The 497,767-nt window shown below is 54.2% G+C and overlaps 2 protein-coding genes across 6 annotated transcripts; both read right to left on the bottom strand.

Moving 5' to 3' along the window:
- Positions 1-26,503: 26,503 nt before the first annotated feature.
- ATG16L2 (autophagy related 16 like 2) lies at positions 26,504-89,619 on the bottom strand. 4 transcript variants are annotated; one of them, XM_073333807.1, is made up of 18 exons: positions 89,450-89,619; positions 68,003-68,087; positions 66,415-66,535; positions 64,441-64,514; positions 63,611-63,853; positions 60,563-60,628; positions 57,966-58,067; positions 55,261-55,323; positions 54,891-54,999; positions 52,335-52,440; positions 51,213-51,283; positions 49,748-49,819; positions 46,297-46,417; positions 44,096-44,201; positions 42,745-42,894; positions 42,027-42,074; positions 36,055-36,156; positions 26,504-34,545 (listed from the first exon to the last, which is right to left on the bottom strand). In XM_073333807.1, exons 1-18 carry the CDS (start codon positions 89,562-89,564, stop codon positions 34,458-34,460), a joined length of 1,842 nt encoding a protein of 613 aa, XP_073189908.1. In that variant the 5' UTR covers positions 89,565-89,619; the 3' UTR covers positions 26,504-34,457. The 4 variants fall into 4 exon arrangements, with proteins under 4 accessions (XP_073189908.1, XP_073189939.1, XP_073189927.1 ...); XM_073333838.1 differs by lacking the exon at positions 42,745-42,894; XM_073333826.1 differs by lacking the exons at positions 68,003-68,087; positions 89,450-89,619 and adding an exon at positions 67,606-67,815.
- Positions 89,620-99,094: 9,475 nt separating this feature from the next.
- PDE2A (phosphodiesterase 2A) lies at positions 99,095-460,979 on the bottom strand. Of its 2 annotated transcripts, XM_073333785.1 has the most exons (31): positions 460,680-460,979; positions 365,105-365,165; positions 228,100-228,189; positions 208,373-208,461; positions 175,300-175,409; positions 174,540-174,595; positions 168,006-168,065; positions 157,318-157,477; positions 156,345-156,397; positions 151,047-151,121; positions 148,197-148,238; positions 144,757-144,825; positions 138,633-138,763; positions 134,613-134,724; positions 128,121-128,160; positions 124,665-124,728; positions 122,779-122,857; positions 122,181-122,358; positions 119,556-119,668; positions 118,720-118,797; positions 118,003-118,125; positions 117,386-117,456; positions 113,847-113,969; positions 113,092-113,179; positions 110,931-110,978; positions 110,377-110,451; positions 109,449-109,548; positions 108,439-108,551; positions 107,600-107,638; positions 106,901-107,007; positions 99,095-105,516 (listed from the first exon to the last, which is right to left on the bottom strand). In XM_073333785.1, exons 1-31 carry the CDS (start codon positions 460,745-460,747, stop codon positions 105,288-105,290), a joined length of 2,844 nt encoding a protein of 947 aa, XP_073189886.1. In that variant the 5' UTR covers positions 460,748-460,979; the 3' UTR covers positions 99,095-105,287. The 2 variants fall into 2 exon arrangements, with proteins under 2 accessions (XP_073189886.1, XP_073189896.1); XM_073333795.1 differs by lacking the exons at positions 365,105-365,165; positions 460,680-460,979 and adding an exon at positions 359,119-359,338.
- Positions 460,980-497,767: the final 36,788 nt, after the last annotated feature.

Raw genomic sequence — 497,767 nt, 5'->3', positions numbered from 1 at the left:
TGGAGTGACAAGGAGATGCGTCACATTCTAAAAGGTGAAACAGCTGCCTTGCAAGTCAGGACTTCTGGGTCGCGGTTTCCAGTGTAGCCACCTCCTTGCTGCGGGAGCTCCCATCGCTCACCCGCATCAAGCCTCAGTTCATTTGTCCCGCAGCGAACTAGCATGGCTGTGTGTTGGCAGGTCCACATGGTGCCCTCTGCTTGGTGGAAGCAGATCGGTTTAACTGAGAGTCACAGGCCCCATAGTTGGCCAGGGTCTCCCAGAGAGTCTGCGGCAGAGCTAAGAATTAAACTGTATCTCCTGTGTCCCAACCCAGCACACACTCCCCTTTCAGAGACACTCTGGGGTGCATTTCAGAGGGTCTGCTAATAGGTTTCCTGTCTTGACTGAATGTGCTTCCCCAGCCTGCCTCAGCTGTATAGGACCAGGCCCTTAAAACATTTGCAGAGAAGCTGCTGGACAGCCCGAGCAGCATTATCCTCCATCGACCACTCGCCAAGGACCACTGGCGAGAGATGTACCCAGTGTCCTTCCCCAAAAGACAGAGGCTGATAAACGGGGTGCCTTGGAACAGCTCCCTTGGGAGATCATGAATTCCCTTCCTAGTTATTAGAAGATCCCCATTTTTAAAGCTTCTGGCTAAGGTTAGTAGGGGGCCATGGCCAGCTCAAGGGGCTGGAGGTGGCTGCAGAGTGTTTCACCTACAAACTAGACATTCAAATCCTGCCCTGGTGTGCTGGCTGGAAGTAATTAGTGTCCAATGGGGTTTGGTGGTTCTCAGTCCACATCACAGCAATCACCATCCTCTTTCAGATGAAGTGGAATCTGGTCTTTGCGTAGGAACTCTTACTTGTATAGGACCTTATTGTCATAATCAACAGCACTCAGGGGGAAGCGTTTTCCCTTTAGGATCATTGCTAGTCCCACCCTTTATTTCTCTTCCTTTCTCTGCTTCTCTCCCTCTTCCCTGTCTTTGCCTTTCTTCAGTTCTTCCTTCTGCATTTGCTTCCCTGCAGCAACTCCTGTCACTTTCCCCGTGGCAGTCCATATCCTTATGTTCACCACTTTCACAAAACTATGATAAATCTTGTACAACATAGGCCTTGTGAGGTGTCATTTGAAAACTCATAATTTTCTGATTATTATTGTCCTGCTAACATATGTGTGGCAACATTGTATGTAAAGTTTTAAGATTCTACTGTATGATGTTATTAAGGCAGGTTCCAAATCTGGCAACACAGCCCAAACCAGTTCCTCAGAGACAAAAGGCAAATGGACTCCTCAGCCAGGTGTCAACAAATCAAGGAAGAGGGGTGTGAGTGAGAAATTTACACAAGATGATTCTCAAACAAGAGAAATACTATAAGAAGGGAGAACAGAGGACCCAAATCACCTCTCTCTCCTCATCTTTACTCACAGCATCAACAACGTTTGAAAGACAAAGAAAGCATCATTGAACTGGGGGAGAAAACAGCCAGACTGCCGTGATCATGTGGTGAGAAAAATCTTTTTGCTTTAAGTTCACTTAGCTTGTTAAGTTAGGTATTCATTTGAGTTTTACCTTTTATTTCTTTGTAACCAAATCTGACTTTTATGCCTCCTTACTTGTAATCACTTAAAATCTATTTTTCTGTAGTTCAATAAACTTGTTTTATCCAAACCAATGTGTGTGTGGATTGAAGTGTTTGGGAATCTTCATTTGAGATAACAGTGTTTGTGCATATCATTTTGTATTAATGAAAAGATGGACTTTCTATGAACTTGTATTGTCCAGGAGGGTGCTGAGCAGTACAAGACACACGTTTCTGGGGACAAGTCTGGGACTGGGAATTTGCTGGTGTCACTCTGCAATGTAATGGAGGAGTGGCTGGCTAGGACACTCATATCATTTAGCTGGGAGTGATTTTGCATTCTGGAGGTTGTGTGTGGTTGTTCTCCCAGCAAAGTTCAGCGTGAAAGGTTCGAGTGCTGAGAAGCCACAGCTGTTCAACTGTCCAGATTGTACCCAGGGGAATGCCACACCCCTCTCCCATTTGCTAATATTTCGTTTTCACCATAAACTTCTGAGTCAGTTGGGCAGGGAACTCTGTACTACTCCGAGCCATTGTCTGAGCCTGTCTGCAGACTCAGGAAGGCAGCACGGCATCAGTTGTGCTTGGGAACTGTAGCACTGTAAGCAGGAGGGCTAGGACCGTAGGTGTTGATTTTTAAATGCAAGCTGAGATTCTGTAGCACAGGGCTCTGCCATTCAGGAAATTCACCCGGGGGTGGGGGGTGTTTGACACCCTTGGCTAAGTGGCTCTGCCAACCTACATCTCTGGGCTCCTTCCCTTCCAGCTCCCCTTTATAGCCATCACCACTCCCATTTTCATACCACCCCAGCTGCTTGGAGTTTTCTGCTCCTCCCATACCAACTTGTTAAGAGCAGCACACAAGAAGCCATTGGGTGTGCACACCAACTTTATTAAACCTAAAGCCGGATGAACAATGCAATACACCCTACACCTCTAGGCCAATAGATGCTGCTAATAGATCTTTCTCATCAAGCCTTTCCGCAGCGCTGTATCCCTCTATGCGCCCCAATCGGCGATTGGCCCTGCAGCTGCTGGGGTGTGTATCTGAATCCTGGGCTCTGTCTGATGTAACCATCAGCAAGAATGATCTAGGTCTGGCTTTGAGTTCATACGAAGCTGGAGCTGGGGGGCAGAATGCATGCACCAGTCTCGGCCAGGCCAGGATTGAGAGAAACCCTGCCTAGTGACACTACGCAGTGCAGACGGAGTTAGCCTGGGAGCCCAAGAGACCCGGGGTCTGGCTATCCTCAGCAGCCTCAGGAGAGAATCCCCACACGCAGACCCAGCGGCAGGGCCATGGCGCGGCGTCTGCTGACTGAGCAGTGGACTTTTCACAAGTTGCTTCCTGCCCAAGTCCAAGTCGTCTCCTCAGCCTCCAGCCCTGCGAGGGCCCCAGGAACGGCGAGAGCTGCCTCCGGGGCTCACTTCCCAAGGACAAAGCCATGTGTAAGAGGGAGCCAAACCCCCGTAACATAACCAAAGGGGTTCCACAGGCCCTACCTTCTCTCCCCTGCCTTCCCAGCGCTCTCTACATACCCCAGCTGGAATGGGCCCTGGCTGCACATGGCTCTGCACAACGGGCTAGTCACTGGGCAGTCATACAATGTAGCTGGGACTGGAGTGGGTGAGGGGAGATTTGATTATTAACCCCCAGTCCCGGGTCACCGACAGCTACTCTCCTTTCTTCTCCCCCAGCTGGGTCCCAGCTGAGTGACCAGCAGATCCGGTGCCCTGCTCCGTAAAGAGAGAAGGGCCAAGGACTGGGACGCCAGGGATGGGCAGCTGCTTCCATACCACATGTGGTATAAAGGCAGTGAGTCGCTCGCAGTGCATTCCCACTGCAGGGGAGCAAGCGCCCAGGAGGAAGAGGGTAACAGTCGTGTCCTAGAGTCAGCCGCCTGCCTGGAATTGATCTGCTGATCTGGAACAGCTGCCTTCTCTAGGTCCGGTGTCCCTAGCCTCTGTTTGCCAGAAGCTGGGAATGGGCGACAGGGGATGGATCACTTGATGATTAACCTGTTCTGTTCATTCCCTCTGGGACACCTGGCATTAGCCACTGTCGGAAGACAGGACACTGGGCTAGATGGACCTTTAAGTCTGACCCAGTCTGGTCATTCTTAAGTTCTTATGGTACAATCTTCTTAAAGATACAGTCCCTGCCTTGAGGTACACTGTGGGCGGGCAGCCTACCTCTGGCTGCAGACATATGCCACTAGGGGTGGGTGCAGCACTGTTAGCCTTACAACGGGCCAGCTAATGGACAGAAATGAAAGACTTTGGGGCAGGACAGCAACGCTTCTTTGGGAAGAGAGACAGAGCTGATAGGGCCCTACGTCAATGTCTTTACACTGGACCTAGATGAGGCCTGAAAGCCAGGGAGAAGGAAATCAGGGGCTAGCCCCAGCCTCCGGGGAGAGCCGCTTCTCCTGTAACACCCACGAGAACTAGCCAATGAGCAATGGCTGTGCTGAGCGGCGGATGGGGAAACCGATGTTGTTATAAGAGGAAAAACCATTCAGAGGATCTGGAGCCATCCAGTTGGACACATTTCTACCCCATGTACCTGCAGCATGGCACCGCTGCCCTCATGCTGCCTCCCCTCTCACCATGGGTTCCTGCCCTGGAGACTTTACAGTCCAGTTTGTACCCAGATGTAGTTGTTTCTCTGTCCCGCGCCAGCTTGGTTTCCTTTGTTCACCAGGGACCACATCCCATATGGAATGCTCGACAACACAGCGCCATCAAGTGGCTGACCGGAGCATTGCCAGTGGACACCACCACCTGGGCAGGGAAGATTTGTTGACCGAGATGTTGTCCACGGGGAAGGGCCTTCCCCCACCGCCCCACAAATCAAGGTGCTTCTGGAAAAAACGGCTGGCATTTAGCCTTTGTAAAAAATTGTATTTGAATAGCCACAACGATTCCAAAATATATGTTCAATTCATTGTTTTTAAATGGTTGAAAGAAATTATTTAACGAGAAATATAGGAGAAAAAGATGGGTCAGGTCTGAACACTTTGAAACAAAACCCTTTTGCCATTTCAGTGTTAACATGGAGCCAGAATGGGTGGAAAGCCATTAGCGTGTGCAACAGTGAGAGATGTTGCCAGAGCAGGAAGAAAATAGGTTTTGTCTTCACGTGTCAGTGGAGCACAGGGCTGTCCAGACCATCTCTGTTAAGGGATCTTCTGAAGGGGGGAACATGGAGCCTTTCAGCACCTGTTGGTTACAAAGATGTGGACACCTGACCATTGAGAACTAGACTGAACGAAAACTCATTTCATTTAGGGTCCCTATTAGTCCTCAGATAGTAACACCCTTCAGTCACTGCACACCTGGGATGTTATCCAGTCTTACCGCTGATCTCTTGAAAGGCTTCATCTCCATTACTGATGTGAACCAGTGTTTAGAGCAGGGGTGGGCAAACTACGGCCCGCGGGCTGGAGCCGGCCTGTCAGGTCTTTGGATCCAGCCTGTGGGATTTCCACCCCCGTGGTGCTGAGGGCCCCATGCCACTCCCGGAAGCGGCCGGCACCATGTCCCTGTGGCCCCTGGGGGAGGTAGAGGGCTCCGTGTGCTGCCCTCGCCTGCAGGCACCGCCCCCTGTTGCTCCCATTGGCCGGGAACGGGGAACCACGGCCAATGGGAGCAACGGGGGGCCGTGCCTGCAGGTGAGGGCAGCACGAGGAGCCCTCTGCCTCCCCCCCTGCCCCCCCGGAGCTGCAGGGACGAGGTGCCAGCCATGGCACGGGGCCAGGGCCAGGGCAGGCAGGGAGCCTGACTTAGCCCCACTGTGCACCGCTGCCACCCCGGAGCTGCTCCAGGTAAGCAGTGCCAGGCCGGAACCAGTACCCCGAACCCCTCCTGCACCCCACACCCCAACCCCCTGTCCTGAGCCCCTTCCCGCACTCTGCACCCCCTCCTGCACCCCAACCCCTTGCCCTGAGCCCATCTGGACTAGATGATTCTGAGAGTCGCAATGCCACAAGCAATCTACAGGCACAGCAGGAAGTGGGGCTGAAATCTCATCTCTTCCAGCTCCGAACTTTTTAAACTGTCTTCCATTTAAAGTGTCATTCCAATAATGACATTCTCAAGGTAATTGTCTGTTCCCAGCACCTGGGAATCAGTGACAGGAGTGAAGTTTGCCATCAGTGGCAGATCACATTTAAAAAGAAAATAACCCCCAAGCCCATTTTCATTGAAAGATCCAGGGAACGCTCCGTTTGCAGGCAGAGACAGACCTTGAAGAACGAGAACTCTGAGCGTCCGGGGCGCGTTGCTTTTCTTCGCTGCTGTGATTGTTAAACAAAAGCCAAGCGGCTGGAGATGATTCACTCTGAGCTGGGAGGGCGTGGGTGGGAAACACAATGCAACTGCAGTCCCTGGTGTGCTGTAGCCACAGCAAGCTGGGTAGCAACGAGGCCCTGGATGGGGGGCAGGGGGAGCGGTCTGCAGCCACTGAGCGGAAAGAAGGTGGGTGCGGGTGGATGTATGTGGGTTTGGGTTTGTGCACTGGGAGCCAGCTGCATCCCCGGCGATAAATCCCCATGCTCCCCACGCAGGCTCCGACCCGGGGGATCTACAAGTCACAGCAGCAAGTGGGTGCCAGGGAAGCTGAAGGGGTGAAACCAGGCTGGGCCAAGGGAGAGGGCTAACTTATACCTACACAGTCTTACCTGTTACGTGCCTCTCCCCCCAGCCCTGAGCAGCTAAGACAAGATCACCGGCAGTGCAGAAGGGGCCGCAAATTACACCTCAGTGCCTGGCAGCAGTGTAATGATCAGGCTGGACCAAGGGAAGGTTGCATCAACTTAGACCCTAATTCAGCCAGGGGGATCAGGCGTGGGAAGGATACAGAAGTCAGTTTTCTGAAGCTTGGAAATCCCCCTGCAAATGCTGTTTCTGCCAAAGTAGGGCTGTCGTCCTGTTTCCAGGAGGGCACTGCCCCAGTTCCTTTTGTTACCCAGCAGGGAGATTCTGTCCACGCCCGGCTCAATGATCCAGCTCAGGAGAGCACCAGAGATCTGTGGCTGCACACAGCCCCCTTCCCATGCTCATCTTGGGTAAAAAAACCACATGCAGGTGACAGGCACTGGATTGGCAGCTCTGGCCATCCACAGAGCAGGGGTCCAGCAAGTTGTCAGATCGCCCTGGGCTCAAAGGATCCCCCTGCAGTACAATCTTCAAGCCCCACTGAGTCCCAGGGCTCTGATGTATGCCCTAGTGTAATGATGCCCTATGTCTGGTTGCATCGGAGGGAACCGAACTCAGGACCTAGCATACTAAGAACAGGAGTCTTTACTGCTGGAGTGAGAGGACCGGGTCCGTTGGCTAGGAGGCAATAGCAGACAGCCCTGGGTGCACGGGCTAGCCACTGGGGGAAGAAAGAGGCAGCAAAGAGACAGCCTGTTCGCATGGGTTACCAACATTCAAACTCCCTGCCCACTAAGGACTTGACGGAGTCAAGACTCATTTCTACAGGCCAGACACTAACGAAGGCTGGATTTGGACAGGTGCCTGAAAGGAGAACGACTTTGTAGCCCAGTTCTGCGAAATACCTTCCTCCTCCCTGCCCTTGTGCACTGAGATCTACGGGGAAAATTATCAATCCAGGATGGGAAACCCAACCGAGTTAGCACCTAGGAACTGCCATGATACAGCAGCCAGCTAATCTGGCCTCCTGTGTCCAATGGTGCAAAGTTAGCAGGGCGAGATGAACTGGTGAGCGGCAGACAGACAGTTCTATCGATTTCTCTCTCACACACACGCACACCTGAGGGGGGTGAGGCTAGAACCATGGTTCCTAAGCTCGAGGTAAAGGAGAACTCCTTTGGCTGCCCGCAGGAGTAGGCCCCTTATCCTGTGTGGGTGAACCACTGGAGGGCAATGTCCCACCCACGTACAGAGCTTGAACACTGTTGGTGTATACAGAAAAGGTGTTTTCAGGAATAGCCAGCAAGAGCCACCCTTCAAGATTCACATTCGCAGAGCAGCTCACGTATATGTTTCAGCACCAGCAAGCTAGAGCCCAAGGTAACTTGCATCCCCGCACTATTCCCTAGGAGCTGGGCTAAGACATTTGACTCATTTCATACAACTCTGAAATGGTAACAGCTGGCCACTTCCCCACACCCGCAGAGCCAGCCAGCCCCCTACCAAAGCCACTTAAGCAGAGTCTTGTCCTGAGCTTAGAAAGCCAGCCAGTTATTCCTGCCAGGCGGTTATAAGGGGCAGCAAGATCCCCTTTGGTGGAGGATTTGGGTCTGAATTCAAAGTTAGAACTGACTCAGCCCTCGAACAAGGGTAAAAAGAGATCTTCAGCTCATTCGTTTGATCAGCCGTGCTGCCCCGAGCTGAGAACTGGAAACACTCCCAGGAGAGTCGAGGCTCATGGGAACGGAGACCAGCAAGGGAAGCAAATGCCATATTTTTCCCAATGGCTCGTTTTCAACTGCGCTCCGCACCCAGCCGCTGGACAGGTGTGACAGCTGGGGCAGCTGGCGAGAACCTGGCCCCCAGGGCTTTCAGTTCAGTGTGGGATTTGGGTGGAGGTCGGAACTGCTGCTCCAGGATGCAATGGGGAGACGCCCTATTTAGGCAGTTCTTTCTGCATTGCTTGGCCCATCCCTCATTTCACGGTGACTGCAAGAACTTCACCACCACACAGTTCTAGGGCGCTCAATTCTGCTGTGCCCAGACTGGATCCGAGCCGAGGCCCGTCTATCCCAATGTCCCGTCTCCAACAGTGGCCAGGACCCGCTGACTCAGAGGTAAGTACAAAAAGCTCCACAGTAGAAAAATCTGACCCCCGGGAGTCCCTTGGGAGACTCACCCTAACCTCTGCCCGCCCCCGTCAGAGACTGGTACCAGCACCCTGACGTCCCTCCCTGCGCCAGAGACCTGCCAAGTCGCTGATGTGACACGTGACACGACTGTGCTTCCCTGACCAGCACGCTGCCCTGCCAACGTGCCTCATGCCCGGGCCAGGAGACAGTCACAGGAGGAGTGGGGCGTTCCAGGGTACGCTGGCAGCCCTGCCGGGCCGCAAGGCCAGACCTGCCAGGGGTCTGGAGCAGTGGGCAAGGCTAGGGCACGCAGCCTCACGGGAGGGGGAGCACGAGCAGGCAGGATGAAGGCTGGCATAGCAGGGAGCACGGCGGGGCAGGTTTAGAGGGACACTGGCAGGGTTCACGAGGAGCCTGACCAAGCAATAGGAGTCTTTCCATTAGGCTCTGGATCAGACCCACCCTGCTCATCAGCTAGGCACTGTTGGCCCCTCACTTTGGGGCTGACTGCCCAGCAAACAAGGACTGATTTCTGTTTCCCCTCCACCATGCCCCCATCCTCTCCAGTCTGGTCAGGCATTTATGCGTCTACTTCCTTGTACATTTCTCCTGCCCCTGCCACTACGCCTTTTGCCTGGCTCCGCACAGACCCCACCCCCTGGTTCTGAGACTTTCCAAATCCCTTTTCCTCTTCCTGTCTGCATCCTAGGACTGGCCAAAGGGCCTCTTCCCAGTGGGAGACAGGCCAAGACACCCTGCATCTGCTGAGCTTCCTGCCCCTCAACATACATGATCTCTGCTGCTGTGCACATCAGCTGGGACCTTTCCGGAGAGCTTGGTTTGTAGCACCTCAAGGCCCTAACCTGGACCCGGGATCTTAGCTCTTATCTGCTGGGGGCGTAAGAGAGAGTCCCTGCCCTTTACAACCTAAACAGACAGAGGATGTATCATTCTGCTCAAGTTGGAGATTGGGGATCAGGCAACAGGGGGGTTAAGCGATTTGCCCGAGGCCACCTAGCAAACCTATGGCAGTGCCAGGAATTGAACTCAGGACTCAGACTGACACTAGAGAGTTAGGCCTTGTCTACACTAGTCAGTTGTAGGGCTGTAAGGGCACCAGTACATAGTTATATCAATACAACCCTCTCGTGTGGATGCAGTTATATGAGTACAAAGGTGCCCTATCCTGGTCTAGCTATTCTAGGGTTGCCAACTTTCTAACCGCACAAAAACAATCACCCTAGCCCCGCCCCTTCCCCGAGGGCCTGCCCCTTCCCCGAGGCCCCCCCCCCCCCTCACTATATTCCCCCTCCCTCCGTAGCTCCCTCTCCCCCACCCTCACTCACTTTCACTGGGCTGGGGCAGGGGGTTGGGATGCAGGAGTGGGTGAGGGTTCTAACTGCAGGTGTGGGCTCCGGAGTGGGGCCACAAACGAGGGGGTTTAGGGCTGGGACAGGGGGTTGGCATGCAGGGGGCTGAGGGCTCTGGGGTGGGGCTAGGGATGAGGGGTTTGGGGTGCAGGAGGGGGCTCTGGGTTGGGGGGAGTCTCAGGGCTGGGGCAGGGGGTTGGGGCTCTGGGTTGGGGTGCAGGCTTACCTTGGGCAGCTCCCGGTCAGCGGTGCAGTGGGGGGGCTAAGGCAGGCTCCCTGTCTGTCCTGGCACTGTGCTGTGCAGCACCCCAGAAGCAGCCAGCTGCAGGTCCGGGTCCTAGGTGCAGGGGCCAGGAAGCTCCGCGTGCTGGTTTCACCCACAGGCACTGCCCCCCAGCTCCCAATGGCTGGTTCTCGGCCAATGGGAGTGCAGAGCTGGTGCTCGGGCGGGGGGGGGCGGCGCACGGAGCCACGGAGCCCCGCCACCGAGGAGCCGGACCTGCTGGCCGCTTCCAGGGTGCAACGCGGCGCCAGAACAGGTAGGGACTAGCCTGCCTTATCCTGGCATCACCACTGACCAGACTTTTAACAGCCCAGTTGGGGGTGCTGACCAGAGCCGCCAGGTCCCTTATCGACCAGGTGTTCCAGTCGAAAACCAGACACCTGGTCACCCTAAGCTGTTCCCTATCCCGTGGACATAGCTAAACTACTGTAACTGTATCCACGCTCGAGGTTGTTCTGGTATAACTATATCAATAAAAGTGTCACACCCCTAACTGGCATAATTATAACCCGTACAACGCCTGTGTCTACACCAGGCCTTCGCCACAGAACCATCCTCTGTTCAGTTAACCCCTTGTTGCACCCTAAACTAGAAGGGTAACGGATTGTAGCGCTTAAAACAAACAAAACGAAGTATTTCTTCACACAACGCACAGACAACTTGCGGAACTCCTTGCCAGAGGATGCTGTGAAGGCCAAGACCATAACAGGGTTCAAAAAAGAACTAGATAAGTTCATGGAGGATAGGTCCATCAATGGCTGTTATCCTGGATGGGCAGGAATGGTGTCCCTAGCCTCTGTTTGCCAGCAGCTGGGCATGAGCGACAGGGGATGGATCATTTGATGATTTCTTGTTCTGTTCGTTACCTCTGGGGCACCTGGAAGTGGCCACTGTCGGAAGACAGGATACTGGGCTAGATGGACCTTTGGTCTGACCCAGTAGGGCTGTTCTTATGGTCTTTATGAGATGGTGATGGTGTTCACCCCCACACTAGCCAGCAAAGGGTTAATGTGGCTCAGAAAGGGTTAAGTAAGCGGATAGGTTTGATGAGCAGGCACTGATTGAGGATGGAGCCCAGCTGAGCAGGAGGGGCTGGTAGAAAGCCAGGAAGCCTGCAGCAGAAAAGAGCTGCAGTGTAGAAGCCTGGAGTCCTTCTGGGGACCTACCAAGGGAAAGGAGGAGACCCAGGGGAGAGCAGAAGCCCTGGGAGCCTGGCTCTGAGGGAAGGGCAGACCCAGAAGGGTGGTGGATAGGAAGCCTGATAGAGACAGAATAGGAAGCAGTCCAGGGAAACAGCAGCAAGATTTGGGATGGAGCAGACCCTGGCTGCTGGTTATAGGGTCCCAGGGCTGGAACCCAAAGTCGTGGGCAGGCCCGGGTTCTGCTCCCAGTCACGGGGGAAGCGGCAGAGCCTGGAAATGGAAGCCTGCCGGGGCTCAGCCAGTCCAGTGAGACTATAATCCCCGGACGGGGAAAATGACAGTGACCTGGCCGGAGGGCCGAGCCATGAAGACGGAGCACCCTGAGTCACAAAGAGGAAACACTGTAACTCCCGGAGCATGAGAGGGGACCCAGAGAGACGAAGGGGGGCATGAGAGCGGGTGGAGGGATTCCCCAGACATGGCCACAAGGAGGTGCCCCAACAGTGCAGAGAGAACCCTGTGAGGAGGATTCTCAGCTGACCTGCTTCAGCTACATTTATTTACCACCTAAGGTGAATGACTGGCTCCCCCACACAATGCACACGCAGGACAGAGCGATTCTGCATCACAGAAAAGCCATCCCAGCCCCGCTGGGCCACTACACGAGTCAATGACCCGGTGTCCTCAATGGGATAAGTAACCTGGCCCTTTGCCTCCTCTTCTAGCCACTCAGGAACCAGATGATTGCCTCATAAACCAGTCAGTCTTTCCCCTCCCGCTCCCCTCTTGGGCGGGACCCACCAGCTGGGTGACACAAGCATTAGCCTGTTGTCAGCAATTCAGAGCAGCAAACAGGAATGCGATGAACTGTTGGCACTTCAAAATTAGTGTCGGCGAAACAACAGGGCTCAGGAATGCGATCAGATGCCTGGGGCTCGGCGTACCTTGGAAAGGTATTAACTAGTGCGCAAATACTGACGCAGGTTCTGCTCCCCCCCCAAGGTGACTGAGTTTTCTGCCCAAGCGGCCGTGTATCAAGTGTAACCCTTCTGCCAGGCCGAGTTGATAGCAGCAAGGGCCGGGTTCAGTACACAGGGGTTCCCTCTCATCAAAGCAAATGCAAAAACTGGCTCGAGCCCCCATCCAGTGACCTGGGAAAATCTTACACACACCCCTGGGCGCCTCAAGGAGGCATTACTTCCCCTCTCGCAAGCACAGAGGCTCGGTGTAGCAGAGAATCTTTAATAACATGAGGTGAACAACATCAGCATTAAATTGGGGAAACACCACAACTAGGGTTCATCAACCAAACCATGAGCAAAGACCCACCCCAGCAAATTGGGCCACGTCCTTTCCCTCGGGTTCTTGAGTCCCACCACCCACGCATCTCTTGAGTCCAGCCATCCAAAAATCACCCAAAAAAGTCCAACAACCCCAAAAGTCCGGCCCCAGCGTTCAAAAGTTCATCTGCAGAGTGTTACTCCCCAGTCTGGGTAAAAAATGTGCATGTGTTGGGGGGAAGAGGTAAGGGGCACCTTACGTGACCTGAAGCTGACTGCCCCGCAGCTCCACAGGGCTTCACTCTGATCCGCTCCACCAGCCATCCCATGAACCGCTCCATGTTACACAAGCAGCTCCCGCCATCCCATGAACAGCTCCGCTGCGCTCTAGATCTTCAGGCTCCCGACTGCTTGACACAGTGCTCAGTGATTTCAGCTCGTAGTAGTGGGAGCCTTAGTGCTGGTGCACCATAAGGCCAAAGTGAATTCAGCACAGTACCTGTAGCTAGACTCTTAATAGACCCAAAATTAACTCTGACATTCCACAGTGGAGAGAGACAGAGGTGCAATTAATGTTTCAGACCCACACCCCTAGATACTAATACTTATCTCCAGCCTCTCTCAAGTCACAGTTTTGGAACCCGTGACCCTTGCCTAGCGAGTGCTACTTAGTTGATGGTGAGTCCCTCCATCACAACAAAAGGCCAAGTACAATTCCACTGTCCTTGATTCCCATAATCAGGGTAATAACAATTTATTCTTCCTGCCCCAATAACAGTGACACTGGGGATCCCACAGCAGCCAAAGTGACCATTTGGGCAGCTATGGCCTCATTCTAGGCGGGGTGGGTGTGTCTATGCAAATGAGATCGGCCCCTGAAGTTCTTTTCCACAACTTGCCACATCTCACCACCAGATGTCAGGGTGGAGCTCATCCTGACTCTGCTTACACAAGCACCTCAGGCCCCTTTTCAGCCCTTAGTGACAAACTGAATCATGGTTTGCCCTCTGCACAGCCCATCACAGGGCAGGAGAGCTGGTTGGTGCGAGCACCAGACTGCACAGTGCAGACCAGGCCTAAGAAAGTACGGGCTAGCCAACCCAGCACTGACGAACAACCCCAATTCCCTGCGCTCTGGCCCTGGGGCAGTGGACAATCTAATACCGTAGGCACCAGGGTCTGATCTCACGTACATCAGGAGCGGCTCCCTTGCCTCCAGAAGCGTTACACTGGTGTAAATGAGAGTCAGGTCCCAGGTTTTTCCCAGTGCCCATGTCTATGATGTTAGGCATGTCTACACGTATGGTGGCATGTGGCGTACAAACACTGCGTGCCCAGCTAGCCCGCATATGCGTAGCAGTGTAGACGGGGAGTCATAGCTTAGGCGAGGGAGTAGAGGGCCTATTGTAATAACTGGGCCTATGAATTGTCCCTAATCGTAAGCTCAATTGGTGAAAAGTGGGTAAAGGTTCGTGAATTGTCACAAGGATCCGTTATATCAAACCAGTAAAGAAAAGTGAGGAGCCAGGAAAATGGAATGAATGTAAAGAGAAAAGGGGCTCCTGGTACCACTCGAGGACAGTGGGAAGGTGAAGACTGGTAAACAAGAGGCGCAGAGGACTGGAAATCAAGGAATCAAAATTGGTGGGTCAGAAATTAACCCTAATTGTTGGACAAAATAAAGAGGCTGGATTATTCCACCCATCACCCTGTTTGGGGCCCTTAAATAGAGACTTTTACCACTGCCATGGCTGGGGTGGAAGGATTATGTTCATGATGCCAGGCCTTGCGGGCGGGAGGGACCACCATTGCTGCACCAGCGAGAACTCCAAACTGCGAGGTCCTGTTCTGTCTTCCCCTCCCTCTTGTGCTCCTTTCTGGCCCCATCTTCCCGCTGTCCTGTCTCTTTCAGCTTTTCACCTGGCCCTGAAATCAACTAGACCACATGGCACCAGCATGGTGAGATGAGGCAGCCCTCCCAGCTCTGCCTGGCCTGAGAAAGACCAGTGAACGAGAGAGGCCTGAGCAAACGTAAGAACGGCCATACAGGGTCAGTCCAGTATCATGTCTTCTGAGCGTGGCCAACGCCACGTGCCCCAGAGGGAATGAACAGAGCAGGGCAATTATCGAGTGATCCATCCCCTGTCATCCGGGCCCAGCGTCTGGCAGTCAGAGGTTTAGGGACACCCAGATCTTAGGGTTGCGTCCCTGCCCATCTTGGCTAATAGCCACTGACGGACCTGTCCTCCAGGAACTTTTCTCATTCTTTTTTGAAGCCAGTTATGCTTTTGGCCTTGGCCTTGTTTTAAACCTGCTGCCTATTCATGTCATTGGGTGACCCTGGTTCATGTGTTATGTGAAGGGGTAAACAGCACTTCCCTATTCACTGTCTCCACACCAGTCGTGATTTTATAGACCTCTGTCCTATCCCCCCTTAGTCGTCTCTTTTCTAAACTGACCAGTCCCAGTCTTATTAATCTCTCCTCATACAGAAGCCGTTCCATGCCCCTCATCATCTATCTGCCCTTCTCTGCACCTTTTCCAGTTCTACTATATCCTTTTTGAGATGGGGCGACCGGACCTGTGCGCAGTATTCCAGGTGTGGGCGTGCCGTGAGTCGATAAAGTGGCATTATATTTTCTTTCTTGAGTAGTAACAGCTAATTTTGTATGCGTCGTTGGGGTTATGTTTTCCAGCGGGCATTACTTTGCACTTAACTGAATTTCATCGGACATTTTGTTGCCCAGTCATCCAGTTTTGTGAGATCCCTTTGTAACTCTTTGCAGTCAGCTTTGGACTTAAACTATCTTGAGTCATTTTGTACTGGCTGCAGACTTTGCCAGCTCACTGTTTACCTCCTTTTGATTCTTTTCCGTTTGTGTGTGTTGCATTCAATACATTTCTAACCTTTGGTCTACATTTGGAGTGTGTTTGTCATGGTGCCAAGTAGGTACCAAGTCTCCGCCTACCAAACCCCAGACTTTTAATGTTGGACAGTGACTGGCTTATGTTAACCCCTTCAGCCCACATACTATATCTAAATTAATACAACATGCTCTACACACCTGAAGTGTTATTTACCCCTTCCCATAAGACATGTACTGGGGTCACCCAATGAACTTAACAGGCAGCAGGTTTAAAACAAGCATAAGGAAGCACTCCTTCATGCAACGCACAGACAACCTGCGGAACTCATTGCCAGGGGCTGTTGTAGTGTGGTGTAGGATATGTACCCTATGCTGTTTCTACACACCCAAGCAGTGCCTCCCGCATCTACAATTTTTAGCAACATACTGTCCGACTGCCTTCCCCCTGCCGGAGCCGTTCCCGCTGCCACGTGTAGCTACGCGGGTACTGCCTCAACTCTTTCCTCCGCCACATGTGCAGACTTAGCCGACCACAGCAGCTGAAGCCTGATGTTTATTGGTCTTTAAGAGAGTGTTAATACCTTGTTTCCAAAGCACCAGCCCTCTGACGATGCCATATCGTTATATTAAATGGTAACAAACAGGCCCATTTTACAGGTGGGGAACCAAGCAACGCAGGTATTCATAGAATATCAGGGTCAGAAGGGACTTCAGGAGGTCATCTAGTCCAACCCCCTGCTCAAAGCAGGACCAATCCCCAATTTTTGCCCCAATCCCTAAATGGCCCCCTCAAGAATTGAACTCACAACCCTGGGTTTAGCAGGCCAATGCTCAAACCACTGAGCTATCTCTCCCCCCTATTAAGTGACTTGTCCAAGCTTCCTCTTGCACAGCCAGGACCTGACCCCAAGACTTTAGAAGCCCCCTGCCTGCAATGCAAGCTGGCCCAGGCCCAGGCCCAGGCCCAGGGGGAATTCCTGAGGGCACTTCATGGTGTATAGATACAGGTGCCCTGTAGCATATTTTGTAAAACTAATCATGCCTCCCTAAGCCAAGACCCCATTACAGCACAGCCGTTATCCCTGGGATGAGAAGTATCATTATTCTAGGCTCCAATTATAGACTGTCCTGATTAGAGCAATCCTGTGAATAGTATGGAAAATTAACGTTGATTTAATTATACAGCTGAAACTGCGCAAGGGGTTTGTTCATCGTTAGCTGCTTTATTAGTCATTCCTTCTCGCCAGAGCTCTTAAAAATATCCGGTGTCCTAACACCATGTGCTCCTGAGTGCAGGTTGGAAGTAGAGTACGGAAAAAGGTTTAGATTTGCAGATTCCAAAGCCAGAAGGAACCGTTGTGAGCATCTAGTGTCCCACAGGCCAGAGCAGTGGTTCTCAACCAGGGGAACATGCCTAGTTACAGCATCTCCTGCCTGCCGCGGATCAGCCGTTCCACAGCAGGCAGGAGGTGCTGGGGGGAAGAGGAGTAGCGAGGGTGGGGCACATTCAGGAGAGGGGGTGGAACAAGGCCAGAAGAGGCAGGGTGGGGCCTCGGGGGAAGGGATGGAGTTGGGGGCGGGGCCCAGGGCAAAGGTGCGGGGGGATCCCCCCGGCACATTAGGAGGTCAGCGCCTATGTTCAAGGGACCCAATTCTCAGAGGCTAGGTGCTGACGTTGAGAGTCAGGCCGCTGGCACCCAAAGAGCACTCATGCCTTCTGAAGGTCTTGGCCCGTGAGTCTGATGCTCCCCCGTTCCGCCCATGGTCACGTACACCCCCTTCGCACAGGCACAAGGTAACTGGAAACCGCGCCAGGTTCCAGGAGCTGGGCTCCGACCCAGGGGGAATAGCCCAGCAAAGGAGGTGGTGAAAGCACCCCACGCCAGTCAATAGCCCAACACGCCAACACATTGAAGCCATGCGATGCATTTTTGGGACATCCTTGTAAGCATACTGACCGGCTTCAGGGCATGCAACCAGGGGGTGACATGGACAAGAGGCTGTATCAGGAGATGCCTGGATAGGACTTTTTTTTTTGGAAGAGTAAATTCTAAGATCTTCACCCCCACCACCATGACATTGGGTCCAAATGCTGCAAACTGGATTGTCCTGCAAACACAAAGTCACTTTGCAATGGAGGTGGGCCCATCTCAGAGCTGCAGCTGGGAGGGGAAGGAAACTCCTCCCCCCCCCCCACCCCAGGAGGCTACTGCTGTGATATTTGGCCCTTGTGCGTGAGGATCTCAAAGCTCTCTAAAGACATTAGTGAATGAGTCTCACAACTTTGAGGTGACATAGTTCAGTATCGTTATCCCCATTTTACAGACAAGGAAACTGAGGCACAAGGATGTGTCTCTTGCATGACTTTCCCATAATGTTTTAAAGAGGAGGGGGATTTCATTCCCACCCCACCCCCTCGATCTGGCATTCTTTTGGCGGAGGCTGCCCTGGGTCTCTGCGGGGGTTCTGAGCCTTCCCTTGGAGGACGGAGGACAGGGCCTGGTCTCCCAACCAGCAGCTCCTTTATCTCTACCCAAGAGATCTCCCATGAGACCTATCTGAGCTGCTGGTCCTTTACCAGGCGCTCCTCTGGACCGGGAAGCGGGTCATGGCAACCAGGTCCATGGTGGCCGCTGGAGGAATGGGGCTGGAAACCTCCTCAGGGAGTCACTGCTACACAACTCCCAGCTTGGTGTGGAGGTAGCAGAGTCCCCCCTCGGTGCGCCAGAGGTTGGTCTTCACAGGTGCCACCAGGATTGGAGACCTCCCGGACTACGACCAAGGGGACTGGGTGGATCTGCTTCCACGGGCATTTGGCAGGTGCATGGGACTCTCCACCCCTCTTACCCCCCCGTGTATCCTCCAGGAGGTGAAAGCCTTCCTGCCTGCCTCTTGGGCCTTCCTCGAGCGGGTCCTGTGGGAGGGTGTGTCCCTGCCCATCCTTCACTCCTGGCCCTCCAGACCTCACCATCAGGCCCCTGCCCCACGAGCCCCTCTCCCCCTCCCCGCTGCTGCTCCCTCCACACCATCTGAGCCGCCTGCGTGACCTGCAGCCTGTCCGTCTCCAAACCGTGCTAGGAAAACAGCTGTGTGCTCCATGCCCTTCGCTTCCTCATCCTCATCTCCTGCCCTGACCCCAAGCGGCAGGACCTCCTGCCACCTGTGGAGGTTGAGGCGCCCCGGTGGGCCAGTCTCTATTTCACCCTAGTCCTGCGGTCTGCCGGGGATATTGGTTGGTGGCTCCCTCATGGAGCTGTGAGCATGGATTTGTCCCTGGCCCGGTTCGCCCCCCTCCCCGACAGCTGCCCCTTCTGCGGCGTGAGGGGAACCCTGGTGAACGTCTACTTTGACTGTGCCAGGCTGCAGCCCCTTTTCCAGCTCCTCCAAAACCTTCTCCTCAGGTCCTGGCTGCACTTCTCCTGCCCCTCCTGATCCACGCACTCCCCATCCGTGGCCCCCCGGAGTCACGAGACTCCTCGTCCTCCTCCTCCGGGCGCTGGGCAGGGCAGCCGTCCACCATACCAGGAGGAGGCTGCTGGACGGGGAGGTGCTCTGCAACTGTGGGGCCTATTTCCATTCCTCCCTTCGATCCCGCATCCGGGCAGAGTTCCTCTGGGCCGCGTCCACTGGCTCCCTGGCTGCCTTTGAGGAGCAGTGGGCACCGTCCGGGGTTCTCCGCTCGGTGTCCCACCCCGGCGCCCTGATTTTGACCCTCACTCCAGTCGCTGTTTGCTCATTTGTTGTCCCACAAACTCATTTCAGGTCTCCAAAAATGTTTGCAAAGCTTCTTGTCCCAGATTGGGCAAAGAGCCAAAAACCTGAGTTTATTTTCATGGCACTAAACCACAGGGTTTTGTTTTGGAAACACTGGAATTTACCCGACAGTGGGAATGTTTTGGTGCTTCCCAGATAACATATGCTGAGTGGGAGCGCTGGCTCAGTGACAGCCTGCCAGGTGAGCTGCTGAGAAGCCAGAAAGCTCTGGAAACCCAGGCTATGGAGGAGTCGGGGAGATGGGAAGGCCAGCAGGGAACCAGACAGAGGTCCATCGGACACTGCCTTGCTTCCGTTGACGGTTTAGTCGAACCAGACACCTTCCCGCCTAACATTTTGATTTAGTCATGGCAGCATTTTCCGATAGAAAAATGTTCCATCAGAGAACTTGCGACCAGCTCTACTAAGTGACTTGCCCAAGGTCAAGCAGGCCGGCTGTGGCAGAGCAGGGTACCAAACGCGGGTTTTTTGCATCCCAGGCTAGTGCCCTAACCTCTGGGCATAACAGGCGGGTGCTCAGCTCTGTTCACAGCATACGGCCCTCCCCTGAGAGCCCCACTTCGCTTGGCACCGCAGTCCTTTCATTTCTCACACCTGCAGCAGTGGCAGGAAGCAGGAGAAATAGCTCCACCCTCGGTTCTTAGCGAGGACCAGCCCTTTGAAATGGTTTCGGAGCTGGACGGGGCCCCCACACACCTTGGTTTGCCCCCGCCCTGACTTTTCAGAGGTTTATAATGTGCCCCTCTCACGCTCTCTCTCTCCCCCTGCCCCAGCATTGCAGGCTAGAATGTAAACCCATAAGTGTTGTGTGTGACACCACTTTGCCCCCCTCCCTGCAGCTGTTTCGGCAGCAATGCCCCTGCTATGGTGGGAAGCTTGTTGCGGCCTGGTAGGAAGGAGACTCACCCTCTCGCCTCTTCCAGCTCCCACCAGCCTTTCCATAGCGCCTTTCCCTGGCTGGATCTTACTGCACTTCACAGAAGTAGGCATCACTTCCGGGTAGCAGAAGTTAAGGCACCCCAGGTGAAGTGGGCTGTCCACTGTGACCCTACGAGCACCCCAGTACCAGAGACACCCTGATGTGTTGGGGTGAGTCCCGGTTGGCCTGACCCGCTCAGCACACCCCATGCACTGTTGTCATGGTATTTATTTAACTGGCATCTTGTAACAGATCACTGGAAAACTAGTAACTCGCTGATCATTAGTGTTCTTGTGTGAGGGATGGACGGTTAACATACAAAGAACTGTACAGATATGCTGGAATTACAGGCCTCAAATGTGTTTGGCGGACGGCGCCCAGGCCCAGCCAGCCCGAGACAAAGGAATGCTGTTCTGGAGGCTGGACCGTGTCTCCAAGGTAAATTAAACCAGGGTGAGACCGTCTCGCTTGTCCACTGATGCCAAGGCCACAAGAAGCTGAGCCTCAAGAGCAGCAGAGCTGTGAGGCACCTGTTGACCGAGCCCCGCACTGGCCAAGGGGAGCCCCAATGAATCACACATCAACTTGGTAGAGGCAAGACTAGAACCCAGCTCTCTGGCCTCTCAGACTGGTAACTCGTTATCACACCAGGATGCTGCCCTCTAGCCCCTCACCACCTTCATCCACTCACCCCGCAGCTGCATTAGCACCTGATTCTGGTGTAGCTGAAGCACTTCCTTGCTAAGGCTGATGAAGGGGTAGCTTTCCTCAGCAGCCTGCAGGGCCCTCAATCACTGCACCGTACGCTCAGTGAGGAGGGGACAGGTTCACTCCCACAACTGGGGCTGTTGCTGTTTCTTGAAAGTACCCTCCATTCTAGGTGTCAGTCAGCCCAGGTGAGGGGGGGAGGGTTAGCTCAGTGGTTTGAGCATTGGCCTGCTAAACCCAGGGTTATGAGTTCAATCCATTTAGGAATCTGGGGCAAAAATTGGGGATTGGTCCTGCTTTGAGCAGGGGGTTGGACTAGATGACCTCCTGAGGTCCCTTCCAACCCTGATATTCTATGACCCTCCCTCCAATCATAGGCACGTTTATATCTAGGCCGCTATTTGCGAGTGTTTTTTTCTTTTTGCGGCAGAAGGCAGTGGGGAAAAGGACCTGGAGAGACCCAGGCCAGGTTGAAAGGTACAAAAAGAGAGACCTGGAAACCAGCATTAGGCTGTGTCTACACTAGCACTTAGGTCCCTCAAAGGTGTGAAAAACCATCCCCCTGAGCACCAGACGTTTCGGCCCACATAGTTATCACCGCGTGTTGGGCTGGTTTTATCCTGTCTCATTGGCATAACATGGCTACACGAGTGTTGATACAGCCGAGCTGGTGTAGGCTTGTAAGTGTAGACATGGCCTACACCCACTGTAGGGCATCTACTCCTATCTACAGTCCGGCTAAGACAAAAACTAAACCAGGCTTTGCCACAAAGAAAGCTTGACAGAGGCATTTCCCCCCCTCTGAACTCACCGGTGCAGAGTCCATCTACTGCCCCGGCCCTGCACACACCTCAGGAAGGGGCTGCTGTTGTTAGCAAAGGAGGAAGGGCGGGGGGGGGGCTTTCCATTTACACAGCCCCCAACCAGCCGGGGGTCACAGCTCTGCTCGTTAGGAGCAACTGGAACAGCCCTGGGTGCTTTTTTTCTCTCCCACTCTTCTAACCCCCATCACCTAGTTATAACAACAGAAAGGGAGCCGTGGGGTCACCTTGCAATGAGCTGCGATGGGTTTCTCAGGCGAGCCTGGGTACGTGTGGGTCTGGGAAACACACAGCTGTCTCCTCTGCCTGTTGGCAGCGGCATTGAAGGGGGCTGCAGCCCAGAGTCCAGGACTCTCTACAGAGACTGCGGGGGGTGGAAGGGTGCACAGAGCAGGGGGCTGGGGAAGAGTTGGGGCCTCCTCTTCCACCCCACAGTGCTGGGACTCCAGCAGGGGCTGCCTCATTGGGGAGGCAAGGGGGGGGCGGGTTATGTGGGCACCCCAGCTGGTTATCTCCTATGCAGGTGGCAGGTCCCCAACCATGAGGCCACCCACGCTGCTGTCTGGGGCATGGCCAGGAAGGAGGTGGCAGCTGCTAGGCCTGAGCTCCCCATCCGTTGCTCCCTCTCCCTGCCTCCCCTATGGTCAGTGCCTCAGGCAGGGGGAGCCATGGCACAAGTACAGTGACACCCACCCCCCTTTTTCTGCCCCGGAGCAAATCAGTCAGGGCTCCAGCAGAGGAGGGAGTTCGGGCACGTCCTTGTTTTAGGGCTCAAGCACGGAAAACAATGAAGCTAAAACCTAAACCAGGCTTTGCCACAAAGAAAGCATGGCAGAGGAGTTGCCCCCCTCTGAACTCACCGGTGCAGAGTCCATCTACTGCCCCGGCCCTGCACACACCTCAGGAAGGGGCTGCAGTTGTTAGCAAAGGAGGAAGGGGGGGGGCCTTTCCATTTGCAAAGCCCCCAATCAGCCGGGGGTCACAGCTCTGCTCGTTAGGAACAATTGGAACAGCCCTGGCTGCTTTCCACCCCTTTCCCCGAGTTCTAACCGCCCTCCCCCCCACTGAGTTATGACGGTAAAAAGGGGGCAAGCAGGGGTCCCACTGCAGTTCGTTCGGCGTGGTCTATCAGGCCAGGGGGCTACGTGCAGCTCTGAGGAAGCCCGGCCGTCTCTTTATGGAGGAAGGGCGGTTTGGACACATGGTTAGGGCACAAAAGGCATTTTCCTCGGTAGGAAAACACAGCGCTGGGCACCTCTTGAGGTTCTGGGTTATGCTCCCCCCACGTCTAACAGCCCCTCCCCCCAGCCTAAGGGGAGGAGCTATTGGACTCAAGACTCAAGAAATTTCGGGGGACAACCAACGAAAAAAACAGGGACAGGAGTGAGGGTCATAAGGTCAAAATCATAGAGCTGGGGGACACACTGAGCAGAGACCCCTGGGCAGCGCCCACTGCTCCTCAAAGGCGGCCAGGAAGCCAGTGGACGCACGATTGAAGGGAGGAATGGAAATAGGTCCCACAGTTGCAGAGCACCTCCCCGCCCAGCAGCCTCCCCCTGGCATGGTGGACAGCTGCCCTGTCTGGCGTCCGGAGGAGGATGACAAGGATTCTCACGACTCCGGGGGTGGGGGTGGGGGGCACGGATGAGGTGTGTATAAATCAGGAGCAGGGGGGAGAAGTTCAGCCAGAATCTGAAGAGAAGGCTCTGGAGGAGCCGGAAAAGGGGCTGCAGCCTGACACACGTGAAGTAGACATGCACCATTGTCTCCCACGCCCTGCAGAAGGGGCAGGAGTCAGGGAAGGGGGTGCCTTGTTCACCAGACACACCAGTGCTTGGTGGTGGTAAGCTGCCCCCCTTCAAAGCCATGTGTTTACTGAGTCTGGCATCACAGACTGTTCAATGCCCGACCTCCCCCATGGCTCGTTCCGGAGCCGACATGTGGAATTGGGCACCCGGACTCCAAGTCTCTGACATGTAAGCGAGACCTGGCTTTTCACACTACAGGGAGCAGGGTGGGAACAGCTAGTGGCTCCAGGCCCCGGTGCCCTTCAGGATTGACTGCAGTCAGCAAGAAAGAGCCACTGGAAATAAGGAGCTGGGCTCTCCTCCTTGAACAGAGCCGAGCTCCTTCTCCCGACGCAGGGCTGCTTTCCAGATAGGCATCTCAAAGAGCTTGGGAATGCCCTGCCAGCTGTCACCTCTTACCTCAAGTGAATCGACTGCAGCTCCAGCCAGTCTCCAGATCACAGCGGTGGCCATACCCTACCCAGAGAGAGGACGGCTGCTCAGACAAGCCGGGCCCAAGCCACTTAGGACTTGACAGGAAAGGGTGACTTACAGCTAGGATGGATTAAACTGGTTGGCGTGGAGGGATGCTGGGACTTGCCCAAAGTCACCCAGGAAGAACCAGGAATAAAACCCTGAGACCCCATTCTCTGACCTTATCTGCAAGGCCCGACAAACTCCTCCAACTTATGCATGCCCCTGTTCTGTATCAACAGACCCTCAATGTGATCATCTCTGGCTTGGTGCAGATGAGGAGACCAAGGTTCTAATGCCAGTGTTATGGTCTAATACCATCTATGGAGACTTCAATCATGGAAGAATCTAAGGGAGCTGGAGATGAAGGGGTGCCTCGTGGTTTTCCAATAATTTCCTTGTTCTCTTGTAGGGTTGTGCTCAACTCTTGCCTCCTGATCTTAATTCTTCAAGGCAGTTGATTACAGGTGTATCGTGATGAGTTGATTCACCTTGTTCCCTAAGAAATGCCTCGGATTAGCCAACCACTAAGATCTGCTCCAGGTGAATCCTTGGTAAACAACCCCGCAGGAGGACTGGTTGGCATAACGATTGCTAGGGCAGGGCTAAATGAACTTGGGGACTTGCCGTGAAGGAGAAGGAAGCACATGGGATGAACGCCGCCCAGAAAGCTACGAGACTTGTGACCACTGGAGAGACTCCTGCTGTTTTCCAGCTCAGTAGATATAAAATGCAGGGATACACTCTTCTCACCTCCAGCCCACTCATTCATCCGGAGCCCCAAGTTACATACACTCTGTGTTTACCATCAGTGACGAGAGTATTTCAACCAGGAAGGATTCACGGCCAGCTCTTACGTGTGGATAGCGTATTTCTGTTATGCTCCAATCTTCCTTCGTTTCCACTGCTGCAGCTGGCAAATGTATTTCAACTGCCTGATTTTAGCATTAAATTGGAGCAAATGGACCTAATGGATGTCGCAAAGACCTGATTTGGCCTTTCACAAATTCTTCCCATTTCAAATCTGTGTAAGGAGATTACCTATCTGGGAGTGAAGATAAAACTCAAACGCTGCTAATTTCTGCCTCCAGGAACTTCTAAGCAGTTCTGTAAAGCAGCTAAACAAGGGTCTAGATAGCAACTGCTTCCCATAACCCTGCTAAGCAGGATAGAGGGAGTCAAAATGAACATCTGCCCCAGGATCACTTGTTTAATCGGATTTACGGCCCCTGGGAATCTCTGCCTCGCTCCTTAAAACGTTGGAACATGTGGACTCCACGGAGCTGGGTACACGCGTTGGGAGATGAGCCAGCTCTCATGGTCACATGTGTTTCATGTTTTATTTGCATGTGCTGTAGCTGCTCCTGGATGGTGAAATTCACCTCTGTGCAGGGAAATGTGTTAGGTGGGGTGTAGGAACAAGGGACACATGTTTTTACCCTTGTTGCCCTCACAGAGCCACGTCCACTCCAGGCAATGAGCAGGATCCCATCCTCCTTCCACGTGAATCAAATTGTTAGCTGATGATCCAATTGCAATTTAAATGCTTTCATGCTTGCAGGAAATGGGGGAGAGTCAGACAATAATTAACGCGTGACCGTAGACATTGAGATTCAAAAAGTTCAAGCTTTATCCCTGGTAAAACACGTTGCATGTCACAACATACACACGAAATAGCCTTAAAAGCAAACTCTAAGAAGTTCTCAAACAGCATTTTTCGTACATTGCCTAGCTGTACATTTCTATCATCAATAGGCATACAGTGACATTGACGTTTACTGATAGAAACGTCATCCTTCCAAGTGTAATTATACAACACAGCTGAAGAAAGTGGGGATGGGGCAATGGAAGAGTGGGCAGGATCTACTGAAGTGGCGATGCATGAGCCAGAAAACCTCAGCTTGACTATCAGATCCCAGCTGGGGCTGCCGGGCTGGTGGCTCAAAAGAAAAAAAGACAGACTTTCAAAGGAGCTTAGGGGATTTAGATACATCTTGGAAAACATGTCTAACTCCCCTAGGCCATTTTGGAAATGCCAGCCCCTTCGTCTTGTAGGCCGAGCCTACATGGAGATGTCAAGATAGAATCTCATGATGGCATTTTGAGTTGCTTTCCAGGATACAACCCCACTCTGGTCCTCCAGAGAGATTGTTCCATGAACTTTGGAGACTTTCCTGGGTGCACATATTGAACCTGGAGGATTCATGCTCCATCGTTACTTGTCCCTCAGAACATACAGCGTGTGTCGTTCTGTCATTTGTAATTTCAGATCTATCATGGAAACTACAATTTTGGTGGCAATCTCCCCATGCTGCTGTCTCTCAGATGTTCGGTCTAAGCTAGTATTTTCCATACTACCTTAAACAAATGAACAATCAAGTCCTGATTTCATTTTGTGGAGGTGTAATGGATGTTGTAAATCTGACACTTTAGACCAAGATGTTGTTTAGCAAAAGAAAACCCCCCACCACTTCTCAACTGGCTCATCCAGTTACTCAAACTTGCCCTCCAAACATAGGCACCAACTTCCCCTTTTTCCCGTGGGTGCTCGACCCCACCCTCTGCCCACGGCCTCACCCCCATTCCAACCCCTTCCCCAAAGTCCCCACCCCAACTCCCTCCGTCCCCACCCCCTCCCTGCCCCTCTTCCAACTTCTTCCTCAAATCCCCGTCCCGGCCCCGCCTCTTTCCCGCCTCCTCCCCTGAGCATGCCACATTCCCGCTCCTCCCCCACCCCCGGAGCATGCTAAAGCTGCCAAACAGCTGTTTGGCGGCGGTCAGGCAGGAAGCACTGGGAGGTAGGCATAGGAGCAGGGATGCAACGCGGCAGAGGGGGGGTGGGGCTAGGGGAAAGGGGAGCTTGGCTGCCGGTGGGTGCAGAGCACCCACTAATTTTTCCCCGTGGGTGCTCCAGCCCCAGAGCACCCAGGGAGTGGGCACCTATGCCTCCAAATTCTTCTTTTCCCAAGGGAGCACTCGGGTGAAATTTGGAGCAGAAGACAGTTTGTTCAGCAAGTTAATGAAGCTTTGTGAGAACAGGATTTGGGATGGAAAAATGTCTCTCAGCCTTTGGGACTTGGAATAAAATCTCTGAAGACCTTTTCGGGTCCAATAGAATTCAAAACATGTTTTTTTCTGTCCTCTTGTAAGAACATGCAAAAGGTCATGCATTGAAATCATTCAACAGCTGCCATCTGGACATTTTGCCGGTAAACAGCATGAAGAAGGAACTGCAACTTGGTATGAGTCCATAGGTTAAGGGAAACCGTCAATCTACATGTGAGCTCTACTTGGGGTGATGCTGCGAGACAGCATCTGAAACTTTGAGCCAGACGGGAAGAACTTTGACAACGTCATGTTTTTACACACGTCCTTATGTAGAGTCAGAAGAACTTAGCTAGGGCACAGGCCTCATCTACGCCTAAAACTTAGGGCGACCTAGCTACGTTGCTCAGGGCTGGCGTAGAAAGGCTACGTCGAAGGAGGAATTCTTCTGTCAACTGCAGCTGCTGCTGCTCAAAGAGTTGGATTAATTCCATGGAGGGAGGCGGGGATGGGCTCTTGCCGGTGCTTCATCACACTGGGCTCTTCCAAGAAAAAGGTCAGTAACAAACTGAGCTTAGTTGCTTTTTATGAAGGCAAAAATCACTCGGGCTTCCACCCTGGCTTGGGAGCTGGCGTATGGCCTGCAGCGTTCGTCTAACGCCTTCATCACACAGAGGCACTGCCCACACGCACACGGCAGAAGAGAAACAGCACCCGATGCCCCGTCAGCTCTGCGGGCAGCGCTCCGTCTGCTGGGACAGTTCTCCGGGCTCAGCGGATGAGTGGCGTCGGCTTTAGCCTCTTCCTCTTTATGCTGGAGAAGAATGAGTCAAACTTCCGGCCCCCTGGTTATGTGACAATGATTAAAATAAGTCAGTCGCTTTCTTCAAACACTGAACAAGGAACTCTAGGGGAAAAGGACGGTCACTGAAGCTTTATCTGCCTTGCTCTGCTTCAAACCGTCCCCAGCTCCCAGCTGTAGACTTCAAGATACAGACCTAGGACCTCTCCTGCCCACCGGCCCATCGCAACCCACCTGCCTGTGAGGGGATGAAAGGACCTGCCAGGATCTCCCTCTAGCTTTAGAGTAAAGCGATGCACCCGGTGGGTTGCTTTGACTCCTGCAGAACAAAATGTAATAATAGGTGGGTTTATTTCCCCCTAACACACCTTTGAAACTCTCCTGGCTCCCTGGACTCAAGCGGGAGCTCATTTTTCTCGGTTCTAACCTTCCTCCTGGGGCTGGGACCGTTTTCTTGTCGTTACTGGTCCATTTCAGATGCCTGGAGGAAGCAGCATCGTGTAGAATTCTACAGTGTCCTTTAACAGCCTCCTTGCATTAGATTGACTCTGAACAGCAACGAGCAGCTGATGTGTGCAAAGTGCTAAACAAATATTAACTGGCTTTGTCTCCCCTGCTAAAGTCGGTCCTAGCCCCGCTTTGCACATGAACTGAAGCAGGCAGATCAGGGCCTTGCTGGGAGCTACTCAGAGCTGGGGGTAGGAACCCCTGGTGCATCTTAGCAAAGCCGCTGTTTTGCCCAGGTGCCGGCAAACCCTGGCAATCTGAAGGCGCGGCTAAGCGAGGATGTGTGGTAGGGTGGCCTAGCGGGTAAGGCACCAGGCTGGGACTCAGGAGAGCTAGGTTCACACTCCAGCTCTACCCCAGGTGTCTTGTGTAACTGCTGGGAAGCTGATCGGCGTTCCCAGAATCCCTGTCTCCCACAGGTATTGCAGCTTAAAATCACCAAGAGGGGGCGGCGCTCACCTGCCCTGGTGCATACAGGTCCTTAGGGAGCCAGAAGCCCAGATGGGCCTCTCTGCCCACATGCCAGCCTGAGTGCCCGCTGCTCACAAGCCCCTTTCGTGCTCCTCTGCTCTGCTTCCCCTCCCCTATGCAGCTTTCCTGTAGGTGACTCTGCTCCTCTGAGCCAGGAGCACTGACTGTCAGCTCCCCACTCCAGAGCCAGGGAGCCATGCACCCCGAAAGCTTGGCTGGAGTCAAAACAGCCCTCTCGCCCATGCTGCAGCCTGTATCTGAAGGACCACCCAGCAGCCTGCCCCATCCCATTCACCGCTAAACCGCAAGCAGCTGCACCCTTGGGCTGCTCTGATCTGTGCATCTGGCCATGGAGCCGGGCTGAGACTTTCCAAAAAAGGCAGCAGCACAGAGCAGGAGAAAGCAGAGGGTCGGGAACAGGAGCCAGACAGGACACGCCCCAATGGGACAAACATCTTGGAAACAAAAGCGGTAGCCAGGCTAAGGGCTGCTTTGCAGTAACTCCCCATCACTTTGCCAGTGGGGGCTGATTCGAAATGCAGACACGGAACCTTTTAAAATGCAACCACTGAAAATGAAGGGAGGCTGCGGAGGGAAGGAACTGGCTTCATCTCCCCTTATGTGCTACACTCCGGAATTAATCTGGGTTCGCGGATATTGAGACAGCGCCTTGCACTGTAAGAGAAGGCCCCATCTCCGGTAAGTGCTCAGCATTGTGATGAACGGCTTTATGTGTAGGGGCAGTGCGGCCTAGAGGGTGAAGCACTGTGTGACATTGGGCCAGGCAGTTAGCCTCTCTGTGCCTCAGTTTCCCCATCTGGACAGCCCTGCCCTACCTCAGAGGGGTATTGCAGGGCTAAATACACTGCAGAGTGAGAGACACTCAGATACTACGGTGATGCGGGCCAGCTTGGTAGGTGCCACGGTACCTAGATACCTGCAGGAGCAGGCCAGGGCTGGCTGAGCCAAGCCCCCAATAGGGGCCACTGATCCGATAGAGGAAACACCCGTCAGCAAAGATGAAGCGCTAGGGTCATCGTCCAGGTCGGAGTCCCAAACTCAGCTCCATGGCTAGCGGGCAGGCTTCTGGGCCAGCGGGCAGGGAAGAGGACACGTTGGTTGGTAGGCGGGATGGCCAGCGGGGAACGTTCGGAGTGGCTAGCGTGAACCCCTGTCCAGCGCAGGCCGGAGCCCTCACCCAGTGACTCCCGCTGCCTCACGCCCATAACAGCTGGGCGCCCCCGAGCATCTTTTCGACTCAAGCAATCCCTGACCCTCCGCTTTGTTCTCTTCTCAGCGGTCCCATTGCGGCAACGTGCGGACACCAGACCTGGACACGGGCTCCGGTAATGGTCGGGCCGGCGCCATACCCAGAGAGGCTATCACCGCCCTGCTCGTCCTTGCTGGGTTGCTTCAACCCTCTTAGCCAGCACAGCGCACCAGGCGGTCACTTTGATCCTCCACCAGCCGTGGGGTGGGTGGGGAAGGAGCTTTTGAACTGCATGTGAGACCTCGCTGGCCGAATAAGCTCTGCCCCAGGGCAGCGTGGCAGGGTGACAGTCAGGCTCTGGGAGAAGACCCCGTTAAGCACTGCCCCGTCTTATATGTGCCACTCATCAGTCTCAGGCAGAGAGGTAAGACATCCTCAGCTTGTGAGCTACAGAATGGGTAGAGCCTGGAACCCACCATCAGGACGCCTGGGTTCTATTTGCACCTCTGTTACTGGCTGGCAGGGGGACCTGGGGAAAGGCTTTTGACTTTTGTGCCTCAGTTTCCTCATTTCTGCAACTGGAGCCATCTCACAGGGGGTTGCGAGGTTCATTGAATGCAGGAAAGGCAGGGCGGCTCAGTGGAAAGCGTTTAGTATTTGGGGCAAGGGTCTGATCCCGGGATGATGGCAAACCCCAGAGCAATTCTCCACAGGGATGGGAGGTGCCGAATCAGCGGATCCCAGTTCCACTGGCTCATCAAAAAGCCAAGGCCCATCCACTTCTCTATGTAAGCAAGAGCACGGCAAGCCCCCTGCACCCAGCAGGGCAGAGCTCCTGCTAACCTGGGATGCCCAGAGACAAGCCGGCCAGCTGGCTAATCTCTCCCCTGCAGATGCCTCTCCCAGCTGGCGCTGTCCGGAGGAAGGGAACTAACGGCAGAGGGTGCCGGTCAGCCCAGCGGGGCCTGCACCCGGCCTGCCCTGACCTTGTGCTGTTGGCCCCATTCCAATAGCGACGATGTTCCTTCCCAAAAGCCTCCTGGGTGGGGAGCGCTGGGAAGAAGCAGGTCCAGGGGTTGCCACTGCAGGCCAGCCGAGCTGAGCCCGGAGCTGGCTGCCCGGCTTTTATGCTGATCACGTGGCCGCAAAGGCCCGATCGAGAGGTTAATGAATTAAGTCTCCCATCAACCTTGCCAGGTGGGAAGTACCCCCACTTTATAGCCAGGAAAACTGAGGCAAGAAGAATGGTGGTGACTTGTCCAGGGCACAGCTGGGATTGTAACATCAGCTTCCCCAGTCTGGGCACTGCCTCTTGCCATGCACCCACATTTGCTGCATGCTGGCCTTAGCACGGCACAGCTCACGAGCTGGCCATTGGATGGGAGAGTCCACTAAGGGATTAACCCTGCTCCAGCTTCTGGCTTCTCTTGGCAGATCCAGCCGGTGAGGAGCTCCGCCCCGGGATTGACTAGCCAATGAGCAGTCTTCCAGCTGGAGGGCAGGTGTGCTGCAGCATTGCATGCTGGGTATGGGCCCCACCAAGGCCAGGCTCACACCAATTTTTCCCAGACTTTTGCCACCCTAATAAAGACACTCGGTGCTTCTCATAAAGTGGTCTCCCCAGTGATCCTCACAACAGCCCTCTGAGCTAGGGCAGCATGGTTACTATCCCCATACACTGAGAGGGAAACTGAGGCACATACAGACCACACGACTTGCCCCCAGCCAGTGTCAGAGCTGGGGTTAGGGCTCAGGAATTGCTGGCTCCCACTCCCACATGCACAGCACTGGAGCAGACCTACAGAGAAGACAGGAAAGTGTTGCAAGAAACCCACAGGGCACGTAGCACTCGCTGGTTGTCACTATTCTGCACACGACCACACAGAACAATCACGGAGACAGCTGGCACATAACTCTTATCTTCCTGCTCTAATGACAAAGGCTCCCGCTTCATGAGCTAAAGGAGAACCTCCATCAGCAGTGTAAGGGCTATGACACACAGTGGAGGATGGCTGATTCCCTCCAGTAGAAGGCAGTTGTGCACAGGTCACTGCAGCAGCACTCCCGCAAAGCAAGACAGGTGGGCCAGCCCGCAGGATCAGCAGCATGCGTGACACTGGCAATCACATCACCAGCCCGTGTGGATTTCACCTGCCCTGCCCAGGGGATGGTCAGCGCTAAGCTCTTTTTCTCTGCCTGTGGGGGCCTTTTTAGTGTATCCTGGCATTTGAACTGGGGGGGCACAGGGTTCATGACCGAACCCCCTGAACCACTTTCACAAGGCTGGCTATTACCCTTCAGGGACTAAAACCCCCTCGAATTTTATGGCTCCTTCCATAGCAAAAGCTCCCAGAGCATTGGATGAGCAGCACCATCAAAATGCAGCTGTCTCTGGAGTGGAGCACGGCATCCCACCCACACACAGCAGCGCAGGGAGACCCGATCTCTCTAGGTCAGGGCTAAGGTGCATCGGTGGGGGAAGGCTGCGTTCCCACTCTGCCCGTTCTAAGGCCAGAGGACGTCAATTTCTGGGATCACTGAAACTGGTGCCTTTGAGGAGCACTCGAGCCCCGTAGAACAGCTGTGAGTAACTCCTCGGTGGGCGGCCTGGCTGTGGAGCTGCCGGGTCTCTCCTGCAAGAGGCTGGGCACCAAACGGCGAGCTAGAGCCCGGGGAAAAGAAACAGCCTAGAAATCCAGACCGTGTTTTAAAGCTGTATTCCTAGGACCCCGCTGCCATGACGTTACAGTCCCAGAGAAGAATATGGAGTGGTAGGGTTAGACACATGTCCGCTACTGGGCCTTCCCCTGCCATTGACCTAGGAACCTTACACGGCCAATGCCTGGCATAGTTGGGGGGGCATTAGCCAGATGTATCTAAGTGCCCTGGCAGGTCTCGCCGCCCCGTGGCATGGCAGGTGCACATTGAGCAGCAGGACTGGTGATGACCTGCCTGGTGCAGCCGGCTGCACGTGTGTCCCACCTGGCCATGCCCTGCCCATTCAGCTGTACTGCCATGGCACGATCTGTCACACGGCGGGGGCATCTCTACCCGGATGAGCCTAGTGCACACACCCACCACGGGCTGTGCCCTGCGCTCCCAGCAGGGGCCTCTCCCCCTGCCGGCAAACGCTCAAAAGGCACGAAGATTATTTGGGGTGACAAACGAACTCCATGGCTCGCGTGGCAGAGCAGGCCGAACTCAGGGGATCGGGTTTCCCCCCGAGCCCTGCTTTGCCATTGCCCGTGTGGAATCAGGGGGCGGGCAACTCCCTAGCCACCGAGCACTGGGCGGGCTGAACCTTGTATTTGATGCCTTCTTTGCTAGAGTACTGAATCCATCAGCAACCACAGCCCCCTTCCTCCCTGCATTTGAGCCAGGCACAGCCCCTCTGGGATCATTAAAGGCAAAGCCTCTGCAGAGGGCAGATCAGGGGATTGGACCCGCCCCAGGCACAGTTTAGAGCCAGCTAGCAGAGGCAGGAAGGGATGGAGAGGAGACAATAGGGGAAAAGTGCCCAGGGACCATGCCTGGAGCCCACAAGGCTGGTATCTATGGCTCTTGGCTTGGCATGACTGCCCAAGCCATGGAGATGGTGTCCCAAGGGGCGATCCCTTATTCCTAAAGCAGCCCCCTCTCCTAGTTCCACTGCAGTTAACAGGAGCTTGGCCACGGACTGCACTGGGTCCAGGATCTCACTCCTCTGCTCCTCGGGCAGTTAGCCTTAATCACCTGTGGGAGGCACCGATTGGTCAGGGTGGATTATTGGGGTTGGAGGAGAGCCTAGAGACCCGGCTCATTAACCCCTTGGGTATGTCTACACTGCACACTGAGCCCAGGCTCTGACTCGGGTTGGAGCTGAGCTCCACTTCTGTCCACACACGCGAGCCTGACTAGGGTCAGCAAGGACTCCGGACTGCGTCCTCGGACCCTGCTGGTGGATGGGTCAGAGTCCGAGTCCCGCTGTGACTCGGTTCCAGGCCCCATCGTTCTGCAGTGTGGACGCAGCTCAGGCCGCAGAACCAAGTCAGAAGCGCGGCGTCGGGCCGTGTGGATGCGTGAGCATGGCCAAGAGGCCCAGCTCTGGTTTACAATGCAGCGTGGCACTCCAGAGCAGGTTTGGAAACGCCGAGTCCTCACGCCCGGGTCCCACAGACAGCGGGTTTCAATGGAGGGTGGACAGCCCCATGGAGTCCGGGCCCCTAGATGCATGAGTGAGCAGGTCACCCCCAGCCTCAGGGTTAAATGCTGGGCACAAACTGCTCCTCCCCCTCTCGAATGTCCCATAGCCGGAGTCCGATGGATATTTCTGCCCTTCACAGGCCCGTTCCTGCGGACGCTGGCCCTGCAGCTTCCCGCTCCGGCGGTCGAAGATAGAAAACTTGCCCTTGGTTTTCTAATCTTCCTTTTACAAAATGTCAGCGCCCTGTTAAGTGCCCCGGCTGCAGTTCGGGGGCTGAGTTGCTGGAGAAGGCAGAGGTCTTCGGAGAGCAGCAGACGCGGCTTCTAACCCCACCCCGGCCCCTCCAGGGGGTTTTCCACTCTGCAGCCCTGGGCTGCATCGGTCTGGGGAAGCTGAACAGTAGGGCTGGTGTCCCCTCTGGACTCCTCCCCAGGCCGGCATCACGCTGAGCACTACTGCCAGAGCACGACCTTCTTCGCCTGGTCCACGCTCACAACACACCGGCCCGAGAAGCACCAGGCCACGGCATTCACGGAGGCCCTGGATGAGGGACAAGGACACAGGCAAGGAGAATGAACAGGACGCTAATAAGGATGCGCCCTTCCCATACAGGGCTCTCTAGTAGTGCCACGGGGGTAGGGATGCTGTTAACCCAGTGGGCAAACTGAAGCACGGGTAAGTTAAGTGGTTTGGCCAAAGCCCTGGAGGGCTTGGGCCGGAGTAGAACGCAGGAGTTCCTGGCTCCTAGTCCTGTGCTCACACCACTCTCCCGTCAGTGAAAGAGGAGCAGTTACCCCAGGAACGATGGAGATAGTATGACAGTCAACTGAAGAGGCAGATCTGTGAATGGCGTAAACCAGCACAGCTTCACTGACCCCTGATTTACCCCAACTGACCCCTGATTTACCCAAGGTACTATGGAGGCAGAGAGGCCTAGTGTCAAGAGCACCTGCACAGATGTTGGGAAACCTGGGTTCTAATCCTGGCTCTGCCACTGGCCTGCTGGATGACCTTGGGCAAGTCACCTCATCTCCCTATGCCTCAGTTTCCCCCATCTGGGATATTAATCTTCTTCATAAAGTTCTTGGAGAGCTCTGAATGAAAAGTGCTCTATAAGAGCTAGCTATTATTATTCTTAAGAGGTGCTTTCACTAATAGCACTGGTATATTGGCAAGGCTTCTGTCTTAAAATAACCTTGTAAGAAACAGTATTATACAAATGGGGAAACTGAGGCACAGAGCAGTTAAGCGATCACATATTGAGTTGGTGGAAGAGCAGGGCACGGAAGCCAGGCGTCCTGGCTCCCAGTCCCCTCCCTTAACCACTGGGTCACCCTCTCCTCCTTCCTAGCAGCATAAGCTCAATCACCCAGCACCCAGATCTGTAAAGCCTCCACTGTGGATTAAAGCACCGCCCCTTGCAAGTCTCGGGGCCAGGGGAGAAGGACGTGGGCATGGGGAGGATCCCACAGTACGGCCTGCAGCACAACTGGCTCTGGTCCTGCTTGCTCCCCCGCAAGGACCCTTGGAAAGGAGATGAAGACGGAGGCCTGCAGGGAGGGGGGGATCCGTGGGGGCTGTCAGGACCCCATGACACACTCATTATGGTGGAAATAGTTTCACCCCCACTCTCTAAAACTCCCCAGCGTCCAGTGCACTAACCCTGCACTCTGTTTTCTCAGGATCTGGCTGAGCAGGGGTTGCAACAGGATCCATCCACCCCTCCCCCAAAATGTGGACCCCTCCAGGAACGTCTGGGGTGCCCTAGACAGGCCTTTCTACCAAGCCTCTTCCCCAGGCTCCCTGCCCCGGCCAGCCCACTCCCCCAGATTCACCTTGATTGGTTGTATCCCAAGAGCCTGGTCAGCTCCCGCCTGGGCCGTTGCTCTGCATTCCTTCCCCATGGGAGCAGTCCCAGCAGGCTCCCCTCCCTCCTGATCTGACCCTCTGATGCCTCTGGGGCTGCCCCATACCCAGGATGCTGGTTTAATGCACGCAGCCTAGACCCTTTAGGACAGTAACCCGCCCTAGGGGCCAGTGGAGCGTCACCTGTGCTCCCCAGACAGGATCGTTTCCAGTTTCCCGCTCTCCATGTTCCAGAGGTAGAGGGAGCCGTCTGAGGAGCCCACCAGGGCGTAACTCTTATCAGGGCTAGAGGGGCAGCAAGGAACAGAGAAGAGTGTAAGCTCAGCATGCAGAGACTCCTCCGCTGGTTCTTTGATACTGGCACATGACATAGGGACTCCAGTCCAGAGGGGCACAGAATCCACTCCAGGGTTTGGGAGCTGCATCCAGAGAAGTACATTGAGATGAGAGAGTGCAGCAAATCTGTGGAACTCCCTGCTGCAGGAGGTTGCTGCTTAACCAAAAGGGCTGGAGAGTTTTAGAGTCTCTAATGGCCACAGCTCCTCAAGCCCAGGGCGGACTAAGGGTAGCTGCAGCCCAGGTTCCAGGCTGTTCATTCTTCACCCGCAGGCACCAGCAAAGAACCTCACGAACCTCCCTCTCCCCCTGAAGTACAGCCAGGGAATAAACTGAGCAGCAGGTGGGAGACAAGGACAGCAGAATAGCCCTGACAAGCAGAAGCCATCCACCTAGAGCGTGCGATGGAGCCACTGACGGGGCTGGACAGGGAGCTAGAGGCAGGAGCTGGGTGATTTAGCATCCCCGCTGTAGACAGCCTGGCCCCGGGCCCTTTGCCTGGGTGCAGCTCACAAGCCGTAGCATCTCTGAGAGACCCCGGCAACGGGTCCGTAAGGAACCTGCAACACTGGCCTGGAGGGGAAGGAAAGGGGGTGGGAGCGAACGGACCACGCAGGGGACAATCCTGCCCCAGAAGGGCAGATAATACGAGGGTCCAGCCCAGACTCGGGGGGCCTTTCACGAGGCTCAGTGTTCACAATACTCGCAGTCCCATTGAACCCCCATGGGAATCCACTGCCCCCAGCCATCAGCAGGGTCCCCACCTCCCTGGGCTTCATGGCACCTGGGTGGTCAGAGAATCCGGGCACTGGTGGAAGGGGCATGTACAGAGACTTGGAGAAGGCCCTGCCAGCGCGGTGCCCATCCAGCCCAGGGAGAGAGCCAACCCTTTCATCACCCAAACCCCCAGCCACTGGGGGGGTCGGAGGCTGAGACCGACACCTTGAACCCTCCCCTAGGCAGCCAGCACGGCTCACTGAGCAGCTGCCACGCGGGCCGCTAGTTTCCAAGCGGGGGGAGGCTGCTATCGACAGTGTTAGAATTGGGTAGCCTCTGGGTACGTCTACACTGCATGCTCGCTCACGCTAACAGCAGTGGTGGGCATGGTGGCCCAGGCTAGCAAACAGAGAACAAGCCACCAGGGAGCCTGGCTGCAGACTCCGACTGCTCACCCGAGCCACCCCGTCTACACTGCTGTCGTCTCCCACGCTAGCTAGATTAAAGCAAGCCCAGCTGCGCCTTCCCGTGCTACAACCCTGCCTTCGCTCGTAGTGGAAACGTACCCGCTGGCCCGGCTGCTACCTGGGCATCCAGCCCAAAGCCCCCTCGAGGCTAATATAGGCCCTACATTACTACTCCGCTGCACAGTGGCCACCCACCAGCAGCTACCGGAGCTGGTATCATCCGCTCACCACTTTTTCTCCTCTGGATCAAGTCCTGGCTCTGACCCTGCTCTTCCACAGACCCGGGTCCGGCCCCCCTGCCGCTGCCAGCTGCAGAGGTGTCGCACCGGGGACGCCTACCACTCCTGCGGTCTGCAGGTTGCAGTTCTGCTTGCACCGGCAGAGGGCGCCGCTGTGCCGGCTCAGACAGGAGCTCCTCCAGCTGGCACAGCCCATTTCCCCCAGCAACACCGGCCCGAAGTTCAGCACGGCTCCCGCTGGCCAATCCACTGGAACCAGGGACAGTCTCCCCAAGGATTTCAACGTGGACCGGCCCACGTGCCGGAGGACAGCCAGGAACAATCCCGGGCGGGCTGGGGCAGGGGTGCACTGCCTGATCCATCGCTCCCTGCCATGCAGGGTGCTGCTCCAGGAGCCCCGGCCCTGCCGGGGAGCAGCGATGCCGGAGTGACACTGCAAGCCCCAGTCCTCAGGGAAGACAAGGGGGCTAACGTAGGGTCCTTTGGCTTTTGCTAAACCATCAGAGAGGACAGACTGTGTCTGAACCAGCAACGCCTTGGGATGCCCTTGTCACACGCCGCGGGACGGGAATGGCCCCCGGGGAATCACGGCGATCGCATGCACTCTGCCCCCGCAGCCATTCACCCGGCCTCAGGGGCCACAGGTAAGACAGAAGGGCCCAATCCTGGGGAGGGAGAGGGCCTTTAACGTCCCAGAAACACAATGGGTAGCTGTGGGGAGCAGCCCCTTGCAAGAGGTGCTCAGCACTACGCAGGATGGGGACCACAATGGCACAGCTTGGTGGGATCAGTCCCAAGATGGACAGAGAGGATCCGGGGAGTATACACAGGATTGGGCCCAGGCGGACACAGAGGACCCAGGAATGTATGCAGGATTGGGCCCAGATGGTTGCAGCCTAGTGGGGGCAAAGGATCCTGGGAATTTATGTATTTTAAACAGATCTTCTGGCCTTTTGAACCAGGGATTCTTCCCATGTCAGGTATTTCAGGGCGCCCTGGTTGTTTGGCCCCTTTTTCCTCAAGTCTCAAACTTCCACCCCATGTCAAAGGCTAAAATAATGTTTCTGTTCAGACATTAACTCAGCACTCTGGGGGGCAAAGGGGGCAGGAACAACTGGGGGGAGGGGGACTCACAGCCCTCCCAATGCTCCTCCCTCCTGCCCTGTGTTAGGATATAGATATTCAGACCTGTCTGTAAAGGCCTATACTCTAAGAATTTAGGGGTATTCTTATCACTTGGCTAGTTATAGAGATATAAAAGAAAGAATCAAAATCACGGTCTGCTGGTGTAAGGGCCTTCTCTTACTGTGACAGTCTGAGGTCCTGTTCTAAGGCTGAGATCTCTGGCTAAGCAGCAGAGGCAGCCATAAGTTGGGAAGCGACCGGTCACCTCCTCACATCCCAAACTAGTCACATTGAAAGAAGGTGCTATTGGGCTGTTAGGAATACAATCTTGTCCTGATAGTGCCTGTCACCTCCAGAGAAAGGGAAGAGCCTAGAAAATGTAAAAGGAAACTTAGTTTGATAGCATCCTGTCTGGCAAGAACTCACTTATCAATAGCTGGGATGTGAAATCCTCACTTCTGTTTTGTTTTGTCATTATAGTTCCCACTTTGCTATTGTTTGTCTGTATAATCTCTGTCTGGTTCTGTGATTGTCCCTGGCTGTGGTATAATTAATTTTGCTGGGTGTAAACTAAGGTGGTGGGATATAATTGGTTACACAATCATGTTACAATATGTTAGGATTGGTTAGTTAAATTTTAGAAAAATGACTGGTTAAGGCATAGCTAAGCAGAACTCAAGTTTTACTATATAGTCTGCAGTCAATCAGGAAGTGGGTGGGTGGGTGTGTGTGTGGGGGGAAATGGGAACAGGGAATGGGGGTAAGGAAATTGGAATCATGTTTGGCTAAGGGCAGGAATGGGAACAGGGACACAGGTGTAAGGCTCTGTGGTGTCAGAGCTGGGAAGGGGGACACAAAGGAAGGAAACTGGAATCCTGCTTGCTGGAAGCTCACCCCAATAAACATTGAACTGTTTGCACTTTCGGACTTGGGGTATTGTTGCTCTCTGTTCATGCGAGAAGGACCAGGGAAGTGAGTGGATGAAGGAATAAGCCCCCTAACACCCTGCAGCACCCCCTGCTGCCCAGTCCTGGGCCCTCCTGACCAATCACTGCCAAGCCCGCAGGAAGGAGGCGGGGCTAGCTCTGTAGCGAGGGTAGCTATCCCTGGATGAACCAGCCAGCTCTGTTCCTGGGTCAGCGCCTGCCTGATCCTGGAGGGAACAAGATCCTTGCTCTTCGGCGGCAAGTCTCTGGCTCCAGCCAGCTCGGTCCTGTTAGCCGAGGGCCGCGTTGAGGAAGAGGCGCGCCCGGTTGCGGCCGTTTCTTTACCGCAGGCAGGATCGACGGGGAGCTGGGGGGTGCTGGGTGAGAAGTGGGCGCCGTGCTCCTGAAAACCACTGCCCGGGGCTGGGCTTTCAAAGGGGGCGCGAGGCCAGGTGCCCTTAACACGGAACAGGAGCTGGGGACCTGGCTCCTGGCCAGGTTCGGCTGCCCTGCCACCCCGTGTACGGGGCAGAGCAGAGTTCCCCTGCCAGTCCTGAGGCTGCCCATTGGGAGGCCAGCTACGGCCAGGAGCAGCGTGGGGCAGACCCCTGTAGGGATGACCCTGCCCTGGCCCCACGGAGCGGGACTGACCAGGCCAATGGGCCTTTTCCATGGGATGTCTGCACTTGGTGCTGCCGGCTCGGGACCTCCAGAGGCTTTAGGTGGACGGAGGCAGGGGGGCTCAGACATCACAGTGGTGGGCTCCTGAGGGACACCTGAGAGGTCAAATTCGCATGCCCACCAGGGCCCGCTTAGCACTGCGTTCCTTAAGCCCATGGGCTCACTCCTCCCCCCATGTAGCCCACAGCACATCCCCCAGGGGCGAAGAGCTGCCCTGCTAACGAGATGAGAACGTCGATAGCAGCCTCTGATCCAGCCCAAGAGATCAGCGGCCCGGGGCGAGAGGGCTCCGATTCCTCCAGCCCGCCTGCTCTCCAGCATGAAGCCAGCTGCCTGGCTTAGAGACGGGGAAGAGCCATTGCAAACCCACCTATGGGAGGCCTGGGGGGCCGGTGACTGCCACTGATACTGGCAAGGGAGCAGGGCTGGAGTGGCAGGGCAGACCCCCAGCTGAAGAGTCCACACGGTGGGAAGCAGCCCTGTGGCTTTCCAGGAGAACGCAGGGCCCTGCTCTTGGCAGGATGCGGGAGGAGCTGCCCACGGGGAAAGCTGCCAGCAAGCTCCTAGGGGCTCCCCCTGGTTCCTGGGATTCCTCCTCCAGGGTCAGGTGGGGGAGCTCACCTGGGGCCTGCTTGCACGCCGGTCAGGGTCAGGAGCAGGGTGAAGGCATTGGGAGAAGAAAGAATCACTGGGTAGGGTCCATACAGCCCAGAAAGGGGAACAAGGAGACCTGTTTCGGCCTCCAGATCCCACCCTGTCCAAAGCTTGGGCTTTGCGGTGATGGGGAGAACAGGGTCAGAGACACTTCCCACACTGAGATCCAGACGCAGCCACAGACTGGGGTGTGAGCAGAGTTCAGGTCAAGGGCGAGGGGCACTGGCGGGGCCAAGGGTGGGGAGGCCCAGGACTGGGACAGCAGGGTCTGTGGGGCGGGGGCGAGGGGCACTGGCTGGGCCGGGGAGGCCTAGGACTGGGACAGCAGGGTCTGTGGGGCGGGGGCGAGGGGCACTGGCTGGGCCGGGGGGCACTGGCTGGGCCGGGGGTGGGGAGGTCCAGGACTGGGACAGCAGGGTCTGTGGGGCGGGGGCGAGGGGCACTGGCGGGGCCGGGGAGGTCCAGGACTGGGACAGCAGGGCCTGTGGGGCAGGAGCGAGGGGCACTGGCTGGGCCAGGGGTGGGGAGGCCCAGGACTGGGACAGCAGGGTCTGTGGGGCAGGAGCGAGGGGCACTGGCTGGGCCGGGGGTGGGGAGGCCCAGGACTGGGACAGCAGGGTCTGTGGGGCGGGGGCGAGGGGCACTGGCTGGGCCGGGGGTGGGGAGGCCCAGGACTGGGACAGCAGGGTCTGTGGGGCGGGGGGCACTGGCTGGGCTGCTGGTAGGACGCTTGCCCATTATGTGCCTGCACTAGGCCCCGCTCGCTGGCACTGTGGGTCCTTCTCTTGCTTGACCCCGGAGCTCACAATAGCCCAGACTGCGTCAGGAGATGGGCAGGGCTTGGCACTGCAGATCTGCAGCTCCATTCATAACCATGTGCCCTCGTGCGAGGAATCCCCCTCCCAGTGACCCCTGTGGGAGGTGTCCCCTTTATCACCCTGCGGGCGGGCCAAGCCTGCGCGACGATGTGTACAGCTCCAGGCACAGCCAGCACCCCCACCCCCGCTCACCTGAAGATCGCCTTCGTCCAGTCCGAGCCGCACTTGAAGCCGTCGGCCCTGCAGACACAAACCGTCCCTGGTCAACGTGCATCGCTCCCTCGCGAAGGGCGACAGCTCCCCTAGGGACACGCCTGGGGCTGGGGCTCAGAGACCCACAACGGGGCGGGGACAGGCTCCGCTGCTCAGTACAAGCTGCCCTGGGGAGAGCTGCTGGCTTGTGGGGCAAAGGGCCAGGCTCTGGGTTTGGACACAAGATCCCTGCAACCTCAGGGACCCGACACCAACACTCCGGCTTCCAAGCCCCGGGCAGCCAGCTGCAGACACGGGATGGCGCAAGCTTCTTCTGACGGGGTAACACTAGCATCTCTGCCAGCCCCCGAGGACACTGGGGTGGCATCACCCATTTGGGCCAGCGTCGCCCCTCAGGCTCTTGGAGGAGCAGCGCAACTGGCTCTGGAGGGGCGACTTCACCCAAGTGAGGGTGCTTCGGGCTGTGGGCGGGCAGGACGTAGAGCTGGGTTCAATTCCCGACTCTGCCACCGGCCCTGCTGGGTGACCCTGGGGAAGTCACGCCCCCCCGTGCCTCAGTTTCCCCCGGAGAACGCCCTCCTATCAGCAGCCTGAGGACTGGTGCGATCCGCAGCTGCTAAGACAGATCAAGGCATGAAGGAGGGGTGCCTGAGCAGGACTGGGGGCTCTCTGGGTCAGGGTCCCGTCCGCCGCTCACCGGAACACCTGCCGGACATTGTTCATCTTCAGGTCGATGACCTTCAGCGTGTTGTCCCTGGAGCAGCTCAGCAGGTGCATCTGGTCCTGGCTGATGTGGAGGGAGGTGACCTTCCCCTCGACCGGGATCACCTCTGTGCATCGGGGCCCCCTAGAGCACAGCGGGCCAGGGGCTTGTTAACCCACCCAGGGGCTGCCCGCTCCCAAAGACCCACATGGTTCAGAACCACCCTCGTGCTCCATTCGGATCCCCGCTTCCAGGACTCCCACACGCCAGAGGCCGTCAATTACATTCTGTCCCTGCTGATCTAGGAACCGCCTGGCTCCATTATGGGAGTTAATTACCCGGACAGATCTGTTGCTAGGGAACGGACGAGCCCTCCCCATGGGGCGCGGGGAGCCACCAGGATGTCCAGTGGGCAGCCCGCTGGGTATGAATAGCCCAGGGGAGGGAGAGACATGGCAGCAAGACACGTGGCACCTTTAGCGCCGACTCGCTGAGCCGGGGGGACGATGCGCTCGGATGCCGGGTGAGCAGCCAAACCCCCAGCCACTCTGGATTGTGACCCGTCCGCTGCAGTGCACGCCGGCCGTCTTGCCCATCCCATCCCCTTGCGGCTGCCAGGGGGGACAAGGCACCGAGTGCGCCAGGCCCCACTTCGCGCCTCGCTGCCCTAGCTGGCATCATCCCACTGGAACCCACACACAGCTGGGCCAGGCCCAGACGAGCCGTCCCAGAGGCACCACTTCCCAGCCCCAAGTGGGACGGACACAGCGGCCTCTGAGCATTAACAGACTGCACCCATGGCCCCACAGGGAAAACGCATCTCCAAGATCTCAGAGGGGAAACTGAGGCACAGAGACATTGAGCAACTTGCGCAGGGAGCCAGGAATCTCCCCAGTTCCAGTCCACAGCCGTAACCACCAGGCCATCCCGGAAAGGCCGGTCTGACAATATCCAGGAGGGGGCTAACTGCTTAGCATCCCACTGAGGGGCAGCAAGGCCTACCGGATAGAGCACAGGCCCCCGAGCAACTCCTGAGTTCTAACCCCGGCTCCAACACCAACTCCCTCTGTAGCCCCTGGCTGAGACACTTAGCCAATCCGTGCCTCAGTTTCCCCATCTGTGAAACAGGGAGAATGAACAGCACCCTCACTGGGCAAGCTGACCCCAGGGTAGACAGGTCTGAAGTTGGGCACGGAGGTGTTTCTAGAACTGCAGGATGGCGCTTTATCTTGCTTCTTTCCCCAGTGCCAAGCAAAGGGGGCCAGAGACCACAGGGGCCCAGCTGGTGGCCTAACCAGCTGAGGCTCCTTGCCTGGCAGCTACCTCGCCAAGGGAGGGGAGTCACCTGCTGTCCCAGAAGCGGATCTTCTTGTCGTGGTGGCCACTCACGATGACATTGTCACAGCACACCACGTCGTTGCAGTAGGAGAAGACGTTGATGGTCCTGCAGCCTGCGGGGACAGCACGGCTGTGAGTGATTGGGGTGGGGGGGGCGGCGAGGCTGGCGGGCCAGTGCCAGGGCACCGGGGGCTCTGCTATGGGCCGTGCTACCTCACAGAGAATACCCTTTACCCACAGGGAGAACACTGACCGTTCATAAGGGAGTACTGTGCCAGACAGCACCACCCGTCTACTCCCTGGCATGGCCCACACTGCACAGGGGAGCAGGGCCCGCATTGCGTCCCAGGCACCAGACCCAAGTTCAAATCCCAGATGACGAGCTCACCTGGGACGGGCCCAGTGGGCTGCGACCTGGGGTAGGTAGCAGAAGGTTCTGGGTGGCTCGGTGCCTTGGGCAATCCCCGCTCAGGCCGGCCTGGCCAAACCACGGCTACCTTCAAACCGCCCCCTTGTTACGTCTTGGCTCGGCTCCCGCTGTGGGTTTGGCCAGTGCCCAGCATGACGGGGCCCTGATCTAATGGCTCTTTGAGGGCGATCGCAATGCGACTAGTAGCCCCAGGGCTGGAAAGGCCGGAGCTGAATTCCAAGAACGGGGTGGAAACCCGCAGCCAGGGATAGGGGAAGTCCAGGGCTGGCGTGACAGCCCCCACGCCGGCAGCTCCCCAGATTTCCCGGGGGGAGGGGGTCCCCACAGAGAGGAGGCCCAGCAGTTCTGTGCCCGCAGGCGAGGGGCGTAAAAGACAAGGGGCACGAAACTCCCAGCACTGGCCCGCCATGCCGGGGACGCACCCCCAACCGTCTACACGAGCTAGGTGGCTACTTGGCTCTCACCATGGCCACAGCTGGAGGGCCAGAGGACATCAGTAACCCCGGTGCTGCCTGCTCCTAGCACCCTCCTCTGAGGCCTGCCGTGCTCTGCAAATACAGCAGCCCAAAGGCAGCCAGCTTCGGTCCCCCTCCCCCAGGCTGTTGATCCACCCACTCCAGATTGTCCTAATCCCAGCGTGTGAACTCCCTGGGGCAGGGGCTCTCCTTGTTTCACTGCCCAGGACAATGCCCCCAACTGGGACCTCTAGAGGCCATTTCCCTCGGGGAAACTGAGGCACGGGGCAGTGGAGCATGTTGTCCAGTGGGTGGCAGGGCTGGGAATTGAACCTAGGCCTCCGACTTGAGTCCTGTGCCCTGGCCACGAGACCACACTCCCCCTCCTACGCCTGCACCATGCAGCCATGGACAGCCAGAACTTTTCTTCTCCCTGGGTGGCATTTTATCCATCCAATGGAGGAAAGCACAGCCAGCATGAGTCTCGGGCCGTCAGGTGATCAGCCGTGGCTGCTCCTTTCCCTCGTCTTTCCATGGCCGCTAGCCCCAGTTACAAAGCCACTGCATGTAAGTAACAGAGCCGAGGCAATTCATCGCCATGCAAGCCCGTGAGGATGGTACGTCCCCACACCCCGGCCAGGGTGTGACTTTTAGCCTGTAAGGCCATGGGGGCAGGGACTGTCTCTTCCCTGTGTGCGTGGTGGCCAGCACAACGGGCCCCAATGGGGATCAGAGCCTGGGGAATTACTGTTATCAAAACAGTCACTTAGCCGGCTTTCCCAAGACACACAGGGCAGGCTGCCTCTGCTGTGAGCCCAGAACAATTCGAGACTATTAACCCAGGACTCCACACAAAGACCATAGAGAGGGTCCATAAGAACCTGCTGTAAAAGATCCACAGCCAGACCTGAGAGGTCCTGGTGGAACCACATGGTGCATCGAGGCTAGAAACCAGAACCTTCTGCTCCAAAGCACAAGTCTTGACCTGAAGGGGCATCTCTGGTAACCGCCGTAACTGTGTAACAGCCGCTGGACTAAGGCATGGGACTGGGAGTCAAGGGACCTGGCTTCTCTGCCCAGTTCTGCTACAGACCTGCTGTGTGACCCTAGGCAAGTCACTTCCCCAGTCGGTGCCTCAGTTTCCCCATTCAGATTGTAAGCTCGTTAATGCAGGGACTGCCTCTCGCTCGGTGAACCTCCCTACTGCAATACAATAGTAATCCGGTGCCACTACAGAGCAAGGGGCAAACACGCTCGGCACGCCCCCAGCGGAGGTTGCTGGTGAGACACAGGACGCTACGCCCGACAGAGTCAGTTACTTACAGGCCCCTTTGCCCAGGTCCCACTCTTTGACGGTCCTGTCCCGGCTGCCCGTCACCGCTTGGTGACGGGTGGAGCGGAATTTGGCAGCCGTCACTTTGTCCGCATGGCCTGTGAGCGTCTCCTAGACAACAGAACAGCCGGGGATGTGAAGGGGTTTAGGGGTTTTTTATTTTATTTTCTTCCCAATAATCGAATTCTAAAAAATAAATCAAAACAAGGAAAACGAGACACAGTGGCACTGTTACAGAAAAGCCAGCGAGCCGCGGACTCGGAGAACAAGAGCCCAACGCTGCCCCCTGCTGGAATTGCTGCAGAACTGAAATGGATTGTGGGATTTTTTTAAATTACTTAAAACATTACAATCTCTCTGCAATTCCAAATAATGAACCCAATACATAGACTCCTAGACTTCAAGGTCAGAAGGGAGCATCGTGCCCCTTACTGCAATCACTGTCTGACCATCCAGTCTGACCTCCTGCACATCGCAGGCCACAGAACCTCGTCCACCCACTCCTGTAATAGACCCCCGAACCTCTGGCTGAGTTACTGACATCCTCAAATCATGGTTTAAAGCCTTCAAGTTACAGAGACTCTACCATTTACACTAGTTTAACCCTGCAAGTGACCCATGCCCCAGGCTGCAGAGGAAGGCGAAACCCCACCAGGCTCTCTGCCAATCTGACCCGGGGGAAAATTCCTTCCTGACCCCAAATGTGGTGATCAGTTAGACCCTGAGCATGTGGGCAAGACCCACCAGCCAGACACCTAGGCGAGAATTCTCAGTAATAACTCAGAGCTTCCCCATCTAGTGTCCCATCCCTGGTGTTTATCCCTCTGATGTATTTATAGAGAGTGATCATCTCTTCCCTCTGCCTTCTCTTGGTTAGGCCAAACAAGCCAAGTTCCTTGAGTCTCTTCTCATAAGGCAGGTTTTCCATTCCTTGGATCATCCTAGTAGCCCTTCTCTGTACCTGTTCCAGTTTGAATTCATCCTTCTCAAACACGGGAGACGAGAACTGCACACGGTATTCCAGACGAGGTCTCACCAGTGCCTTGTATAATGGTACTAACACTTCCCTGTCTCTGCAGGAAACACTTCGCCTGATGAATCCTAAGGCTGCACTAACCTTTTTCACGGCCGCATCACATTGGCGGCTCATAGTTATCTCATGATCAACGAAGACACCCAGGTCTTTCTTCTCCTCCTACATAGGCGGGCTAGGTTTGGAAGCAGTGGCAGAAGCCCTGGGACCTAGTTCTTAGTTACACTACAGCTCCTTTCTGTTCCCCAGACGACATGAAGGGGGCAGAAGTAGCCCCTGAAACCTTTTCCTGGCTGGTGGGAGGACTTGCTTTCAGCCCTTGGCTCAGGGGCACAGCTAGAGGGCACAGCTATTCTTGGCTTCATGGGAAGCAGAGAGCGAGATGGAACCGCCCTGAGGCTGCTCTAGCTTACGCCAGGGACCAGCCAGTCCTGTTGTAACAAATCCCTAGCCAGACTCGCATGGCTCCAGGACACAGGGTGCACCAACGTGGCTTGAAGCGCCTCCCCCGATCCGCCCCAGCAGGAACAGGGCTGCTGAGATTGACGCCCTCACTTTCTAGACTCAGCTCAGCTGCCCACCGAGCCCTGGGAGCCCTGCCGCCGGCTTGCTGCGAGAACCCAGCGCTGAGCCGCCCCTGCAGAAAGGGGCGCGGAGCCTTGATCCGAACGTCGCGGGCAGCTCCAGCCAGCTGCTCTCAGGGGACCGATCCGCCCGCGCAGCCTGGAGACAGTCGCTGAAATCCAAGCCCTGAAAGCTTAACTGGCGACGCACGGGCGGTGCGAGGGGCCGGCACCATGCCAGCAGGGAGCCGCGTGGGGAGGCTCAGCTGGGCTCTTGTTCAGGCTCCGCCCACAGATGCACGAATAGGGACAGTCGCTCCTAACCCCAGAGCCGCTGGCCCGGCGGGGCTTGGAAGACGGCCCCATGTGCTTCCCGGCCCAGATCTGGAGGACCTGGGCTGCAAGCGCCTGCGGCCCTGCCTGAAGCCAGCGGGATCTCCAGCGTGCAGCTCCTCCCAGGACCAGGCCCTGGGTTCACGGCGCGTCATGCCGGTCGCTGCCGGCTCAGACAGCGCAGTCCCCAGCGGGGTCTGAGTGCCAGCTGCAAGGCATGGGGCACCGGGCACAGGAGGGCCGGTATTAAAGCCACCGGGCAGCCCGGCACGTTAACGCGACTCCGTCCCTGCAGGAATCCTGCCTCTCCCCCATCTGTTGCTCCCCTCCCGTGACAGAAGGCCCCCACCCACCCACCCAGCTTGCCCTCCCGCACCAGCGTTCAAGCCTGCTCCTTGCTGACCCACCCCCCACTGGTGGGAGCACAGGCCGGGGGGGAGAGGGGAGGTGGACACAGGGTGGTGCATGCATCTCCCTGCTACCAGGAATTCCCTTCTGCCCCCAGCCGTGTTCCCTCGCTGCTCATCCCTCGGGGCTACCCAGTGCCAAGGCAGCACCCCCTGGCAGCGAGCTATTCCCACGCACTCCATCTGTGCGGGGCTGCCGGCGGCCCGGCCCAGCACAGACAGGTCCCACGGGTTACAAATGGTCGCTGCATTCAGCCCCAGGAGCCCTGTCTGCAGAGAGGGGGCGACCAGCGACAGGGAGCTTGGCCCCAGGGGATGGTCCCAAGAGCACGGCCAGGCTCTCACCGCCTCTGAAGACCCACTGATCACACTGGGGGAACGACGACGCCTACACCCACTGGGCACTGCTCTCATTCCCTGCCGGGTGCTGGGGGCAGAGCCAGGCCCTCTGCAGTCACACAGCACCTACCACCTGATGGTCTCAAGCCCTTGGCAGGTACCCAGGGCCAAATTCTCTGCTGGTGTAAAATGCAGCAAGGATAGCCTTGGGGATAAGGCACAGGCATGGGAGCCAGGACTCCTGGGTTCTGTCCCCAGATGGGCTTGGCAGCCTTGGGAAGGTCACGCCACCGCTCCATGCCTCAGTTTCCCCCTCTCACATGGGGATGCCAGCACTGACTGACCAGAGTGGGGCCAGTTTACTGCCTCCTGTAGGCCCCTCCCACACGTACTAAATTCAAGAGAGCTCACAGGATCCATCTTCAAAGTATTCCTGGGCGACCAGAAGTGTGTCTGCCTGCCGACAGCATGTGACCGGGTACGCAGCTGCGGCCACCTGCTGGGAGGATACCCTGCCTGGCAGATCTGGGGCCAGAAGAACATCCTCAGGGTATCGGCAAGGAGCTGTGAGAGACTGGGGGCACGACACCCACCCCCGGATAACCCAGCGGATGTGCGACTTCGGGGGGGCAATCCCTGGCGGCCCTCAGTCCTTGCCATCTCCCGTAGCTGTCTGGATCATTCCCCGGTTGGCAGGGGATATTCACCCCCCACACACACACCCTCCCTAAAAGCAGGGACCCAGACAAGACCCCGCGGCACTTACTTTGGATTTGCAGTCCCCGATACGCCACAGCTGCGCTGCATTGTTGTACGCCGCCGCCAAGATCTGGCAGCCCTGAAAGAGGAGGAAGAGGGAGTTGACAGGAATAGGCCCGGGAGTTGCAGCGCGAGCGGGGAGTCCTGCCCTCGGCGGCGTACAGAGCCACCGGTCCTCGGCACCTGGGATCACAGAGATCTGGCAATGCCACGTGTGTGCAGTTAGCGTGGTCCGTGCCTCGCCGTGGGGCGCTCGTTACGGTTGAGACCAGGACAAACGACTCCTGCACAGAAGCCGCCCGCTGCTTTTCCTTGTGGTGGGGATATTCGCCGTGCCCGGGGCAGGCTGGATTCAGCCGCTGCCTCTCTAGAGTGAGGAGGCCCCGGGAGGGCCTGCAGCCCGCTGATCACGTGGAGACCAGTGTGATCATCTAGGCAGCCTGGATCTTCCACCTGAGCTGCCTCCCCACATCCTGCCCCATCTACCTTACAGCCTTCTCCCCCTCGGTTCGTCCCCTGGTTCATCCCCTTTCCCATGCTGTGGGGTGCCCCCTTCCTGGCCAGCCCTGTCTCCTCGTTGCCCCTTCCCCCCTCCCTCTCTCCCACCATCCCCGCTTCCTGCCGGCTCAGTCCATGGGAGAACAGAGGCCAGCACAGGACCAGTGTCACTGCAGGGGGTGGGTAGGGGTGAGCGCACTGGGAGGGATCTAGCTCTAGTTCAAACAGGAGCCAGTTGTGGGGAGCTGCATGGTCTGTGCTAGGCAGGAGGTCGGATCACAGTGGTCCTGGAATCTACGACACTCCTGACACCATTCCTGTCACCACTGGGGCTGGGTGAAAACAACCAACCCTGCTTTCTTCCCGGCCATTCACACACCTCCCAGTGGACAGCCCCGGCCCAAAGGCACGGCCTGACCCTCCCAGACAGCGCCGGACGAGCTACCAGCGCTCACAAAGCTGGGGGAGCCGGCCCCTTCCCGCTCATGGAGTCAACGAGGCTCTCAAAAGATCCCCCACCCCTGCAGCTAACACCCGAGCACCGGCTGGGGGCTGGAAGAAAGCCTAGGTTTGAAGAACATTGGCTACCCTGGCCCACCAGGCGCTGGCCAGCCAAGAGATGGCTTCTCTCTGCCCCCATCTAGTGCCCACGCCGTACAAAGGCTCCTGCGGGCTGCATCGCACCCCCAGTGCATGCTGATCCCAACCAGAGACAGACCCCCGCGGGGCTCCTCTATTCAGAGCACTTCCTGGGCAGCCGATGGCATCACAGAAGAGCTGGTTGCCCGCAGCTGAGAGAGGTGGCCGGCAGGGAGAAGAGAAAGGAAGAGCTGGCAGATGTGCCATGCTCTGAGCCCGAGGGCTGCGGCTGCCCCCGGCTGCCTCTGTCCTGGGATCCTGGCTCAGGACGGTCCCAGCCAAGCTAGGCCCACCAGCAGCTCCAAACAGGGCTGGCCTAGCAACGCCTCACTCACCGACGGGTCAAACTCGATGCTGGTGATGCTGCCGCTAGCCCCTTCCAAGGTCTGCAGGCTCTCCAGCCTCCCTGAGAGCAGACAGACAAACAGCACGGTGATTAGCCCCGGGGCTGTGCGGAGAGGTGTAACGACTGCCGAGACAACGCCAATTCCTGAGCCTCTGAGGCCCTGCGAGCGCTCGGCAGCTGCGAGAATCCCATGGCGCAGAAGCTGGAGGCACCCCAAGTCAGAGGCCACTTTAAAAAAAAAGAGTCTTTGACCTCTCTGTGCCTCAGTTTCCCTCTCTGTGTAATGGGGGTTATTTACATAGCCATGTCTCTAAGCAGAGAACACCTGGGACCTGAGGGATGCTTGGGTCTGAATTTCACGGCTCTGCCAGAGAAAGCGGAGTAGGAAAGGAAGCCCTAGGAGAGCAGCAGGTGTCCAGCCGTCAGGACAGGGTCTGTTTCCAGGGCTGAAACGCCCCTGGAGATTTCGGGAAGGGGAAAGGAAAGGCTCTGGGTGTGCTGACGGGAAGGCGCTTAGAACAAGGGATGGAGTGACAGCTAAGTCCAGGCCAGACGCTGCAGTGTCCTGACCCAGAGACCCCCGCCATCTGGAATCAGCCCATGCGTGCACCTCCTACCGCGCCTGAGACCTGGGACACGACCCGCGCGTGCCGTAGCCTGCAGCATGACAAGGTGGGCCAAACCAGAGCCTCCCACCGCGCTCCTCTTTGCTGGCCTAAATTGTATTGCTGTGTTCTGTTTAGGAGCTGATGGGTTCCACCCCAGACATGGCTGCAGCAAAGTGCGGCTCCCCACATGTTAGAAGGGGCAGGGAAGGGCTGGGCGGTCACAGGAAGATGAATCAAGGACTCGACGCCCTTGCAGGAGTGGGGGCAGTCACTGACATGACAGGATTCACCACCCTGCACCAGGCTGTCTGCAGCTCAGCGGACCACAAGCCCGATCCACCCTGGGACAGGGTATTCCCACCTGGCTAGCTGGGCTTCCCTTGAGACAGGAAGTGAGATCTCAGCCGCCCTCCCGCTTGGCAATGCCACTCCCACTTTAACCTACAGCTTGGCGCGATATTCGACGCCCCTGGCCAGGAGCAGCCCACTGCCCGTTGCCGTACCTCCCGCCACGTTCCAGAGCCTGATGAGACTGTCGGCCCCGCCCGTGGCCAGCACGCCAGAGCTGGGACTGAACTTGACTGCATTCACCTCAGAGAAGTGCGCCTCCTGGAGGAGAGAAAGGAGAACTGGTGAAACCGTGAGGGCGGACGTCTCCTGGGATCAGTGACCGGGCAGCAGGTGCCACCCCTCATGCTTGGCATGGTCAGGCAGAGGGCCTGGGCTCAGCACATTAACTCATCCCTCTACGTGGCCCGGCTTAGCAGAGTCACAGCTCCCGTCCCATCTCTGGCACTGGCGGAGTGTGATGGATTGGCTGGTCCCAGAAAGGATCAGACCCCGCTACCACCGAGTGGGAAGGACTCAGGTGGTCAGAGCCCCTGCTTTTGGCGATGAAGCCCCTGGGTCAGTCCCAGCTGGTGACTGCAGGCTTAGATGCATGCGACCAAGGTTTGTTAGCCAGGTCGCCAGTGTCTTCTCAATCAGCTGGCCCAGCAGGTTCCATCTGCCTCCCACAACAAACCCTAGAGCCTGAGCCCCATGGGGCGGCTGTTGCCAGGAGTCTCCCAGTAGCAACTAATGGGCCCAACTGACATCCCGGCCCCATTGTTAGTTACCCATAAGATCCAGGGGTCACCCAATAAAGTGAATAGGCAGCAGGCTTAAAACAGACCTAGGGAAGTATTTCTTCACACAACACACAATCAACCTGCGGAACTCATTGCTTGGGGATGTCGTGAAGCCAAAAGTATAACCGGGTTCAAAAAAGAACTAGATAAGTTCACGGAGGACAGGTCCATCAATAGCTGTTGGTCAAGATGGGCAGGGACGCAAGCCCATGCTCACGTCCCTAAACCTCTGACTGCCAGAAGCTGGGACTGGATGACAGGGGACGGATCACTCCATAATTGCCCTGTTCTGTTCATTCCCTCTGAAGTATCGGGCACCAGCCGCTGTCAGAGACAAGATACTGGGCTAGATGGACCATTGGTCCAACCCAGGAGGCCGTTCCTATGCACTGCGGGCAGCACCCATGCGTCCGGTACGTTTACGCTGCAATCTGAGCTAGACGCAGCTCGGGTGGTCGGCAAGAGGAGCATATGAATTAAAACGCACTTGGGGAGTGGCTGGGGAGCTCGATCCGTGCAGCCCACATGGGTTTTAAGCTGCTAGGCCTGTGACGGAGAAGAAGGTTAGTTCCACCATGCGCAGGAGGAAGGCACCAGCCGCTCTCATCAGCCAACACACAGGGCTGTGAAGGAAGCCCTGGGTAGTGCACACGGTACCACGTCTCCTCAGCGACGCGGGATACCACGAGCGCACCCCACCTGCCGTCAGGCCTGGGTGGGCACGGACCCCGCACCGCCCTGCCCTGGCTTCCCACAGGGCAGCGCAGGGGCGAAAGTAACTTGAAGGACTTACCGGTACGCAGGGTGGCCGCGGTCCTGGGCAAGGTGTGGGGGGTGGCTCTGGGCCCCCAGAATGGGGGTGGCCTCGGGCGGAAGGGGCGGGGGCTGGGGCCAGACTCCCCAGCCAGCCAGCCCTTCAGTGCTGCCCAGCCTGTGCCGCCCGGGGCTCCGGCAGCAATTGAAGAGCACCAGGCCCTTTTAGTCCCTGGGGCAGCTGCCCCTTTTGCACCCCCCCATCAGCAGCCCTGCCAGGACGGGGCTCAAAGCCGTGTACCGGCTCGTACCACTTACTTTCACCCCCGGGACAGCGAATGAAGTTCAAGGTCGCAGAACCATAGGGTTCAAGGGCCAGCTAGTCTAACCCCCGGCCAAGATGCAGGATTTGTTTTGCATAAGCCCATCCACGACATATGGCTAGCCAGCCTCCTTTTGGTCGCAGTCCTTATCTTCCAAGCGCCCCATGGCCGGGCCCGGGATATTGACAAGCTCGCGCCGAGCTCTGGAAGAGGGTCGCTGTCGACCACTCTGCCCCACCGGCCCAGCGGCACGCTCAACAGTGAGAACCTTCCCGGGGGCTGGAACAAACTCCCCCAGGAACTACGGACCATCCCAAACCCTCCACTTTCCGCTCCAAGTCTCATGCTCCCCAGACAAAAAAACAGAGCAAGATGTGTATTACAAAAACTACCCCCTAAAGCCCTGCCAAACCCAACCCCTCGCTGCCCTGCACGCCCTTCTCCCCCTGGAGGATGAGAGAACACACGTGACAGACGTTGGTCTGGTTACCGAACGCACGAGTGGCAGATGCTCAGATACTATGGTGATAAGGGTGCTACAGGAAGTGACAGAGAACAGAATAAAACAGAGCAGCTGGGTGCTGTCTGGAAGTGGAGAGTCTCCCTCCGGAGCCAGGTGGACAGCCTCCTGGGCCAGGGCAGTGGCTGATCTCCTTCCAGAGCGCCCTTGGCCGCAGCTGGTGCAGAGAACAGGGCTGGAGTGGGTGGACCAGCTACCTGGAGATGAGACGTTTGCCAGGGGGAGCAAAGCAAGCGAGCAAGAGCCCGGGAGCGTGGCGGGCTCACGGGAGGAGGAGGGAGACGCTGATCGGTTTGCCCATCCACCACATCCCTGGTGTCTCCGAGCTTTTACCTGGACGTCGCTGACTCGGGACGGCAGGCAGGTGACAAGGCAGATGGGCATGGAGCGGTAGCACACCTCTGATCCGCTGCTGATGGAATTCCCTCGTTTCAGCCTGAAACTAGTGAGAGCGGGCCCAGGTCACAAAACAAGCAAACGGCCCCTGGAGAACATGGGGCCTGATGCCAGCCCAGCTGAGCCTTGTCCCGTCTGAATGACGAGAGATCAAGCCGGTACGCCAGCAGCCCGGTGAACAGAGGGCAGGGTGGGAGGGGAATGAGGGCCCCTTAGACCCACCATTCAATCGATGTTACCCAGACCTTTGGGAAGTGCATTAAATCCCGGGTCCCAGGCGATGCAGGACACATGGCAGCAAACTTACTCCAGCAGCCCCTTGAAGACATCCACGCACCGGGCCAGAGTCATGGACGTGGCGGAGGCGGATCTACAGGGAAAGCCAAACAGAAAAGGAGGCAACGGATGAGCAAAAGGCAGTTGGGAACGGGACGGGGCTGTTCTTCGGGTCACGGCTCACCCAGCCCTCTGGACAACGCCCCCTTCTCCCACCTGGCCATGGGCCACAGGCCGGGTCGGGGGAACAATTTGGCTCAAGCTGCGCTCGGGCCAGTGGCAGCAAGGGGATGGCAAACCTTCACCTACCCACCTGGGGCGACAGCTGGGACCCAATGAAATCGATGGGAGTTTTGTCATTGATCTCGATGTGGCCAGGAGTTCACCTCTAGTGTCTCGGTCTCTGCCCTTTGGCCACACAGGAGCCACACAGGAGCAACTTTCGGCTCTCCGGGAGTCGGGACCCAGTTATGCTCAACCCCCTCCCCACCACTGCCTGCTGGGGGCCTCACCTCAATCCTGTCCTGTATTCCGGTCAATATCCCTCCCGTGGGCCAGGAACCGGGGCAGGGGGGAGAAATGAAGTGCCTAGTGGCACCTGCGGCTGCGGCGTGGCATGGGCAACGCACCCACAGGGGTCTACAGCTGGGGAGCCCAATCCAGCGATCACTAAGCGAGGGCGGGAGCTGGGTGCCTGAGTTTTGCTCCTGCAGCGAACACCAGCCCGGATGGTGCCACGCATCCGCAGGGCTCGGGGGCTAAAGAATCATCACGGGCCATTGCTTGAGTCAGAGCCTAAGCCGACCACAGTTAGGGATCAGGGTAGGAGCCGTTTATCCCCCATCTGCTGCTGTGGGGGGGGGGTCTCACCTCACACCTTCCCCTGAACAAGCTGGCGCTGGCCACGGGCTGGACGGATCCTGGGGCTGAGCCAGTCGGGCCAGTCCTACGGTGCCTGTGTCTTGCGTTTCTCCCTTGGGATAACACAGAGTGAAGAATCCCAGCACGAGGGCTTCCATCTGCTCTGCTCTTTCGCCCCTTACTCGCCCTGTCTTGGCCAACCTGCCTACGGCTACTAACAGGGCCCGCAGGAACCCAAGGGCAACCCATAGGAACCAGAGATGGGACTGGCCCGCTTGGCCACTGTCCCTCCTCCCTTGGGAGGAACCAAGGCTGGACTTTCCCCTGCACTGGGGCAGAGCCTGGGTTTACATGTCTAGGTAGAAAATACACCACAGTGGATGATCCAATCTTAGCTGAAGCAGATGGATTAGGTGGGACCCAGGAGGCATTGTCCATCTGTAATCCCTATGGCTCGGTGACCTTGCTTCACAGCCCAGCACACGGCACTGCTGGGCTCCTTCCCAGACCGTGAGAATACTCCTGTATTTTCCACACAGCTCAGCGTGTCTCTTCCTCAAAACTAGCCAAACATGCCATGGGAGATGACCGGGGTGCCGGAGAGGGAGGGGTGTTCCTGATGGGGCAGCGAGCTGGAAGGGCCTGGTTTTTGCACTAGTGATGAGTGATCCTCTAGCAGTTGGGAGGCAGAATCCAGGCCATGTGGATGCTTTTCCACGCCCAACCGAAGCCGAACCTCTCAGGCTGGAAATCTCCAGAGAACAGACTCTCCCATGAGGTTACCCACACTCCTTGTTCCCTTACAAGGCTAGAACTTCCTATAAGCATCACTGTCCCCCGTTGTACAGAAGGGGAAACTGAGGCAGCGTGCAGCAAAGGGACTTGCCTAAGGTCACTGAGCAAGTCAGTGCCAGAGCCAGGACCAGAACTCCTGGGTCCAGCCCCATGGTCTAACCAACCGCCCTTGCAAAGGCTGTGAGCCTGCAAGGTGCTGGGGCAACGGATAGAACGGGCTTCTTGTGGTCAGCACTGACCAATGCGTTCTCAGAGGAGCTGCCTGAAAAGCAGCAGCCAAATTTCAGAAGAAAAAGAATCAATTAAACATTTGGGATCTTACAGCGTGGCTCAGGTTTGATGGGGGCTTGGGGAGGGCGGAGGCTCAGGCCGGCTCTTGTTTGAGCCGGGCGTTTCACCCATCTCTAGTGCTTAAAAGTAAACAATGGTGGAACCGGGGAGCAATCAAACAGGAACGGTGAGGGAGTCGAGTCACACAGCCGCGTCGCCACCTGGTCGGAGCCCGGTGGGCCGGCAGCCGTTGAATCTGCACATCAGAACCGCAGACGCGCAGGGCAAGACTATGCAAGCCACGGGATCGTTTTCTTTGTAAGCGATCACGGACTTTTCTCCGCCTTCCTCTCCACCGCTGCGCGGGGTGTCATCCTGCCCAGGTTAGTCCCTTCACTGAAGGCTGAGGAGGAGTGGGAAGGGTGGGTCTCCTCTCTCGCAAATACTGCACAGCGGGAGCTGCCCTTCCCCTTGTCCCCCACGTAACTTTGACCTTATCCCTTTGAGGCCTGGACGAGTCCCAGGGCTGCTTCAGCAGGATGATCAGACATTCTCTCACTGGCTGCTATACAGACACTTCTGGGCCTTACAAACCAGGCCAGGAACCTCCCTCAGATCCCACTGGATCTCTGAGCATTGTTAAATGCCCAGAGCCCGGGCACCAGTAAGGAAATCAATTATCCTTTTTTCCCCCCCTAGCCTAGAGCTTTTTTAGCTCCCCCTTCAGGCTCATCCACATGCCAGTCACTGCTAACTCCTTGTGTGTGTGTGTGTCTCTCCCTCTGCCACGACCCTGCAGCAGCCTCCTACCTGAAGGGCCTTTTCCACAGCTTCTCGCAGCCCTCCAGTTCCACCAGGTCTTGGACGGGCACTTTCACCTCTTCCGGCTTCGGCTTCACCTCGTCCAATTCCCTGTGGGGAGAACAAAGCAGCACGTTAGCCTGGGGGGCTGGGTAAGGCTCATCTGCAGGTGGGCTTTGTACCCCTCAACTAGCTCTGTTTCGAACCTGCTGCTGTTTAAGTGGCTCTACCCCGGTGCAAAGGCAGTTAGCCTGGGACAACGGGGCATAACCTTTATACCGACAGAACTGTGCCCACACCCGGGCCATGGGTGGTACCACCGGCATAGGAATGCCAGGGTGCCTTACCGGCAAAGTACCCCTAGCATACAGGCTACCAGTAAACACACAGCTGTACTGGTTAAAGTGCTGTTTACTACCGTGACACAAAGGCCCCTTGGCAAACTCCCGTCTCAGGCCTGGCAGACTCACTACACCAAATACATTGCTTGCAGGGTATTTACCCATAAAGGGTAACGTGTAAGGTCTCTATCAAAAGCTTTCAGAGTAGCAATCGGCTTAGTCTGTATCCGCAAAAAGAACAGGAGGACTTGTGGCACCGTAGAGACTAACCAATTTATTTGAGCATGAGCTTTCGTGAGCTACAGCTCACTTCCTCGGACGCAAAGCTCGTGACTTCCCCATATGCATGATCGTGGCAAGATGTGTGTACGGGTGTTATGTAAGCGATATTGGGACTATATTGAAGTTTAATGCCCTTATGGTCTCAAGCTAAAAAGGAGTCACCAGGCAGTAATATTACTTGGCAATGGCCACCCCTCCCGTAGCCAGCGGGTGACGTCACATGAGGCTCAGTTGGGTACCAGTGCCCCATCCCAGAACAGTCAACGGGAAAGCATCAGCGACAACCGCAAACAATCAAACCCACTTGGCGGTAAAAAGGAACGCTACAACAGATGGGGGCTCACCCTGCCATTGAATAAAGACAACAGACCGATTCTGTGCAACACAGAGGGGGGAGAGGCCCTCTGCACCCGTTCCCAGGGAGCTGTCTTGTAGAGCGGTGTGTTCGCTGAAAGCTTGGACCATGGTTCCTGTGAAACCAGCCAGCTCTGCAATAGACTGAACTTTGGAGGAAAATAACTTGATCTGATAAGAACGGGAACTATTAAGAAGCGCAGGGACCAGGTCGTGCTCTAGGATTTTGTTGTTTCCAGCTGAACCGCTGTCCTTTCTTAAACAACCCTTCTTGGGTTTTATTACAAGGGCTGGGTGTTATACAGGAGCGGTGATTTAAGGTAAAACTAGTAAATGGCAGGGTGGGGGGACGCTGCACCTTTGGGGTAGAGGATCTGGGATTTCGGGAAGTAGCCAGTGTCAGGGGCTGGCCATCGCAGGGGAATGCTTCAAGAGGACTCATCTATTCTTAACCTGCACGCAGGAGCAGGGCTGGCCTAGCCCAGAGGAGAGCGCTTGAGAGTCGCCTTGTTACCCCTTTTCTCCACTTCTCCGTCCTGGGTACCCCAAGGACCATCACAACCCTCTACAGGTAAAAATGCTGGCCAGGGCATAGGGACTAGAAGAGCTATAGTGTTTTTCCACTTCTGATTTCTATTATTTTGTCAGGAGACCTGGAATTCGACCACACAACCGTCCGGAGACCAATTATCACACATGCCATGGAGATGAGAGGTGCAGACAAACGAAGGAATGCCCAGTCATGGGCCAATCACAGCCTCGCTAGGCTGGGGGTCATGAGCTTCAGGCTTCATTGGTAGAGTTCCCCCCATGTGCCAAAATCAGATCACGTCCATGGCCAGAGAACAAGAGCTTTTTGGCTGGATGCACGATCATTTTTAAAGTGTTTCCGTTGAGCTGTGGATACTCACAAGCAAGAGCGGCTGGCCAGCTTGTTTCTAAGCTCCAGAAGGCCACTGATGTTGCCGAGGGCTGGTCTACGCCGGGAACCTACACCGGCACGGCAACACCGCTCAGGGTGTGAAAAATCCACCTCCTCACAGCGGAGCGAGGGAACTCCTCCCGCCGCTACAGGGAGCGTGTACGCTGCTGTCGTGCCGTGTCTTCAGGTGGAGACGCCCAGAGAGTCGAGCCAGGTCGATCGGCACCAGGACTGACCGCGGCGTCACGGAGCACACGCCGCCAGCAGGGCCCAGCCTGCTCCGTGCTAAGGAGCTTTTCTCCGCCTGCGAGGACGGAACCCAGAAGCCTCCTCGATTCCTCCACAGCGTCCTGGGAGGTGGGGTCAGGAGAGGCGCTCAGGAGGACCAGCCGCAAGCAGCTAAGGAGCGGATGCACTCCAGCTGGAGGCAGGGCCGGGCGCTGGCTGCGAACCGCGCCCAGGGAAAAGATGGCTGCTGGGGAGCCTTTCGGAGGTCGACGCCCGCAGGCTGAGACTTGTTGCTTTTCAGCACTAACCCAGCCATTTCCAGCATCTCTGGCCTCTTGCCAGGCTTGACCCAGGTGGTCACTCCTGGGATGGGCCTCAAATGACTTCTCTTGGGACATACCATGTTCCCTTTGCATGACCGCCCCCCCCCCAGGTCTGTCTCACCGCCTCATCAGCGCCCCGGGGTCCCAGCTACTTACACGTTGATACAGACGGTTCTCTTTGTCGCCTTCTTCAGCTCCCGGGACAGCTGGGCCTGCTTCATCCTACAAGGACAGACAGGACAAGCAGAGGGCGTTGGGATGTACCCATGCGGCTCCTTCCCAGCTGCATGTCCCCTTTGCCTGGGCCTCGCTCTCGGGCAACTGCATTAGGCCTAGCAAAGGTGGGAGCAGAGCCAGGCACTCTTAGCCCTTACCGGGAGCAGGGCGGGAGGACACAGGGGTAAGGACATCTGCATCCAATCTACAGCTGGCAGCTCCAAAACTAAGAACGGCCAGACTGGATCAGACCAATGGTCCATCTAGCCCAGCGTCCTGTCTTCTGACAGTGGCCGATGCCAGGTGCCCCAGAGGGAATAAACAGAACAGGTCATCAGTAAGTGATCCATCCCGTTACCCATTCCCAACTTCCAGCACTCAGAGGCGAGGGACACCCAGGCTGTGGGGTTGCATCCTGACCACCTTGGCTAATAGCTAGGACTGTTGTGCAATTAAACAAAATTAGTCTCACTGTTAAACAATAATAGAATACCAGTGATTTAAATGTTTGTGGATGTTTTCTATATTCTCAAATATATTGATTTCAATTACAACACAGAATACAAAGTGTACAGTGCTCACTTTATTTTTTATTACAAGTATTTGCACTGTAAAAAAACCAAAAGAAACAGTATTTTTCGATTCACCTCATACAAGTCCTGTAGTGCAATCTCTTTATCATGAAAGTTGAATTTACAAAAGTAGAATTATGTACAAAAACCCTGCATTCAAAAATAAAACAACGTAAAATTTTAGAGTCTGCAAGTCCACTCAGACCTACTTCTTGGTCAGCCAATTGCTCAGACAAACAAGTTTGTTTACATTTGCAGGAGATAACGCTGCCTGCTTCTTGTTTACAATGTCACCTGAAAGTGAGAACAGGTGTTCTCATGGCACTGTTGTAGCCAGCGTTGCAAGATATTTACGTGCCAGACGCATTAAAGATTCATATGTCCCTTGATGCTTCAAACACCATTCCAGGGGACATGCGTCCATGCTGATGCTGGGTTCTGCTCGACAACGATCCAAAGCAGTGCGGATCAACGCATGTTCATTTTCATCATCTGAGTCAGATGCCACCAGCAGAAGGCTGATTCTTTTTTGGTGGTTCGGGTTCCGTAGTTTCCGCATCAGAGTTATTTAAGACTTTTAAGACGTCTGAAAGCATGCGCCACACCTCATCCCTCTCAGATTTTGGAAGGCACTTCAGATTCTTAAACCTTGGGTCGCTATCTTTAGAAATCTCACATTGGTACCTTCTTTGCGTTTTGTCAAATCTGCAGTGAAAGTGTTCTTAAAACGAACAACATGTGGTGGGTCATCATCCGAGACTGCTACAACATGAAATATATACAGAATGCGGGTAAAACCGAGCAGGGGACATAAAATTCTCTCCCAAGGAGTTCAGTCACAAATTTAATTAACTCATTTTTTTAACAAGTGCCGTCAGCATGGAAGCATGTCCTCTGGAATGGTGGCCGAAGCATGAAGGGGCATAAGAACATTTAGTGTTATCTGGCATGCAAATACCTTGCAATGCCAGCTACAAAAGTGCCATGCAAATGCCTCTTCTCACTTTCTGGTGACATTGTAAGTAAGAAGTGGGCAGCATTATCTCCTGTAAATGTAAACAACGTGTTTGTCTTAACGATTGGCTGAACAAGAAGTAGGACTGAGTGGACTTGCAAGCTCTGAAGTTTTACATTGTTTTGTTTTCGAGTGCAGTTATGTAACCAAAAAAACTACATTTGTAAGTCGCACTTTCGAAACAAAGGGATTGCACGACAGTACTTGCAGGAGATTAATTGAAAAATACTATTTCTTTTGTTTATCATTTTACAATGAAAATATTTATAATAAAAAATAATATACAGTTTGATTTCAATTACAACACAGAATACAATATATATGAAAATGTAGAAAAACATCCAAAATATTTACTACATTTCAATTGGTATTCCATTATCTGGTGTGATTAAAACTGTGATTAATCACGATTAATTTTTTTGAGTTAATCGCATGAATTAACTGCAATTAATCGACAGCCCTACTAAGAGCCATTGGTGGGCCTACCCTCCGTGAACTCATCTTGCTCCTTTTCGAACCCAGTTCTAGTTTTGGCCTTCATCCCACCCCCTGGCACCGAGTTGCACAGGTTGACTGTGTCTCGCAGCGCTCTGCTGTGTGAGCTAGAGACCTCCCTTGGCTGGCGATATAATTAGGGCTTATTTCTTCCTCACAGGAAAGCAACATAGCTGGTGGCCGGCCAGAAGCAAGCTCAAGCAGAGGGCAACGGAACAGGTCCATTTCCATCAGCAGAAGGAGCCAGACTCAAGAAGCAGGATCGCCCAGTGGTTAGGGCACTGGCCTGGGACATGCGAACCTTCAGTTCAAGGCCTTCCTCTGCCACAGACTGCATATGTGACCTTGGGCCAGTCCCTTAACTGCTCTGTGCCTCAGTGCCCCCATCCGTACAGCAGGAAGCACGGCCCAGCCCTGCCTCACAAGGGGGCTGGACGGATAAGGCCATTAAAGACTGAGAGTCACTCAGATACTAAGGTGCTTGTTTGGCCCCATCACCCTCGCTAGACAGCCAGCACACGGCATGCCCATGGCCCACTGATAACCTCATCCCCTGGCCTTTGGATTGGCTGCAAAATCCCACCCAAGGGCTCCCACTGGCCTCAGCAAGCGAGTTCCCTGCTCCAGCACACTGACACAACCCCTCCCTCCAATGGGGGCAGGCAGAGCCGCAGGGAGTGTGAGCAGAGCCTTGCATATTGCCTTCCTTGCTCCCATCCTCTGCACTGCAGGGTCCAGCTTTCCCATGGAGGAGGGCTGGGCAAAACTCCCTCCTGCCCTAGGACCCTGCAGCAGCATCCCCCACCGGGTCTCCTCCGCAGTGCCCAGGGTCTGCATGCCCTGTGCCCCCCACCAGCCCAGGCGAGACTCTCTCATACGCTGGGCAGCAACAGACCCTTAACCAACCTCTCGTTCTTCTTGTTCTGGTGCTCGGCAGCTTCCACTTTCTTCCGCACCAGGCTCTCAATCAGCTCCTGCTCCTTCTCGGCCGCTCGCCGCAGCTCCCCCTCCCGGAGCTGGTAACGCTCACGAAGGGCGTCGTATTCCGCCTTCATGGCACAGTTCCCGCTGCCCAGATCTTTCGCCTGGCCCTTCAGCTGTTGCTGCTCTGCTTCCAGCTCAGAGATCCGTCCGCTCAGGGACGCCAGCCTGAGCCAAACCAAGAGACAGCCCTCTAGGGAATGGGCTCCCCCCGACTTGCACCCCAAACTTTATCAGCACTCCTGAAAGTGAGCTCCCAAACTGGAGCAACTGCCATCTTGATCACCACCAGGGATTGAACCCAGGGCCTCCAGAGTTGAGAGCACGTGCCTCTCCAGCTTGAGCTAAAGGCTTAAGTCCCTTAGCTGGGAGCTGTAGCAGACTCATATCCTCTGTGGATCAGGCAGAGGGGGAAAACACACAACGTAGGCTGGAAATGGGGTAACTGACTAGAGCGAGGGATGCACTGTACAGGTTTCTCTGCCACACGCCCAGCTTGCTGGGTGATCTCTGCAGGGCTAGTAGGAGTGAAGAGTAGTAAACGTTTACTGCCATTAAAGTTGGCTCCTCAGATTGTGATTCCAACACAGGAGGAGGTCTGTAGGGGAAGGAGGGGCCAGTTTTGCAGAGTAGACCTGCCCCCTCATGCTGGTTAAATAAACAGGTGTCTGTATAAAATAAGCCCCAAGGATAAGCGCCCTAGAAGGAAGCAGTGTTAAATCAGGTGCACCCAGGAGATTGGGGGGCATTCTTACCTGGTCTTCTGCTCCTGCAGTTTACACTCTTTGGCCTTGAGTAATTTGCTCAGTTCAATAATTCGATACGCCAACTGCAAACGAGAGAGAGATTTCAAAGGCCAGGTGATCTTCCAAAGAGAAACGCACATATGTGGACGTAGCTTTCTCAAGGGCTGTGGAGCACATGAGGCAGAACTGGTGAGAGTCATAAACCGGACTCCACCTGAGATTGTGGTGTGTGCAGTGGGATACAAGAATGATGACAGGTTGGGTTTTTTTGTTGCTCACTTGCATGCCAACACTCAGACTATCTTTTAGTGGACCAACTTCTTGCCTCTCTGACCAACAGGAGTTGATCCAACAGAAGATATTGCCTCCCCCACCATGTCTCTCTAACATCCTGTAACTGACCCAGCTACAACACCATTGCCTATAGTATTCAGCATGCTCTTCCTATTCACAAGCCATTTCCAAGCTACAGGAACAAACTAAAAGGTCTGGGAGCTGCTTGTAGATACAGAGAGTGATTTTCCAGATGCCAGAATTGCAGACAGGTTCCCCAGTTGCTCTCTAACCTACAGCCTCCATAATGGTACTGTCTATAGACCTACAGTACATAAAACCGGCCACACTGGGTCAGACCAAAGGTCCATCTAACCCAGTATCCTGTCTTCTGACAGAGGCCAATGCCAGGTGCCCCAGAGGGCATGAACAGAACAGGTAATCATCAATTGATCCATCCCCCGTCGTCCATTCCCAGCTTCTGGCAAACAGTGGCCAGGGACACCATCCCTGCCCATCCTGGCTAATAGCCATTGATGGACCTATCCTCTAAGAATTTATTGAGTTCTTTTTTGAACCTTGCTAGTGTCTTGGCCTTCACATAAATCCTCTAGCAAGGAGTTCCACAGGTTGACTGCGCGTTGTGTGAAAAAATTCTTCCTTTCGTTTGTTTGAAATCTGCTGCCTACAGCTAAATCCGGCAATGCTGAGTGCTCTGCAATACCACGCCCTGCCTTCTTTGCAAGTGCAAAGTCCACACTTACTAGTGGCAGTACCTAGCCATCGGGTTGGCAACAGTCCCGTATTACAAGGGTCGTCTCTTATTTAAACAGACACCTTTTCTCCCAGACTTCAACATTTTTGAAATGTTCTCATCAAGCAAAGCCAGCGCTGTGATGTCCTTACCTTCCAATGATCGGAAGTTTGTAAAATTTCACAGTGTAGTAATGCAGAATCAGGCCTATGATTTACCGAACCCCTGTACCTACGGCGCAGAGGCTCCCAAATGAGGGTGGGTGCAGTAAGGTTATCGGGGGGGGGCACGAAGAGATGATGGGGCCACACTGAAAGGCTGAAGTCAGGAGGGGAGTCAGGAGGGGACTCTGTCTGGCAGGGGACAAGGAAAGGGCTCTGTCCAGGCGGCCTCGGCTGCCAGAAACAGGCTCCCTGCCCACCTCCCTCTCCCACTGCTGCAGCAGCCACCAACCAGCAGTCACACACCTCGGCTGGGGATGTTGGCAGAGACTCTGCGAGCAGGTGGGCTACACCCTGGGAGTACTGACACCCCTCCCTTCTCCCCGCCAGAGAGGGCCCCCTCCGGACCCTGGCCCTTCAGGGCAGCTCCAGGGCACACAGCCCTGTCCACTTGCCCTGCCAGACCGGCCCTGCGCAGGGAAAGCAGACGGGGCCACGCTCAAGGGCTGAAATCAGCAGGGGGCCGTAATTCACGGCTGCCTCTTTCCACACCCCTCCCGACCCCACTGCCCTGGGTCCAGGCAGCCAAGGCAGCCTGACTGCTGCAGGGAGAGGAAGTTTCCTCAACTGCCAACATGGTCTGTACCCCCCAAACCTTATGGAACTGGGCACCCCTCCCCTGGCACCGGTGGGCACAGGCTACTCCCCCCACATGCAGGGGCTAAGAAAACAGGGCAAATGACAATCCAGGGCCACAAGAGCTGACCCTTGGGACCTTCCCTCCCCCCTACGTACCTCCCCACTGACGTCTTTCATCTCCGCAATTTGCCCCTGGTACTTTATCTTCAGGGTCTGCAGCGCTTCCGTGGGGCCCAAGCCTGGTTCCAGCACGCAGCCCTTGGTTTCCCGCCCTGACCTACAGACAGGGCAGGTTAAAAAAAACCCAAAGTCACTTCTGAGCATGCAGCTGCTGAGTTTGCAGCGGAGTTTAATGAAGATCTGCCTTCCCCAGGAGCAGAGGCCAAATTCCTGAGGCAGAGGGGCAATCCCACTGGGGCAGCGTGCAAGAAAGAGACGGCAAAGGTGCAATGAATTGTTTTGCTTCGTGCATTTAAAAAAAAAAACAACAGAGCCTGAACTTCAGTACATCCGCAGCTTTCATTTGAAAACAGCCCAGCTTCTGCTTTTTTGCAGCAGAAAATCATACTGTAAACACAGGTGTTTCTGCTCTGTTAAGCCAAACTGCCTCTAGCAAAGATGCTCTCTCCTGCCCCCGCTGCCCTCAGTGAGGCGTGAAGCCGGGGGCCTAATGAAACAAACACGACGATTGGCTTCTCCGTTACTTGAGCCAGGCTATTAAATGCAGACGTCGCTCTTAATGTAACATTAAAAATACCCGTTTTGCCGTCAAAGTCAGCAAGTGCAAAAGCCAAGAGCTCCTGCTGCAACGTCAATGCTGCTATGTCACTCATGCTGCAGATTTTGTGGTGCATTTAACTGAGGCAAGTCCAACAAGCTGCTCACTACCCAGGAAAGCTGCAATGCCCCCATGCAATGTGGTCAAGTTATTTTTATCTTTATCTTTGCATAACGTAACTGCTGTTAAAGGTTAGCTATGCAACGTTACCATTGCCGGATCAGACCAGATCCTGCGCCCCGACCCACTGTCGGCTGGAATAAGCGCGGCAGAATGTGGCTGGCAGTTTTTTGTGGGGCGAGAGAGCAAAAGATACACGCATGCAGAAGGATTGCTTTGTTCACCTCTTGCAGTGCAGCTAATTCTGGGGTGGAACATTGCAGCTGTTAAACTCACAGCAGTTTGGGGCAGGAGGTGAAGAAGCAAAACACTATCAAACTGAAGCTGCACAGGGGCTCTAGGAAGGCAGAACGTAATTACCCACAATGCAATCTGGCCTAGCCCCCAGGCTTAACCTCCCTTTACTCTTGCAAAAAAGTCACTTGGACTCTATGGTTCAGATCACTTACGTTACTGGCGTCTCCTCTGAAAGACAACAGCAGCGGCTCAGCACTGACAGAGAAGAAAGCCTGTCTCCATCCATCCTGAGCCACTTCCCACTCCTACTCAGCTGGGGAGCCAGGAACCGGTGCCTGGCTGACTCAGTGGATTTTTGTTGGAAAGGAAGAAAGGTCTGATTGTGAAAGCCTCCCCCTTCCCAGGGCACGGACTGCCACCACTAGTCAGAGGCATTCGGTGCTGTGAGGGACCAGGGAAAGGGCCGGCTACGCTTGCCTACCAACTTCCAAAGATAACAGTGCAGCCATTGTGGGGCCAGAGGGGATATAACCCAGTGCTGCTGGCTCTGGGAAGTGTCACGCCCTCCTCCATGCCTGAGGAGGAAGAAGTCAGATCCGTTCTACTTACCTAGGGGCCTGGAGATCAAAGGACTCAGCCTGTAGCTTCTCTGTGAAATGCACCAGCAAGCTGGACTTTTCCAACAGTTTGGTATCTGCAAGGAAGCAAAGAGATCCAGGGCATGGGGATCACGAACATCGTGTGCGGGAGAGGGGGGACCCATTCATCAGAACCCCTTCTCTGAAATCTGGGGGAGAGGTCAGACATGAAAGAACCCCCAGCTCTGCCAGTTCTAGAAGGAGCCTGCTGCCGGCGGCTTAACAAGCAATTTATCCACCTGCAAAACGGGGCGACCAGGCCTACGGGTCTTCTTCCATCTCTACATTCTATTATTGTGAACCTCAAGGGACCGGCGCACGGCTGTAATGAAATGTGACTAGGCCCGCGTATGGGTCATGCCTCCTGGAAAGCATCCACACCATGCGTAGACGAAGCAGGGGACCGGGAGTCAGGATTCCTGGGTTCTGTTCCCAGCTCTGTTCAGGAATCTCTGCAGGACACTAAATGTCGGGTGCCCGACTTATTGTTATTTGTTAATTGTATTAGTGTCGTGCCTACAAGACCAGGATCCATTGGGCTGCACAAACAAAGAGACAGTTCCTGCCCCATAGAGCTTGGGACACTCGGCTTTTCAGAGGCTCTGAGCACCCACAGCTCTAGGGGAAATCAGTGGGTGACAGGGCGACTCAGCACATTTGGAAGCCAGGGACCAGCTGTTCCATGGTGGGTGCCCCAAAAATGGAGGGACCCAAAATCAGAGGCCACTTCTGAGAATTTCAACCCGAGTCGGTCTGGACCTTGGCTCCCCCATTTGCAGACGGGGGTTAACAGCAACGCACCTCACAGGGTCGTGGTGAGGTTTAAATCTTTGTGGAGCACTTGGGGATCCTTGGCGAACAGCCCATCACCACTAAGGACCGCCACATTTTGTAACCAGTGGGTTAGTTGTGTTCACACAGCGGCTCCTTCCACAACGCAAGCATGACTCAACAGAGGTGTGTCCCAGCAGGCCATGCTGTTATCGATGTGTGCTGGGGAATCCCTGGTAGTTATCCCATAGCGTCTTAGCAGGGCACAGCATGCCTGAAGGACACACACAGGGCACTGTGCTGCACCCAGATGGGAGGAAGGTGCAATTCAGGTCTCAGACAAATACCTGGTCAAACTTGGATACACCGTGGGTGGGAGGAAAACAAACAAACAGAACCATATGCTCTAGCCCAGGCTGCCAGCAGGTGTTTTGCTCCCCTGGCGACTAACCAAGCATTAACCATGTTGGTGCGGTTTCAAAGTCCACCTTGCCACCAGCTGTGAAAACAGGGCAAAGCCTCAGGGCTTGTCTACACCATGGTAATTCAATCGGCTGCTGGGGTCCACACTCCCCTCCTCCTGCCGCTGGAGTGCGTCCTCACCTGGAGTGCTTGTACCTACTGAAGTGGGGCTTTGTGGGGCACTGACAGCCGAGTGTGGGGCACTGACAAGTCATACGGAGCTCACGGCTGGAGCCCCCATCCACACCTAAGTGACAGCCCCAGCTGTGACCCCTCCTCACCCCCCGCAAAAGCTCAGTTTCACAGCACAGAGCCTGCCAGCGGTGAAATTGACATTCTTGCCAACTTCACACTGCCAGGGTCTCTGCAGAGCAGCCCCACTCTCTGGGAGCTCTGTGGGGAGCTGGGAGCCCCGGCTTAGAGTGGGGAGCCCAGGCAGCAGCCCAGCTAGGAACTGGGAGCCAGGAAGTAGCATGGTTCCCAGCAGGTAGCCAGGCTCTAGCTGGAGCCCCCCCTCCATCCCCCTCAGGGGTGACAGCCAGAGCTGGGAGCCAGGTGCAGGGACCTACCAGCCTTTCTTGTCAATTTCACGGCTGTGAAATTGACAAGAATTTTAGCCAACAGCCCATGTACCTAAGTGTCTAGGGCACACTGCCTGGCCCTAACTACACCGACAGAAGCCCCACGCCTCTGGGGGAGGCGGAGTTATGACGTCGGCGTAGTAGGGCACTTACATTGGCGGGAGCAAGGCTGTAGCATCAACACTGACACGGTTAGTTCGACATAAGCTGCCTTACACCCACCCAGCTCCAGCATAGACCGAGCCTTCCAACGTACCCGCGGCTCCTGGATATGGAGCATTAGGAGGGCAGGATTATGGTGGGCTCCCCATCGTTCCATTCAAGTGTGATGACCGGCTTGCAGGCTCTCCAGGGGAGCAATTTCCAGCCGTCTCCGGCCCCCAGCACACACATTGGCTCTAGCTAGCTCCAGGGCAGGGGAGCTGCCCCAGGGCTGGAGGCACAATGGTGAGGAAGGTGTGAACATGTCCCAGGAGAGCTTTGAGGACCTCTTGGCAGGACAATCAAAGGGCTGGCTTCATAGAGCACACCACCAGTGGTGAAGCCCGGAGTCAGGCTGGTGAAATTGCCAGTGCCCTCAGGCAATTCTTTGTAAGCTTCTTGCTGGGGAATCTGATCAGAGGGAAAAAGAATGAAATCTACCAGGCTTTGAGAAAACAGTTTGTCCAACAAGCCCTCGGGGCGAAAGACGTGACAATCCGATCAAGGGAGTTTGCAGGAAACGGTGGGCAAGATTTTAAACGTCACCAAAACAGCAAAACATACCAAGGAGTCCAGTACTTTAAATGCTGCCTTAAAATTAAAGCCAGGTCAGTAAGACTTGGTGGGTCTGATGTTACAAGCTATTTGATCGCTCAGGCATTGTCCTGAAGCGACATTACACATGCACACACACAAATGAGAGGACTTAGCTCCATTCAGCCATAGGTCTCAAAGGGCACAAGTAGCATTACCCTTATTTTACAGATAGGGAAACCGAGGCAAGAGAGGGGCAGTGACTTGCCCATGGTCACTCAGCAGAAGAGCCATGAAAAGACCCAGGTCTCCTGAGTCCCGGTCCAGTGCTCTATCCACTAGGCCACATTGTCAGAAATGCCAGATTAGCCGTTCCCTGGACTGGAAAGGATGGCAAACCTGATCCCACTGGAGAAAGGATTCTAACAGGAATCTACCTCCTCCAGTGAGCGTCCCGACCAGTGGACTATGGGATGTACACAGTTGTTCCACTGTAATGATTAAACATTAATTTAGGCAGAAAGGAATGAGAATGACTCTACAGCCTAGTAGTGAGGGTAGTCACCTGAGGAATGGTAGATCCATAAGAACATAAGAATGACCCTACTCAGTCAGACCAAAGGTCCATCTAGCCCAGCATCCTGTCTTCTGACCATGGCCACTGCCAGGTGCCCCAGAGGGAATGAACAGAACAGGGAATCATCAAGTGATCCTTCCCCTCTCGCTCATTCCCAGCTTCTAGCAAACCATTCCTACCCATCCTGGTTAATACCCACTGATGGACCTATCCTCCATGAATTTATCTAGTTCTTTTTTGAACCCATTTATGGTCTTGGCCTTCACAACATCCTCTGGCAAGCAGTTCCACAGGTTGACTGTGTGTTGTGTGGAGAAATACTTCATTTGTTTTAAACCTGCTGCCTATTATTCCAGCTCACATCCCTTCTCACGATCAGCCAGAGGGAGAACTTGAACCAGCAGGTCTCCCACCTCTTGAGTGAGTTCGTAAACCACTGAGCTCTTAAGTCACAAGTCACTTTATGGAGCTGGGCCTTCAGCTCTCTGGCCCCCTTCTGTAAAAATAGAGACACAGTTTCCTGCCTCAAAGGGGGTGGAGGATTCATTCCTTAGCCTCTGCGAAGAGTTGGGTCCCGAAAGCTTAAGAGCCATGCCGATTCTGGCCTGCAGCCCAGCCCCCTCTGCTCTGGTCTAGTGGTGCAAAGAGGCTGGACAGCAGCTCTAGGGGAGACCAGAAGTGGCATCGCTGGATCCTACACGCCAGCCTCCACAGAAGCTGCAAGCAGAGAGGCCAAGCTGGGGCAGGCAGACAGGCCTGACAGCAGCATGCTGTACTCCAGTGATCCCCAGCTGGTAGATGGCCTTAGGGGGCAGTGTACTTTAGAGCAGCCCCTGGACACAGACCAGGCCCCAGGATCAGAGAGCTCCCATCTCAGCTGTCCTCAGTGGAGGCTGGGTGGAGCCGAGAACGTGGCCTTTGATAGCAAAGTGCCATAATGTATTAGACGACGCACAGCCTGGGGGGGTTTTGTGTGCCTTTTTTGTGACATTTGGGTCTAGGCTATTGAGAGCTTCAGCACAGAATGAGCCACCTCCCTTGTGATCAGTCGAAGGTGCGCGAGCCAGTTGTGGGTGCTGGGAGAGGAAGCCTGGCAGGGGGATCTCCTGGTGGGTGCAGAGATAGTCACACATCAGCCCCTGCATCCTCCAATGAAAGGAGGGACCACTCTGTTTGAAAATACCGCACCCTCGAAATGACACTTAGCTTTATCCACCTTCCAAGCCCTTTCACAAGCATTAGCTAATTAATCTTCAGCTCCCCTGTGAAATAAGCAAGCCCTGCATGCATTAGCATGGGAATCATTTCCCTCATTACTGGCAGGCAGCCACCTCTGGCGTGGAATGTGGCAGCGGTCTGATAAAAGCACAGCTAGAGTTTAGGATAGGAAGAGAAGAAAAATCCCAGTGCCAAATGCCGCTGCCAGGGGAATCCGAGGTAGCAGAAGGTAACTAGCCAGGCTCCCCTGCTCTTGTGGCATGAGCCCAGGGGGCGTCGATGAGCAGAGGTGGGTAGTACCCCCAGCAGCACAGCACCCGGCCCAGGACTGATTCCAAAGAAGCCCCCTTTCTGCTGACACCTGACACGTGTCTCTCAGTCTGTGCCCGGCGTGGGGCTGGAGCCTTAGGAAGAAAACCCTGGGTGCCCTGCCCCATAGCCTGCCCCAGCTCCTCGACTCCACCGGGAGGCGGAGCAGCCGGGAGCGAGCTGGCTGCTTTCAAATGTGGCTGGCTCTGCTCTGGGCAGCTCTGCAAAGCGCACAGGTGTTTCACCCACTCCAAGCAGATCACTGGTGCAAATGCATCAGCCCGGCATGCACTCACTCACACCCTCCGTTGCTGCAGCGGCAGTTTATAGGTCTGACCCTCGGGTTTCAACCGTAACGTCAAATCCAGCCGGGCCCGGCCAACGCTTCTTCCTGCTGAGGCAGGTTCTAATATGAATCCCCTGCCGCTTCCCGGGGCGGGAGGAGGGGGATATTGCAGAGATCTCAAAAGCCCATGTCCGGTCCGCCTGTTGTGGATGCCACAGACCCCAGGGCACATTTCACAGAAGGAAGGTTTACTCTGGACTTCTTAAGCAAGTTTCCCCCACCCATCATTGCTGTCCAGCATGCTGGCTACCACGCTCCACCCCAGAAGTGGCGGCATTTCAGTGGTGCAGTACACATTAAGCTCATGTGGTACTTTGGGCTCCACTAGGATGTGTTCGTGGGGGGGAGAGGGGGGTGTTCATAGAGCATAAAATATTACCTGACAATCCAGCCCTGCTCAGATCTCGGCTGTGCTTGCGAGCAAGACTCCCGGCATTACAGGGACGCTATTGTGTGCTGCGTGTGGCCCTCCCTGTGCTATGGCTTTTCACTGAGCTTGCGATCAGCTGATAACACGGTTGGCCCAAAGCGTGGCTTATGTCTACACCCAGTGTGGCCCAAGCTGTCTATGATCTTGCGCCAGGCCCATCCCCACAGTATCTGGGCTCTTTCCACCGAGTCCAGAACAGACCCCAGTGGAACCCCACTTGACACCTCCCTCCAATCCGACATCCTTCCATTAATAGTTACTCTTGGTTTGCGGTTGTTTAGCCAGTTATGCATCCACTTAATGGTCGTTCTCCTGAGCCCACATTTCTCTAGTTTACCTATCAGCATGTCATGTGGGACTGTGTCAAAAGCCTTGCTAAAGTCCAGGTATACTACGTCCATCGCATTCCCCCTACCCAGCAACCCAAAGAAGGAAATCAAGCTGGTTTGGCAGGATTTGTTCTGGGTAAATCCATGCTGGCTGCTAGTGATCACCCCGTCATCCGCCAGGGGTTCACACACTGAATGCTTTATACACTACTCTAGTAGTTTCCCAGGTATCAAAGCCAAGCTGACTAGTCTATAGTTTCCCGGTTCCTCCTTTATTCCCCTTTTTAAAGATGGGCCCTACCTTAGCCCTTCTCTGGTCTTCCGGGACCTCGCCTCTCAACCAGAAGTTTGCAAATATTATTGCCAGTGGCTCCGAGGTTTCTTCAGCTAATTCTGTCAGCACCCGAGGGTGAATAGCATCAGACCCTGCTGACCTGATCTCATCCAAATTAGTCAGAAGATCTCGGACGTGTTCTTTACAAATACTGTTCTGCATCCCTTCCCCTTTGCTCTCTGTGGTAACCTCACTGGTCAGCCGGTCACGTTATTTTTTTGTGGGAAGACTGAAGCAAAGCAGACGTTGAGCAGCTCTGCCTCCCTATAGTCTTCCATTACCAGCTGGAAGTCCTTTGTGTCTTCAACACTAAGCAGTGGCCCCATAACATCCCTGAGCTTTTGGTTTTGTCGGACACCTCTGCAGAACCCTGCCCTGTCCTCTCTAACACGTCCGCGGCATGAGCTACTTTACCCCAAGAAAAATCACAGGGCGCCGCTCCTCCAGCCTGGCGGACCTCCGCTCTGTTTAGAAACGGCTCCAAAGCACGGCGCCAGACGCAGCGTCCGTGCCAAGCGGCTGGGGAGCAAGAGGAAGGTAAGGCCAACGGCCTGATTTTCAGAGGTGCTGAGCACTGAGCGGGGAGCACAGCCCCTCTCAAAAATGACAGGCCATGAGACGATGAGCATCTCTGGCAGGTTGCCCTCCAGGAGCCCTAGGTTCCAGTTCTCCCGCAGGATACACCTGCCCTGAGATGCTATCACGTGGCACAAAGAGACTCTTCCATGGGAATGTCTAAGGCTCCGGCTCACTGAATTAAGCTAACTTGATATAAGCCGGGTGTAATGCACCTTCAGGTGTCCACGAGGAGGGTTTAACTAAATCCATTTAAAGGCTGATCTGAGTTAAACCTGGGCACACTGAGTGTAGACCAGGCCTAAGGATTCTAACAAGGATCAAGGAGTCGCTCAACAGAAAGACAGACATCCCACCGTACTCACACCGGTGCTCAAACTGGCAAGATCTTTAAGGAACAAGCTACCACCAAAGCCTGGACTCCTTTGGGCCTGTCGGGACACTGTCACCGTGATACAGGCTCACGTCCTCCGAATTCTGCTGCTATAACCCATCCCCCTTTCCATGTCACATCCAGCCCCGGGACCCCTTGCCAAAAGCCTTCACCGTTCTTAAGGCACTGGGGACACATCGGATCCCCGGACCTGCGGCCACTAGCCAGTCCCTGGCTGAATGCTGCTTCTAGAGACAAATTTCAATGCTCTGCAGAAAAGACCTGGGTGACAAGGCAGGGGCCTAACAGAATTGCGGGGGGCAACCAGGCCTGCGGGTGCATGGGAGGTGTGTTGAAAGCTTTCCCTGGAGGGGGTGGGGGCTTGGTGTCAGAACAGGAAATGAGCGGAGGGATTGAAAGGGCTGAATCATTGCAGTGCCGGATTGCACAAAAGCCATGGAATGTTGGGCTTTGTTTCTCGTTCGCAAAATATAACGAGGCAGCAAATTCTAAACAAAAGACACTGCGGCTAAGCCAGCCAGCTCCCAAGACATGGAATCTCCCAATGCAGCCACGCTCGGTTCACCCCATGAAGGCCCTCGTGCTCAGAGCTTTGGAATGATTTCTTTGGGGACTGACGTCTGGCGGCAGTGGCTCCACACGGCACGGACGTCACCATTCTCACCCGCTGACCCCCCCCCCTCAAAGCAACAGTGCAGCGTCACACCATGCAGCCACTTCTGGGGAAGGAATAAGCCCCCCTGTCCAGATCAGAAGTGTGGTGGGATCTCGTGCCCACACAGCAATGAAAAGACCTTGGCTGTTTAGATCTGCGCAGTAAATCATAGAATCATAGAATATCAGGGTTGGAAGGGACCCCAGAAGGTCATCTAGTCCAACCCCCTGCTCGAAGCAGGACCAATTCCCAGTTAAATCATCCCAGCCAGGGCTTTGTCAAGCCTGACCTTAAAAACCTCTAAGGAAGGAGATCCTACCACCTCCCTAGGTAACGCATTCCAGTGTTTCACCACCCTCTTAGTGAAAAAGTTTTTCCTAATATCCAATCTAAACCTCCCCCACTGCAACTTGAGACCATTACTCCTCGTTCTGTCATCTGCTACCATTGAGAACAGTCTAGAGCCATCCTCTTTGGAACCCCCTTTCAGGCAGTTGAAAGCAGCTATCAAATCCCCCCTCATTCTTCTCTTCTGCAGGCTAAACAATCCCAGCTCCCTCAGCCTCTCCTCATAAGTCATGTGTTCCAGACCCCTAATCATTTTTGTTGCCCTTCGCTGGACTCTCTCCAATTTATCCACATCCTTCTTGTAGTGTGGGGCCCAAAACTGGACACAGTACTCCAGATGAGGCCTCACCAATGTCAAATAGAGGGGAACGATCACGTCCCTCGATCTGCTCGCTATGCCCCTACTTATACATCCCAAAATGCCATTGGCCTTCTTGGCAACAAGGGCACACTGCTGACTCATATCCAGCTTCTCGTCCACTGTCACCCCTAGGTCCTTTTCCGCAGAACTGCTGCCTAGCCATTCGGTCCCTAGTCTGTAGCTGTGCATTGGGTTCTTCCGTCCTAAGTGCAGGACCCTGCACTTATCCTTATTGAACCTCATCAGATTTCTTTTGGCCCAATCCTCCAATTTGTCTAGGTCCTTCTGTATCCTATCCCTCCCCTCCAGCGTATCTACCACTCCTCCCAGTTTAGTATCATCCGCAAATTTGCTGAGAGTGCAATCCACACCATCCTCCAGATCATTTATGAAATGATCATTTATCATTTATCATTTATGTATTTATTGAACAAAACCGGCCCCAGGACCGGTCCTTGGGGCACTCCACTTGATACCGGCTGCCAACTAGACATGGAGCCATTGATCACTACCCGTTGAGCCCGACAATCTAGCCAGCTTTCTACCCACCTTATAGTGCATTCATCCAGCCCATACTTCCTTAACTTGCTTAACTTCCTTAACTTAACTAAATCCAAGAGAGCTGTCCCGGAAAAACCCTGACCCTTTGACCTGGCTTAGCACTGGCCCATCATGAGATCAGGGGCACCACGCGCTCACTAGTGCAGAGATAAGGGAGTGGCACCCTGGGGAACCGGGCCTAGCCCGACACTGGTCTGAGGAATGACATAACTTGTCACCAAGGCTGGAGAGAGGCACTGACCAGCACAGGTACCCTCAGGCCTGGGACAGATGATGGAGAGGACCACACAAGGAGAGAACCAAGGTGGTGACCTTGCACCTGCCAACAGTGACATTGAGATCCACCACCCTCACAAGGAAGGACTGCGGAGCAGACGTTGGCTTCTCCTCTGCCTCAAGTTACCGCCACGGAGCCAAGAGCCCTGCAGCAAGAGAGTCTAAATACACGAGGGGTGAGGTGCTTGGAGCTCATGGGCATCGCTGGGATGAAGGGAAATTGGCCCCAGAGTTTTCTACAAACATCGAGACCCAGAGTCACCAACTATCCCAAAATAGGTCGGATCTTCCTGACCATCACAGGTCTGTCAGATGGAGGCAGTGGTTAAGAGCCCTTGGTTTATTTTGGGCATCATCCTGTTAAGATGCAAATGTGACAGCATCGTCAGGTGGAATTCAATTATTTTGCACTACAGGGTAAACACAAACAGAAATTTCAGCTAAACTCCAAGGAAGCCAAAATGAGAACAGTACAACTTTCCCATTTCTTTGGTGCCTTTCATCCTAAAGGAGATTACATGGTGTCATTGGAAAAGTTATAATTTGCTGAATACGATTATCCTATTTGTAGACATGTATCATTTTTGTATCTGAAGTTCTGAATATTAACTATGTATCCGCATTTCAAATGTAGTTACACTCGCGTAACACCCACTAGACAAGATGCTTTCAGTCTAGAGAGTTGCTTGGGAAGGGCCTATTCAAGGCAATGAGCCATTAGGAAAAGACAATAGGCCTTAGGAGAAGCTTATCTCCCACCTGGGGAGCCTTCCTGAGAATGCTGCAGACAGCCTAATGGCTGCTATGATTCTACAAGGACATGTGATCAGCCCACGTCTCTAGACTCCATCTTGGGATGTCAGTGTTTTTCCACAGGCTGGTCTCGGAACCAAGCTTGGGGAACAAAGGGTTCCTGCCATATGCAAAAGCTATATAAGGCAGGAAGTGACATCATCTGCGGTTCTTTGCTCCTCACACAAGACGACTCCTGGAAACACCTGAGGAACAAAGACTGAACTGGGGGAAGTGCTGGACCCAGCCTAAGGGGATTTTATGGAACACCTGGGGATTCCAAGCTGCAAAGCAAGTGCAGCTTGCCCCTTAAGAATCTGCAGCCTGCTTGTATCATCTCTTCGGGTGAGAATCTGCTCTTCATACCCAATCTATTTAGTATATTAAGCTTAGTTTGCTTTTTTTGTTTATTTGCTAGGTAATCTGATTTGATCTGTTTGCTATCCATTCTAATCACTTAAAATCTATCTTTTGTAGTTAATAAACTTGTTTTTGCTTTATCTAAACCAGTGAGTTGGAGTGAAGTGTGTGGGAATCATAACTCGGGGGGGAAAGGCTGTTGCATATTCCTCTCCACATTGAGGGAGGGGGCAAATTTTGTGAGTTTAAGCTGTACAGTTCCCTGTGCAGCATAAGACGGTATAATCTGGGGTTTATACTCCAGAGAGGGTGTGTGCCTGCGGAGCTGGGAGTAGCCTCCCCATGCAGGGGCTGGTCAGAGAGCCTGCTTGTAACTGCAGCTGGGTGTGCCCCTTCCTGTATGTATGCTGGTGAAAGTGCAGGCTGGAGGGCTTTGTAGCTTGTCACAGCAGTACAGTGTGAGAGGGAGCCCAGGCTGGTGGGTCGGGGGGGCTCAGTGGTACCCCACTTCCAGGTAGCACCCCGGAGTGTGGGGCAGTAGGGGAGAAAGCACGAAGGTGCTCGTTTCGAAATGTAACAAGTGATGGAGGCCAGCTGGCATCGTGGGCTGATAGGAGGCAGAAGTCGATGACTCAGTAGCATCTGAGAGATGCTGCGTGGGGACAGGCCGGGAAGGGCCTTGAATCATAGAATCATAGAATATCAGGGTTGGAAGGGACCTCAGGAGGTCATCTAGTCCAACCCCCTGCTCAAAGCAGGACCAATCCCCAATTTTTGCCCCAGATCCCTAAATGGCCCCCTCAAGGATTGAACTCACAACCCTGGGTTTAGCAGGCCAATGCTCAAACCACTGAGCTATAGCTTGGTTCATGGGACTGAGACGGCAGAGCCAGTGGATGGGCATAGTGCACCTCACCCTGACCTGGTGGCATCACCTCTCTGGCTCAGAGGTTAGTACAAGTCCCATGGTCCATTCAGCCATTGGCACCTTTGCTGAGACTGCCGGCAGGTGGGCCAGGGGTGGCGTCTGACATGTGTCACTCAGCTGGAATTCACAACATGCCAATGGGAAAAGATGTGCACAGGGAAGGTTTGTATTTGATCCACCACCCCATAAAGAACTTGATACGTTTACCAAAGCATTGGAGCAGTGATGGACACGTCAAAGGAACCAGCTCTCTTTGGGAGGAGACACCACACTGCACACCCACCCCTTCCCCGCGCAAGACACAGCTGATAAATGAAACATGCCTCCAATTTAGTCTCTAGGAATTTGGTAATAGCAGCCAACATGAGTGTAGCCTGATAGCCACAGACCAGGATCTGCCGGGTGTGAACACCCAGGGGAGAGAGGAATTACCTTGGGGGACATAACGTACAACTGTTGTGTTCCACTGCAGAGTTCAGCATGATTTGAGTTCAGCATGATTGACGCAATCCCAGCACGGATGTGTGATGGATGCCCCCCCGACCCACCAGCCTGGGCTCCCTCTCACACTGTACTGCTGTGACAAGCTACAAAGCCCTCCAGCCTGCACTTTCACCAGCATACATACAGGTAGGGGCACACCCAGCTGCAGTTACAAGCAGGCTCTCTGACCAGCCACTCCAAAGCCGCCTTCCGATCCCTTCTCAAAACTCCCCTTTGCCACGCTGCTGGCCTGATCAAACCCCTGCCCGTCACGCTGACCAGCACCGACATGTTATCTGGCACTCTCTCATCGGTCTGCATCCATCGGTCGTCTCCTATCCGACACCACAACTGCAAACTCTTTGGGGCGGGGACGGTCTTTTTGTTCTGTGTTTGTACAGCGCCTGGTACAGCAGGGTCCTGATCCGCGACCGTGGCTCCGAACCTAGACCTACAGTAAATACAGACGATAATGGCAGTGACAGGGGAGTGGGAGTAGCTCAGGGGATTTGGGCTGAACTAAACAGATCTTCTAGGTGTCCAGGGTGTTTTGCAACAGCACTAAATACCACGCACTTCACCCAAACCCGTCAATTGCATAAAAGTGCTCTCCATTGATCGAAATCACACATTAGTGAAGTCAGGAGCTGCCATGAAGAATTGACTGTGTTTTTAGGTCTTCTCCAAGGGCGTGGGGCTGTAAAAATAAAAGGGGTTAGTCTAAGGCCCCCTCTCCAAGCCCTTAAACTGTGCTAGGAACAAGTGGTATAAAAACAAGCGATGTGCTGTGTTTAACATGGTTACAAAGGGGATACGGTTTTCCTGTCTACACTGATCAGGGAAACATGACTAGATATCTGTGGGTTAAACACGGTGTATGGCTTTAACGCAAACGCTTTGCTCTTCTGAGTCACACCAGGAGAAGGGCATGCATCACCACAGTCACTGCATCAGCTCCCCACTGAACACCATCAGAGATTATAAAGCCCGATGGGATTGCAGGGGTCATCTGCTCTGATCTCCTGCATAACACAGGCCTTAATCTGTGTTTGAACCAGAGCAGATCTCTTAGAAATACATCCAGTCTTGATTTTAAAATGGCCAGTGAATCCACCATGATCCCTGGTAAATTGTTCCCACGGTTGATTATCTCACTGTTAAAAACTTCAACCTTATTTCCAGTCTGAATTTTTCCTACCTTCCACTTCCAGCCACGGGATCTTGTTAGACCTTCATCTGCTAGACTGAAGAGCCCTCTACTCTCAAATTCCTGTCCCCCATGTAGATACTTACAGACTGTGATCTGTGATACTTACAGACCGCTTCACCTGCTTTTTGTTGCGATATATAGATTGAGCTTCTTGAGTCTATCACTATCAGGCAGGTTTTCCAATCAAGTGATCATTCTCGTGACTCTTCTCTGAACCTTCTCCAATTTATCAACATGCTCCTTGACGTGTGGGCACCAGAGCTGGACACACGATTCCCACAGTGGTAACCCTGGTGCCAAATACAGAGTAACCAAAGTCCTGAACCTAATGGTCAAGCTCTACATGAGGGACGCCTCTCCCTTCACAGCCATGATCCTCCATGGCATCTACCCTCCGGGGGAGTGAATGAATGATCAGCTATATGACTGAGGCTCAGAAGGGTTGGCAATGAAGGTCTCTTGGCAGCCAGTCCATGGTGTAGCACTCCCTTCCCTTCCCGAGATGATCATAAAGCTCAGAGCTTACAGACCTAAGTGCAATATCCATCTATGCCCCCCAGCATACCCTCTGCGATACATCTCCGCAACACCCATCCCACGTTCACCCTGCACTTCTTCAGGCCAGGCTTTGGCCATGAGACAATTCTCTCTGAAGCATGGGCAAAACTTAATTTTAGAAGCTTTTACTGAGGTTCCACCACTGGACACCTTCCGCCACCAACAGCCACAAACCAGCAGAAACCAGCTCTGGTCCCTAACCAGCCTCCCCACCCCTAAGGGGGAGGGAGAAGGTCGATGGCACAAATAAGTCTTATACAGTGGCGGCAGCCTCATCAATCTTGACCAGGATGGACATGGGCCCTCCAACGAGAACCAAGAGTTTCAACACCTCCCTGCTTTTCCCCCCAAAGAGCCAGTTTGAGTAAACCTAGTTAGAATCCTCCAGCTGGTCTCCATTGGTTTCCACGGGCTTCTGTGGATTTTTGCTGGAGGCCAGAAGCCACCAGCAGCTCAAGATCCTTGTTGCTCTGTTCCAAGTTCTATTTGCCAACCAGAACCAGCTGAAAAATTTCCACTGAAGAGTCAGCAGATTCTAACTCCCATGACCAATCAGAGAGGCTTCATATCTCAGGTAACTGGGTCCTAGACCTAATAGAGCAGCGGTCCCCAAACTTTTCAGGGTCATGCCCTCCCTTACCCCTGTCCATGGTGTGCCCCTACCCTTCCCCTCCCCTCCGCCTCCCGCCAGGAGCCGGAGTCGGGAGCAGGGAGGCCAAGGGCAGGGGGCCGAGGCTGTGGGCAGGTCTGGGCCCGGGAACGGAGCCATGGCCAGCGGCTGAGGCTGGAGGCGGGAACAGGGCTGGGAGCGGAGCTGCAGCTGGGCCGTGGTGAGGACCAGTAGCTGGGCCCTCGGCTGGGTGTGGAGCTGAGGCTGGGGACGGGACTAGGTGCAGGGCCATGGTCGGGGGCAGGGCTAGGTGGCGCTCTCTCCCTGCCTCCCGTGGGGGGCTGGTCCGGGTCCCGCCACACACCCTGGAATCATAGAACTGGAAGGGATCTTGAGAGGTCATCTCGTCCAGTCCCCTGCACTCAAGGCAGGACTAAGTATTATCTAGACCATCCCTGACAGGTGTTTGTCCAACCTGCTCTTAAAAATCCCCAGTGATGGAGATTCCACAACTGCCCTAGGTAATTTATTCCAGTGCTTAACCACTCTGACAGTTAGGAAGTTTTTCCTAATGTCCAACCTAAACCTCCCTTGCTGCAATTTAAGCCCATTGCTTCTTGTCCTAGCCTCAGCAGTTAACGAGAACAATTTTTCTCCTTCCTCCTTGTAACAACCTTTTATGTACTTGAAAACCGTTATCATGTCTCCTCTCAGGCTTCTCGTCTCCAGACTAAACAAACACAAGTTTTTCAATCTTCTCTCATAGGTCCTGTTTTCTAGACCTTTAATCATTTTTGTTGCTCTTCTCTGGACTTTCTCCAATTTGTCCACATCTTTTCTGAAATGTGGCGCCCAGAACTGGACACAATACTCCAGTTGAGGCCTAATCAGCGCAGAACAGAGAGAAAGAATTACTTTTCGTGTCTTGCTTACCATACTCCTGCTAATACATCCCAGAATGACGTTTGCTTTTTTTGCAACAGTGTTACACTGTTGACTCATATTTAGCTTGTGATCCACTATGACCTCTAGATCCCTTTCCACAGGACTCCTTCCTAGGCAGTCATTTCCCATTTTGTATGTGTGCAACTGATTGTTCCTTCCTAAGGGGAGTACTTTGCATTTGTCCTTATTGAATTTCATCCTATTTACTTCAGACCATTTCTTCAGTTTGTCCAGATCATTTTTAATTTTAATCCTATCCTCCAAAGCACTTGCAACCCCTCCCAGCTTGGTATCGTCCACAAACTTGACAAGTGCACTCTCTATGCCATTATCTAAATCATTGATGAAGAAATTGAACAGAACCAGACCCAGAACCGATCTCTGCGGGACCCCACTCGTTATACCCTTCCAGCATGACTGTGAACCACTAATAGCTACTCCCTGGGAACGATTTTCCAACCAGTTATGCACCCACCTTATAGTAGCTCCATCTAGGTAGCATTTTCCTAGTTTGTTTATGAGAAGGTCAGGCAAGACAGTATCAAAAGCCTTACTAAAGTCAAAACAGACCACGTCTACCGCTTCCCCCATATCCATAAGCCTTGTTACCCTGTCAAAGAAAGCTATCAGGTTGGTTAACATGATTTGTTCTTGACAAATCCACACTGACTGTTACTTATCACCTTATTATCTGCTAGGCGTTTGCAAATTGATTGCTTAATTATTTGCTCCAGTATCTTTCCAGGTACAGAAGCTAAGCTGACTGTTCTGTAATTTCCTGGGTTGTCCTTATTTCCCTTCTTATAGATGGGCACTATATTTGCCCTTTTCCAGTCTTCTAATGTTCCTCTGTGCCCCCCAGGGGAGCGCACCCCACAGTTTGAGGGCCTGTAATAGAGCATAGTCAACAGCTTGAGCTGGACCCAGGAGCAAAGAGGGAGCAAGGGCAGAGCATAGAGCACCAGCGTTCATTACGGCAACTTGGACCTTCCAAGAGGTGAGCCAGTGGGAACTAGCTGACGTTTGAGTCCTTTCCAAGACACTCCCTGGCACGGTGCACTCAGTAATGCACTGGTCCCAGGTTGCAGTGGGGGAGATCTAGGTTGGATATTAGGAAACACTATTTCACTAGGAGGGTGTTGAAGCGCTGGAATGGGTTCCCTAGGGAGGTGGTGGAATCTCCATCCTTAGAGGTTTTTAAGGCCTGGCTTGACAAAGCCCTGGCTGGGATGATTTAGTTGGGGATTGGTCCTGCTTTGAGGAGGGAGTTGGACTAGATGACCTCCTGAGGTCTCTTCCCATCCTAATCTTCTATGATTCTATAATGCAGACTGGAAGCTGTGGATCTACATCGGAGAGGAATGGTAAACACCACCGGTGGAAAGACAAGCTGCGCATTACAGCTGTCAGCCGGGCTCAGCTGTGACCATGAAAACCAGCCTGTAAAAAAGGGCACTTCCTGGTGGGTTCTGAGTCACTTTCCAGAGGCCATACAGCAAAGCAATATTGCATAATTTGATGGGGAGGGGTCAAAATTCACGCTCCCCAACTCTGACAGAGAAGCGCTACTGAAAATGAAAGAGAAAAAAATCACCCTCACAGAAGAGAGAATAACTATTGGTTGAAGCAGAATAAACCTCGGTGCACGGAAACGTATTTACATGACTTGGAGAGACCTTTTTTTCCCTTTGACACACAGGAGTTGCTGCACCAGATACAGAGTAATGGTTCGGGTCATCTCTGTTAGCAGCTAATGCCGGATGCCCCCAAGAAAAGCACAATCCCCCTATAACGCCCCCAACTGTGCGGCCCTATAAGAAGTGTCTCCTCAGCCAACTAGCCAGGGATCACTTTGTGACTGGAAGCAGGAGACTGGCCTGCAGGATCTGAGAAAGACCTGCAAGAGCAGGAGACAGGTGGCGGCCCTCTTCCTGAACGTGGGACAGCATTTGAGAGCAGTGAATTTTAAATCCCCCCTCCTTGCATTTTTAACTCCGCCGGACCGTAGCTTAAGGTGGGACAGACGGCAAGGGGATTATGTTACTTCACCCGTTGCAATTCTACAGAGCCTTTTATTGGGGGGATCTCAAAAGACCTGCCAGCAGCAGTGACCCGTCTAGATGAACGAAGAGAACTGGGCGTTCGAAACTCCCAAGTTCTAATCATAACCCGGCCTCGGGGAAGACACTTCAAGTCGGTGTCTCATTTTCCCCCGGCTGTCCAGACACGAACTAGTTCCGTTTTACAACACCCGTGTGACTGTCAGACTCAAAGCAGCACACGCTTGCACCCGTAAAAGTACGGTCATTTCACAGAGGTGGAAACTGACACTCAAAAAGCTTAAGAGACTGTCCAGAGTCACATCGCAAAGTCACTGGAAGAGCTGGAAAGAGAACCCAGGAGTCCTGGCCTATACTGTAACCCTATCTTACTGCAGTGGGATATATCCATCGTATCTGTACCCCATTACTGTTGTATCTGAGCCGCTCACAACCTGTGATGTATTTACCCTCGCTACCTCCCCGTGGGCTAAGTGGTTTTAGTCCTGCTTTACACATGGGAAAGTGAGGCGCAAAGGGACTAAGGCCCATTTCCCCAAAAGTACTTAAAATCAATGGTCATTAGGAGCCTGAACACCTTCATGGACCTGGGCCTAAGCGACCTGCCCGAGATTATATAGGACGTTTCTGGCAGAGCAGGGAACTTAACCCAAGGCTCCCGGGTCACAGGCTAGTGCCCTAACCATTGCACCATCCTTCCTCTCTGGAAATCGGCCTCCTGGAACTGCACCACCAGGCCTAGAGGCTTTGCCCTCCAATTCCCTGGCTGGCAGATCCGCAGCTGATCTTCTTCCTTCTCTCCTCCAGCTAGAGTCGGAAACGGAGACAGAGTGAACTAACATAGGGCATCCAAACTGGATGAGATGAGAAGAGTTTAAAGGGGAATAAACTAGGGCTTTCCCCCCATTATGATTCTGCCTGTGTTTGTTTTTAGGAGTGGGTTTTCCCTGCTCTTTTCTGTGTTTTAGCCCTTCACCATCCCCAAAGTGAAGGATACCTGACTTACTGTACCCCAGACAGGTTTCAGAGTAGCAGCCGTGTTAGTCTGTATCCGCAAAAAGAAAAGGAGGACTTGTGGCACCTTAGAGACTATCAAATTTATTTGAGCATAAGCTTTCATGAGCTAGAGCTCACTTCACCTTTTCTTTTTTTGTACCCCAGACGCCTCTCTCTTACCTAACCCCCAGGGCGCAGAGTCAGAGGGCAAAGCAAAAAACAGGAATAACAACGAAACCTTGTCTACACAACAAGAATGACCTGTTGTTGAAAACGGGCATACGGAAGCGAGCCGAAGCAGTGTTGAACCTGATTTAGATACAAGTGCAGACCGCAGCAGGTTTCAGCAGCGGTTCAGTGCTTCACCGGTGCCTACATCTGTTGTCAGCAACGAAGTGTTTGTATAGAGCAGACCAGTCTGCATCAGACTGACTCAGCCTCCCCTTCTGAGGAGCAGAAAGTGAAAGCACACCCAGACATTCCCTGCCAATCTCAAAACACACACGTCAAGGAAAGAGCTGTGCTCTCCCAAGAGCCTTCTTCCAAGACTCACAGTCTAGCCATCCTTGCAGAGGATACTAGGGCACGTGGTTTTCTTGACACATACTTCACATGCTCTTTTGCTTTGGTTCTGGGGCGCGACACAAAATTAGGGTGAAACCAGATCCAGGATCAGAAATGCAACTGAAGGGCCTGGAAAGCACTTGGAGAGGAAAGGTACAAATGTAAAGACTTATTAGCAATGCAAAAAGATTACAGTAACCTTTGACGCAAAGCAGCCACTTAGCAGGGGTGAGGATGTGAGAAATATTGGATGCCCATCTGAAAAGTGTAAAGCAGATATAGTCATGGACCTGAGCAAAGGAAAAGCCCTAATATACTCAACTCCTATACAGCACTTTTCATCAGCAGATCTCAACACTCTTTCCTAAGGAGGTCAGTACCATTGTACAGATGGGGAAACTGAGGCACTGAGCTCCTCCAATCTATCTCCCTGAGGCCATGGCAGGATTATTCCCTCCAGGACTTTTAAAACTAGACCATACAACCCACAAAAGGTCACAAGGGTGGGGCTTCCACCAAGTCCCCAAGGAGACTATCCCACAGCGATCAATGGGAGATGGTTTCTGGCAGTCACTGAATTTTGGGGTGGGCTTGACCAGGAGACATGGAGGGATCTGGGAAATGACTGTTATTTTGAATAGAAATAGATATATCGAAAATAATCTGAGGTTTAAACAATTGGAACTGGGCAAATGCAAGAATCCAATTCATACAGCTGTTCCCTAACTATGTGATCCTGGGATTTTATCAGTCACCTTGAGCCACCCCCGTACTGTTTATTAGACCCACTCCTTGCAACCTGACTTCAGTTAGACCCTGATCCTGAAAATGTATTCAGAGGCACATCTGAACAGAGCTTCTTACCAGATCAAAGCCTGGGATATCAGCTCTTCAGGGCAGGGATTGCGCTTGTGCATTTGTAGAGCACCTAGCACAATAGGACACCGATCCTGACCGGGGAGCATAAGGGCTGCTTGGTCAAATCCGTCCTGAGATCCCTCTGGTCCCATATCCTGTCACTGACTGCGGCCAGCGCTGGCTGCTTCAGAGGAAGGCGTAGCACCTGTCCCTCCATTAGGTCTCATTCCCGCCTCTAATAATTGGATATTGGATTGAGCCCTGAAACATGATTTAATCTCCCTTTCAAGATGTTTGTTGCTTGCACAAGATGAACAGTTGATAACAACCAGGAAGACTTCTCTGATACGCAACCTAGAGCTCTCCCCTCGGCTAATTTCATCCTTTTGCTTTTACTTTCACCTGCCTTTATCACGCTAAAGCATTCTGCTCCTTCTAGGCCCGGAACAAGCCTTCTTTCTGATGGCCAGGGTCGCAGTTCAGAGCGAGGTCAGCAGAACACGGATCTAACCAACCCCTCACTTTCCTTCTTCCACACCACAGAAACCTTTCTTTCGGCTAGGCGACATCTCGTTTATTTCGCCAGGGGGAGGGTGTGGGAGAGTCAGCAATTCCGGCTGCCTCCAGAATGGGCATTTGACCCGCACATTGCGGCACGGAGAGACACGCCAGGGCACAGAACGCACAAGCGACAGGGTGGGGGGAGGACAAGGACGGCGTCGGAGCTCACGTTTACAAGTCAAAACAGAAGGGCAGAGTTAGGCACAAAACTCTGAGCAAACCACACCTCCCGGCCAGAAAAGGGATATTTATATTTCAAAGGCAGCTACAAAACAAATGACTCATCCAGTGAGAGGCTGAGAGAAGGGGGAAGGGCCAGGACCCGGCTACACAACAGTTTGTTGGGTAACAAAAACTGAAGGTGGCCTTATCCCTTTCCCCTGGCGCTTCAGCCATCACCACACACGAGGGGCTGCTCCTCCTTCAAACGCACCCACTAACCCGAGCCGCAGCGAGTCCTGCCCCTCCCGCAAATCAAGTACACTCCCCCCCCAGGCCTGCACCTACCCCTTTCCCCTCCATCACTGCCTAAAATCCACCCACCCCAGGGTCACACCTACCCGTCTGACCCCTCCCAATCTCCCCCACCCAAAGTCTGCTCCTACCCCGAAGCAGGCAGCCCCCTGAGCTGCACCAACACCATCCCCCGCAGGACTCCAGCTACCCCTTGCCCCCTGCCTTCCCAAATCAACCCCCCCGCCCCAGCTGCAGCTACCCCTCCCAAATCAAACACCTGCTGCCCGAGGGCTCCAGCTACCCCTGTCCCCCTCCCTTCCCAAACCAAACACCCCCTCCCTCTGTCCCCCTAAACCAAACACCCCCTCCCCTCAGGGCACCAGCTACCCCTTGCCCCCTGCCTTCCCAAATCAACCCCCCCACCCCAGCTGCAGCTACCCCTCCCAAATCAAACACCTGCTGCCCGAGGGCTCCAGGTACCCCTGTCCCCCTCCCTTCCCAAACCAAACACCCCCTCCCCCCAGGGCTCCAGCTACCCCTTGCCCCCTGCCTTCCCAAATCAACCCCGCCCCCCCAACCCTGCCCCCCCCTCAAACACCTGCTGCCCTAGGGCTCCAGGTACCCCTGTCCCCCTCCCTTCCCAAACCAAACACCCCCTCCCTCTGTCCCCCTAAACCGAACACCCCCTCCCCAAATCAACCCCCCCCAGGGCGCCAGCTCCCCCTGCCCCCGCCCAGCACGGCGCAGGCGGCCGCCCCGGCCCCGCTCGCTCACAGGCCTGCACCACGTCCAGGAAGCGGCCGCCCTGCGCCCGGTCCCGCAGCTGCAGCTGCCGGACGATGTGACGCTTCCAGGACCTGCCGCCGCCGCTCCCCGCCGCCTCGGCCATGGCTGCGGCCCTGGGCGGCCGGGCTGCGTCCGCGCGGGGAGGGAACCCTCCTGACGTCACCAGCGGGGGAAGCCCCCGGCGGGCCCAGCCCCAGGGAGGGGGCCCTGCTCGGCCCCGCCCCATGCACGGAGCCCGGCCCGCCCCACACCAGAGGGACTGGGGGAGCCTGGCCTGCCCCATGCACGGAGCCCGGCCCACCCCACACCAGAGGGGCTAGAGGGGCCCGGCCTGCCCCGTGCACGGATCCTGGCCCGCCCCACACCAGAGAGGCTAGAGGGGCCCGGCCCGCCCCACACCAGAGGGGCCCGGCCTGCCCCGTGCACGGAGCCCGGCCCGCCCCACACCAGAGAGGCTAGAGGGGCCCGGCCCGCCCCACACCAGAGAGGCTAGAGGGGCCCGGTCTGCCCCACACCAGAGGGGCCCGGCCTGCCCCATGCACGGAGCCCGGCCTGCCCCACACCAGAGAGGCTAGAGGGGCCCGGCCCGCCCCACACCAGAGGGGCCCGGCCTGCCCCGTGCACGGAGCCCGGCCCGGCCCGCCCCACACCAGAGGGGCTAGAGGGGCCCGGTCTGCCCCACACCAGAGGGGCCCGGCCTGCCCCGTGCACGGAGCCCGGCCTGGCCCGCCCCACACCAGAGGGGCTAGAGGGGCCCGGTCTGCCCCGTGCACGGAGCCCGGCCCGGCCCGCCCCACACCAGAGAGGCTAGAGGGGCCCGGCCCGCCCCACACCAGAGGGGCTAGAGGGGCCCGTCCCGCCCTGTGCACGGAGCCTGGCCCGCCCCACACCAGAGGGGCTAGAGGGGCCCGTCCCGCCCTGTGCACGGAGCCTGGCCCGCCCCACACCAGAGGGGCTAGAGGGGCCCGGCCTGCCCTGTGCATGGAGCCCGGCCCGCCCCACACCAGAGGGGCTGGAGGAGCCCGGCTGCCCCATGCACAGAGCCCGGCCCACCCCGCAGCGGAGGGGCTGCAGTCTGGCCTGGCCCCAGCAGGAGAAGGGGAGCTGAGTGCAGGACGCTGGGCTGGGTAGACCCCCCACACACACACTGACCCTGCTTGACCCTAAAGGGCAGGAGACCATCGCAGGGGCCGTGTGGCTCTCTGAGCCCCAGGCCCATCTCTGGGGCAGGCACCGCCCGCACTGGCCCTGTTCCCTCGGGGAGCCCAGCCTGGCCGGAGCTTTGCACATCCCAGATCATGCCCCCGGGGCTGGCAAGGGCACATGCTGTGGCCAGGCTGCCTGGGCAGCAGGGACAGAAGCCCCGTTCTTCTCTGTGCTGCGCGCCCCCGGGCCGTGGCCCCACTCCAGCAACCACAGCCTAATGGCTTTCTGTAGGGCCCTTCACAGGTGGGTCCCAGACTGTGCCGTGAGCGCCAACCACCAGAGAATTATTTTCTCTCCGTTGATCTGGACCACGTTAGTTTGTAACCCCCATGTAGACATGTCGGAGAACTGTGGACAGGAACCAAAGCCACCGATCTGAACAGCCAGCCTGGAAGGGCTCAGTGCTAGACCCAGCCGCTCCCAGTTCTGCGATTGGAGCCCATCTTCAGTGAATGTCCTTCTAGGGATCCAGCTCTCCCCAGTGGCTCTCAAATGGAGCAAGTGTAGCGTGGGACCCAACCTCAGGGCAGGCAGTTAAGAACCAGGGCACAAACCCCAAACTGGCAGTGAGTTCTATACGTAGATTTCACCAACCAAGTATCAAGTGTAAACTCCTCAGGCACTAAAGTGGCCTAACTGTGGAGTCACAGACAGTCCCTGTGGGTACTCTGATCTGTCTCGCCATGCAGGCGAGCCTGCCTTTGCGATAGATGGTCCCTTACACCAACGATCACAGCAACATTCAGGTTACTCCCAGTCTCAAAGGGTCAGTCACCCCGGTCTGCTCAACCTAAGATCTTTACACCGAAGACAATGCTTTTAGCCAATCCTGTAAGAAACTATATACAGATTTATTAAATAGGAAAAGGAACGAGAGTTATTGGCAAGGTTAAAGCAGGTAAGCAGAGACACAAATGAGTTGCAATCTTAAGTTTCAAAAGGTAATAGAAGTGCCTATAATAAGCAAGCTCTGTTTAGGGCTAACCCAGGCTAAGCACTGAGGACCTCTTGCTTATGCCTGGTAAACCTGCCCCCAATTCCAAGCAGCACAGAGATACTCTTAGCATTGTGCTCTGAGCTGCAAGCTCAGCTGATGGGAGGAATCCCCTTGCTTGACCCATCTTCACGTGGTGTGGAGGGCAAAACAACAAATGTCTTCCGTCCTCCTTATCATCCTACAATAGTCTGTCTGGTGTCGCTGGACCCATGAGGCAGGACGTAACACTTTCGGTTGCAGATCAGCACTTTGCACCAGTCAATGTCTCTCTCCTGTTTGGCGATTTACACAGTCACAGAGGCTTACCATACAACTGCTCAACTATTACCTTCCAATAGGGGATAGAGCTGTTATAGGTGAGATTAATGAAGGCTGCGACTCACAAGCATTCAATAACTTCTAAGCACGAACCATTGTCGTTCAAATACCTATTTTAACAACACTGCCACAACAGGCGAGCCAGCCTGATTCCAGCTCGGCATTTGCCAGTGTTCATCTGAGGCATGGGGTCCTTGGCATGAGCTGGCACCTGGTCTGCCAGCGTCACATTCCCAGTGCAAAAATGGTGAAGGGACTCTTGAATATGCCTCAGGGTTCCCTATTCTTGATAAGGCACCTGCCACTACGTTTTCTTTTCCCTTGCTATGAGCTATTACCATGTCATACTCCTGCAGAGCTAGCCTGCAGTGTAATGCCTCAAATTGGTCCGTGTGGCTTGGTGCAACCATATTACAATATGTTAGAATAGGTTAGAGAATTGTTTAGTAAAATTTCAGTAAAATGATTGGTTAAAGTAGAGCTAAGCAGGACTTAAGTTTCACTATATGAACTGGGGTCCAAGAAGGAGACCAGCAGAAGGAAAGAAGAATAAGAAAAGGGAAAGACCTGGAAGAAGAAGAAGAACTCGCCTCTAAGACACAGCCTAAGATCAGAACTGCCAAGAATCCTCTGCACGACCACAATGTGAAGCGACCACAATCCAGATGAGACTGACCTTGCCTGGCCAAAAGGGAAAGTCCGTCTGCATGATCAGGATTGGTTAGCACAGCACTGTATGCTTAGCATGTGTATTCTGCTTGATAATTATTAATAAATAGAGGATAAGGATATTACTGTGTAGGGCTCTTTCATTGATAAAAGGTCCTGCAACTCCGCAAAGAGTACACCCTGAGCCCTAGGAACTGGGTAAGGGTGGGTACTTAAATTAACAGGGTTACGCCTCGAGACCTAGGAACTGGGTAAAGGTGGGTGCCCCTAGAGTGTGTGAGTAACAGAGAATTTTGTGCAGGTAACATTTCCATTATGCAGATAAGGTGTAAATTGTTTAATAGCCTAAACTATGGCATAACATTCTCTCTCGATGACAGCATAGTTCTGTTTGGTGGGGGTCAACTTTTTACTTAAGAAGTCAACGGGGGGGCTCTTGTCCTCCACCCCAGCCTGCATTAGCCCTGTGCCTAACCCAACATTAGAAGCATCAGTGCACACCACAAAGGGTTTGCTGAATTCGGGGCTTATGAAAACTGGCTCTGTAGACAAAGCCTTTTGCATGTCCTTGAAGCCTTCCTCCCAGGCCTCAGTCTGCATCACACAGTCTGGCTTCCCCTTTTTTGTAAGGTTTGTTATGGGGGCACAATTTCATTAACTCCCTTTACAAACCTCCAGTAATAGCTGACCAGACCAATAAAGGATTGGATCTGCTTCTTGGTTTGTGCAACAGACCAATTTTGAACGGCTTCTTAAAGACTCAGTGTGAACAAACCCACTGCACCACCTTGTGTCCTCAATCAGGTACCTCCCCGGCCCCCATCTTGCCTTTGGACACCGTGACAGTGAGGCTGGCTTCTCTAAGCCTCTGCAATACCATTCCCATGTGGCTCAGGTGGTCTTCCAGGGATCACTAAAAATAGCCAAGTCGTGTACATAGGCCCTGGCGAAGACCTGTAAGCCCTGCAGTACCTCACTGACAAGCCTCTGAAAGGTAGCCCTGCACTAATTAATCCAAAGGGCATAACCTTAAACTCAGATCGGCCAGATTCCACTACAGAAGCTGACTTCCTGGGCATCAGAATCTAAAGGAATTTGCCAATATCTGCGAGTCCAATCCAGAGTGCTAATGAATTTTGCTTCCCCGGTAGATCTAGCAGGTCCGCTGTCTGTGGTGTAGGGTAAGGGTCAGATTGGGTGATGATGTTGACTAGATATGACCAGGGGTATTTCTGCCTGTTTAGATTTCGGTTCCATAATCCCCACCATTTGCTCTGACCCCATAACCATGGGAGTGGAACATCCAAATCCAGCGTAAAGGCTCTTTTTCATTGTAAACCAACATGCTTTACCAGTGATATCAGCCAATGAGAATGCACCTTTCTTTAGAAAAGAACTGAAGTACAAATGGGAAAAGTTGATTACGATCAATGATTGAGGCTTTCCACTTGGTGATTTAAATAGCCTTGATTTAAACCAATCCACCCTGCCCCTAACAGCACCATGTGCTGGGACTCTGTGTGGGGGTCCACTGCCCCCCCCATTGGGCTCTGCCCCCCCATCCTAAGTGAACCCCTCTGGGTGTCAATCTGAATGGCACCTTAGGGAGCAGGGGGAGCAGCACCAGGCTGGGAGGTCCCTAGCCTGAGTCTGGGCCATGCAACAATGTGGGGATAATAGTGGGGGGCTGGAGTCCGGACACAGAGTGGGGACTGGGGCCAGGACCTGGGGGAGTTCAGGATACAGCTGAGGTGGGGAGCTAGGAAAAGAGGGGACAGGAAGCAGAGCCTAGGGCAGATGGGGTTGGGGGACAGGACACAGTGAGGAGCACCTGTGGGGTAGGAGGGCTGGGGAGGGGGACAGATAAGGTGGGAGATAGCTAGGAGGCAGGACTCTTAGTGGCAGATGGGCTATGACATGGGGGGGAGGGGGAGATGGTGGCAGGCCCTTGGGGGGCCTGGGCAGGGGCAGCTGGGGTGGGGGTAGGACATGGGGGCACAGAGGGGCAGATGGGGGGCAGGGGATGCTATTTACCTGGTCACTGCCTGTCCTGGGTGGCCCATGTCCGGGGAGAGGCTGCTGGCGGGTAGGCCATGCTCAGGGCTCCCCCAAGTAGCACCCGCTGGGCTGGGCCCTCCAGCGTCATGGTCTGAGCCCAAGCCTTGGTGTGTGTTAGGGCGCTCGTCGATCGGGCACCCTGCTGACCCGCCTCACCAGGGATCTTAGTGTGCTTCGCTCTCAGCCCGTTTCACAGAGGACGAGAGCAAGGCGCATTCAGGAACAGCTAAAGACCATTAGCCTGCACTGCGACCGGCTAGTGTGGGGGTATGTCACACTCTAGGAGTCCGGGCAGACTAGTGCGGGGTCCAGCATACCTCCGTTCGTGTGGGGGTACATCACACCTACGCTAGCGGGGGGGTATGTCACACCGCAGCAAGTGCTGGGCAGGCTAGTACGGGGGTACATCACACCCACCTAATGCAGGGGTACGTCACACCTTAGTTAATGGGGGGGTACGTCACACCCCAGGAGTGTGGGACAGGCTAGTGCAGGAGTACATCACACCCCAGCTAGTGCAGGGCAGGCTCGTGTTGGGGTACATCACACCCCAGCTAGTGCGGGGGTACGTTACACCCCGACTTGACGCATCTCTGCCGACTGCCCCACTTGCTGATGCCTAGAGCAGCCTCTGGCTAAACCGCTGCGTGTGGTGGTCAGGGAGCCAGGCCTGTGTAAACAAAGAGGAACCCCCCGACTCTAACCCCAGTGGCTCCCCTAATGGGCCCAGCCCAGCCCTGCAGACCGGTGAGCCATGCAGGCCAAGGGGCATCACCCAGGGGCCAGCAGGCAGCTGAGGATATTTCCGTCATCCCTGTGAACTGAACCCCCCCCCCCCCCGCCAATGGGCTGAGTCTCTTCAGGGATTCGGGGGGCAAGACTGAGTGTGTTTCTTCCTTCCTTGTCCATCCCCCCCCCCCCCCCAGCAAGGGTGCTGTGTTGCTGGGGTGTGACTCCTTCTCCTTGGGGCGTCTCTATATGGCTCCTTGCTGGCCCCAGCCTGCCCTGGGCGCTCCCTGGAGATGGGGGTTGCTCCCCATGTCAGAGGCCAGGTGTTCCCCGTCCTGTTCTGTCTGCTTCTGGGACTCCACAGAGAGACTTTCGAGGGCAAGCGTTGCTGAGCAAACAGGCCTTGTTCTGAGCACGTGCTGGGGCTCCGGCGCCCCACAACCCCCTCGCTGACCCCACCACTCACACCCCTCCTGGGGGGCAGTGGGGGGGCTTGGCCACAGCCTGCCCCCCTCAAGGGCTCACTGTTGGATGGGGTTTATTGACTTGGCTGCTGCTGGGCCCAGGGGCTGGACGAGCTGCTCCTGCTTTGGTGCGGGAGCCAGAGACATCAGGGGGGGCAGAAGGCCCAGGTCCCTGCCCCAGAGGCTGGGACCCACCCCTCCGGGGAGCGAAACGGGGCAGCTGCCCTGTGCTGCTGGGACAGAGACTCGCCCGCACTCGCGTGGCGTTCGTGGGGTTTCTCAGCCCCGTCTCCCCTCCGGGACGTCAGGAAACTGAGTTGCCCGAGAGGGGAGGTGGGGGAAGAGAGGGTAGGACGAGACTGGCCCCCTGACACCGCCGGGCAGCCTCAGAGAGCGGAGGCGGGCGCCGGCTTAGCTCATGATTAGTCATCTCTAGCTGCGGGTGTCAGTTCGAAAGAGCCCAGCGCTGCCAGCCAGGGTAAGGTGTGTGCATATGTCTGGGGGTGGGGAGGCCCTGGTCTCCTCTTCTGGGCAGGAAGCCATCACCAGAGAGCCCCAACTGACAGGGCCAGGGCAGTTGTTCCCCACCGCCCTTCCGGCCAGATTGGGCCTGCTTCCCCCGATCCTCCATGCACCCCGGTTTCTGGCTCACTCACCCCCGATGCAGCCTCCTCTGAGCAGCCCAGCTGGGAGCCTGAATGGACCGGCTATTGTGTGTCTGCTACCACTGCCCCCTAGGGGACCTCACTCCTAACCTGGGCCCAAGGGCATGCCTCCTTCTTTTGTTTTACCTTACATAATGTGTTAAAAGTAACTTTAGAAACACTCACTTGCCTCCAGCACGAAGCTGAGCAAACGAGACACTCCGGGAAGACGAAAGAGCAGAGGCTTAACAAGTGTTTAAGTATTGAGAAGACAAGACACCGTTACTGTTAGACCCAGGATATCACCTGGGGACGCCGTGAGCCAGGGACAGATTTGGCCCCTGCATCGTTCCACGAAAGAATCGGTAGGATCCCACTGTCTGTACAATGTGTGGGGGGATTCTGAACAGCTGGAAGCTCTGCTCATCGCTTGGCCATTCAGTGTCTCTCTGCTGCCGTATGAGTTTGCATCCACGCCATTCCTGCTAAGTTTCAGAGTAACAGCCGTGTTAGTCTGTATTCGCAAAAAGAAAAGGAGGACTTGTGGCACCTTAGAGACTAACCAATTTATTTGAGCATGAGCTTTCGTGAGCTACAGCTCACTTCATCGGATGCACACTGTGGAAACTGCAGAAGACATTATATACACAGAGACCATGAAACAATACCTCCTCCCACCCCACTCTCCTGCTGGTAATAGCTTATCTAAAGTGATCATCAAGTTGGGCCATTTCCAGCACAAATCCAGGTTTTCTCACCCTCCGCCCCCCCCCCCACAAACTCACTCTCCTGCTGGTAAAAGGGGGGTGGGGGGGTGAGAAAACCTGTATTTGTGCTGGAAATGGCCCGCCTTGATTTTCATACACATTTTAAAGAGAATGGTCACTTTGGATGGGCTATTACCAGCAGGAGAGTGAGTTTGTTGGGGGGGGGGGGCGGAGGGTGAGAAAACCTGGATTTGTGCTGGAAATGGCCCAACTTGATGATCACTTTAGATAAGCTATTACCAGCAGGAGAGGGGGGTGGGAGGAGGTATTGTTTCATGGTCTCTGTGTATATAATGTCTTCTGCAGTTTCCACAGTATGCATCCGATGAAGTGAGCTGTAGCTCACGAAAGCTCATGCTCAAATAAATTGGTTAGTCTCTAAGGTGCCACAAGTCCTCCTTTTCTTATTCCTGCTAAGGTTATTCTCAGAAGGGCCAGTACCTTCAGAGGTACGGATCTACCGCTCCAGCTGGCTATTTCGCCCTAGTGTGAGAGCAGGGATAGCATTCAGAGCTTCCTGCTCTGAAAGGACAGGAGCCTACCACATGACAGAAAGGAAAATCTCCTTTTGCTAAGGGTAGCATAGGGTCTATGACACCTAGTTGAGCAGCACTGATTTCATCTGTAGAGGACAGCGACACACATGTACACCAGCTGGCTCAGAACGGTTTGTAGTGTTGGCCTGATTTTCAGACATACTAAGCTTGTCCAGTCGCACTGGTTGCTAAACTTCTAATGGCCTGTAATACTAGGTGGGGAGGGCGCTGAGTTACTACAGAGAATTCTCTCCCAGGGTCTGGGTGGTGGGTCTCACCTACACGCTCAGGGTCTAATTGATCCCCATATCTGGGGTCAGGAGCGAATTTCCCCCCAGTCAGATGAGTAGAGACCCTGGTGGGGTTTTGCCTTCCTCTGCAGCACGGGGCACGGGTCACTTGCAGGTTTAAACTAGTGTAAATGGTGGATTCTCTGTAACTCAAAGTCTTTAAATCATGATTTGAGGTTGTCAGTGCCTGAGCCAGAGGTTCGGGGTCTGTTCCAGGAAAGGGTGGGTGAGCCTGCAAAGTGCAGGAGGTCAGATTAGATGATCATGATGGTCCCTTCTGGCCTTAAAGTTTACGAGTCTAGGAGACATAGACTCTGTCAGCATTTCCATTACCAAGTAACATGACAGACTCCCAATAGGTTTCAGAGTAGCAGCCGTGTTAGTCTGTATTTGCAAAAAGAAAAGGAGTACTTGTGGCACCTTAGAGACTAACCAATTTATTTGAGCATGAGCTTTCGTGCGAAAGCTCATGTTCAAATTTATTGGTTCAAAATAAATAGTCTCTAAGGTGCCACAAGTCCTCCTTTTCTTTTTGAGACTCCCAATACTATGCCTTAAACTGCCTTGGAGACATCGGTGAAGACTGGAGTGGACTTTTTGAAACCTCTGTAGCCTCTGGGCAGCTATCCCCTAACACCTAGAGTGACCAGATGTCCCGTTTTTAAAGGGACAGTCCTGTTTTTTGGGACTTTTTCTTATATAGGCGCCTATTACCCACTCCATCCCCCGTCCCTTGCTATCTGGTCACCCTACTAACACCATCATCAGTCAGGTCTGCTGACTGAGAGGGAAGAGCCCCACCTATTGTATAACCAACACCACTTGGGACCCTGCCCCCCAGAACTGAAACAGGCCAGCTCCTGTTTAGCTGAGACCCGACACATCAAACCAGCCAGCCATGTGCCTTGCGATCAGCCACTTGGTCCCCACGCAGAATAAAAAGCAGACACTGGAGATCGGCGTATGAAATTTATTAGGAAAAAAATTCCCCATTTTTTTCCCCTTCACAACTATTTAAGGGAGAAAAACAAAATGAAACCCCAGAACAACCAATGTAATAAGAAGACAGAAAAGCTGGAAAATATTTCACACACACACACACGCTAGGTAAGAGATCCCCTACAAACCGGCCGGGCTTTACAGTATCTACAGGTGGCTATGTACAAGGGAGAGAGAGAAAAAGAACCACACTTACATACAAAGCAACATTAAAACCAGCAAGGGTGCAAAACACAGCCACAGCTTGGAAGCAGCCACTTCACATTTTGGTTTGGTTTGTTGCCTCCGCTTTTATACAGCGCCAGGGGAATCCGAGTGGCAACTACGCAGCGAGGTGTGGATGTTGGTGCGTCTGTGACACCCCCCCCCCCTTCCCCTTCGCTCTTTTGTGCTCGCAAGTGAGCGGAAGGAAGGGAGCACCTGGCCCGGGTCCCAGCTCTTGCTTCATTTGCAGGAAAGTGTCCGAATAGAAAAGGACCAGGCTGCGGGGGAAAAGCGCTGATGTCCGCAGGTAAGCTAGCAGTGGTGGCATTCTCCAAGGGGGAAATCAGGCCAGCACAAGTTCTATGCACCCCCTAAGTCCTAGTGCTTCGTTATGCACAGGCCTTACACAGGGGTGAATTTCACCCTCTGTTTTTATTTACACATCTCCAGTGGAGAAAAAAGGGATAGATTTGACCACTGATTCCCCCGCCCCATGTTATGCGCCCTTTTTCAGCATGCCACCAATGGATAAGTCAGACCCTTAGAAACTATCATTAAAACCACGTTACCGCAAGTTTACGTACGCCGTCAACTTTGCTCTTCACGCAGCGGAAGATGGAGTGTCGATAAATAATTTCCCATTCCCAAACAATGGCTATAATACAATGTGGTGGTTACAAATTAATTACAAGCACTGCCCGATAAAATCGAATGGAGCGTAACAATCAGAGTAAGCTTTGTTTTCAGGGTTGGGAGGTTTTTTTGCCTTTAGGGGTTTGTTTGTTTTTTTTTCAATTTCTTTGCTATCTTCCCCTCTGCAAATACTTACAGTTGTTCTAAGAGGGATTGTGGTAGAAAGAAATAGACGTACTCCTATACAAAGCTATCAGCCAACATTCACATTTAGTAACTACGCAAGGTCCTACCAAGTATTTTATACAAAGCATCTTTCTAAAGGCAACTCTGAATAGGTAAGGCAAATGAATACATGTTTTCGGTTAGCATCCTTGTCTTCAGAGTCTCCCACTGTTCCCCACATACATCAGCACACACGACATATATTCAAAGAAACATACAATTAAAAAAAGACCCCGAGGAAAACCTGTATGTAGCCCAAATCCACAAGAAATTCATACCCACAGCATGAGCCAATGTCTGGTCGCTGGATGGTGCGCAGAGCAGGTAGGGATGACACCCATGTGTACTGCATGTCGCTGAAGACCAGATGTTCCTACATTTACACACTGCAGTGCTCATCCACCCACAGGATCCAGACAACCCTGCCCTTCCTCCCCAGGTAAATAGTCCAGCTGCTGATTACACTGATGCACTTTGGTAGCCCTTTCCATTCGAGGCTCTCAAAGCCTGAATAATGGTTCCAGCCTCAGAGCAGCTCCTGTGAGATAAGAGAGTCATTGATGGGGAAACTGAGGCACGGGGAGAGAGAAAGTGATTTGCCTGAAGTCGCGCAGTAAGTCAGTGGCAAAGCCAGGAATAGCATCCTCATTTAGGACACAATCTGCTGCCCTAAACACCAGCTCCCTCTTTTTCCCCATGCTGAGCGCTGCTCTGGGATAGAAACCTGCAGCATGGTCTCCAGGACTCTAAGCCTCAGCTGCTGTGTTTACCAGCATGGGTATTTACCGGCCCGATGTGCTTCTGACTGGGATTTCCCCCGCTTTACAGCACTGAAAATTCTCCTCAGCAGTTCGGGCTCCATTCCCGCAGACCGAAAGGGAAGACAGAGCGCGCAGTACAAAAAACGTTGAAAGATGGCGTGCAATGTGGACCGAAGCAAAGGGAATGGTGGGATGCGAACCGATGCATCACAGGGCGTTGGGACAGGACCCAGAATGCCCCGCCCCCTTCCCACAAGCCACAGCGCCAGAATGGGAAGAGGTGTTCGATGGGATAGCTGCCCATCGTGCACCGCTCCCAATGCCACGGCAAGTGCCACAAATGTGGCCGGGCCAGTGCGCTTGCAGCTGTCAGTGTGGACAGACTGCAGCGCTTTCCCTACTGCGCCCTACGAAGGCGGGTTTAACTCACAGCGCTCTACCGCTGCACGTGTAGCCGTGCCCGGAGATTAAACACACCCGGCAGCTCCTACCGCTCCTCAGCCGTAGGTTTTAAGGCCAGATCGGACCATTGTCACCACAGAGTCTGAGCCCCCACGTAACACAGGCCAGTCAACGCTCTTGAGACACTCAGCAGTGAGTATTGGGTAAGGCCATCATCCTCCTCCTCCACCAAACATTTATGTAACTCCACCCCCGTGCTGACACCCCACAGCCAGTATGCGAAGACTCCTGCCGCCAGGTCGGCGTCAGATGGCTTTGGTGGAGGTTCGCCAGGCTCGCTATTTCAGAAGGTGCTGCTTTAGCAAAGCAAAGGGACCAGTTGTTGTGAAATACGCCCCTGTGGCCTGCTTGTGCCTTCGAAATAGGGTTTAGCTGGGACTTGTGCCAGTGTAACCCACACACCTCCTGGGTGTGGTGTTCTGTCCCCCCCAGCGACACCCAGACCACTTAGAGATTAATGAGTCTGCTGCAGCCTTAGCTAAGAGCCAGGCGGCTTTTAGCTCACGTGGGACAGTCTCATGCACTAAGCTCCAGAGGCCCCAGGTTTGATCCCATCTGCCGACAACCGGGGTCTGTCGGTGTTACACCAGCACTCTGCACAGGGTGAATTTCACCCCCTAGGGACAGCCACACTTGGTTCATTGTGATCAATGCAGTTTGCAGTGTCGGGGACCCCAGGGCCACGCTAGCCTACCTCCATGTTTTGCAGTATCCGTTATTGGGGAAGAGCCTGGGTTCTCTGGACTTGCTACAAAAAACGACACAAGACCAGCTGACACCACCTGGCCACATTCTCTTTGGAGACTCTTCTGCCTCTAGATGGTGGCGCTCTCCTGTAGCTCCCATTCCTCTCTTTATCTGGAGGACTGCGTGGAGCAGGGGTTAGGGTTAGGGGTTAGGGGCCTAGGCCAAAAAAGGCAGAGCTGAGGGAGACCTTGGATCGGGGCTCTGGACTGTTTCAACTCGATGGGGCCAACCCATAAGCCCAGATCTGGCTCTAAACTTTCCGAAAGGTTGGGGCTCTTCAGTGTAGGGTGTTTAGCTTTGGGCCATCTCTCGTACAGGGGTTAGAGAGAGGAAGTCCCATCCATCCATCAAATCCAGCTCACGACAAAGGCGAGATGTAATCCTCAACCGTGGATGCCACAGTCCTTCTGCTCCTGCTTCTTGGTCTTCATCTGGGTTCCTCACCCTCTGCTGATGGCCCTCGAGCACCGCCAGTGGTGGGAATTATGTCATCACCGCACAGAGCTGTTTACGCCGTCAGCTGGGAGACCAAGGAGCCCCTGGCCGTGGAGATCCCAGACCCTGTTCCCATGCTAATGCCCCTTGTGAGAAAGAATCAAGTTGAGCATGCAGAAGACAAGTGAGAAAGCAGCAGACTGGCCTCTGCGCGGAGTGATATCCTGGGGGGAACAGCCGGGGCGAAATCCTGGCCCTACTGAAGTCAATGGCACAAACCCACTGATTTCAGTGGGGCCAGGAATCCAGCCCAGGCCGTTCAGTGTCTTCCCAAGAAGGAGGAACAGCACCCAGGCCTATGTACACTAGTGACTGCTGCGATTGGCAGGGGAAGATGACGTGGGAAAGGATTTAAAGGCCCACACGGACTCCACCAGCAGGCCTGTCCTCTGATCAATAGCAAACGAAACCGGCAAGTGCTTCAGCACCAGATGTCCTCTTGAGTGAGAACGTGGGACCAGTGGGACCAGGCCATGCAGGAGACAGGGCTCTGCCCCCTCTATCGTCTGTTTCCCTGAAGGCTGGGACACCTCGCCCCCGTGACGATCATTTGCTCAGCAGATGATTTGTTCCTCAGAGTCCACGGGCAGCTGGGACGGGCTGGCCACAACACTACAGTACCGGCCTTGGGAAGAAAGTCCGTATTTCCTGCTTTCCTGGCGACCACCTGAACGCTTTGCTGCAGCTCTGCCACTCACGGGCCCGAGACCTTACGCAGTCCGTGGAGTCAGTCGGAATTCAAGGCATATAGCGGGGAAAGCGCCAGGTTAGGGTCTGTGAGTGCGACACGCGGGTACGTAGCTAGCAAGCTGTACGCTCGGTGGCTGGCGCGTTTCTCTCCCTGCTGCAGTCCTGCCATCCCCCGAGTCACTTAGACCCGTCGGCCCCAGGCCACTAACACAGCGGGTGCAGCAGAAAAGAGACCGGTGAGCGGGTCAATAAAAGGCCTGAAGGAGGCTTAAAACCCCGCCAGCGTCCACAGGAAATGCTGCCCCCGGCACATTTCAGACGGCGTGTGTGACACATGCCCTCCGGATTCTGTGTCCAACCTAGGCCTCTAAATAACCTCCGTGCTGGCCCCGCTAGACAAGGTACAGGCGGCCCGTGCATCTGGTGAAGGGTGCAGAGTGCTATCTGGCTCCCTGCGCTCCGGCTCTGCGCCATTGCTCAGGGAACACCACTGCTCAGGGAGACACTGCTTGGCAGATGCCTTCTGGAACCGGCACGCCCCATCAAGGGCAGCCGGGGCACGTCTGCGTGGTCGGCTGCTGGCTCGGCTGGGTATCTGCAGGGCACACCTGGGTACCGGGACCTTCTCTGCTAAAGCCTCCAAAGGGCAGGTTTCAATTACAAAGGCAGTGATGGGCCAAGATGTGGGCGAAGGGGAAAGTGCTCTGTGCTGACGTCACTGGATGTGCGTCTGCTTACACCGGGCGTGGCTCTGGCCCCGCAGATGCCCCCTTCTGAGATCACAAGCTGGCAGTGATCATGCGCAGGCGTTTCTGCTCAGCAGTTAGAGGCATGTGCATGGATCAGGGGCGTTTTATGGCCTGCAGACTCCAGTCTCTCCTCTCCTGCAGTGTCCCCTCAGGACAGGTTTCCCTGTCGGACGGCTTTGTGCTCCTCTCTGGATCTAAACACCCTTCCTCTGCCCTCCACCACTGCGAGACAGCAGGAGGCGGCTGGCCCTGGATCCGAGAGCAGGGAGGCTGTCATTGGGAGGAGAGCAGCCGTGAGCCTGTGCTTGGAAGTACGGGACCTGTCATGCCTGACTGCCTGGAGGTCAGAAAAACACATCGTGCTCTCAGCCAGACATCCCCGGAGCAAAGACCCGGTTCTACGGCCCTACTGCTCCGCGCCCACAGGTACGTTCACGAGGACGCGCCACACGTGATTTCTCCCGGCCATTCGTCTCTGCAACCCTCGGGAACATTTCCGCTCTCCTTGGCGACTGGCCCCCTCTCCTTTCCGTCCCTGCCTGCCTGCACAGCTCTCCCCTGTCCCAGCCTCACGGGCCATGTAACTCCCCATTCAACAGCCAGGGTTTGCAGATCAGCCTGCAGGAAAACCTCTCCCCCCACCCTGAAGCAGCCAGCGGCGAAAGTCCTCCATGTCGGTCAGCCCGTGAAATTCAGCTCTCAGGAGGGCGTGAAGCATGAGACCCTGGTCTGGGAAGTGAGGGCAGCCGTGCTCAGAGGAGAAGGGCAGCCTCAGGCCTTCTCAAAGCACACACTCTCCCTGGTCCTGGCGAACCCCTTTCTGTTCCCAGCGCAGACACCGAGCCCTGGAGCCATTGAAAAGCGATGGTCCCCGTACAGAAGGGGATGAGGGAAGTGCGGTTCATTTCAATGTACAGCAAAAGGAGTCCAAGGAATAACGCCCGCCCCCCGGCATCCAAAAGAGCACGTGGGTGAGTGTCCTGAACAGGTGTGAATCAGAGCCGCCGTCTCACCCGCGGGGCTAGGCACGGCCTGGGGGGGACCGTGACTGCAGAGAACGCACTGGACAAATAAGGATTTATCAAAACCAGCTCCCTCTTTCCTTTGGATCCAGGAGAAAAGGGACAAAGTCGCTGGGTTTGTCAATCTGTCACCCCCTCCCCCCCCAGCAGTGAGGAGAACCTCATTGCGCCACCGTCTCCATGTGTCCCTCCGAGTCCAGGCAGCCGTTCATCTTGGCGCTCTCCCTGTCCATCCCCTGCAGGTCGTACTCCTCATCCAGGAAGTCCAGCGAGTTGTTGCTGGGGAGGCCCCTGATGGTGAATTTGTGAGACACTTTGGTCCACTGCTCCCTGTTGCTGGCCACCCTCTCATACAGCTCGGTGGCTCTCGGGAACAGGTCCTGGAGCAGCCTGGGGGACAAGGAGAATGCCCGTCAGCAGGAGGGGTAGCGAGCCATAGCCCCGGGGGCCGCGAACTGCCCCCGGGGCTGGCCGGGGCGGAGAAAACAAATGGGCACTAAACTAGGCAGTCCACACCAGACACATGAGCCCGTCATGAGGCAAACGCCGGCAGGGTTAGGCCCCTGGCCAGGGCAGATAACTTGGGCTGGGGCAGGGAGAGCCAGCCAGCCTTCCCACTCTTGGCTTCACCCAGATCTGGCCACTAGTAGCGCCAGCCAGCCCTTTTTATCTGGCCTGCTTGGCCCTGATTGGCCTCTGCCTGCTCCCGGCCCTTCTAGGCATGAGGAGACCAACTCTCGCTGGTTCTGCCTGCAGCTGATCATGGGAGGCCCCTCTAGGCCTGAACTCGCTGCTTTTCTCTTCCAGCTGGACATTATCTTAGGGTGGGGCGTGCTGATGAAGTCCCAGTTCCGGGGGTCGGGGGGAGATGGGGGAGACACACCACCCACCAGAGAGTGCCCAGTGAGGCTTGTGCCGGGCTCTGACTGTCCCGGAGCTAAGCAGCCCCTGCCACTGGAGGGTACCAGGGATTGCAGCGTGCCCTCCCTCGGGGTTAAACAGGAGCTGATGGCAGGGCATTCGTGTGTGTGTGGGGGGGGAGGATTGGTTAAACAGGATCTGCTGCACAGGGCGGTGTGTGTGTATGTGGGGTGGGAGCGAGTGTGTGTGTGTGTGGGTTAAAGAGGATCTGATGCCCAGGGCAGTGTATGAGTGTGAGTGTGGGGGGGTGTGCGTGGGGAGGGGGGTGTTAAAGAGGATCTGATGCCTAGGGCTGTGTGTGAGTGTGCGTGTATGGGGGGGGCGGGGTTGGTTAAACAGGATCCGATGGCAGCACTCAGTGTGTGTGTGTGTGTGAGGACTGGGGGGGGGCTCTGTGTGTGTGTGTCAGGGCTGGGGGGGGCTCTGTGTGTGTGGGGAGGTGTGTGTGTGTGTCAAGGCTGGGGGGGCTCTGTGTGTGTGTGTGTCAGGGCTGGGGGTGGCTCTGTGTGTGTTTGTGTCAGGGCTGGGGGGGCTCTGTGTGTGTTTGTGTCAGGGCTGGGGGGGCTCTGTGTGTGTCAGGGCTGGGGGGGGCTCTGTGTGTGTTTGTGTCAGGGCTGGGGGGGCTCTGTGTGTGTGGGGAGGTGTGTGTGTGTGTGTCAGGGCTGGGGGGGCTCTGTGAGGGGGTGCGTGTGTGTGTGTCTGTGTGTGTTTGTGAGGGCTGGGGGGGGCTCTGTGCGGGGGCGGGGGGGAGCGTGCACGGCGCTGCTAAGCTCCATGCAGCTGCTGCCATTGTCGGCGCTGTTCCTGCATGGAGCCCTCCCCTGCCCCCAGCAGCCGGCCCCCGGGGACTCACTTATAGATGGGCATGGCAATGTGCTCCATGAAGCTGATCTGCAGCTCGGGGATGTAGGCCTTCTCCCGGTCCATCATCTCCATGGGGCGGTTGCCCATGGCTTTTTCCTGCAGAGAACAGGCAAAGGGGGCTGTGATCCCCGCAGTCCCTGGCTTCATGCCTCCGAGCCAGCAATCCCCGGCCCGCATCACCCTGTCCCAGATGCCCAGCCAGCCTGGGGCTGGTTTAGTCTCCTCTGGGAGCACACAGCCCCATGGATGGAGGGTGCAGAGGGCCAGCTGTAGGCCTGGCTCTGCCTCCACCTGGCCCGTGTCTGGTGCCTCCTGGGGGCGTCAGAGGGAGAGGCTGGCAGGTGATTCAGTGTGGAGAGCCAGCGCCGGGTTTTTTAAGATGTCCTGAAGAACCACAGCTGAGCCGAACCCAATCTAAGGATGGGGGGGAATCTCTGGATGCTTCCCTGTCCCCAGCCAGGACAAACTGCCCCTTAGGATGGGCTCAGCCATGCCAACCAGCAGCCCGCCCCAGTCACGCCAACGTCCGGCTGAAACGCGGGCATCAGACACCCTGGAGTGAAAGCCAACCTCCACGCGCTCTTGCTGGAAATGCAGCCCCTGGCCTGCAGCACGGGGTGGCCTGGGAACAAACGGAAGGAAGCCAAGCCCGACACACCGGCTGCCCCAGAGGGATTTATTCACGTACCAGATCTCCCTGGGAGAAGAACTCCTTGTAGATCAGCTCCTGTGAAGGACAGTCCATGGATCAGAATCACTCCACGCTAGCTCCGGGATCCCCTGCTCCGCTTCGAGAGAGACTCCTCTGCCCAGACAGTGCCGGGCTCCTCCCGTGAGACACGGGGTCTCTCAACCTCACTGACATTTCTCAGCGTGCTCAGTGTTTTAACCGAGACGGCTTTAACGATTCGAAGGGACGTGAGGAGGGTCAGCAGGGCTCGGAAGGGACGAGTCTCTGCCGTGTAGCTCGCCTCACCGGGCCAGCGCACTCAGAGCAAGGTGCAGAGCAAGCTAGAGGAGACCTTTCCTTACGCAAGGCAGGTTTGACCTGTGGCACTCACTGCTGCAGGAAGGTCCCTGCGTCAGTCGAAGGCCTGCTAACGCTCTGCCCACCGATAAGGCAGGGCGGCGGTCTGGCTCAGCAGCCCCCATGCTCAGAGCCGAAGATAATTGCCGGCTGGGAGTGAGGAGGAGCGCTCTCCCATGAGGAGCACTGCGCAGCTGGCGAGGGTAACGGTAGGCCTTGCTTTGCCCGCCTCTCTAGCGCTAAGTGCTGGCCACTGGGGGGAGCTGGACTGGAGCAGCTGGACCTAATGTGTGATATTAGCACCGAGACTCGGATGCACCCCGGCTGTAGGTGGCAGCTCCTACCAATGAGCACAGCAGCCTCCCCCGTTACCCTTCCAGGGGGCGCTGGACCCCTGGACCCCACATTCGGATAGCACGGCCCCGGTGGAAGCGGCTGGAGCCCCCCTAGGCCGGGCCCAGGCACCCCCGCGGAGGAGGAGGGGCCCCGCAGGTACTCACAGCGATCTTCCTGGTGGTTTTCCAGCCCTTGGTCTGGTCGGAGAGGTCGCAGGAGGTCATGAGCAGACAGAGCAGCAGGCTGTGGTGCTGCTTGTTCTCCGGGTCGTAGCCGCCTGGGCAGGGGAGGAAGAGGGACGAGTGACGAGTTCCTGGGCGCCCGCGGGTCAGATCTCGTGTTGCGCTCCCGGCCGCGGGGCCGGCAACCCCTCTCCCCAGCCTGTCCCGGGGCTCCAGCCGAGCTCCAGCCCACTGCCAGCCGGCTGGAGCCCAGCGCGCTCAGAGACGGAAAAGCTCTGCCAAGCTCTTCACGCCCAGATCCTCCAAGGGGTTTAGGCGCCTAACTCTCCTTGGTGTCCAGGGGAGTTAGGAGCCTTTGAGGCTGATGGGCCCTACTCTGGATTCCCCTGGGTTGGGCCCGCTGTAGGGCTCCAGGACCCACTCCCAGATGCCTGCCGGACAGGGACAAGGTGCAGGAGGAGTCAGCATCCCCCCGCATTCAGGGGCATTGGGGGGGAGGGATAGCTCAGTGGTTTGAGCATTGGCCTGCTAAACCCAGGGTTGTGAGTTCAATCCTTGAGGGGGCCATTTAGGGATTGGTCCTGCTTTGAGCAGGGGGTTGGACTAGATGACCTCCTGAGGTCCCTTCCAGCCCTCATATTCTATGATTCTATGATTTGCGCCCGGGGGGGTCAGGGCACAGTGAAGGAGCTAAGGAGTGTGTGGTAGCTGCCCCCCAGTGGTCACACAGGAGCATTACAACCTGCGGATTTCAACTTCCGCCCTCAAAGGGAAGCTGAGGACAACTGGGGTCTGCTGCTGTTTCTAAACCCAGGCCCCGAGATGTTTTCCTGTTCTAGCTGTAAATCAGGCGGGAGCCCTTGGGTGGCTGCTGGCCGCCATCCCAGGGACCAACTCCAGACTCCCGGCAGCGGGATCTGGGAGCATTTGCTAGCGGCCGGTTTCACGTAGCGAATGCCTTCCGCTCCCACCAGCGCCCCGGGGGCCTTTACCTTCCGCCATCTTCTGCAGGTCCTTGAAGATTCGCAAGTGGTGAGCGAGATCCGTGGCCAGAATAATGTCCCTCATCAGATCCAGCATCCTTTGGTAATCCTGCAAGGCCAATCACACCGCGGCTGAGTGCCATGTGGCTCAGGGGACCTCACACCACGCGGCCTGATCGACACAGAAAGGTCAAGGGAGTCAGCCAAGGTCATCAAACGACTCAGTGGCAGGACGGAAAATGGGACCAAGGAGACTCAAGTCCCCATCACCTGTTCTAACCACTAGACCACGCTTCCTTCCACCTCGCAGCCCTGCGGCTTTTATGCAGTGGAGTCCACAGCTGGGTCAGGAGCTTTGTTTAATCAGTGAGAGTTTCCCCTGGAAGCAGACACCCTTTTTGGATCAAAGACGCCTCGGATCCAGGAGGAGGGAGGTGTGGCTTGTCCGAACCTGGCACAACGGGGCTCGCTGCATCTGGCCACGCGATTCGCCGAAGGAACCAAGGAGCGAAGCCCAGGCCGGCTCACACCTCTGGGAAAAGGACTCCGTCTGGATGTGGCTTCAGTGAGGCGCAGTGCCTGGCTGGCCCTTCTCACCTGGAGAGCAGGGCTCTAACCCTGAGGGGGGCCCCGCCCGAAAGGGAAACAGTCTCAGCACATGCCTAGAAGCCAATAGCACCACATAATCTGGTACAATATGGCCCGGCTGAAGGGCCAGGGGATCCGGTGGGTCAGGAGTCAGGGGCCTTGGACGCAGCCAAGGTGCATCGACAGAACGGGCGGTGGGGAGTGTAAGGCTGGACTAGCAGGGGGGCTGCACGTCAGGGGTGAGGGGCGCCGGCAGCACAGTGTGTGTGTGTGGGGGTGCAGGGCTGGACTAGCGGGGGGGCTGCACGTCGGGGTGAGGGGCACCGGCAGCGAGCTCCGCCCCACTCACCTTGCGGGAGAAGTGGTCGAAGATGTTGCAGCCGTGGGTGTTTAGGATGGCGATGGCCTGTGCGAAGTGGTGTCTCTGCGGGGGGAAACCGAGGCACGGCAGGGAGGGCTGCATTAGTGAGAGGGCTCCACCAGGGGGCAGCACCCCCCCATCGATGCATGCACTCCCCCTCCCCAGCCCGTAGGGACAAGCGGGGCAGGACTCCATGCTCCTTATGGCTGGGCTGTGGGGAACGTATGGAGGGGGCAGGCAGGGGCTTTCCCTGATATTCCACCCCCCAGGCCTTGGGCTTTCCCTAAGCTGCCCTCTCTCCTCGTCCCCACGTGAGGGAGGAGGTGATGGGGAACTCCATGCCCATCTATCCATGGCCCCCACACCTGTGACAGCCACCCTGCCCTGCTGCCAGTGTGGAGCTGCAGAGCACCCCCGAGGCTGAGAACTGCTGCAGTTGTTTCACTGGTGAGCTAGGCAAGCAGCTGCCAGAGCCAGGCCCCGTGCCCTGAGCGCGGCAGGGTGTGGGAACGAGGTGAGGCGCGGGGCAGAAAGCATTTTACCTCCATGACAGAGCCCTCGGAGCTGTAGAGCGCCGCCAGGACGGATTTCTGGAAGACAGAGGGGCACCATGTGGGGAGGCCAGCCAGTGATAGGGTGAGGGCGTCCGTCTCACTGGAGCTTTAGGGTTAGTGGGGGCTGCAGCTGGGCAGGTGCCCCCCTGTCACAGCCCTGCTGGCCTCCCAGCCTGGCCTCAGAAGGGACCCAACCCTGGCGCTGGGGCTGGTGGGGTTTGGGACCAGGAGCCCATCTACAGGTGCAGGGGGCCGAGGTCGTCCGCCAGTGTCACATAGGGGCCACGAGAGGGGTGGGCACGTTCTGTTGCTGTGGCCCACAGGCTGTATATTCCCCGCCCCATCCCTCTGCTCATGGGGGGCCCCAGTAGCAGGTCCCCTTCCCATTGTAGGGCACAGGGCTGAGATCTGGCGTCAGCCAGAGGCGCTGGCCCTTGCGTCTTGGGGGCTGGGAGGGATCCCACCCTCCGAACAGGAGGCCAGACCGTCCCCCTGTGACGTAGGAGAGGTCTCCTCGAACCCGAGCCAAACTGGACTTTCCAGCCCCTTGCCTCGTGGCGGGGCTGGGAGCCGGAATCACAGGGGAGGGAGAATGAAAAACAAGCAGACGAAAACACCCCTGAAGCTCATTCCCGAGCCGGGGCCAGGTCGGGTTTTGGACCAAGGTCTGGGGCAGCTGGCAGGAGCCAGCGAGGGACAAAGCCACACGATCCCCGCGAGGGCTGGACAGGTCCTGGGTGCTCGGCTCATGGCAGTTGCAGTGGTCCCCGCACCATGGCTCTCCCTGCCCCTGGAGGGTTTGTGGGGAAGTTAGGTCACCTCTCGTCGCTGTACATTTTCCTTTGCTTAGCAACAGCTGCCCAGTGTTCAGAGCGAGGTCCCCAGGGCTTTGGTTCCCCCACAATGAGGTGTCCGGGGAGCCCGACCCCCAGCAGCTTCATCTCCAGCCCCATCAGGGAGCCAAAGGCCTGGTGCCTGAGGATCTTCTGTAACCCCCCAGCCTCACCGACAGATCTCCTGTAATCCCCCGGCATTACCAGCAGATCTCCTGTAACCCACCGGCCTTCTCATCAGATCTCCTGTAACCCCCCAGCCTCACCAGCAGATCTCCTGTAATCCCCCAGCATCACTGGCAGATCTCCTGTAACCCCCCGACCTCACCGGTAGATCTCCTGTAACCCTGGGCCTCACCATCAGATCTCCTGTAATCCCCGGGCCTCACCGACAGATCTCCTGTAATCCCCCGGCATTACCAGCAGATCTCCTGTAACCCACCGGCCTTCTCATCAGATCTCCTGTAACCCCACAGCCTCACCAGCAGATCTCCTGTAATCCCCCAGCATCACCGGCAGATCTCCTGTAACCCCCCGACCTCACCGGTAGATCTCCTGTAACCCTGGGCCTCACCATCAGATCTCCTGTAATCCCCCAGCCTCACCGGCAGATCTCCTGTAATCCCCCAGCCTCACTGGCAGATCTCCTGTAATCCCCCGGCCTTCCCATCAGATCTCCTGTAACCCTGCAGCCTCACCGGCAGATCTCCTGTAACCCCCCAGCCTCACCATCAGATCTCCTGTAACCCCCCAGCTTTCCCATCAGATCTCCTGTAACCCCTTGGCCTCACCGGCAGATCTCCTGTAACCCCCTGGGCTTCCTATCAGGTCTCCTGTAATCCCCCAGCATCACCGGCAGATCTCCTGTAACCCCCCGACCTCACCGGTAGATCTCCTGTAACCCTGGGCCTCACCATCAGATCTCCTGTAATCCCCCAGCCTCACCGGCAGATCTCCTGTAATCCCCCAGCCTCACTGGCAGATCTCCTGTAATCCCCCGGCCTTCCCATCAGATCTCCTGTAACCCTGCAGCCTCACCGGCAGATCTCCTGTAACCCCCCAGCCTCACCATCAGATCTCCTGTAACCCCCCAGCTTTCCCATCAGATCTCCTGTAACCCCTTGGCCTCACCGGCAGATCTCCTGTAACCCCCTGGGCTTCCTATCAGGTCTCCTGTAATCCCCCAGCCTCAGCAGCAGATCTCCTGTAACCCCCTGGGTTTACTAATGGATCTCCTGTAACCCCCCAGGTTTACTAATGGATCTCCTGTAACCCCCCGGGTTTACTAACGGATCTCCTGTAACCCCCGGCCTTACCGAAGCCACCTGGAACGAGTTATTGGTGCCTCTGTGGTCCAGGTCGTGACACATGCAGGAGACGAACAAGGCGAAGATCTCAATGTCTCTGTGGAGAAAAGGACCGGCTGAATCACGGTGACGAGGGACGGGAGGGGCTCTTGGGGCAACGCCTCCCTCTCTTGGGGGCCAGCTCAGCCCATTCTCTGCAGTGACCTCTCCGGGCTGACGGGACTCTGGCGCCGGGGCCGTCTGAACTAGCCTCACTTCTGCAGCTCCAAGCAGGCAGCCACATTCTGCCGCCGCTGAAAGTGTGTTGGGGGGGGGATCCCCATTGAGCTCAGCGGATCCACCCACAGGTGCAGGGATCACTTTGTGCACCCACTTCTGGGCTGGAACGCTGCCGTTTCATGCAGGGGCCTTACGGTTTGGGACAGGAAGTGAACAGGAGCAGTGCATGTGGGAATTCAGTGTGGCAGTGTGGAACGGCCCAGGGCCAACCCCCTGACTTGTGCAATGTGCTGTGGGCAAGCGGCGAGGACCTGTGTCAGCTGGTGCACCCTGGAGAGCAGCACAGCGCCCCCTAGCACCAAGCCAGGGAACTGGGCTGATGGAGACTCGAGGGGAGGGCGCCACCTGCTGAATCAGCTGGGGAGAGGGGGCGGTGTAGGTTGCCCGCCCAGCCGAGCTGGGAGATACACAGGCCAAGGGGCCGGGGTACAGACCCGGGACGGGGGGAAGCTGGCTCTCTGCAGGAGCCGTAACCATCCACCTACTCCAGGTATTTGACCAGCTCCAGGTTCTTGTAGAGCAGGTAGCAGAAGTGGGAGACGGAGAAGGCATGCATCCAGTTGTGATAGGGAGGGTCCCGGTAGCCCTTCCTCACCATCAGGCAGAACCTGGCCGGAGCAAGGGAGAAGGGGATGAGAAGGCAGCCGCCCCCGGGGAGCCGGCGCTCGGGTCTGGCAGGCCACCAGCACTGCCCCCGTGCTCCAGGCAGAGAACACCGGGCAGGCTGCAGGGCAGGGAGCTTCCACCCATGAACTGCCATGTCATAGACTCACAGGACGGGAAGGGACCTCGAGAGGTCATCTAGTCCAGTCCCCTGCACCCGTGGCAGGACTAAGTGTTATCCAGACCATCCCTGACAGGTGTTTGTCCAACTTGCTCTTAAAAACCGCCAATGATGGAGATTCCACAACCTCCCTAGGCAACTTATTCCAGTGCTTAACCACCCTGACAATTAGGAAGTTTTGTTAATGTCCAACCGAAGCCGCCTTTGCTGCAATTTAAGCCCATTGCTTCTTGTCCTGTCCTCAGAGGTTAAGGAGAACAGTTTTTCTCCCTCCTTGTAACTTGAAAACTGTTATCATGTCTCCCCTCAGCCTTCTCTTCTCCAGACTAAACAAACCCAGTTTTTTTCAGTGTTCCCTCCTAGGTCATGTTTTCTAGACCTTGAATCATTTTTGGTGCTCTTCTCTGGACTTTCTGCAGTTTGTCCACATCTTTCCTGAAATGTGGCGCCCAGAACTGGACACAATACTCCAGTTGAGGCCTAATCAGTGCGGAGTAGAGCGGAAGAATTACTTCTTGTGTCTTGCTTACAGCACTCCTGCTGATACATCCCAGAATGAGCTTTGCTTTTTTTGCAACAGCGTTATACCGTTGACTCATATTTAGCTTGTGGTCCACTATGACCCCCCCAGATCCCTTTTCGCAGGACTCCTTCCTAGGCAGTCATTTCCCATTCTGTATGTGTGCAACTGATTGTTCCTTCCTAAGTGGAGTACTTTGCATTTGTCCTTATTGAATTTCATCCTATTTACTTCAGACCATTTCTTCAGTTTGTCCAGATCATTTTTAATTTAAATCCTATCCTCCAAAGCACTTGTAACCCCTCCCGGCTTGGTATCGTCCACAAACTTTACAAGTATACTCTCTATGCCATTATCTAAATCATTGATGAAGATATTGAGCAGAACCGGACCCAGAACTGATCCCTGTGGGACCCCACTGGTTATGCCCTTCCAGCATGACTGTGAACCACTGATAACTACTCTCTGAGAACGGGTTTTCCAACCAGTTATGCATCCACCTTATAGGAGCTCCAGCTAGGAAGCATTTCCCTAGTTTGTTTATGAGAAGGTCATGCGAGACATTCCCAAAAGCTTTACTAAAGTCAAGATATACCACGTCTACCGCCTCCCCACTCTCCACAAGCCTTGTTACCCTGTCAAAGAAAGCTATCAGGTTGGTTAACATGATTTGTTCTTGGCAAATCCACGCTGTTACTTATCACCTTATTATCTGCTAGGTGTTTGCAAATTGATTGCTTAATTATTTGCTCTATTATCTTTCCGGGTACAGAAGTTAAGCTGACTGGTCTGTAATTCCCTGGGTTGTCCTTATTTCCCTTTTTATAGATGGGCATTATTTTTGCCCTTTTCCAGTCCTCTGGAATCACTCCTGTTTTCCATGACTTTTCAGAGATAATCGCTAATGGCTCAGATATGTCCTCATTCAGCTCCTGGAGTATTCTAGGATGCATTTCATCAGGTAGCCTCTGATCCTACCTCATTTTGCCTGGCATTCACTAGGTTAGACGCCCAATGGCTACTCACCTTTCTGGTGAAAACTGAAACAAAAAGTCTTTTAGCACCTCTGCCATTTCCACATTTTCTGTTATTGTTCCCACAAACCCCGCCCCCTCATTGAGTAACAGGCCAAACCTGTCTTTGTCTTCCTCTTGCTTCTAGTGTATTTATCACGGGTCCTGCTGTGCTCACAAGCCCTGGGCACAACTGGCTCTGCAGCGCCTTGCCGTGTCACAGGCGTGTGCATGCACATGCCTGAACCTGTGAGTGTGCGTGGATCTGTGTGTCCGTGGATCTGTGAGTGTGTGTGGATCTGTGTGTCTGTGTACCTGTGAGCGTGCGCGGATCTGTGGGTCTGTGTACCCGTGAGTGTGCATGGATCTGTGTGTCCGTGGATCTGTGAGTGTGCGTGGATCTGTGAGTGTGCGCGGATCTGTGGGTCTGTATACCCGTGAGTGTGCGTGGATCTGTGTGTCCGTGGATCTGTGAGTGTGCGTGGATCTGTGTGTCCGTGTACCTGTGAGCGTGCGCGGATCTGTGTGTCCGTGGATCTGTGAGTGTGTGTGGATCTGTGGGTCTGTATACCCGTGAGTGTGCGTGGATCTGTGTGTCCGTGGATCTGTGAGTGTGCGTGGATCTGTGGGTCTGTGTACCCGTGAGTGTGCGTGGATCTGTGTGTCCATGGATCTGTGAGTGTGCATGGATCTGTGTGTCCATGGGTCTGTGAGTGTGCGCGGATCTGTGGGTCTGTATACCTGTGAGTGTGCATGGATCTGTGTGTCCATGGGTCTGTGAGTGTGCGTGAATCAGTGTATCCGTGTACCTGTGAGCATGCGCGGATCTGTGGGTCTGTGTACCCGTGAGTGTGCGTGGATCTGTGTGTCCGTGGATCTGTGAGTGTGCGCGGATCTGTGGGTCTGTGTACCCGTGAGTGTGCGTGGATCTGTGTATCTGTGGATCTGTGAGTGTGCGTGGATCTGTGGGTCTGTGTACCTGTGAGCGTGCGTGGATCTGTGGGTCTGTATACCCGTGAGTGTGCATGGATCTGTGTGTCCGTGGATCTGTGAGTGTGCGTGGATCTGTGGGTCTGTGTACCTGTGAGCATGCGTGGGCTCAGATGCCCGGGGTAGGAGCATGAGCTGGACGGGGAGGCTGTTTACGCAGGGCCACCCTCTGTTATTTCCTGGCCCTGACTCCTTTGGCCAGGGGCTTGCTAGTTTGTGGGCTGTCCACCTCCTCCTGTGCCTGTGCCCCTGCCCTGCTCCACCCCCTTCCCGGCCGAGGATCTCAAAGAGCTGCACACACACCACTCCATTAAGCCTCACAGGGAGACAGGTCAGGATCCTTGGCCTCGCTTTACAGATGGGCAGAGTGACGTGCCAGGGCCAGGAACAGAACTCAGGAATCCTGGCTCCCAGTCCCCGCCCCGCCATTATCCGTTACCTGTACTGAGCCAAGTGCGTGCTAGGTGCTTTGCTCTCCCCTGCCCTGAACGACCCCCCCACCCCCCAGTCTCTGTAACACCCTGACGCCCTGCGGCTGCCCAACGCGTGTCTCCATCCGGGTATTTCCTCTTCTCCGGCTTCAGTCCTAATCCGGGGCCTACCTGGTACCGAAGTGCTGGGCAAGAGCACCCCCTGCTGGTCACAACCTCTCCCCCGCCCCGGACGCTTGGCTCCCAGTGCAGCCAAGCCTCCATGCCGAGCCGCGAGTGAGCCCACCTGGCTAGCGTCTGGCGATCCATTTTGTAGTTGTTAATGAAGTTCATGTCCTGCAGCATGCTCAGGATGGCCTGCGGAGGGAAAGGGAGCGGAGAGCTGGCTGAGAGGCTGCTCCCGGACACACCTGGCAGGGGGCTGGCGCTGAGGGGGCCCGGCTGGGAATGGAGATGACCCGCTGCACCCCTCTCGGCGTTCCTTGAGGGCAGCAGCCACATACGGCACAAACTCTCCACCAAGGGGGGGCAGCCAGTGATGCCAGGAAATCGTATCAACGCCTTGGACCCAAGGTGGGATTGGAGCGCGGGGCACCCGTGTTAAACAAAGGCGAATGCAGCTCCTTGGCGGACAGACGCCCCAAGCCAGAGCTGGATCCTAGCCCAGGCTGTCTCAGGTACCTACTTAGAACCCATCACCGTAGCATCAGATACCTCCCGGATTTCTCCAAGCACCCCTCGGAGGCGGCCCAGGGTTACAGACACTGGAGGCACAGAGTGATCCGCCCATGCAGGCTGTGGCAGAGACCCACACTTTGGGCACCCTAGGCTAGCCCCTAACCCCTGGCTCATCCCCCTCTCAGGGACGGGCAGGCCCTAGACGCCGGCCCCGTGGGCACTGACCATGGGCGTGTCGTCCTCGGGCAGCGAGCGCGGCGTGTAGGTGAAATCGGCGAAGCGATAATCGATGCTTTCCACGGGGCAGATCCCGTCGCTGAGCAGCTTTTTGTATTCCTCGTCTGAGACCTGCAAGGGAAGCCCCAGGAAGGGCTGTGAACGCCGGGGGCCAAAGCCGGGGCCTGGCGGAGGAGCTGCAGACACAGGCCGCATTCAGCCGGGCACGGGCGCGCAGTGCTGCCCTGTCAGCCCTGTGCCAGGCTCCTCTGTCCACCAGGTACAGCCTGGGCAGCGGCGGGACTGGCGCCATGATCTGACCCGGAGGCAAGAGGGTTCCCGCACCACGGCCCATGCTGCCCCCGGCCTCTCTGTGGAGCCTGTCAACGTGGGGGCCAGTTAGTGCCATTGGGGTAATCAGTGCACTGCTGACCCATCGGGATAGTCAGAGGCTGTGACCCGGTTACACTGGGGCAAATCCAGAGTTTGCCCCTAAAATGCAGCCAGCTCTGGGGCGGAGCAAGGTAGTAACGTTGAGTGTGCAGCAGCCTGTAGGCCGGGGAGCGCAGACTGGCCCCTCCGGGGGGGAACGAGAAGGAAGATGAGCTAGACACCCATGGCGTCACCCATCCCCACTCACGGCTCAGTGCTGCGGAGACAGTGACAGCCAGCCCCACGCCCCCAGCCGCCTCGGCCCCATTCCCTGGGAGCCCCCCACCCCCTGACCTTCATGTGGTACATCATCATTTCGTTGGCCACATGGCTTCGGTACTGGGCTTCGTGGACCTTCTTGTAGAGCAGCGACTGGAGAGGAGGGAAGCAGAGGGTGGTCAGAGCCCCGGGCGGACATGCTTCTGCTGCCCTTGGCTCTCCCGGGGCCTGAGCCCCCGCCCCGTGCGCTCAGCATGAGTCTTTCCAGGAACTCAAGCCCTTCAGTCTCCTTAGGCCTAAGGCACGCAGCACTGGGGCGCGCCTGAGCTCCAGCCCCCCACTCCCCCGACCTGAACTCACGCGCACATGGCCGGGCATCGCCTTCCACTTCCCCAAGGGTGCCGAGAGGCGACAAGATTCACCAATGACCCAGCGTTATTTGGGGCTCTGCTCGCTACCTGGAACTACGCTCCCCTCTCCATGTGCAGCTGAAATGCGGCTGCCCCTGGGGTGGAACCCGACAGGCAGTGTGGAGCCACACAACCACTTGGGACAGGAAGGGAAGAAGAGTCTGGTGTCCAGTCGCAGGGAGAAGTTAGACCCGGGGGGCCCAGGGCTCACCCCACTCTGTGCTGACAGCTGCCTGGAACGCTCCGTAGAGGGCAGCCGGTCTGAAAACGTCAGGGTTGGGGCGGGGAGGCAGACGCTGCTGCGGTGTCGCTGGGTCCCCAGCCTTTCCCGACTCACTGCATCCACCTCTTCTCAGCGAAAGGGACTTGGGGAGCTCGGCAGCTTCCAAGGATGGGCCAGTGCCCGAGCCACTGAGAGCCCGGTATGGGAATCCACCCCTCCTCCTGAGGGCGCTGGACCCACCCACACGAGGCAGCCCCCCCTCCCTCCCCGCCGCTTACGTGGGCGATGCTGATCCCGCAGTAGATGGAGAAAGCCGTGGCCAGGTCCTCGTCGAACTTGCTGAACCAAGGCCCGTTAATCTTGTTGACCAGCTCCGCCACCCCGATGACCTCTGGAAGAGCAGCGAGAGCCCAGTGTACCGGCGCCCGGGGCCGGGGCCGACACACAGGGAAACCCGGCCGCCCTGGACTCCCAGCCATATTCCGGCATGGGTCTGTCCAGGATGCTGGTCCAGAGGGGGCAGGGCTGGGGGAGGGGGAGCCAGTCCCTCCTGCCTCCCACTCCAGCGACCCACAATTCCCAGCACTGGGCGAGCAAGTTGAGTTGGGAGGAAAGGTCAAAGCCCTGCGTGAAGCCAACAATGGGGTGCCTGGCCAGAGGGCAGGGGAGGGAGAGTGTGTCCCTGGTGGGGCACTGTGCATCTCACAGGGATTGGCGGGGAGGCCAGCGAAGGGTTAAGCAAACCGGCTTTTGGGGGAGCCGGGGAGGACTGAAATTGAGTGGGGGGCGCCACTACGTGACCTGAGGATTTGCTCCCCCTGGCTGTTTGCAGACACTCTACGGCCACTGGCAGGGAATCGAACCAGGGACCTGCAGGGCCCGCCTCTCCCACACCGCCCAGTCAGCGCCAGGCTGCCATAGTGGGGCTGGTACTAGAGGGCGACATGCCCACAGGCATGGGGATAGCAGGACCCAGGTCGGGAGAGGCGGCAGGGACCGACCGGCTGCTAGCGGCACCGGTGGGGGGCGTTTAACGGCAGCATCGCTGGGCCGCTCGCACTGGGTGGTTTGACTCACCAATATGACAGAGCCCCGAGGGCAGCCCGTGCCGCCCTCCAGTCCCACAGGGGAAGGGCAGAGGCCACCTGGCTGCCCACAGGAGGGCCAGGGCGTGATCCCACTGCAGGGGGGATGACCTGGCATAGAGGGTGTTAACGTGGGGGCTGCCACTTGCCCCCCCGTAGATGGTCACGGCCGGGCGGGGCCAGGCCAGTGTAAGGTGCTGGGCTGGAAGCCCCGTGGCCCCAGAAGGGCTATGGCACAGCACCATGCTGTTCAGAGCCAGCTCCCCCATCCTCGTTTTGATGGTGAGCTCTCTAAGCAGGGCCTGGCATTTGCAGTGTCTGTACAGCCCCTAGCACCCAGGCCTGGCTCGGGCCTCACTGCAATACGACTAACACCTGCGGGGGCTAGACAGCCTGGCGGCTTGGCACCGGAAACGTGCCCACTGGGGGTGGGCTGGCGATGGACTTGCCTAGTCAGCATGGCTTGGCGTGTGTGCGTGGCAGCCCCGGGACTAAATCAGCCTGCTGCTGACACCCAGCCACAGGAGGTGCTGCTGTGGCTCAGGTAGTAGGGGCTGGTGCTTTGGAGTAGGAAAGCCCAGGTTCTAGACCTGCGGCTTGATGACCCAGCGGTGTGGGGGGCCCAGAGGATTTGGCCTGTGTGTTTTAAATAAATCACACCCACTAACCGAGGTTATTTTGCCCGACACGGCAGAGCGGGGCTGGGGCTAACAAACCCAGCTGTTGTCCGGCGCACTGGAGTTAGCCGGCCTGTTGCGAAGCACAGGGATGCCATTCAATCCCTGGCCAGCTGCTGGTGCCGGCGGGCCAGGGGACTCCCAAGCTCCACCAAGCTCAGGTTCTGGGGCTCCTCCCACCTGGGGATCTCAAAGCACTTAGGAACACTTAGTTAAGCCTAACAATAAAGTCCCCGGTAAGGTGGCTACATAGACATGGGCCAGATCCTCAGCTGGTGTGTTGCTGACTTCAATGGAGATTTGGCAGTTAATGCCTGCTGGGGATCAGGCCCAGATGTTGTGACAGGTGGGGAAACTGAGGCACCAGTTCAGTGGCTTGCCAAGGGAATCGCAGTGGGTTGGTAACACACCCTCCTGAATCTTATCCCTGTACGTTAGCCATAAGCTCACCCTGCCACCTGGGTGCAATGGGCTGAGCATCAGACTCCATCCATCCTTCGGGGTGCGGGACTCTCTGCCCCGGGGAAGGGCTGGGGTCTCCAAAGTGCGCGGCACTTAAACAAGTCTCAGGGCAATTTAACTTCACTCCTCCCTTCTCACAGCCCGCTCCGTGACAAGGGTCAGTTCCATGCTCGTTATCTGAGAAGTGGGGAAACTGAGGCACAGAGCTGTCACGTGCCTTGTCCGAGATCACAGAGCCGCGAGCAGGCCATAGGGGTCCTGCTACCACCACTAGAGCGGGGCTCCCTCATCCTCAGCACCGGTGGCGAATTAATACAGAGGCTGCTTCTCGACCTTCTCCGCTTCCCTTCTTCTCCAGCTGCTCTGACCCGTCGCCAGGCTCCTCTTGGGAATGAGGAGCCAGGAGACTGGCGGAGGCAGCTGGAGACACGGAGGAGTTGGCTGCACGGGGGCCGCCGATGGATCCCAGCTCGAGGAAAGCTGCTCTGGGAGAACATGTGGTCAGAAACTACGCCCTGGCGATCAAGCCGGGATCTGATGGGTCTTTGCCCTTGTGTGGCCTCGACGACCGCAGCACCCCAAGGGCGCGGCATCGAGGGAGTGCTGTGTCCAATGCCCGCGTGCCCTGGCAGCACCCGGGGAGCTGCACCCCGATGCCCAGCACTGCCCGGGCTCTCACCATGGCTCTCGTTCTTGATGGGGAAGCAGAGGATGTTTCGGGTCCGGAAGCCGGTGCTGTCGTCCACCCCCCGGTAGAAGAGCGGGTGGGAATAGGCGTCCTTGATGTTGAGGATCTTCCCCGTCGTTGCCACGTGACCCGCAATGCCCTGATCCGCCGGGATGCGGATTTCGTAGCTCTGAGGGACAGGATTGACCGAGACGTTGGCCCCATGCTGTCCAGCCCTCCCCATGCCCATCTCTGTCCAATCCCTTGTCCTCCCAGGGCTCAGGGAACCACCTCCCATCCCCATCTCCTGGGATTCGGTCCCATCTCCCTACCTTGCACCCTGCCCCTCTCCAGCTCCATCTCCAACACCCGCCCGGCCTCCCTGTCCCAGCTGAGTCGCCATCTCCTGGCCCTCATGTAGCAGCGCCCTCGGCCTGGCATGGAGACCGCTCTCCTCCTCATGACCAGCCCCCCCTGGTCTGGAGCGGGTGGCTCCAGCTGACCCCCTCGGCCTGACCTCATCCTCAGGCCTGCTCCATCCTCCAGGCCCGACGCCACCGCCCGCAGCTCCCTCTGCTGGTGAGCCCCAGGCCCGCCAGGGAGGGCTTACCTCGTCATCCACCACGCCCCCGTCAAACACCTTGGCCACCAGCTCATGGCTGAACGTGTCCAGCAGGAAAACCGAGCATCTGCAAGAGACAACCAGCCGCTCAGCCAGATCTCCACAGCAAGCACCATCCAGTCACAGGGCAAAGCCCATGCAAGGCAGCGGAACGACTCCGATTGACTCCCCTCGGCTTCGGACCAGGCCCACGGCCTCTGGTTAGCACATCTCCCCTTTGGATTCACTGACCCAGCGCCCCACCATGAGACGAGAGATTCCCGTGATCCTGGCCTCTGTGGTCACCAGTGATCCCGGGGCATGGAGTGTTAGCCCCACAGTTCTGGCAACATTCCAGCTGGGTAATGACATTCGGCTTTCCTCAGTTTCCCCGGCTCTTCCTTCTGGACAAGGTATTCTTCACCTCCTGTCCTAAACTTGACAAAGCCCTGGCTGGGATGATTTAGTTGGGGATTGGTCGTGCTTTGAGCAGGGGGTTGGACTAGATGGCCTCCTGAGGTCCCTTCCAACCCTGATATTCTATGATTCTATGAAACCTCCAGGCATACATCCAAACAAAATTGGCAACCCTATGTCCTCTACCCTGGTCCCTTCCTGTGGTTTTTCTCATGGATAGGGGGTAATCTAGCCCTCTGCACTCAAAACAAACATGGACATTAAAACATTTATACTCCTCTTCCTGTTATATTTGCAAATGCAGACACCTGAGAAGGAGAAAATTAAGATTGGAAGTGTGTAACCGTAACTGTGCCCCCCTGGGCCATGTAACCTTAACTCTGCCCGCATGCCATGTAACCTTGACTCCAGCCCCCAGGACACATACCCCTAACTCTGCCCCCTGGGACATGAACCTTTAATGTTGCCCCTTGCCCTTGTGCATCTGCATCATTATGCTGCAGTTGTTAGTCACACAATCGTGTCTATTTCTCAGCTATTATATTGCACCGTAGGAGTCTCTCTCTGGGACACGAAGCTGCATGCTGCAGGAGCCAAAGAACACACTTCTCCTCGCGCCCTGGGTAGGCTGCTTGTGGGTGAGTTTTGCCCAGCCCGAGTCTCTGCAGCCGCTTGGGCTATTGGCCTGTGGGCCAAGCCCGTGTGAATCAGGCCCAGCCTCGGGAGCGCAGGGTCAGGCCCCGTATTTGTACCTTTGTGGGGCTGGGGGTCTCGGGTAGGGGTTTCCGTGCGGCTGTGCAGAAGGTGAGTGAGCCTGGCATGCTCCAGGGCTGGTGACAGCAACCCTCAAGCCCCTTGGGGGCAGCTTTGCTGCCTTTCCAGGGCACAGGATTACACGGGACTGCGGCGTGCTCGTCACCTTGTTCCTCGTGAAGCGCTGGAGGGAGCAGGCAGCCGGGCAGCTGCGTTCTAAGTGCAGACCTGAGCCCTGAGCCCCTGCCCTGGGCAGGATCCGGCCCAGGACAGTCCCAAGAGAGAGCCACGCTGATCAGAGAGAGCAGGGCCTGGCTTCTCCTGAGCCCGGGGCAGGGGATGCCTGGAGCAGCAGCTCTGCTGGCTTTGCCGGACCTGCTCCTATTCACGCCGGGGGGACGTGAGAGGAGAACCAGGCCCCGTCTCCACGCTCAGGAAGTCTGCAGGCTTGCTGCCCGACTGGGGCATGGCGCGGGGAGTGAGCGTGAGGAGGAGGAGGGGGGAGATTTACACCGGGGAGCCGGAGATCAGAGCTGTAAAAGTAACCAGGGAGGAGCAGCTTTCCCACAGGATCAGCTGTTCCCGGCGCATGTCCCAGCCGCAGAAGAGGTCCAGGAGCGTAATCCCAGCGTGCGTGCACACACGGCCTCCTTGGGAGCAGGGGGCACCCAGGCTGACTCCCCGCCCCCAGGGTAACGCCTCGCGCAGAGCAGCCGCTCACTCACATTTCGGCGTTGCTGAGACTCCGGGCTTCCGTGATGATCTCCTGGAGCAGCACCGACACGTCGTCTGCGGGGGGAGAAGCGGATCGTTTGGCAGCTCAGACCAGGCCCAGGCAGCCTGGGCAGGGGCAGGGCGGTTCCGGGCACCGGCAAGGGGCCACGGAGCCTCTCACCTGTAGGCCTGAGCCCCCTGATGCTGAGCAAGAGGCCTCTCCAAGGGACGGCTCTGTGACCAGAGCTGGTGGCCTCGGGTCGTGGCGCATGGGGGCCGACGACACCCCAAAGCAGGAGCTATGGGGTTAGGCCAAGGTCCTGGCTGTCAGCCCCATACCTGACCCATTACTAGGATGCCAGGCTGCAGCTCTGTAGTCTGAACACGCCAGGGTTCTAATCCCGACCCCAATGCCAGCTCCCTCCACAGTGAGTCACTTCCCTGCCCCGTGCCTCAGTTTCCCCATCTGTACAAGGGGACAGTGCCACTTACTTACTCTGCAGGCAGGCTGGGAGGCTTGGCGAGATGCCCGGGGATGAAGCAGCTGCTATATAAATGGTGCAAGGGCCAGATTCTGCTCGCCATGACACCGGGGTAAAGCCGGAAGGATGTGACTTGGAGCCCCCTGGGGTCACTGAGAGCAGGAGCTAGCAATTAACACCGCTGTACAGCCCTTTAACTCGGCCCGGATGCCCTGACTCCATCCCCAGGCCTCTGGACACACGGACGTGGCCTGCTTGAGGGCCCAGACCGGAGGAGCACTGTGTGCCGCCAGCCCTGGGCTGGGCTTCTTCCCCAGTCAAGCGCTCCGGCAGGCTTCACCCAGCCCCGGCTGCCGGGCAGTCATTTATCTCAGCCTCACACGGCCGGCGTCTCTGCTGGAGCTGGCTCTGGGGCCGGGCACGGGCCACCCTGATGAGCCCTGCTCTTTGTGGGAGCGTGTGCCCTCGACAATCCGTCTCGGCCTTATCTCCACCGCCTACGTGTACAGCTGTGTCGCGCTGTGCCTCGCGGGTCCCACCGGCCTCGGAGAGGAGCCGAGGATGTCTGGGAGCACACAGCCAACTGGGGACAGCCGTGCGAGAGCTGGGGAGGGGACGTCAGCCTGCTAACCAGCTAACTAGCCGGAGGAAGGCAGGCCTAATGGTTAGACATGAGCCTGTGACTTCACCCTCTCCTTTGTTATGATGGGAATTGGGCCTGACTCGTGAAGCACAGAGGCGGTGGCCAGGGTCTCCAGCCCATTACAGAGCTTGGGGCTGGCCGTGCAGTCAGGAGCAGGGCAGAGCCGACCCACACCTCCCCAGATGTTTAGAGCTGGGGGAGCTGGTTCAGCACATGACACAGAGATGGGGCTCACCTCCTCCCAGGGCAGCCTACAGAGAGCATAAAGCCTTAGGGCAGAGGCCCAGGAACAGGTTTCCACGGGTTGTGACCCCCCCATATGGCTGAATGGGGGGGTCAGGACCCAGCTAGAGAGGAGCGTCCCTGTAGAGAGAGGCCAGCGATGCTGGTCCGGCATTACCATGTGGCCCCTTAGTGGATACAACCCAAGCTGCGATTTCTAACCCCCCGCCAGCCAACGGGAAAACACCCCACGGAATGGCCGCCGGGTGTCCCCCGTGAGAAAGGAGCGGGCGGTTCTCAGCCCAGTCTGCACTGGGCATTGCCCAGGTCACTAACCCGCTGCGGATTGGCACTGATGGTGGCGGCCGTTACAGGAAGGCCGGGGAGACCGGGCTCCTTATTCGTTAGTTCTGGGGGTTTCCCTCGGGATCCCAGGGCAGGGCAGCGCCCACGCTCTGTGGGGCAGACAGAAGGAGAGCTGGCCGGGGATGTCTTCGGGGTGCAGGGCTGGGTCTCCGTGATGTGACATGGCTGTGACATATTGGGGGGAGGGGCGGTGTGTGTGTGTGTGTACAGAGGATCTGTGTGTGTGTATGCATGCATGTGCGGGGGGTGTGGGTGTACATGGGATCTGTGTGTGTGTGTGTACAGGGGATTTGTGTGTGTACGTGTACAGGGGATTTGTGTGTGTGTGTACAGGGGATCTGTCTGTGTGTGTGCATTGCATGTACAGGGGATCTGTGTGTGTGTGTACAGGGGATCTGTGTGTGTGTGTGCATTGCATGTACAGGGGATCTGTGTGTGTGTGTACAGGGGATTTGTGTGTGTGTGTACAGGGGATCTGTGTGTGTGTGTGTGTACAGGGGATCTGTCTGTGTGTGTACAGGGGATCTGTGTGTGTGTATGCATTGCATGTACAGGGGATCTGTGTGTGTGTGTACAGGGGATCTGTGTGTGTGTGTGCATTGCATGTACAGGGGATCTCTGTGTGTGTGTGTGTACAGGGGATCTGTGTGTGTGTGTACAGGGGATCTGTGTGTGTGTGTGTGTACAGGGGATCTGTCTGTGTGTGTACAGGGGATCTGTGTGTGTATGCATTGCATGTACAGGGGATCTCTGTGTGTGTGTGTGTACAGGGGATCTGTCTGTGTGTGTACAGGGGATCTGTGTGTGTGTATGCATTGCATGTACAGGGGATCTCTCTGTGTGTGTGTGTACAGGGGATCTGTCTGTGTGTGTACAGGGGATCTGTGTGTGTGTATGCATTGCATGTACAGGGGATCTGTCTGTGTGTGTACAGGGGATCTGTCTGTGTGTGTACAGGGGATCTGTCTGTGTGTGTACAGGGGATCTGTGTGTGTGTGTACAGGGGATCTGTGTGTGTGTGTGTACAGGGGATCTGTCTGTGTGTGTACAGGGGATCTGTGTGTGTGTATGCATTGCATGTACAGGGGATCTCTGTGTGTGTGTGTACAGGGGATCTGTGTGTGTGTATGCATTGCATGTACAGGGGATCTCTGTGTGTGTGTGTGTACAGGGGATCTGTGTGTGTGTGTACAGGGGATCTGTGTGTGTGTGTGTGTACAGGGGATCTGTCTGTGTGTGTACAGGGGATCTGTGTGTGTGTATGCATTGCATGTACAGGGGATCTGTGTGTGTGTGTGTGTACAGGGGATCTGTGTGTGTGTGTACAGGGGATCTGTGTGTGTGTGTGCATTGCATGTACAGGGGATCTGTGTGTGTGTGTGTGTGTACAGGGGATCTGTCTGTGTGTGTACAGGGGATCTGTGTGTGTGTGTACAGGGGATCTGTCTGTGTGTATGCATGCATGTACAGGGGATGTGAAGCTGCTCTGTTAGCTGTACCCCTGGGAGCTGTATTTTGGAGCTGAGAAGACAGGGCTGTGAGCCCTCCCTGTGTAACGCACGCAGAGAGGCTGCCGTGGATTTGCCATAGGGGCCCATGTCCACTAGGAATGTGGCTTCCCAGCGGGCCCCCACCCTGCCACCACCAACCCTGGGCCAGAGGAATGTGCAGACCTAGAGGCGAACGCCCAGCCGCCCACCAGTGAGTCGGGCCCCAGCAGTACATGGCCTGTAGGAACAGAAAAAGCCACCTACCCAAGTGCGTAAACAGGTTCTTAGCCACTTGCAGGAGCGCCTGTGGGGGGGGGGGGGCGGGGGGAAGGGAAATCTGGTTATCTGAGTTCATTATTAGAGTTAATTAAACAAGTCTGCTCCCCTCCCCCACCCCGGGCTCAAGACCAGTCACCAGCCAAAGCTCACTTCCCTCTTCCTGCCTGTGACCTCCGCAGTCTCCTATAAATCCCCACGTGGCGTCCTAATTAGCCCTCGTTATTGTCCACAAGCACCTGACACCCCCTGGCCGGGAGCAGGCCTGAACACTGGGTGTCCTGAGGGCCCTGATGAGCGGGATCTCCCCCAGGGTGCTGCCTTCAGCTCAGCGGTGTGAGGGTAGCAGTGGCGATCAGGGCCCTACTGTGCTAGGTGCTGCATGTACCCAAAGCACGAGCCAGTCCTGGCCCTGGAGAGCGTACAGTCTGCACAAAGGGTGGGAGGGGAAACTGAGGCATGGAGCGGGACCGGTGACAAAGCTAGAAGTGGAACCCAGGTCTTCTGACCCTGCCCACCCAAATCCAGTGATCGGGCCACTAGGCCACTCCGCCTCTCCCACAGGGCATTCTGGGGAGTACAAGAAAAATGCTCAGAGGGGCTAGGGGAGAGGAGGGCAGGACGACGCGGAGGTGATGGGACAGAGACGCCGTCCAAGGGGGATAAGCTTTGTGTCCTACTGGTGAGGGAAGTCACTGCTTTAACCACAGCCTTGCTCTATTGGTGGGTTCCCCCCCCCCCCCCAGCTCCTGTTAATACCATCAAATGGTTTCTAAACATCTGTGGCTTCCCATTAATTCCCCCCACCCATCGCCCTGGGAGCAGTGGCCATCCCTCGGGGCAGAAATCAATGCCTCTCTGGAAGAGACATTGCCTCTGTCCGGCCTTAGGCCCAACAGGTGAAGTTATTTCCTGGTCCCCAGTGTAATGCTGAGATGTGACGAAGAGGGACTGTTCTTAATGTTTCCTCTGAATAGTGTGGGGGTGCCTCAGTTTCCCCTATGCAGTTCTAAAGTATCTAGGTGGTGGGATAAGGGTGTATGATCATTGCAGAGCCCTAGAGGGCAGGTGTGTGCAGGGGTCTGGACAGAGACAATGGCCGACACCCTGTTCCCTGGCAACTGATGGCCTGGGCCCTTCCCCCATGCAAGGTGAAAGCTGAAGGGTTGGAGAACAAAGGAATCAGGTGACCTCCTGGCCCGGGAAAGGAACAAAGCCCAGGGGAGGAGGGACTGGAGGGAGTTTCAGTTTGGGGCTGGCTGGAGACATGGAGTGAAGTGCAGACCCGGTTGTCTGGCTCACTGCCCCCCAAAATGGACCCAGCTGAGGGGTCCTGTTCTCTGCACCTACAAGCTCTGTGTTAGACCATTTTTCAGAGTAACAGCCGTGTTAGTCTGTATTCACAAAAAGAAAAGGAGGACTTGTGGCACCTTAGAGACTAACCAATTTATTTGAGCATGAGCTTTCGTGAGCTACAGCTCACTTCATCGGATGCATACCGTGGAAACTGCAGCAGACTTTATTTATGCACAGAGAATATGAAAAAATACCTCCTCCCACCCCACTGTCCTGCTGGTAATAGCTTATCTAAAGTGATCATCAGGTGGGCCATTTCCAGCACAAATCCAGGTTTTCTCACCCTCCACCCCCCTACACAAATTCACTCTCCTGCTGGTGATAGCCCATCCAAAGTGACAACTCTTTACACAATGTGCATGATAATAAAGTTGGGCCATTTCCTGCACAAATCCAGGTTCTCTCACCCCCTGTCGTCTAATAAACCTCTATTTTACTGGCTGGCTGAGAGTCACGTCTGACTGCGGAATTGTGGGGCAGGACCCTCTGGCTTCCCCAGGAGCCCCGCCTGAGCGGACTCGCTGGGGGAAGTGCACGGAGGGGCAGAGGATGCTGAATGCGCCGAGGTCAGACTCAGGAAGGTGGAAGCTGTGTGAGCTGTGTGTCCTGCAGACAGGCTCCTCACAGGAAGGCGACTACCCCAGAGTCCTGCCTGGCTTCATGGGGAGCAGTTCCAGAGCATCGCCCGGGGACTCCATGACATGAGGCTATGCCCCACAGTGCCACCGGAGGGTGCCCCGAGCACGGGGCTGAAGGAGAGGGTCACTACCTTTCAGGTGTGAGTGTGTGGGCGGGTGGGGGGGTTTGGAGCAAGCCACATCTACGCTATCAAGGAGTCAGCATGGGTTGGCCTGGCTGAGCGTGAGAAGGAGAGCACGTCAGCGGGTGCAGGCAACTGCCCAGGTGCGTAACCAATGCCCGCCCGTGTGACTGTGTGAGATCCCGGGTGTGTCAGTGTGCAAACACATGAGGGTATCTGCATGTGCAAGGGATTGTGTCGCCACCGGGATGCCAGTGTATGCCTGGGGGTGCCTGCGGATCCGCATGCAGCCGTATGCCGTTGCATGCAATAGTGCGAGAGAATAGGACGCGTAAGTGCACGTGACCCAGCCCTCGTGTGTGCATGCACGAGGGTGCTTGGGTGTGTTCACTAACCCTGAGCAGCAGCAGATCCAAGCCCCCGGGAAGCAGGGCAGGTGTAGAACTGGGTGGGAAACAGTTTTCCCAGCCTGGAAATATTTTCGAGAGTTTGCAAGTGTTCACCTGACTGTGGACAAAAAGTCAAATTCGAACGTTTTTGCAAATTAAAAAAAAAAAAAATTTCAGCTTCGGTCAGTCCCAGCGGTTCCTTTCGCTCAGTTGGAAGAAACATTTCCTTCAGATTGCAATGGTTTCTTCTTTACCCTTTTCTCAGTCGAATGAGCTTCAATGTCAAAGCAAAACACCGGGAAACTGGACCGTTTGGCTTTGAAAATGTGGAAACAAAACGATTTGACAGTTTCAGAACTTTTTTTTTTTTTTCAAACTTGCTGCCAGCCGGGAGATTCGCCAACACGGACCAGGTTTCCTGAACGGTTTTGACAAATCAGCATCGTTCAATGAAAAAAACGTTTTGTCAAAAAGTTCCCAACCAGCTGACGGCCGGAGCGGGCGAGGACAAATCCTACCCACTAGGGGGCAGTGCTACCCACACAGCCCATTACCCTCCTAGAACCCCAGCTCTGGAAGTCTGTTACATGTGGGGATGAGCGGCCACTCCCCAGCACCAGCCAAACTGAGACCCTAACCCAGCCCCCGCCCATCCCATTCTGGGGAAGCTCCATCTCTCTGCCCCGGGATCACCGGGTGCCAGTGTTATTATTAAACACCTCTGAACAAAGAAGCCGTCTCTTGGGGAGGCGAGAGTATGAACAATAATTAAATCCTCCCTTTAGGTGTCTGCTGAGATGGGAGAGAGCAATTGCATCCTGGCAAGCGTGCCCATGCACCGGGCGCTTTGTATAATGGCTGGCGCCGGGCGCTCGCTGCACTGGACTAGGTCTCCAAAGATCTGGGTTTAATCCCTGGCTCTGCTACTGACCAGACAAGTCACTTTATTGCTGTGCCTCAGTTTCCCATCTGTAAACCGGGGCTAATGATTGTGTCTTGTCTACGCGGTCAGCTCCTGAGGGCAGGAACTGTCTCTTACAATGTGTCCAAGCAACGCCTGGCACAGTGGGGAGCCAGTTTGATCTCGGCCAGTTGGCACTGCTGTCCCATGGATCTGCTCCCAGCAGATACCTTCTTCTCCTCGCTTCACTCCTCCTAATGCCCAAAGCAGGTGGTGCCTGAAAGGACTTGGGCCTGTCTAAGCACTAGCTCCAAGCCCTTCCGATGGTCAGTGTGTGCAGCTCTGCCTCCCTGTGGAAACGGGGCGACGCTGGCAAAGAAACAGCTTGGCACTAACGTCACATGGCCAGATGCTTCGGCGCGACTAGGCAGCTTTAGTCTTGTGGGACACTGATACGGAATCTGCCCTGCTGACGTGTGTATGGACCCCTGCCCCCTGCTGGATGGTGCCAATGTGCGTAGGGACCCCTGCCCCCTGCTGGATGGTGCCGATGTGCGTAGGGACCGCTGCCCCCTGCTGGATGGTGCCAATGTGCGTATGGACCCCTGCCCCCTGCTGGATGGTGCCGATGTGCGTAGGGACCCCTGCCCCCTGCTGGATGGTGCCGATGTGCGTAGGGACCGCTGCCCCCTGCTGGATGGTGCCGATGTGCGTAGGGACCGCTGCCCCCTGCTGGATGGTGCCAATGTGCGTAGGGACCCCACCACGATGCTGATGTGCCCATGCCCCGTGCTGGGTGGTGCTGAAGTGTGTATTCACCACTGCCCCCTGTTGCTATGGCTAGGACGGGTCACGCTCTAATGGCTGGGGTCCTGAGCGGAGGACAAAGCCCCACCACCCCCAGTAAGAGAAGGCGATTCTCCTCTAGCTCATGTTGTCAGAGGTCTCTGTTTTACTGCATGTGGCCAGTGAGCCATTGTGAACATACCCCAGAGCCACGAGCCTCCAGGGGACAGTAGGCAGACAAGGGTGTTGGCAGGGCATCCCCCATGTTCTCTGCATCCCTGGGGGCAGAGCGAGGCTCCTGCCGGCCGGCCTTCCCCTGCCAGCTCTGGGTCACCTCCCAGGGCATTTGCAATTCAGATCCACATGTCCCAGTTAGCCAAGCATGGCAGTGTGGGCTCCTGAACTCGCCCCTCCCGGCCTGATTAGTGCCATCAGAGCAGCAGGCCATGGCGGGCTTGGGGGCTGAATGACAGGCGGTGAAATTAGCGGTGTGATGGGCACCACGACGGGGGAGGGCTGCAGAGAGTGGAACTGACTCATTTCTATCTGGCACCGAGCCGGGACGGAGCTGATGAGCCCGCCCTGGGCTAGGGCTGCCAGGTGTCCCATTTTCAACTGGAATGCCTGGTCGAAAAGGGACCCTGGCAGTGCCAGTCAGCACCGCTGACCGGGCCGTTAAAAGTCCAGTTGGTGCAGGGCTGGCAGGCTCCTGCCTGGCTCCGCGCAGTTCCTGGAAGTGGCCGGCATGTCTCTCTGGCTCCTAGGCATAGGGGCAGCCACGGGGGCTCCATGCGCTGCCCCCGCCCCGAGCGCTGGCTCCGCAGCGGTGTGTAAGGATGGGGGCAATGCACAGAGCCCCCTGGCTGCCCCTTCGCTTAGGAGCTGGAGGGACGGGATGCCACTTCAAGGAGCCACCTAAGGTAAGTGCCACCCAGAGCCCGCATCCCTCACCTCCTCCCATGTCCCAACCTCCTGCCCCAGCCCAGAGCCCCCTCCTACACCCAAACTCCCTCCCACAGCCTGCACCCCAACCCGCTGCCCCAGCCCGGTGAAAAACAGCGAATGAGTGAGGGTGGGGGAGAGTGAGTGATGGCAGGGGGGATGGAGTAAGCAGGAGCAGGGCCTTGGAGAAGGGCCAGGGCAGGGGGCGGGACAAGGGTGTTCGGTTTTCTGCTATTAGAAAGTTGGCAATCCTATCCTGGGCAGATCCAGATGGGAAGGGTGAGACCAGCAGAAGTAAGACCAAAATCGCCTGGCTGACAGGCTGAGTGCACAGCCCAGAGACCCGGCCAGGGGGCAGGACAGAGTGGGTGGGTCAGACAGGTGCTGAGAGGCTGATTCCCTTGTGGTTTAGGATCGGACTTGAGATCTGGGGACAGTTCCTGGCTCTACCCTGCATGCATTGTCAGTCCTGGGATAAGTCACTTCATCCTCCTTGCCTCAGTTTCCCCAACTGTAAACTGGGGGCAAGGCTTCTCTACTTCACAGGTAGAACTTTCATCTCTTCATGTCTGCCAGGTGCTTAGATATGGCCAAGGAAAGTGTACAGCTAATGGGGTACACATGTAGGTAACCCCACATGTCCAGCAAGGGGAAGCTCCCGATCATCAGGATGGGGATCCCCCCAAAATGTGTGGGACTGGTCCTGCCTTTCCTGGCCTATAGGACAATCAGCCCTGAGTTTACACGGAGACCTGTGAAACATCCTCCCAACAACACAGCGACCTGCTCTCCATCCTGGCCTCCGGGAGAGGGGGCGTTATGGGCCCCGCAGCATGACAATGCTGGAGACAGTCTGACAGCCTTGCAGGCTTTTCCAGAGGGGATCCTGGCTTCAGAGAACCCTCCTCCATAGAGCAGGCCTCTCTAGAAGTTGGCCAACACGGCGGATAAGGGCCAGCTACTGCTACCAGCCAGCGGAATTTCTCCCGTAGCTGAAGTTGTGAGGCCTGCACTGTGGAGCTCAAAGCCCAGGGGTCTAGCCCCACGCTGGCAGGGGGTTGAGGGTTGGGGAACAGCCTGCTGTGGGTGCCCGGTTCAACCCCCTCTCAAATGCCTGCCTTGCCCCATTCCCTCTGCATTCCCAGTGCAGCGATGCCCCAGCACCTCCACTCGATGCCCCATGGCGCTCCCACGGCGCATGGACACTCAGTCCAGCCACCCCACCACCACCGAGAGGTGGATGTAGCCAGCTGCCCCTCCCCATACGCACGGCTGCAGCCGCCGCATGGCACAGCCTGTTACGCCCCTGCGGCCGTGCGTAATAAGCGAGCGAGCTGCCCCCTTACCTGGCACTCGCACTTCAGCTTCTGCTCCTTCTGGAAGGCCAGTGTGCTGGTCAGGACGGTGGAGGTGTAGCAGAAGCAGTGCTGGATTCTGTGCTCGTCGGCCTCCGTGTAGCTGAGGCGAGAAGAGCGGCACGGTCAGAACAGGGACGGCGGGCGGCGGCTCCTGCGGCCAATGCTGCTCAGCCGGGGAGCCTGCCGGTGCTGCCTGTCCAGAGGAGATCCACCTCACTGACATGCAGCCACCTCTGAGGCAGGACATGGCAGCTGTTCCCCAGTGCACCACGCATTCCCCTCCTCTCTCCTGGACGATCGCAATGCGCTGCTCCGAGGCCCAGCTCCCCTGCCCTGCCTCGGTTTCCCCAGCTGTAGGACAGGAATGAGGCTACTAACCCACCTCGCAGCAGGGTTGGGGTGAAGATTACTACACAGTCTATCAGGCCTCAGCTCAGGTCAACCGGGATTTGCCCTCATCTGCTCCTGTCCCCTTCCCAAAACCCTGACCTGGACCGGGCCTCGCCCATGAAACGGTGGCAGGGGTACTGGCGGGATCAGAGAAGGAGGGCTCGGGGCAGCTGAATAAGAGAGGCCTGGTGAAGGCTGAGCTGAGTCAGGCACGCTGCCAGCCAGCCAAGCAGTGGGGACGGGGCTTTGCTCTGTTATTATTAAGCTCTGAATCCAAGTTTCAGGAAATGAATTACCCAGTGAGGGGGATTCTGTGCCTGTGGATTGGGGAACCCTTTACTGCGCCTTTAATTGGAGCTGGTGCTTGGCTCGGACAGCGCCCAAACCTGGCATGGACGCTGAAGGCTTTGATCATCAGCATACCTCTTCCCTCTGTCCTACACCTGTTTGGGTCCCAAGCACCAGGCAGTAAAGGCCCAGGGCACAATTCTGCAGTGTCCTTCCCCTTGTGTTGTCACTGGAACATGCAGCTGAACACGACACCATTCTGAGTGGGAGCTTTTTTGCATCCATGTGCCATGGGGGCATCTGGCAACACAGCCCCCTGCTGCAGTGAGTTCCACCAGTTAACAATGCAGTGCTCAATGGAGAGCTTCTTTGCCTGGTGCTAGGGTTACATGTATGTTCCGGCTCACTCCATCGAGTGAGCCCTTGGTCTCCTCTCACGGGGTGAAGGAGAGACTGCTGGGTTTTCATTCCATCCTTCCTGGTCTTAAAGACCCCAGTCCAATCCCCTCCACTCTTCCCCACTATTAATTTTCTGCCTCCAGTATCTGAAGCTACAGCCCAAGGCAATGAAGTCCCAAGTCCCTCCCTACACCAGCCAAATGCTCTAATTAATGTCCCTCGAAGCAGCTACACAATCTCAAGACAGCTCGATTCCCTCTGGACCAGTGGCACCAATCAGTGGGGTGGCAGAATGCTCCCCCGAGGTTTTCGCACCTGCTCAGCGTTCCACAGGCCACAAAGCCAGGCTGCTCTGAAGCAGCAGCTCCGTCCGACCTCAGGCCAGCGGTCCCGCTACGGCTGCACGCCGGCCGCTGACATCCCAGCCACACTGATGGACGAGCGGCCAGGCCAAATGGCGGCAAGCGGAGTTGCACCCCAGCACACTCCAGTTCCGCCTGCCGGCGCACGGGGAGTCTGTCTCCGTACGGCCTGGTGCAGGAGGTCTGCCAAGAGCTCGGCTCCTAGCGGCACCAGCTCATGCACTGGGCGGGTGAGACAGGGAGGCTCCCCGGGCAAGACAGACCCGGGGTCCTTGAGGGAGGAGGATGGGGGTGAGTGGGGACCGGGTCTGGGGGCCCCCCCTGCAATCCTCCCCCAAGAACTTCTGAATTGGTGGCGCAGCTTGTGACGAAGTGGGCCTGTTCTTAATGTTTCCTCCGAATATTGTGGGGGTGCCTCAGTTTCCCCTATGCAGTTCTTAAGTATCTAGGTGGTGGGGTAAGGGTGTATGATCATTGCAGAGCCCTAGAGGGCACGTGTGTGCAGGGGTCTGGACACAGACAATGGCCAACACCCTGTTCCCTGGCAACTGATGGCCTGGGCCCTTCCCCCATGCAAGGTGAAAGCTGAAGGGTTGGAGAACAAAGGAATCAGGTGACCACCTGGCCCAGGAAAGGAACAAAGCCCAGAGGAGGAGGGGCTGGAGGGAGTTTTCAGTTTGGGGCTGGCTGGGACATGGAGTGAAGTGCAGACATGGTTGTCTGGCTCACTGCCCCCCAAAATGGACCCAGCTGAGGGGTCCCGTTCTCTGCACCTGCAAGCTCTGTTTTAGACCATGTTCCTGTCGTCTAATAAACCTTCTGTGTTACTGGCTGGCTGAGAGTCACGTCTGACTGCGAAGTTGGGGTGCAGGAGCCCCGCCTGAGCGGACTCGCTGGGGGGAAGCGCACGGAGGGGCAGAGGATGCTGAATGCTCCGAGGTCAGACCCAGGAAGGTGGAAGCTGTGTGAGCTGTGTGTCCTGAAGACAGGCTGCTCACAGAAAGGCGACTGCCCCAGAGTCCTGACTGGCTTCATGGGGAGCAGTTCCAGAGCATCGCCCGGGGACTCCGTGAGGCAGCTTTAGACAGGCTCGCCTGTCTCCTACCCACCTGGCTCCCAAGCAAGCGTTCCCCCTGCAGGGAAGGGCTGTCTGTCCTGGGAGGCGTGATGGAGGGTGAACGAGGTGGCGAGGGTCTGCAAGTTGCACACGGCTAAGTGCATTGATGGTGGTTCCTGCACTGTAACTCATGGCCAAGAGCAAATCACCAAGATCGCCAGAGAGCTCTGGGCCAGCGTTGGTACTGAACAAGGCTAAGACAGAGGGGTTTGGCTGGGGGAAGTTCCTAGCCAGGGTTATTGCTGCAGGGCCAGTTGAAAGCTCAGCCCCTCTGCGCTAGGAGCTGTATACAGTGAGCAGCAGATGGTCCCTGTCCCGAAGAGCTGACAATCTTGATAGACCCGGGATGGGGGAAGGGTAGGACAAACCAGCTAAGGGATGGCAGCAAACAGCATGTCAGTGCCATGGGGTGTTTTTGAGGGGTTGTTAAGGAGGTATCAGCTAAATGGGAAGGGAAGGGGGCGAGGGGGATGGGGCAGGAGAGGAGACACAGGAGTGGGGAGATGCGGAGGGGAAGGATCTGCAGGGGAAGGGAGGGGCTGGTGCCAGCAAGTTCTCTGAATGGACCGAGGACCCTGCCTTGCACCCACAGCTTGGAGTTTCTGGCTGATCTTGGCAGCTTTCCCCAAGGCCTCATGGCGGGGCGGTGGGAGGGGAGGCATCACCTGGTCCTAGTGCCCCAGAATGCACTGGGATCTCCCCTGAACAGTTCGGGGTCCAGGGGAGTGCTAGGCGGAGAGGTAGCCAAGGCTGGGCCCCATTTTACCCCATCCCCCTCCGTACAGCACTCCCTGGAACGGATGACTTCCCCCCATAGCGATCCTGCATTAGACCGGGGGGCCAAGGGCAGCCCCCCAGCTACAGGAGCCCCCTAGCTCCCTTCCGGCAGCCCCAGGAGTTCACAACAGAGAAGAACACGGCCAACATGGTCTTACATGCAAAGGTGCAGCCATAAAAACTCCAAGGCCCAGCATGCAAAGCGCCAGCGTGCCCTTCTGTTTGGATTCAGGTGGAGCACAGTGCATGCTGGGACGTGTAGTTTGCAGGAGCCAGGCCACCGTGCTGGCGACCAGGGTGGCCTGCCAGAACCCCATGCCTGAGCGGCAGAGGCCGCCTGAAACCGCCAGCTGGTCCCCCCCAGCCAGGAGCCCTCCTCTGCAGGCAGCTGGGCTCACAGCCATCAAGCCCAGGGGCCACCAGCACAGGCCGGGAGAGATGGCGCGGCAGCGAGGTGACGGAGCGATGCTGACCGGTCGGTGCACGGGGACCAGAGCTGGAGCCTGCCAGGTGCTCGGGGCCAGGCTCTGCTCTGGGCTCCGGCCCAGCCCGTAATCTGTGTCCCGTCAGCACAGCTCCGCGCAAAGGCGCAGCGAAGGGGCCCCGGCCCAGCCGTGAGGAGCGGAGCCGCTGTCAGCGCCCAGGGAGCAGCCTCCCCAGGAGCCTCCGACTCACCTCTCTCCTCCCAGCTTGTTGAAAGTGCAGGCTAAGGCCACCACCTGGGAGGTGGCCCGGCTAATGACCGGCACGCACAGCATGGAGGTGACCTCGAATCCCAGCATGTTGTGAAGCTGCTTGTGTTCCTCCTAGGGAGAGAAGATCAGACCAGGGTGAGGGTCAGGACGTGCGGCAGGGGAGGGTCAGATAGGCGTGGGGGTCTGGATGTGGGGCAGGGGAGGGTCAGACCGGGGTGAGGGTCAGGACGTGGGGCACGGGAGGGGCAGATGGGGGTGAGGGTCAGGATGTGGGGCAGGAGAGGGTCAGATGGGGGTGAGCATCAGGGGGTCGCAGGGAAGGGTAAGGCGGGGGTGAAGATCAGGACGTGGGGCACGGGAGGGTCAGGCGGGGGTGAGGATCAGGACGTGGGGCAGGGGAAGGTCAGGCCGGGGAGAGGGTCAGGACATGGGGCACGGGAGGGTCAGGCCGGGGTGAGGCTCAGGACGTGGAGCAGGGGAGGGTCAGGCTGAGGTGAGGTTCAGGATGTGGGTGCGGGAGGGTCAGAAAGGGGTGAGGGTCAGGACGTGGGGCACGGGAGGGTCAGGCCGGGGTGAGGGTCAGGACGTGGGGCATGGGAGGGTCAGGCCGGGGTGAGGGTCAGGATGTAGGGCAGGAGAGGGTCAGATGGGGGTGAGGGTCAGGGGGTCGCAGAAAAGGGTCAGGCGGGGGTGAGGGTCAGGATGTGGGGCACGGAAGGGTCAGGCTGGGGTGAGGGTCAGGACATGGGGCACGGGAGGGTCAGGCCGGGGTGAGTGTCACGACGTGGGGCAGGGGAGGGCAGCGGGCATGGAGCAATTCATTCATTGATAGATCTCATGGCCAGAAGGGACCACTGTGATCACTCAGTTGGCCGGAGAACTGCCCCACAACAACTCCTAGGGCAGGTCTTTTCGACAACCATCCAATCTTGATTTAAATATGTCCAGTGGCGGAGAATCCACCCCGACCCTTGGGAAATTGTTCCAGTGCTTAATTACTCTGAACGTTCACAATTGACACCTTATTTCCAGCCTGAATTTGTCTAGGTTCAACTTCCAGCCATGGGATCGGGTGCGACCTTTCTCTGCCAGATGGAAGAGCCCATTGTTATATATTTGCTCCCCGTGTGAGTACTTATAGACGAATCAAGTCACCCTTTAACCTTCTCTTTGTTAAGCTAAGTCAATTGAGCTCTTTACGTCTAGCACTATTCATTTTCTGATCCTTTCATCACTCTCCTGGCTCTTCTCTGAACCTCTAATTTGCCAACCTCCTCCTTGAACTGGGGGCACCAGAACTGGACCCAGGATTCCAGCAGCGGTCACAACAGTGCCAAACACAGAGGTACAATAACCTCGCTGCTCCTGCTCGAGATTCCCCAGTTTATGCACCCCAGGGTCTCATTTATGTTCAGCCCATGAGCCACCACCATCCCCAAATCTTTGTCAGAGTCACTGCTTCCCAGGATAGAGTCCCCCGTCCCGTACGTGTGGCCTGCGTGCTTTGTTCCTAGATGTAGACACAGAGAAAGGGCGCAGGGTTTAGGTACTGTGAGACACACAAAGGTAACACCCTAGCTACATGTGTGACCGTGTCTCCCACATCCGGCTGCAACCACCCACCCAATTAGCAACAGGGAAAGGGCCAGGGGGCCACGAGTCCTTGACACCCATTTGCAAACCCAAACTGAGAACCGGGGGGAGGCAAAACTCATGGTTTGAGCATTGGCCTGCTAAACCCAGGGTTGTGAGTTCAATTCTTGAGGGGGCCATTTAGGGATCTGGGGCAAAAATTGGGGATTGGTCCTGCTTTGAGCAGGGGGTTGGACTAGATGACCTCCTGAGGTCCCTTCCAACCCTGATATTCTATGATTCTGTGAACTGATGCCCTAACTGGGAGGCAACATGGCCTAGTGGATACAGCACTGCAGTGGCAACACTGGCTGGCTGGGTCATCTTCAGCCAGGCACCACGCCGCTCTGAACCTCAGTTTCCCCATCTATAAAACAGTGATGATGCTACTAAAGCCCTTTGCATCCTGTGGAAGACAGTGCTCTATACCAGAGCTAGGTATTAACATTATTAATTCATTCCACATCGATGGCTGAGCAGCCACCCACTGGTAACAGCCAGGCGGCTGCTTTCTCTGATCCCCATCTCTAGCCTCGCTCGGAGCAGCGGGGGCACAGGGACGAGTGGAACTGTCTGTTCCCTACGCTGCTGCCACGGGGGTAAGCTGGCGATGTGGATCTGTCACAAACGGCTTCTCAAGGAGAACGAGAAGCAGAGAGAGAGTTAACTGGAGAGCAGACTCAACAGCCGGTTACTGACTGCAAGCTTGGCCTGGGATGTTCATACCACTGAGCTCCTGGGCCCAAAATAAGCCTCTAGGATTTTCTGCTCCGAGTCAGTCTGAACAGCTGTTTACCCCTTTGCTGCTGGGCTGCACAGCCCTTCTGTTTATCCTTTCGGGAGTAAATCCTTAGCTCCTTCGCCGGCCACTGAGGGCAGGAACAAAATGCTTATCTCTGTCTTGCCAGCCAGTGAGTGAGTGGCACTGCCCGAGAGGGGATTGGCATTTTCGCTTATATTCTTTAAAAAACCAAACACGCCAAGCCCTTATCTATTAAACAGAGAACACAACAGTAGGAACAGGAAGGGTAACACAATAATGCAATGAGTTGGTTGAGTCCGGAGAGGCCCTCTGCTGGCTGGCATCAGAACTGCTAGGCTGTGTGTCAGAGGCCCTGTACTGCCACCTAGAAGCTCCAAATAGAGCCCCGTTTTTTGCGATGGGGGCGCTCTTCCACTAGTGACTGGGCTGACAGCCACCAACGCCTCTCACGCAGCCGCAGGCAGCCTGTCAGCCAGGTTCCCAAGCAGCAACCTCAGTCCTTCCACCTTCCCAAACCGTATTTACACTTATTTCGCTCCCTTCAGACTTTCAAACTGCCTGTCTACCCAAGGAGAGGTGATGGATTGCTTGGGCGGCACAGATAAATAACTTCCCTGACCCTGCGTGCTGGCTCATGACTGCAGCACGTGCCAGGGCAGAGTCTGCAGCTGACCCTGGGGCAAATGCTCAACTGGCTCTGAGTGGGTGCCTGGCTTCTGGGGGAGTTGTTATTATTTCTCAGCAGTGGTGACAGCAAACAGCCTCTTGAGTGCAAGAGATCAATCATCCTTGTAGGATCCAGACAGAGCCTGCACTGGCATTTTCACACCCCCCTCACAGGAGTATCTGAGCACAAGGCAGAAAAGCATCGTCCCCATTTCACACAGGGGGAAACGAGACACAGAGAGACTAAGTGACTTGCCCAAGGTCTGGAAGACCAGCTGTGTCGCTCAGCTGTGGTTCCCAGTGCAGGAGAGATCGTGCACAAAGGGTCCACTAAAGATCCATTCACCGTCCGGACACCTGGGTGCTCAGATCCAGCACGCTCTGAGCTGAGCCACTCAGGGATTGTTCGTTCCAGGAGGAACTCAGGGATCTGTTTCCAGCCCAGCCCTGAATTTGGATCTGGCCCCAGGCTGACCCCTCACACATACTGAACTGCGACACCCATTCCCTGTGGGTCAGTTCCCCAGCTCTGATCACTCTCCATGGAGCTAGCTGGGCATTTCCTCCACTTCAGTGTCCAACGGTGGCTACTCCCAGCCACACGAGCCCAGGCCTTGCCTGGGAACAGAGCGTTCGCTAACGAACCTCTGTCCCCAGCACAGAGTCGCTGCAGGAGGAGCAGCTGCTCGCTCTGAACTCCTGGATTGTACCAGGGGCATCCTGACCACCCCTGACGATCCAGCGCTGGGCTACTCCTCCCCCGGCTTTCCCAGTGCACCTCAATCCCAGCCTGCAGCCCCCCGCCATTCCAGCCCTGGGATCCCCCCCAGCTCTGCCGATGCACTTTAGACCCAGCCTGCAGTACCCCACCGTTCCAGCCCTGGGCTCCCTGAGACGAGCCTTCTGGCCACACTGCACCCTACAGCCCAAGAATGGGATGAATAGGCTGAGACCTAACAAACTCGGTTTACTAGTCCCCACCAGAGCCAGGATGCCAAGCCAGGGTTCTTCAGCAGGGAGATCCCCCCAGCCCTGCAAGGCGGGGTTTGGAAGCAGCTCCTACTGCGGGGACTATAGGGTTTCGGGGAACTGACGAGACGGGATGGGTTGTGACCAGAGTGGGAGGCAGCTCTTCCCCACAACGACACAGACATTAGGTGCCATCAGAGGCCTGTCATGGGAGGCACTGGGGCTCTCTGCCAGCCAGCAGGCAGGCAGACTCATGGCTGCATTAGTGCTGCATGCGGCTGGCTGCTGGATCCGGCTGTGATCGGGCTCAGCCAGTCATCACTGCCCACTGCGTTACAGGATCACGGACGAGAGGTGGGGAAAATGACCTACGAGGAGCCCCCTAGACCCAGCTGCTGCAAGGCCTGGCCCCCAGTCCCCTAGGTCTACAGAACCTGGCTGGGCCTATGTCTGCATGAGTGATGGATCTCAGCGCTGTCCCACACGACTGACAGATCACACCCCAGCGCCGACCCGGCCCCTCCCTCTGGTGGAGCTGTCGGCTCAGCCTTCAGGTCATTCAACATTGGCGAGGCCTCATCTGGAGTACTGTGTCCAGTTTTGGGCCCCACACTGCAAGAAGGATGTGGATAAATTGGAGAGAGTCCAGCGAAGGGCAACAAAAATGATTAGGGGTCTGGAACACATGACTTATGAGGAGAGGCTGAGGGAGCTGGGATTGTTTAGCCTGCAGAAGAGAAGAATGAGGGGGGATTTGATAGCTGCTTTCAACTACCTGAAAGGGGGTTCCAAAGAGGATGGCTCTAGACTGTTCTCAATGGTAGCAGATGACAGAACGAGGAGTAATGGTCTCAAGTTGCAGTGGGGGAGGTTTAGATTGGATATTAGGAAAAACTTTTTCACTAAGAGGGTGGTGAAACACTGGAATACGTTACCTAGGGAGGTGGTAGAATCTCCTTCCTTAGAGGTTTTTAAGGTCAGGCTTGACAAAGCCCTGGCTGGGATGATTTAACTGGGAATTGGTCCTGCTTGGAGCAGGGGGTTGGACTAGATGACCTTCTGGGGTCCCTTCCAACCCTGATATTCTATGATTCTATGATTCATCTCTAGGACAGCCACCCCGGGCATTCGGAGATTATAAAGCCCTCCAGTGATCATCTAGTCTGACCTTCTGCAGGACACAGGCCAACTTCCCTGAATTAATTCCTGCTTCGAAGTCCAAGAGCTGTGACCGAACATCCCATCCGGAGTAAAAAATGGCCAGTGAGGCCACGTCTGGCATGACTTGTTCCAATGGTTAATTGCCCTCACTGGTAAAAAGGTACCTTATTTCCAGTCTGAATTTGTCTGGCTGCAACTTCCAGCTAGTGCATCGTGTCCGACCTTTCTCTGCTAGACTGAAGAGCCCATTGCCCTATTTCAGTTCCCCGTGTAGTTACTTATAAACTGTGATCAAGTCACCCCTTAACCTTCTCTTGGATAACCTATGTAGGTCGAGCATCTTGAGTCTCTCGCGACCAGGCAGGTTTTCCAATCTTTTCATTATTCCTGGGGCTCTGATCCAAACCTCTGCAATTCGTCAACATCCTTCTTGAACTATGGACACCAGAACTGGACACAGCATTCCCGCACCGGAGCCGAACACAGAGGTCAAATAGCCTCTCTGGCCACACCGCCACACTGGGAGCACCTGTTCAGCTGATTATCCACCACGACCCCCAGTGGGGTTTTTTGAGTCCCTGCTTCCCAGGAGAGAGTCCCGCACCCTGTATGCACGGCCTGCATGCTTTGTCCCGAGGTGTATAAGGTAGGCTATGGAGGCTGGCCTGCAGCTGCGAGAGGAGTTCCTACACACTCGGCCCGCTCCTGTCCACCCCCGGCGCTCAGACATCACAGCGTCAGCCTTTTGCATTTATACCGTGCCCACCGCGGTAGCGTCCGAGGGACATCCAAGAGTGGTGAGTACATTCTCTCCCTTGTCCGCCCAAGGCCTGCATGCCCATGCTCCCATTCTGGCCACGTGGCAGGCCTCTCCCCATGGGACCCCCGGCCTGGGGGCAGCCCAGCTACGTACCAGGCTGATGTCCTGTAGCGTGATGGATTTCTTCTCCTCCACCACCTGCCCCAGACGCCCAAACATCAGCTGCAGGCAAAGAGACGAGAGTCAGGAGCTGGTGGGCCGAGGAAGAGGAAGGTTGGCTCGCGGGTGAAGTCGCATCCCGCAGGAGCCCGGGCGCAGCCGCCAGCGGTTTTTTTGGGAGCAGCGGCACAGCCAGCTCCTCCGCCCAGCTCCCGGGACGTGGGTGCAAGAGGACAGGCAGGGCTTGGGGGGAGGCCATATCAAGAGGAAGCAGCTGGACACAGAGGGGCCCTCTGGCTCTCCCCAGCTCCCAGGCTAACACAGCCTTTGCGGCCTGTGATCTCCCTAAGTCCTGGCCTGGACTCATCAGTTGTGGAGGGGACGGCTGAGTCTCCATGCCCCACAATCTTGACCTGGAGCGGCCACTATTTATGGGAAGAGGACAGCTAAGTCTCCAAGCCCTTCCAGAGCTTGGCCCCTCCACTGAGCACCACAGCACACACAGACCACTACAGCAATATGGCAGCGTGGGCCCCGGCCCACTGGAGAGCGGGCTGAGACCCACCAAACTCCTGCCACATAGGCAGCCGCTTGATGGGATCAGCAAGTGGGACACAGACAAACCAGTGACTTGCGGCCTAGGGCCTGTCCACAGTCCCCCAGTCCATGCAGTACCCTTCAGCACCAGTCTGACGTGCCCATCAATTCCTACCCTTGCAATACGGCTGCAACGGCCTTTTTCATCCACCACCAACCAGCCTCCCCACGCACCGGGCCAGTCGCATCCCTGGCTTTAGCTCCACTGCAGCTAGCAAAGTTTCACCGGAGACGAATCTGGCCCCCTTCGCTTTGGATTAAGGATCTGGGGGGGAGCTGCCGATGGCCAATCCTGCTCCACTCGAAGGCGGCTGCGCTGGGGATTTGTCTCACCTTCAGTAATGGAGGCATCCGGCATCACGTTCTGGGGAGCAATCCGGGCCAGTGAGAGGCCGTTTCACTGCCTGTCCTGTAACCGGGCTGGGGCGCTCCCAGCCGGCAGAGCGGCACATGCCGGAGGTGACACAGCCTCGCCCTGCTCTGGACTGCGCCCCACAACGTGAGACACGGCGACATGGAAACACCTATCGAAGCCTCAACGTGCTTCTGAATCTTTTCGTCGGAGAAGACGGGGGATAAGGTACGAGCATCCCTAGCGGGGGCGGGAGAGGTATAGCATCGGGATGGCTCTGGCGCGGACTGGCGAGAAGGCGACCAAGGGGGAGATCAAAGACGCGGTACGTGGACCGGATCTCAGAGAGGCCAGTCGGCACGACAGCCCGGGGTACGACCGTGCGTTTTGGAAGGAGGCTAGAACAGTGGCCAACCCCGAACAGGGAAGTGGCAGACAAGAAGATGAGGCAGAAATCAAGAGAGCGGGTGCTGAGATCTACGCGTGTCACAAACGGCTCTTACCCTTCCACAGACACCGCTGCTCGGCTGGTCGCATTATTATCTAGCTAAGGGATCTGCGGGCTGGCACTGACTGGGCTCTCGCGAGAGTTCCTGGCAGGCAAGCGGCCTATTGATCATGTCCCAGGCGATGGGTGAGCTGCTTAAATACTCACCGAGGGCTTGCTCTGTGGGAAAGTCTCGCACTGAGCAGAGATCAGGTCCAGCAGACTCAGTGGGCTAGGGGCAGGGCTTCTCAACCACACCCTTCTCCCCCACACACTACAAAATGGACCTTTCCAATGTAATGGTGATGGAACTGGGGCTGTTTGTACATTGATTCCAGTGGAGATAAGTCAGCCCTTTGATCCTGCTCCCTAGCTGTGCCTAGGCTGGGAATCCTTTCCAGAGCACAGTCCTTAATAGCCCCAGCGTTTTCCGGGCAGGATTTCTCCGTTTCGGCATCGAAGATCGCTACACAGGGGTGGCTGGCCCCAATTCGAGTGGACCCTGCGGGCACTCACTCACATTTGACCTGGTTGCTGCTCCATCAGATGGAGGGAGGGCTGGGCCATACCTGAGCGGCGTTGTGACACCGAGCCCCAGGTCGCAATGCTACCCACTCCACTTTGGCCCAGCTGCCCCTCTGGGATGGCCTGGCCTAATTGGAGTGAGTGGCACTGCGACCCCAGGAGTGAGAGGGAAGGCTCAACGCACCTGTCTAGGAAGTTGGGTGTGCTCCCCACCAGATGAAAACCGCTGGTCTAGGTACTTCACTAGCTTCATGATCATTTAAAGCCAATAGGCTTTTGTGCTCCTAAATGTGCGTCACTTTTGAAAACGGCAATGCAGAGCCTAAGTTTCTTACGGTGCTTTTCGAAACGTTCGCCCAAGTCTGCCCTCTGCAGGCATCCGTGCACCCCCAAATTCCTGGCCCAGCATGCACAGGGCTCCACGGAAGACGTGGGATGGATTCTTTGGGGATGGTCTCCTTTCGAGCTTTCCCAAGGTAGACCACTCCATTCCTCTTGGAGACGGAGGAGGGGATATTCCCAGGACAGGCTCGTTCCGCCCGTTGGCTGGATGTCTAGGGTGGCGGCAAGGCCGGAAGGATCACCTTATGAGGAACGATTAACAGAGCTAAGGGCCGGAATCTCAGCTGGTGTAAATCGGGGCAGCTCCATTGACATAGGTGCTGAACATCTGGACTGTAACATCTGTCGATGGAAGCGTTCCCCAGCAGCTGGGCTGCAGCGTGCCCTGCCAGAGTTGCTGGCTGCTCTCCAGATGTTTTCTGGTTGGCTTTAAAATGGATTTACCTGGACAAAGCCTTGGGGAAAGAGGAGGGGACGTCCTGGAGCCAAGGGGTGAGAACGGAAGCAGCCCCTGCGCTAACAAAACGAAGCCTGTGTTTACCGGCTTCCTGACACGTGGCCTGGGAAGGGAGCTGGAGCCCAGACTCCTCCAGGCTGCAGCTGCTCTCCCGGGGGAGTTCAACATGGTTCCAGATCGGATGTTCCCACTTGCTGGCTGGTGTCACTGGACGCCGTCAATCAACAAGCAAGAACACAGGCAGTCAGTGGTCATGTCTCAGGTCTATAATAAGAGGCCATAGGAGCTGCCACAGCTGGAGAAGTCGATGGCTCCTCTAGGGTCGGACCGAACGTGGCCAGGGCTAAAAGTGCTCATAGACTCACAGCTCAGGATGGGGCTGAGGCAAACACCCAGATCTGAGCACTCCCAAACTTTAGCTCTGCATCCACACTTGGTGGTCCAGGTCCCCTCTCTCCTCATCACACACACTGTAAATGTGCCACCCTACTCCAGGAATTCCTTCCTGACCCCAGCTGGGGAGCTGTCTATGCCTGGAAGCATGAGGACTGTCACGGTTTGCACATCCCAATGGCTAGCTTCATCTCTGGAGCAGGGCTGATTTAAACCCCAGGAGGTCTGGAATTCAGGGCCAAGCTTTGCTGCTGAGCGACAGAGAACATGTAACGACTTACAGGGAAGCTGATCTCCTCTTCCAGCACTTTATCTCCCACGACCTGGAGGAAACAAGAAACACAGAGATGAGGGCCAGGGAGCTGAGGAATCGGTGCTCTGGAAAACCCCGGCCACGGAACAGGAGCTGAGAGAGGATTTAAACCCTTTATACAGTAGGGTCTAATTCGCCGAGACCTGATTGTATCTGTGAAAGCTGCTGAGGATGGGTGAGCTTGGAACTTTGTAGCAGCAGCGGGAACAGAATCCAGGTCGTCCTGCTCCCGAAGCTCAGGTCTCTGCCCCCGGAGCGAAAGGAGAAAAGTCCCTAGGCAGGATTCTAACACAGGGAATGCTCCTGTAGGATGGGTGGGGTGGGAGGGGAGAGAATCGACTCGAATCAGACCCACTGTAGGGGTGACATGACCCTTAAGGTCACCCCCTTTTGGAGTTGGTCTTCCAGGGCAAACCAACGTGCATCGTGGCCAAACGACATCCCACCGCTGAGTGACACTGAGACAAACCGGCCCTGGGCTGTGTTGCAACAGGATCATTTGTGCCCATCTCAGCATCTTTGCTGGGCTGGTTTTTATGTATGTTCCTAAAGCTCATGGTTCAGGGTTTCAGGGGTCAGGAAGGGATTTTTTTTGCCCCATGTGTATTCTGGGGGGGGTTATTTAATCTCCTTCCTCTGAAGCATGAGGGATGGCCACAGCCGGAGGTGGGACATAAGACGGGGAGGGCCAGGGCGCTGAGGTGGCACCGGGTACTCTCTCTCTCTCAGGTGCATGGCTGCCCTGCATGCTCGGGGTCTAATTGATCGCCATGTGTGGGATTGGGAAGGAATTGGCCCCCTGGTCAGACTGGCAGGGACCTTGGGGTTTTTCTACCTTCCTCCGCAGCATGTGGGTGCAGGTCTGGGATGGGTTGTGCACCCCCCACAAGGTTTGAAGGGGTTAAGGTGGCCAGGTGAGCCAATTAACTCCCTGGGCTGCACCTGGGGGAGGACGCAGGGAGCAGGAGTTGATTAAATGAAGCTAAGCTGGACAGGAACAGGAGGGGCCTGGCTAAAGCCCAGGAGCTGAGAGCAGAAGGGATGGCAGGGAAGGAGTCTGCAGCCGCCCCTGGGAGGAGGGAGTTTGGGCCGGCAAGCCCAGCGCAGGGGGAGAGCCAGAGAGGTAGGGAAGGCTCAGGGGAAAGGGAAGGCAGCAGAGTACAGGGCAAGGCAGAGCTTGGCTGCTGAGGAGAGGGCCCTGAGCTGGAACCTGGAGCAGAGGGTGGGCCCCGGCTCCCCTAACAGCCCCTGGGGAAGTGGCGCAGACCAGACAGCAGAGAGCAGACTGCTGGGGACAGTTTGCCCTGAAGGACTCCGATACCCTGGAAGAGGAGGATAATAGTGACCTGGCCAGGAAGGGGTGGGGGCACGTCACCAACAGGAAGCAGCAGCTCCTGGGGCGAGAGGGGCCGCAGGGCGAGGCAGGATGGGAGGCGAGACGGCCAGAGGAGGGCGCAGCACCTGGAAAGAGCTAATTCCCAGAGCCACCAGGAGGAGGCGCCCGAGGGGTGAGTGGACCCCATGATAGGGTCACTGCCTGTGGTACATCACGGTCTAGTCTCCTGTGGGTCTCATTCGCTTTGGGCTCATTTCGGCTTGGGTATCGCGCATGGGTGCTGGGTGAGGCTGGTGGCCTGTGACAGACAGGAGGACACACTGGATGATCTGGTCCTTGAACTCTCTGACTCTAAAACTGTCCTGATAAGATTCCCCCCACCTCCTACGAGAAATGAGCATGAACCGTGGGACCTTTCTTGTGGCTCAGTCCCCGCTGGGTGGAGGGGGGCTGGATCCCTGGCAATTCCAGGCAGTTTTCCTTCGGGAAAGGCCAGGTCATCAAAACCGAAAGGTTCCGTGGGAATTTGTTGATTTCAACGCATCTGTCAACAGGCTCCAGGCAAGCTCCAGGTGGAAACCTCCTTAATCTTCTGCCACCGGTCGCCCTTTTGGGCTCCCCAGCATCACCGCGGCTCACCTGGCAGGTGGCCACCAAGCCAGGGCTTCCAGGCTCTGCCGCTCCCCAGCAGGGTGGGCTGCCCACCTCCCTGGCTCCAGCTCTCCAGCGCCCCAGGCTGCCCGAGGAGCCAGCCACACAATGGTGTTTCCCCCCAAACAGATTTCTTTTCTTTCTTTCCTTCCTGTGAAATTGATACACTTTTGACCTTTGTGTCCCCATTTAGGATGAATTTTTTTGCTTTAATTTCAAAATTTGTGGCACGCGGGAAGGGCCGGTTTTCGGCTGGCTCTGCTCCACAGCACCAGCCGCGTTCCCGGTGCCCTACGAACAGGGCAGAGTTGCCAGCAGAGGGACCCGGGCCCAACTCCTCTGCTGCTCAAACAGCATGCCTCCACAGCGCCTCTGCTGGGGTCACCGACCTGGCCCCCGTACCACACGGGTATGAGGGGGAGTCAGGCCCCTGCCCCAGAGACCCTCCAGACCTGATCCTGCGAGGTGCTGAGCACTCTCGACACCTAGTGACATCCCGGGAGCACCCTGCTGGAACCGGCCCCGACGGGACAGGGGAGGATGGGGATGCAGGAGGAAGCATGGGGAAAGGAAAGCACCTCTCAGCAGAGCAGCATGGACAGCGATGGGCAGATGGGCACACGGATTTATTTCATGGGGATGGGTTTCTTCTGGAGTAGGCGAGGACGCCCCAAGCCCCAGGAACCCTGCCTCCCTCCCGCTGTGCAGAAGGCCCCGTCTGTGCTCCAAGCTGGGGAGCTGAGTTTACTTGTATCATGGCTGTTCCCGAGGGCAAGTTCTGGACTCCTCCCATGACAGACGCGGCCCATGTTGGGCTGCGGTACCACCCACCTGGCAGAAGAGCTGGTGGTTATCTTCCGAGACCAGCAGGAGGCAGCAGCAGGGGGACTGGGTCTCCTGCTTCAGCTGGGGAAGAGAGAGCGAGAGAGAGAGGGAGGCAGTGGTTAGAGATGCAGAGAGACCCTCTTTAGAGCAGGCAGGGAGCCCTGGGACACACTCGCCAGCCCGTTCCGCTGAGATCTGCAGCCCAAATGTTGGGTAGCTTAGCTGAGCCAGGCTGCTTGATGGGGGCCCATCAGTCTCACCCACCACCTGGCACTTGTGCTTACAAAGGTGAAGTGTCATCCTGCCCTGGCTACAGGTGGGGAAACTGAGGCACAGTGTTCTAAGTGACTTGCCCAACGTCACACAGGGAGTCAGTGGCAGAGGGAGGACGAGAACCCAGGAATCCTGTCTCCCAAAAAGTGACACCTGGCTGCTGAGCAGGCTCCAGGCAGAGAAAGACGCACAGTGGGAGATAAAGGGGCCTAGGAAAGCAGAGGAGGGTTTTAATGGAGAGCAGAGCTTCCATTCTCTTTTGCACAAGACTAGAGACTTAGAGCGCAGACTGAAGAGTCACTGGGCTCCCCCAGAGAGAGGGAAACCATCACTTCCAACGCTCAGACTCCAGTAGCACCTCTCCAGGGTGGCTGGGGAAGCAGATCCAGCATCACCGTGCTTCCCCGCACCCCAAAGCCCCCCGTCCCACTGACACAAACTCCTCCCCAGACGCCTGTGCCAACACAAGCCAGCTGCAAGATGCGCTCGGCAAAGCAGACTCCAGAGGGCACAGCCGGGAGGCCCAGTTCTCTGCTGTACTCGGTCAGGTTTGCCCTGGCTTGTCTCAGGTTAGCTTGATTTGGGGAATGCAGAGGCACAAGCTAAACCAACAGACCCAGCCCGACACTGAAATTAGTGTCTGCCCCAGCTGCACTCAACCAACTTAAGCCGGGGCAGCGTGTGCACGTCACCTCCGTCCCAGTGGTGTGAATCTGGAAGAACTCCACCGGAGCCGATGTGTGTAAACAGAGAACGGGACCCGCTGTCAGATCAGCTCGTGAGCTGGCTCTGTGAAGGCCCCGGCTAGGCGAGGAGGATGAGGTGTGTTCCGCAGACATGGGGTAACTAGCACATGGTTAAACCCCGCTTACCACCTCATAGGGCAGAGTCCTGCCTCATGGGGACAATTCCCAGCTCCCCCTCCTGAACCACTGGCCAAGACCCCTGGATGGATGCCAAGGGATGGTTTGCCAGAGCCAGGGCTGTGTACAGAGCTCAGAGTCTGACCGACTCACAAGAGGAGAGGTTTGGAGCCCAGCTTTGAGTCTTTGGGCTTTGTCCAGACCCAGGGACTGTGCTCACTAGAATGGGGGTTGACCTGTTGGCCGCTGGGACAGAGACATTTTTTTCAATGCTTGTATTCCAGTTGCTCCTCTCTAGGGTGGCACTGTCCGCACCCCAGTGCCCACCTTCCAACTGACACAAGCTTCTCCCCTGACGCCCATGCCAACCCAAACTCCCCTCCCCACAGGGCCAACCCAAGCCCAGGGTAAGCAGATCACCCACAGAAGCAGGATACGGCATGGGCACCGCTGACGCGTCCAAGCTCCAGGGCACAGAAGAGAGCCCTCCCTGTGCCTCCTGTGTTTGGGGTCTCTGCTGAGGCAGCCAGCCAAGGGGCTGCCTGTCGACACCACCCACCCTTTCCCATTAGCTGCAGAAGAGCCATCAGGTGCTGCTAACATCTGCTGACGCCAGGCTGGGGGGACAGAGGCGAGCGGTCCTGTATCCCCTTTCCTACGGCCGGAGCCTCCCAGTGCCCACTTCTCACTCCTCCCTTTCTGACGAGGGGCCAGCCCTGCTCCCAAGGGGGGCTTTGTCTGTGATGAGAACTGGCCCCCATCTCGATGCTGAGCCTGCCCCGAGGGCTGGGGCTCGCCAAACGGCCAGCCTGGGCTGGAATGGGGGGGGATCCAGTTACAGCACTGGGGTCATCAGCTCATGGAGGGCCCTGGGGGTGCAGCTCGCCTGTGTGGACAGCCATTATTATTACGGATTCTACAGTAGCACCAAGGGCTCCAACCCAGATCTGAGCCCCATTGCGGCAGGCGCTGGACAGACACGTAGTGGGAGACAGTGTCCTCACCCCAAAGACCTTGCAGTCTAAAGAGTCAGACAGACACAATGTGGGAGGGGAAACTGAGGCACAGGGGAGGGGACATGACTTTCCCTAGGTCACCCAGCATCTGAGTGGGGAGCAGAACCCAGGTTTCCTGACTCCCGGTCCAGTGCCTTGCCCACTAGACCTCACGACCACCACTCCAGCCCTGACCGGTGCAGGTTGCCACCTAGCACTCCGGAAGCCTAGCTGGGTCTGTCGCTGGGTCTGTCGACTGGCCCAGCCTTAACAGCTCTCGTTTTGATCTCCCTGCCAACCCAGCGGCAGACACGCACCAGCGGCCTCGGGGGAACAGATCACCTGCCTCTGCTTTTTCAGTGCTGACTGAATCGGACAGGGCTCCACCTTCCCAGCCTTGCACCCTGGTGCCTGCAGGCTTGTTGGCATGGGGATAATTATGCCTCTTTAACGCCCACATGGATGCTCGGAGCCTTTTTCCCATTTGGCTTATGGATCTATGCTTAATAACACACACTGACCTTGATCTCACAGCACTAGCTAATCCTCGTGCCCCCCCATGAGCTGCTGTTCTCCCCACTGTACACCTGGGGAAACTGAGGCACAGGGCAGTGACTTGGCCAGGTATGAGAACCCAGGAGTCCTAATGCCCCCAAACCCGGCTCTAACCCCTAGGCTGCTCTCCCTCCCAGAGCAAGGGATAGAACGCACAAATCCCCCTTCCTGACACCCTCTGCTCTAACCCTTAGCTACCACTCCCTCCCTCTCACCATTTCTCATTATCGTACTGAGTTTCTCTTTCCCTGGACGTGCCCGCCCCCGCTCCTTTTCCCTTCTGTCTAATCACAGCCTGGCTTAGCCGGCCAAAATTGTATTTTGCAACAAGGCTTGCAAGCCTATGACCAGAAAGAGGCAGCGAAAAGCAATGCCCCAGAGCGCGACGCTGGGCCAATTTTGCCAGGTCTCAGCGCACCTGATACAACTGAGTGCCAGGCCTGAGTTTTTCCAGCAGCGAAAGTCAACACCCGAGGCAGAAGCTGCATTTTCTCTCTCTGCTGTTCTTTTCTCTCCCTCTTTTGTGTGTGTTTGTCTCGTTGTGCCTCCTAGGAAATGGGATCAGACCTGCCCAAAAACAGGCACCATTCCTGAGACTGTCAAACGGGGTCCCTCCTAACAACTTGATCCAGCAAAAGGGGACAAGGGACGGTGTTAAAACTATAGCCTCGCTTCATACTTCACACTGTTAACGCGGGAACTGTTTTCCCGTCTTTCTGTACCTTTAATAAAAGGTTCAAAGGGTTTTTAACAGGGTACGTGCCATGGGACTAAGCAAACCCCGAAGCAGGTTTAATGATGGTTCACACTGGTGGGTGATTACAGGGTTACAGAAATGTCTTCAGCTCTTTGGGCCCAGGGTGCCCAGCCTGCCCCAGGGTGCGCGGAGATAGGAATCGGTTACGACTGAGAGGGAAGAGATTGGCACACATTGTCCTAGGGCAGCCCCTGCGGCAAATCACGGCCCGGCCTGGCCTCTCGCCACCAGCTCCGCTCCCTGCCTGGCTCCTGCAGAGCCATCTGGCCTGCTCCTTTTATTCAAGGTCAGAAGCCGTCTGTATGTTGAACTCTCATAGCAGTGATTAGCATCTGCAATATGGATACAACCCCTCCTATCCCGGGTAGGCTCCAGACACCGTAGGAATGCAGCTGCCTCTGGGGCGCAGCCTAGCCACTGTTAAACAGCTCACAGAACACCACGTAACGGCTGCTAGGCACGGTAAAGGGCCGCACATCCCCTGAGGGAATTTAGAGGAGCAGGGCATGATTATCTGAGCTGGCCAAGATCATGAATAACCAGGGGTAATTGGGACCTCAGGATTATCTTCGGCGTCGCCAGCACCCTGCTGGGTCTTAGCACCAGGCCGGCTCCCTGAACCCAACCTGGCTCCCCCATCACACCCCGGACACCAGGCCAGGTCCCTGCATCCAACCCAGCCAGCTCCCTGTACCCAACATGCCCCCCCCTCCATATACCACACTCCCCCCTGGAAACTATGTCTGGTCCCCGTACCCAACCCGGCTCCCCCTGCCCACTGCACCAGGTCCCCGTATCCAACCCGGTCCCCCTGCCCACCGCGCCAGGTCCCCGTACCCAACCTGGCTCCCCCTGCCCACCGCGCCAGGTCCCCGTACCCAACCTGGCTCCCCCTGCCCACCGCGCCAGGTCCCCGTACCCAACCCGGTCCCCCTGCCCACAGCGCCAGGTCCCCGTACCCACTCATTGTCTCCCAACATTGCGCCAGCTCCACATACCTAACCCAGCATCCCCCCAGTGCTGCTCCAGGTCCCCATAAACAACAAAGCACCTCCCTGCCGTGGCTGTGCAAGGCCCCTGTACCGCAACCAGCAGCCCCCAACATCATGTCTGATGCTCTGCTCCATGAACTGCCAGCGCTCCCGCCTCAAGCACCCAGCTGTACCTGGACTGACCCCACCTGATATCTTGTGAGATCTCACCAAGCCACCCCTGGAGGTAGGACAGCTGCAGGCTACCGGCAGCATTCTAGCACCACCTTCAATTGTATGGGCAAGAGGCATCAGCAGAAAATAAAAGCTTCTGAACATGCCCAAATGTGAACTAAATCCTTCCCAGAGAAGGGAGAGGTGTGAGCTGCTTCCTCGAAGGCAGCTCAGCAAGTTGTTCACTCTGAAGCCTAGTGATGACACCTTGGACATAGTTCAGGAGGTTGCTTTGCAATCGAAAGGGTGAGAACAGGGACCGGGGGGGGCATTAAATTAAACACAGCTGCTGGGTCTGGGCGGGGCACTCAATCCAACCCCTTTGCTCAGGCACCGAGCGCACTAGAAACGCTGACAAATAAAACAGACGCCACTGTCTCTTCCTCTTTATTCTGCTGTGCTGCGAACCTCCCCGCTCTGTCCGGCCCCTGCACAGGCCGGCTGTGTGCAAGACGCTCTGCAGGGAGCAGCTAACACCTGCCCAGCGCTAGAAACACTCCGGCAACACTAAGTCACGGGCAAAGCAAGGCCACGCTCCGCTGCCCCGCTGAGGTCAATAGCAAGGCTGCCCTGGGTTTCCCTGCGAGGCGGATGGGGCAGAACGTTCCCTCCCCGGGAGGTCCGTCGCAGTGAAAGCAAAGCACCCAGGTACTTACATAGTTAATGACCTTCAGCTGGAGCGAAGCCGCGTCGAGGTCGTACAGCTCCCCTGCAAAAGCAACGAGCAAGAGCGTTGGCTGGTGTGATGGGCTGGCGGGAGGGAGTTAAGCCAGAGACCCTGCAGCACCTGCCCGGGAAGCCAGGTAGCATAACTAGCTAACCCAGCCGGAACCAGCTCGCCAGGCTGGGCACTGGCCATTCCGGAAAGTCCGGCACCGTAACGGTCTTGCTGGTGACTCCCCTCCGCTGCCCCGTCCCCTCCACCATTCATCTCCCACCAGCCAGAGGATGGTCAGTTCTTGGCGCTCCTGCTCCCTGTGGCGTGGTGGGAGCTGCCAGGCTGAGTCAGGCCACAGGCTTCCCCACCTGCCTGACACTCACAGAGACCTGGGCACCAATTTGTTCATTCTCTCCTCTGCCCCGGGAGGCCGCTCAGTGTCAGAAGCCAGGGGAAACCAAGTCACCGAGCGAGGCAAGAACTAGCCCACTATCTCCTAGCCACAGGGGCAGAGCCAGGAATCAGGGCCCAGTACTTGCCTCCTTTCACATCAAGTCCAAATACAGCTAGATTGGGCCTTGGAATCTAGCAGTCTGGGCTCCAATCACCAGACAGCCCCAGGTGGGAAAGGGCCAGGGGGCAAATGTCTCTGTAGGGTGGGCAGATCCTTGATGGCCGAGACTGCATCTGTCCAACCCCCCACTCCCCACAGCTCCAGGGCGCTCAATATCACACAGGGACTGGGCTGCTGCTCCGGGGCAGCTGGGCCTGACTGGCCCCAGGTCCCGTCCACCAGAGCGACTCCTCCATGCCCCGGTCCCTGGATGCAGCCTGGGCCACGTGCCAATGGCAACGACCCCATACGTGGGCGCTGGCAGCTCTAGAGAAGGGGGCCCCTGCTCTGTGGTGCCTGCCAGTCCCCCTCAGTGCTCAGGCCCCTCTCGAGCTGGAAAGAGCTGTCCCCCGCTTACCGCACAGCTGCAAGATCTTGCGGTCCAGGTCGCTATAGCCGCTGTGCGTTGCCCTCTCGGTCTTGGCCAGGGAATTCTGGGACGAGCTAGTGGACAGGCTGACCTGGGGCCAGGGCTGCAGCTTCTGGAGGGTTTGGACACGCCGGTATGCCACCAGGACCTGCAAGGCACAAGCAGGTGGGGGAGGGGGGGAAGGGGTCAGCGGAGGGGAGCTGTTCCCATTCCTCCTGGAACCCGGCCCCCTTCCCATCCGTTAGGGGCTTATTCTGTGCACCATACACTGGGCAGGGCTGGTTACGCACAGAGCTCGGGTCAGGCTGTTCTCTTTCCTAGCCACGAGGATGGGGAGAGAAAACAGCGTCAAGCCTCAAACCCCATGTAAACCTTCCCCTGCCTGGACATGGTCCAGTTCCCACTCACACGCCCAAGTGGCCTGCATACAGCCATACCCTCATTCCAGACCACCAGCCTAGGACCAGCTCCTGGGGGAACTTCAGGGTCTCAGTCCGGGGGTGATGGAAAGAGGAGGGGGTAGAGCCTGGGGGACATTCTGGAGCAAGGAAGGGATGGACTCCACCATAGTGAGGAGAACCAGGCGGCTGGAACAGAAAGTGAACCAGCTTTTGGGGATCTGGGAGCTGACAGATGCTGTGTGTCTGGATACCGAGGTGAGAGGCACTTTAGAACTACGGTGGCTTAGATTAGATTAGATACTGAGAAGTGAATTCACCTTGCCAGGTAGATCTGCCCCACTAGGGCTGAGAATTAAACCCAGTATGAGAAAACAGTTTCCTTAAAGGTTTTTATTCTTGTCCCTTTTAAATAATAAGACAAGATAGTCGTCTCCTTCCTTAAATCGCTGTTGTAATAAATCCACTGTTATTATTTTTTATATTAAAGAAGCACCTAGAATCCCCAACAAAAGCCAGACCCTTATTGTGCTAGAAGCTGTACACACAACACACAACACACACACACACAGAGTGAGATATGGTCTTTTGTCCCCGAACCCCTTTGAGGAAGTCTCAGAAAGCTAGAGAACCACAAAAGACAAGGTTTATTCCCCTCTCTTTCACAGAGCTCACATTCTTCCTTCTCCTCTTTCTCCGCCCTCCCTTTCCTCTCCGCTGGTGCATCCTGGGAATTGTCGCTCCTGGACTCAAAGCTCCAGGAACCACCTAGAAACTGACTTACAAACCAGGGTAGAGATCTGCTCCTAGCTAGATACAACACACCCTTCCCCTTCAGAACAACCACTGTCAGACTTCAAACTGCCATTGAGTCCAGCAACAAAGTTTTCCAATCTTAGAATAATAGAATATCAGGGTTGGAAGGGACCTCAGGAGGTCATCTAGTCCAACCCCCTGCTCAAAGCAGGACCAATCCCCAATTTTTGCCCCGATCCATAAATGGCCCCCTCAAGGATTGAACTCTCAACCCTGGGGTCAGCAGGCCAATGCTCAAACCACTGAGCTATCCCTCCCCCATTTCAGGCAGTCTCCTTTGTCTCACACTTCTCCTAGTACATGGAGAAGCAGGACCAAGACTGGGCAATGGAGCAATTCCCAAATGCTATACATTGCCCATTAGCACGATCGGTGTCATCGGGGTTCTCTGGTCCAGGGTGGAAATTAGCATTCTCTTCTCCAGCTGCTGGCGGAGAAGCTGCCGACAACCTTGAAATGTTCCATTTCTTTCCATCCATTAATCCATCCGAATCTGCTCGGGGTTCTGTTATCTGCAAAGGACACACACATCTTGAACGCCCTTCTTCTGCCTCTGAATGGCAGTTTCACACGAACAAAATCTCCAGTTTGAAATTTGTGAGGTTTAGCACCGTTCTTCTGAGCTCCGCACTGCCTGTATTTCTCCTGTGTGCTCTTAACACTTTCGCGACTAGCTGCAAGGGAGGATTTGGTTGAAAAAAGAGAACACGCAGGCCCTTGACAGGTAGTAAGTCGTGAATTTATCTTGCATCCTCTTAATAGATGAAAGGGTGATACTCCTTTGTTGCATGCGGGGTGGCCCTGAAGCAAACAACATTGCATGCAAAGCTTCCTTTCACGGTCTCACTTGTAACTAAGCTGCAAACTTTCTTGCACCAATCTGTTCATTCCCTCGACTAGACCATTAGCTCTCGGATGATATAAAGCAGAGGTCCCCAAACTGTGGGGTGTTCCTCCCTAGTGGGGGGGTCCGGGCCAGCCCCATCTGGGGGTGAGAAGGGAGTGCCACCCAGCCCCGCTCCGCTCCCAGCTCTGCTCTGGTCCTTCCCCTAGATGCAGCCCTGGTGCCCAGCCCCGTGCCCAGCCTCGACCCCGACTCTGCACCTGGCTCCGCACCTGGCCCCAGCCCCGCTCCCAGCCCCCAGCCTTCATCCCTGGCTGCAGCTCCATTCCTGGCCCCACCCCCTGACCCACCCCCAGCTGCGGCCTCAGCCTCAGCCCCCTTACCCCTGTCTGCATTTCCCCCTCCCCCCTTGGGAGCCATGGCCCCGCTCCCAACTCAGAGTGTGTGCGTGTGGACAGGTGTAAGGGGGGTGTGACACTGAAAAGTCTGGGGACCACTGGTATAAAGAAACCAGTTTGTGCTCAATACCATTGCTACAGACCTAGTGTAGCATATCAGCAGAAGTCAACTGCATTCCACTGTCCATTACGAACTCCTTGGGAAACGCTTCTTGGGTGAAAACTGAGGACATGAGCTTATTCACTATTTCAGAGGTCACCTTTCCAGCGAACAGAACTTCCAGCCATGTTCATGTTGAATGATAGTTTTCCAGGACTAGGAGAAACCTTTGTGTACCAGGCTGATCTTCAAATGGTCCCATTATGTCGAGAGCCAGTTTCTCCCATGGACAGTTGGGATAGTTAACTGGTGTGAGAGGGATGTTGAAGATTCTCCGTGACTTCTCACTCATAGCACAAGCCAGGCAATCCTGGATTATTTCCTCAACCTGATTGTCCAACATTGGCCACCAGAAGTCTTGTCACCCTTGTCGGTTTGACTCCTCCCCAGATGTCCTTCAAGTGCCAAATGAAGCATTCCTTCTCTCAGAAGTATAGGCACAAGAAGATGGGTCAAGTCTCAACTTCCATTCATTTACAAAGGACAGCTCACATGATATGTGTCTATATGGTTGCAAGTGTTCTGATGTCATCATCTTACAAGTCCATCCATTGACTACGTAACTCTTTAGGTCCTAAACTACCTTGTCTTCTCTCATGGCTGTTGCCCACTCTGAGACTGATCACTCCTGGAGTTGTAGCAGAGACTAGTGCAATGGCAATCTCTTCATCTGCTTTCTCTATTGCACCCTCACGATAAGGGCAGGCGAGAGGAACAATCTGCAGTGGAGTCACTGGCTCCTGGAAAACACACTGTCTGGAAATCAGAGTCCGTTAGTTAGGTGGCTCATTTGGCAATTCTTAAGAGTTGTTCAACCAGAACCTTGCATGGTGAGTAAAGCTGAAAGAGGTTTGTGATCAGATATTCAGCTAAATCTCCGACCCCAAAGGTAGGTTCTGACATGTCTTACTGCCCAGAAACCTGCCAGAGCTTCTTGCTCAATGACAGAATAAGATTTTTCTGGATCAGTCAGGGCTCTGGAGGTGAATGCAGTAGTGACTTCTCATCCATTTTTTAGCCAAGTCAAGACAGTACCAAGAACTCACAAGCATCTGTTGTGACAATCGTTTGCTTCTAAGAGCCAGACTGCTGGAAATTGCATGATTTATCTTGCTAAAGTTGCTCTTGCACTCTTCATCCCATTCAAACTTCACATCCTTTTCCAGGAGATGGCGCAAAGGAACTACTTTCACAGCAAATTGTTGTATAGTACAAACTTTGAATAGTAGTCGCACAATCCCGAGAAGGACCAACGTTTGTCCTTGTTTTTAGGCTCTGGTGCATCACGAATGGCTTTCACCGAGTTTGGTTTTGTTTGTATGCTGTTCCGAGAGAGTGTATGTCCTATATACGTCACTGAGTCAGTACGGAATTGACATTTCTTCTTGCTGATGGTAAGTCCATGTCTTTGAAGTTTTTTTATAACCCCTTTTAGGATGACATGTTCAGATTCATCTTTCAATGTCATCTAGGAAGTAAGTACCATCCCTTCTCTCTCCAAAAATGCCATGCGTCATTCTCTGGAATACAATCGCGGCAGAGGCTAACCCAAATGGCATCGGCTGTAATTGGAACAAACTTCATGGAGTGACAAATCAAGGGTCATAAAGACTCATGCCTCCTTCAAGGTGAGCGGCGTTCCACTGATGTTGGGTAGAGCATGACAATCCACGACAATGCTGGCGTTTAGCTCTCTCAAGTCCACACACATGCAGACAGCACCACGAGGCTTCCTGGCGGGAATGACAGGAGAAAGAAACCCGTTCTGACGAATCAATGATACTTGCTCCGCATGGTTTCAGAATCTGCTCCTGGAATGGTTGTCTCAGTGCAATTGGTACGTTTAGCACTTTATGTTGCACAGGGAGCATACTGTTTTTTGGCTGGATCTCGTGCTTGGAACTATTTTGCAACACCTGTGGTATCGGTGAAAACTACTGGAAAGCCAGAGATGATTCCTGGTAGTGGCCTACCCTCAGTTTGCAGGACAGATCCTGTGCTACTGGGATCTCGTATCCTCTGAAGATCCTTTTGATGATTCCCTCCTAAAATAGAAACTCCCTTTTGGACTTCTTAGCTTTTCCCTTGGACATTACAGCCTTTGCACGCGAGAGCAGCTGTAAACTAGCCATTGATGGGGAGGGGAGATCCACCATATCCTCCGGGATAGATGTCAGGAGGCTGCAACTGAGGTTGGGAGCTGGCAAATACAGCAGAACTTCAAAGATATGAACACCAGAGTTATGGGACTGACTGGTCAACTGGAGACCAAGTGGAACTGGAAGTAATCAATCAGGCAGCAGCATGCTGCACCATGCTGTATTGCATCTTAAAGGTAGGCCCATCTGGGCTGCCTGTCCTCACCCCACCCCCACAGCAGCCACTTACAGCAAGACACTGGGCCTGTCAGCTCAAGGCAGCCGGAGTCAGCAGAGCAGGAGCAGGGCTGGGGTCTGCACCGCTTTCACACCTCCTCCATACCCCGGCCTGGAGTGGGACACGCTGTTTTTACCCCCACACACACACTCCTCCAGCCAGGAGCAAGGGACACTGTTCCTGAGGTGTCCATAAGTCTGAGGTTCGACTGTAGCACGGTGTAGAACTGGTTGGCAATTATAGTGCAAGGCGGGCGAACCAGGATCCGCTAACGTTCCTGCCTCCTGGCCCTCGACTCACCTTTGGCAGTGGTGGGGGTGATCGCCCGTCCCTGTGGGGATGCAGTTTGCCACCATCCTCATCTGTGAGAACTCCAGAAACAACATGGATGGCAGACTTGCAGACTTCAGCAAAGGGTCCTTTTGGGTTGTGCACTGATTTCTTGGCAGGGCACATTTAAACGTCGGCCTTGTCACCAGGGCCACCGCATCTGTAGCACGGGTAGCAATGTGGTGTGTGGGAGGGTAAAGGCACCGAGGAGATAGACTTAGGCATCGCCGCCGGCTTCCTCGTTTCCCCCGGGGGTGCTCAACCCCTGCTCCGCCCCAGGCCCCGCCCCCACTCCCCCACTTCCCCAAAGGCCCCAACCCTACCCCACCTCTTCCTGCCCCCTTCTGCCCCCTTCCTGGAGTGCGCCTCACCCTCACTCCTTCCCCTGCCCCCAGCATCTCCGGCATGCCACCGAACAGCTGATCTGCAGCAGGCGCTGGGTGGGAGGGGGAGAGCTGATCAGCCAGGCTGCCGGTGGGTGCTGAGCCCCCGCTGGTTCTTTTCCATGGGTGCTCCAGCCTCAGGGCACCCATAGAGTCGGCACCTATGGACTTAGGAGCTTTGCAGGTTGCAGTCTTGTGTCGGACTGCATTCGCCTCCACAGGCTGGGAGACAGCTGGTGCCTCATACGGTGACATAGCCCTGTGGGTGGCGCTTTCTACCCGTTGGGCGGTTTCTCTGGTTTTCTCCAAGGCGAGGCGTTTTATCATGAGGAGTCGTTCAGGATCCTTGGAACTGGTCTTCTCCCTGACGGTCTGACCCCTGGTCGTTTCCTCTGAGCAAGTGGCAAATTCACAGGTTGCTCTTGACTCAGGTGAGGCGGCTACACAGAGGTCGGTGGCCTTGTGAGGCATCCGTACACGGGAATAGGACCTGCGATGCTCAGCAACAACACTGAGTCGAGGATTAAAATGATCCTCCAGGGCTCAGCGAGCCGCACTGTATGGAGTCGCATCTTGCGGGAAGTCAGTACCAGGAGGGAGATGCTTGAAGATTGGCTGTGGCAATGCGGCAGTGTGGAGGGTAGGAAGAAGTTACAATAGGAAGCACATAGTTACAGGAGTTAGGCCTCCGTTGTGCCCAGGGGTGCAGGGGATCTCCTGGGTTAGGCATGAGGAACGGTGGAGGTGGAATTTGCATCATGGTAATAAGCGTGGAAACAAGCTGGAGATGGCTGGTGAATTGAGCAAGATTGGGGGAGAAGAATCAGCTGGTAAGAAACGCTGACTGGCCCTGAACAGCTACTCTCACGGTGCAGCTGGGTACTCAGAACTGCAGAGGAATTTGCCGGCTGGGAAAAAGGAGCCCAGTGAAGAAACAGGCACCGGCCCTTTGAGTTTCTCTTCTCAGCCAACCGATGGTGCAGAAAACAGCAGACAGACACACACTGGGGCGCTGTCAGCAGCTAGCTTGATACAGCACGGGCCCTGCCCGGGAGAGCTCACGAGCTAAACAGACAAAGGCAGGCTCATTATTCCCATTCTAGCAGAGGGGGAGCAGGGGCCCAGAGATTTGCCCAACAGAGGAGGAAATGTGGGTTCTATTCCTTGCTCTGATATGGACACGCTGTGGGACCTTGGGCAAGTCACTTAGCCTCCCTGTGCCTCAGTTCCCCCTCTGTACAAAGCGGCTCACTGCCCTGCCCCCGAGGAGAGTGCATTAAAGATTGAGGGGAGGGCTCAGATGACATGTAACGGAGCAGTTCCCTGTCGATGCAGCAGAGGGCAGCAGTGCACAGAGACACCAGATCTAGCCAAACTCCCCGTTCCGGCTAGCTCTGTTCAGTCCTGCGCTGCACACGGTGTGTACTGAATCTTGCCGGGTCTCTCCAGCACTCACTCAGCGGCTTTAATTGCCCGGACAAGACCGTATTGATTTTCCTATTATCCTGGTTCCCCGGGGATTGGCTGGGGCTTTGGCTCCTGAACGAATGGAGCTGCTTTTCTCCCACTAGCCCGAGAGCTGGCCGCGGCACGGCGGGCAAACAGCTGGTGATGTGCGGCGTTCAGAGTCCCACTCTGGGGAAGTCTTGCCGAGAGCTGGCTTTTCTCTGGTGCTCGGCCCCGGCTCCTCGATCGTGGGGAAACCTCCGTCAGAAAGAAGGCTGGAGAAACCTGGTGTCTCCCTACACGCCGTGTCGCCACCCACCGCGGCCACTAGGAACTGCGCAGGGGCCGAGCTCAGCCCATGCCACTCCCAGTGCCCATGCCCGTGCCACCCGGCTGGAGGGCAGTCACTGCCCGCAGCCAAGCCGGCTGCAAAGGGCTCCAGCTTTCTTCATAAAACTTCACCATCAGTTTAGCTCTGCAGGCTCCAAAAAGAGCCCTTTGTCCTTTATTCCAGAACGTGTGTGACCATGTTAATTTCACCGTTGTTTGTTCTCAGCCCATTTTCCGGTCCCCCCCCTCACTTCCTTCCCCTTTGTCCCTTTTGACACTGACAATAGAGGGGAAGGGGGCAGGAAAACAAAAATTGTTTTGGTTTTCAGGTTTCGTCAGAAATAATTGGGGAAAAGATCAAAAACCGGCCTGGTCAGCAGAAGGGAGGCTTTAAAAATCCCCGGCCCTTCATCTCTCTGTGCTTTCGGGGACACTAATGTCTCCTTCCTCTCACTCTTTGGTGCCCGTGTGTGTTTTAAGCTGCAAGCTGCATGGGGCAGGGCCCATCTCTCACTCTGTCTGTGCAAAACCTAGCACGAGCTGACCCGATCGCAGCTGGGGCCTCTACTAACTTACTGACCCGATGCCGCTGAAGTGCTAGGAGGGCGTAGAGAAGGGCAAGAGACTGTTATAAAGAATATATCTTCCATATACACGGGACCTTCTGTCCTGCGGGTTCTAAAGCCTTCGACAAATTTGCAGCTTATCCATCCCAGGGCAGGCGTTGCTCCTCGTTCTGCACTGAAGTGGTGAAACCACGTAGGAGCTTCTAGTGGCTCCCCTTTTCTATTCCCGAGGCAGCGTCCCCTCCCTTCCCAGCGGTGAGCCATGCTACAGGGAAGTTTCGGCAGAGGCCAGGTAGGGTTGGAGACTCACTCGGCAGAGCCCGTCTGGGCTAGTGCAGCAGGATAGTATTAGCCTAACAAAATCAGGGGCAAAGGTCCCACTGACGTCAGCGCGTTTTGGATCAGGCCCGTCTCGTCACTGTGACGTCAGCAGGTGGGCGCAATAACTGGCTCCTGGCCATTCCCCAGCTGCCGTCTGTCTGGTCCACTCAGTGACTCAGAAAACCCTGCGGCTCCAGGCTTCCCCTTTGCATGTCAATTCATATGTCCCGGGCAGCTGGGTCCCTTTCCTGGCGTGAGGCGAACCCCGACAGGTTGGGGTGGCTGGCAGTGCGGCTGGGGAACAGGGCTCTGTGAGACGCAGCCAGGCCTCGTCCGCCTGCCACGCTAGCGCCTGGGAGAGCCACAGGAGCAAACTCCGAGTCAAGCCTTCACCGCGGAGATGGGCGCTGAGCCAGGGAGCTGGACGCCCCCAGGGCTCCTAGATTCCAGAGCCAGAAGGGACCTGTGGGATCTTGCCTAAGACAGGCCAGAGAACCGCCCCCAATAATTCCCAGAGCAGACCTAGAGAATCATCCCGTCTTGATTTAAACATGGCCAGGGATGGAGAGTCCACCGCGCCCCTTGGTAAGTCGTCATGGGGGTTCTCCATCACTGACAAATGGTTCAGAATGGGGGGGGCCAATCATGCTCACTCTGGACCTGGCTTTGCTGCTGTGACCAGCAGGGGGCAGCACCACTATCAGGCAGAGGAAGGAGCGAAGAGCTCCCTGCCAAGCCGTCTAGCGTCTAGCGGGTGAAATTTCCAGGCCAACCCCAGCGGCACCCCGCCATGGCTTGGCTATTTCTCATTCCCACCGCGGATGACACTCATTCTGGTCACAGCAAAGGGAGGCCTTCTAACCCAGGGGTAGCAAATGGAAAGGGAGGCCCCCTCCTGCAGACAGACACCAGCTAATGTGTGTATGCACCGATCCTACCCCAGCAGGTCCCCACTCCCACCAATGCAGATCCCCTTCGCACACCTGCTCATAGAAATCCCTTGCACACCCAGAACACACCTCCCCTACACACATGTGGAGATCTCCTACACACACACAGATCCCCTGCGCCCACACACAGACACACACAGATCCCCTGCACACGCACACAGATCCCCGGCAGATGTGCACACACACAGAGATCCCCTGCACACACCCGCACGCTGTCACGGAGTCCCCGGGCGATGCTCTGGACCTGCTCCCTACGACGCCAGGCAGGACTCTGGGGAAGTCTCCTGTCTGTGAGCAGCCTGTCTGCAGGACACACAGGTCACACGGCTTCCACCTTCCTGGGTCTGACCTCGGAGCATTCAGCATCCTCTGCCCCTCCGTGCGCTTCCCACAGCCAGTCCACCCAGGTGGGGCTCCTGGGGAAGCCAGAGGGTCCTGCCCCCCAACTTTGCAGTCAGACAGGACTCTCAGCCAGCCAGTAAAATAGAGGTTTATTAGACGACAGGAACATGGTCTGAAACAGAGCTTGCAGGTGCAGAGAACAGGACCCTCAGCTGGGTCCATTTTGGGGGGCAGTGAGCCAGACAACCACATCTGCCCTTCACTCCATGTCCCAGCCAGCCCCAAACTGAAACTCCCTCCAGCCCCCCCTCCTCTGGGCTTTGTCCCTTTCCCAGGCCAGGAGGTCACCTGATTCCTTTGTTTTCCAACCCTTTAGCTCTCACCTTGCAGGGGGGAAGGGCCCAGGCCATCAGTTGCCAGGAAACAGGGTGTCGGCCATTCTCTGTGTCCAGACCCCTGCACACACCTGCCCTCTAGGACTCTGCAATGATCATACCCCCTTATCCCACCACCTAGATACTTAAGAACTGCACAGGGGAAACTGAGGCACCCCCACACGATTCAGAGGAACCGTTAAGAACAGTCTCGCTTCGTCACACACGCGCACACACACAGATCCCCTGTAGAAGCACACACACAATCCCCCGCACACACACACACACGGATCCCCTGCACACGCGTTCACACACACAGTTCCCCTGCACACTATGGGGGAAGGGTCACTGAGTCTCTTTATCCCCCAACCTGCCATCACCCCCTACAGCCTCCCCCAGGGCAAGCCGCCAGGCCATTCCCCCTCTGGCACCTAGGGTAAGGACTGAGCGCCAACATAGGAGTCCCCTTTGGCTGACGCTGAGGCAGGCTGCCCCAGGGAGCTGGGCAGCGGGGGCCCTGGGCAGGAGTGTGACTGAGCTCCTGGGCACCCTGGCTGACAGAGATGGCTTGTAGCCCCATCCAGCGGGGGCACCGCCAGGTGCTGGGGGAGGCGCAGGCCAGGGAGCCCCGGCGTTACTCACATGCTTCTCCAGCGCCCGCAGGTTCTGCTCGTCCGACTCGCTCAGCCGCCCACAGTGCACCTGGTGGGGCAAGGCAAGACAGTGAGGGCCCGGGCACCCCCGCCAACCCCGGTCTCCCCGCCCCCAGCGCTGGGGATGGTTCTCACGGCTGACCAGCAGCCCCCCGTCTTTCCAGTCCTCCTCCCGCCCCCCGATCTGCTGAGGCCTGTGGCAACCTAGCTCTGCCAGTCCCGTGCCACGCAGCCGTCAGGGAATACCTGCACGGGGCAAACAAACAGGCAACAAGAAAGCCACAGAAATGGACGGGCAGACCTGCGTCCCCTGCTGGCAGGCACAGTGCGCCCATCAGCTGCCTCCTGGCTGGGGGAGTGGGCTCTGGGAACTCAGGGTGGGCCGCGGGGCAAGCAGGGGCAGAGACAACGGGCCTCCCGTGAAGCCCTGGTGAAATCAACATGCCTTTTGCCAGGCACTTCCAAGGAGCCAGGGCTTTGCCCCAGGCCACGGCAATCCCAGGGCCAGAGTCTCAGCGGGCGTAAAGCGGAGCAGCCTGGCTGATGTCCCAGGAGCGCCCTGGCGCGCACCACCCGACCAGCTGGCCCTTTCCCAGAGCACCATCCCGCCCAGAGCGCAGCCGACTCTCCCGCCAGAGCCCTGCTCTGCGGGCTGCCCTCGGCCTCTCTCACACCCTTAGCATCCCCGTGCCGCAGGTCCAGCAGGGACACCAGATAACTCACCTGTGCCTCTAGCTCGGCCCTGTTGCCGGCGGGCCACGGGAGAGCAGGGAGCACCGGAGACATCACCCTGTTCTCCGGAGAGCCGTGAGCCCACTTCCAAACACCCCTGAACCATGGGGCCATCTCTAGCCTCCAGCTAGTAGCCTGCAGCCACCTGGATAAGCGCTGGCTGCTCAAACCAACTGTACTTACGGCATTTGCCCACAGCTAGCGGCCGTCAGACTGGGAACGGTCCAGCCAGCCAGGCTGCTGTCAGCCAGACTACACCGAGCAAATTAAAAAGCCACCTCCAGGCCGGTCCTTTAAGGTGGGACATTAATGAGCATTGATAACAGCACTGACAAGGCTAGCTTGCGCCTTCCCAGCTCCTTCTGCACACAGGTCTCAAAGGCCTTTATGGACACCAATGCGTTAAGCCTCCCAACCGGCCCAGGAGGTAGGTCAGTGTTTCTATCCTCACCCGACAGTTGGGGAAACTGAGGCAGGGAGCAGGGAAGCGGCTGCCCTCAGTCTCTCCGGGCGTCAGTGACAGAGCGGGGAATGGCGTCCAGGAGTCCTGAATTTAGCAAGCCTGACTCTCAGCCCAGTGCCACATTGCAGTCGCTCTGAAGAAGGGTTTTTCTCTGGGAACCAACGGCTATATTGACACCCAGGCTGTCTCAATCAACCCCAGGGCCTTGTTTGACTCTCACTCACACAGGTGGGAATCGGGAGGAACTCCAAGGAAATCCATGGAGTTTGCAGCTGCAAAGCCGGCACCACTGGCCGCAGGCCCCGGCCCATAGCGCTGTAATAGCTGGTCTCACTGCGCTGACTTCAGACGTCCAGCAACGCCAGCAGCAGTGCAGATGGGCTCAGGCTTCATCAGCCACGGCCGGAAGTGTCACTTTGCCCAGCCAGGCAGCTGGGCCGAGACTAGCTCTCCGTCCACGCTGGCTTGTCCAGACTGTGCTGGATTAGGACAGCGGATGGCGCAGCCAGGGGGTGAGCTTGAACCGCTCCGCCTGCCATTTCCAGCTCCTATTTCCAATCCCTAGGGGGCGACAGCCAGCAGAGCAGCTGCACAACAAGAGAGCAACACTTCCTTGGGCAAAAGCAGTCCTGGAGCTTGACCCAAAGGGGTCGCTTTCCTTTGATCCCAATGGGCTCTGGATCAGCAGCTGGAGCCTGCAGATGAAGTGGTAATTTCTGTAACATTTTTATGATGCCTATGCGTGCCTCAGTTTCCCTCCTGTAGTTTGCATTACTGCCCAGTGGAGGCAAAAGGGTTAAGTCTGCCCTTGGGGCAGAGCAGGGGACAGGAGGTACGTGCCTGGCCTCGCTGTAGCAGCGACTGGGTCGTGCAAGAGCTGGCTGGGACCTATTCAGAGCAGCCCCCTCGCCATGCAGGAGAGCTGAAGCCAGTCTCCATGTGGCCGCCCATTACGGAAGAGCGGGTCCCCTTGGGTGAGAGCTCTTGTGGTGAGGTTGATTCGCACCCGCTCAGGACCCACCCCTGCCCTGCGGGAAAGGCTGCGGGTGGTGGTGTGGTCGGACCCTGGTGTTATTCAATGGACTCCACCCTCGGGCGCAGGTGGGCTGCTGGAGGCACCTGCGTTACGCAAAGGCACCAGGATGGGCCTAGACGCTGGGTCTCATAACGCCTCCCTGCCGCTAACTCACCAGTGTTCGGAGAGCACTTGGGATCTGTGGGGAAATGGCGCTGGAGAAAGGCAGCACTTGGGGACTAACTGATCAGCAAAAACCTTTCCAAAGCAACTCAGATTCCCTTGCCCCCAAGGCCAGAAAAACAAACGGAGAGCCCCGCCGGGCGACAGTCAGCGAGGCGCTGCTTGGCTCCAGCACCTCAGGGCCAGGATCCTGCTCTGACCTAGAAAGGGGGTTTGCCTACCGGCTCAGAGCTCCCCGTGCCGGCCGCTGCAGCCGGGCCAAGACGTAAATTCACCCCAATACATGACGGGTGGCGGAGCATGGATGTGTGGGTGTGTTTGTGTGCGTGGCGAGATCACAAGAGTGCAGTGTGTGCGTCAACAGTTTTGCACCATGTGTCTCTTGTGATCACGTATTCCCTGGCTCCCGGGAAGAACTGCTCGGGTTCATGAGCTCTCTTCCTCCAATTCACAGCAGCGGCTCTCAGCCACCCACCAGCTGCCCCACTTCGCCGCACATCACTCACCCTAGGTACCCGGGAAATGACGATCACCGGCACACCTGAAAAGAGATGCCAGGTGCACTGCCAGAGAGACAGAGAGGAGATAGCTTCCACTCCTGCCTGCCCTGCAGCGTGCCCGGGGCAGCCAGCCGCAGTCCTCAGCTCTCAAGTCCCCAGACTCAGAGGGATTTGGGGGTCAGTGCTCCCTTTGCAGCTGGAACCCATCTGTGGGCCAAGCTGTGCGTATTGGAACAGGTACCCCAGTGTGTTGCTGCACGTGTGCGTTAGAACAGGTACCCCTGTGTATGTCTGTCTGTGTACCACCGTCTGTCTGCCACGCACGTGTGTGTGACAGAACGTAGGCATGTGCGTGGCAGACAGACGGGGTCACACACAGAGAGGCTGTGGGTATTTTCTTTGCTTCTCGATTCCAATCCCCTGTCCCGCTCTTTCAGATTGGTGTGTGTGTCACTCCTAGCTCGTTACGGTCTCTAATTAATTAGTGCTTTGCTCTTAGCAACTGCTTGGAGGCTGACAACATCGACAAGTTGGGCCAAAACGGCATCCAAGAACGGCACAGAGAGGCTCCTTACACTTCGTTGTTCCAAGGAGCTGAACGGGTGCCAGGCGCTTTCCATGGGAAGCAGCGAGGGCTTCGCTTCCCCGCTCGGCTCCGAGAAATCAGGCAACACCAGCGAGTGAATGGGCTCTTTGCTCTCCTAAATCAGTCATTAGCTAACGGAATCACCTGCTCTCAGGGGGGGCTTGCTGCCACTGGGAAGTGGCATGAGTGAATTAGAGCGAGAGCTGTTCGAGAGGAGACGCAGCGTGAGAGTCGTCGGATTGGCAGATCTTCCCACGGAGCTTCCCTCCCCTGGAGTCTCCGGAAGGGTGCTGGACACAGTGGGGGAAAGCCACTGACCAAATATCCCAGGCCGAGCTCTGACTCCGAGGTGGAAGAAGAGCTGAAGACTCATTGGCGTCTGTGTCCCTGTTGCAGGGCTGGGCACCAGCATGAAGCCCTTAGACAGCCTTTTAAGTGTGTCTCCATTAGGGTTTTACATCAGATCAGCTGAGTGAAACTGGCTCAGCTCTTTTAGCCCAGGGCAGGCCGCCGAGTGCAGTGACTGTATTTCCATAGTGCCTGTGGGGTGAATGGAGCTGGACAGACCAGGGACATGACCCAGGACCTGCCCCTGGGAGCCGAAATTGGATGGAGCCCCGTGGAGCTGCACCTGCAGCCTCTTTGGGGCTAGATCTGAACTCTGCCACTTGGGAGGTGGGGACAGGAAGGAGGGAGAAGGGGGCTGAAGATGGACAGAGGGGAAGGGATTTACATATGCGAAAGGGCGCAAGTGTGCCATGCAGAGATGGCTTTGTGCAATGGGCATAGGGCGGCCCAGGACCTCCCAGGTCCCCTGCTACTGCAGGCAGCCCTGTCGTATAATGCTGGTCTGAAATCTATAGAACTCTGTCTTAAAACTCGCCTGTGCCCGACCATCATCCCAGGAACGGACTCTGCGAACTGGGATCAGCCCCCAGGTAGGCCCTCTCCAGCCTGTCTCAGCCATTTGTCTCTTTTCGACACTCTGGCGACGCTTGTCTTGCGTGTCATGCCAGCAAAGTCCCCCTGAACTGAACAGCCTGGATCGTGTGTGGGAAAGGGCATATGCGTACGTCACATAGGTGGGCCCACGTGTTTGCCTCGGGCCTGTGAAAAACCCGCGGGAGCCTATCATCGCTGGGAGTGGGCCCGCCTCGCACATCTGCTACGTGCACGGAGGGAGAGAGAGTGAACACGTCACATCTGTGCGAGCCCCCGGCACGTACGTGAACACACGTGTACGTGAACAGCGGTGGGGCTCTCCTGCCAGGGCTGGGAGTGCTCCCCAGCGATGGGGCCAACGTGTGAGTTTGTGAAAGGTCAGTGCTCATTAATCATCTTAATTCCTTTTTAATAAGCACTGGAGACAATCTCTTGCTGCTCGTCTTCCTCCTTAATCCACTTAAACCATCCTCTCTCCCTGCTCCTTGGGCTGATTAGCAGAAGCCGTGCTCCCCAATGGCGTCAGAGCCTTTCCAGGGCCAGGCCCAGGAGGTATGTCCCGAGAGGCAGACAGGGCTCTTTGTTAACCTTGCATTTCATCTCGCTGCTCCCTTCCCCTGCGCCTCTGACTGGGAGGAATCCACTTCAACGCAAGCGTTCAGAAGAGCTCGCTCCTGCCAGGCTCCCGGCCCCCGCCGGGCCCATCGCAACAGCCTGCCTGGCACACGGCTAATTGCTATCACCCCAGGAGCCGCCGGTTGCCGTGCTCCCTCTACCAGCCAGCCAGCCCGCAGCTCCCTGCGCTACACTGTGCATGCTGACTGTACGGGAGCAGTTCACGGCGAACGGAGCGGCTTCCGATCCAGAACGGCCCTGCGGCCAGGCGGGACTCCACAGACATAAGCAGGAATCGAACCCCGGCCCTCTGTTCCAAATACACTCACCTCCCATTTCCAGCTGCAGTTTAGTGCCCGGTGCACCCCCCGAGGGGGCAGCGGAGACACGGGCATTAGCCAGTACCTGGCTCCGTGGCCCCGTGGGGAGTGGAGCAGGTAGGGGCCCATGCTGAGTGCTCCCTGCTGAGGACGGGGGTCCAGCGATAGCTGATGGGCTTAGCTTTACCTTGACTCATCTCAGCAAGGGGCAGTGCATTGACGCTGACTGCTCCTAACCCAGCAGGGGGCTGATCTCTCCGGTCACGGCCAGGCACCGGTGTGGCCCCGGGGTTCCATTTCACAGAAGAAAAATGCCTGGCCCCCTCCACAGTTCTACCCCTTCGCCCGCAGGGGGAGCCAGGGAGCAGCACATGCCGCTGGGGGCCTGGGAGCAAGGCGCCCTCAGTTCTCCGCCTTCACCTATAGAGGGAGCCAGTGAGCTTCCGTTCCCGAGTCCACTAGGCCTGGGTTTCCACCGGGCCACCCCGGGCTGGTCACTGCTAAAGTTAACGGGGAGCAGCGGCAGCCATGAAGGATGCTCCGGGCAGCCCAGAGATGGGTGGGAAGCCAGGAGCAGCCATCCACCCCATGTACCCCTCAGGAATCAACGCTTTGTATGGCCAGACTTGTGAGATCTGCCCCTCAGCCGGTGGCACCCATGTGAGGACACAGCTGTGGCAGGGGGGCAATCCTGGGCACCCATGTATGGAGGCTGCCCTTGCCCTGCCACCCCTAGGGCCCCGCGGTGGGCACATCCCATGCACCGATCAGATCCAAGCCCTTTCTGCAGCTGACAGCCACAAGGAGAAGTGCCTGTCAGTCCCCTGCAGGGACAGGCCCAGGGCCCGGGGCAGCAAAACACCCTCCCTTTCCGCCTGAGCTAAAGCCCAGGGAGCACGTGGCGTGGCCACGGTCGCCGGGCTGAGAGAAGCCAGCGTATTGGTGCTGTGTGGGGCTAAGCAGATGCTGCATTCCACTGCGTAGGTTCCTGCGTCGTATGGGGGGCCGGTCGGGGGCTGTGGGACCTGTCTCGAAGGGCTGTGCAATCCTTCAGCACAGACACCTCTGTATACAAAGGCTGGACCCAGGCTATGTCTTGGCTGCCCAGTTCCTCTGACCTGCCCCCTTCCAGCTTTCTCCCCTTCACACTAGCTCCCATTCACTTACCAGGATGACAGCGACCACCTCCCCCGAGTCCTTGTCCACCAGCGGGTTTATCAACACTGCAAAGCAAGACAGCAAAGTCAGCCCAGTGCGGAGGAGATTCAAAACTAGGGTGATAATAGGGGAAGCAGGATGGGGGCACATGCTGGCATTTGCAGACTTTGTGATGTCTGGTGAGATACCACAGATGGGTAGCTATCCATCCATCCACCTCATGTACGCTCCTTTCCATCCATCCATCCATGCCATGTAACTTCCACTCCATCCATTCATCCATCCATCCCATATACCCTGTTCACCATTCATCCAACCCATACACCCCATTATCTATCCATCCATCCCATGTACCCTGCTCTCCATTTCTCCATCCATTCATCCATCCCATGTACCCCCCTCCACCTATTCATCCAACCCATGTATCCCCCTCTCTATTCCTCCTTCCCTCCCTCCATCCATCCCATGTAGCCCCCCTCATCCATCCCACATCCATCCCTGCATCCACCCCATGTTCCCCTCTCTCCATCCATCCATCCCCGCATCCACCCCACGTTCCCTCCTCTCTATCCATTGACCTATCCCATGTGCTTCGTGGTCTGTCTCTCCCTCGTACCCCACGGCAGAGCTGTTGATCGATCTCTCTGTGCCCTGCACGTATCACTGCAGTAACTGAGCACTAGTCCATCAGAAACGCAGAGGATGAGTCACGAGGACTCCTGCTCCCCCACCTCCACCCCCACGTTGTCCCACCCCGGCCTCTTCCTACCTTGCTTATCAGGAGGCAAAGGTGCCGCCAGGCTGCCCATCGGTTTGCCCTGGAGCTCCGACTGGGGCAGCCCATTGCATCCCACCTGCTTCTGCTTGAGGACGGCATCTCTGGAAGCACAAGAGCAGAAGACACAGCTCTGAGCCAGCCCGGGCACAGATGGCGCTCCAAGGAGAGCTGCTGGAGAATCAGGCGCAGGCTCCCCTAGCCACCAGGGATGGGATGGAGACAGCCTGCCCCGGCCTGGGAGACAGGCACTCTGACTGCCACCCCTGGCAGTGCCAGAGTGCTCAGAGCCTGCACCTGACCCGCCGGGAACCAGGGCCGAGCGGGGTGAGTGGGTGGCACTCCACATAGGCCAATGGCACTTGTTTCTCTGGCTGGAATTGGGCTAACAAGTTTAGTCTCAGACACGAGCACTAGAGACAGGGCTAAATGCATCACCAAGGCTGAACCTTGCCCTGCTTGGGGCTGGAATTCATCCACAAACCCAGATTTGAATTTCGACAGTGGAAAAAGCAGGGGGCCCGAACCCCAACCAACGAGCACTTGAATCAACTGATTGTATCCAATATTCCTGTACTGTCACAGTGGATAGAGTTCAGAGTAACAGCTGTGTTAGTCTGTATTCGCAAAAAGAAAAGAAAAGGAGTACTTGTGGCACCTTAGAGACTAACCAATTTATTAGAGCATAAGCTTTCGTGAGCTACAGCTCACTTCCTCAGATGCATATCGTGGAAACTGCAGCAGGCTTTATATATACACAGAGAATATGAAACAATACCTCCTCCCACCCCACTGTCCTGCTGGTAATAGCTTATCTAAAGTGATCATCAGGTGGGCCATTTCCAGCACAAATCCAGGTTTTCTCACCCTCCACCCCCCCACACAAATTCACTCTCCTGCTGGTGATAGCCCATCCAAAGTGACAACTCTTTACACAATGTGCATGACAATCAAGTTGGGCTATTTCCTGCACAAATCCAGGTTTTCTCACATCCCCCCCACCCCCATACACACACAAACTCACTCTCCTGCTGGAATAGCTCATCCAAACTGACCACTCTTCAAGTTTAAATCCAAGTTAAACCAGAACATCTGGGGGGGGGGGGGGTAGGAAAAAACAAGAGGAAACAGGCTACCTTGCATAATGACTTAGCCACTCCCAGTCTCTATTTAAGCCTAAATTAATAGTATCCAATTTGCAAATGAATTCCAATTCAGCAGTTTCTCGCTGGAGTCTGGATTTGAAGTTTTTTTGTTGTAAGATAGCGACCTTCATGTCTGTGATTGCGTGACCAGAGAGATTGAAGTGTTCTCCGACTGGTTTATGAATGTTATCATTCTTGACATCTGATTTGTGTCCATTTATTCTTTTACGTAGAGACTGTCCAGTTTGACCAATGTACATGGCAGAGGGGCATTGCTGGCACATGATGGCATAGATCACATTGGTGGATGTGCAGGTGAACGAGCCTCTGATAGTGTGGCTGATGTGATATAGTGAGGGCTTTTCTGGAAGCTGGTGACACGCTGGTGATCCGTCTCACTGTGAAATGTCTGTATTAACCCTACATTGATATTATGCTTTAAAGTCTGTGACCAACCAAAGGGAGACAGGAGGACAGGCAGATCTGTCCCCAGGTCTCCAGCTTAAATTAAGCAGTGTGGAATCAAAACACTGGAAGCTCCATTTACATACGAATCGGCAGGGGGCCATAGGAAGTCTCCAGGAAGCAAACAACAGCAGGAAACCTTCCTGGCTCTTGATATAGAGACTTTGGGGTCACATAAGTGGGCAAAAAGACATTTGCATTATCCCTCTCCTGCGGGAACACAAATAAAGCAGCATTTTGAGGCAGAAAGGATGGATCCTGGCTGGAAAAGCCAGTCATGCTGGAGACGGCGCTGGAAGCTGGGAAACCGTCCTGACCAAGAACTCGAGCTGATTACATTGGGGTTTTAGTCTTAGAAGCCGGCTTTTCTTTGCTTGTAACCCTTCCTGTTGTCACTCCTTGTACTTGGCATCACCTAACCCAGAGACTTTCTGTTTAATAAACGTGTTTCACTTTTACTATAACCCCACTCCTGCTGAGAAAGAAGAGTGTTTGTCAAACAGCAGTTAAATTAATCAATGGCGGTGCCGTGACTCCTAAAGGAGCAACAAATGTAAGATCATCTGCGAACGCAGAATGACAGAGGCTGTGCATTGCAGAGAGACATCTCTGAGCAGCTCAGGCTGGAGTTCCCTGAATGTCTCTGCTCGGCGCGGTTAAGGCAGGTAACGTCTCTGTCACGCTGTCTGGAGCGGCTCGCGACCGGGAGTGCCAACCTCAGGGCAGACTGTCAGAACACAGGGCAGACACCCCTAACCGGCCCTGTGTTCTGTAATTAGATTTCACCAAGCCAGTAACAAATGTGAACTCCTGGGTCACTCTACCAGGCTTACCATGGAGTCACAGCCCGTCCCCTTACACTCTTCAGTCTATCTGGCCATCCAGACAAACTGGACTTTGTGACAGGTTTCAGAGTAACAGCCGTATTAGTCTGTATTCGCAAAAAGAAAAGGAGGACTTGTGGCACCTTAGAGACTAACCAATTTATTTGAGCATGAGCTTTCGTGAGCTACGGCTCACTTCATCGGATGCATAAGTAATGGCAAAGTTCTTGGTTCAGGCTTGTAGCAGTGACAGAATAAACTGCAGGTTCAAATCAAGTCTCTGGAGTCCATTCACAGCTGGGATGGGTCATCAGTCCTTTCTTCAATCCTGCTTCTTACCTCTAGAGGAACTTTGCTAAATACTGAAGCATTGAAGAAAGGACTGATGACCCATCCCAGCTGTGGATGGACTCCAGAGACTTGATTTGAACCTGCAGTTTATTCTGTCACTGCTACAAGCCTGAACCAAGAACTTTGCCATTACTTATGCATCCGATGAAGCTTATGCTCAAATAAATTGGTTAGTCGCTAAGGTGCCAGAAGTACTCCTTTTCTCTTTGGACTTTGTGATGCACAAAAATCACACCACCTCAAGTTTCTCCCAGCCTCAAGAGACCAGTCACTTACCCCAGATCAATCAGTACTCCAGATCTTACACCATAGACAACACTAGCAGGAAAATAAACCTATAGTAAATTAACTAAAGATTTATTAAATTAACTAAATTAAATTAACTGAAGATTTATTAGCTAAGAAAAAAGATTGAAAATTATTGAGAGGTTAAGGCAGGGAAACAAGTGAGCCACAGCTTGTAATTCCAAATGGTGGCAGTGATGTAATAAACTGCCAGTTCCCCAAAGTCTTTTCAGGGTACCTGGATGGTCTCTGGGGATCTCTGCTTTGCATCTGGTACCTTTCCTTGTAAGAGTCCAGACAGACCAGAGAGGAAGGCTCTTTCTTTGAATCCATTCTTATATCTTCTTCTGAGAGAAGGCAAGCTGACCGTCTCTCTACCCACTGGGCTTTTCCTTCGATTGACGGGGAGTGAGGAAGGCACTTAATTTTTTGACCTCCAACATCACACATAATGGCCACTTGCTTTGAAATCAGCATTTGCTGTTAAAGTCCTTAAGTCTGTCATTAGCATTTCCCAAGATGTCTTGGAAGGGTTGTTTAGTCACAGGGTACACGCAACGTGAATGTTCGGTATTGCATTCTAACAGGAACAGAGACGTGAAAACAGCACAAATAACGTCCCATTCGTTTTCATGAAGTTCACACACCCCATACACCATTATACAGCTCGCTGGTACTTTGACGTATACTAACACACAACTGAATCAACCCGAATACGCTCTAGCATGGCCTGGTCTGCCAGTGCCGCAGTCTGGACCAGTTTGCTGAGGAGGAAGACAGGCTGGCATGGCAGGGAGCTGACCCACAGTCATATCTCCAGCGAAGCTCCCTCGTGCTGAGGCAGAGAGGTAACACCGGGGCCTGCAGCGTGTTACAATCCCCAAACGCCAGGCTGTCGGAGAGCCAGATCCAAGTCCTGCAGCCTGGCCTCAGCTCTCGGCGGGTCACAGAACCGTAGACTCTGACCCACCCGCGCAGCAGGATCCTAGGACCAGGGTCCAGAGCGCTTGCTGACCCGAGTCAGACTGATTTGTGTGTGGACAGAAAAGGGGCTGGGGCTCAAACCGGAGTGACAGCCCAGGCTCAGAGTGCAGTGTACAGTACAATTCTACAGCGGCACTCCGGGCTCTTCCAGGATGAACCACTCCATCAATACAGGATCATGAGCTATTTTCAGTCTGTGCCCTGCCTGTCCCAGTCTTGTCCACTTTAAAGCCCGGCTCATCTAAACTGGTTTGGAGGAGCGTATGTGACCATGTTCATGTGGCCAAACCCTCATCCCTGGAGCAAGAGTGAATGTCTGTGCTAGGTCAAAATCCTGTTCCAGATTTACACCCTGGTCCCCAAGGGGTTTCCAGGAGCAATTTCCTCATTAATTACATAGAGAGAAATGTCAGGTTTCAGAGTAACAGCCGTGTTAGTCTGTATTCGCAAAAAGAAAAGGAGGACTTGTGGCACCTTAGAGACTAACCAATTTATTTGAGCATGAGCTTTCGTGATGCATCCGATGAAGTGAGTTGTAGCTCACGAAAGCTCATGCTCAAATAAATTGGTTAGTCTCTAAGGTGCCACAAGTCCTCCTTTTCTTTTTATAGAGAGAAATGTAGTCAGCAGTCCTCTAGCAATGGGCATCTCCTTTGTTCTGGAATCTGACAACCTCTCTCTCCTGGTTGTGAAGATAGAGTCTTTGGCATGAAATGAACTACAATGATTTATTTCTTTTACCATAGAAAAGAAAAACCCATATGCTCGTCTAAGGGGTGACCTGCCCACCTGAAATCCCCCTGGGCTGTAGGACATTTTTGCCTGCAGTTTGTCTGTACGAAGGAGACTGCATCTCTGATCCTTGCGTGCCCCAGGTCAAAGGCAACCACGGTATTGATACGATACGTACGAACCAGCAGGGCAAGGAAATTCTTTTAGCATGCAGTAATTCATCCTTCCCACTAGGGGCAGCACATGCTTGAGTCACCTTTGGGAGGAATGTGGTGAGGGAGGGTGCCCCCTGCAGGCCAGGAGGGCTAGAAAGTTAGCAGCTGAGCGTCCCAGGGGTGGCTCTTACAGCTGTGCTATTTAAAGGGCTACCGGCCGCCGGCAGTACCGTCCACCTGCAGGAGTGCTGATGACATGATCCATGTCTGAATGGGCCTGTCTGCATTAGCCGCCCCTGAGATCCATCACCCCCAGTGCTTACCGGCCCGGAGACAGAGATCGCGGCTTTCCCCGCTGACCGATGCCTGTCTGCGGCTACTGTCTATGCAGGCAGCTGCTGCACTGGTGAAGGACGCTGGATTGGCAGCCGGGAGGAGAAGGATGTGCTCTGGTTCCCTCCTGGGCAGGAGAAGCCCCAGGACAAGCGTGGCTGATACCCACCCTCCGCCAGCCTGTCCAGCGCCGACTGGGAGGGACCAGCTCAGTATTTCAGTCCCTGGAGCCCAGTCACTGGCCAGACCTCCGCTGGGAGTGGCCACCAGGAGCTCCAGTTAACTCCCATTTTGCTGCCGCTTTGGCTGGTGGGAACACCCGGGTCCCAAGGGGGGTAGCACCAACTTGTGTCACGTAGGCCCCCGGCCAGCCATCGGGCGGAAATGGGTAAAATACGCTGTGCTGCGATCCCAGCGAGGGGCCACAGAGCCCCGCTGCCTTTCACTGGTGGAAACTTTTTCATCAAAAATGTTTGCCCAGGGAAAATGGCTCCTCGGCCACCGGGGCCATCTCACGCCCCCCATGAAGAACCGGAAACGGAAAACTAAAAAAAAAAAAAAAAGTTAAATATTTGGTTTCCCAAAACTGAAAATGCGCTTTTAAAAGGCGGGTTTGTTTGTTTGTTGTTGGGGTTTGTTGGGTTTTTTTTTTTTTTGCGGGGGAGGGATTGGCTTTTTAAAGGAATTTTTTCAGGATTTTCCACAAAAAGAGAATTGGGGTTTTTCAGACTTTGCTCTTGAGTCTTTCTCAGGAAAGGCTGGGGGCGGGGGGGAATCCTGTGAGTCACACTGAGCAATAGTTTGAAGAGCCCATTGGGGAGATGTCACGGACTGTGGGGGAGTCCAGGCCCTGCACCCCTCTTCCAGGGATTCACTGAGACTCTCAGCCAGCCAGTAAAACAGAAGGTTTATTGGACAACAGGAACACAGTCCAAAACAGAGCTTGTGGGTACACCCAGGACCCCTCAGTCACGTCCTTCTGGGGGAGCAGGGAGCTTAGACCCCAGCCCTGGGGTTCCCTGTGTTCCTCCATCCAGCACCAAACTGAAACTAAACCCCCCCATCAGGCTCCCTCCTGCAGCCTGTCTTCACATTCCTGGGCAGAGGTGTCACCTCCCCCTCCTGGCTCAGGTGACAGGCTCTCAGGGCACATTCCCAGGTCAACATTTCCCCCTCCCTGCTGCGTCACATCCTCACAGGAGAATGTGGGGGCTGTGTTGGTATCTTTAGTGGCTTGTTTTAAAATCCTTCTGAAGGTGGCTCTGGGAATCCTTGCTGCCGAGAAGGAACTGGGAATTGGTTCTGCTGCGCTTGATGAGAGCCAGCGGGGAGGGGAAGTAGGGGTTGTCTCCCTTGTACGCATGTCTGCTGCTGGGCACACCCCACAGGTGACTGTGTATGGATGCAGACCTCTGGGTCGGACTCCTTGTGATTGTCTGTGTGTACGTGACTCTGTGTGCCTGTCTGTGGGGTCGTGTGAGGGTGCGGGTGTGTCTGGGTCTTTGTATAGGAGTGTGATTGTGTGTAAAATGCAGGGTCTACACACTGTGTAAGTCTGGCCCCTAGAAGGGGAACTGGTCAGACCTAGGGGACAGTCCAGGAAGTTCACATAGGGACTGGAACGTCCCTCCAAGTCCGGGCTTCCGATTTGCCTCTAGTGCCCTGGCCCCAGCTGGCAGACAGCCCCCTTCCTCATGCCCCATGTGGGCCAGGCTCCCACTCCCTGGGCTGGGGGAGCGGTGTACGGGCAGGCACCTCCTCAGCGCCCGGCAGCAGGACTCCATCCCAGCCCTGACATTTCCACTCCCGCTGTGCCATCTCCGGGTAGTCCGTCCACACCGCAGCAGACACAGGCATTTGCAAATGTCACCAGTGCCCTCAAATTAAGCTCCTCTGAGCTCCAGCGTCTGGTTGCTGTGTCGCTCCCTGGCAGCCGCGTGGGGCCCCCGGGAAGCAGCCTCAGCTCTGTTTGGACGGGCTTGCCCCCGCAGAACCTGGCCCTGAGCTCCACGCCCGGTGGAAAGCGCCTCTGGCAGGGCCCATGGCTGCGCAGCACCTGGTGGAGGAGAGGCGCAGCAGGGAAGGGGTTAATATGCTCCTGTCCACCCACCTGGCTTTGCACCATCTCTGGCTGGAGCAGTGACTGAAATCTCCAGCTGGGCCATGCTCAGTGCAGTCTGGATCTAGCAGGAACCTGGCTTTGAGCCCCTTCTCCTTCCCTGCAGTCCAGGCCCTAAACTCCAGCTCTTCCTCCATCTGTCCAGGAATAAGTGACTGGCACCAGACCATGGCTGCAGGATTAACTCCCCCCCGCCCCCCACCAGCCATCATGATACCCAAGTCTGGGCCTTGGACAGGCTTTTGCATCATGGCCTCTGCACGTCCCTGGGGCACGGAGCCACTGAGCCTCCTGCCCAAGCTGCTAAGAATAGGAGGAACGTATGCACCATGCGCACAGCTGGGTGGGGACAGGAGCATGGGACTGCCCGGAGGTGGCGCCATTGGGGTGTGGATGCGATTGCGTGTGTGATCTCCACGACACAGGGGTGACTCCGGAGTAACCCCAACTGAAATCAGCGGAGTTACTCCACCCACCTGAAGGGTATTAAGGTCACTTGCCACGTTCTGTTAAAGTCTCTGGTTTTGGTTGCTTCTGACGTTGCCACACGCACACCACTTGGGCTGAAATGTTCCACGCCAGGGGTCTGCCTCAGGCGGAACCTGGGTGGGAAATTTCAGCCAAAACAGCTCCACCAGCCCCGAGAAAAAGACATTGTTTTTGCCCTTGTTAAAAAAAAAAAACCCACACACCGGCTGCCTTTTTTTTGGCTCTGACCCACAGGCACTGGGGTCCAAGCCCTGGCATTTTGCAGTGTGGACGCAGCTCAAGCTGCAGACCCGAGTCAGAAGGTCTGTGCCGTGCAGCGTGGACTCGCTAGCATGGCCGTGAGACCCGGCTCCAGCCATTGTAAGCCCAGGTATACAAGCCAGTGTGGACGCTCAAGGATGGCTTGGAAACCCCTACAGACCTGGGTTCCCAACGCACCGACCCTCTAGCACAGCCAGCACCCTGCTCTCCGCTGCAGGGTCTAGGGGCTGCTGAAATACAAATGCAATTTATCACAATAATCCACCTCCCGTCAGCTTGACAAGCTGCCGTTTATCGCACCCTAATTGCCAGCTCCAGCTTTCGACGTGGCCAATCAAGCCCCCGGGCAGTTGCAGCACCGGGCAGCGCCTGGGTCCCGACTCCTCGTGTGTGACAAGCGTGCAGCCATCCAAAGCGTCAGACTGATCCCCCAGATCGGCCCCCAACTGTTGTGGTGCAAATGCATTTCAATAATCGGATAAGAGGGCGGAGTCTGGGGGGGCGGAGTCTGGGGGGCGGAGTCTGGGGGGGCGCAGATGGCTGAAAAATCAAAGGCGGGGCCTGGGTTTTGTAAGTTCCCATCTGAGTTTTCAAAATCAGAATAATAATTTACATGAGGTTGTTTTCTTAAATGACTGAGCCAAATTCTGCCGGCAGCTGAGCGAGCTCTGCACCAGACCCCTGGGCTGGAGACATGCGTACCTGTAACCCTACACAGAAAGCTGGGTGCAGAACCCACGGCCTTCTGCTCTGCAAGCCCAAGTGTCGCCCCACTGAGCTGAGAGCACTCCCAGCTGGTGCAGCCAAAGGGAGACTTTTATTCTGTCTGGGCCCAGCCACGCTTTGATTTCATTCCTTTGCCTTTTAAAACGACGAGCTGGGGCCATCTCTCTCGACACCCGTCCCGCAGCACGCGTGGCACGAGATTGTCTGGGTGCGTCCGGCCAGGGGAGTGCGTCTGTGCTCAGTGGGACTGTGAGGAGGTGTGGACCGGCGGGGTGGGCGTGGGCTGTGGATTGGCAGAGGTGCTGGGTGGGTGTTGGTAGGACGGCTCCCCGATCACCCCCCCGTCTTTCCGCCAGCCCTCCCCTTCCCACGGCCCAGATGCTGGCGCGTGGGCTGATGGCTGGCACCTGGCCAGAGGGCATCTCGGCATCGCTGCTCATGGGACGTCTCCCTGCAGCAAGCCGCTGTCGCCAGCCCCTTCTGGCCCCCCCAGCGGCTTCGTGCATGGCCGCCTTTCCAGCCCTGGGCTGTGAGCAGGGAGGGGAGGCCCGCGGGAGCGTTCCGGGGGCACCTCCCTGTTTGCATAGCAGGGGAGAGGCCGCCCCTCAAGGCCGTCTGCTAGTGCCAAGGGGTGGGACGGGCCCCCCTCCAGCGACTGGAGACATACGGACGTGGCTATCATCACACTTCGATCCCCCTGCAGACTTCCCTGGCTCATGCAGCTGATACCACCTGTGGCTACCGGGGTCCCTGGTTCAGATCCCCACGCAACCTCCACTCTCTGATCTCTGCCCTCTGATCCCCCATGTTTGGGGCAGAAACTGAACGAGACGGGAGGCGCAATTTGTGCCCAGCGAATGGCAGATGCCCGCAAACCCTGACTCCAACAGGCAGCCAGGGGTGCAGAGAACGGCCTCACCCGCAGGGGGCTCCCCTGGGCTTCGCAGAGCTGAGTGTTGTTCATGGCACACACAGCTGTCCTGAGATCGAGGGGAGCCATGTCTCTCCAGCTGCTTCACGATGGTTTTTAGTAGGAAAGGGCGTTTCCACCCTCTCTCTCCAGCCTGGCTCTGTCCCCACGCCACCCCTAAGGCCTGTTATCTTCCAGGTCAGCAGGAGATGGTCACACCATGGGGCGTAGGACACACAGCCAGGCGGATCAGATAGTAGTAGGGCAGGGCTACAACCCCATTGCCCAGAGGGGAACTGAGGCACAGAGGACATAAGAACACAATGTGACATTATGCCCCATATCCTTCCTAGAAATATGTTTATGATGTGAATATGGCATAACTAAGATGTATCTTATGCCAGATTGGTCATGTGAGATATCATTGGAAAGGTTATGATTTGCTGACTATGATTATCTTATTTGTATGCATGTATCATTTCTGTATCTGACATTAGGAATATGAACTATGTAACAATTACAACTGTCTTTGCACCCAGGGAACGCTCACCAGACAGAAGGCAATCAGCCTGGAATGGGCCATTAGGAAGGACAATAGGACTTTGAAGATACTAATCTCCAAGCTTCCTGGGATGTTGCCTTGACACTGAAGGATCATGTAATCATGTCACCTGGTAGTGGACACCATCTTGGACTGCTGGTATTTTTCCACAAGGAGGGAGTGGGGATCATACCGGGAAACAAAGGATTCCCGCCAGATGTAAATCCTATTTAAGGCTGCGGAGTGAGTTAATCTTCATTCGTTCTTCACTGAATCCCCACCCAGGATGACTGCTGGAGACATCGAAGAAACAAAGACAAAAGGGAAGGGGTGGGGTGGGGAGTATCGAACCAGGGCTGGGAATGGTGTCTGGACCGTGAAGGTTATACCGGGAGTTCTAAGCTGCAAGGAAGAGCTGTCTGTCCACAAAGAAATTCTGCAATCTGCTTAAAAGAACAGTTAGGGTGAGAAATTACTCCTTGTAGCCATTTCCTTTAGTGTATAAAGTTTAGTTTGTGTGTTTGTTTCATTTGCTTGGTAATCTGCTTTAATCTGTTTGCTTTCCCTTATAATTCCCCTCCAGCACCGCCTCCTCTCCTCTCCTCAGCCCCCCCAGCACCGCCTCCTCTCCTCCCCTCCGCCCCCCCAGCACCGCCTCCTCTCCTCCCTTCCGCCCCCCCAGCACCGCCTCCTCTCCTCCCCTCCGCCCCCCCAGCACCGCCTCCTCTCCTCTCCTCCGCCCCCCCAGCACCGCCTCCTCTCCTCTCCTCCGCCCCCCCAGCACCGCCTCCTCTCCTCTCCTCAGCCCCCCCAGCACCGCCTCCTCTGCTCCCCTCCGCCCCCCCAGGACCGCCTCCTCTCCTCTCCTCAGCCCCCCAGCACCGCCTCCTCTCCTCCCCTCCGCCCCCCCAACACCGCCTCCTCTGCTCTCCTCCCCCCCCAGCACCGCCTCCTCTGCTCTCCTCCGCCCCCCAGCACCGCCTCCTCTGCTCTCCTCCGCCCCCCCAGCACCGCCTCCTCTCCTCTCCTCCGCCCCCCAGCACCGCCTCCTCTCCTCCCCTCCGCCCCCCCAGCACCGCCTCCTCTGCTCTCCTCCACCCCCCCAGGACCGCCTCCTCTCCTCTCCTCCGCCCCCCCAGCACCGCCTCCTCTCCTCTCCTCCGCCCCCCCAGCACCGCCTCCTCTCCTCTCCTCCGCCCCCCCAGCACCGCCCCCTCTCCTCTCCTCCGCCCCCCCAGCACCGCCTCCTCTCCTCCCCTCCAGCACCGCCTCCTCTCCTCTCCTCCGCCCCCCCAGCACCGCCTCCTCTGCTCTCCTCCGCCCCCCCAGCACCGCCACCTCTCCTCCCCTCCAGCACCGCCTCCTCTCCTCTCCTCTGCCGCCCCAACACCGCCTCCTCTCCTCTCCTCCACCCCTCCAGCACCGCCTCCTCTCCTCTCCTCCGCCCCCCTCAGCACCGCCTCCTCTCCTCCCCTCCAGCACCGCCTCCTCTCCTCCCCTCCAGCACCGCCTCCTCTCCTCTCCTCTGCCCCCCCAACACCGCCTCCTCTCCTCTTCATCTGCCCCCCCCAGCACCGCCTCCTCTCCTCTTCATCCGCCCCCCCAGCACCGCCTCCTCTCCTCCCCTCCGCCCCCCCAGCACCGCTTCCTCTCCTCCCCTCCGCCCTCCCAGCATCGCCTCCTCTCCTCTCCTCCGCCCCCCCCGCACCGCCTCCTCTCCTCCCCTCCGCCCTCCCAGCACTGCCTCATCTCTGGACGGGCGGAGTGAGTGGGCTCAGTGGGATCTGCCCTGCTGGTGGCCCAACAGCCTTCTCTTCTGTCACTCATGCCCTCTGACAAATTCCCTTCTCCCTCTGACGCAGGCCGTCCAGGGAACTTTTAACTCACTCATTCAAGGCATGCCCGATGACCGATTCATTTTATGGTGTCTGTTGTATTTTAACCCCCCTTCCCCCCGAATAAAGAGACACGTTACTGGAGTGACAGGCGTCCCATCTCTCATCACAATAGGTGTTACAGAGGAGACCCTGGACAGCCCCTGAGGGGCATGGGTGGAGAAGTGTGAGGGAAGCCCAGGCAGCTGCGGGTCAGGACTGAGGGGTATTGGAAGAGCTGCATGTGGGAAGCCCAGGGCTGGGATAGCAGGAGCTGCGGGTGAGGAGGGAGGGCACAGAGTGTAGATGAGGGAGGCTTGCCCAGTCTCTGTCCACACTCGGTATGACTAAGGTCTGTAAAATAACCTAGAACTGCTAGAAGTTTGCAGGGAAACACGAGCCATGAACCCTGGGGATCATCATAGCCAGGCCCGCAGGGGATGGGGAAGGCTTCCCTGCCAGGAAGGATGGGAGCTGAGTGAATTCTCTTGGAAGCCGTGGTGCCATCCAGGACACAAGGGGACCCTGGAGCTGTGGAACGGAACAGGCCATGATCAGCCCCGTGTATGAGTTTTCACTCAGGGTCCCCGCTCCGGTCAGCACGCAGCAGGTTGCCTTCTTCTTCTTCTTCTTCTTCTTCTTCATGTGGCTGATCTAAATGTAGAGCAACAGCATCATTTTACACTCAGATGGTTAAGCCAGATAATTGCGTCTGGAGTAGTGGAGTGTGTCGCTGTGACGCTCCTGCATATTTGTGACTCGGGCACTGAGTCGTTCTGTGGTCCCTGGTCTGTTCCGGATGACCACAAGCACACACGAGAGAGTCTTTAACTTTCCATCTGTGCAGCAAGTATCCGCATCTGCCATGCTTTGGGTGGATGCGGTTTAGGGCTGCCCATGAGCTTTGTGGGAGAGCAAAGCCAGGAATCTTCTGTGTCAGGTCCTTCACAAGGGGTGTGATTTCTCATGAACTCTATCCAGCTTTCCAAGCTTCACCAGGGTCTAAGTCGCCTTGCTGAAGGTTAAATGCGTGGGTCCAAAAGGGCTTACATGACTTGGAGCAACGGTGAGGGACATTGTTAAGGCCCTGGTGGATGAGAAGACGTTTGTTTCCCACGAGCCTCTGGAATCCCCGCAGGTCCATTTATCGTGGAAAGTTGATCATCAAAGACCAGAGATTCAGGAGCTAGTGAGTGAGAATATTGGGTTCTATATAAAAGCCCAGCATAGGGCTTTCTAGAGCCCATGCGTAACTCACACAACATTCCCCCGTCTCCAGCAGGAGCGCTTCCCCCAAGTCCTTTCCCCCACATGCTGGCTGAAAGCCCCTTTCATAAGATCAAACCTGCCTTCCCAGATTGAAGAACACCCCAGGCGTCCCTCCGCACCCTGGATACCCATACCAGATCTTCGATCTGCACCTGAAACCAGCCTGTGCCTCTTCCAGTTAATTTCCTTCCGCTTGCTCTTCATTAGCATCTGACTCAGCTTGCTAACAGACAGCTATTGTGCAGCACACAATACCCAGTGATCCACCCAGGAGATAAGTGTCCCTCCCTTTCTTGCTGGAGAAGTTTGTCTCAGGGCATGCTCCCTTGGAGTGACCTGCTTTCAGTACCAAGTGGAGACATAGACATGACTCCTCAGCCACACATTATCCGGACGTATATCTCACCATGGAGGGATAGCTCAGTGGTTTGAGCATTGGCCTGCTAAACCCAGGGTTGTGAGTTCAATCCTTGAGAGGGCCATTTAGGGATCTGGGTCAGAAATTGGGGATTAGTCCTGCTTTGAGCAGGGGGTTGGACTAGATGACCTCCTGAGGTCCCTTCCAACCCTGATATTCTGTGATCATCAGTGACCTTACATGGCATTATGTTGGTGAACGCAGAGGATCAAGTTACCCCTAGGCACCCCCAGGCCTTCTCCTGGTTGGCACCAAGAGGTGCTTGGATTACACCAGGCCTGTGGCCCAGAAAGGAGCAAACCACCCTGTTACACTGCTGTGGTACAGATGGGGACCAGCGGCACAGGGAGATCAGGTCACACAGGGAGGCTGGGTCACAGCTGGGCATTGGGGCTAGGTCACAGGAGTCCCACACCAGTGCATTCACCACCTGGCCAGTCTGTGTCTTGACTTAGCCCCAAAAGCTTATCACGCATGGACAGAATAAGCAAGGGGTGGGGAGAGAGAAATATCTTTTCTAATGTCTTTGAATTAGAGTCATCTTAGCTCTTACTCCGAGTCACAGGAAGCTAAAAAGGTGACTTTTCAGCCCCTTTCATGTTTCGTTACCACAGCGTGTTGCATTTAACGTCATTCAGTGTCTGTGCTCGTTTGCAATTAGCTGGGGAAATTACAGCTCTTTGGACAAGAGGCGCTCCAGAAGTGGCCGATATGACCCGCCATTGGGAGGGAACGATTGGACGCTCCAATGAGAGCTCTCCTCTTTGGCTTCAATCCTCCCGCCTTCTTCCGCTAGCCGCCTGGGGATCCATTTCCTGGGCCCATGCCCCTCGGGCAGCCCGCTGTGACAGGGCAAAATGTCTGCACAAGTATTCTGCACTGGGGCGAGTGATTGTCCGAGGGGCACAGCTGTGGGCAAAACAGGACAATCTTGCGTACATCTCCCAGGCTGCGGCTCTTCTCCTGTTACCACTTCTCATCCTCGCCTGGCTGCTTCTCATTACCGTGCCCCGTTTTGCTGCTCTGAGAGGCCGATGAGATGTGCCGGGAGCATTTGAAGGAGGGAGGGTTCACGTCAGCTGTGCCGCGAGGGCTGCGATGCTATGCCGAAAGCTTCTCGAACGGGGCTGTCCCTCAGGAAGCCGGTGGCAAGGGGATTCCAAGCAATAATGTTGGCACCTGTCTGGCTCCTTGTCATCCACAGAGCACTCTGCAAAGGTGTTGCTGTTATCCCCATTTCACAGGCCAGGAAACTGAGGCACAGAGAGATGAAGTAACCTGCCCAAGGTCACTCGTAGGTCACTGTTGGAGACAGGAAGAGAATCTAGGGTTCCTGAGTCCCAGCCCTGCACTCACTCTGCTAGGATACAGCTCCCCAGTGGCGGGCCCAACAAACCCTGAAATAAACTTTACTTCTTACCCTGTGGATGTGGTCATACTCCCAACTCAAAGATACTGCCTATGGGGATGCACAACAATGCAATATTGGGAGAACAGGAATCACCATTCCAGAAGAGACAAATAGTTCATCTGATCTGTTATTGTGTTACTCATGTTGTTATGTCTTCCTAAGCTAGTGAATAAATATCCTGCAGCAGGGAGTTCCATCGGTTAACAAAAATAGCCGGTAAGCTCTTTGGGGCAGAGGCTGTATTTTTGTTCGGTGTTTGTACAGTGCTGAGCACAATGGCATCCTGATCTATGGCTGGAACTCCTGGTTGCTACAGTATCACAAATAAATAATAACAAATACAAAGAAATATTCCCTTGTATTCAGATCTGAGGCCTTCTTAGTTTCCAAGTGCCATTTTGTGGGCTGCAGAACCATTCACGTATGGACGGTTGCAATCACCATGTGAGATAGGTCATTATTAGCCCCCAGGCTACAAGTGGGGAAATGAGCTGCACCGGGATGAAGGGACTTGCCCAAGGCCAGGCAGGCAGGCAGTGGCAGAGCTGGGAACAGACCCTCTGTCTCCTAGCTAGTGCCACGAGACCAGATGAGTCAGGGATTTGCAAACCTGGAGCTACGTAGAAGCTGAGGCCCAATGTTGGGGTGCCTGTAGGCTTCAGGGGGCACACTGGGAAGTTAATCTTGGGGCTACCCGTGCCCAGCTGCCGTGGTGGTTAGCACTGTGGAAATTAACCATACAGGAGTGCCCCCCCACCAACCCACAACCCACGCCTGGATCCACCCTGCCTGCACTCGTTTATACTTGTCCACCCCCCCGCCCTACCCCCCGCTCATTAGCTGACCAGGCCTGGATCCTGACCTCATGCCCTCCTGGCGCTGCGGAGGGCTGCTAGCCCAGGTGCCCATGCTGGGCCGGGATGCACATGGCCCATGGAAAGGTAATGACTCAACAACCAGGGGAAACCATTGACGCTCTCACTATGAAAAACTACATCCAGCTTCTTCTTTTGCTCTTCGAAAATGGTCCTGGGTCTGGTGGCTCAGCTGACACAAGCTGTGGGAGGTCTCAGCTCTGTTCCTAACAGGCAGATACTCACCTCACCATTCCCTACCTGGCTTTGAACCCAGGACTTTTAGTATTAAAAGCATCTGGCGCCCTTAGTGAATGGAATTACATTAGCGCTCAGTCACTAAATTCATCTATCTTTAGCTTAGCTACTCAGCCGCCCTCCATTTACCAGTAGGGGAGCACGCCACAATCTTTAATGTATGTATCCTAACACCCCCCTTTGAGGCAGGACAGTGCTGTTATCCCCATTGTATAGATGGGAAACCGAGGCACGAAGTGTCTAAGCAACTTGCCCAGGGTCACACAGGGAGTCTGTGGCACAGCAAGGACTTGGGTTCAAGTCTCCAAAGTTTCAGTCTAGCTAGTGTCCTAACCTCCGGATCGTCCTTCGTCTCTGCATGGACCTGTCCATCAGCTGGTAGCAGTAGTAGGTGCTTACCCCCTGCGGACCAGGGAACATCACGCCCAGTGTGCCAGAGTGTCACATCCACATTGGAACTGGTCCCATTCATGGAAATCTCAGCGGAGTGGCCCCGCTCTGAACCAACCATCAAGAAGCACAGCGCTCCAGGGCCCTTGCAGCGGGCCAGCAGGGTTAGCCTGCACTGAGGCTGCACGTCCCATCCCTGGTCTGTCCTTTCGCATCCTGAGCTCTCAATCTGGCACTAAACCCACCGGTAAAGAGCCAGGGGCTGGATTAGGGTTCATCTGCAGCACTGCGGCCCACGGGTTGCGAGGTATATGGGACACCCTGCCTCAAGTTTGTAGCCGCAACCGACCCAATAAACTCCCCCTACCCTGCTCCGTCCAGCCAGCAGCGCCAGACAGCGGGATTTGCAAAGGGAGATTAAAGCCAGGCTGCCCCTCCAGACGCCACGTGCTGCAGCTTTGTTTTTCATTTGGAAGAGCCCCGAGGGCGCTTGGCGGGGGCAGGATGGGAGAGACACAAACCGCTAAGACATGCGGGTGGGATTCATTCCTTTTCATGTCAAGTTTCAATTTGTCTCTGGTTCCGTCTGATCTGGTTTGTTTATGCAATTAACGGCGGCTCATTGAGGATATAAAGGAGATGAAAGAGGCCCAGACGGAGCCAACTGGCAAATGAATCAAGCGGATCAATAGAAACGGTCTCTGATATTTACCCAAACCATCACTATTTCCTTTGTCTTTCCTTTTATATCCGTATAGCCGCACGCTCCAGTCTACGGACACATTCCCGCGGCCCACACGTGCGGCTCATGTGAATATTAACAAGGCACGGTCACTCCATGGGCCTTCCGACGTGGAGTCGCTTTGTCCCTGCTCCCCTCAAGTCGAGAGAACAAATTAAATCTGTTTTTTTTAGGTTGGACTTTGTCATTATCTGGGCTTTGGGTTTTTCTTTGTGGGAATCCACTTCTGATCCCTGCGTGAAGAAAAGGAAATGAAGAGAGGGGAAGAGAGGGGACAGGGGACACCAGTTTCCATGAGGATAGTAGGACTGTGGTAATATGAGAAATTATTTTGTTAAATGAGCCATGAGCCAGGAGTCGGGGCCCCATTGTGCTAGGTGTGGTGCAAACACAGGATCAGAGAAGTGTCGAGCTGGAAGAGACCTCGAGAGGTCGTCAAGTGCAGCCCCCTGCGCTGAGGCAGGGCCAAGTGAACCTAGACCGGCCCTGACAGGGGTTTGTCCAGCCTGGGCTTAAAACCTCCAGTGAGGGGGTTTCTACAACCTCCTTTGGAAGCCTGTTCTAGAGCTTCACTGCCCTGAGAGTTAGATAGATTTTCTTAATATCTGACCTAAATCTCCCTGGCTGCAGATTAAGCCCATTGCTTCTCGTCCTACCTTCAGTGGACATAGAGAACAATCAATCACTGCCCTCTTTATAACAGCCTTTAACGAATCTGAAGACTAATATCAGGTCCCCCCTCGGTCTTCTTTTCTCAAGACTAAACTTGCCCAGGTTTTTAACCTTCCCTCCCAGCTCAGGTTTTCTAAACCTTTGATCATTTTCGTTGCTCTTCTCTGGACTCTCTGCAATTTGTCCGCGTCTTTCCCAAACTGAAAAGGAGTACTTGTGGCCCCTTAGAGACTAACCAATTTATTTGAGCATAAGCTTTCGTGAGCTACAGCTCAAGTGAGCTGTAGCTCACGAAAGCTTATGCTCAAATAAATTGGTTAGTCTCTAAGGGGCCACAAGTACTCCTTTTCTTTTTGCGACTACAGACTAACACGGCTATTACTCTGAAATCTGTTTCCCAAACTGGAGACAGTTCTCCCGCTGAGGCCTCACAAGCGCCGAGTAAAGTGGGACAATGACCTCCCGTGCCTTGCATACGACACTCTTGTTAATACACCTGTGATGCTGGCAGGCTGGGTGCCAGCTCATGCCAAGATCCCCTTGTCTCAGCTGGACACAAACAGAGCGGGAATCCGTCTGGCTCATTTGTGGGGTGATAGTGATGAAATAGGTATGAGAATTGTAAGAAAGGGTCTGGTGTTTAGACTATTAAATGCTTGTGAGTTGCTGCCTGCATTGATCCTTCCGGTGATATCTGTGTTCCAGAGTCTATGTCTACACTATGCAGCTTTTAGCGACACGGCTGTAATGAAATACTTCCACCCCCAACAAGCCGTATTAGCGTTGTCCGCAGGAGAGCTCTCCTGCAGATAAAGCGCTGTTCACACCAGCGCTTGTCGTTGACAAAACTTGTCTTTCGGGGGCGTGTGTGTTTTTTTTAACACCTCTAAACAACAAAAGTTGGCATTCACAAGCCAGCTAAGCCCCGATGTGCCCCACAACTGATGCCTGCTCGAAACCTGGCATCCCCAGTGGGTGGGGACCCTCAAACGAGGCTGGCGGATGCCTGTTTCACCCGTGAGGCCCAGCCCCACAGCAGGCCCTGAGCCGGCTTAACAGCTGATACCTGCCACACCAGAGGAGCCGGGGACAGCACACAAAAGACAGTGGGGCAGGGGGGTGGGCAGGGAGACCCAGGGGGAGCGTGGCAGAGGGATGGAGCAGAAGCCAGGGCAAGAGAGAAAGGTTTGGCCGCTAAGGCATGACTGACCTGGATGGCTGCTCTGGCTTAGGTGCTTCACCCCAGGGTCTGGATTATCTGGGCACCTGGCGCGGGTTCCACCGGGCAGCCACCCACCCAGGGTTAGGCAGTGCAATGCTAAGCAGAGCAATGCCGAAGCACCTCTGAGGACCTGGGCCTTACCGTGTGGCCAGACATGAGTGGCAAAGGAAAGAGGCCCAGATGGGAAACTGAGGCACAGCTCGACCAAGGGACTGGCCCAAGATGGCACAGGGAGGCCATGGCAGACTGGATTCCAAAGGTCTTTAGGCCCCTGAAGCTACAGATAGGCAGAGCTGGGTGCCGAGCTCACCGATTTCAATGGCACTTAGCGGCCTACCTGCAGCTTCGGATTGTGAAAATCCTGCCTGGCCCCAACCTGCACCTTTGATGCCTAAAGCCCTTGGGAAGTCTGGCCCTGGGTACAGCTCTCCCAAGCCTAGCTCAGTGCCTCGCCCACAAGCCCCGCCTTCCTCTCCAATTCGTGCTCAGACGTTACCGTGACCTTAATAACCGACTTCCCGCTTTGAACGGCCTTTGCACACCCTCTCCCTTCCGAAGTCAGGCTCCGGCTCCCCTTTTAAATCCTCGCAGACTTGTAAACGCAACGCTGTCCCAAGCCGGGGCAAAGCTCTCCCCTCTGGTCTGCACTACAAGGTGGGCACCGGTCCCTGGATTTCTCAGGGCTGGTTCTCCCATAATCCCCTGGCAAAGCATCCCGAGAGCGGCTCCGCCCAGGCAGCACTAAGAGGCAGGCGATGGGCCCCTGGCACTCTCAGGGCCACAGACCAGCGAGCACAGTGTCAACGTGGATGCAGCCGCTTCAGGGCCCTCTGCTCTCACTCCAGCTGGGCGAAGTGGAGGGGAGTCCCTGGAGCGGAGATAACTCGATTAACTCAGCAGGGGAGACAGACCCGAATGACGCCGGGGCGATCTGGAGTCACTAACCCGGTTTTCTACGCTGTTCCGCTTCGCACAGTTAAACTGTCAGCAAGGCCCTTTTCCAAGCCAGCCCGGCCTCCTGCTAGCATGGCCGCCTGCGATGGGCTCCTGGCTGGGGGTTGGCACCGGCCTGCCCCAGAGGGACCTGGTTCAGAGGGGCAGCAGGTGGGAATAGACTGGGATGGTCTCAAGTCAGCCACATCATTCTGCCGGATCCCAGCGAGCTTGGCTCATCCTCTCTCCCTGAGGGCAAAGCACAGCGAGATCTGCCGTACCACGGGAGGACGCCGTGGGGCAGGCCGGTTTTCCCGCAGCCCTAGGAAGCTAAGGCAAGAAGATGGAAGAGATGACCCACCAGGCTGGGGGTGTGGATGCCTCTGGGTAAGAACGCCGGTGGGTCCCTTTCAATCCACCCCTGGGCCCCTGAGTAAACAGCCTGCCTGCCTCTCTTGGCCCATCGCCAGCTCACAGGCTCAGCCCTCGTCTACACTTACAGGTTTTGCTGGCATGGGAGAGTGAAACACGTATCCCCTAGCAGCATAGCTGTGCCCTAGCATAGACGCAGATACACCAGCAAATAAAAAGACAGAAGAGATTCCGAGTAGCTTTCCCCAGCGTAACTTCTGTCATTTGGGAAACCGGTATAACTAAACTGCAAAAGCACCCGTCTTCCAGTACGAGCCCCGTCTCTGCTAGGAGCACAGCTGTACTGGTAACCCTATGTAGCGGAGACAAGGCAGCGGTTTCACGCCCACCCAGCCTGTCTCTGCCCCCTGGCTCTCATCTGCTGTCATTAAGCCAGCAGGCGTGACTTTGTTGTTTGCTCACTCTGATTTTGTGCCGTCTGGGCCAGAGAGAAGATTCCTTTGCTGTTGCGTACAGGCTGCGAGGTCCCTGGCCTGACCCGCCTGCAGCTCACGGGCCGACCCAGAGGTCCTCACTGCAGCTTTCCTCAGTCCTTCTGTGGGACGTTCTCTGCTGGGTGTAGGGTAGGGGCCACTGCTTGGGGTGGGTGTGACGGGGGGTATTCCGTACGGTGGGTGAGGCGGGACATGGTCCTTGAGCCCATCTTCCCGATGGAGGCCTCTGCTTCTTGTCTCGTCCAGGGTCCAGCCAGAAGGGGTCAGCCGTGAGACAGGCACACGTGTTCCCGACAACGGGGCACAAGAGCGAGAGGTTTACTGGAGACCCGCCATCTGGTGCGTGGCCACTTATCCCCTTTATGGCTGTTTGTGCAGCAGGATCCTGCTTGTGCTGAAGAGTGTTTTATGGCTCGGTATACACAAGAGATACACCTGGGGTGCGTGTCTATGTACCGTTTACGGCACCTTCCCTTTTACAACTGTTTACCTACGGGCTTTTACCGCAGCTGTGGCAATGAATCCGGGGCACTGCCCGGCAATCTCCTGCAGCCCTGCCCAATTCAAACAAGGAGCAGTGCCAGGTCCCACGTCAGAGAGCAGGGACTGCGCACCTGATGGTTAGGGTGACCAGATGTCCCGATTTTATAGGGACAGTCCCGATTTTTGGGTCTTTTTCATATATAGGCTCCAATTACCCCCTGTCCCAATTTTTCACATTTGCTGTCTGGTCACCCTACTGATGGTCCCAGTAAGACCGCGCCTGGAATAGCGTGGCCAGCTCTGGACGCACCCTGTTACCAGTGGGATGTCAACAGATCGGAGGTAATTCAGAGCAGAACAAACATGGCAATTAGGGATGGATCTATGACTAAGGAAGAGGAAAGCGTGCTGAGTTTGGCTGCACGGCGGATCGCGTGGGGGTAGCACTGATGGGTGTGAATAACCAGCCGCTCGCTGGGACTCATCTCCCCCAGCTGCAGAACAGGGCTGAGAAGGCTTCTTCTGTCCGTCTCATCCAGCGAGGCTGTGAACTCTCTCACTGGGTGTACATGCAGTGCCTAGCACAATGGGGCTCCGATCTCGTTCAGGGCCGCCCGGTGTCCTGCCTTACAAAGCACACAGTACGCAGCCTCCTGGCCATTCCTGGACATCATGCCCTTGCACAGGTTAGGCCAAATCTGGGTCAGAGCCCTGCCCACATGCCCAGTGGAGCGGAGGTTTCAGGGCAGTGCAATGAGCCAGCCGCCCCTCCGCATGCCATCAGCTGCTTTCTAGCCTGAGCAGCATGCCTGGTTAATCCCCGCCCTAACTGAATGACCAACAGCAGGCTCGAGACAAGCCAAGCAGAGCGCAGCCCCGTTGAATGCCCTGATCTGATCAGCAGTGATGGTGCCTCCTTTGCCTCACAGCCCCCCGCTTTCCACAGGGCTTTAAAGGGACCCGGGGCCGACTGATCTGGCAACACATGGAATAAAACTGGTGCTCAGCTGATTTCCCCTTTCAGAGAGCCCTGGAGCCTCCCGAATAAGCACTGAGCAGCCAGACGGGAGCAACTCAGGGCCAGATGCACCCCAGGGCAAGAGGACGCAACAAGTCAGTGGAGCTGCACTAGTTTACACCAGGCCTGCAGTCATCTTCTCTCATGACAAAGACAGCCCAGGGGCTCGGGAGCGTGGTCCAGTGGTTACAGCAAAAGCTTAGGAAGCAGGAGGCCCTGTTTCCATTCCCTTGCTCTGCCACAGACTTCCTGCGTGACTGCAGGCAAGTCACTTAACTTCTCTGTGCCTCAGTTTCCCATCCCTGCAATGGGGCTAACAGCCCTGTCTCATGGGGGAGGGGTGTTGTGCGGGTACAGACTCTAAAAGACTGAGCTGCTCCGATGCTATGGCCAGACAGGTACCGGAGCTGGAGCTGGATTTACAGTGGCTGTGCCCGCATGTAACTGTTCACTTCCACGTAGTTACCTCCTGACTTACACCAGGGCAGCAGAGAGCAGGATCTGGCCCTGGGAGCATCCACTAGGAACGTGCACTGCCTGGCACTAGGAAAGGGTTAATCCAGCCTCCCTTCACCAGGGTTCAGCCTAGTGTTTGTCCAGAGGAGTTCAGTGGTTGTTACTCTCTGGCCCTGCAGCCACAAGCTGCTGCTAAAGGCAGTAAACCTCTCTAAGGCAGAGAGAGAGAGAGAGACCTATTTTGTGGGAAATCGCTGAGGTGCAAGCCCTTTGCAGAGCCACGCGGGCCCCTGATGGGACGCAGAGGGAGTGAAAATGCGGGAGCTCAGTCCGTCATCTGACGTGACAGCGAATGGTTACATCCGTTGAAAAGGGTGGGCCCTTTTCTTAGCGACGCTGGTGTAAATCCGGAGTAGCCCCACTGAAGTCTGTGGAGCTGCTGGGCCACAGAAATGCAGGATCTAGGCTAACGTGCAGTGGCATGGATACGCCTTTCTCGGCCACACTGGGCCAGATTCTGACCTCAGCGAGCCTGGTGTAAATCCGGAGGGGCTCTGCTGAAATCCGCGATTTCTGCAGCACCGTGCGAGCAGGAACAGCAAAGCAGGTTACAAATATTATTTTTGCCATCGCTCTTCTGAAGCACAGAGGTATGATCCTCATGTTACGAATGGGTAAACTGAGGAACAGAGTGGCAAAGTGACTTGCCTCAAGCCACAGAGTGATTCAGCAACAGAGCAGGGAATAAAATATCAGTCCTTTGCTTTAAGCACTAGCCCCCGATTCCTTCACTTCCTCCGCTACTGACCGCTATTCCTACCTACATGCCTCCAGCTTTCATCCAGCCCACACCACACAATCCATTGTCTACAGCCAAGCTCTATGATACAACTGCATTTGCTCCAACCCCTCAGACAGAGACAAACACCTACAGGATCTCTATCAAGCATTCTTACAACTACAATACCCACCTGCGGAAGTGAAGAAACAAATTGACAGAGCCAGAAGAGTACCCAGAAGTCACCTACTACAGGACAGGCCTAACAAAGAAAATAATAGAACGCCACTAGCCGTCACCTTCAGCCCCCAACTAAAACCTCTCCAACGCATCATCAAGGATCTACAACCTATCCTGAAGGACAACCCATCACTCTCACAGATCTTGGGAGACAGGCCAGTGCTTGCTTACAGACAGCCCCCCAGCCTGAAGCAAATACTCACCAGCAACCACACACCAGAACCACTAACCCAGGAACCTAGCCTTGCAACAAAGCCCATTGCCAACTGTGTCCACATATCTATTCAGGGGACACCATCCTAGGGCCTAATCACATCAGCCACACTATCAGAGGCTCATTCACCTGCACATCTACCAATGTGATCTATGCCACCACATGCCAGCAATGCCCCTCTGCCATGTACATTGGTCAAACTGGACAGTCTCTGCGTAAAAGGATAAATGGACACAAATCAGACATCAAGAATTATAACATTCAAAAACCAGTTGGAGAACACTTCAATCTCTTTGGTCACTCGATTACAGACCTAAAAGTGGCAATTCTTCAACAAAAAAACTTCGAAAACAGACTCCAACGAGAGACTGCTGAATTGGAATTAATTTGCAAACTGGATACAATTAACTTAGGCTTGAATAAAGACTGAGAGTGGATGGGTCATTACACAAAGTAAAACTATTTCCCCATGTTTATTGCCTCCCCCCCATCCCCCAGTGTTCCTCAGACCTTCTCGTCAACTGCTGGAAATGGCCCACCTTGATTATCACTACAAAAGTGATAATTTCTTTTCTTTTCTTTCTTTCTTTCTTTTCTCTCCTGCTGGTAATAGCTCACCTTAAGTGATCACTCTTGTTACAGTCTGTATGATAACACCCATTGTTTCAAGTTCTCTGTGTATATAAATCTCCCCACTGTATTTTCCACTGAATGCATCCGATGAAGTGAGCTGTAGCTCACGAAAGCTGATGCTCAAATAAATTTGTTAGTGTCTAAGGTGCCACAAGTCCTCCTTTTCGTGTTCTAGATATGTTATCAAGCCGGCGTTGATTTGTTTTGTGCTTTGCATGGGTGACAAACTTGGGATAGGAGGCACCCCGGGGTGAGGGCCAGCCCAATGTCAAACTGGAGCTGATATCGGTGCATAGGCTGGTTCACCCCTAACCTGGAAGAAAAGGATGGAGACTGTGGCAGGAGAGGCAGCCTCGTGTGGCAGAGAGCGGACTTGGCCTTTTGTTATGATGGAGGGACTCACCATCAACTAAGCAGCACTCGCTAGGCAAGGGTCACGGGTTCCAAAACCCAGCAAATGGAGAGACGCTGGGGATAGGTATTAATACCTAGTGGTATGGGCCCCATGGTGAGGGTCTTACATGCTGATTGTACGTCCTCCTCTCTCCACTGTGGAATATCAGAGCAAATTTTGGTTCCATTGGGAGTCTAGTTACAGGCTGATGAGCTGAATTCACTTTGGGCCAATGGTGCACCAGGACTGAGGCTCCCTTACTACAGGCTGAAATCCCAAAAGAGTTAAACTTACTAAGAGCTGAAATCACTGAGTGTTGTGTTAAGGAGTGGGGGAGCCTGCAGATATATTGCGGAGCAGTTTGCGGGACGGCCGGCAGAGCAGAGCGGCTCTTGGAGCAGAGCAGTTTGCAGGACGGCTGGCAGAGGAGAGCGGCTGGTGGAGCGGAGCAGTTTGTGGGATGCCTAGAGCAGCTCATGGGGGCGGCTGGCAGAGCGGTGTGATTCATGGGACGGCTGGTGGAGCAGAGCGGAGCCCCATGGAGAGGTGGGGCAATTGGCTTTGGACCACATAAGGTGCCCCTTAAGCCCCCCAATCTCCACCCAGGTTGGGAGGTAAAACTCCGCAGATAAACTTTCGAACTCGGGCTGCACTGACCAGGGACAGAGACTTTTGGGGTGTTGGACTTTGGGTGATTTTGGGTTGCTGGACTCAAAAACCAAAGGGAAAGGACATGTTCCAATTTGCTTGGGGTGGGTTTTTTGCTCATGGGTTGTGTTATGAATCCTGTTGGTGGTGTTTCCCCAACATAATGCCACATTGTTTCTCTCTGTTATTAAAAGGCTTTTTGCTACACTCAGACTATGTGCTTGCGAGAGGGGAAGTATCGCCTCTTGGAGGTGCCCAGCGGGGGTGGTACATATTTGTCCCAGGTCACTGGGTGGGGGCTCGAGCCGATTTTGCATGGTGTTATTGGAATGGATCCCCTAGATACTGAACCCGGCCCTTGTTGCTGCCAACTCTGACGGGCAGAAGGGTTACACTAGTAATCAGCCCTGATGTTATCTCCCCATTTCATCCCATATGCTGGCTGCCATGCTAAATCATTCCTTTCCCTGCTCGGGGTCAAATATCTGCAGACTCATCCCCTGAGATACACACACTGAGAGGTGATGGAGTCACCCAAGGCCAAACAGCAGGGCAGTGGCAGAACTGGGCTCAACTGACCCCTGTCTCATGCCTTATCTGCTCTTCTGCCCTGCCCAATGATACACACAACCCCTGATGGCAGCTAACAACCTACAGCAGTGGTTTACAACCACTGGGGATCTGCAGACTAGGGCAAAGATTTCCAAAGGCACATTTTTCAGGTGTCCGCAAATGAAAAAAAGTTGAAAAACGCTGACCTTGAGCGACCCCTTCCTATTCCACACCAGGACTTCAGAGCAAACGAGGCCAGGATCTCCCACCAGCCAAGGAATCCGCCCTACGTTTACGTGATAGTTCATAATATCCCATAAATCAGCCTGCCAAGCCGTTCGTGGCCCTTTTCTCAGTTCCTTCCTACCTGTCAATCTCATTCTAGTTCTGGGGGGATGGCACCAGCCCATGCTGCTGTCACACAGCCGTCAGTTGTGCCTCCCAGAGTCTCCATCCGCACCTGATCTGCAGAGGATACGAGTCTGCGACTGCTCCCCACTGGAGGTTTGTCCTCTAGCTGCCTGCAAAGGCTCAAACTCCAGAAATCCTGGGTTCAATTCCCGGTGATGAGAGCGGTGCGGGGGCTCCATAATGCTGATCACACAGCTTTGTGAATCCTACTTTGCTGCAGCCATTGATTGTGAGGAGCAAGGCATTGGGAGCGAACAGCTTCCGCCTGTGTGAATCTATCCTGGCCAGGAACAGATCTATTCCTCTGCTACCGCTGACTGAAGAAGACTCTGCATGTGTGGAGCTTCCCACCCCCACCCGGACCTGAATAATTTATCCTGAAACCCGTCAGAGTATTTCGCTTCCAAACAAACCCAGGATCCGTTTCTCCAGGCCACCGCAGTATTTTTACAAGGCTGTCTTTAAAAAGTTTAATTAAACCAGGGCTGGCTGCTTGTGGCGCTCCCAGAGTGGGAACATCCAGGTGACCGGCTCCCAATGACGCAGCAGACGGGCCATTAGCCACAAGGATCAGCAGCCAGGTCGCTGCTCCGGATCTCCAATTTAATCAGTTCAGCAATCCATTATGTTTTTAAATACAGAGGAAATTCAGCCTGCATAGGAGACTAACAATTACATCCAGCGCTTCCCATGCCTAGATCCTGCAGCACGTTACGAAGGCAGGTCGGTGTCACCACCCCCATTTTACAGGTAGGGAAACTGAGGCACGGATCAGCGGAGGAACTTGCCCAAGGTCATAGAATGAGGCAGTGATAGCGACGGAGTCTCTCGACTCCCTGCCTCATGCTTTTATTTGCTGTCCCACAATAGCTGGCGCCATCGAGACCTGGTGATGGAAGTGAAAACCCTGGAATGATCCCTTCCATATTCCAGACCAGGACTTTAGAACGACTAAGGCAGAGTTCCCTGCCTTGCCCAGGAACCTGGGACAAGCCAGGTCAGCTGGGAGAGTCTGTTAGTTTCCGGAAGGCCAAGACCCTGGCTCGATCAGTGCCTTGCTGTTTGAATGCTCCGTGTCTCAGTTTCCTCATGTGTGAAATGGAGGTCGTGCCACTCACCTCCTTTGTAAAGCGCCCTGAGAGCAGCAGATGAAAAGCGATAGGTAAGAGCTAGGGATTGTTAGGATGAGGCTGGGAGCCTGATTTGCAAAGCTGCGGTTGGCTGCAGCTGGAGTTGTCGCTGCTCAGCGCCTCGGGAACGCCAGGCTCTGAGTGCATGGAGATTCCTAATCATTATCTGCATTGGAGTAGCATCCAGGGGCCCAGATCCTGGATCAGGGGCCCATTGCAGTGGGTGCTATACAAACACCTGATGGATTGGTCCCTGCCCCAAACAGCTGAGCGGAAGCTGAGAGACAGCAGATGGACACACACAGACGGGGTGGGGGAGCCCCGGAAACAATGAGATGGGACTGGGCAGCGTGCTGGGCCATGGGCACAGCTCCCCCATAACCTGGCAGGGCGGAGCAGGGCTCAGAAGTACGGCCGCAGCACCGGCTGTGCGTGTGAAATGGTGGAACCCGCCCTAGCAACCCCAGCGGAGGCAAACTAGACAGAAGCTCCCCCCCTTTCATTATCCAGCGCTCACCGTGGACATTGGTCCCAGGCACACTCCTGTGCATGGAGCAATGAGCAAGATGGGCCGATGATCTATCTCCATCCGAGGTGTCCCATCTCCTGCACTGACTGGCACCCGTCCCCAGCAAGGAGCAAAATGCTGATCGCGCGTCAGTGCCCTAAAAGGGCCGATTGATCTGCCCACAGCTGGGGCTGAGTTTATGCTCCTAAGCAGAGAGGCCCAGGGTAGACTGGGGCCTGGGTTCGGTCTCCTCCCCTCATGCCAGGGCTGGGCTGTAGCTCTTCAACGGGGATCGCTTGGCCTGCTGCTGCTCCTGCGACACCTGTTCCATAGAAGTCTCCGGGGCTGTTGGTTCGGCACGAAAAGTCTCCCGGATTGGCATTTGGGAGAGCCAGCGCCATGCCAGCCCCTGCCAGTCTCCTCCCTCTGCGTGTTCGTCTCTTCCCGCAGCTCAGAAACATCCGTAGTGGCCCTGTTTGTCAAGCAGGGCCAGGCTGACACCCGCTGGCTGCCGGGCCAGTCCCTGGTTAGAACAGGATCAGAGTCTCTCCACGGTGAGGGATTCGTAGCGAGAGGGAGCTTGCAGTGTGCGGGGCTATGGAGGGGCCCTGCTGGGGAAGGGCGACCTGGATGAATGAGGCGGCTGTGGGGCAGGCAAGGATCCGAGCCGGAGGCAGGGAGCTGCACCCAGAGGAAGTCTCAGCAAACAGAACTCCCGACCATGTGTGCACAAAACACATCGCCTTCCCTTGCTCCCCATTATACGGGTGCGGGCAAAGGGATGAGAGCACAGGGTGTACCAGGTAACTGCATCCTGCAGTTTAAGGGTATCGGTAAAAAAACCACCTCCCTGGCTGCCATAGTTAGACCGGTACAAAATCTGCATGCAGCTCAGGCCTAAGAACTGAAAGCCTTTCCGACTCTTCTCTTATCCGCTGCTATTCTAATGATTTGCCTCAGTAATTTCCTACCACAGAGAGTTCCACAGCTACTTCTGCGTCGCATAGGAACAAGGCTTCCTACTTTGGAAACACCGACATTCTGCAGCAGCGGTTAGAGCTTGCAATAGTTTCTCTCTTTATCATTAAACTGCCATCCCTGAGGTACTTATCTCCAGTTACCATTCTCTTATGCTGAGTTTATGCAGCCCGCATTCCTTTAGCAGCGGAGCGCCTTACAATCTCAATGTATTTATCACTGCACCCCTAGAGCCATCCCGGAACGCACCAGAAAACCAAGCTTAAAACCCAGCGACTCTGAGAGCTATAAAACCCTCTGGCTTTATTAATATGGTGACAGCGTTTCATGGAGCTGGTGCCAGACTGAGATATACGGCAGCTAAGAAATTAAGTAGGGGTGGAGCGCTGAGTCACTGAATGGAACAATTTAATTTCTGCCTCCTTCTCTCTCAGCTTATTGCCTAACAGAGCCTCTCCTTTCCCAGAGCAGAAAAGAGCAAAACTAGTTAGCAGTGGAGTCAGGGAGCCGAGAAGCACGGGGAGGGGGAGAAAGTTGGGTTTACACAAGTATTGTAATGAATGGGCTAGTGTATCTAGCTCACCATTGCCCTCTGCTGGATAGAATGGGAACTGCCCAGCTGTGTGTCATAGATCTTCTACTGCAGGCAGCTGATGGAGATTCTCCTCAGGAGGATGTACATTTTAGAGCCAGCGAAAGGTGTGGTGTTGTCAGCCCTGGGGTCTGAAGGCCTCACAGAGCAGAGCAGTGGCAGGCTTCCCCGACACGCTGCCAGGAGAATTCTGGATGCACATGGGAAAAGCGGGCTGTGTTCAGAGATAGCCCTGCTGCTCTCAGAGCAGAATTAACTGCTTCTCTCCCTAGCCTGCTTTTCCACTGCAGGGGGAGTTGCACAAAACCAGGATTCCTTGGGCTTTTCAGTTCCCTCTCCCCCAGTGAGGTCATAATCCTCTGTTTTGACATCACAATTCGTTGCCATGGAGACAATGATGTCACAAAAGCAGAGGATTAAGATTCCTAAATAACAATAATCCTGTTTTCATGCTATTGTCCTTACACACAAATAAATAAAAAATGAAGGATGCCACCTCCTTTCATCCTGCGCAGAACGAAACTCCTATCCAGCCATCTGTCCACGGCGGTTTTAGGATGCCCATCACTGGTGCACCCAGGTACTAGAATGTTTTTCAAAAATGTCTGTGAGGCAGAGATCTTTAGCAGGGCTAATGAACGAATGGAAAAAAACAATTCTTCCCTACAAAGGACGGTCTTCCCCTTACAGGTGAGTCAGCTGCCACACTGCACCCCAGAGGCGGTTGCATTTCAGTGATGGGTGAAGTGATATTCGTATACATAAGGCCAACTCTTCTCCCCTTACTGGGTTCTATTCCCAGCTCTGCCACTGACTCCCCGTGTGACCTTTGGCAAGTCACTTCCCCTCTCCATGCCTCAATTTCCCCATCTGTTAAAATGGGGAGAACAGGGCCACTGACTGACTTCACAGAGTTTGAGTGCTGTTCAGATACCCAGGTGCTGGGAGCCACAGAATTACTAAGGGCTGCCAGCACTTGAAAACATTTAAAAGGACCCACAGAACAGGAATCCTGCGTGAGGCAGTGGATTAGCAAACAGCTGTTAATCGGGCCCAGGTGTTTGGCCAGGACTGGAATAGCAGAGGGTGGAACTGAAGATCAGGACTGAGATGCACTGGCAGAGCCGTGCGGGAAGTTTGTATAGTGCTCCCTCACTGTCCCTCTAGGGCTGCCTCAGCCTTCACTCCCATTAGCTGTAAATTCCCGTACAAATGTAAAACCATTCCCGGCGACAGGCAAACGGGAAAGCAAAGTGCTGTGTTTGTAAATCTGCCTCCCCTTCCCCGCCGCTGCTCCATTTGACCGGCTAGCAAATGATTTCATGCTGCAGAGAGAGGAACTCAAATGACTGAACGAAGCTTTGTACCAACTCCATTGATCTCTGGTTAATGGTCTACTCAGCAAGCCGGCTCCTTCCTAACGAACGCCAGCCCAGGCTGCAGTAGGTCTGCAGCGGATGAGAGTCAAGAAGAAATGCCAGTGATTTATTCTCATACCCCGGAGAACCGAATAACTAGAGGAAGTGAGAATATATTGTAACAAACCCAGGGCCACCAGGGATTCCATGCTTATTGCTCCACTTTGCGTCATTTCTTACTGGAGGTACAAAACAGCAGCAAGGCTAGAATCCAGATCCTCCTGCTCAGAAAGAAACCCAGCCCTCAGCCACAGGGGAACCTTCAGTAGCTGGCAACAGTATCGGGCCTATGACACACTGCTGAGCAGTGCTGATTCTACCCAATAGAGGGTGGTGATCAGGGCACACAGAACATTTTCAAAAGAGCTTTAGAAATTCCTGCCACACTCCCGCATCTCTCGCCTGGGGCCACACAGCAACAGACTGCCCAATGGGACAAGCCTCGTTACATAAAGACAGAGACAAATCCCTGTCCCATTGGATACATAGATACAGCCAGGACCATGACAGCTAGTTGTCTGATCTCTTGCATAGCACAGAGCAGAGAACCTCACCAGTAAACTTTGTATCAAGCCCATAACTTCTGTTTGAGCTAGAGCATCGCTTTCAGCAAGGTGCCCAGTCTTGACTTAAAGATGTCAAGTGACAACAAATCCATCATGTCCCTAGATAAGTTGCTCCATCAGTTAATTCCCCTCGCCATTAGAAAGCACTGAAAAGCACAAGGCTGTGTATAACCATGCTGCCTTCGCAGGGTCAGAACTTCCCCAGTCCTGAGTTCATTTTTTTTCACACTGGAGGTTTTTTCCTGCTGCAGCAAGGGCTACAAAAGCAGCCAAGTTTGGAGTTCCTCCCTTCAATCATCGTTAAAGTTACACCAGCCTCTTACTTTAATCAGAAAATCCCAACACCGCAAATTCATTTTTTTAAAGTCCTCCTAAAATAATCAGACCAGACTATACTGGCCTAATAAGAATCGCTGATGTTTTTAAGAGAGTGTCCGAATTCTGGTGCCTCAAAAGAAGCCCAGAACGTTCAACTGAAAAATACAGAACCAAGGGCTTTGACCCTCCCTTTTCCCCACAAAAAGCAGCTGAAATGACTTGGCTCAAACATGTCCCCCAAGTTCACCTGCGGGGCTTGGACCAAGCCTGGGACATTTTGGTCTTCAGGAAAATGCTGAGTCTCTATAGCCGGGTGGGTAGGTGGCCAGCCTGGCACACAGGAGACCCACATGCAAGTCCTGCAAAATGGGGTGAAAATCTGGTCTCGTCGATAGCTAGTTCCTGAGGGGCGCAGTGCAGCTGAGCCCGAGCAAGGGGATTCTTTTGTGCGGCTATGGGACATAGACAGGGCGGCTGCGCATAACCACCGCTGGGGCTTACCTGATCTTTCCCTCGGGAGGCAGCTCGTGGGGAGGGTCGTCGCAGGTCAGCCTGGCTTCTCCGTCCAGCAGGTAGATATACACATGCTCCTAGGGGGAAGAAAGCACTGCACTCAGTCACAGGGGCACACGTCTCAGGGCTCGAACAGGCCATCAGCCCTGCATACACATGGGCATCGCCTCTCTTCTCTCTGAGCGAGACTATCTTCTGACTCCGGGTAGGAAGGAGCCTAGCGGACACAGCACCGGACGGGGACCCGGAGATCGGGGTTCAACTCCTGGCCCAGACACTCGCCCTCTGTGTGACCTTTGGACACTTCAGTTCGTCCCCCTGTGCCTCGTCTGTACAATGGAGATCACCCGTCCCGGGGTGCGGCGAGGGCAGTTTCTACCAGTGGGGCGAGGCGCTCCCATGCTGTGACGAGGGAGCCGCAGGTGGGGTCTGATCTGGGGGAGGGAGGAGGGCGTGGAAGGTGGCACGGGGCACCCCCAGCCTCACACAAGCTGAGCGCAGCTCCCACGCGAGCCCGCGCTCAAAGCCTTTGGAATGGCCGCTGCCCAGGCTGCTCTCCGGGTGCAGCTGTGAAGCACAAACGCCACCCGCCCCCGCTCGCTCCTGTGTGGGGAGACACGGCACTGCGTGGCACAGGGCGGAGGGCCAGAGTGCCCACAGAAAGCCCCCACACCAGCCCCAAACCGCACGAATCCTCAGCTCACCATGCACTGGAGCAGGAACCTAGTACCCTAAGCTCCCAGCATTGCTGTGTGATTGGGCCTCTAATGATCTTCTCAGCCACTAACGAACTTTGCAATTAAGTCTCCCCTCCTGTTGTTTGGCTGGCTGTACGTGCAGCTTGCTGGGAGTTTGTCTCACTGGGGGAACTGGCTTCCTCCTGCGGCATTGGGATGCACCCGGAGACACATCATGGGGGGCAGCTGGATTCAGCCAGGATTCAACCTATGGAAATCTGCTGTGGGGCCCTGTACCTAGGGGGTACTCGGTGCATCCGGCAGCAGGGCAGGGGCACTGTACCCGGGGGTGCCCAGTCATTTGGCAGCAGGGCAGGGGCACTGTACACGGGGGGTGCCTGGTGCATCCGGCAGCAGGGCAGGGGCACTGTACCCGGGGGTGCCCTGTGCATCCGGAAGCAGGGCAGGGGCACTGTACACGGGGATGCCCGGTGCATCCGGCAGCAGGGCAGGGGCTCTGTACCCGGGGGTGCCCGGTGCATCCGGCAGCAGGGCAGGGGCACTTTACCTGCGGGTGCCCGGTGCATTTGGCAGCAGGGCAGGGGCACTGTACCCGGGGGTGCCCGGTGCATTTGGCAGCAGGGCAGGGGCTCTGTACCCGGGGATGCCCGGTGCATTTGGCAGCAGGGCAGGGGCTCTGTACCCGGGGGTGCCCGGTGCATCCGGCAGTAGGGCAGGGGCACTTTACCCACGGGTGCCCGGTGCATTTGGCAGCAGGGCAGGGGCTCTGTACCCGGGGATGCCCGGTGCATTTGGCAGCAGGGCAGCGGCACTGTACCCACCCAGAGCATTTCACAGCATCCGGACAGGCAGGGAAGTTTTAAACCCTATGGAATTAACAGTACACCTGTCACACTCTGCCACACCTCTGGGGGGCTGCTCCGGAACCTCCCTCTGATGGTTAGAAACCTTCTAATTTCCTGCCTCAGTTTACCCATGGCCAGTTGAGATTTTTTTTTTTTTTTTTTTTTTTTGCTGTGAACGAATCAAACAAACCAAACCCCATGACAGCATCCAATTTAGAAGCCGGGACTTTCAGAACAATTCCTGGTCATCTGACCTCAGGCTCGAGGGGCATGCCTCAGGGCAGCACACCAGGACCTGCATAGGTCTCGCTGACTGTCAGCGCTTTCCTGAGCTGGGGACCTCCCTGGAAGTTGGGATTCAGGGGGTGCAGGTTTGAAATACGGCTACCGATCCCCAGAGACCGGGTCTGGATTGAGACGGCAGCCAACCCGCCCACCTCCCGTCCCCCGGTCGGCTGAAACGCTGCAGCTCCGAAAGGAAATGGTAACGCAAAGCTACAGCCGGCATTTCAAGCAGCTCCCAGGTTCCCTAGACTGGATGGCTGCTCTCATTTCCACGGCTGTTAATTAGTCTGAAAGGTCTATTTCCATATTAATCCCCCTGAGAGCTACAGGCTGGGCTGAGCCAATGCGGGAGACATGGCAGTGACACTTCGTGCCTGGAAATGTCCAGTCCCTGGTTGCGTGGGCTGGGGCCCAGCCAGTAGGACAGTCGACTCAGGGTCTCGGAGCAGGGAGAGAAAGGGGTAGTCAGGCCCTGCAGCAGAAGTAATGGCTCCAAGCACAGGCCTGGCTTCTAATCCCTGCTCCGCTTCTGGCTTGAAACAGTCTATCACCTTGAGCAAGTCCTTTCACCCCATAATGCCTCATTAAACGGTAACAACACTCCCTTCCCCCCCAGAGGTTCTGTGGGACTTCATAGAATCATAGAATCATAGAATATCAGGGTTGGAAGGGACCCCTGAAGGTCATCTAGTCCAACCCCCTGCTCCAAGCAGGACCAATTCCCAGTTAAATCATCCCAGCCAGGGCTTTGTCAAGCCTGACCTTAAAAACCTCTAAGGAAGGAGATTCTACCACCTCCCTAGGTAACGCATTCCGGGTAAACCTCCCCCACTGCAACTTGAGACCATTACTCCTCGTTCTGTCATCTGCTACCATTGAGAACAGTCTAGAGCCATCCTCTTTGGAACCCCCTTTCAGGTAGTTGAAAGCAGCTATCAAATCCCCCCTCATTCTTCTCTTCTGCAGGCTAAACAATCCCAGCTCCCTCAGCCTCTCCTCATAAGTCATGTGTTCTAGACCCCTAATCATTTTTGTTGCCCTTCGCTGGACTCTCTCCAATTTATCCATATCCTTCTTGTAGTGTGGGGCCCAAAACTGGACACAGTACTCCAGATGAGGCCTCACCAATGTCGAATAGAGGGGAACGATCACGTCCCTCGATCTGCTCACTATGCCCCTACTTATACATCCCAAAATGCCATTGGCCTTCTTGGCAACAAGGGCAGACTGCTGACTCATATCCAGCTTCTCGTCCACTGTCACCCCTAGGTCCTTTTCCGCAGAACTGCTGCCGAGCCATTCGGTCCCTAGTCTGTAGCGGTGCATTGGGTTCTTCCGTCCTAAGTGCAGGACCCTGCACTTATCCTTATTGAACCTCATCAGATTTCTTTTGGCCCAATCCTCCAATTTGTCTACGTCCTTCTGTATCCTATCCCTCCCCTCCAGCGTATCTACCACTCCTCCCAGTTTAGTATCATCCGCAAACACTTCCTCAAATACAGCCCTGGATCCTACAAACACAGCCCCGATAGCTCTCTGTGATGCTGGCAGCCCAGGCCCAGGGCGCTGACATATACCGAGCTGGACTCAGGCCGGCTCAGCTGCGGGCTGGCATTGCTAACTGGGTACCAGAGTGATAAGAGTGTTATCGAACGCTCGCGAGTGGCCGTCGGCGTTAATCTCACGTATAACATCCGCATCCCATGCTGCAAATCTGCATTGTACGGCTCTGGGACTGGCTCAATCACCAGGCAGGAGAGAGACGCGAACGAGTGGGATGTGTGGTCTCAACAGAAGGGCTCATGTCCTGCCCGACAAGGAAGGCCCACAGATGCCAGACGGACTAAAGTGGGCCATTAAAGAGGACACAAGGCTGTTGTTGTTTACTCTTTCCCTACGCCAGGGAAGATAAGTCTTGCAAGTGAACGCCTCCCATCGGCAAACATTGCAGCTCCAACTGGGGGAAGGATATCAAAGCCGCGAACAGGGCAGAACTGGATCTTTATGCTGCTTGGACTCTGGGGGGCCAAGATTACTAGGCATAAGCAAAAGATTCCCAGTGCTTAGCCTGGGTTAGCCCTAAAGGACATATAGAGCTTGCTTATTATAGAAGCTTCTATTACCTTTTGAAATTTAAGACTGCATCTCCCGTATGTGTGTGTCTTTTCCTGTTTTAACCTTGTAAATAACTCTTCTTTCCTTTTCCTAGTTAATAAATCATTAGGATTTATGAGATAATAAATATCATAAGATTGGCTACAAGCACTTGCTTTGGTGTGAGATAGAATGTGCAATTGACCTGGAGTAAGTGACTGGTCTGCTGGGACAGGGAATAACCTGAATATTCCTGTGATCCTTGGTGTAAGGGACCATCTATCACAAGGGAGGCTCACCTGGGTGGCGAGACAGACTGGGGCACCCTAGGGGACTGCCTGTGACTCCATGTTAAGCGCCAGAGGAGTTTACACTTGGTAACTCGGCGGTGAAGGTTAAGTACAGAACTCAGCCAATCTGGGGATTGTGCCTGGTTCTTAACAGCCTGCCCTGAGCGTGGTGGTCATGCTGGTGAGTCACTTCCAGACGGCTTGACACTATCGATGGTGCTTATATGGCCCATTTAGCTTGGTCTGTAATGGATTTACCCTCACACAGCCCTGTGCGGCAGGGCTGCTGTACAGATGGGAAACTGAGGTGTTTTAAGTACTTTGGAAAAGCTCGCTGGGTGCCAACCTGCATTTCAGGTGCCTAAACACCGTTAAAAACCTGTCCCTGAGCGACCTGCCCCAAAACCACTGGCGTCTAGGGCAGGGCAGGGACTTGACCCCAGCTCTGAAAAGCCTCAGGGGCTCCAGGCCACAGAAGCAGCCCCACTGAGTTCAAGAAAACGAGTTGCGCAGACCATATGCTATCGGAGATCCACGCTGCCTACAAGACCTCTGCCTTCCGCTGTTGCCTCAGCTCCCCTTCTCCACCTGCAGACGTCGGTCTCTGGCTGCCGGCTGGATGCACTGGGGCTGCGATCTGCACAGCCGGCAGGGAGGAGAACCCAGCTAATTAATGCCTGTTGCCCAAGCACCTCCCCGCAATATCAAACACGCTCCTGGCAGTTTGAGGCTAACTCCGTTTTAAGCTGCAGGAGCAGCGGCTTTCTTGCTGTGACAAATCCCCCCCGGTGGGTTTCAGACCTTCACCTGGCCATTTCCCTGCCTGAGGAAGTAGGAGTCTTCACGGCACGCTGGCTGGCCGGGGAAGAAGAACTCCAGTGTAACTGGGAAATGGTGCAGGGAGGGAGCTTTTGACACGGTCTCCCACAGTATTCTTGTCAGCAAGTTAAGGAAGTATGGGCTGGATGAATGCACTATAAGGTGGGTAGAAAGCTGGCTAGATTGTCGGGCTCAACGGGTAGTGATCAATGGCTCCATGTCTAGTTGGCAGCTGGTATCAAGTGGAGTGCCCCAAGGGTCGGTCCTGGGGCTGGTTTTGTTCAATATCTTCATAAATGATCTGGAGGATGGTGTGGATTGCACTCTCAGCAAATTTGCGGATGATACTAAACTGGGAGGAGTGGTAGATACGCTGGAGGGGAGGGATAGGATACAGAAGGACCTAGACAAATTGGAGGATTGGGCCAAAAGAAATCTGATGAGGTTCAATAAGGATAAATGCAGGGTCCTGCACTTAGGATGGAAGAATCCAATGCACCGCTACAGACTAGGGACCGAATGGCTAGGCAGCAGTTCTGCGGAAAAGGACCTAGGGGTGACAGTGGACGAGAAGCTGGATATGAGTCAGCAATGTGCCCTTGTTGCCAAGAAGGCCAATGGCATTTTGGGATGTATAAGTAGGGGCATAGTGAGCAGATCGAGGGACGTGATCGTTCCCCTCTATTCGACATTGGTGAGGCCTCATCTGGAGTACTGTGTCCAGTTTTGGGCCCCACACTACAAGAAGGATGTGGATAAATTGGAGAGAGTCCAGCGAAGGGCAACAAAAATGATTAGGGGTCTGGAACACATGACTTATGAGGAGAGGCTGAGGGAGCTGGGATTGTTTAGCCTGCAGAAGAGAAGAATGAGGGGGGATTTGATAGCTGCTTTCAACTACCTGAAAGGGGGTTCCAAAGAGGATGGCTCTAGACTGTTCTCAATGGTAGCAGATGACAGAACGAGGAGTAATGGTCTCAAGTTGCAGTGGGGGAGGTTTAGATTGGATATTAGGAAAAACTTTTTCACTAAGAGGGTGGTGAAACACTGGAATGCGTTACCTAGGGAGGTGGTAGAATCTCCTTCCTTAGAGGTTTTTAAGGTCAGGCTTGACAAAGCCCTGGCTGGGATGATTTAACTGGGAATTGGTCCTGCTTCGAGCAGGGGGTTGGACTAGATGACCTTCAGGGGTCCCTTCCAACCCTGATATTCTATGATTCTATGATTCTATGAAATGAGGCCCATTCTAGCAGCCATTCTCCCCTGTCGCAGAGCGAGATCTCACCGCCAGGCCCGTCTGAGCCGAGAACACGAAGGAGTAATCGCTGCAAAGCGGCACTGATGGAAACACCGAAACTCACAGCCGCTGACAGTCATCTCCGCCAGACACGAACTGGTGACAGCTTAGCAAACGAGAGTTGCTCCGATTTACTGGGGAACAGCAAATCTGACAGATCAAATCTCCTCTTTTGCCCCCTCCGGTCTTCAAAGTAAAGAGGGAATCTTCATGCTGAGGCCAGAGAGTTCTACCCAGGGACGTGATTTCCTGGCAGAGCCTATGCTCAGGGCAATGGATCCTCCAGCCCGGGGAGAGATGACAAGCTGCATTTCAAGGAAATGAAGCACAAGCTTTTGACAGACCCAGGGCAGCGCTTATGGCTGAGAGATGCTGTCCAGCAACGTTTCATTCATGGTGCTGAAGCACGGAGGTATAGCGCGGGGGACGAGCCTCCAGCAGGCCCTTGCTTGATAAGGGTGGGGTGGGGGTGGTTGATTAAATGATTGTTAACGGCTCCTTCTTTGGAGAAGGCTGGTGGGACATTAGACATCAAAGAAGGCCAGCGTGGCTCTGATCCCACCCCCCATTTTACACCACTGGGCCTGAATCTGCTCTCACTCGGAGTGGCATAAATCAGGAGTCACGGCCCTGAAGTTCACCTGCATGAGCAGAGTTCCTCCCAATTCCCACGGGCATAACGGAGCAGGGTCAGACCCTCTACCCTTCAGAGCCAGCCCAGCTTGATGGTGACTACGAGTCACCTCTACTGTACAGACACAGGCAGCCAGCGTGAATGGGAAGCATGGCCCAGGGGTTAGGATGCTACCTGAGGACCTAGGCTCAACTCCCTGTGTGCCTCAATTTCCCAGCTGTCCAATCTGTTTCAGGCCCAGCCTCTCTGCTGTGTACTGGGGGTGGAGGAATGTTTCAGGTCCCCCTCCTCAGAGCAAACACGCCCTGTCTGCCTGCGCCCACCTGTATGAAAGCTCTTTATTAAGGCTAAGTGAATTAAGCCACTCGTGCGCCATGCTCAGAGCTACCCCGAGTGCTAATCTCTCAACTGCAGCAAGCAGTCTGGGCGGTTTTGCTCCTGGCCCAGCAGCCTGGTGCGGTGTACCCAAGGCCACTGAGGAGAGAGATGGGCAGAAATCTTCCAATTCCTCCAGTACAGAGTGACTGGGCAGTGCTGAATTAGGGACGGGGCTACCCAGCCGTTGGAGGTGCCCTGGTGGCGATGGCAGCAGGGCAGTGAGAGGACGCATCAATCCCCCTCCTGCACGCTGCAGTGACTGAGGATCCAGTCTGGCCTTGCCTCATCCGTCGCCCCCGCATGCTGAGCGGGCACCCTTTGGATGGGGGCTTCCCCGGCCGGCCCTGTGAGGGAAGAAGGCATTAGCACCGAGACCGTGGTGTCCGGAAGCGGGCAGGGCCAGTGCAGAGACACAGAGTGCCCCCCGCCCCCCCCCCAACACCACTCTACAGCTGGCACGGGACCAGCGGAGGGCCGTGGGCGACGGGCAGGGGTACGAGACTGGAATTGGGGCTCATTCTGAGGGCGGACCCTCAGCCTGCCAGGAAACGACCTGGAGCAACCTCCTGCCCCATTCAGCGAGTGCCACAATGCCTTGGGTGGCCAGGGCTTGTCTCTCCCTGGCTCGGAGGAGCGTCCCTGGCTCATTGCACATGTTCCATCATCCTTCCCGGCAGCACGGGGGCAGGGGTCACCCGTCACCCAAGTCCAGGGTCTCTACAGGAAACCAGCGACAAGGAGGAAAGGCTAATTCCGGGCAGCTGGGTGCAATGAAATCCCATTAGCTCCGGCTCATGTAAGAGATAATGCATAGCACTGCCACTGAGTAATTTAATGTTATGATGCCGCGGAAACATTAGAGGAACAATACCGTTTTGCCCTGCATCAGCCGCTGCTTATCTGATAGGCTGGATTCGTCTGCCTCATTCCTGCCAGGCAAGTGCTATGTTCAGCCGAGGGCCCAGGCAGACGACTCAGCAATTGCTCACTTGCAGCCCATGAGTAATGTCAATAACGGAGCCATAGTTAATTTGGCCGGCGGGAGGGGGAAGAGCAGATTTGCCTGTGAGCGCCAGCAAACCTCTGAGAAGAGAGGTTGGGTAGGAGGGGATGGCCAGGAGCAAGGAGATATAACTGAGCAGGGGTGGGGAGCTGACGCTGATCATCAGCAAACGGAAGTTCCCTGGGCCGGGATCTTGTCTAGGCCAGGCGACGTTAGCACGTGCGAGGAGCCACACGCAGACAACGGTACACTCACTGCCTTCGGCGGGGGCCAAGCCGGCTGCGCGAACGCCCTGGCCAGAAACGCCCCGCAAACCCACAGGCTCCAGGGAGGCCTTCGAAATTCCAGAACGCTGAGCCTGAGTTTAAGGAGAGATGGCACCTCCGCCTGCCCCAGCTACTCTCCCGGTCGGGATCACAGGGGGCAGCTCCCACCCCGAGAGCAATTCAGCACCACCCTAGTCTGGCCTGGGATACTCCCGGGCCACATCTGGTGCTGCAGTGGGGTGCAGAGGGGCTGTGGTGCAGTGGGGGGCTGGGACTCTTGCCGACGCTTGGGGGTACCTGGGAAATGCATATTTCAGCAAGGGCAGCCCAGGGCTCTCTGGTGCGGAAGAGGTGCTCTTTGCAGTGCGGCGGCTAGCCCAGGTGGGGCTGGTCTCTCTGAATTCCCCTGATCGCGGCAGACCGAGCTGACAGCAGAGCTGGCTGTTGCCTTGTCACGGTTTGTCTAACTATTAATTTATTTGGGGGCGGACACGGGCTGCCACCCGATTTCATGCTCAATCAAGCTCATTATGGGGAAGCGATCGCCTCCCTCCAGGGGAAGAGACAGTGGCAAAGCAAGTGCCTTGAACCACCCTGACCCAGAAGAAAGCGACAGGCCGCCAGCCATGGGGCGAAGGAGCAGCGGTGGCAGTGATGATGGGACGGAGGAAGGGTGGGGGGTAGGTCTTGTGGTTAAGGCACTAGGCTCTGGAGACAAGAGCTCAATTCCAACCCCTGCCAAAGACCTGCTGTGCGACATTTAGGGCCTAATCCAAAGCCCACTGAAATCAAAAGGAGTCTTTCCATTAACTTCAGTAGGCTTAATCATTCTCTCAGCTGCTCCGTGCCTTAGTTTCCCCACCTGTAGACTGGGGATAGCTGTAGAATTCCACTCACTTTGACCCCTTTAAGAACGTATTCCCACCTAGGACATCACTGTCCTGTGCCCCACGGCAATTCTGAACACCAGGTCCAGGGCTGGAACTCAGCCCTCTCCTGCTCCAAAAGGCCAGGCTCTTGCCCCTGGAGTGAAAAGAGAATCCCCACCACAGCAGTGTAGGGCCTATGACACACAGATGGGAAGCTCTGATTCCATCCAGCAGGGGGCAATTGTGTTTACACACATACACACACACACAAGATTTCATACTACATCTGTATCTGTGTTTTAACAAGAACACCCTTGTTAGAAGAGCATTCAGTGTCCATGGCCCATAAAGTCCTTCTTTGGCCTTTCTGCTGAGGATGGGCACAAGAGGGCCAGTTACTGCCTGTGTGGATATGGGCACCTGAAACCAGACTAAGATCACGCAGGGGCTACCAAATATCTGGTACATCTCAGTCACTGATGACGTGGCTGGGACTCCAGTTGGAAGGTGAAGAGCTGCAGGCTTGACTCCTCGAGTGACTGAGGCCCCTCTCTCGTTGCTTCCCCATCTCATTAGAAAAGAAGGGTTGAGGTGCCCGGCTCTGTCGAGGGATGACATAGCCACAGCAGGCCATTGCCAAGAGACCCTGAAAGGCTGTGGAGAAAGACCCAAAGGTGACGCACAGGTAGCCTGAGAGCTCCCAACTGCATTACAATTCATGGCTTGGGTTATCTTCTCAATGGGAAGGAGGAGAAGGAATGGTGGTGTGTCCAAGTGTCAGTGTCTGGATCCAGATCCAAACTTCTCAGTTCTGGGGGTTTGGCTGGGCCCTAGATCTATCTTGGGTACATTTCTACGTACGTATCTTGTACTGCATGGAATAAAAACTGGCGAACTGATAGGTTTCAAAATGTAACTGTAATTGGGGAATCATTATCGAACGGGTGAGTTTCCCAGGGGATCCCGCAGGGATCGGGTCTTGGCCCTACACTATTTCACATTTTTATCAATGGCCAGGAAGAAAACATAAAATCATCACTGATAAAATCTGCGGATGACACAAAAATGGGGGAGTGATTTGGAGCACTTGGTAAGCTGAGGGCGAGAAAACAATCTGTGTTTTGATGCAGCTAAATGTTGACATCTGGGAACAAAGCACGCAGGCCATACTTACTGGATGGGGGACTCTATCCTGGGAAGCAGTGACTCTGACAAAGACTGGGGGGTCGTGGTGGATAATCAGCTGAACAGGAGCGCCCAGTGTGACGCTGTGGCCAAAAGAGCGAATGCGACCCTGGGATGCATAAATAGGAGAATCTCAAGTAGTAGAGATTATTTGACCTCTGGGTTTGGCCCTGGTGTGACCACTGCTGGAATCCTGTGTCCACTTCTGGTGCCCCCAATTCAAGGAGGATGTTGATAAATTGGAGAGGTTTAAAGAAGATCCACGAGAATGATTAGATTAGAAAACGTGCCTTATAGCGATAGACTCAAGGAGCTGAGTCTATTTAGCGTCACAAAGAGAAGGTTACAGGGTGATGTGATTAGTCGATAAATACCGACCTGGGGAACAAATCATAGAATCATAGAATATCAGGGTTGGAAGGGACCCCTGAAGGTCATCTAGTCCAACCCCCTGCTCGAAGCAGGACCAATTCCCAGTTAAATCATCCCAGCCAGGGCTTTGTCAAGCCTGACCTTAAAAACCTCTAAGGAAGGAGGGGGGCTGTTCAATCTAGCAGAGAAAAGTCTGACACGACCCAATGGCTGGAAGCAGAAGCGAGACAAATTCTGACTGGAAATAAGGCGGACATTTTCAACGGTGAGAGTAATTAGCCACTGGAACAGTTTCCCAAGGCCCGTGGTGGATTCTCCATCATGGACAGTTTTGAAATCAAGACTGGCTGTTTCTCTAAAAGTTCTGCCCTGGGAACGCTTCTGGGGCAGCTCTCTAGCCTGTGTTACACAGGTGGTCAGATTGATCACAACAGTCCCTTCTGGCCTTGGAAGCTATGAAGTACTCAGGGGACTTTGCTACTGGCTCAGTATTACCTGGAGAAGGCACTCAGCCATTACAGTAAAGGATAAAGCCCTAAAATGGAAAACTAGCGCTCTTCTAACTCCCCGCTCATTACCCTCTATGCTAGACCACACTGCCTCTCTCCAGCTGAGAGACGGCCCTTCCACAGGGAGGTGCATTCTTCCAGAAGCACCAACTCCGGGAGGCAGGACCAAAGTGGTTAAAATGAAACAGTGTTGGTCTGAGCACTGTGTTGGTTTGGTTTCTTCTTTCCACAAAGCATGTGCCCCTTCCCTCCCACCACGCACAAAACAGACCTGTCTGAATAATTAAATTACACAGTGAGATCAAAATGGTATTCTCTTCAGTCCGTTTGCAGACACAAAGAATGGTTTCCTAGCAAGTCAGATCGGTTCTTCACTAGCTGTGGCTTCTTGTAAAGCCATCGGTAATTAACTAATATCAAGATTGCCTAATTGGCTTTTAATAAAAGAGGGATGGAGGGTGGGGGGAGTGGAGAGCTGCAAAGACTGAAAGATTCAGCGATGCTCCCCCAGACACGACTGGTATGATAAGCGAATCTGAGCTCCTTCATGCCACAGGTCACAGAACCTCACCCAATAAACTCTGCACCAAGCCCGTGACTTCTGGTGGAGTTGGAGAAGATCTCTGAGAAAGACGGCCAGTCTTGATGTAACAACTTCTCACGATGGAGACACCACTGCACCTCTAGTTACCCCAAGGGCTAATTCCCGTCACTGTTATACAAATTGCACCTTATTTCCAGGCCAAATTTTTCTAGCTGCCCCTTCCAGCCATTGGATCTTGCTGCGTCTTTGTCTGCGAGGTTAAAGAGCCAGCGACTATCAGAAATCTCATCAGAAAGGACTTAGATACTGTAACCAAGTCACCTCTTAGCTTCCTCTTGGATAAACTCACTAGTCTGCGCTTGGTTACAGGTCCTGTCTCTGCTAGCTCATCCCTTCCAATCTGGCTCGGAAGGGCAGTTCTACCAGAAATACATCCTTTCTCCCATCCGCTGTCTTGTCTAGTCAGACCGCAAGTTCTCTGGGCCAGGGACTGTCTCTGACTCCGCAGCACCTGGCGCAATAGGGCCCTGATCTCAGTCAGCACCTCCAGGTGCTTTTACAATACAAATAAGAGGGACTGGAAGTTGTTACCAGCTGCTGGCTCCATGGTGGCTTTCATGAGACAAGTTGTTGGGTCTCAGCTGAGCTACCCGCTCACCCCCAAAGGCGGGCCCATCTGTCCCAGGGATATGCAGAGGGCATCAGCCTCCCGGGCTGTCACCACAGCACCGCTCACTAGAGAGAAAGCAGTGGGCAGGGAGGGCACACGGAGCATTAACCCCAACAAAGCTTAGCAGAGACTGAACTTGGGGCCGGATCCGAAGAGGTGCCCAGCCCCTGGCTGCAGCTCCAACTGATTTCAGCTCTACAGGTGCTGGGTTGGTGAAGCCACCAGGACACAGTGGCCAGACTGCCCGCCAGGAAGTAAACTCCTTCATTGCCTCTCGTATCACATCCGAGCCATGCCAGATTTGTAACCCAGGAGTGTTCAGTGAGCCACGGCCACTGCACCGCACATGGGAGGGAGTTTTACTAGCCAGCCCCTGTGGGCAGACAGGAGTCAGCTGTAGAGTTAGGGGATGGATGGGCATCACCCTCCCCACCTTCATCATCTTCAGCTGGTCTCCTGCCAAATTCCAATGACCGGCCACACCCACAGCCAGTGGCCAATCAATGATGTGGGCAACTGAAACCAGCCTGGCTCCAGGATGGATCAGGGACTACGGCACAAGGACAAGCATGTCTTTCAGAGCCCCAGAGCATGGTAGGTGCCTCCCAATGCATGGCACACGGCCTCAAGGCAGGCATGGCGGGAAAAGGGGGTAAGATGGTGGGAGGGAGGGAGAAAGGTCAGAGGCTAAGCAATAAGATAACGTGGTTACTCAGTGAGGTCTAGCCCACTGCGTGGACCAGTGAAGAAATACAGTAATGTCTCCTCTGGCTAATTCCCTGTTGGCACTGAGAGGCAGCGTGGCCTCGTGGATAGGGTATGGGACTGGGAATCCGGATCACAAAGCCTTTACAAACAGTAATTCAGCCTCACAGCTGTGCAGGGAGGGAGAGCAGGGCTGGTTTAGACAGGGAAACTGAGGCAGCGAGATGGCCTGGGAAGTTTTCCTTTGTTGGAAGTGCTCAGCAGCCATCCCGGAGGCTGTTTAAGGCTAGCTCCTGGGAGGAAAGGGCTCTGTCCATCTGATAGGCTGTGTGCCAGGAACAGGTCACCAAGCTCTCATCTTACTTCTTCACAAGCAAAGTGCACTTGTGCCAATCTCAACCATAGGTTTTGAGGGCTTGAATTTGGGACCACCAGCACCAAAGCACAGACCTCTATCACTTGAGCTAAAGGAGCGCCTGTATATTCCAACAGTGGTAGTAGGTTATTATGCTCAACGTGTGCCAAGATGATACACTCACTTTACAAGCATATTAAAGCACCCGAGTTATGCAAACAAGCCACGGAGCCAGTGTTAAGAGGGTCTGGCATAAATACATCCCCCTTTATTTGATTAAAAAAAACACTGGCAATTATCCCTCATTTTCTATGCAGCAAGGCGCCTGAGAATGAGCTGCATTTATCGCAGCAATAAAGGGAGCTCTGGTTAACAAAGGAGTAATGTGAACTCAAATACCAGGCAACTGAAAAGAACTAATTAAAAAAAAAAAAAAACCCTACACAAGCCCCTTGCTAACAGTTCCCTGGAATAATTGTATTGTGTGAAAACAGATTCCATGGCTTACATCGCAGCAGAGCCATGAAAAGAACATCTTCCATCACACCAGCCTGATTCCACCGCCTTTGTGCTGCTGAATCCAGCCTTCCTGCTACCCTCAGCTCTGACAGATAAAGCAGAGATGGCCGGAGTGGCGCTTGCTTTACTCAGGCGAGGCGTGCAGGGCCCAATCTGATTCTTAGAGACACTGGTTTAAACCAGGTGTCCCACCGCTGCTGTCAGCGGTCACCCCGCATTCACACTGGTGCAAACACGAGCAGGATCTTAGGGAGTGTTCTGTTCCTCGCTATCACTGGAATGCCTGAGCATCTACACTGTGCAGGAGTAAATCTGGCAGCCCCATGCAAAGGACACAGGGGTTCCACCTCCAAAGACAGGACCTGACTCTGCCCTTGAAAGCTTTAGAACCAGCTCTGCGGCACCTTACCCGGAAGGCATGGGATTGCACGGCTTCCCATTCGGCGGGCGTCAAGCAGGGTAGCTCTGCACCGACTCTGGCAGAGCGATGCCGATCGACACCTGCTCAGGATCTGGCCCAGAATTCAGAAGCACCTGGACTCCACTAGGGCATGGGCCCTCTAATTCGACCAACAGCCTGGGGTGGGGCTGGCCTGCTAGCCGGGGAATCACTTCCCCATCCCCTTGCTGGGAGGTGCATTAACTGTGCTGGGAGGGTGGGTTTGCAACCTGGGCAGCTGCTGAGCTGGAAGAAAGAGGCGTGAGACCACAATGTCACTGGCTCAAATCCAGCCCCACCCGGTCATCATCAAAAGATGTTTGATGGTCTGTGTCAAAAGAGTGGACAGCTTAAATGCTTAGAGGGTGGCCAGTCTTGTGGCTGAAGCTGGCCTGAGGCTCAGAAGAGCCATACTCTATTCCAGGCCTGCACAACAGACAGCCCACGAGGGATGAGTAGGCAAGCGGCGGGGTGGGGCAAGGTGGGACAAGGGGAACCGCTCCCCGCCCCAGCTCACCTCTGCTCCGCCTCCTCCCCGAGCACCACCCCGCTCTGCTTCTCTCCCTCCCAGGCTTGCAGCGCCAAACAGCTGATTGGTGCCGCAAGCCTGGGAGGCGGGAGAAGTGGAGCACCTGCGGCATGCTCGGGGAGGAGGCAGAGCGGAGATGAGCTGGGGTGAGGAGCTGCCGCATGGCTCCCCAGGCCAAAGGGGAAGGGGCAGAGAGCTGCATGGGGGGAGCGCCTCAGGGTGCGGGGGGGGGGGGGCGCTGCTGCAGGGCTCTGGGGGAGGGGGTGCAAGGTGGAAGTTGCACTGGCCCTGGGTGGTGGGGAAGGAGGGTGTGTTTCCTTGGGGCTGGGCAGCGCTGGGGGGAAGTGTTTCTGTGGGGCCCGGCAGTGCTGGGGTAGGGTTGGGGGGTGTTTCCACGGGGCCGGGGGGGGGGGGGGGCTGGCACTCAGCTGTTTTCTTTGGAGTAATATGGCCCTCGCCGCTTTACGAGTTGTGCAGGCCTGCTCTGTTCCCTGCGGTGTGACTGTCAGAACCAGAAGGGTAGCCTAGAATTCCTCCTTACCTGTAAGGGGTTAAGAAGCTCAAATAACCTGGTTGGCACCTGACCAAAGGAACCAATGGGGACAAAAGATACTTTCAAATCTGAGGGGAGGGGAGAGGCTTTGTTTTGGGTTCTTTGTTTCTGTGTTCTTTAGCTCTTGGGACTAAGAGGGACCTGACATCAATCCATGTCCTCCAAACCACTACAAGAAGGATGTGGAAAAATTGGAAAGAGTCCAGCAGAGGGCAACAAAAATGATCAGGGGACTGGAACACATGACTTATGAGGAAAGGCTGAGGGAACTGGGATTATTTAGTCTGCAGAAGAGAAGAATGAGGGGGGATTTGATAGCTGCTTTCAACTACCTGAAAGGGGGTTTCAAAGAGGATGGATCTAGACTGTTCTCAGTGGTAGCTGATGACAGAACGAGGAGTAATGGTCTCAAGTTGCAGTGGGGGAGGTTTAGGTTGTATATTAGGGAAAACGTTCTTACTAGGAGGGCGGTGAAACACTGGATGGGTTACCTAGGGAGGTGATGGAATCTCCTTCCTTAGAGGTTTTTAAGGTCAGGCTTGACAAAGCTCTGGCTGGGATGATTTAGTTGGGGATTGGTCCTGCTTTGAGCAGGGGGTGGGCGAGATGACCTCCTGAGGTCCCTTCCAACCCTGATATTCTATGATTCTAACCATTCTGAACCAGTCTCTCGTATTACAGAAACTGTAAGTACAGCCAGGCAAGGTGTATTAGTTTATCTTTGTTTTCTCAACGTGTAAATTTTCTCTTTGCTGGAGCGAGGTTTATCCCTGTTTTGTTGGAACTTTGAAACTAAGGCTCGAGGGGGTTCCTCTGTGTTTTGTACATCTTTTGTTACCCTGTAAAGTTATCTTCCAACCTGATTTTACAGAGGGGATTTTTACCTTTTCTTTTTTTTTTTTTAATAAAATTCTTCTTTTAAGAACTGATTGATTTTTTTTCAGTGTCCAAAGATCCAGGGATTTGGGTCTGTGTTCATTTTGTAACCAATTGTCTAGGATATTATTCTCAAGCCTCCCCAGGAAAGGGGGTGTAAGGGCTTGGGGGGATATTTTGGGGGAACAGGAACTCCAAGTAGTCCTTTCCCTGATTCTTTGTCTAAATCACTTGGTGGTGGCAGCATACTGTTCAAGGACAAGGACAGGAATTTGTGCCTTGGGAAAGTTTTTAACCTAAGCTGGTAAAAATAAGCTTAGGGGGTCTTGCATGCAGGTCCCCACATCTGTACCCCAGAGTTCAGAGTGGGGAAGGAACCTTGACAGTGACCTTGAGCAAGACACACATACCCCGTGCCTCAGTTTCCCCTGATGGAGAATGGGATTATAATGCTCCCCCAGCCCTGTGAAGTGCTAGGTATAAACAGCCGCGTATGCAGGAAAACAGCCTGGCGATGCCACGTGGAGAGAGCCCCGCTGCATTCTGTGGAACTCATGGTGATGGCCGCAGCATTCTGGGTCAATCCCTCTCTGCGCAGAGATGGCTTTCTTTTGCTCCATTACCTGGGCCTTCAGCGTGACTCGCACTACAGCTGGGCACAGGATTCTCCAGTCTCTTCACGGGGATGGGGAGCCATCCAGGCTGAAGAATTGCAGCAGCCCCAGCTCGCTGCGCATTAACTGCTGCCCTCGGAGAGCAGCACTCTCCCCTACCAGGATATGCCACCCACTCCTGCTAGAGGAGAATCCGCAGCGACTACAAGCACGAATAGACAATCGGCGGAGAGGGAGAACACACAGATATTATCCCCCGCGCTAATGCTATGATGCCGGGAGATTAGGAACACAAGAGCCCCTGGGAGCGGAGGGGACTTTGCATTGTTGCCCGCTACGCTCTCGGGCGAGCGCACGGGAGACTGCAATTAGCCAACGGCAGCCCAAGAATGATTTCAGGTTCAAAACGACAAAGAGGACCGAAGCGGGCCCATGCGCTTTGTACCCACCAGCTGGCAAAGAGACAGGCCAGTAAAGGGGGTGGCAGGCTCAGCTAACACCAGAGCTGGGGGCAGAAACTGGCCAGCAGGCTCCAAACTGACCTTTCCCAAGGTCTAGAAGGCCTCTGAGCATTGGCCGCACTGCAGAAGGGGAAAGGGGTCTGATGGCGAGGGCATTACCCTGGGAGTCAGGAGAGCTGGGTTCTAGCCCCGTCTCTGCTGCATGACTGTGAGCAAATCATCTCCCGGCTGCTTCCCACCAGCCTTGTCTGTCTATATTGTAAGTTTTTCGAGCAGGGGCTGTCTCCCACTGTGTGTACGTACAGCACCGAGCACAATGAAGCCTGGATCATGTTGGGAGCCTCTAGGCGCTACTGCACTACCCCCCATGGGCCCAGGAGATCCAAGATCTTCTGCCCACGCCAGGCAGGCATGTGTGTGGAGCCGGTGCGGTGGGCTGGCCAGTTGCACACAATGAGGGAGATGTGCTTGCCAAGGTGGGCAGTCTGGAAAAGACATCTCAAATGTACGCAGAGTTGCGGGGCTGGGGAGCTTTTGGTCTCTGTGACCCCAGACAGCACAGTTTACAGGCTGGGACTGGGGCTTGGCGGGACAGCCACTGCGGGGTTGACCCCGGGCGCTGACATGTGCTGCGTCCACCTCAGGAGCTTGCTCGGGGAGGGGATCTCACTGTGGCGCTGTAACAGGGCGCTTACGTCGGCCAGAGACAGATCGGGGCGTTGACTTTGCAACGCAGAGCAGGCCTGAGGGGACTGTGAAGTCCCCTTGTAGGGTGGCACCCCCTTTTGGAGGAGGAGCAACGCAGTGGGGAACCAGGACCCCGGAAGCTAACAGCCGGCACCCGGAGATGCAGCGGGGCTCTCTCCAGTGCCCGTATTTCCCACGCCCCCCATGTTCGATTGTCCCTGGAGTTTTCTTATTCTGGAACAACCCCTGCTGCCCCAACACACAGCGACAGCCGGAGCATGGGGATTCGCTACCCACCGAGCACGCAGGGACCTCCCGAGCAGCGAAGGAGACAGTGACCGATGCAGCGAGCTCCTCCAGGCCCCAGCAGAAAGGCACCGGGATCGGATCCTGGCTCCATGGCTTGTCAGGAATAAAGACGTGGACTGATCCTTGCCTTGGGGGACAGGACACCAGGGCCAGCCCGAGCACGGCTTAGCTCCCACTGAAGTCCAGCGTAAGCAATGCCGAGGCTTGGGGCTGGCTCTCTGCATGTGGGCCCACCCCTCCCGCCCCCACTCCATGTGCAGAATGTGAAATCCTGGAGCCCCAGGCTGCCCCCCTCAGATCACTCGCAAAACCTCAGACATTGCCGGTGTCCTGCAATGGGGCGCGGGCAGAGAGCACACAACTCATGATTTCCTGTCCGGCCAGCCCCTGTCTCCCCTGTGATTCCCGATCCAAGGGCTCAGGTGTAGGTTAAACATCAGCGAGGCCTCACAGGTGATCTGACCTGGCCCTCCCCGGGCGCAGAGGATTGCTGCCTGTGGTATATTTGGTGGGGCTTCGTCTGGTCAGGTTTTGTTAATGCGGTTATACAGAGAGGAAAACTGAGGCGAAGGGCAATCAAGTGCCTTGCCCAAGGCCTCAGGTGGAGTCAGTAGCACAGTGGAGATGAAAACCTAGCCAAAGCCAGGGTCCCAGCCAGCATGTTCACACCATGGCACCAGGAGCCTTTGCCGCATTCAGCAAGCTCCAGATCCCAGTGTGAGGAGGAAACTCTGCCTGTATCGTCCTTAAACCGCACAGCTAAGGACGTTGCACCCAGGACAGTTTAACTCAATAAGTTGCTGCCCTTGTTTCAGAAGGAGGAGCGGGTGATCTTCGCTGCACTTTGAGAGCCCAAAGCAAACAGAGCCACAGACCCCCATCCCCCCAGCCGGAATCCTCCTCTACGTACCACTTTGGGGAGCACGGACGTAATGGCATCTTTGATGACATCCCGGAGGCAGGTGATGTCGATCACGGAGCCCAGACTCAGTAAGGCATCCTGGGAAAGAAGAGAAAACCCATGTGTCAATGGAAAGGTCAGGCTTCTAATGGGCAGCTGCCTGCAGCAGGCATGGCTCTGATACCATGGTAATGGGCACTGCAGAAACCCCCAAGACAGACAGCTCATGAGCAGGAATTGCTAGGTGAGGGTCTCTGGCCTGCGCTAGGCAGGATTATCACAATGGCCCCTTCTGACCTTAAAATCTATGAATCTAGACCCCAGGCAGCACATTGTGCCACGATTACATTCTTTCTAGTTATACTGGTGGGGATTATAAAGCACAATATGAGGGCTAACGCTGGTTGCTTCTCCCCATCTGATCTCAGACTTCCATTTAGATTGAACCTCTAGACCAACACGGGGGAGACAGAATTTTCAGCGGAGCCAGACCTAGGCTGTGGAACTCATTGCCACAAGAGACAAAATCAGTTAAAGGACTCTCTGTGCTCAGAGCTAAAGACAAAACTCACAAGGGAGGCAGTGTTGCCTAGTAGGTAATGCACTGGCTGGGGACTCAGGAGACCTGGGTTCTATTCCTGGCTTTACCACTGACCTGCTGGGTGACTTTTGGGCAAATCATTTTGCCTCTCCATGCCTCAGTTTCCCCAACTGTAAAATGACGATAATGGCATTGATGCCCTCTGTAAAGTGCTTTGAGATCTACAGATTAAAAGTGCTAGATAGGAGCTGGGTATTATTATTATTTCTTAGATCTTCAGTGAGTTCTTCTCTCTCTCTCACACACACATTTAAAACTCTGTCAGCTAATCCAGCCATTTCTTCTACAGGCTGAGAAAGCAGCGAGCTGATTATTTCCATGTTTAAAGAGGCTCAGCGCCTATCGCAACAGGAGCCATATTGTTGTCCTGTTAGAACTGAAGCCCAGAACTGGGTCCGGTTCCACTGTCGGGTCCATGGCCAGGGTCACCTTAACCATAAGGCTCCCAACCTGCCCTTCACTGGGAGCCAGCTAAACCAACGAAAAGATTCCCATCAACTTCGCTGAGCTCCGGCTCTTTCCCTGCCCCTGGGGTCTCCTCTTCCTCACTCCTGTCAAGGCCGGGCACGTGCAGTTCCAAGGCAGCTCCGCCACTGGGCATTTGCCAGTCACCATTTACTGCCTGATTCATCCCCTCCGCGTCCGTCCTCCACGCTTGCAGGGCAGCTGCAGCCAGTGTGAGAAGCTCCGCGCCTTCCCTCCTGACCTTCGAAAGGTCTCCCAGGACAGGACACGCGCGCTGCCTGCCTGCCTTTCTGGTTAGCATCTGGGGGCGATGAGGCACGCCTGTCAGCTGCCCCGAAGCCCTCCTGGGGTCGGACAGGGGTGTGACACAGCCTGGAATCTACCACGTGAACTGGGCCGCTTTCCGGAGAGGCTGGAGCAAGTGGATTCTAATTTAACTGGAAATCCGCCCCCACACGCACTGGGCTGAATCCCCCCCACCCAGGGTAGCTCCCGTGACAGCAGTAGAGTTCTCCCAGGCGACGAACGTGGCCTACTCAGAACCTGTTAGCAAACGTGGTGCCTGCCAAGCCCAGAATGCAAAGAGCCAGTGTGCTACTTGGTTATGAAACAGCTGAGCTAAAGGCTGATCCTAACCTCTACAGAGGAGCAAGCTGAGGCAATGTTATCCACACGGCACCTCTCACCCCAGGATCTCACAGCACTGCCTCAATGGGGAAACTGGGCACAGAGCGGGGCTGCGACGCACCTGAGGCTGCAAAGTGAATCGGTGTCGGAGCTGGGCATTGAACCCAGGTCTCCTGAGCTAATCCTGCTTCTCAGTAAGCACCTCCATTCTGAGGCACAGAAAGACCAGCCTTACAGGGTGGTCGAATTGCTTGGGTGCGCCCAGGAGCTGGGGAAAGTCACCTCCCTCAGCTGCACTGGGGACCAGGCTGTCAGACCGTCCAGCGTGGGGCTAGCTGGGTCTCGTCTGGCACAGCAGACGCTGCGTGTCCAGGGAGCCTTCGCATGACACATCCGTGTGGCTTGTCTCTGCAGCAGGCCTGAGCCACCAGCTTCAGACCTGGATCCAGACTCCCCCTCTAAGCTTGGATCCAGGCCCGTCTCTAATGGGAGAGCTATGCGAGGGCTAGGGGGTCTCTCGAGGTCCCTTCCAGCCCTACGTTTCTACAGCTCTAGGGGACTGTCTCCTGCCATTCCCCAGCACCTGCTGTGCTCCCCCCAGGGCCAGGACCTCCTCTCCCACCGGCGTGGCTGCACCCCACCAATGGGGCTACTCCTGATTTACTTCAGCATCAGAGAGCAGGTTCCGATCATCAGTCTAGGAACTCCGGGTGGGAACAAACCAGAGCTGAAAGCAAATGGTACCAAAGTCCCCCGGGACTCTGCCACATCCAGTTCAATTTTAAAGCGATGGATCCATCCCCTCCCGCTGTGAGCTGGCGAGCCTTCTTGTGACCCCCACCTGTACTGACTTGAGACCTGCGTTACCCAATGGAGTTACTCCTGATATACACTAGTGTAGTGAAGAGCTGGGGCAGGCCGTATACAGCACAGAGGCTAACAGACTCAGCCATCTGTGCAAGTCCCAGCCATGGGCCCTCCATGCGACCTTGGGCAGCTCGCTCAGGTGCCGTGCCTCAGTTTCCCCATTCGTAACGGGGGAGAATGAAGCTGGCCCGCCTCTGGAAAGTGCTTGGCGCGCTGTGGCTGGGAATTCTCCCGTCGGCGGCACACACATGCAGGGATTGTTACAAACACGCCATGCATGCCCCCAGCTCCCTCCCACCATGGGCCAGGGCATGTAAGACCGAGCGGGCACCAGGCACCCCCTACTTCCCACACCCTCCAGGAGGCCAGGCAGCAGGACCTTGGGTCCACACCTCCTCCCCCGATGCATTAGCCAGGGCAGCTTAGCCAGCCAGCTAAACCCCCTGCCCGCAGAGAAGGAGGGGGTCATAGTAGGGGCAGCTGCTTCTTGGGGCCATTGCTGGGGCATTGCATCGCAGACACCACCCTTTGCTCAGGGCTGGGCCCAAAGGCCCAGACAGAAACATGCAGCGATTGGTAATGCTCTGCATGGCGGGATCGGCGCAGCGGGGCGGTGGCAGGCCGGAGAACAACCCAGATCAGGGCTGGGGAGACCCTTCCGGAGGCCGCCCCCTCCTGGAGCGCTGCATCCGAGGGGAACGTGTTTGCTGTGGGCTGTGCAAGGCGCTGAGAGCCGGCTGTGCCATGGGGCCCCTCTTCGCGATGCGTGCTTAACAGTACTTAACGTAGTCATTGAGCCTGGCCAAGGGAAACGGAAACTCCTCCACAGGCCTCTTCAGCTGTGCTCCTAAAAGAACACCACGCGTCCTTGTCAGGTGGGCCAGAGCACAATGCACGTTGCAGGCTCCGTGGGCACCATTCCCAAGGATGCTAAGGCCTCTTGGCACTGCTGTGGAGGTCCAGTCCCCAGCGACACCATGACCGCACTGCACAGAGCCAAGGAGGGCTGGCTGGGGCCCCGAAACAGCCCAGGTGGAACTTAGAGCAGCCTAGCTGAGGAGCACCATGTGTCTTGACCAGCTCCCTTCCACCCCGCCACGCTTCCTCTCCTCACCCCCAACACCGAAGAGGGGGGGCACCGAGGGGGAGGGTGCAGAGCCTGGTTTTGTGTCAGCCGTGGCACACAGCAGGCAGAGCTGGGAGCCTGAGACCATAAAGGACCCTCAAAGGGGATGGGAACACCCCCCCAAGCACGCTGCCTCAACGGGATAGGGGGACTTTAAAGTTCTGGGAGCGTACGTCACTGTGACAATCAGACACCAACTTCCACTGATCCTGGCTAAGCCCTCCCTGAAATGGGGTGGAGCGGAGAGTCACCCGAGTCCCAGTTCGGTGCCTTATCCATTAGCCCGTCTGTCCTGCACCTGGAGAGAGGACACCAGGCCCGGTGGCTCAGAAGTCTGCTCCGCTCTGGCAGTTGCTGCATTAATCCTGAACCGAAACTGCAGGGGGCTTGGAAGGTGGAGCAGGATGTATTTACCCGGAGTCTGCCCTTTCCCTACCCAGCTGTCGTAGCCGGCTCCTGCTCCCCACCCCATGAACACAGCTGTGGAGGGAGGCAGAATCTGGTGGGGCTGGCTGCCATTCTCCGGGATCCGGGCCGGGAGCAGAGCTTGCTGCGGGTGTGAATGCCAGGGGCACATGGCATCCCAAGTGGCAGCCGACAGAGAACCGGCCCGCTGGGCCTTACCTGCCTGGCTCCGGGGCTCTCTGCTGGATCCCACTGCGTTAGAACCAAGGAGCCGGGCTATTTCCCTCTCTGGGTCAGAGCCTTGCTAATGACCTTCAGAAGCCATGGGGGAGAAGGGGCTGCCACCTCTGAAAGCAGACGCCAGCCTGTGCCATCGGGCAAGGGGAGGGAGCGGGCGGGGATGAGGGGAGATGGAGGAGGCCACGTTGCCCGTGCAAAGCCGAGGCTGCAGGGACAGCTGGAGAGGTGGATGCCGCGGCAGCTCGTCCCTCTGGCTCCATCCATCCTGCTCCCCGTGCGTCAAGCTGCTGCTGTTGTTTTTCTCTGGCTGTGACTGATGCGGAGCCTGCTGCCCTCGCCAAATGTCACCGGATGAGCTGGGCCAAATTGGCGGCGCCAGCAGGTTCAAATCACAGCCAGGGAGACAGGGAGAGACAGCTCACACCATGGTGTCACGGAGTCCCTGGGCGATGCTCTGGAACTGCTCCCCATGAAGCCAGGCAGGACTCTGGGGCAGTCGTCTTTCTGTGAACAGCCTGACTGCAGGACACACAGCTCACACAGCTTCCACCTTCCTGGGTCTGACCTCGGAGCATTCAGCATCCTCTGCCCCTCCATGCGCTTCCCACAGCGTCCACCCAGGCGGGACTCCTGGGGAAGCCAGAGGGTCCTGCACCCCAACTTCGCAGTCAGACGGGACTCTCAGCCAGCCAGTAAAACAGAGGTTCATTAGACGACAGGAACATGGTCTAACACAGAGCTTGCAGGTGCAGAGAACAGGACCCCTCAGCTGGGTCCATTTTGGGGGGCAGTGAGCCAGACAACCACGTCTGCCCTTCACTCCATGTCCCAGCCAGCCCCAAACTGAAACTCCCTCCAGCCCCTCCTCCCCTGGGCTTTGTTCCTTTCCCGGGCCAGGAGGTCACCTGATTCCTTTGTTCTCTAACCCTTTAGCTCTCACCTTGCAGGGGGGAAAGACCCAGGCCCTCAGGTGCCAGGAAACAGGGTGTTGGCCATTCTCTGTGTCCAGACCCCTGCACACACCTGCCCTCTAGGGCTCTGCAATGATCATACACCCTTATCCCACCACCTAGATACTTAAGAACTGCATAGGGGAAACTGAGGCACCCCCACACTATTCAGAGGAAACATTAAGAACGGTCCCACTTCGTCACACATGGTGAGACGGGCAGGGGGGAATGGAACAAGTGGGGACGCTGCTAGCAAGCATTCAACAGCTGAAAGTCGGATCTGGTGGGCAAGGCAGTGGATGAAGCCTCAAAAGACCTGGGTTCAACTCCCAGCTGCTCCACAGTCTTCTTGGACAATGGGAAAGTCACTGCATCCCACTATACAAAGCCTGGTAGGGTGAGCGTCCCTTGCTGTGCGTACGTCCAGCACCTGGCAGGGTGAGCATCCCTCGCTGTGCTTATGTCCAGCCTCTGGCACAGTAAGTGTCCCGTGCTGTGCGTACACCCAGCGCCTGGCAGGGTGATCGTCCTTTGCTGTGCGTACGTCCAGCGCCTGGCATGGTGAGCATCCCTTGCTGTGCGTCCGTCTAGCGCTTGGCACAATGGAGCACCCGGGGCAGAATATTACCCTGTAATTGAAATTCAGTGAACAGCTCTGCTGAGGCCCAAGGAGGAACAGAATCCAGCTCGCTCTCCCTCAGCTGTGCTGACTCACTGAACTCAGTGCTGTGACTCTGACAGGCAGGAAAAGCATCTCGGAGGAGTCAGAGGGGCCCTTTGCAGAGCAGAGCAGAGCTTTTCTTTAAACCACTAAATCGTTCCCAGTCCGAGGATCGTACAAACTAGCAGCAAGCCCAAGCCCTTTGCACTGCAGATTGGAGCTGGAGCTCACTCCCAGTGATTAAGCGTGCCAGCCACACTCTGGCTAGTAAAGGTCAGCACAGCCTGCCGAGCGCTCCCCGGGCCATCTGCTCACTAGACAGTGTTTATTCGAGGGATACTTTGACCCTGAGTGTTTTGGCAGCTAGTGTCCTCCCCTGGGGCCAATCGTTCCTCAGTTGATTTTTGCTAAAGTAGGATTTAGGGCTAGCGCTTTACATCTTTGAGGGGCAAGATACAGAGGGTCCATGCCTTTGCTTGTAGGGCGCGGTTCTCCCCTGCTACATACCAGTGGTCAGTGCTCGCACCCGCCTGTCCCGAATTTTTACAAGCTGAGCCCCCTACAGCCCCATTGTGCACTGGTGAGGGTCCACCCTTAGGCCCTGAAGTGCAATAGTTAACCGACATTTCAAATGCCCTCATTGCCGTCTGCGTTAGCGTCCACTGAAATGCGCAGGGCAACACTCACCAAGGAGCTTCTGTTTCAGGCTCTCTGCAAACTCAGGCAGGCAGTGCTAAGCCAGTTACATGTGGGTCACAACCAGAAGGATCTCTCTGAAACCATAACACTGAGAAATGTCCTAGCTTATTTTAATGAAAGCTGAGAGTCTGGAGAACAACTGAGGCCTGTCTCCCACCCCAAATTCCTTCAGGGGCGTGCCACACATTTTGAGAAGCAATACCTTGCACTGTTTATATTGGGCCACCTCCTGAAATCATTACTCAGTCAAAACTCTCCCAACTCTAACCACGGTGGTGGAAAACCAAAACGAGGCGAGGATCAACACACGCAAGTTTGGCCCCTCAGTAAGCGTTTACATGAGCGTGACTTCCTTGCTTCCCCTTCCTCACTCCTCAGACTCCCCCAACGGTAACAAAACTCAGGAGAGAGAGAGCACAGGTCTAGATCAGTAGCAACCAGACAGATCACCAAACCAGCTATTGGAACTGGCAATCACACGGTACCTTTGGCAGGGACACCAAGGATTGACGGAAACATAACTGCTGTCCCTCCACTCCACACCGTGCCCACCCAGAGCAGGGTGGTGGTGAGCAGGGAGAGAGATCGCATTGCCCTGCTCCAGAAGCACATGCTCTTGCCAGCTAAAAGGATGATCTTTACTAACTCATTTCTCCTGACAGTATAAGGCTCATGACACACAGTTCTGAGATCATCCTGCTGAGGGCGCACACAAGTCCAAAGGTAGGGAGGGTTGTGTGCGCGCCACTATCCCCCATTGGGTGGCTTCAGAGCTGCTCAACTGGGGCCTTTGATTGCGGGGGTGTGGGCATGTCTTTTGCTGTGATTGGTGCAAAGCCGGTATGTGTCCTGGGCTCTGGCTGATGGGATGGATGTCAATGCATTGGAGGGGAGAAGAGGTGCTTTGGAACATCCGGGTGGCCTGTGTTGTGATTGGATGGCTGTTGGGTTTTCCTGTGCTGTGATTGGAGGGATGACTTTCAGTGCTTGACAATGGGAGGAGGCGGGGAGTAAATAGTTAGAATGTGGGTGTGACCTGTTCCGCGATTGGTGAAATTCTTTAAGGTCCTCTGCTCTGATTGGTGGAGTGGTGGGCGTCCTCTGCTCTGATTGGTGGAGTGGTGGGCGTCCTCTGCTCTGATTGGTGGGAAGTTGGGTGTCCTCTGCTCTGATTGGCGGGATATCTGTGTCCTCTGCACTGATTGATGGTGTGTAGGTGCGTCCTTTGCTGTGAGTGGTTGGGATGGGTCCAAAGCTCTGGAACAAATGTCCCTTTGGGCTCTTGCGTCAGCTTGTTGCAGGCAGTTCATTTACTGCCCAACTCTGAAACTGCGTCTCTTTCTCACTCTCTTTGATAGCCTGGCCCTGGGCTACAACTGTCCCATTGGACTGTAACAGCCGAGCCTCTCAAAGCCTGCCCCAATCGACGCAGGCGCCTGCCCTTGCACCGCCTATAGTCATCCAAACCCTGCGTGCTGCACCGCCAACCTCGGGATGGCATCTCCTCTCCGCACCAATACAGCCTGATGGGAGACCGACTCACTCGGAAAACCACATGCACGGATGCACACAGACCCTGCTGTGCCCGAGCAGGTCAGACGGGTGGCTCACAACAACTTGTGCTACAAAGGAAGGAGAGGCGATTCTAAAAGGTGTTGCAGAAGGTCTACGATGCTGCATGTGAGGGACAGAAATTCCTTCCTGACCCCCGCACTAACTCACTCGTGCCCTGAAGCATGAGAGTGAGCGTAAGCAAATGTAACCACAGAACAATCATAACCTTTCTCTGGCCGAAAATCAATGGAGCTACCCCAGGGATCAATTAGCCCCATGAATTGTACCTTGAGAGCCCATTTAAAGTCAGTACAATCACATGGTCTGCTGTATTTCTAGTAACAAACCCATGGTTAGCTAGGATTTAACAGGTGCCATTATGCTGCATATGACATCCACTTAGAACTCAATGGCCGCTGCAGGGAAAGAACTATAGGAGAATTGCCATTAGCAATCAGCAGTAGAGGGCCTATGACACACAGTGGAGCCATTCTGATTTCATCCAGTAGACAGCAGCGGCCTGCTCAAATAATGCACAAACAATATTTTACCTCGTTACACCCACATCTCCCTGCACCTGACTAGCCTACAAGTACCTCTCCATCTGGGTGCCTACGTAGTGTATTCGGATCTTCTATGCACTGCTAATTTACCGCCAGTGCTGACGGCAGAGCATACAGGAAGCAGCGTCTCTGGCCGTTTTGCCATCAAACTTTCCAAGCTGGGTTTCATGCATCGGCCTGGGCTTGATTTATTTACTCCTTTGCCTCGCTGTCAATTCCTTTGCATTACTAACGATGCCTTTCACCGCTGCTGCTTTCTGGGACCTCGAGATCACAAGCAAATGCGGAATTTTAAACAGAACACGCAGCTTGCTGAGCTGGAACCAGCTCCCGCATAAATCGCGGCTTTTCAAAACTGACCTCCGGCCCAGCCAGAGTGTTTGCTTTTAGCGACTGTCATCCTGGCTTGACGGACTCCGGGGACAGAAATCCTGACCAGGTACAGCACAAGCTCCTCCCGTGGCCCCAGCCATATGCCATCAGGCTCGGCCTGGAGAGAGCTGCCATGAGCCGGAATTGGCTGATGCCCTCGGGCAGCTGGTGAGCTGCTCCGATGTCCCTAACGGATGGGGAAGTGGATGGGGAGCCTCGTCCAGGACTGCCACATCCAGTCCAGCATGTAATGGTGACACCGGCCAGCACGGCCGGCGCCAGCCAGGGAGCTAGAGAGAACCACTGGGAGTCATGACGGCGGAGTCCCAACTCCCCTCCCCGACGAGGGACGTTACAGAAGCCACCACTTTGGGCCTCCCCAGTGACAGGCGCTTCCTAACTTCCCTGGGAAGGCTGTGGTGCTGCCCGCGGGCCAGATTACCCTGCCCTGCCCCCACACACTGCCCCCGCTGCATCCCTGTCTTGGGGCTTTTCCCCTGGGGGCAGCAGCTGTAGACTGCAGCTCAGACTCCACTTCCCTGCCAGGAGCAGCTATGGAGGGGGGTTCACTAAAGCAGCCCATCCCCCTCATTCCGAGCTTTGCTTTCCCCCCACCTATTCCCTCTCTAAGCCTCCCATGTGGGTTGGCCACCAGCAGGGACACTGAAGCTCCCTTGCAAACTTTCCCCCTTGGCCAGGTGCGTGCCTAGTTTGAGTCTAACCTGAAAAATTCGTTCAGCTGCAGCCCACTTCCCCCTTCTCGCTGCATGGGAGGACCTTAATGGGAATAATCGGTGCCTGTTGGCTATAGACCGTCCTTTCCCCTGCTGGCAGGGAGTCTGGTCCCTTTGCACGATGGCACTATCTAGAGATAGCTGGGTCTATCAAAGCCAAAAGCAGCAGGCAGGTGAAAGGAGAGACACAGATGGGAATCTCAGACCAGGGAGGATCCACTGAGTCGCCAGCCAGGAGTTCCCCTGGCTACCAATGCCTGGGCTGGATTTGAATGAACTTCAAGAGCGCTGAGCCTGAGAAAATATCACGCCAAGACGAGCTAGAATGAAAGCAGCGCGCCCCCTGACCAGGCCCCGCTGACTCAGGCTGATCCAAGGAGGGAGAGAGATTTTATCGCTTCGATATTTGCAGCTGAAAGAGTCAATCGGGACCGTTTCCAAAGCCGCGGCCTCCCGGCCACCACGTTAAAGGTTAGTCAAACCGACCCATGCGCGGACGCATGCGCACGTAGGCTTCTGCATCTCGGAGGCACGGGGATGACTCGGGGGAAATTCACCCAGCACCGCATAAGCAACACAACCAGGAGCTCATGACAACCTGGATCCTGCCGGGACGGCCCTGGGGCCGCCCGTAAGCAGCGGCGGATTAAGGTTGGTCAGGAGAACTCGCCCAGTCGAGGCCCACTTTTTGAAACGGGTCCAGCAGGTCCCTAAATCATGCTCAGGTTTTAAACGGACAGTCGTTCTATCAGGCCGGATCCTCAGCGGCTCTAGGTTGGCGTTGGCCCCCTGACTTCACTGGAACGACTCTCACTGGGACCCGGGAGGACGTAGCCCAGTCTACGCAGACACCATGTATTGGAGGGCGGGGCTAGACCCATCAGGTTAGAGTGCCCTCTAGTGGTAGTTCTGGTTACAGTTCCGCTTGATACAGGAAACGTCGACAGGGCCCTACCCAAGCCGCTTCACGAGGAGTTGGGCGTGGCACGCCAGCGAGGGGTGGACCGCTAGCAGTGTATCAGTCTTCCTTTAGGAAATACCCTAAGTCCAAAATGTATACCATAAAGCGAGCAGGGGGCACAACTTGCTCTTCATTACACTGGTGTAAATCTGGCGGGTCCTCACGGACATGGATGGATTTACCCCGGTATCTCTGAGAGCTGAATTTGGCCCCAACCTTGGAAATAAATGAGTGGCTCTGGGGAGCCACGGGCCGGTGTCGCACGGACCCTTTGCAGGGGGTTGTGACAACGCGGAGCTCCCCGGGATGTGCGGCCACCGGGTCCTTTACTCAGAGACAGGGCTCCCCCAACCCTTGCACAAACGTCCAGTCATTCCTGAAGCACAAACACCCCCTCCTTCTGCGCCCCGCAGCGAGATCCACACTGAAAAGCCCTGGACAGCAGAGACCACAACTGAGTTGCTCATTGACTGGCTCCCTTCTTGGTGAGCTTAGCAGGCCAGGGCTAGGACACTGAACAACCCCTAGTGTAGAACTGATCAATGAAATTGTTTTTAATTGTTCACTTTATTACTATAAAGCAAAGTTTTATGAATGAAACAACATTCATTCATAAAACCGGTTACCCCAATAACTGGCTAATTGAGTTTCACCAGTTGCTATTTAAATCATTGAAACTTGCACTGTTTCAACATTGTAACTTCTGCTCACTGTTTGTCATTCATTATACTTGTCAATATTGTAACTTCTGTTCCCTGTTTGCCATTCCTTACACTTCTCCATGTTGTAACTCAAACTCCATTTTAACTTGTCCCAAACTCCATTTTAAAATGCTCACTCCATTTTGTAAAAGCTTGCTGCAACCTTCATTTTTGCAAAACCCTGCTGTAATCTGATTCGTGTAGTTTAGATGTGTGAATGTGGCATGGGTGGATGATGGACTCAACCTCCAGCCCCAGCCTGCCCTGATGAAATAAAATGTAAACACCAAGGGCTGAAGATGCAGACATCAGCCCTGACAAAGCAAGAAGAGTCCACCCTCAAAAGAAAAGAACAAAAGTACAACTGAAGAAACATCAAAGCCAGGTCCTAGGCTGAAAGTCATGTCTGCAACTGATGGGTGATCAATCACACCGGACCCAGAGGCAGCCCGACACAGCAAGACCTGTAGACTCTGGATTCAAACTAAAGCCTACAAAAAGGGTGGGTGAGATGGCAGACTTTGGAGGGTAACATTCTGCTGCCAACATGGAAGGGCATCGGTGCATGTCCAACAGAGACCCAGCTCTTCCTTGTGCCGGGCTTTCCTGGCCAGCTAGCTGCCACAAGCGACAAACCCAAGCCACGAACTCAAGCTACATTCAGGACTGGTAACTATACAGCAGCTGCAGAACCTGTGCGTGTGTATGAACGAACCTGTGAATGAATGTGAAACTGAATGAAATATTAGAGCTAGAACTGATTGCCTACTACGCTTCCTTTTGTATTCACAATAAATGTGACATTTTGTCTTACCCCCTTTAATAAGTTCCTGCTGGTTTTTATTTTATTGGTATGACACTAGCGGTGGGGTCCCTCCAGAGCAGGGCTGAGGCCCATCACCACAACCCCCCAGTAGACCTGCTGTGATGGTGCTGACATAATCTGGGACCGTATAGATCATTGTTGCAACCAAAGTCCTGTGGTGGCACCAAATCTTGTATAAAGGGGATCAAACGAGGTGTCTAAGACAAGGTTATGGTTTGCTGGTTATGATTATGCTGTCTGTATGTGTGTATCATTTTTGTAGTTGAAGTTACGAATATTGGCTCTATCCTGTCTGTAGTTCAAACTTATGCTATGCTTCTGGGTGACACCCCCGACAAGTTGGTGTCAGCTCTGCCTAGGCTGTTTGATGGCCCATTAAGGACCATCAGCGATACAACTGACCCACTGAAAGAAGGCAGACACGCCTTGGGACTCAGCAAGGTGTGCAGGGACCTGCCTATGGACAGAACTCTAAGGTTTTTCCAGGCCATGGGATGGGAAGCTTGTCCTTGGGACAAAGAAAGACAGACCACATGGCAAGAGACTATAAAAACCTGCTGCAGCTCCTCCATCTTGTCTTCAGTCCTGCTTCTTACCTCTGGAGGGACTTTGCTACACTGAAGCTTTAAATGAAGGACTGAAAGACCCACCCAGCTGTGGATGGACTCCAGAGACTTGATTTGAACCTGCAGTTTATTCCATCACTGCTACAAGCCTGAACCAAGAACTTGGCTATCACTGGATGTAATTGATTCCATTTAACCAATTCTAGTTCTCATCTATATCTTTTTCCTTTTATGAATAAACCTTTAGATTTTAGATTCTAAAGGATTGGCAACAGCGTGATTTGTGGGTAAGATCTGATTTGTATATTGACCTGGGTCTGGGGCTTGGTCCTCTGGGATTGGGAAAACTATTTTTCTTTTACTGGGGTGTTGGTTTTCATAACCATTCGTCCCCGTAACGAGTGGCCCTGGTGGTGATACTGGGAAACTGGAGTGTCTAAGGGAATTGCTTGTGTGACTTGTGGTTAGCCAGTGGGGTAAAACCAAAGTCCTCTCTGTCTGGCTGGTTTGGTTTGCCTTGGTGTGCATAGAAACCCCAGCCTTGGGCAGTAACTGCCCTGCTCTCAGCAATTTGTCCTGAATTGGCACTCTCAGTTGGGTCTCACCAGAACCAGCATCATTACACCTGCTCTCCAGGCCTGGTGACCCAGCATCTGATCCCAGCACTGAGTTTGCTCACACATTCCCTGGTTGTCTCATGGCACCAGCCCGTGGCCCTGACAGGGACAAGGGCTTCTTCATGCTAGGAGTATATTTAAAGAGCTTCAAACCGGTGAGCCTTCGGTCCTGGCCACCTACTCACCATTTCGAAGTGAATGACACAGGTGATGCGAGGATGTTCCAGGCGCCAATGCGGATGGGAGGGGGAGCAGGCAATTGGAACTTCAGCTCCTGAGTCTACTGGGCGACCTTGGGCAAGTCACATCCTCACTCTGTGCCTCAGTTTCCCCTTCCCTTTGTCTGTTTTGTCTATTTAGCTCTTTGAGGCAGGGACTGACTCTCTGTGTGTGCCTGCACAAAGCCTAACACAATGGGACCCTGGTCCTGGTTGAAGACTTTGGGTACTTCAGGGATACACATAATGTCTCCCCCCTCAGCCAAAATAAGGCAGGAGAAGCCATGGGGAGTATGTGGGAAACAAAGCAGTGTGGGCCTCTGGCTCCAGCAGTGAATGCGTTTGGCAGACGGTCCCTTTCCCACATCCCCACTGGCCTGAGATGTAGAGCGCCAGCCGGATCCCTTTCTCACGCTGGCACTGGGGACTGAGATTTTGCTTCCAACAAACTCCTGCTTCCTCTCGCTCATTGTTCACTCCCTACTGTTTGCTGTCAGGTAAAACAGAGGCTTATGGGGTGGAATAGAAGCCTGGAATCCCATCAACGCCCTCTTTTCACTAGTTCTGCCTGGCAGCTCTGCTCTGCTGCTGACAGCTTCTTGGCAAGGAGGTTGCATGCGTGTGTGCTGGCTGCAGAGAGGCGCAGCAGCCCTGAGAACCGCAGCCAGCAGACTCTGTCCTACATGCTTGACTGCTCCGGCTTCGCCACGCACCCCGTCCTGCAGCAAAGGGTTAGAATCCACGGCCCTGAGGCCGTCCTCCCGCCAGCACAATAGCCGTGACTCGCCGGAGTCCAGCAAGGGCTGAGTTCGGACGGTCAGGCTGCCTGCTGTGGCTTGTGACCGTGAATGCCAACGTCAGGGCAGACTGGCAAGAAGCAGAGCAAAACCCCCAAACTAGTCAGCTGGCGACTATCTAATTAGAAAATGTACAAGTAGCAAGTGTGAACCCCTCAAGCACTGTAACAGCCTCACCATGGCATCAAACATCCCCCGGGGCACGCCGGCCAGTCTCGCCACCAATCTGTGCCAGCTGGTCCCTCACGCCACAAATCACACCAGTATTCCGGTTACTCCCAGTCCCAAAGCACCAGTCACTCCCCCCAGGTCAGGGGTACCCCAGAGCTCTCCCCAAAGACAGTGCTTGGAGCTAATCCTGTAACAAACTGACCAAAGGTTCATTAACCAGGAAAAAGCAACAAGAGCTTTATTTACAAGGTTAAAGCCAGGGCAGATCCAGCTGAGAATGAGATACAGTCTCAGGTTCCAAAAGCCGAGAGTAGCTTCTCTAATATGTATGGTCTGTCCATTAGGGCTAACCCAAGTCCCAAGCTAAATAGCTGGGGACTCCTTGCTTATGCTTAGAAATCCTCACCCCCGCCCCAGAGTCCAAACGCCTTTTCACATGAGTGAGGAGGGCAAACAACAAGGTCCTTCTCCTCTGATGTTACACAATGGCTCATTTGATTTCAATGGACCCTTTGGATTTTTACAGTAATTCATGCTTTTTCCCCGTTAGTGAGTTACACAGTCACAGGGGTTTATGATGCTATGGCTCTGTAACTTGGGGTACAGATAGGTGAGATCTGCAGCGTCCTATTCGCAAGGTTTAAACACTCAGCACATTCTTATCAACAGAACAGCTGTTTTAACAATGCTAACACACAGGTGAGCCAGACGGGTTGCCAGCTTTGCATCTGTCAGCATTCAGTGAGGCCTAGGGGCCTTGGCATAAGCTGGCACCTGGCCTGGCAGTGTCACAAGGGCGAACGAGGAGCTCTTGAGGCGTTTCTCCTCCCATCCCCATTCCTTTTGCTAATGACAGAGATGGATTCGCTATCTCAGAGCTCCACTCACAGCCTGCTGGACTCAATGGGATTCTCTCTGCCCACTGGGCTTTGGATCAGGCCCTCAGTGTCCATAGTTCAGCACCACGGAGAGCACCGCTGTCTGGAAGGGCCTGATCCTTTGTGGTGCCAAGTGCCTCCTGGAAAGGGCAACCCTCTCCCAACTCCCGCTGCCCTCTCCAGAAACGATCATGTGACACCTTGTCGGACAGAGCCCTAAACCCCCTCTGCCACTCCTCTTCCCCCATGCCCCACCCCGTCTCAGACAACTGGGACCCCAGGCCATGGCAGCAGCAGGAACCTAAAACACAGCGGGCTGGCAAACCCTACCAGCCACCCAGGCTCCGACTCACAATGCTCCTATCTGATCCGGCTCCACGCAGCAAAACAAATCTCTGCATGCTGCCACCTTGCAAATATCACACGAAGCTGGGGCTTGCGGGAACTGGGGTTTGAAGGATTTGGCTCGCTAACGAGCCTGTCCCCCAATCCCACCAGCTGCTGGCTTTTAATAGCTTTGTCCATAGTTTGGCCACTGCACGGACCTTGGTGAGATGTCCCCAGGGGCAGCACAGTGCGAGTAGGTGATACATTCCCATCCCAGGGCTCTGTCCCTAAATTCACCACTGCAAAGCACAGCCCTAGGGCAGGCCAGGCCAGGACCCGTCCCCTTATATGGAAGCCACACCCCTCCCCTGCTTTTGGAGACACAAAAGGCCATGCTGCCAAGAGGAAAGGGATATTCATTGTAACAGCCAGTCCTGAAATTGACACTCAACAGCAGCCAAACCTGGCCCAGCTAGTATTATTCATTACTCAAGGCAGGCAAGCCCAAAGCAGACTGCAAAGAGTTACAAAGAGACCTCGCTAAACTGGGTGACTGGGCAACAAAACGGCAGATAGAAAAGGAGTACTTGTGGCACCTTAGAGACTAACCAATTTATTTGAGCATGAGCTTTCGTGAACTACAGCTCACTTCATTGGATGCATGCATCTGATGAAGTGAGCTGTAGCTCACGAAAGCTTATGCTCAAATAAATTGGTTAGTCTCTAAGGTGCCACAAGTCCTCCTGTTCTTTTTGCGAATACAGACTAACACGGCTGTTACTCTGAAACGGCAGATGAAATTCAGTGTTGATAAATGCAAAGTAATGCACATTAGAAAACATAATCCCAACTATACAGATAAAATGATGGGGTCTAAATTAGCTGTTTCCACTCAAGAAAGAGATCTTGGAGTCACTGTGGAGAGTTCTCTGAAAACATCCACTCAGTATGCAGCTGCAGTCAAAAAAGTGAACTGAATGATAGGAACGATAGGAAAGGAACAGATAATAAGACAGAAAATATCATATTGCTTCTATATAAATCCATGATACATCTTGAACACTGTGTGCAGATCAGGTTGTCCATTTCATAAAAGATATACTAGAATTGGAACAAGTACAGAGATGGGCAACAAAAATGATTAGGGGTGTGGAACAGCTTCCATCTGAGGAGAGATTCAAAAGACTGGGACCGTTCAGCTTAGAAAAGTGATAACTGAGGGAGAAGCCTATAAAACCATGAATGGTGAGGAGAAAACGAATAAGAAAATGTTATTTACCCCTTCACATGGCACAAAAACCAGGGGTCATGCAATGAAATTAATAGACAGCAGATTTTTAAAATAAACACAAGGAAGTTCTTCTTCATGCAATGCACAGGCAACCTGTGGAACTCATTGCCAGGGGATGTTGTGAAGTATAGTGGGGTTCAAAAATGAATTAGATAAGATAATGGAGATGAGGTCCATCAATGGCTATTAGCCCATATGGTCAGGGATGCAACCCTATGATCTGGTGTCCCTAAACCTCTGATTTCTGGAAGCTGGGAATGGGCGATAGGGGATGGATCACTCAATAAACTGCCCTGTTCTCTTCATTTTCTGAAGCATTTGGCAACAGCTACTGTCGGAAGACAGGGTACTGGGCTAGCTGGACCATTGGTCTGACCCAGTGTGGCCCTTTTCATGTTCCTACTATATGTGTTATGGTAGCACTTAGAAGCCCCAACTGTTACCAGGGCCCCATTGTGCACTGTACAGACACAAGGTGAGAGACAGTCCCCACCCTTTAGAGTGTGCAATCTGCATCTAGAGCCAGACAAGACGGAGACAGGGTGGGGGGAAAGGAAGTGTCACTGTCCCCATTTTACAGATGGAGCACTGAGGCGCGGAATGAAGTGATCCACACAGGAAGACTACCACAGAGCAGAGAATTGACGCCAGATCCCCTGAGTCCCACTCCAGTGCGTTAACGATGAGATCATCCTGCATCCTAGGAGGTTGCCCCTCTATCGAGCATGTGCAGATTCTCAGGAAGGTGTCTTTACATTGTGATTTAGTTACAATACCTCGCCCCGGTGAGGTTCGTCAGTCCCCTTAACCCAGAAAGTGACTCAGGTGGACATTTCAAAATCACTCAAGTACCATCGACTTTCTCTAGGCCAGGACCTGTGTCCCTGCCCCCGCGCCACCCCTTCACCTGAGTCCCCGCCCCCACACTGCCCTTCTTCCCGAGGCCCCACCCACATCACTGCCCCTTCCCCTGAGTCTCTGCCCCCACACTGCCCTTTTCCCCAGGGCCCCACCCCCATGCCACCCCTTCCTGAGTCCCCACCCCCACACTGCCCTTCTCCCCGAGGCCCCACCCACATCACTGCCCCTTCCCCTGAGTCTCCGCCCCCACACTGCCCTTTTCCCCGAGGCCCCTCTCCTCACACCGCCCCTTCCCCTGAGTCCCCGCCCCTGCACTGCCCTTCTTCGCGAGGCCCTGCCCTCACACCGCCAATTTGCCCCCAAAGTCCCACCCTCGCACCACCCCTTCCTCCGAGGCCCCACCCCATGCTGCTCTTCCCCTCCAAAACCCCACCCCCCCGCTCACTCTTCTCCGTTCCCTCCCTGCTCCCTTCGCTCGCTGTTACCACCGGTAAAAACGGGGAGGGCACAGCTGCTCTGGGTGCCCTGTTCTAGGCTCTGAAATCACGTAGGTACTTTGGAAACGTCGACCCTGAGGGACGTGCCCCAGGTCAGACTGAACCAACGAGGCAGCAGGAGAACCCAGGAGTCCTGGCACGTCCCATCTATCCACCCCAAGAAGCCTGTCCAAAGGTGAGTTGGCAAGGGGGTGTGCCTTTCCCTTGGCTAACCCAAAATCTCCCTGAAGGAAAGGAGCTTTCATGATACAATGGGGAAGGGAATTGTCTGCCTCCTGAGAACAATGCCTCTGTCTATTTTAAACTCGTTCTTTTTTCTTTTTTAGGACAGGAACCCTATCCTGGAGCAGCAAGCTTTTCCTGTGAAGGGCGCTCTGATTTTTTCCACTGAGAGAGGCACAGCCTACCTTCCCCATCAGCTAAACCAGTGGCCTAGATTTAGGAAACAGGCCTCTGATGTCGCCACTCTGGCATCGAGCTAAAATTTTAGCCATCGGGAGGCATAGGGAAAAGTTTGAGAAAAGTCATCTCCTCCTTCAGAGACACTCCCAGGCAAAGCTCGACAGGTCCAGCCACTTCAGCTGTGCCCGCTCCTTGCAGAGGTAAAACTAATAAAAACTGCAACTTGTCTTTTACCTTGTTCTCATCGATCATGCCCGCTTCCTTCCTGCCCCCTGACAATTTAATCAGGAATGGAAGGATGGCCTAGTGGCTAAGGCATTTGACTGGGCTTACGGCAACCTGCGTTTGGTTCCCAGATCTGCTACAGACTTTCTGTGCAAGTCACTCAGGCCGTCTGAGCCTCAGTTTCCCCATCCACAAAACAGAGTAATAATGCTCCCCTATCTCACTGACGGTAGTTTCATTAACCTGGCTGCAAACCAGTTTAACCAGCTCATGCAGTACAATAGGATCCTTCAGTGGCACAGGGCTTGTGTAAGGGCTCGTGACAATAACCCCTCACTGCTGCCATGGTACAGGCTAAAGGGGACATGACCAGGATATCTTGGTACAACATCAATCCTTGGCCTCCTGTGGCTGTTCCACCCAGAGGTAAATTAGAGCAGCCTCGAGGCTGCTCTAACATAGTGCATGAAAGTCGGTCTGCAAGCTCAAGCAGTGAAGAGGGGACTTATGCACTCATGTACCCCTCCTTATGCTCTGTGAGGTTGCTGACGCACCCCAAAACTGACCCATGGTGTAATGATTAAAGACACCGCCTTCTACCAGAGCTCTCAAAACCCAGGCAGTGAAACCTACCGGAGCTCTCAAAACCCAGGCAGTGAAACCTACCAGAGCTCTCAAAACCCAGGCATGCCTCCACCCAGTGCGGAATCTCCCCCGAGGGAAGGGAAAATGGGAATGTTGCAGAACTTCAACCCTTTACAAATCCAGTTCTGGCTTTGATCAAACTTCGCAGGGCCAGGGAGGAGATGGGAGGTTGGAAATGGATGTTGGCGGGGGTCTTTCAGGGGGATTCGTGGAAGCTGAAACAAGTTCTTATACTTATAATGGCCTGCTAACATCATCCTTACCCTGGGCGTGTCTGCCATTCCCCAGGCCCCAAGTGGGTCTACTCCTGGCTCTGCAGGCAAGTCACACCCCTGCCTTGTGCCTCAGTTTCCCCATCTATAAAATGGAAATATTGATCCTGACTGCCCCTCCACCTGCTTTGTTAAAGTGTTGCTTTAGAAAGAAGCACTAATGTACGAGCGAGGGATGATGCTGATTATTTAAAGGTTCTTCAGAAATGTGAATGAGACACAAAAATGAGGTGGCCCAGAGGACTTGGGATCGTTAAAGAATCCGTTATTCTGTTGCAACTCTCACAGCAAGCTAAATGCCACACCCTGCCCAAACACTAAGGAAGAGCCGTCCCCCCGCCCCACGGAGCGTACGCTGGCCCTGTGACCTGCATAAGGACATTTGCCCTGGTGGCCTCGCCGGGCTCCAACACTATTCCACCTCTCTGAGCCCCTGAAGTCTAAATGAGCTGTGGCATTCTCCTTCCCTTTCTGCCTCTTGAACTGCCAGGATGATCACTGCGCACTGTTAGCTGCTGCAGTCCACCCCAGAGATAGCCGCATTTTGCTGATGGGTAACATGATTCCTGTGCATGTTGTTTGGGATGAAAGCTGCTATGGAAAGGACAAGTGAGGCCCAAACAAGCCCTTCCCAATATGAGCTGGATCCAGGCTCGGACTTGTCTCCATGAGAAGCATCCGGTTATCAGGGTCTGAAACGGATCAGGGCAGGCTCAGCAGTGAGGTTCCCTAGTCTGGACATATGGAGAGAGAAACCTTCTCTGGGGATATTTTGGTCCAAGATCAGAGCCTATGAATTCTAATGAAAACATGGCCCCTCGAACTTGGACCTGACAGCAAATCCGGCAGCTCAAACCAGCCCTGTTCTCCTGCTCCGGGGCTTTGCCCTGCCACAGAGCATCATCGGTGCAAGGCCGCAGAGTGTACTGGAGCACTGAGGCTGCTTGCAAAGTGGAGCGAGAATAGCTCCTTGGCTCTCTGCTGCATTATTACTGTAGCAACTGAGTCACTGGGGCCTTGTGTACTTCAGAGTGAAGCCGAGACGATCTCGGGCTGGGTTATGAGCTCCACTCCGGAACTCGGTAGGAAAACAAATGGAACAGAAATGTGACAATGAAAATATTACGGGAGCAGCTGGAGGCCTCAACTGAGATAGGGGTTGCCCTGGTGCCAGGCAGTGCACAGACCCCCACCGAGATCAGCTTCTCTCCGCCCCCGCCCCCCCCCGGTGCCAGGCAATGCACAGACCCCCCACCGAGATCAGCCCCCCAACCGGTGCCAGGTGCTGCACAGATGCCCACCGAGATCAGTCCCTCCCCCACATTGGGTCCTGACAAGACCGCCACTGAGATCAGCCCCTTCCCACCCCCTGCGCTGCACAGACCCCCACTGAGACCTGCCCCTCCCCACTCCCCATGCCAGACACTGCATAGACCCCACCAAGATCAGGTACCTCCTTAGGCCAGGTGCCACACAGGCCCCCAACGAGATCAGGGCCCCCGCTGTGCCAGGGGCTGCCCAGACCCCGGCTGAGATCAGGGCCCTGTCACACTGACAGACCAGTGTCTGTTCATGCCAAGGCCCTTCCGTCTCAACTGAACCCTGACAAATACAGAGCTGGAATCAGGCTGGTTCCCCTGGGTGCTGGTATTGTTAAAACAGGCAGTCGAGTGATAAGACTGTGGTTAGCGTTTAGACTTTATAAAATGCTGGCGATTGCTACCAGCATTGATCTCACTTATAACCTCTACATCCCAGGCTAGAAGTGTTTGCATTGTAACCCTCTGTCCCCGTGTACATCACCAGCCCGGAGAAAGACCTTCGCGAGTGAGACATGCTGCCTTCCAGCAGAAGGGGTTGGGTCCTTGGGCAGGACCCACAGCCGGCCCATCAATGCCAGAGGAACTAGTGTGGAACCTTAACCGATTGCTGGGAGATGCGTCTTGCAAGTGAACTCCTCCCATCAGCTAAGAAGCAGAAGGGGGGAAAACCGCTAACAAGAAGAAACGGTATCTCTATGCTGCTTGGGCTCTAGGAGGGTTTCTGGGCGTAAGCAAGAGATCCCCAGCATTTAGGCTGGTTTAGCCCTAAGGGACACATCGTGTTTGCTTATTAGAGAAACGTCTATTCCCTTTGGGAAGATTGTAACTCATTTGTGTAGCTACGTGTACCTGCTTTAACCTCGTATATAATGCTCTCATTTCTCTTTCCTAGTTAATACATCTTAGGGTTTGTTATAGGATTGGCTACAAGTGCTGTCTTTGGCGTGAGATCCAAGGTGCAACTAATCAGGGTAAGCGACTGGTTCTTTGGGACTGGGAGCAGCCTGGCTACTGTGATTTTTGGTGTTAGGGACCAACCATCCCAAAGGCAGGCTCGCCTGGGCGGCACGATAGATTGGCGTACCCACGGGACCGTCTGTGACTCCATGGTGAGGCTGATATAGCGCCCGAGGGGCTCACCCTGGATTGGTGAATGGTAAGTACAGAGCTCACAGCCAATCTGGGGTTTGTGCCCAGCTTCCTAACACTCTGCTCTGAGGCTGGCACCTAGGCTCGAGCCGCTGCAGGGCAGCTTGACAGGCCCCATTATGTTGGGCACCGCCCAGCCCCTGACTGACCTTAGTGCCCCCTGTGTGGGGTGCTGGACTCTCACACAGGATTTATTCCATTTTTTTACCCAACTTCAGTGAAAATCGCCCTGAGCCCCTGGGCAGTCTCCCACACTGCACTAAATAAACAGACCCATCTATGTGAGCGGGGCCCCACTTCACCATAGCATCGCATGTTAACTTGCGGGCAGGGCTGTTAGCCCCACTGGCCAGCAGCGAGATGAAGTGACTTGCCCAAGGTCACATGAGAAGTCTGTGGCAGAGCAGGGATTGGAACGCAGCTCTCCTGAGGCCCAGGTCAGTGCCTCACCCACAAGCCCAGCCTCCCTCTCGTGTTACTAGCAGCACCCACATGCTCTAGGACGGCACAGCTCCTGCCCTAGCGAGCTCACAGGCTGGAGCCAGAAGCAAGGGGCTGCCCGCTGTGGCTAATGCACCGTGGGCAAAGAGCCAGAGACACGCCATGAATGCAGGAAATTGTTCTACACTGGTGGCCCCACCCCTGGGCCCGGCTCTAAACCCTGCCTGTGTGTGATTTCCATGACCAAAACGTCCACCTGGAGCTGTCTCAGGGCCGGCCGGCCAAGACGACCACTCGCAGCCCAGCAGATGGGGTGTCTGAAGCCAGCAGCTCGCCCAGCATCTGGGCTGAGGCGGGATCAGCTCCCATCACAGGGATGTCTGTCCGTGGGTGTGTACATGGGCGACAGACTGGGACTCGGGGCTTCTGGGGCCCATTCCTGCCACTGCTTCGCTGCGTGGCCTCGGGTAAGTCAATCAACCACTCCCGTGCCTCCGCTTAACCCCCTGCGATGTGGAGGCAGTATTCCTGGCCTGGCTCACTGGGGACTGGGAGGCTGATGGCTTGATTAGTGTCTGACAGTGGGGCACTGCCATAAACAGCACGACTGTTTAGCAATCAGTTCCTTTCCGCCCAGGCTGGCCAGAAGTCAGTGCCCCTGTGCTGGCTTGCTGAGCAATACCCGCCCTGTTACCAATCCCCCTGCTCACTCCAGCCCCTCTGCCCCCCCTTGGACTTGGGTTCAGGCAGTATTTATAGCCCAGCATGGGGGTGGGCACACACCTTAATTCCTAGGCCTGCTGTGTTACAGCGACCATCTCCCCCTGCTCGGAGAATAGCTTCCCTCCTGGAAGGCTTTGTCTCTGTAGCGTGTCTGCATCCCGGTGGGATCCTTGTGTCACGGAGTCCCTGGGCGATGCTCTGGAACTGCTCCCTATGAAGCCCGTCAGGACTCTGGTTAAGCCTCTTCTCTGTGAGCGGCCTGTCTTGCGGGGCAAGACGCTTACACGGCTTCCCCCTTCCTGGGCCTGACCTTGGAGCATTCAGCATCCTCTGCCCCTCCGTGCGCTTCCCACAGCGAGTCCGCTCAGGCGGGGTCCTGGGGAAGCCAGAGGGTCCTGCACCCCAACTCCGCAGTCAGACGTGACTCTCAGCCAGCCAGTAAAACAGAGGTTTATTAGACGATAGGAACATGGTCTAACACAGAGCTTGTAGGTGCAGAGAACAGGACTCCTCAGCTGGCTCCATTTTGGGGGGCAGTGAGCCAGACAACCACCCCAGGCCATCAGTTGCCAGGACACAGAGTGTCGGCCCTTTTGTACACTGGCCCTTTGCTCTGCAACAATTACACCCCCTTATCCCACCACCTAGAGACTTAAGAAATGCATAGGGGAAACTGAGGCACCCCTACAGTATTCAGAGGAAACATTAAGAACAGTCCCACTTCATCACACCTTGCCACCGGGGAAGAAGCCATCTGTCTCCGGGAGCTCAGTGTCACCCCTCTTGATTGAACTGACTGCAATGGCAAGGGACTGGAAGGGCTTGGAGTGGCAGAAACAGATCAGGGAGCCAGGGCGGTTAAAGGAGCTGGGTGTAGTAGCAAATTTATGGGCTTGGTGCTGGCCAACCTGCCTGCGGTGTCCCAGGAGACGACGAGTGACTCCAGCCACGACACTGGGACCACGATGGGAAATGCACCGTCCAGAGCATTGCTCGTGTGGGCATCCACTGGGCTCTGGCTAGCCTCCCAGCGCGCTCAGCGGGGCCCCGGCGGGTGGACCTGCTGAGGAAGGGGTGATCACGGCTGCTCTGAAGCCGTGGGCAGGAGGCTGGTGGGCGGTTCCCCACGGCACTACGAGGTGCATGCAGCTAGGGGCACAGAGCGTCTCGCAGCTCCGCATACGCGCTCCGGACCGAAAGCCTGTCCCGTCTCTGCAGGGCTGGGAGTGGGGGGATCCATCCCAGAGGGCATCTGCTGAAGATATTGGCTCTGGCTGTTATTCCGACAGGGCTGCATCTCCAGTTGCTTAGTAACACTGGAGACACATGCACTGTAGAATACAGCCAGGCCCCTCCGCGAAGAGCCGATCCCTTAGAGCGGGCGTGAGGCCAGCCTGCCCCTCCCTACACAGCCGTGATGCTCTCTGTGACTCCTGGTGAATTACAGCTGCAGGGCCCCCATCGGGCTAAGCACCGCTGGGGGCTCCCTCGCAGGGCCCTGTCCCTGCTTGGAACAAACTCCTGAGGGCCCTTGAAATGGGGGACCCTACGCAGCCCCGCCACACCTTGCAGGGCCAAGACCCGCAGGGAGGGAGGGAAAACGTGTGTGTTATGCAGCCCATTCAAAGTACCGCTAGACTAATGTGCAGCACCCAAAGAGAACGGAGACAAGCGGCTGGCGGCCATCCACCGCCTCTTCACACGTGGCCACCATAACCAGCTCGCCCATGAGGCCATCACACCACTCCTGACAGGCCAGGCCTTCTGCCCCTAGTCCCTTCCCCCTCAGGTAGCCACCGCCCCAGCCAGGACCCCTCCCTGTCCCAGAACTCGGAGCCCTCTCCAGGCCCTTTGCCTGCACACACAGCCTTGGACAGAGCCTAGATTCAGGGGGAAGAGTCACAGCTCCAGGGAGGCCAAGGGCTCGGGCTGAAAGCTGCCCCTCGCCTCGATTCTTTGCTCAGCTCACGCAGGGGTGTGACAGAGGACACACACGCCTGTCGCTAGGTTTGGGGGCAACTTGCCAAGAGTTGGAGATTTAGCGCCCACGGTTCCAGGGTGAAAAGGCTGCGGCTTTACAACTGCCTGTGGGCAGAAAGGAGAAAGTAACCAGTGGAAGCGTAGAGAGTGAACATAAGAAAGGCCACACTGGGTCAGATCAAAGGTCCATCTAGCCCAGTATCCTGTCTTCTGACAGTGACCAATGCCAAGTGCCCCAGAGGGAATGAACAGAACAGGGAATCGTCAAGTGATCCGTCCCCTGTTGCCCATTACCAACTTCTGGCAAACAGAGGCCAGGGACACTATCCCTGCCCATCCTGGCTAATAGCCACTGTTGGACCTACCCTCCATGAACTTATCTAGTTTTTTTTTTAACCCTCTTATAGTCTTGGCTTTCACAACATCCTCTGGCAAGGAGTTCCACAGGTTGACTGTTCATTGTGTGAGGAAATACTTCCTTCTGTTTGTTTTAAACCTGCTGCCTATTCATTTCATTTGGTGACCCCCTAGTTCTTGTGTTATGGGAAGGAATAACTAACCCTTCCTTATTTACTTTCGCCACACCCATCATGATTTTATAGACCTCTATCATATCCCTCCCTTAGTCATCTCTTTTCCACGCTGAAAAGTCCCAGTCTTATTAATCTCGCCTCATACGGAAGCCATTCCATACCCCTAATCATTTTTGTTGCCCTTTTCTGAACCTTTTCCCAATATATCTTTTTTGAGATGGGACGACCATATCTGCACACAGTATTCAAGATGTGGGCGTACCATGGTCAGGTTTCAGGAGGGACCCAATCTGGCATACTACCAGGTGCCAGGGAATGCAAGGCTGCGGCCAGACACAGGTCTCTGAGCATGCTGGAGAGAGATCTCTCTCTTACAGCTGCGCCCCCCTGCTCTCTCGCTAATGAACCAGGATGAATGACAGGGAACGAGGTGGAGTTCAGTAGGATTGCAGCCTCACTCCACTTGCTTGGCACTCTTTCCCAAGCCCATCACCGTTGTGTGCTGTTTCTGCTCTGTTCCTCCTGGCAGAGGGGGCAGTTCTGGGCACGGTGAGACTGTCTTTCTGGCCTCAGAGAAAAGCCAGCACTATGGTTCTCAGCTCTAGGAAATGCAGACTGGTGTGCTGGGCATTACTGACAACAGTTTGGGCTGGCAGCATTGCTCAGGAGAGGCGAGTGGGGAAGCCATGTGGCTGATAGATAGCACCTCCCCATAGGACCGGAAGGGCCTGGGTTTGATTCCCAGCTTCACGACCGATACCCTGGACAAGTCACTTAGCTTGCCTGTGCCTCAGTTTCCCCATTCACAAGAGAACACCCCTTTTCATGTCTCAGCCCTAAGTGGGATGGGGCGGGTCAAGGCTTTGATTGTTCAACCAGCCTGTGGAATCTGCTCCGCCCCAGGGCCAGAGGCACAAAGGCTCGAGTGGGATTCGAACAGGGGAAGGATGGCTGATGTCACGACCCATGCTGCTGGCGCCTTAGACGTGCTAAGACAGCAGTAATCAGCTCTCACGCTTTGGTGCAGGGATCCCAAAGGAATCCTCACCCCTCCGAACACACCTTGTGCAGCGGGGGCTGAGCTTGTCACCCTGTGTCTTCCGTGGAAGCCGCAGGCAGCAGCTTGTTGCCTGAGGCTGGGCCGGTGTTCTGACCCGGGATGGCAGCTGTGTAAAAGAACGGTCTTTAAAAGCCCTGGGAACTTGGGCCAAGTCTACAGGGCAGGGTGCGGGGAAAAGCCGCAGGGAGTTTAAAAAGCATTTTAAACCCCAAGGCCGATCCTTTCAAAGCAAGGAGAGAAAGGGAGTGGGAAGGGGGTGGGGATCTCAGTGCTGAGCCAGAGATACAATTCTCCAGGGACACAATTCCTCCCACTTCGGAGCTCAGACCTAGGGATTTTCCAGCCTTGATCGGCCATGGGGGGAGTTGTTTGCTTTGCTGAGTACCCAAGGCTGCACCTTTTCGAAAGGCCAATGCCCCGTGCCGCCTCCAACCCCCACCGCCCCAAATTGCTTTAATCACTCATCTCTCAGGGGCCGCTGATAAATACAAAGGATGTCAGATTCCTGGCTAGTGCTTTCCCCTTCATTGAGCCCATCATTGAGGGAAAAGGTCACGGCTATTGGTGCATAACAAACTGCTGCGCCGGGTGCCTCCGCGCTGACAGCTGCTTCTAGGAAGTCATCAGTCTGCAGCCCCATGCTTCAATATGAATAATCAACCTCGGCACCGGCAGGCTGCAAGCCACGGTAGACAGCACTTCCGCACTGGGCACCAGGAGGCCTCTGGGTTCAATTCCCAACTACACGGCTGACCCCCAGGACTAGTCACTTGGCTTGCCCTGTGCCTTGGTTTCCCCATCAGTGAGCGAGAGAGAGAGAACACACAGGGCTCAGTTCTGATCTGTGCCTGGAGATGGCCCCCTTGCCCTAGCACCTGAGAATTGCCCATGCAGTAACGTATTTCTCCTTGCGACGCTAGGAGGGCAGCTATTATCTCCATTGCACAGGTGGGGAAACTGAGTCACGGTGTGGCTAAGTGACTTGCCCAAGGGGCAAGGAATTGAAACCAGGTCTCCAGAGTCCCAGGCTAGCACCCTACCCATGCTGTCCTATGCGTCGTGAGCCTGCTTGGGCTGACGTGGCTCCACCCAGCTCAGCTGAGTCATATCAGCTTTAAGCTCCTTTCCCAAGGGGGGCAATGGGAAGGCCCCTGTTAACATCAACACGTGCTGGAGCATGCCCGTGGAGCCCCTCATCCCGGGTCACAGCTAGGAGCAGAACCCAGGAGCCCTGACTCCCAGGCAGATGGCCCAGCCGCTCGTGGAGACTTACAGCACTTGAATCCTTGCCCTGGCTTCCGCTCTCATCCTACGTCAGCCTTAAACCCCACATCCCCTGCTTTAAGGCCTTATCCTGTCCCCAGGAGCCCATTACAGTTCTGCTCACACCTGAGCGCCCTTACCAGCTCCATGCGCCTCCTCCCTTCTCTCCCTTCCCCCCAGACGTAGCTCTGCACCCACTAGACCCAACACCCCCAGGCTTGTCATTGACTCAGCCGTGCCGGGCCGTGTTCTCCTGGTGACACCAAGCACCCTCCTTCCCAGCCAGGCCCATGAGATGCCAACACCTCTGGACAAATGGGCCCGACGCGGTAACAGCAGGTACAGGTAGGCGAGACAACGGTGAGGATGAAGGCTTAGCCGAACTAACGATGGCCCGTGGCTTCAAGAGCTGACCTAAGTAACGAACCCATAAATGACGCGATGTCACAAGATGGAGTGATGCTGCCAGGAAGTGTTGCTAACCTGCTGACAGGTAACCACGAGATGCCAGCTTTCGGTATTTGATGTTAGGGAACATCAGCCGATGTCCAACCCCAAGAACGCCATGGTGACTAATTGACAGATGTGCTAATAAGCTTGAGGCAAAAGACCTAGTAGTCTATGGGGAAGGGCACCCCCACGTGAGAAGGGTGAGGAAATACAGATAAGGAAAAGGGGCTGAATCCCTACTGAACAGTATATGCATCCGGCACAGTGGGCATCAGCATATAAATGCTGTCCCCTGACCAGCGGGCCCTGGCAGGTGCCAGGATGACCACCTCTGGTGATGAGGATGGTGAAGGTGATGATTGATACTTCGGGTTTTTCTGCAAGGGGTGGTGTGTGTATATGGATGCTCAGCTGTTCATTTTGAGTCATTTCCACCTTCTTCGCTGGGTTGGAGCCTTTGTGGCTTTGCTGATTGTACTAATAAAGACTTACAAAGCCCTAAAGCCTCTCCCAAGCGTGGGGGTCTCTACTGGGCAACTTGAGATTCTCATGCTAATCACAACGCTAATAACTCTGGGGCTGATCCTGAGGCAGGACCTGCCTAGCCACAGACTGCTACCTTGGGGATTCTGATTAATATATAACCAATCGATAGGTCAGGCAACAGCCCAGTTAGGATTCTTTGGTCAGCTGATACACCTGAAGTCACCCAAGGCTAGAGCTTGGGAGCTTGGCCCCTGGAGCGCTTCCAATATTCAGAGATCATGGGGTGGCCCAGCTGTGACGTCCTGATCAGGGTAATCATGACCATCGTGTGAACAGCCAGCCATGTCACTTCCCCCTCTGCAAAGCAGGGGTAACCGAGCACAGATTCAGTGAGTTGCCCAGGGTCCCACAGGAAGTCGGTGGCAACGCCAGGATCCAGCACTCCTGACTGCCAGCCCAGCACCCTTGTCACTGGACCCAGATCCAAACTTTGCCCACAGTTGGGTCAGTCAGGATTTGGGGTTCTGCCTCAGGCCCATCTTTGCATGAGCTACACATTGCCTTTCCTAGCCAAGGCAGGGCACTGGCCTGGGGACTCACGAGTCCTGGGGAGTGGGGGCCATTCCCAGCTCTGTATTGACTCCCAGTGTGACCTTGGGTAAGTCTTGTTCTCCCAGCTGTACAGTGGGAATGAAGCTAGAAGTGGAGAGGTGGGGCTGGGTCCCTGCTTTCCCAAGGGGAAGCAATAAGCATCCTGGGGATTTCAATAGGAAGGTGCAAAGGTGGGGGTGTTATGGACAGGGAAAGGAATTCATCAGAAACCTAGCATCGCAGAAGGGCGGCAATCCAGACACGCAACCATCTCCCTGCACAGCTTGTATTCCAGTAACACCTGGAGGTGCCATGCACGACCATTGCCCCCATGAAGCTTACACCATAACTAGACAATGCAGATAAAGGAGTGGGGAGCAGGTTTCACTATCCCCATTTTACAGGTGGGGAACTGAGGCACTCTTACATGAAGTGACTTGCCCGCGGTTACACGGGAAGTCTGTGGCAGAGACAGGAATTAAACCCAGGTCTCCTGAGTCCTCAATCCAGCACCATACCCATAAGGCCCCACTTCTATTTGCAGTGGAGGGGAGGGAATTGGATTTGCTGGTCTCAGGACCCAGCTCCTGTCTAGGCTCCCTCCCTCTCCCTTAACCAGACAGTTTGGCCCTGTCTCTCTCTGCTGCAAAGCCCACCTCTGGAAGTGATCAGCTGGCAGCACAGGGCTGCTAATCAGACCAATTGTCATCAATCAAAGTTTTTTGTCCCAGGATTGGTCCCGCTGGAGCAAAACGCGCTAAAGTGCTTATCCTGCAGCACCTTGCAGCCTATTGCTATTCAGCTCCATTCCCTGTCCCACTCAGATCACGGAGGAGCCTGCTGGCAGTTAACTTTATCAGCCCTTGACATCAAACAATCTAATCATCAGCCATCAGTCCGGCTTCCCGGCTTCTCAATCTAGAGTAACAGCAACGCGGGGCCTGAAAGGACAAATGAATGAATCATGCCCAGGATTGCAGGGCAGCTAATCATGTAGCTGATTGAAGCAGAGAGGCTGCAAACCATAAAAAAAACCCTGGCTGTGACCTATGGACAGATTGCACCTGCTTTGGCAGCCAGATATGGCACCATCTACTTCGCTCTGCTGCCGACGACCCTCACTCCTGACCTGCTAATGCCCCCCCCCCACCCCTGCTATTCCTGGCTCCCTACCCAACTCTGCTGATGCCCCTGATCTGTTCCAGATGGAGTTGTAATGCACTCCAGTCCTGGCCAGCTTAAGACCCTCACACAGCCCTGCCAGGGCATCTCACCCCTGCTGCTCCAGTCCAGGGGCCCTGCAGGGTTCTGCTCATGACCCCTCTCAGCGCTGGTCTGCAGTCCCCTAGTCCTGGGCTCCTGTTATGGGTTGGGTTAAATAACTTTGAAATGTGGGGGTTGTGACGAAGTGGGACTGTTCTTAATGTTGAATATTGTGGGGGTGCCTCAGTTTCCCCTATGCAGTTCTTAAGTATCTAGGTGGTGGAATAAGGGAGTATGATCATTGCGGAGCCCTAGAGGGCAGGTGTGTGCAGGGGTCTGGACACAGACAATGGCCGACACTCTGTTTCCTGGCAACAGAGGTTTATTAGAGGACAGGAACGTGGTCTAACACAGAGCTTGTAGGTGCAGAGAACGGGACCCCTTAGCTGGGTCCATTTTGGGGGGCAGTGAGCCAGACAACCACGTCTGCCCTTCACTCCATGTCCCAGCCAGCCCCAAACTGAAACTTCCTCCAGCCCCCTCTCCTCTGGGCTTTGTCCCTTTCCCGGGCCAGGAGGTCACCTGATTCCTTTGTTCTCCAACCCTTTAGCTCTCACCTCGCAGGGGGGAAGGGCCAGGCCATCAGTTGCCAGGAAACAGGGTGTCGGCCATTCTCTGTGTCCAGACCCCTGCACACACCTGCCCTCTAGGGCTCTGCAATGATCATACACCCTTACCCCACCACCCAGACACTCAGGAACTATATAGGGGAAACTGAGTCACCCCCACACTATTCAGAGGAAACATTAAGAACAGTCCCACTTCGTCACACCTGTTCTCTCTACCTACAAGCTCTGTGTTAGACCATGTTCCTGTCGTCTAATAAACCTTCTGTTTTACTGGCTGGCTGAGAGTCACGTCTGACTGTGAAGTTGGGGTGCAGGACCCTCTGGCTTCCCCAGGACCCCGCCTGGGCGGACTCTCTGTGGGAAGCGCACGGAGGGGCAGAGGATTCTGAATGCTCCGAGGTCAGACCCAGGAAGGTGGAAGCTGTGTGAGCTGTGTGTCCTGCAGACAGTCCGCTCACAGAAAGGAGACTTCCCCAGAGTCCTGCCTGGCTTCATGGGGAACAGTTCCAGAGCATCACCCAGCGACTCCGTGACAGGGGGCATAACTGCCCCTTCATTTAAGATAGTTGTAAGACACCATTAAGGTCCTTTATGGAACCGGGTAGCTGAAATAATAGCGACCTCCTCCCCAAACACAGGCACATGTAATATTGCATGTTCAGGAGAGAAACAGGAGAAAGGCCAGGGAAGCGGAGAGAGACAGCAAACAGGAAGCACTAGACAAAGCCTGGACAAGCATGGGAGCTTTCCTTGAGAAAAGCCTGTACAGAGAGAGCGAGAGAGAGCTTTTTGGGCAGAGCGTTGGTTGGAAGGGGGCTTGGAGCAGTGAGCAAAGAGACTCTCTCCTGCTGTTCGATTCTCCCTGTGTTCAAGGGAACGGGACTTTGTCCCTCCTTTGTAAAGAAACAAGATTGCATCAAAGGTACCAGTCTCCAGCCTCAATTTCTCCCCCTAGCAGGAGCGACCTGCAGGGTCCCCAACCTTGGCTAACTGCTCAGTTCTGACCTACAGATAATGTGTCCTCATCCTCCATGCCCCCTATCGCTTAGCCCTGATGGCTCACGCAGCCTAATCTCTCATCGCGGCCCCCTGACCCACTCTGCTCTGACAGCAACGCCAACCTCCGTGCCCCCTTTTCTCCTAACTCCACCTTCCCCCCGTGCCTTCCCCTGTGCACGGGATGCCCTTCCTGGGCTGGTCTGCCAGGCCACTGCCCACCACTTGAGTCCTTCCTTCAGGCTCCTCGCTGCAATGCCCAGAAGAAGGAAGTCAGCAGCATTTATCTTAATCCAGGTCACCCCCAAGTTAGACACACGCCCGAGTAACCCACTACTCTACCATGAATCTGCTAAGCAGGAAGCTGCCCTTCACAGCAGCCCCCTCCCCGCTGATCTACGACCAGCCCCTTCCCCTGGCCAGGAGGAGAGGGGGCAGAAAGGCCCCAAGCCAGGAAACCCCTTGTGGAAGCAGCAGCCGCATGCTCAGCCGGGAGCAGCAGAGAAGCTGGATGCTGGGGGAAAGCACCCGGGCGCTGCGTGTACAGCCAGCGGGAGCAGGGGAACGGCGGGCGCGACTGCCAGACACTGCAGCTGGGTACAAGTCTGCGCCGCATGTGGGGGGAAGCAGCAGAGACTGAGCGGGGAGCCAGTGCAGAGGGACCCCCCTGAGACACACGCCATGGCCTGGAAACCTGCACCCTCCAATTTGCTTTTATCAGAGGACTGGCCTGGAGTGAGCAGCCCTGGCTGGAAGTCTGAAGAGCCCTGACCCCGGGGCCAGGCCTCCCCCAGGATCCAGACAGGAGCCATTATTGGTTTGTGGTAAAAGGCAATTGTTAAAGCCACTGTTTGCTAGGATACCTGCAACCTCCCCCTAGGAAAATATCCCACCCATAGCCCTGGCCAACTCCCCCTTGGGGAGGGGGTCAGACTGTCTTCGTCCGTCCCATGCTTTCAGCCCGCTGGCTCCAGGCAGGCTCCAGACGCCGTCTCTCGCTCCGACTCCCTGTCTGAAAACTGCCCCTGGGATTCTGCAGTCCAGCGGCCGAAGACCCCATGCCTAGGGCTGAGACTGCACAAGCCACCGCGGCCCCTAGACTGGCTCCCCCAACCCTCTGCCCTGGGCGCTTCGGTCTGTCACGCTCCCCCAGAGTCCATCCCCCCTGCCCCGGGTGCTCTGGTCTGTCACGCTTCCCCAGAGTCCATCCCCGCTGCCCTGGGCCCTCTGGTCTGTCACGCTGCCCCAGAGTCCATCCCTGCTGCCCCGGGTGCTCTGGTCTATCACGCTTCCCCAGAGTCCATCCCCCCTGCCCCGGGCGCTCTGGTCTGTCACGCTCCCCCAGAGTCCATCCCCGCTGCCCTGGGCGCTCTGGTCTGTCACGCTCCCCCAGAGTCCATCCCCGCTGCCCTGGGCACTCTGGTCTGTCACGCTGCCCCAGAGTCCATCCCCGCTGCCCTGGGCACTCTGGTCTGTCACGCTCCCCCAGAGTCCATCCCCCCTGCCCTGGGCGCTCCGGTCCGTCACGCTTCCCCAGAGTCCATCCCTGCTGCCCTGGGCGCTCCGGTCCGTCACGCTCCCCCAGAGTCCATCCCCCCTGCCCTGGGCACTCTGGTCTGTCACGCTCCCCCAGAGTCCATCCCCCATTCCCTGGGCGCTCTGGTCTGTCACGCTCCCCCAGAGTCCATCCCCGCTGCCCTGGGCACTCTGGTCTGTCACGCTCCCCCAGAGTCCATCCCCCCTTCCCTGGGCGCTATGGTCTGTCACGCTGCCCCAGAGTCCATCCCTGCTGCCCTGGGCACTCCGGTCTGTCACGCTCCCCCAGAGTCCATCCCCCCTGCCCTGGGCGCTCCGGTCCGTCACGCTTCCCCAGAGTCCATCCCCCCTGCCCTGGGCGCTCTGGTCTGTCACGCTCCCCCAGAGTCCATCCCCCCTGCCCCGGGCGCTCTGGTCTGTCACGCTCCCCCAGAGTCCATCCCCCCTGCCCCGGGCGCTCTGGTCTGTCACGCTGCCCCAGAGTCCAACCCCCCTGCCCCGGGCGCTCTGGTCTGTCACGCTGCCCCAGAGTCCATCCCCGCTGCCCCGGGCGCTCTGGTCTGTCACGCTCCCCCAGAGTCCATCCCCCCTGCCCTGGGCGCTCCGGTCCGTCACGCTTCCCCAGAGTCCATCCCCCCTGCCCTGGGCGCTCTGGTCTGTCACGCTCCCCCAGAGTCCATCCCCCCTGCCCCGGGCGCTCTGGTCTGTCACGCTCCCCCAGAGTCCATCCCCCCTGCCCCGGGCGCTCTGGTCTGTCACGCTCCCCCAGAGTCCATCCCCCCTGCCCCGGGCGCTCTGGTCTGTCACGCTGCCCCAGAGTCCAACCCCCCTGCCCCGGGCGCTCTGGTCTGTCACGCTGCCCCAGAGTCCATCCCCGCTGCCCCGGGCGCTCTGGTCTGTCACGCTCCCCCAGAGTCCATCCCCGCTGCCCCGGGCGCTCTGGTCTGTCACGCTCCCCCAGAGTCCATCCCCCCTGCCCTGGGCGCTCTGGTCTGTCACGCTCCCCCAGAGTCCAACCCCCCTGCCCTGGGCGCTATGGTCTGTCACGCTGCCCCAGAGTCCATCCCCGCTGCCCTGGGCGCTCTGGTCTGTCACGCTCCCCCAGAGTCCATCCCCCCTGCCCCGGGCGCTCTGGTGTGTCACGCTCCCCCAGAGTCCATCCCCCCTGCCCTGGGCGCTCTGGTCTGTCACGCTCCCCCAGAGTCCAACCCCCCTGCCCTGGGTGCTCTGGTCTGTCACGCTCCCCCAGAGTCCATCCCCGCTACCCTGGGTGCTCCGGTCCGTCACGCTCCCCCAGAGTCCATCCCCGCTGCCCTGGGTGCTCCGGTCTGTCACGCTCCCCCAGAGTCCATCCCCCCTGCCCTGGGCGCTCTGGTCTGTCACGCTCCCCCAGAGTCCATGCCCCCTGCCCTGGGCCCTCTGGTCTGTCACGCTCCCCCAGAGTCCATGCCCCCTGCCCTGGGCCCTCTGGTCTGTCATGCTGCCCCAGAGTCCATCCCCGCTGCCCCGGGCGCTCTGGGTTGTTGTTTATCTCTTTGGAGACATGGGGCAAGTAGCGTGAGGAACCCAGGCTGTGCCTGGGAACTTCTTCAACGCCCCTCCACCCCCCTTTCCTCTAACAGCACAGGGGAGCTACAAATTCCTGCCAAACAACTCCCCCCCTGCACACACACACAAATCTCCATCATGCCTCAGTGGCCTTGGGACTGGTCTGTGTCCTCGGGGAAGGCAGAGCCCTCCCTGCCCTGACTCCTCTCCGGGCGTTTTCTCGCCATGGACTTGCTCTCTCTTTGCCTTTGACAGGCCCCCTGTTCTGAAGGGTCTGTCCCTGTCGGGTCAGCTGGAGAAAGCTGCAGCTCCCCCAGCCACATGCTCAGGCCCCCGAGGATGCCAGCCCCCCCTCTTTTCCTCCCCAGACAGGTTTCTGACCTGCCCAAGGAAACAGCCCCGCCAGCAGAAACCCCATGGTTCAAACAGATGAGCGCCACTGAATGCTGATGGCTTTGATTACTTGGTCACACCTGCCCAGACACAGCTCCTCGCCACCTGCCCAGTCCCACTGCCACACGGCTGATCTAATTCACAGGGACTGCGAGCAGCACAGCTAGTCCTCACGCAGGCCAGTGAACTTCAGAGCTAGACACAGCCATGTTCCCCACACCTTCCTCTCGCCCTGTGTGAGTCGTTATCCGCTCCCCCTATGGCCAGTGCTCACAGGGCCTAGTATATTAGGGATTATTATTTGCATTTCCCCGTGCCCAGTCCTGGACAAGCCCCGTTGTGCTTGGCGCTGTACATGCACAGAACAAAAGGATGGTCCCCGCTTTCACGCTTGCCTCCGAGCCCGTGTCCTCCTGGGCACCTGAGAGAGCGCTAATCGCACAGCACTAATTACAGATCATATTGCTGTACCTGAGTCTCCAGCCCGCAGCTTCTGCGTATCACCGTCCCGGCGTCGCCCCCGTGAGATTGCGAGCAATCTGTATACTCAATCACGCCCTCCCTGGCCGCTCCAGCTCTGAGCCGTTCTTTAGCAAAGCTAGCCAGCCAAGGCAGGCTGGGCTAGGACGACAGACGCACTGACCCCGTCTGCCCTTGGAGCCTAACACCAGCCTAACACCTCCTCCTGGTGGCTGGTAGAACTGCTGTTGCTTTAAGGTTGCCACTAATTATGAAACACTTGTCGTTTCAGGGCTCTCCCCAAACCCTCTCCCCTACCCCAATATGTATGAGATGCCCCTGTATGGCTAAGCAGCGCTCCTGCTTTTGGAAGGTGCCTTTTCACAGTGGGTTTCAGGCGAGCTGCAGAACGGGTAGGCTTAGCATACCAAGGCTGAGCAGCCCCCGGGAAGCTGAAAACAAAACTGAGGAGCCCCGCAGGGGTCGGCCAGCCCCCCTTGAAAATCCTGAGCGGTGGCCCCAAAGGCCAGAGCAGCTGCTGCAGCATGGGAGAGCAGGAGGCCCGGACTCTCCCCTGCTGAGGCAGTGTGGTCCAGTGGTTAGAGTACTGGCCGGGCCAGAAGTCTGGCAAGGGTTCAGAAAAGGGGTACTAGAGTGAGGCGTGGTCTGGAAAACCTGCCATACAGCTTCCAGCCTCCATTTATTCTTGATCAATTTATCCCAGTTTGTTCTTGTGCCAACATTGTCCTTTAGCTTCAGCAGCTCTTCTCCCTCCCTGGAGTGTCCCCTGGTGATGTATTTATATGGATCAACCGTATCCCTTCTCAGCATGCATTTCACCCAGCTAAACAAGGCAAGCTCTTGCCATCTCTCATAAGACAGGCTTCTCCATTCCCCTTGACCATCCTAGCAGCCCTCCTCTGGTCCTCTTCCACTTTGAAGTCATCTTTCTTGAACATGGGTGACCAGAACTGTACATGGTATTCCGGATGAATAGAGAAAGTTAGGAGGTGATTTGATCATGGGCCATCAGTACTAATGTGGGGAGCCAATCTCTGAGAGAGCTCCTTAGTCTAGCAAAGGCAGAACAAAATCCAATGGCCAGAAGCTGAAGCTAGACAAATTCAAGCCACAAAGAAGGTGCAATTTCTGACAGTGAGGGTACTTAACCATCAGAGCAACTTACCTAGAGAGCTGGTGGATTCTCCATTACTTGAAGGCTTTGAATCAAGACTGGATGTCTTTCTTATGGAGATGCTGTAGCTCATGCAGAAGTTAGGGATTTGAAACAGGAATTACCGGGTGACATTCTATGGACTTTGTTCTGCAGGAGGTCAGACTAGATGATCATAATGGTCCCTTCTGACTTAAATCTATGACTCTATGGCAAATGAGCCTGGAGACATAAGAACATAAGACCTGCCATACTGGGTCACACCAAGCTCCATCTTGTCCAGTATCTTGTCTCCTGGCCCGTACCAGAGCATCAGGGAGAGTGAAGAGGGCAATTCTGGAATGATTCACCTCTGTCTTCCACCACCAGCTTCTGATAGTCAAAGGTTTAGAGTCACCCCAAGCATAGGTCTGCATCCCTGATCATCTTGCCTAATAGGCATTGATAGACTTAACCTCCATGAACAGATCCAGTTAAACTTTTGGCCACCACAACATCCCCTGGCAATGAGTTCCACAGGTTGGTTGTGTGTTATGTGAAAAAGTACTTTCTCTTGTTTGTATTAAACCTGCTGCCTATTCATTTCATTGGGTAACCCCTGGCTTTTGTACTGTGCAGAAGGGTAAATAACACTTCTCCATTCACTGTCTCCACAACAGTCATGATTCTAAGACCTCTTGCTGATCCCCCCCTCAGTCGTCTCTTCTCTAAGCTGAACAACCTTCATCTTTTTAGTCTCCTTGTATGGAAGCTGTTTCAAACCCCTGATCAGCCTTCTTGCCCTTCCCTGAACCTTTTCCAGTTCCGCTATGCCCTTTTGAGATGGGGGGCCCAGAACTGCACACAGATTCCAAGGTGTGGGCATACCATGGATTATTACAGTGGCATTATGATATTTACGGTCTCATTTTCTATCCCTTTCCTAATAGACCCCAACTTTTTGTTAGCCAGGTATGGAGCTGGGCTCTATTCCCAGAACTGCTGGGTGACCTTGGGAAAGTCACTTCCCCTCGCTCTGCCTCACACCCTTTGTCTGTCTTGTTTATCGATAAGCTCTCCAGGGCAGGGACTGGGTCTCTGCACACACAACGCCCAGCACAGCGGCTCCCCAGTCTCGGCTGGACCCTGTGGTATACATACTAGTAATAGCTGTGCCAAACGGGGATGAAATGCCATCCTGGCCTACACGAGTGGTTAATTCAGATGTGGCAGTGTACGAGGCTTGCCTGGCAGAGGCGTGAAAGACATCGCAAAGCGCAGGGGGATGGAGAATCATCGTGGCCCACAGTGCCCCGCTCTCCTGCAGGACTGCCGAGAAGTGTTAATGAACAATGGTGATCCCTCTCCAGTTGCACACTGACGAGGTGTTTATACAGCTCAAAGTGGACTGGCTCGGTGTGCATGTGGGTGTCTCTCACACACGCAGACCCGCATAAACACATCCGCCCACTCCCGTCTGACTCATACAATCACATCGACACGCCAATCTGCACCCATCAGACGTTCAGGCCATCCTGCATATGCTGTCTCACGGGGGGAGTCACAGATACGCCGCCCTCCCCTTTGTCGCTCTCCCCCAGCTCCTTTCAGGCTAACAGTCCCGAATGCTGTTCTGACACCAAATCAGCTGCCCTGCCCCTGACTTTAAGGCCAGAGGTATAGACACATCCTGGATCACCCCAGGATCATCTGCAGACCAGAGCAGCCACAAATGCAGCACTGTTCTTTACCTGACAGGTCCCTTGCTCTGGGTGCCTTTAGCATCTCTGAGATGGGCTCCTGGTAGATTAGCAGGGAAGGCTGCAGTATTAGCTGAAATAGCTCATGACTCTTAAAGGGTCCCTGGCACTTTAAGGCAAGTTTTTAAAGCTGGCGCGTCTTGGTCTTGCATTCCTTGTCCACCGTGCTGAGTGTCCAGGTGGTAGAGGAAAGAAAGAAGACTCTCCATCAGCAGTACAGGGTGAGGGGACACAACTCTGGTTCTACCCAGTAGAGGGCAATGGTGGTACATACCCACCATCAGTGCTGCACTCCTGCCCCAGCCATCTAGAGATGGAAGGACAATCCGGACCCCAGTTCATCGTTGTGGAAGGACAGGGGATGTCTCCCAAGTGATAGCCTGGAGCATGCCAGATTTGGCAGAGCAAGACTGGCAGGAGAACAAACACCTCTTTTCCTCCAGTTCCTCCCAGGGCAGCACTTTAATCACAGATTGCCATGCTTGCAGGGTGCAGGTTCCTAGCACCTAACCTACAGGAGAATCTCCACTTGCAGTATAGAGCCTAGGTCACACCTGTTACGATTGTACCCACAACATCAATGGGACTGCGCAGGTGAGTGAGGAGTGGTATCATCTTTCCTCTGTCCCACAGACCGGCAGAGCTCACTGTCCTGATCAGAGGCACTGGAGACGGGAAGTCCCATCCGATCTCTCAGCCCTTACCCCCGGGTGCAAGGCACTGCACAAAAAACATCCCCTGAAGAGCTCAAAAGCCGAACAGGCAAGGCAGACACAGGGTGGGAAGAGAAACAGAGGCACAGAGCAGGGAAGGGACTTGCCCAGCGTCATATAGCAGGGACAGATGCCCTGGCTCCTCACTTCAAAAATCCCATCCCCCCGCTCAAGCAGCCTCTCCCCTCTGGGAGAAACAGGTGTCTCGGCATTCAGCCGTGGTTCGCCCATGCCACATGCATGAGCTAAGCCCTTGGAAAGAGGGGACGATCCTAGCTGGGTCGATAGAGTTTCTGTTGCCACGGTGGGATTGTGGTTCCTTAGCAACACCGATTGAATGAGTTACTTCTCTGAAATGGGAACTATTTGTGGGACGAAAGCTATTTCCCCTCCTCTCTTTGGGGCGTGGGGGGTGAGCCAGGGGATGGGAGGAAGATGAGAGCCACCACTGGCAGCAGGGATTGGAAATGAACCATGATGCTTCCCCACCCCCGCCAACACACACACACCGTATTTGACACAGGGAAGGGTGCGCGAGCTGGGCTTCAGTTACGGGCTGAATACCGTTGCCCAAAATACCCACCCCCGTTGCCTGGCCGTGTGGGCGCCACATTCCTCCACATCACCATCTCAGTTCAAACAAACAACAACACACAAAGCCACCAATCGGCTGCCTCGCCACGAACAACGGTGTTGCCGGCACGCAGTGAGAGCGCAGCCCTTTGAAGGGACGGGTCTCTCGTTTCCATGGCTGTTCCACAGTGCGTGCTGGGGAGGCAGGTGCAGACCCAATCACCGCCAACCTGAACCCAACCTGGTCTCCCCCATCACTTTGCATCACTGTGGTCTCAGTGCTTCCCGTGGGAGCCGGTGGGACGTCAGCAGCAAACAGTGCATTGCTTTTTCCCCCAGGGTTAGCGCTGAGAGTGACAGGTCATATCTTCACTTATGGCTGGGATGATTTAGTTGGTGTTGATCCTGCTTTGAGCAGGGGACTGGACTAGATCATAGAATATCAGGGTTGGAAGAGACCTCAGGAGGTCACCAGGGATTGGTCCTGCTTTGAGCAGGGGGTTGGACTAGATGACCTCCTGAGGTCCCTTCCAATCCTGATCTTCTATGATTCTATGATCTAGTCCAAACCCCTGCTCAAAGCAGAATCAACACCAGCTAAATCATCCCAGCCAGGGCTTTGTCAAGCCGGGCCTTAAAAACCTCTAAGGAAGGAAATTCCACCACCTCCCTAAGCAACCCATTCCAGTGCTTCACTAGCCTCCTAGTGAAATAGTGTTTCCTAATATCCAACCTAGACCTCCCCCACTGCAACTTGAGACCATTACTCCTCGTTCTGTCATCTGCCACCACCGAGAACAGCCGAGCTCCATCCTCTCTGGAACCCCGCTTCAGGTAGCTGAAGGCTGCTATCAAATCCCCCCTCATTCTTCTCTTCTGCAGACTAAATAACCCCAGTTCCCTCAGCCTCTCCTTGTAAGTCATGTGCCCCAGCCCCCTAATCATTTTCATTGCCCTCCACTGGACTTTCTCCAATTTGTCCACATCCCTTCTGTAGTGGGAGGATCAAAACTGGACGCAATACTCCAGGTGTGGCCTCACCAAATAGAGTCCCAAATAGAGGGGAACAATCACTTCCCTCGATCTGCTGGTAATGCTCCTACTAATACAGCCCAATATGCCGTTGGCCTTCTTGGCAACAAGGGCACACTGCTGACTCATATCCAGCTTCTTGTCCACTGTAATCCCCAGGTCCTTTTCTGCAGAACTGCCGCTTAGCAAGTTGGTCCCCAGCCTGTAGCAGTGCATGGGATTCTTCCATCCTAAGTGGAGGACTCTGCACTTGTCCTTGTTGAACAAGTATCCAACCAGGGTTGTATTTTTCAGTACTATTTTAAGACATTTCCCCTCTTCCTCCCCTTTGGGTTCTATGACACTGATGAGTAGTCCCTGTCATTCCTCGGCTCAATGCTATTTTTCCAACCTATGGGACATTAAATTGAAATATCTCTATCTAAACGACAGGTGCTGATGTGATCTGGGCTAATGTTCCTCCCACAAGCTGCTATTAAATGAAGCCATCAGTTATGGCCTTTGGAAATGACAGGACAAAACTTTCCAAAGGATTCTATTAGATTCCCCCTTTGTCCAATTCCGGTTACGGACTTTTTAGGAAATATTTTTCGTTATACACAGTTCTGGGTAGCAGAATTAAATGCATTTAAATAACGATCCCGTTACAGAGCAACCGAGCCCCATTAAGATGTTACCGTAGAACTTATGCTGTCTTGTTTCTGAACAGCGCTCCAACATTCCCCAGCCATCTCTCTGGGACTTGTATTATCAAGTATGCATGAAGTCATGCATGCAGAGTCAAGGACATGTTGGCATCCCACCTATCCGAGCAAAGGCCATTACAGCTGTCATAAATATAAAGGGAAGGGGTTCCTAACCCTGACATGGTGGTAGGGGTGGGATTTTATAGCACTGTATACAGAAAGGTGGTTACCCTTCCCTTTATATTTATGACAACAGCGCAACCCATGCTGCCAATCACAGAAGAAGAGATGCCGGCAACCCGCCATTCACAGCAAAGGACCTGATGGCATCCTGCCAATCACAACAGAGGACATGGCTGCACCCTGCCAATCACAACCCAGCTAAGCCTGCCACTAACTCATGGGGAATTAGGAAGGCATTTCCACCACAAGGCAATTCCACAACTGCCTACTAAGGTTTCTTTTGCACATTCCTATGGAGCACCTTCCACTGGGAGAGACGGGACTCTGGGCTGGATGGATCACTGCTCTGATGCAGAATGGTAGATCTGTGCTTCCTGTTCACAAAACATAGCAAAGAGAAAAGGAGGACTTGTGGCACCTTAGAGATGAACAAATTTATTTGAGCATAAGCTTTCGTGAGCTACAGCTCGCTTCATTGGATGTATGCAGTGGAAAATGCAGTGGGGAGATTTTATATACACAGACAACATGAAACAATGGGTGTGACCATACACACTTATACCATATACACCTTACCTGATCCCTCTCGTTCCAGTGTGCATGGTAACACCCATTCCACTGCATGCATCCGATGAAGTGAGCTGTAACTCATGAAAGCTTATGATCACATAAATTGGTTAGTCTCTAAGGCGCCACAAGTCCTCCTGTTCTTTGTGTGGATACAGACTAACACGGCTGCTACTCTGAAACAAAACACAGCATATCCCGCTCTGTGGCTCAGTATTTAGCTATAAGGGCTTCCCTGCTCGCCAGGCCCTGGGATGGCAGAACTTGCATGGCTCACAGAGCTCGGCACAGGACTCCAGGAGAAGCAAGCAGGCAAGCTCTAATGGTTATTCTGAACAAGGCTGTGGCCACTTAGAACTCCACTGTGGTCACACCTCCTGGATGCCACAGTCACATGCAACTTCACAGCAACAGTGGCGAGAACACCCATGTCTGGCCCAGACCACCTGAGCTAAAGGAGAATCTCTGTTAAGCCAGCAGTAGAGGACCTATGACACATGCTTGAGATGTTCATTCCATCCATCAGAGGGAAGTGGGCAATATATATAATTTTTCACTAGCTCTGTGTGTGTGTACAATTGATTTTCCAGCCGGCTTAAGATTAACACATGTACAGGAGCGGGGCGTAGAATGGTCACTCTGTTTTGCAAAGGATTTCAGTATTTCAAAATTTGGTTTCATTCCCCCTGGTGGCCTGTCCCAGAGCCACGGATCCTGGAAGCCCTAATCTCCCTGCGGCGCTGGGTGCTCTAACTCTGGCCTCTCCCCTGTCACTGAGCAGGGGTTGCAATCCCTCATTCAGTTCCTCTAAAGCAAACTTCCTTCAGCCAGACCAGGAGCTAAGCGCGGGTCTCTCTTCGGGAAAGAAAAATCTTCACACGTCTCTGATGCTTCTCCCCAGCGCTCAAGCCCTGCTGGGGCTGACAGGAGCCGCTCCATTGCAACCGGTGAATAGGGTCAGCCGTTGACTGGACTGTTCCTAGTGTAATGTTTTCATGCTCCAACCTGCTTTTTCCACCTTCCACTGATCCCTCCTGGCCCAAGCCAAGCAGGAAGTTGGAGCAGCAAAGAACATGCCCTGGCCCCAGCATTCTGCCAGCTAAGCCGCCCAGATGATGCTCTCTGGCTTCCCAGGGAGGGGATTTCTTCACATTAATTCCCTTGCTCGCTAATGAATCGCCGACCGCTCTGCTTCTCTCCAGCGTCCCACCCCACTGTGCCAGCTGAAGGTGTTGGGGCCCTCTCGGATCTCCCTGCACGCGCTGACGGGCAGTGCCCTCCCCGCAGCAGCAGATTCAGACGCTCCCTGGGTGTGGGGAATAGCCGTCCATGCAGGCCAGGGCTTCGGGAGATCCCCTGTGGTAACACTAGGTCAGTCTGGGGGCCAGAGGGAACCACAGCATCGGTCTATGTCCAGCAGCCTCAATGTAGAACCCCCAGCATATCAATCACACCCGAGTCCCGTCTCATCTTTGCTACCATGCTTAGCAGCGGCGTGCAAATCCACTCGCGCCCCGGCCTGCCTCTCCGCATCAGGGCTGCCAGTCTGAGAAATAATCCCGTTAACCTGGCCCCCTAGCGCCCCCCTGCCTGGGATCCCTTTGCTAGCCCACGAAGGCCAGGATCGTGTCATCTGATCCATACTGGGAGGCGGCCCTCAAATAACTAATGCCAGCCCTCGCCTGCCTAATGCCCTTCCCCGGCACCACGCTCCACGCAGCATATGGCTCTGGCTGCCTTTCAGAGCCCACCCACGTTCGCCTTGGCACGGGCTGCCGTGCACACCCCCGCCCCCTGGCACTCCAACTGGCAGAGGGAACGTGGCTGTCGAACTGAGCCCAGGCAGCGCCGGGGTTCTCTCCTCTCCCTGTGGCTGCCATGGCAAACTGGCTCATGAACCGAACGATGGGGAAGCTGCTGCCGAACAGTGCACGCTATGTGCCACCCCCACCCCTGGCCAACCCACAGATTCCAGCTCTGCGCCGGGTGATTAGCTGCTCACAGGATAGGTCCCCAGGGCTGTGTAGTCGCTGGGGGGTGGGGGGAGTGTTGCCTAGTGATGAGAGCACTGGACTGCCACTCGGGTGAGCTGGGCTCTAATCCTGGCTCTACAACTGGCCTGCTGGGTGAGCTCGGGCGACTTGCTGCACCGTTCCGTGCCTCAGTTTCCCCATCCCCAAATGAGGAGGATGATTCTGACTTTCTTTGCAAAGCACGTGGAGATCCACGGGTGGAGAGTGCTGTTCAAGAGCGAGGTCCATTCACAATGCTCTATAAAGCCGTTAAAATACAGATAGGAATATCCAAAGAATGCAGGCCCTAGTGGCTCAACCTCGAGATTGGGAGCCACGTTCCTGTTCCCAGGCTGGCTCCAATTCATTGCCTGGCCTTGAATACACCACCTAGATCAAAGCTCTCCCATTTCACTGAAGTCAGTGGAAGCCGTGAATGGCCAGCATCTCTCAGCATCAGGCACTTATTTAGGAGTCTAAATATGGACTAGGAAGAAGAGGAACTGTTATGTGAAATCAGTCCAGTAGTCCATCCAATCCGGTAACCCATCTCTGATAGGGCCCTGCACCAGATGTTTCAGCACAAGGTGCAGGAAACCCTGCCGTAGGCAGAGAGGGAATAATCTACCCCTGGTGCAGTTCCTTCCTGACCCCATTTGTTAGAGGTTGGCTTATGCCCTGAAGCATGAGGAAATCTTAGACACCCATGTATGAAGACAGTGGGGCTTAAACTCTCTGTGGCTCAGTTTCCCCCTGGGGATGCCAATAATCCTGAACTACTTCACAGGGGAGGATACAGGGGGTTAATTAATTAATTAACCGTGCTAACTCAGCATAAAACTACAGTTTCGGCTATCAAAATAAACACTGACCCCCCCCCCCACTTCCCGAGGTTTGAGGGCAGCGGTTAGGGAAACGCCTGGTGTCAGCAGGATTCCACAAGGGAGCAGGAGAGCATGTGAAATGAGGTGTCATTGCAGTTTTTTAAATGAAAAAATAACCAAAGACTAGGAGCTTTATAGAGGCCAGCCCTCTGGCCATTGTGCCGCGTTTATCTGCCGAGCCCGGGTACGAAGGGAAAAGGATGCTGCCTGACCTGATTTCACAAGGGCCGGACCTCTATTAAGCAGCTATTGACATTCCTCCACAACCACACAAATGGAACCTTCGCTTCCTCCACTTCCCCGGCTTGCAAAATAATCTCCCACTTCCCAGCTGCAGAGCCCCCGAAGGCAAAAAGTAACAAGGGGAGAACTGAATAGCTCTGGAATAAATCCGTGCCTACGGCATCTCTGTAGTGCTGCTTCACACCAGCCCGCTCCAGTCCTGCCAGTGGACAGAAGCCAAAGCACCACATCACCAAAGGGAAGCTGCAGGCTGGGAACTCGGCCGCACGGTTTTGCCTATTTCTAGCCAAACGAATAGGATGGAGGAGTTGCTGCATCGGGGCTCGTTCGGATCAGGGCCAAGCATCGGCAGAGAGCACTCGGGAGATTTTCGACAAAACATTTTTCCATGGGCAAACGCGGATGCTTTTTGTGGCAATGAGAACTTTTGGCGCCAAGGTTTTGTGGCTCCGGGGTGGAATTTCTCATGAAAGCGAAGAAGCAGGCTCTATAGTCTGGTGGTGAGGGCCCACCCCTTGTGTTCTTAAGACCCAAGTCTGAGTCCTTCCTGTACTTAGGGTCTCCCCCGTCCTGGTGAGGACCTTGGACAGCAGGCCATCGCTACGTGAGTCCAGCTGCCACGTTCTCTCACAAGACGTTTCTAAAGATCTGGGGTTTGTTCTGCTGCGGAATGAAAACCAACGTTGAACCCTTGACATTTTTCTCAAAGGAGAATTCTTGTTTCCCTGCCAGCCCTACACCCAGGTTGGCTGCACTCCCAGCCCACTAACATGCCCACGTAAGACACTCCTGACACAGATAAGCATTAGGAATAGGCAGCTGGAATTGGGTCCATCTAGCTCAGTACCCTGTCTCACAGTGGTCCAGCACCAACTGATTCAGAAGAAGGTGCGAAAACCCTTCCAAGAGAAATCCTTCCACATCTGGAAAGCTAAGTGAATTCTTTGCATCCATTGCAGAGGATGTGAGGGGGATTCCCACACCTGAGCCATTCTTTTTAGATATCAGTTCTGAGGCACTGTCCCGGACTGAGGTGTCAATAGAGGAAGTGAGTCACCAGGACCAGATGGGATTCACCCTAGAGTTATGAAGGAACTCAAACATGAAATTGCAGAACTAGTTGTGATATGTAACCTATCGCTTAAATCAGCCTCTGTACCAGATGACTGGGAGGGTAGCCAATGTAATGCTAATTTTTAAAAAAGGCTCCATAGGCAATCCTGGTAATTACCGGCTGCCAGTGCCCCCCCACCTGAACTTTGGGATACAGATGTGGGGACCCACATGAAAGACCCCCTAAGCTTACATCATACCAGCTTAGGTTACAAACTTCCCCAAGGCACAAATCCCTTCCCTTGTCCTCGGACGGCATTGCTGCCACCACCAAGTGATTTACATAAAATATTTAGGGGAGGGTCACTTGGAATCCCTGTCCCCCCAAAACATCTCCCCAAGCCCCTTCACCCCCTTTCCTGGGGAGGCTTGAGAATAAACTACCAACCAGTTGCCTTAGCAATGTGAGCACAGACCAGACCCTTTGTCTTCCGGACACTGAAATCAATCAGGTTCTTAAAAGAAGAACTTTATTTATAAAGAAAAAAAACAAAAGAATCACACCTGCAAAATCAGGATGGAAAGTAACTTTACAGGGTAATAAAAAGATTTTAAACACAGAGGATTCCCCTCTGGGCTCAGCTTCACAGTTATAAAAACAGGACTAAATTACCCCTGTAGCGTAGGAAAATTCACAAGCCAAAACAAAAGATAACCTAACGCATTTCCTTGCCCTACTCACAGTTTCTGTTGTTTCAAATGGATTATTCCAGATATATTTTCAGGAGATATTGTACCTGCTTGGCTTCTCTCTCCGTCTGGAGAGGGAACAACATACAGAACAAAACAAAAAAAACCTTCCCCTCCAGATTTGAAAGTCTCTTCTTTCCTCATTGGTCCTTCTGGTCAGGTGCCAACTAGGTTATTTGAACTGTTTAACCCCTTACAGGTAATGCAATCCAGTACAGCTACCAAGGAGGGATTTTATGCTACTGCATACATAAAGGTTGCTACCCTCCCCCCTAAATTTCATGACACCAGCCGGTAAGCCTAACTCCAGTACCGGGCAAATTGGGTGGAACTATAGGAAAGAACAGAATTATCAGACACATAGATGAACACAATACGTTGGGGAAGAGTCAACACAGCATTTGTAAAGAGAAGTCATTCCTCACCTATCTATTAGAATTCTTTGAGGGTAACAAGCGCGTGAACAAGGGTGATCTGGCCATTACAGCGTACTTTGACCTTCAGAGCCTCACCAAAGGCTCTTAAGCAAACTCAGCAGTCATGAGATAAGAGGGAAGGTCCTCTCATGGATCAGTAATTTGTTAAGAGAGCAAACAAAGGGTAGGAATAGATGGTCATTCTTCACACTGGAGAGAGGGAAATAGCAGGGTTCCCCAAGGATCTGTACTGGGACCAGTGCTGTTCAACCTATTCATAAATGATCTGGAAAAGCGGGTGAACAGTGAGGTGGCAAAGTTTACAGATAATTATTCAAGATATTTAAGTCCAAAGCTGCCTGCAAAGAGTTACAAAGGGATCTCAATAAACTGGTTGACTGGGCAACAAACTGGCAGATGAAATTCAATGTCGATAAGTTCAAAGTGATGCACATAGGAAAAAATAATCACAGTTACACATACAAAATGATGGGGTCTAAATGAACTGTTCCCACTCAAGGAAGAGATCTTGGAGTCACTGTGGATAGTTCTCTGAAAACATCCACTCAGAGTACAACACAGGCAAAGAAGTGAACAGAATGTTAGGGACCATTAGGAAAGGGCCACATAATAAGAAAGTAAATATCATGATGCCACTATATAAAGCCATGGTACGCCCACACCTTGAATACTGCGTGCAGTTCTAGTCACCCCATCTCAAAAAACACTGGAACTTGTTGCCAGGGGATGTTGTGAAGGTTGAAAGTATAACTGGGTTCAAACCAGAATGCGATAAGTTCATGGAGGATAGGTCCACCAGTGGCTATTAGCCAAGATGGGCAGGGACTCAATCCCATGCTCTGGGTGTCCCTAAGCCTCTGACTGCCAGAAGGTGGGACTGGATGACAGGGGATGGATCATTCGATAAATTGCCCTGTTTTATTCATTCCCTCTGAAGCACCTGGCACCAGCCACTGTTGGAAGACAGGACACTGGGCTAGATGGACCATTGGTCTGACCCAATATGGCCGTTCTTATGGTATCACCCAGTCAGATCCTCTGGGGATCTGCCCGGGGGGGGCGAGGGCTAGCAGCACACTCCCCAGTGGACTCTGTCAGAATGGCAGCTTCAGCGATGTGCCTGCAAACCATTGCCGGGGAGAACCACCACAAGGCCGGAATCCCTCCTGCCCACTCTCGCCTGGGTCACTCTGCTAAGCTGGCTGCAAGGGGGCGACGAGCGCCAGTGAGAAGGGGGCTCGTTGTGACAGAGAAGCTACTGATCTCCCACGGGCCCTCAAACAGCCCTCAGGTGACGACAGGTCACTGCCCAGGCAAGGGGGAGTCTGATGGGCAACTGAGAACCCAGCAGCCCGTTATCGACTCCCCGGGCCGCCTGCAGCCTGATTTGGAGTCAGTGGGCTCTCGGGCACACCCAGCAGTTATGCCCCTAGTGCCTGTCCCATGTAAGCCATGATATTGCAGGGTAGCTCTGTTCCCCCTCTAGCAGCGAGACCCTGTAGAGAGCTGGCAGACCCGGCTGTTTAAACACACGCGTTTCCACTGCTTGAGCTAGATACAGAGGTACCAGGCTCACATCCCGTGGAGGATGCCCCCAGCTTATTGCCACACCTGCATGAGGTACGTGTGCAGACCCCACCCCTAGCCATGAAAACACAGTGAGGGGCCAATCAGGTTCTACGTGCCAAAGCCATAACAACGCCAAAGCCAGGCTGACTAATTCCCACGCCGTGCGACCCAGCATGGGGCTCACGGAACTTCCTGCTGGAGAAGAGCCGAACGAGAGGCAAGGAGTTTGACGGGGCTAAAGGAGAGACATGGTGTCCCTTCGAGCGGGCCATGGCTGGGCTCGAATAATCCCGCCTGTCGCTGACCAGCTGGGACGGTGGCGCAGAGAGACGGTTGAGAACCTGAGAGAGCCAAGAGGCGGAGGGCACAAGGGACCCACCAGACCCCGTGTGTCACCCAATGCCCGGGATTAGACCAAAGCATCACAGCATGTCAGCACAGTCAGCATGGATTCACCAAGGGAAGGTCATGCCTGACTAATCTAATCGCCTTCTATGATGAGATTACTGGTTCTGTGGATGAAGGGAAAGCAGTGGAAGTATTGTTTCTTGACTTTAGCAAAGCTTTTGACACGGTCTCCCACAGTATTCTTGTCAGCAAGTTACAGAAGTATGGGCTGGATGAATGCACTATAAAGTGGGTAGAAAGTTGGCTAGATTGTCGGGCTCAATGGGTAGTGATCAATGGCTCCATGTCTAGTTGGCAGCCAGCATCAAGTGGAGTGCCCCAGGGGTCGGTCCTGGGGCCGGTTTTGTTCAATATCTTCATAAATGATCTGGAGGATGGTGTGGATTGCACTCTCAGCAAATTTGCGGATGATACTAAACTAGGAGGAGTGGTAGATACGGTGGCAGGTATGGATAGGATACAGAGGGACCTAGACAAACTGGAGGATTGGGCCAAAAGAAATCTGATGAGGTTCAACAAGGATAAGTGCAGGGTCCTGCACTTAGGATGGAAGAATCCAATGCACCGCTACAGATTAGGGACCGAATGGCTAGGCAGCAGTTCTGCGGAAAAGGACCTAGGGGTGACAGTGGACGAGAAGCTGGATATGAGTCAGCAGTGTGCCCTTGTTGCCAAGAAGGCCAATGGCATTTTGGGATGTATAAGTAGGGGCATAGCGAGCAGATCGAGGGATGTGATCGTTCCCCTCTATTCGACATTGGTGAGGCCTCATCTGGAGTACTGTGTCCAGTTTTGGGCCCCACACTACAAGAAGGATGTGGAAAAATTGGAGAGAGTCCAGCGAAGGGCAACAAAAATGATTAGGGGTCTGGAACACATGACTTATGAGGAGAGGCTGAGGGAACTGGGATTGTTTAGTCTGCAGAAGAGAAGAATGAGGGGGGATTTGGTGGCTGCTTTCAACTACCTGAGAGGTGGTTCCAGAGAGGATGGTTCTAGACTATTCTCAGTGGTAGAAGAGGACAGGACAAGGAGTAATGGTCTCAAGTTGCAGTGGGGGAGGTTTAGGTTGGATATTAGGAAAAACTTTTTCACTAGGAGGGTGGTGAAACACTGGAATGCGTTACCTAGAGAGGTGGTGGAATCTCCTTCCTTAGAAGTTTTTAAGGTCAGGCTTGACAAAGCCCTGGCTGGGATGATTTAGTTGGGGATTGGTCGTGCTTTGAGCAGGGGGTTGGACTAAATGACCTCCTGAGGTCCCTTCCAACCCTGATATTCTATGATTCTATGAGCCCTCAGGAGACTAAACTCTCATGCACCGTTCGAGGGGATGCGACCATCTGGGCACATGCTGAAGAGTGAGCTCTCCCAGAGCTGGAGGACAGGGGGGCCGTGGGGAGGCCTGGCTGGCCGGGCTCTTGCCTTTTTGCCACCCCTGGCCCTTGCTGCTGGCCAAGGAGACTCCCTCGAGGGTGGCGGAGGTGGGAGTCGTGGCGGGGGTGTAGTCCCTACCTGTGCCCGCTGCCCCACTGTGGTCATGGTGGCAGCTGTGGGATCGGACGGGGAAGAAGGCCGAGGGTCCCCCTCCAGTGCCCGAGAGGTGGGGCATCTCCTTTAACCCTCCCAACAACCCACCTTTGCCAGGGTGTCTGCAAGCCACCCTCAGCTGGCATGGGCTAGGCCAGCGGTGAGCTGAGACTTTTGCTCCACTATCTGTTGGTCCCTCGTCCCGCCTACCGGCTGTGCCCGCCTGACGTGCAGAGAGCAAGCTCCCCGGAGCAGGGTCACAGCGACAGCGCCTTGCACAAAGGCGCTCTGGGCCCCGACTGGGGCTCCTAGGCAAAGCAGCCAGAGTTGGTGCTGGAAACTCTATCAAACGGCACCAGGAGCCAGGGCGGGGGGGTGCCAGCCTGAGGTGCATGATTCTTCCGCTGCCAGCTGGGGGGTTCAAATCCAGGCTAGACACCCCTGACTGCAAAGCTGCTACTCTCCCCTGGCTCCCCAGATGGCGCGTGAGCGGAGCGCTGGCCTCTGACTGGTAAGAGATGGGTAGATAGGTCAGAACCGGGCTCCTGGCTTCTGCCGAGATGCCAAGCTCTAAATGAACTAGGACACTGAGCTTCCCCATTTGCCCCTAGAGGGGGTCACTCAGGGCTGGGGCAGGTCGTATGAGGAAGCCTCTGCGTTGCTTTGCCCGTTCCCTGGAGAAAGGGAACCCCAGAGCAGGAATGATTGTCCAGTAGGTGTGCCTCAGTTTCCCCCTGCTGAACGGTGGCATTAGCACCGCCCCACCTCCCGGAGCGGGGTCGGGGTAGTGAGGCTCAATAGAACATTGCTTGTGAACTGCTCAGGCACGATGGTCTCTAGGCGGAGAACACAGCTGCTCCCACCAGCCGTGGATTTATTTTCAAGCGGCATCAGGATGCATCAAGCAGGAACTGAAAAGCCTGAAGCCTCGATCACCTGCTCTCTGAGTGCCCTGCACTGCCGCCCCCCCCCGCCCCCGCCAAGCCCCAGCATCCCCCAGCTCCCTCACGCACTGTCCTGCTGCCGTTTCAATTCATTGGCGTTATTGGCTTCGGTGCCCTGTTCCTCAGCAGCCGACACCATCTGGCTCCATACGCTCCGAGGGAGACGGCCCTGCTGCGAGTCCCCCGTGCCCCGAGCCAGGGCCGGCCTGGCGCCGCGCCAAGTGAGGGACGCCTCTGAATGTTTGGGCTGGGAAGGGACGAGGCTCGGGCCCGTCTGCCGTTTGAGCACCTCCTGCTGGCCAGCTGCAGCAGCGGCTCAGAAGGCAACGGCCGGCTGGAGCTCTCACACCTGGGAGAGGGATGCATAGACATGGATCTTGCCTGGTGGCCCCTTTTCACCGAATTTTGCTGAAAGAGACTGACAGAGGGAGAGGAGCCCAGCAATGGAAGGCGTGGGCCGGAGAACTTCCACCTCCAGCTCGCCTGTTCTGGCTGGCAGAGATGACAAGTTATTGCACTCTGACAGCTGTTGGCTGGCTCCTCCCCGAAACGAGTCGCTGGCCTTAGCCCAGGTCCTGGCTCAAGTCACAGCACTGCCAGGGCAACAGACTCCACGGTCTTCCTGCCTTAGACAGAGGCAGCACGACCCAGTGGGTACAACATTAATCAGGGACTCAGGCGAGCCCAGGTCTCCCGGTGACCTTGGGCAAATCACTTCACCTCGCTGGGCCTTGTTCTGGGATAGGAGGAGGACTTTCATTTCCAGGAAAGTTAAACTGGCAGCTTTCATAGGATTCACTCCCACACTGCACTTTCCAGGAAATATGCAAAAAAAAAAAAAAAAAAACAGATTATGGGGCCCCATGCAAATCGCTGCCACCAGGCCATGTTTTGCATGATGCTGTTTGCTCTGGTGACGGCACGGCAACACCACCAGGCTGCACAAAGCCCTTCTGTGCCACGGAGGAGCAATGCAAGCTCAAGACGTCACGTCGCTAACGACCCCAGGTGCTTATTCCAGGGGAGCGACTTTCAAGCTGACCTTCCGACCATGCCTCTCCCCCACTCCCACCACCGGCAATGTCCCCTCTGCCCCACAGACGGGCTGCCCCTTAGACAGACGCTCTCAAGTGAGCTGTAGCTCACGAAAGCTCATGCTCAAATAAATTGGTTAGTCTCTAAGGTGCCACAAGTCCTCCTTTTCTTTTTGCGAATACAGACTAACACGGCTGCTACTCTGAATCCTCTCCCCTAGTGATGCTGCAGCCCCCTTTACACTGCCCCTCTCTTCCCACACGAAGCTCGAGGCCCAGCTGCCCTGGACTGTGCCCGTTCCACCCCTCCTCCCCTGAGGACGTTTCCATGCTCGTTCACTTATTTGCTAATTACTGTTTACACTGACAATAATTACAAATGGCTGCACAGGAGAAATACGCCCTGGTGCAGCTGCCACCTGGTTTCTATGGTTATGAGAAGCCATCATGTCCCCTAGCCCAGCTGGCCTGCCCCCAGGAACTATCTATAGCAAAGTCTCCACCCACCCGACTCTGATCTCACCCAGGTATGTCTACACCGCAAGCAACCCGAAGTCACTGCTCAGCGGCCCCTGTGCAATAAGATGCCGGGGCTCAGCCCAGGTCTGTGCAGGACACGGGGTTGCATTCCAAGAGCCCTGCTTGCCAGCCATTTCAGAGGTGGAACGGGCCAGAAGGATCGCCCCCTGTATCCCAAATCCAATCCCTTCCAGATGCATCCCCAGCGCAGCACGGAGCAGCTTGTCCTGCCCTGATGCCCCCAATCTGCTGAGTCAGAGACAACTGAAGTCTCAATCCACCCCTCCTGGGGCATACAGGAACCCGTATTGCAATTGTAAGCGCTCAATGCTTAAATGCTCTGAAGGATTCCTGGCTCTGCGTGCAGGCCAGGGGGCACTGTAGCGAAGCACGGGACGTGGGCAGTCCGCACAGAGCCAGCCTAGAGTAAGGTGGGGTGGGTTGTGTCTGTCTGCATCAGGGAGCAGCCTGTTTTTCTTGCCCTCTGGTTTTGGTTCCTGTGTGTTATCGTTCTGGAGTTGAAGAAATAAAGTGGCGCTAGGCTACAACCTCCCTGCACGTTTTTATGGTTTTTTATTTAACTTCTCCGTGTGTATGCTGTGAACATAACCCCTCTCAGCAGCTCCTGCCTCACTTATTAACAGGGGAGCTATGGAGACTCCTAATTGCATTAGGGTTAGGGGTAGGGTTGATGAGAGATGACTGTTAGATCACGGATTCCGTTCGTCCCATAGAATCTACGCTGCATTAGGAAGGTGACATTAACGGTAACACATACGATGACGTGGTGAGGTGCGGGGGCTATGCGCCCCAGCCAGCAAGCAGAAGGGACGCATGGACAATATGCCGACTTCTTACCGGCACGGCGAAATGCCAGAGCTGGTTTTTCCTCAGTATTCCAAGAGGGAGCGATAACCTGATTTACAAACTCATGCGTCTCATTAATGCTTGTGATCTGTCTTTGCTGCTGTACGATTTCAAGGGTAACTACTATATTGTTGAGAAGCTGTAATTCTCCGCTCACCGAACTAAACAACAAATAAATCCTGTCACTCCAAGCCAAGGCAAGGCAAGCACTAAGATGCAGCCACAACAGCTGTTTATACAGGGATCTCCCCTCCACCCAGGGCTGAGATGCAGCTGCTTCTGGGGAAGGGCATGACAGCTGATGGATTATATAGACACACCTTGCCTGGCACTGAGATACAGCTGCCTCTGGGGTGGGGTGCAAGGACTGCCTAAGAAGAACAGAGCATCACTACATGCAACTTCACCCACAGCTGTAGCCTTTTAAACAGTCTCATGGGGACACAACTCTCACAAGATGATCAGTTTCTCATGCTTTATGTTCAATTAAATCCGTAGTCACCTGGGAGTGCATGGCTCTCACTATGCTGCACTCTGTGGTTACTAAGATCTTCACAGCCACAGCAGAGATAGACCCCAGAACCTCCAGACCCCTATCACTTGAACTCAAGGAGAATCTCCCTTCACTCGTAGCAGTATAAGGGTTATGACACACCCACCCACATTCTAGAGGCATTCTTACTCTGTCCATTACATGGCAATGGCAACACAGAGAGCAGCTCATTATAGTATGAACCCCTTCACTGCTGTTGGGATATTATTACATCCCTGGCTGATCACAAAGGTGACAAGTGCTTTTAAAGCAATGGAAGAGGTAGCCCGTGCCCCAGGAGTCTCTCAACAGTGAATAAGTAGGAGGAACTGACTACAGTGGCTGCCACTCCCTTTGCCCACAGTCACCATCCCAAGGCATCCAAGATATTTCCCACTCTTCCCCTCTGGCATACAGCGCCGCCTGCAGCCAAACCCAGCCTACGGGAGCAGTGCAGCTTAATGGCCAGGGCAGAACGCAGCACAGGACTTTACCGTGACAGCAGGGGATGTGAGAAAATTGCATGGAAGGCCACCCAGACTCACGGGCACTGCAGAGGGACGAGCAACAAGCAGCCACCTGAAGCAAAATGGCCCCTGTAGGGCTGCAGCCGGCTGGCTCTCCTAGATTTAAAGGGCCAGCTACCAGGCAAGCATGCTGGGCAAGGCTGCTGTTAAAGCGACAGCCCCAGACCAGGTGAGCTCAGCGGTGAGTTGGCAGGCAGAAAATGGAGAGCTCTTCTGCAAGGCCCAGACCCTCAGAGGTGTTTCGACTCCCTTGGTTTCAATGCAAGTTGGGGGCCTAAATACCTCTGCGGGTCTGAGCTAGAAATCCTTGCTTGGAGGCAGAGGGGATCTCCAGGTGCCTGGATTAATGGCCTAAGTTTTTGTTCTGGTGGCGTCTTCATATTGCAGCAATAAATTTCTCCAGCCCTCCTGCAGACGGGCTCGCCCTTTGCTGGAGGTTTATCGCCGGGGATCAGGGCCCCTGGGGCCGGGGGGGATCCTTGCTGACTTGCGCCATGTGGGGAAGGCGTCACGCTGGGGCCTTAGATCCCCACCTAACTCTGCTGCCGTGCAGCGAAAGCCAGAGGCTGCTGCGCTCACAGGAGGACTGAGCCCTGGGCGCTGTGACGCAACCTTGCTGGAAAGGGGTCAGCTATGGGGGGTAGAAGGTGGGGGAGGAACAGAACTAGGGGGCTAGAAATGGGTCTGTTAAAAATAGCTGGGGGGAGGGCTAAGTGCATTTCCCTCCCTGCCGGGGTTCTAACCGGCTTGCTCGAAGGACTCGCGTTTTAAAAGCCTCGAGCCCCCCGTGGTTTGAATACTTGTCTCTGCTAAGTGGTGTGAGAGCAGAGAACCGAGACCTCGGAGGTCGCCCAGCCCATCTCCCTGCCAGGGCGGGGCGGTTCCAGATTCCATCTTCCCAGACGGCAGTGGCTACAAAGGGAGGCTGATTTATTATCAGCCGGAGGCTCGTGGCCGGCGCGCTGCACGCAGGCCAAAACGCCGGGTTGAGCGTTGGCGGCCGGCGCGTCCTTGTCCGGTTGCTGCTTGCCTCTGCCCGCGGCACCCGACGACACGCCGCCCGTGTCAAACGAGCCCCTCAGAGGAGTGAGCTTGGGAGCTCCCCATCTGCATCACCCAACCCAACACAGTCAGCACGAAGGACCAGGACGTCAAAGGTGTCTAGGCACCTCACGAGGAATTAATGGGATTTAGGGGCTCCCTATCTTTGCTCCCCCTTGAGGACAGCTTCAGCAAAGCCACCAGGCATCAAATGGGCCTGACCTACTTTCTCGTTCCTAGGGGAGCAGGAAGATGGCATGTGGCATGCGTGGGGGAGGGAAGCTAGTCCTGTTAGTCTGGGCTGAACCTGTGACTGAGAACATCTCAATCTCTATCATTGTTACTTTGGTAGCACCTAGCTGCCCTGTGGCACTGTATAAACCCCTAGCAAGAGAGAGAGCATGTATTTTAAATAGATACAGGGAAACTGAGGCACAGAGCGGGACAGTAACTTGGCCAAGTGGCAGAGCCAAGATTTACACTCAAGTCTCCTGATTCCCAGCCTAATGCCTTATCCACTGGCCCACACTGCTGCCCTTTAAGGAGCCTCTTTAGGTCCTTAGATGTCCCTGCCTTGTCACAGCAGTAACCAGGCGCCAGGCTGCCAGCCCAGCCCCTTTCATTGGCACGTTTCCGTTTATCGATTTGGAGCGGTGTGGCCGCCAAGCATTTCCCAACGTTTATAGAAATTCGTGATGATTCCAAAGTCAAGCCCCGGCTCCTCCGTGGGCTGCACAATGGACGCTCAGAGCTCCTGCGTGCTCGGCAGCCACGGTAAACACAACTAAAACACATGCTTCATTGTTTGCCCGGCTCGCCTTCCTCACCCACTTCAGCTTATTTTCATGGACAAAAAAAAACAAACAAACCCCAAGCCACCCCATGTCCCTGTGCCGGGTCTCTTGGTCAGAGCCACGAAGCCTGCAGCTGAGTATGGACAGACGGCGCAGTCAATCCTCACTGTCTGCTCTGCCTTCTCCTGGCTTATTTGAATGTTTATGGCACATGTAAATGTCCCCCTGGCCCGTTTCCTCTTGGAAGCTCTCCTCGGCACTGTGGTGATGGATGCTGACAAGGTGCACGGGGGGGGGGGGGATCAAAGGGTGGAAAGAAACAGCAGGGAGCAAATGGCTTGACTGTCTTCCCCGGGGGTGGCTTATTTTAAATAGGGATCAGTCGATGTGAACCCTGGCTGCAAATGCGGGGGCTGTTCAGATGCTCTCTAGGTACAAATATGCCCCATTGCTATAGTATATGAGTACCTACATGTAAATTAAACAAGGCACTTTCTCTCCCCCTCTCCACCACACTCTTTGGATACCCACCATATCTTGCTTCACTAATTCTTTCTCTGATGGAAACCGACATGCAGGCCCCCCACATCTGCCACTACTGTGCAGAGGGCGGCCATCCATAGAGAGAGAGATCTCCTGCCTGAGGCACTCCCAATGAACCCAGCAACGGAAGGATCAGATCCCAATTCCACAGCTGGGGAGCCAGGGCCGAGAGACAAAGAACATAAGAATGGCCAGACTGGATCAGACCAAAGGTCCATCTAGCCCAGTGTCCTGTCTTCTGACAGTGGCCAAAGCCAGGTACCTCAGAGGGAATGAACAGAACAGGGAATAGTCAAGTGATCCATTCCCTGTCACCAATTCCCAGCTTCTGGCAAACAGAGGCTCGGGACACCATCCCTGCCCATCCTGGCTAATAGCCACTGTTGGACCTACCCTCCATGAACTTATCTAGTTCTTTTTTGAACCCTCTTATAGTCTTGGCTTTCACAACATCCTCTGGCAAGGAGTTCCACAGGTTGACTGTGTGTTGTGTGAGGAAATACTTCCTCTTGTTTGTTTTAAACCTGCTGCCTATTCATTTCATTTGGTGACCCCCTAGTTCTTGTGTTATGGGAAGGAATAACTAACACTTCCTTATTTACTTTCTCCACACCAGTCATGATTTTATAGACCTGTATCATATCCCCGCCCCCTTAGTCATCTCTTTTCCAAGCTGAAAAGTCCCAGTCTTATTAATCTCTCCTCCTGTGGCAGCCGTTCAGTACCCCTCATCATTTTTGTTGCCCTTTTCTGAACCTTTTCCAATGCCAATATATTTTTTTGAGATGGGGCAACCACATCTGCACGCAGTATTCAAGGTGTGGGCGTACCACGGATTTATATAGAGACAATAGGATATTTTCTGTCTTATCATCGATCTCTTTCTTAATGATTCCCAGCATTCTGTTCGCTTTTTTGGCTGCCGCTGCACATTGAGTGGATGTTTTCAGAGAACTCTCCACAGTGATTCCAAGATCTCTTTCTTGAATGCCAACAGCTCATTTAGACCCCATCATTTTACACGTATAGTTGGGATTATGTTTTCCAATGTGCATTACTTTGCATTTATTAACACTGAATTTCATCTGCCTGGCTTACACTGAAAAATGAAGGTTGACGTAACTGTGTCACTCAGTTACCCTGATAAATGTCATCCCCTTCACGCTGTCGTGATGTCAGCCTGACCCCTCAGGTAGTGAATGACTTTCAGAGAGACAGGTTAGCTACATTGACAGAAAAAACCCCTTCCATCAGCGACGTAGGAAAGGTCTACGTTATGGCAGCAGTGGAGACTTGGTCTGAGTGACCAATCCAAGATGCGTGTAGCAGAGCAGGGCTCTGAATTCAGGTGTCTAGTCTAGCACGCTGACCTCTGCTCTCCTTGCTCGCTGGGGCGAGCTTCCTTCCTGCAGAATCACCAGCGTAAGCTTCCACAAAGCACCCCAGAGGGGAGCTGTCAGCCCCCCACCCCCACCCTGCTGCTTAGTCAGGGGTTTCCCAACGTTTTATCCTGCGGAAGACAGAGATCCTGTCCTGGATCCCAAATCCCAAGTGCCCACCGGCAATTCCCAGAGACCATCTCTGCAAAGCCATGGGTTTGAGGGGCAGAGGATCAAATCCTCAGCTGGTGTAAATCAGGGCTACTCCTTCGAGCTATGCTGATCGGGGCCAACTAAGGATCTGGACCACAGAGTGTGTGATAGCTACAGCAAAGGATGGCTCCATCCAGCGAGGCTCAGTGGAGAACAGAGGGACAAAGGACAGGAAGATCTTGGGTCTTTATCCATTTTCCATGGCAGGGGCTCAACGTCACTTTGGCAAGCACACAGGAAGCAGCAGACAACTGAGATGCCATTCCACGGTGGGTGATATTCTCAGCAAGGCACGCGTACCGGAGCTCCCATTCCCAGTCATTATTCTAAGAGGAGGGCTCCTATGTAGCTAAGTAGGGGATAATGTGCCAGGCTGGATGGATTTACCAGCTTAAAGAAGGAGTGACTTAAAGAGGTGCTGAGATCGACCGCCGCCATGTATGCTCACGTCAGAGCCGGGGACGGGCTCATTGTAGCCAGCAGTTAATCCGGCCATGTATTCGGCTGGGAGCAAGCCGTTATTAAGACACTGTGTCACTTTGCTGGAGAGATAAGAAACACACACGGCTTAATCCAGTGACACAATAAAGTGGCAGGCCCCAAATTGGGTTACAAACTAGATAAACGTTGGAGGAGAGCTGGCATGGTTTGGGGAGGGGGGAGAGCTGAAAAGGAAGGTGACGATTGTAAGAAGAGTGATCACTTTAGATAAGCTATTACCAACAGGAGAGTGGGTTTGTGGGGGGGTGGGAAGAAAACCTGGATTTGTGCTGGAAATGGCCCAACTTGATTATCATACACATTGTAAGGAGAGTGATCACTTTACATAAGCTATTACCAGCAGGAGAGTGGGGTGGGGGGAGAGAAAACCTTTTGTAGTGGTAAACACCCATTTTTTCATGGTTTGTATGTATAAGAACATCTTCTGTATTTTCCACAGTATGCATCTGATGAAGTGAGCTGTAGCTCACGAAAGCTTATGCTCAAATAAATTGGTTAGTCTCTAAGGTGCCACAAGTCCTCCTTTTCTTTTTGTGAATACAGACTAACACGGCTGCTACTCTGAAACCTGTCTCTTTAAATGAGGCCAGAGGGGCAGAGAGGATGTGTAGTGAGCCGTGAGCTCCCAGGAAAGGACGCAGCTACTGGGTACATCACACACGCATGGGGAGCAAACACTAGAGGCCTGGTGCCCGTATTCGAAAAATCACAGGCCTCTCGCACTTGAGCTCAAGGAGGCCTGCCTGCGCGGACAGTAATAACAGTACCTCTTGCTTTCCATCCATGGATCTCAAAGCACTTTACACAGGAAGGTCAGGACCATTTCCCCCATTTTTACAAATGGGGAAACTAAGGCACAGAGAGGGGCTGTGACTTGCCCAAAGCCACCCAGTAGGCCAGCAGCAGAACCGGGAATACAATGCATGTCCCCTGAGTCCCACCCCAGTGCTCTGTCTACTTGGTCCTGCCTCCTCCCCAATTCCAAGCTTTAGAGGGCAATGGGATCTCAGGCACTATGTGTTATGGGGTGCACAGGATATGATCCCCCTCCGCCCCCCCCCAGCAATTCCTGCATCAGGCCCATATCTTATGGTTCAGCTAGAGCATATAGTTTAGAAACAGACACCAGTCTTGATTTGAAGACTTCAGGTGATCAAGAATCCACCACAACCCTAGGTGAGTTGTTCCAATGGTGAATTCCCCTTAGCATTTAAAAATGTGTACCTTCTTTCTAGTCTGAATTCCATCCAGCTTCTGATGCCAGAAGGTTTTTGTTCTGCCTTTATCTACTAGACTAAAGAACCCTCTGCTATCAGAAATGTCTTCCCCATGTAGGTAGTTGTACACTGATCGAGACATCCTTTAATCCTTTTCACAAACAAACAGATTGAACTTCTTTAGTCTCTCACTGGAAGGCAGGTTTGTCAGAACTGGAATTATTTGTGTAGCTCTCCTCCGCACCCTTTCTGATTTGTCAACATCCTTTCAAAAGCGTGGATTCCAGACCCAGACTCTGTGTGCAATCGCGGTCCCACCAGTGCTCACTAGGCAGCATCTCTCTAATATCCCAACGCTGGCAGTCAGCTGATCTTCCCAGGGAGAAACAAACCACCCCACAAACAAGTGAAGAGGAAAGAGGAAACAAGGGGTCAGAACATCACAAAGTAACGGAGCTTCCGGAGGCTTGGGGGGCGGGGGGAGGGATCATATATCGACAGTAAAATAAATAAGACCCTACCAAATTCATGGTCCATTTTGGTCAATTTCACAGTCATACGATTTTAAAAATCGTTAATTTCATAATTTCAGCTATTTAAATCTGAACTTTCATGGTGTTGTAACTGTGGGGGTCCTGACCCAAAAAGGGGTTGGGGGGGTCACAAGGTTATTGTAAGGGGGTCGTGGTATTGCCACCCTTCCTTCCACGCTGCTGCTGCTGCTGGCGGGGAGCTGCCTTCAGAGCTGGGCGCTCGGGTAGCAGACACTGTCTCCGGCCACCCAGCTCTGAAGGCAGCGCAGAAGTAAGGGTGGCACGATAAGGGTAAGAAGTAAGGGTGACCCCCCCATGATAACCTTGTGACCCCGCTGTCACCCTCTTTTGGGTCAGGACCTCCAGTTTGAGAAACGCTGGTCTCCCCCGTGAAATCTGTATAGCACAGGGTAAAAGTACACAAAAGACCAGATTTCACGGGGGACACCCGATTTCACGGTCCGTGACGCATTTTTCATGGCCATGAATTTGGTAGGGCCCTAAAAATGAGTCCAGCTCCCTTCTCCAACATGCTAAGCGAGAGAATGAGCCCCCTTCTCCGTCCCCTTTGGGCTGATGTGGCCACACATCGAGGATGGGAGCTGATGTAGGGTGTATAAAGCCAACGTAGCTAGCTCTCAGCCTCCCACTCCTAGATGGACCAGGAGCATCTGGGGGGGAAATATTTGCAAATCAGGCAGCATTTTTCTGCTATTCTTCCAGCTCTGATTCACAATATTGAGTGCAAATCTGGGAGCCAACTCGCAGCACAAGGGATTTTGCAGAAGTCTGCCCTGCTCGCTCAAGACGCCTTCTCTGGACAAGGTCCCAGAGCTCCTAACTTTGACCTTGTTTTCCTCTTGGAGCCTGGGGTCTGCGTGTGTCGGCACGGGTGCTTCCAGCAAATGCCACAACGATTCTCATCACTCAAATGCCAGTAGGACTTAGCTCTAGAGAACCAGCAAACATACAGCAAATGCCTGGGTCACCCACCAGGGCAAGATAAATCTATCACAGCTCCACAACATCGGCAAATCCATCCCCCCACACATGCTACTCCGGAGCCAAGAGAAGGCAATGGCCCAGAGGTCACTGGTACCCAACAAGGGGAAGTAGCTTCTCAGGTACAAGAGAAGCATGATCATGCCAAAGAACATGAGTAGCCAGAGCTGTAGGGCAACGTGGCCTTGAGATTTCTCCTGTCCTAATAACAGCCATATAAACAGAGTGGTGAGTGAGTGAACCACTGCCCCCTGCTGGCTGGAATCAGAACTGCTCAACTGTGCGTCATAGGCCCTATACTCCTCCCAGCTTCTTTGGCTCAAGCAGCAGGGGCCTGGGCTGGGGACAGTAGAGACAACGGGGTGTGCTCATAGGGGGTGTGGATTTGGTACAATCCTCAGCACTTTACATGCACTGGGGGTTCATGGTGAAATGAGTGCACGCATGATTCACAGCCCCTCACCCGCCCCATCTCCCTGGGGGTGTCAGTGGTGAACTGAACACACCTTGGCCATGGGCACATCCAGCCACTGCGGGTTGGGATGCAGCAGGCCTGAGCCCTTTGGCACCAAGTCGCACAAGCCCCTACCCTCAGGGAGTGCTCCTTTGGCTGAAGGAGAGGCCTGTGCTTTTGGTGCAGAAATGGTTAGGTCCCCTCTTGTAGCCACAGTACGGGAATTCTCTGCCCTCCAGAGACCGGCTTTGTGTCCCAGCTTGTCCGAGGCATCGGGAACGGCCGTCTTCCTCCAACTCAGAGCAACAAGGCTTAACAAAGCTGTTCCACCTCATCTGTCTCCTTATGATCAGCTAGAAGGGGCGCCTGCGGCCATCCAAAAGTAGGACTGCAGAGGGCTGTGGAGTTCAGCCGGGGTGGGCAGCTGCCTGGTCTCTTAAAGGCACAGTCCATTGCACTGCCTCTCAACAAGAAGCTCAGTCTGGTATTTCTCCTGCCCTTGTAGCCTTCATTTCCTGGATCGCCCCCTACCCCATATAGAAACTAGAACTCCAGAGAGGTCTCAGAATAAACGCAATCATCAGCTCGCTGCGTGACACGGTGCACACCCCGAGAGGTGCATGCGTCCATGCCCCTTTTCAGTCTAGCCCATGCTCTGATCAATGCCTGATCATGGCTGTAGTCCGGCCAGGCAAAATGACATCTGTGGCTTGGCTCCACATCCCTGTTCCTCCTCCAGATGCTCTGCGGCCTGATGTACAAGATGTACAGAACAGCAGGGACATGCCAGAGGCAGGAGGTTCCTTTACCTGTCAGTGCCACGTAGTCACAGAAAATGCTATACACAGTGTTGAAATCAAAACAGTGCCCAGACTCACCTGCTTCCCCAACATCCTTCTGGTACAGCCCGTGGGCCCAGTACTCCTCTCAGACCAGTAGGAAAGCAGGGTAAGGAGATCAGAGCCAGGCCTTTGTGAGCCAAACCTCTCTGAGCCCTGAGCAAGCTCGCTGATTTTGACGGGGGCGCCCAAGGGGAAGCGAGAATAGAACTGGCCTCACCTGAAGTCAATGGAGCGGTGCTGATTTACAGCAGCTGAGGTTCTGGCTCAGCGTCACTACATCTCAATCCACAGCATGGCAAGTCACTCCTCTGCCCCAGAAATGAGCGTGGGATATAAAGATAAATAAGGCAGATCCTGCCAGTCTCTCCAGCCCAGTCCGCAAAGGTATTTAACGCCCTCTGCTCTCAGTGCAAATTCGGAGCCTCAGTACCTCTGTGGATCTAGGCCTCAGACACTGTGGTGATGGGAGCTGCCTCAGTGCCGAGATACATAGACAGTCAGGCCTGGTCTATATTAGAACAGCAGGTTGGTGTAGGTAGCGTCTACACTGAAATGCTCCAGCCTCACAGCCGTAGCATTGTAGGTGTAGACAAGCCCTTGGTCAGACAGACGTACTAGGCCAGTTCCTGGGCCAGGGATTCTGATCTGACTTACAACACAGGCCAGGGGATTCCTCTGAGTTCATTACTGCTCCAAGTCCAACAGCTACGGTTGAGCTAGGGCAGATCTTTTACATCCATCGTAACCTAAACCTCGCCAGTGCTGGGGAATCCACCACAACCCTGGGTGAGCGAATTACCCCTCGCTGTTAAACATCGACACTTATCTCCAATCTGCAGTTACCCAGCTTCAACTTCCAGGCATTGGATCACGTCAGACCTTTCTCTGCAAGACTGAATTTCCCCCTGGAAATACTTCCAGACTGTGATCAAGTCACCCCTCAACCGTCTCTTTGTTAAGCTAAATAGATGGCGCGCTTTGAGTCTGTCGCTATCAGGCAGGTTTTCCAGCCCTTTCATCATTCTCGTGGCTCTTCTCTGACCTCGCTCCAACTTTCCCTGGAATTGTGGACCCGAGGACTGGACGCAGGATTCCATCAGTGGTCGCACCAGTGCTAGATACAAAGGTGAAATCACCTCTCTGCTCCTACCAAAACTGCCCTGCTTACGCATCCCAGGATCACATTAGCATTTTTGGACATAGCATCGCAGCGGGAGCTCACATTCAGCTGATTATCCAGTGTGACCCCCGCGTCCTTTTCAAATTCACTGCTTCCCAGGGGAGAGCCCCCCAGCCTGGAAGCACAGCCTCCATTCTTTGTTCCTACACGTCCGACCTTACATTTGGCCACCTTCGCCCAAAGCTCACTGGACATCAGTTTGCTTCCCACACACTGCTCCCCTCCTTGAGTTTCCCTGCACCCCCATCTCCAAGGCTGAGACGGCAGAGTCAGACCCAGAACAGCTGGTGTGTGCGTGGGCCCATATTCTAATAAAGGACAATGACCCGAAGTCAATGGGCCTGGGCCCCGTCTCACATGGGCCTATCTCCATTGGAGTCAGTGGAATCACTCCTGCTTTCCAGGTGTGGGAAGAACTGGGCCCACTTCCCTCTTTCTCGCAGCGGCAGTGTGATGAAGCAGGACTGTTCTTAATGTTTCCTCTGAATAGTGTGGGGGTGCCTCAGTTTCCCCTATGCATTTCTTAAGTATCTAGGTGGTGGGATAAGGGTGTTTGATTGTTGCAGAGCCTTAGAGGGCAGGTATGTGCAGGGATCTGGACACAGAGAATGGCCGACATCCTGTTTCCTGGCAACTGATGGCCTGGGCCCTTCCCCCCTGCAAGGTGAGAACTGAAGGGTTGGAGAACAAAGGAATCAGGTGGCCTCCTGGCCTGGGAAAGGGACAAAGCCCACAGGAGGGGAGTGGGGGGCTGGAGGGGGAGTCAGTTTGAGGCTGGCTGGGGACATGGAGTGAAGTGCAGACGTGGTTGTCTGGCTCACTGCCCCCCAAAATGGACCCAGCTGAGGGGTCCTGTTCTCTGCACCTACAAGCTCTGTTTCAGACCATGTTCCTGTCCTCTAATAAACCTCTGTTTTACTGGCTGGCTGAGAGTCACGTCTGACTGTGGAGTTGGGGTGCAGGACCCTCTGGCTTCCCCAGGACCCCGCCTGGGCGGACTGGCTGTGGGAAGCGCACGGAGGGGCAGAGGATGCTGAATGCTCCGAGGTCAGACCCAGGAAGGTGGAAGCCAGGTGAGCTGTGTGTCCTGCAGACAGGCTGCTCCCAGAGAGGAGACTGCCCCAGAGTCCTGCCTGGTTTCCTGGGGAGCAGTTCCAGAGCATGGCCCGGGGACTCCGTGACAGGCAGCCCCTCTGGGTCAGTACGGAGGCATGCTAGCAGAGAAGCAGGCACCGATGTGACCTAAGCCAGCACTCGAGTCACGTTTAAAGGCGGCAGAGTAAAGAGGGTGAGTTAGAGAGGAGCTGAGCTGAAGCATCCACTCCCCACTCCTTTAGCCTCACAAGCCGCTTCCTGGAAAACGACAGGAGGAAAGTGATGAGGTTGGAACTGAAATTACCGGGGCCCCTTGCGAGCTGGGCTCGTGTTTACGCTTCCATTTAGGAGCTTCCGCTTTACGCTCCCCTGAACTGAATCTGTTTGCTTTCATTTGTCAAGTGGGATTTCTTGTTTCCAGTTGAAGGAACAAGCGGTGTCCGAGGATTCCCTCTTGCCTTGCGTGAAACGAAGCTGCTGCCCAGTGTAACGGTTTATCTAGGTCGTTGTCTTCTTCTTTCACATGTTTCTTTCATGTGTATCTAGGTGTGCATGTGTAATGACCCTCTGGTCGCACTCGGACTGTATCCTGGAAAGCAGCGACTCTTCCCAGTATTTCGGGGTCCCAGCAGGTAACCAGCTGACCACGGGCTCCCAGTGCCAAGCTGTAGCTGAGAGGGGGAACGTGATCCTTGGAGATGTTCATGGGGGAGCAATAAGTAGAATGAGGGAGGTGGTATTGCCCCTGTCCCCAGCCCTGGGGAGCCCAGTACAGGATACTGTGTCCGGGTCCGGATGTTGACAAACTGGAAAGGGCTCCGGAAAGGGCTAGGAGGACTAATCACGGTTCGGGAAAGCTGCTGTGCGCGGAGACACTAAAGAAGCTCAGTCTGGTTGGTGTACCCAAGAGAAGGTGAAGAAGTGCCTGGATCGGTCTGGGAGGCCCAGAGCTACATGTCAAAGGCAAAGGATTGGTCCCACAAAGTTCTTCGTGGCCCTGCAACCTGCAGCCCTCCTACGTTCTGTCCCTGCAGACCTGGTTACACGCCTTCTTGCCCTTAGGGGGTATGTCTACCCGGCAACAAAACACCCGCCATACTGAGTCTCAGAGCTCGGGGCAACTGACTCAGGCTTATGGGGCTACGGCTGCAGGGGGCCTGGTTTACACGAGAAGCCCCTGCTCTGAGACCCAGCCCCCTTGTTGGATTTCAGCTCCCAGGCTCCAGCCCAGCCCGAATGTCTCCGCTGCCGTTTTTAGCCCTGCAGCCTGAGCCCTGCTGCAAGCCCATGCCGGTGAGCCAGGCCAGCTGTGGTCATGCCATGGGTCTTTTACTGTAGTGTACATGTCGCACCCACTGTGAGACAGAAGGGCTTGATATTATGCCTCTCGGGGGAGTGGGTCCCTTTAAGAAACCATCCTGGTGTGGAAAAGCTCTTGCAGCCTTCCCTCCGGGGGAAAGCTCACAACCTGCAGAAGAGCTTCTCATGCCAGCCGCCACCCTGCAGACAAGGCCACGCTATGGTGGGACCAGTTCTCCTCTTGCTTGCCACCCTTGGACTTGGCTAATGTTGGTGGAGCTGAGGTAGGATCCCAGGGAGCGAGGTGTGTCTGGCCTGGGGCCCGCATGGCAGGGAAGAGTTACTTCAAGAGCACTAGGAGAGACAGGGCCGAGCAGGGGGCATCCTGGAGCGCACAAAGTGAAATCAAGAGTCACGTCCCCTCAGACGAGCCACTTGGAACCTGTTACCGCTGGGGAACCCCTGGTCAGCAGCTCCAGCCCGTCCCGGCTGCGGATCCTAGCTTGGGGGAAACAAAGGCAGAGTGGCCAGGGTGGGTGTGGCTATTTTACAGGGTGAGGAATGGGCTTGTCTGGGGCAGGTCAGCGGAAAGCTCCCGGCAGGATATGATTGTGGCACGCCTGGGCCAATGGCTCTGTCCAGCATTAAGTGAGGTGGTGTGGTCATATGGGAGCGGGCTTTGGGGGACCTGGCTTGTGCTGGATGACCTCAGGTGAGTCCTGGCCTCACTCCATGCCTCAGTTTCCCCTCCCACTCTGCGTCTGTCTTGTCTATCAGGACGGTAAGTGCTTTAGCGCAAGGATCGACTCTTAGTGTGTGTTTGTATAGATGGGTGCCAATCTCTGGGTGGGAATCTGGCACCTGTCATGCTAAGAAGCATGGCCCTACCCCCTCCCCACCCCGGGAGGCAGTGGCTGGGAGCGAGAGCCTCCACCTCGCTCTGGAAGTGAAGGAGAAGTTTAACACCCCTCAGCAGAGCTACCCACACAGGATCTGCCTCCGGATCTCTCAGTCCCAGGGGCGGTCTGAAGTAGGCCAGTCTCCAGCGACAGGCTGCCAAGCAAAAACATCGACTCTCTCCTTTTATACCATTTGGGGAACAATCTGGAGCGGTGCTAAAAGTATACCTGGGTTGTGACTCATTCTCAGCCCTCCCCGATGCCAAGGCACTGCTGGGCCCAACTTCGCTGCCCGCCTTGCCCCGCAGAGCGCAAAAAGCCACTCGGGATACGCAGCTCTGTGTCAGGGAAGGTCGGGTGCCATGGCATGCTCAGACAGTAACGAGAGCCATTATTTCATTCTGTCTGTCTGCTCCCCTCACCCCCCTGCCACATAGCCGGTCATGAGAGCCCAGGGCTCTGGTTTCAGGTGTTTGGAAATGTAGCAAAAGGATCTGTGCTAGCAATCCAGTTCTTACAAGTAACCCTACCATAACAAACCAGTGTGGGCAGTCCAGAACCTTTGACAACCCTACAATAACAAAGCTCTGTGAGCCACCTACTGCTCACGAGCATCCCTATAATAACAAACCAGCACATGCAGGCTTGATCTCACACCTGACCCTATCATAACAAACCTGGGTAAACAGCCCAGCACTTGCAAGCAACCCTACAATAACAAACAAGCGCCCACAGCCCAGTGCTGAGGAGTAACGCTGCAATAACAAACCCAGGGACACAGCCAGGCACATAGATACCACCCGTACAAGGTATAGGTGATACAGTATACGTGAAAAGAAAAGGAGGACTTGTGGCACCTTAGAGACTTTATTTATTTATTTGAGCATGAGCTTTCGTGAGCTACAGCTCACTTCATCGGATGCATTCAAATAGGGGTAAGGAAGCAGCCTTTAGTTCCAGGCTCCGAAGGGTTTATTTATAACCACTAGGAAGGGGGAGATTATTTGCACAATGCCCAGAGGATGCCCTGCACTGGGCACAGACCCTGCCAGGGAAAGGCAGATGGAGAGCGAGCAGGAGTGTGTCCCCCACCCAGGCCTAGCCGGACAGGGCTGCGTTTCTGACCTATTTGTCGGCTGGCTCGGCAGCACGGGAGTGTCAGGAACTCAGAAGCTGATACCAGAGGGGTCAAAGCTGGGCAGAGGGCACCCAGGACCCTCTGTGAAGCCTCCTGCTTTAGGGAGGGCCCCGGTGGTTCCCGTAGACCCCCCGGCTGGGGTTCCCTCCTCACACAGCTGCAGGTGTGGAGGCTAATCTCAGCCCTCCAGACCAGACTCCATTTCCGTGTGGGCTCTGAAATCTGCCCCAGGCATTTATCTGTCGCCCGGTCCTAGAGAGGCCTGGCCAGCAAAGCTGGTGGTGCCACGGCTCAGCTGCCACCAGACCTGGGTGCTGCCACCCCCAGCACAGGGGAGTCACTGGGAGGAGACGAGTGATGGTGGCTGGGGAGAAAGTTTACTCGGTCCCTAGTCCTGGCCCTGGCGCCTGGACAGTGCCATACACTTATACTATATGGCACCCGCCTTCGGAGGGTCTCCAAGCACGACAGGAGATATTAGTGAAATGAGCCCCCCCAGCGCCCCACGTGAGCTATTTAATCCACGTATTACAGCTGGGGAAACCGAGGCACAGAGCCGGGTCCTGACTTGCCCAAGGTCACACGGAGAGTCAGCAGCCCAGGTGCATATCCTTCCCATCAGCCCAGAGGCCAGCCCTTGTGGGGGTCCGACTGTACCGCTTCAGTCTGTCTTGTCCTGCCCAGTCTCGCCAAAGGGCTCTCCCCGTCCGACGTATCCGACGTGGGCTCTAGGGCAATGAGTTCTTTAACCCCTGGGGGCAGAGTCGTCCAGCCCTGGCTCAGAGATGGAGAGAAGTCGCTTGCACCTCCTCTATCCAGGGGCTGGTGCATCCCCCAGGTATCGGCTAGGGAAACCAGAACTGAACTGCAGCCTTGCTTCAATGGCGCGTTACAAGGGGACAGATCCACTGTGGCCACCTTTCCCTCTGCCCACTCCCTCTTCTGGCTGGTGTTGGGGAGGAGCTGATGGGCTGTGCAGGGCAGTCAGCCTGGTGCTTCTTTCGAGCCACATATTCGCGTGCTGCTCTCCTTCTTCCCAAAGATCTCCATGTGCAGCTCCGAGGTGCTGGCAGACAGAAATTGGGCGCTTGCTTTTCCCACCGGCAGAAATCACGAAAGCCCCTCTCTCCTCGGCCTAAAGGCTTGGGTGCAAGAGCTCAGGGGTCGGTCGGACTGGCTAATGCCAGCCCCAGCACGCCCCGTCTACACCACAACCTCGAGCCATGCTTTTGCAGCCAGTCAGAAGCACAGTCACCACCCTCGGCAACAAACACAAGGGTCCTCTCTGCATCTCCCCTGCAGCTTTTCTACCCCCCACAGCTGAGCCTGGGTGTTTGCACACAGCATGACTGCACTGGTGCATGCTGGGAAAATGCAGAGAGCGATCCCAGAGCGCCCCAGGGGCGTCAGCACCAGCAGCATCCGGAGCAATGCTCTCTGGGAGGGATGCGCGCAAGGACGGAGGGGAGGAAGGAGGACCAGCCAAACTGGTTAGAGTCTCTTATCCGCATGGCAAAGAGCCAGCAGCACGATCCAGTTACAGGGAGGCACCAGGGTGCTGGTCTCTGCTACTAGCTGACCCTGGTTACTAACCCTGTTGTGTGCAGATGTGAGCGTGGTGGGAGCCGAGCTGGTTACAGACTCACTAGAAGCTGCAGGACAGGACTACGCCCTCCAGCTCTCGCTCCTGATGACCCAGCTGCCTGGGGGAAGCGAGGCCCAGGACGGAGCCAGGTGGCTGACTTCAGAGATGCTGAACGTGGCTCGGGAAGGTTGAAACAGGCACTGGAGACCGGAGCGCTGGGTCTGACGGCCGCCATCCAGGCCCTGGAGCTGGACGTCCCGGTTTTTATGGCCTGACCCCGCAGGCTGAGTGTTGGCTGATTTCCCTGGGAATTTTCCCTGGGTAAAATCTGCAGAACTGGGCTCCCTTCTCCTTCTGGGAGCTGGCCCGACTGGGCCAAGCTCAGCCCTGGCGTAAGCAGGTGCCACTCCATTGGAGTCATATCTCCAGAGCCCACGCTGATTGGACGTCCTGCCCACCCCAACCTCAAAAGGATTCACGGGGCCTAGGAAAGATTCCCAAGTCTCTCTCTTTCCCATCCCCCAGGCTCCCTTCGCTGGCTCTCTTCTCCAGCCCGTCCCTCACCCCAGTCACCTCTTCCTCTTGACTGTCCCCCAAGCCCACCCTGCCCTCCTTTCCCCAGAGCAAGTCGCCCCTCCCCTTGCTCACTGTCACCTGCTGTGGCTTCCCCATCTCCTGCCCTGTGCTCGCCAGTTTGCAGAAAGCTTCTGTTAAATAACCCTCCTGCTCCTCTTAACATGAATTCCCACCCTCTCGCACCCCTTCTGGCTTTCAGCTGGGGCAGGGACAGCTCTGGGGAGTCCAGGCCATTCCCGCCCCACACACCTGGCAAGTTCACATTCCCAGCTCAGGTTTCAAGGGCTAATCATTCTTACAGGGGAGGCTGGTAGCTCCGCTCATGTTTGAGGTTGCCTGACACTTCCCATCATAAGACCCTGTTTTCAATTGCCTGTGACTTTGCCTCACTTTCACCTTTTGGGCTGAACTTTTCCATGCCAGGCATCTGCCTCAGGCTCACAGGTTGGGGGGAATTTCCCACAAAATGGAGAATGAGGCTAATGGAAAATGAGCTGTTTTGCCCAGACCTTTCCTTTGAACAGCTCTGGAGTCCCCACGCGTTGGGGCAGGGGGAGGAGATTTGGCAAGAGGGTGGCCTTTGTATCTGGGCTGTCTCTGGGGAAATCCACCCAAATCTGGCCACGTTATAAGGCTTCGAAAAACTGCAGTTTGCACACGCTCAGTGGCGACTTCTCTGATTTCAGCAGCTAAATTCCCTCCCTCCCCCCCCCCCCACCCCCGAGCATGCTTGAGCATCTCACAGCTCCTAGCACGGACCAGACTGCACATGCACCATCCCCAAGTATGCTACAGACTAGGCGACACTGGCAAAGCTGGACTTCCCCAGTAATGGCTGATGCCAGCTGCTACCAGCCAGGGTGGGGCTGGGCACTGGAACTGTCTCTCCAGTGGCATGAGGCAGCATGAAGGAGGAAGCCGTCTGATTCAAATGCAGAGGGGACAAAAGCCAGACCGGGGAGGAGGGACAGGGACAGATTGGGACAATGAGGCTAGCACAGGAAAGGGCTGGAGCTGAGAGAAACTGGGAGACTGGGATGGGAAGCCTGAGCTGCCGAGACTGGGACTGGGTAGGCGAGGATAATAGGACTGGATCAAAAGCCGGGGTGGGGGAGAGACAGGCCTCGGATAGGTTAGAGGGAAGGGGTTGAGCCTGGGGGTGGGGAACAGGCAGAAGAGTCTGTGCCCACTAGACCACACTCCCCTCCAGAGCCCTGAATGGAACCGAGGAACCCTGAGTCTGCCAGCAAATACCCGCTTAACGCACTGGCAAAGCGTGCACCTCATCCCCTGTTGGTGCTGGTCCACGTGGAAACTGACGACCAGCTCCTGCTATCAGTTACCCCCCCACACGCCCTTGGGCACCCCCCGCCCCAGCCACAAAGAGCCTTCGTTCTGCGGACCGCCGGGCGTGCTGATAAAAAGGAGCCGAAGTCAAGGCCCCTTCCTGTTGATGTACTATTGCCGGGGAGGACAAGCGGTGTCATGGAAGCTGGCCATCTCCTTCAAGGATTTCCCGTCGCCCGGAACATCACGCGCCTCTTGGAACGGAGCTGAGAAAAGCGTTTGTGCCTAATGAGCTGCTGATAAGGAAGAAGCTGAAAGGGACTGGGGTGTTTGGGAGGTTTTTTGAAGCGGTCTCACAAGGGGAGGGAGAGGAAGTTGTTATTTAAGCGGTAAACAAATTGCAGGAGCAGACAAATGGGTTTGATTGCCCGCTCTCCCCTCCACGATCCCACTCGCCTCACTGCTAGAACTGACATCAGACCCGCCTTGAGCGGCTGAGTTGGTTCTGCCTGGAATCAGCCGTGCCCCATACACCCCAGGAAACTTTGTCCCTGTTGTATTTCCACTTGTGCCCTGGGAAACAGCGTGACTTATTTGTTATTATTTGTATAACAGCAGCATTGTGCTGGGAGCTGTACACATGCATAGTGAGACATCCCCGTCCTGAGGAATCTGCAATCCAAACAGGCAAAGGAGTGCGGACGGGATTATAGCCATTCTACAGAAGGGAAACCGAGGCACAGAAAGATGGAGTAACCTGAAAACTGTAGCAGCAGCAGGAGGAATCAAACCCAGCCCCCCAGTTCACTGCCCTGAACGACAAGACCAGCTTCCTCCCAAGAGCACCTCCTCTTTCTGTGACAGAACCAGGAACTGAACCCAAACGTCCTGACTACCCGGCCAGTGCCTTACCCAGAAGGCCGGCCCCATGGCTGGGGAATTAAGCCTGACACAAGCCGATGGAGTAGGCTAGAGCTCCCTATAGTCCTTGTCTGTCACTGGTTTTCATGGATGGAGATGGGCAGCTGTTTTTGCCATTCCTGGCTGAGTCACCAGATGGTTCTCTCCAGCTAGTTACTACAGGATTTAGCCTCATAACTTTCCAGAGCACTCAACACCCGGGTTGTGGTCTGTTTCAAATGCCACTGATGACTTGTTGACAGCCGGTTTCCGGAAAGCATGTTTCACAGCCTCCAGGCCTGAAAAATCTGGCAACCCCAGAGCAACGGGTCCCCACATCTCCAGTAGCGTTTGCCTCTCCGCACATCTGTCAGCAGCTGATTACTCAGGAATTAGAAATAATTGACTGGGAGGGGAAAATGCCTGCACGGCTCCATTGTGAAGGAGACAAAGCGTTTCTTACTGAGGAACAAAAGTGATGATTTAGAAGTGCCCACTCCCATTGGGTTAGGCCCCGTGTTTGAGCTCTAGCTTTTTCCTTACTCATCGGTTTGCAAAACGGCTGCATAAATGGCAACAAAGCAACACCCAAGTTGCTCTACAATAAGAAACCGATGGGCCCAGCCCTGCACTCTGCAGAGAATCCATGTGTCTAGCTCAGCACTCAGAAAGAACCCGACAAGAGCAAAGCAGTCGTCACAGCTCATTAGCGACCCTACCGTATAAACCCAACACACACAGCCCAGTCCTCGTTAGCAACCCTACAATAACAAACCGGTGTGTTCTACCCAGTACCGACGAACAACCCTACAATAACAAACCGGTGTGTTCTACCCAGTACCGACGAACAACCCTACAATAACAAACCGGTGTGTTCTACATAGTACCGACGAACAACCCTACAATAACAAACCGGTGTGTTCTACATAGTACCGACGAACAATCCTACAATAACAAACCAGAGTTTCCTACCCAAAACTGAGGAGCAGCCCTACAATATAAAAACTTGTGTGCTGCCTGACACTCACGAGCAACCCTACAATAACAAAGAGGGTCTTGGTGCAATAGGAATGAAAAACATTTAGACAAATAGTTCACATGCTTTCATCACCCTGTAGTAAACGGGAGAGAGCAGTAGGTCTCCACTGTGTCTCATCAATACTGATCCCTACCGTTGTCTCCACCGCATCCCATCTCACTGACACGGTCTAAGGGGCTGGGAATGCTGCCCCATAGAAGCCAGGTGCTGGCATACGCCAGACTCCACCCGCAGCGGGTGTCAGTTTCATCTGGCGTTGTTCCCACAAGGCCAGAAGCTCCTAAAGAATCCTCCACCACAGCATCAGCCCCTCTTCCGGTTGTCCTGAAATTATAAAGCACAAACAGGCCCTGACTGGAAATCAGCCCCCTCGACCTGCAGCACGGTAGACTCTTGTGATTTTGGCTGCTTTTCTCAAAGCACCAGCTGCTGGAGTGAAGTGACTATGTGGCAATCTCAGCTTCTGTTTATTATAATAGCACTGGGCTTTGCCCCCTGTGCTGTGGAAGGACTAAGTATTATCTAAACCACCCCTGACAGGTGTTTGTCTAACTTGTTCTTAAAAACCTCCGATTCCACAACCTCCCCAAGGCAATTTGTTCCAGTGCTTAACCACCCTGACAGTTAGGAACGTCTAACCTAATTTCCCAATGTCTAACCTAAATCTCTTTTGCTGCAATTTAAGCCCATTACTTCTTGCCCTGTCCTCAGTGGATAAGGAGAACAATTTATCACCCTCTTCTTTATAACAAACTTTTACGTACTTGAAAACTGTTATCATGTCCCCCCCTCAGTCTTCTCTTCCCCCAGTTTAAACAAACCCAATTTTTTCAACCTTTCCATATAAATCATATTTTTGAGACCTTTCATCATTGTTGTTGTTCTCTGCTGGACTTTCTCCAACTTGTCCACCTCTTTCCTGAAGCGTGGGGCCCAGAACTGGACATAATACTCCAATTGAAGCCTTATCAGTGCGGAGTAGAGCGGAAGAATTACTGCTCATCTCTTGCTTTCAACACTCCTGCTAATACATCCCAGAATGATGTTTCCTTTTTTTTGCAACAGTGTTACACTGTTGACTAATATTTACTTTGTGAATCACTATAATCCCCAGATCCTTTTCCACAGTGCTCCTTCCCAGGCAGTCATTTCCCATTTTGTATGTGTGCAATTGATTATTCCTCCCTAAGTATAGTACTTGGCATTTGTCCTTATTAAATGTCATCCTATTTATTTCAGACCGTTTCTCCAGTTTGTCAATATCATCTTGAATTCTAATCCTGTCCTCTACAGCCCTTGCAACCCCTCCCAACTTAGTCTCGTCTGCAAATTTTATAAACATACTCTCTATGCCAGGTTTCAGAGTAACAGCCGTGTTAGTCTGTATTCGCAAAATGAAAAGGAGTACTTGTGGCACCTTAGAGACTAACCAATTTATTTGAGCATAAGCTTTCGTGAGCTACAGCTCACTTCATCACTCTCTATGCCGTTATCCAAATGATTTACAGAGATACTGAACAGAACTGGAGCCAGGACAGATTACTGTGGGACCGAGGTCGACATGCCCTTCCCGCTTGGCTGCGAACCATTGCTAACCATTCTCTGAGTTCGCTTTTCCAACCAGTTGTGTACCCACCTTATAGTAGCTCCATCTAAGTAGCATTTCCCTAGTTTGTTTATGAGAAGGTCGTGCAAGACAGTATCAAAAGCCTTACTAAAGTCAAGATATACCACGTCTACCGCTTCCCCCCATCCACAAGGCTTGTTACCCTGTCAAAGGATAGCGGGTTGGCTTGACATCATCTGTTCTTGACAAATCCATATTGACTGTTAATTATCACATTATTATCATCTAGGTGCTTACGAATTGATTGTTTGATTATTTGCTCCAGTATCTTTCTGAGTACCAAAATTAAGCTGACTGGTCTGTAATTCCCTGGGTTGTCCTTATTCCCCTTTGTACAGAGAGGTGCTATATTTGCCCTTTTCCCTTCCTCTGGGATGTCTCCCATCTTCCATGAGTTTTCAAAGATCATCGCTGATGCCTCAGAGATCTCTTCAGCCAGTTGCTTACATAGGATGTATTTCGTTAGGCCCTGTGGATTTGAAGACATCTAAGATGTCTAAGTAATTCTTAACTTGTTCTTTCCCTATTTCAGACTCAGAACCTGCCCCGTTTACACAGATGGTCACTATGTTCGCTGTCCAATCACTGCTAACCTTTTCAGTGAAACAAAAAAGGCATTTAACCCTGCGTCCATTGCTGCGTTTTCTGTTATTGTCTTTCCATCTTCACTGATCAGGCGGGGCTCTTCCCAACGGGGAGGGGCATCGCGGGAGACAGCACAAAGGGGCTTGTTTGAAAGTGTAACCAGTGGGTGATGGAGGCTGATCAGAGGCCGGAGCCGACATCTCAACAGCCAATGAGAGATGGTACGTATGGCGGAGAGTACATTGCGGACAGTGTGTTTCTAACCCACCTGGCTGGGGAGAAAAACCCCCTAAGGGCTCCAAACCCCACAGGTAAATAGAAAACAGCCCAGATTTCATTATTATCATTGTTTGGATCTCACGGTTTTGGCACTACGGCACCCAGCCTCCTTTCAGAAAATAAATCCCACTCATTACACTGAGGCCGATTAAATGTTTTCCCAAAGGCTTTTGCCAAAGCCAGCAACCGAGGTACATTTCCGCCATAGGAATCCCACGCTACCCCCTGTCCATTGTGTGAGGAAGAGGGGAAAATGCTTTGTTTTGAGATAGGATTCGTGTGCCACAAGAGAGCCGGGCTTCTTGGCAGTAAGGGAGGGAGCGTGCAGTGCTAGAGAGCAGGGTCTGAGCAGGAAGGCAGAGAAGACTCCGCAGAGGGTAGGGAGCAGGGCACGGAAAGCATCTGGGGGCATCACCCCCTGGCCCCTTGCATCCTGCTGGGCACAGCGGGTCAGATCCTTGCTGTAGCTTCACTGACATCACTGCACTGATTTCCATCCCCTCGGATCGGGCCTGCTGTGCCCTCCGGACCGGGCCCTGCTGTCTGTCAGCCAGCGGAAGAGAATGGCTGCTTTCCTTTCGGAGAGGAGTGGCTGAGAAGAGGGCACCGTTGCAAGCTGCCATGGCCAAATCAGGAACTGAAGTTCTCCTGAGTTCCAGGGTGTTGAGGTCCAGGGGTCTGGGTCAGGCCCCAAACCTGCAAGGCTCGCTTGCCAAGTGGCCCACCGTGCAGGTAGATGGCACGATGGGCAGCCCAACAGGCCCAGTCTCCCTGGATGTGCATCCTCCTTGGACCTTCCTGCTACGGCCACAGCACAGCGGAGCCCAGCCTATGGTCGGTGGTGCAGGAGGTGGCATAGCAAGCAGAAGTGGAAGAGCCCCCTACAGCTCCATCGGGTGGCGTGTACCACTTGTGCATGCCGGGGAGTCTCCTGCCTAGATAGGCCTGGCAGCGCAATGGGCGCCTTCTCCCCGGGTGCACCCGGGGCAGGTTTGATTTACCCCGAGGTGCTGCGTGCATTCAGCAGTACAGCATCTGCAATCGCCGGCCTGAGCCGGAGTTTGCCAGCCAGCGAATAATGCCACCTAACTCTTACCTAGCACTTTTCATCAGGACCTCTCAAGGCTCTTCACAGTCTTTAACATATTTATCCTCGCACCCCGCTCAGGGATAGGGCCGCTGCAGGGGAACTGAGCCACAGAGAGGTTAAGTGACTTTCCCAAGGTCACACGGGAAGTCTGTGGCAGAGCAGGGTTCTAGGCTCATGCCCTCACCACTGGACTCACTGCTCTTGCCCAGGAGAAAGGGGGAGGGGAGCGAACCGGGTGGCGTCAGGAGCACGCTTGGCAGTACAAGAGCGAGAGCGGGATCTGTAATTGGAAATGAAACCGCCTGAGCTGGGGAAGAATTAAAAGAGACGCGAGCACAAAGCAGCAGCTGTAATTATGGCATTGGCGTTCCTGGGCAGAGATTTGAACCTGCTGCCCTTCTGTTCCCAAGCTAAATGAGGAACTGTCAGTCAAGCCAGGGTGCGCTGAAAGGCACCTCGCTCAACACGCTTTTATTCAAATAAAAAGAGCCGCGTGACGCTGGGGGTAAAAGCCTTGATCGGTAGGGGAAATATTCTCAGTAAGGCCCTGTTGACAAGCCAGGGGACGGCCTAGTGCTGCAGCTAGGATGGCGGGTGGGGCATTGAGTAAAGCCCATGCCATAGCAGCTCCCCTGCCCATGGATCCGATCTCCCCGGCAGTTCCTCCCACTCTGGCCATTCGCCTCCACTCAGACCAGAGGCAGCTCGGAGGACACCAGCCACAATGGCACGAGTTAAGAGAACCAGGGAGGAGGAGACTGAGAACAAACAGGATCATTGCCTGCAAACAGAGAGGCTTCAGCAAGGACGGGGTATGGGGTCTCAGCCAGAAGTGGAGGCCCGGCAGAGAAAGACACAGGGAAGAGACCAATCCGAGCTGGGAAGCGTGGCGTCAGGACAGCTTTTCCCTGAACTCGGGCAGCGCCCACCTCGAAAGTTTGGTCCAGACCTGCTCGAGCATGTGGGTGAGGGTTGGGGTGTGAGAAAGGGCGAGCACTGCCCCCTGCTGGAGGGATTCAGACCTGCTCGAGCACGTGGGTGAGGGATGGGGTGTGAGAAAGGACGAGCACTGCCCCCTGCTGGAGGGATTCAGACCTGCTGGAGCACGTGGGTGAGGGTTGGGGTGTGAGAAAGGGCGAGCACTGCCCCCTGCTGGAGGGAATCAGACCTGTTCAAGCGTTATTGTCTCGCCCCTAGACGCTGGAGACCCATACAACGTTAACGCCCAGGGGAAGAGGGGCAAGCTGAGTTGCCCCGTGGCATTGCCAACACCTCACCGGGATGGCGGGGGCCAGCCAGGTGCCAACCGAGCTAACGCCCACCCAGGGTGGGAGGAAGCTGGGGAAGAGAGGCCCATAAGGGCTCTCCCCTTGGGGGATGATTGATCGCGGCAGGCCAGAGAGGGATAGAGTAGCTGCCTCCTAAATAAACTGATTGCTAAGGCAGTGCCGCGCCACGCTCAGCAGTAACTGCAGCCGTCGCCGGATGCTTATTTCGGGCAGGGCAGATTAACGTGGTGCAGAGAAAATCCCCCCTAGATGGCGGGTGAAATGCATGGCATTCAGCTCAGCTGTTGAACTCGGAGCCGGGGGGTGTGTAGCATTCCGCACTCTGGATGGGGGGGGGGTGTACTGCAGCCAGGGCCTGCCCCCCATCCATTTCACCCAGAGAGGGGCGAATGAGGAAGGAAGCCTGCCTAGCAGATGACGTGGGGGTGGGGGGCCGAGAGCAAATAGCTCATAATCGGCAGCAGCCTGAGCTGCTCTCTGATACAGAAAATAAGTCCTCTGGGACAGATTCTTCCCTGGTGTAAGCATGCTGGCTTTGGTGGAATCTCCCCAGGGATTAATTTGCCCCGGGGTTACAAACTATGAACCACACCATTGTTAAACCGCCCCCTAGACGGAGTTAGTGCGTGCGTATTAAGTCTGGCCACACGTGCCCCCTAGCCATGCCAGCGCTGGGAAACGGTCTGTGCGGGGTGGGGCAGGTGGATGAGCTATGCCATTTTTTATTACATTTGTTATCTCTATTGCCACTGGAGGTCAAAATGGCTCTCCACAGTTTTGTCCCAGACCCCGTTTTTCTACAGCCTCTAAGAAAACGGGGTACCTGCTGGGCGCTGACAATGTATCAATGAGCCGAGCGGTCGACCTGCTTGCATGGTCAGCCGCTAAAATAAGGGAAAGGCAAGCGTCACGGTGACCATATGCGGATTAGTGGTGTGAGTCTCCTTTTGGAATTTAATATGTTATCATTTGAGGTTTAGTTTTTATCGTCATACTTTGTGTTTCCTGTGCAATCGCCCCAAACATAAGAACATAAGAAGGGCCAGACTGGGTCAGATCAAAGGTCCATCTAGCCCAGTGTCCTATCTACCAACAGTGGCCAATGCCAGGTGCCCCAGTGAGAATGAACAGAACAGGGAATCATCAAGTGATCCATCCCCTGTCGCTCATTCCCAGCTTCTTGCAAACAGAGGCTCGGGAAACCATCCTTGCCCATCCTGGCTAATAGCCATTGATGGACCTATCCTCCATGAATTTATCTAGTTCTTTTTTAAACCCTGTTATAGTCTTGGCCTTCACAACATCATCTGGCAAGGAGTTCCACAGGTTGTGATTAAGTCATGATTAAACTACTACTTGCCATGCCAGTGTGAGTGTGCAAGTGGCTCCATATGAGGAACAGGCAAGACTGACCCCAACTCTGTATAAAATCTCACTTATTTACAGCACTGGAATGGCCCGCACTTAGCAGGCTGTCCGCAGCCATAGCGTTCAGCTCCAGTGAGGGAGATCTCTCCTCTACAATGTGCAGAGGGCAGCAGGTAACATCAGCAAACACATGGGAGGGCAGGTGAGTGAACAATGGGGAATGTGGCCCTGAATACAGCAGAGGGTACAGCCTACAGCAACTTACAGCAACTGATCATGGTGGATCCAAGAGTGACCATTTTTAAATCAAGATTGGCTGTTTTTCTGGGAATTCTTGGGGGGCAGGTCTCTGGCCTGGGTTACACAGGAGGTCAGACTAGATGATCACAATGGTCCCTGCTGGCTTTGGAATCTATGAAGAACAGAAACGAACCAAAAGGAGCCGCATATGTGCATAAACCTGTGATTTGGAGATATACACATGGCAGGTTTTCGGCTCTAATATTGCTTCCCAGATCCGTTCCGTCATCTATGCCTGCCCACTTGGGAAAGGCGTTCTCGCTGAGATGTAGTGCCCCGTTAGATGGCACCAGCAAAATGTCAGGGGGAACCGAGATCGTAACAGACATCTGACTCAGGCAGGACTAGGTTGCCTCATGGACTCAGCATCCCGCCGCTCTGCTACACAGCTCTGACTTTCAGGCAGCCAGGGTGCGTCCAAGAGATGTTATCAGCCTGACAGCCCTCAGACGAGCATAGCGCCCCAGGGCGCCGCATGGTCGGCTTGTCACCCATCCATCCAGCGGGTTCTTTATTGTTATTTATGTTACAGTCGAGCCGAGAGGCCGGGTGTAATAACAGGGCCTACACATTTACACTAATGCTGAGTTTAATTGAAAGAAGTGAGTAAAAATTGATAAGCTGTCACACTAACCCATAATAACACACGGTGATAAAAATAGGGGCAAAACCACGAGGCAGAGACACTGGATTAATCTCCCCCGAAAAGGCCGTGGTGATAGAGTGCAAAGACTGTTCCCACTCTGCTGGCTAAGAACAGGTGTTGGGGAGCCAGAAGTTAATAAACTCAAAGTGGCGTGTCGGCAACTGGGCCTAAATAGTAAATGAAATAATGAGGGGAGGGGTCTAGTCCACCCATGGCCCCCTTTCTGGGTCCTGACAAGAAAGAGATTTTGTGAGGGAAGAACAGCAAAAAAGGAAAAACACTCATGGAAAACAAACAGAGGCTGCTGGAGCGAGCTTCGCCATCTTGACTGCCACCCCCAGCGTTCCCTGAGCCCCCGTTCCTTCTTCGACCTAATCCCGAGCCACGTCCTGACCCGACCGGATCAGAGAGCAGGACCCGGGTGACATCACCACCCCCAGCGTCCCCTGAGCCCCCGGACCTTCTTCGACCTAATCCCGAGCCACGTCCTGACCCGACCGGATCAGAGAGCAGGACACGGGTGACATCACCACCCCCAGCGTCCCCTGAGCCCCCGGACCTTCTTCGTCCTAATCCCGAGCCACGTCCTGACGCAACCGGATCAGAGAGCAGGACCCGGGTGACATCACCACCCCCAGTGTCCCCTGAGCCCCCGGACCTTCTTCGACCTAATCCCGAGCCACGTCCTGACCCGACCGGATCAGAGAGCAGGACCCGGGTGACATCACCACCCCCAGCGTCCCCTGAGCCCCCGGACCTTCTTCGTCCTAATCCCGAGCCACGTCCTGACCCGACCAGATCAGAGAGCAGGACCCGGGTGACATCACCACCCCCAGCGTCCCCTGAGCCCCCGGACCTTCTTCGTCCTAATCCCGAGCCACGTCCTGACCCGACCGGATCAGAGAGCAGGACCCGGGTGACATCACCACCCCCAGCGTCCCCTGAGCCCCCGGACCTTCTTCGACCTAATCCCGAGCCACGTCCTGACCCGACCAGATCAGAGAGCAGGACCCGGGTGACATCACCACCCCCAGCGTCCCCTGAGCCCCCGGACCTTCTTCGTCCTAATCCCGAGCCACATCCTGACGCGACCGGATCAGAGAGCGGGACCCGGGTGACATCACCACCCGCACCAGCTGCAGGTGAATCCCAAACACCAGCTGAGATGAAGGGACTAACAACAGCTGCAAGAGCAACAGCCCCAGCTCATCTCAACTGACTTCTCCCCTCCAAAAAGGACAGTTGTTACCATCTTTAATACCATCGAAGAGATGTCAAATAAGGAGGAGTTTCCCTCCTACCACTCCCTTCCGCTAAAGGGAATGGAAACAAGATATCTTGTCCAAATGAAAGCCTTCCTTAACACTTCGCATTTCCAGTTCTTTAACTGTTTTCCCTCCTTTTCTGTATCTTTAATCAAAGGTTTAAAAGATTATGAGTAGTGGACTTACCATGGTACTAAGCAGGCCGAAGTCTCTGCATACCAAACCCCACACCTTGCTTGACACTGTTTGAATGTTAAACAGTGACTGGGTTATGCTAACACCGTTAGCCAATATATTCCCTGTAAATTCATACAACAGGCCCCAACTGAGATTAGGCCCCATACATTGAGATCAGGCCCCATATACTGAAATCAGTGCTAGGCACTGTACATGCACAAGGATTACCATCCCCATTTCACAGATATGGACAGAAGCCAAGAGGGATTAAGGCGCAGACTGAAATCAATGGTGCCTAAATCCCTTTGATGATTTGGGCCTACATGACTTGCGCAAGGTCCCACAGGGTGTCCGTAGCAGAGCTGGGAACACGAATGCCACTTTTCAGAGGCTCATGCCTGCTCTAAGCATAAGACCATCCTTCCTCTCTAATTCCCACTATCTAACCTTCTCCGGAGCAATCCTCCTTGCATGTGCATCAGTACTAGTTACACAGGAACATTTACCGCAGTGCTGGGCTTCCAATTCCAGTGAAACCGACTCAAAGCACAGGCTTGTGGAGGGGGAAAAGAAATGGAAGCAGGCTTTCTGCACCTCCCGAGGGTTTGGGGCTCAGGGGTCAGATGGCTCCTTTGCATCTTGTCTCATAGCCACATTCGGTTCCTAATCAGCAGTGATTCCTTGCTGCCCATTTTACTGTCCCAGAGCCATCTGTTCCCTGGGGGTTTGGCCCAGCTCTCTCTTCTAACCTGAATTATGCAAGGCCTGTCCTCCTAACCCAAACCACAAAGGCTCCGAGCCCCATTCACAAGCTGGACAGTGTCCGGAACAAGCAGGGTTTTTAATCAGTGCTAATTTCTAGCAACATTAGCATGAGAAGAAAGGGCTGCCGTGCTGAATCACTTCAATTAAATCTCAAGGCAGCCGGAGTGATTGTTACGCTGCACAGCCTTGTGACCCCAGTCAGCGGGAGAGCTTGCAGCAAAACCCAGTGGCAATGGTAGTTCAGTAGGGGGGCGCTCTTCCCCACGGAGACGACATGGAACCAGTGAAAATCCTGCCTCTGTGTCTGAAGCCAGCCGCTCAGACATCACGGCACCCAAGAACAGAGGATGCTCCGTTTGCCTTTGTAATTCACCCAAGGCCATGCAACACATTCAGTGGCACAGACAGGAATAGAACCTAGGAGTCCTGCACCCCAGGTCCTCTGCTCCAACCACTAGACCACACTACTGCTCCAAAGGGATCCAAAGGGATCTATCCTCTAGATCCTGGAAAGCCACCCCATGCAGGGCCAGCACTAGCTCAGAAGGACATTGAGTCAATGGGGAAGGACTGTCCACGATAACACCACCTCACAAATGTTACAAAATGATGGTGCTGGGGACCAAGTAAACCTAAACCAGCTCTGACAGGGGGTTGACCAGCCTAGTCTTAGAAACCTCCAGTGACAGGGATTCCACAACCTCCCTTGGAAGCCTGCTCCAGAGCTTAATTACCCTGAGATTAGAAATATTTTCCTAATATCTAAATTAAATCTCCCTGGCTGCAGATTAAGCCCATTACTTCTTGTCCTACCTTCAGTGGACATGGAGAACAACTGATCCCTGTCCTCTTTACAACAGCCCTTAACATATTGGAAGACTGTCCTCAGGTCCCCCCTCAGTCTTCTTTGACCAAGACTAAACACACCTATGTTTTTTAACCTTTCCCCACAGGTCAGGTTTTCTCAGTCTTTGATCATTTTTGTTGCTCTCCTCTGGACTCTTTCCAATTTGTCCCCATCTTTCCTAAAGTGTGGTGCCCAGAACTGGACACAGTTCTCCAGCTGAGGCCTCACCAGTGCTGAGTGGAGTGGGACAGTTACCTCCCATGTCTTACACACAACACTCCCGTTAATACCACCCAGAGTGATACTAGTCTAGCTCATGACTGCATCACATGGTTGGCTCATATTCATTTTGTGATCAACTATTCTCCCCGGATCCTAACTGGACACATGCTCTATAATCAGTACAAGACGGGCTCTGCCCCAAGGAGCTGATGGAATAAATAGACAAGACAGAGAGAAAGGATTATGATCCCCATGGTACCGGTGGGCAGCTGAGGCCAAATGAGTGGCCCAAGGTCATCCCGGGAGTCTGTACAGAGCTAGGACAAGAATCTAGGTCTCCTGGGTCCCATCAGAGGCCAGGGAGCCTTAGCAGAAGTCAAGCACTGAATGGCCCGTTCACCTGCACATCTACCAATGTGATATATGCCCTCATGTGCCAGCAATGCCCCTCTGCCATGTACATTCGCCAAACTGGACAGTCTCTACGTAAAAGAATAAATGGACACAAATCAGATGTCAAGAATTATAACATTCAAAAACCAGTCGGAGAACACTTCAATCTCTCTGGTCACTCGATTACAGACCTAAAAGTGGCAATTCTTCATAAAAAAAAATTCAAAAACAGACTCCAAGGAGAAGACTGCTGAATTGGAATAAATTTGCAAACTGGATACAATTAACTTAGGCTTGAATAGAGACTGGGAGTGGATGGGACATTACACAAAGTAAAACTATTTCCCCATATTTATCCTCCCCCCCCACCCCTCTGTTCCTCAGACATTCTTGTCAACTGCTGGAAATGGCCCACCTCGATTATCACTACAAAAGATCCTCCCCCCCCCCCCCGCACCCCGCTCTCCTGCTGGTAATAGCTCACCTTAAGTGATCACGCTCGTTACAGTGTGTATGGTAACACCCATTGTTTCGTGTTCTGTGTGTATATAAATCTCCCCACTGTATTTTCCACTGAATGCATCCGATGAAGTGAGCTGTAGCTCACGAAAGCTGATGCTCAGATAAATTGGTTAGTCTCTAAGGTGCCACAAGTCCTCCTTTTCTTTTTGCAAATACAGACTAACACGGCTGCTACTCTGAAACCTGAATGGCCTTGCATGCTAACCCACCCCCCAACCACAGGAGGTGGTACCCCTAGGATGGGGGTGAGGCATGGGGGGTGGGGCCACGCTTGCCCTGTGCTGCCCATCCCATAACTGTGATTATATGATTTCACTCTGATAACCTGGCCCCTTTCCCCATCAAATGAATGCGGGTCTCCTGTGTACCAGAGCCTTTTCTCTGCCCGCCGGGTCCCACCAGCCCCTTCCTAGTTGCTTCACCAGCAGGTAGTAAGCCCTAGTGAGAGAGTACGGACCGTGGGCCTGGCTAGAGGAAGGGGCTGGTTGCTATGGATCAGGGACACTGAAATCCCAGCACGCAGCGAAGGGCCCAGCCGAGATGTGGCGAGGTACTGCGTATCGCTGTTAAACGGGAGCTCCCACAGCCGGAGGGACAGCTTCCCAACTGGAGCCCTGGGACGAGGGGTGCTTGCCATTCGTCTGGCTAAAGCCCCAGTGAAACAGGGCTCGAGGCTGGAGGAGCTACCGGGGCTTCCCGCTCCTCTAAAGACAGCCATTTCCTAAATAGTCTATTATTAATAGCAGCCCTGGAGGCTCAGATCCTCTCACCAGGGAAGGGCTCCATGTATGGCGCTGACTTCGCTTATAATTAGCAAACCCAACTGCCGAGGCACCCTGCATCTGTCAAAGCAGGATTTGTGCCAGTGGCTCCTTCTCCCCCCGCCCCAGCTCCCATGCGTCACTTCTCGGCTTAAATGAGCTCTGCAGCCAGATCTCGTCTCCACGCAGCCGCGCCTGGCCCAACGGGGCTCTGCCCAGCGCCTGGCCGGAGTCACTTTTGGTGATCTCAGTCAACCTGCCTTTGCTCTGGCCAGGGGAGCCTCTCTGGAGCAGGATCCACCCATGGGCCCCGAGGCAGGAACTGAACAGGGGTGTTCAGCCCCCTTATGCACAAGGGCACTCCTCAGTGGTAGACTAGCCAGTGGGCCCAGGGACCCCGGCCAATTGTGGGGGGGAGAGGGCTGGAAAAATGCCAGCGGGGGCGGGAGGACTGCAGGTGGAAGGGGTGGGGCGGGGCCCCCACTTGCTCTGCCTCCCAGGATTCACCTGCCTCCTTAGACCCGCTCATCTCGAGACTGAAGTCCGGTGAGCCCCGCGTTTGCTGCTGCGCAAGATCTCGCAGATTTTGAAGCCAGGTGGATCGCAAATGTCCAGCCCCGTCCCCAGCTGGAAATGCCCCTGGGGCTGCACTGGAATGACAGCACCTTGCCCTTCCCTTTCTCATGCCCATCAAGAAGCAGAATGATTCCCTCCCTCGCCAGCAGGCAGGGAAATCCCCTGCTCTCTATTGAACAGGCCACAAGTGCTCTGTTCAAGTGCTATTCATTGGAAGCTGGAGTGCCGTTACCGAGGGTGACATGACCCCTATGGAGGCCAAATGCGACGATTGCCCCGGGAGAAGATTTTCCCCCCCAGGGAAGCTGTTTAGCAGCACATAGATCATTCTCTCAGCAATGGTATGCAGTCACCTCTGGAGTGGGATGCAGCAGTTGGCTGAGTCTCATTTTGGGATGGGGGCCCTAAATCATGCTTATAGTGGGAAGGCAGCTTCCGCTTTAATAACCCTGGAGGGAGGAGGTGTCTCTCCCCATCCATTAGTAACGAGACTGAAATCCGTGGTGCTGCTTTTGTCCAGGACCTTTTGTCCAGGGCAGCGTGTTCCTGGAATGCTTCCCCTGGAACAGAGCTCTCCTTCCTGTCGTCCTTTGCCGGAGACGAAGCTGAAGCTCCTCGGTGTGTCTAAGAGCTTTTCCTAGACATTTGCTCTTGGCTTAGTGAGGCTTGCCAAAGGTCGGCCGACTCCTAGGCTCTGCAGGCTAAGTGGGCACAAGGCGGCCAGCGGTGTAATTCCAATCCACTTAGCATAGGTTCTGGAAACCCTCGATGGACTAAATAGACAGGACTGTCGTGGCATGCCACTGAAATGCAGCCACCTCTGGGGCTGGGTGCAGCAGCTGTTTAACAGCGCGCAGCCAGTTTAGGAAAAGGAGGTGAAGAATATAGTAACTGATTAAGGACCACACCCCAGCTGTTACAGTGAGGCCCTTCCACGTAATCCTCCTCGACAATCGCATATGGGGGGAGTAATTCCTCCGGGGCCCCTGCAGTGATCACCTAACACCTAGAAAGCTGAGAGCTGACTAGCCTGCTCTTAGCACTGCCGATAGAAATGCTATTCTAGGAGAGGAAATTATCCAGAGACCCTTGTAAATCCAGCTGCAAAAGTGAGGGTCTGGCTGGATTCAGAGAGACAGTGCAACATGGCCAGAGGCCCAGAATTATCCCTATCACAGAGAGGGTCCTGGGATCTTCAACAGCCAGGAGAGATCCTCAGCTTTCCACTTCACCCAGGAGACGCCACAGCTCCCTGCACCACACCCCACTTCACTTCGGACTCGCAAGGGGGAGCAGAACACGAAGCCGCTCCAGGTCTAGTGACGCCCCAGGAGCCATGCGTGAATGTCCAACAGCCGTCACCACCCGAGTCCAGCCACGGTGCGCTCGGGAGTGCCACCCTGACAGTCACCATAGACAGGGGTGAGGCAAGGCGAAACCCAGAGTATTTTCCTCTCCAGAATCGGCCTGGCCCTTTTCTTCCAGACCACGGTTAGGACCAGAGTTAGAGCAACCCGAATAAATTGTCTTGAACGACCAATCAGTTTGCAAAACATATTGATCACCTTTTCTCTTCCAGGACCTGGGCCTAGAGGATTGGGGAACACAGTCCCTCCTGGCAGGGAGAGCCCAAAAGCAAAGGAAAAGCATGTGCAAGTGGGAGCCAATTTTCCGCTGAGTGGCTGGGCTGGGAACCAAGTTTTCCCTTCTTCTGAGGTAGTGACATCATTGGTGTGGGGTTGGATTTTAATTTAATCTCCCCTGCTGATTGGCCTGTTGCCTTGCCTTTTTCTTTTTCGGTTTTTCATTGGCTGAGGCTAGAGACTTGCCCACCTCCTCTTCCATTCAGCCCTGTACCTCCTGTCGCTATTCCTGCCTCCGCCCCAGGGTCAGCTTTAGGGAGCCTGCAGATCCAGCTGCCACCTACACAAGCAGCCACCCACTTCTGCCAGCTAATGGCCCTTCCGACTGTCCCCTAGCAATGATCTCGCCCTTCGCCAACTGCCAGCCTGCCAGATACCCCCCGACAAGTGATCCAGTCTTTTGCCAGCTGTCAAACCCTCCAGCTAAACTCCGCCACACACCACATCCAACGCACGCTCCTGCCTGACTCACCGCCCCGCCCCTCTCTGTGCGTCATCGCCCTCTGCGGGTTGGCATCAGAACTGCCCAACTGTGCGTCATGGGCTTTATACTGCCAAGAGCGATTGGTGAATCTCCTTGAGCTCACGTGGGAGGGGCCTGGTCTTTTAGACCGGAAGGAGCTAGGTTCTAGTTCCCCATCACTGGGGCGGCTGGAGATGCAGCACATGGCCGAGGGAGTTACACCTCCATTACATTATATTGCTGGCTTTGAGGTCAGATTACAAGAAGTGCCCCAGCAAGGACGGAGATGGGCCATGGCTATGGCTGTGTGACACGTTCTGGTGTTACTCTTAGCGGCCTTTGCACTAATGACGCATAATAGCTCTTCCAGGGTGCTTTCCATCCACGGATCTCCGAGGTAAGAGCCTCCAAAAGGTGAATCGATGCCATCATACACGTGGGGAAACTGAGGCACAGCAAAGGGAAAGGACTTGGCCGAGGTCTCCCACTAAATCTTGGGACAAGAACCTCCCATGCCGATGCCTTACACACCAGCTTGTGCTCCTTCCCTGGACAGGATGGAGAGAACGCTGGGGAGAAGGGAAGGCTCGAAAGGAGGGAAATGGTCGAAGGAAACAAAAATCAAGATTCATTTGCCTTTATCAAAAATAACAATTAGCAGCCTGTTGCCACAGTGGCTGCCCATGCTGGTTGCTAGCGTCTCCATCTGCTCTGAGACAGGCGCGGAGAAGATTTCCAGGGCTATCTTTTAATAGATCACCACCTGGCACAGGCTAAAGCCAACCAGATCTCTTGGCAGCGGGGAGCAACTCCCCTGCCTTGCTCCTCCCTGCCCCCCTTGGCTGTTTGGGAGTGATAAAGGCTGGTGCATTTGGCTTCTTGGGCTCTTTAAAGGCCTGGGACGGTGTTACGTTCCAGCACAGCACAATTCCCTTTCCCTTCTCCCTCCCCGCATCGCAGGGTGCTTATATCAGCCTGATCGCTCTTCCAAGCCTTTGTTCTTTTTAAGGTCCTGTTCCCCCCACCAGTTTCGATCTCATCTTGTGTCTGGCACCTTTATCTCTCTCAGGCAGAAAGGCACTCGCTGCTTTCAGAGAAAACTCCACAGGGACTGCAAATCGCTGCTCATGTTTCTTTCACTGGCTTGCGCCAGGGCTGGGGTGGATGGGCCTACTAGCCAAGCTGGATCACTGGGCTGGCAAGAGCAAAAGGAAAGATGGTCTCATGGCTGTGACGCTAGCATGGGTTCAATTCCTGTCTCTAGCACCGGCTTGCTCTGCGATTGTGGGCATGTCTCTGAGGGTCTGGCTATACTGCAGCTGGAGGTGTGATGTACCTGAGCGAGCTTTGATCAAGCTAGTTCAGGCACCGGAGCGGTGAAGCTGCAGCAAAATGTTTGTGACCGAGTTAGCTGGATCAAAGCTAGCTCGGGTGTGACAGTTTGCACTGCGGTCACACCGGGCGATTGCTGTGGAGATGTACCCTGGGTTATTCTGTGTCGCAGCTGCCACGGGGACAAAAATCCTTCCCTTGTCCAGTTAGACTGGAAGTGCTTCAGGGCAGAGTCTATATGCAGCACCTAGCACAATGGGGCCGTGAGCTAGAAGGTCCCATAATGTCCAGCATTCTACCAAGAACAGCCTGGGGAAATCTAACCCACAACTTTCAGAGTTACAGCCGTGTTAGTCTGTATTCGCAAAAAGAAAAGGAGGACTTGTGGCACCTTAGAGACTAACCAATTTATTTGAGCATAAGCTTTCGTGAGCTACAGCTCACTTCATCGGATGCATCTCTAAGGTGCCACAAGTACTCCTTTTCTTTTAACCCACAACTGTGCTTATTCCGAGCTAATCCCAGTCCTCCGTGGCGAGAAAAGGAAAGAAGGAGCGAGAGAAAGAAGAAATACAGTGAAAGAGGGAAGCAAGAGAGAAAGCTGGTGGCGGGAAGAGAGAGAAGAAGTGAAGGAGCAAGAGATAGAAAGAAAGAAAAGCAAGCGGAGGGTAGAAAGAGAGGACACCTCGTACCAGTGAAGTCCTCTGGGCCTCCTCCCATTCCAGTTTCCAGTCCTGCAAGCCCCTGAACTTCAGCAGGAGCTGGGATGGAAGCTGAGCTGCGTGCCACTCTCTGAGGATCCTGGACAATATACACCTTGTTTAAAGGGAGATGCTAAATCGAATCAGATGCTATCTGGCCCCGGTGGGCTGGAATCTCAGCAGACAGCTGACAAATACAGGCCGCTCGTGTGATGGCAGCCAGAGAACTAATAGACCTCCCTCCTGGGAAAAGCGATTTTCAGCCAGAAATAGCAAAACCTGCCTTGTACAGGGAGGGGGAGTGTTAGCCCCCTGAATCCTGTTAGCTGTAAAACCCCATCTGCTGCCTCTCCAAAGGGGCTGGGGTTTATTAGTGTTTGGTGGGCAGGCTGCATAGGAACACTGGCGAAAACAGGGGGTTGCTTTTCCTTCCAGGGGCACGTGGTGGCAATGGGAATACCTGGCGTTGAGGGTTTTATTTTCCAAAAACCAGCGAGGCCTTGGAGGGATTGGGGAGGAGTCTGGCGCCGGGGCCTGCGACTGGGTCACTCACTGATCACAGGGGTTGGGAGCGAGTGAAAGTTGTTACTGTCCAGCAGCCATTTGGGAAAGCGAGTTTGGGGAAGGGGGGGGTCTCAGCCTGCATCCTGGTGGGGTGGGGCTTCTGGAGTGCAGAAGCCACCACCCACCACAAGCCATAGGAGGGGCTCTGAGGCTAGGGGGCCAAAGAAGAGGGTAGGCGGCCAGATGCTGAGCATGAATTGTCCCATTGGGAGCAGTCTCAGCCCAGAGGTTGTGGGCTGAACAGACCAGCATGAACTCCCATCACGTGGCTACAGCGGGCACTTCCGCAGCCGGGCTGAGCATGCTGGCAGGGGATGCCCTGCACCGGCTTTGTGGCTACGGCTGACTTAACCCTCATGTCTCCTTTCCAGCTAGCCGAGCTCAGCTATGCTGGGATATAACACCCAAGCTGTATGGGGGGAGGGGAGGAGAGTGAGCTGCTGAGCTGAGCCCCCTCTAGCTGGTGCCTCTACCCCCACAACGGGCCACATGAATTCAAGGCTTGTGTGTGTGGACGGGACTTGAGTTATATCTCGCATTATCTCTGCAATGATGACGAGCCCTCAGGGGGTTGTGAAGCCACGCTGGCCATTAACAGGCTGCAGGAAGCAACCTGAACTGCCCCCATGGGGCGCTGCATCCTTGTTCCTGGCACTGGCATTAACCCTCACCATGCCAAGGTAATGAACAAGCCTCCTGACCAAACTCTCCTGTCCCATCCTACAAGTCCTCTGCCCAGGATCAGGCCCCCACTCATGGATGGAGTCCCATGAGGTGCTTCAATAGGGCAAGGAGGCCCCAGAAATTGGACAAGAGACCTCCTGCGGCAGGAAAACAATGCTGATGAGTCAGGTGGCCAACTCCCAAGCCCTGCTAGCCACAGTTGCCTCACCAGTCCAAAGGCCTCAAAAACACGGAATGGGGCAATGATACAAAGGCACATCCACCTAAGCTGAAAGGCAGCGTGTTTAAAATTGATCAAAGGAAATGCCTTTTCTTTTTGCATAGTCCATAGTTCACTTGTGGAACTCGCTGCCATAGGATATGATAGACACCAAGAGCTCCGTGAGAGTTTAGACACTTATATGGATGATGAGAAAGTTTCTATCAAGCATTCTTACAACTACAACACCCGCCTGCGGAAGTGAAGAAACAGATTGATAGAGCCAGAAGAGTTCCCAGAAGTTACCTACTACAGGACAGGCCTAACAAAGAAAATAACAGAACGCCACTAGCCGTCAACTTCAGCCCCTAACTAAAACCCCTCCAACACATCATCAAGGATCTATAACCTATCCTGAAGGATAACCCATCACTCTCACAGATCTTGGGAGACAGGCCAGTCCTTGCCCCCGAACCTGAAGCTAATACTCACCAGCAACCACACACCACACAACAGAACCACTAACCCAGGAGCCTATCCTTGCAACCAAGTCCGTTGCCAACTGTGTCCACATATCTATTCAGGGGACATCATAGGGCCTAATCACATCAGCCACACTATCAGAGGCCCGTTCACCAGCACATCCACCAATGTGATCTATGCCATCATGTGCCAGCAATGCCCCTCTGTCATGTACATTGGTCAAACTGGACAGTCTCTACGTAAAAGAATAAATGGACACAAATCAGATGTCAAGAATTATAACATTCATAAACCAGTCGGAGAACACTTCAATCTCTCTGGTCACGCGATTACAGACATGAAAGTTGCGATATTACAACAGAAAAACTTCAAAACCAGACACCAGCGAGAGACTGCTGAATTGGAATTCATTTGCAAATTGGATACTATTAACTTAGGCTTGAATAGAGACTGGGAGTGGCTAAGTCATTATGCAAGGTAACCTATTTCCCCTTGTTTTTTCCTACCCCCCCCCCTTTCCTCAGACGTTCTTGTTAAACCCTGGATTTGTGCTGGAAATGGCCCACCTTGATTATTATACACATTGTAAGGAGAGTGATCACTTTAGATAAGCTATTACCAGCAGGAGAGTGGAGTGGGGGGAGAGAAAACCTTTTGTAGTGGTAAACACCCATTTTTTCATGGTTTGTATGTATAAGAACATCTTCTGTATTTTCCACAGTATGCATCCGATGAAGTGAGCTGTAGCTCACGAAAGCTTATGCTCAAATAAATTGGTTAGTCTCTAAGGTGCCACAAGTCCTCCTTTTCTTTTTGTGAATACAGACTAACACGGCTGTTACTCTGAAACCGTACAGTGTCATTAGATCAGATAAAGACAGAAAAATAAACCCTCCCAAGGTGCAAGCCAAACACTGGCTGCCTGGGGTTGCGGCAAGTTATTCCATTACAGGGGTTCTTGCACCTTCTGACGAGAGACACAGCCTTGGTCTGATCCCACATGGCAATTCCTGTTCCAAGAAGCAGTAAGGGCTAGTGGCTGAAGCATAAGACCAGGCACCAGGAACTCACAAATTCTAATCTGACACCGAGGCCCAGAAGTAATGATTTGCTTAGCTTCCCCATCTGTAACCTCTTGTGGATACTAGGACTTCCCCACTGGCCAGGGGTCTGTATTACAGTATTAAAATCATTTCCAAGGTGCTGTCATCTGTAGCATCCTGCGCACCATCTACCTTCCCAGCAAACCCCCTCAGCTCAGCCAAACCGGCTTTCTTAAAGCCGCAGGTGACTTGCTGGTGTGCTAAGACCACTGCTTGTCATGCTGACCAATACCGTCTCATGGTTTCAATGCACTATCCCATCAGTCTGTTGCCATCTCTTTTCTCTTGTCTTAGATTGTAAGCTCCTTAGGGCAGGGACTGTCTGTTTTGTACAGCACCTTGCACAGCGGGGTCCCAATCCATGACTGGAGTTCCGAGGTGCTGTGGTGATACAAATAACTAATAATAGCAGGTGACCCGCTGGCCAGAACCCCCATTGCCAAGGGCAGTCCAACCCCTCTCTTTAGGAGTGAACCTGAACCCAGCCATGCATCTTACACTGTGCCCTAAATATGCCAAGGTTAATGTCTGAAGATGAACAGAGCTCACTGTGCTGTATAAACAGGCTTAGAAGGACTAGATTTTTATCAGTAAACATCAGTTCCACCGTACACATGCACAGAAACTGACAACACAATATTTCCACAGATAATAATCGAAATATACCGAGAGGCAAAGTAAGAAAAATGCAGCCCAAGAACTTACCAGAGTTGATTTAAGGTTATTTACTTTGTGTATTTTTTTGACATTTGATCTTGAAAATTTGTGGTTATAGAACTTTCCCTTTTTTAATCCCAACAGCTACTGTCATTAAATAATTATTCTCTGACCCTCCCCCCCACACACACACACGTTGTCTGACCCTCCCCTAATTTCCCGCAACGGTGAAAATTTAAAGAAATAAAAATAGAAAAAATGCTTAAAAATAAACCTTGATATTATACATCAACATTATAAAATAATAAAAATCAAATTCTGCCAAGCTTCAAATAAATGTGAACAAACCCCTCCTGATGGTAGGGGGCACTGTGTTGCTGGAAGGTATTTTCTTTCAAATGAGACATAAACCAAGGTCCTGGCTGCTTGTGTGACCATCCCAGTTGAGTTCCATATATTTTGCCGACCTAAAATTCCTCCCCTTTGCAGTTTCAACTGGATTGGTAAAATTCGTGGCAGCCACTGGGCAGTACCCTTACAGATAGCATTTTAAATTCTGTTAATCGGAATGGAGAAGAGAGATCTTGGAGAAATGCTCAAAGAGAGCTGTGGTGCAGTTTTTTGAAGTTGATGCGCATATCCCCAGCCAAGTCTGTTCTGCCTCTGACTAAGGATCACTCTCCTTGGATTCGGTTGCTATTTACAAGTTATACCCACATAAACAAATGGCTGGAGTTTTCAAAGGCTCCTACCTGAGCCACATGTTCAACTCCCACTGAATTGCAGTGCCATTTGGGTACCTTACTTCTTTGCAAATCCCCGTTTACATGGCTCCCAGCCATTACAGGCTACAGATTTCTTTCCTTCCTAAAAACCGTGGTGCTGCTGGTACTGATACCCAGGCGCATTCCAGCCCAGAAGTGGCTGCATCTCAGTGGGGGGTGAAAGGATCTTTGTACACCTGCAAAGCCCTTTGGGACCACATGGTGATACAGAAATATAAAGAGGGCTTAATATTATTACTCTGTTCCCGACACAGCAACAAAAGGCCCAGGAAATTTAACAATGTTCCGCAGTTACCTTTTTCTTGGTAAACTCCTGGTAGGGGATTTAATCACAGTGATTATAAGAATTGCATGGTGGAAATTACAGGAATATGAGCAATTGTCCACCCGCGGCAGTCGTGTTTGCAGTGGCATTGTGAGAGGAGGAATGAATTCACTTCTTCCTCCCCGTGGCTGCATTTGAGAGGCACAAGCAATGCCAGTCAAGCTCTGGAGCAGGTCAGATGGGCAGAGACCCTGAGGGTTTTTCGCCTTCCTCTGCAGCATGGGGTCACTTGCAGGTTTAAACTAGTGTAAATGGTGGAGTCTCTGTAACTTGAAATCTTTAAACCAGGATTTGAGGACGTCAGTAACTCAGCCAGACATTCAGGGTCTATTACAGGAGCGGGCGGATGAGGTTCGGTGGCCTGCGATGTGCAGGAGGTCAGACTAGCTGATCATGATGGTCCCTTCTGGCCTTAAAGTCTATGAGTCTATGAATGCCTGCTCGGGGTCCCACCTCCCAGATTTCTCTCAGGAGTAGATAGCTCTCTGCCTTATCTACACCTCCCCCCCGCCCCTCCAGTGTCAATGGGACACAAGGACAAGGCAGTTCATAGAGAGATCTCCCCACGCTGGCTGCAAGGAGGAGGAAAAGTCCCTAACGGAGCAGCTTCAGGTTCCTCTTTTTCAGGAGGGCCATGCAACCCGCACTGAAGTGATCAAAAATGAATTTGAGGAGCAACTAGTAAAGGACACAAAAACTAACAGTAAAATTTCGTTTAAGTGCATCAGAAGCAGGAAGCCTGCCAAACAATCAGTGGGGCCACTGGACAATCAAGGTGTTAAGGGAGCACACAAGGAAGACAAGGGCATTGCGGACAAGCTAAATGATTTCTTTGCATTGGCCTTCACTGCAGAGGATGTGAGGGGGATTCCCATCCCTGAGACATTCTTTTTAGGTGACAATTCTGAGGAACTGTCCCCGATTGAGGTGTCAATAGAGGAGTTGTTGGAACAAATTGATAAATTAAACAGTAATAAGTCACCGGGACCTGACGGTATTCACCCAAGAGTTCTGAAAGAACTCAGATGTGAAACTGTAGAACTTCTAACTGTGGTATGTAAACTATCACTTAAATCAGCCTCTGTACCTGATGACTGGAGGATAGCTAATGTAACATCGATTTTTTAAAAAGGCTCCAGAGGTGATCCTGGCAATTACAGGCCAGTGAGCCTAACTTCAATACCAGAAGCTATAGTAAAAAACAGAATTATCAGACACATAGACGAACATGATTTGTTGAGGAAGAGTCAATATGACTTTTGTAAAGAGAAATCATGCCTCATCCATCTATTAGATTTCTTTCAGGGTGTCAACAAGCATGTGGACAAGGGTGATCTTTGAGGGTGTCAACAAGCATGTGGACAAGGGTGATCCAGAGGATACCGTATACTTGGACTTTCAGAAAGCTTTTGACATGGTCCCACATCAAAGGCTCTTAAACCAAGTTAGCAGGCATGGGATAAGACGGAAGCTCCTCTCACGGATCAGTAACTGGTTAAAAGATAGGAAACAAAGGATAGGAATAAATGGTCAGTTTTCACATTGGAGAGAGATAAAAAGCAGTCTCCCAAGGATCTGTACTGGGGACCTGTGCTGTTCAACCTACTCATAAATGATTTGGAAAAAGGGGTAAACAGTGAGGTGGCAAAATTTGCAGACAATTCTAAATTTCTCAAGATCGTGAAGTCCAAAGCTGACTGAGAAGAGCTACAAAAGGATCTCACGAAACTGGGTGACTGGGCAACAAAATGAGAGATGCAATTCAATGTTGCTACGTGCAAAACGATGCACATAGGAAAACATCATCCCAACTCTACATCCAAAATGATGGGTTCTTAATGAGCTGCTCCCACTCAAGCAAGAAATCTTGGAGTCACTGTGGAGAGTTCTCTGAAAACACCTGCTCAATGTGCAGCAGCAGACAAAAAAGCGAACAGAATGAAAGGAACTATTAGGAAAAGGCTAAATAATAAGAGAGAAAATATCGTAACTCCACTTTGAACATTGCGTGCCGTTCTGGTCACCCCATCTCAAAAACGATATAGTGGAATTGGAACAAGTACAGAGAAGGGCAACAAAAACGATCAGAGGTAGGGACCAGCTTCCATCTGAAGAGAGAGTAAAAAGACTGGGACTGCTCAGTTTAGAAACGAGGTAACTTGGGGGAGCGGGGGCGGGGGGGATATGATTGAGGTCTATAAAATCACGATGGGTGTGGAGAAAGAGAATCAGGAAGTGTTATTTACCCCTTCTCGTAGCACAAGACCCAGGGGTCACCCAATCAAATTAACAGGCAGCAAGTTTAAAACAAAAAGAAGTACTACTTCATGCAACGCACAGTCAACCTGTGGAACTCATTGCCAGGGGATGTTGCGAAGGCCAAAGGCATAAGCGGGTTCAAAAAAGAATTAGATAAGTCCATGGAGGATAGGTCCGTTGGTGGCTATTAGTCAAGGTGGTCAGGGATGCAACCCCATGCTCTGGGTGTCCCTAAGGGTACGGCTACACTGACTCTGGCTGCGGGGCTGTTTAATTGCAGTGTAGATGTCTGGGCTCAGGCTGGAGCCCGGGCTCTAGGACCCTGCGAGGTGGGAGGGTCCCAGAGCTTGGGATGAGTTTACACCACAGTTAAACAGCCCCTTAGTCCAAGTCCCATGGGCCCAAGTCAGCTGGCACAGGCCGGCCACGGCTGTCTAATTATAGTGCAGACATACCCTGAGCCTCTGACCACCAGAAGCTGGGATTGGCCGACAGGGGATGGCTCACTCGATCAACTGCCCTGTTCTGTTCCTTCCCTCTGAAGCACCTGGCACCGGGCACTGTCGGAAGACAGGACACTGAGCTAGCTGGACCAGTCTGGCCGTTCTCATGTTCCTAAATGCAAGTGGAAGGCGCACCGGTGCCAACAGAACACTCCATATGCAGAAGAGAGAGCAGGAAACCCGCCGGATCTGCAGCTGGGGCCAGGACCAAAAGCCAGTGAAATCAATGGGAAGACTCCCGTTGACTTCAGTGAGCTGTGGCTCAGTCCCTCACGGTCCAGCGGACCCTGGCCTGTCCCCAGTGAAATCAGTGGGAGTTTTGTTATTGAATTCCACAGGAGCAGGATCGGGCCCGGCTTTATGGCCCTGTTGAGCTACTGTAAAATCCACAAGGGGCCACAACAGTGGTTCCCTTAACCCACCCAGCAATATTGTTAATCTATCCAACTATACTCTTAGCCCAGCAGAAGAATCTGTCCTATCTCGGGGCCTCTCCTTCTGCCCCTCCACCCCCACGAACATGATACAGTTCTGTGGTGACCTAGAATCCTATTTTCGACGTCTCCGACTCAAGGAATATTTCCAACACACCTCTGAACAACATACTAACCCACAGAGACCTTCCTACCAAGACTACAAAAAGAAGGATTCTGGGTGGACCCCTCCTGAAGGTCGAAACAACAGACTGGACTTCTACATAGAGTGCTTCCACCGACTTGCACAGGCTGAAATTGTGGAAAAGCAGCATCACTTGCCCCATAACCTCAGCCATGCAGAACACAATCCATCCACAGCCTCAGAAACAACTCTGACATCATAATCAAAAAGGCTGACAAAGGAGGTGCTGTCGTCATCATGAATAGGTCGGAATATGAACAAGAGGCTGCTCGGCAGCTCTCCAACACGAGTTTCTACAAGCCATGACCCACTGAGGGTTACCAAAAGAAATTGCACCATCTGCTCAAGAAACTCCCTGAAAAAGCACAAGAACAAATCCACACAGACACACCCCTGGAACCCCGACCTGGGGTATTCTATCTGCTACCCAAGATCCATAAACCTGGAAATACTGGATGCCCCATCAACTCAGGCATTGGCACCCTGACAGCAGGATTGTCTGGCTATGTAGACTCCCTCCTCAGGCCCTACGCTACCAGCACTCCCAGCTACCTTCGAGACACCACTGACTTCCTAAGGAAACTTCAATCCATCAGTGATCTTCCTGATAACACCATCCTGGCCACGATGGATGTAGAAGCCCTCTACACCAACATTCCACACAAAGATGGACTACAAGCCGTCAGGAACACTATCCCCGATAATGTCATGGCAAACCTGGTGGCTGAACTTTGTGACTTTGTCCTCACCCATAACTATTTTACATTTGGGGACAATGTATACCTTCAAATCAGCGGCACTGCTATGGGTACCCGCATGGCCCCACAGTATGCCAACATTTTTACGGCTGACTTAGAACAACGCTTCCTCAGCTCTCGTCCCCTTATGCCCCTACTCTACTTGCGCTACATTGATGACATCTTCATCATCTGGACCCATGGAAAAGAAGCCCTTGAGGAATTCCACCTGGATTTCAACAATTTCCATTCCACCATCAACCTCAGCCTGGACCAGTCCACACAAGAGATCCACTTCCTGGACACTACAGTGCTAATAAGCGATGGTCACATAAACACCACCCTATACCGGAAACCTACTGACCGCTATTCCTACCTACATGCCTCCAGCTTTCATCCAGACCACATCACACGATCCATTGTCTACAGCCAAGCTCTACGATACAACCGCATTTGCTCCAACCCCTCAGACAGAGACAAACACCTACAAGATCTCTATCAAGCATTCTTACAACTACAGTACCCACCTGCTGAAGTGAAGAAACAAATTGACAGAGCCAGAAGAGTACCCAAAAGTCACCTACTACAGGACAGGCCTAACAAAGAAAATAACAGAACGCCACTAGCCATCGCCTTCAGCCCCCAACTAAAACAACTCCAGTGCATCATCAAGGATCAACCTATCCTGAAGGACGACCCATCACTCTCACAGATCTTAGGAGACAGGCCAGTCCTTGCTTACAGACAGCCCCCCAGTCTGAAGCAAATACTCACCAGCAACCACACACCACACAACAGAACCACTAACCCAGGAACCTATCCTTGCAACAAAACCCGTTGCCAACTGTGTCCACATATCTATTCAGGGGACACCATCCTAGGGCCTAATCACATCTGCCACACTATCAGAGGCTCATTCACCTGCACATCTACCAATGTGATATATGCCATCATGTGCCAGCAATGCCCCTCTGCCATGTACATTGGTCAGGCTGGACAGTCTTTACGTAAAAGAATAAATGGACACAAATCAGTCGTCAAGAATTATAACATTCAAAAACCAGTCGGAGAACACTTCAATCTCTCTGGTCACTCGATTACAGACCTAAACGTGGCAATTCTTCAATAAAAATATTCAAAAAAAGATTCCAATGAGAGACTGCTGAATTGGAATTAATTTGCAAACTGGATACAATTAACTTAGGCTCGAATAGAGACTGGGAGTGAATGGGTCATTACACAAAGTAAAACTATTTCCCCATGTTTATCCACCCCCACCCCACCCCCACCGTTCCTCAGACGTTCTTGTCAACTGCTAGAAATGGCCCACCTTGATGATCACTACAAAAGGTTCCTCCCCCCTCCCCCAGCTCTCCTGCTGGTAATAGCTCATCTTAAGTGAGTGTGTATGGTAACACCCATTGTTTCATGTTCTCTGTGTATATAAATCTCCCCACTGTATTTTCCACTGAATGCATCCGATGAAGTGAGCTGTAGCTCACGAAAGCTTATGCTCTAATAAATTGGTTAGTCTCTAAGGTGCCACAAGTCCTCCTTTTCTTTTTGTAAAATCCTACATACAGGAGCAATGGGAACTGGTTTGTGCCAGAGGGTAAAATCCCTCTGGGTTTCTTCCAGGATGTTACAAACCACCCTCAGGTTCCAAACTGAGCAGGATCCTGGCCAGATCTTCCCAGCTCACTGGCTGTCACTGCACCCGGCCCTGGGACCAGCTCTCCTTAGCCAAAGCAGCGTGGTGAGGCCAGACTGGGGCAAGAGGGGGAGGCAGACACTGTGTGCATGAGATACCTCCGCGCTTTGGCAGCATGACTAGGGGCTAGCAAGCTGTGAGCCCTATGGACATCAGCAGCTGCTTCTTCTGTAGCGCAGGATTCAGGCTACTGCAGAGATTCGCAAGGCAAGCTCAGTGATCGGCAGGGGCAGTGCTGGCAATTGGATATCACAGGGAATAGCTACACTGCATTGGAAAGCCCAGCATGCGGCAGCGGGCTCGTGGACTCAGTGTTTCCAAGCCTCACTTCAGCGTCCAGACTGCAGTGTACACCTGGGCCTGCAATTGCTGGACCCGGGGTCTCACAGTTGTGCAAACACATCCATACTGTGCTGCGCAGCCCTTCTGATTTGGGTTTGCAGATGAGCTGTGTCCACACTGCAGAATGACAGGGCTCTGACCCATCCTGCCAGAACCTGAGCACTTGCTGACCTGAATCAGGCTGATTTGTGTGTGGACAGAAGGGGGGCGTGGGCTCAAGCCTGAGTCAGAGCCCAGGTTTAGAGTGCAGTGTAGACATACCCATGAGGTTCTTCTCCTTTTTGAGTCAGTGCTGAATCATCCACCGGGGAATGGAGCTAGAGAGCACTGTACAGTTGAAGGTATCGCCACTCAGCTGTGATGCAGACCCCAGCTCCTGGCCATATGGGCTCACTGAAGATCCCTGGTGCTGGGGTGGGTAGGTACTTACTGCCTGCCTAAGAATCCCCTGGAGTTTTACTCGGAGAAGCAATCCCTCGTATCCCTTCCCACAGTTGTGCAGTGTTACTGGGATGGAGTTGATGCTGTGCTCCACACCAGAGGCAGCTGCATTTCAGTGGCGGGGCAGGGATCCCTATAGACACTTAGCAAAGCACTATGGGGTCAGAGGTGCTATTTCAGTGCAAGAGGTTGTTAGTATTAGATGGGGACAGAAAACCTCCAGGGGTTTGGGGTCTCTTTTGATGACATGACCTCCCATGAGAGTGTGGTCTAGTGGCTACAGCCTGGGACTCCAGTGACCTGCCTTCTGTCCCCCGCTTTGCCAGAGACTGACCCTGTGGCCCTTGGGGCAGTCATGCAGCCTTTGTGTGCCTCAATTCCCCGGCTTTGCAAAGCCCTCTGAGATCTTCAGGGAAAAGTGTCCATAAAAGGAAAACATGTTCATTAATCATACACCGCAGTGCACTTAATATCCGCCAAATGCAAACTGGTTAATCCTTGAAGCAGCCCTATCTGGGCCACAATAATATATCTCTATTTTGTAAATGGGGAAACTGAGGCATCCCCCCCCCAAAGTCATTGCGTGAGTCACTAGCAGAACCAGACACTCCTCTACAGTCGCCTGCATTCAGTTCACTAGGCCACACTACCCCAGCTATTACAGATGTTCCCCTCTCTGACTACGTGTGTGAAAATCTGCTTATGCACGACAGGCGAAGAAGGGCGCCGGGAAAAACTGGTGCGAATCCTGGCTTGGGTGGGGTCAGAGTCAGTGTGGGACTGGCTGACACCCCTTCTCATCAGGAAATGAGCTCCTCTGTCAGCATGGAGCGGGTCGGAGGTCATGCCGCAGAGCTGGCTGGGAGGGGCCGGTGTGCACGGCACTTCCTTTTGTCAGGCAGAGGAGACAGGAGGGAGAGAGAGAGTGATGTGGAAGCAGCTCTTATTTGACCCCGAGGCCTGGTGATGTAAGGGTGCACATTAATCCCTTGCTGTAACTGTGCTGGAGAGGGTGTGTCCGGGTTACAATCGGTCCCCAGCGCTATTCATTCCAAGGCCATGTGCAAACGACAGCCACAATCATTTCACCCACTACTGAAATGCAGCCACCTCTGGCAGCCGTTGAGCAGCACCCAGCAATGCTGCCCAATGGCTTGGGACAGGAAGTGAGGATGGCACACCAGCATGCCATGTACGTATGCAGGGGGCATGTGATACCTACAGGGCACCCACGGTACATGTGGCATGCAAACACATTATGTTCATATACACACACGACAGAACACACATGAGAAACGTGGGATGCACACAGACACACACACAGAGGTGTGGCAGATGCCCCGTTCCCTGGCGTACCGGCTGAAATTAACATGGCACACACAGAACCCGCACGTCAGGGTTGGCAGTTACACAGATCACGCACGCAAACGCACACACAGAGATAGGCCAATTGTACATGCAGACATATGACACCTGCACATGGTACATGAAACATGAACAAACGCATCCCTGGCCAGACAATACATGTAACAGACATAGACACACGCTTCAGTGAATGGCCTATTGTCCAATCTTTCTCTGTCTGCTCTGAGCCCATAGTTCTTCCCTGCACGTTCCCCAGGTTCGCTGCTTTGAGTTTCAGATCAAAATCTTCCCTTCAAACACAATCTCCACTGGAAAACCCTGCGGGAAACGCCACTGGGCCCTCCCCACTCCGACCTTTGTGTAAGGGGTCCTCCCCCCAACTCCCAGGGACTCTCACACACAGAGAGAGCAATGAGCGTTCTCTCTCACACACAGCTGAGTCAAAAGCTTGATGCTCAGTCTGACCCAGGGGCCGAGGCACTGCCAGCATGCCGGGGGGAAAGCAGCGATCAATACCTATTGATGGGCACTTTCATCTGGAAGCATTAGGGCGGCCCTCACGCTGCAGGTTCCATCATTTTGCTGGGCAGAGTCCGTGCCGGAGACAGGCCTGCGCGTCTCCCGGAGGTGTGCGGCTGAAAGGGATGAAAGGAACGTGTCCGACCTCAGTGCATTTCCTGCCAGCCAGGCTGTCCCAGGTCCGTCCGTTGGGACGAGCTGGTCTAAAAGCACCGAGATCAAACACTCCAGCTTCCGCAGGGCTCCCCGCCCCCGACTTCTGGCCACAGGACTTGGGGGGAAGGAGGCAATTCATGAGCCAGCTGACCCCCTCCCCAATGCTTTGGGGTACCCTGGAATTGGCAATGCTAGCCCTGCAGGACACAACAGGCCAGTGCTGGGCTGTGTGGGGAGCTAAGTCATCCAAAGCCAGGACTGTACTCAGAGGCTGCTCTAATCTGTGCTGGCTGGCTCCGGTCTCAGGGCTTGGTCTGCCAGCTGGGGATCACTGGTGCGCAGCGGCCATCTTGCCTTTCTTCTCCAAGCTATGCCCCCTGGCTGGAGGGCAGGAATGGGGCAGGTAACAGCTGGCTCCTCATGTCCGCCGGCTGGTGAAGCTGGGTTTCAAAGCCGCCGGAGCAGGGGCCAAGCATCTGGCCCATCTGCACAGTGGACCAGACTCCCCTCTGGTGTACCCAGTTGATGTCAGTGGGCCCTCCCTGCTCTGACCATTGAAGTCAAGGGAGGGTCCCCTCTCAGCTACTGCCCAGTCCCGGGGCAGGCTGGGGGACAGGCGGGGGGGAGCCTGTCGACTCTCTGCCCGCTCGGCTTCTGCATCAGGCTGTATATCCGAGCTGGATAGTGCAGAGCAAGAGCTACGCCCAGCCCATAGCACCTTCCATTCAAGGATCTCTGTGCTTTCACTCCTCCATTGTAAGGCAGGTATTACCCCCATGCTACAGATGTGGAAACAGGCACGGGGCCATCCTGATCCAGCAAAGACATACACATGTGGTTAAGTCCCTTGTTGGCTCAGTGACTCTCACGAGGTCCTTTAGTGAGTCCGTGGCAGAATGGGGAACAGAACTCAGGTCTCCTGCCAACCCGTCCTTCCACTCTAACCACTAGACCCTGCTGCCTCCCTTAGAGGACTGTATAAGGGGGAGGACTGCAGGCTGCACGGGAGCATCAGTAGGCTGAATAATCCACCCCGGAGATAACGGATGTCCCTCCACTCTCCGCCGTGCTGGCAGGGGTGGGAGAGAGCTGTGCGCGAGGCGGGAAGTCTCCGCTCTCTGCAGAGGGTGAACTCCCCTGGGAGTTCGCCTCCCCGGACCTCGGTTTCCTTTCAGAGCACAGGCAACAGCTCCCAGGGGGTTCCAAAGCGCACGCTGGCAGAGGGCAGCACCAGACCCAGCCTCACCGCTCCAGCCTGGGAGGGGCACACGGCTCTTGGAGTGAGTCTGGAAGCAAGATCCTGGGACAAGAAGCCATCTGTTCTGGCAACAGCACGGCTGTGGCTGCCAGCTCAAAGGAACCACTGCAGGGGTCCCCTGTCTATCCCGGATGGAGGCAAATGGGCTGTGAATCCCCCCCAGAACCAATCCAGACCCTCAGCCCAGCCCAAGATTCAAAATGAGCCTCACGCAGCAGCAATCCAGCAAAGCTTGGCCTTTTGTAAGGTTTGCGCCTGAACCCACACCCAGATCCACCCGCCCTGGGAATTTGGAGGAATTCAGGTTCCAGATCTAAAGAGTAACCTGAGCCTCCCGGCCCCAGCTCCAGCAACCTCCTGAGGGTGCGGCCTTTCTGGGGTCTTGGCCAGAAAGGTCGCGTGCTGGGACGGGGCTTTGGGGAGCTGGCCTGTGGCTCTGCTTACCCATGCCACGCAGAGGTGACCGACAGAGCTCAGAGTTTAGGAAATGGCAAGTCTCATTGTCCTTACACGAGGAGCTCTTAGCCGCTGAGGGAGGGCACAGCCGCCGGCCTCCTGGCTGGCTCTGACGCAGATGAGACAGCAGAACTGGAGTAGTTAGCAGCAGAAGCAGGAGGAAAGCAGTGCCAAGAGGCGGGGTTGGGGACTGGGACACCACCGTACTAGGCATGGTACAGACACGAGCAGCCAGCCCTTCCCCAGAACGCTCACAATCCTGGGTGTCCCCAAACGCCAGAAGCCGTAACTCGGATACTCCCCAGGCCCCAGTGAGGCAGCTCTGGAAAAGCTCACCAGAAATTCTTAATGTGACCAGGTTTCCAGAGCAGAAGATCAGGGTTTGGTGAACTGGGGAAACTATCTGGACATTCAGGTGCTGATTCTTCTACACCGGCCTCAGGTTCTCCTGCTGTGAGTCTTTTGGTGCTCACACACGGGGGTAATGGGCCGCGGTACTAGAATCCCACTGCAGAACCTTGGAAATGAGGGCAGAGAGTTTAAGGCTAACACGGCGGGAAGCTGGGATGGGGGGATACAGAAAGGGAGGTGGGTGGGGGACACAGAAAAGGAGGTGGCATGCTCAGAAGATGGTTTAGCAGTGGGGTTTCAGATGGACAGGAGGGGGTGTGATGATGTGACGCAGCAGGGAGGGGGGAGTGTTGACCTGGGAATGTGCCCTGGGGATGGGAGACCTGAGAGCCTGTCACCTGAGCCAGGAGGGGGAGGGGGAGGTGACACCTCTGCCCCCAGGAATGTGAAGACAGACTACAGGAGGGACCCTGATGGGGGGGTTTAGTTTCAGTTTGGGGCTGGGTGGAGGAACGCAGGGACGGGCTGGGGTCTAAGCTCCCTGCTCCCCCAGAAGGACGTGATTGAGGGGTCCTGGGTGTACCCACAAGCTCTGTTTTGGACTGTGTTCCTGTTGTCCAATAAACCTTCTGTTTTACTGGCTGGCTAAGAGTCTCAGTGAATCCCAGGAAGAGGGGTGCAGGGCCTGGACTCCCCTACACTCCTTGACAACTGGTGGGAGCGGTGGGATTTACTGGCAAAGAGGTGGTGACCTCAAGAAGGACTGGCACACTAAGGGCTTTTCCTGGAAACCGTGGAAAGCTGCCCGGCCTGCGAGTGGCCAGCAGGGAGATGTACACTAAACGCCTTAAGAGTGACCTGGTGGAGCTGTGCAGGCAGAGGGGGCTGCGCATTGGGAGGTCCACCACGGAACAGCTGATTGCCCAGCTGGAGGAGAGGGATCGCTTGGATGACCCGATCCCTGCCCCTGAGGGAAGCCGCCCAGCAGACGCAGCGTGGGCCCTTGGGCCTGACCGGGCTGGGAGGGGTCAGACTGCTGCCGAGGACATCCCAAGACCCTTCCTACCTATACCTGGGGGAGGGGTTGGGGGAAGCCCAGCGAATACTGAGGGCACCCTGACCCCGGCAGCCAGCAGGGGATCCTCCCGGCGGAGCTCCCCATCCCTGGAGCGGAGGCGGCTGGAATGGGAGAGGGAGATGAAAATGAGGGAGCTGGAGGATCATGAAAAACAACGTCAACATGAGGAGAAACAACGTCAACATGAGCAGGAGGAGAAGGAGAAACAACGTCAACATGAGCAGGAGGAGAAGGAGAGGGAACGTCAGGAGAAGGAGAAACAAAGACAGCATGAACTGGAGCTGGCCAGGCTGAGGAGCAGTGGGGCCCCGGCTGCGGTGAGTGAGGGGGGACCCAAGACTGCAAGGAGCTTTGATAAGTGCTTCCTGGCCCAGCGGAAGAAGGGGGAGGACATAGATAGCTTCCTGACGGCCTTTGAGAATGCCTGCGAGATGCACAGGGTTGACCCTGCAGACAGGCTCCAGTTCCTCACCCCCTTACTGGACCCCAAAGCCGTGGAGGTGTACAGCCGAATGACAGGGGCGGAGGCAGGGGACTATGAACTGTTCAAAGAGGCCCTGCTCCGTGAGTTTGAGCTGACCCCCGAGATGTACCGGAGAAGGTTCCGGAGTCAGCGTAAAATGCCTGAGGTCACCTACCTACAACTGGTCAACCGGATGCAGGGATATGCCCGCAAGTGGGCAGCTGGGGCCCAAGCTAAAGAGGACCTGCTTGACCTAATCGTACTGGAGCAACTGTATGATCAGTGCCCATCCGACCTGAGGCTGTGGTTGGTGGACAAAAAGCTCGAGAACCCCCAGCACGCAGGGCAGCTGGCCGACGAGTTTGTGAAGAGTCGGTCAGGGGGTAGCCGGGAGGAGTCCCAAAAGGACAGGCCCCCCCCGATGCAGAGAGAGAGTCACCATGGGGCCTCCCAGCGGGTAAATAGGGAGAACCCCCTCCAAAGGGGAACGCCTGGCGTCGGGCCCCTCCGACCCGCTCGAGGGGACCAACGTCACCTGAGCTGCTATCACTGTGGCCAGAGAGGCCACGTACGGACCCAGTGCCCCCGGCTCAGGGACAAACTGAGCAGACCCAACCTACCCAGGGTTAACTGGGTAGGGACCCAGCTGGACGAGGGAAAGACGGCCCAGGCAAGGGGGGGCTACCAGTTTACCACCTGCTCAGGAGGGAAGAGTACCCCCGGCCAGCTCCGCCAGAGGGCTGGAGGCTCTGGACTCAGGGTGCTCGGTTTACAGGGTGGGCGTGGGGCTGTCCCTCCGGAGAGAGTGCCTTGTTCCCCTGGAGGTGGACGGGAGGAAGGTCAATGGATACTGGGATACGGGCGCGGAGGTGACGCTGGCCCGGCCCGAGGTGGAGGCCCCAGATCGGGTGGTGCCCAACACCTACCTGACCCTGATGGGGGTGGGCGGGACCCCATTTAAGGTGCCCGTGGCAAGGGTACACCTGAAATGAGGGGCCAAGGAGGGCCCCAAGGATGTGGGGGTACACCACCATTTGCCCACTGAAGTTTTGATGGGGGGAGACCTAGAGGACTGGCCAAGCAAGCCCCAGACCACCCTGGTTGTGACGCGTAGCCAGAGCCGGCGAGGGGCACTGCGCCCTGACCTCGGGGAGGGTATCACACCGGAGGCGCAGGACCCTACCCGGGTGGGGAGGGAGGGCCGAGGGGCACGGCTTAGAGAGGCGGAGGCCTCAGACCTGGCCAGCGAGAGGGAACCGGGCCCCGTCCCTGCCCCAGCTGCTGAGTTCCAGGCCGAGTTGAGGAAAGACCCCTCCTTGCGGAAGCTCAGGGACCTGGCCGACCTCAGGGTGGTACGGACCATGAGGAGAGGCTGCCAGGAGAGGTTCCTGTGGGAGAAGGGGTTCCTGTACCGAGAATGGGCTCCCACAAGGGAAGTAGAGTCCTATGGGATCAGGAGGCAGCTGGTGGTCCCCCAGAAGTATCGCCGCAAGCTACTGTACCTGGCCCATGACATCCCCCTCGCAGGGCACCAGGGAATCCGGCGCACCCGGCAGAGGTTGCTACAGAACTTTTACTGGCCCGGGGTCTTTACCATGGTCCGGCAGTATTGCCGATCCTGTGAACTCTGTCAGAGGGTGGGGAAGGCCCGGGACAAGGGGAAAGCGGCTTTGAGACCTTTGCCCATCATAGAGGAGCCTTTCCAGAAGGTGGCCATGGACATCGTGGGGCCTCTCAGCAAGACGACCCAGTCGGGGAAGAAATACATTCTGGTGGTGGTAGATTTTGCCACCCGCTACCCCGAGGCAGTGCCCTTAGCTTCCATTGAAGCCGACACCGTGGCCGATGCGCTCCTGACCATTTTCAGCCAAGTGGGGTTCCCCAAGGAAGCCTTGACAGAGCAAGGCTCCAACTTCATGTCGACCCTGCTCCGGTGCTTGTGGGAGAAATGTGGGGTCCGGCACGACTGGGCCTCAACTTATCACCCCCAGTCCAATGGGCTGGTGGAGAGGTTTAACGGGACGCTAAAGATGATGCTGAAAACCTTTATGAACCAGCACCCGCAGGATTGGGACAAGTACTTACCTCACCTGCTGTTTGCGTACAGGGAGGTGCCCCAGGAGTCTACCGGATTTTCGCCTTTCGAACTGTTATATGGAAGGAGGGTGAGGGGCCCCCTGGACCTGATGAGAGATGAGTGGGAAGGGAAGGCCACTCCCGATGGAGAGTCAGTGGTGGAGTATGTCCTGATCTTCCGAGAGAGACTGGCTGAACTCATGGGCCTGGCCAGGGAGAATCTGGCCAGAGCCCAGGAGAAGCAGAAGGTCTGGTATGACCGCACGGCGCGGGCCCGTACCTACGCCACCGGGGATCAGGTGATGGTTCTCATCCCTGTGAGAAAGAACAAACTACAGGCCGCCTGGGAGGGCCCTTTCAAGGTTGTCCAGCAGCTCAAGGAGGTAAACTATGTGGTGGAGCTGTCGAACCGGGCGCACCACCGCTGGGTGTACCATGTGAATATGATGAAGCAATATTATGCCAGGGGGAATGTGGTGTTGGCCGTGTGTGGACAGTGGGAGCAGCAGGGAGATGACCCTTTAGTAGATCTATTCCCTGGGACCAGAGCTGGTTCCCCCCGGAAACAATTCCCCTCTCGGATCGGCTAACCCCTGCCCAGCAAGCTGAGGTCAGGGGGGTGCTGCATCCGTACCGACAGCTGTTTTCCAACCAGCCTGGACGCACTAATCTGACTGTCCACCGGGTGCAGACAGGGTCGCACCCACCAATAAGATGCTCCCCGTTCCCAGTCACAGGGAAAACTGCTCAGGACCTGGAAAGAGAGGTCTAGGACATGCTGGCTTTGGGGGTGATCCAGCCATTGGCCAGCCCTTGGGCCTCGCCGGTGGTGCTGGTCCCCAAAAAGGACGGGTCGGTCCGGTTCTGTGTGGACTATCAGAAGCTCAATGCCATCACTGTATCTGATGCCTACCCCATGCCCAGGCCGGACGAGCTCCTAGACAAGCTGGGAGGAGCTCGGTACCTTACCACCATGGACCTTACAAAGGGCTACTGGCAAGTGCCGCTGGATGCAGATGCCCGGCTGAAATCGGCCTTTATCACCCCTCTGGGGCTCTATGAGTTCCTGACCCTGCCTTTCGGCCTCAAGGGAGCGCCGGCCACCTTCCAGTGCCTAGTGGACCAGCTCCTGAGGGGGATGGAGAGTTTTGCGGTGGCGTATATTGATGACATCTGTGTCTTTAGCCAGACCTGGGAGGACCACGTATCCCAGGTTAGACAAGTGCTGGACCGACTCCAGGGGGCTGGGCTGACTGTAAAAGCGGAGAAGTGCAAGGTGGGGATGGCTGAAGTATCTTACCTGGGCCATCGGTTGGGGAGTGGCTGCCTAAAGCCGGAACCAGCCAAGGTGGAGGTGATCAGAGACTGGCCCGCTCCCCACACCAAAAAGCAGGTCCAAGCCTTTATTGGGCTGGCAGGATACTACCGAAGATTTGTGCCCCACTTTAGTGCCATAGCCACCCCCATCACTGAGCTATGCAAGAAGGGGAAGCCAGACAAGGTGGTCTGGACCGAGCAGTGCCAGGAGGCTTTCCAGGCGCTGAAGGAGGCTCTGGTCAGTGGCCCAGTTCTGGCAAACCCAGACTTCGACAAGCCCTTTGTGGTGTTCACCGACGCCTCAGACACGGGACTGGGGGCGGTGTTAATGTAGGAGGATGAAAAGGGAGAGAGACACCCCATCGTGTACCTGAGCAAGAAGTTGCTACCCTGGGAGCAACACTACGCGGCCATCGAGAAGGAGTGCCTGCGATGGTGTGGGCCCTCAAGAAACTAGAGCCCTATCTCTTCGGGCGACACTTCACCGTCTACACTGACCACTCTCCCCTGACCTGGCTGCACCAGATGAAAGGAGCCAACGCCAAGCTCCTGAGATGGAGCCTGCTCCTGCAGGATTACGACATGGACGTGGTCCACGTGAAGGGAAGTGCCAACCTGATAGCGGATGCGCTGTCCCGGAGAGGGGGCCCCGAACTTCCCCAGGTCACTGGTCACAGTGACCCCGCTCAGTTCAGTCTCGAAGGGGGGAGAGATGTGAGGATGTGACGCAGCAGGGAGGGGGGAGTGTTGACCTGGGAATGTGCCCTGGGGATGGGAGACCTGAGAGCCTGTCACCTGAGCCAGGAGGGGGAGGGGGAGGTGACACGTCTGCCAGGAATGTGGACGGAGGCTGCAGCAGGGAACCTTCTGGGTGGGTTTAGTTTCAGTTTGGGGCTGGGTGGAGGAACGCAGGGAACCCCAGGGCTGGGGTCTAAGCTCCCTGCACCCCAAGAAAGTCTTGACTGAGGGGTCCTGGGTGTACCCACAAGCTCTGTTTTGGACTGTGTTCCTGTTGTCCAATAAACCTTCTGTTTTACTGGCTGGCTGAGAGTCTCAGTGAATCCCAGGAAGAGGGGTGCAGGGCCTGGACTCCCCCACACTCCTTGACAGGGGGCGCTATGGGGGTCGTGGGCGAAGCAGCAGGAACCGGCACCGGAGAATTCTTGGCCCGGAGGACGGGAGTTGTGGTGTCAGATTTTCCGTAGGTCCCAAAGATGGAACAGCTGGGAGTCGGGAGGAGGAGGAGCCGGGGACATGGAGCCGGGGAAGCAGAGAGGGCTCTGGAAGGCTCAGTTTACGCACATGATCCAGAATCTAACTTGGCCAACCTCCATGGGCTTCACGGGGATGACGCTGCTTTACACCAGCCAAGGATCAGGTCTGGAGCACGAGCCCAGATTCACATGACCACCCAAGGGCACAAACTGCCTAGACAGAGCACTAGGCTAGACACAGAGGGAACCAGCGGGGAGTAGCCCTTGGTAAATGTTTACCATTCAGGCCTTGACCCAAGGTCAGCAGAGCCTGCCCAGGACACAATGAGCTACAGGATGACAGCAGCGCATTATGAATGGGCCATTTCCTCCACTGAGGAACGCCGGGGACAGAACCCCCGCCTGTGTGTGTTAGTCCAGGCGGCCGGCGGAGCTGAGCCGTGCCAGTCGCAGTGTCCGGTTGCTGGGGAGAGCCGCGGCAGCACGGCACGGCAACACGACTGCCTGACAGCAAAGGCGCTATGCTGATCGACACCGGCCGCTGGTCTGAGCCCTGGCCTTCCGTGCAATACAGCCCACTGCCAGGAAGCGACTCCCGGCTGACGCCAGCCGCTGGTCTGAGCCCTGGCCTTCCGTGCAATACAGCCCACTGCCAGGGAGCGACTCCCGGCTGACGCCAGCCGCTGGTCTGAGCCCTGGCCTTCCGTGCAATACAGCCCACTGCCAGGGAGCGACTCCCGGCTGACGCCAGCCGCTGGTCTGAGCCCTGGCCTTCCGTGCAATACAGCCCACTGCCAGGGAGCGACTCCCGGCTGACGCCAGCCGCTGGTCTGAGCCCTGGCCTTCCGTGCAATACAGCCCACTGCCAGGGAGCGACTCCCGGCTGACGCCAGCCGCTGGTCTGAGCCCTGGCCTTCCGTGCAATACAGCCCACTGCCAGGGAGCGACTCCCGGCTGACGCCAGCCGCTGGTCTGAGCCCTGGCCTTCCGAGCAATACAGCCCACTGCCAGGGAGTGACTCCCGGCTGACGCCAGACGCTGGTCTGAGCCCTGGCCTTCCGTGCAATAAAGCCCACTGCCAGGGAGCGACTCCCGGCTGACGCCAGCCGCTGGTCTGAGCCCTGGCCTTCCGTGCAATACAGCCCACTGCCAGGGAGCGACTCCCGGCTGACGCCAGACGCTGGTCTGAGCCCTGGCCTTCCGTGCAATACAGCCCACTGCCAGGGAGCGACTCCCGGCTGACGCCAGCCGCTGGTCTGAGCCCTGGCCTTCCGTGCAATACAGCCCACTGCCAGGAAGCGACTCCCGGCTGACGCCAGACGCTGGTCTGAGCCCTGGCCTTCCGTGCAATACAGCCCACTGCCAGGGAGCGACTCCCGGCTGACGCCAGCCGCTGGTCTGAGCCCTGGCCTTCCGAGCAATACAGCCCACTGCCAGGGAGCGACTCCCGGCTGACGCCAGACGCTGGTCTGAGCCCTGGCCTTCCGTGCAATACAGCCCACTGCCAGGGAGCGAGTCCCGGCTGACGCCAGTCGCTGGTCTGAGCCCTGGCCTTCCGTGCAATACAGCCCACTGCCAGGGAGCGACTCCCGGCTGACGCCGGCCGCTGGTCTGAGCCCTGGCCTTCCGTGCAATACAGCCCACTGCCAGGGAGCGACTCCCGGCTGACGCCAGCCGCTGGTCTGAGCCCTGGCCTTCCGTGCAATACAGCCCACTGCCAGGGAGCGACTCCCGGCTGACGCCGGATGCTGGTCTGAGCCCTGGCCTTCCGTGCAATACAGCCCACTGCCAGGGAGCGACTCCCGGCTGACGCCGGATGCTGGTCTGAGCCCTGGCCTTCCGTGCAATACAGCCCACTGCCAGGAAGCGACTCCCGGCTGACGCCGGATGCTGGTCTGAGCCCTGGCCTTCCGTGCAATACAGCCCACTGCCAGGGAGTGACTCCCAGCTGACGCCAGCCGCTGGTCTGAGCCCAGGCCTTCCGTGCAATACAGCCCACTGCCAGGGAGTGACTCCCAGCTCACGCCGGTAGCTGGTCTGAGCCCTGGCCTTCAGTGCAATACAGCCGACTGCCAGGGAGTGACTCCCAGCCGACGCCAGCCGCTGCCGTGGGTCCTGCTTTCTGCCAGTAGACGTGAAAGGAGAATTGGGCCTCCTATGCTTCAAGACACAGCAGTAAACGATCTGACAGCTCCAAGGTGTGAGTCCGACCTCACTGAGCCGGGTGTAAATCAGGAGAAATCCCACTGATGTCAGGGAAGTTGCACCAATGTAGATCTGGGGAGAGATGAGGATCCGCCGCAGTCCTGTGCCCCTGTGGCCCCTCCATGTTTCACTTTGTGCCAGAAGCACGCTAGCCTGATTTCGGAGCAGAGCTCACATCTTTGATCAGGACGCAAGCACTGGACACAAAAGGGGCATGAATGCAGCAGAAGGGACTTTACCCAAACGACAAAGCCACACTGGACACGGGCCCATAGGATCAGTGCTACCCCTCCCGTACCCAGCTTTGGAACAGTCTCTGGGAGGAACCTTTCCATGTGCCAGGCCCCCCAGGGGTCTCGCTCTTCCTCCAGGGTAAGTCACTTGGCTTCACCGCCTCCTTAGACTGGACCTCTGGGCCTGCAGACCCCCTGCTTCCCGCCGTGAGCTCCGGTCAGCGAGTCCAAGCAAAACGGACCCCCGACGGAGACCTGTGCACTCTCCAGGGGTTACTGCCCCTCACCGAGCCTTCACAAGGACCACGCGCAGTGTGTCCGAACAGCCGGGTCTATCCGCCAGCTGGAACGCAGCCTCGGGCCCTTATGTTAGCACAGAGAACTGAAGGGGAAAGCCCAGTGCAGCCTGGCCAGCCCAGAGCCCAGCCAAGCTGCAGTGACCTCCTGGTCTGTCTGTCTGTCTGCGTCTGATCCCCTTGGTCAGTTCCCAGTGACAGCCCCGACTCCTTCCAGCAGCCAGCTCTTATCCCCCCACCTCAGACCGAGAGGTGGGGGAATCCATTTCCCTCTGGGGCGCTGGTTGCTAGGAGTCAATGAATGCCCTGGTGACTGGATTTGCCACGGTCTTCTCAGATGCTCCACAAATACGGGGACAAAGGCCCAGACAGCTAGCCAACATCCATCCCCTTGTCTTCTAGCCTGCCCTGAGAGCAAACAGTCCCTTCCCCCTTTCCTTTTCAGGGGAAACTGAGGCACCAATAGGTGTCATAAAAATACTACAGAAAATTCCCACTTCATCACACGATTTTCTCTGTGTTTCTTTTACACTGTTTAGTCAGCTCGACCCAGAACAGGGCAGTGTAATCTCACCCAGCAGTCAGGTGAGACAGGAGCAGCATCCTCTGAAGAGCCCTTCGACTGGAAAATACCATGCATCTCTCTACCTGCTTATTACACCCCCACCCATCACTGCAGTGTCTGGGCACCTCATCATCCCTCTTTCTACAGATGGGGAAACCGAGGCACAGAAAGGGGATGTGACCTTGCCAAGGCCACTCACGGCAGGCACTCGATCCAGATCCCCTCAGTCCCAGCCCAGCGCCTCAGCCGTGAGACCATCCTTCCAGCTCCGAGCGCTCCAGACAGACCGAGCCTTGCAGCTGGCACGTCGGGGGTGCTATGCGGCCCCAAAGCTGGCGCTGGCTGCATGTCTCTCTGGTCACTCCATTCCTTCAAATATGGAGACAGCGCTTAGGAGAGGCCCTTGGTGCTGGCCCTCCTTGACGTCCCTTTCCCTGGCATCTCTCTCCTGGCCTTGGCACCAAGCCCCGGCAGTCAAAGGAAAGACCCCCCCACTGCCCTGGCTCAGGCTCCCCTGGAGCACAGAGAGAGTCTGGCTGAGCGTTGCCCCCACAGACACCATGGTGCCGAGTCTCCCATCAGCAATCGCTTCAATGGAGTCCCTCTGGATTGACACCCGGATAAGGGACAGGAGACCCCAGCCCTGGTACTCCCTCCCTGGGGATGACGGATGCTGCCAGGGCAGCACCCTGCCTGCCATGGCCTCCCTGCTGGCCGCAGCTGGAGGATCTGGCAGCCGACCCGCTCCCCTGTGTCGGTGACGGATTGATTTGGCTCGGCGGGTCCCCCGGGGCGGTGCTCAGGCAGCCCAGGGCTGACTGGGCCCATTGTGCAGGGCCCATGTGGGTTTGGCAGATGTGTACCAGCAGCGGTGTGGAAAATGTCTCGGTTCAACAAAAAAATCCGACCTGGAGGAATTTCCCAGGCTCCCCAGGTCCCCGGAGCGGAGGCTGCCCCCTGCGGCGTGACCCCGCTGGCTGCGACAGGGTCCCTGTGGAGGGACACAGAGGCGGGCGCTGGCCCGGTTCTCGCAGGGGCTGCGCTCTGGCGCGGCTGGAGGAACGCTGCTGCGGAGCGTTGCCATGTGAAAAGGCAGAGCTGCAGATCCCAGAGGCGCGTAAATTCCTCCCCTCCAGTGAACACACAGAGGCCAGAGCTCCCCATCGGCAGCTGCATTCAGGCCGTAGTCACAGGTGTAAATCCACAGCAACCCCTCAGGCTCCCTCCACATTTACACCAGTGGAACGGAGATCAGAATCCAGCCCGCCGGTGTATCGCTTCCTCTGGATTTAACCAGCACACACAAATCCTATCCGTTTGCCCTGCTGAGCCCAGCTGGCTCCTAGCCTGGCTCAGCCGTCATCAGCAAGGCTGCCAGCCAAGGAGCACTGCAGGATCTTCCTTGGGGAGCCAGCTGGTTTAAAAGCCCAGCTTGGTTTTCAGATCCTGGGGGAGTTTGGAAGACTGGCAAGACAGAGAACTCGCCCAGGAGAGGAAACGGACAGAAGTCCAGGACGCCCATTCCCCAAGATGGGTCGACCACCCCTTGGGAAGCGCCTGTTCCCATGAGATATCCAGTCCCGTTCTCCAGGCAGCCCACCAGGGTCCACCACCACGAGCTCTGCTGCAAGTTGCTTGGCCAAAGGAGGAGGAAGCAAGTCTCTGGCAGGCGAAGGCTGGATCGGTGCACTGCTTAGGCACAGACGGCCACGTTCCTCTCTTGGTGGAACACTGCTGGTTCCCACCAGGGATGAAGGTGGCCCAGAGATCCCAGGGCTCAGCTTCCTTCCTTCCATGGCGTGTCCTGCAGGTCACCCCAAAGCCACAACCACAGCCCCAAGACTCCAGTATCTCCAGCCTGAACGAACAGTCTCCAAAACTGGACCATGGCTCAGTCCAATGGCCCCTTCCCCCTGCTGCACCTTCTCTGCAGCCGGCGGACACACGGCAGCAACCGACGCAGCCTGCAGTGCCTCTGGTCCTGCTCTGAGCCCATCCCAAATCCCTTCACTGGCTCCCTTTTGCCTTCAAGCTTCCCATCCCCACCTCCTCTGCCCCAGGTCCTCCTCAGCCCCCTGCTGGTGTCCTCCACCTCGTCCCATCTGGATACCTCTTTCTATCCCTGGGCCTGGGACTCCATCCTTCCCCTTGGGCACTCAACACCTGTCCTCTCCCCATTCACGTCCCTCCCGAGAGTTCTCTTCTGCCTCCCTTCAGCGATGGGCCAAGGGAGGATCAAACCGACTGGACCAACCCAAGATGGCGTCATGTCCAAGGTGTCCAAGCTGTGTGGTCTTGGTCTGATTCAGAGTGGCCGTTCTTTGGGGCAGATTCTGATCCCCCTGAGCTGGTGTAAACCCAGAGTCACAGCAGGGGGTGAACGTGGCCTGTCTAATTCATTGGCGCCCGTAGTGTGTCACAGTCCACGAGAACCCCATTGTGGGCTGGGTGTTCTCTCCCTGGCCTCTTGGAACTGGCAATTCCTGACACAGGGTGACAACAGGTCCCTCATGTCCCTAGGAGAGGCTGAGCTCAGAGATCACGGAGGGCAGTGCTGTGCTGGGTGGGCAGGGAGCTCCCGGACTCTTGGGTTTTCTGCCTCAAACTGCTGTGTGATCTTGGCCAAGCTCATCAGCCCTCTCTGTGCCTCTAGGAGACAGGGACGTTATCTGCCCCCCTCACAGGAGGATGCGAGGATAACTCATTGGCTCCAAGATCCGCCGCTGAACAGCTCCCCAGCAATGCGAAGGACGATTCTCTGATTGCCGCTGGATTAGTCTCGGGTGAGCCTCCCGAGTCTAACTGAACGGAAAACACAGGTAGTAGAGATGAGATACTTCCGCAAAATCCTGGGCCTCTGCTACTTCGACCACGTCACTAATGAAGAGGTCCGCAACATCATCACCCAACGCGCTGGGTCATATGAAGACCTCCCAGCGGCCGCGAAGATGCGCCAGCTGAAGCGGTACGGCCGTGTAACAAGATCATCTGGCCGACCCAGGATCTTCCTCCAAGGGTCAGTACAGGGGAAGAGCAGAAGACTGAAGAAGAGCTGGATTGACAGCAAACACGCGTGGACAGGAATGGACTTGGCGGAGACTCAAGCCCTGGAACTGATGCACAATCGTGAGGGGTGCAGAGAATTGGCTGATTGCTCATCAGTGATGGTGCCCCAGTGACCGATGTTGTTATGGGAGCGACGATGATGATGATGAGCCCCCGCTCAGCTGGTGCTCTCCTGAGAACGGCTTCCTTGGGAGTCTTCCAGTCCCGGCAAGACCAGAAGCACGCAACCCTTCCCGGGGGGGGGCCTGGCTCCGCCCTGTTCGCTTTGGCAGACTGGAGTTTCTGGCTTCATGTTCAATACAGACAGGTCCAGCTGCCCCCATGCGCGCCCCCCACGCCCTGCCTGACACCTCCTTACACCTCTCTGTGAACGGCGGGGTTGAGGACAGCGTTCCAGGGATTAGAGTAGCACCTAGATCCGGGCCCCGTTCTGCTTTTCGGACACACGGTATGAGACAGGCTCTGCCACAGGGAGTATTACACATGGGGACCCAAAGCCCGGAGAGATGAAGTAACACGGCCAAGGTCGCACAGGGGCACTGTGGCAGAACTGAAATTGACGGCAGATCTCCTGAATCCCATGCCAGTGCCTTAACCTCTAGACCAGCCTTCCATGCCTTAGGAAAAAACCTCGTCCCAGCCCTAACCACGGGGATCAATTTAACCCCCTGCATTGAAACGAGGATCCTGGATGGCCAGGCAACTAACCCCACCCCACTCCACCCTGGGAGATCACCCTGAGGTGACCAGCGGCCCATTTCCCTTCAGTCCGGGTGGGGCGGGGGAGGAAGCCGCAATGGGAAGAAGCGACCCTGTCCAGCTGCTGAACGTTGCATTGTGTGAAGCGGCACTCCCAGACCTTTTCCTCTCCTTTATTGCCCTGCTAATGGGTTTGTGTCGCAAGGAGGAAATGATGCAGAGGCAGAGACAAATGCTTCTCTGGGAACCCTACAGCCACCTGGCCTCTCCAAATGCTCAGTAACATTCAGCCCCTCTGGGACACTACGATTCAGAGAAGACAGGAGACAGCCCTCACAACACCCCTAGGGAGGGAAGAACCAGGCTAGCTCCACAGGGAAACTGAGGCACGGAGGAACGGGGGTATGCTCAAAGTCACAGGGGGCTCAGTTCTACCTGCAAAGCACAGGCCTGTGCTTCCTCTCTGGGCTTCCCCAGGGGCAGCATGCCACCTTGTGCCCCCACCAGCTGCTGAGTCGTGGGGAGTGGCTATGGCCCCAGTGGGCTTCCAGGGGGTACAGGAGGCAGCATTCCGCGTTCGGGGGCAGCGGGCACATTCATGATCTGCTGCTGTTCAGATGCAGGGGATAGCGAGGTTCTGCCTCCCCCCCACCACACACACACCATGGTCCAGCGTGTGCTTTTCAGAGCTCGATCCAATCCATCCCACCCGACTCAGATCCTGTGCTTAAGAGTTTTGCTGGATCAGGGCCATTCGGCGCCGCAGGGCAGAATTGAGCCATGAGCAGGAGGTTTTGTTGTGAATGGGCCTCATGCAGGCCTGGGTCAGGGTCAGCCGTCCCAGACGTGTGACCCCAGCCTCCCGAGCTCTGCTCACCGCATCCCTGAGGCCAGTCCTCCTGTCTGGGCTGGTTTGATTCCCTTCCCCCAAGATCCCGCCTCAGGGGCCTTGCATTGCCAGGCAGGAATGCTTCCTCCCGCCTGTCAGCTGTCAGGGGGCCAGGTGACCCTCCCTCTGTGGAAATGTTCCACTGACACATGGATTAGGGCCCCCACCCCGGGATGGCAGGAGATAATTAACAGTGCTACGACCAGACCCTCCCAGGAAGATGACCAGCCTCAGTGAGGAGATTGGCCTAGCTCTAGACAGGGCTGGGATGCCTTCCTTCCTGGCTTTCCCCTCCGAGACGGCGTGGGGAGGGTACAAATGTGCAGAGGAATAGAGCCAGAGAGAAACCACCACCCTCAAAGCGGGCAGCGTGGACACACAGCGGTGACTCAGGAGACCTGGGTTCTGGGCCCACCTCTACCAGCGACCTCCTGTGTGCCCTGGGGTGGATCGCTGTGTCGCGCCTCAGTTTCCCCCCCTCTGGCTTCCTAAGTTGTACGCAGGGCCTCTCTCGCTCGCTCGCTACCTGTGCGTGCAGCGCCTAGCGCAACCAGGCCCTCCTCTTGGCGGCTGCTACCCGGATGCTCCCAGAGGGATGTGCAAGAACTCTCCAGAGAGCGTCAAGGGGCCAAGCTCTCCTCACATAGCTTGGAAGTCACTGGGATTAGAGGGGTGGAACAGAGAGGAGAATTTGACCCACACCGAGGGAAAGAAGCGAGAAAGCAGCCTCCACCCCCATCCCCCAAAGAATTTGCAGCTCCCTTTTCTGCAACCCCCCCTCCTCCCCACACCCTCTGCTCCTCAGGTGAGCAGAAGGTGCCGGGCTGCAGCAATGCCAGGCTGAGCACAGTATCTAGCTCACTCTCGGTGTCCTGGAAACGACGCTGGCCAGCGGGCGAGTGACTCACCGTGGCCTGGCAGCTCTGCAGCTCATACCTGTGGGGAGATAAGGCCTGATGGCTAATCCGTTATGCAACCACAGCGAAGGGCAGCTGCCACGTGTGCCAGTGATAAAGCAGAAGTCTCGCCTGCCGCAAGGCCATGGCCCAAAAGGGCGAGTGCTTCTGAACCCGGGCATCCTGCTCCTGCTACAGGAACAGCACCATTCCCAGAGCTGGGAGGAGAACCCAGGAGCTCCCCTCCCAATGCCAGGGCTGGAGCCCAGGAGCCCGAACTCCCAGTCCCTGGTAGGTGCTATGGGCAGGGCACTGCACTGGATATCAGGAAGGCTGGCTTCTATTCCCAGCTCCACCGCTGACCTCATGTGTGACCTTGGGCAAGTCATTTCCCCGTTCTGGGCCTCAGTTTCCCTTTCCCGCCCTTTGTTTGTCTTTTCTAAGCGCAACACTCCCTCCCAGAGCTGGGACTAGAACCCAGGAGTCCCGTCTCCCGGTCTCTTTTCCCCAACCACTCGATCCTCCTTCCCTTTACAAAATTCTACCCCACGGTGCATCCCAGGGCAGACCTGCTAATCACCAAGGCAGCCTGTGAGTCCCAAAGAGAATTACCTCCCTTAAGGAAACACGGTTGTAAAACGCACGGCGGGAGATGTTAATATTTCATTGTATTAGTCACTGTGGAGTAACATTTGGGCGACCTTTGAAATCGCTTCCACCGAGCTCCAAACCTCCGAGCGCTTATGGCTGGCTGGGTGCATGCTGAAGGGCACTGTACCAAAGGGTCAGTCAGTGCATGTAGGCCTTACTGCTCAGATCTGGCAGAGGACACCTGGGTTCCATATCCTAGCTCTGGGAGGCAGCGAGGACTGGTGGAGAGTCCTGAACTCAGGAGAGGAAAGAGAAGGCACGGCCCAGATTCTGTAACGAGTTCCCCTACACATGGCAGGGTTTTGCTTTTCGTCTGCACTTCATGTTTGCATCGCAAGAGGGCCTAGGAACCCCAGACCCCCATTGTGTTAGGTGCTGGACAGATGCAGAATTATTTAGTCCCTGCCCCAAAGACCTTCCAGTCTAATGACATCGTCTAGATGTAAGGGAAACAGCCACGTGGGAAACTACCTCAGCCAGGCGGTCGTAGAACTGAAAAGGAGCGGGGTCGGGGGTGGGTTTAAAGGGGGGCAGAAATCGAATGTGAGCCACCAATGTGACGCAGTTACAAAACAGGCTGGTATCATGCTGGGGTGGATTAACAGGAATGTTTTACGTAAAAACACGAGAAGTCGTTGTCCCGCTCTACTCGGCACTGGTGAGGCCCCAGCTGGAGAACTACGTCCAGGTCCGGGTGCCAGGCTTCAGGAAAGATGGGGACAAATTGGAGAAAGTCCAGAGAAGAGCAACAAACATGATCAAAGGTCGAGAAACCCTGAGCTGTGAGGAGATTAAAAAACACAGGCAGGTCTCGTCTTGAGAAAAGAAGACTGAAGGGGGAACATAATAACAGCCTTCAAATTCATTAAAGGTTTGTTGTAAAGAGAACAATGATCGATTGTTCTCCATGTCCACTGAAGGTAGGACAAGAAGCAATGGGCTTAATCTGCAGTCAGGGAGATTTAGTTTTGAATGTAGGAAAAACTTTCTAACTCTCAGGGGAGTTAAACTCTGCTAAAGGTGTCCGAGGGAGGTTGTGGAATCTGGAGGTTTAAAGACCAGGCTGGACAAACCCCTGTCAAGGCTGGTTTAGGTGGACATGGCCCTGCCCCAGCACACTGGGCTGGGTTAAACGGCCACTCGGGGGCCCTTCCAGCCCCACACTTCCATGATTCTATGAAAAGCAAAGTCGCCATGACAGAGAAAGAGCGGGAGAGCACAGAGTGCCCCTCTTCGGCACGCTGCCCCAGCCACTGGAGGCAGGCCAGAGCCTTCCAAACGTGAAGACCCAGGCCAGGGAAAGCAAAGCCATAAGAGTACCAGAGCTGGATACACCCACGACACGCTGCCTCCCTAAGAGTTGTACTGGAGCCGGGGGGGTGTCTCTAGCTGGGACTAACACAAAGAGCAAACGGTGCATCGACTCCAGACAGATGCACACCTCGCCCTCCGCTAGGACCGAGCCTCTCTTGCAGGAGCAGTAGCGTTATCCCCTATTAGAGTAATTCCTGGCTAACACATATCAATTAGGCTTTGATTGATATCAGTGTCCGCAGGTAATTGCCCAGGGGCTGCTAGCAGGGGACACAGGATAATGGCAGAGCGGGACTGGGCCGAGCTGTTATATGGGGGACAGAGGAAGAATGGATGTGATGGGGCCCAGCTGCAGAGTAAGTAAGTAAGCGTGCTCAGATTAATAGCTTGGGGACAGATGGGTAGTTCTGCCTGGAAGACTGAGCGATGGCTTCCTTAGGGTCGCAGCGATTGCTTTACACTTGGCCATAAGGGGCTCTGAATGAGGGCGGGCAGATTAGGAGGTGGATCAGTGGGTAAATTCGTTAGCTCCCTTTCTGGTGGGGAATCAATCATCAAAGGCATCTGCATCGGAACAGCCCATCCCCCGGCAGACGCTGGGATCCTCCAACAAGATGCACCAGAGTAAAGGAGTTATAATAACCTGGCAGCACAAGCCAACCCTGCCCTGCTCTGCACCATCAAAGTCAAGGAGTCAAGGACCTTAATATATTTCGAGATGGGCTTAGGCATTCCTATGGACAAAAGCAGCTTCTGCTAGAGTGGAATTTACCAGGGCGTTCTGTCTGCGTGCTTCAAAGCCTGAGATGAAGCCCAGGAAGAATTTGCCCTGCCCCCCACCCAGGACGTATCCCATGTCAATCTGCAGCCTAGAACCAATGCAGCTGGAGTATTAATATCGGGCTAGCGTGCCTTTCATGCCAAAGATGGTTACGCTACCGTTTCAGAGGCAGCAGGTGCTATGGGCAGGGCGCTGCATGGGGTGTCAGGAAGGCTGGTTTCTATTCCCAGCTCCGCCACTGAACTCATGTGAGACCTTGGGCAAGTCATTTCCCCTCTCCATGCCTCGGTTTCCCCTCCCGCCCTTTGTTGGTCTTGTCTACATGGATTTGGCCGTGCAGGGCTAACAAAAGCATAAAGCAGGAAATGCTTAGCTTAGCCAGGGATGGCGACAGCTCTGGCTCCCACTCACCCCCATGGAGCAGGCCACTCGCAGCTCCTTGTCAGGTCCCAGCCCGATGGTGCCCAACGAACCGGGCAATACCCCAGGCTGCCCCTGAGCCCCCACCTCGCCCCGCCAGCTGGCCCTGCTTCCTGGTGGTCTGGTCACTTGGCTCACCGGAGTGAGTGGAAGCGCCGGAGTGTGCTGTCACACCCCTCCACGCTTGATGCACCGTGTCATTGCCCGAGCTCAGAGGCATCCAAAACACAGCCATGGGGCTAAAGCAGCCTCTGGCATCCTAGCTGTCCTCCTGCTGTCCCGCCTCGCCTATAACATCGGGGCCAGCCACAGGCCCCCTCCACTCCACCAGCAAGGCAGATGCAAATGGCGTCATGGGCATTTATCACTGAGAATCAATTGCCGGGGCTGGGGCTGGAACTCCGTCCTCCCCAGGGTTCGTTCCGTCCCGATGTAACTCACACTGGCTAAGTTGTGATGTGTCCCACGCAGGGCTGGACACATACGTGGCTAAGAGCCCACTACTGGCACTGGCCAACGGAGTTTCTCCTTCAGCCCAAGTGGCAAACGCCCAGGCTCTTAGGACTGGGAATCCCAGGTTCCAATCTTGCTGCTGACCTACTGGGGTGTGTGTTACGCTTACTCACCTTGAAGTCAAAGGGGGTGCCATGGAGTAACTCGATCAGGATTTAGCCCACTGTAAAGGTTGAGGCACAGTCTGCAGGGGCTTGGCAAGCTGCTAAGATGACTTTGAGCTCGCAGGGAACCCCTTGTTCACGTTCCAGCACATCAAAGGCAAGGGTGGGGTGATTTCCCAGCCCATGTTTTGGGGGGCATCCCTAGACACCGCCATGTCCCTTCCCCTCACCAAGAGATCACTTCTCCGCAGGGCTCATCGGGATATCGCTAAGGAGCACCAGCGTTTGGGGGAAGGGTGGTGCTCAAGGGGTTTTCGCTGTCCCCACCCATCTCTAGCCGCACACGCCCGACCCGGCCCCAAGCCGAACCGTGGCGTGTTCTTCAAGACCAAAGCAGAATTTTCACCAGCAAAGGGCATTTACTAGGAGTCTCCACGCTGCACTGCCTTCCCCCTCTCGTCCTACGAGGGAGCGTCAAGAGAGAAATCAAAGGACTGGATTTCCCACCCCTCTTATCGGCAACACGTGCTACGCCGGGACGTAGCCTTTAGCCACCTGTTACAGCTCTGGCGCCATGTCACCGGCCTTCAGGGCCACAACATTAGTTCGCTCCATCCTGCGCATCCCTCTGCTGCTCTCTCTCGGGAGCGAGCCACCTGCTGACTAGCTGGAAACGGAGTCATACACTGGGCAGCAGCTGAGACAGGTTAGTCCATTTCAACATCCTTGCTGAGATAAAGGCCGGTCAGTTTCACAATGGAAGGTTCAAAACCCACAGGGTGGGTGATTAGGGATAACGTCACCATCAGTCAACGAAACGGACCCTCTCTTTCTCTCACACACACACACACCTGCACACCCCTTCGCCTCCTCCCCCGGTCACCCCGCTCCAAAGGAGAGCGCTGTGTGTTCCCAGATCATTAAGAAACCAGAAGCGCTGCTGTCTTGATGCACGGCCCTTAACTCCTTGGGACACCTTATCTCCTCTTTCCTGGGAAAGTGCCTGGCACGCTGCAGCCTGCAGACACATGATGCCTATAAACAAATTAACATCTCCACTAAGCAGAGCACTGGCCAGGTTTTGTTATCTGAAGGATATCAGCGCGGCTGGCATTGTTTGCTTCTGTACAGTAGCCGCCTTCGGGCTCATTTCCTCTTTCCCCTTCAGCGGCTCTCAGTTATTTCTCGTGTGCTATCTTCCTTCCCCTCTCTTTGCAACACACGCACAAAGAAAAAAATCAAATCAATAGATACTGTGTATGCACCAGTAATGCTGCAAAGGAGAGTGCTATAAAAAAGCTCTTTCACTCCCTCCCTCTTTCCCTGTTTTCCACATACCCGTTCCTTTCTGATCTACCTACAAACTTTGGCTGTTGCACATCACTATATTATTATGAATTCTTTTGCAATAAGGCCCAAGAGTCATGGCCCAGGACCCACTGTGCTAGCCGCTGTTCAAACACAGAACAAGCCAGTGCTTCTGTTCTGTCTCAAACACAAGAACAATGAAACAGAAAGGTGGCAAATTCAAAATGGATACAAATGCAATGCTGCCTTGTAATTGGCCTGTGGAACTCACTGCCACAGGATGCCGCGGAGGCCAAGATTTTAGCAGGCTTCAAAGAGGGATCTCTAGCTGTTAGGGATTAGGATGAGTTTTCCAGGGGCGGCAAATGATCCCACATCGGCCTGCTCTGGAGTTTCTTGCCACTTCCTCTGAAGCATCTGGCACTGGCCAGTCAGAGACAGGAGACTGGGCTGGACGGACCTTGGGACTGATCCAGTCTGGCAACTCCTATGCTCCTAATATCCAGGCGTCATCCACGTACAATCAACTGGTGACAGCCAGGTCCCGAGTGGATTTCATGGAGGTGCTGGCTCTCCTCCTGTCCAAGGGTCGACCCCAACTAAGGCTAAGATAGTGTGTGAAGCAAGAATGCCGGAGCCTTTGTAGAGGTGAGGGGGCCACCGGCACCCAAACCAGGGGAGCCAGGGTGGGCACACCCCCCCACACACACTTTTTAACTTTGGTGTAGTTTGCGGGCAGGGGGCAGCATTTCCCACACACACCCAAACCGCAAGTCTCGGGCAGATGCTGCGCTTCACGGTGGGGGAGCTGATCTCCCTGCAAACGTGGGGGCTGGGAATAGGCCCTCTGTCTCTTTAGACTTTCCGTATTTACTGACAAAGGCTCCATGCAAACTTAGCTGCCCGGGTGAAATTTCTGTCCCGCCTTCCATGGGAGGGGGTCCAGTTTGCTGCCTGGTGGGATGGGAGCAGGGGCCCAACACAATGGCTTCGTTCCCTGCAGGGAGGGCAGGTAGAAAGGGTTCAGCAAGCCAACAACAGGCAGGCCAGAAAGGGCCTTCAGCAAGTCTTAGGGATCAGAGACGCTAGAAGTTTACGGTCCTGCTCACTCTGGGGTTTGGCCATTGACTCGGATGGAAGCAGGATAGGGCCCTAGCCTCTCGCTGGTTTCACTGTTGCCTTCTGCATATAGACAATGCTCCCTGCTCTGCAGGGGAGTGCTCCCATCCTGGGCTGTTAGAGGCTCCGGGACAACGTACAGCAGAGAGCGCAGCAGGTCAGACCGGCCCCCAGCAGTGGCTAACCCCAGCGCTGCCGAGGAATGTGGTCTTCCCACCCCAAACACCCCTCGCCAAGAGCCCAACGGTGTAGCGGACAATCTCTTCCTGACCCTGACACGATCAGCTCACACCCTGAAGCCTGAGATCTGATTACCTCCCATAACCCCCGGGGTCACTGGCTGTAGATTCACGTAGCTTCTGACCAGCAGTGCCCTTTCTCCCTCCCCCCACCGCTGCCAGCTCTGTCCTGGCACCAGGGAGATGGCAGCTCAGAACCTGTGGCTGCTTCTCCTGGGGTTGCAGCATGCATCTCAATGGGGGATCTCGGGTATGTTCAAATAGTTTTGGCACATGAGATGAAAGAGCCTAAAGGCAGCGTCATAAGGCCCCTGCGGGGGGAAAAGACCAGATTCTCAGCTGGTGTAAATCAGCAGGGCTCCCTTGCTTTCAATGCTGATTGACACCAGCTGAGGATCTGCCTCCTAAGTCTCCTGCAGAAGATTCTCTGACAGATACTCACACAAACACCTGATGACTACGCAACTTGGAAGGGGTGCATGCGACACACACAAGCTCACACACAAACACACACGCAGAGCAGGGGGGGAGAGAACACGGAAAAAGCAGCTGCATGGACACAACTGAGAGACATCCGCACCGGGACGAGAGAAAAACCAGAGGAAGGAGAGGAGGAGGAAACAGACGAGGAAGAGAGAGAAGGGAAAGCGTGAGAAAGGAGGGGAAAGAAAGAAAGAGGGAGTGGAACAGAAGAGAGGCAGAAAAGTGCAGAAGAAAGCCGGGAACTGACAATCCAGGGTGAGACCAGAGGGAGAGACAAATGAGCTGGGTCTGGGCAGGGACTAGGAATTTCAGGAACTGCCCTTGGCATTAAGAATAAAAAGTGAAGGGTTTTTGGCCTTACACTGTCCTGGATGTTCTCCATCTTCCAAGCCCATCACCAGCCCCCGAGATGGTCGCAGGAATCTCTGGACAGGGCAGCTCGCCGAGGCTGTGAGTGGATGTGCTCTGTCTGCAGGAGACGAGGCCGTCCTACCCGTTTCCTCCAGTCCCCCGCAGGAATCTCATTTCTCTGCAGCCGCGAGCGACCTCAGAGGTAGAAGCTGTTCCAGGCGGCTGTGCGGATCAGAGCCTGGAGCGCATGGGGTCCACCCGGCGAAGGGGCGGGGGAGGGACACACCAGAGGGACACCTCGCGCTGTCTAGCAAGCAAACCACACGCGAGGGAACTCGGAAGCTCACTGTTTTGAGCCATGTCTCCGCCCCCCCCCCATACCCCCAATCATATCTCCCTTTCCAGCTGCTGTGAGAGCAGCTGCTTAGCCTGGACTCGCTGGGTTGATTGTACTCCTGTTACCCTCCCCTCGGTGGCGACCACAGCCGTGCCCCCATGTTATTGTCTGGCCTAACTTGGGATGCTCCATCTACCCCAGCTGCCTTGCCCGATACTGCCAGCACATCCCTATGCCTCCTCCAAAAGTCACAGGCTGCAGGAGCATTTGCAGTGCCAGAGGCTTCTCCCAGAAGCGGACGGAGGCCACTTAAACCCGGAGGAAAGGTCCCATTGCTCGTTGGAATGATCCTTCTGTGCTGGTACTGACCTTTCCCAGCGGATGGGGGGCCTGAACCATGCCATCCCGCTCGCACCTACACCGGCGGAGTTACGAGGTGGGCAGGTAACCATGCAAAATCAGGGCCTGATCCTCCAGTGCTTCCTCATGACAGCTGCTATTGAAATGTTTGCGTGTGTGAGGGCTTGCAGGGCGGGGCCTCCCCTTCCTCAGGCCAGGGGGTAAGGACAGGGCCAAGCAGTGATCTGCAATTACTGTACACGCCAATTAGTGCTTGCAACGATCAGACCGGCAACGCCAACCTCCAGCACGACAGACACTCCACCTCCAACAAACAGAACGGCATCCACCCCGTTCGCCAGGGGCCGGGCTCGCAACTGCACATTCCACCTCAGGGCCCGGGCATGCGCGCCTTGCTCCCACACGTCCTCTGTGCTTGCAGGAGCTGTCAGGGCATAGCAGGGTCGGCCGTGACCCATTGAGGGCCTGAGCCAAAAGCCACTGAAATCAGTGGAAGCTTTTCCATTGACTTTAATGAGCTTTGGATCAGGCCGGCAGAGTCCGATCCTGCCTTCAGCGGAAGCCGGGTCCCAGTGAACCGCACAGGGTTTGAGCCTTGAGCAGTAACTGATTGCTTTAAAGTTCAGACTGTCCCCAGCTTCACAGGCTTCCATGTCAGGAGATGTTGTGCCTGTCAGCATTTGCTAATCTCTACTGGCCTGAGCCCACAATGGAAGACCCCTCATCAGGTGCCCTCTGGGGCCCAGGCAGGATTAATATTTTGCTCTTTCACCCCCGGCTCTCAAAGCACTTTCCAAGTCCCACGGACTGACAAGACCCAGGGAGAGTAAGTGACTAGCCCAAGGCCACTCAGCAGAGGTGGGAACAGACCTGCCTGCTGGTCCTGGACCCTGTCCGCAGCTCCACACTGCCTCCCAGTGCCCATAGACCCAGCCCAGCTGTTGATTTCCTACTACTGGTGATTTTGCTACAATTTGCAGAGGGCTAGAACCCGCCAGCCGGGCTCACACCGACCCTGTGGGCCAGCCAGAGGAAAGACTGGCTCCTCAGCATGGGTCAGCCTGGCAGGGTCTGGCTTGGGGTCATGTTCTTAACGTCAAGGGATTCTTAGCCCTCCCAGGAGTCACTGTGTGACCATCCAAGTCATGATGTGTTACTAGGCATAGGATAGCAGGAGTCAAGCCCATGCACAAGGAAGAGTTTTTGCAGACCTGGGCAGCCAGGACCAACTCCCATGCCCACTGAGCTCTGAAGGAGCTTTGCCATTGCCTCGAGCGGGACCAGAGTGTCTATGAGGAGAATGATCTGGGATCTCCTGTTTTTCCTCTTTATTACTATCTATGGTACTTATATGATGCCCCCTTTACAGCAGTATCTGAGCACCTCCCACTCTTTAACGGAATAGCCTCCCGAAACCCCTGCCAGGCAGGGCAGTGCTATCATCCCCACAGCACAGATAGGAAACTGAGGCACAGAGAGACTAAATTACTTGCCCACGGTCACACAGGAAGCCTGCAGCAGAGCAGGGCTTAAACCCGGGTCTCCTACGTGGCAAGCTCACACCCAAACCACTGGATCATCCTTCCTCTCACCTATCCTGCCTTTATTCCCCCTCAGAGGTTCCGCCTCCCATCCAGCACTGAGGACTGGCTACCACTCCCCCTGCTGCTCGCAAAGGCTGTTCCTTCAACTGGCCAGCCGGGAGCGACACACGGCCCTTCCTGAGCTCTAGCGAGAGCAGAACACCTTGGATGGCACCTGGACTGCGACCCACCCCCATGCCGCCGGGCGTGCATTAGACAAGCCCCAAGTGCTCTTTGCACAGTGGTTTGTGTTAAACGCCCCATCACCAGACATTTTTCGTTAAGAGGGAAATAAATGTTCTTTCCCTGTTTTCCAATCACAAATCAATCTGCCATTGCCCCCAGCTATTTTCAGGCCATTTTTTGTCTCCGGTTATTGCCTCTCAACCTTGTTCAGCTCATTCCCCTCCCTGCATTCGTGGGCTCTTGAGTAACACTGCCAGGTCCCATCCCACGTGCGGGAAAGTCTCCAAGGGCACAGGGGCTCTGAACAAATCTCTGGCTAACAAACCCCGTCACTGCCCAGCATCGCTGCTAAGGAAGCAGGGCATCAAAGGGACATTTTCCAGATCAAATCTGGAGGATGGAGTTCCCTTGTAGAGAGGTCCTACATGAGACCTGTGCACCACCTGAGTCACCTTCTGAGAGTATAAGAAACACCTTGTATCGCCTCCCACATAGGAGGGTACGGAAAGAATTCCTGGTCTGTATGATATTAATGACATCTAAGCTTTTAAAAACTGGCTGGATTTGTTTTCAATCCAAGGTGCTCTTCGCCGGCAGTTTGCACCACCCTCAGCAAGGACAGTGGAACTAGAATGGTCAGTTTTAGTTTGCATATAGTCAGTTTCACTTCCAGGTTGTCAGATAGTAGCACAAGTCTGTGGTGTTTGGCTTCCCCAGTACCTTGCTAGGTTCAGGTGCTAGACTGGACCCCAGGAGATTTGGGTTAAAATGTCCAGCCTTGCCACAGACTCCCTTTGGCCCAAATCCTCAAAGGTATCCTAGGGGAGTTAGGTGCCTAAATACCTTTGAGGATCTGGGCCTCTCTGGGCCTCAGTTCCTCATCTGCAAAATGGAGATAATGAACTTTCCTTTGCCCATCTTGTCTATTTAGATTGCAACCACTCTGGGGCAGGGACTGTCAATTATTGGGTATTTGCTCAGGGCTACTGTAATACAAATATGGATTTCATTATTTGTCCAGAGCAATCTGAGGCCTTACACTCCACCAGCCCCCTCCACAAACTGCAACACGGAAAACATTGCTACGTCAGGTATTTGGGGGACATACTGCTACAGTTGTAATAATAACCCTTTACACTTCACTGTCAGCTTCCACTGGAGAATTAACAAACCAAGCCTCCCAGCCAGGCTGGTAAGCATTCTTATCCCCATTTTACAGATAGTGCAACTGAGCGAGACAGGGGTGATTAAGTGACTGTCCCAAGGTCCTGTGGGGAGTCTGTGTCAGAGATGGGACTAGAGCACAACTCCCACCTGTATAACTTCAGCACAAGACTGCCCTTCCTTGCCCTCTGCCAAGAGGTCTCAAATTTAGTGTTAACCAGAAACTACCAGAGAGCAAAAGGCATCAGCCCTGGGAGGATAGAGAGGCCAGGGGTTAGAGCACTAGGAGATCATCTAGGAGATCTTGGTTCCCGTTTATGGTCTGCCACAGACTTCCTCTGTGATATAGAATAAAAGAATATCAGGGTTGGAAGGGACCTCAGGAGGTCATCTAGTCCAAACCCCAGCTCAAAGAAGGACCAATCCCCAATTTTTGCCCCAGATCCCAAATGGCCCCCTCAACGGATTGAACTCACAACCCTGGGTTTAGCAGGCCAATGCTCAAACCATTGAGCTATCCCTCCCCCCATGGGCCAAGCCACATGGGGTACGTCGACCCCTGGAGCTGGGCGTGTGATTTCCAGGTGGAGGAGAGGTACCTGGGCTAGCTCTGATCAGCGAGCATGTTACATAGAGAGGGGTAGCCCCTGGGTTGGCAGCCTCAATATGCCCCTGGCCCCCAAGGGGGATGTACTGGGACCTGGCTGCTACTCTGTTTATGGGGAGCTGGCTGGAGCATGTCTCCTGAAGCTAGGAATGACACCCCCGCCCTCCCCGCCCCCAGCTCCAGGTCTGGGCATAGCTGGCTGCTCTGTGCCCAAACTCCCCAGCTATAAAGCAGGAATATAATAATCCCCCACCCCAGCCCCGGGGTTGCGGCCAGGAGGATGTGGAGGCGCTGGGGGGGCTGTTCTCGCCAGCCCCAGCCCCAGCCGGTGGCTCCTGCGGGTTCCCAGGAAGTCCCTGGCACGTTCCCGTATCAGGCAGGGCAATAAACCGGCTGGGTAAAAATAAACAGGCGCAACCTGCCATGGTTTGGATCCGGAGCCGGCGGGCGGGTCAGTTACCCGGCGGCGTGACAGGAGCAGGGGCGGGCTGCGGGAACAGACAGGCCCCCCAGCTGGCACCAAGGGGGGGATGAGCTGGGCGGCTGGCAGCCCCGTCCGCCCCGCGGGCCGCAGCGGGTTTGATCCCACCCCGAGGCACGGGCAGAGGGGCCCGCTCTGCCTTGCCCACCCTGCCGGGGCCCGGAGGGGCCAGGCCGGGGCGGGGGGGAACCCGCCCGGGATGCGAGCCGCGCCGGGCCCGCCGCGGTGACCGGGGGGAAGTTTGCGCCGGCTTTCCGCGGGCCGGGGCTCGGAGCAAACACGAGCCCCCGTGCAAAGCAGCCGCAGACCCGTCCCGTCCCCCCGCCCCGGAACCTCCCTCCCCCAGCCCCACCCGGCTTCCCCAGGAGTGCGGCGGGGCCCCCTACCCCCGGGGGGCTCCGCCCCGCGCCCCGCCGGCCCCCGATCGCTGCAGCCGGGACCCCCCAGCCCCAGGCGCTAGGCTGACAACAGGAAAGTTCACCCCGGCTAGCGAGAGACACCCACGGCCCGCTTCCCCCCGGCCCCTCCCGCAGCCCCGATCGCCGCCAGCCAAGGGCGGGCGGGCGGGGGGGGGGGCTGAAAGTGCGGGGCGGGGGGGGGGAATGAATGAGGGACAAGAGCGAAAGGTGGAAAGAGCTTGTGAGCGAGATGGGGGTGGATAAGGGAGGGGAGAGAGAAGGGGAAGAGTGAGAAAGAAGATGTTGAAAGAGGGGAAAGAAAGAAAGTGGCGAGAGAATATGAAAGAAGGGGAGAGAGAAAGAAAAGAGATTGAGAGGCGAGAGAGAGAAGGGAAGAGAGGGGAGGAGAGAGAAAGAACAAGAAATGTAGAGAGAGAGAGAGAGAGAAGGGGAAGAGGTTGAAAAAAGGGGGGAGAAAAGAGAGAAGGAAAAGGAGACTGAAGGAGAAGAGAGAAGGAAAGAGAAATGGAGAGAAAGTGTAGGGAAAAGAGAGGGGAGGAGAGAGAAAGAACAAGAAATGGGGAGAAAGAGAAGGGGAAGAGCGGTTGAAATAAAGAGGAGGGAGGAAAGAGAGAGAAAGAAAAAGAAAGCGAGAGAAGGGAAGAGAGAGAGGGGAGAGAGAAAGAACAAGAAATGGGGAGAGAAGGGAAAGCCGGAGAAAAGAGAGAGAAGGGAAAAGCCCGAAGGGGGAGAGAGAAAGCAGCAGCAACGGGAGGAGGCAGAGCCCGGTGCCCCCTGGATGCGGCCCCCCCCCAACCTCCCGGAGCCCCCCAGCGCCGCCGGCCGCAGAGCCCCAGCGGGAGCGGGGCGCGGCTCCTACCTGTAGCGCCTCGGAGCTGGGCAGCGTCTCCTCCGCCTTCAGGAAAACCTGCTGGCCCCGTCTAAAAAATTGAACAACCGCAATGAGTATGTGGGGCAGGATCAGGACCATGCTGCTCCCGGGCCGGCTCCGCCACGCGCGGAGGGTTGTCTCCCTCCTCTGCCAAGGCCCGTCCTAGCTCCGCCGCCGCCCCGCCCCGCCCCTCCCCTCGCCTCCCTCCCCGCCGCTGCCAGGGGCTTGGCTTCGCATCCACACCTGCTCCCCAAAGCGCCGGGGCCGGGCGCAGCAGCCGCCGCGGGCTGTCGCGGGGCAGGCAGAGCCAGGCGCTGGAGCGGCGGCAGGCAGCAGGCACTGGCAAGGGGAAAGCAAGGAGAGGGGTCCTCTGGGTCCTAAGCACCTGCAGGAGGGAGCCCGGCCAGCGCCCAGGCCGGGGGACTAGAGTCAGGGCATGTCCCTTGGTAGACATGAGGCTGGTGGAGGGAGGAATGCAGGATCCAGCAGGATCCAGCCCTGCTGCAGTCCCAGGCCACACAGAGATGGGGGAGCCAGGCGTAGCTCCCTGGTCCCCCCCTTCTGAGCCACCCCCAGATCTCCAGCTAAAGAAGGATCCCTCAGCTGTTAGCAGTAGTAGGTCCTTTATCCTTAGCTGCTAGAGGGCACCCTGCATACACACACACTCACAGCCACTGCCTCGCCATGTGCTGTGACAGCATTAGTTTAATCGTCCGAGTGCCCGGAGGTCCCAGCTGAGGCATGTGGAGTACACAGCTGGGGAACCGAGGCCCAGAGACATTAAATGACTTGCCCCGGTTCATGGATGGAGTCTGTAGCAGAGCTAGGAATGGAACCCAAGTCTCAGACCGGTGCCTTCCCCCACCGCCAGCCTTCCTCTGGTCCCACTAGGTGTAGGAGGCAGAAAGCAGTAGGGCCTGCAAGGGATCTGGGTGGCACTGGGGCAGGCTGCCCTCGCTTAGGCTCCCAGTGCCGCCTGGAACCAGCTTAAAATGAGAGAGGTCCCAAGCCACTAAGCGTGACTTTCCCCTGCCTGGCGGATCTGGGGCTCTGCTCTGGTTAGTGGGTGAAGCCGTAGAGAGGAGCCTGCTGGGCCATGGTGTGCAGGGCCCAAGGAGGTGCCCATGAGGAAACCCTGCGAAGGGCTCGCCTTACTCGGGTGAGCAGCCCCACGGATTCCAGCAGCACTACTCACCCCTTGGGATCTGGTGTAGACAATCAGCCTGTGGAACTCCCTGCCACAAGTAACACAGGAGAACTGGAGGGAAGGTGAATTCTCTCGCTTTCCTGCTCGCCAGTGAAGAAGCCAAACAAGGGCAGAGCTGGGCCAAGACACCAGCCATGCAGCAGCTCAGGCACCAGCCATCACTAATATCTATCTGTTTGTTCACACCCAGCGGGGGGCTGACAAATCCTGGGGTTTGGAGAAGCCCAGAGCAGCCTCCCCTCTCCCAGCACTGCGGACAATCAGTGGGGAGAGGGCTGGGCCTGGCCTACAAGCTTCCACGCTGCCCAGGGATCGGGTCATCCACACATCACATTGCCTGGGGAGACGGTGTGGGATGGGGGGTTCTAAGACAGGATCAGCAACATGGCCCCCCACTGGTCAACTCACCACACCCCGCTCCTGAGCACACCGCAGACAAAGCCACCTGCCCCCCACCTGCCCACCAGAGCAGCCCACACAGCTCAGATCCCAACTCTGCACAGACACCCTGTGTGGCCCTGGGCAAGACATGTCATCACTCTGCATCAGCTGCCTCCTGCCTTTACATAAGGATAGCGATCCTTCCCTTCTCCAGCCCTCTGTCTGCTTCTGCCGTAAGCTCCTAGGGGCAGGGGCTCACACAACCGTGCCGAGCACAATCGAGCCCTGATCTCAGTCGGAGCCTGGCGGTGGTGGTGAAACACACATCAGAGTTCATTGACTGAAGCAGTTAAACTAGACAGTCTGCCCTTTGAACTCCCCTGATCAGAAATATCCCGCCCCCTATACACACTCACTCAGCAGTGTGAAAAAATCACCAGCTCTCCAAGCCAATAACTTTGCCTTCCAAATCATGGCGCATTAGCCGAAAAACTCCACGCCAAAAGAGAATCCTTAATTCTGCTTTCCTGCTGCCGGGGCCCTTTGTGCATGTTTGAAAAGTTGAATAGCATCTGTCCTTCCTTTCCTTCGACAAGATCGCTCCCAATGTGGGGACCACTGGGACACAGCCACAGAGAAACGTTTGAAGAGCCGCCACGCATATGTTTTAATAAAGTGATCCGTGTCCCTGGGAAAAGCCCGGGCAGGCCGAGTGAAGGAGCCGATCAGTAAATAAATCAGCGGAAGGAGGGTTGGATTTCAGGTGAGCCGCTCTTCGCCTTCTGCGGCTGTTTGGCTTTGGAGCCTTCTCTTTGCTTTGAAATATGGACCAGTTACCAGGCTCTCGTATGTGTGCTGTCTCCTGATTACCACGTACAAGCCATTGCTTTAATGTATGTCTCCCCATCCTGCTCACTATATGGCTGCACTATATCATTTTGGTCCCCAGTACTCAGAGCAACAACCCTAGGGCTATTTGTATACAGGGCCAGCGAACCTCTAACCTCCAGCGCTCAAGTCAAAGCATTTACCACTTGAATTAAAGGAATAATTCCTCTAGCTGTCAGCCACTAGTAGGCTATTGTAACTGCTGTAGACAGCCACTAGGGGGAGACATGACCAAACACAATGAGCACCCACCCAACACCCCCATGAGGTCTGGGAGCATTATTACTATAGATAAATAATGGGGTAAAATTACTCCCCAACATCAGCTGACTGGCCTTTTAAGGTAGCTATACTTCTACCCCCTGTGGCCTCACTTTAGGCCTGTGATGGCTCGTTGCTATGGATTTTGGCACAAAGCAAAATTTGGGCCCAGATTTGTTTGATTTCAAAATGTGTTTGGGACAAAAGTTTAGAAAAAGTGAGCAGGGCTTGGGAAACAATACCACGTGCCCTACAGCCAGTAGCGAATCCTGAATGATCACAGAGACAGCTCTTTGGAAGGGTGGTCTTTTGGATACAGCTGGGAGCCAAGCGTTTTGGATTCAGTTCCCAGCTCTGCCCCAGCCTCCCACCGTGATTGTGGCCCCCCAACACCCCACACCCAGGGGATTTCAGGAAGCAACCTTCGCCATTGTGCCGCACTTCTGCATTAGGTTATCAGGGAATTCACAGATGTGGGTTGGCCAGTTTCCGGGGTGCCACCACCTGCTTCCTGATAGGCCACGTAGTCACGTGGCCCTGATCAGTGGCTCTTATATATATAAACTTCCTGCTTCCATTCTGGCCTTGGCTTGCCATTGCCTGCTAGCTGCTGCTTGGATCCTCCTGACCCTGCCAGCCGCCACACCGTACCTTCTCCTTGGACTGGATCTCCTGGGGATCAGTCCTTTTGCGTGAACTCTGACCCCTGATGGTGACTGCCCCTTAAGCCGCCTGACTCCAGGATAGGGTGACCAGATAGCAAGGGTGTAAAATCGGGACAGGGAGTGGGGGGTAATAGGAGCCTATATAAGAAATAGCCCCAAATATCGGGACTGTCTCTATAAAATCAGGACATCTGGTCACCCTGCTCCCAGGCGTTACGATGACCTTGGCCAAGACACTTGTCTCCCTGTGCCTCAGTTCCACCTCCAGGCAGCAGGGATAAGTGGCCGAGCAGAGCGAGGTTTCACACTGAACTCTGTGGCTGCTCTCTCTGTAATACAATAATGCTGCAGCCAATCAATTCCAAACTTTCCTGGGCTGTTTAGGCACCACTGGGCAGAACCTGATCAACTGGTTCAACTGGGGTGAAAAGCAGAAAAAGGGAAAAAACCTGATTAGTGAGAGCAAAATGAGGCCTGTGGAGGGAACTCTCTGGCGCCACCTGCTGCTGGCTGCACATATCATGGGCAGCAGCTTAATACGCGGCTGTCTCTTATTGGGGTACCGCTTGGCTTGAAGAAGCAACGAAATGTGTGATGCTCAAGTGAGACTTCCTTTGTCTTATCTATTCAGGCTGTAAGAGCTTCAGGGAAGAGAGAGTCTCCTGTTATGTGTATGAGCAGCGCCTCGCACAATGGGACGCTGACCTTAGGAGGGGGTCTCTGGGCAAGATGGGGAAACTGAAGCCCGGACAAGGGAGAAGACTTGCCCACGTTCATGAAGTGAGAGGAAGGGGTTCCTACATGTGCTCGCTGCACTGGACCATGCTGCTTCCTGCTATCACCATCCCATAGTCCTCCCTGCTCCCCCAGGGCCCAGGCCCTGATACACGCCGCTCCCCGAGCAGTCCCATCACATTCAGGGGCACTATTTGTGCTGCCATGTACGATTCCACAGGAGGAAGGAGAACAGAAGGTGGCCCCAAGCCCTGCAAAAAACAGCTTTCTGAACTCTTCACCTGCAGTCCATCTCCATAATGACGACGCTCGGCATGTGCAGCAACCAGCTGTTCCAGAACTGGAAACGGATGCCGAATGCTCCAGCCGAGCCATCTCCATTTGCATGGTTATCTAACAATGCGGTGACGGGAGCTGCGGCTTCTAGGATTCAATGGGTTTGTTGTATCGATTGTTTAGACCCCCATCTGCTTTGGGGTTTTGCTCATTTGACTCCGAAGAGCTACGTCACGGCTAGCTGCTAACTAGCTGAAGGGACGAATTCTGTTGAAAGAGATCTTAGCAGTACTCATACAGGGGCCAATGTGGGGCGGGGAGGGGCGGGGTTTCCATTCTATGCTCTTTGCACTGACAGGAGGTCATTTGGATGTTATCTAGCCTGCTTAGGTATTGACTTGCACAAAGACAGGGCCCAAGACACTGAAACTCAGGAAATTTAACACCACTCAAAGGAAACTCTTTGCCACACAATGAGCAATTGGTCCACGGGATTTGCTGCCACAGCAAAGGCGCTGCAGGAGCCTTGCTGTCAAATTCAAGGTCTCGGTCCTTCCCTTCCAGGTGCGCAATGGCCAGGGTCCTGAAAGAGCGGGAAGCTCAGGGAGGAGAACTGTGGCTGACAACTTGGCTCGTCAGACTCAGTGGAACTTTCTGCCTTCAGGATAAAGTTCATTTGTGCCAGACACGGGGGCTGCTCCCAAACGAACTCCCCCAGGAACTAAGGACCACCCCAAACCTCACCACCCTCCAAGAACAAGGCACTTTTCTTCCTGCCTCCCCCTCCCCCTGCCCCAAACACAGACCCAGGTGTATACAGCGAGTAAACCGTACACTGCGCACGCAGGTCTCCCCCAGGGAGCAGATGGGAGAGAGAATGAACTACACACGACAGAGTTTAGCCATGTCATATGCTTGGATGCTTCAGTCAGTCAGACTTCCCTCCCCTTTAGCCTTCCCTCCCCTCCCACAGGCCGAGGGACTATGTGTAGGTTAGTAGCCCAGAAAGCGGAGTTTTGCCTTCATCGAGTTTCCCCTTCTGAGCATCCCTCAGCTCCAAGCAGCCCAGTGCCAAGGGGCTGACACAAGTTAAGTGCCCCTGGAAGAGCAGTGCTCCATTCCCGCTGAGCACCGAGGGGCTTCACTACCTCTGAAATTAACCAGATCCTCTTGCTGTGAGGATCCAGGTGGAAACACTGCAAGACCGGAGGGCCTCTCTGGAGGGCCTCAGCCAAGTCAGGAATACATGGGATCGTCCCAGGGGAGAGGGTGGGCAGCTATCCTGCCCTCAAGGAAAGAGATTTCCACTTCAGCTCCAGTTCTTACTGTCATCGGCACCACTTACATGTCCTCCTCAAACTGGCCTTCCCCGCTGCCGGTCGGACAGCAGCAGCCGCTGCCTCGGGCTCCCCTGCATTGCTGGGCGTCCCCCACAACTGTCTGCCGAGCTCACTGTCCCGTGTCCTGTTAGCGACTCAGGGACCCAGATGCCAGCACAGGTAACACACGGCTCCCTCCTCTACCCTAACCCTCTGCGCTCCCAGCTGATGAGCACCTGCCCCCCCTTGATCCACCACCCCTGCCTGCGGTGGCTTTAATGCTGTACCCTGGCTAGCCAGTCATTTAACCCTCGGCACAAATTCCAGGCAGGGATTCACCTGTGCCAGCAGCATCACCACAGGGCACTGGAGCTGAGCCGGCTGTGGGGCTGGGTGGACTCTGGGGTCATCAGCTCCCGGCATTCATGCACCATCAAGGACAAGATATTGCTCATGTTCATTTGGTCCTAATGTCCCACTCCTCAGAGGGGTGCCGTTAACCCCCTCCCCCCCCCCCGGCAACATGAGGTCGCTCACACGTGTTGGTTACACTCCACCCTGAGCCAAGCCTGAGATTTCACACACACACACAGAGTCTGTACGCTCTGGGACTTGGGAAAGGGGCATGAAAATCCTGCCTGTGAAAACTAACTGGCGGAGGGCTGGCTGCAAGTGTAACGTGGTGGAGCCATACACAGAGCCTGGCTGGGCTGCAGCAGTACCAGCTACTGGTTAGAGTCAGGGGGCCGAGCTCTTGTCCCTGCTCAGCCGTGTGGGCCAGCCTGGAGCACCAGACGGGCAGTTCGAGGGTCGGGTCTGATGTCTGCCTGGATCAGTGTTTGATGCCTTGGCTTGGGACCCTGAGTGTGCTGGGAGCGTATTTGCCCTCCATTCGCCCGCTGCTCCCAATTAAAGGGTGATCTCGTTATTAAAATACCAGGGCAACCAGCCGTGGTGCCTCAGCTTGGCAGCGGCATCCTGGGGGCTGCAGGAACAGCAGAGAAAGTGGGGACTGGAGTCAAACCGGAGCCAAACCGAAGGCAAGCGCCTCCTCAGAGTTTACAGGAACCTGCTGCTCCTAAAGGCAGAGGGAGATGGGAATTCTACTCACCTTCCTCTCAAGGAGACTTTGATGCTTAATTGATGAACATCCTGGTGCCTAGCCTGGCTAAAAAGGCACCGGAGGAAGTCAAAGGGTTGTAACAAATCTGTAGCCTCCTGGAGGGGGATTTTTTTTTTTAACGGCCTGTGTCATACAGGAGGTCAGACTGGGTGATCACAGTAATCCCTTCTGGCCTTGGAATCACTGAGTCTAAGAGCTCATGGCACCAGAAGAGATGCAACCCAGCTCTTCCTGCTCAGAACCACAGGCCCCTGCCACTGGAGTTAAAGGAGAATCGCTGTTAGCAGTATAGGGCCTATGACACACAGCTGAGTGATTCCAGTTCCAGACATAGAGGGCAGTGGCATGCATACACACTAACGAGCTGCTTACAGTATTATTTTTTGAACCAGATCAGATTATTGGTCCAGCTGGTCCCGTACCCTGCCTCCAGTGGTGACCAATACCCCGTACTTAAGGAAAAGACATGCTTAAGACAATGCGACTTCAATCCTGGTGAAGCTTGGAAAGCCGAATGGAATTCACAAGAAGTCACAAACAAACCCCTCGTGAAAGACCTGATGCGGAAGATCTCTGGCTTTAGTCTTCCACAAACCTCATGGGCAACCCTAAATCGCATCTGCACAAACCAGGGCAGATGTGGATACTTGCTGCAAAAATGGAAACTTAAAAACTCTCCCATGTGTTACTGTGGTCACCCAGAACAGACCAGGGAACAGATAAGCACTCAATGCCTGACTCACAAATACAAAGGAGCCAGAAGCTGGGAATGGGCGACAGGGGATGGATCACTTGATGATTCCCTGTTCTGTTCATTCCCTCTGGGGCACCTGGCATTGGCCTCTGTTGGAAGACAGGACACTGGGCTGGGTGGACCTTTGGTCTGACCCAGTCTCGCTGTTCTTATGTTATATTCATCACAGCGATACACTCTGCTACTCCAGACTCAATTATCTGGCTTAATCACCTACGTGTAAAATTATAGTTGTCCCTCGCTATCTCTGCCATCTGAAGAAGAAGAAGAAGAGGAAGGTGAAAATCTCCTACAAGACATACGGACATTGCTGCAGTGCTAGACTTTGTAGGGAGATTGCTTCCTGATACCTCAGTGGATCCGCCCAATGGCCTGACATCCAATGACCACAACTAGGTGTTGATCACAGAACTGTGCACTGGGGACCAAGGGGCAGGGCGGTACAGGTAAGGACAGTGTCCTCCTGCCCCCTGGCACTTAAAAGGAGGGGGCAATACTGCCTGCTGCCCAGTGACAGGCCTGGTCTGGCTAGCAGGGCCCCTATCACCCAGAGAGCAGCCTTGCTGTACGCAAACGCAGCTGGCTCGACTTGAACCAGAGTTGTAGGTGGCTAAAAGTTGTCTCGGTGAAGAAGAGGGAGCTCGTAGTTCCCGTCCCCAGAAAATCTCTGCAGGTGGGTCAGAATGAAAGCAGGGGCTCCTTGCTGCTGACGGTCTCCAGAGCAGTTCTTGGACTTCAAAGCCAAGAGCTTTTCCCCTGCCCATCAGCACAGAGAGCGGAGAACTCCCTGATCCGCCGGCATGCTCAAATGGACAACATCAACTACAGACCTCTGAGGAGCAGGGAGGGTCCCAGGCTCTGGATCCAGATTTCCAGCACCCCAGAGATCAGCAGCAAGAAGCCTCAAGCCAGTGGAACTGCTGTAGCGTAAGTGTAAGTAAGAGGACAGCCTGACCTCTACGGTGACACGGGAGTTTGGATCCATCTCTATGAGCTAATAATATCAGAGCAGGTAACAGCCCCAAGCTTTTCACTTCCTTGTGAGGCACAGAGTGGGAAATGGTAGCCCAGGGGGCCAGCTTACCTCTATTATATTCCCTGCTTTGCATTATATTCCACTTGATTATATTCAGCAGTAACGCAAAGAACCTGCAGGCTCGTATCCTGTAAGACTTCGGCTCCAGCACTGAGCACGAGGCTTGAGGCCTAGAACTTTGGCCTAGATAAACTTAGGTCCCTCAGAAGTTTGGGGGGACTGGAAGTAGAGCGTAGGGGGGGAATTTGTCCATAACAACATCAGCCAACCACAGAACATGAACTGACCCCAGCTTCTGGAAGGTTTAGGACGGAACATCTGACCGCCAGAGTGCCATGGCAACGAATTGATGTCGATGATAACGGGGTGAAATCATAAATACACCAACCTATAGAAGGACACCTTAGCACTGGTAAGGGGAGCAAATACAAATAAGGAAGAGGGGAGAACCCCCTATTGAATATGCATTAGACAGGATAACATCAGAGTAACATATTTTAAAAGTGGCATCCCAGGGCAGAAGGGGAGAGAGATGGAGCCCTTGGGAGAGGCCAGAGCGATGGCCACTGGAGGTGATGAGGAAGTGACGGTGATGAGGAAGACAATGGCTAACACTGCAGGTGGGAGTATGGATGATCCGATGTACTTTCTGTATGATCTCTCTCTACCTTACTGAGTCAGAGTGGGTGTGGCTTTGCTAAATGTATTCATAAATTATGTATTTGTAAATATAGAAGGGTTCCTACAGTGTGAGTGTGGCACCCGTGCACATCGGGGGTCCCAACTATAAAATAATTTTAATACCACTGGGCCTGATCTTGGGACGAGAACCTGTCAACCCTCAAAGTGATGACTGGAAATTTTTATTCATAATCTATAGATCAGGCTACAGATTGGCACCCGAACCGGGACCCCAAGGGGTGCATGGGGGTAACCTCCCTACCCAGGATAGGTAAACTCATCTTGGGTTGGAAATCTAAATTAAAATCCAGGTAACTTCTCAGTCAGAAGTGCCTGTCAGAAACACTCACCAGAGACTTCCTCTTTCCCCCTCAGCTGTTGTTCCCCTTTTCTGGTTCTTTGCCTCTGGTCTACTGTGTCTGCTTTTCTTAGCAAGGAAGGGAGGTGTACGCCCTCCTGGGGGGGAGTGGTAACACAGACACGCAACGAAGAGAGGCGTGCTCGAGTTCTTGACCATCAGATTCACTTGGCATGCCAGTGGCAGGGTGGGTAACCCCCCCGTCTCCCACCATTAGCTCTCCATGGAAATTGTAACGGTGTAAGGATGCAAGTGGGGTGATGCGGGACATCGGCCTCCTTGCACTCCTCATTGGATATTACTGACTAGTCCCTGGGGTTTAGGACGTCGCAAGAAGGGGATTCCTTTATACCCGTGCGAAGGGGGCTTTGCAAACTGGTTGTAATTTTGAGGTACCTATAAGAGTTAAAATGGCAGTCACATCGGGCCTAGTGACCCACACTTTGAGGTGGCAGGGGAGCTGATTGATTTATGTTTTAATTGCTGCTAAGAGGCCGCAGTAGTTCAGAACTGGTATGATTCAGGCTACCTAATTTCAGTTCCCTCTACCACCAGCCTCCCCCTTGCAGCTCCATAGGTCCTGACTGGGTAATAACCTCTCAATCAGCTATCAGCACATTAGCCATCAAGGGAAGAGAGAGGGAGTAGAACCCCCACCCCTTCCCCTCTGCTTTTCTTGGGACTTGTGCAAGTAATTGTTGAAACCGGGTAAGGGGTTAATTATTTAAGGAGGACGCCTCTGCAGACGTACAGTGTTAAATGCTTATTGTGTAGATTTAGAATGAAGCTGGTGAGTAAGATTTAACTGAGCTCATTTGGAGCAGGAGTTGGAGATAAGCTGAGAATTCTGGTTGTGGTCGACCAAAACACAACATACAAATATATGAAAGATCATGGAGGTGGTTTCGTAGGAACGTAGCCAGGCTATTTTCAATCACCCTCACTGGTGGGCTTTAATCATATGATCAAACGTCTAATATCATGTAACAGCTAATGCTTGTCAGTGGGCAATGACGCAAATGAAAAAAGATGACAAGCACCAAGACTGTATACGCACAGCTGTAAGTATAAACCCAACTGCCACCAAAGCAGGGTGTTAAAGTCCCAGGAGACTAAATTAAATAATAATATAAAGAAATGGCTAAATAAGAGGTATCAAAGGAACAAGGGAAAAATCCTTACTTAGCAGAAAGTACCAAAAGCTTTGCCCCCACCCCAACCCCGCTGTCTTAAAGACCTTGTAACTATGCATTTAGCCCATATCACGTAATCCACCTCACCAATAGTCTCTGTGCCTTTAACTTGCAATTTCAAAGTAATCCAGCAGCAGAAATCACTGAGGCTTTGATCAGCAGCTAACACCTTGCTGGAAAGGGGAAGTGCTTGGGAGGGAAAAGGGAAGTAGGCAAAGAAAATTGCTTCTAACTTGAATTTGGCAGAGTAATATTCAAATTAGGAACCCATAAACCATTGAATCACATATGTATAGTTTAAATATATATATCCCATAATTTAAGAGATAAGGTTCAGCATCCTTTTAGACAAGGCCCTGTCTAATGTGCCTTTACCACACCTTTACCACTCCTCTACTCTGTAAGTGGTGCGGGAAGCAGTAGGGAAAGGAGCAAGGTCACACCCTTAGGGAAAATTCAAACATTAGGGGTTTATATTGTTTTGTAACATGCATGTTTGTATTAGATAGCTTCCTAATTTAACTATCGGTTGAGCATTATTATTCCAAAAATAGGTATCAACTGCGTTGCAACTCCAGACGTACCCAGCACGGTAAAGGAAGCCAGCAACATAAAATCTTTCTGCTTTACACAGGTATTATGCTTTTAAGGAAGTATCGAAGCCTCTCTCAAGTGACATGTAGCAGACTTTGCTACCCACAATATAAGTCACGCTTATTATTATAGGTCCTAATTCATCAACCTAAATGTTACATTTATAGAATTGCAATTTTGCCTTTTTTATTTCCTAAATAAATAAAGCACATGTTCGTATTTTTCTTTTTCACCCATTTCTGTTTTAATTTAGGATCTAAAGACTCAAGAGAAGCAGGCTCCTGACTAAATAACTACACTTATTTTATAGGCAAACCAAGGTTATAAACCCAGGACAATTAATAATTTCAACACTTAGGCTTCGTGGACCTGCTCTGAACAACAATGTTTGATCCATGGGTGGTCTGGTTTGTGGTATGTTGGGATTACTTGTTCGGATTGATTTTTACGGTTTGTGTCACGTGGCTAGGTTGTAATTTTTCCTATCTTGGGAAGTTTTTGTTGCAACAACAATCTTTTTGCGTGCAGAAGTATAAATAATAAAATTATTAATAAGGAAAACATTTTTCTCTGTGGTACCACACTATTGCGGTATTAGAGCTACCTTATAAGACACCTGGGGTGGTTCAATCTTTGCAGAAATCAGTCAGAAAGATAGGTATGTTTCTCTCAATGACCAATTTAATTGGAACTAATTTATATATATACATACATACATACATGTAATTTTGATTTGGAGTTTGTCAGGCCTTGTGGCCAGTTGTTTGGCAGAACCCAGATTAAAATTCAGAAGTTCATAGAGCAAACCACCCTCACATTCAGGGTTAATAAGATTAATAGCTATATTACAGTGCTAATGTTTTAGAATGCAATGTATTTTGTTTGGTTCTCATAATCAATCTCCACATCAATATAAAATCAAGTTCCAGTTAAAGTAACAGGGTATTGAAATAATCATCCACATTATCACCCCAACAAGGGGATGCCTATGTCTGTCGCAGATGACAGTCTTGTTAACTATTTGTGAATTTGCCCTTGCCGAATTTGGGACATTGGTTAGGAGCAGTGAAAGGAATTAAGTTGCCAAATTCAAAGCTGGTAAATACCATAACACCGAGTCCCAGGGTGCCGTACCAGGAAAGCGACACGTCTTTGCAGGTGTATGGCAATAAGACAAGACGCTCAGAGGAAACCCAAGCCAAGCCCAGCTCACAGCAAGCTGGAGCTGACAGCACTGTTCCTCCTCAGCAGCCGTCTCGATGTCCTGACAGTTTGTTCAGGGAGGCAGACTCCCAAGCACCAGCGTTTGTACCATGTGAAGGGAGCAAAGAAAACAGATTTCGTTGTAAACCTTCAATGATGAACTCGAACCCCGGAGTAACTGTGGTCTGGAGTCCAGGGCAGCAGCCCACTCTAAGGACGCTCGTTGGTGCACTGGTGCCCCCTTCGAAGCCGTATGATCTCGCCCCAAGTGGCAGTACACCGAACTCGGGGAAGGCTAACGATCAGAACGTCAGATTATAAAAGTGGCATCCCAGGGCAGAAGGGGAGAGAGATGGAGCCCTTGGGAGAGGCCAGAGTGATGGCCACTGGAGGTGATGAGGAAGGTGATGGTGATGAGGAAGACAATGGCTAACCTTGCAGGTTGTACTGCAAGGGATGGTGGGAGTATGGATGATCCGATGTACTTTCTGTATGATCTCTCTCTACCTTACCAAGTCAGAGTGGGTGTGGCTTTGCTAAATGTATTCATAAATTATGTATCTGTAAATATAGAAGGGTTCCTACAGTGTGAGTGTGGCACCCGTGCATATGGGGGTCCCAACTATATAATAATTTTAATAACACGGGGCCTGATCTTGGGACAAGAACCTGTCAACCCTCAAAGTGATGACTGGGAATTTTTATTCATAATCTATAGATCAGGCCGCAAAATGGGCATCATTGTAATACACTGTCTGGATGTGGACCACTGGATGGAATCACAGTTGCTCAAGTTGTGTGTCAAAAGCCCTATACAGCTAATGGAGATTCTCCTTTAGCTCATGTTAAGGGCTGTGCTTTTCGAGCAGGAGGATCCGAGTTTTTTTCACCACCATTACCCTCTCCCTGGCCTTGCACTGTAGTTCCTATTAGCCATTCCAATGCATCCAGGTTTTATTAGTGCACGGAACCGGAGAGCGAAACTGACTAGGAAGCGAAAGTGTAACTATGCCCAGCCCGGCTTTGCCCACGCTAATGCTGCAGCCGGTGAGATCGCTCCCTGCTTTCAGCCCAAATTCCCCAGGGGATCTGCAGCAGGATCTCAACCTTGTCACCTGGCAGCGAGGATGCAGCAAGTTGTCGGAGTACACCTCTGCAGAGTGGGGAGGGAAGGAACTGGTGTGAAATCAGCGGGGGTGATTTGTTGGTGGCGAGGATGGGGGAGGAAGGGATCAGACATTGGGAGGGGGTTGAGGAGGAATGGGGGAAGAGGAGGTGGAACCGTGTACCGCCTCCTGTTCTCCCATCACTCCCAGCCAGCTCTCCTCTTCGAGAACGGCGCTGGACAGCCTGCAGAGGAGCAGTGCTGGCCACTGAACCAGTCTCCTCCTGCTGCCGTTGCTGCTCCAGCTCTCAGCGTGCCCCGTCCAGCTCTACCCTCTGCAGATGGGAGCGAGCCCCCACCTGAGACAGGCCCTACCATCCAGGTTTTGGGGACTGAATCCCTCCCGGGCTTTCCTCCATCGTGACGGGAACTCCTGCATTTGCACCCCGAGTTTGTGACGGGCATGCTGGGGCGGATGGCAACGGTTGGCACATCATGGCTGCGTGGAAGCTTCCCATCTCAGACCTCCCCCGAGATGCTGCTGTCACAGGATGTTCCTCATTCACGCCTCAGGCCCTGTAGTGTCAGCACCCAGCCCCTCCGTGCAGAGCCCAGGCCTGGATTTAGGCAGAGCCTGTTTAGCGTCACCGGGCAGCACATGCTGGGTTTAGTTCATAGGGGAGCTAGAGGGAAAAAAACCCACAGGGGCTGCCTGTGCCCTGCAGCCTCGCTAAAGCACCCCCCATATAGTCATTAGAACTGAGCCCTGCCTCCTCTCACCCACAAGAGACGCCACAAGCCCAAGAGCCTGCAGCTTGCAGAATATTTGGAGCTGTGATGAGCTGAGACATCAAATCAGGCAGGTCTGGAGGCTGTTTGGGGCCCTCGGAGAAGAGACACTGCTCAGAATAAGGGTTCTGGGGGTGCAAGAACTTGCAGGCTGGAGCTTAAAGCCCAGTGCCCAGATGATCCGGGGATGGGCAAACAAAGTGAGTGTGTGTGAGAAACAGACAAACTGTGGGGGGCTGTCTCTTTGTATGCCAAAAAGCAGAGCCTGGCTTAGAGCCTAAGAGAAACCCAGTCCCTAACACCCACCAACCAGGGCATGGTCCAACTTCTAAGTCCTTGCATCGAAATCTGGAGAGAGCCGCATCAAAAGCCGGTCTGGGTGCCCTGCCTTCTGCACTGAGCAGTCAGAGGGCTCCCCCTGTAGGTAGAACTGGATAACGGGTAACCCAGCCAGTCCTGAGCCACGGGCCAACACAGCCGGGGTAAAAAAACAACAGCAGCAAAAGGATCAATAATTTCAGCCAGAGGCCAGCCAAGTGACCGCCTGAGTGGGAGGAGACAGAGCGGTCAAGCCTGGGCGCCCTCCAATTGCCAAGACTTCCAAGGGAAAGGGCTGGTTAAGCTACCCGGACGCAGCAATTAAAACCATTGCTGAGCGGGTGGCTGGAGAGAAATGCAGTTTCTGAAGCTTCAGTTTCAAGCTAGGAGTAGTAATTCACAGAGTTGGACGGGACCTCAGGAGATCATCTAGTTCAACCCCCTGCTCAAAGCAGGACCAATCCCCAATTTTTGCCCCAGATCCCTAAATGGCCCCCTCAAGGATTGAACTCACAACCTTGGCTTTAGCAGGCCAATGCTCAAACCACTGAGCTATCCCTCATTAGGAAGGCAACTGCTGTGCATAGGGGTGACATGCCAGCAGCCGTCAGAGCTGCCAACTTTCAGAGGGGCTCACCACAGGTCCCAGGGCTCTTTCCGGAAGAGGAGAGGGTGTTGTCCCACAGCCTGGGCCATTCTGCTGACCTCCATCCCATCCTGCTGTTCGATACTGCCTGTCTCACCTTTTTGGGCTTAACCCATGTTGCTCTGCACTGTTCAACAGCTGTCACGTTCCACCCAAGAGGTGGCTGCATTGGCTGAAGTGATCCAAAATTCACTTATATCCCCAGACCCGCTGCTATCTGACCATAGGACGTAATGACCCAGGAGATCCCTTCCAGTCCTGAGGCCAGGCCCCTGATATCCCAGCTAGCCCTGTCATTTCATCCCATTGATAAATTTATCCAGATCCATCTTAAAGCTAGTTAGGTTATTCCCCTCCCCTCCCCACACTCCTTGAGCTCCTGCCAGGGGAGGGGTCTGGCCACTGGCAGGGTCAGCAGGGCATCACATGCAAAGGAAAATGGAGGAGATCTTGCTTCCAGCCCTGCACATACAGATAATAAACCAAGGGACCGTTGACTCCAGCACCTCGGAGATCAGCTGTAGCACGCAATGCACTGGCTTTGTGCTGTGTGGGAGCATGATGCTGCCCTCTAGTGGCTCAACCACAGAGTGGCTACAAGGCATACTACTGCTAGCCGCAAGTTTCTCCTCAGCTCCCCCGCGGCTGGATAGAGTCTCTTTCACTTCTGGTGCTGAGCTGCTCCATTGCCAGCACTTGGAAGCATTGGTTGGCGCTACCGGCAAGTTCATAGTATCTTACGTCCAGCTCACAACACGCCCCGGGCTCCACGGGCAAAATAGGATCGGACTGAAAAAAGCCAACATGAAAATCACGCCCACCAAAAATTGGAGCTCAGCTTCCTTTGTTCCTGCTAAACTCCATGGTTTTTATGCTTGTCAAATGGTCTTTTATCTCTCCAGCGGATTTCACATTCCCATTAATTTATTCTGTTGTATGCAAGAGGCTCCCCCCCACCCCCAATACGGTTACCATTTACCAAGTCACATCTCATTATCTGCTCTGACATTTGCTTTAATCTTTGGCAATGGTAATTTAGTCGCGGGTTATTGCATTCCTCTGCTCCAGCTGGTTGGCACAAAAGGGAGAGGGCAAAGTGCCGTAGGCTCCTATGAGCTTTCATCACCACCCACTTATTAGCCACATGGGGTGTTTCACTGGCACCTTCTGTCTGAGGATCTCAAATCACTTTGCAGACTGCAGGGTTAGCACAGTGGCGAGAGAAAGCTAGAAGGCTAGGCCAGCGAGAGAAGGGGAAGGATGGTCTAGTGGTTAAGGCACTGGAGCGGGTCACAGCAGAGCTGGGTTTAAGTCTTGGCTCTGCTCAGATTCCCCAGGTGACCTTTGGCAAGTTACTTAATCGCTCTGTGCCTCAGTTTCTCCCACTATAAAATGGGGCAGTAATAATCCCCAGCTTGTATCTAGAGCTTGATATCAGCAAATTGCAAGGCACTTTACACAGGAGCTCAAGACCACCCACACCCCCATTTTACAGATGGAGAAACTGAGGCACAGGTAGGTGAAGTTATCCAGAGGGCCAGCGGCAGCACCAGGAATAGAACCCAGGTGTCCTGAGTCCCCATCCTGTGGGCTAGCCAACGGGCAATACGGCCTCCTTTCCCAGCTCCCAGGGTGCTCTGAGGCCAGATTCACAGAGGTCTGTGATGCCATAACTAGCTCGAGCCCGTCTCTCTAAATTGCCCCGGCTGTTTCCCTTCGATTTGCTTGGGACTGGCGCCGAAGGTTGCGGGTTCAATCCCAGCTACTGTGATGCACGTAGCCCAGGGTTTGTTACTATGGTGATCTGGGATAAGGCAAAGCGGATTGCTTGCTGCAAGACAGACGCTGCAAAAGCTGGATGTCAATCCCTGCTGCAAAGAGCTCCGCAGCTTGGGGGATGCTTGAATCTGGGGTCCTGCTTTGGACCTTTCTCTAGTGCTTCCAAGTGAGAGGAGAAGGCGGAGAGCTGCAGGGAGCAGCGCTACTGTGTCAGTGACATTTTGGTGCTATTGCCCCAAGTGCTGCATGAGGGGAGAGCGACCCCTGCTGGCCAGAGGGGGATTCACACCCCCCAGGGCTGCACCCTTTCCCTCCCAATTCCACTCTCACACGGCAGGCCCTGGCTCCTGATCTCTCGCGGCGGCTACTGCGTGGGACCCCGCAGGGGAGCAGCCCCGGGGGCAGCGGCGTCAGCGTGATGCATCATACGCGGGGTGGGGCGTGAACCGATTCTCCTCCGCCATTGCAGGGGAGGCCCTTGAGCAGGAAGCCAGCTCAGAGGAGAGGGTCAGAGAGGAGTGGGCCTAGAAACCAGTCACCCCTTCTTCCTATACCCCTGCCACCAAACAGGCCCCCCAGGTGTGTGGCTGCCCAGGTGTGTGGCTGCTGTTTGGTGCACATTGGCCGCCCCAGAATGTAATGGTCCCGGCTGGGATTTACCTGGGGCAGCAGGGCAAAGCCCCGGAAAGTCCCCGGGGATATTAATTGGTGGCAAATACAGTCCAGTGCGCCCCAGCAACTGCAGCCAATGGGCACTGACTCCTGTCCTGCACCAGAGGTATTAACTCAGGGCTAGGAAAGAAAATCACTGTCCCCGGGGCACCCCACCTCGGGGGGGAGGGGGCAGGGGAACCACAGGGTCCCTGTGCTTACAGCCAGCAGCCTCAATAACCAGTCCCCAGAATATCGGCTACAACCAAGTCCTGTCTCTTCTCCCAAGCAGAAGCTCCTAGAGGCAAGTGCTATGCGGGGGAGAGGTCTCCCCGAGCAGCCACAGGGATTTGCACGGAAATCAGGGCTGCATAGAAATAAACTGGAGAGGGCTGGGGAGGGGCGGGGGGGTGTAGAAATCCAGCCTGAGTAGGCTCTTTGTTTAACAATATAATTGTTAGATATTTTTAGGCCCCCCGCAGCACAGCCGCCTTCACAGCCGTCTCCCACGCTAGGGATAAAGGCCCCGTTGTGATGGTTACAGGCGTAATGCACTGTGGGTGTGCGGGAAAGGGTACACGGAAATTAGTATTAATTATCATTAGTGAGCCATTTATACAGCACCTTTCCCAGGCAGTGAGGCGCTTTACAGACCTGGGGGGAGCTTTCGCTCTGCCCGGCGCTGACTGGCAGCCGCTTCTGGGGCAGAAGGGGGCAGGACAGGGCGACACTGAGCGACAGCCCGGCCCAGGAGCTGAACAACGCGATTGCCATTGGAAATCGCGGGGAGTGGGAGGCTGGAGGTGGAATTAGGCCAGGACACGAGGGAGTGTGTTGAAGACAGGCCCAGGCTGCAGAATTGGGGCTCAGAACAGAAATTCAAACCGCCAACATTCCAAGGTGTGGGGATCCCAGAGTTTGGTTTGGGGCCTGTCTCTGTTAGACGCCCCGGTGGCCGTGGGCTCCTTAATGACCCCACCTGGCCAGGATCCAACTTTCACATCCGATTTGAACGCCAGTACCTCCGGTAGCACAGCGCCCCCTAGTGCCACACCGGGGCATCAGTGCAGTACAAACTCAGCAGGGACGGCACCCCCTGCTGCTGAGTCACCCGCAGCGTTCTGTGCAACACAGCGCCCCCTAGCGCCACACCGGGGCATCCGTGCAGTACAAACTCAGCGGGGACGGCGCCCCCTGCTGCTGAGTCACCCGCAGCGTTCTGTGCAACACAGCGCCCCCTAGTGCCACACCGGGGCATCGGTGCAGTACAAACTCAGCGGGGACGGCGCCCCCTGCTGCTGAGTCACCCGCAGCGTTCCATGCAACACAGTGCCCCCTAGTGCTGTGCAGGCCACTGGGGTCACCATCACTGCTTCCTGCGGTACTTAACTTTTCCCTTTAAAGTCTCCAGGCCGCGCCCTGCTGAGCCTGCGAGAGCTCCTGGGAATAATGAGCTGGAGAGACAAAGAAGGGCCGGCCATGCTTTGCGGCAGGAAGCGTCACATCAGCTCCCACCTCGCCCCCACACAAAGGGTGACTGTAAAGATTAAAATGGCTGTGGTCAATTTAACGATCCCCTGCTACAGTCCTAAGGAGGGACACAACCCAGGGCCTTCAGCATCACCACACAGGCCCCTGTCACTGGAGCAGCCGCAGGACAAGAGCAGTAATAGAAAGCAGCTGTGTGGGGTCAGCGGCTGGAGGGGAGGATGTGACACCCTCAAGCCAGAGAGTTACCCAGAGCAAGAACTCCCTGGGGAACCCTGCTAGCCCCTGGCGGAGAACCACCAGCATGGATCTAACCAAGGTAAATTCATAGATTAACCTGCCAGAAATCTCCTTTATAACACAAGCCAGAGAACTGCCTCACAATAATTCCTAGAGCGGAGCTTTTAGGAGAACAGCCAGTCTTGATTTAAAACATGTCAGTGACGAAGAATCCACCACGACCCTGGTAAATTGTTCCACTGGTTAATTAACCTCACCATTAAAAATTTACACCATATTTCCAGTCTGAATTCAGCTTCCAGCCATGGGATCGTGTTAGCTCTGTCTCTGCTAGAGGGAAGAGCCCATTGTTAAATATTTGTTCCCCATGTTGGTACTTATAGACCGTGACCAAGTCCCCCCTTAACCTGCTCTTTTTAAAGCTAACTAGATCCAGAGTGTAAAACCCCTGCCTATAGGGCGTAGGTCTGAATCCTTTACACATTCTTGGGGCTCTTCTCTGAACCCTCTGCAATTTGTCAATATCCATCAGGACCTGTTCCAGCCCCCTAAATAGAGAAGCAGCACGCTCAGGAGCGTGACTGCCTGGCTGTCTCTCCAGCTTTGCCTGGGGACGTGGCGGAGGGAGGTAGCCCCGCACTGGAGAGCTGGCACCAAGGCCAGCTCACAAATCACCCCCCAGTGTAGGAAGCACACTATGAATTCAGCAGGCTGGCGACTTCAGTCTGACCCGTGGAAACCGCAAGGGCCCAGTAAGGGGTGCTGACCACACCCAACACCCAACTGCAAGGCCTGTAGCTACCCCAGTCTCTCGGCAAGGAGCAGGGAGTGTCTCCACCACCCACCCAGCTGGGGGGGCTTTCAGGCAGCATTGTGGGAGCGCTGCCCACCAATAAGCTTTGCTAGGCCTGGCCCCCGCATGCTCACCCAGTGGAGACGGCCTTCTGCAGCCAGGGATTGTTGCTCTTACTGGCTTAGCGGCAACTGGAGACTGGGGTTTGGGGAGGTGGCGGGAGGACGCAACCATCCACCGGCTCTTTCTGAGAGGCTCCCCAGCGCAGGGGGGTAGAAGGGGCAGTTACAGCTGGTCATGACGCCGCTGACTCAGGCCTGAGTGACGGGGCTAAAACCTACCCCCGTGCTAGTCCACATCATGAGGCAACTGAGGGCCGGTTGGTTGGGGGCCGAGCTGGGCGCACCCCGGTGCCATTCGGTTCTAAGTGGCACCTCGGGTCTGGCCTGCGGCCGTCCTGGCTTCTCCCCTCCTCTGGCTCCGGCCCTTCCCGGGCAACTAGAGTCACTTGTCTGGCAGCACCCCAGGCGAGTGCAGCCCTGGGACCCAGCTCAGCCGGCACACCTCAGTCCTGACTACAGCCCCTGCTCTTCCTGGCCTGCGAGCCTGCCCCCAGCTCCGGCAATGCACCCCTGTCCTGAACTGTAGCCCCCGCCCCACCTGCAATTCCAGGCGTTCCCTCCACCCCAGCTCTGCCCTGCAATCCCAGTTCCACCCAGCTCTGCCCATGGCCCCCGCCCAGGACTCCAGGCCCAGCTTCTCCGGAGCCCAAGTTGCTTCCCGTGCACGCGTTGTGCCAGGTCTGCCGATCAGGACCACCAGCCGGTTTGCAAGCAAACGCCAGGCACTGGCCAGTGAATGCACTATCGCCCACTGCCTGGCCTGGCCGGGAGGGGCGGCGATGCATGACCTCAGCGTGGCTGGGGGCTCTGTATCAAGGCTTGATGACTTTCTAAGCCTGGCTGTGGCTCAAAGAAAAGGGCTGGCCTTGCTGCAGGACTTGCTGGGTGTAGTCCGTGGCCTGGGCTGCTACAGGCCTGAAAGTCTGCGAAAGCCCGAGTCTGTTCCCTGAGTTCAAAGAGAACTGCTAAGGAAGGGGCTTCTGGGCTAGCGGCTGTCTGGACCGTTCAGTCAGGGCCGGCCTGGCAGTGCCGTCAGTCGTGCGGTGCCCTGCACAGAGCCGGTCGTAGGGAACAGGAGAGCCCTTGTGCTGGCTGGGGTGACAATGGGCTATTACTGAGTGGCCGTGAAAAGAGCTTCTTCTGCGGTCTGGCCACGCCTACCCCTGGGACGGGCAGCTCTGCAGGGGTGAAGGGGTCCGCTTTTAGAGGGGCGCTACGTGGGTGGAAGGTGCTGCCTGGACAGCTCTGGGGATGGGGCCTTCTACGAAGTGAGCGTGCCAGGCTGCCACCATTACCTGCTGGGACTGTCCCAGGGAGAGCGGCTACCGTTCAGTCTCCGAGGCCTGGTCATTCATTGGCCGCGCTGCAGAGATCGCCAATGAGGCAGGGCCTCCCCCCCCCGTCTGCCCTGAGGCTAGCTGCTGCCTCAGTTTCCTCTCACGCCGGCTGGCTCTCCCAACCAGGTTTGGCAGCTGCAGGGACTTGGGCCTCCAGCTAAGCCATTAGAGACAACAAATCCAAGTGCAAAACGAACACCAAAGAGTCTCCCACCCCAGTCTAAGTCAGGCACAGCCCTTCCACCCCGAGGGTCAGTGTTTAAATCCCTTTTCTAACCTCAGACACTCTGCAGTCCACTCACCGCCTTCGCTCTCACAGGGTTGGTCTGCTGTGCAATTGCCAAGTGGCTGCAGCTGGTGTGCTCAGGTACCAGAGTGAGTAAGCTCCGGAAGCACTGGATTCAGCACAGGCTAGCTGCCCAAGTAGCGACCCTGGATCTGCTCCAGGATCTGACCTGGGTAGAGTGGAGCTAGCTGGGTACGTTCTACATGATCTGCATGGAGACACACCCACAGTCTCCTTTACATCTGAGCGGCCACACTGGGTCAGACCAAAGGTCCACCTAGCCCAGTGTCCTGTCTTCCGACAGTGGCCAATGCCAGGTGCCCCAGAGGGGAGGAACGGAGCAGGGCAATCACTGAGTAATCCATCCTCTGTCATGTGGTCCCAGCACCTGACAATCAGTCACCCAGAGCATGGGGCTGTGTCCCGGACCATCAATGATGGGTCTATCCTCCAGGAACTGATCTAATTCTTCTTTGAGTCTCTCCTGGCTCTCTACAAAGCAATGACTTCTTACTTGGACTCTCCCTTCCCTCCACAGGCTTTGAGCTAATCTCTCCCCCTGACCTGTCCGAGCACCTGCCTGTCACGTGGCTGCTCATTTGTCCCATCTGGGGAGTGGGGAGGTGAGTGAAGGGTGTCACAGGTGGGGCTGGACCCATCTCCCCTTAAAGGGCCAGTCACCCTGTGACAGATACTCGGGCTGCTGGGTCATTCCTGTGCTGTGGAACACCTGGGGCCTGGGCTGAGCGCTCACCAAACTTACGTCACTCACAGGTATGGAAGTGACTCCCCTCGGAGTGCGACAACCAGTTGCCTCCCCCTTGGAGTATCCCAGTTCATGGTCATTCATGATCATCAGCTGGAATGAACAGTAGATTTAATTATTCTGCCCTTATGATCGAAAGGGCACTGAGCCTCCAAAGGAAAACAACGTAAGAAACGAGATGGAAATGGAGACGCGATGCAGTGTCAAGACCCTCCCCTTTAACTGGGAAGTCAATGACAGTTTTGTCCAAGTGAGGAATGAATAGGGGTAATGACCCTTCCATGGGGGGGCGTGACCTTGGGATCTTCAGCACTGCAGCTCGGACACCTACCCCGTGAGCTGGAAAAGCAGCTCTGCCAGCTGGTAGCAATAGTAGGTAGCTACACCTCCCCAGTGCCGAGTCCACCCTTCATGGACGCCTGCAGGGTAATTGTTGGCTTTTTACTATCTGGTTCCGTCCTGCCCCCTTGTGGTCATTTACAAATCACTGGCACATCTTGCCACAGAGGGGTGTTAGTGTGGGGCTCTGGGCGACGGACCAACCCCACTGTATGTGCAGGGCCGGGGAACCCAGCGGGATGAGGGATGCCACAGGGAAGTATAAAGTCAGCAGCCTTTGGTAATGACAGGGCTGCTGTGAATCCCCCTACCCCACCGCTGGTAATGACAGCCCCCGGCAGGTAACTGCAGCATCACGGCCACTGAAATCACCAGCTTCCACCGCAGCCCCGTGGGGAGATTGCCACCCAAGGCAAGTGCTCTGGCAGGCGGCTGGTTGAGCAGAGATGGCACCAGGGAGTGATTTCCAGCTAAGGGGACTAACCAGCCAGCAGGGAGAGTAAAGGTAAGGAAAGGCAGGTGTCTTGGGGACGTGATGCTGCCCAGTGCAGGAGCACAAGGCGGAGCTGAGGTCAGGGAAGCCCAGTCCTGCACAGTTGGGAGCCCGGCTGCAGGGCCACCAAGGAAAGGGGACTGAAGAGGAGATGACAGAACTAAACACCTCAATAGGGAGGACAAGGAGCATCCTCAGAGGTGCCCATCTCCCAACCTGCCCCCTTTTACCCTGAGGTAGGCAGGGGGTGTGAGATTCACTCCCGTTCCATGCACCGGGCTCTGCCCTGCACTCCCCCCGGGTGCCAGGCAGCACAGCTGCCTTGGGCTGCGTGCACATGCATGGGGCAGTGCCAGGCTGTCTGCAGCCGAGCCGAAGCTTTCGCGGCTGCCTGAGGAGCTGGGGTGTGGCAGCGTGTCCCCCAGGGCACTGGGCCCGGGGCAGACTCCGTGGGTTTTTTATGGTGGTTATTTGTCTAATGTCTTTCAAAGAGAGGTGGGTTTCTTTCTGCTCGCATTTTGCATTAGAGATTCCGGTCTTGCCTCTCCTGTGTTCCCTTGAGGACTCTGTGGCTGACAGGAGAACTTGTAGGCTCATGACATCAAAGGCACTAAGCAAGCTTTTTCATTGGCTGGGGGAGTGACGTTCATTCAGACCATTGAGCGTGCTTTTCCAGTGACACTTATTTAACTCCAAGGCCTCAGACACGCTTGGGAGAGAAGGTGTCCGTGTTAAAGATCCCACCCAGCTCCTTCAGTGGAAAGCAGCGAAAGCTCACAATGGACATCACCAAGACCTCCAGTGAGTTATCCACCAAAGCCAGACTTGACAATCTAAAGTCAAAAACAAGCAGAAAGAAATCTACTTTCAGGCCTTCTCTTTCTGCCCCACAAAGTCGCCCAAAAGCAAAACATAAACACAACCTTCCCACTCCCTCTAGAAGTTCGCCTTCGAGACAGCAGGTTGCCTTATTGGAGATGGCCCCTTCACCATGAAACCTGTCCTAAGATACAGCAACTGTATGTGCCGTGACCGAGAATGCACCACAGAGGCTGCTGCTGCTGCCGAGCTTTGCCAGCTGCCCCCCGGCAGAGCCAGAGCATGTCCCCATTATGCTGGGGACATGGGAACATGCAGCCCCGCCTGGAGCAGGGCCCAGCATGCCTGGCAAAGGTGGGGGGGATGGAAATGGAACACGGCACGGCAATTACCAGGTCTGGCAGCATTATTGTAAATCATGTTGGATCAGGGAAGTTTCATTAAGCCAGGTGCAGCCAATCAGCAGCCCGGGGGACACAGCCAGCAATGTGATTGCCGGCTCTTGTGCTGTGCTGCCCTGCCTCCGGCTGTGCCCAAGCCATACCCCGGAGCGGGGACAGAGATATGAGTGCCACGGAGGGGAAACAATGGGCCAACCACCCTGAACTCTCCTTCCACCCAAACCATGGGCCCAATCCAACATCCAGAGCTCTCCTGCTGCCATCAGTCGGCTAGGGAATGGAAGGGGGAGCTAAGCCCCCCTGGGTTTCTGGTTGTGACTAGAGGTGACGGGATGGAATTGATCAAAGGCGGCTCTCCTGTCTCCCCAAGCGGAGCAGGGGGTAGCCTCAGGGCTGGGGTTGTCTAAACTGAAGTTGGCAATGCCCCGTAGAGCAGGCTGAGGAACGCTGGGAGAGCCAGCAGGCCGTAAGGAGCTGTGTGGCCCCGGGAGATGGGCTGGGAGAGCCAGCCGGTCTTTCCCACCTATAGCGTCTCTGATTTTATGAAACACCTGCTGCTCAGGTGGAGAATGGCCAGGCAGCAGTGGCAGCTGATTGCAGGGTTTTGCTTCCCTAGACTAAGCTCAGAACCCCCCAGTGCTGTGTTCCAGCTGACTAAAAAACCCTATTCTGCTTTGAAAAGCCTGCCTGGTCTCATATACTTTGATCCCCGAAGAGGGCAGAAAGTCTGTGGCCAGGACACTCTCTCAGTTGGACTCGCTGGGCAGAGCTCATGGTGTGAACCAGGAGTACTGGAGCCCAGAGGCTGCTTCAGAGGCAGTCACGTGGCCAACTCTGAGGGAAGAGCGGGACCCCTTGGGGGGTCTGGCCCAGGGCAGGGCTCCTCCAGGGGGCTGTTGAAAAGCTGGGGCGTAGCACCGCTCCTCTCGATCTATGAGCCCTGCACACTGGCTGGCACATCCCTGCTCACCAGCGGGGAGAAATGATTCGTCACATTTGTCTGGCGCACAGGCAGGGCCCTGGAGGGTCGCCCCGCGACGGGAAGGACAGCGATGGTGGCAAACAGGCAGAATGTACGTGGGAAATATCCACCCCACCGCGCCTTGGCTGGGAGGAGCCCTCTGACGCTGTATGTTGAGTTGGGCTGAGAGCCTTTGGCCGTTCAATGGATGCTAGTGTCTCCGTGGATTTACTCCCAGGAAGAAGGGAAGACGATGCTTGGCCGGATCCCGAGCTGGTATAAACCAGCAATAAAGTCAGTGGAACCAGACTCATTTCCGCCAGCTGAGGCTCTGGCCCTGAGTCTCTCTCCATCCTTCCTTGTCAATTTCAAAGGTCCTCTCCCCTTCCCATCTCCCTGTCTCTGACCCTGTCCTCCCCGTCCTGTCTTCCTCTGTCCCTTGCTCCATTGCATGCTGGCTCAGACCCCACGTTTCCTCCCCGGTCGCCCCTCCGTACACACGCAAAGCCTGTGATGTGGGGTAAAACACCAGCTTACAGCTGCCAGGGTCAGGCTGGTTTGAAATTCGGGGTTCTTTTCTTTTCTGCCCCAGAGCGTTAAAGCTGGCCTCAGAAATGATGCGCTCTGTAGGGAAGCAGGGGGAGGAGCTGACTAGTTAAACAGCAGTGTTAATGACTGCGAGTGCGGGGTGGCTATTGAAAGCCTCATAAATCTGTTTCATGCAAAAATCTAATCCCCGTCAATGCACTCCGCTCCTCAAGAGCATTTGGTAGCTTTGTGTGCCGGGCATGCCTGACCCGAATCCTTTCAGGGTGGGGAGGGGCCGTTTAGGTCCCTCTAACATAACCCAGGCTCCTTCATGGGCCTGACTCATATTTCACTCGCTTCAAGGAAATGGGGGCTGGCCGGCTCTCTGTGCCTCAGTTTCCCCATCTGTAACATGGGGAGTCACCCACCTTTCTAAAGTCTTTGAGATCTCCGCTAATTTATACTCACCCTGCTACTGTTCTGACCTGGTCGCTCCTTGTGCTGGTACACATGGCACCACCAGATTCAGGACGGTGGTGCATTAGGCCTGAAGACTACCCCAGCAGAGCTAGGAGAGCTGACAATCTAAAGAGACAAGCAACACAAACCGGGAACTGGTAACAGGCGCTGGAAGGCTTCCCTTCTATGAGACGGGTTTGCGCCCCACTTACGGCGGTAGTCACGGGAAGTTATTACTCTCTGACAATGTGTCTGCGAAAGGAGTTGATGGTCCCAGACCCAGTCCTACTCGGCGGGCCGGGATGCTGGCCCCCTTGACTTCAGTGTGGCTGGGATTCCACCCCACGTCTCTAACACACACACTGATGCTTGCATTGAAAGTCTCAGCAGAATGGCCCACAGACAAGGAATTCCCACCTCTGGGCAGAGGCAGGGCCAGCAGTCATGGGTGGCTGCATCTGCTGGGTGGATAAACAAAGGTGTTATTTCTCCAGAGATGTGAACCTGGCACATTCTAAATTCAGCCGGAAATAAATCCATCTGCTCTCTGGCACGCATGCTAATCCCTTCCCCTGGCCAGAGGGGTGCAGTAGAGGGTGGCCATTGTCTTCGGCGCTCAGAGCCGTGGCTGTAAAAGGGCTGCAGGTCCTTCCCGCTGATTGAGAAGCTGTCCCCCAGGGAATTACCGAGATTGGGATCTTGGCTCTTTCCAGGCGAGGTGGAGACGGCTGCGAATCAATATCCATTTCGCCGCTCATGAAGGAACAAAGCCAGGCATTCGTTCCAGCCCACTTGCTGCAGGGGCGCGGTCGGATTGCAGAATGATTGACCATCTTCCTAATAGATCACACGGAGAGGAGACCTTTCGCTCGGAAGGGTGCAAATCATTGTAAACAAGACGGATCATTTGACCGGGCAGTGAAATGCAGCTGACTCTGGGGTAGAGCGTGGGGAATGTGTAACAGCATGACTCCATAGGGGCAGAGAAATCACACCAGGGATAGATATGGCCCCCAATATGTCTATTGTTGCCCTTGTTGCTTAGCTACAGACAGCTCAGGAGGTGCATGATCAATACTTCTTAGTCTAAGAGGCTCATTCTGTGTTACCCGTTCTTCAGGCGCAGAGAAACCAATATTCCTTTCCCTTGGAAAGAGGGTTCCCGTCCAGCTAAAGAGAGCAACCAAGTGAATAAATGAAGTTGTGTTTCTTGCATGTGTTTAAAACATGCCCATGCCTTTGTTGATTTTTACTTTAGAAATACCAAGCCTCATCTTTGCTGTTCCTCAGGAGGTCTCCTTGGAGGAATGGGGAACTGGAGACTTCGTCAGCCCCCAGTTGAAAGCGCAGGGGGAGAACGGATCTTTAACAAAGAGATCTTTCTCCCTCACGGTTCTTGGGCGTTTGAGTTAAATAGGAATCCCCATGGAACAAAGCCGCCTCTAAAACAATCTAGCATTTCATAATCCCTGCCACATTTCAACGGCTGAGGTCTCACTTCCCTGGCACTTGCAGTATCAGAATCCAGATTCCCCACAGAATCTTCCAGGAAAACCACGATAGCCTCGTCTTGAATTTCTACTGTAAAATAATTAGAAGAAAACCCCTTCTTGGAGACAAACAAACAAAATGTTACAGGCCTTCGTTAGTCACCAAGGAGAAGCAAAAAGAGCCACCAGTCCAATTATTTTTCTTGTAGTGGGTCAGTTTTAAGTAGGGTGACCATGTGTCCCATTTTGGCCAGGACAGTCCTCTTTTTAAGCCCTGTCCTGGGTGTCCTGGGTTGTTCCCCCCCCCCCCCATGGGGGATTTGTCCTGTTTACTCTAATGATCAGTTGTCAAGAGCAAATGGGACAAATGCTCAGTTTTGCCAAAAAAGTGGGGCATGCCGCCCTAGTGGGTGTGGAGGAAAGTTTGGGGGGAGGGGGAGGGGAGCAGCAATGTCACTGACTCCAAGGGGCTCAGGCCAGCCGTGCACATGGGAGGGGGGGCACCCAAAGGCCAGCCTTGTGCATGGGACGGGGCTGAGGCGAGCAGCATGCGGGCCGGCCCTGCACGTGGGAGGGGTTTGGGCAGCACGGGCCAACGCTGCGTGCGGGGGTGGAGGGGGGGCGGCGCTTGGGCCAGCCCCGCATGGTGTCCCATTTTCCCATTGGGAAATATAGTCAGCCTCCCTTTAAGAGTCACTCATTCCAGAGCCATCACATTAAAAAAAAAAAAAATCCTACAACAAACGGCCCTTGTTTTGGGTGATATTTGGCATAGGGCACCAGGCCCTACGACGGCAGCAGCGGCCTCGCAGGACACACAGACATATCAGCACATCACGGACAACCGCAAAGATTCAAACATCAGGCATCAGGCCTCAAAAATCAAGAAAAACTTACCAAAAGACTGGCAGTGCCTGTTGATTGACGCTGAGCCGCAAAACTAGAAGCCATGCGTAACGAGCGTGACGTCGTGTTTCGTTACAATCTCAGCTCTCCGGGCAGACGGAGCAAAAGTCGGGCTGAGCCTAAATTGCAGCCCCGGGGGGGATTTCTGGTGTCTGCCTGTGTCCGTCCGCCAGCACTAAAGCTACAGGCCTCCAGTAGGTGTAGCCCATTGTCTTACATTTAGATTTCGGGATTTGGCTCCGCCTGTGACAGGCGACAGCAGCTGCGAAGTTTGCATCCTATTCGGACCTTTCCCAAAGGTGGGGGAGATTTTGGTGCGGGCCACTGGAAATATCTGAGCTGTCCTTTTGCTACCATGAGGTGTGAACTTAAATAGCCAGCAGAGGGCAGATTTTTGGTGTAGCTGCTGGTGAAGGGGCCGTGACGACTCAGGTCTCCGGTGTGAAGCGACGACACGCCGCACCTGATCTCTCTTTGCCACCATCCTTCTTACTAGGCTGTGAGCAGGGGTTGGCAGATAATGGGCCAGACTCTCAGCTGGTGTAGGCCCATCTCCCTCTAGTGCTTCCTCTGGGGTGTGGGGTTGGGCCAATGTACAGCACTGGGGACCTGGCCCAGTGAGAACCATTGTCCATCCTGCTGTGTGGCCTTGATGCCAAAGCACTGGGGTAAACCTCAGGTGAGCTGGGTTCTAGTCCCAGTTCTGCTACTGGGTGAGCTTGGGCAAATCACTTCCCTGTTCTGTGCCTCAGTTTCCCTATCTGTAAAATGGGTCTCATGATAGTGAGTGTTTTGTGATCTACTGATGCAAAACACTATAGAGAGGCCGGTATTAATGCAGCTCAAAACAGTGGGTGGACAGTGGTGTTCCCATCCAGCCCGATTCATTTCAGAATTGCTGAGGAGATACTGATGTCAGTGGGAGTTGTGTGGCTAAAAAATCCTTCACTTAGCTTTGAAAATCACCACTTTAATGGGAGCGAAGAAGCACTTGCAGCAGGAGAATGTGGCTCCCAAGGGGAGCACATGGTTAGCAGTAAGCGGTCTGACTAATGAACGGACTGCACAGAATATATCTCTGGCAAACCACTCCGCCGACCATTGAAATGCAGTCAGCTCTGAGGCAGAACGGGGAAGTTCTCTAACAGCTGACAGCAAAGCTACATGTCAGTTTACCACAGGAGGCAAAGAGCCAGCTGGAATGGTAGGGATGATTCAGCAGGCTGAATGTAATCACAAATACAGGGCTGCTGTCCAAATTCCAGGTTAATACGCCAGCCCTTCCTATAAGCACTCTGGATTCTTTACTGATCCCGAGTGGTCAGGACCTCAGTTTTCTGCCATAACCGAAGACACCCTCCAGCACTGCGCTGTGGTACTGGCTCAGCAATGCCGCCTACGTCGATCCTGGAGGTCTCCCATCCATGCGGTGGCAATTTCTGCTCTCATATTGCGTTTAGCCAGATGATCTCCACTGATTTCAACAGAGTGACTCCCTGCTCATCCTGCTTTGAGAAGAGGGAGACTCAGGCTCTCTGTATCCCTGGCCAGCCACAAACCTTTGCCTACAAGTGAGATGCTAAACGCTAATCCCACCTGAGCCAGTGTCATACCCAGAAATGAGCCTCTCGCGGTACTGATTCACCTGGGGCTGCGGGATGCCACACTTGTGATAAACCCGTATCTTACACGACGCTACTGCGGCCATTTGGAAGCTGCCTAGACTTTATCACCAGGCTTATATATTTATGCTGCCTGCTGCCAGCAGTATCTCAAATGATAGCTCCATGGTTAATAGAACATCAAAGAGCCTCTATAAACCTTTGCATTGTACCTTTCCTCTAATCTGTTCCAAACCTTCACATTGTACCCTTTGCTCTCATCTGTTCCATTGTCGAGGAGACGCCAGGGAATCTTCCCCAATAGAACAGTTTCCTTCCTATCCCAGCATCTACATCCATCTACTTGCCTATGAAACTCAGCCAATAGCCAGGGGCCACCAGAGACACAGAGCCCACAGGCTCATTCTCCAGGAGGGTCTCTTGTTTTTCTTACCAGGGGCGAGATTTTATGTTCTGACAGCAGCAAAGAAAATGAACACGGCTTCCTGTTTACACAGCGCTGGGCTCCCAAACTGCTTTGCAAAGGATCATCCAGACTGTACCTATAGGCTGTGAGCCAAGCAACACTGAAAGGCAGCCACCTCTGGGCAGAATGCAACAGCTGTGACATACCCAGTGTTATACACTGTTTAATAAAGAGTTTGTACAGCGCCTGGCTCAGGGAGGCCCTGATGGAAGCCCATGGGTACTACGATAATAAAAATAATAATAGAGAATAGGAAGTTAGTAACTAGCTAATCTCATTGGATCTGTAGGGGAAGTAGGGAAGGAGAGCTGGAATGTGCATGGGATATTGGGGTTAGCTGGCTTCTCAAGAGTTCTGATGGATGATCATCGCAATGAGACAGATGGATACACATCTAAAGACTTTGGTTTTTTGGTCCCATTTGAGATGGTAACACCAGGACCCTGTACAGCATCCCTACCGCTGTGCCGGGGCATTAGATCAGGACTGATGCCAATAGAAACAGCACTGTCTCTGGGTCACTAACTCCTGGCTTTTCCCTAGCAATCTCCCATCCAACTAAACCCTGCCCGATGAAGACAAATCAGCTCAGCCTGGCAATGCTCTATTCCTCAGCTGTTAAAAAGACAAACCCGCTGGAGGAATTGACCATCGAACCAACCGCAAGACAGCAGAGCACTGGACTCAATCAGACAGTCAGGCGACCGCAAGGAAATTAAGACACCGTGAAGCATGGAAGCTATCTCCAGGCCACAGGAAGTCGACAGCCCCATTCCTTGTATAAACAGCAGCCTCCATTTGTGTACCCTCCCAACAACTGAGGCGTTTGCAGCTGGAAACCTGCAGGGGCAGAAAGGGAAGGCAGGACCAGACAGAGCTGGAAAGCTAGCGCCAATGCGATGTGACACATTCATGGGGACCATGCGACCTTGCCAACCCCAAGGGCTAAAACATCATGAGCTCGGCCCCCCTAGAATCATGACACTGGCTTACAAATCGACAGGTTTTTTAAAGTAATAAATCTGGGGTTCTGTTTATTTGCCTTCAGGGGTTGAGCCCTTAGGGGGCATGTGTTTTCAAGCTTTTTGCCCAAGTCGGGAGAGCCAGAAACTTACTTTAAAAAAAAAAAAAAGCAGAAGTTCCCCATAAATCAAATGACTCCAGGAGCTGGGGCATTTGGTAAAACACCAAATATCATCAGATTTATAATAAAATTTCAGGAGTTGGCCACGCTAACCAAGAGCGAGCTGAAAGCCACAGTATATGAGACCTGGCCCAGCCGTGACATATACGATCAAGGAAGTGAAATGTATAAGTAGGCCTGGCCCTTTAATAAGCAGATAGGGACCTGCGGCATGGAGTTCCGAGGTGCCAACATGCTGGGGGAAGGGGAGGCTGGTTCCAGCTGAGGCCCTTCTCTGATAATAAGGACGCTGAGCCCTGTAACTTCACCCCCTTTGGGAGGAGTCAGGTAATGCCATGCCCCTCTGGGAAGAGGAGTCAGGTACTGAGAACACTCCAACCCGTGTGGAAGCATAGCCACTCCCTTTGCTCTCCTAGAAGGTCTCAGTTGGAGCAGCTGGGCCTAGCCAGGTGAGAGCAGGTAGCCACGGTACATGCATGACTCCTTTACCAGGTGATGAATAATAAAGGCTGCCTGTATGAGCCGGGAACAGCTGCCTCAATCAGCCCCTGACTACCTTCCAGGGAGAGGGTAGAGCGAAACCCAGGAATGGTGGCAGATGGGCCCTGTAAGACAGAGCGTTCTCTAACGCTGAGCGAGATCCCTGCCGGTACAAGGGGGTATACAGTTCTGCCTGGGAGAGGCAGAGAACAGGTGACACGCAGGCAGCTGGAAGGAAACGGATGAGCAGAGATGCCGACCACGCAAAGAGGGCAGAGCCGCATCAGGATTTCTTGAGCAACAATGAGACATGTGGGCTGCGCAATTGGTCGTGTCTCCAGGTCTGACCCAGTCTGGCTGTTCTGATGCACTGGACACCAGGTGGTGAAGTGGACGCTCCAAGCCTATGGCTCACTTATCCATCCCAGATGTTGCCGTAAATGGGCAATCCACCTTTCAGTCTATTCCTTCTCTGCCCATGGCAGCTGGCTTCCTGCCTGGAATCTGCACATTAAGGAGTTTGTGACGGAACCAGGGATCTGAACTCAGATCTTCTGACTCCCTATCGAGCATTTCGAGACAGACTCTGCTTTTCTCGGACACAGCCACAAGCCACCTAGAGACAGAGGTTTAGTCGTGGGAAGAAAACGCACAAACCCCAACTCCCGAGCCCGACACTATATATTTAAATCAAAATTCAACCTCCTGCCCTCAGCGTCCGCAGTGGGAAAGTAATGGGTTGCAGAAAGTTATTCAAGGGGGCTAATTCCAGAGGGAACTAAGAAGCTAATCACTTGTTGAAATCTAAATTGACCCCTGCTAAGGGGCTTTGGTCAGCTGTTTCCTGGGAGCTGATGAAGCAGAATCACTGGGGAGACAGTGATGCTCAGATTCATTAAAATTCCACAGTCTGGGAAATAAGAAAGCCATTTGCTGAGGCCCTGGCCATATGATTGAACAGTACGGAAGGTATTCTAGCCTCTGCCTGGCAATGGAAATTCGCTCTTTCTAGAGGATGTGTTGGAAGAAGGAACACAGGGGAAGAAGCTGGGAAATGGGAAATTTCTTTTGCTAACTTCAATACTTTGTATCCCCGTGGGCCAGATTTGTACCAGACGGATGCACACTTGCGTGTGAAATGATTGAGGAGGAGGAGGAGTATTATGGTAGTTCTTAGGGAATGCATCTGAGATCAGGACCCCATGTGTCAGGTGCTGTACAAACGCATGATAAGCGTGGTTCTCAACCTGCAGCCCGTGGGCTGCTTGCGGCCCAATCAGCACATACGTGTGGCCCATGTGACATCCCCAGGACCATGCAAATAGTATATATATTGTGCGGATGCAGCCCACATAACATAACACACAGAGAGCTGCATATACGGCCCACAATGATAAATAGGTTGAGAACCACTGGTCTAAACTGACCAAGAGAGGAATAGATTTGCATTCCCCTTTGCACTGAAAGTCCCAGATTGCCAAAGATATTTAAGCTCCTAACTCCCATTGGGAGTCTAAATACCTTTGACAATCTGGGCCTAGGTGACTTGTCCAAGGTCAAGCAGAGAGTCAGTGTCAGAGCTAATACCTGAACCCACATCACCGGAGTCCTAGCCTTGTGCTTTAACCCGGAGAGCATGCTTCCAGCCGCGGAGTGCCATCAGCTGTCTAAAAGAGCAAGGACATCGCGGTAAGCGCTCTGGGGCAAGAACCATCTTTTTGTTCTGTGTCTGCATTGCGCCTGGTCCTTGCCTGGGGCTCCCAGGCCCTACAGAAATACACATAAATCATAATAATAGGCCCAATCCCACTCTTGAACTCCATGGAATTGCAATCGCAGAGAAGTGGGGGAATAAAATTAAACTCAAGGGCCCATCAATGAGCGTTTGCTTAATAGAAGTGGCCAGCTAGTAAAAGTGGAGCAGAAATGTGCTCCGAGTGATTTGAAAGAAAAGTCCCGTAAATCTTTAATAACAATTATGTGATGCTGAAATTATCCACTTTTTGCAAAAGCTCCTTAACAGGGCTCACGGGTTCCCTCTTTGATCATACGCAGAAACCATCTGAAATCACAGTCTCATCTTTATTACAGCTGTGAAAGTGAACAGATGCTGGGAATGAGCGACAGGGGATGGATCACTTGATGATTCCCTGTTCTGTTCATTCCTTCTGGGGCACCTGGCATTGGCCACTGTCAGAAGACAGGACACTGGGCTAGATGGACCTTTGGTCTGACCCAGTCTGGCTATTCTTATGAACAGGTCAGATTCTCAGTTGGTCTACAAGGGCACAGCTGAGGAGCCAGCCCAAAGGTTTCCCAATGCCATAAATTCTTCCGTTCAGATTTGTTTGTTTGAATAACCCAAGAATAAGGATCTCAGCATTTCAGTCCCAGTAATGTTCATTTCATTAACAATGCGTCTATATTTGTGTCTCCGGTGCAAATATTGCCCACACGCCTGAACCTTCCATCCTTGCTCTGGGGATTGATACTTTGTGAAATATAAGGGGATGAGTCATGTGAAAACTCTTCCACTTCATTCTCATTCATTTCCCAGGTTGAATGAACCTGCGGCTTTCTACCTCAGGTGAGCATCTCGCTGCGGGGAGTAATTTAGATATTTATACCACACTCATGGCTGCAGCATCTGCCTGCCTGCCTTGATTTCACTACCCCCTGGCCCACTGCTGGGAAGAGGTGACTGTTACAGAGGGGGGTTCCCTTTCATCTGGCTGCTGATTCCCTTACGGAAGTGGGCTTGGAATACAGGTAATTTACCAGTGAGAAGTAGTCAGGGGCACAGCAGTTTATGCACTCAGTTATTTTGGTGATAAATGCTGTATAAAAGGGCCTGAATGAAACCCCCCAGATCCAAGGAGTCCTGAACTTTGGTGGGGTTTGAAATCACATTTTGCAAATGGTCTGTATCTTTACAGTGGCAAGTTAGGGCAGTCTTTGGGCTGCTCTAATTTGCACTGTGGGCATCTTGGCAGGGGTTTAGACTAGATGACCCTTGCGGTCCCTTCTAACAGGATAGGGTCTCCTTGTGTCTCCACCTTGATACTTGCAATGAGGTTGTGTGCATACCCTCCCTCCCCCGCAGCGGAGATTCATGCACCGTTAACGCCTCTGGGACTGATCCAACACCTACCGAGGTCAATGGAAAGATTCCCCTTGATTTCAATGGGCCCCGAGGAAAGATAGACCGGAGCCCGATTCTCCCATCACTCGCGCTGGGGAAAGTCACTGAAGTCAAGGTAGTTAAGCTGGCGTATGTGAGACCAGAATCAGGCCAAAGGACTCACTCCCTGCACCTCTGGCCCTAGCCCTCATGGAGATGTAACTATTCATGACTCTGCTGGGCAGGATCACGAGCCCAGCCTGGCTAAGGATCATTCTCCTGTTCCTACTTCACCTGCTGGGAGAGGGCAGAGGGATTTCTTGATTGAAGAGCTTTGTGAAGGGGGAAGCAGTGCCAGCCATTAGTTGGCCGCAATGTGGTGCAGCTGGCTGATGGGCCTGGCTCGGAGTCAACACAAGTGGGAAGCATCTTCTCCGGCACCCGCCGTGCTCTCCCCTGCTCCTTGCTGCTCCAGAGGAACAAAGCAGCAGTGAATTCTCCTCCGCTCTCGGAGCCGCATGCCCCGGGCCACCTGCCTGGATGTACAACACCCACCCACGTGGGCTTGAGATGCTCAGCTTCATCCTGGGATCTGGCAGGAGTTGGGTGAAAGGAGATAACAGCAAATATGCCTGTCCCATGGGCAGCACCAGAGGATCTCCAAGCGCACTGCAAATGAGCGACACCCCGGGCCTCCCCCGAGATGTGGGTACGAATGTCCCCATTTCACAAGTGGGGAAACTGAAGCACGGACGCCAAGCCAGGAAGAGAACCCAGGCCCCCTGGCTCTCATTACTACTCTGTGTATTATTGTAGGGCCTAGAGGCCCCAGCCAGGAGCAGCGTCCTAGATGCTATATGTACAGATAGCTCTTTGGCGACAGGGGCTGTCCTTTGCTTGTGGCCTAAACAGCTACAGGGTGGAAGGAGCCGGTACTTGGACAAGTGGCAGAGGCAGGATTAGAACCCAGCCCCCTTGCTTCACTGCTCTCATGCACTTGCCCTGGGAGCTTTGTCTCCGTTTACTCCCACAGCCGAGCTACACCTGTCGCTCCTCACAAAAAACAAACCGCACGCTGCGTCTTGCCGCACAGCACCGTCTGTGTCCTGCGCTCCTTCCAGCGCTGGGATCCGAGCTCCAGGGACAAAGGGCTGGGCTCTTCCCCCTTGTATAGATCACGGCGGCGCAGACAAAGCGGTAGGGGCTTTCCGAGAGCAGAGCGCCTGACCTGCCATCGCATTACCCTCAGTCACTTCCCCCCACCCCCCTGGCCGCGGTAGCCTTTCACACGCACTTGGCCTGCGTCTGCCCCCTGCCTTGGCTGATTTACAAAGCCACTGGATGTGGGCGCCTGAGAATTACCCCTCCTCAGTTTATATATCCCATAACCCCTCCCGTAGCACTTTTCCTCTCAGCTTGAGGCACAGGGAGACATGGCCCGGGGGAGACAGGGCTCTCGTCAGCCAGGCGTAAAGCGGAGGAGCCATGAGGGGGAAGCTACGACACAGAAGTGAAGTAATGTGGCAAAGGTCATAAGCTGAAGAGCTCCGTTCATCTGACTTTCCGTTGCCAAGAGGCAAGTTCAGTTGGCTTCCATGCCGATGATGGAACTAAAATGACCCTCAGGCCCTGACCCGTCTAAGCCGGGGGAAGTCACACCCCATGGCACGTGCCGTGCTTGTCCCATGGCTAAGCAACACTTTGTAGGGATGGCATGCATCCGATTTGAAGCTCCCAAAGCACTTTGCAAAGGCAGGTAGGTAGCTTTTGTTCCATTTTACTCGTGGGGAAATGGAGACAGAATGGAAGTGATTTATCCAAGGTCACACAATGATCCATGGACAAAGACAACCCAAGAGTCCTGGTTACCAGCCCCGTCCCCTCACCAGTAGGCCACAGCGGTTGGCAGGGGGCATCGCTCAGCAGGACATAAGAACAGCCATACTGGGTCACCTAGCCCAGTGTCCTGTCTTCCAACAGTGGCCAAAGCCAGGTGCCCCAGAGGGAATGAACAGAACAGGTCAACACCAAGTGATCCATCCCCCGTCAGTCACCAGGATTACATTCACTTCCAACTTGTTGTTTTTGTTTCCTAAAATCACAGCGGTTTTTATCTGTAACTAGAAAATGGGACCAGCTGAGTGAACTCCAGTGGTGTGCCACCACCTGACGAAGAAGTCACGAAGCCCTAACCCGCTCTCGATGGAGACATCTCCGTGTATGCACAAATTAGCTGCAGGAAAGGGGGCGGGGGGGAACTTGACGAATGCTTCATCCCAAAGAAGCATTTGGTGAGCCAAATGAATTAGGGAGACAAAGTGGGAGGTAGGTTTCTCTATTATCTCCATTAGATTATTTCCTTTTTAAGAAACAGACTGAGATCCCCCGGAGCAGGCAGCTTCTGCCATTTCGGCCCCACTGTTTTCCAGTCAGGAGAACTGAGCTCTCTGAAGAGTAACTCCCGCTACCTGGCACTCTGATTTGAATGCCAGTTCGCTCAGGTGTTGATTGCAACAGAAAGCCCTACTCCAGGAGCTGGTTGGTCTGGGTAGAGGAATCACACCTAGAGGTTCCAGCGTGCACTGACTCAGGAGATCATTTGTCTTCCTTGCTCTGATTTGGAGATGAACTCCTGACATATTAGTCGCAGCTTGAATCTGCCTCTCACCCCAGTGATCTTTTGGGTGGTTTTTATGGCTAAGGCACCAAATTGAGACACCGATCATAGAATCATAGAATCATAGAATATCAGGGTTGGAAGGGACCCCACAAGGTCATCTAGTCCAACCCCCTGCTCGAAGCAGGACCAATTCCCAGTTAAATCATCCCAGCCAGGGCTTTGTCAAGCCTGACCTTAAAAACCTCTAAGGAAGGAGATTCTACCACCTCCCTAGGTAACGCATTCCAGTGTTTCACCACCCTCTTAGTGAAAAAGTTTTTCCTAATATCCAATCTAAACCTCCCCCACTGCAACTTGAGACCATTACTCCTCGTTCTGTCATCTGCTACCATTGAGAACAGTCTAGAGCCATCCTCTTTGGAACCCCCTTTCAGGTAGTTGAAAGCAGCTATCAAATCCCCCCTCATTCTTCTCTTCTGCAGGCTAAACAATCCCAGCTCCCTCAGCCTCTCCTCATAACTCATGTGTTCCAGACCCCTAATCATTTTTGTTGCCCTTCGCTGGACTCTCTCCAATTTATCCACATCCTTCTTGTAGTGTGGGGCCCAAAACTGGACACAGTACTCCAGATGAGGCCTCACCAATGTCGAATAGAGGGGAATGATCACGTCCCTCGATCTGCTCGCTATGCCCCTACTTATACATCCCAAAATGCCATTGGCCTTCTTGGCAACAAGGGCACACTGCTGACTCATATCCAGCTTCTCGTCCACTGTCACCCCTAGGTCCTTTTCCGCAGAACTGCTGCCGAGCCATTCGGTCCCTAGTCTGTAGCTGTGCATTGGGTTCTTCCATCCTAAGTGCAGGACCCTGCACTTATCCTTATTGAACCTCATCAGATTTCTTTTGGCCCAATCCTCCAATTTGTCTAGGTCCTTCTGTATCCTATCCCTCCCCTCCAGCGTATCTACCACTCCTCCCAGTTTAGTATCATCCGCAAATTTGCTGAGAGTGCAATCCACACCATCCTCCAAATCATTTATGAAGATATTGAACAAAACCGGCCCCAGGACCGACCCTTGGGGCACTCCACTTGATACCGGCTGCCAACTAGACATGGAGCCATTGATCACTACCCGTTGAGCCCGACAATCTAGCCAGCTTTCTACCCACCTTATAGTGCATTCATCCAGCCCATACTTCGATGCTCTAGGTGAAATTCCCAGCTCTGCCACCGACTCCGTGTGTCAACTTGGGCAAGTCATTTAGGCCTGGATCCATAAAGGGACTTCGGCGTTGCAACGCTCAGCATTGGGGTATCCAGAAAAGTCACAGGAGAACCACCGGCCCCCAAAGCCTGAGCGAGGCACCTTCGCCCCCGCCCCCGGCGAGGCATGGGGAGAGAGAGGCAGCTTTGCTTGTGAGCCACAAAAGCCAGCAGGCAAAGCGGGGAGCCGCCTAAGCTAGCCAATGGGAGATGCTGATGAGATGAGTGTCCTAGCCCCCACCCCTCTCCCAGAGCCAGGTACTGAAATCCAGGCTGCAGGGAGGGGCCTGCCTCTACTGAGCAATCCATGTTCCTGGAGCTGGGCAGCTTAAACACCTAGGCTGCTTCTTGTCGGGATGAGTCAGGGCAGGCGTCGCTCCATGCAAAACAGCCAGAGGAGGCTGCGGTACCTAACCTGTAGCCCAGTGGTTAGAGTGGTACCTGGGATGTGGGTGATCCAGGTATTCCCCTCTCTCTGCCAGCGGAGCGGGGGGAGGTTTTGAAGAGATCTCCCACCTCTCCGGTAAGCATTCTGACCACAGCACGAAGGGATATTCTGATGAAGGGCTCTCTTCTTGAAGCCGCTCCATTATTTACCCAGTAATTGGGAAGAGTAATTGGAGCAGGGGAAGTGGCCCCAGGTCATGCCCTAGGTGGGTGTGTTAGCCACTGGGCTGCAAAGTCGTTTCCTACTCTCTCTCTGGTCCAGCAACTAGTTCAGTATTTATCCATCGTGGAACAGTCATTGGGGAACGAGAGAGAGAGAGAATGACTCTGTAGTGCAGAGGTGAGGGCAGCCCCTCAGGAGGTTGAAGACCCAGGGCCCAGTCCTCCTACTCCAGTCATGGTGTACTCACCATGTGCACATTTGTTACAAATAATGGCGTGCATGGCACTGTAAACAGAGCTATGAAAGCAAAGTCCTATTTTACAGATGGGGAAACTGAGGCACCAACATTCTACAGCCCTGGCGCTCCAAATCAGGCAGCAAAATCCATTTTGAAAGGGTGGCCCTAAGTGACCTGCCCCAGGTCAGGCCGGGCCAGCAGCAGAACTGGGGGTAGAATCCATTTGCCTGACCCCGTCACTACGCCACTGGGATCTGCCGTGTTATTGCAAAGCATCTGTCCCACATCAAACGCAGAAGGGGTTCTACTAAAAGCAAAGTCTGTTCTCACCTCTAACGCCGCCAGCTGTAGGAGCCACTTCTGACAGACAGACACTCCCCCTCCCAGACCGAGTGAGATTCACCGCTCTGGGCTGATGGGAGGGCCAAGGAGCAATAGCCTCCCCCTCTGTGCAAGTCCACAGTGCTCCGGGGCAGTTTGCCTAGGGGCTGGGCTCCGAACTGGGACCTGCTCCTGTGTTACACCCCCTTTGGAGGGATCTGGCTTCTTTGGCTCAGGAGACGATCCAGGGGTATAATGGCAAGTATTAAACACATCAACAGGTGCTTCGGAAGCAATATCAAAACCGCCTGCTCCCCGCCCCCATCAATCTTCCCTGGTAGGCGGAGGCAGGGATCAGCAAGAGGGCGCCTCACTGCAGCTCAGATCTGGGTGCCCCACTTTCCCCTCTTGTTTTAGCACAACGGCGAGGGGGGAGGGTCACCGAAGTATCAATCCAGACCCAACGGAATGAAATACAGTCACACGACTATCACTGCGCCAGGAGGCCACTGAGAGGCCAAGCACGGGTGAGATTCGGAAAGGGATGGGACATTGACATGGATAAAAATATCCAGAGGGACCACAATTAATGACACCAACAATTTTGGCAGGGATATTAAACCTCACGCTTCGGGGCGTAAGCCGATCTCTAGTTATCGGAGACAAGGCCAAGACCAGCGTGGGGGTAGATAACCCCACATCTGCCACTGCGGGGTTCCGACACCATCGTCTGGCGCTTCGAGGGCAGGACTAAGTGGACCTCAGGTCTGATCTAGCCCAGTGGCTCTCAACCTTTCCAGACTACTGTACCCCTTTCAGGAGTCTGATTTGGCTTGCGTACCCCCAAGTTTCACCTCACTTAAAAACAACTTGCTTACAAAATCAGACATAAAAACACAGAAGTGTCACAGCACGCTAATACTGAAAAGTCGCTGATTGTCTCATTTTTACCATATAATTATAAAATAAATCCACTGGAATATTAATAGTGTACTTACATTTCAGTGTCCTGTACACAGAGCAGTATAAACAAATCACATAAAATTTTAGTTTGTACGGACTTCACTAGTGCTTTTTATGTAAAACTAGGCAAATAGCTAGATGAGTTGATGTACCCCCGGAAGACCTCTGTGAACCCCAGGGATACACGTACCCCTGGTTGAGAACCACTGATCTAGCGGCGCCTGTCAATTCCCAGCTAGCTTGAGGCAAAAGACCAGCAGGGGCTGGAGTTGGAGGGGTACTCTCCACGGTGCTGAATGCTGCACAGGAAAATCATGCCTTCTTTTACCAGACAGAAAGGAACTGGAGGAAAGCAGTGCCTTGCCCTCATAGGGTATGTCTGCGCTGCACAGCAACCTGCGGGCTGACTCAGGTTTGAGCTCCCTCTTCCCTCCGCACACAAATCTGTCTGACTCGGGCCTTAGAACCCTGCTTAGAGCTGGGGGGAAGAGGCTAAGTCTTGCTGTGGATCCAAGCCTTGTCATTTTGTAGTGTGGACGCAGCTCAAGCCACAGACCTGGGTCAGAAGCTCTGCGTAGCGAAGTGTGGACTCGTTAGCATGGACGAGAGATCCAGGCCCAGCACTGTAAGCCCAGGTTTACAACGCAGTTTGGATGCTCAAGCTGCGGGCTTGCAAATACCTAGTCAACAGGCCCAAGTGCAATAGACATGGGTTTAGAGTGCAATGAAGATGCCCCTGTGGAGGCCCTCTGCAAAGGAAAGGGAGACCAGGCAGGGCGGCTGTCAGCGAGGGGGTGAGGGAAGTGTTTTGAGAGTAATATAGTTAACAGGCTAGGAATAGCGCTGTTCCGTAGGGAGTGAATTCCCAGGCACATCTAGAGCCAACATCCACACTGATTTATCCCCTGAGCTCCAGCAGCTAGCTTCAGCCTTGGGATCCTAACAGCCAGGCTGCAGTTCCCTGTAACAGCTGTCCAGTGGCCTGGAGGAGACATGCTGTATGTTAAGTACATAGAGGGAGCCCCCCGACTTTAGCTCCTTAACCCTGCCACAGATTCCTTGGGTGACCTTGGGCAAGTCACTTCAACTCTCTGCCTCAGTTTCCCACCTGTAAAACATCAGCAATAATCCTTCCTTCCTCTGCTTTGTCTATCTAGACCATAAGCTCCCTGCAGCTCTGACTGTGTGTATGTCCCGTACCTCGCACAAGGCAGTGCTTACCTCAGCTGGGGCCACCAGGTGCTGCAGTAAAATCCAGAGTGTTGATTTTCCTGCTGAGAAATTGCCTATGAAGAATCAGTCTCTAGAGCGCTTGGCGTGAAACCAAGTCACCAGCTAAGCAGAATTCAAGGAAGCAGGTGGAAGAGGCCACATGCTCGGTGTATCAATACAAGCTGCCAATGTCCAGAGACAGAGTTGCAACCCAGGCGGCCATTGTGCCACTGTGACCCAGGCCCACGTCTTGCCAGCAGTCATGCAGATCTGCACTGAACATGGGGGAGGGTTAGATTGGATATTAGGAAAAACTTTTTCACTAAGAGGGTGGTGAAACACTGGAATGCGTTACCTAGGGAGGTGGTAGAATCTCCTTCCTTAGAGGTTTTTAAGGTCAGGCTTGACAAAGCCCTGGCTGGGATGATTTAACTGGGAATTGGCCCTGCTTCGAGCAGGGGGTTGGACTAGATGACCTTCAGGGGTCCCTTCCAACCCTGATATTCTATGATTCTATGATTCTATGCCCAGGCCGGGCAGACGGTTGCTTTTGGCAGCAGGGGATACTGTAAGGTTAACATCACGGCAGTATCTCCAGCTGCTTAATGAAAGGATAAAAATAATCAGTTGGTCCATCTGCCCGGCTGGAGACTCCCTCCTCTAGGGAGAGATGCAGGAAAGATTCCAGAGCAGGAGCACAGGCATCCACATGGCCATCTGTGGCATTCGTACGGCTCCAGACGGGACGAGGGGCGGGGGGAAGAGACAGCAGGAGTAGATTAAACAGCACTGATCCACACGGGCTTAGGGCAGGGAAGGTTTTTCTCTGCCTGATTCAGTCATTCTCTCCTTACGATACATGGCGCTTCCCCCCAGCCTGAAGCCCTCGCACTCCAATCTGTGATAGGCTGGTGCGAGTCAGGAGCAAGGAAGGATCGCCTTGGCCTCAGGGAAAGGAGAATCAGGCCCCTAATTCATTTGCACCTTAGAACACGGCGTGAGACAGAAAGCCTGGGGAACCCCCTGGAGGTGAGAAGTAGAACAGCTCTGCTGGGCTCCAGTGGGTCCAGCCCCAGCCGCCAGTGGGCCCAGTTGGATATTTTCGAGGGCATGGTCCAGTGTAGTTCAGAGCCCCAGGCGATGTGTTCTCCCGTCTCTGTTGGGAGATGCTTCCACAGATCGCTGGAGCAATGGCTTGACTGTCTCAGCTCGCCCCTCACTGGCTGGGGAGTTTAACCAAAAACTAAAGTCCAACTGAAAACCACAGAAATTTCTCCCAGGCTCTCCCTTAGGCCAGGGCCCTGCATCGAGGATGTGTCTATGTGTGGTACTTAGCCCCATCTCTATAGTGAGTATTTACCCTCACATGCACCTGAGTCTGAGCACGGCTGTTATCTGCAGTGTACAGGTGGGGAACTATGGCACAGAGAGGCCAAGTGACTGGCCCAAAGTCACACAGGGAGTCTGTGGCAGTGCAGGGAACTGAACCCGGGTCTCTGGGTCAGTCTTCACCCCTCACAGGGGGATAGCAGCAGCAGCGCCCCCTGCTGGTCCCTCGGAGTCCAGTGGGTGCTCACATCCTCCCTTTCCCCAGAGCTCCAGCCTTTGAGCCTTACACAATGAAACGGGCATTAGGCGCCATCATGTATGCTCCCAGCTTCTCTTCTCCCAAGCCCACCTCCTCTGCTCGACCCGCTTCATGGACAAGTCCCCTGTTGGCTTTGGCTCTGTCTGGCTCTCTAGTCAAAACAACGCCCCCTCCTCGGGGCACCTTCTCCAGCTATCTGCCTGTCTTCTTAGACCTCTCTCTCTCTCTCTCTCTCTCTGCTTCTTCCAGAACACCTTTCACCTAGTGACTTCCCCTTGTGAGGGAAAGGGTTGCTTATATCTCAATGCTCCTTCCCAGCATTCCTTGCTGTGCCAGCCTATGACTCCCATCCCCCTTTGAACTACAATTCCCAAGAGCCCCTTTTCTGGGACGAACTGACACTCATATTGAACCAGCATTCCATTGTAATCCTTTGCTGAATCCCACTAAGCTCCTCACCTCAGTGATATACAGTAGCAGTGAGTTCCACAGGTAAAGCAGGTTACATAAAACAGAAGTTCCTTTTATCAGTATTAAATTTGTTGCTTTTTAAGTCCATAGGATGTCCCTGTGCAGGTTCTTGTGTTATGAAAGAGTAAATAAAAATACCCAAGTCCAACAGATCTTTTCTATATCAGAAATCACTTAAGAACATAGGAATGACCATACTGAGTCAGACCAATGGTCCATCTAGCTCAGTATCCTGTCACCTGACAGTGGCCGGTGCCAGATGCTTCAGAGGGAATGAACAGACCAGGTAATCATCAAGTGATCCATCCCCTGTCACCCATTCGAGGTTTTTAAGGTCAGGCTTGACAAAGCCCTGGCTGGGATGATTTAGTTGGGGTTGGTCCTGCTTTGAGCAGGGGGTTGGACTAGATGACCTCCTGGGGTCCCTTCCAACTCTGATATTCTATGATTCTATGATTCCCAGCTTCTGGCAAGCAGAGGCTTAAGGACACCCAGAGCATGGGGTTGTGTCCCTGACCATCCTGGCTAATAGCCATTGATGGACCTAACCTCCATGAACTGATCTAGTTATTTTTTTCATCCAGTTATACTTTTGGCCTTCACAACATCCCCTGGCAATGAGTTCCACAGACTGACTGCGCTGTGTGAAGAAATACTTCCCTATGTTTGTTTTAAACCTGCTGCCTATTCATTTCATTGGGTTCTTGTGTTAGTTGAAGAGATAAACAACACTTACTTATACACTGTCTCCACCCCATTCATGGTTTTATAGACATCAATCATATCCCATCTTAGTGGTCTCTTTTCCAAGCTGAACAGTCCCAGACTTCTTAATCTCTCCTCATCTGGAAGCTATTCCATACCCCTCATCATTTTTGTTGCCCTCTTCTGCGCCTTTTCCAATTCCAATATATATTTTTAGAGATGGGGCGACCATATCTGCACGCAGTATTCAAGATGTGGACGTACCATGGATTTCTATAGCGGCATTATGATATTTTCTGTCTTATTGTCGATCCCTTTCCTAGTGATTCCTAACATTCTGTTCGCTTTTTTGGCTGCCGCTGCACATCGAGTGGATGTTTTCGGAGAACCCTCCACAATGACTCTAAGAGCTTTCTGGAGAGGTAACAGCTAATTTAGACCCCATCATTTATAAACAGCTGTGTTAAAACAAAATGGGCCAAATGCATCTCTAGTGCCATGCCACTGGCCCCAGTGGAATAGCCCCAGACCTGAATTTTGCTGGGTTTTTTAATGTTTTTTTAATTAAAAAAACCCCTCTTATATATATATAACCCCTCTTGCGAGTTATATGTGAACTATAAATTAGATATGCAAGTCAGCCAGCTGGGCTATGTTCTTCCCGAGGTACTTATGCAAGTCATTATAGCATTAGTGATAACACAAATAATTTAAACTCTAATTACATCGGGTGCCTGTGTCCAGAGACAGCTCAGGAACAAATGCATCAAACTAAGGGGAGAAACAAGCCATGAATGAAATTATATAGATAAGGAACATCCCCAGGGAATAGCCATAAACCATCTTCGAGGGTGAGAGGAATAATGGGGGGGAAGCACTTTAGGATAAGAGGCAACTTTAGTGCCACAGGTCTGTGAGATGGCTCTGGATCAACCCAGCGGAACTCCCAGAAGTAGATACATGGGCTTTGAGACGCAAGGCAAAGTGACTACTGCTTTCCCCGGTAGAACAGGGCTCTGCAAATAATGGATTTTTTGGTGCACTAGCAGCAAATAATAAACAATGATAATTCCAAGAAGTTGGGGGGAAATGTTTCAGGTCAACTTGAAAAGAAACGATTTGGAAATGTTTTGCAACATCCGAAAGTCGAAAAAGTTCATTTTGGGTGGAACGAAACAGTTTGTTCGTCCCAAAATAAAGCGTGGCTTTGATTTGTAGCATTTTGTAATGTTTTCAAATTGATTTTTTCATGAGGTTTCCTTCAGTTTCAATTGCAAAAGTTCTGCGCTACAGGACAAAAAAAAAAATCAAGATATTTTCTTTAGGAAGTGGCAACTGCTTTGAAGTTTTTCAGCATTTTTCCCCTCCCCCAGTTGAAACAATCTGGCAAAACCGACACTGATTTGCAAAATGCTTTCATATCACCGAAGCTGCATTTGGTGCCAAAAAAACGGTCAGGTGCAAAGTTTTACCCAGCTCTACCCTACCAGCACAGTGTGGGGGAGAATGTCATGGGGGCAAGGCTTCGGGGCTTGGATTTAGGGAGACCTCAGTCCACTGCAGGCTTCCTATATGACTGTCTGCAATCTACCCTGGGCTTCAATTCCCCATCTGGGAAAAGGGGAGAAGACATCCCTGCCTCCCGGGGGTGTCGTGGACATAAGCCCATCAATGACTGAGCTGCTCAGGCTCTGTGATGATTACAGCTAGGGGCGGCTAAGATTAGGGCAATGGTTAATTAGGGCTACAGTTTCTTTGTCATGCAGTTTATCAGGCCAGATACATAATGTGATTCAGTGAAATTCCTGCCCATGCGTTGCATTCAATTTTGCACTTAAAGATACGAGCGTATCAGACCCCAAGGCTAGCAGGGACCACTGTGATAATCTCATCTGAACAGGCCAGAGACCTGCCCCAAAACAATTCCAGAGTAGAGTTTTTAGGAGACCATCCAGCCCCTTCCCTTTTGAAGCCTTGCACTACCAAACAGCACCCCTCAGATCCAGACATACTTGCTCAGACAATTCCTCCCCATTTCTGTTCACACATGGCTCAGACCTGACCCCGATCTAGCAAACCATATGAGTGTGGGCTTCAATTTAAGCATGCAGCTAATCCCACACCCCTTGTCATGCGACTCGTCTGCAAGTGAAACATTGTTCCCTTTGCTGCAGTATCTCTCCTGTCCGGATGCGACAGCCTCCCCGGCCTCTGACAAGATAGACTCTCCGGGACTTTGTCAATAGCTGTTTTGCTGGCAGTATATTCATTGCCTTTTGTTGCAAGAGCTCCATAGACTGCACATGGCAGCCGTTATCCTCGCTGATCGATAGGCTCAGTGAAATGTATTGTGTGTTTGGCGAGGGCGTGGGGATACAGGCGGGCTCCTCGCCATTGCTAGATTGATTGCCGCTCCCCGCAGAGCTGGGGTTTGTTTGTCCAGCCCAGCCAGCTCTGACATCAGCGCTTTCTCTGCTGGGGTGGGGGTTATTACGGTAGGTGGGCAGACATAATCCAACCTCTCTGTAGATCTCAAAGCATTTTACAAAGGAGCATTATGCGCATATTACAGATGGGGAAACTGAGGCATGGAGCAGTTAAAGGCCCAGAACCTCAAAGATATTTATGCACTTAAGTGCTTTTGAGGACCCTAATGCTAAGGGACTTGCTTAAGGTGACCCAGCAGCCCGGGGCAGAGCAGGGAATTCCCAGCTCTAGCCACTAACCCACACTACCACTCAGTTCAGGCCATGAAAGTGGAGGATGGAGGAGAACAGAGCAAGCAGGATTCCACTCCTTATAACTTCACCCTCCTTTTCACTCAAGATAGACAGCCCTGGAGTCCCAGAGCCAGCTGCCCAAGCTGCATTGACGTCAACGGATCTATGCTGATCTAGACCAGCAGGTCTCCTAGTTCTCCACTGGCCCCCAGAACTGGCAAAGCATGGCCTCGGGCAGTGCAGACTTCCCCCGTGCTGCCCTGCCTCTAAGGGAAGGAGAGCACTCAACCCACCCGGGCCAGGTCATTCTGGGCCTCTCTGCTGAGAGTGACCTGGCATTGGCCTGGGGCACCTGGCATTGGCCACTGTCGGAAGACAGGACACTGGGCTAGCTGGACCTTTGATCTGACCCAGTCTGGCCATTCTTATGTTCTTACAGCTACTGCAAATGGTTTCCAGGAGGCAGAGCAGCCTGAAGATAGGATACCAGCTTGGGATCCACGCTCCCCCACTTCTATTCCCAGGTCTGTGTGATGCTGGCAGGTCACTGCCTCTCTCTGTAACAGGAGGATGATGACGCTCACCCACCATGGTAAAGCACGTTGAGAGCTTCCGATGCAACATGGTCCAGTATTGCTACACCCTCCGGATCAGAGCTGCACTGGGCACGGCCCTGGACAGCCCCAGCCCCTGCCCCAGAAAGCTTCTAATCAGAGCATTTGGCTTGATCAGGAAACGAGGCCAAATATAGGCTGAGCTTACCTAACACAAACTAGTGACATCCAGCCTGCTTCCTGGTGTTGGTGCAGGGTAACACAGGCAGCTTGACTGCAGTCGGGCAAGTCATAGCTGAGGCCTAAGGGAGGTGGTGTGGCGTGGGGGTCCAGAAACCTGGCTTCCAGTCCCACCTCCGCTGCTGGGTGACCCTGGGCAAGTCACTTTCCTCCTCAGTAAAATGGAGCTAAGGCCACTTGCCTCCTTTTTAAAGTGCTTTGAGGTCTACTGATGTACAAGTGCTACCTGTTATTATTAGACTCAACCACTTTTCCTTGCCATGACAAAGTCGAAAAGATAAGGGGCAAGTGTTCTTATGAAGGACATGACCACGGGCACCCTCTGACACAGCCCTGACACAGTAACGCCACACAGGCGCTAAGCCTCTGGACAGGAATTCAAACGGCGACCCGAGAGGTAAGACACCCACGAGGCAGTCAGCCGCCGTTTCATTTCTGAACTTGCTAACGAGCCATGAGTGGCAGCTGAGCCAGGGTCTCATCTCCATGCATGAGTCACCCTCTGTGGCAGCATTAATCATGTCTTGATCATTAACCAAAGGCGAGACTGTAACCTTTAGCCATCCGCATACAATCAAAGAATGCAGCAAGGAGAGCCAGGATAAAGAGGATCTCGTTTACTACCTAGGTCTTTCTATTGCATCCCTCACTGACGATTGGAGTGCCCGCTGCCAATTCACCCCTGCTGCCCCTAGATTAAAGCCACCCACTTAGAAGGAATCAAATCAAGGGTTGTTTGGTAACTCCGGTAATAGGAGGATGAGCAAAGGAAATGAGACTTAACTCAGCCCAGAGGAAGCAGGGTGATCTAGTGCATTGGCACAAGGAGGTTTCTATGCCTGCCGGCTTTGCCACTAGCTTGCTGTGCATGCGTCCGAATTAGGATCCCTCCCTACAGCGTGGGAATAATGATGCTTGATGTGTTCGGGCACACCAGCGCTTCCACCCCAGCTTCCCGTGTGGGCACTCGTATCCCACACCCAGCGTGCTGGTGTGCACATTCATTGAATCCCCATGGGAACACGCCTCCAGGGATGGAAAATGCTCAGTGAAGTGCCAATGGTAGCCACTTCCATCGCTAGGAAGCCCACACCTTGTGCCCTGCCTCCCCCTCCTTGAATCTGGGCTCTCTTTGCCGCCGGGTTCCTAACAAACACAGCCGCCTACCTGAGCGATGGGATCTGGGAAAGTCCCCAGTCCCGAGCCCGTTCACAGACAGATAATAAATTCTGATCATGATTTCCTCCCTCCTAGGGACAGGGACTCTCTCTCACTCTGTGTCCATGCAGCACCTAGCGCAATGGGGCACAGATCAGAGCTGGGACCTCTACGTGCTCCTTGGATACTCCTGCTAACTAATCTGATCTTGCTGTTTGAATGCCCGTAGGCGGGTTCTGCAAACGATTCTCATCTTGGACAGGTCACAAGACAACTCCCTGCATCTCTATGGTCCTTTAACACCTGCACCCAGCATATTTCCCCCTTAGGACAAATGTCTAGTTCAAACATTTTCTTTCTTAGCTTCTGGCCATTTGCTTCTTGTCCTTCCATCTTCTTCAGCAGCAAGTGACCCAGATAGGTATCTGCATGCTGGTTCCATGCCACTTCAGTAGCTGGCTCTAATTCCTTCCCATTATTCTTCCCTGTCCTCCCCAAGTGCATTCGCTGGCTAATTTAACCTGGATTAAAACTGGATCAGGTTCTCAAACACACACACGCACACCCCCCTTCACTTAATTTGTTCATCGTTTATATTTCTAAATTAATTCACCAGACACTCTTGGCAAAGAAAAAAAAAACCCACGTGAGCTCATGTTCAGAGGAGTTCTAGGACAGGATCATGTTTAATTACTCCAAATGGTTTAGAGTGACAGTGAGCAAAGAATAACTGAAGCCAAGTATCTAGGCAGTTTCAGAAGCACTCGGTCTATTAGGCTGCAGAATGTTTTCCTACCGAAGTCTAAGCTGGTAGAGAGAGCTGAGCCCAGCACAGAAGGAAAGTCACTCACTAAGCAAAGATTTCCCTCCCAAGGACCAATTCTTGGGGCAGTGTGCTCTGAACCAACAAACACTGGCCCACCACTGGTGTAAATCAGCATAGCTCCACTGAAGTCCAGGGAATCTGACCCGATAGGCTTTTAAATGCACAGAATAAGAACCTACAAGGGGAACTAATATTTGATAATGGCTTCTTCAGTCTAGCAGAGAAAGATCTAACAATCCAATGGCTGGAAGATGAAGCTAGACACATTCAGGCTGGAAATAAGGCATGCCTTTTTAACAGTGAGGGGAATACCAGTGGAACAAATTACCATGGTGGATTCTCCATCACTGGCAAATTTTAAATCCAGACTGCCTGTTTCTCTAGAAGACCTGCTCTAGGAGCTCTTGTGGGACAGATGGTGGTTGTTGAAGTTGGGATGGAACTCTATGACGGAGTTTAGGTCGTCTGTCCAGTGGATGAAAATATCATCGATTTATCTCAGGCATATCATTGGTTTCATGGTGCGTTTGTCCAGAAATTCTTCTTCAAGGTGGACCATGAAAAGGATGGCATATTAGGGAGCCATCCTAGTACCCAAGACTGTTCCCACGGTTTGGGCAAAGTGTTTGTTGTTCAGTGTAAAATTGTTAGGGGCGAGGATGAAATGGATGAGTTTGGCGATTGTGTTTGGGCTGGAGAACTGCGGGTTGCCCATTGTCTTGTAAATATTGGAGGCAGGCAGTGATGCTGGCATTGCGAGGGATGTTGATATCTAGGGAGGTGACATCGGTGGTAGCAAGGATGGTGTTCTGAGGGAGGTTGTTAATGTTGGAATTTGTGGAGGAAGCTGGTTGTGTCCTGCAGGAAGCTGATCCTTTGTGTAGTTGGAGAAAGGTTTCTAGAAGTCCTGATAGTCCTTCAGTCAGAGTGCTGTGGCCAGATGGGATGGGTCTGCCTTGTTTGGGTGTCTTGGGAAGCATGAAGAAGGTCCCTGGGGTGGGTTCATGGAGGGTGAGTTTGTAGAGTTTCTCTGGGAGTTGTTTGGGGAAGGATTTGACGATATCCTTAAATTCCTGGGGGGGGGGGTTGTGATGTGGGGCCGTCTTTGAATTCTTCACAGTAGGAGATGTTGGAGAGTTATCTGGTGGCCTCAGGATGCGATTTGATCACATCACTCCTCAGTCTGAATCCCTCCACTAGTTCCCTGCCTGCTTTTGCAGCCAAGTGAAGTGACTGTCCCCCCTCCCGCCGCAAGGCTCTGCAGAACTCCAGCCCTACCTACTTACCTTGCCTGGGTGAGGGACACATCATCCCCCTCTGCTCTGCCAGACTTCCTGCCCTGAGCCATCCGTTTGTCTGTCTCCCATGCAGTCTCCTACCCAGCTCCCTCTTCATGGCTCACCCCATGGACCCTGTCCTGGCCACTCTTTAAGTCCCACACTGAATCTGGTTGATTTGTATAGAAGATCCTTTCTGTCGTTTCCTTTCCCTGAACTCTGTCTCCTCGTCTGGCCATCCACCCTTAGACTGGGTGCTTCCAGGGACATGGAGCATCCATCCTGTACGTCTAGAAAGTGTCCAACATCCCGTGTGCTATTGTAAACAGTCACTAATAGTCACACTGATGTGGCTCCCTCCCTGCCATGCAGCTAAACTGAGAAGCCAGACGCCAGGTACCAAACTTCGGTGACATGCTTCTTGCAGTGTAAACCGTGTCCTTTTCAGATACAGTGTCTCTCCTCCCCCCCTCTCCCCAGCTCTGCCCTGTGCTATTGGGGGGATGGAAGAAAGGGGGGCACTGGTGACTACTGGAGTCTGGGGAGAAAATCTGCATGCCTAGGCTGTGATTAATCTTTGCCTCCCATTCCCACTGAAGGGTTAACATGAGCTAGGGTATAGTGTGTGTGAGAGAGATCCAACAATATGCCGTGACTTCTCTGTACTTGCTCTAATGAGTCATTCCTTTTAAGCAATTTAGTGCTAGTTACATAATTGCTTCAATATTCAGCACTAGCAAAAAAGGAACTACGAAAATAAAAAGGACATTTAGGAAATTCTAAATTAAAATCGTAATTACACATTTCCCCAACTTTTATTTGACTAAGTTAATATTTTTTAGAACTAGGGCTCTGTGCTAACAGCTCTGTCTGATCTCATGGCTACAGCAAGGGATGCTGGGTCTTTATTCCTGGCTCTGCTGATGACTCAAGACAGGATAATTTGGCTTGAAGTTACTCATGCTAAGGTAAGGGCTAGCCAGATCTCATGCTTCAGGAGCGGCTTTGCTGATCACTGCTGAAGCCAGGAAGGAATTTGTTTCCTTGTGTATATAGTGTTGTCCCTCTGCCAAGTAACAGCAGATGTCACAGCCCTGTGGGTTGGTTTTCCATTGTGGGAGGAATCCAGCACAGATTGTGAGTATATTCTTAGTGCAATCAGTTGACTATATACTCTCCACACCTATCCTGAAAAAACGTGTCTAACGGCACACAGGCAATCCCCTCTTTCAGCAATGCTTGGGTCCCAGAGCTCAACTCTGTCCCAAGAACTGATTAGCAGAAAAGTTAGCAAGATTGAAACAGAATCCAAATTCCCTTGCTGCATGCCACAGTTCCCCCAAAGAACCGGCCTCAGAAGCCAACCAACATAACATTTTCTTCCAATACTAAAAACTTGCTCGCACACTAAGAACTCGCAAGGCTGTGCATGACAGTGCCCTCTGGTGATGCTTCCCATACCAACAGCGTTGTATAAATTACCTGGGTGCATTGGAGCAATGGGACAGGACCTACTACCTCTGAAGTATCTGGGATTAGCCATGCTGGAGGCATGATACTACATCTGTGTTGGGCCATTGTTCAGAGCTGGTTTGACAAGCTACAAATATTAAATTAGGATCCGGGTTTCCCTACTGCTTCCAACACCTGCCTTCATTTTATCTCCACTCTGCCAATCATCTCTCAGATGTTATTGAAATGTTGACTCCACCTCAGCCTTTTCAGCCATGCCACTGTTCATTACCCGGGAGTCAAGTTCTCCTGTAAACATCTGCAAAGCCACCTCATTGTCCTCTTTCAAATCCAATTCTCTCCTGAGGTCTACAGAAAACAGTCGACAGTAGTGAGGCAGCTGGGGTGCTGTGACCACAGCTTATTACGCTAGTCACCATCACCTCAATCTTCCCCGGTGCCCTCCTTGTCTGTTACAGCTGCTTGTTGTCTCTTGTGAGATTGGGCAGGGATCTTCTTTATATGGACAGCCCCGAGCACACTGGTGCCCTGATCCTGACCGGGGCTTTTATGCACTCTGCAATAATAATTTCACTCGATAGCCTCACGACGCATACTCTGCGATGCCTTCCAAAGGCCAATATTCAACACTGTAGCCTAGTCTCATTGTCTGTGACACCCTCCCAGCTTCCTGGCTAGATGCCCACCGGGCCACAAATACCCTGGTGATTTCAGACAGCGACATTCTTCACTTCCTGTATTAAACTGCTGTATGGTGTTCCCAGGCGCTGCTGAACAGCTGGCTGTGCGCCACCCCTGAGGTGGCTGCATTTCAACGGTAGCGGCTGTTTGGATATATTTCAGAGTAGCAGCCGTGTTAGTCTGTATTCGCAAAAGGAATGTAACTTATCTGTATGTGTATATACATATCTTACTATATGTTCCATTCTATGCATCCGATGAAGTGGGCTGTAGCTCACGAAAGCTTATGCTCTAAGAAATTTGTTAGTCTCTAAGGCGCCACAAGTACTCCTGTTCTTTTTGTTAGGATATAGATATTCAGGCCTGTCTGTAAAGGCCCATACTCTAAGAATTTAGGGGTATTCTTATCACTTGGCTAGTTATAGAAGTATAAAAGAAAGAATCAAAATTGCTGTCTGCTGGTGTAAGGGCCTTCTCTTACTGTGACAGTCTGAGGCCCTGTTCTTAGGCTGAGATCTCTGGCTAAGCAACAGAGGCAGCCATAAACTGGGAAGCGACGGGTCACATCCTCACATTCCAACCTAGTCACATTGAAATAAGGTGCTATTGGGCTGTTAGGAATACAATCCTGTCCTGATAATGCCCATCGCCTCCAGAGAAAGGGAAGAGCCTAGAAGATGTAAAAGGAAACGTAGTTTGATAGCATCCTATCTGGCAAGAACTCACTTATCAATAGCTGGGATGTGAAATCCTCACTTCTTTGTTGTTCTATCACTGTAGTCCCTATTTCCCTATTGTTTGTCTGTACAATCTCTGTCTGGTTCTGTGATTGTTCCTGTCTGCTGTATAATTAATTTTGCTGGGTGTAAACTAATTAAGGTGGTGGGATATAATTGGTTACATAATCATGTTACAATATGAGTACTTGTGGCACCTTAGAGACGAACAAATTTATTTGAGCATGAGCTTTCGTGAGCTACAGCTCACTTCATCGGATGCATATCGTGGAAACTGCAGCAGACTTTATATACACACAGAGAATATGAACCAATACCTCCTCCCACCCCACTGTCCTGCTGGTAATAGCTTATCTAAAGTGATCATCAGGTGGGCCATTTCCAGCACAAATCCAGGTTTTCTCACCCTCCGCCCCCCCCCCCCCAAATTCACTCTCCTGCTGGCGATAGCCCATCCAAAGTGACAACTCTTTACACAATGTGCATGACAATCAAGTTGGGCTATTTCCTGCACAAATCCAGGTTTTCTCACATCCCACCCCACCCCCATACACACACAAACTCACTCTCCTGCTGGTAATAGCTCATCCAAACTGACCACTCTTCAAGTTTAAATCCAAGTTAAACCAGAACATCTGGGGGGGGGGTAGGAAAAAACAAGAGGAAACAGGCTACCTTGCATAATGACTTAGCCACTCCAAGTCTCTATTTAAGCCTAAATTAATAGTATCCAATTTGCAAATGAATTCCAATTCAGCAGTTTCTCGCTGGAGTCTGGATTTGAAGTTTTTTTGTTTTAAGATAGCGACCTTCATGTCTGTGATTGCGTGACCAGAGAGATTGAAGTGTTCTCCAACTGGTTTATGAATGTTATCATTCTTGACATCTGATTTGTGTCCATTTATTCTTTTACGTAGAGACTGTCCAGTTTGACCAATGTACATGGCAGAGGGGCATTGCTGGCACATGATGGCATATATCACATTGGTGGATGTGCAGGTGAACGAGCCTCTGATAGTGTGGCTGATGTTATTAGGCCCTGTGATGGTGTCCCCTGAATAGATATGTGGGCACAATTGGCAACGGGCTTTGTTGCAAGGATAAGTTCCTGGGTTAGTGACAGTTGCTACTCTGAAACATGTTACAATATGTTAGCATTGGTTCGTTAAATTTCAGGAAAATGACTGGTTAAGGTATAGCTAAGCAGAACTCAAGTTTTACTATATAGTCTGCAGTCAATCAGGAAGTAAGGGGGGGAATGGGAACAGAGAATGGGGGTGGGGGAATCGGAATTATGTTTTGCTAAGAGGGGGGAATGGGAACAGGGACACAGGTGTAAGGCTCTGTGGTGTCAGAGCTGGGAAGGGGGACATTAAGGAAGGAAACTGGAATCCTGCTTGCTGGAAGTTCACCCCAATAAACATTGAATTGTTCGCACCTTCGGACTTCGGGTATTGCTGCTCTCTGTTCATGAGAGAAGGACTAGGGAAGTGAGCGGGTGAAGGAATAAGCCCCCTAACAGTGGCGGTGAACAGATCCCTCTCCTTTGGGGTAACAGGTGACGTAAGATATCAGTACCGTATAAACAAGCCCTATTCAAGGGATTGTGCATCAGTTCACCTCATTCAGATCCCTAAGTCCCACTCCTGCAGTGCTTCCCGCAAAAAGACCCAACCACATTCCCACCTCAAATTTAAAAAAATATTAAAAGTGATATTTGAACCACTAAGACATACATTGTCCTAAATTGCGTAATTGCAGCGTCATAGCCAATGTCCCTCTCTTCCTCGGGAGTGTTAAATCAAAGGCTGGTTGAAAACTGGTCAGCAGTTCTCAGGAAAAGTTTCTAACCAAAGTAAGATTTTTCCCCCATGCAGGTTTCTGATGGAATGAAATGCGTGTTTCATTTTGCATCTAAAATTTTCATTTTGCCTCCATTCAAACCTAAAAAAAAAATGTTTGTTTTATTTTCTTTGGGGGGGGGAGGAGGATTTTCCACACTTTCTTCTCATAAAGGGGAGAAAAAAGAGGAAAAGCAAAACGAGGGAAATTAGGATTTGAAATGAAAGAGTTTGTTCCTTCTGCAAGTCTGAAAGGAAACAAACTTTTTATGCAAATGTTCATTTAAGAACATAGGCGCCCCGTGGGCCATGAGTCCAGCCCCCCGAAGGCCCAGGCAGGCCCGTCAGAAATGTATCAAGCTCTATCTTAAAGCTGGTTAGGTTGTGTGCCCCGTACTATGCCACTGGAAGGCTGTTCCAAAACCTCCCTCCTCGAACAGTTAGAAACCGTCTCACTGTTCTAGAAACACATCAAATGGGGGAAGACCAGGGAGGGAGAAGAGCTAATCGAAAGGATCAACGCTGGCACAAGAACAAAGAGGGATGAACTGCCAGGAGTCACCTGAGGTTGGCAGTCAGCCTCTGTTTGATCTTCACAACGACCCTGCGAGGCGGGGCAGTGCCGTTGCCCTTATAGGACAGCACGAGGAATGGAAGCACAGACAGACAAAGTGACTTAGCCCAGGTCACACGGCAGAACAGGAACTGAATGCTGGCTCCCCATCCTTCCTCTCACAAGCATCTTCTGGAAGGTGCCTACCCCGTGAGTACTACCTGGTATCCACAAGGATGGGCAGAACCTTCTCAGAGGCCTCAATTAAGCTGCCAGGAGTTAGCAAACGCTCCAGCACACCCTGGGGAGGGCTTTTCAGGTTTCATTCACCCCTCGCTTTTCTGCGAGCTGTATGAAAGTAAGAGCCCGCACTCACCACCGTAGCACCCCCTGGTGTCAGAGCATGGCGCCGCAGGGAACTTCGCCTCTGATGCCCCCTGCCTGTGGCCGAGGGCGAATACACTGCGGCAAACTGGGCCATATGTGAGTGGGTGGCATGGCGACCTTTTGCACAGGCTCTCGACGCCACACAAATTTGGCCCAGCCGCTACACCATGATGGAGGGGAGTGTGGGCCAAATTTGAGTGAGTGAATGACGAGTGAATGATGCTGCTACCTGATGCATAGAGGGTGTGGGTGTTGCGATTGGTGCTCTTGTACAGGGCGGAGGGGGACTCCTAGCGCTAAGATGGGGCAAGATTCAAACCCCTGGTCTACAGCTTAGCCCTCCAGCTAAATCCCATCTAATCCAGACCCCTTTCCGCTGTGACCAAAGACCACCTAGAAATCAAGATCTTTTCACCCCCTCTTGGGCTCCTCCGCAACCCATCCTCAGGGATCAGTCCTCAGCCCTACCTTGGACTCAGTTGTAGTTGTGCTGGGACTTTTACGCCCCACTCTCGGACCTGGTAGCAGACCCACCCTCTGCTCTGGGTTCCAGCCCAGGGACCCTGGGCTCAGCAGCTGGGTCTGCTCCTTCAAATGGGCTGCTTCCCACCTCCCAGCCCCTTGGCCTGCTTCCCGATAGCCTATGGTTCATGTAGCCTCTCTCCAGGTCCTCCCCTGGAACACCAATCCACAGGGCTCCTTTCTGGGGCTTTGCCCTTTCTCAGGGCCCACCACAGGGACTAAGTCCATCCCTGTGGCCCTCTCCAGACTGCCTTCCCCAGTGAGAGGGATCCCCTGGTCTGCTCTCTGAGGTCTCCTCTTCCTGACGGGGATCTCCTCTCTGTGTAGTCCTCCCTGACCCTTTCCCAGCTGGGGTCACACATGGGAATGAAGCCACCAGATTAGGATCAGCTGCGGAGTAACTGCTACTCCCAGGCAAGGCAGAGCCCGACTCCCCTTAAAGTAGCCCCGGGGCTTCCCAGATGTGGCCAGCTAGAGTTCTATAATGCACCCTTCCCGGGCAACATGAAGCAGTTGCATGCTGGAACTTGTCGTGGTGACGTATGGAAGAGGAGGGCAGTAGCCCTCCGCTCCATGCTATGGCAATCCGATGTGCTCCTTGGGGCCTGGCAAAGGTGTGGCTGGCCTTTGGTTGGGGAGAGCGTGAGCGTCCCTACAGACCGATGGCTCTGATAACAGACACCCTCCCCTTATGTCTGACACAGCCGAAGAGAAGAGAACAAGAGGCAGCACAAAACACATTGATTTTCTCCCCTATCCTGTGCACATGTCCCAGGAAACCCTTCTAGGAAAATATTTGATAACAGGGAATAATAGACAGCGCAGCCATCAGAGCAACAGGGCCTCTGTTATCTTGGAAGGTGACTGGGTTTTTTTTCCTGGAGAACACAATAAGTGGGGACACCAGCGCTCTGGAGGAGAGAAATCCTGTGCCAAGATCTGATACTCAAAGTAAATCAAACACACACTCAGTCAAAGGAGGGGGCGGGGAGGAAGAGACTTAATGCTGAATTTTAAAGGCCCTTTGGCCTGACTAGTCTTTAGCATCTGACTCGAGTGCTTGAGCTGGGCCTGCTTGTGGTGGTAGGGTCCCTAGGCAGTTGCCCACAATTCCTGGGTGACTTTAGGAGATTCCTCTAGGAACTGCACTGGTGGGCAAAGGGGCCCACAGCTCACGGAGTGCCCACAACTATCTCGGTGGCCCTCTCGGCCAAGAGCAGGGGCCGCTGTTAAGTTCAGGGCATCTAGGCAGCTGTTCAAGGTGCTGAATTTTCAGGGGCAGCTCCACTAGGCCACCCACCCCTTGCTGGGAGCACCCACTGCTAGGCCCAGAGTTGCCATGCCAACGTGAGGGGGCTGTGCCACCCCCCCCTCCCACCCACCAGAAGGGACCGGCTGGAGTAAACAGCTGCTGCGCTGGGGCAGCTCCAGCCTGCCCCTGTGGTGGTCAGGGATCACTCCGGCAACGTCTGTAAAAAGCCTCGCGGCACCGACTCGCAGAGCTTGGGTCAATTGACGTGGGCTCGCAGGGCTTGGGCTATAAGCCCTTAGTGTCGATGCTGCGGCTCGGGCACCTCCCTTGCGGGGTCTCAGAGCCCGGACTCCAGCCCGAGCCCGAAGGTCTACACTGCAATCGTTAGCCCTCCCCAGCCCAGCGGCAGCCGTGCCGGGGGTCTTTTATTGCAGCGTGGATGTGCCCTCGGTGCTTCAGCAGCCTGCAAGGACTCTGCTATTCGGTGTTTGGCTCCAGCTGGCTGTGCCTTCACAGCACCCAGGTCCCCTCGGCCCTTAAAGGCACAGTCCCCCAGCACCATCCTCCGACAGCTGGGACAGCTTTTGGTGAGCAATCTGCTCCTGTCTGCCAGGGGCAGTGAGCAGGGATGCCACAATGTGCCTCCCCCACCCGCCAGGACAGCTTTGGGGAGTGGGGAGTCTTCTTATTAGAGTCGATTTTAACTCCCCTCCGACCCCTGCTGGTCAGCGCTGAGGCACCCGGCGGGGGCAGTGTGCTCGGAGAGTGCCCTGACAGCCCCCGAACAAGGGCAGCGGCCCGGAGTCTGACATTTCCCAGCTGAAATAAACCAGCCCTGCGACGATTTCCTCTCCCCGGCTGCAGCCGGCCCCGCATTTAATAGGAATGCCGTGTTCAGGTGACAAGCCCAAGACTGCTGAAGCTGAACCCGTCTTCCCAGCGCAGCGATTTTCTGTTTCACCCTGCGCTTGCCCCGTTATCCAAGGCACCGTTCTCGGGAGCCGGCTTTGTTATCGCAGACACATTTCGCAGCAGCGTGTCACTCACAGGAGTGCTGTACAGCTGCCGGGGGATAGTCCAGTCGCCCTCACCAGCTCCTGTGCTGTGTCTTTAGACCAGTGACACACAACAGGTGTACACACCGCCCCAGCCAAGCCGCTGTCGTGCAATACTTCATCGACGTTCAGGAGAAGCAACGAACACAGGGCACAGTGCAGAGACCTGTCTCAAGACTACATGAGACCAGGTTTGCCGCTGCTCCCTGTTGAACAGCCCAGGATGGGAGTGAGAATTCGATCCACGGTCACTGCTGACCTGTGGCTTCTTCACCAAAACGCCCTGAGTTTATTTCACCCTCGGGGTTCACGGGAGTTACTCCCAGGATGAGCCTGGTCTTGTCGATGCACCCTAATGCAGCACTGGTAACACAATGGTAACGGTCATGGTTTCCTTGATTTTATCCCTGCGCTGCAGATAACTCAAGGGTGCTTTTGTGGACCCATTTCAAAGCAGCCCCGCTGGACGATGTGGTGGTGGCATTTCAGTCGGGGGCACCCTTCGCTCTGAGTCAGCACTGGGTCCCTGTGCAGCTGCCTGTTACCTGCCTCTAGTCATTTGGAATCTCGTAGCTCTTTTCCCCAAAGCAGCCGTATAAAACCAGGTGTCCTGGCCTTGAAGTGCCAGAAGGCAGCCCGGCAGCTCAAGGATGGGAGCAGGAGTCCTGGCTGGTAAAGCAGGCAGTGAGTTATATTCATTGCCTAAGGGATCCAGGATAATTTCGGAGCAGCTGCCCTGGGATGAGAGACTTTGCCCCTTTCAGAAGAGCCAGAATCCAAGGGAATTGGAGGAAACCTATTATTTGAGTCTCAGGTCCTGGGGAACGATGAAAGTATGCCTGTGCTCACCAAGAACTCCTTTGTTCTTGCTACCCAGCATACCAAGGTAATGTGGAACTCCCTGGAAGCAGTGGGTCTGGAACCCAGATACCCTGTCCCCACCAGAATGGTGGTCCAGTGGTTAAGGCTCTAGTTTGGGATTCAAAGGTAGCCAGGTTCAATTCTCATCTCTATTATAAGTTTCCTAAGTGGTCTTGGGCAAGTATGTCTGTGCCTCAGTTTCCCCTCATCTGTTATATAAGGGTTAGTAGTATTTCTCTTCCTTGCTGAGGTGTTGTGAGCATGAACAAATTAAAGCTTGTGAGGTACACAGATACTATGGCGATTGGGGCCAGATAAGGACCTCAGATGGGAAGCCCAAGTCCCCCCCACACTTGTGCTAAGGTGGGGTGGCTTTTAGCAGTATAGGGCTGATGATTTGCAGCTCCAATTCAAATCACTAGAGGGCAGTGGGGGCACAGAGCCACTCACCAACACGTCAGTTTTGTTCACTGGCGCTCTGTGGAGGAAAACCTGCCAGTTTGAATTTGCAGGCTAGGAATTACTATGCTGAATGTTTTATTTGTGTATAAATGTAATTATGTTAATTAAAGCTTAGCTGTAATTACAGCATTTAGTGGCCCATACGTGTACATGCTCTAGTGCCTTATGGGAATCATGAAGTCAGTACTATACACATCCCCTTCCTACCGGCTATCCTGAGCAAAACAAGGGAACTCATCCTGCAGCCCTCCCTCCTCGGAGTCATGCTGTCTCACCATAGTAACATTGCCTTTGATGGAGCTGCTTTAGTGACATGAGGAAAGGCTGCAGGATTGGGCCTATGGGGCTATCTCAATTATATGGAAGGGAACAGCTTAGAGGGCTAAGTATAGCCAATATAAGCATAGTGTGATTTTTGCTTCCCTCTAGTAGCTGCTGCACAGAGGAGGACAAGAGCCTACTACAGCAGCTGTTTAAGGGAGCTACTTCTCTTGCTCCAGCAGTTGAGGTCATGCTTTTAGTGGCAAAGGCAGCAGGTTCAAACCCTGATGTCAGCCCAACTGGGGCTGGTTATGCAAGCAGAGGGGTTGCTATGTCTTTTCCTTGTTTTTGAAGATCTTGTTCCGGCACCTAAAGGGTTACAGGCAATAGAAAAGCCAGAAATGCTTCCCTTTGGCTGATCCTCCCCTTTGGAAAAGAAGGAAATTGATGTCAGATGAATGTGATGTTTCTAACATTAAGAAACTTATAAATGAATCCTAGACAACCCTGAAGAAGAACTCAGCTTTGGTGTCTGACAGGGCAGGGCAATCCATCATTGCGGCCTCCCGCGATTTTATGAGGAGTCTCACAATATTTGATGTTTATTTTTTTACATGAGAATCTCAACTTTCCTTAAATCTTCTGACTCCAGGAGCGCCGGCTGCAGGCCCCAGCTGAGATCCATTGTACTTGTCCCTGTACCAAAACACATTAGAGACAGCCCCTCCGGAGTCAGGGAGGGAAGGACTATACCCTCCTTTTAATCAAATAGGGAACAGAGAGCACATAACTTGCCCCCGGTTATTCAGCAAGCCTGGCCATAGCCAGAAACTGAGCCTCACCCTCCAGGGCCTTAACCACCAGCCATCTTTCCAATGGGACCAAAGCCAGATTCTCCACTCACACCAGGGGTAGCATTTTACACAAATTTGCACAGGCAGAAAGGAGATAAGAGAGCCAGAGATGCCATCAGGTCTGCTAGGGACTTTGCCCTGGCTAATCAAGCTGACACAGGAAAGGCAGATGTTATGGTGAGGGGCACAGCATAAGACTCTAGGGTAGATACTATTAGTCTGGCTTTGTACTGTCATGCCTAAGGGCCAGCCAAGATGCAGGCCTGTAATATCCTACAGCTTACCTCCCAAGCACACCCTCCTGGCCAGAGGTCACGCTGCAGCGCCCTGCCTCAGTTTTCCCCCTTCAGGGCCCTTTAGGAACTCACAATTCACAGGAGAGTCAAACTATACCCACAAAAGGTCCCATTTATTTAACCCTTCGATATATACTGCCCCCCTGGGACCCAGCAGTTCAGTGGATCTCTCTTAATTAATCCCAAAATCACAGAGTCTTCATTACAGCTGGTCTTGACAGTCTCTCCCAGGGTGCGCTCCCTGGAGAGCTTTCTTCTGCTTCTTCAACGCCCCCCTGCTGACTTCAAACTCTACTGGGGTCTCCTTGCACCCTGCAGATGCTACAAACCACACTTACTTCCCTCCCCCATGTTGTACCTTCCTGCTCTTTTTATCCTGGGAGCACCTGATTCAACCCAGGTGGGGCTCATTCTGTAATCAGGGCTCACCGGCCCAGGGGGTAAGCCACCCATTGTGCTAGGTGCTGCATCAACCCAGAGTAGTAGACAGTCCTTCCCCCAAAGCACTTCCCATCTAAAGAAGCAGGATAGACAGAGGGGAGAGGCATAACACAGAAGCAGAGGTTGCTAGATCGATGGCTTCATAAAGTGCTAGAAAAGATAGAGGGACGTCAGCCCTGATATGGCAACAGGTTCCTGAAATCAGTGGCAAAGAGCTCGGCAAAGGCAGAAGACCAAGGAGGGCGTACAGAAGGGGTATGGAAAAGAACCGGAGGCACTGATTTCTGGCGAGCTATGTTTGATTTGGTTCCGCCCCGGCAGTGAAAGAAAAGTGCCTGTTTACTTTAATTACCGAGCCAGAAATCAACTGATTTATGCTGTGTAAATCTGAGGGACAAACTGAAAGTGTTTGTGTTAATTGCCGACACTTTCTCACTGTTTAATTCTGACTGCGTGGGGGTGGGGGACTGTTACTTAAGCTCGGAGAAGGGCTTGGTGCAGGGATTCTGCTGAAAGCCAGCCTCTGCTTTGAACTAACTAGGCCTGGGGACTCGTTGGGAGGGGAAGGGAGAACCTGCCAAGAGAGATAAGGGAACTAAGGCCTGGAATTTAATTTGGAGATGTTTCCTGATAACGATAATTATTAGTGTGAAATTTCATCAGCAGGTGCTACTTTGGGTACACAGCTTCATTGGTGAGTGCACTGAAGGACTGTATTTTACCTGCATATTAAGGCACTTATTTATCTGTCCCCCAACACCAAAGTACCTGAGCCCCTCAGGCCACTGTATGTGTCTTCACACGCCCTTGTGAGACAGGCCAGAGCTACTGTCCCCATTTACCAGATGGAAAACTGGGGTATGGCGAGATTAGGTGACTTGATGTGACGCAGCAGGGAGCGGGGAGTGTTGACCTGGGGATGGGAGACCTGAGAGCCTGTCACCTGAGCCAGGAGGGGGAGGGGGAGGTGACACGTCTGCCAGGAATGTGGACGGAGGCTGCAGCAGGGAACCTGCTGGGTGGGGTTAGTTTCAGTTTGGTGCTGGGTGGAGGAACGCAGGGAACCCCAGGGCTGGGGTCTAAGCTCCCTGCTCCCCCAGAAGGACTTGACTGAGGGGTCCTGGGTGTACCCACAAGCTCTGTTTTGGACTGTGTTCCTGTTGTCCAATAAACCTTCTGTTTTACTGGCTGGCTGAGAGTCTCAGTGAATCCCAGGAAGAGGGGTGCAGGGCCTGGACTCCCCCACACTCCGTGACACTTGCCCAAGGACACACAGAACATATATAGCAGCACTGGGAAGTGAACCCCAAGGACTTTTTCCAAGTCCTAGGAAAGCACCGTAACCACTAGGCCATTCTCTTCTTTTCTCAAAGTTTGTGAAGCAGCTTCTCATCTAGTGCAAATCACTGAGATCAGTGGCTCTACATCAGCTGAGAATTTGGCCATGCAACCTCTGTGCTCCCACCTGGAGATAGCTGGAAACGAATTTACGTTCTGCCTGAACTTGACTGTAATAATATTCGTTCCAAGACAGAATAAACAATGACATTTCAAAGTTTTCCTGGGCAAGGGAATTCCAAAATTCATATGCGGGGTGGAGGGGGTGTCAAAATGACATTTGATTTGGACCTTTTCAAAATGTTCCTGCCCGAGGACTCAGGGAGCCCTAACTTGGGGACAGCCCATCTGGTGGGCTTCTGCAGAGCTGGGGACCCTGGGTGCCCAACTCTGAGCCCCGACCCCACAGAACATTTAAATTCCAACAAATCGGCGTTTTCTGATGTCTGTAATTTTCCATCCATTTCCCACCAGTTCTGCTTCCACCTCCATTCTCTGCTCCTATTCGTGGAACGGTGCGTGCACCTTGGGTATTATTAGACCATTCGTTCTTCAAGGTTTGTGTCTTGTACAGCCCCCTTTGTTTTTCTCTCCCCTATACCAGGGGTGAATCAGGCTTAGGGGAGAGAATCAAGCCCTGAGCATCTCCTGCTACCCAGTGGAGCATATGGCAGGCGTGGCTGCAACTGGGACCACAGAGGAGAAAAGTGTCTGGTCTCCCAGCCTAGTACCAGAGCCTGCTTAGCTTGGGAACCCTGAGCTCACCACCCAAGGTGTCAGGTGAAAATGACGTTAGCCATGCACAGCCACTAAACCTGCTCTCCGTGCTAGAGTTTGTGGTGGTGAATCTAGGTCACCCTTGCCGGGTCTGTGCCACTGCCCTGCTTCTGGGGAAGGCCTGAGCATGGAGTTAAACCGTCCCTTGCTGAAAGCGGATAATAAAACACCCACAGCAAAGGTGAGAGTGCTCGCCTGCAGCTCCCTGGCCCTCTCTCTAATTCCGCATCTCAGCTCTGCTAGTGATCACGTAATGGCCCACAGCAAAATCGAGCCCTTCCACCCCAGAGATCTGATCTCTGCCAACTGAGCTAAAAGAGGAATTCCATTAGCTGGTACCAGTAGTAGACTCTTATCCTCTAAAAGCATAGCCAGTAGAGAAGGATTAGCACACGCGTTTCCAATGTATAACACAAATAAAAGGCATCTCAAAATGACACATTTCCCGCCAGCTCCTGAAAGGCAGAGTAGCCCCTGGCGCTCTCGACACCAAAAGCTAAATTGACTTATGCTTGATTAACTGGCTGCTAGACTTTAACTAAGGACTGCAGTTCTGGCTCCCACCACCTGAGCTCTCTGCCTATTGTAGCTGTAATGCTATATCCCCCCCCCCCCCCCAAGGACAATTCAAAGGGGAGCTATGGGGTGAAAGGAATTAAAGAGGGGAAGGAACCTCTCCACCTTTGATTCATTTAAATGAAGGAGCTGAAATAAATAAATAAATACAATTGGGGGGAAAAGAGGGGGGGAGGCCTTTCCGCTGGGAGGAGAGAAATATGCAGCAGGTGGGAGTAATGAAGGACTCCTGAAATGATGATGGAGACATATGATTAACTTTAATCTTCCCCTCCCTGCTGGATGTTGTGGTTTAATAAATACAACATTAAAAAATTGCCAGCTCATCTTTCAATTAATGGATTTGTTCTCTAATGAGGAAGAGGCATTTGGCTATGCATTCTTTCTTTATCTTTCTGCTTCTTTGTTCTTTGGCTGCCGTATATAAAGTCTCTCTTGCTCTGCGCACGTCCGTCCCCATCCCTTTCTTTCAGCCTGGTTCCTCACTGATCCGCAGCCCCAGTCGTGTGTTAAGGTTTGTGTTAGCCTGCTATAGCCAGTACAATTTATGGGCTAGGAGCGGGAAAAGGAGGGTTTGTTTGACACCATGGGAGATGCACTAAGCCCCTGCTTTGGACTCTGTAGTTCTATTGTATGTTTCAGTGCATGGAGTCATAATCGTAAATGTGATCTTACAAAATGAGGTCCGCTCCTGCATGTGTAACCCGCCACTGATTGTGTGTTACAGCTCTGTGCTGCTGCTTGGCAGGTAGGAGTTGTTATGGCCCCGGCTCTTTAACGCCCATTGGAGGGAGCAGCTGATGCTTTTAGCTCTGGAGGTCCCCGGCTCAATCCTGGTGTCAGTCAAGAGGGCGACTGTCACACCTGGCTGTAACAGTGATCCCGACGTTAGCCCGAGAGTCCTGGTTCAAAATGCCCTTTGTGGAAGACAGGGCGGAGAGCGTGTGGTTAAAGCACTGCGCTAGGATCCGGTGACACGGGATCCGTTCTTGGATCTGCCACAGACTTTCCACGTGACCTTAAAGCAATCACTTAGGGCTTGCTCCTGTGCCCGTAGAAGTCCACGTCCCAGGGACTTGACTACCTGATGGGGCAAGGATTGCCTCATACTCTGCGCGTGTGCAACACCCGGCATTGTGACTGAGGCCGCTAAGAGCCACCCTAATGCAGACAATGAAGAGAGCCTTGGCTGATCCACTCCAGGGGTGGCTGCATTTCAGTGGCACTGTAATATGTTCTCTGTTACCTGGTAAGCTCTTTAGCATCCGCTGGGAGGGAAGTGTGTTATATGAATGCAAAATATTATTACTTATTATTATTATTACTCACATGAGAGAGAGCCTGTGCTAAAAGACTCTTGGGCTTCGGCAGCTTGAGAGTCGTTTAGAGCAACACCTCTTTGGTTACAAACACATCTCATCAAGCTGAGCCGGGAGCGTTTTGTTTGCAAAGTCACGATCTCCTCGGAGGAGGGCGTGCCGATCGCTGTTCCTCGCTCCATCCGCAGCCCTGTCCACGCCCAGTAAGTGGCCCCGATTTCAGTGGAAAGTACTGGGGTCCTGATGCTGGGGATGTTGGCCTGCTGCATTCCCAAGGCAGAATTAAAATCGCTTCTCTTCTGAAGTCTCCTTATGAACTCTGGGGTAACCCCTTCCTGGCTGCAACAGTCGAGCAGGATGTATCAGATGCAAAGGGGCAACACCCCACCCCTGCCATCAGTTTGGTGGCAGAATCCCAGCACAGCGTTCTCCAGGGCCTCTTCCGTAGCATGGACTGCTGGTTTCCATGGAGATCCAACCACTTACGTCAGGCGTGACTGTGGCCCACCGGCAGCAGCTATGGGCCCGCTGGGCCAAGGGCAGATGTGCATTGCCAGGATCTCAGTGGCTCTGTGTGTGTGTACGCTTGTAAATGCTTTTCCTCTCATGTTTTTCCTCCGGTGATTGCCAAGCACTAAATAAACACGGTTTAACCTTCCCCACCCTCTGGGCAGGTCAGTAAGGATCATTAACTCCCTCCTATGGATGGGGAAAACAGACCTTCCAAGGCTATAGATTTTCCCATTGATCGCTGCTAAGTGTCTATGGAGCAAACCCTCTAATCTGATAGGGTCTCCTTTCCCATGTACCCACCTCCTGGGGAGGGAGAGCCAATCAGAGCTGCCACACAGGCTGATGGGCACTACAGTCCATCACCAAACGTAGCAGGTGGAGTACCGACCCCCGCCTCTCAACTAGGCAAGCAAATGGCTGAGCTACTGATGCAGTGAGCCCCTTGATTGCGGGGCCAGCTGGGCACATGGGGGGCATCAGTACACAGGGGCATGGAGGGTTAGGTCACGGGCACATGGAGGCACTGTGGGGCAGAGGCCCCTGGGTGGAGCTTGGGGGTTCGATACCCAGAACGGGTGGCAGAGGCACATGGGGCAATGGGGATCAGAGGCATATGGAGGGGGTCAGGACATGGGGGGTCCCCTGGCAGCAGTCACCTCAGATGAAGACTTCGGGAACCTCACCCCCTGCCATGGAGCTCACTGGAAGAGTCCCGGGCCATTCCGTAGGGGTGGAGCAGGGACCCGCAGCCGGGGGAGCTGAGATATGGGGTGGAGTGGGGATTATGGTCACTGGGGAGTTGCGGGGAACCAGGTTGAGCTGAGCCCTCAGTGGGGGAATATAATGGGGAATTGGGGTGTGATATTCCTGGCCAGAGAAAGAGAATCCAGGCAGCAGAATCAAAGACCAGATATTCTGGAAGAGGCGGTGATGTGGGGACTAGGGCTGGGGTAGTGTCTTCCCCCAGGGAAAGGGGAGGTGGACAGGAGCAGGAAGACACAGGCCATACCATCCTTCCCCGTGGCGCTCTCTGTGCCGTGGGAGCATAAAGAATAGGCACCATGGATGCCTGGGAGTGTGCCGCATGATGAGCGGAGCCGTCATGTCAGTGAGGGACAAGGGTATTACGGTGTCTCTCTTTGCCGCACGGCTGTAACCCAAGAGCTCTGGAAGCGCGGCTAAGATGGCTCGCTACTGCACGCTCCGCCCCCGTGGAAGTCCAGTAGTAACCTCCAGCAGGTCTGCGATGGTTTCTTCAGCTGCTCTCTGTCGGCTGCAGGACCAACAGACCTTTGCTCAGTTGAAATAGGAATCCACTGTCAATGTATCCTGTGGAATTGCCACTGGCTGGACCTGACCCAGTAGAACGGCATTGGGTCAGTTCCTTTGTGCACAAGCCTGGACCTACGTGCCCCAAGACAGTACAGCTAGGGAGCATAGGGCATAGAGCATAGTTCACCCTGTCCTCTCTGCCCCGCTCCTTCAGAGTAGCCCTGGTGTCCCAAGGGTTCAGGAAGCCTTTTAAGGCATGTTTTCATCCATGGTGCAAAACACGTGTCCCCTTCTGCTCTGTGGACTTGGCAGCCACCGGGGAGGACGACGCTTCTTCTCCGGAAACCGACGTCCCCGCCGCTCAAGCAAAGGGGGAATTTCCATTCGCTGAGCTAGTGCCAGATCTCTAATCCACCCCCCACCGCAGTCACTCCGGCGTGACGGCGTCACGCAAAGACAGTGGCTGGCGAAAGGCAGGGATGTGCAATAGCCCAGACACTCTACACGCAGGGGAGTCCGGCCACAGTGGAGAGGAGGTGAGGGCTGGCTGGCTAAGCCTGTGCAAGGAGGGCCGTGCCAATGGTGACTCGAATGACATGGCAGTGCTAGGAAGTCAGCCCTGGTGCATGCCATCACCGGAAGCCATAAGCTTCAACATCAAGTGGAAAGATTGTCTTGGGTTTAAGGCAGGGAATTGGGGTTCTGGGTTATATTGGCCACTGACTCCCTAGGTGAGCTTGGACAAATCTCTGCCCCAGTTGCCCCTATGTACAGTGGGGTGATAATGCTCCCTTTGCCCGTCTTGCCTCTTTAGATTGTCAGGGGCAGGGGGCTGTCTCTTACTCTGTGCGTACTGCACCCAGCACAACAGAGCCCTGACCTCAGTGTCCTCCAGGTGCTACTGTAATGCAAATGATTGTATTTCAGAGTCCCTGGGGAGCACGCTGGAGACTTAGCAGGGCTCTGTGCTTTGAGGCCAATAACTCTCGACACGAGACACAAGCCCCAGTCCCGATGCCGGCATTCAGCTGCAGCCTTCGTTTTACAGATGTGAAACCAACGCATCAAAAGTGTCACTGCCGCCCGCCGCCTGCCCGCGGACTGAGGCTGCAGGGCTTGAGAGAGGAAGGGAGCAGCCGCCGCCTCGTGCATGAGGACTGTGCCCTTGAACAACAGCCCACCCTGAAATCAGACACGCACTATGTGAAAGGAGCCGGATTGTTCGCTCTGGAGCCCAACAGGCTCCATCTGTCCAGGGAGTGGGTAGAACAGGGCCAGCACTTCCCCCACCATGCTGTCCTGCCAACTGATTCGGTCATGCTGCCTCTCCACGACCCATTTGGTCCTTGACCTCTCAGGTGAGGTGGCCCACGAGGGACCGGTTACGGGGGTGCTTTCCCCCAAGGAAGAGGGATCTGGAATCCAAGAGGGATGGAACCACTAGAAACTTAATGGGCTCTACAGAAATTACTCTTATACCTGGGGTATTTCATAAAGAACGAGCTCTTTCGATATATTTATTGACTCATCTTACAGAATTACATTGGAGGGATAGAATCCTCTATTCAATTCTATAGGCTAAACACTCTCTACAAGGACTGTATTCAGTGGTTTGAGCCTTGGCCTGCTAAACCCAGGGTTGTGAGTTCAATCCTTGAGGGGGCCGTTTAGGGATTGGAGCAAAAATTTGGGGATTGGTCCTGCTTTGAGCAGGGGGTTGGACTAGATGACCTCCTGAGGTCCCTTCCAACCCTGATATTCTATGATTCTATTCTCTATTCAATTCAATAGTGCTTTTTCCAGGGTGAGATCCGAGCCCAGCCCCTCAATGCTTTCCCATAAGCTGCTTAGCATCTTATAATGGTTGTTACTGCCCTGTACCACTTCTGACCCAGCAACCTAGAGTTCTGTGGGGAATTGTAGCTACATTACGGTTTTCTGTGTACTGCACCTTTAAGTGTCCATTTTGTTCTCGGAGCGGATGCAGCATGGCATAGAGATGACATGCACACACTGTGCTCACCTGCTTTTGTTCTTCCTTAATCTAAATGCAAAGACCTTTAGACCAAAAGCACATGGTTGTTTATGGAGGCTTAGCATTGCGGGGCTAGGATCTGTGTCCTTCTTAGAAGCCCACAGAGGCAGTCCATGCTGCCTGATCATTGCCTGGAATTCTAGCCAAGCATTTCAGCCTGGCAGGGGGTGTGGGAAACGCCTGTTGTGATCTCTCTAGAGATGTGGGCCCTGTGAGCCATGCAAAGTACATTTCTAGGGAGCACGTGAACAGGCTGACGGCAATGCAAGCCTGAGCGATGCCTTGCCACCTCTTCTTCCCCATTTACACTGCGCTGTCAAGGGTCCCTGAGAGCCAATGGCTCATCGGGCGGATACAGTTCAGGCATGCCCGTTTCACAGCCAATGGCCCACCAGGGAGCGATGTACCCAGCATTGCATCTGACCACCCTGGACGGCCCAAACCTGAGAGGTCAGGTACTCATTTTGCAACTGGGGGAACTGGACCAGTCATACATAGCTGGTTAAGAGATGAGTCCTCAGGGAACCCCCACCCGAGAAATTATCCCTGCAAACGCTTTGGTGCAGGGTCCCAAAGCGATGCAGGAGTTCCCAGGCCATGATACGTGCACCCCTGGGGACATGTGAGCCTGATGTGCCACCCCAGTAACTGTTTTCACAAGGTGGTGGATTAACCAGGACAGTTTGGGACCTGCTGGCTTCGAGGAAGCTGGAGCTCAGTGCGGGAGAACAGTGGCTGAGTTCACAAGAAATATTATTCATAATTAAGAGTCAGCCTGGCTGTAATGAGTGCATGAATAGTAATGCACACAAGCCCTGCAAGGGGACGGAGCAGCTTCATTACGTTTGCTGTAGCAGCGCTGGGTTATCATCCAGTCAAGGCACTGTGCACTGCACTCAGGAAAGATCCCCTGGCACTTAGTGGGAGACCAGGGTGTTAACCTCAGCTTCCTGGACACGTTCTCAGGACAGGCTGCTGCCGCAGGGCCTGATCTCCCACTGCCTGCAAAGGAAAGTTCGGCTCTTTGTTGGATCAGCGACGTTCCCTCCTCCTGTAGGTTTCACTGACCACTCCAGGCCAGATCCCTTGCTGGTGACATTCAGCCTCGCCCCACTGGGGCTAGGCTAGTTGTCACCGGCAGAGCCGCGCTCTCCTTGCCTGGATGGGATGTTGTACAGTGTCACTGATGCAGGGGGAGATGCCTCGTTTGCTCTCTTTTTCCTCCCTTTTTGTCCCTCTTTCACCCTCTTGGCAGAGTGGCTGCTTCTATTGATGGTACTTCTGTGGCCCCATCACCGCAGTACCCAAGCATCTCACAACCTTTGGTGTATTTATCCTCACAGATCTCTAGAAGGCAGGGCAGGGCTGTGAGCCCAGTTGCAAGGATAGTTTCTCTGGGCTGCAATTCCCCTAAGTGACTTGACCAGGGTCACACAGAAGCGTGTGGCAGAACTGGCAATTGAACCCTGATCACCCAGGTAGCACCCTAACTCCTAGGCAACCCTTCCCCCCTTATCTCGGACTCCTTAGTGCCAGCACTGATGTAATTACTCATCCCTGGAGCTAGATTCTATATGGACAAAACCCAGGAACTGCCACACAGAGAGACCACTTAGTCCAGGATTCGGTGACTGCAGCCAATGCTGGTGCTTCAGAACAAGGCATTAAACTTCCCGTCATGTACCAAATTATGCAGCACTGAACCATGGAGCGGGGGAGCATTTCTTCTTTGCCCCCAGCTGGTGCCCTTTAGCACAAGGGTTTGTTTCTTCTGTGGGATTAATTTCATTCACACACCTGTTCCCAAGTCGCTTTGAATGTTGCTCAGGTCTTTGCCTGGGCAAAATCCTGCAGCAATGAGTTCTACAGGTTAAACATCAGATGGCAGGGATGGGGCAGAAGTGCTTCCTTTCCTCGGGTTTAAACGCATCATCTTTTCGTTTCATCATGTGCTGCCTCATCCTCATAAACTAAACAGACAATAAACAAACCAGCCAGGGAGCAAGAGGCTGGGGACCGACTGGCGAAACGGCAGTTCTGCAGAAAAGGACCTGCGGATTACAGTGGACGAGAAACTGGATATAAGCCAGCAGTGTGCCCTTGTTGCCAAGAAGGCTAACGGCAAATTGGGCTGCATTAGTAGGAGCATTACCAGCAGATCGAGGGACGTGATCACTCCCCTCTATTCAGGACTGGTGAGGCCACATCTGGAGTACTGTGTCCAGTTTTGGGCCCCCCCCCCCACTACAGAAGGGATGTGGACAAATTGGAGAGAGTCCAGCGGAGGGCAACGAAAATGATCAGGGGGCTGGGGCACATGACTTATGAGGAGAGGCTGAGGGAACTGGGGTTATTTAGTCTGCAGAAGAGAAGAATGAGGGGGGATTTGATAGCAGCCTTCAACTACCTGAAGGGCGTTCCAGAGAGGATGGAGCTCGGCTGGTCTCAGTAGTGGCCAACGACAGAACAAAGAGCAATGGTCTCAAGTTGCAGTGGGGGATGCCTTGCCGCTGTTGTCCCTTACAGTAGGAACATGGATGTTGCCAGAGAATTGATCCATGTTGCCCTGTATCCTGCCTACTTCATGCCTTTGACCAGCTGTGAAAAGCCGGCCCAGCCCGCCCAGCTTTCTGCACTGAGCTCTGGCTCATTTCCCATTCGATCCCAGACACATTGGATTCCCAGCTGCGGAAGGGCTACCCGCTTCCTCAGCCTCTCGCTCTGTCTGAGCTGCTGTGAGGTTCCCCCTGTGCCAGAAAAGGATGCCGGAGCCCTAGGGAGCCCTGGGTCAAGTTGTAGCCTTGTTCCTTCCGGCTGGACCCAGGCTCCGAGCAGAGAGGGGGGCATTTCTGCCATGACGGGTCCCCTTTTAGGTGGGGTGAATTTGGCATTGCGGGATTGACAGGCTCTGCAGTCCTCAGGCTGCCACAGCCCGGCCCTGCAGGGACCTCCTTTAGGGGCGACAGGTCAGTTTAGTCCCCATGGGCCGCTCAGCCCTTGGCCTGTCTGCTGAGATTGCTGACAAGAGTCCCAATTCAGCAGTGACCTGCAGTCACTTTGGACCAGCTAGGCTGGCACCAGGGCCAGGGGGTAGTCAGTGACTGCAGCCAATGCTGGTGCTTCAGAAAGAGGCATTAAACTTCCCATCATGCACCGAATTGTGCAGCACTGAACCATGGAGCAGGGGAGTACTCCTTCTGTGCCCCCAGCTGGTGAGCAGCTTATGCCCTGAGGCACAAGGGTTCATTTCTTCTGTGGGGTTAATTTCATTCATACACTTGCTCAGCTCTTTGCCTGGGTAAAATCCTGTGGCAATGAGTTCCACAGATTAACACCAGATGGCAGGGGTGCAGGAAAGTGCTTCCTTTCCTCTGGTTTGAATGTATCATCTTTTTGTTTCACTGCCTCATCCTCATTACCTAAATAGGCAATAAAAGGAGACAGAGAAACATCCCCCGCCCTTCTCCAAACATTCCCCTTCCCCTAGGCAATACACCAGGGGCAGGGCAGGCCTCTGTGCTGAGCACCTTCTCTGTGTCACCTCCGAGCAGCCCCAGGTGCATTTTGGGGTGGGTTGATCAGGGTGACTGAAGTGCTCATTAAAGCAGGGATGCAACTCAGGGCTGCCCCGAGCTCTGTGCAGGCCCCCACAGACCCTGAATAGAGGAACGCCCTCTCTGTTCTTGTGCCAGTGAGGTGTTGGTGGCACTTATGCTAGGGAGACCTGGAACTGGGCTAGATGACCTCCAGATGATGATGATCAGCGGCTGATCGCCATTGACCTGGGGCTGGATACAGACTGCTGGTGGAGAGATGGAAGGTTTTGGGCCTGTCCCTCCTCCTGGTTGTTACAATAAAGGCTTGAGCTCCTGAGCAGAGGACAGAAGGGGGTCCAGGATGTCCTAGCGTGTCACAAGAGATGCTAGGCTCCCAGCAGGATCGGGCCCTGGAGTTATTTTGATCCTAGGCAGGAGGAGAAGAAGGAGAGGGCTGAATTCTAGTTTACCGACACCTTGCTGTGTGTCATTCACACCAGCGTTAGAGGATCCGACACAGCCTTGCGGGGCTTCTAAAACGTTCTCTCTGTTCCTACCCCCAGAAGTTAACCTACATACCAGACCTTCAGCATAACAAACAGCAAAAAATTGGCGGTGAACTGTCTGTGGAGCAACTGGGGCAATTTATCTGGCCATGAAAAGGGGCTAATGGCCGGGCAGGTGGGGGACTCGCATCTCGGGCTGGGACTGCGTCAGGGCTCCTTAGCTAAGCCGGGCGAGAAGAAGGGGAACCGGGCTTGGGGAATGGGAAAGGAGGCTTGTCCCGGCTACGGGGACTCCAGGGACCCTGCTACGGCACTGTGGCTACAGTGGCGCAACTGCATAGTGTAGACGTAGCCTGCGGCCACGGAAGGGGTTTTTCCATCGCTGCAGGGACACCACCGCCACGAGCAACGGCAGCGAGGTCGACGGAAGCGGTCTTCCATCCCCCAAGCTGCGCCTACTCCGGGCCTTCCGTCGGCATAGCGACGGCTCTCGGGGGGGTGGATTTTCACACCCCTGGGCGCTGTACCTATGTCGACCTAAATTGTCAGTGTAGACCAGGCCTACCTCACTCAGTCATGAGAGGCAAGGCCCCAACGCACTCCACCCCAGAGTGCACAGGGCACTTCTTACTTTGCCGTGGTGCGGCCGGGAAGGTGCGGTGTTGCTAAGCCAGCAGGCTGATTTCAGCACCACGGTATCCAAGGAGCATGTCCTCCCCTTGACAACCCCATGCTGCACAGCTCAGATGCTGTGTTTTATTACAGGAGATTGGAGAAACAGTGTGGGCCAGTCAATCTGCCCCTGCTTAAAAATCAGCAGATCTGTGTTCTGCTTCTGGCTACCTAGGAAGTGCTGGCCTGTATCAGAGCCGTATCCCACCTCTGACAGTGACTGGCTCCAGCTGGTTCCGAGGAAGGTGCAAGAAACCCCATTTTAGGCAGAGGTGAGATAATCTGTCCCCTAATAAGGTCTCATCCCCAACAGTGATTGGGTTGGAGCATGAGGTATTATATCCTCTCCAAAATTTTTGTTACCATCAGCTGTTCTAACCCTAGATATACTTCTCCATCTAAATGTCCAATCCCACTTTGAGTCTTACTAAATCCTTGGTCCTGCCACTGACCTGTTGGACATGCCTTGGAAAGTCCCGTCCATGCTCAGTGCCTCAGTTTCCCCTCCCGCTCTTTGTGTAGTTAGACTGTCTCTCACTATGTGTGTGTCCAGCACCTGGCATGATGGGACCCCGATCTCATTTGGGGGCTCAGATATATCACTGATCCCACATTCAAGATTCTGAGCGAAGAGCAGTATGTCTTGGTCCTAAAGCAAGAGGGATAGATAACAAGACATAAAATATAATGCCACTGTACAAATCCAGGGTCTGCCACACCTTAAATGCTGCATGCAATTCTGGTCACCCCATCTCAAAAAAGATATATTGGAAAAGGTACAGAGAAGGGCAACAAAAATGATTAGGAGTATGAAACAGCTTCCATGTGAGGAGAGATTAATAAGACTGGGACTTTTCAGCTTGGAATAGAGATGACTAAAAGGGGATACGATAGAGGTTTCAAAAATCATGATTGATGTGGAGAAAGTGAATCAGGAAGTGTTATTTACTCCTTCACATAACACAAGAACCCAGGGGTCACCCAATGAAATTAATAGGCAGCAGGTTTAAAACAAATAAAAGGAAGAATTTCTTCACACAACGCAGTCAACCTGTGGAACTCCTTGCCAGGAGATGTTGTGAAGGCCAAAACTACAACAAGATTTTAAAAATAATCAAAGAAGGTCGTGGAGGGTAGGTCCATCAATGGCTATTAGTCACGATGGTCAGGGATGCAGCCCCATGCTCTGAGTGCCCCAAAACCTCTGACTGCCAGATGCTGGAAGTGGATGACAGGGGATGGCTCACTCGATGATTGGCTGTTCTGTTCATTCTCTCTGGCACAAGTCGCTGTCGGAAGACAGGATATTGGGCTAAATGGACCATTGGTCTGCCCCGGTATGGCCGTTCTTATGATGTTCTTATGGGCACACAGACATTTTTGCCTGGAGCTCAGCTGGTGAGTCAGTTTTGGTATAGATCAGAACATATTTGTGGCTTTCCTGGGACATGCACATTCAACCCGGTGACGCTCTGCATGCGCTCCAGGGGACATCTTGCCTTTCCAAGCTTGCACTGCACCCTCAACAATCTCCCATGTGGCTCCGCATGTGTCCCTCGTGGTAAACTCATAGACTTTAAGGTCAGAAGGGTCATCTAGTCTGACCTCCTGCACAATGCAGACCACAGAATCTCACCCACCCACTCCTGTAACAAACCCCTAACTTATGTCTGAGCTACTGAAGTCCTCAAATTGTGGTTTAAAGACTTCAAGGTGCTGAGAATCCTCCAGCAAGTAACCAGTGCCCCACGCTGCAGAGGAAGGCGAAAAACCCCCAGGGCCTCTTCCAATCTGCCCTGGAGGAAAATTCCTTTCTGACCCCAAATATGGCGACCAGCTAAACCCTGAGCATGTGGACAAGACTCACCAGCCAGACACCCAAGAAAGAATTATCTGTAATAACTCAGATCCCACCCCATCTAACATCCCATCACAGGCCATTGGGTATATCTACTGCTAATAGTTGAAGATCAATTAATTTCCAAAATTAGGCTATCCCATCATATCATCCCTTCCATAAACTTATCAAGCTTAGTCTTGAAGCCAGATAGGTCTTTTGCCCCCACTGCTCCCCTTGGGAGGCTGTTCCAGAACTTCACTCCTCAGATGGTTGGAAACCTTTACCTAATTTCAAGTCTAAACTTCCTGATGGCCAGTTCATATCCATTTGTTCTTATGTCCACATTGGTACTGAGCTTAAATCATTCCTCTCCCTCCCTGGTATTTTTCCCCTCTGATATATTTATAAAGAGCAATCATATATCCCCTCGACCTTCTTTTGGTTAGGCTAAACAAGCCAAGCTCCTTGAGTCTCCTTTCATAAGACAGGTTTTCCATTCCTCGGATCATCCTAGTAGCCCTTCTCTGTACCTGTTCCAGTTTGAATTCATCCTTCTTAAACATGGGAGACCAGAACTGCACACAGTATTCCGGGTGAGGTGTCACCAGTGCCTTGTATAATGGTACTAACACCTCCTTAGCTCTACTGGAAATATATCGCCTGACGCATCCCAGGACCGCATTAGCTTTTGTCACGGCCATATCACATTGGCGGCTCATAGTCATCCTGTGATCAACCAATACTCTGAGGTCTTTCTCCTCTGTTACTTCCAACTGATGAGTCCCCAATTTATAACCAAAATTCTTGTTATTAATCTCTACATGCATGACCTTGCACTTTTCACTCTTCAATTTCATCCTATTGCTATTACTCCAGTTTACAAGGTCATCCCGATCTTCCTGTCGGATATCCCGGTCCCCCTCTCTATTGGCAATACCTCCCAGCTTCGTGTCATCTGCAAACTTTATTAACACACTCCCACTTTTTGTGCCAAGGTCAGTAATAAAAAGGTTAAATAAGATTGGTCCCCAAACCGATCCCTGAGGAACTCCACTAGTAACCTCCTTCCAGCCTGACAGTGAGTAGATGCTCATTGCAGTCTGGAAAAGCCTCGTGCTTTAGGGTATGCGCCAAATTCAAGAGGTTAGGAAAGAGACGACCCAAGGGTCAGTTATTCCATCACTGCTTGTCACAGGGGTTCTTGCATTATAGAACCATAGAAATGTCAGGCTGGAGGGACCTCGAGAGGTCGCCAAATCCAGCCTTCTGCGCTGAGGCAGGGACAAGTACACCTAGACCAGCCCTGACAGAGGTTTGTCCAGCCTGGTCTTAAAACCTCCACAACCTCCCTCGGAAGTAGGGTTGCCAATTTTGGTTGGATGTATTCCTGGTTGGATGCCAGTTCCTGGTTGGACGCCTGGTTGTATTTCTGGTTGGATGCCAATTTTGGTTGGATGCACTCGCATGACATAATCTTTAATTACAGGTCACTCTTTAATTCCTGGAGACTCCAGGACAATCCTGGAGGTTTGGCAACCCTACTTGGAAGCCGATTGCCGAGCTTAATTGCCCTGAGAGTTACAAAGTTTTTCCTAATGGCTAACCTAAATCTCCCTTGCTGCAAATTAAGCCCATTACTGCTTGTCATCTGTGATGGGGTGTACAAACCCCGCACCAAGAAACCAGGGCTTAAGGGCTCATTTTGGGCTCTGCCAGCCCTGCGCCACCACACCTGCAGCAAATGCTCCATCTGCTGGAGGAATTAAAAGGCAGTGAATTAGCTCAGTTGGCACTTGGTGCTGAAGGTGAGCAGCCCACAGCTCCAGCAGAGCAGAGTGAAACCTAACGGCTCTGATGCAGCTGCCCAAAGGGGCCCTCCGTGAAGAAAGGGAGGACCCTCCGCAGAGAGGGAAGTATCCTGTGGCCCTGGACAGTGGCGAATCCCTCTTGCTTCCTTGGGATTTGGATTTTTCCATCAGGTGAAGGCTTTGGACTGAGGTGACCTCAGAGGAGGAGATGAGAAGAAGAGGCCCAGGGAGGACAGCCTTAAGTAGTCTTGGTTGCCAGGTTACTGGTAGCCCAAAGGGCCCTGGGTCGGAGCCCGGTAGAGTGGGAGGGCCAGGGCTCCCCTCCCCACAACCCACCTGGCAGTCTGGCATTGTGACCGTGACCACTAGGCCACGCTTCCCAACCAGAACCTGAGCGGAGACCATACACCATCCCTTCAGTGGACATGGAGAACAATTGATCATCATCCTCTTTATAAAAGTCCTTAATGGATTTGAAGCATCGCACCCCGAACTGGATGCAGTACTCCAGCTGAGACCTCACCAGTGCCTAGCAGAGCGGGACAATTACCTCCAATGTCTTACATATGATACTCCTGTGAGTACATGCCAGAATGATATCAGTCTTTTTAACAACCGCATCATCTTGTTGACTTATGTTCAATTTGTGATCCACTCTAACCCCCAGATCCTTCTCTGCAGCACTCCCACCTGGCCAGTTATCCCCCATTGTGTCCTTATGCTTTTGATTTTTTTCCATCCTAATGTAGTACTTTGCACTTGTCTTTATTGAATTTCGTCTTGCTGATTTCAGACCAATGCTCCAATTTGCCACCACACACCCAGGTATAATTAGTGCCACTTAACCCAAAGCGTTGCCTTTAGTCTTATGATCGGGGGCCAGGTACGCTGACACAAAGCAGCAGTTACTGGCAGTGGTGGGATGGGGTGGGGGAGAGGATGTGGGGTGGAAATGCAGCTAGTGTGATCAAACAATATCATGGAAGCTAATGATACTGAGTCCCTAATTACCCTGTAATTAACGCCGTGTACGGTTCCACTGTAGGAGTCAGACTCAGCACAATAGAAAGAACAAATATGTTTTGAGTTAAAGCAGTGTGTTTGATGCGCCATGATCCAGCCGCTTGACCGTGGCCCATTTCAGAGGAAGTTGGAGCCTAAATACCTTGGAGGACCTGGGCCTGTTTCCTTTTCCTTCTAAGGATCCTTGTCCAGGTGGGCTCTGGAACTTAACAGCACCAAACTGCAGCAAGCATCTGGAATTCGAACCTGGATCTGGATCAAGATTTTCCTAGTGGCACCTATCCTGGATCCCAGCACTCCTGATATGAGCCTAGGTTTATTAGATGCGACAGCCCCTCTTGCCATGGGCTGGTGGTTAAAGCACTAGACTGGACCTCCCCAGAGCTGGGTTCTTCTACCACAGACTCTTTGTGGAATGCTGGGCAAAACACAAAGAGCCAAGTTTTCAAATCCTCAAAGCCCACAACTGGAGCCAGATTTTCAACAGAGCTCGTCTCCCCTTGTGCTGAGCTCTTGTGGAAATCTGGCTGCTTATTTTGGTGCCTAAAAGGGGGGCTGAGCAATTCTGAAAATCCTGGCCTCTAATTATTCTTTGCCTCAGTTTCCCCATCTCCAAAATGGGTGCAATAGCCCTCTCTTACCTCACAGGGGTGTTGGGAGGATAAACCCATGAATCTACATAGTATGCTCAGAGTGCTGGGGGCCACCTTACACTAAAGAGAAATCAGGCCAGCTCCGTGGCACAGGTGACAACCATCAATTTCCCCTGAAGGAGCCAATTAATATGATTCCTCCAGGTCAGGGGCAGAGCCAGGTCAGGCACCCAACTCCCCTGGCTCCCAATCCAAAGTTGGGCACATGGGTGAGATCCGATTATGTGTCCCCAGGTCTTCAAGTTAGCAACAGCAAGGCCCCGTTCTTTAACGGGGAAAGTGTGCATCTCTTGCTGTAGTAGACTGTGAATTGCAGGCGAGGTGCTGAGCAGTTACGAGTTATAGAGAACGGTTCTCTAAGGAGTTCTGCAGGATTTCAGAGCTCATTGTCCAGACCAGGGGTCGGCAACCTATGGCAGGCGTGCCAAACACGGCATGCGAGCCAATTTTTAATGGCACACTGCTGTCTACCGGACCCAGGCAGACACCAGCGTGCCACTAAAAATCCTGCCCGGCCCGCTCTTTTCCGCGCCCGCCCCCCGCCACTGCTCTCTCCTTGCAGGGCAGGCAAGCTTCCCCCTCCCACTGCCTCTTCCCCCAGCGTGCTGGGTTCCTGCCCCTCCTTCTCTCCCTCCCTGCTTCAGCTGAGGGCCCTTGCTACGGAGGGGAGAGGGAAAAGCAGAGCCGCAGCGCGCTCTCTGCTCCGGGGACCTTGGGGAAGGGGGGTGGAATCAGGGCATATCCCCTCCAGCCCCCTGCCGTGAGCCGCTCAGGGCAGGAGGCTGGGAGCACCCCCACGACCCCAGACCACACCCCCAGCCCTCTGCCCTGACCCCTGCACCCCCCTCACACATCCCTGACCCCTGCACCCACACACACACCCGCAGCCCTCTGCCCTGACCCTTACACCCCCCTTGCACACCCCCAGCCCTCTGCCCTGACCCCTGAACCCTCCTTACATACACCCAGCCCTCTGCCCTCATCCCTGCCCCAATCCTGAGCCCCCTCCCTCATTCTAGCTCCTGGCCAAACCCTGCACCCCAATCCCTAGCCTGCTCGTTCACCCCCAGCCCTGTTCTCGGCACACTCCCACCCTCAGCTCAGTGCAGAGAGAGGGGAAGAGAATGGGCTAGAACCAGGGAGAAGGTAGGTACCTACTCTATCTGGACAGGGCAGGGACTCCAGACCAGCAGCTGGCTAAGTGGGGCCGGCACCCGGGACCCTGGCTGGGAGGAGCCAGCGGACGGACCCCCAGACCAACAGTGGGCTGAGCGGCACTGCCGGTCTGGGGTCCCAGCTGCCGGCCCCGCTCAGCCCACTGCCGGTCTGGGGTCCCGGCTGCCGGCCCCGCTCAGCCCGCTGCCGGTCTGGGGTCCCGGCTGCCGGCCCCGCTCAGCCCGCTGCCGGTCTGGGGTCCCGGCTGCCGGCCCCGCTCAGCCCACTGCCAGTCTGGGGTCCCGGCTGCCGGCCCCGCTCAGCCCACTGCCGGTCTGGGGTCCCAGCTGCCGGCCCCGCTCAGCCCACTGCCGGTCTGGGGTCCCGGCTGCCGGCCCCGCTCAGCCTGCTGCCGGTCTGGGGTCCCGGCTGCCGGCCCCGCTCAGCCTGCTGCCGGTCTGGGGTCCTGGCTGCCGGCCCTGCTCAGCCCGCTGCCGGTCTGGGGTCCTGGCTGCCGGCCCCTTGCTAGCCAGGGCCCTGCTCAGCCTGCTGCCAGCCTAGGTGAATGGAACCCCAGGCTGGCCGCGGGCTGAGCAGGCCGGTGTCGTAAGATCAGCATTTTATTTTAATTTTTAAATGAAGCTTCTTAAACATTTTGAAAACCTTGTTTACATACGACAATAGTTTCGTTATATAATATAACGACTTAGAGAGTGAGACCTTCTAAAAAAATGTTAAAATGTATGACTGGCACGCGAAACCTTAAATTAAAGTGAATAAATGAAGACCCGGCTCACCGCTTCTGAAAGGTTGCCGACCCCTGGTCCAGACTCCTCATTTGAAAATAAAATGAGTTAGCGATGTGCACTAAGCAGCCATCTGTCTACAAACCCTAATTATCTTGGGGCTACCCCATGGAGCTTGTTAAATGCACCTGTCAGCCATAGGGGGCCCATCCAACTACCCCCTCGGCTTGGATGACGTTAAAAACTCCTCCTGTGCGATGCTGTTGGGTGATGCTCATGGGATTCGGTGTGGGAGATTTTAATCACCGCGGAGGAGAAACAAGAGCAGAGCGGTCAGAACGCAGCTTGGGGTTTTCGGCCCCCTGTCTGCTCTTGCATCAGATTGAAACTCCTTGTTGCTAGCCTCAAAGCTGTCCAGAACTGTGCCCCCTCCTCTTTCTCCTCTTCTCCCTCCGTCCCCCTCTTCTCCGCTGATACTCCCAGCTTCGTCTGCCTGACCAGCAGCTTTCTCACACAGTCCCCCCCATGCTTCTTCCGCAGGCCCCCCACAATGCCCAGTGCCACTTGCCTGAGCTTGTCCCCACAGCCCCTACCCTGTCCACACTTCAGTCCTCTTAAAGACCATCCTGGCCCTGCTGCCTGCCATGCGTCTCTGTTCCCCATCCCCCAACCTCCGTCTGTGCCTAGATTGGGTGAGCGCCTTGACTCAAGGACCTGACCGTCCCTTCTTGCATCGTTAGCCAGCCGCCGGCACAGGCTGTGTGAGGAAAGACGGCCCAGCGGTTCTTGCTCTAGACTAGGCCTTGGGAGACCTGGCTTCAGTTCCTTGCTGTCCCCTAGACCAGTGCTACTCAAAGTGGTGGTCTGCGGACCGGTGCCGGTCCGCGAGCAATCGGCTGCCGGTCCGCGCGCACATTGGGAAAAAAAATTGCCCATCCCCCACATCAGATAGCTTGAGAAGCACTGCCCTAGACCTCCTGTGTGACCACCTTGCAGGGGTGTTGTCAGGCTAACTACATTAACGATCGGGACACCTCAGTGACGGGGGCCAGAGAAGCACCACAGAGAGGCTCTATTGTATGAAAATGCTGGATACTTGTACTCCAGTCCCTATTAAGCTGACGGCCCATTGTGCTAGGCGCTGCACAAACCGCTTGTGAGGGCCAGTCCCTGCCCCAAAGAGCTGGCAGGCTGAACACACACGACAGAATTGTGATCCCCCTTTCCCTGACGAGGCCCAGAGAGATGAAGTGACTTGCCCAAGGCTGTGCAGAGAACCTGTGGCGAAGGTGGGAGGCCAGCTCTGCAGGCCAGTGCCATCACCCCACCCCCAGCCTGCCTGGGACTTCCTACGTTTCTCAGATGACTATGACTCTATCTCCCTCGGGTGGCTGGTCTGCAAAGAAGATACAAACCTAATGCTACTGTCAGTACCACTGTCCATCCATGTACTGAAGCTGAAGGCTCTGGGTTTTAACCGCCCTGCCAGCACCTCGATAGATATCACACAGCCATCAGAGGGACAGAGTACATGGGCAAACAATTCACGGGCAGTGCTGAGCAGACAGCAGCAGCGCCCTGGGACATTTGGACTATGTCCTCCCATTCTCTAAGCAAAGGAGAGGTGGAGTATGGGTCTGATCTTGAAAGGTCCCTCAGCTCCCACTGAAGAGGACGTAAATGAAAGGGCACTCAGCCCCACGGAGGAGGTTCCCATCGCCTGTCGGGGGCCGGCCCTGTGCTGCCCTGTCTCTTATTACAGAGGAGATCGTCTGTCCCACGTCCTCCGTTCCGCACAGCGTTGGTGTACGCTGCCTCCGTCCCTATCCAGCAAAGCACATCCGCGCCGGCCGTTCTGAACTGGGGCCAGTGGACGAGGGCAGCGCACGGGCGGTGACAGTGCCAAGGCACAATGTCTTGCCTAGCATCGCGGGTAATAAAATAATGAGGCGACAAGTCGTCGCTTGGCTTGAAGAAGGAGATGAAAGCCTTTTCTGAAGTCAGCGTCCCCCTTAACTGTTGGATGTGTCCTGCATGCTGCGATTTTTTTATTTGAAGGCTACCTACATCCCCCCCGCCCACGCCTGCTTCTTCCGCTTAAAAGGATACTGCCGCCGTGAGGTTTTCAATAGTGTTTAAAACACGTTCATTGCAGCCACGCAGCAAGACCCGACCCCAGAATCGGTCTGTTTCGTGTATCGGTGGGATACGTATATGGCCTTCACTGGCGCACGGCACCACGGACTCCTTCATGTAATTCCCCCGGGAGTTAAGGAAGGGCTATTATCCCCCGTTGGACAGTTGGGAAACTGAGGCACGGACACTAAGGATTTGTCTACACTGCAGCTGGGGGTATAATTTACAGCTCGGGTACAGGTACCCAGCGCTAGCTCAGATTGAGCGGGCCCACTGATCAAAGCAGGGTAGCCATGTCTGCATGGCCTGTCTGTCCCAGTACACCTCCAGGACGTCAGGCAGGATTGTACCCAGCACCGCTAGCCCATGCTGCTGCACTTTTTAGCACACTAGCTCAATCGGGGCGAGCACAGGTATGTTTAGTAAAGTGGAAATTACAGCCTCAGCGGCTGTGTTTAGACGTCCCTGGAATGATTTGTCCAAAGTCTGGGGGATCAAATCCCGGCCACCCAAATCCTCAGCTACCACCCTGCCCATGACAGCTTCCCTCCTGTCTAGTCCTGTTTCTGTTCAGAGGGCTTGAGCAGGGTGGGTGCTCTGCAGGGGGTGAATTTTACCCCTATTTATGGAGAGGGGCAAGCCCAACTGCTCTGGATCCCCAGAGGGGGTCTGTAACAGAGCCAGGAATTAAATCCAGCTCTCCTACAACCCAGTCCAGAGCCTGGACCATACCACCAGCTCCCTTTTAGTTGTCAGTCTTGTGGGTCCCCCGAATCCATCTCCCCACCTGTGCCACCCGCCTGCGTCCATCGCTAGTGCTCCGGCGACTAGAAAATGTAATTCTGTGACAAGCCCCATGACTAATCCCATGTGAGCAGTTTGTTTGCAACTGGCCTCATTTCCTTGATCTAATCCTTGCGTTTCTCTTGCCTTGGGCCCGTGCCGGCAAAAGTGCTGCTGTGTTGTTGTTTAAATTAAACGTGTCAGACTCCATGGGGTCTGTGGTTCTGATAACCATCTACATGGAGGCAGAAGGAGGGAGGCAGACGCAAGGAGGAAGGGGGATTGCTCTTGGCTGGTAAAGGGGTGTAGCTCAGCGTGCTGCCTGAATGAAACGAGGCCACAGAGAGCTTGGCTAGAGAGCTGACCCTGACCCATAGGTCTGAATGCAAGCAGCCCAGAAGGTGGGGAAAACTTTGGCTTTAGGTTTAGATCTAGCTCTTGATTCAGACTTCACAGCTCAGGTCTATTTCTGTAAAGGAAGCATTTCCTAATGGCGAGATCTGTTAACTAAGGACTTTCTATGCTGTGTTCCAGACGTCTAATAAACCCTCCTGCTTTTCCACCGCGAGCTCAGAGTCACTCCAGATTAAGGAAGGTAGGGGTGCATTGCTCCCTTTGGAGTCTCCCTCAGGTGTCCAATCCAGGTGCACTCGCTGCAGGGAGCTCACGGGGTGAAGCAAGGGTGCTGAAGGCTCTGAGGGTCAGTCCCAGGAGGCGGTGAAGCCAAGGGGCTCATCCCAGTGAGAATGTGACCCTAAGGAGGCTGACACACTGAAGGGCTCCTCCCAGGCCCTGTTCCTGAGCCGTTCAAGAGCACCAGACCCGTGGCTCCAAGACATGCCACCAATCGGATGATGGCTTATATGCTGAAGCATCAAGGTTTCTCTCCCTTCTAGCTATTTTGTAAACCTTGCTAACATAGCTATGGATGTTCGGATTACCCATACAAACGCCTTTTTTCTTTTTTTGACTCCTGCTAAGCTCTGGGCCTCGGTGATATCTTGTGGCTGTGAGTTCCATGGGATGATTAGGTGTTCTGTATATTTCCTTCACTCCATCTGAAGCAGTGGTGTAGTCCTAAACTGCAGCGTCTCCCTGCCAGTCTGGCCCTGTAGCCCCGCCCGCATGTTGCTTTCTAGCCACAGCCCCCACACTGCTTTAACCCCACCCCCACGCTGCCGGGGGTGGGGCACTGAGGTGTAGAGGAGCCGGAACAGCACTGATTTTAAGAGGAATACTGGGATCCAAATCAGGTGTGTAGGCCAACCCCTTAAAGCACTCTCTGCATGTACAGTGTAGGCTGAATGGATCGTGCACTAGACTGGGACTCAGGAGACCTGGGGTCTATTCCTGCCTTGGCCACTAGCTGCTCAGTGAGCTAAGGCACCTCTCTGTGCCTCAGTTTCCCCATCTGAAAAATGGGGCTAATGAGGCAAACTTCCTTTGTAAAGCACTTTGAGATCTCTGGATGAAAAGTGCTATATAAGACCTCGATATAATTATAGCTGCTGTTACCTCCCAGATCGGCACTGGAAAGTCGTCGCATGGCCAGAGCCACATTCAGCCTTGGGAGAAGTAAGTGCAGCTGGATTTGGCCCGTGGCTTATAACAGCGCAAGAAAAATAAAACTCTTAAGCAGTCTTAGCATTTCAACTGCTCATTATAAATAACTCCTCAGTGTCTTCTGAGTCACCCAGCTGAAAAGTGCAAGCTAATAACTAACTCTAAGGGTTGCTGATGATAGGCTGCAGAGTACTTCCTTGCTGAGGCTTCAAGTTGAGTCATAGTGAGAAAGTGTGTGACACAGTGAAGCCGGCCTAATCCCTAGTGTCGACACTGCTAGATCAACAGAAGAACCCCTTCTGTCGCTACAGTGAGTGCTGTGGTTTCGAGTGGAGACAAGACCATAATAAGACAGTCCCTGCCCCAAGGAGCTTACAGTCTGATTAGACAAGTCAAAGGGGAAACTGAGGCACGTAGCGGGGCAGTGCTTTGCTCAAGGTCACCCACCAGGTCGGAGCAAAAGACAGAACCCTAGGCTGGTGTTTGTTATCGTGTATTTAGGATGCGATACCACAATGGCAATATAAGAATCTAGACAGGTAGAAATGGACGGCACTGGAAAGCTGAGATCCACCGTGGCATGAATTATTTCTCTCTTCATATTCATTCTGTGCTTTGTCCCATAGCCATATGGAATGTGTTTGAAACTGTTCATAAAGAAGCTGGCGTTTTGGTGAGAGGTGAGGTATGAAATTACTGCGACGTTTTAGCATAGAGCCACATCAGCCTGGGAACATGCATAAGTCGCTGTGGCTCTGATCTTTTTCCAGAGCTGTCCTTACCTCCTATTTCTCAGTCATGGGTTCACAGTCAGAACTAGACGGGTGTGTCGGAGGATACATGTTACTCAATTTAATTTACACCCACTAGCCTTAGTTGCCTGCAGGTCTCCCGCTTCCTAGGCTGGCGCCCTACCCTGCCTCCCATAACTGGGCTGTGCGCGTGTGTCCTTTATCCAGGGAATGCAGGGAGAGGGGCCCCACACTGTTTAAACCTGAGCTCAAGGGGCAAAATTCTGGATCTGGATTTTGAAGACCCCAAAGCACCTAGGTCCAGGTTTTGGTTCAGCCTGTTCTAAATTAGGGGGCTGTTGCCTGGAATGAGATCAAAGAACACCCCCAAATTTAAGAGGCTAGGGGGCTGTCCAGATCCATTCCTATTGCAAAGGTCTTTTCCATCCCTGATTCTCACAGAACTCGTATCCTGTGATCCGATGCACACTGTCCGGTGTTTTGTCTGGTCTCTCTTTAAGTAGCCCAGTCCCTGCTTCGCTTGGGCTAACGGACACACTTCTCTTCGTTTGCTGATGTAGCTACATCAGCAGTCACAGCCCTGGTGAGGAAAGTGATTTACTGAGCTCCCTCCCTGTTTCAGATGAGCAGCCCCATCCATTAAGTAACACAGCTCAGCGCTTTGCAGGGCAGGACGGCATGGCTAGAGTGTCCCAGGACAGCTTCCTCCACACTCCAGCGTGTCCATGTTTCTGGCTAACGACCAGCTCAGCTATCAGGAAGCCACGTGGGAGCTGGGAAAGAGGCAGGCAGCAATCTAGCAGCAGTGAAAGAGCGAGAGTAGAGGGGAGAGACTGGCTTGAGAAACCTTAGCTATTCCTGGAAATGCATTTAGATCATTCATTGCTTCCCAGGAAAAAAATCCCCTTGGTGGTTTGGCCTCCCAAGCCACACGCTCACAAAACAATTCCCAGCAAAAGTCAACAGCAAGATTTGAAACCTGGGCACTCAGCACTGCCCTCCACCACTTGAGCTAAAGGAGCAGCTCCGTCAGCAACCAGCAGTAGTAGGTTGTTGTTCTCTTATGGAACAGCAATTAGCTGGGGAACGTGACACGCACTTTGCATTCATGTTATGTTTACACTATGGATGCTGCCCTGTGCTGGGAAGGAGGCAGCCACATCATTTCCTACCACCTCATCTAGGAACAGAGTCATTTTTGGCTCAGGTGGTAAAGCTCCCCTCCCTGTTTGAGTGCTGGCTGCAGGATGTAGTCATGACCAGTGGAGCAGAGCCCATACTAACTGACAGCATCTGCTGCAGTGTCTGGCCAGCAGCCGGCAGACACAATGGGATTAATTCCTTTAACATCCTACATTTGATTATTCTTCTGATTATTTGTTATTTGCAAGGCGCCAACAATGTGCTCAGGGTTGTACAGGAGACATAAGTGATTCCACATACCTAGCTGGATCCCTGTATCTAATACTGAAGGATCTGAGAAATGACCTAGTGTGGCTTTCCTAGGCATCAGAGACTTTACAGTTGGTGCATCCAGGGCTGGAAGCAAACACAGTGTCTTTCACTGGAAAGATGGACAGCTCCCTTTTCCAATGGTATCAGCTCTCATTCCTAGCCCCGCAGGGTGGTGACAAATCAGAAGAGGCCTTTAGCAGCCAGCATCATTTAGAATACCCCTGAGGCTGCTCTAGGTAACACCAGAAGCTGGATCATCCCTCGGCAGCCCTGGGGATTGAGAAGTGGGTGACAGTAGGCTTTGGAGCACTGGCCTGGTTGAACATCTGTCCCTCAGTTTGCTGATTCCCATCTTTCAGCTGAAGCAAACAGCACAAAATGCACAAACAAACAGGCAGCACTAAATTGTGCAAAATGCCCCGCTGGGCCTATCCTGCGAGGGCCTCAGAATGGAAGTTGATTTGGGATGTCTCTCCCAGTGCAGGATGGAGGACAGCTCTGCTCCAGATCCCCCTCGGGAAGTGCAAGGCTGGCATTCAATGAGCAACGCCTTACACCCCAGCTAAAGTGTGAAACCGGGTGACCCAATCTGGTTGGAGCTCTCTGCCGCGTGCTCAGCCCTACGTTAGTTGGCAGGCTCCGCTGACTTCAAAGGCTGCCTGGATAATAACGCACCGTGCGGCGTCCTGCTCGCTCATTCCGCCAGGGCTGGAAAGGGTCGCCCAGAGGAAAGGGGGGCTGGTTCAGTTCCAGGAAACGCTGGCCTTCAGCAGGTTTGCACTCAAGGCTTATTGAAAACCCCGCTGCGACACGGAGCACATGTGCCGATCACGCTGCAGTGGAGGGGTTCTCAACCTTTTCCCTTCTGAGCCCCCGCCGCCCGCTATAAAAACTCCCTGGCCCACCTGTGTCACAACAATGGTTTTCTGCAGATAAAAGCCAGGGCCAACGTTAGGGGGGCAGCAAGCAGGGCAACTGCCTGGGGGCCCACGCCACAGGGGGCCTCCACGAAGCTACATTGCTCAGGCTTCAGCTTCAGCCCCGGGTGGCGGAGGTTGGAGACCTTGCCTTGAGCAAGTCACTTAGCCCTATAAACTGAAGCAAAGAAGTCATGTTGAGCTGAGCCCCCATGTGACTGCTTTGAGGGAGCTGATGTCTCCAGTCCTTCCTCACGATCTTCCCCAGCCAGGGAGGACACCAGGCTAACACCTCAGGTTAATCTTAATACTAGCCCTGTACCTGTCTGCCTATGGCAGCTGCTCCTCAACCCAGCCCTGTTTTACTAATGATTGTTAATACATGGAAGCCTCCTTTTTTCTCGCCCCCCCTCCGGCCCCCGTTTCTTTGCCCAGCATCGGCTCCATCATATTGGCCTTGTCTGTGGGACCCCGTCCGCCAGCACTAACAACCCTTCCATAGCACCCTCCAGGTAAGGGATTCAAGGTTTTGTGATCATTTTGGCTGGCATGACTTGCCCACGGCCAGAGCCAGGAGCCCTGACTTCTAGGTCTGGGCTCTAAGCCCTCTGTCGGGCAGCATATCATGCCACTGAGGTGCCCCCGCGAGGCCTGGTGGCATCACATGATCCAGCACCCACCCAGAAGCTGCACCTGCGGTTGTAGTGTAGGGAGAAGGCACTAGACAGGAGATGTGAGTTCTAGTCCCAGCTCTGCCACTGACCTGCCGGGCAACCGTGGGCAGGGCACTTCATCTCCCCGTGCCTCAGTTTCCCCATCGGTAGCATGGGGGTGCTGACACTTGCCTCTCTCTCTGATGCTCTTTGAGATCTATGGACAGGTTGCTCCTGCCCTGCAGGGGGAGAAGAGGGCTCTTAGAGTGCAGGGATCAGGAGGAAAGCATCAGCTTTTGAGCTACTCATCCGTGGCCCAGTGCAACTATGGAGTTGGAGTGGGTGTGCTTGGCACCATTGCCTGTCCATGTGGAAGAAGAGTCAGTCCCATGCACGGAACGGCTACTGCGCTGACAGACCTGTGTCCAACAGCTCCTGGGAAGAGGGCTGGCTGTGGGTCGGACAGGCCCAGCCGGGGAGCTCACAGGAGAGGCAGGACAAATCCAAGCAACACTGGTACTCCGAGAGGGGTGCTCCCAGCACTCCATCCGCTATCCGTGCCCATCTCCCCGTGTTCTGCCAGAAAGGGAGTGATCAGGATCCCATCCTCGCTCTGCCCAGAATGGGGTGGACCAGCTGGGCACAGAGCAAGCCCCCTGCTCTCTCCTAGTGGGAGAGCTTCGCTGCTGGCCACAGCAGGCAGCTCACGAGCCATCCGCCAGATGGAGCCAGGGAGCTCGCCAGCTGGGAAGCAGCTGCACATGGATCTTCCCCCCCCCCCCCCCCACCGCTGCTGCTGCAGACTCCTCGCCTCCCCGCTTCCAGCTGGGCTGGACTTGCTGCAACTGAAGCTGGTGCCCACTGCAAATGACAGCACAGGGTCTGCCTGCTGCCCACCGCAGCGGAGCTGGAGGGCGCTGGGGAAAGGAAGAGGGCAGCCTCTTTGTATGCCCCCCCTTATTAAAGCCGCTCGGGTCCCACAGCTCCCCAGGCACTGCTCCAAGAGCCAGGCTGGCTGGGAGCAGCACCCCGCTGTTGCTGCTGCTTGCTTTCAGATGCAAATCAGCTCTTGGGTAAAAGGGGAGCTGTGGCTTCTTGCAACACGCGGCAGTTTCACTTCTCAGTTTCCCCTCGCTTGCGACAGCGGTGAGACCTAGCAACACCGGGGCACGCTCGTGGGTGGGCACGAAAGATGTCAGCAACCAGAGGATCAGGGGACCGGCTGGACAAACGACTCCCCCCGGGGGGAAATAATTACTCTGCCTGGCACCAGAGCCAGCAGGTTTAAAACAATGGCTAAGGCGAGTGGCGCTGTACAGAGGGCAACCCACTCGGCGGGGGGCTGGCCAAAGGGATTCCATTCGGGCTCCTCGGAGAGGCAGAGGAGGGAGATGTTTGGGGCGACCTCTTCTAATAACAAGCCGGTCTTGAGCGGGCCTCGCTGCATGGGCTGAGATTGTTCAGCCATTGTCTGAACACGGGTGACTTACCCGGGCAAACAAAGAAACCCACACAAAGCAGTGTCCCTGCTGAGCGCACGGTGCCCTCCCCTTGGCACCATGCGGGACGCTCGCTGCCTTCTCCTGGCAGACTGCCACGGAGAGACAGCCCGAGGATCCAGCAGGCCCTCCATTGACCCTGACCCAGCCATGGCAGGGTGAAACAGACAGCGAGCAATTTAAAACTCCAGCCTCCTCCCTGGCTGCACAGGAGCGGCTTTGCAAACAGCGGGGAGACGGATCAGCATTCGCGTCCCACTCCCCGTCAGTGCCCAGCCCAGGCCAAGGAAGCTAACGATCCAACCCGTGGACCAAATTCGGTGATGAATCCTGCTCACGTGCTACCTGAGGCAAGTTGCACAGATGCTAAGAAGGCTGCCAACAGTTCGGATACGACTGACCGTGCCTGCCTCGGAGCCATCCCTCTGGGAAACGCTCCACACACCCGGCCAAGTGCCCCCCTAGGGTTTCTCGGGGGGAGTCACAGGAGGGGTAAATCAAATCCAGATGCAGAACTCAGCCCCTCCCAGGAAGGGAGCTGCCAGGTACAACAGTACCGGTGTCAGCATTCCTATAGCGTGGAAATGACAGTGTTTCCCACGTCAGTGGTACACTGAGAGTTGTAGTTGCCAGTGCAAAGTCTACACACACACACACACACACACACACACAGCCCTTTACAAAATGAGTCCAACATTTCTCTAGCTGCTCCCTGGGAAACGGCTCATGCATGTGCCCGCACAGGGCTGCACTAACCTGGCTTCCACGCCACGTCCATGCCATCCCTTCCCTCCTTCCACACAGGGGGGATTTGCAAAGGGCGAGACTAAAGCAACTGAAGGGAAACTGAGGCAGCAGGCAACCAGGGGGCATCTCGCCCTGCTGCGCTCCCAGCTGTTGTTTGAAGGGCTGAGCGAGGCGCCCGGAAAGCAAGCCCCCTGGATCTGCTCCATCCCACGTCCCCACCCGGTCCGTGTGGCATGGAGGGACATGTCAGAGGGCAGTGCCCACTGTGGAAATACCAAGCCCTGGCTCCCGCAACCCCATGCCCGGCAGGCAGCAGCAACCGCTCCAGCTAGGGCAGGTGTCCGGAGCAAGGGGTGGGCGGGGGCTGGCCAGACCCCCAGGGGAGCCGGCCCCAGTCGCTGGGTCTCTCTTCTTTATTTCTTACCCTCTCTCCCGGCTCTGAGACAGGAAGAACTTTTTCCTCCCTCCCGCTCGGTTTCATTCTCTCGGCTCCGTTCGCGGGCTCCTCTCCCCTTCCATCACTCGTCCTTTCCTCGCTTTCCCCTCTTCCCTCTGAACCCCCCCCCCCGGCCCCAGCCAGCGCCCCCCGGGCTAGAACCCCCGGCGCGCCGGGCACTCACATGTCAGACGCGGCCGGCTGGTAGGGCTGGCTCCGGCAGAGGATGGAGTGGCCGCAAGCTTGGCCCATCGCTCCTCATCCTCTCGCCAGCCCGGCCAGGAGGAGGAGGCGAGGGCTGAGGATGCTGCTGGCCAGAGGTCCCGGCGCCCTTCTCTCTCCCGGCTCGCCTCGGCGGCGGAGGCTCCCGGAGCTGGCTCGGGGGCGGGTGTCTGAGGACGGGAGCCGTCACCGATCCCAATGCAGCTCGCTGGAGCATGCAGGGTGGGCGGGTGCAGCGAGGGAGCATGTGTGAGCGAGCGAGAGGGAAACACCCGCCCGGGCTGCCCCGCGGCGGAGCCGCTCCGCGCCCGCGGCCCCTGCAGCGCCCGAGGAGGGGGCTGGAGCCAGGGGCGGGTCCCGGCGGACGGGGCCGGCCGGGGGCGGAGGGGGCCGGGCTCTCCGCGGGGAGGGCCAAGGGCCAGCGCCTCGGCTGGGGTGGAGTTTGCTGATTGCAGCGGGGTTGGGGGATCGCCGGCCCGGCGTGGGGATGGGGGAGAAGCCTTTGTTCAACTCGGACTAACTCCGGCCACCCCGGGCAGCAGCGTGTGTGTGTGTGTGTGTGTGTGTGTGTGTGTGTGTGTGTGTGAAATCTACACACGCTGGGCCAGATCCTCAGCTGGTGTCAAGGGGTGTGTGTGTGTGTGTGTGAAATCTACACACGCTGGGCCAGATCCTCAGCTGGTGTCAATCAGTGTGTGTGTGTGTGTGAAATCTACACACGCTGGGCCAGATCCTCAGCTGGTGTCAATCAGTGTGTGTGTGTGTGTGTGTGAAATCTACACACGCTGGGCCAGATCCTCAGCTGGTGTCAAGGGGTGTGTGTGTGTGTGTGTGAAATCTACACACGCTGGGCCAGATCCTCAGCTGGTGTCAAGGGGTGTGTGTGTGTGTGAAATCTACACACGCTGGGCCAGATCCTCAGCTGGTGTCAAGGGGTGTGTGTGTGTGTGTGTGAAATCTACACACGCTGGGCCAGATCCTCAGCTGGTGTCAAGGGGTGTGTGTGTGTGTGAAATCTACACACGCTGGGCCAGATCCTCAGCTGGTGTCAAGGGGTGTGTGTGTGTGTGTGTGAAATCTACACACGCTGGGCCAGATCCTCAGCTGGTGTCAATCAGTGTGTGTGTGTGTGAAATCTACACACGCTGGGCCAGATCCTCAGCTGGTGTCAATCAGTGTGTGTGTGTGTGTGTGAAATCTACACACGCTGGGCCAGATCCTCAGCTGGTGTCAAGGGGTGTGTGTGTGTGTGTGAAATCTACACACGCTGGGCCAGATCCTCAGCTGGTGTCAAGGGGTGTGTGTGTGTGTGTGTGAAATCTACACACGCTGGGCCAGATCCTCAGCTGGTGTCAATCAGTGTGTGTGTGTGTGTGAAATCTACACACGCTGGGCCAGATCCTCAGCTGGTGTCAATCAGTGTGTGTGTGTGTGTGTGAAATCTACACACGCTGGGCCAGATCCTCAGCTGGTGTCAATCAGTGTGTGTGTGAAATCTACACACGCTGGGCCAGATCCTCAGCTGGTGTCAATCAGTGTGTGTGTGTGTGTGTGAAATCTACACACGCTGGGCCAGATCCTCAGCTGGTGTCAATCTGTGTGTGTGTGTGTGTGTGTGAAATCTACACACGCTGGGCCAGATCCTCAGCTGGTGTCAATCAGTGTGTGTGTGTGTGTGTGTGAAATCTACACACGCTGGGCCAGATCCTCAGCTGGTGTCAATCAGTGTGTGTGTGTGTGTGTGAAATCTACACACGCTGGGCCAGATCCTCAGCTGGTGTCAAGGGGTGTGTGTGTGTGTGTGAAATCTACACACGCTGGGCCAGATCCTCAGCTGGTGTCAAGGGGTGTGTGTGTGTGTGAAATCTACACACGCTGGGCCAGATCCTCAGCTGGTGTCAATCAGTGTGTGTGTGTGTGTGAAATCTACACACGCTGGGCCAGATCCTCAGGTGATGTCAAGGGCTGTGTGTGTGTGTGAAATCTACACACGCTGGGCCAGATCCTCAGGTGATGTCAAGGGGTGTGTGTGTGTGAAATCTACACACGCTGGGCCAGATCCTCAGCAGGTGTCAATCAGTGTGTGTGTGTGTGTGTGATATCTACACACGCTGGGCCAGATCCTCAGCAGGTGTTAATCAGTGTGTGTGTGTGTGTGTGTGTGTGAAATCTACACACGCTGGGCCAGATCCTCAGCTGGTGTCAAGGGGTGTGTGTGTGTGAAATCTACACACGCTGGACCAGATCCTCAGCAGGTGTCAATCAGTGTGTGTGTGTGTGTGTGTGAAATCTACACACGCTGGGCCAGATCCTCAGCTGGTGTCAGTCAGGGGAGGGTGTGTCTGGGTGTGAAATCTACACACACGCTGGGCCAGACCCTCCGCTGGTGTCAAGGGGTGTGTGTGTGTGAAATCTACACATGCTGGCCCAGATCCTCGGCTGGTGTCAGGCAGGGGAGGGTGTGCTGTTGTAATCAGCCTCGCTCCCGTGACTCCAGCAAAGATCTATTTGACACCAGGGGAGCAACACTGATTGACACCCACTGGGAATCTGGCCTGACAGCTCCCAATGTGCAGTGACTGCACTCCAGCCTTGGCGAGTCCCCTGTCTCTTCTCCACTCGCCTGGTTATTTCTCAGGGGGTCTCCTCCTCTCCACACACACACACACCCCCGCATCATCTCCCCCTCCTCCTCCTCACCTTCCCATCTCAATTCACCATGGACATTGCCTCCCCGCCCCGTACCCTGCTGCCCCACTGCTCGCTCCCTGGCCTGCTCTGTGTTGGGCCCTGCTCCCTTGCTAATTGCCATCAGGAGCGAGCCTGTCGATACGGGTGCCGTTAGTCTGCTGCTGAAATCGCTCGGACTATTATTAGCCGGGTACATGTTCATAATTTAATTCATGTGGTTTGGGGAGCCTGGCTGCATTGTTACAGCAGGCAGGAAGGAGTTGTGTGTGTAATCCCTGAGCATGCAGTGGGGGGGGCTGGGGACACTGGTGGGCCAGGAGGCCCAAACTGAGCCCGCTTCAGCGTCCTAGGTCACCACCCCAGGTGGAGCTGTACGGAGATCCGCACGGGAGCTGAGCCAGCCTCGAGCCATCTCCCCTGCCTGCCTGGCACATGGTGACTGTCACTGGGCCAAATTAACCCTGCAGGAAACTCCACTGGCTTCCACTGATGGCTTTGTGATCACTGGTCCTGATCGGCTAAGAATAGTGCCCGTCCTGCTAGTTCTGTTCCCCCGTTCCCCCCACACCCTGCTGTTCGTCTCATCCATCTGCCGTGCCTTGTTTTATAGCATCCGTCTACGCTGCAGTCAGAGGTGTGATTGCACCACGTGCTATACACCAGCGAGCTGTGAGTGAGGCCGCCGCAACTGCAAAGCTACCCGGGACCTGGGTGCTCTGGGGCACACAGCGCCGTGAAACCGGCTGTGTCAGAACGGGAAGCAGCCTCTACAGTCAGACCATGAAAGCGGAGAGCGACCCTCCCGGGTTAGCTGCTGGAGGAGACTAACTGTGTCTGCCTGGCCCCTTCGGAGTTCCTGAGATCTTAGTTTCCCAGAGGATCTCCGCAGAGACCGGAGCGAGTGTGTGCAGGTGAGATCTGCCCCTCCTTCACCAGTGCCCAGCCTTGCCAGCGGGCGGACGGGCCGGCTACCTGGGTTCCCCTGGACGAGCCAGCTCTCCGCATCTTGATGATGGCCGTGATCTCGTCCTGCTGTTTCCTCATCTCTTGTTTGTCCACCTGCGAGGGGAGAGAAGGCCAGAGCCATCGAACCCTCCACAGCCCGGCAGCAGAAATGCCAGATGGACAACTTCATGCGGGGCCCAGCTCAGGGTGGGACACAGGCCTCCCGCATCGGTCCCTGGCCCCCTGCCCGTCACTGAGCTGTGCTGGTCTGGAGTCACCCACCTGCCCAGCTCCACCGGCCAAGGAAAGGCACTCAAGCACCTCCGCCGAATGGTGTTGAACTCCTAATAGGCCTTCCCGTGCTTCTCCCCACCTGCTCCGATGTCTTCGAAGTTGCCATGGCTTCATTGCTATTGTTACTCATGCGAGCTAGAGCAAAGCTAGTTTGGGTGTAGCACCTCCGATCACTGTGTAGACATACCCTTAGACTGCAAGCTCTTTGGGGTAGGCCCTGTCATTTACTGTAGTTTTGTACAGCGCCTTGCACAACAGGGCCTCTCCTGACTGGCCTCTGGGCTCTACCATAATCTAAATGTTAAATCACAGTCATAGATGTCAGTAATTTGCCATTGGTAATCTAGGGGATTGTGGACAAGATTCTGCTCCCAGGTAAGACTGGTGAGAATCCAACATAAAATCCACGGGGGCCTGGCCCTTAGCTGAAGTTAACCAGTGCAGCTCTGTGGAGTTACAATGATTTGCCCCGGCTGAGGTTTTTGGCCCGTTGACTTCAGCGGAGTCGCTCCAGGTTTACACCTGTGAAACAGAGACTGGCACCTTTTAATGACTCTGGCGGTGGTTGAAGTCACTCGCTGAGCCTGCTTTTCCTCTCTTTTTCAACGGTTTTTGCTCCTTGGGCCCTGACTCTCAGCACCATGAGAGACCCCTTTACCCTGCTAGAGTGATCACCGCATTTTAGAAATGTAGGACAGGAAGGGACCTTGCGAGGTCATCTAGTCCTGTCCCCTGCACTGAGGCAGCACTAAGTATCATCTAGACCAGTGCTCTTCACTAGTTTTGAAGTGGGGCCACTTTTTGGCCATAAACCTTCCTTGTGAGAGCCACATCAACCCGACACAGACGGCTGAACACTCCGAGTTCTTTGTTGGTTGATATGGTAATATTACCGTTATTGGTAATATTGCTTGGGGTGCAGGAGGGGGTATGGGGTGCTGGCTCTGGGAGGCGGCTCAGGGTTGCGGCAGGGGCTTGGGGTGCAGGAGGGGGTATGGGGTGCTGGCTCTGGAACGGCACTCAAGGCTAGGGCAGGGGCTTGGGGTGCAGGAGGGTTTATGGGGGGCTGGCTCCGGGAGGCTGCAGGTTGCGGGGGTGGAAGAGCTATTCAGAACCTGCCCATTGAAGGGGATGACACTTACTTCTGGCGGCCCTGGCCCCACGCCACTCCTGGAAGGGACCAACGCGACCCTGCAGCCCCTCGGGGGGGCACGTGACTCTGTGCGCTGTTCCCAGCCAATGGGAGCTGTGGGGGCGGTACTTGCAGGCAGGAGCAGTGCACGGAGACCTCTGCTCTCCCTGCTTACCCCCAGGGCCGCAGGGCTGCCCTGGCCGCTTCCGGGAGTGGCGAGGGGCCGGGGCAGGCAGGGAGCCTGCCTTAGCTGCAGCCCCCACCGCCGCCGGAGAGCGCGATCAACAGGGAGTCGCACTTAGGGTCCATGGGAGCCGCCACCAGCTTGCAAGCCTTGCAGTGAAGAACACGGATCTAGACCATCCCTGACAGATGTTTGTGTAACCCAGCGATACTCAGATTGAGCCTCGTGAGCCGCAAGTGGCTCTTTAATGTGTCTCCTGCGGCTCTTTGCAGTACGTGATATTAAAACACTGTGTGATTGTATTATTAACCAAACTAAGTTATTAGCCAATCAGAATGCTCTTACGAGGTTATTAACCAAATGTAGTTGATCAAATAATAATACTTGGTCAGTCATTTTGCTGTGAGAATAATATATATATACATAGTTAATGAAACAAGGAATTCACACGACTGGGACTCTTTTGGGTAATGTTGATCGCTAACTTGGCTCCTGAACTATTGAAGTCTGAGTATCACTGGTCGAATCTGGTCTTAAAAACCTCCAGTGAGGGATATTCCACAACCTCCCTAGGTAATTTGTTCCTGTGCTTAACCACCCTGACATTTAAGACATTTTTCCTCCCTTTCTATAATTTAAGCCCATTGCTTCTTGTCCTGTCCTCAGTGGTGTCAAGGCAGCTCGGTGTAAATGAGAATTGAGAATCTTCGTCTTCTGTGTTGCCACTCTCAGTCAGACTGCTTGTGATGTTATTGACACAAACTGAGACTGTATAGATCACTGTTGCACCCAAGGTCCTCTAGTGGCAAGAAATCTTGTATAAAGGGGGTCAAATAAGGTGTCTAAGACAAGGTTATGTTTGCTTGTTATGCTTATGCGATCTGGATGCATGTATCATTTTTGTATTTAAAGTTATAAGTATTGGCTCTATCCTGTCTGTAGTACAAACTTGTGCTGTGCTTCTGGGTGACACCCCTGACAATGTGGCATCAGCTCTGCCTAGGCTGCTTGATGGCCCATTAAGGACCATCAGCGATACAACTGACCCACTGAGAGAAGACAGACACGCCTTGGGACTCAGCAAGACGTGCAGGGACCTGCCTATGGACAGAACTTTAAGGTTTTTCCATGCCATGGGATGGACAGCTTGTCCTTGGGACAAGGAAAGCAGAGGCCACATGGCAAGACACTATAAAAGACTGCTGCATCTCCTCCCTCTTGTCTTCAGTCCTGCTTCTTGCCTCTGGAGGAACCTTGCTGCAAACTGAAGCTCTGAACAAAGGACTGAATGACCCATCCCAGCTGTGGATGGACTCCAGAGTCTTGATTTGAACCTGCAGTCTATTCCATCACTGCTACAAGCCTGAACCAAGAACTTTGCCATTCTCTACGCAAAAGAATAAATGGACACAAATCTGACATCAGGAATCATAACATTCAAAAACCAGTAGGAGAACACTTCAATCTCTCTGGTCACTGAATAACAGACCTCAAAGTGGCAATTCTTCAACAAAAAAACTTCAAAAACAGACTCCAATGTGAAGATGCAGAACTGGAATTAATTTGCAAACTAGATACCATCCGATTAGGCCTGAATAGAGACTGGGAGTGGTGGAGTCATTACAAAACCTAAACTTAATTTCCCCAATACTAATTTCTCCCTACTGTTACTCACATCTTCTTGTCAACTCTCTGTAGTGGGCCACTCTCTTACCACTTCAAAAGTTATTTCTCCTCCCTTGGTATCCTGCTGTTAATTGATTTATCTTGTTAGGCTGACCTCACGCTTGGTAAAGCAACCCACTTCCTTTCATGTATTTATACCTGCTCCTGTATATTTTACTTCATATATCTGATGAAGTGGGTTCTAGCCTATGAAAGCTTATGCCCAAATAAATGTGTTAGACTCTAAGGTGCCACAAGGACTCCTCGTTTTTTTTTGCTGATACAGACTAACATGGCTACCACTGAAACCTTTGCCATTACTGTATGTAATGGATTCCATTTAACCAATTCTAGCTCTCATCTCTATTTCTTTCTTTTTATGAATAAACCTTTAGATTTTAGATTCTAAAGGATGGGCAACAGCGTAATTTGTGGGTAAGATTTGATTTGTATATTGACCTGGGTCTGGGGCTTGGTCCTTTAGGATCGAGAGAACCTTTTTTTCTTTTACTGGGGTGTTGGTTTTCATAACCATTTGTCCCCGTAACGAGTGGCCCTGGTGGTGATACTGGGAAACTGGAGTCTCTAAGGGAATTGCTGTGTGACTTGTGGTTAACCAGTGGGGTGAGACCAAAGTCCTCTCTGGCTGGCTGGTTTGGTTTGCCTTAGAGGTGGAGAAACCCCAGCCTTGGGCTGTAACTGCCCTGCTCTAAGCAATTTGTCCTGAATTGGCACTCTCAGAAATGTCCCACCAGAGGCAGCAATGTTACACTGCTCTTTGTGTTCAAGGCAGTGATGTTGTAGCTGTGTTGGTCCAAGGATATAAGACATACAAGGTGAGTGAGGTAATTTCTTTTAAAGGACCAACTGCGATGGTGAAAGAGATTAGATTTTGAGCTCCACAGAAGACCTGAAGAGGTACTCTGTGGTGCCTGTGAGATTGTCTCTTTCTCCAACAAAAGTCAGTCCAATAAACGATATCCACTCACTCGCCTTGTCTCTTGCACCAGATAAAAGTGTGAGACTTCATGCCCGGCTGTCCCTGAGCCAGATACCCAGCTGGTGCCAATCAATGTAGCTCCATTAACGCCGATGGGCAGCAGCTGAGGATCTGGCCAATGCAGCTACACCGGGGTAAGACGTCAATGGGGACTGCTCATCGGCTTAAACACCATGCTGAGTCAGGAACAGACTTTGCCTGGTGACACAGTCCTGCACTGTTCCCCATCTATGGTTCTTATCTGGCGCTGCACCTTTGTGGTGTCTGAGCCCCTTACAGTCTTTAATATATTTATCCCCACAATAGCCCTGGCAGGTAGGGCACTGCTATTATTCCCATTGTCCGGAGAGGAAACTGAGGCACAGATCCTCAGAAGTGCTGAGGTGCTTAACGCCCATTGATTTCAATGGGCTAAATATCTTGAAGCATCTAGGCCGGAGAGTCTCGGGCCAGGTATTTATTTGTTCCTCAGCTCAGCATTGCAATGCCTAAGGGAGTTCGACATCTAAGACCCATTTTCGAAAGAGACTCACGCACTTCGAAACCTAACTCTCCGTGAAAGTCAAGGGGAGTGGCACAAAGCAGCCAGAGCCTCCCGGAGTATCCTGAGCCCCTGGGATTCCCCCACAGACTGCAATGGTGCTACGCTGATTTGCAGCAGACGAGGAGCCAGCCTGCTATGCCCAGTGACTCTGCAGGAGCTAGGCTTGCCACCACTTTCTACTAACCACTGAAGCATTCGGCTCAGCCCGAGTCTGCTCAGGCTCCTGGATTTATCCATTCTGATCAGGTCTTGTACAAGGGTCATTGGGGGCGACTGCTGTAAGTGGGACCAAAATCAGGCCTTTGTCATTTACACCACGTGGAATTCACCCCCATGCAGAGGGACAACACTAGTCCTGCGTGCCCCTTAAGTCCTTAAATAGGAATTAAGTGGTTAATAGCCTTCCACTGGCCCTCTGCGCAGGGGTGCGTTTCGCCCACTGGGCTCATCCAGGGGGGAGCCGTCAGGGGCTTAACACAGTCACTCCTTTATTACGATTATTTTTATTATTTATATTACAGTAGCATCTACCGGCCCAGCCAAAATCAGGGTCCCATTGTGCTAGGCACTGCGCACCATATTATCAACCCCACGTATTCAAAAATCATCAGGCTGGCTTAAAAATCACGAGTTGTTTTGGGTGTTTTCAATCCATTTCGGAAGATTCTTTTTGTTTGGCCTTCTGGGTTTGGGGCCTGCATGTTGAAGCTTTCTCCACTGCCGTGCGGGGCAAGAAATTTACTTAAACCAAAAAAGAATGCTGAGCTTCTCACGTAATCACGTGACTCCGGGAGGTAGGGCATTAAGAATACCAAATATCCGGAGACTTGTGTAATTGAACCACAAGAGTTGGCTATGCTGTGTTAGTATAGCAGGTAACAGCTTCTGCCCCAAAGAGTTTAGACTCTCAATAGGCAAGACAGACGAGTGGTGGGAGCAGGGGCTATGGTCCGCCTGGCACAGGTGAGGTCCTGAGAGATGAAATGAGCTGTCCACAGTCAGTCTGTAGAAAATCCAGGAACTGGACTAAGCTGCTGAGTCCCCAGGCCGTGTTAGAACTACAGGACCCGCCTTGCTTTTCTTCTGTGCCCTGCCAGTTGTTTAATAACCATGCAGCCGGCGTTTTGCACCTCTAAGGCAAGATCTTTCGTTTCTGAAACAATAGCTTCTGAAGTACTTTTTGCAAAGGCCCCATCCACGTACCGTGGAAGTCAGAGACAGCCTTTTCACCCACGAGGTGTTCGATCAGACGCCAGGTCGGCCATTTATATTTTATTTCAGCCCCGGCCATATCTGACTGGATCTTCCAGCCCACAGCAGCACTAGGCTGGTCAGGTGGCTTCTGCCAGCCGCTATCTGGGCTTTGGCAATCTTAGCAATGCTGCCGTTCATCATGATGGTGACCTCGTATATGCTGGCGCCTGTAATGATCCAGCCAGTGCTGAGACAGATTCCTTGCTCGTGGGTCTCTGTGTAAATGTGATTGGTTGTTCCTTCCCATACATTCAGTCCACGGATTCATAGATTCAATGAGGAACTGTTGTGATCCTCTAGTCTGATCTCCGGCATGATTAGATGATCACACTGATCCCTTCTGGCCTTGGAATCTGTAACACAGTCCACCGGACTTCCCTGAATTCATTCCCGTACAGTCCATGCAGTCTTTAGAAGGTGCACTGACAAACCAATTGATTTAGTTACAATATCGTATGTTAAGACTGGTGGTGAGAGGTGACTGCTCAGATGCCTGTGTCTGTCCATTTTCCCAACATCCGATAATGTCATTTTCCAGCAATTGACCGTAGATAAATTTGGAAGGGATTTTACCAAATAGCTGGCTCTCTCTTTGGCTCTGCCTTGCACTGGGAGGTGGAGATTCCTGGTCTTGCCTTTATTCAACCTGGATCAGCAGCTAAATTGTGGGTTTATGCTCAACACAGATAACTTCTGATAAGCCAATTTTGGATTCTTAAATTCAGTATTAAGTGCCTCTCTTGTTCCCTATTGACACTTGCCTAAGGTATTCATTATGTTGTTTAAGGGCCGACCTGGATTAAAACCTCATCCATTATAGCTTCAACATCTTGTAATCCCTCAAAGGTCTGTGCAATTATGCGTTGAAATACCTTGGGAGCAGAGCTAATACCAAACTGCATTCACTTATGTTTGTAACATCCAAATGGTGCATTAAATCATTAGCTTAGAGTTAACTCATCCACCTTTACTTGCTGAAATACACGTCCTGCATCTAATGCGGAGAATAATTTTTTGCTTCGGAGATTTTAGCTGCTGCTTCAACAGTTTTCCTAATACGATGTTTCCATTTAATGGCTCTATTTCAATTCCCATGATCAATGCATATCTGTACTTTATTTGGCTTTTTGGTACAACCCTATTACTAATGCAGCCTCTAGCTGGTGCTGCCCCTCCAGTAACTCCCGCCTTTTCCATATTGTCATGTCCACTTATAAGTTGATCTCTTGGATCAATTGGATTTTCTCCTGGTTAGGGGCTTGTCACATCCCATTGTATCGGCCTCTGTTGAGGGTGTTTGCCCCACGGTTGTTAAACAGATACATACCCTAGGAGAATTCTTCAATACCAGACAGCAAAGGAGTGACAGCCATGTAAGAAGCTTTCTTCCATCCTTTGGCCAGCTGGGAGACTACACTGCACTTCTTAGAGGGCAAAGCATGTCCTCCGATATCCCCTTTCAACATCACACCAAAACACCTCCCAAGTGTTTATGGATCTAGCCCAACTTCATCCTTTTTGAGCTAGGCAGCTGTGATCCAAAGGCCACCAGGAAGTGCTCCGCGGATGGATGGCTAGTCACAGGTTACTGGCTCCTTCTCTGCATTTCCAGCTAATAAGCTGCATTAAAAGTCAGCTAAAAATGCACTTAGTTCTTCCCTAATGTTACTTTTCCACACTGGCTGTGGCTTTCCAGGCCATTTGTCTGGTTTGAAGCCAGGTGGTTCTCTTTTGCTGTGGTTTTGTCCCCTGTGTAGTACTGAGGCAAAACCAGACAGTGTTTTGTCTGGTATCACAGATGGAAAACACCATTCTGACAAGCGCGCTGGTCTGATCACACCACCCAGGGTGGGGCGGGTGCCCTCTTCAAAATAGCGCCCTCTCTGCAGAGTGACCTAGTACACACAGTGCATGCGAGGTCATGCCACTGGGGGCGGGGTCATTCCAGTAGGGGAAGGCCCACCCCATTCCCAGAAGTACCCAAGGTCTGGTATTCTGGGGACACAGTCGTAGCTACCCTAGCTAAGGCTGTTCTTGCCGGGGAGGAGTTTTGTGACGGTGAACTGGAGGGGGCAGACACTCTCTGCACTAAGATGTGGCCCCCGTGCCATTAGAAAAAAATTAATAACTCCCGCACTAGGGCAAGGAAGGGCAGCATGGCCTTGTGGTTAAGGTGCTGGCCAGGGGCTCAGGAAGTGCAGGTTTAATTCCCATCTCAATCATCACCTCTTTGTGTGACTTGGGGCAAATCACTATGAGTAGGTCTACACTGCAACAAAAGCCCCCAGCACTGAGTCTTGGAGCCCAGTCCAGTGGACTTGGGCTGCAGGGCTAAAAATTGCCGTGTAGACATTCAGGCCAGGGGTCGGAGACCTTCCTCCAAACAGGATTTCAGACCCCAGACATCTCCGCTGCAATGTTTAGCCTGTGACGTGGGTCTTTTACTGCAGCAGAGACAATCGACACTGCAACGAAAGCCCCCCGGCAGTGAGTCTCAGAGCCAGGGTCACCTGACTGCAGCTAAAAACAGCAGTGTAGACGTTCAGGCTGGAGCCTGGGCTGTGAAACTTCATGGGGGGTGGCTGATTCCCCACTCTGGCACTTCGAGTGCAGAAGGTGGGGGCCCACAAGGATTCTGAAAATTAATACTGGCCACTCCAGGCTTGTATTAAACTCCCAAGGTTACAGCTGTTCTCTGACCTTGGATGGATAGATGCTGCCACCACCCAAGTGCAAAAAACTGCTTTGAGAGCCCAGGAAGGAGCACTTGGGAATTCCTTCCTTGTGGGGTACCCTCAAGCCCTTCCCCCGGCCCCAGGGAAGAGCTGAGAAAGATAAAAGGGCGGGGGCGGGGGGAACAAAGGAAATCAGCTGTGGCCACCAGCTAATTAAATAGCATGTGCAAAAACCTCTTAGGACACAAAAATCCAATCCTGTTCTTAAAAAAGGTAAATTTTATTAACAAAAAAAAAAAGAAAGAAAGAAAGAAAGAAAGAAAGAAAGAAAGAAAGAAAGAAAGAAAGAAAAAGCGAATACATTTGGGAACTCAGGCTTTTGCTAGATTTTAAAAGAGCAACTACAAGGATTAAGCACTAAGAATAGCTTTCTTGAGGTCCAGCATAAAGGTTACAAGCAAAACAAAAGCACGTGGGGTTAGCACAGAGGAGTCCACAAGCCTAATCGTGTCTTCCTAGACATTTCCTGTTCTAATTACATATCTGGGGTTTTAAATAAGTAGTTTCTAGGTATGATACCGAGGGTTTTTCATACCTGGCCCAAGCTTCTTACAGCATCGCTCTGTTCTGTCCGCCTCTCCCGGGGAGAACAACAACAGACAAACACAAAGGGAGCCTTTGTTCAAGTTTAAAAAGTTCTAGTCTTCCCATTGGCTCTTCTGGCCAGGTGCCCACTCCCTTCCTTTTACCTATGCCTCGCAGTGAGACTTTTTGATCCTTTTCAGGTAGAGCAATTAGAGAACAGCTACTAAGAGAGATTTTATAGCGACTGGCTGGCTGGGTGTCCATAAAAGGGAGCTATCCCCCACCCCCTTCATTTATCACGGGGGGAAGGGTGTTGGACCCCGAGCTGGAACATCTCCACTGCTATTTTTAGACTTGTAGCACCAGCCTGAGTCAGTTGAGACTCTGCGGCTTGCTGTCGCAGGGGTGTTTTTGCTTTGTAGACGTACCCTTAGTCTCTCTGGCTGAGGTTCTGACTCCTCTGTGCTGGGTTAAAAGGACAGAGCGGCATAAAGGGGCACAAATAGTCCCAGATGAGGCTGGGATGTTACCCAGGGTTTTCAGAACCCAAAGCTGTGGTAACTTAACTGTTTCACTCCAGGCAGGGTCAGGAATAAATCAATGGGAACAGAGCGCTTCTGGCTGATGAAAGATTGATACAAGTCAGCGTGCTCTTATCTAAAGCTACTATTTATTAGAGTTAAGCACACACAGACATAAGCAATAGGTTTAGAACGTCCCAAGTAATTATCTAAAAATCTGAGATGGTATCGAGTAATTAGCAGCAGATTAGCAATGGCCAGTTGCTCCCTCACTGGGGAGTATGGTGTCAGGAAAATGTGCCTCAGGATAGCTTCCGAGAACTGCACCAAAGTACACTGCATTATCTAGTCTTTTATAACTAATTTGTACAAAACACACGGCTCATAGAACAGGAGGACTCGTGGCACCTTAGAGACTAACAAATTTATTTGAGCATAAGCTTTCGTGAGCTACAGCTCACTTCATCGGATGCATTCAGTGGAAAATACAGTGGGGAGATTTATATACACAGAGAACATGAATCATACCATACACACTGTAACGAGAGTGACCACTTAAGGTGAGCTATTACCAGCAGGAGAGTGGGGGGAGGGGGAAAATCTTTTGACCTCTTTGGTCACTCGATTACAGACCTAAAAGTGGCAATTCTTCAACAAAAAAACTTCAAAAACAGACTCCAAGGAGAGACTGCTGAATTGGAATTAATTTGCAAACTGGATACAATTAACTTAGACTTGAATAGAGACTGGGAGTGGATGGGTCATTACACAAAGTAAAACTATTTCCCCATGTTTATCCCCCTCCCCCCCCCCCACCGTTCCTCAGACGTTCTTGTCAACGGCTGGAAATGACCCAACTTGATTATCACTACAAAAGGTTTTCTCTTCCTCCCCCCCACCCCCACTCTCCTGCTGGTAATATCTCACCTTAAGTGATCACTCTGGTTACAGTGTGTATGGTCACACCCATTGTTTCATGTTCTCTGTGTATATAAATCTCCCCACTGTATTTTCCACTGAATGCATCCGATGAAGTGAGCTGTAGCTCACGAAAGCTCATGCTCAAATAAATTTGTTGGTCTCCAAGGTGCCACAAGTCCTCCTTTTCATTTTGAGAATACAGACTAACACGGCTGCTACTCTGAAACACGGCTTATAGTGACCCCTGCTGGGTCAGGACTTCTCCTCACTTCAGTCAACTGCTTAGCAACAAAACTTGCCTAACAATCTCAGCCATAATAAATTTCTGTATCAAAGGCGCCCAAACTCAAGGTCTCCATCCACTTATTTTCTTTCAGCCTCATAATTTGCTGATGCTTTTCTCCCCTCCTCCCATTCTGATGAGCAGAAACTGCCAGCCTGCCACTAGTATTTGACCTTGCCTCCAAAAGCCCTGCTGGTCCAAATTAACCCTTAACGGTGCGGTGTTCCGTTTTATTAATTCATGGTGGCTGACTGCACACAATAGGGCTGCAATGAGCTTACTCCCATTCTGGGGTAAGGCACCACTCAAACCCGGGTAACAGGGGGAGGATTCTGCCAGTCCAGCACCCTGGAAGACAGCTGTACGGAGCGTCTGGCAGGCGGGTGCGCCGGGGTGGAGGTGCGGCACATAACCCTGCAAAGCCTGACATAAGACATACACGGGGCAGCTCAGGATTCGGGAGTTCGAAGTGAGCTTAAAACCACCCTACCTCCTACCCCTCTCCCGCTGGGCTCTGAGTTCTGTGCTCTGCCTCCATTCCCCCACCCCTAGCAGAGGGTAATCACACTTCTTCTGTCCACTTACAGCACCGGTGCTTTCAGTGCTACCCCGGCTTGTACATCTGTATTTGCTGCTTGGAAGGTTAAATGATGCTAGTTTATAAAACATCTTGTGCCAGCTTGTCACGGAGTCCCCGGGCCATGCTCTGGAACTGCTCCCCATGAAGCCAGGCAGGACTCTGGGGATGTCTCCTTTCTGTGAGCGGACTGTCTGCAGGACACACAGCTCACCCGGCTTCCACCTTCCTGGGTCTGACCTCGGAGCATTCAGCATCCTCTGCCCCTCCCTGCGCTTCCCACAGCCAGTCCACCCCCCCAATTTCGCAGTCGGACGTGACTCTTAGCCAGCCAGTAAAATAGAGGTTTATTAGACAACAGGAACATGATCTAAAACAGAGCTTGTAGGTGCAGAAAACAGGATCCCTCAGCTGGGTCCATTTTGGGGGGCAGTGAGCCAGACAACCATGTCTGCACTTCACTCCATGTCTCCAGCCAGCCCCAAACTGACTCCCCCTCCAGCCCCTCCTCCTCTGGGCTTTGTCCCTTTCCCGGGCCAGGAGATCACCGGATTCCTTTGTTCTCCAACCCTTTAGCTCTCACCTTGCAGGGGGGAAGGGCCAGGCCATCAGTTGCCAGAAAACAGGGTGTCGACCATTCTCTGGGTCCAGACCCCTGCACACACCTGCCCCCTAGGGCTCTGCAATGATCATACACCCTTACCCCACCACCTAGATACTTAAGAACTGCCTAGGGGAAACTGAGGCACCCCCACACTATTCAGGGGAAACATTAAGAACAGTCCCACTTCGTCACACAGCTACTTGCCCTTGTACTGGCGTTCTGCATCCTGAATATGAAAACGAGATTTCTGCAGCGTGTCCTTAGCCACGGTAGCGAATGTTTGAATTCTGACCAGCCTCGTGCTGTACACCAGTGCCCATGGTGAAGGATACAAATTCCAATGTTAATGTAGATGTGCTGGCTGATGGGAAGCAATTTTCTCTGCAGTGGCTGTGCCTACAAGGAGATCAGCAGCACGGCCTTGCCATTCTCAGAGCGCCTGGATGTTGCCACATGCTTGGGGAAAACAACTTGTTCTCCTGTGTCACACACACATACCGGGCAGGTTCTCCGCCACCTCCAATCCAATATCCCCCGATGGCCCCCAGGCACTAAAGTATGCGCTTAACATTAAGCACATGGGTAGTCCTGGGACAGCTCGCAGCCTTAAAGGGAAGCACAAGCTTAAGTGCTTTGCTGAATCAAGGCCCTTCCACCTGGGAAACTTTGCCTTTCAGAAACCCTTTTATCCCTATGTTTGGCACCCAGATCAGTAGCCCCCGCTGAAATCTCAGCCCCCATCTGTATTGGCCCAGTTTCACTGGCTGCACGAATGTCTAGGACGTGGGTTCAGGAGCAGACAGCTCCCTGTGGCAATCTGGGCCCATCACATGGCCGCTCCACATATTGACCTTTCTTTGCCTGAGGAATCAAGGAATCCCCCAAATTCACATCTCTATGAGCCAAACTTTAAGTCAACCGCACGTCCATCAGCTGGCCAATTAGTGGGGGAAATTATTCAAAGATTTTCGGTGGTGCAATTATTACGCGTATTACAATAGTTCCTAGGAGGTCCCACTCAGAACTGGCCCCCCATTGAGCTGGGCATTTCTCAGACACATAGAGACAGGTAGCCCTGTCCCGAAGAGCTTACAATGTAAGTAGGCGAGAGCGACACAGGATAGGAAGGAAAAGAAAGGGGTGAAGCAATTTGCCCAAGGTCACAGAGAAGGTCAGTGGCAGGAACAGAATCCAGGACACAGGACTAGGAGGCAGAAGACCCGTTCGCTGGGCAATGCAATTTCTACTCACCTCCTTTGCATCACCTCCCCTGGAATGCACTTTCTGGGAGCAATCAGGCAGGCAGAGTTTTGTCAACATGCGGATGTGAGCGGGAAATGAATTCCAGGCTCTTGCTGGAAGTCACACTGGGTGAAATTCACCCCTGTGCAGGGAAGAGTTTCTGCTCTAGTGAGGCAGATGAATGCAACTCTTGGTGAGGCAAATGCAACAACAAGCAGCTACAAGGGGCCAGTGGGAGCTCCCCCCATTGATTGGCACCCATGCTAGTTTGCCTGCAGCCTGGCTGTTTGCCAAGGAAAGGCCCCCTCCCAGCCTTGCTCACGCGGTTTGTCCGCGACCCTCCCACACTAAGCGATTAACCAAAGCCAAATGGTCTCAAGAAAAAAGGGCAGCAGGCCCTTTCCAGATGAATGAGACAATCACTGGCCGGCTTTCTGCACGGAGAATAGCATGGTGAGGTCGTGCTAAGTATTCTCCTCCCTCTCCTCTTCAGTCTCCTGTTCTCCCTCGTCCATCCGTCTCCTGCTCCCGTTTTGCCCCTTGCCAATGGAACAGCCACCATCTTGGGAGTGTAGTACCGACCTCCAGGGCCAGGCAGTGTAGCTGAGGGTGGTCACAGACCCGTATCCTCTGTGGATCAGACACATAACACACACTCACTGACTGCTGGGTTGCACAAGCATCATCTCTAGCATCCAGCAGAAGGACCATGACCTGCATGGTCTGCAGATGACCTCTCCTCCCCAGATACCCCAACCCCATCTGTGTCATCCTGGGAAGAGACAATAGCCTGGGACACACTTTTCAGGAGGGGAGCACTCCGCCTTTGGCCTTGCTTGCTTTTCCCAGACGGTGCGCAAGCTAGCAGTACAGGGCCCATGACACACAGCTGAGCAAGTCCGAGTCCATCCACTAGGGGGCAGTGGCAACACAGTACAGTAGCCAGTTCATTTACAGCATACAGCCAGCAGACAGACAACAATTAACACTGAGAGCCACAGACACACTCTATTTTCCAGTGGCAGCCCCTGCTACCAGTAACACCCAGCCCGGAGGTCTCACAGGGGCTTTGGAGCTGGACTGCCACTAGTTAGGAGAGAAATAGGAGGCCGCCAAAGCTGCATATAGAAATGTGATGTGCATGCCAACACCACACACACTGCTGAGCTCTTGACCTCACCCTCTGCCCTGGACAGCCCCAGCCCCCTGGGAGCTCGAAACGAAGCGACGTTACCCCGGGGGGAGTGATGCACACATAGACAACCATGCACACCAGGACCCAGGATGTGCACAGCCAAACACACATAGGGACCCAGCCAGCAGCTTCTTTAGCTTCTCCGAGGAGCCAGCGCTTTGTTGCAAGAGACAGATCATGAATGTCTTTCCCCAGCAGGTGGGGCAGTTACACATGGCTCCTCTTTCCACGCAGAAATATTCCTGCAGGTGTACGGAATACACAGGTCCTGGATTGTAACGCAGCTCTGCTAGGGGGAAGCCTCCGGGTAGCCAAAATCTCACTCTACACTCAGGTTTTGGCCTGTAGCAACGGTGATCGCTGAACATGGTGCATTCCAACACTGGACTCAGTAGAGGGCTTTCCCTAAGAGTGGGGTTTTTTTTAACTGGTCAAAATTCTCTAAAATCCTTCCTTGAATTTTTTTTTTCAAAAAACATTTTTATTTTTGCCGTAAAGGAAATTTCTGTGGGAAACATCCACTTTCTGTGAAGCTTTTTGGTTGCCAAACCCTGTGGATGGATGGGAGGGGAATTAGGGGTTTGTTTTTTCAACCAAAACCTCCACATTTTTGCCGGGGGAAAAAAAATGTGGCAAAAAGAAAAACTTCAGTTTTTATCAAAATTTGTTACAGGAACAAAAATCCTTCCCCGCCATTTCTACTTTAAAACTACCCACTGAGGAAGCCAGCATGTGAGGTTTATAGCACGATTAGTCCAGCGCTGTTCTCAAAACCTAAATCAATCCCTAGGGGATCAGGGAAACTATGTTTCCAATCTATGATTAGGACAGTTTTAATGATAGTGTGGACACAATATGAAATAACTCCATCCTCTTTTATATCTGTGGCCCAATCACCATAGTGCCTCACACTCATTAAGAGGAAGGATAGGCCAATGGTTATGGTATCAGCTTATGACTTGGGAAACCCACGTACAATTCCTTGCTCTGCCACAAACTTTCTGTGTGACCTTGGGCACATCACTTAGCCGCTCTGTGCTCCGTTCTGTTCAATGGGGACAAGGGCATGCTGTGAGGATTAATATGGTGCAATGATTTATGAAGTAATGGGGCCATAAGTACACAAAAGAGAGAGGATAGTGTATTTACCCTTGCAATATACCTGTCTTATTAGGCCCATTGTACAGAGAAGAAACTGAAACACAGGGTACATTAAGTACCTTTCCTAAGGACAAAAAGGAAATCTGTAGTAGAGCTGGGAATTGAACCCAGGTCTCCTAAGGATTAGGCGAATGCCTTACCCACAAGATCATCCATTATTCAAAAGAAAATGCCCTCAGCTGCAGAGGACATGACTGGGGAGGTGGAAGTGCCTGAGGGCAAGGAAGACATGCCTGAGCTAGTACACTAAAACTTGCAGTGCCATGGCACAGGTGGCAGGATGGGCTATCTGCCCCAAGTACAACCTCATCTAAGACCCTAGATACAGTCTTGGGCGGCTAGTCCATCCCACTACCATGGCAAGGGGGCTATTTTTAGCATAGAATCGTAGGACTGGAAGGGACCTCAAGAGGTCATCTAGTCCTGTCCCCCGTACTCAAGGCAGGACTAAATATTATCTAGACCGTCCCTGGCAGGTGTTTGTCCAACTTGCTCTTAAAAACCTCCAATGATGGAGATTCCACAACCGCCCTAGGTAACTTATTCCAGTGCTTTCCCACCCTGACAGTTAGGAAGTTTTTCCTAATGTCCAACCTAAACCACCCTTGCTGCAATTTAAGCCTATTGCTTCTTGTCCTAGCCTCAGAGGTTAAGGAGAACAATTTTACTCTCTCCTCCTTGTAACAACTTTTTATGTACTTAAAAACTGTTATGTCTCCTCTCAGTCTTCTCTTCTCCAGACTAAACAAACCCAGTTTTTTCAATCTTCCCTCATAGGTCATGTTTTCTAGACCTTGAATCATTTTTCTTGCTCTTCTCTGGACTTTCTCCAATTTGTCCACATCTTTCCTGAAATGTGGCATCCAGAACTGGACACAATACTCTACCTACATGCCTCCAGCTTTCATCCAGACCACACAACACGATCCATTGTCTACAGCCAAGTTCTACGATACAACCGCATTTGCTCCAACCCTCAGACAGAGACAAACACCTACAAGATCTCTATCAATCATTCTTACAACTACAATACCCACCTGCTGAAGTGAAGAAACAGACTGGCAGAGCCAGAAGAGTTCCCAGAAGTCACCTACTACAGGACAGGCCCAACAAAGAAAATAACAGAACGCCACTAGCCATCACCTTCAGCCCCCAACTAAAACCTCTCCAACACATCATCAAGGATGTATAACCTATCCTGAAGGACGACCCATCACTCTCACAGATCTTGGGAGACAGGCCAGCCCTTGCTTACAGACAGCCCCCCAGCCTGAAGCAAATACTCACCAGCAACCACACAACAGAACCACTAACCCAGGAACCTAGCCTTGCAACAAAGCCCGTTGCCAACTGTGTCCACATATCTGTTCGGGGACACCATCATAGGACCTAATCACATCAGCCACACTATCAAAGGCTCATTCACCTGCACATCTACCAATGTGATATATGCCATCATGTGCCAGCAATGCCCCTCTGCCATGTACATTGGTCAAACTGGACAGTCTCTACATAAAAGAATAAATGGACACAAATCAGACGTCAAGAATTATAACATTCATAAACCAGTCGGAGAACACTTCAATCTCTCTGGTCACTCGATTACAGACCTAAAAGTTGCAATTCTTCAGCAAAAAAACTTCAAAAACAGACTCCAACGAGAGACTGCTGAATTGGAATTAATTGCAAACTGGATACAGTTAACTTAGGCTTGAATAGAGACTGGAAGTGGATGGGTCATTACACAAAATAAAACTATTTCCCCATGTTTATTCCACCCCCACCGTTCCTCAGACGTTCTTGTCAACTGCTGGAAATGGCCCACCTTAATTATCACTACAAAAGGTCCCCCCCGCTCCCCCACCCTCTGTTCTCCTGCTGGAAATAGCTCACCTTAAGTAATCACGCTCGTTACAGTGTGTATGGTCACACCCATTGTTTCATGTTCTCTGTGTATATAAATCTCCCCACTGTATTTTCCACTTTATGCATCCGATGAAGTGAGCTGAAGCTCACGAAAGCTTATGCTCAGATAAATTTGTTAGTCTCTAAGATGCCACAAGTCCTCCTTTTCTTTTTGCGAATACAGACTAACACGGCTGCTACTCTGAAATACTCTAGTTGAGGCCTAATCAGCATGGAGTAGAGCGGAAGAATTACTTCTCGTGTCTTGCTTACAACACTCTGCTAATACTTCCCAGAATGATGTCCACTTTTAATTTGCAACAGTGTTACACTGTTGACTCATATTAAGCCTGTGATTCACTCTGACCCCCAGATTCCCTTCCGCAGGACTCCTTCCTAGGCAGTCATTTCCCATTTGGTATGTGTGCGACTGATTGTTCCTTCCTAAGGGGAGTACTTTGCATTTGTCCTTATTGAATTTCATCCTATTTACTTCAGACCATTTCTCCAGTTTGTCCAGATCATTTTGAATTTTAATCCTATCCGCCAAAGCACTTGCAACCCCCCCCCAGCTTGGTATCGTCTGCAGACTTTATAAGTGTATTCTCTATGCCATTATCTAAATCATTGATGAAGATATTGAACAGAACTGGACCCAGAACAGATCCCTGCATGCTAGCATCAATCACAGCTAGTGCACACGTCTACCGGAGCTGGAAATTACACTGCCAGCTCCCGTGGAGACGTCTCCTGTGAAAGGAGGGAGAACCCAGACCATCCGAGGGGACCTGTGGAGCAACAGTAAATAACATGTTGGGTGTTTTATTGCTCTTTATCCTCAGCAGGTAATTAACACATTCGGGAGTTTGAGGAACAAGAGGCTTTGCAACCCTTGGAGGAAGCTGCTAATGAAAAGATCCTTTCACCAGATAGTAAAGGAAATTAAAACAAAACTCACCAGGAGGCAGGGGCTGCTAACCAGCTTGCATTTAATAATGGAAAGCCACCAGTCTGAGCACCAGAGCGCCACAGGGAGGGAACAATTCACTTCAGCCCTCTTGATTCATTTCTCACCTTTTGCCTCAAGCAGCCACTCTGACTGCTTGATAAATATGACTCCTTTCCTTAGGAGCAGAAATTAGAGGGCAGCATGCAGCCAGTGACAGCTGAAGCATTCGCCTTCCACCTTGTGTTTTATGTACCAGGAGTAGTTCCCAACGCAACCGTGGCTGGGTGTGGTTCTCTTTTGGGTCCTCCTCCCTGCAGCCCTGGCTGTTTTTGGATCCCGGATGTAACAGGAATTGGAAGGCCAAGCCCTCAGACAGCTGAGCAGCTGGATAGCTCAGTGGTTTGAGCATTGGCCTATTAAACCCAGGGTTGCGAGTTCAGTCTTTGAGGTGGGCCTGGTCCTTGAGGTGGGGATTGGTCCTGCTTTGAGCAGGGGGTTGGACTAGATGACCTCCTGAGGTCCCTTCCAACCCTGATATTCTATGAAAGGTACTTATAGGGTGTGTCTACACTTCATGCTAAGCCCCGGCTCTGACTCCAGTTTGAGCCCAAGCCCCACTTCCAACCACACACAACTCAGTTGGACTTGGGTCAGCAAGCACTCAGGACCCACATCGTAGGACCCTGCTAGGGGGTTGGGTAAGAGCCTAAGTCCAGCAGAGACTTGGAATGATTCCAAGAATATCCCTATGCCAGAAGGTGAGGGCCTTTCTGGTATTTAGTAGTGAATTTCAGCTGGCCTGACCAATTCAGTGCATCCCAACTCACTATGGTTATAATCTGTATGTAAAAGGTGTCATGTAATGTGTCATTGGAAAACGAATCACTCGCTGATCATTAATTTTCTTCCATGATGTATGCAAGGTCAACACACAAAGGATTAGACAGATAGGCTGGAATGATGAGGAATCCAGGCATGTCAGCAGAGCTGCTAAACAAGTGTTTTCCAGACAAAGAACGGTGGTTCTGCTTGCTTGAATGTGTCTCCCATGTAAACTGAGCAAGGCGGGACCAAAGCCAAAGAAAAGTCCATTTGCATGGCAGGCAAGCAAAGCCATCAGGAGAGCAAGTGGGGAAAAAGTGATCACTTAAACAGCTCAGCGGGGGATGGAGACACCCCGGGAAGTCTTCCTGCCTCTTGGAGCAGAATCAAGGAACTTGGAGAGAGAGACGTTTAAAAGGTTTTCTGGGCTACAAAGAGCGTCGCAGAGAACCCCTAAGTTATCCTTCACCTGAGGAGACAAGGAAAACCAGCACCTCGGACTCTGAAGGGATCCGGACTAAGAGCTAGTCTGGAAAAGCAAGATCGGTGAGAAACGCCCTTGAACAAAGGCTGTAGCTTGTTATGTTAGGTCTTAGCCATTAGAAAGTGTATTTTTACTTTGGTTCATTGGTAACTCTTCCTATCCTTGTCCCTCATACTTGAACTCACTTAAAACCTCTCTCTTTGTCATTAAATACACTTGTTTTACTTTGGATCTAAACCGCCCAGTGCTGCGATTGAACTGAAGGGATTGGTAGCTCCTGTCAAGATAACAAGCTGTCATTTCTGCCTCTTTAACAGAGCTGCAGACTTAAGGACGTCAAGGAATGTTTGAGGCCACTGCAGGGAGACAGTTTGGGGAAAATTGCAGACTGGAGTCGCTCGGCACACAGTAACTGGACCGCGGAAGCCCTGCATGCTTGTCTGCTGGCTGCTGGTGTCCGGGCTGTGAGCCACAGAAGCAAAGCACTGAAGACACCCAGAGTTGCAGGGCAGCAGGTGATACAACCCTTCACTGCACCCCAAAAGTCACAGCGGGACCGACACCCAGCGTGCTGATTTCCCTGCGGTTTACACTTTACACCCTCAGGCACTAGTTTTAAGCGATTCTCAAGTCCAAAGGTTGGGATCAGTCGAGGGAAGGTGGCAATTGGTTGTTTGCAGTTTGTTTATTTTGGGTGTAGGACACAGACTGGAAGCAGGGGCAAGCCCAAGCAAGGAAACATATGCTAAATTTAATATGAAACAGTGAGGCCACATTGTTCGCATAACTCTTCTGTTTCCCCTGAGGAAAAGCCAGCTGAGATGAGAACTTTTCTCATAGAATCTGACCCGTGAGAGGAAGAACGAATGAGTTCACAGAAATTCACAGAGGGCACCGGGGCTGCAGCGGTGGGAAGAGCCAGCCCTGCCCTGCTCACCACTGAGCCAAGAATGGATGCAGCTGGGGAGGGAATAACTGCAGCTAGAAAGCCCTTCTGTTCACGCAGGAGCTAGAAGAGAGAAGCAATGCTAATATGAGTGCAAAATCTGGGAACCAAAGAAGGAAAACAGACACCCCCCTTGAAAAGCCTCTCAGCTGGGACAAGCCAGGCGCTGCACATAAAGAATCAGACTGTAGCTAGGGAACTTTTGAAAAGGTTTGAGCACGATGTACAGTTCTAGAAAATAGGACAGCCCCTAGCTCACACTCAGGCCCGACCCTGGCATTTTGCAGCATGGCCACCACCCAAGCCGAAGACGCACATCAGAAGGTCTACACAGTGCAGTAGAGATGCCCAAGCATGGCCGTGAGACCCGGCTCCGGCCACTGTAAGCCCGGGTTTGCAATGCAGTGTGGACGCTCAAGCACGGGCTTGAAACAGCAAGTCCCCAAGCCCAGGTCCCTCAGACTGGGGTTTACAGAGCAGTGTAGACATCCACTTAGCACGTCCAAGGAGCCCTCAGCACATCCTAGGGTCAGGCCTCTTAAAGGGGCCTCTGTGGAATCACTAGATGTCTGCACAGGGAAGGAAAAATTCAGGCAGTCCCACCTGTATCTGGAAGGGAAGCTGTGTATGCAGGGCCGGGAGGGATGAGGAGATACTGGTCTTCTGTAGACCTTCCAGATTAACAGTGAGGGTGTGTAACTAGGTGGCCTGCCCCTTTAAGGGCCAGAAGCCGTGGGCTAGTCAGCCCTGTTGTATTAGCCCCACTACCCCTGTGGCTGAACAAAGAGGCTAGATCACACAGGGTGGGTGACCAGGACTTAGGGTCCTGGTGGAAGCCCCCTGATGCAGTGGCTGTGCAAGCTAATGGGGGGAGGGATAGCTCAGTGGTTTGAGAATTGGCTTGCTAAACCCAGGGTTGTGAGTTCAATCCTTGAAGGGGCCATTTGGGATCAGGGCAAAAATTGGGGATTGGTCCTGCTCTGAGCAGGGGGTGGGACTAGATGACCTCCTGAGGTCCCTTCCAACCCTGGTATTCTATGATTCTATGAATGCAATCCCTTGGATGGGTAAGGAGGGGACTACCAAGGGCAGGGAGGGGATATTGCCTCTGTATCCAGAACGCGTGAGAGACCATCACTGGGTGCTGTGTCCAGTGCTGGGTACCACATTTCACGGAGGATGTTGAAGACCTGGCAGGAGTTCAGAAAAGAGCCACAAGAATGAATCAAGGTTCTGGAAAACCTGCCTTCTAGTGAGAGACTAAAGCACCCCAATCTCTTTCCTTTGTCCAAGAGGATATTAAAAAGCGACTCAACCAGGGCCTATAAGTCCTTATATAGTGTGAGATTTCCAAGGGCAGATGGCTCTTCAGTCTATCAGACAAAGGAATAATGCTGCGGGGAGACAAATTCCGATGAGAAAGGATGCGCCCTATATTTAATAATGATGGTAGTTAACCAGTGGATCAACTTTGGGATGGGATGGGGTCTTCATGGAGTCTTTAAAAGAAGACTGGATACGGCACTGCTTGCTCTCATGCCTTTCCCGCAGATCTCATAATAATCGATGCTGTTCTTTAAGCTCCAGCTCCTGAATTCGTGCGGTTCCGTGAGCCCCTCAGCTTTCATTGTTTTATAAATAAGTGTCTAGCCCTCACTGCTGCCCTCAAAGCTTGAAAACATGAGCCCGAAAAGCTCAAAAACCAGAACAAAAAAGAACCCAACATGTGATACTTTTTAAAATCTCATGACCGGCCAGCCCACCACCAAACGATTTTGAACGCTTGGGGTTGACAAGCCTGTAGATGTCTTTCTAATAAGATGTACTCTAGGTTAGCCAGAACGTGGGGACGGGACAGAGGAATCACCAGGCGAGGTTCATGGCCTACGCTACACAGCAGTACAGGCTAGAGGATCATAATGAACCGCTCTAGCCTTGAAAATCGTTGAGTCTCTCTGGAGCCTTGGAAGGTGCGTAGGTACCAATAATTTAATAATGGGCTCTTCAAAGGAGCAGAGAAAGGCCTAACATGATCAAGTGGCTGGAAGTTGAAGCTAGACAAATGCCGACTGGAAATGAGGCATACATTTTTAAAGGTGAAAGTAATTAATCACTGGAACAAGTTACCAAGAGTCGTGGTGGATTCTCCATCACTGACAGTTTTTAAACCAAGACAGGCTGGTTTTCTAAAGGCTCTGCTCTGGGAGTTATTTGGGGGCAGGTCTCTGTCCTGTGCTACGCAGGGGGTCAGACTGGATCATCACAGTGGCCCCTGCTGGCCTTGGGATCTATGAACATATCTGTCAAGGTACCGATAGGGCCTTCCTCATTGCAGCATCACAATCCATCCATCCCAGGTATTTGGCGGATGAGCCAGTCAGGATGAGAGAAGGAAGCCGCACCCCTTGAGATGTCAGCTCCACATGGGCTTGCCACCTGGGCTTTGGTGAAATTCTCTGCTCTTCTGTGCTGCCGGCCCTGCCTTATGCCTGCCTCAGGCGGTTCACCGTAGGTCTACACAAGCGGTCAGGCTCGATAAAAAACCTCTGCAACTTCGTGTGTGCAAGGAGCCTCTCCCAGCTTTGCCCCGATTCCAGCGGCTTACCTGCAGGTCACCCCCTTCCAGCGACTACCTACCGCCCAGACAAGCCCGTGTGACGCAGACACATGTTCAGGCCTCTGTTGTCTTCTAGAACCCCCAGCAGAAGAGGCGATCGGCTACTCTAGAAAGGACCTTCCCTCCTTCCTTGGCACTTTGCCAGCCCAATGTTCATTCACGAACATGGGGCTCATGATATGCCAGGGTGTCGCTGATCCAGAAGCCCTTGCCATTTCAATGGGGAGTCCATCAGAGAATGGCAAGATTAAACCCCCTTCCCTGGCATCAAATGTAAAAGTCTCTGTATATAGTCTGCCTAATTAATCAGAACCAATTTCCATCTGCAATATCCCAGCCATTGCCCCCAACTTCTCTTGAGCTGTCAGAGACATATGGATAGAAAGGAACGCAAAATGCAACCCACTGAGCCCTGCATTCCTCTGGCTCGGATTGGAACTCTTCACAGCAATTGGCCTCAGGATGTCACAGCACAGAGAAATGAATTTCACAGAGGTTTGTGATTAAGACACATTCTTTCAAGGCTAGACTGGACATTTCATTTCATTTCACAACCTGTATCTGTGTTTGAGATGAATATGGGAAAACACAGTTAGAGACAAGGATCAGGCCAAAAGAGCTAACGTCTATATCTCCCTAAGACACCGGGCCCGGTTCCCATCTTATTGACCCAGAAAAGATCCTTTGGCCCAGACTCTTCTGCCACGATGTAGCTTCTTTACGCCACTCCGGCATTTCACTGAAGAACCAGTAGAGTCCCCAGCTGAAATAGAACCATGAGAATAACTCACTAATACGCTCTGGCTATTCTCAGCTGGCATGTTGGCCCTGGGGACCATAGTCAGCAAATGTAATTTAGAGCAGCCTTGAGGCTGCTCTGAACTATACCAAAAGAATCCCAGAACAGACCCCAATGTCATGGAGTCGCAATTGACGCCTTTGCAGCCTGCGCTGGGCACAGCGCTAATCTAGGCTTTTGATTCCAGTGGAGTTACTCCTGATTTACACCTAGTGTAAGAATCAAAAGCTGACTCAGGCCCTATTAATCTGACATCATGGAGCAGGAGAATGTAATTAAGCTACTGTCGATTCTTCTTGCTCAAGTGATTATGAAATAAGCACAGCCTGCCATCCCCTCTGCGTCTTGGCTTGAACTGTCAGTGGGAAAGGATCTCCTTGGTGTCTCTGGCCACGTTCCCTGCCTGCAGCTGAACGAGTTTATACACCGAAAACCACTGGGGATCAGCTCCGCTGATGGCAAGACCCACTGACAGCCGCTGGCTCCGTGCTAGCAGGGCAGCTCTCAGATTTTCAGAGGTTCCCCAGTGTGACGAGGGTAACATGCAGGGTTGCCAGTCAGATAACATGGGCCAGTGTAATGCTACCTGCAGTGACTCGAGTGTGGGTACCATCCTCAGGGCAGGCTGCTAAGAACCAGGGCACAAACCCCAAACTGGCTGTGAGTTCTGTATTTAGCTTTCAGCAACCAGTTATCAAGTGTAAATTCCTCAGGCGATATAACAGCCTTACCATGGAGTCACAGACTTCTCCGGTCTGTCTCGTCACCCAGGTGAGCCTCCTTTATGATAGATGGTCCCTAACACCAAGGATCACAGCGATATTCAGGTTACTCCCAGTCCCAAAGGGCCAGTCACGTACCCCAGATCAATTTCACTTTGGATCTCACACCAAAGACAACGCTGGTAGCCAATCCTATAATAAACTGTCCCTCCCTGTCCCAACTCCCACACTCCCATCCCGCTTACTGCATCCCTCCCCGTCTCAACCCCTGCACCCCTATCCTCCTCACTGCATCCCATCCCATCCCACCCCCTGCACCCCCATCCCCCTCACTGCATCCCTTCCTGCCCCAACCCCCGCACCTCCATCCCCCCATCACTGCATCACTCGCTGTCTCATCCCTGGCACCTCCATCCCCTTCACTGCATCCCTCCCCCATCCCATACTGTCCTGCCCCCCCTCACCTACCCATCCCAGCCCTGTACCCCTGACAGTGCCCTCCCACCCATCCTCTCCACCTCCCAGAACCACCACCCCCATGTCCCTCACCCGCCACACCCCTGCACCCTATTCACCTCCATACACTGCTGCTCTCCCGTATTTCCCTGTGCACCCCTGTGCACCCCTATCCTCATGCACCTGTAGCCTTCTGCCTCCTCCTGCATCCCCATCCGTCCCACATACCCCCCACACCCTCCTCTCTCCTTCACTACCTCCTCTCACCCCCACCCTGCTCTCGTCCTTGGCCTCTTTCCCTCCCCGCCTCTCTCCTCCACCCCCCCCCCCGCTGCATCTTTTCCCCTCCAGCCCACCCTCCTCCCTTCCCAGCTGGGTGATTTAGGCAGCCCCTGGGAGAGTAGAGTCCTCCCAGGCACCATTATAATCAGAGAGAGAAAATAAAAAGGCAACAAAACTCAGCCAGCAGCCAGGACCCAGGCGAGCAGAGCCCCCCCAGCGCCAGGTAGCCAGCCTCCGGCCCCTTTGCTCTGGGACCCAACCTTCACGCCGGGCATGCTGCAGCCCCCTGGGCAAGGGGTCCGGGAGCATGGGAAGTCTCCTGCAGCTAGGGTGACCAAGCGACAGAGGGAGGGGGGATGGAGTGAGCAGGGGCGGTGACTAAGGGAAGGGGCCAGGGCGGGGCCTCAGGGAAGGGGCGGGGCAGGGCCGGGCAAGGATGTTAAGTTTTCTGGAATTAAAAAGTTGGCAACCCTCCCCTCCCTGTGCTCACGGCAATCAGTGGCTTCGCGCAGTGCAGGGAATGTGGGAGAGAAGGGGGAGGGGGCGTAACTGGGCGCGAAGAGGCGGGGTGGTATGGAGCGGGGGCGGGGCCTTGGAGGAAAGGGTGGAGTGGGGGCGGGGCCTGGGGCAGAGCTGGGGGCGAGCGCCCCCCCCCGGCACTTTAGAAAGTAGACGAGTGTCAGGAGACAGTGTGGTCTAGTGGGTGCTGTACTGGCCTGGGAGTCAGGAGACCTGCAGTCTAGTCCCAGCTCTTGCTGTGTGACTTCAGACAAGCCATTTCCCTTCCCTCTGCGTCTGTTTCTCCTCCCACTCGTGTCAATTTCAACTGAGGCCCACAGTATTGCAAGGGCCACCCAGGTCCCAGTCAAAGTCAGGGCCCGGTTGGGCGAGGCACTGGGTGCCCACACCGTGAGGGACAGCCCTGGCCCAAACAGCTTGCCATCTCAACACGTGTAAGGAAAGTACCTTGCGCAGGTGGGGAACCGAGGCAGAGAGGAGCCAGAGACTGGGCTGCCTCAGTCAGCGTGGGAGCCAGGAAGAACCACGGGAGCCTCCCTAAAGAATCCCCTGCGTGTTCATTGCAGCTGCATGTGTCTCTTCTGCCCCGCAGGGGACACTACTGTACCAGAAGCAACATGGCTGGTGTTAATTTTATAACCCATGCCTCATTCGGGGCAATTTTAACGCCTGGCCCTATAATGGATGTTCTGCAGGTTAAGTAAGTTTGGATCGTTAAGGAGCCGGGGCATTCAGGAGCCGCAATTCCAGCTCTGGGCTCTCCAGCAATCGGCTTCGAGAAGGAAGGGAAACTGAGATCTGACCTGATTTCAACACCCTTCTGCAGCTGACGACTACACCCCTGTTCGTCCCCTCCCCCACCCCCAGCATCTCCATCCGCAGCTCCGTGAGCTGCCTTGAAATCAGTCACTCACTTGCATTGGAGACGTCCCCTGGCGCTCGAACGAGGGCTGCTGCCTTGTCATAACATACTTTTAATTGCACAGCAAATGCCCTGACACGTCCTCCAAGATTATTGTTGTTATTAAGCATTTGCATTCGGTGCCTTTTGGCCCAAAGCATCGTGCATATTTTAAGGCTCTGTTAGAAAAGGGTTTAATAAAAACACCTTTTAAGTATGCATATTTTATATATACACCATAATGCAGTGTGAGGCGCTGAGGCATGTGCGTGTGTGTATCACAACTATCCTCTCTGGGTCAGAACGGCAGGTAGTAGAGAGAGCCTGAAGCATGGACCTGGTGCAAGTCCTGAGGCCTGAACCAAAGTCAGCCAAAGTTATGTTATGAGTAACAGTCAGGCCCGGTCAAAAGCAGATGCTTGCCTGCAAGCCAGTGTCCGGTACACGAACTCGGCAACAGTATTGCTCACATTGCTAAAACACACTGACTATGTAAACACACCCCAGCAATCCACCACAAGAACACCCCAGCCTAGCACACGATAGGACGGTTTGACAAAAGTGATGAATAGTGATATCTTCTCTGAAACACCAGGAGGAAAAGCACAAAGACAGGTGGTGAATAGGAATGTTTTGTCTGAAGCATCAGGAGGCAAGTACAAGAGGAGGTAAAAACCTGAAACGCATACGGTGATCTGTAAGTTGTGATACCAGATTGTTTGTCTCAGTCTATAAATGTTGGAATACCTTGCTTTAACGCTTCGTCCAGCCTGGGGCAGTGGAAAGTCCCACCACTGACTGAGCTGCGTCCATTGTCACAGGCTTACATGTATTAAGAACATGAGAACGGCCATACTGGGTCAGACCAAACGTCCATCTAGCCCAGTGTCCTGTCTACCGACAGTGGCCAAATGCCAGGTGCCCCAGAGGGAATGAACAGAACAGGGAATCATCCAGTGATCCATCCCATGTCACCCATTCCCAGCTTCTGGCAAACAGAGGCTAGGGACACCATCTCTGCCCATCCTGGCTAATAGCCATTGATGGACCTATCCTCCATGAACTTATCTAGTTCTTTTTTGAACCCTGTTATAGTCTTGGCTTTCACAACATCCTCCGGCAAAGAGTTCCACAGGTTGACTGTGTGTTGTGTGAAGAAATGCTTCCTTTGGTTTGTTTTAAAACTACTGCCTATTAATGTCATTTGGTGACCCCTAGTTCTTGTGATATGAGGAGGAGTAAATAACACTTCCATATTTACCTTCTCCACACCAGTCATACTTTTATAGACCTCTATCATATCCCCCTCGAGTCATCTCTTTTCCAAGCAGAAAAGTCCCAGTCTTATTAATATTTTTAGAGATGGGGCGACCACATCTGCACGCACTATTCAAGGTGTGGGCGTACCATGGATTTATCTAGAGGCAATAGAATATTTTCTGTCTTATTATCCATCCCTTTCTTAATGATTCCCAGCATTCTGTTCGCTTTTTTGGCTGCTGCTGCGCATTGAGTGGATGTTTTCGGAGAACTCTCCACAGTGACTCCAAGATCTCTTTCTTGAGTGGGAGCAGCTCATTTAGACCCCATCATTTGATATGTATAGTTGGGATTATGTGCATTACTTTGCATTTATCAACATTGTGTTGCATTATCAACAGTGAACTTGTAGCAAGTATAGGGCGCTAATACCGTGCTTGCTCGACAATAAACCTGACCAGGCGCCTTCGCTAGTAATGGGTCTGTGGCTATTGGGCAGTTCGGTCGGAGCCAGGGCAGCACTCAGAGAGAAACATGCATGCGCAGCCGGTCATCTGACAACACCGCTCAGCTGTACGTCGTGTCGCTAACTCTTGGCAGTTCTTTAACTCCAGCTCCCGCATTCCTGTGACAGTGTGAGACTCTCAGCTTGCCTTTCAAAAAAGGACATTTCCAGCCCTCACCGCTGCAAGGAACAGCTTGAAAATATGACCCGAGATATGACCGTACAGATTAATATCCAGAAGGATCCAACATGTATTTAATTTTTTTTAAATCTCATGATTTTGAACCCAATCTCATAATGTCAGAAGGCCTCACTCATGATTTTTGAATGCTTGGGGTTGGCAACACCGGGTGTGTCATATGCCCCAGACTGCCAAGACCCAGTGGTGATTCTCCTATCGCTCAAGTGGTAGATGTTTGTGTTTTGGAGCAGGGGGGTTCTAAGTGTGCTGGGGAAAGACTATGGTATAGTCCTAGATGGCCCCAGAGTTTATTGCATTATGTGAGTGTGATGTTTGTCACTATCTCCTCTCTGCTCAGTGTTTGTTCATGCAATGCTCTAAGCCCCCGTGGCACAGTCTGGGAGCAAGACAAGACCAATGTCCATAGACTCCAAGGCCAGAAGGGACCACTGTGATCATCTAGTCTGACCTCCTTTGTACCGAAAACTGTTCCATCTTAAAAAGAAAAGGAGTACTTGTGGCACCTTAGAGACTAACCAATTTATTTGAGCATGAGCTTTCGTGAGCTACAGCTCACTTCATCGGATGCAGAATGTCTTCTGCAGTTTCCACGGCATGCATCCGATGAAGTGAGCTGTAGCTCACGAAAGCTCATGCTCAAATAAATGGGTTAGTCTCTAAGGTGCCACAAGTCCTCCTGTTCTTTTTGCGAATACAGACTAACACGGCTGCTGCTCTGAAACCTGTTCCGTCTTAGGGTTTTATAGTGCTGCCCATCACTGTCAATCCTGGGCTAGATAGTGGAGCAGCTGATACAGGACTCTATTAATGAAGAATTAAAGGAGGGTAATGTAATTAATGCAAATCAACATGGTTTATAGAAAATAGCTCTTACACTAACTCGATATATTTTTTGATGATATTACAAGTTTGGTTGATAAAGGTAATCGTGTGGATGTAATATATTTAGATTTCTGCACCGCGTTTGACTTGCTGTACCGCAAGACATTTTGATTTAAAAGCTAGAACGATATAAAATTAACATGGCACACATTAAATGGGTTAAAAACTTGCTAACCGATTGGTCTCAAAATGTAATTGTAATCAGGGAATCATCATCAAGCAAGCGTGTTTCCAGTGAGGGGTTCTTAGGGATTGGCTCTTGGCCCTACGCTATTTCACTTTTTTATCAATGACCTGAAAGAGAACATAAAATCCTCACTGATGAAGTTTGCAGGTGACACAAAAGTTGGGGAAGTGGGAAATAATAAAAAGGACAGGTCACTTATGCAGAGAGATCTGGACCGCTTGGTAAACTGGGCACAAGCAAACGATGTTTTTCGATACAGCTAAACATAAATGTATATATCTAGGAACAAAGCACGCAGGCCATACGTACAGGATGGGGGACTCTGTCCCGGGAAGCAGTGACTCTAAAAAAGATTTGGGGGTCGTGGTGGATAATCAGCTCCCAGTGTGACTCTGTAGCCAAAAGAAATAATGTGAACCTGGGATAAATAAAGGGGCGAATCTCAAGTAGGAGTAGAGAGGTTATTTTACCTCTGTATTTGGCACTGCTACAACCTCCGTAGGAATACTGTGTCCAGTTCTGGTATCAACAATTCAAGAAGGATGTAGATAAATTGGAAAGGGTTCAGAGAAGTACCATGAAAATGGTTAAAGGACTAGAGAATATAGTGCCAGACTCAAAAATCTCAATCTATTTAACTTAACAAAGAGAAGGTTAAGGGGTGATTCTCCATGGGGAACAAGTATTTAACTGGGAATTGGTCCTGCTTCGAGCAGGGGGTTGGACTAGATGACCTTCTGGGGTCCCTTCCAACCCTGATATTCTATGATTCTATGATTCTATGATTTAAAAATGGGCTCTTCAGTCTAGCAGAGACGGGTCTAACTTCAATTTCTAGCCATTGGATTGAGTTAGAACTGTCTCACGCTTATTTCCAGTCTGAATTACACCTTATTTCCAGTCTGAATTTGTCTATCTGCAGTGTCTAGCCATTGGATCGAGTTAGAGCTGTCTCACACTTATAAATTTACATCTTATTTCCAGTCTGAATTGGGCAATTTTAAATCAATGTTGGATGTTTTGCTAAGAGATCTGCCCTAGAAATTATTTTGGGGTCAGGTCTCTGGCCTATGTTATCCAGGAGGTCAGACTAGATGATTACCAAGGTCCCTTCTGGCCTTGGAGTCTATGAATCTATGAAAAACCATAGTATCTGGGCTCATGCTATGCTCCAAGCTCTGATATGTTATGCTCCTAAGTATGATGCAGATATATTGACCTGGCTCTGGACTCTAAGGCAAAACTCCCACTGAACCAGATCCTGCTTTCATTCCTTCTAGTTTAAATCTAAGGTTAACTCAGTTGAGGTCAAGCGTTATCTTGACATTACACCTCTGGACGGGTGATCAGTACCTGCCCTGATGGGACCTTTCGCTTGAGTAGATCTATACGTTGTGGAGACATCATGCATGATAACAGGGAGATCTGCATAGAGATGAGTGAAAGTTAAACAATGGCCAATCCCAGGTGTTTGCCTTCTATTTAACACAACTGCCGTACACGACCGACCATGCACCACAACCTTAACTGTGCCCCCGGCAATGCCAGCCCTGCAGCATCACCTGTACCCGCCCTCCTGCACATGATGCCTTACCATGCCAATCACCACACTTCCTCTGCAGCTCATTTGAATGATCCAATTCTATTGGTGGCCCCTTCGTGTATGCCTCATGGGATGGAGGCTGTGCTCATCCAGACAGAGCTAGTGGGGGGCTGGCGAGTGGCTGTTCTCTGGGGCATGGCTCCCTCTCAGATGCATAGGCCCACCCCATTGCAAGTTTCATGCTGCCCAAGGGTTTGATCCAGCTCCACTGAAGTCAATGGAAAGACTCACGATGACTGCCATGGGAGTGGGATCAGGCCATGCCAATCTGCTGGAGGCAGTGGGGGCTCCTGCAGGGACTGTGCTGCCTTGGAACCTGCAGGGGTGGAGGGCAAGAATCACAGGGCTCCAGTGGGGAGGTCTTTAATCTCCATGGGTTCCCTGGGAATCTAGGCACAAAGCAGGGGAATTGTGGATTTTAGGAGATTGATTCCCTGCCATTCCCAGCAGAGCAAACCTTGCTCCCTGACATCCCTTACCCCTGCTCAGCAGCAATAAGGAGCAATGGGCCCAGGGACATTAGAGGTGCATTTCTGTATCTTATCGCGGACACAGCAAATCGAGGATTTGTCCTGCCGGCTCCCGGTCTCCCTGAATTTCAGTCACTGGGAAAAGATACAAAAGATCTGAACATTAAAAGGGAAAAAAATGTAGGGGAAAAGTCATCAGTTTAGTGCGTGTCTGAGAGCTTGCCACATGCAATCTTTAACAGATGTCCCAACCAGATGGCTTGCTGGCCATGGCAGTAGCTGGTCTCTTTCTAATATCGTCATTCCCCAAGCTCACTTTTTGATAGCTCTGTGATGATGGGGAGAGGTCTGCAGCAGCTTGGTTCTGAGTGTAGTGCAGAGATCACTCACCCATTACTGAAATGCAACCACCTCTGGGGTGGAACATTTCAGCCATGCTAAGAAGCACTTTTTAAGAGTAATAGCAAGGAATGATTTCTCCACTCAAAACTACAGCAGGAGTATCCCTTGCTAAGTGTATGCACTGTGCAGCAGACAATGGGGCTGTGATTTTGGTTGAGGAGTCTAGGTGATACTGTGATAAGTGAGGAAGAATGGCTGGGGCACATACCTAGCACTCAGGAGACCTGGATTCAATTTCCAGCTCAGACAAAGAGCTAGGCTTCAGGAGGAGTGGGTTCTAATCTTCAGTCTTCCCCTGACTGAACTTGTGTATGTTACTCAAAAGTATAATCTTTTGACTTTGAATGAATGCAGTCCCTTGGATAGAGCAGACAACGTGATTTTTTTTATAATGATCAGACAATAATATGCTCTTCCTTTTTCCTTTCTAGGTCCTCCACCCCTCCATGGCAAACACATGGCACCATGAACCATGGGGAATAGACCCACCCTCTGTAGGCAAAGAGAAAGAGAGTCCAAGATGGGCAGATAGGAGAGATGCTAGCTAAATTGAATCAGCAGATACAGTTCCAGAAGGACCAAAGGATAAGAACATAAGAACGGCCATGCTGGGTCAGACCAAAGGTCCATCTAGCCCAGTATCCTGTCTTCCAATAGTGGCTAG

Source organism: Lepidochelys kempii, chromosome 1 (assembly GCF_965140265.1).
Source record: "Lepidochelys kempii isolate rLepKem1 chromosome 1, rLepKem1.hap2, whole genome shotgun sequence".
NCBI lineage: Eukaryota > Metazoa > Chordata > Testudines > Cheloniidae > Lepidochelys > Lepidochelys kempii.
Note: the sequence above shows the minus strand (reverse complement) of the source record. Positions and strands in the feature narration are given on the sequence as shown.

Bases quoted from the DNA above. Each gene is read 5' to 3' on its own strand.
- PDE2A (XM_073333785.1), bottom strand. From the start codon at position 460,747: ATGGGCCAAGCTTGCGGCCACTCCATCCTCTGCCGGAGCCAGCCCTAC. The intron at 144,826-148,196 runs GTAAGTCGTTAC...CTTTGCCTGCAG, and splicing joins AAGAGGAGATCAGCTTCCCT to CTGATGTTTGGGCGTCTGGG. The intron at 134,725-138,632 runs GTGAGTCGGAGG...TTCTCGCCTCAG, and splicing joins AACAAGCTGGGAGGAGAGAG to CTACACGGAGGCCGACGAGC.
- ATG16L2 (XM_073333807.1), bottom strand. From the start codon at position 89,564: ATGGCCGAGGCGGCGGGGAGCGGCGGCGGCAGGTCCTGGAAGCGTCAC. The intron at 66,536-68,002 runs GTAAGTAGAACG...CCCTGTCTGTAG, and splicing joins TTTGATCTCCAGGCCCCTAG to GTCAGGGCGGGAAACCAAGG. The intron at 44,202-46,296 runs GTAAGTAACTGA...CTGTCCCCGCAG, and splicing joins GGACCTGGGCAAAGGGGCCT to GCTGCAGGACCATCAACGTC.